Below are 576716 nucleotides of genomic sequence, written 5' to 3'. Positions count from 1 at the left end.
GGGGGGCCCTGACCACCAATATTTTTCTATTTAAAGGTAAAAATGTATCCTAATCATGACATCAGTGTTATTAACTGGTACAGGTAAAATGTGCCATGAACAGCATTCCATAGTGTATAGAAACAGTATTTACTCCATTACGTAGCATTTGCAAACAATACACAAAACCATTTAAAGATATTCTCCATTCATTCCCTGTGTTATATTCTGCAATTAACCTGTGATAAAGAAGTCTGTTGCCCCCAAAGGGAATCAATAGGACACCACTGAATGGGCAAGTCCATATCCCCTGTGCATATAGTTGGTTTGTGCTGACTGATTCTATGGTCTGCGTGGTTTCACCCATATAAAACAAGCTACACGGACGGATATTTAATAAGACAAACAACAAAAATCAGCATTTGGTGAAATATGACCCAGTATATAACATTTCTGTACACAGTAGATTTTTACCTGAAAGAGGTAATTGGCATGATTAGAAATTCTAATCCTGAAAATTAATTTAGAATGTTGCTTTCCCTTTAAACAGAGGTAACACCCTTGAGAATGGTTCAGGATGTTTTGTAAACACTTGTGCCATATATTTACAGAGCGCAGTAACATTTGGTGCATGTAAAAAGCAAAGACAATTTAACATGAGCTTTTAGGGTTGTAAAAAGTTGAAGCGGTTACACAATGTTAGTAGGTCAGCAGTCATAAACTCTATATCATGGGCAGTTAGTGATGAACGCAATTCTTCGCAGAGTTGCGCCGCAAAAATGACGCCTATAGACTCCAATGGGTGAAAAAATTTGTTGCACCGCCGTGCGCATAAAAAAAAATGTCGCCCATAGACTTTAATGCATTTTTGGCAAGTTTTTAGCAAAGTGAAATGGGTCAGATTCGCCCATCCCTACTAACCATTTAATTACCCAAATTACTAATATATAAAAGCCTGTATTGGAGAATTCTAGATTTTCTTCTTATCCTTGACACATTCCTGTAGGACTCCACTTGCCTGCAGCTTCACATTGATTGCATCTATAGGTTAGACAACAGCGCCCTCCCATGGAATAATAGTCACATAAATGCATGGCCAGTACCATACTACTGCAGATTAGATTCATATTCTAGAGACATATTCTTTTAATAAATAAAGTAACCCTCATGAGTCTGTAAATACTGAGAGACCAGTACCATATACAGGTATGGGATCAGTTATCCGGAAACCCATTCCAAATTACGGAAATGCCTTCTCCAATAAACTATATTTTATAGTATTTTATAAAAAATTATTTCCTTTTTCTCTGTAATAATAAAACGATACCTTGTACTTGATCCCAACTAAGATATAATTAATCCTTATTGGAAGCAAAATCAGCCTATTGGGTTTATTTAATGTTTACATGATTTTCTAGTAGACTTAAGGTATGAAGATCCAAATTATGGAAAGATCCATTATCCGGAAAACCCCAGGTCCCAAGCATTCTGGATATCAGTTCCCATACTATATGCTGTAGCATAATGCTGCCCTTTAGAGGGGTGTAAATAACTCTTAGCATGAAACTGCAGTTTGCATTAAACATGCTCATAATGGGGGGGGGGGGGTAATAGTAAGAATTTGAAGGAACCTTGGACTTTTCTAAAGCAACAAAAACAGTAGGGGGCAAATTTACTTATGGTCGAATATCAAGGGTTAATTAACCCTCAATATTCGACTGTCGAAGTTAAATCCTTCGAATAATGGATCCCAATACCTGTACTAGTAAACCATTATTTCACAAATTTGTTGTCAGTCTCAGATAAGGGATTATTTTATTCACTGCCTTCTCTTTCTTCACCAGATGTCTCAATATAATGTGTCACCTGCCAATCTGTTATTGACACAGTCATGGACTCTTGTTCCATTCATTTAATGGTTATTTTTATTACCTTTTGGGAAAATTACAAAAGCCCAGACTTGCTTAAGAGCAGATAGCCAAAATGTCCAAGGACAAAGCTAAGGAATCACTCTTTCTTTGGATGACTAAACTGCTGCTGGGATGCCTGCCTGTGTTATTGTACTTCGTTATTAGTAGTTAAAAGGTGAAATAAGCCATCAAATTAACTTTTGGTCATCACTTTTTTTTTGAGCATTAAGTAGTAACAGGTTTTTACATAAAGGGGTGTCTGACAGTCAGTAAAAGTAGATTTTCTTACCTGAAAAATCTCTCTCGTAGGCCGTACTGTCAGTGCAGGACGACTGGGGTTAACTTGCTCCTTTCCGGAGGCAGGACAAACTTATAATTCTTCTGAGGCTCCTCCCCTTGCTATCTCCACCTCCTCCTCAGTTTCGTTATCAAGCCTGCTGGTGGAGATGTTAGCCTACCTACCCTAACTGTATGAGGATGAGCAACAAAAAAAAAAAAATGTACCCGGCACCTACCATTGGGCGGGATGCTGCACTAACAGTACGGGCCTACGAGAAAGAGATTTTTCAGGTAAGAAAATCTACTTTTCTCAGTATGGCCCTACCTGCAGGATGACTGGAGAAGTCCCAGAGCCGTCCTAAAAAAATTGGGTTGAGCTATAGAAAAAGAATCAACTGAACTGTAACCTAACTTGAACATCTGAAGTGTCTTGCGTGATTAACTTTGAGCGGGATGTTCCATGCTTGTATGAAGCAGTAACTCCGTAACTTTGGAGTGCGTCTATGGAGCACGTATGAACACGTTACTCTGGCGACTTTGATTACAACCGTTGTAGACTCCTTTACTTCTACTGCCCTGAGAGGTAGGCACAACCTACTAAAAAGTGGGAGCACTTACTGGCCTGCTAATGTGCTGTAGTCCAGGGAGCACATACGTGGGGCTCTAACCTGTAATATCCATCCGTGAAAATTACCTTGTGCCTGTATTTACTAGTCTCAATCTGGTACCATTGTTGGGACCGGAGAGCTTGCATGTAAATAGGATAATACCTGTAAATAAAAAAAACTGTTATTGAATCTTTTATAGGAGAGGAGAAAAAAAGCTGCCTCCTAGGCAGGACAGACTAATAAACTGAGGAGGAGGTGGAGATGGCAAGGAGAGGAGCTTCAGAAGAATCATACGTTTGCCCTGCCTCCAGAAAGGAGCATAACCCCAGTCGTCTTGCACTGACAGGTAGGGCCGTACTGAGAAAGACATATTTTCACTTTGTGCTTTCTTTTAGCATTTGAGAATAGAAGCATATAGTTATTAAAGCTGGTCACTAGTGGGTAAAGCTGGGCGCTAGTGGGTAAAGCTGGGCGCTAGTGGGTAACGCTGGGCGCTAGTGGGTAACGCTGGGCGCTAGTGGGTAACGCTGGGCGCTAGTGGGTAACGCTGGGCGCTAGTGGGTAACGCTGGGCGCTAGTGGGTAACGCTGGGCGCTAGTGGGTAACGCTGGGCGCTAGTGGGTAACGCTGGGCGCTAGTGGGTAACGCTGGGCGCTAGTGGGCCGCAAATGGGTAACGCTGGCCGCTAGTGGGCCGCAAATAAGTAACGCTGGCCGCTAGTGGGCCGCAAATGGGCAACGCTGGCCGCTAGTGGGCCGCAAATGGGCCACGCTGGCCGCTAGTGGGCCGCAAATGGGCCACGCTGGCCGCTAGTGGGCCGCAAATGGGCCACGCTGGCCGCTAGTGGGCCGCAAATGGGCCACGCTGGCCGCTAGTGGGCCGCAAATGGGCCACGCTGGCCGCTAGTGGGCCGCAAATGGGCCACGCTGGCCGCTAGCGGGCCACGCTGGCCGCTAGCGGGCCACGCTGGCCGCTAGCGGGCCACGCTGGCCGCTAGCGGGCCACGCTGGCCGCTAGCGGGCCACGCTGGCCGCTAGCGGGCCACGCTGGCCGCTAGTGGGCCGCAAATGGGTAACACTGGCCGCTAGTGGGCCGCAAATAGGTAACGCTGGCCGCTAGTGGGCCGCTAATGGGCAACGCCGGCCGCTAGTGGGCAACGCCGGCCGCTAGTGGGCAACGCTGGCCGCTTGTGGGTAAAACTGGTCACTTAGTGGGTAAATTAAGAATTTAAGAAAGGTTGCTAGACTCTTGCCCTTGAGAATACGTTCCAAAAGTGTTGAACATTGACTGCCCAGATCTGTTGGGATGAAAGAGTTGGTCAGAATGAATTACAGAACTGATCTGTGTGTATCAATCTTAAGACCAAATGCGAGGTTAGGAAATGTCAAGTGACAACAGTAAGAGGGAAGAAAACATAACCCACAAAATATGTAGTATAATGTGAATTTAATGGCAATATATACATAGCTTTAAAAGAAAAAAATCTTAAACATTCTAAAAAAATAAACAGAATAAATACATTATGATACAAAATTCACAATATGCTTATAGAAGGAGCAGGTGATAATTACAGAATGTGAACATCAGTTGAAGTACCCAAGACAAGTAACTGCATTGCACTTTATCTTTACATAATGCCCTTTCATGGCTTGATGGCCATCACCATGCTAGAACGCCAGGACCACAATCCATACATCAGTGCAAGAATGTAAAAGTGCAAATGGACTAAAACATCTCAGTCAGAAGTCCATCTTATACCCTTTATCTGAACAGACAATACGGAACACATTTCTAAGTTGTACGTCTTCAAAATTACATTACAGTGGTAGAGTGGTTCCAATGTGAGCAACATGTTCAAATGCAAATCACCTTGTGATAATCTACTCCATGAATTCCTAGGCACCAAACACAACCAACATGTAGCAGTGCCAAGCCCAATGATGCAAGTTAGCCTTTGCCATTACATACAGTCTACCAGACTGGTCTATATATTGGTTTGAAGCAGCCCTGAAGAAGCCTATTTTAACACTAAGAGACATATTAAATCAAAGTGAGGGATAACAAAATTCTCTACAGGAATGCCCACATCTGTAATGGGAGTATTGTGAAGAACTGGTTTTCACAGTATCATAAATATGCCCCTAACTGGGTTAATGGGGAAACACTATGCATATCGGTAGGTCTCGGTAGCATGCAAACGAACATGCAGTATAAATTAGATTAAAACAAAAAAAAAAAGTGAAAAGCAGAAAGGTACATTAATAACAAATGCAGCAGATTTAAAGGAGGAATTGATCAGCGCTACAGAATCTACACAAGGGATTTGTTGTCAGTTATGCCATTGAATTTCACCATACAGAACCAAAGCTTCAGTTCAGGCATGGAAATTTAGACTGGCTAAGATACTGGATCACCAGAGACTGGCTCGGAGAAACCTGTGGGCTATGAGAGCTGAACATCTCATAGTTTCACTACAAGCCAAATTTCATAAAGTCAGATCTGCGTAGACACAAGAACGTAATATAAACCACATTATAATTGCAATTCTAAAGCTTTTTATAAATATTGCTTCGTCTGATTGGGTTCAAATAAGCCTAGTTATCCTTAAAGAAAAATGGTGTAGCACCATACCATTCAGTTACAGGTTAGGGCTCACACAAGCACACTTAGGGTACACACACCACCATACATATACACACAATATATACTTATTTGGTGGACAAAACAGAGGAAATCTCTAATTAAGCTAAGTTGTGGGATCATCACTGGTAAAGACATATTCATGATCACATTACTAAACTGGAAGTGCTCTGCATAAAATCAAACACTCCAAATTAAAGTAAAAAAATGAAAACCCCATCATCTTATTGGTCTTTTGATGGAGAAAACATGGTTGATCAAGCAATGAAATCCATAGGCTGCTTCATGCAAAAGGCATTAGAGAATGAGAAGATGAATACAATGCATTGTAAGAATTGTAACTCCATGTATTTGTCTATGTATTTATGTTAGTAACCAGTGGAACTGCTAGGCCTTTGTCTCAGCTGCATAAGAACAGTTATAGGACAAAACCTACAAGAGTTTGATCGCAGGGGCCTTTGCACAGACTTTGTGGTCTTCTCTCAAATCCAGATAAAAGCTTGACTCTTACTTATTGTAAACAAAAACTCTGGTTCTATTCAGGATTACTGATCACAATGGTGAAATCTACTCCATCTAGGAAAGGGTAAAGGCACCAAGCATGACTTGCGGTTAGGCAAGGAGTAAAGTAAAGCACAATGGCAACAGTAAAACAAATAGAGATTTCAGTATCTAGCATAGTTCCATGCAGCTGGAAGCCAATAAGACAGATGTGTCAACGGCTCAATCGACTTCTTTGTAGAACAGCATTTTCATAAAATCCACCCCCTAAATATTTGTCTACCATGTGGAAAATGTTGGACAACACTGATTGAGCAAAAAAGCTCTCCTTACCTACCTTGACTGAAGCAATCTATAATCAAACTTAAACAGAGACCAAACACAACTACTCTCCCAACTTCTCGCATCTCTGGTGCATCTGTTATACCATTTCATGGCTTCACGTGAACTTGAAGAAAAGGATCTTGGAGACCCAACCAACATGTAACCAACGATATTAAACGTGAGTTGGGTTCTAAGTATGAGTATAATGTTATTAGTAGGTTATTACATTTGTTATCAGGTTCAGAAGATTACAGCTAGAATTTAAAGGCATATTCAATGCTTTTTAATTCATGTTGGCTTCCCTGGAACCATTCTTGAGCCCAATCTGCTTTCATGTCAGGCCAAGTTCTGGCACTCATTACACAGGGTAGGTCTGAGTGAATATCTGGGTAATGAAGCAGGTCGTCTACACACATGTTAAAAGTAAGGAGATGTGCCACAGTGCAAATTGTTGGACAAATGTCCTGCACAGGGATGTCCTAGTGCCTTGTAAGGCACCACCAGGTAAATATCTGATCCCTGTGTGTTTGAGCAATGTAGGCCTTTTTTTTTTTTCGTTACCTATGAATAATTAACACTTTCAGCAGGCAGATTCAGTAAAGGGAGAAGACCACTAGCGCAGGTGCCTAAAGCATATGTATCCTGATGAAAAATTGTACTTCTTGGAAATCTCCAATAAAACATGTAAATAAAATATAACCAAAAACACAGTATTCTGGTGTGTGTATATATATATATATATATATATATATATATATATATATATATATATATATATATATATATATATATATATATATATATATATATATATATATATATCCTTTTTGAGATGACTTGTGGGGTCTTGCTCTACACACAGATCAGTAGAGACCAAATCAACAAAACACTTTCTCACAGTTTTCAAAGGTGCACAGATCATGTCTTGCATTTCCAAACAATAAAAGCCCTTGATATCTTTCAAGTATTTTAAATAACGCAAACACATATACATACATTTGGCCCCTAAACATTCTAAACAATGGCATTATGAACAATGTATAGAATGCAACAAGCATTATGGTATTCTCACAGGCAGGAACATTCAGGCTAAAGATCAGAAAATCAGATATATTCTATACAATGTAAAACTTTATATTGTTTCCAAACAATCCTGGACAACATCTGGATAAAGAGCGTCTCTCTGTAAACTACGTTCCTATGGTTAAAGGGATACTGTCATGGGAAAACATGTTTTTTTCAAAACACATCAGTAATAGTGCTACTCCAACAGACTTCTGCACTGAAACCCAATTCACAAAAGAGCAAACAGATTTTTTTTATATTCAATTTTGAAATCTGACATGGGGCTAGACATATTGTCAGCTTCCCAGCTGCCCCCAGTCATGTGACTATTGCCTGCACTTTAGGATGTAACTACTTTCTGGCAGGCTGTTATTTCTCCTACTTAATGTAACTGAATCAGTCTCATTGGGACTTGGGTTTTACTATTAAGTGTTGTTGTTAGATCTACCAGGCAGCTATTATCTTGTGTTAAGGAGCTGCTATATGGTTACCTTCCCATTGTTCTTTTGTTAGGCTGCTGGGGGGGTGATATCACTCCAACTTGCAGTACAGCAATAAAGAGTGACTGAAGTTTATCAGAGCACAAGTCACATGACTGGGAGCAGCTGGGAAACTGACAATATGTCTAGCCCCATGTCAGATTTCATAATTGAATATAAAAAAAATCTGTTTGCTTTTTTGAAAAATGGATTTCAGTGCAGAATTCTGCTGGAGCAGCACTATTAACTGATGCGTTTTGAAAAAAACAAACATGTTTTCCTATGACAGTATCACTTTAATGTTGCACAGTGGTTTTGCAGGGAACCTACCATCCCCTGTATGACTCCAGTGACAAGAATGAAATCTGTCTGTCACTGCACACATGGGAGGGATTTCTGCTGGAAAATGTAGATCCACCCCATGAAGACACCCGCTGGCAGGGAAACATTTTAGAATCAGCAAATTCAGCAATGGCCCAAACACTACTGGGTTTATATCCAGATCTTTAGATTTAAACTTTAAAGATTAACTTTTTTTTTCCTAATGGAGAATTTGAGGCCCTTGCATAGATTTCCTTACATATTTTGTGGTTAGTCAGAGTTATGTAGAGAATATTAATCACTGAAGTGTTTAGGTTAATACTTATATTTTAAAAATGGGGCACATCAACAGGAGAAACATGCAGTAGAAAATAATCAGCTAGCGGAGTTAAAGCCTGAAGTTTTAAGCAGCAGATGCTGCTTTCGATGTAAACGACAATCCTAGGTGACCCTCTGAAGCCCAAAAACACCATTGATAAACCGACATGGCTACTTACAGCGACAGAATGACAATGACAAAAGCTTGTTAACTAGTGTCGAGACACTGTGTGGTGTTTTAACTTAGTCAGCCGCTATACTGTATAATTGTCTCAACACTTCCGTCACTGTCCTGACCTTTTTCTTCATGTAACAGACAGATATAAGTAGCTAACATTTTACATTTTCAAGCCAGGTTCTTGATTTTTATTTTGGTTTTCGATAATATTTAGTTCTACAAAAATATAATTTAACCTACTTGGTATAAAGCAATGAATGGTACCTTCAACATAACAAAAAATATATATATTAGAAGAAACAAAAACAAATCGAGTCATTAGTACAATAAGTACAAACATAACACAACATATTTATGTACAGTTCAACCCATGGACCATTTAAACTACTGCAACTCCATAGCAAATGTTTCCATAAAGCAGAGATATTATAATCATGCTTTTACAGCTCCCATTATTGCAGGAACTAGATGAAAAATAAAATCAATATATGGGATTAGGCCCCCGGAATCCATGAGATGTACAGATTAGTATTAGAAACACTAAACAACAGGGCCTTTAACCATTTTCTACATGAAACACAAGGTCTTAGTTCAACATTATAGTGAAGCCAAAACCTTTTCCTTTTCTGCAGGGAAAGCTCGAAATTCTTATCCAGAGTGGGGGATGAGGAATTTGGTTTCCGGAAAACATGGGCCAAGTTCTGCTGCACCCACCCAGTATTTTTCTGGTATGAGAACAGGTATCTGTGTAGTGAAGGACGAATTAAAACCAGCTTATTGTTTAACCTCTGTCAAAAAAATTAAAAAAAAGTCAGAAAAGCAACATCTCTCTAGTTTAATCGGGGTCAGAGAAATGTTGCAGTTCTGCTGTATGTACCCTGATATTTAAATTAAAATCACAGACACCAGCTTTAGAAAAAGCACAGAATGAATCAAAACAAAAATGTGTCTTCCATAAGAGACATATACAGAATATTCAAGTAATACAGATTTTAACTGCCTTTCAACCACAGGCTGGGCATACATCTCCCAAGCTTCAATTTGGCAATGAAGCTTGAAAATGAGCTACAAGTCCGTTGACGTTCTCTTTTTCAAACTGCGACGCTGTGCTAGGTTGGAGGCTGCAACAGGTTCTAGAATGGGTTGTAATGTCTTTTGATTCAGAGCAGAATACGTTGCAGCCATTGCTCCCTGGAGAAGAAAATGTGAAATGAATTAAGTCATGAAATAAAGTGCGCGTGTGCGTGCATATATACATACACACACACACATATATTGAAATAAATAATTACAAAGCCTTTACACCATAATCCCACAAGAAACCAGCACGGCTGTTTCATGAATCAGTAAAATAACACTTCCTTCTGAATTCCTTAAGCAATTGTGATTTTACATTTTACTACATCCAACAGTCTGCCACAGCTTAGAGATCCAACATGGCTCCCTCCCAGGACCATATTTACCATATAGGCACTCAAGGGCCTGTGCTTAGGATGGCAGCTCTAAAGGAGCGGTCCTTGGGTGCCTATATGGTAAATAAATGTTGCAAAAATTTAAAAAAAATACCCCTTTCGCTGCCGCTGGATATATTCCCATGAAATCAGGCAGCAGAGTTGGAGTTGTAGGGGGTAACGGGTGGCAGAAGAACTGACATCACGAGCATGGGCAATAAGCCCTGGTAAGCTAGTTTATTTATGCACTCTTTTGACGAAGACCACCCCTGCATTATTTTTCTAAGCATTTTAAAGGAGAATTCAACCCCTTCGGTGCTAAAATCCCTCCCCTGTGTTTCCTGCCCTCCATCCTCCCCCTGACCTACCTCCCCCCCCGGGCAAATTCCCCTAATTTGTTACTGAACCCTCCGTGTAGTTCCTCTCCTGTTGAGTTCACGGCAGCCATGTTCGCCTGTGCGCTCTTTTTCCTGTATTCGCCGGCATTTGGTGGCGCATGCGCAGTAGAGGGATTTACCGGTAAGGATCTCCTACGCATGCGGCCGAAAAGTCACTACGTTTCGGATTACTTTTTTCTGAAACTTTGTGACTTTCTGCACATGCGCAGTAGATCCTTACCAACAAGGATCTACTGTGGGGAGGGATTTTAGTGCCGAAGGTGTTGAATTCTCCTTTAATGATTTGTCTGAAGATTTTCATTCATGATATTTATTATCTAGTACAGTTAAGCCTATAGCAACTGGAGTTTTCTTGAAAACATTAACCACTCATCTGAGTGGCTTCTTCAGTTCAACTGAAGACCCTGGTTGGCTAGTTTAAAGACAAAATGTCAATTTTTTCTTCCGCTAAACTTTTATCCTTCTTATGTGTAGATCAAGATAAAGAGGTGCTCAAATGTTAGCTCTGCTGCACTTAAAGAGCTTTCATCACATATCCACAAAAATAGTAACAAATGGCACACTCACTTCAATGCTTCAATTCAAATCGTGTTCTTTTTATTTCGGTGAGATCAATAAGCAAACGTTTCGGGGTCAAACCCCTTCATCAAGTGCTCCTCAAAAGCACTTGATGAAGGGGTTTGACCCCGAAACGTTTGCTTATTGATCTCACCGAAATAAAAAGAACACGATTTGAATTGAAGCAGAAGCATTGAAGTGAGTGTGCCATTTGTTACTATTTTTGTAGTTTAAAGACAGTTGATATATTGTGTGTCTTGTGTGTTGCGTTATAAAACCATCTCCATACAGTATGTCAGAGCTGTATCAAGCGGTTTCAGTGCTTATTGTAAACACTTGCAGACATATGTTGTACACATTTCAAATAAACCCTTGAGGCATGATACTACTGTTGTGTTGTACTTTCTAAATAGTTCAATAACAGCCCTCTGTTTGCAAGCAAATACAATCAGAATAAAAAAAGTTTGGCATGGAAACAGACTATCATTAAAGTGGACCCGTCACCCAGACATAAAAATCTCTATAATAAAAGTCCTTCTTAAATTAAATATGAAATCCAATTTCTTTTTTTTATTAAAGCATTCATAGCTGTTGTAAACTTTAAAAATTTAAAAATATCAGCTGTCAATCAAGTATTGCCTACCCCGCCTCAATGCGGCATAGAGGCGGGGCAAGCTATTACTTTCTCCCTACATTCCCCCAGCTCTCTTTAACGATTTAATTGTGTAACCAGGGCATGGGGATGGACATTGGGTCCCTGTCCCCTGGTGCACAAACAAGATTCTGAGATGATACAAGGCTTGCCTTAATAACAGTGTCCACAAAATGGCTCCTTCCTGGTTGCTATAATTATGAGTTCCCAGACTGATAGAAACAATATTCAAATAATTTATACAGTGTAATTAAAGTTCATTTTGAATGACTAACATGATAAAATAGGATTTGGATAATTTTGTTTGGGTGACGGGTCCCCGTTAATACAATCTATTAGAAATTAGTCTAAAGCAACTGTTTTTCTTGAAAACTTTCCTCCCGTCATCAAAGCGGCATCTTCGTTTCAACTGAGTGGAGAGGAAGTACCCAGCATTTAAACCCTTAAGCGTAGTATGTTCAGCAGCATCCAACAATTCACCCTTCCAATTACATACATTGAAAAATTAACACCTGCCTAATGGAGAATCATGGAACCATAGTGATTGGATCTTAATTTAAGAAAATATACTAATGGATTCTCAGGCTGCAGACGCTTTACCTTTACGAGATGTGGTGCATCTTGTCTGTTTAGTTGGTAATGCGGAAGCTGATCTCTACATGCGATCCAGGAATGTTTTAATACTTTCTCAGCTGTATATCGCTGATGAGGATCAACATGAAGCATATGGGATAACAAGTCCTGGAAAGGATTACATGGACAAGGTCAGTACAGTTAGTTTATAACAAAGAGTCTGGTTTCTCATGTAAAAAGAGATACTGCTAATGAATTCATTTGTAGTAGTAAATTGTGGCTTAACAGTATGCCATGTATTGCATATTGGAAAACTATAATGTAAACACAAAACAGTTAAAACTTAAAATACTATCAAATCTGTGTTTCTAAGTTTCTATTCTAAACTCTACTAAAATCCTGGGGGAGCACATGCCTTAACCTTCAGTTTATTCTTCACATTTTGTGTTTTGCTACTAACTGGGCTACTTAAATACTAAATAAAGTAACCTCTCTGATTTACAGCATTTGTTATCAATCTATTACTCAGGCCAGGTTTTATTTTCTCCAAGAGCTGTAATAACTATCACTTTGATTAGTCGTGACAATAAAATCAAGGGGCACATATAAACATATTACTTGTCTCTTGGCGGTGTCTCTGAGAAGTCTGTACAGCCTCTTGCTAGGTTCTCTAAGCAGCCTAAATGGTGCAAATGGGCAAAGTCTAGAGTTTTATAGCCTTGAAATAATTGCAGTAGTCACAGCACACTCTGCCAACTAATTCCTAACAAATGCCTTTACAAATCAACTTGCTGACACAGATGCACAGCAAATTTTGGATTAGTCTTTTGTAATACTCAAACTAGTTTAAAATGAATCAGGCATCATCAATGTGTCCATTGCAAGATTTATTTGTGGAATAATAAGGGAGTCATTTAAATAGGTGAATGGCAGTGAAATATTTGGCGGGAGTTGCTCTGAGTAAAATGCCATGAGAAAATACCTGGTGGTGTCCCAAAGCAATAATTACAAAAGGAAAGCCATAGAAATGTGGATTTTAAAAACAACAGTACATACAGAAGTTGTGTCCTAAGTCAACATCTACCATGTTTCCTATGTCTCTGTGAAAAATGATATGGACAATGCTGATGACATGCTAGAATACAAAAGTAATAGCCTTTATTGGCTACTAGATTATAAAATGTGAGCTTTATTTTCCATCAATGGGCAGTTGTCCCAAACCCTTGCATTTTATAATCTACTATGCTAGTCAATAAAAGGTTTGACTCTCTACTTTCTAGCGACAGCAGATAACTTGATAATAGGTGCTGTGATTAAACAAGCAACAAGACAACCCAGTTCTTGTAGCAGACCTAACATTTGTACCCAACATTTCAAGCAAGTGCAGATAGTCTGTAAATCTGTAGCATGCAGTCCGGTAATATGAGTTACATTGTTAAAGGAACAGTTCAGTGTGAAAATAAAACCTGTGTAAATAGATAGGCTGTGCAAAATAAAAATGTTTCTAATATAGTTAGTTAGACAAAAATGTAATGTATAAAGGCTGGAGTGACTGGATGTCTAACATAACAGAACACAACTTCCTGCTTTTCAGCTATCTAACTCTGTTAGTCAGTGACTTGACCCCGACACATGGGACATAACTGTTCAGTGAGTTTGCAATTGATCCTTAGCATGCAGGTCAGATTCAAAAGTAACAGTTATGACCCACATCCCCCCCTCAAGTCTCTGATTGGTTACTGCCTGGTAACCAATCAGTGGAAACCAAGAGAGCTGCAAAGCAGGAAGTAGTGTTCTGGCTATTATATTAGACATCCAGTCACTCCAGCATTGCATTTTTGACTAACTAACTATATTAGAAACATTTTTTATTTTGCACAGCCCATCTATTTAGCCAGTTTTTGTTTTTATACTGAACAATTCCTTTAAAGGTGATTGTGGCTTATTGTTGTGTTTGTATATCTGGTACGCATTCATGCAAAAAGCATGATTTTAAGATTAATAAGGAGAAAGCATTGCATATATTTGTCTATATATACTTATTTGTGGGGTCTATATGATGCTTATGTGAAAAACCCCTTTATTGAACAAGATTAAAGAATAGGATTCTTAAAACATAGGTACTTTAATGTATTACCTTTGCAGCATCTGAAACAGGGTCCCAGTTCCCTCCACTAAGTGAGAAGTTACCACTGCCTATCCGCAATAAGATTTCCTCAGGGGTATCATTGGGTCCATTGGCAAAAGGTGTATAGCTGTAAATGTCAGGAGAACTACATGTTAACTGCTAGTTTCAACAAATTACCCCAGTTCTCAACTTCACGTGTGAATTCATATTTCAAGTTTAAACCTCAAACTATTTTAAAACCTTGTGAGAAACAAGTATATCTATCTATCTATCTATATATATATAAAAGTAAATATATTAAAGAGTAATTACAGAATTCGTTGGTTCTCAAAATACTGCCACACTGCATTTCTTTTACCTGGAAAGGAGAGGCAAAGTAAACAATCACTGGGGGAGGAGGTACCAAAAGTCAGGCACCCCCCAGTGATAGTATTCACCAGACTGAAAAGTCAAACTTAAAGGACACGTAAAACCCACCCACAAAAATATAATCAGTGAACAGGCTCTTTGAAATCTTTAGATAACTGCCACTCTGGTTGTTAAAAAGGTTAAAGGAGAAGGAAAGCTACGGAGTCATTTTATTGCCAATAGATTAGCTGCAAAAGTGCAAGCTAGAATGCTATATTTATTCTGTAGAATGTTTTACCATACCTGAGTAAATAGCTCTAGAAACTCTCTGTTTGTTAAGGATAGGAGCTGCAGTATTAATGTGGGGTGACATCACTTCCTGCCTGAGTCTCTCCCTGCTCTGGGCTCAGATTACAGTAGAGAAGGGAGGGGGAGGGGGAAGAGGAGCAAACTGAGCATGCTCACGCCCAGGGCAATGAGGTTTAAGCTGAAGGCAGGAAGTCTGATACAGAAGCCCATGTGTACACAATAGAAGGAAAGAAATGCAGTGTTTCTTTTGACAGGGGACTCAGAGCAGCACCACTTTGGGGGTTTACTGGTATATTTCGATGGACCTTTCTGATAAGGCTTACTTAGTTTTAACCTTTCCTTCTCCTTTAACAGTAAGGCTGCAGCATCCCCTTAATCTCTTAGAATTCCTTCTACTCCTCTAACCCACTCTGCCCCCTCCCTCCGGAATTTACTTTGGCTGTTGGCTAATGAGCATGCTCGGTTCTTCTCAGCTCAAATTACTAAACACGTCCCCCAGTCTAACAGCCAATTAAGATATAGCATTGTTGGTTCCCTTAGAAACTGTAGCTGTCTGATCCTATTGTTTTCTCCTAACCACTTCTCCTGAGCTCTGCTTAACCATTACAGTGCTCAACCCCAACAGAACTTTTTATCAAAGTATAATGTGCCTGTGTAACTCTGCATTCTGCATTGCATGAACTTTTCAGCATACGTGTCCTGTTTGCAGATGTCAATGTTACGGATGACATGTCAGAGGGAAAATGGCCGCTGTGTTAAAGCTGCTATTTGTTTTAGGAAAATGTGATGGTGCTGGCATATGGAGGGGGTATATGCAGTCCAAATGAAGTGGCTTGGTGGGAAAGATATGCCCAGCGTATATACACGGCAGGAAAATGTAGGCTTTACATGTCCTTTAACAAAAAAAAAAAAAGCTGGCCTTTTTACTTTACTGCGCATCCATCAGCCCCAGAGATTGCTCTGTGGTGCTCATTGAGAACCCCAGACCAGTGCAGTTTTCTGTTAACAGGAGCACTGGCCCAGGGTATCTGGTAAGTGAATACTTTCAACTGGGGGGAGGGGTACCCAACTTTTGGCACTGCTGAGTGATTGGGATTTTACTTCTCCCTGAAGGGCAGCATGAACAGGAATTTGTGTTTCTGAACAGCATGCGACATTATAGTGACTTTATTACAATTATTGTGAGCAACATCTAAAATGTAATTGCTATTGTGATAAAACCAGGTAGCACAAAATAATACACAATTGTGCACATAGTAACTTAATGAAGAGAATATGCCATTAGAGATGTTGTGGTTTATCTATATTTTCAGACTTATAAAGTAAAAATAATAATACATAATCTAATTTTACTGGTCTCCATTATCAATGCCCTCAGTCTCCCCAAGTGGGGGTAACAACCACAGATTGGCATCCACTGAAAATATTATGGTGCAGTATGTGAATTTAATTAAATCCTGTCTTCTTCCCTATGCAAGTCCATCACTCACATTTCTACACACTCTACAGGACTTTGCAGACTTCTTTAACTCTTTTGATCTAGTTACTGAATATGAAGTTTCTCAGCTTCTATTATCCTGTCCACTAACAACTTGCTCACTTGATACATTGCCTTCATCATTACTAAAACTGCAAGCTCCTGTGATTATTCCCGATCTTAACATATATTAACTTTCTTGCTATCCTATGGTACTTTCCCCGGTTTATTAAAAGAGGCATGTGTCAATACCATTCTTAAAAAGACTACAGGGGACCCATCCTGCCTAACTACCACCCTGTCTCTCTAAACTACTGAAATGTCTTGTCTTTTCTCGTATTACTAATTTTCTCGGCACCCATAATCTGCTGGGCCCCTATACAATCTGCTATTCGACCTGCCTTATGTAAAGTTGCAAATGATCTTCAGGTTGCCAAGTCTAAAGGACACTAGTCTAGTCTCTAATCAAGCTGCATCCTGGTTCTATTTCGTAGCTTTTTAGCTGCTCCTCTTTCCCGTGCACAAGGGCTCTGTACTATGAACTAGTCTCTTTCTTTCATTTGGCCTCAAATGGGTGGATTACAATTAAGGTAACTTTTAGTATGTTATATAATGTTCAATTCCTAGCAACTTTGCAATGGGTCTTCAGTATTTTTATAGTTTGTGAGTTATTTGCCATTCTCTTCTGTCTCTTTCCACCTTTGAAATCGGGGGTCATTAACTTTTATTGCTTATCTACTTATTCAAGACCTCTCCTAATAACATTCCAGTCTCTCATTGAAACCTCTGCCTGGTTGCTGCTAAATTACCAAAATGTAGAAGCTGCTAAGCAAAAGCTAAATAACTAAAGAACCATAAGAAATAAATGAAAACCAAATGCAAATTGTCCTTCACTAATCACAGACATTCAAACTCAGATCTCTACGTGCCACCTAGCTATCTTCTCCTGGATAAAAAAACATTACCTCAAAATGGTTATGGCTGAAACAGAGCTCATTGTTTTTCCACCCAAATCTGGCCTGCTGCTGGCCTGTATCCTAGTAGCACCTTATAAATAAATGACATACATACATATTATCAGGCTTTATTTGCTCACCCTGCTAACATTGTATACAGCAGGACACCTAGGCTCCAGATATCACATGCAGCATCATATCCTTGCCTCATTAGAACCTGGAAAAAATGTTTGTTTTTTTTAATAATTATATAGGAATTCTCATTCAAAAGCAATTATATTATAGCTAGAATATTGACTTGAAAAAGACAAAAGGCAGTATATTATTATATAGTGAATTAAGTACCCCCTTTTGTAAAATATTAAGGATATTATAAGTCACCGAGGAGTTTCATGACCATATAAAAACACAAGGCCGAAGGCCGAGTGTTTTTAAACGGGTCATGGAACTCCGAGGTAACTTCTAATATCCTCATATTTTACAACTGGGGGTACTTTATTTATTATAATACACAAATTTCAGTCATGTGACAGAAATGACATCAGAACTCACCGTTTATAACTGATGACATCAGAAGTCACCGTTTATAAGGATATAATTTACAAGATATTCATAGCTTTGTGTATTATATACAGAATTATATATTTTTCTTTATTATGCCCTTTCATTCCCATGTTGTTGAACTAGTTGCTGATTATGCTAAATATGTAGTTTACCTTTTAGAAAAATGTATATACATATGAATAGTAATATTTTGATTAGAAATATTTTCATATTTTAAAAAATAAATGACATTAAAGTGAATCGAGTAACCTTATGTATGTTACCCCCACCTCTGTAGTCAGCAGCCTGACAAACAGTTAAAAAGTGTTCCAGTATGACATGCCTGCGCTGCCAGAGTAAGGGTAATCCAATGACCATACATGGAGTTGGTTCATTTTTTACCGATTTGCCCTTTTAAGATAAAAAAAAACAAACAGATTTAAACAGAAAAAAATATCTTTAGCACAAGTGCACTCATTTTAAACAAGGAGGAGTAATGCCCCTTTCAAATGTTGCAAATGTCAGCATTGCAGCTGGTGTTCAATTTTCTTATTTTTTTTTTTTTTCAATGAATGAACAAAAAAAAGAAAAGTTTTCATTCTATTCAGAAATCCCACTAGGCAATAGAGCTGGCAGGGATGTATCAGGAGAAGCTTCTGTTACAGTAAATTAAATGTTTGCCTTTCTGTTTAGGGCAAAGAGGAGCTCCAGTTAAAAATCCATGATAAAAAAAATTCATGAAAAAATGTAAAGGTGCCAAGAAACTTGAACTAGAATGTTTTGCAGCTTGGTAATAGCATAAAGGTAATTATCTCCAAACAAATGATTGTAACATACCTCTGGCGCCACAAAATTGGCAGTGTAACATGGTGTCAAAAGCAGGCCATTGTCTCCCCGCAGTTGCTTGGCAAATCCAAAATCACATATTCGTATAGAGTCTGCATTGCTAGAGTCATCCATGTAGAGAATGTTGCTGGGTTTAAGGTCACGGTGAACAACCTGACATAGAAACATGCATAAAGAAAAATATCTACAATTAATATGTTTAAAAGCAAAATACTTTTGTAAAGACTGTATTCAGTCTTTAAAGCATACAAATCCAAAAACAAAAAGGGGGGGGAGGTACACTTTCCTTAAGTAATACAGAATGCCCTTAACCTTTAATACAAAAAGTAAGATTTTAAATAAAATATGTAATCAATGAGGGGTGCTGGTACACTGCTGTGGAAAACCTCATTGAAAAGGGTGTGGCTTAAAGGAGTGTTTAACTTTTAGTATGTTATAGAATGTGCTATTTTTCAAGCTGGAATTCAAGCTGCGGTTGCCTTTCTCCTATGGGGCACAAATTCAAGCTGAAGATGTGAAAAAACTCAGGGGAAGCCTTACTGCTATTTTGGGGAAAATACGTTTTTTAGAAATTGGTGTTACTGGTCTCTTGAAGGAACAGTAACATCACAAAATGTAAGTGTTTTAAAGTAATAAAAATATAATGCAGTGTTGCCCTGCACTGGTAAAATGGATGTGTTTACTTCAGATACATAACTATTGTTTATATATATAAGCCGGGCCCGTGTAGCAATGGAGGCAGCCATTCAAAGGAGAAAAGGCTCAGGTTATTTTGTATATATTTTTAATGATGCATATCCCTCACAGTACAGGACAAAATACACTTTCAGATATTGTGACCAGCACATTCTGGCAAAATAAAAGTATAATTACACATGATGTGCACCACCTACTCCTTGACAGTGCAAGTAGTCTACAGTTTTGGTGATGGTGTACAGCACAGCACTGGCTTCACGTTCTGAAAAATATTTCTGCCTGAGTATCCGATCGAGCAACTCTCCTCCTTTCATCAGCTCAGTAACCAGATAAACATATCTGCCATTGTCGTCGTACACCTGGGAATGAGAAAAGGTCAAATCAAAAAATAGCACCAATAGTCTGTGTGTTCAATTAATCAGAAAGGTCAGAGAAGTTCACAGCCGTCCAAATCAATACATTTACACCATGTTTGTAGGTACTTACATCTTTTAATGTTATAATGTTTGGATGCTGTCCATAACGCATGAGAATTTCAATCTCTTCAGACGGGTCTCGCTTACTTTTATCTATGATCTACAATGAAACGGAATATTTAAATTATAAAATATACAGAAACCTATTTAAAAGAATTGGAAAAAAAGCATTCTAGCTCTCCCACTGTGCCTAATCAAAGCAATCCTAACTTTAGTAGCCCCCTGTATTAGGACAATAACATCAACCACTACAGAAGCACAATTAAAAAAAATATATATATTCTTAACTGATCTACTTTTTCTACAATAAGAATATTTGTACTTGATGTTAAATAAGTTGACATGCATATATAATTGTTGTTAAAGGCTACTTTGTTTTTGAACACTTGAATGTTTTTTTTTAAGCAGCAAGGCTCTCCATACTATGGCAAGAACCTTTACATGGAACAAGCCCCCTACAATTTTTCAATTGGCGTTTGGAAAAGTTTTCTTTTTATTTTGCGGTTTCAAGCAATAACATGAATTGTTCAAATAGGATAAGGAATGGTCACAAAACACTTTCAAACCTGTGATGTGTCACTTTTTCTAGCAAGTACTGTATTTCTCACACACATAAATGAAGATGTGTAATATTCACACACTGAATCAAGCTATTTTCTAATGTGGGAATAACAGTACAGAAATGCTAAACAGGATAGCCTTTAGTTCTCTAGCTAATATCTTGAATTCTCCCAACATCCCTCAAAAGCCAATATAAAAAAAAAATACTGATAGCTGCTTACAGGAGTTATGCAAGCAGGTCATGAATAGGTAAGAGTTATCTACATTAGTGGGGCAGACTGTCGAAGCTTGCCTCCACCACAGAAAAGTAATTTCTGCAATTAGCTAGACAGAAGCTAAACTTGGCCATAAACATGGGTCAAACATACAGATACCATATGAGGAGCCATACATGTGTATGTCCACTCTTCTATTCCATCTGAATGACTGAAACTACAGGAAATGAAAAAGAGCTGCAAATGCTCTTCAAATCCCTTCAGCCAACTGGTGGATATTTTCCACCAAGACATAGGTAATTATCAATCTAACAGGTTTACAGGACTGTGTGTCTAAGTGGGCTCCCTAGATAGTCATGCAGTATGGTCAAAGTTATCTGACCAAATATTGGCGTTTATGGTTAAGCTTCAGAGCAATAGGCTGTACAATAGAGCCCTGGCCATAGGTTAGTAAAGGTACAATTATGCAAATTAAGAGTCTTGGCATTATGAAAAGATGTACCTTAACAGCAAACTCCATATTTGTTGCCCTGTGGACACAGCGTTTGCATACAGAATAGGACCCAACACCAATATCTTCTTTGAGATCGTAAACATCTGTAAATTGAGCTCTGCTTCCATGAAATTGCTGTAAACAAGTACAAGTTTCACACAAATTATACCACTTAATATATATGTATATATTTATTTCTTTACAAATCTGGGCATAGTTTTAACTTTATTGTATAAACCAGTGGGCCCCAGACTGGGGTGTCTGTGGCCCTCCAGGCTATGGCCTCAAGTGGCCCCCTTACCTGCTGCTTCCTTCCGAACAACAAACCAAGATTTTCTTGGGATCTGTACCATCAAGCCCAGCTTTGAAAAAATAAAGTTACCATTCATTGTATGCAGTATAGTTGTCTGCTTACCTGTACAATTGGCAAGACATTTGCAATAGAAGAAATCTTATGTTCTTCAACAGAAGATGTAGCAACAAAGCTAAAGCCTTTAAAAAGCTGATGGGCATTAGCACTGGGTGGGACTCCTGGAGAATCTATAGAAGATAAAAAGTTAAATACATGGTTCAGATTAACCAGGCAAAATGTAATCATTAATACTCAATTTTAGATGTCAATATAGTCATAGTAGTAAGCAACAATGTATCCAGATAATTCAGTATATTTAAAGAGCAAATCTGAACTTTATTTTACTGTTAATTTTCTTTTGAACAGGTGTGTGTGTGTGTGTGTGTGTGTGTTTACAAACATGTTGCCCTCCTCTTAACTGTAAACAAAAAACAGGCATTAGGAATGACACAGTGAGGATATTATGAAAGAAGAAACTTTACAACGGTTATGGATATAATTTGCGATTTAGAAAATTCTGCATACTATGGCTAAGTTTAGACAGTTGCCCAATATGGCCTGGCCTGATTTTAGTAGTTAACCACCATGACTTCCTAATATATGAGCTAAAGCATTTACTGGGCAAGGACAACTAAATCAAATTAATTTGGAGGTGCTAATATATAAAGAAAGTGTTGTGGAGCAATAAAACAAAATAATCAACGAATCTAAAACGAAGGTTCCAGTGCCTAATAGGAAGTGAGGTTTCAATGAACATGAAGGCATATAACAAATAAACCGAGTGCACAATGCCATCCACTGGCCAGCAATTAATACTACATCAAACTAGATTAAATAAACACATATTAAAAAGCCATCATACTTTATACAGACAAACCATTTATACTAACTTATCTGGAACATTTTCAGAGAGAGGTAAAGTTTTCATTAAGATGTGAAAATAGCTTTCTTACTGAGGAAAAACAGGAGGCAACATGGCAAGTGAAGCAATATTTAGTTTCACTATATTAACTCTGATTTAAAGCTATGGAGCTGAAAACAATAATGGACAATTGGCTGTGAGAATGTATACAGTGTCTAAAAAAACATGATCATTAGAACTCTCTCTTTTAAATATGGTTAAATATACTATCACAACAAATAAATGGATGACTAAAATACCCCCACTGCACTATTAGAGATCAGGGTTTTTGACTGGGCCATTTTAACTTCATATTCTTAACCAACTCCAGTGTTAATTTGGTCTTATATTTCGGTTTGAAATAATGCATTTCACATTCATTGAAATGTCTGCATAATTATGTATAACAATTGCAAAACTTCTTGCACATTTTAGCAATGTGTAATTTAGTTTTCCTAAATTTACAGTTTGCACATTTGATAGAACATCAGCTCTGTACAAAAGATTGCTTCTAACACCGAAATTCTGTGTATAGAATAATTTAACATACATCAATGTTATCCTGGCTGTGCTACTTTTTAGCAGGCTGGGTAGATCATTTTAGTGCAGGTAGGAGCTATCATTTCCATTATGTGGGAAGTTTATAAAGTATAATTAGTAATAAATGATGTATTGCTAGCAATACAAAGAGCCTGAGGTGGATTCTGTACTAAAACCCACACTAGAGGGCTAAATCTGGCCCAAAGGCCACTAAGATGGTACGTCGGTCCACAATAAGGAAAGGTGATACTTCAATTATTTCTCAAACGTTATCAATGTTTCGAAAAACAATACCTTTAGGTGTTTTTGCTGTAAACTCTGGATCAAAGCAAAAAGTATCCTCTGGCTTTCCAGATGCAGGTTTAAATGGGGGCTGTATTTCCCGTCTATACAACTTCTAAAAAACATGGAGCACAATTTACTTTAAGAAATATAAATCTGGCAGGCAGTTCATTTAAAACAAAAATAAGCAAAAACGTTACATTAAATCTGCAGAAGCCTTATTTTACAAGATTATTTAACAAGAAGTTTAGTAAACTCACATTCCAATCAATAGTTGCAAAAAATGGATGTCGCTTGATTTCTTCCACACCATCCAAGCCGGCACCTTTAAAAATATAATGTTCATATATCAGTAGCTCTTTGAACTCAGCCAGTATCTACATATACCTACAGATACACTCAAATATCTTCTGGTGTAAATAACAGATGTATTTAGTGTATATATGCACAAGTAAACCCAATGTCCAAAAATACCTTCATATGTAACAGGAAGTGTCAGGGTTGGTGAGATTTAGAATAAAAAGAACTAAACTGAATGTACACACAGGGAAGAGACAGGTAATTATTAGCAGCAGAAAATTTTAATTAAAAAACAACTGCAAGATGTTTTCAACGAAAGAAGTAGAAGTTAAAAATTGTTGTACTGTAGAACTTCTAATATAGAGAGGATAGCAGAATCACAAGACAATTTACAAATGGTCTTTATTTTTTATTAGTCGCACAGTTTTTATTAATTGTAGGGATGCACCAAATCCAGGATTTGGCCAAGATTCTACCTCCCTTTTAGCAGGATTTGGCCAAAAGGATTTTGACAAAAGTGCTCTCCGAGTGAGACTAAAGGGTACTTTTGTACCGGGTCCAAATAAATTACTTCTAAGGCATTTTCAAAAGGGGATGCAACATGGAGGCAAACTTTTAACATTATAGTTATCATCCTTCTAACCTAAATAGTGGTTACACATTGTCTCTGTAGCTAATGCTTGTTATCTTCCATGGAAAGTACCATCCATAACTACAAAGCAATAGGCAAAGATTTGATGTTGAGGCAGAATCCAGAATTTCATGGAAACAACTGCCTTATGCCTAGTGTCAGGAGTAGACATTACAGCCATTTTGATAGATTTGTTTACTTTAAAAAAATGATAAATTCAAGCCAAATCCATCTGAGAGAATATATCATTTGTGCAAATACATGACCTTGTCTAGATTATTTTTTTGGGAAAGACACAAGTAAACAACTGAAGAAAGATGAGCAGTTCTGGTAGAATAAATAGAAAGCAAAATTAAAGCAGTGGTGAATTATTTAGCTGTAGGTTTTACATTGTTTACATACAGTAACAGGCATCTAAAGTCCTTGTGTAGCCATTAAATTTGCTTACTCAGTAAGGGTGATTTAAATAATGTGGTGGCGCAAGTGATCATCTAAAAAATTCCTACTGCACCCTAACTTGCGCTTCCAAATGACTCAAACATTAAAGGGTGGGTAGGGCAGCAGGCACAGGCAGCACTAGAATTAAGGGGCATGTCACAGAACTCTGCACTTTACTTGTACTTTAATGAGATGTTATTCCACACTTGATACTCACCTAATCTATTTGAAGGATTTCTTTTAAACAACATCCGCAAGAGGCTTTGGGCTTCAGGACTTAAAAATTGTGGCATCCCAAGCTTTGATCTATAAACATATAGAGATGATACAGAAATGTATAAATAGAAGATATGACATTATATACATACATTCTCAAATTCCGGCCATGCAATGCAACCCATTGTACAATCAGAAAGCATTGTGTCTTCACAGAATAGATAAAAAAAATAGTCATGAAGCAGCCATTCAAGCTGAATATGGCAAAATGAAAGTATTTACATGGCAGATAAGATGTGTAGTATACAATTACTTATTTTATTTGTTCTGGGTGAACAGATGTAAACTTTAAGGGGCAGATTTATTAAGGGTCGAATTGAAAATTCGAATTCGAATTTTCTTTTTGTTCAAAACTCCAAACTTGATTTGAGTTTTTAATTCGAATTGTGAGATTTATCATACTCTGGCCCTTTAAGAACTCAAATTCTACTATTCGCCACCTGGGGAGTTCATGTATAAGTCAATGGGAGAGGTCCAGGCATCAATTTGGACATGTTACTAGCCTTCCTGACATTCAAGTTTTCTGAGAAAAAACTCAAATCGAGTTTAGTCAAATTCGATTTGAGTTTTCGAGTCGGTAAATTTTTTTTCAATATTAAAATAACCCCCCAGTCGAATTTCGAGTATACTGGAATTTAATAAGAGTTTTAAACTCACGTGAATTAGAAATTCGACCTTTAATAAATGTGCCTCCCAATGTACAAACAAAAATATTTTGAATTTATAGTATTATTGCAGCAGTATCCTTCCCTGTAACAGACAATTGAGGCTTGTCAAGTTAAAATAAAGCAGAATTCAACACAAGTGCTCCACAAGGCCATATCATCCACCACTATGTATTCAGAACTGCAATGGACATGCACTTACTTCAGGATCATATTCATTGTTTCATTCCGATCTTTGCCTTGGAAAGGCAATGTACCAGTGAGCATCTCAAACTAGAAAAAAAACAGAAAAGTAGTTAACTCATTTACTTTTTATTTATTCTTACAAAGCATTGAATATCATTCAAATAAAATGCATTCTCTCTCTGTGTGTTTCTGTTTGACTCTCCTCTGAAGAGTGACAGCATGGGATCCTCAAAGCAATAGGAGGCTATAGGAGGCGTCTAGAGGCATTTGCAAAAAGGCTCAACTAAGTATTGATGTAATAACTCTGTTGGGGTGTCCAAATTTATGCACCTGTCTAATTTTGTTATGATGCATGTTAATCCAATAAACTTTATGTCACTGCTGAAATACTACTGTTTCCATAAGGCATGTTATATATGAAAAGGAAGTTGCTACTTTGAAAGCTCAGCCAAGGATAAACAACTCCAAATAATTTAGAGGGGTTCCCAAACTTTCCATATGACTGTACAGGAAACTGGCCAAATATTACATTCTGCTAATGCCAACAAAACTACCTCCAATGCATTAGCTTTAAAGGTGTGGTTCACATTTAAGGTAACATTTATTATGTTATAAAACGGCCAATTCTAAGCAACTTTTCAATTGGTTTTCATTATTATTTTTTTTTTTTATATATAGTTTTATAGTTATTTGTCTTTTTCTTCTAAACTCTTTGCAGCTTTTAAATGTGCATTGCTGTCCACTTCTAAAAAACAAATGCCCTGTAAGGCTACAAATGTATTGTCATTGTTACTTTTTATTACGGATCCTTATATTCAGACTCTCTCCTATTCATACTCCAGTCTCTTATTCAAATCAATGCATGATTGCTAGTGTAATTTGGACCCTAACAAACGGATTGCTGAAACTGCAAACTGGAGAGCTGCTGAATAAAAAGCTAAATAACTCAAAAACCTTCAATAATAAAGAATGAAAACTTGCAAATTATCTCAGAAAATCATTCTGTACACATCATACTAAAAGTAATCTCAAAAGTGAACCGAACCCTTTAAGATTAACAAAAATATATATATTTTTAAGTAACCAAATCTGATTTTCTTTTAACCAAATATAAGACATTTTAAGTCATTTAAACATACCATTAGAACACCAAATGACCACCAGTCAGCACTTTGCGTGTGACCTCGCCGGTTTACAACTTCTGGGGCCATATATTCTACTGTACCACAGAACGAATAGGCTTTTTTTTCATGATCCACGGATTCTTTACTGAGGCCAAAGTCTGGAAAATACAAGCATTGCAAAAAGTGCACCCTAAACTTTTACACATTAAAAGTCCATTTACAAGTTTCCTATGCACCAGCTTACTAGAATCCTATAAGCACAGAAAAACAAAGCAAAAATTCTGGCACTATAATTATGGTGAAACTGCTTTGGGTCTTCCTGGATGCATTATTACAAAATAACTGTGATGATCTTTGCAGAAGCTTTCTCTGCATAATAGGAAGCAGCATGCAAGAATGTTTTGCTGTTTTACTGGGTATTGCTTATTTTTTTCAACAACAAAACAAACAAGCCATTATTTGCCAATTGTATTTCTAGGAATTTTTTTTCTTGAGGGACATTTCATCAATATCTATCAGGACAGCCGAGGTAATCCATAAAGTAGCTATCATTCCAAAGTATAAATAAGAACAAATATTGTGTGCAGAATAAACTATTTTCTGATTTTACTGTTTAGGAAGCATAAATGGATAGAACCAACGCTTATAAACAGAATGTATGTTTTCTTTAAATAATGCATAAAGTTCTGTGCTTGATGGAAGTGTTTGCAGAGTTAGCAAGAACAAGTGTGTTCATTTACTTTGCTTTCTTGATTTTACTCTGCATAAAAATATTGTCAAAAAGCATGACTTGCTTCCAGAATAAGCTGTATGTTGCTTGTAGTTCAGCTGGTATGTCATAATTGTACAGGTCATGTGTACAATAAACATTGCTGCTGATATTTAAGTCCATACATTGCACAAACTAGAGCAATAAGGCTCTGCTGACAAAAGTCCTAATTAAAAGCCTGGATGGGTAAAGGATTTGTCCAGGTTTTGTGATATGGTTTGTACATAGAGAAAATGTAATGAAACACCTATCTACCTTTAGTTTTGCAGGAAAAGAAATTCATAAAAGTTTCTATCATGTATCCTGATGGTCTGGCAGTAATGAGGGTAAAGGCAAAATAAAATAAATACAGATAGAATTCTAGGAAGATCATTATGGAGTTTGACAATGGCTTATGCTAAAGTTGAATGAAAAATATGTAACTGATGAATATACTGCAGCATAGAAAGGACCTACCTGTTAACTTGATATGTCCTGCTTCATCAAGCAAAATGCTGAAAATTAAAATTCACATTCACCAATACACATAACAAAATGTTGGTAGCATTGATCAAAAGTCTCAACAGTGACAGTGGAAATGGAATATATTTACACAGCTTTCTACATCTTCAGCGGACTATATAAAGCATATTTGCAAACTGCAATTTTAAGCAAATTAATGTTTATCCATACAAAAGTCACAGGACACGTTAAAACGGTCATCTGGTAGAAAGCCATTATGCAGATAAAATGGTAAAACAAATGAGTTTTACTTTACTTTTCAGGTTTCAGATCTCTGTACACGATTCCCAAGCTGTGAAGGTGGTTCAAAGCGAGAGCCAGTTCTGCCAGGTAAAACTTCACATCTTCCTCTGTAAACATAACCTAATAAGAACTGTATAGATTTAACTTCTGATATATTACTTCATGTCCTTACAAAACATTCACAAGATCTAAAAACAAGCAGGACAGAAAAAAAAGTAGAGTATTCAACAGATATACATTATAAATATCCCTTTGCATAAAAAGCAAGCTGGTCTGAGAAATACAAATTCATTCCATAAATATTCTAATATAACAACCTTTATTAGTTCTAAAATAAAGAAAAACACAACAAACTAAACTATGAAATATTTATATTTAAGCCAACGTTTGTGAATTAAGGAAGAGTACCGGTAGATACCATCGGACAAACTATGGCCAATTACCAGGCAAATAAATTGTAGTCTGGTTTACCCTATAAAGCTATGGTATGGGGAGAGGAAATTTCAGAAAAGTGCTCATAATTTCACCAGAGAGATTATTTTATAGTCTAATCATAGAACAAAAAAACATGAGTCACAATTTAGCAACACAGTAATTAGCATTTTCAAATAATCTGAACTCGCAGATGATTACGTAAATTGCCATTTTCAAGAACAGTTTCTTAACCCAACCAAAGATTTCAATCAAAGCAACAGGATTTCAGCAGCAAGTAAGGGAGGAAAATGCTGGTTGAGCTTGTACAATTGCAAACTAAAACAGACGGGAGGCTCAAAGGTTTTTATAGATAAATTAGGGATTTATTTTTATATAAATTGCTGTGGCACTTCTCACAAGCTTTAGCCAACTGTTTCCATATGGCTGAAAAAAACAGTGCCAGAAATTGACATAAACAGCAAACAGGGCATTGATCTTTGCAAGACAATAACTATCTCCCAGCACTATTAGACCCCTCTCTTTATCAGCTAGATGTGCTAAACCTGGATGCACAGCTAGAAAGAATGGACTACAAAGCTAGGAAATGATGCAAACCACTAATCAGTTAGAGGCAATTCATTTGCAGCAGAAAATCCTCATAATTGAAAGGGTTAGTTCACCTTTCAGACACTTTTGTCGGCCCCAATATTTTCAAATTGTACACCAGAAATAATGACTTTTTCCATCTGCTTTTTATTTGTGACCATTTTTCTAAGATTTCATTTTCTTGTTTTTTCCAGGAGCAGGTCAACAAAGGGTGGGTGGGGTTGCTACTATTAAAAATTGACATATTATTTAATAGATTTCTTAAAAGAGAAGCATAACCCTAACGATTATAATCACTTACTGGATACCGGGGACCAGTGCTTTTGCTGGTGCTATTTACTGAAAACTGCACCAGCCTCAGGTACATCTATAGGAGAACCATGGCGCAATCTTCTGCTTCTTCATTCTTCACACTCGATACACATGCACAGTAAAGTGAGGAGCTGAACTTAAAGGAACAGTAACGTCAAAAAATAAAAGTGTTTTAAAGTAATGAAAATATAATGCCGTGTTGCCCTGCACTGGTAAAATTGCTGTGTTTGCTTAAGAAACTCTACTATTGTTTATATAAATAAGCTGCTGTGTAGCAATGGCGGCAGCCATTCAAAGGCTCAGATTACACAGCAGGTAGCAGATAAACTCTGTCTGTCTAATGGTGTTATCTGGTATCCATTAGTTAACCTGTGCCATATAGCCGTTTTTCAATTTCCGCCATTGCTACACTGCAGCTTGTTTATATGAACTATAGTAGTGTTTCTGAAGCAAACAGATCAGTTTTACTGCAGGGCAACAGTACATGATATTTTCATTACTTTAACACACTTTCATTTTTTGGTGTTACTGTTCCAGCCTTTTGACTCTAGTGTGCATGTGCTGGCCCAGGGCCGTTGATGAATGAAAAAGCGGAAGAAGATAATTGCTCTGTGGTGCTCCTACCCAATTCCGCCAGGGATAGCAGAGTTTTAAGCAAAAAGTAGCACCGAGGTTATCAGGTTAGTGATTAGACTGACTGCAGGGGAGCCTAACATTTGGCACCCCCAGGGATTATAACTTTACTTCAAATCAACAGATGTTCCTAAGAAACGTAGCGGCTAAGAAACGTAGCAACTAATGTAGCCAATTTAGATATTTAACAACCTGGCTACTGCAAAAGAGCAGAAAAATGAAAAATGTAAACTTAAGTTTTGGTAAAGCAGTCCAAAAATAACGAAAAGAGAACAATTTTTAAAGAGAATGAAAGCTCCAATCGATAGAGGATGCCAAATGTTAGTAAGTCATTAAACCAGTAACATCAATTTTTAAAAAAATACAAATTTATTAATATAGAACAAAAAAAAAACAAAAACCCACAGACAAATTAAACTTTTAAATCGCCAAGTCTTTATTAAGAAATAATTTACCAAAACTCCGCTTGTACTCCTTTTCAGAAAAGGCAATCCATCGCGCTCCGCTCGATTTCTCCTCCCTGCCTTCCTTATAGGAGATAGCCAGGGAAGAGAAATTGAGCGCCACATGATGGATCGTCGTGTCACCTTTTCTGAAGAGGTTGAGCTTTTAAGTATTGACTTACCCAATACCCCAGGCAGGTGCTCCTGTAAGAAGAAAACTGCAACAGCCAGGGGTACTTCTGAGCGAGCAATCCTCTTCCTCTAATCAGAATCCAGCGGCTGATGCATGCATAGTAGAGCGAAAAAAAAAGTCTTTTTTTTGTTAAATATCGGTTTTTAACTCTACTGTGCTCGCGAAGAGAGAAGGAAGAGGATTGCTCTCTCTCTAGTGCAGCTGGCCGGTGCAGTTCTCGGCTAACAGAAGCACCAGCCCAGGGTATCAGATAAGCCATTACAATCCTTGAGTGATGGAAAGTATAGTCCTGTATGACTATAGGTGACCCTGGAGAACATTGTACCTAAATGTAAATATTACTAAAGCATATAGTTACCTCTTTGGATAACCGCGTGAATACATCTCCTCCCCTGAGAAAATCCAGAATCAGATATAACTTCCCTTCGGTTTGAAAGGCTGGTTTAAACATAGAAAAAATAGAGGAAAAAAAATCACTCAAATGTTTTGTTTCAAATACAGTATTTCTATGTAAAAGTTTATTTTGTAGAAACATATCTACTAAATAACATATATTAGGTACATTCATTATTCCCGGTTTCCCTGTTTGTAAATATTAAGAGAATATTACAATTATACTATTTTTATAAAGTTTTACTTGTGCTTCAAACTCAGTTTGTAGATTCTGTCTTGCTTACAGATAGCCATGACATAATAGCCATAGTAGAAAAAAAGTCACCATGATGACATTTAGATGAAATGTTTTTATATTCAGCTTCTAGAGCAGGGATCCCCAACCTTTAGAACCCGTGAGCAACATTCAGAAGTAAAAGGAGTTGTGGAGCAACAATAGCATGAAAAATGTTCCTCGGGTGCCAAATAAGGGCTGTGATTGGCCATTTGGTAGCCCCTTTGTGGATTGTCAACCTACATTGAGGTTCTGTTTGGCAATTCACCTGGTTTTTATACAACTAAAACTTGCCTCCAAGCCTGGAATTCAAAAATAAGCTCCTGCTTTGAGGCCACTGGGAGCAACATCCAAGGGGTCGGAGAGCAACATGTTGCTCACGAGCTACTGGTTGGGGATCACTGTTCTAGAGCAACCAGAAGAAAGCTTCTAATGCAGTCTCTAGTTTGCCTCAAGGGAAGGGGGGATATTCCTGACTCCAAAACAGCAACTGTAGTATGTATGGGCACCTTGTTACTTTCCTCTGCTTATACGGTACATATATCAGCTAGAAAAGCTGTTTCTTGGAAAGACTTTTTACAGCACCTTGGATCTTTCTAGTCATTGCTCTGTGAAAACCCCTTCACACCTTAAGATGGAACATACCTTATTGTACTCTGAAGGTATGATCATATTCTTTAGGCAGAGCTGCTTAGGACCACAGATTTTATTAAATGGTTGGCTAATATATGTATACATTGTGATAAGTGCAAGCAATCATAAATTGGTCAATCTTTATTCATATGGGACATTCTGCATTCACTAATTTAATAATTTCTATTGTGTGCTCTATAAATGAGATCCATGCTACATATTCTTACAAATACATTATAAAGTGTCAGAATTAACCATTCCTCCAATCAATCTGTCCAGTTTGGGATTCCAGCAGTTATCTAGTTGCTAGGGGTACAATTTACCCTATCCACCACATAGTAAGTGGTAAAATGAAATTCAGGGACATGCTGCATCACCCATTGTACCAAAAATATCATGGTCTGCAAAGCTGTTATCTATCCATGTAGAAATCACATTCTCGGGATTCTCAGTAACCCAAGCAGGATACAACTTGGTTCAGAAGGACTGTCTTGAACCAGATATTGAACATGACAAGACGGAGCAAAGGCACTGCTTGGAACTATGTCTAGCATATGCACTGATCAAATATACAGAAAAAAAAGTGTCTTTATCTGGGTCTAGTAAATATTGCTTGCATGCATTTTACATTTTTACCAATGTTTACATCTGAATCAACTTATTCTAATAAACGACTATTTAGCAACTGTTATTATATTACAGATATTTATCACATTCAGGTACCTCCATGACAAGTTTACAAAAAAGGAATGCTTTTGCACAACAAAAGCAATTAGAGGCTCTTGAACAGTTCCAAAGCTAGGCTGGCTCAAATTTCAAGTGCAAATTAGGGTTTGGATATAGTTTGATATTTTGCCTAATCTTTTGTGGGGAATTCAGTATACATTTGAATACAAAAATAATGGCTTGGGTATATCCCTACTACATCTAATATCACACTTCTATACGAAGGTCTAAATGAACAGATTTAATGTGAAAACTGTTTTGCTGATATCTACAACATTACTTTTTGAGGATAAGGGTCTAAGATTAAAACTTACCATAGTGCAACTTAACAATGAACGGATGGTTTACTTCCACAAGGATATCTCTTTCCATCTTTGTCCTTACTCGGTCTCTTACTGAAAAAAAAGGAAGCATATAAAGTAGCAAGCAGTTTATATAGGTTCTTCTTAAAAGGATCCTGCCATCAGAAAACATGTTTTTTTCAAAACACATCAGTTAATAGTGCTACTCCAGCAGAATTCTGCACTGAAATCCATTTCTCAAAAGAGCAAACAGATTTTTTTATATTCAATTTTGAAATCTGACATGGGGCTAGACATTTTGTCAATTTCCCAGCTGCCCCTCACTCTTTACTGCTGTTGAATATTAAAAAATCTGTTTGCTCTTTTGAGAAATGGATTTCAGTGCAGAACTTTCATTTTGGAAAAAAAAAAAAATTCCATGATAGTATCCCTTTAAACATGTTGTTCACCTTCCAACAGTTTTTTCAGTTCAGTTGGTTTCAGATAGTTCACCAGAATTAAAGACTTTTTCCAATTACTTTCACAGTTTTCTGTGACTGGTTTTCTAATATTTAAGTGCAAAGTTTCATTTTTCAACTTCTAAAGCAGCTCTGGTAAGGGGGTTTGCAACCCTGTAAACTGTTCTTAATTGATATATTTAGTTGATAAGATGATGTCTTATCTTTGTCCCTGCTAAGCAGAATTCCTGGGTTCATTAAAGGCATCTGTCAGAATGGATACAATAGTTTCAGATGCTGCTGAAGAATGGATCAACAAAGTGTTGCAAAATTGTTACAGTTTAGAATTTCTGAGCTGCCTGACTCGAACACCAGACACAGGGACACTAAACTTTAAATTTATATTTTGGAAAAACGGTAAAAAATAAGAAATGGAAAGTAATTGAAAAAAGGCTATTTCTGGTGAACTTTCTAAAAACAATTGAACTTAAAAAAATGGTTTGGAAGGTGAAAAACCCCTTTAATAGCATTAATAAGACATAAGAATAAGTCTTACTGAAGACTGGGAGCAGCATTTGCTTCATAAGGATACCACTAATAATGGGAAAAAAATATTCAAGGTATATAGGTCCAACAAAGACCAAAATGAAGAGAGGATTGATGAACAAACCGCTTTCTTTTCAGTATAGGAGAATAAAGCCAATACTGAATGCACAACATCCATATCCAAAGTCTCAGAGTTGTCACCATTTACTATTTGTGTGTAAGACAATAGCTTTTTTTCTTACCTTTTAACGAGGCCTTTTTTAACACCTTCATTGCATAAAGTTGTCCAGCATCAGGGCCAATGATTTTTCTTACAAGGAAAACCTTAAACAACAAACCATAAAGCAAAGTACTTTATTCTGGTTGTTGTAAACTCCAAGAGAACAATGTAAATTAGGCAATAATATGGTTATGTTTGACACATTTTTATTTTCTATCTTCTGTTTATCAAGTTATTTGGGGCAGTTTGGAAAGCATTTTTAAGTAGTTAAAATACCCCACCCGCAGACATTTGTTCAGTAATACAGGGAAATACCGAGCATTACATTGACACTCCTTGGCCTAGTGGGAAATAAAGAAATATCTAGTTTTGAGCAAAAGTGATAAAATATTCATAAAAAGCAATAAGAACAGCCAGCAAACAAAACAACAGATTGGACTGAGAGGAGTGAAAATGTGGGCATGCACAGAACAAAGAAGCTTACTTTTCCAAAAGATCCCTGCCCAAGAACCTTCAGTAACTCAAACTGTGCTGGATCCGCTTTCTCACAACCTTCCTTTACATGGTGAGTAATTTGAATTTCTTTGACATTTCCTTCGTCCTGTTAAGAATGAAACATGCACACATATCAGATGAAGACATTACCAGAACAGATAGATAAAAGATGATATGATAGAGAACACGTAAAGCAATATGCTTTACAGATAGCACCGCAAGTATGAGGATTATAAGAAAACCTTTCTATGCCATATACACATCAGTAATGCAATAACAGGACAGCATTACAGCTCATGGATCACATCTTTTGCCCTATAAAACAAGAATAACAGCCTATAAATTTGAATTAGGCTTTGCTCATAAAAACATTAGTCCCTGTGACACCCAGAAGAGATTTGTAGTAACAAAGCTCCTAGAAATGCTCACCGGTTAAAGGGGTGGTTCACCTTCACGGTAACTTCTAGTATGTTATAGAATGGATAATTCTAAGCGACTTTTCAATTGGCCTTCATTTTTTCTGAATTATAGTTTTGAATTATTTGCCTTCTGCTTTTGACTCTTTCCAGCTTTCAAATGGGGGTCAAAGACCCCATCAAAAAAACAAATATTCTGTCAGGCTGCACATTTATTCAGGCCCTCTCCTATTCCAGTCTCTTATTCAAACCAATACCGTAGCAACCAGATTGCTGAAACTGCAAACTGGAAAGCTGCAGAATAAAAAGCTGAATAACTTAAAAACTATAAATAATAAAAAAGGAAAACCAATTGCAAATTGTCTCAGAATATCACTCTCTACATCAAAGGTGAACAGTCCCTTTAAGGCCCAATACCATCTGTATTTTGGTGGCTATTGCAGAATTCAAATTTCTATGTATTCACCTAGTGATTTTTCAGTGATTGAAGTTTACAAACTGCGTGGCAACTATGAACAATGGTAAACAAAGCATATTGATTACTATGAAGAGTCACACTCACTGATATTAACGGGAAGCGATGTATAGCAGGCATTTCATCAATTCATTACTTGAATGGTGATCTGCCAAATTACCAAGTTACTTACGTAAGGTAATAAAGGCTCCCCTTCATCCATTGGCTCATCCATCATCTTCATTCCATTCAACTATAAAAACAATGGTTGATAGATCGGATTAAAAAATTAAGTACTGTGGTTTCAATTTTTCTGTCAGACCATGTATCCGATCCGGTATTTAGATTACTGATCAATATTAGAAGGTATGTCAAAGGTAAAATCTACATCGGTTCAGCACAATATTTTATCTCTTAAGGTACCAGTCATAAGGTTAAACAAGGAACTGGAAACACAACATCTGCTGGAACCCTGGTACTTGAGTCTCAGCTATGTGGGTTCTACGATTTATGGCACTCAAACAGTTAAGGTTGCTGTGGTTGAAGGGTGATCTCAAAACCTACCAAATCTACATTATTAGTACAGGTATAGGATCCGTTATCTGGTAACCCATTACTCAGTGTTGAAAATTACAGAATGGCCATCTCCCATAGACGCCATTATATCCAAATAATCCAATTTTTTTTAATGATTTCCTTTTTCTCTGTAATAATAAAACAGTACCTTGTCCTAGATACAGACTAAGATAATTAATCCTTTTTGGAAGTAAAAGCAGTCTTTTAGTTTTATTTATTATTTAAATGATTTTTTAGTAAACATATGGTATGAAAGTACAAATTAAATCAAGTTTTCGGTTATCTGAAAATATTCGAGTTATAAAAAAAACTCACAAAGTTCTAAAACTGGACCTTTGATAAATCTGCCCCCTAATGATGTCATATATTATGTTTTTCATTTATAACCTGAATTTGAAGTCAAGGAAATTTCCCACCTTTGAGGAAAACTGAAGATGCTTTAGAGAGGGGTTTCTGGATCAGTAGAAGGTTACAGGTGATGGGCATGAGAAGTCTCAGAGCGCTGTGTTACTGTATAGGTCTACAACTACTAAAGCAGTCAAACCCAAGTCACATAAATCTTCCAGCTAGGGGTATATATTTTAGGTATATATTTTTAGTAGTAAATAAGAAAATATATTTGCATCATTTTAAACGGTTTTTATAAATTAGAAATATTGGTGCTTTTTTATTAATTGTAGCTAGGATATAAATCATAAAAGTACTTTGACATGGTTAATCCTGTTTACACCCCTCACACATATAAATACTTATAAAAATGTTAATTTTTTTAAGGAGAAAGGGTGAGGCCAATACTGCACTTGGGAACTTGTTACGGGATGCAGCCTATTAAAAAAAAAAGTAGTAATTATCCAGTGATCTCCACCCATTAACACAGGAATAGAGCGAGACACACAATTAGCCCCGTGTTTATACAAATACCGTGGATCTATTTTAGATTTAGATTTCAAATCTTGGTATTAACACTGCATTTAGACCTTCAAAAAATAACTATATAAATATCAACACTGCCGAGCTAACAATTTCATTTTCGCAGATCACATTTTCTTCACCACAATTTCCTTTCTTCTAAATCAGTACAGGGATTCAGAAAAATTTCACAACACGAGATTACTCGCTGCATGTAAACTATTCTCAAGAAACCGTATCAGATAGGGGGAAAAAAAACTTTCCAAGAGCACACTCCAAAACTGGCCCAGAGGAAAAAAAGGTTTATTTAATATACATAGAAAAAACTTTTCTATTAGCTCTATCCACTTATTACCAGGCTACCTGATGTGAAACAGTAGGCTGATCTCTGTAAGAGTCCAAGTAAGGCATGAAGTGGATTTAAAAGAGAGTAACTATTTAAAAATCTCAAAGAATTGAAATCGAAATGTAAAAATGTTGCTTTTCCTGCAGAACAAAGACTTGCAGTTCTTCAGCTGTGGTCAACATACATCCCCCTCAATAACCACACTGCTAGAATTTTACTATTATTGTTCTTTATTTATGTAGTGCCGGTTTATCTTGCAAAGCTTTAGAGATTATACATCATTCACATCCCTTGCTGCCACAGTTTAGATTAAAGTGCATATTCATTAGCAGATACTATGGTCTTATGAAGAGTCAGGTTATCCTGACTGTATGTTTTAGGAGCGTGGGAGGAACCCGGAGTGCAGGGGAAACCAGCGTAAGCAAAGGCAGAACAACCGAAACACAAACATTGAGTTTGAACGTGCAGTGCTAACCAGTGTGCCCCTGTAATGCCTATAAAGTTGGAAATGCCTGAACAAGAAAAATGCAAATGTTGCATGTGCACTGAAATAGGATGAAAAGGAAGAAACAATAAGAAAGCTGAAATAATTTTACATGTATCAAGGTTCCCAGCGGCAAGCCTTTACTTGGAATGAGGTGTTGTAGAACAGAAGAGTTCATTTGAAAACTCGATTCAGAAAATGGATATAGATGTATATATATATTTGTAAGACACGTGAACATGGTCAAAATAGGATTCAGGAACAGACCAGGCTGCTACTTCTCCTAGATATATATATATATATAGTCACTTTGGTGAGCGCACTCTTACCGGATTTCTTAAGCAGTGGGTGCGTTGATCAAATTTTCAGATACATAATAGTAAATGGACCCGCACTCCAAAATTTTCGTGAAGAAAAGTGATAAGCTTTATTTCCCAGTTGCATATCCGACGTTTCGGTCCACACTGGGACCTTTTTCATCCTTGAAAGAGGTCCCAGTGTGGACCAAAACGTTGGATATGCAACTGGGAAATAAAGCTTATCACTTTTCTATGTATAATTATCCATCAATTGAGCATTTACTCCAAAATGATGTCGGTATAACTTCATAAAGCTCCTGCCACTAATTCAGCAACTTAAAACCATCACCTAGACTGCCTGAAGTACTTTTGTTACTTACTTGTGTCTTGCTCCGATACCTCATTAGCCATGTCTAAAGGATCAGTGGCATTGGGCAGGGCACCGTTTACATATTCCTGCCCATTCTACTTTAGCAACATAAGCACAGTCCCATAATTTAACTGGCTAAACCACATTCACACAAGCAAAAAAAAGGAAGGATTTAATGTATATGAGAACACGATGCCTAGCATCATTATGGCTTCATAATAAGGCAAAGGATAGTGACAAGGGGAAATGTATTTTTCCCATTCCCAAGTTATGGAGTACAAAGTGCTTTACAGTAATTAATATTTAAATGGCTTAAAAGAATAAACGCAATTTATAAAGCATAGCATTTTCCAGTCTAAGCATTTGAATGGATCCTCTTGAGAATACCTTAATGTCCTACCATGTTTCTTCGAATGCTCAGTGGGGGTTAAGTTAAAAAATAACTATGCAATGGACTTTCTATAACTGCATCCTCTCTAATAGGTGCAGTTGTAAACAATGAATAGTTACCAAAAATGACCCTTACCTGAACCTGTTATGAGCACAATTAGGGGCAGATTTATTAAAGCGGTTGTTCAACTTCCAAACCCTTTTTTCAGTTCAGTTGATTTCAGATTGTTCCCGAGAAATAAAGGCTTTTTTCAATCACATTCCATTATTTATTTGTTACTGTTTTTCCAAAATCTAAGGTTTAAAGTTGAATGTTCGTGTCTCTGGTGTTTGTCTGGCAGTTCAGAATTCAGGCGCAGACTCTGAACTGTTACAATTTTGTAAAATTTAGTTGATACATTTTTGTAGCATCATCTCTGGAGTATTAGCAACTATTGTATCAATTCTAACAGTTACACTTTACACTTCAGTATTCGAAAAACTGTCACAAATAGAAACTAGAAAGTAATTGGAAAAAGTTATTTCTGGTGATCTATCTAAAATCAACTAGTTGTTTGAAGGTGAACCACCCCTTTAAGGATTGAGTTATGTTTTTCACGAAAACTCAAGTTTTCAAGGTAATTTTTTTGGTCAAAAATCAATTTTCCGGGTTAAAAAAAAAACAAAAAAAACTAAATTTCTTCGAGATTTATTATACCCTGACCCAGAAAATAGCATGAAACCAAAAATACACCATCTAAAACCTGTCTGCCATGTAAGAGTCCATGGCAGAGGTCTCTTGAACCATTTGAAATTAAATGTTAAAAGCCTTCATGATGTTCAAGTCTTTCTCAGAGGGTTTTGGCCAAAAACTCGATCAATTCTAGTTTTTTTCCACAGAAAACTCTTATTAGGTTGAGTTTTTGGGTTGTTAACAGTGATCGAGCTGAATCGCGTTTTTTTCTATTGAAGTTTATTGTTAAATAATGAGTTGTGAGTTCATTCAAGGTATAAAAAAAAAAAACAACTCCAAAATGCTATATATCAAAATTTACGGGATTTTTGCATCACTGCTACAGCCACGATACCATAGGAATAGAAGGCATAGTAGTAGGGATGCACCAAATCAAGGATTCGGTTCGGGATTCGGCTTTTTTCAGCAGGATTCGGATTCGGCCGAATCCTTGTGCCCAACCGAACCGAATCCTAATTTGCATATGCAAATTAGGGGTGGTGAGGGAAATCACGTGACTGTCAGAAAACCAGGAAGTAAAAAATGTTTTCCCCTTTCCATCCCTAATTTGCATATGCAAATTAGGGTTTGGAATTCGGCGGAATCTTTCACGAAGGATTTGGGGGTTCGTCCGAACCCAAAATAATGGATTCGGTGCATCCCTACATAGTAGTGGGTACATTTGCACCTGGGCAGTAATCCATAGCAACCAATCAGATGATTTCTTTCAACATTTAACCTGCAACTGGCTGAAAAAAGTTAATCACTGATTGGTTACTATGGGTTACTGCCCAAGCGCAAATTTGCCCAGTGTTTATAAATGACCCCAAGTGAGATTAGCTGATTAGCAACAGAATCAGCCACACACTTCAACAGCTCAGTGAACCATGTCTTGGCATGGTTACAGCAAATATTTAGTGTAAACCACCTGCTACAGCAATGTCATGTTCCTTGCTCTTCAGATATACTGGTGCTTTTTGCAATTGAAATGCACGTTCAATATGCAATGCAATCGAGATATTTTGAAGGGAATATTTACTAAGTGGGAAGGATGTTCCAGTTTGTCACAGGTGCAATCATTTTAAGAACTTCAACCTTCAATGAAATTAATAAATAAGAGAACCCAGTGGGTTAAGTTTTCTACACTATTATTGTAATTTAAATAGTTCACAAGTTGAGCAATGGCTGATTGAGACTAGATGTGGATATCTATGTATTTTGTATTTCATGAGCTAAACAGAGGGGGGGGGAAGGAGATTGAAGCTACTCCATCTGGATAATAAGATTAAAAAATTCTCCAAAAACCCCACTAATGTGTTCAAGTTCTGTCTGGCTGCTTTGTCACTTTGCAAGAGAGCCTTTGTCTCTCAGCGCTTTGCACTGCATGATGCCAGGCAATCAATAACAAGTGGAGCTGATATGGACCATTTTAAATGGGCTTGTGCAAAAGCTGAGAGGATCACATGATTTGCTTTCAACATTTTATGGTGCTTCTGTGACACACTCAAGACTCATTTGTAACAGACAAATCATCAGAGAGGATCTAGGAGCACTGTAGCGGGTTTTGGCCAGGTCTAAATGTTCCCAATTGCTGCCCATCCCAGTCCCTCTGACCTCTTCGATGCAAGTTTAAAAAAACCATATGCCGGGGTGGCACAGTCCTGCTATAGGCCAATAACAAATGAAAATACTACTGGAGCCTATGGAAATATCATGCCACCGTCATGACTGAAAGTCCAGCACTCTTAGCTATGTCACCTAAGCTAAATAATGCTGGGTCGGGAGGAGTGTATTTATCAAACAAAAAAAAGGTTGGTGCCTAAACTGCCCCAATAACTTTGACAACTTCCTATGGATGCACCAAGGTTTCTGACATCATGGTCCAACTAGTAAGGTACTATCACATTTCTAAAAGTGCAGCTACATGCAAACTCCACATTGTATAGCGTTAAACACATTTCACAAATGCATATTCCTTTTCCAAAGCCATTTGATGGTACAAAGTGGGACTTAATGATGCATGCAGTCTTAAATGATAAAACAGGCTAATGATTGTATATGATTTAATTACCCATTTGTAATTTCTTACAACCCCCACAATTCAAAAGCAATTATTACCCGGAAACAAGTACTTTGTTCCACTGCCCTTTTAGCTATCCAGACAGCTAGAAGATGGAAGGATAGTTACATAAGTAGAAAGAAACACATTTATGTCTGCCACTAGAAAGTCAGCAACAATCAAATTAATCAAACTTGTTTTTTTCAACACTAATGGGCTATTATTAAACATTACCCATTAAGGGGCCTATTTATCACGATGTGTAAAATAAAAACATTAAACTACATCACACAACACCAGGCATCACTGCGTAAAATAAATGTTTGATTCCCTGCAAACGTAAAAATCTGGTGTGATGGATTACGCAAGGTCTGAAGTTGTGAAAAATTACAGTGCCAAATTCAGCGTTCTGCTGGCGTAAAATAAAACACACACACCTTGATAAATACTCCATTTTTTTAACATTTTTTTTGCAGTATTTTTGTGGCGTTGTTTTACACAGTATGATAAATAGGCCCCTAACTCAGATGCAACTAAAAAATTAACAGCCATATATAAGAAAATTGGCTTCTTTCTGGGACAAGGTAACATGAACCAATAAAACTAAAATAGTTAATAACAACAAGAGGAAATGGACTATTAACAACAATTAAAGGAGGACTAAAGCTTAACAAATGAAGTAGGCTAGAAATGTTGTACAATATGTTTTGGGTTTCCGTACCAGCCCAAGGCAGCCACAACCCTTTAGCAGGGAAGATCTAAGTCTCTAAAGATGCCCATCTTCTTTTCTGCTGATTCACTGCACATGCTCTGTGCTTCTGTCAAGTTATTGAGCATAGGGGCCGACTCAAAATAAACAGTACACATAGAATATAAATGTCACAATATAAGGCTGATAAGTAATACAGATAATTACAACATGACGGCACAGAAACCAGTGCAATTAGCATCAGAATTTAATGATCAGTCTTGTAGCATCAGCTTATATTAAAAAGCCTATGAGTAAGTAAGGCAAGAAACGAGTCAGGCTTGAATATGTCTTAATAAAAAGTTTTTTTATTTTTTATATCATCTGGGCTGCTTTTTCAACAGTATGTCTATCCCGCTTTTGTTTTTTTGCTTAATTACACGGCCCTTGGACTTGGGGTGTGCTTGGGATTAGACCACTATGAATGATTTTGATTTAATGGAATAAGAATTTTTGGAATCTACATTGATTTTTGGACTATGCTCTATTAGTAGAGGTACACACCACAGCTACATAGTTCATTTATATTACAGGAGAACCTCATTTTCTGCTTGATAATTTGTGACAACCCCTAAGTTTAGCTTCTCGACAGCTGCTCAGAGCCTGAGGTATATTTCTGCAACAATACCATACAAAACATAACAGTATCTTTTTTGGAAACGCCTTAACGGTCCCCAAGCTTGAATATTACTGAAAATCTGTTGATAAAATTCAAATATTTCTATTTTTTGTAGAGCATGCAGAGATATCTACAGAAAGCAAGGAAGAGGGTGAAAAATGCCAGAGGTAAAAAAAAAAAAACACAGCACTCTAAAGGATAAGACTGATGAGGTCACCAAAGTTTTACACATCCAGTTATCCCTTTATTACTTTATTCAATCTACTAAAATCAGAAGATAATTGACAACACATTATAATTCTGAATCAGGAACACAAAACAGAGCAAGTTCTGCTTATCCAAATTTAAACCAGGGGCAATGTGAATGTAGGCAGTGCCCCCACAACACACAAAGTGCCTTCAAATGCACTTCACCTTCTGCAGGTCAAATTATAAATGTGTACACTAAATAAAAAACATCCATTAAAAGAAAACATATAGCTAGTAATGCACTTGAAAGCATTCATTACATCATGGTATGGATGGAAAAATACACACTTACTATAGTTTTCATTGAAATTTTAAAGGTTACTTTAATAAGGTAAACAAACAGAGCCAGGAGAAGTACAGGGGGTAAAACTGCAGGGAGCCCTGCTATTGCCGAGGCCCGAAAACAAATATTTAGTAATGTTCAGCATGGCAAAAATTAAGTTACCCCATGTTTAACTCAAAAATGAAGCCAGCATTCTTATTCCTGCAAAAATACAGTGAAGAATATACTTTTAAGGGAATAGGCCCAAAGGGTGGTCCATTCCATGGGCAATGAAGCACCGTAAAATACCTTGCCACTAGGAACCGTGGGCAAAATACATGAATTGCATAACCATGTGAAACTGAATTTTAGCATGATTACTACAAACATATGTTTTATCTTTGTTAATTCCCACAGCTGATAATGACAAAGTATTTTCCCCCTTAGGTCTATGACAGACGGGGCAGGGAATATTGCCTCTCCTGTAGGTAACAAAACATTCTCCATCCATTCAGTCCGTGGGCCAGAGAGTGGTCAGAGAGTTTTTCTCTCCAATAGAAAGCACTACTGGATCTAACATGAAGTTCTGAGATCAAAATGGAAAATCTCTCACAACCCACCCATCTGAATACATTTTTTCACTTATATGCGAGACATAGCCTTTAAAGAGCATTTGTTTTAGTCATTAAGTAACATATCCATGTTTTGACTAAGACTGCATAGAAATAATTTTTTCATTAAATGAAACAATCATAACATGCAATAGACCTTTGCTGATTACCATCTATCTTTGTTACTCCAAGAAATGGTTAAAATGACACTTTAAAAAAGGATACAAGTTTCACAAATATTTAGCAAATACAGGTATGGGAGCTGTTTTCCAGGATGCTTGGGACCTGGGGTTTTCCGGATAATTAATCTTTCTGTAATTTGGATCCTCGTACCTTCATTTTACTATTAAATGATTTAAGCATTAAATAAACCCAACAGGCGGGCTTTGCCTCCAATAATGATTAATTATATCTTAGGTGGGATCAAGTACAAGGTACGGTTTTATTATTACAGAGAAAAAAAGAAACCATTTTTTGTGGTTTATTTGGATAAAATGGAGCCTATAGGAGACAGCCTTTCTATAATTCGGAGCTTTCTGGATAACGGATCCATAACTGTACTGGGTGCAGAGATTTCTGTAACTGGGACCAACTCGACCTGTTTTCAGTAGTGCTTTAATTTGCAACTGCTCCCTACAATCTCTCATCCATGTCATCATCAAGCTACAAAAATGTAGTGTGCTTACAAAACAATTAACATTTGCGAGAACAACATAAACTTGATGTTGCAGATTCATAGGAACTTAAAAATAGGTTGCTACTGTAGATTCAGAATCGGTCAAATACAAAAAGCATAAAATCACAAAAGAAATATTAAAAGGGAACGCAAGCAAACATGTGAACGCTTTAATGATGTATGATACATGGACATGAAATACTAACAGTGAGCAGAGATAGAATATTAACAGTGTAATGCAACGAGATTAACATTGCTGCATTGCATGTTCTCAGATGCTTAGCTATGCACACGCAATCCCACACTCTGTAGCAAACGTGACACACCCACACATATATGGATGTTCAGCAGCATGGTGGCAGATCCCCACACAGTGCAGCATGACACTCGCTGGCAGCAGATTCTTACAATTTGAGCACAGCGAATAACAAATAAACGCTGCAGAAGCAGAGCAGGGCAGAGATACTCTAACAAAGAGGTGCTTTCATTATACCAGCCATCTTATTCAGGACTCCAAGCATCTCAGTCTGACAGTAATAACATCAATCACCTAAAGATGAAAATGCATTTTCCTCCATACGACACCCGCTCAGTGCTGGTCTTCTTCAACATTTAGTGCACAAGAGCAAACACTCTTGTTTACATGACCTGTGAGCAAAATGCCTCGTCAAATAGAAGTGAAATCCTGACATGACCCCCACGCTGTGATATGTCACAAGAGCCAGAAAGGCATTGTATGACACGCATTTCAAACGGGACACGTCTCACCTAAAGCCACAAAACACTATGGAATGGGATGGAATATAGTCTGTATTATAATCTGTCACAACAAACCAGGAATACCAACCAGTGAGTCTTCAGCTGTTCTATGTCCACATGCAGCTTTTGGCAGGTCAGAGTTGTTGTTTAGCATCAGCCGTCAAAGGTTTTACCTTTCAATGTGGGCTAAATCCCTATAACATAATGCTAACTACTAGTACATGTCTCACTGGCATCTCACATGGTCGCATGGAAACGTACACATTCTGCAGCACGCAACCAATCAGTAAACTGCCAGGCAACATGAAAAAAACAACCAGGCGGTGTGATAAATAACTCTGTGATAAAACGTCCAGCATTAAAGGGCTATGAGAGGGCAGAAAGCTGTGACAAAGGAATGTGCAGCAAGAAAGTCAATAAGTGGCAGCTGTATAGTCTGTATGTAGAGAAACACTGTGCCATGGAGAATGAGTCCGGCATACACAGGCTAAGTGAGACATTACACAAAAGAACTGATAAAAAGCATGACAAAAGAGAGGGGACCTAAAGGTAGCACAGAACAAGTGCTTCAGCAGCTTTGCTGAACTATAGCTCCCCATGCTCGCTTGTATGAATGCGCTAGGACTTGTAGCTGAGCAGCTGCAGCCCAGGAGCAGTCACACATAGGCTGTAGTATCAGGCCATCACATCATAAAGAAGCCGAACACTGGAACACAAAGGCATCAGGGACGCACTTGTACCCAAAAGCGCCTTCAGAACTACAAGTACCAGAGTGCCCTCCGATCAGCTCCTGTGGATGATGCCTGCTGGGAGCTGTAGTTCTGAAGCTGCTAGACTGCGTCTCCAGCACACTATATGGGCTAGCCCGGATATAAACAGTGGGAACAGTGGAACACACCTCGCTGCTGCTGGTCATATACACCTCCATTTTCTGCCACGGATTCTCCAGCTGTCTGAGCCGCTGCGGCATCCCCACAACACCCCTTTTTTCACGGGTGGTTTGGTCCAGGCATGACCCGCCTGCTCCTCGCAGGACAGAAAAAGTCACCCAGAAGGGGGTGGATGAGTAAAGGAACCACGAGTCCCAATTCCCCCCACACCCCCCCTTTACGGAACCGCGGCTTGTCCCCGCAGCCACAGGGCTCCGCCAATATGGCGGCCGCCGTCACCTGTGCAGCATGGAAAACGAAGGGGAGCCGCGTCAGAATGATATCATCGAGGAGATCCCCAATTCTTCCGTCCTCGCGCTGCGCAGGTCTGAAATCTCGCGCATGCGCATCGGCTGGAAGGGTTGTTTCAGGAAAAAAAGATGCAGAGGACGGTGAATTTGAGTGGAAGTGTTTGTGGCCGCATTTGGGACCCATAAACAGACATACTCGCCTGCATAAACATCCAGCGAGTTCAATTCTTGCTTTACGTTGATCTACAAATATGTCTGAATTAAAAGTTGCTGTTCGAACACTTTTTTGTTCAGTTCACTTGGTTTCAGATATTCAGTTCACCAGAAATAAAGACCTTTTCCAATTACTTTATCTTAAGTGTGTGTGTGAATTTTGAAGAGTAAAGATTCATTTACCACCTTCTGTTTTTCTAAATCAGGCCTGGGAGGGGGGTCGCCGACTCTGTAAACTGTTCTAAATTGATACATTAGTTGATACATTTGTTATCTTTGTCCCTGCTGAGCAGAATCCCTTAAAATTCATTAAGGGTAAGGCCACACGAGGAGATTCGGGGAGATTTTGTCGCCTGGCAACTAACCGCCTCGTCTTTTGAGCGACTATCTACCCGAACTGCCTCTGTGTTTTTCTCCATAGGTTACAATGCAAAGTCGCCTGTAACCGATGGGGAAAAACGCAGAGGCAGTTCGGGGAGATAGACGCTCAAAAGACGAGGCGATTAGTCACCAGACGACAAAATCTCCCCATATCTCCTCGTGTGGACTAGCCCTAAAGGCAGCTGCAAGGCCAGACGTGACGTTTTTACGTCGCGTTTTTAAAAAAGCTCCCTCGGGCGTAAGTACGCAGAAACTGCACTTCCACTGAAACTAATGGAAAACGCACTATGGCAATTCTCACAGGGCGCTTGCAAGCTGAAATCTGCCACGGGACGCCAGTATTGGTGTTTTTTAAGCAGAATCGCCAATACGCCAAGAAACTACCAAATCAATAGACTCTATGGGATCTGCAAGTTTGAAAACACACGTTACGTAAATACGCAGCGTATTTTAAATATGGCGTCCAAATTCAAGCAAGATAAATGACGCATATACGTTTTTAGGGCCGGTGATGTAATTACGTTGCGTCCTGACGATCATTCCTTCTCCATTTTGCATGTAAATAAATGAACTGAAAAAAGTGAGTGGAAGGTGAACAACCTCTTTACAAATACAAATATGCAGAATGTTAGAGTAACACCAGGCAGCATATTTGTCATGAGGGGCTCCAGGGCGGACTAGAAAGTATTTGTGTTGGGGGCAGCATATTTGTTATGGGGGACTGTGGGAAGGACAACATATTTTCACAACGGGACAGCAGAGTTGTTTTGCTGATGGTCAGATTTGTACTGGGGACTGAAGGGGGCAGCATATATAGGGCCAAATTTACTAAGCGGTGAAAATTCGACAGCGACGGCTTCGCAGGCAGCACAACACTTCGCCAGGCAAAAATTCGCTCAGACAACGCTAATTCACTAACACGCAAAGTTGCGTCCAGGGCACGAACGCTGGCGAAGTTGCGCTGGCATTAATTTGGCAAGCAAAGCAACGTTGTACTAGCGTTGGCTAATTTGCATACGGCGGGAAGTTAAAATTCAATGGACATTTATGTTGCAGCAAATACATTACACTACACAAGCTCAGGGAAGCTTAATAAAATAAAATAAAGTTGTTATAATGCCCTACACATGAGCCCAGTGAATCGTTTATGTGCCATATGTTAGAAAAAGTAGGGGGGAAGCCGGTTTCCCCAAAAATATTTTACACTCTTTTGCAGCCTATCACCCTGAAAAAAGGAAAAGACGCCAGCGTTTTTTGGGACTTAGCAAAATGTTCAACTAAATTTTGAGGAAGTCCTATCTACTCTATTGCACTTCGCCTGGTCTGAGGTGGCGAAGGAAAGTCTGGTGCAACGTTCAGTAAAATCCGCATCTTAGTGAATTTGCGCAGTTACGTCTCTTCGCCAGATCGCAACTTTGCCTGGCGGTTGAGTGTGAATGAGCACCAGCGTCAGTCTCTTTTACTAGCAAAGTTACGCATGTGCCCGTTAGTAAATCGGTGAAGTACCGAAATGATGTCACACTGGCAAATTTTCGCCAGCATTAGTCACTTTGCTTTTTAGTAAATTTGCCCCATAGACTACAGGACTACACAAGGGACAGCATATCTGTACTGGGGACTGCAGGGGGGCAGCATATATGGATTACAGGACAGCAGGGAGCAGCATATTTACACAACAGGATAGCAGGGGACATCATATGTTTGGCTGCAGGGAGGGCAGCAGATTTGTACTAAGGAATTGCAGGGGCCACAAATTTGTAGTCCAGACAAATTTTAGGGGACTGCAGGGGACAACATTTTTTATACTAGGAAATTAGGGGGGCAGTTACCTGCAATTTGTGGGCATTTTCATAATACTGTGCAAATATAGGTTTTGAGGAGACCTCAACTGCTACTCAACTGTCTAGATGAGAATATATAGTGTGTGTAAAGTGAGACTTTATTTTTCACGCAATCAATTGTTTGGGCAATCATGGATTCAGTTTGTTTGTCAGTAATATATACATAAATGTCCCATGCACATTCTTGATTGGACATGGAACAGACTTAGAATGGGCGTTGTGTTTGATAGTGAAAGTTCATTGAATACTATAGAGAAAAAAACACCCATAAATATATCTGTGCCTAGTGAGGGTGGGACCCTAATCAGTCCATGACACAATGTGGCACCTGCATTTCATGACAGTCAATGTGTGATGGTCTCCTGCGGTTTCCCATCACCCACTATTACATCTGGATCTGTGATGTAGGTGATACCACACCTGCCAATGTTGAAGGATATTACATGTTTTTTCTATGACTGGTAACTAAATCGATGTACCTGAAACTTTAAAAAGATATTGAATGCTAGTAAATTCAATAAAATGCCTCTAAGGCTCGCTTTTGTTCAATGTGTGCAATACCACTCACCACATTAAGCTTTATCAAACACTGTATGGCATGCAGGCTACAGTACCGTATGTATTTGTCTTTTTCTGATAACACATTCCCTAACTAGAAACTTTTGACTTTCAAATGACTGTAGACAGCAATAACAAATCAATGAGTCAAGGTTATGTTGTGGTTAGGTAGTGAACACAAGTCTAACACAAAACTAATGATTTGAAAGGCTTTATTTTTTTCCGGTACAAGTCCAACAATGAATACCTTAGAGGAAAGCCTTCATGCATCTCATACATTACAATGATGATCTGTCTCTCCATCATTTCTCTACCTTTAACCTGTGGCAAAATCCACTCTTCCAGATCATGGGCGATATGTATTTTTCACACTAATGATCCACATGAAATGAAATATAGTTGCATTGAATGTCCTACATTTGACATAGTTGACACAATAAATACATTTCCCTTGCACAAATGTTTCTCGTTTCTATAAGTTATGAGTTTTACTGATACCCTTAAAAACGACAAAAATATATTTGCTAACCTTAGTTTGTATGTAATACGCTGTAGCTGTCAGGCTATTTAGCATCTTCGGTATGTTAAGTATACATAAGCTCTAGTGAGTTTTTTCCCCCTATCTATTCTTCCTTAAAGGGGAACTATCGCAAAAATGATAATTTGATATAAGCTTCATCAAACTGAAATAAGAAGTTGAACCGTTAGGGCTCTTACTGACGAGCGGTTGAAGCTGCGCTCCACTGCGTTCTGTTTTTCTGCGTTCAGCCGCAGGGGAGTGCAGGAATAGACGCATTAAGTTTTTTTTCAATGGTGCTGTACTCACACAGGCGCGTGTAGGCACTGAACGCAGGAAAAATGCAGCATGTTGCATCTCAACCTGTGTTTGGCGCCTACACGCGCCTGTGTGAGTACAGCACCATTGAAAAAAACTTAATGCGTCTATTCCTGCGCTCCCCTGCGGCTGAACGCAGAAAAACGGAACGCAGTGGAGCGCAGCTTCAACCGCTCGTCAGTAAGAGCCCTAACTCTTTACTATCCTCCTCTCAGCATTTGCCTCTCTTCATGCAGGAGTTGGGAGTCTGATTTTGAATGACAGTTGAATCCAATATATCTTTTAGTGGGGCTTCTTTTGCCTAGAAGATGAATTAGTGCTCACTTTATTAAAATCACCAGAAATCCCGTCTCTCTACATGCAGAGTTTGTGCCAAAGGCAGTTTTCTTTTATCAGATTTTGTTTGTACTGGAATCACTATTTTGAATGAGCTCTAATACATCTGCTAGTAAAGAGAAACCCCCTATAAGATATATTGGATCTAACGGTCAATGAAAATCTGATGCCCAACTCTTGCATGAAGACAGAAAGAAGAGAAACAGGCGCTGAGAGGGGGATAGTGAATTGTGATTATTTCAGAAATGATACAGATTTTTAAATTGATTGTAATAAGAAAGTTTCTTATTTTAGTATGTTGAAGCTTATATTAAATTTTCATTTTTGTGATAGTTCCCCTTTAAAGAGCAACTAAACCTTCAAATATTTCTCAATAATTGGGATTAGTACTAGAGAATACCTAATACCTCAACCTAATAATTTCTCTCTGCTAGGGTAATGATTCCCTGTGAATCTGGCAATTCTATTCTCCTAGTGATATAAATCCTCATTCCAAGCCGCGCACCTTCTGGCTTCTTGTAATTGAATTATCGGATTCTTAATCAAATGGATAATTGCTTTTTTTAAGTTTCCCGCCTCCCATCCCCTCCTGGAGTTGAGAGCTTGTTTCAATAGAGGTGGCTCTCTATCAACTAACTCCTCCCTTCCCCCCCGGCTGCACTATTTGTAAGACTTTCACATAAGAAGCAGTTTATTATACAGATGTCTTATCTGTGCACTAAAATAACCATAAAAATCTAGTGGTATCAGGGATACTGTTGTTGGCTTGCACATGTCATCATTGAAAAGTAACGCTGAAATGATATAGTGAATAAAGTACCCCCTCTTGTAAATTATAAGGATATTATAAGTTACTGAGGAGTTTCATGACCATATAAAAACACGAGCCCGAAGGCCGAGGTAACTTCTAATATCCTAATATCCTGTCACCATACCCACTTATGGTTATGACAAGTGTCCTGTACTAGCAGCTGGCAGCTCAATTCATGTTGCTTGTGCACAAACATAAGGCAGAACACTAGCTGAATTGAGGGTACGGAATATCAAAATAGTTAATTTACAAACGTTATTGCTCTGCACTTAATCCCCAATGATAATCACCTAAAATCTGCATTTGGTAATTCTGTATTGAAAATCAATTCATCTTAAACCTGGCTATAAATGACTACAGATCTGCTGATGAAAGCAAATCCTACACTGGTTCTAAGCAGCCTTACATTGGGCCAAGATAATGGCAGCGTGAAGAATTGGCAGTTGCAGCTGCTGTGGCTGCAAGGGGTGGTTCCCCTTTAAATTAACTTTAGTATGTTATAGAATGATGGCTTATTCTAAGCAACTTTTCAATTGGTCTTCATTTTTTCTTTTTTATCTTTTTTAAATGTTCTGCCTTCTTCTTCTGTCTCTTTCCAGATTTCAAATCGGGGTCACTGACCCTATCTAAAAAACAAATTCTTTGTAAGAGTACAAATGTATTGTTATTCTTATTACCCATCTTTCTATTCAGATCCTCGCCTATTGATATTCCAGTCTCATTCAAATCAATGCATGGTCACTAGGAGAATTTGGACCCTAATGAGATTACAAACTGGAGAGCTGCTGAATAAACCGCTAAAAAACACAGATAATAAAAAATGAAAACTACTGTAAACTGTCTCATAATATCACTCTCTACATCATAATAAAAGTTAATTTAAAGGGGAATCACCCTTTTAAAGAGAGAGAGTTCATTTAGTACAATCTGACTCAATGCTTCCCACTCTACTTGCTTTGCCCTACTGTTCCGTTTCATATCAGTTTTTAATTTAGAAACAAAACCTGACTTTTGTTCTGACTCTATGATGATGATAATATATTCCCTAGAGGGTAACCAGTCTGGTAGTTATTCTTTTCTGACTCGTGTACATGACATATTTGGGACGAAAGGTTACTTGTCAAAATCAACCTGCCACCACTAGAGAGGGAAAAGATAATGGTCTAGTCATTTGAGAAAGGCTGCTTTGTCATTGATTGTGAATCCAACAAACAAATGAGTTTGTTTCTACTGCCATTATCTTTCTACCAGCAAGGGCAAAGGGAACGATGGATGTTGAGCTTCTACTGCAGATTATATGAAATCTACATGTTTGGTTATAAATCAGGTGTTGCTGTAGCCACTGTTAATTGTGAATTAAAGAAACATGTTTTTGGCTGTACAAGTGCCCTAAGTAATCCACCTTGCAGTGCAGTATCATACCTCCTACAATTTTGGAAATAGAAAGAGGGACAAAAAGTTTTGCTCCGCCGATTTTGTGGCCACATCTTATAATTACCATGTTCACTCTGCAAAATTATGTTATGAAAGTTTGAACATTTTGCTAATGAAGGTGAATTGCCCTTTAAGCTGCAAGTCAGTTTCCCCAAGAGACCTGCTTATCTTAAATTGTTACAATTGATTCTTTGCTTATCTAAAACTGTTATAAAAGTATCAAAGTGCACTTGGGGAGCATTCTGGGCTCTCTGCTAAAAACCAATTAAGTTAGAAATGTTGTATCTTTTTCTGGCTGTTCAGTGCAGGAGATCAAAGAGAAAGTCGGGACATTTCAGTATCAAACCCGGAACTGCGGGTTGAGATGTCAAAATCAGGACTGTCCTGCAAAAAAATGGGACATTAGGCGATATGCAGTATGCATGTGTAGCTTCCCTTCATAGAGTATCACCCAGCATTCATGCCTTCTTCCGGCTCTTCGGCAATTTCGGTCTATTTTGGTGCATGTGCAGTTGTCGCGAACCGGGAAATTGCTCCAAATGCGAATGCGCTAATTCGCCAGTCTCAGATTACTGAAGACCGAGAATATGGCTGCCATGAACTGCGATCCCTGAATCTGCACGGAGGGGTAGAATCAATTGAAAATTCTGTACCATTTCTGAAATAATCAAGTTCATCTTCACTATTCCAGCATCTGTTTCTCTTCATTTTGTCTTCATGTAGCAGTTGGGTGTCAGATAATCATTGATAGTTAGATCCAATATATCTTATAGGAGGGCAACTTTTGCCTAGAAGATGTATTAGAGCTCACTGTATTTATCACCAGACATTGTGGGGCAAATTTACTAAAGGGCAAAGTGGCTACTGCTAGCGAAAATTCGCCAGCGTGACGTAATTTTGGCACTTTGCCAATTTACTAACAGTGTCCCTGGCGAAAATTCGCTAGTGAAGTAGATAGACTAGCGCAACTTCGCACCCTAACGCCTGGCGAAGTTGCACTCTGGCAAAGGGGTGAAACTACGCAAATTTAATACGTTTTTTTTTCTGAACGTTACCTCTTTCGCCAGAGTTTACTACGCAGGTCAGACCAGGCTAAGTGCAATAGAGTAGATAGGAGTTTGAAAAAAAAAGTTGAAAAGTTTTCTTAGTCCCCAAAAAACGCTGGGGTGATAAAGGGTGACAGGCTGAAAAAGATCTGAGTTTTTTCCCCCCTACATTTGATAACATATGGCACCTAAACTATGGGCACGTGTAGAACATCTCTTTATGAATTTATTAAGTTTCCCTGGGCTTCTGTAGTGTTCTGTATTTGCTGCAGCATATACGTCCATTTAAACTTAAATTTCGAGCCGTATGCAAACGATCGGTAACTTGTGCGCAACTTCGGATCTTCGTGAATTTGTGCAGCCCTGTCGAAGTGCCGTGAAGACAACACTGGCACTACTTCGAAGGTAAATAAATTTTCCCCCGTGTCTCTCTACAAGCAGAATGTGTGTGAAAGGCAATTATTTTGTTACATTTTTTTGTACTGGAACCAGTTATTTGAGTTCTAATTCATCTTCTAGGCAAAAGGAGCCCCCTATAAGATATATTGGATCTAACTGTCACTGGATATCTGACACCCAACTGCTGCATGACGTTAGAATGAAGAGAAAAAGATGCTGAGAGAGGACTAGTGAAGATAAATTTGATTAGTTCAGTAACAGTACAGAAATTTTAATTGATTGTATTTAGACAGTTTCCTATTTCAGTATGATGAATCTAATATTAAATTTTCATTTTGGCGATAGTTCCCCTTTAAGTAAATCTTGCCCTTTTACATCTCTTACTTTCAACCACCATTTCGTGATGGTCTCTGTGCTGTCTCAGAGATCACCTGACCAGAAATTCTACAACTCTAACTGTAACAGGAAGAAGTGTGGAAGCAAAAGAAAGAACATGTTAGGTGACCTAACATGTATGGTTTGTGTGCACCATGAATCATAGGATCCCAGGGGACGGCCCTTATTTTTTAAAATGGCAATTATTAAAAAATGGTATTGTTTTATTTTATATTACCAGCTCAATTCAGCTCATGCAAGAGCAGAGAAAATGTGACTTCTCATAGCAGAACTAAAAATTAATGCAAAAAAAATATCAAGAATTATTTAATGTACTGTATCTAAATAAGAATGATTGATACCAGATGCAGCTGGTTTTACTGGGTGATGTAAAAATGTGCTGAAGTTATTATAGGACCTCAGCTATAGATACATTTGCCATAGTAGTCAATTTAGTAGTCCATTGGGGAGTTATATGCAGAACTCAGTTTATTGTATTCCACCTCTTCATACCTGTTGAAAAGCCTAGCTGGGATTATATATTAAGTGCTGTCAAGGTGATTGTAATTCATTCTGTGGTCTTTAGGCATCTCAGTGCCATGTTCATGATTGTGGGGATTGCATCTGTCTTGTTGCTGGTTGCCATCTTCTTTTCAGAGCATTATTTTGTTTTTTCAAAGATATTGCAACTGCTTATACTATGTCATAAAATGACTTGGACAAGAATCTGTTTTTCCTTAAGGGATCTTTTTTTGTAATTTAGTTCTCCATTCTTTAAATCTACAAAAATAATGTAAACAGTAAATACATGGAATAGCATTGTTTTGCCTCCAACATGGATTTATGTAGCTCAGTTACCGTCATGTATAAGGTACCGTTTTATTATTACAGAGAAATAGGAAATCATTTCAAGAGAGGTACAATTATTGGCTTAAAAAGTGGACTCCACATAATTCTGAGCTTTCCTGGTTTGTGGATAAGGGATCCCATATCTGTTCCCCACTTTTGGCTCTGGAGCTCTCATGTAGAGCTTAATGTGCAAGAGGCTGTAGATAAAACCTGATGTAGATGGCATCTCCAATAGACTCCTCTTTGCACAATTTAAAAGCACAGCTTTAAAAATCTAAAACAATCACAGAGAAAACTGTGCAAAGCGGTGTGTATTCGAAACACTTTCTACATAGTCAATTAACCCTATGACTGCCAGTACAGCAGCTGCTTCCTACCTGTTATCACAAAAGCTCTAAAATAGACATGGAGAGAACTGTGCAAAGAAGCAAAGAGTAACAAATATATACCCAGTAACAGTAAAGAGACCCAGGAGAAAGAAGCTTCTGTCAAATGATCTTTTTAGGATAGGGTTACTCGATCAAATATTTCACTGGTGAAAGTTATAATAAATATTACCTGCAGGGATGCTTTGTAATGTGTTTGTTTCGAAAGGAAATATCCCCAGTGGAAGTGATTAGGGCAGCATTAATTTTTCATAGGTGTCATGTTTTAATGGTGACATATGGCTAGCCAAGAGCATTTGTATTTTATGTAATAGTTTTTTGATGACATTTTAATCCTAGGTGACATCAATGTACACTGTTTGCTTCTGGGCCTTTCTAAAGGAGAAGTCTAGTCAGTGAATGCGACTGCTTGCTTTACATCAAGGGGGTTATTTATCAAAGTCCGAATTTATCTCAATATTTTCTGCTACAAACTCCGATCAAATCCACTTGGGTTTTTTGCGCTTATTTATTATTACATTTTCCAGAAAATTTGCTTTGTGGGAAAAAAAATCAGATTTTCAGGGGGTTTTTTTTGATTTTTTATCCGATTTTTTCGGATTTTTCCATCACATTTTTGCCAAAAAACAGGGTAATGCGCGAAACCCAGCACACATCAAAAAATCATTGGGACTTTTCCCATTGAATTATATGCAACCTCGACAGGTCTGAGATGCCGTTTTTTTGATTCACACTTTTCCATCCTCAGGGTTTAATAAATTCCGAAAAATTCAGGATTTTTTAAAAGTCCGATTTTATAAATAAAAATCACAAATTTTTAGTGATTTTTGCATTTGGAGTTTGGTAAATAACCCCCCAAGTGTTTGGGGGAATGCAAACGTGAGGGCGGATAGGCTGCTCATTGAATTGCCCCAGGCAGTGGTCAGTGATTTGGGGGGGGTGGAAGAGGCAGTTTTTTACATTTAAAAGAGGAAGTAAGGGATGAAAGGGTAGAGTTGCTGGTCCACAGCTAGATAACCCCAACACCCCATATGCGAAATATGTACGACCCTGTGAAATATGTTGGCGCTATATAAATACTAGGTATGCACTGAATCCAGCCTTTATACATTACATTTTTGGCTAACTAACTATATCAGAAACATTTTTTATTTTGCACAGCCTATAGAATAGCTGTTTTATGTGATATATTTTTTTTTATAGAGACTTATGTTCTTCATGGGTAGTTTTCCTTTAATATGGCCAGGTTCCTATGGTGGTTGGTGGGAACAGTAGTGGGGTTAAAACTATATGGGCTTAACTTTTCTCACACTGTAAGGCAGATTTCTCACTTTTCTGTTATAATGCTCACTAGTTCAGCGTAAAACTGTAATTATTTAGTTCTGTTATTTGTGTCACCATAAAATTATGTTGGTTCTTGCTGAACTTAATTTGAAAACCTAGTACATTCAGACTGTATGTTGAATTGTAACAGTGCCGAATATCTGTGATACTGATCAAGGACAAGTGAAAAGAGTATTTGACGTCAAACTTTACTGTTGTATGGAAGAATTGAATCAATCCTGTAGATGCAATGGATGGATGTTGCCATGTCTCACACATTCCTTCCTTCTACCATTACATTAAACTGAAAAATAAAACAACAGAGATGACCATATGCTCTGAAATGTGTTGCTGTCATGCAATATTTATATTTAACTCAGACATTTCACATAATATTTCAATGTGTTTAGAAAAAAATACCAGATAACAATTTTTCAGTAAAATATATCTTAGCTGAATCAGTTGCCATTATCTGTGATATTAATGATTAAAACATAAAATGGCCCACTTCCTTAAACCTATTCATGTCGTTACATGACAGATATGGTCCAATACTGAATTAAGGTGCAGTAATCCCTTTACATTAAAGATATTAAGGGCAATTTCTGAAAATCTGCTCTGATAGATTGTGCAAAAGTGTGCCTATTGACATTGGGGAACCCTGCAGCTGTTGCCCCAATCAATGTGGCGGTAATTTGAGGGTAGAGTCCTGCGTGGGTCCATTTTTTGGAATCCATACCCGACCCATACATGCAACCTGCAATCCGCACCTCAGACCTGCATTCTTATCCAATTGGACCCGCTACCAGACCTGACCCGCAAGTACCTTATCCTCAACCCGGACCCACTGACCATCAAGAATCAGGAAGTGCTGTCATTGTAAACCGGAAGTGACATCAGCGGAAGCAGACGTGGTCAGAAAAAAGGAGTAAAAAGTGTATTACTTTATGTTGTTAATAAACAAAAAATGAATCCAAATCCTGGTCCAGGGGGATAACATATTCCTAAAAACTGCGGTATCAGATATTTCTGTTCTGAGGAAAAGGGAAGGCAAAGTAATTCATTTCTGATAAGCCAAGTTGTGTATTTGTGAAATGTAGATTGCAGCACAATGACATTTTCTGATGAATTATTTATGTCTATTCCCTGAAATTGTTTTGCCTTTCACTACAAAAAGATCTTAGACTTGGCCCCAAGTCTTGGCTGGAGCTTTCTTTCCTTTACACAGTTAATGAAAAGGTTTTAACCTGCTACATCCCAAGCACTATATAGTAATGTATTCTTTCCTACACTATACATTAGGGATGCACCGAATCCAGGATTTGGCCTTTTTCAGCAGGATTCGGATTCAGGCTAAAAAATTTACAGAAGAAAAAAAAAAAAATCACATTAAAGGGCATATTTATCGATTTTTCCTTTTTCGATTGAATAGGTCTGTATTCGGCTGAATTCAAATCGTACGAATCGAAGGAATAGAGCAATTGATTGAATGCAATTCAAAGTTTTTTCCCAACAAAAATTTAGTCCACCAATTGACTCCAAATAGGTTCTAGGAGGTTCCCCATAGGCTAAATCAGCAATTCGGCAGGTTTTAGATGGTGAATAGTCAAAGTTGAATTTTTAAAGAGACAGTACATAATAAATTTTGAAATTCGAATTTTTAATTTTTTGCAAATTCGAATCGAATTTGGACTATTCCCTAGTTGAAGTACACAAAAAATAGCTCGAAATTCGAATTTTTCGTCAATTCGAAAATTCACCTCGACCTCTGATAAATCTGCCTCTAAGTATCATCCTATGGGTAAATTTTGCTAATGCCTCCATGTTGCCACTTAATGGCATTTCCTGCTTATTTTAAAAAAATTAAACCAAAAAACACAATATTACAAATCTAGTAAAGTGTAACTTAAAACTTTGCCTCCCTTTAAAGGAAAAATGTCATCCTCCTCATATGAATGCAATTTGCACTTATAATATTACATAACTTATATATTAAAAAAACTAGTTATACTAATTCATTTCATTCATAATTCACCCAGGGACTGGTCTGAAGAAACAAATGGTACCTCCCCCCATTCTAAAGGAAATAGGACACAACTATGGATATTTATTTTTCCAACTTCCTTTGGATTTACACAAGTTAGGTAGGATTTACATTTTCTAAAGGGTGGACACTGATACAGTATGGATGTAGCTATGATATTTATGATATTGAAGCACCCCTCGCATGTCACATGTCAGGAATCCACAGTAGAAGTACAGTAGGTGCATACTTCAACACAGGTTAGGAATAGCAGTCTAAAACTACATCAATGTTATCTAAATGCTTTATGTCCTGCCTACGGTTTTAATAAACAAAATCTGTTGCTTTAACTCCTACCATCCTTACTTAGGTGAACAATGTGAGGAGCAAGGCTATTTCCTTTAATATACTAGAACCCTCCAGCACATTGAGTTCAGCCTCTACACCCAGGCATAATAAATAATTTTCTTGGATTATTTAAATCACACCAAAACTTAAAGGGGTTGTTCACCCAACAATGTTAGGTAATCTTTTCAACATTGACACCTAAACAAGAAAAAGCACCTACCAGCCTGTAATCCATTCATAGGCAGACATCACTAGAAAATGAAGAGCGGAAGGAACATTTTTTTTTGCATTGACAGTGCTAGTCACATGGGTACGTATGATGTTTCCAAATCATAGGAAAGAGATATAAACTGGCTGAGAAGACATGGGCATGTACATTGACATTTGATTACTTCACTGGGCATTCTGTGTTACATGCATTCTCTGATCCAAAAAACAGTTGTCTTCGGCACACCACTTACTTGATAATTATAGGGTTGTCCCCGAAAGCTTGTGCCACATTTCTGCTGCAATAAATGCTTTAAAGGCAACAGCCGAAGTATGGTGTGCTTCTTTTTTCCCTTTTTCCAAGACATGCGTTCTCTGCACACCCCTGCAGCCTGTGTAACAATGTATTGCTGACCCTCTAGCTCAGGCACCTACATAGTAAGTTAGGTTAAAAAAAACTGCATCTTTTAAGTTCAACCTTTTATGTCGCTATAAAACCCTTCTGAAGCCTCTCCAAAAATTCCTTCCTGACTTCAAGATAGCAATTGGACCAGTCCCTGGATGAGCTTGGTATTTTCAGTAACCCTATATTTTCTCACTTGCTAAAAAGTATCCAACCCCTTCTTAAAGCTATCTAATGTATCAACCAGTACGACTGATTCAAGGAGAGAATTTCACTGCTTCAAAGCTCTCACTGTAAGGCCCCCTTATATATTTATACATACTTGTCATATCACCCCTTAAAGGACCAGTAACCCCAATATTGGGCAATTTGTTGAGAACCTTTTATTAAAATGCAGAGTATTGTGTGGTGGTGACAACCAACTCTGGCTTTGACTTTCTCTCCCAGGTGGTGGTGATGGACCACCAGGAGAATAAATAGTTGAAGTCAGGAAAGAGATGCTGGGTAAATAATTATTACTGCATGAATCAGGTTCTTCAATGTGAAACCAGGGTACATATGACCACACTTGAAGTAACAGAAGGGGGGAACCAACCATGAAATTTCCATTGCCTTCTGCATTAGTAGAATATAAACTCAAAAGGTTTATCAAGAATCTGCTGTACATCTGATATCAAAATATGTTTAGCTTTGTATTCTTTCAGGATTAATGAAATGGATATTTCTTGTTTATGTTTCTTAAGATTTTCCTCAAAACATGTCATCTGGGAAGCATGTGTTTTTAGTAAAAGGAAGATATTTGAAATGCATTCCATACATGACATTGTGACTTCAGAGTGTTCTTTTGAGTTTTCTTCTAAAAGCATACAGACATATATCCACAATTATAATTTAAACCACATGAGTATTAACCATACGGTCAACAGGAAAGGTTTCTCTTCAAACAAATATTGTGCATCTATATACATAACGCACTAATGGCTGCAAATCTCACAGTCTTCTGAGACAGAACACCCAGAGATTTACTGCAACATGTTTAAATCAGATGTGAAACTAAACTAAGATTTAGATTTATTTTAAGAATATCTCCCTGAATGGATCTGCTTGAATGTTTATCTCAAGCAATGTTAGCTAGTTTTTCATTTGCAAAAATCCAGTCAATTTTAGCATTTCATTGATGAGATTTATTGATCATTTATGGATTTTATTGATTTATAGATAAGGATTTGGTGCTTTCAGGAACTGCACCTATGAAAAGATACTGCACATACCGGTCTGTATCCAAAACCTACAGGCAAGGCCACCATACATGGGTGAGAGTGCCAAGGTAGGCGCATCCTCTAAAACAGCTACTGTTACCTTGAAAGGTAAAATCTGACCATTCTGACGGAGGTTAAATACCAATGGAGAGAACCTTATATCCTGCTTGTGATAATATTAAAAGAGCTAATTCTCTGGTTTTCCTTGAGTTTTATCAATGTTTTTTTTATCAAGCAATATTCCCAGTCCAGACACCCAGGCTTTTATATAAGGTGATCTAAAATTAAAAAGCTCAAATTTGAATTTCATTTCTAAAAATTGAACCATGGTGGCAACAATAACAATTTAAGGGTAGTGATGGGCAAATCTGTCCCGTTTCACTTTGCCGAGAATTCGCAAAACTCCGGAAAAATGATGGGAACGCAACTGGTGTCAAAACTATTTTTATGCGAGTGACATTTTGTTACACGTGAGACTTTTTTGTCCAAATGCATTAAAGTCAATAGGCTTCCGAAAAATTTTGACGTGCGACAATTTTGACAAGCATTAATTTTTTTGTCGCAGTGAATTTTTCCACAGCGAATTTTTGCGGCAGTTTTGATAAAACATTCGCGGTCGGCAGAATCTGGAAATTCACTGCAATTCTATGCCTGGTGAATCACCGCTATTTACGGGTTATTCTAAAGTTGCTTTTTTGATGATAAAATATCATCTAATATTACTAATATAATATAGCTGGTAACGGCAACGGCCCGATTATTACATTAAGAACTTCCAGAACTTGTCCCACACCCACCCAAAGTAGAGTTTTGTGCCCTGCCACTGCAACACATACCAAAAGCCCACTGTCTTCACCAGCATCTAACAGTTACAGTGATCTGGAGGTTTGCAGATACTTAGCATAAGCTGAGCCCTTAAATACAGACAGGACTGCAGTCAGAACACAAAAAGCAAAGTGTTATGGTGTATATTTGGGGGTTGACTCATAGGGTTCTGTACCTGCCTGCACCTGATGCAGACCCATTACAGAGTAACACTGAAAAAAGCTTTAACAAAGATTTTAGTTTTTACTTTAAAAGGAATGACAAATTACCTTGGGATAAAGTTGAGGAAATTAAAGTAAATAACGTTGTGGAAAAAAAATGGTGGCAGTGGAAATTCATGTTTATTGCACCCTACACTCTTACTGCCCCCCATACACTATTCTTGGAAAGGCAAAAATATTGCATTGAAAAATAATGTACAGAGCTTACAGGGATAGTTCACCTTTAAATTTACTTCTAGTAAACAGGGATATTGCAAATCTTCAGTTTTGATTGTTGGCAGTAATCTGGCTTCTAGGGTTCAATTTACCCAAGCAACCACATAGTGTTTTGAATGAGAGGCTGGATCATGAACAAGAAAGGGCCTAACAGAATAATAAAAAAAAAAAATGTAGTCACAATAATAATTTTTGATTTGTGGCTGCTGTTACAGTGACCCCCATTTGGAAGCAGGAAAGAGACGAATAAGGCAAACACATAAAAACAACTACTATAAGACCAGTTGCAACGATGGTAAAAATAGAAGTTTCTATAACATACTGAAACTAAGATAACTCAAAGATGAACTACCTCAAAATGAACAAGCAAACAAAAAGGTCCCCACTCGCCTATTATACATTGGCAAGGTTACAAATACATGAAAACATCAGTCATCCTGTGATAGTTTTTCAAATACTGTATCTAGGCACCAAAATAAATACAGCATGTGCTTCCATAAGTACCAATATACAGTGCAGGGCCAAGTCTGTCAGTTGCTCCAGGCAACCAAGATGGCCATTGACAACTTCAGTCCCCGCCGTAGCTACGCGCCAGGGCGCGCAACCGAGGACTCGCGTGCGTAACCGAGGACGCGCGTGCGTAATCGTGCGCAACCGAGGACGCGCGTGCGTAACCATGCGTAACCGAGGGCGCGTATGCGTAACCGTGCGCAACCGAGGGCGCGCGTGCGTAACAGCGACCACCCACTTTTCAGTGTGGTAACACTTGTCCTGCCAATATACACAAATCAGCATTCAACTTAAATCTGACCATCAGTCTGTTCTCTCTTCTGTTGCTTTGTACCACACTAGTGGAGTTTTTGGAACACTGATGTTTCTGTTATCTCAGCCAGTGATTTCTTTTGGGAAAAAGTGAATCATTTTGGGTTAATCAACAGAGATGTATAGAGTGAAACCAGCTACTATGCTATCTAATCCTATTCCTATATCACAAGTCAAACTGTAATGACCTTGTTTTGCATTTCTGCCCTCTGATGACAAGTGGAAATACTTACAAGTCACATTAGAAAAGTAAAAGACTAAATAGTATTTGCTTTTAATCTCCACCTCTTAGGACACACTGACATATTTGGATATCTACACTGTGATGCTTTTTGCAGGCTGTCACTAACTAAACATGTGCTCCTCTTTTCACCAATAAACAGACCAAAAACGAATCAATTAAATGCATTTTTCTTCATCAGCATTTTTCTTCATCAAGCCAATACTATGTTAGCAATCACATATGTGTTCATGCAGATTTCTTATAGTCATATCAAGCTGGCACACTGCAAGGCATCTTTTAGACCAGCAGTTTGAATGCCGGTTGGACTGACTGCCACAACAGTCATTGGATCAAATTTCAATTTGAGATTGAAGGAGAATTCTGAGTGCAATCACATGCAATATGATTTGCACTGCCCAGGTTAAAACTGCATTTTCAGAAATTAAACATAATTTCAATAAAAGTCTATGGCCCGTGAGCTGTATTGTACGGATTGTCTTGCAGTTTCACTATGACCTGCACAGCTTGTGCTGCCAGAGAGCTGTTTGCTTTCCTAGCAGTTTAATTAATTTTAAGATTTAACATCATTTTCCCAAAAGCCATGAAAGTGTTAATGAATTGACACATTTATCAAAGATGATAGCTGCACCAATAGTCCAAATGTGTTTGATTGGTTTCAGCATTTCCTATAGGTGTCTGTACACGGTGCTGATCAGCAGCAGAGCTGGGTATTAACACCGATTTGAATCATTAATCCCTGATGCAAATTGTATGTGGGGATTAACATTCACAGCAGAAAACAAACTTTAAAATATTAAAATATGGTTCACTATTTTACAAGTGTTTTGCATCAGTTCATTTGTATTAAAGTAACAGTGTTTTATAAATCTGTAGCCCTTATTGTCACACCCTTGTTTATTTAGTCTTATATACTATAGTAGTGTTTTGTAACATTTATCTAGGAGAATCAGCTTTGCACCCCAGGTATTGGTTTAGATCCTGGAATGCACCTTTATTTAATCACAATTTCCTGTTGTAGGAGGCAATGTCACTGTATTCTGGGGCATCACGGGGACCGATTTTTGGGTCATAACCCATAGGTCAAGAATCTTTTCAGTACAGAATTTCAAGAGTTTTGCAAAATCGTTGCCCTCATGCAGAATTAAATCTAGAATCCTAGCCACAAAGCAATTTGGCATTGTTGTTTTATATTTCTTTAGACAGAAGGAATAAAATATTGTAAATCTAGCAGTAAAGCTTGCAGGTATAAAATGAGGAAAGGATTACGAATGAAAGAAAAATACACAGCCTTAGACTGCTTTCAGCCACTAATAAAGCCTCAATTATCTTGATAGGTGGCACAGCCACTAAATAGTGTATGATATCATTTTTACACACCATTTTCTTTGGGAAGAGTAAAAGGCTTAAAAGAAAAATCCCTGGAATGAAATCAGAAGAGTGACATTTTGGATGCAGGGCACCTATAAAACACCCAAAAAGATCTATGTCAATACCAGTTATACAGAAAGTCTTTATTGACCGTTGTGAGATTAATTTTCTCTGCGAAGCAGAAATATATCCAGGATGCAAAATATATTCTGTTAGTTGATTAAAATAAGTTAACCTTTTCATTTTCAGTCAGTTCATTCCGTCTTACAAGGAATGAAAGTAAGAGTGGGAAAGAACACTGGAACCTTGTCACGGGAACTGGAGGAGCAGGGATGGGTTTACACTCGGTCTGGAGTGTTGTTTTCAGAGGACATGCTGTATGAGGTATCTTCAGGCTCAGGGGAGGGATGACTGTAATCCATGTCTTCTAATTCCAGAGGTGACTCAGCTAGGAGGATCTGCAGGAAACAAGAGCGTTGCTGACTCTGACCAAATCAAATCATGTAGAACAGGTAGGACAACATACTGGCCCTGCAGTCTTTTTGCAATACACCACTCCCCATATCCCACAAAGCCAATCATAAACCTGACATCCTTGATCCCATAAGTACAACAGGTTAAACATGCTGATCTAGCAGTGACTCTTGGGGCATAATGTGCACATACAGCCAGCTAATTGCTTGTTTACAAATCACTGTAGTTTTCCTATGACAGAACAGAAGCTGGAGTTTTGAGCACTGTGTGGCAGAATATCTATGAAAGGATAAAATGACGTTGTAAATACAATGGTCTTTAAACTGAAATATCTGTGAGACAAATTTTAAAATAACACTAAACCACTAAAACGGTAGGTAACAGTTCACCTGAATTTTCTGCAGTTAGAGGTAGATTAGATTTTTGTCTACATCTGATGAATATCGATGTTAAAAAATACAAGATGAGTATTCATTTCTTTGCATGTCACCTTTCTGCTGCACACACTTCTGTAATCCCAAGCCTATACCTTCTGGCTGACACTAAAAGCCATACAGCAATAACATGCCTGGGTAGATTTTTTCTGCTTTTTTGTCAAGGCTAGGTTTGTTTGGCTAGGCTGAGAGTCTATTTCAGTGAAGATATGCTCCATTTACTTTAAATAACAGCACTACCTTCACAAATACAAAAAGCAGCACGGCAGCTTTCTAAGAAGAAGAAACCCCCCCCAAAAAAAAAAACAAACTGTCATTAGAATGTATGACAGTAAACAGCAGTGAGCAGCCTCAATAATTGTATATGTATATAATCAATTATACACACAACAAAAGATACAAGTATATGGTTTATTATAAACTACAGGTATAGGGTCTGTTGCCCATAATGCTTTGGAGCTCGGGTTTTCCAGAAAAAAAGCTCTGCATTATAGGTAAAAAAACTGCCACTTTGCAAATTTGGCTGTGTTCGGAAATGACCCCTAATGTGCTGCATTTCAGGTGCCCAACTCAGTGAAACTGTAAAAATAAGTGGTTGCTCAGTACATTGTATATACACACACACAAGCCTTTCAATGACTAGTTTTGCTTTGCTGTCGCTGTTAAAATGCTAGAATAGAAAGAGCACAATGGAGCTAAAAATAGGCCTTATTGGCAAAATAAAGATACGCTTTATGTATCTTTAGATAAGCCTATATCCTGGTATCTGAGCTCTTGATCGGAAACTGTCTCCCATTGAAGCAAATCCCAAGAAAGCACAGATCAAGGAGCAGGACAAAGCTATGATGTCATTTCTGCTTGAGTGTCCCACGCCTGATAATGCTGCAGCCTCTAGTGGGGTTTGTAGTTCTCTGGGTGCTTAGAATAGGAGGATGAATAAATCCTTTCTCCTTTACATTTGTTACAAACGATAATTGCATCACTGAAAATAACATTTTCTGACAAGTTCACCTTCACAGAGGGTCACTTACCTGTTGTAGGTCTTTATCATTTGATTTTACAGCCTGTATAAGATTCTTGGTGAATGCTTGAAGCTCAGCATACTTCTGCTTATAATTCTCCAGCTCGTTCTCTATGTACCTCATTTCTTCATTCTTTGAGAAGGAAATGTATATGTAATAAAATGTAAGTAGCAGAAAGATAGTTAACATATTACAGTAATATACATATTGGCTTGGATGATTTCTCGAACAAGCAAAACATTCAAGGCTATTCGGATCTTAAGATCTACAGTTAGAAACCTTCCCTGATTTTAAGTTTATCCACATTTTAAACAGTTTTTTTGTTGTCACGCCAATATAACCTTTATAAAGCTTTTACATTTTTTACATTGATTTTACATTTTCCTAGATTTTACACAATTTTTTTGTAGTCCTCTAAAAAACAATAGAATCTTTGTAATTTTTTTAACCCAAATTAACTATGTGACCTTGCACCTGAATATATTATTTATATTTTGATAAAAAAATTGTAAAAAGTTAGAGAGTTATGGCATGAATATGTCACTTGGTGTTGCAGCAAAATCTCCTTAAACAACATGACATAAAAGTGAAGCAAATTCTGTTTTAATTGCACCAGGTGAGAAGATTATCCTTCTAATATATATATATATATATATATATATATATATATATATATATATATATATATATATATATATATATATATATATATATATATATATATATATATATATGCCTCGTACTTGTAATATACTGTAGTCCAACAGAACTCAAGAATGAACAGCCAGGATAAGGAAACATATGCTAACTTATAGGAAAGCAAGCAAATTTTTTTAACCACATGGAAAATATTAAAATATTATGTGTACAGATTGAACGTAGCAGTTGCCGCGAAGGTCCCTACTGAGCTAAACACATATACGTCACCCATAAGGCCCCATGTGAATCTGCAAGCTCATTCTAGTTTTAGCTGCACCAATTGGAATTCAACCAAGCGATTGCATAGCATGACTCATATCCACTTACACGCATTGCAGTCAGATGTGAGGTCTGATTAATTCTGCAACAGTAACATCACCCCTAATTGTCATATACAGAGTGTGCTTTTGCTATTTCCGTCTTTGGGTAATTTGCAGATTGACCTCAGCCATCAAAATGGCTTTCAGCTCCCACTTATGAATAAGAAGGAAGATGAAAATGTTTATCGGGGATCTTTTTATTAACATTTTATAGATGAACCAAGTTAGAGCAACAACTTTTCAATTTCTTTATTATTTCTTCTGTATGGTTATCGAATTATATGCCTGCGATTCAGCCTATATCAAACCTGCAGCTGAAAATGCTGGCTGGCTAATGGTTTCACTAATCTTGCAAGAAAAAGGTTAATTGTTCAGTTTAATTTTAATTATATTCTTTTCAGGCTTTCTTATTGGTTTTGTATTGTGATTTCCAAACTGCTTTCTGGTTATTGGGGGAATTTAGCCCTAGCAATCAAATAGCAGTTGAAATTTCAAGTCTAACCCTCATATGTATTAAAGGGTGCAAATTTGGTTAGGTGCAGTAGCCCACAGCAACCGACAAGATGTTTTCTTTTAAACAGGTGACTAATAAAATCTACCTGCTGATTGGCTGCTTTAGATGACTAGATCTATAGCAAACTATGCACCTTGTACAGTATTATATAATTGCAGTTGGAGAACAAAAAAGGCAAATATATAAGAAAAACAGACACTCGTAGTACATTTTGAAAACTGAATTTAATTTTAAAGGAGAAGGAAAGTCTAAACATTATCCTAAATGTGTATATAAATATACCAGTAAAACCTCAAAGTAATGCTGCTCTGAGTCCTCTATAAAACGAAACATTCTATTTCTTTCCTTCTATTGTGTACACATGGACTTGTGTATCAGAGTACCTGTTTTCAGCATAAACCTCCAGGGCTAGGGCTTGAGCATGCTCAGTTTGCTCCTCTCTCCCTATCCCCCTCCTTTCTCCCTCCTCCCCTCCCTGCTGTAATAGCCCAGAGCTGTGAGCAGCAGGGACAGACTCAGGAGGAAGTGACATCACACCAAGATAATATGGCAGCTGCTATCCTAAACAAACAGAGAGAGCTTCTACAGCTATTTACTCAGATATGGTAAAGCATTCTACAGAATAAATATAGTGTTATAGCTTGTACTATTGTGGCTAAACTATTGGCAAATAAACAGCTTTGGTTGTTTTCCTCTCCTTTAACACACAAAAAACTACAGGTTCATAGGGTATAATAAAATATCTGTTAATAAGGTATAGTTAGCCTTTTTTCATGGCTTCTCTATTGTTGCAGAGCAGGGCTGTTATTTTGAGACTGTGCATTGGACTGGCTACAGCACCTGCTGATTGTGAGGGAAAGACTATACCCACCCAATCTGTTATTCTAATTTACCATTATGACCCCAGACATACGATTATTCGAATTATTTCTCTGACGTTGTAGAAACCTGCCCAGCACAGTGGGCCATTCAGACAAAAGCCCAAACACTTGGCAGGTAGATTTCAATTTGGAGTTAATCCCTGGTGTGCCACGATGGTCTATGTTACAAGAGGTTAGCAGCAGAGAGCAGCATTAAGCTGCCTGCAAGCATCCCACAGACAGAAGCGGGGGAGTAACCATTTCATTTAGAGTCAAAATAAAAAGGGAATTGCTGGTTTTTAATGACAAGGCACAAGTCCAAACACTGATAAATGAGCAGTGTGTGACTCACAGTGAGAATACGCTAGCATTTCACGAAATGCCCTGAGCAGGCACACAGTGGCACTACAGAGGAGACACTTTCTACCAGTGCCTGACTTGGCAGCAGAAAGAATTCCCTTGATCATTTGTTTCCATGGCATCCACTGAAATTTGTTTCAAAAGAGATTGAAATGGATTCTCCTCAAATTCCCATTATATTTACATTTCAACAGCTCATTCTCAAGAAGCATGTATGTGCATTAACTTCTGCCTTTTGTGTATATTGTATCGTAAACAAAGAGAGAAATAAGTCGCAACAGTACGGCTGACACGTTTTCCTGGGGAAACTGCATTGTTAACCGTTATCTCTTCAAAGATATTTTTCTATTCTAAATTCTGTAATGTGGTGGTTGGGGGGGGGGAGTGGGAATAGGGATAACAGCCATTACCAGAAAGGAACATTAAAGGGATACTGTCATGGGAAAAAATGTTTTTTCAAAACACATCAGTTAATAGTGCTGCTCCAGCGGAATTCTGCACTGAAATCCATTTCTCAAAAGAACAAACAGATTTTGTAATATTTAATTTTGAAATCTGACATGGGGCTAGACATATTGTCAGTTTCCCAGCTGCCCCAAGTCATGTGACTTGTGCTCTGATAAACTTCAGTTACTCTTTACTGCTGTACTGCAAGTTGGAGTGATATTACCCCTCTCCCTTTCCCCCCAACAGAACAAGCACTCAATAGTAAAATCTAGGTCCCCCGACACATTCAGTTAAATTGAGTAGGGGAAACAACAGCCTGACAGAAAGCAGTTTCATCCTAAAGTGCACATGACCAGGCAAAATGATCTGAGATGGCTGCCTACACACCAATATTACAACTAAAAAAATACACTTGCTGGTTCAAGAATGACATTTTATATTGTAGAGTGAATTATTTGCAGTGTTAATAATAAATAAGAAATAAAAACTACACTATAAAATCATGACAGAATCCCTTTAAATAAAATACAATTTGACAGCATATGAAAATATTGACAGGGTTGATACTAATTTATGCCCATAGTATCTAAGCAGTCAATACCATTCGCACTAGTGCATTGATCAAAAGCAACCAATCAGCATTGTGCAGTAAGATTACTGAAAGTAAGCTAGTTGGTTGTGTAACTGCACTGCAGCAAATCAGTGTCTGGGGGCCCCCTGCAGCCGCAGGATATGCTTCCTTTGTAGTTACGTCCCTCTCAGACATATCTACCCTTATTTTATTAAAAGTATATTTTTTAAAATCCCTAATCAGTAAAGGCCCTTTTAAGGGCTATTCCACACGGGGAGATAGCCTTGCGTTTGCGGTCGCGGCGACAAAGCGCCGCGCCAGTCGCCGCGACCGGCGCAGGCGACAGTTTTGTATGGGCGCCTATGTAAAAACGCCTGTGCTAACCACACGAGGCGATGCGCTTTTCAACAGTCGCCTGAAAATGCCTCGCCAGGCTTTTTCAGGCGACTGTTGAAAAGCGCATCGCCTCGTGTGGTTAGCACAGGCGTTTTTACATAGGCGCCCATACAAAACTGTCGCCTGCGCCGGTCGCGGCGACTGGCGCGGCGCTTTGTCGCCGCGACCGCAAACGCAGGGCTATCTCCCCGTGTGGACTAGCCCTAAATGCTTACAGAGGCTTGTGTGTTGTATTTCAGGACCTGGGACAGCAGCACTATATATTGAGTGTAGCAGACAGTGGAGGCCACATTGAATCACAGCAACTGCAGAGTTTGGAACTGGGGCAAGTCAGATGTGTATAGAGCAAAAAAGGTCAGCTATTTGCCTTAGGCTATAAATGCTTTTTACTCAAACTTATATTGAACTCATACTCTCTGAATTTTCAAATTGCAAGTCAAAGAAACATCAGCTGTTAATAGCCACCCAAATATAATATTGATGTACACTATAAGTAAGGTCTAACATAAAACTCTTCTTAAGTAATATTGTTATAGTCCCTTACCACAATGATTGCCAAATTCAGCTTTTTCTTTCCATTTTAGTTATTTTTTCTGATTTTTAAAAAGGATCCTTCTTCATGTCCTGATCAAACAGGGTAAGTGTCCCCATCGGGCATTAAGGCAGAAATGTGTTTCATGAGATTACAGGGAACATTATTGAGTGGATTAATACCAGTGTGTTCCCTTCAGGCCCTAACATTCTTGTTCAGCTCTACAAAGGGTCCCTAGAACTGTACAAAACAATGAAAAAAGCAGAAACAGAGGGAACATACCCATCATTAAACATTTCTTTTTGTGAATCCCACTTGCCTTATGTATCTGGGTTGCTAGGAGAGGTATTCTACACATGCATGTACCAGAACCAACTAAGGATTCACAGAGAATCAGGGCAAAAATATAGAGGTTTTTATGTTATTGTAAGATGTATCTTAAATAAATATGTTTAGATCTTCTTATAGAAGCAACTGGCCAGGGACTGAGTGGTCAACCTAAACCCTAATATGACAGCCACTGCCGAGACAGAAAGCTTACAATCCAATGCAGACTTTAAAATACAGTGAAAATGACAATAGAGAGATGAGACAAACTCAGTGCACTTCAGATCAATATTATTAGTATTGCAAAGCATAGAGCCAATGTTGTAATAAGGAGCTGCTTCTCAGTAGCACAGATTAGGGGAAGATACTACTAGGGGAATGTAATATATTTTGATAGCTCATAAAACATTTGTAAAGACCATTGTGAATGTTGGCGACCATGTTTGCGTCCCTATTGACCGATTATAGATCTCAACAACTTCCTTGCAAAGTGTGCGACCAAATGGCTTTTGCGAACATTTGCAGTGTATAAAATAAAATTTTCGCAATCGCAAAGCGTATTTTGTGACAAAATATTTAATGAAACTCCAGAGCAGGTGTAACCCTTTGCTTAGTGATGTTATATTTGCACCAAATGATTTTACATGGCAAGCAATGCTAAACATTTGCAAAAAACCCGATTTTAAACATCACTTGTGATCTTTCATTACATTGCCCCTTAACTGTGAATATTACCACATGTCTAACAAACTTTATGATTAACTGCTGTAAATGCTCATTTTAAAGGAAGACTTTTAATGATGTTGGGGCTAAATTATCAACACTGGGCAGCAATGCCTGGCAACAAATCACATTTGCTTGCATTGTTCGATCTGCAGCTGCTTGAAAAAAAGAGCTAATTTCTGACTGGTTGCTCCGGGTTATTGCCCAGGAGCTAATTTGCCCAGTGTTCAAAAAAGGCCCCCTATTATGTAACAGCTGTTCTGTATTCCATGCAAACAGTGAGATTATTATGGGAATAACAAGTAACCATGGCACTAAGCACCTGAAATGTAAATATTAATAACAGTCACACACTGATCTGTGTTCCGTATTGCCTGAGGAGCTCTGAATGCCAAATATTCGTCTTGAAATAGCTTCCAGCCATAAATACATCTCCCTGCTGTCAGTGGGACTGTAATTTGTTTTTTACACCTGAAAACAAATCTCATCATTGCATGAACCCTTGCTGCTCGCCTAAAGCATAAACAGAATATATACGGCAGTAAAGTTCTAAAAGCTCGATTGTGTCTTCATGCTGTGAGATGACCCTTAGGCCTAGGGCACACACACTGTGGATTTTCTTTGCTAGCTGTCAGTACACACACACTCTCATGCTGAAAGCTGGCCCATGTGTTTGCTGACAGGTTGATGCAATGCCTCTCAGTGTATATACAGACAGGGGGCAGTACGTGGGGACATTTTCTGGTATTTTGTCATACTCCCATAGGGCAGGCAAATTCTCATGCGACAATACACTAGCTTTGCCTAGTGTGGTATTACACATATAGAGCCACACAATGGTAAGTATGTATATTTTTATTCATATAGCTCTACTTGTGAATGCAGCACTGTACAGCAGAACAAAAATTAATAGAATAACGGGTCATTACAATAATAAATACAAAAAAATACAAAGTATATTTGCATTTAAGATTTAGAGGCAGATATTAAACATACAGGAGTTAGGAGGTCTCGGCCATGTACAACTTACAGTCTTAAGTGGTATTTAATGCATAGATATGGGATGGAAAACACTTATGGACCAATGGCTAATGGATACACATAATGTAAATAGGAATGGAAAAAAAAAGCATAGGGCTTAAGAGCATCAGTAGTAAATGGTGCACATAACCTTATGGTCAGCTGGACAATCTTTGTAGGAAATCCAGCAGCAAGACTAAGCTAACCCTAAGCTTGTGTATTTCACATTTCATACACATTGAAAAAAAAAAACGCCAGTGGAGAAATACCTACTCCATTGATGACAAAAGTGTAAGTGTATCCCACTCAATAATGCTCTGGTGAAAACCCACACATTTTGGGTGGAAAAGTGCTCACAACCCGCTTCTCCACAATTACCACTGTAATCAATGGAGGTGGGCACAGGCAGTTTTACATTGATGGGTAAAAAAAACAGGAGGAGAACATGCTACATGCAACATTGGCCAAATGCTCTACTCACAGATGGAATTTTACAAAAAGAAAGACATAAAGGAAATTACCATACCTTATAGTCCAAGAGAGAATGCATTTGCTCCACATCAAACTTGCTCATAGCATCAGTGATTTCCTCTTCAACCACTTCCACTTTCTGAAACATAGTAACAGGCATTGCCATGATCATGGTGTTCTACATTTAATTAGTGTGTGATAAATTGCTCTCAGTGTTACCAGGAATTAAGTTTCCTTTAATCACATCTGCAGTTGCCAGAAGCCACTATATAAGGTCTCATTTACCTCGGGAAAGATATAGAGTGTAAAAATCAATTCATTATGCTCCATTTTGTGATATATGTTTTTGGCAGCGGCACATACTTTAGGTGTCCCTTGGTACATGCCTAGCTTGCACAACATTAATAACTTGCAAGCTAGGAGAACCAGAGGACACAAAGTGATAGGAAGCCCAATACTTACTACCTGGAATTGACTGGTATTAAGTGTAGGGCTTCCTTGTGTTGTGCTCAGAGTGCAGATCCCTCTCCTGAATGGGTTGGCACAAGTACTTTGTGCATGAGAATATAATGAATATGATTTTACAGCCCTTTGCACTCTTGCATTTGAGCTCTTAATGTTCTCCTGTTACTTTTATTATGAAAAATATATAATCATGTGCTCTTCTAAATGATCGCAGACTGCCTAAGCATGGGAATGCCCTGTTGTTGCCATAGCACCCTATCGAAGCCAAGCAACAGAAAAGGTAACAATCTGCAGTCAGAAAGACCAAAAAAGAACTGGTACACACTGCCATAGATGGACATGAAAAGGGATCAGTACCTTGAAATGCCTGTGTTCTAACTCTTCCATTTAAAGGAAAACTAAAGCCTAACTAAAGAAGTAGCTAGAAATTATTTACATTATGTTTTGGGCTTCTATACCAGCCCAATACAACCACAGCCCTTTAACATGGAAGATCTGTGTCTCCAAATATGCCCCAGTAGCTCCCCATCTTCTTTCCTGCTGATTCACTGCACATGCTCTGTGCTGCTGTCACTTACTGAGCTTAGGGACCCACTCACAATATACAGTACACATAGAATAGAAATGTTACAATATAAGGCTGATTAATAATTAATACAAATAATTACAACACGACAGCACAGAACGCAATGCAATTAGCATGGTAATTTAATAATCAGCCCTGTAGCATCAGTTTATATTACAGACACACTTCATTTTCTGATTGATAATTTGCAACAGCCCCTAAGCTTAGCTTCTTAACAGCTGCTCAGAGCCCACTGAGCATGTGAGCATTAACTGAGGGGTGCTGTTGCATTTGTCCAGCATTTACAACTACAGTCGTATGAAAAAGTTTGGGAACCCCTCGCAGCCTGCATAATAATTTACTCCACTTTCAACAAAAGTGGTATGTCTTTCATTTCCCAGGAACATCTGAGTACAGGGGTGTTTTCTAAACAAAGATATTTAGTGAAGCAGTATTCAGTTGTATGAAATTCAATCAAATGTGAAAAACTGGCTGTGCAAAAATGTGGATACCCTTGTAATTTTGCTAATTTGAATGCATGTAACTGCTGATTACTGTCAACACCAAATTGGTTGGATTAGCTTGTTAAGCCTTGAACTTCATTGGCAAGTGTGTCCAATCATAAGAAAAAGTATTTAAGGTGGCCAATTGCAAGCTGTGCTTCTGTTTGACTCTCCTCTTAAGAGTGACAGCATGGGATCCTCAAAGCAACTCTCAAAAGATCTGAAAACAAAGATTGTTCAGTATCATGGTTTAGGGGAAGGCTACAAAAAGCTATCTCAGAGGTTTAAACTGTCAGTTTCAACTGTAAGGAATGTAACAGGAAATGGAAGGCCACAGGCACAGTTGCTGTAAAATCCAGGTCTGGCAAGCCAAGAAAAATACAGGAGCGGCATATGCGGAGGATTGTGAGAATGGTTACAAACAACCCAAAGATCACCTCCAAAGACCTGCAAGAACATTTTGCTGCAGATGGTGTATCTGTACATCGTTCTACAATTCAGCGCAATTTGCACAAAGAATATCTGTATGGCAGGGTGATGAGAAAGAAGCCCTTTCTGCACTCACGCCACAAACAGAGTCACTTGTTGTATGCAAAAGCTCATTTAGACAAGCCACAGTCATTTTAGAACAAAGTGCTTTGGACTGATGAGACAAAAATTGAGTTGTTTGATCATAACAAAAAGCGATTTGCATGGTGGAAGAAGAACAAGAATAAAACTTGCTACCAACTGTCAAATTTGCTGGAGGTTCCATCATGCTGTGGGGCTCAATGGCTAGTTCAGGGACTGGGGCCCTTGTTAAAGTCGAGGGTCAGATGAATTCCACCCAATATCAACAAATTCTTCAGGATAATGTTCAAGCATCAGTCACAAAGTTGAAGTTACACAGGGGTTGGATATTCCAACAAGACAATGACCCTAAACACACTTTGAAATCTACAAAGGCATTTATGCAGAGGGAGAAGTACAATATTCTGGAATGGCTGTCACAGTCCCCCGACTTGAATATCATCGAAAATCTATGGGATGATTTGAAGCAGGCTGTCCATGCTTGGCAGCCATTAAATTTAACTGAACTGGAGAGATTTTATATGGACGAATGGTCAAAAATACCGCCATCCAGAATCCAGACACTCATCAAAAGCTATAGGAGGTGTCTAGAGGCTGTTACATTTGCAAAGGGAAACTCAACTAGTATTGAATTAATAGCTCAGTTGGGGTGCCCAAATTTATGCACCTGTCTAATTTTGTTATGATGCATATTTCTGTAATCCAATAAACTTAATGTACCTGCTGAAATACGACTGTTTACATAAGGCATGTTATATATTAAAAGGAAGTTGCTACTTTGAAAGCTCAGCCAATGATAAACAAAACTCCAAAGAATTAAGAGGGGATCCCAAACTTTTTCATATGACTATATAGGGAAAAAATATATGGGTCTAAAAGAAATGATTGCCTTATGGGGGGGTTGCCTGTAAAAATCAACCACATGCCATGCACATTATTATCTTTAGACTAGATCATAGCAGCATTTTTTATTTAACAAAAGAATGATAGCACTCACATTTTGCTATGGTCAGATTTCCATAGGATCTTCCAATTACAGGCACTGCATTAGAAGACCACTGTTACCATGGAAATATGAATACACAGTAGCTGCCAACTAGGCAGACTTTAAGAAGGGATAAGGGATGAAAAGAATCATATATATGTTGTAGTGAGTAAAATGAAAATTTTTACCCATGTTACTGATATTGAACATATTGTATTTTGGTGGAAATAACTTGTGTGTGTAGAGCATTTGTCTCAGAAAACTAAAAAGTCTTTGTAAATAAATAATGAGGGATGATACTGAATCATCCTTTCCGAGTCCTACCTGAAGGCATGGGCTCCGTTGCCCAAGTGCTCGGCTCGGCTTGCGGGCCGATTGAGCTGGTGTGTCCACCTTCGCTGAAGCTAGGGTGGGCCGACCATCCCCGCCCCCCTGAAGGGGTTTAGGGAGTTTGGACTCCCCTTCACCGAAGCTAGGGGGAGTCCCGTCTGACCTGTGTTCTGCCAAAGATTCCCCCAGGGCGTGTCATAGCCTGGGGTCCAGCCAAAGGGACTAGGACACCCATCCTGGCTGCTCAAACCAGGCACAAAAAAAGGTGCTGAAGTGTGCAGTGCAATGCCATTGATTGCCTTGTTAAGGCTCTGGCTGGCGGCCGGAAAAAGAAAGAAGAGGAAAGGAGAAGAGAGAGACGATTTCACCCCTAGCCAAGCAGCTGGGGGAGATGGGAAGTGAAGCAAGATTAAGTAAGGGCATGTGAAATATGCAAGTCCCAATAAAGCGAGTCAAGCACCCCTCGCATTCGTGGATCATAGCTAAATGTTTTAGTCAAGCTTCCACTTCTGGGCCTATACCAGAGGATCAAGTGTATCTGACTACATATGATCTCAGTGGACCGAAGACCAACTGTTTCCACTTCCTCACATAGGATCATAAGAAGGTACTACTACACTTGATCGTAGCCAAAAGGCCGAGAAGCGGGATACAGTAACTGTAATAGACAACATGTATTTTGTACCATAGGGAAAAAATGCAGAGATCCAGAAGGATGTGATTTGGAAAGGAAATTAAAAGAATAAGGGATCACTACTAACTGCCATGGTGCATTATGGGAATAAGTGCATATGGATTAACTACTGAGAACTGTGCATTATAATACATAAGGGCTATCCTACTGAACTTCTCAAACCCAGATGCAACCCCTCCAGGAATTTTATATTACAGAGCCTAAACGAGAGCTCTAAGAACTACATAAAACATCTATAACAAAGATTTTGGGACAGATTTATTAAAATCTATTTTTCAATACATGTACTACAACCAAATGCATTAGAAAGCACTGGGGCTGCTTTCATAAACATGACAAATTCAGTAAATCTTATTCTGCCTTTCTATGAATTCACCCCCTCTGGATTTTTTGGATGAATAGATCAAAAGTCAAGTGGTTATTTTAACTATTTCAACTATTTATCAGATATTTTGGAAAATGGGCTACATTTTTTCACCTTTATAGGAAGAAGAAAAGTGTGGTGTCTGATATGCAAAGTATTTTGCCAGAAAAAAACTCATACTTAAGACTAGACACAATTATTAATTCCAATTAATAATTAAAAATACTAAGGGTAAAATGTCCTTACTAACCCTTGTAACCATTATGCTTCTATATTGGATACCCATGATTATTTAATTGCATTTCATATATATAAAGGCTGATGAAAAAAGGGTGCAAGAAAACAAGTATGAATGATCCCCACCCAGTGAGCATTATGTATAGTGGAATTATACTGCAGGGATTTGGATTCTGTGAAGCATCAATTAGTTTTATAAAGGTGGCTGCAGTTTTGCACGCCCTCTGCTGGTGACACAAAAAAAAATCTGTACTGTAATCAAGTTTATCTTCACTACTCCTCTCTCAGCATCAGTTTCTCTTCATTATGTCTTAATGCAGCAGCTGGGTGTCAGATAGTCATGGAAAGTTAGATCCCATATACAGTATCTTATAGGGGGCTTCTTTTGTCTAGAAGATGTATTAGAGCTCACTCTATTAAAATCACTAGACATCATGTCTCTCTACATGCAGAATTTGTGCAAAAGGCAGATATCTTGTTAGATTTTGTTTGCACTGGAATCAATTATTTGAATGAGCTCTAATACATCTGCTAGAAAACGAAGCCCCCTATAAGATATATTGGACCTGTCAATGAATATCTGACACCCAATTGCTGCATGACGACAGAATGAAGAGAAATAGATGCTGAGAGAGGGATAGTGAACATAAACGTGATTATTTCAGAAACATATTTGAAGAATATTTAAATTGTATTTAGAAAGTTTCTTATTTCAGTATGATGAAGCTTATATTCATTTTTAATTTTCGTGATAGTTCCCCTTTAAGTGGTTTCCAGAGATACAGTTTTATACTGCAAGGTAGGTTTGGCTTAACAGCTCTCTTTCAAGGCCCACCGTGTCAGAGTCTCTGTCAATGATCTGTTTATACATCTCCTGCATTCAGTTAACTATTGGGTTGTAAGGTTATTTTTTTTTAAATAAATTATCAAGGTTTTCATCTTTGGAGGCACAGATCTTTCCTGCTAATGGGCTGTGGTTGCCTTGGGCTGGTAAAGAAGCCCAAAATATAATGTACAACATTTCTATCTACTTCTTTGGTTAAGCTTTAATTCTTCTTTAAAGGACAAGGAAAGGCAAAAAAATAAAATCCCAATTTTACTTTCTTTAATGAAAAAGAAACCTATCTCCAATATAATTTAATAAAAAAAAAAATGTGTACCGTTTTTATAAGAAACCTGACTGTATGCAGTGAAATTCTCCCTTCATTTACTGCTGTGGATAGGAATTGTCAGATGGTCCCTAACTGCTGAGCAGGGAAACAATCATACTTATGAACAGCAGGGGGAACCCCCACCTTACTTACCAGCCATGCAGAATTCAAGCAGCTTTGTTTATGACGATCCCTAAGCAGCCCAGACCACACTGAGCATGTGCAGGGTCAGGCAAAGATGTTTAACAAAGTTACAAGATGATAGCCTCCTGTGGCCAACTTTGAAAGCATAAATCATTTGTTTAAATTAGGCTTTGTGGTGCAGTAAGTTCATGCTTATGTTTGGTATACAAAATACAGCATTTCTAGCCTTATTCTATTTTAGACTTTCCTTGTACTTTAAGCTGGATGACCCCTAAATTTCACAGCCTCCCTTGAATGATCCCCCTTCTAGAAGAAAGCTGCCATCAAGTGCCTATATAGAAAATTAGAGTCTGCTCATTTCTGACCTAACTACAGTCTACAAGGCCTAGAGCGAAGATTTACTTCCTGGCATTAATGATTATCAACTGTTTGCTTTAAATAAAACTGTGCTTGTGTAGCAAAATGCTCTGCAATAAAGCTAGGCAGGACTGAAACTTTTTTGAGATGTTGAGAAAGGAATGAAATGCTACAGAAAGTAACAGAAAATATACTACCGTATGCAAGTACAAAAATGACAACAATGGTTTCAGAATTTAGGTTAATCACTTTACTGCACATTACACATTTCAGGCACAAATAGGATGCAGATATTTGATGACAGTGTCACTTTATAAAGATATAAATGCTTTTTTTAAACTTATTTTTTTTTTCAGTTTGTCAAATCTGTTTGTGTATGACATTTCTTTGATTCAGCACTATGTCCGTTAGCCCACAGAGAACAATCTATTCTAAGCTGAAACAATATTCCCGGGAAGAAAAGAACATACTCACCACATTATGCAATGGAACAGAATCGTGACAGTCTTTGATGGCAAAATCTTCATTCTGTACAACCTCAGGCATTTCATCTGCTGTAAGACAAGAAAGCAAATTTAACAGAGAAACATACATTTAAAAAAAAATATAAAATAAAAGGTGTTAGAGGATACACAATTATCTGAGGATCAACTCCAAGGCCCGGTTCTGTCAAACTGGCGTAATTCTATATATTGTATTGACTAAGGGATTCAAGGAAGGTCTCGTACATTGAAAATGTCCGGAAATACGACATTTATTTTTGCACAGGAAGACAATCAGTTCTATTTATTAACACAGTGTAGTTTTGGGAAAGAAAAATACTTCCATTCTGAAGAAGTGACAGGAACTTATTATACTCTCACTAAGGAATGTATTTCATGTAGCTACTTCCTCTTCTACAGCAACAGCTCTTGTCAGGCTTTATGGTGAGATTCTAGTTATCTTTATAACAGAGTCCCAAGTGACAAGAGTGTTATGTCTTGACTACAAAGTGACTACAAGAATTTCACTGAAAAATCAGGACACATGGATATAAAGTTATATTGGCAACAAGCCTTTCTAAGACACTGCTATGCATATTTCTTAGGACTGTAGTCATTAATAACAGTATGTTTTGCTGTTTTAAATGTGGGGTAACCTGCTCTTAAAGGAGAACTAAAGCTTAACTAGAAGTAGGCTAGAAATGCTGTACATTATGTTTTGGGCTTCTGTACCAGCCCAAGGCAACCACAGCCATTTACCAGTGAAGATCTGTGTCTCCAAAGATGCTCCAGTAGCTCCCCATCTTCTTTTCTGCTGATTCACTGCACATGCTCTGTGCTGCTGTCACTTACTGAACTTAGGGACCCACTCACAATATACAGTACACATAGAATATAAATGTCGCAATATAAGGCTGATTAGTAATTAATACAGATAATTACTACATGGCAGCACAGAAACCAGTGCAACTAGCATCAGAATTTAATCTGCCCAGTGGCATCAGCTAATATTATAGACAGAACTAATTTTCTGATGAATAATTTGCGACGACCCCTAAGCTTAGCTTCTCAACAGCTGCTCAGAGCCCACTGAGCATGTGAGTGTCACAGACACTTTCCAAGATGGTGACCCCTGTGACAAGTTTGAAGTCCTGGATCATTGCTGATTATTTAGAAGCTGAAACTTATGGCTGGTGCAATAAGTTCAGTATATAAAATATGGCCTTTTTAGCCATATTTATTTTTAGGGTTTAGTTCTCCTTTAAAGGTAACTATAGTTTGTTACTTAACTTAGAAAAGAGAATTATGTGTCGGCAGAATGATTTACAAAACAGAGTAAACAGCTCCAGAAGATCTCTTTGTTTGTAGGATAGCAACTGCCATTTTAGCTTGGTGTGACATCACTTCCTGCTCGACTCACTCCCTGCTCATAACTCTGAGCTCAGATTACACCAGGAAGGGGAGGGGGAGAGAAGCAAACTGAGCATGCTCATGCCGAGCCCTGGAGGTTTAAGCTAGAAGAGGAAGCCCATGTATACACAATAGAAGGAAAGAAATGCTGTGTTACGTTTGACAGAGGACTCAGAGCAGCATTACTTTGAGGGTTTACTGGTGTATTTATATAGACCTTTCTGATACAGTTTACTTCGTTTTAACCTTTCCATCATCTTTAATGGAAGTAAGAAAGTTAAGACTAAATCTAGCATGGTATCTGCATCAAACAATAATACATTATCATTATTTACAAATTGGCATTGAAAAGGTTCTCCAGAACATGCAGAATGAAAAAGGGAGCCCAACTGCTGATCATAGAAGAAACAATCAAGATGTAATCTGGCAACTATTCCTCGTCTGGGGATGGGCCGGATGGCTAATTGCTACATTGGTCTGCTTTTTCACTTTTAAAATAAGCAGTTATTTAAGTGCTTGCGGTAAATAAATCCTCTGTCCCGGGATTTTCTTTCCTGTGTTAATGCATAAATGGTTTGTGTCCCCTGAGCTTGCAAGGCAATTACAATCCTCGTAGGGCAATATTTCTGCTGGCAATTATTCCTCTCTGTGAGTTGCAGCCTGCAGCTCTCTCTGGTGGAAAGAAAATACATTAAGGTACTAGTATAAAGTCTTGATGTTGGCACAAAGCAAACCAGCAGGGGGGACCTGTAGGGAAGGATTGTAGTTAAACATGCCATCCAGTAGAGAGCTACTCTTACCAGGTAGCTGCAGAATGCTGCTTTGATCCTTCCCTTACCAGGGAGCTGCCATAATCTGGCACTCATCAGTGCCATAATAGGCCAATATACATTACACCATGACATCTGCACTGAATGTGGGGAAGTCTAGTTCAGCAGGAACACCGCATTACAGATCTCTACATTACAGCAGCACACTGTGCCCACGTAGCTAAGGAATTCAGTTTTTATAAATCACTGCTGTTCAAATCACAGAACATAACAGCATGAAATGCGTTAACAGGCCAAATTACTGAATAAAATAATTAAATGTTCCATGTTCAGGAATCCTTCAATGTACAAGACAGCATCGAATAATCCACATTTTTAAAAATGATTTTTATTTTCCTCTGTAATAATAAAACAGTACCATCTATTTGACCCCAACTAAGATATAATTAATCCTTATTGGAAGCAAAACAATCCTATTAACAATTGGATAAATGGATAGGCTGTGCAAAATAAAAAATGTTTCTAATATAGTTAGTTAGCCTAAATGTGATGTATAAAGGCTGGAGTGACTGGATGTCTAACATAATAGCTAGAACACTACTTCCTGCTTTTCAGCTCTCTTGGTGTCCAGTCTTTAACCAATCAGTGACTTGTGGGGAGGCCACATGGGTCATAACTGTTGCTTTTGAATCTGAGCTGCATGCTAAAGATCAATTGCAAACTCACTGAATAGATATGTCCCATGTGGTCCCCCGTACAGTCACTGACTAACTCAGAGTTAGAGAGCTGAAAAGCAGGAAGTAGTGTTCTGTTACACATCCAGTCACTCCAGCCTTTATACATTACATTTTTCGCTAACAAACTATATTAGAAACATTTTTTTTATTTTGCCTACCCGTTTTTACACTGAACTGTTTCTTTAAGCTATCTTATTTCCATCAATTGCAAAAATCTATTTTATTATTAAAGAGATAAAAGTAATATAAAACAAGTATTATTTGCATAAAATTGAGTCTTTTGGAGATGGCCCTTCTTTTGGAGGTTTTCGCTTCACAGGTTTCCAGTCAATAGATCCCATACCTTTAGCAGCATTTTTGAGAGAGGAAAGAGGTCGCTGGTAATGTGTATATAACACAAGCATTCATTAGCAACGGTTGATGCCCAGGTAAGCAGGCAGAGTGGAAGGCTGGATAGTAGTGAGAAGCAGTAGTCTGGTATAGACAGAGCCGGATTAAGACTAAACAGGGCCCTAGGCAAGGTAGTGCTTCTGGGGCCCCCCCATCTCGAACCACCTAAAGTTACAGTTACAAAAGAAGCACTGCTATACTAGCGCACCTTTATTATGACAGTTCTTTTAAAAGTTCAGTAGTAACACTGTTGGCAATCTGACAGAAGGTATTCCTTCTGTTCATTGTCTTAAGAATACACTCTGCATTAACCTATTTCTTCAGAAAAGACATCAATTGATTGTTGTTTATCCATTCCTATTCTTTAATAGAGTGCTACTCAAATAAAATAATAAGGTTGTAATAGACAAACCTACACAGCATTTACTTCTTCATACTCAAAGTCAGACCAAGGGTTAATTTATAAATTTAATTAGCTAACAAAAAGCAGCATGTCCAGTACTGAACACAAAAAGTATGCCCATAAAATAAATATGAAATACTGCCATTATTATTGCAGAAATAGCAGCAATATGATGAAAATATAGCCACAGTTACAAAAACACTTGAGCCACAGATAATAAGAAACATTGTAAAACAGGGTAAGCTTCCCAAATATAATAACCAATAATAAATTATTAGTTAGCTTTTAATGACTTTGTGAACTTAGATTAATGAATTCTAACAAGAATTATGTCAGGAATTGGGAATCAGTTGCATTAAAGACTTGTTCCACATTTGCATAAAAATTAATCTGCAGCCAGATGAGACAACTAGACTATTAGAAATGTTGCAGCTAATTGGGAAGACTAGAGTATTAGTATTAGAAGTGTTTTGCAGCCAGATGAAGAGATGAGAATATTAGAATTGTTTTGCAGCCAGATGAGAAGACTAGGGTAAAATAATTCTTTTGTAGCTAGATGAGAAGATTAGGATATTAGAATTGTTTTGCAGTCAGATGAGACTAGGATATTAGAATTATTCTGCAGTCGGATGAGAAGAGTAGAATATTAGAATTGTTTTGCAGCTAGATGAGACACTAGGGTATTAGAATTTTTCTGCAGCCAGATAAGAAGACTAGAGTATTAGACTTCTTTTGCAGTCAGATGAGAAGACTTGAGTATAAGAATTATTTTGCAGCCAGATGAGATGATTAGAGTTTTAGAATCATTTTCATTAGCTCTATGAACTCCTCTACTATGGAAGATGACGTAGTTGCTTACCCCTCAGTCTTACTCACCATACGTCTTTTATATGCTGCTCAAGAAATGGATCATTTTTAGCATGAAGCTCTGGTACTCACTGAAATCTCCCATTCTGTGGTGATCCAAATAGCTTATCAGTTCCCCTGAATGGTAGCCTAAGGAACTTTACAACACTGACAATCCAAGCAGATTTCTTTTCATGAGCTAGTTGTTCAAAGAAGAGCATGGTTTTGCAGTCAGGTGAGAAGACTAGGGTAAAATATTTCTTTTGTAGCGAGATGAAAAGATTAGGGTATTAGAATTAGACTTTGTGCACTTAGATTAATGAACTCTAAGAATTATGTCAGGAATTGGGAATCAGTTGCATTAAAGACTTGTTCCACATTTGCATAAAAATTAATCTGCAGCCAGATGAGACAACTAGACTATTAGAAATGTTGCAGCTAATTGGGAAGACTAGAGTATTAGTATTAGAAGTGTTTTGCAGCCAGATGAAGAGATGAGAATATTAGAATTGTTTTGCAGCCAGATGAGAAGACTAGGGTAAAATAATTCTTTTGTAGCTAGATGAGAAGATTAGGATATTAGAATTGTTTTGCAGTCAGATGAGACTAGGATATTAGAATTATTCTGCAGTCGGATGAGAAGAGTAGAATATTAGAATTGTTTTGCAGCTAGATGAGACACTAGGGTATTAGAATTTTTCTGCAGCCAGATAAGAAGACTAGAGTATTAGACTTCTTTTGCAGTCAGATGAGAAGACTTGAGTATAAGAATTATTTTGCAGCCAGATGAGATGATTAGAGTTTTAGAATCATTTTCATTAGCTCTATGAACTCCTCTACTATGGAAGATGACGTAGTTGCTTACCCCTCAGTCTTACTCACCATACGTCTTTTATATGCTGCTCAAGAAATGGATCATTTTTAGCATGAAGCTCTGGTACTCACTGAAATCTCCCATTCTGTGGTGATCCAAATAGCTTATCAGTTCCCCTGAATGGTAGCCTAAGGAACTTTACAACACTGACAATCCAAGCAGATTTCTTTTCATGAGCTAGTTGTTCAAAGAAGAGCATGGTTTTGCAGTCAGGTGAGAAGACTAGGGTAAAATATTTCTTTTGTAGCGAGATGAAAAGATTAGGGTATTAGAATTAGACTTTGTGCACTTAGATTAATGAACTCTAAGAATTATGTCAGGAATTGGGAATCAGTTGCATTAAAGACTTGTTCCAAATTTGCATAAAAATTAATCTGCAGCCAGATGAGACAACTAGACTATTAGAAATGTTGCAGCTAATTGGGAAGACTAGAGTATTAGTATTAGAAGTCTTTTGCAGCCAGATGAAAAGATGAGAATATTAGAATTGTTTTGCAGTCAGATGAGAAGACGAGAATATTAGAATTGTTTTGCAGTCAGATGAGAAGACGAGAATATTAGAATTGTTTTGCAGACAGATTTCTTTTCATGAACTGGTTGTTCAAAAAAGAGCATGGTCTATTCATCATTATTTATTTTCCTTAGTTCTTTAGTCATATAACTTGTAATATCAGTATATGATTGTTTTACATACAAATACATATTTTGAACTAGATTTGTAAAACAATATTCACACACATTTTAAAACAGGGTAAGTCTCCCCAATATAATAACAAATTATGATGTAGCTTTTAATGATTTAAAATAATTCTTACAGCCAGATGAGTAGACTAGGGTACATTTTTTTGCAGCCATATCAGGTGAGTAGGGTTTTAGAAATATTTTGCAGCCATATGAGACAATGAATTAGAATTTCAACATTTAGAAATAAAGAAGCTGGTGAAGGGATTTCATGACTTGTGTACCAAGCCTTGTACTGTTTGCTGAGCAGCTAACAATTACAAATTAACTTTACGTACTTTTTGCTTAGCAAAAGAATCCACAATGTCATCAAAGTCAAGTTGTCTGACTAAAGCGGATTCCACAGCTAGCAAAGAAAGGGCTGATAACCTTTCTTGGCCCATGGTAGTTCTTCTTTCATTTTTTATCCTTTTCAAACAGGAAAATGATCTTTCTCCACTGGCATTGGTTACAGACATGCATAAAAACATACGTAGCAAGGTTTCAGTATTTGGAAATGTTTTTTGCAAGTCCCTGGCAATTATATATTGCCTCATTGCCATTGGGCACACCATGGATTCCTGGGGTATCAATGCAGAAAATTGTAAAAATTCTTCTGTAAAACAGTCTTCGAGATCCTCTGGGTAGTTTTTTTGCAATTTGTCTGCAGAGCTGCGTAAATCTGATATTGGCAAGTTTGTATTAAAAATATCAAAACGGTTATTCAAGCATTCATAGCACTGATTCCTTCTTTTAAGCTCTGCAATAAGAGAATCTGTTAATACATAGAATGTTTCAGTGATAAATTTGTTTCTTGCTGACATATGTTGGTTAACATCATCAAATGGTGATTCATCAGCAAATGTTTTGCGTTTTTTAAGCCGTTTTCCTTCTCCTGCATATGTATGGTCTCTAGTTAGCTTTTTAGCTTCTAGTTCATATGTGTCAAATGAATCCCTAATTATTTGCACATATGCAATCAATGAGTTATAAAGTATGACTACTTCTGAAAGACAGATTTTGGTGTTTTGTAAAGTTTTACTAGTCGCATTTAGCCTTTCTAAGATGTTTCCCCACACCACAAGAAGAATGGCGGTTTCAAAGTGGTTGAGTTTTCCCAATAAGGACTTTGCCTCATGTTGGACTCTTACTTGGTGATCAGACGACTCTAATTCTCTGAGAGCATTTTTCACATACTGAAAACCGATTCTCAGTGCTTTAGTAGCATCAGAACGAGCAGCCCATCTTGTGCCAGACAGACCTTTTACAGAAAGATTTCCAGGAGCTTTGCAAAGCTCATTTTTAAGAATGTTCCATCGATGAGTGGATGAAGAAAAAAAAACATAGATGCACTCCAATAGATTAAAAAATGTAGCTGCTTTAAGACAGGATTCTGCAGCACATGTTCCAACCAAATTCAGTGAATGTGCAGAACAAGGCACATAATATGCCAACTGATTGATTGCACGAATTCTAGCTTGCAATCCATTGTATCTGCCAGACATATTGCTAGCGTTATCGTAGCTTTGGCCTCTGCAATCCTGAATATTAATTTTCAATACAGCCAGGAATGACAACACAGTATTTTCAAGATGTTCTCCTGTATGAGAATAGATTGGAACAAACCCCAGTAACCGTTCCACAGGCCCATCTTTGTTAACATAACGTAGTACAATTGCTAGCTGATCAACATGACTGAGATCTGGTGTGGAATCTACAATTAAAGAAAAATATTTGGCAGTGTATAGCTCTTGCACTATTACTTGAGCAACTTTATTTCCCATTAACTCGATGAACTCCTCTACTATGGTAGATGACATGTAGTTGCTTACCCCTCTGCCTGACCCACCATACTTCTTTATATGCTGCTCAAGAAATGGGTCATATTTAGCAATAAGCTCTAGTATTCCCAGAAATGCCCCATTCTGTGGGGATCCAAATAGCTCATCAGTTCCCCTGAATGGTAAGCCACGTTCACCAAGGAACTTTACAACATCGACAACCCTTCTTAAAACTTCCCGCCAGTACTTCTGTTCATGAACTTCTTGTTCAATAAGAGCGCGGTCTATTCGGCATTCAGGGTTTGCCCTGTCTGTGAATATGAAAACACACTTGCGATGATCAGGTGAATTCTCATGCTCCCTTAATCTTGCAGCAGCATTTTTCCAGTCATTAAAGCCCGATGTTGCAAGGGCATGAGACAAACTACTATAAAGTTTACACGGCACACAGAATATAGTTCCTGTTGAGGGTGAGTAGATCATCCAATCACGAGTAATACATTCAGCATTATTTCTTTTCCGTATGAATAGTTCTTTAGTCAGATACCTTGTAATATCAGTATATGTTCTTTTAGATGCAGAGTAGTCCACATACTTATTTTGAATTTGATTCTTAGAAAAATATTCACGCAAATCTTCAGAAATGTTACTTCCCCACTCAGCAGGATCATTAGAGTAACTCTTAATGATATTTTTGATAGCATTTGAAGTTGTTGTAATTTCTGGTATAGCAGATATGGACTGCTGGGATTGGGAAACTGGGGCATAATCTCCAGTTTCTTCATAGTCCATGGTCAATGGGCTTTGCACCATAGTAGCTACTTCTGTATCTCTAGTGCTTTTGGTGATTATAGTACAAACAGCATGACTGGATGACTGGATGACGACTTCATCATCATCATTAGGATGTAATGCACGGCTTACTATAGTTTGATCAGTGTCAGCAACTTGACTTATGGAGCAACTTGTTCCTTGTTCATCAGGCTGAGGTGTATTAGAATCTACACGGCTTTTGCTGGATTTATGATGAGCAGAAGGAATTACTCCTTGCTCCAAATTGGAGATAGAGACAGCATATGTATTTGTAGCATTAGGATGCGCTGGCAGTACTATCTATACTTGTGGTGAAACTTGTTCCTTGTTCATCACCATCAGGCTGAACAAGCTGATGCTTTGGTACTAAAAAAGATTGCATATACGTCTTTTGTTTTACTGTCTCTTTTTGCTCTTTATTTTTCTTTCTCCTTTTAGCAGCCCCTGAGGCATGCCTATACAGATTCTTCGACATACCTTCTATTGTCTTTTTACAACCCTGTTTATAACTGGAAACCCTAGACAACCCTTAGAATTCTTCTGCAGCCAGATGAGATGAGTATTAGAACTATTTTGCAGCCACCAACCAGATTAGACTAGAATATTAGAACTGTTTTGCAACCAGACGAGAAGACTAGAACTGTTTTTCAGCCAGACGAGGCTAGAATATTAAAACTGTTTTGCAACCAGACGAGAAGACTAGGTTATTAGAACTGTTTTGCAGCAACCAGCCAGATTAGGCTAGAATATTAGAACTGTTTTGCAGCCAGATGAGACTAGAATATTAGAACTGTTTTGCAACCAGACAAGAAAACTAGGGTATTAGAACTGTTTTGCAGCCACCAGCCAGATTAGGCTAGAACTAGAATATTAGAACTGTTTTGTAGCCAGATGAGACTAGAATATTAGAACTGTTTTGCAACCAGACAAGGAAACTAGGGTATTAGAACTGTTTTGCAGCCACCAGCCAGATTAGGCTAGAATATTAGAACTGTTTTGCAACCAGACTATGGTATTAGAACTGTTTTGCAGCCAGATGAGACTAGAATATTAGAACTGTTTTGCAACCAGACAAGAAAACTAGGGTATTAGAACTGTTTTGCAGCCACCAGCCAGATTAGGCTAGAACTAGAATATTAGAACTGTTTTGTAGCCAGATGAGACTAGAATATTAGAACTGTTTTGCAACCAGACAAGGAAACTAGGGTATTAGAACTGTTTTGCAGCCACCAGCCAGATTAGGCTAGAACTAGAATATTAGAACTGTTTTGTAGCCAGATGAGACTAGAATATTAGAACTGTTTTGCAACCAGACAAGGAAACTAGGGTATTAGAACTGTTTTGCAGCCACCAGCCAGATTAGGCTAGAATATTAGAACTGTTTTGCAACCAGACTATGGTATTAGAACTGTTTTGCAGCCAGATGAGACTAGAATATTCTACCCGTTTTGCAACCAAATGAGAAGACTAGAATATTATAACTGTCTTGGAGCTAGATGAGGAGACTAGATGATTTTATACCAGAATAGAATTATTAATTTGCACTCAGCTCAGTTGTAGCTTTGGTTGGTCTTGCAACCTGCATGGCTGCCGGGTCCCCTCCCTCACTCCTTTCAGAGCCAGTCAGACAGTCCCACTTTCAGAGACCCTTCTCAAATTATTTTACACACCGATATTTTGTATTTTTGTTTTTTAAAAAAAAAATTCGTTTTTTTCTGTAGTTTTTAGTTTTTTTCTAGGTTTTTTTTCTCAGTTCTGATTGCCCCCTCACTCACTGCAGAATCAGTTGAACAGTTCCACCACTGCCCCACAGACCCTTTTGAATTATTTTTACCCCCAGATCACACTGTTACTTCCAAATGGCTGCAGCACAGCCTGCCCCTCCTCCACCCCACAAGCCAGTCACAGCCCCACTCCCACAGACTCTTTACAAATTATTTTGCCCCCCAATTTTTTTTTGTATTTTTGTTTTGTAGTTTTTTTGGTGTTTTTTTGTAGTTTTTATTTTTTTTTAGTTTTTTTCTAGTTTTTTTTTCTCAGTTCTGTCTGCCCCCTCACTCACTGCAGAATCAGTTGAACAGTTCCACTGCCCCACAGACACTTTTGAAATATTTTGACCCCCAGATCCACTTTCAATTTCCCCCCTAGCGCCAGAAGCCAGATGCCCAGCCCAAGATCACGTTCAAATGGCTAGAAATTAGAAAACAGCCTGCCAGCCTGGCCTAGTAACTGCCCCCTTCCTCTTCCCTCCCTCCCTCACAAGCCAAGCCAGCAGACAGTCGGACAGTCCCAGACCAGTAGTCTTCAAAAATATATTAGGCAAGCCGCAATTTAAAAAAAACAATTCGGGCTGCAGGCAGCCAGCAGGCACTGTTTGCTGCACAGGCAGACGGACCAGCAGATAAACAATTAGTTAGGCCGCAACCTGCAAGGATTTGTGGCAAATCAGTCACACAGTGTGTAAGAGAGCTCCTCCAGTCTAAACTTTTAGGCGCCAACTGAACGCTCACTGCGCACAACCGAGCTTTTATAATGTGCGCCATGATGTCAGCGCGCAGGCGCGCCGTGACGTCAGCGCGCAGGCGCGCCGTGACTTCAGCGCGCAGGCGCGCCGTGACGTCTGGGCGCAGGCGCGCCGTGACGGCAGCGCGCACGCCGAGATCAGCGGCGACAGACTGACAGGTGACTGACAACAGCACAACTGTGGGGGGCCCGGACCCGGAAGTTTTTAGAGGTATTTTTTTCCCGGCCCGGGCCCCCTAGAGCTAGGCGGGCCCTAGGCAGCCGCCTAGGGCGCCTAGTGGGTAATCCGGCCCTAGACAAGATCCTTTTACAAGTTAAGAACCACTTAATCTTTTATATAGAATTTGCCTTGAATGCATCGTGTGGGCTAATTACATTTAACTGATATGTAAACAATTATTTTAATTTCATCAGCGTAAAACCAGAAAAAAAATGCCACTAAGGTGCTCAGAATGCTGCACATAATTATGGGCCAGCTCTGCTTCTTACTGCCACAATCAATCACTGGAGAGAGGTAGGGAGCCGCTGTGCAGAAAGTAAACAGCAGAGAAGCTGAGGTCTGGTAATGAGGAGTGTCAGCGGCATTAGATGCCAAGACTAAAGAGAAAATTGCCATTCTCAGGGAACACAAGCAAAGTTTGTTTATAAATAACATAGCTGTCTGGGCAATAAACATTCCAGGAAACATTTGACATGGAGAAGATCTAGTCTGAAAACAAGGATAACTGAATTTTTGCCTCTGTAGATACAGTTTAACTACATGTCCCAGAACCCTCAGCAGCTGATGCTGGGAGTCATTATTCAGCTACAGCTCAGAGAGGTCAATAAAAGTCTCAATCCAGCAATATCCACTACATTCTGTAGCATTTATTGTCAGCTCCATATCATTATAAATATTTCCACGTATATATTGTAGTACAGAATGCTCTCAGTGCTATCGGGGTATGAACTGTGCAAAAGGGGGTGTTTTGTAGCCAACAATGACCCGAATGTCCGAAAATACCATTCTACCACAGGTGTGGGATCCGTTATCCGGAAACCCGTTACCCAGAAAGCTCCGAATTATGCCAAGGCCAGCTCCCATAGACTGCATTTTATCCAAATAATCCAGATTTCTAAAAATGGTTTCCTTTTTCTCTGTAATAATAAAACACTACCTTGTAGTTGAACCAGACTAAGATATAATGAATCCTTATTGGAAGCAAAACCAGCCTATTGGGTTTATTTAACATTTACATGATTTTATAGTGATCTTAAGGTAGGAAGAACGAAATTATGGAAAGATCTGTTATCCAGAATACCCCAGGTCCCAAGCATTCTAGATAACAGGTCCCATACCTGTATAAGTATTTATTATGTGACAAACACATTTTTTCTTATTTCTTAAAGGTGTTGTTCACCTTTAAATTATCTTTTAGTATGATATAGCGAGTGATATTCTGAGACAATTTGCAATTGATTTTCATTTTTTATTATTTGTGGTTTTTGAGTTATTTAGCTTTTTATTCAGCAGCTCTCTGGTTTGCAGCTTCAGCAATCTGGTTGCTCGGGTTCATATTAACCTAGCAACCATGCATTGATATGAATAAGAGACTGGAATATGAATAGGAGAGACGGAAAATAGAAAGATGAGCAATTAAAAAGTAGAACTGCCCCTGAGGAAGTATATTCATACGAAACACGTTGGGCTAATCAGTATATTTATAAAATAAAGGAACTTTTATTTAAAGCTTTTTGTGTAATTTTAACGCTGCCTAAAGAAACTGTCAGTCTAATATAAGCTGCAACCTGTAGCGCCGTGCATGAGGAGATTACTGCAGCCGCTTACAACTGAGCCCTCCCCCCCCGGATCCGACTTTAGAGACTGGGGCACCGCTGAACGCCTCGCCGAAGGGAGATCACATCGCTGAATACCATCTATCAGGTTACCAGACGTTTGCCAAGTAGAGTTTCCGGTAATTAGACGACATCCAGCAGCGCACCTTCTACCTAATTAAAAAGTAGACATAGCAATATATTTGTAGCCTTACAGAGCATTTTTTTTTAGATGGAGTATGTGACCCCCCCATTTGAAAGCTGGAAAAAGTCAGAAGAAGGCAAATAAAATATAAAAAATTAATGTCAACCATTCTAAAAGTTAACTAAAAGGTGAACCACCCCTTTAAGAGAGGTGGGGACAATGACAGGAACTGTAGGTTGCCCATGACTGGTCTATAATCTTTCTACTATTGTCCAATCATATGCTGAATAAGGACAGCATGAGTTTCAATGAAAGGTGGATAGCAAACACCCTGCTTGTGCTTATCAGTAACAGAGACAAAACATATCATTGCAAAAACCCATGACCTGCAAGGGTCTAATCTGGCAATCCTGATCTGTGACCCCAATCTCGACCCACAAGCTGCTACCCAACGCATTGGAATAATGTCAGTAAAAGTCTATAATCTTTCTACTATTGTCCAATCATATGCTGAATAAGGACAGCATGAGTTTCAATGAAAGGTGGATAGCAAACACCCTGCTTGTGCTTATCAGTAACAGAGACAAAACATATCATTGCAAAAACCCATGACCTGCAAGGGTCTAATCTGGCAATCCTGATCTGTGACCCCAATCTCGACCCACAAGCTGCTACCCAACGCATTGGAATAATGTCAGTAAAAGCAGGTTTATTGTGCAGTGCAGTGATGAACACATATTTCACTGGCATATATGTGTGTCAATTCCAATGCTTTACTGCAGGACAGCATTTCAAGGCATTATATCGCCCGAGGACAACAAAACATCTCATGTCCTATTGCCTCAAAGGACAAAGAGTGACAGATAAAGGATAAGTTATCAATTGTAAAGCTAGCTACTCATAGAAGCAGTTCCTATAGTAACATCTGGAGGACAAATTATGTATATTGGGCAATTAACACTCAATATTCATTACAGAGGCACATATAAAACAAGGGCACTTTTTCTTTTATGATTTTGGAGTTGTGCAAAAAAAAAAAGAGCAAAACCATTGACTGATAAGCCTGGCTTTTAATGCAAAAACGACCCCAGCCTTCAGAATAGACAGTGCTGCAATCCCTCTAGCAGAAAGGCCACCTTTACTTGTAAGCAAATTTTACATTGGCCTGCAAATAGTGTTGATAGCAGATGTTAGAAAACCATATAATACTGGCCCCTCCTCATGTCTATTCAATGAATGGAATAATATTCAAAGCAGCCCCATAAAGGAACTGATACACCCAGATTCCAACACCAAGAAAACCAAGAATCATGAGGGGGAAGAAAAAACGACTCTCTTGTCTGCAGTGGTAAAACCTTGCGATGGACACCAACAGTGAACTTGTTTATTAGCAGGGTTTATTCTGGGCAAGACACCAAATAGTACTATATTTCACAACAAGCAAAAGGTAAAATGAACAAATTTCTCAAACAAAAGTCCAGTGTTGATTGTAGTATAATAGCAAGGTTAACTTACCAATGAAAATGGGGGGTCCAGGTGCACAAACCCCCTTTAGCTTTTGGGAGGCAATAAATGTGATTAGATATTCAAAGTAGGACTGGCACAAAATGGACATCACTCCAATGCTTGATACAATTAAAAGTATATTTTATTTAGCAAAGAAACATCTCAAATGATGTAGCCTTACGCGTTTAGTGCCATGTGGGCACTTAATCATAGCCTGTAAATAAGTGCCCACATATGATTAAGTGGCCACATGGCACGAAACGCGCAAGGCTGTTTCTTTGTTGAATAAAATATACTTTTAATCGCATCAAGCATTGGAGTGAAGTCCGGTTTGTGCCAGTCCTACGATGAATATCTAAAATCAAAAGGTAACACTTCAGAACTGACATAGTGTCTCATAAGTGCTCTGTACCTCTGCTGAGCCAAAATGTCACACCTTGAAAGCTAGTTGCTCCCTGGTCCTAAATCATTGAGCCTTTGTGAATAAAAATAGAGATGCCTCAAGCAGAGGTTATAGATTACGCTGAAAGGCATTGCTAACATGAAATTGATTATAACAAGGGCACTCTAAACACAGCACGGGTTTCCAATGTGCCCTTCTCTGCACTCCAGGAAAACATTTTGCCTTTAATCACTGCACAAGCAATCCATGTTTAAATGGAGTCTCTCTCTCCATAATGCTGCCAGCCAGCTCACAATCAGAAAATCAGCACATACTTGAGACACAAGTTGTGGCACATTTTGTATCATGTAAAATGTACAGAAGAAGATAAATCCAGTGTAATATGTTGACATAGAGAAGGAGTATATACTTACAAACGTAAACCTGACAAAATAGCACACATTTTTTAAAATATCTGGTACATTTCCAATTCAAGTAAATGATCAAGTAACCCTAAAAACTATTAATAAGGCAAGTCATTCTCTGTCACTAGACAGACAAATGTTTATTGGGGTTTATTGGCTATTCCAAAACAAACTCACTGCTCCAACAAATGATCTAACTTATTAGCCATGAACAGCCAGACTGCACTGATGCTCTTGTGGGACAATTTATTGGATTTGGGAAAACTATGTGTGAACCAATGTAACAGTGGAGTATACAGTAAATGGCATCTACCAACACAGTCAGTACTTTAAACACACAATGCCTAATACATCCTAGCAGTATTGATTAAAGGGGACCTGTCACCCTAAGAAATAATTCCAAATTCTTATCTATTGTGATTGTTAAACAAAATAAACTTTACTTACACTATATAAATTATTTAAATCTTGGTTGCAGTCAGCCTTGGAATTCACCACCACAGCAAGCAGGCAGAAGCCATTTTGGGGATATTTTTATTAAGACAAGCATTGTAACACCTCAAAATCTTGTTTATGCACCAGAATGGGGGACCTGATGCCAATGCCTTTGCATTGGCTACACAATTATAGACTGTGAACAGGGAGGGTCATTGTGGGGAGTGCAGTGACATGTAGAAAATGCAGAATAGGCTTGCCTTAATAACAGTGTCCACAAAATGGCTCCTGCCTGTTTTCTATAATTAGGACATCCCAGACTTAAGGAAACAAAATTCAAATAATTTATACAGTGTAATTAAATTTAATTTTGCTTGACTAATGTGATAAAATAGGATTTGGAATATTTTTTTTGGGTGACGGGTCCCCTTTAATCAAAATTAATATTTCTTGATAAATGCATGATAAATCTCATGATAAATGCAGACTGGATTATCTTAATATTGAGGAGGTCCTTTGATGCTTGGGCAGTGTACTTTATTACACTTTGGGGTAATAAACTATTCTGGATGTACCTTGGTGTGTGTAACTTTACTGCATGCATTTCCCTTGCAAACTGAAGAACTTCATGTGAAATGCTGTGAATGTTCTTCTTACCGTGGGAACTTTCCTCAGACAAGCAGATTGACACTTCATCATTCCGGTCAATATCTTCAGCTACTTCTGCAACAGGATCTTCTACTGAAGGCAACGAAGAGGATCTGGACTCTGAGAAGGTGGCAGGACCTCCTCTAGGAGGTGGGACCTCTATTCCCATTAAACGGTATTTTCGCCTTCGATTTCCTATCCACGTCTGAAAAGAAATATAAAATCTTTTATTTATAAAATAATAGTTTAAGTAGAAGTGTTAATGTATCTTTCTTAGAGACAGATGTCAGTGTTCTCATCCAGTCAAACTTTACATTGTTGTACTAAGGATGTAACATATCTGGAATACTTTTACTGTATGAGATGTCTTCCTGATGTCACACTGCAACACTGCATTCTATCATTATTTCTTTAAAACAATTAAATTTTTTGATGTTACTGTTCCTTTAAGTACACCTTCATAGACGCCAAAGAATACAAACCATAAGCAAAACAACCATTTATGTGCATTAAAACATGTCTAGGTCCCTTTTCTTTTCTTTTAAAAGGTCAGTATAACCTTACATTTTCTTGTATTGACAAATGAAAAAGGGACGGTTGCCCATGCATTCCCCCTGCATGTTGATGCTTCCCCTAATTACGCACATATAGGATTGTCCAGTGAGATTTTTTATACTGTCTTGTTGTTACACAGTATGTTGTTGTGTTTTTTTTTAAAATCTTTGCTTTGAAGATGTACAGCCTTTAATGCAGTCATGATTCTGCAGTCCCCAGTGTCTGTGAAATGTGCTGTCTTTAGACAGGTCCAGTGAAAGGTTAAAAGCTTATGTATCAGGAAGAGCTTTATTGGGAAAGAATGAAATAATCAGGAAGGAGGCAGAGTACAAAAGTAAGCCATTTCTTGTAACCCTATACAGCCTTTTTAACAGTTCACACAATGGCAGAGGAAAGACATACTCATGAAGTGCTTCTATTAATGGAATGAATTAGCACATGGAAATAAGGTAAACAAATGCAAGTGCACCAGTTTTGATGGATAACCTTCATTGTTGTTTGCACTGGCACTTAGAAACTGCTGGTAGTCACCTTGCTTTTTTAGTTGTTGCTGTGTAATCTTAATGGATTGGTTCTAAAACTATTTTTTTCCAAGCCTAAAGCAATATTATCTAGAAACCATATCATGTATGCCATTTATTAATATAAAATCATTACATGTCACATTCTGTTGTCTATTGTATACTGTTCTCTATGATAGGAATCTATGCTGTTCACTTATACAGAAAAAGGTAGAATAAATGCAATAGGTCATTAATAACATGCATGTGCTATCAGTCAGCCAGACAAAATGCTCCTGTCCATTAAAATCCAATATTTTGATTTCATATCTGCAGATCGCCACCATATAATTAATACAGTGTTTGGGCTAGGGAAAAAAAGAAAAGCCTGAATGTAAATGGCGGCCTTGCTTAGTTTTACTAACAGGTTTCCATTCCCCATGGGTCACTGATCCCTTAATCTCTCCATAAAATTGTGTAACTTGCATAACCAACGCATATGGATTGGTCATTTGATCCGCTCAGACTAGAGACTCACATGTGAGACAGTGATTAGTCCTCACTGTTTAAACATGGAGATCCCTTTTCCAGTGGTAAAAGATCTGGGCCTTTTACAAGAGCGTTGCAAGTACTGTATAATTCTGTATGCTACAGTGAACAATAAAGGTTCACTGCATCCTTAGTGTTGAAACATGGCCTTCATATTTGATTAGACTCAATATCCTACTGAATTTGAACCCTCTTGTGCATATTACCAATCATTAGCAGGCTTAATCCCTAGTTACACAGTATCACACAAGTCCCGTGGGGGAAAAAAAAAACATGTTGCTAAAAGCAAATGTTATACTGACCTAAAATGTATTTAAATTGTGTATAATTGGGCTTCCAAAAATGTTTACTATGTCATCAATGAATACAGCTGAAACGAGTGCACTGCTGCACATATGATAAATCCCTAAATATTAAATTAGATTGAGATGTAACATGGTCACCTGGAACTGGCAAAATATCAAATGATCCTTACAAGGACAATCTGTTACCCCTGCTAGCACCAGTACTCATCAACACCCTTTTGGGGCCCTGTGAACTTTCTGCAGCAGTACTGACATGGAAACTGTACTGTGGACTATAAAAATCAGAACAGAGTAATGGATTAGATTAGGATGAGGCAGAACTGTAGTTGGGGACAGGCCAGATGTCAAGACAGAAGGCTAGGATCAAAGTCAAGAGACAAGAATTCGAAAAACAGAATAAAACAAGCTTGGGCAGGAAGTGATCAACCAGAAGCCAGCTTGGGCAAAGATGTAGCAAAGAACTGGCCTGTCAAAATTCAAAGGGGACATTAGAATATTACATTCTGGGATCAAATCACATGCCAATTTCAGGATGTGAGGGTCCAAAGAGTAAGAGAGCAGCAGCTTGGGTTCCCCTAGTACAGGGATCCCCAACCTTTTGAACCCGTGAGCAACATTCAGAAGTAAAAGGAGTTGGGGAGCAACACTAGCATGAAAAATGTTCTTGGGGTGCCAAATAAGGGCTGTGATTGGCCATTTAGTAGCCCCTATGTGGATTGTCACCCTACATTGAGGTTCTGTTTGGCAGAACATCTGGTTTTTATACAACCAAAACTTGCCTCCAAGCTAGGAACTCAAAAATTAGTACCTGCTTTGAGGCCACTGGGAGCAACATCCAAAGGGCTGGAGAGCAACATGTTGCTCACGAGCTACTGGTTGGGGACCACTGCCCTAGTAGATTCTTTATGACTAACTGGCTCAGGGTAAATCAGACTCTAATGTCATTATTGATGCTGCATGCATTGCTGCAATAGACGTGCATGCAATCCATAAACAGAGGTGCTGGATGCTACTTAGCAAGAATGCAAGACTGTGTTGGAATTCTGGCAAAAAAAAAATGCATTGTGGGTAATTTGCCCCCAAATTTTGCCCTTGGCACTCCACTCTATATTATCAATTGACAATAAAAGTCTAAATCCCCCCATGCAAATCAAACGCTTACTACGATATCCTTGTGAGAGTGGTCCTGTGCAGTTCAAGCAGAAACGTATTTGGTCCATATCATTAAAGATGCAGCAGAGAAAAAAAAACATAACAAAGTGCCTAGCCAGCGATTATTCCCCATCTCCCAGTAATACTACTTTTTATATCATTCTGCTGGATCAAAAAGATGCAATTCTGATGTCGCCGCTTCTCAGATGATCAATAAAAAGCCTCTCACCTGAGGGGCTGTGTCTATATATAGCAGCAGAGACAGAATGAGTAAGTACTTTCTTACACGGCTATTCATTATACCGAAGCTAAAATCTATTTCAGGCTCCTCATCAAGTCGCGCACAAGGCTTGTGTCTCATGCAATTTTAAAGGGCTGCTTTGGAGATGGAATTTGTGCCCTGCCGTAGAAAAGAGAACATTGCAAATCTATTTTATAACCAGCACTTTTGCAGAAGCAACATTTTACTCAGAGTTTTTTCAAGTAGTTCCTTGCCTCTAATGGATTTCTTTATTGAATTTTAAACCTTGCTGAGAAATGTTTCCTTTTTATAAAGAAGATAACTGCATCAACGCAATGAACATTTCGAATGAAAAAAAAAAACCCCAAAAGATATGTAAAACACGCACAGAGACATCTGTGGAAACATCTTTGCTGCACACACTTAATTAAATAGCTGTCATTTGGATTGGACAAAAGAGATATTAGTTGAGGAAGAGAAAAGAACCAGGAATCCCATCATGCCACATCTGCTGTCTAACAGGAAAGTCCATCAGGGCCCAGTTTCTGATCTGCCAGGAAATCTACTTATGGGCCTCTCTTTCTACCTAGAAATCCAAAAGTGTAACAGATTTTTCCAGGAATAAAATCCATTCACTTCATACATTAAATAATACATTTGTTGCACAATATTTTAGGCATGCTGTAGAATGAACTACTATGTAAAACTTTTCAATACTTTAATCTCCACAGTATACATGAATGATCAAAGAAATGTGTCAAAAGGTGAATGTTGCCTTTAATTTCTCCCCAATAGGAGATGAAAGCTACATTTGTTGCACAATATTTTAGGCATGCTGTAGAATGAACTACTATGTAAAACTTTTCAATACTTTAATCTCCACAGTATACATGAATGATCAAAGAAATGTGTCAAAAGGTGAATGTTGCCTTTAATTTCTCCCCAATAGGAGATTAAAGCTACAAAGCAGATGTTACTAAAGAGGGAATGGTTTCTGTGTTTAAAGGATATTGCTGTCTGGCCCTGGAAGCAAGACAATCCATTCCAGTGGTCCATTTCGCATATTGGAGCTCATTTTCCACAGGAAAGTTGTCCTGTAGAAAGGTATTTAACTGTAGTGAGGGTGTTACGAAGGTCTCTCTGAGCAGGACACAGAGCAGAAAGGTTACCTGTCTGTGTCTCCCAGAGGGGCTGGGGGGCTGCCTGACACTGCAAGGAGCAGAGGGAGACGTGACCAGGTAATTGAGAGTTAAAAGTGATTGAGGAAAGCTGTAAGGTGAGACAGGACAGAAGGCTGGTGAGCTGATATCCCATGAGGGAAAAGTCAGCAGGGCTTAGTAAGAAGCCAGAATATTCCAGAGTGTGGAAGAAACCCTGTATGGTGAGAACCCCAGAATGGGGAAAAGTGTTGAATGTGTGCTTTTAAAGCACTAATCAACTGTGTTCCAGTGACTTTATGTTGGGAAGAGTTTGCCTGAATAAACCGATGTTTGCCTGAAGACGTGGTGTCCCTGTCTTTATGCTACTGATCCTATGCTTACCTGCCCACCATAGCTACTTTCCCCCAAAAATTATGTGTACAGGCAGCCAGCTTGTCACACCCCCATTATATATTGCTCAAGGTCATTTATCCGGCCAATAGCCTAACAATACATGGAGTGGTTGAGTTCATAGCCAACATCTACCCATGTATGGTCAGCTGTAATGAGATGATTCCACCACATGAGTCATCCTCTCTAACATCTGTAGTAAATATAAAATGAAGCAAGCAAAGATGGATATTGGTTTGATATGTGTTAACGTAAGCCCTTTCAAGAAATGAATGTACAAAGTTTACATTGTTATCTGTGGTAAACAAGGGGAAAAGACTTCTCAGATATGCAGATAGAATGCTGCTTGTTTTCTCAAAAACATTAAGGAACCTCAAAAAAAAAGAGTCTACAATATGTCCTTAGATGTAGGTAGAAACAGAGGTGCAAATGGGAAATGATATGTCCCAGTGTTTATGCACAGAGTGAGGTTGAGGAAGGAATCATATCAATTTCTATGTGGCTACCACATCTGTAATTTAAAGGAGAACTAAACCCACGAAAACCATCCCCTCCCCTTCATTGGCCCCCTCCCTGCTTTCTCCCTCATTAGTACCTTACTTAAAAAGAATTATCCCTGGCATTAATGACGGCATTTTCATGAGTAGTGGAGCTCATGAGCGCCATCTTCAGATCCTCCTGTTTTCCTTCAGCAATCTTTGGAGCTTCCAGTGCATGCGCAGTAGGCACAAATACCAAACTGGCCCCAACTGCGTATGCGAGAAAAAACTTAGTGTCTGCACTCACTTTTGTGAGTAATCCAAAGATACTGAAGATGGTGCCCATGAGCTCCGCAACTCTGCATGAATATGCCAATGTTAATGCTCTTCTCAATTATGGTACTATGGAGGGAGAATGCAGGGAAAGGGGCCAATGGAGAAAAGGGGACGGGGGTTTTTGCTTAACGGGGGTTTAGTTCTCCTTTAAGGGGAATGGCAGTTCTGACCCCTAACTTTTATTTCTTTCACCCAACTGCACAGGGCAGAGGCAGGCAGTTTTAGGGAGACCATTGTGAATTTCTCTCCCTTTTCTCAGTACACTGGATAAACTTTCTCCCTGACTTCTAAGCATGGGCAATTACAACAGGCCTAGGTTGAAATGCAAATATGCTTGATGGTTTTAAGTGTATAAGGAATTTTGATAGCAATCTAAACTAAGAATGCATTTCCTCTTTCAATATCAACTGCATTTTTTACCTTGCTGACAGGCCTCACAAGAAATAAAAAAACACTACAAAGAAATAAAAACGAGGAAACACTAGATTCTTAGCAATGTAAATAACATAGTAAAGAACAGAAAGGCTAAAAAAAATTATTAAAAACAAAATTGTATTATGAAAAGCCCTGTTAAAAAGCTACAATTACTTGGAATGTCAGTCAGGTGTTGCAAAGCTATCAGTTTATGACAATTTATACAGATACATAAGGACTCATAAGAAAAGAATCAATTTTGAAGAAATGCTTGTCAAATCATCAAAAAGACACAAGCAAGGATAAGATAGGACTGCAAATAAACATAAGATCGATACAAGAAATCATCTCACAAAGTTTCCATCAACAGAAATATGCAGAGGGCACACAATATACCCCTTGAGATTGCAGAAAAGTAGATTTCAGCTTAAGCAATGGAAATAGATCTTTCAGTAAAAGCAATAAGGATTACAAATTCATTATGGCAAATACATCCAGGAAGAGGACGGATAATTTTTTAGCAAAAAAAAAGTATACACAAGGTTAGATTAATTTAGATTAATCATACCGCACTGTAACTTGCAATTTTCATCTTGGAAACAGGAAGGATTTTTTTTTCTATTTTAGTCTTAAATTCAGGAATACACTGTGAACAAAAATATCATTGGCTGCTCTTACTTTTTAAAACAATTTATTGTTCACTTCCAACCATATTTCTTTCCTGTCTATAAAAACATAATTAGGAAATTAGCCCAGAGAATGGAGGGAATGTAGCTCGTCAAATGTTGCTTTCACTACTAAATTATGCTTGCTTCCAAAAGCCTACACTCGTTATCATTGCATCAGCTGCAATCATTATGTAACACATTTATTTTAATGGCATCCCCTCTTGCCAAATCTTTCCAGTTACTCTACAAAAAAAAAACACAAACGAAATAAATAAAAAATCAAGACTTGTTTTAATACGTTACAATTCTTTTTCCCCATATGTAATTGGCATTGGGGAGTAAGGATACAGAGAGGTGACTGCCACTAAGTACTACCATAGGGTAGAATGCCCTTTGGCTTCTTAAAATAAACATATTTTGATATATTGACACTTTTAAAAATGTATAAATCCATTAAAACTGTCCTGTCAGGAAAGTTTAAATAAATCATATAACAATTTTGCCCCTCTATTTGTTCCACCCATTCATCTATATTATAAGCTGTTTTGCACTGATGTTTCATGTATTGATTTTTTTCAGGCTGAGAAAAGCAGAAAGCTCCGTACCCCATCTCTGGATATGAATAAGATCCATTTGTGTGCAGTCAACCTCGGTGGAGCAGAGGTCGGACCAAATACTCGAAAGAAGGCATTTTCAGGCCAATCTCCGCTGTGCTGCATGTGCCTGTGTTCAAGTGGAAGCGGTTCAGTTGTATGGAGCTGGGGCATGGAGCAGATCTACTTCTCTCAGCCTAAAAAAATATGCAGGCTGAAAGCAGAGCAGCACAGCCAACTGTCTGCTCTTGACCTAAAGCTAGTGCCACACAGAAGGATTAAAATGGCCTGCTGAAATACGAAATCCAAAAATCAGCTCCTACATGGACATTGGCCCCTTCTCCTGCCTGCACCAGGAACCGTTGTGTTGGCTCGGGTGTAGGCACACACAGCTGATTTTGGCTATGAAATGAGAGAGTTTGCATTATTGCTCTGAAATCAGCTGACAGCCCCATTTGGCACTAGCCTAACATATGGTATGGGCAGACCAAAACCTCGGAAGAAGGCATGCTTGTATGCTATTTACCTAAAAGCCCTATCCGTACACTAATTTATTAGGAACACATTTTTGTATCTAGATTCAAGTATCTTCCTGATAATGTGTTTTCTTTATTAAAGGAAAACTATACCCCCAAAATGAATACTTGAGCAACAGATAGTTTACGTGGCATAATAAAGAATTTTATCAAACTGGAATATATATTTAAGAAAATATTGCCCTTTTACATCTCTTACCTTGAACCACCATTTCGTGATGGTCTCTGTGCTGCCTCAGAGATCACCTGATCAGAAATACAACAACTCTAACTGTAACAGGAAGAAGTGTGGAAGTAAGACAGAACTCTGTCACTCAGAACTAACAAGTATCGTTTGTTTGGTATGTTTGTGTGCACCGTGAATCCTACGATCACAGGGGGCTGCCCTTATTTTTTAAAATGGCAATTTTATATTTATGATTACCCAATGGCACATACAGTCATATGAAAAGGATTGGGAACCCCTCTTAATTCTTTGGAGTTTTGTTTATCATTGGCTGAGCTTTCAAAGTAGCAGCTTCCTTTTAATATATAACATGTCTTATGGTAGTATTTCAGCAATGACATACATTTTATTGTATTAACAGAAAATATGCAATATGCATCATAACAAAATTAGACAGGTGCATAAATTTGGGCACCCCAACAGAGATATTACATCAATATTTAGTTGAGTTTCCTTTTGCAAATGTAACAGCCTCAAGATGCCTCCTATAGCCTTTGATGAGTGTCTGGATTCTGGATAATGGTATTTTTGACCATTCCTCCATACAAAAGCTCTCCAGTTCAGTTAAATTTGATGGCTGCCGAGCATGGACAGCCTGCTTCAAATCATCCCATAGATTTTCGAGGATATTCAAGTCGGGGGACTGTGACAGCCATTCCAGAATATTGTACTTCTCCCTCTGCATAAATGCCTTTGTAGATTTCGAAATGTGTTTAGGGTCATTGTCTTGTTGGAATATCGAACCCCTACGTAACTTCAACTTTGCGACTGATGTTTGAACATTATCCTGAAGAATTTGTTGATATTGGGTTGAATTCATCCGACCCTGGACTTTAACAAGGGCCCCAGTCCCTGAACTAGCCCCACAGCATGATGGAACCTCCACCAAATTTGACAGCAGGTAGCAGGTGTTTTTCTTGGAATGCGGTGTTCTTCTATCGCCATGCAAAATAACTAAATTTTTGTCTCATCAGTCCAAAGCACTTTGTTCCAAAATGATGGTGGCTCATCTAAATGAGCTTTTGTATACAACAAGCAACTCTGTTTTTGGCGTGAGTGACGAAAGTCATACAGATGTTCTTTGTGCAAGTTGTGCTGAATTGTAGAACGATGTACAGATACACCATCTGCAGCAAGATGTTATTGCAGGTCTTTGGAGGTGATCTCTGGATTGTCTGTAACCATTCTCCCAATCCTCCGCATATGCCGCTCCTGTATTTTTCTTGGCCTGCCAGATATGGGTTTTACAGCAACTGTGCCTGTGGTCTTCCATTTCCTGGTTACTTTCCTTGCAGTTGAAACTGACAGTTTAAACCTCTGAGATAGCTTTTTGTAGCCTTCCCCTAAACCATGATATGGAACAATCTTTGTTTTCAGATCTTTTGAGAGTTGCTTTGAGGATACCATGCTGTCACTTTTCAGAGGAGAGTCAAACAGAAGCACAACTTGCAATTGGCCACCTTAAATACCTTTTCTCATGATTGGACACACCTGCCTATGAAGTTCAAGGCTTAAAAAGCTAATCCATCCAATTTGGTGTTGCCAGTAATCAGTATTGAGCAGTTACATGCATTAAAATTAGCAAAATTACAAAAAATCTTTGTTCAGAAAACACCCCAGTACTCAGATGTTCCTGGGAAATGAAAGGCATACCACTGTTATCTTTTTTGTTGAAAGTCGAGTAAATTATTATGCAGAGAGGGGTTCCCAAACTTTTTCAAGTGACAGTACTACTAAAAAAACAATATTATTATGAAAATGGTTTATTTACTTGAAGAAGGGTTTTACATATGAGCTGTTTTATTCAATATATTGTTATAGAGACCTACATTGTTTGAGGGGTATAGTTTTCCTTTAAATGTTTTTGCCAATATGACAATATTTTTTATTGAAATCTTTCACTTGTATGCCAGTGGCTCGGTGGACTCTCAGGGAAGGTACCTAGGTGTTCCGAGCTGTAAATGCACTGCAATGAACTCTAATGGATGGATTTCATGTTGCTAAACAGGACATCACTGCATTGTGTAACTGATTAACTGAGTTACTGGAGTAACTTTCTTATGCCATATGGTTCTTTCCCCAGTGGGACAAAGATGAAAGCTAAGAACAGAAATAAACTGGTCTTTGATGTACTGTATCTCCCCAGCTGTACTATGTGCCTGCTGTGTGAGTAGTGATGTCTGCTGCTTCACTTTATGAATGTATAGCTTTTTTACTTACTAAAGGTTTGTTTAGCAGTCAGATTATTAGGCATATCATATATAATCCACCCCTTCTAACTAGTGATGAGAGATGTTTTTTCCACTTCACCATCTGCGAATTTTTTAGCAAACTGTTGTGGGTAAAAAAAGATTGCTGCCTGTTAACTTCAATGCATTTTGCCATTTTTTTGCAGTTTTGCAAAGTTTTCGCTCATCACTACTTGTAACCAGTGTCAGATTAACCACATTATTCACAACTCCAAGATTCTCAACACTTATGTTACTTTCTTACCCGCACTATTTCACAGTCTACGTTTAATTCTGAAGCCACTGCTTCTATCTTCTCTCTGCAAACTGAGCCCAAACTGGTCATGCCGTTATCCCAGTATTTCTTCAGAGTTGACAGATCATGGTCACTGAACTGAGTACGGTCCTGGAGCTGCAGGGACAGAGCAAAATTGGTAACAAGTGATGTTAGCAACTGAATGTATCCTTCCTTGTAAGCAAGAGTAATGTGCTCATTCGCAGTCTTCCCATATAAATAACAGTAGTAACAGAAATACTTTTAAATCAAATGTAGCCTTAAAGGAGAAGGAAACCTCCTCGGCGCTAACCCCCCACCCCCCCTCCCGTGTATTGCCCCCCCTCCCTCCTCCCCCCTGGCCTACCCCTCCCGCTGGGCAAATGCCCCTAACTTGTTACTTACCCTTCTGCGCAGGTCCAGTCCAGGGAGTTCACAGGCGACATCTTCTTCCTCCTTTGACCGGCGTTTTGGCGCATGCGCAGTAGGATCATTTCGCCGGTACGGATCTACTGCGCATGCGCCAAAAGTCACGCGCATGCGCAGTAGATTGTACCGGCGAAATGATCCTACTGCGCATGCGCCGGTCAAAGGAGGAAGAAGAACGCGTGGAAGAAGATGTCGCCTGTGAACTCCCTGGACTGGACCTGCGCAGAAGGGTAAGTAACAAGTTAGGGGAATTTGCCCAGCGGGAGGGGTAGGCCAGGGGGGAGGAGGAAGGGGGGGCAATACACGGGAGGGGGGAGGGGGGTTAGCGCCGACGAGGTTTCCTTCCCCTTTAAAGTGCAGGTCCTTTACTTGATCATGCCTTTGTAACGTATTTGCAGTTCAGCATCTCTAGAGATCCTTATTCGTCCACAAATATGTTCTGACTGCATGCTGATGTGTACCTTAAAGCAGACCTGTCACCCAGACATAAAAAGCTGTATAATAAAAGACCTTTTTAAATATACATGAAATCCAAATTATTTTTTTTATTAATGCTTTCATAGCAGTTGCCTTAAGCATAGGGGTGGGGCAGCAACTACTTTCACTTTCCATTCAGCACTTGGTAGATGTCACAGCACTGCCCACATTCCTCCTCTCTCTTTACCATTTAATTGTGTAACCGTGTATTGGGGATGGACATCAGGTCCCCCGTTCTGGTGCACAAACAAGATTTTGCAATGATGCAAGATTTGCCTTAAAAACAGTGTCCCCAAAATGGTTCCTGCCTGCTTGCTATAATTATGAATTCCCAGACCGAAGGAAACAAGATTCAAATAATTTATTTAATGTAATTAAAGTTTATTTTGCTTGACTTATGTGATAAAATAGGATTTGGAATATTTTTTTCAGATGATAGTTCCCCTTTAAGGACACCTCATAATTCCAACAAATGCATCCTTGATCTGAACACAGCATAATGGAAAAACACCACATTTCAGTTGATGTGATAAATTGCTTATAGCATCCACCAAGAACTGTTTTAGGAATATCTACAGGATAGCAGCCTTATAGCTGAGGATGTAAGTTCCCTGCCATATATATTGTATGTATTGTCTATGCCTAAGCATAAGCAACTGACAGCAGTCTAGAGCAAGATATGTGAATCAGCAGTAATTGGGATGAACATCTACTGGAGGCATGGTTAGAGGCACAGACCTTTACTGCTAAAGGCTTATGGGTGGACTTAAGCTACTACAGAAGTCCAAATTATAGTGTATATAGCATTTCTAGCCTACTTATTTGCTAAGTATAGCCCTCTTTTATGTCAATAAAAAAACTGGTACAAGTCTCAAATTCCACTGGATAAAAAAATTAAAATTTTTTGACATTTATTGTGCCCTGAAGCTGCAAAGAGCCTGAATCGGAAAATACTCCAGCTAAAACATGTCAAGGTCATGTAGAAGTCAATAGCAGAGGTCCCTGGAAGCATTTGAAGATGGTTTTTGCCTAAATGATTTTTTTCCCGGTGGTTTGCTTTCGAAAACTCAATCAAGGTATCAATCGAGGTATTTGAGGTTTTTTAGCCTTTAACTCCATAAAGTTGAGTATTTGAGTTTTTTTCTCCTGATTGCATTCAATTGAGTTTTCTACATTCAAGTTTTTTCTTAAATAAGCAAACATTTGAGTTGTGAGTTTATTCGAGGTAGAAAAAAAACCTCACAAACTCAACCTTTAGAAATAACCCCCTTAGTGTAAGCCTATCATTTTCCTTTTACTAACTATATGGCATCATTGTTCTTGCATAGCAGACAAGGAGGGTCAAATGGGTTACATCTGCTATTAATAATTTATGTCCCATAGTCACTGACAAAAAAGCCTGGTGCATCCTAAAAGAGTGATGGAATTCTGAAAGAGAATACATCTACTTTTTGGACTGGCAGCTAAATGCATCATAAAATGACGGCAGTCTAGAAAAAAACCAAAAAAAACCCCATAAAGTATGTACTTTAGTTAAACTAGATCGATGACAATAATGACAGCAATCATTAGAGTTGCTAATGAACAGTACATGAACATCACCAGCACTTTGTATTCTAACAATACAATTTGAATTTGTCTTAAGAAAACTTGCCTATTTAAAAACCCACTCGTTGCTGTAAAATGTTTTAAGACAATTTTCCCTCACTGTACAAAGAAAGCGCTTGGCAGTTTGCAGTGCATAAGCAATAGTGTGCCTGTTTAAAGCACAAAGAAAATTACGTTTTTGAATTTACTGTTGATATTATATTATAGCAACTTGCTTTGGAACTGTACTTACTCTGCATAACAATTGTTAGGTTATTCCTAACCCTGGCTGTGAAAGCTGCCATTGAAGTGTTCAAGTGCTGAACTGCCTGCTTGCAAAATGTCAGTCATCAATCAGATGACAAAACAGAGGTGCACCTGCCTGGGTAGTATTAGTAATGACTCATGTAATACCGCACAACAAAATGCCTGCTAGAAATATCAGCAACCATCCATAAATGCGCTATGTGTATACAACACGTGCCAGCAATCTAGGAGTAAACATTTGTTTCAATAGATTATCATTTTGCTCTGGCAAATAAGCCCCTACACTATGAAACCACAGTCCTTTACAAAATAAATAAATAATTGTAGACAATACAAATATTATTTACAATATTTTGTTCCTTTTTATTTTCTGTGTTTTTATGGCTTTAAATCCCCATTGTATAGGTCAGCCTGCCTGTGGAAATTAAAGGGGTGGTTCACCTTTAAGTAGGTAATAGAATGACCAATTCTAAGCAACATTTTCATTGGTGCTCTTATTTATTTTTTATAGTTTTATAATTATTTGCCTTTCTCTTCTGACTCTTTCCAGCTTTCAGATGGATGTTGCTGACACCATCTAAAAAGCAAGTGCTCTGCAAGGCTACAAATGTATTGTTATTGCTAATTTGTATTTCTTATCTTTCTAGTAAGGTCCTCTTCCTATTCATATTCAAATCAATGCATGGTTGCTAGGGAAATTTGGACCCCAGCTACCACATTTTTTTATAATGGAAACTGAAGAGCTGCTAAATAAAAAGCTAAATAATGCAAAAACCACAAATAATAAATAATTAAAACCAATTGCAAAAAAACATCACTTTCTACAAATTCGAATTCAAAAAGACCATCCAAAATTAAGTCGAAGTTTTTTTTTTTTTTGGTCAAATAGATCTGTTTTCGATCGAATAGGTCCTCATTTGGCCGAATTCGAATCGTACGAATCAAAGTAATAGCGCATTCAATTGAATTAGATTTTTCCCCCAAAAAATTAGATTTTTCAAAGTCCACCAATTGACTTCACATAGGTTCTAGGAGGTCCCCCATAGGCTAAAACAGCAATTTGGCGAATGGTCGAAGTCGAATTTTTAAAGAGACATTACATGACAAATTTCGATATTCAAATTTTCGAATTTGGACTATACCCTAGTTGAAGTACACAAAAAATAGCTTGAAATTGTAATTTTTTTCATTCGAAAATTCACCCAAACTTTTGATAACTATGCCCCTAAAAGTTAACTCAAAGGTGATCAACCCCTTTAACCTATTTACTAGGCCAAAGCAAAGTTTTCTCTATAATTCTCTTCTCAGTCATATAAGTGCAGGGTTAAACTGTGCTCTGTATTAGACCAAGGCCAGGAAACGAAGGGAACACAAAGCATATTCAGTCAGAGAGGAAACAAGACCACTGCTCATGGTCCTAAATAAGGCACCTAAACATCAGGAGCCAATCCTGTTCAGTACAGAGATGAGTTGCTACTTAATAAATGGTAGATATTACCCTCCAATGTGAAAAAAATCAATGTAATCAATGTTTTGCCTGCTGTCTATTTTCATTCTTTATTTCATACATAGTTACATAGTTAAATTGGGTTGAAAAAAGACAAAGTCCATCAAGTTCTACCCCTCCAAATGAAAACCCAGCATCCATACACACACCCCTCTCTACTTTTAATTAAATTCTATATACCCATACCTATACTAACTATAGAGCTTAGTATCACAATAGCCTTTGATATTATGTCTGTCCAAAAAATCATCCAAGCCATTCTTAAAGGCATTAACTGAATCAGCCATCACAACATCACCCGGCAGTGCATTCCACAACCTCACTGTCCTGACTGTGAAGAACCCCCTACGTTGCTTCAAATGAAAGTTCTTTTCTTCTAGTCTGAAGGGGTGGCCTCTGGTACGGTGATCCACTTTATGGGTAAAAAGGTCCCCTGCTATTTGTCTATAATGTCCTCTAATGTACTTGTAAAGTGTCCCCTCGCAAGCGCCTTTTTTCCAGAGAAAACAACCCCAACCTTGACAATCTACCTCATAATTTAAGGCTTCCGTCCCTCTAATCAATTTAGTTGCACGTCTCTGCGCTCTCTCCAGTTCATTTATATCCCTCTTAAGGACTGGAGTCCAAAACTGCACTGCATACTCCAGATGAGGCCTTACCAGGGACCTATAAAGAAGCATACTTATGTGTTCATCCCTTGAGTTAATGCCCTTTTTTATGCAAGACAAAACTTTATTTGCTTTAGTAGCCACAGAATGACACTGCCCAGAATTAGACAACTTGTTATCTACAAAAAACCCTAGATCCTTCTCATTTAAGGACACTCCCAACACACTGCCATTTAGTGTATAACTTGCATTTATATTATTTTTGCAAAAGTGCATAACCTTGCATTTATCAACATTGAACCTCATTTTCCAGTTTGCTGCCCAGTTTCCCAACTAAGACAAATCACTCTGCAAAGTGGCAGCATCCTGCATGGAACCTATAGTTCTGCACAATTTAGTATCATCTGCAAATATAGAAACAGTACTTTCAATGCCCACCTCCAGGTCAGTTTTTTTCAATACTTATTTTTATGAAAAAAAAGACATTAACTCCCTCCTCTTCTTGATAATAGAATCACAATGCACTCATGTACAGTGTTTCATTTAGTTTTGATCTGCTTTCTATGGATGGTTATAAAACTGATCTATAGAGGAAATAATTACATTTTATATAAGCACAAATTGCAGGCTTGTGTGTATGTTTAAAACACGGTGAGCTAATTCTAATGATGAACAGCCTTACATGGCCTTTCTAAAGACACCAAGAATCCAACATTTCAATAAAACCCTGCATTCATATGCACAAGGCTGCCATCAGGAATCATAGAGCCCCATACTTCTAAGATAGTAGAATGGGGCCACAATAAAAAAAGGCCACTACACACACCAAACCCCTGATCTGCCCAGTTCACACCTGCCTAAACCTCACCTTCATCATAACATACCATATAGACAGTTTAATGCACCTATAAATATAGTCCTGCGCGGGTCCATTTTTTGGAACCCATACCCGACCTGTACCCGCAACCTGCAATCCGCAGCCCGGACCCGCAACCCGCATTCTTACCCTCTTGGACCCACTACCCAAACCTCAAATATATTATCCACAACCTGGACCAGCGACCTGCTGACCATCAAGAATCAGGAAGTAGGCGTGATAAGAAAATAAGGAGTAAAACAGGAAGTGCTGTCATTTTAAATCGGAAGTGACATCATCGGAAGTAGCCGTGATCAGAAAAAAAGAGTAAAAATCTCTATTGAGAAGACCCGCGGCCCGACACGCAACCCGCAGAACCACCGACCCGCGTCTATACCCACAGCCGAAAATTCTACCCACAACCCAGCAGGGTACCACAGGTTTTTGCGGGTAACCCATGGGGTGAGGCCCATCAAATCATAGCCCAACCTGGCAGAAAGTAAAACAAAAAAAGAAGACAGAGGTTGCAGGCACCAAAAAGGGCATATACCATTAGAGCACTTCCACCTACAAGAAGGAAGGAACAGAGAAGGACCAAACATTATGTCAAAGATCAGCTTAACTTTTTTTGAAGGATTAAATATTTGGCTGCATCCATATCTTTAGATAAGTTTAGTTTCAGTTAGTTTGGTGTATCTTTAGATTTTTGGCTAATGGAAAATCCCTTGCTGTTCCAGGCAAATATTTCACCTTCATTTCATTTCAGCTGAGTAAATTTTAGTGCTTCGTACACAGCCTATTCCCTTCAAAACCATCTAAGTTTGTAAAATGGAGTTCAATTCTATTTCAACAGATAATAAGAAAGGCCTACAGAAAAGAAAGTACCTAGGTGTCCTTTGCCCTTTATGAAGCTATACGGTCAGATGCCAAATGTCTTCAGAGTGTTCACAGAAATTCATACCAAATTACTAAAAAAATATTGTTTCATTTGTGACAGACTAGCACTCATAACAAATAATGCATATACTCTTTAAATCCTATCAATTGTGCCAAGACACAAGGCCTGTAACTTCTTGGTAGCTTACAATTTACAGGAAAGGACACACTATCTGATTCATGAATACATCCCTAAAATATCTACATTTCTGCTCACACAATTCTAATTAATTTTACTTGGAAGCAAAAAGCCAACTAGCAAAGTACAATACAATGATTCATACATATTTTCTGATATTCATTGGCCACATCTGGAGAGATGCGTTTTCCATCTCAGCAAAGATGTGTCATATTTAAACACAATGAAAATGCCATTCTCACAAAATGCTAAAATGCTACTTAATTAAGTCCCTTACTGTTCTTTTCCTGGAGCATTCAGTAATCCAAGGCACTGTGAGGTTTCCTGAAATCTGTAGATAGAAAGCCACTATCAGCAATATTTTCACACAATTACATTTTCTTCAGGATAAAGATGTATTCAAAAAGAGATCATAATCATATCTCCAATAAGTATTTTAGCATCTGTCAAATACAAAGTTAACGAAGGAACTCTAATGAGACACCACCAAATAAAGGCCTAGTGTTAACTTTCCAAAAAAATAAATAAAATATATATATATATATATATATATATATATATATATATATATATATATATATATATATATAAATATATATATATATATATACACACATATATATTTCCCCAAAATCACAGCACTCATGATAAACCGACTCACGCTGCTTGGGTTCACTGCCTCAAGCAACTGCATACAATCCTCTACTGAAGAAGCCGCACTCACAGGACTTATCACAAAGATATAAATGTTTTATTTAGAAACTAACGTTTCAGCTGCAACACCAGCTTTGACAAAGGCTGGTGTTGCAGCCGAAACGCTAGTTTCTAAATAAAACATGTATGTCTTTGTGATAAGTCCTGTGAGTGCGGCTTCTTCAGTAGAGGATTATATATATATATATATATATATATATATATATATATATATATATATATATATATATGTATATATTGTACATCAGCATAAATTAAGACAGTCTAAAAGTCTGCTGAGTACATACATAAAAACACAGGGCAATTTTCGAGTTTTTTTATGGTCCAAAGTGTCAAATTCAACTAGGGAGTTATTTCGAATTTGAGTTTTTATAAAAATTTGTGATTTATCATACTCTGGCCCTTTAAGAACTCAAATTCAACTATTTGCCACCAAAAACCTGCAAGAATTGCTGTTTAAGTCAATGGGAGACGTCCAGGGATCAATTTGGAGTTGTTTGCACAGTTTTGGAGTTAGTTGCATAGTTTTTAAATAAGCATAGTTTAAAAAATTTAATTCATATAATTTCGATTGAAAAAATTACGAGTTCATGGAAGTTTATGGGAGTTTTAAAAAAACATACATGAATTAGAAATTCGTGTCATAAATGGGCCTCTAAGTCAATCAATCATGGGAACTTCCAGGTTTGTTTCTGTACCTCAAAGGGGTGGTTCACCTTTACATTAACTTTTAGTATGTTACAGAATGGTCAATTCTAAGCAACTTTTCAATTGGTCTTCATTATTTATAGTATTTCAATTATTTCTTCTTCTGACTCTTTCAAGCTTTCAAATGGGGTCACTGAACCATTTAAAAACAAATGCTCTGTAATGCCACACAATAATTTTTATTTGCTACTTTTAATTACTCATCTTTCTCTTCAGGTCCTCTCCTATTCCTATTCCGGTCTCTTATTTAAATCAATATATGGTTTTAAGGTATTTGGGACCATAGCAACCAGTTTTAAAATTTAAACTGGAAAGCTGCTGAATAAAAAGCTAAATAACTCAAAAGCCACAAATTATAAAAAAAAATGTAAACCAATTGCAAATTGTCTCAGAATATCACTCTCTACATCATACTTAAAGTTAACTCAAAGGTGAACAACCTCTTTAATGAAAGATAAGTTGTACGATAAATCCATTCTAACTCACATGTATTTACCGATAAACCCAAACAATGTACCTGGTAGTTATTTTGGTTCTGTGAAAGTCTTAGTGGAGGAGATGCTGTGTAGGGCGGATGCATGCTGTTCCTTGATGCATTACCGCCACCAGGATATTGTGGGCTGGTTGTGTTGTGTGTTGAGGTATTATGTGATAAGTAGTAGTCTTTGTTCTGAAACATCAAACCTTCTGATAAGTCTCTTGTATTAGGTGTCATTGTCTTACAAGTTCCTGTTCTTACTGGCATAGGAGATAACGCACAGCGATTCTCCAAATTTGGGGAACAGTTATTCTCCCTATATCGGTTTTGATATTGGTTTTGTGCAGCCATAGATGCCAGTTCTTCCTCCCGAGCATACTCATCATCGACATCTCCTGTTTCCATAGCAATAGAAAAACAACTGCTCTCGACAAAACGAGGCCTGTCCTCTACAGCACCTCCCAAAGTCCTTGAAGAATGTTCCGTAGCAGCCAATGAAAATACTTCACGGATCTCAAGATTTTTTATGCCACAAGAAGACTCTCTGTTTCGTTGCCCCGCAGAGGCGTTGCCAATTGGACTTACACTGGGTCGCTCTGATCTGTATAACCTTTGGCCTCCAGGAGGAGCTGGCGCACTTTTTATAGACCAAGTCGTTGTTTTCTGAGGAGCTATTCTTTCTAGCATTTGACCAGTGGATACACTAAAATTTTTCTTGGCATACAAAGAGTTTGGAGGATTTGCTACACTTGGCTGTCGTGATAACTTAACAGTCTTCTCATCCAGCTGCTGTAAGGAGCTCTTTGATAGAGGTGCCTGCCGTTGTACAGGAACCTGCATTTTCAGATACTCTCCTTCTTTTCTTCCAGCTGGTCTGGGCAGGTTGGGTTTCAGTGTCTCGGTCTTAGGAGTTGTGGTTGGAGGAGTAGACCCCTGTCTAACCAAAGAAGTATTTGGACTGTAGACACAGTTCATAATTAGATCACTGTTAGAAGAAGTCTGCGGAGGCTGAGTTCTGGTATTATTTGGCACATTTCTAACACATACTTCTGGAGGACGCGAAGGAGAGTTTGACACTGACCCCAGTAAAGCAGTTCCAGAATCTTTATAACTTTTACTGCTGCTCATTTTTCTTCTTTTGTTTCCAACCCAAGTCTAAGGAGAGAATACAGTTATCTGATGGCCATTCTGCTATTGCCTAGCACAGAGAAGATACTGTACCCTGTCATATTTTAAAGGCACAGTTCAGTGTAAAAATACAGACTGTATAAATAGTTAGACTGTGCAAAATAAAAATATTTTCTAATATAGTTAGCCAAAAATGTAATCTATAAAGGCTGGAGTGAACAGATGTCTAACTTAATAGCCGGAACCCAACTTTTTGCTTTACAACTCTCTTAATCAGCGACCATGTGGGACATAACTGCTTAGCTAGTTTGCTCTTTAGCATGCAAGTCACTTAGAAAGGCAAGGGAGATTTCTAGATAGTTTAAAGAATAAGGAAGCAGAGTGGGGTTCACACAACACTTACCCTGACTACACTGAAATCCAACTTGGTTTCTTGAGCACATTGCAAAATGAGCTGAAAGCAACTTTTACTCTGATTTGTCATTCCATTGTCATAATATCTCTGTAATATTCTCTGTTGCTCTGTAGTAAAAACAGACCTAAGGTTCATCTGACAAAAGAAAAGAAAAGCAATTTACTTCTTTACATAAAACATCATGAAAAGAAAATGAAAACGGATAAAACCATCTTATAGTTTATATGTAAAGTGAGAGATAGAAGCGACAGTATATATGATTTTGTGTGTTATTTTTACAAAATAAGCATTTACCAGTTAAACATTAGTTGTAAAAGCCACGGCATCATTATGCAATAATGTGTATAGGACATTAGTAATGTAAAGGAGGGTAATTTTTTGCCTCAAATAAAATGTCTTCATTGTAGATGCCAAATTCAGGCAAATCCCATTACATCAGTAATGAATTTTTAAAAATCTATAAAAAAAATCTGCCTGTTTTAGCATATATGATGATGATTGATTGAAAGAAGTAATGTTTGTTTGTCCATGTTATCTTTTTAGTAATACAGATTATTTCCATCGTGTTTCAGGAATGCAAGGGATTCTTTATTAATGAACAGTACTAGCACAAAAGCAATTTAGTTTGGAGACCCATAATTGGTTTGGAAAGAATAATTTGCCTCATTTAATTATTGAATATATTAAAGTGAATGTCATCCCAAAAAATAATGTTTTGCCTAATAAAAGAAAACAACTTTCTAAGCAAATTTGCCATATAGATTCATTACAAATGTTCTGTAGTTTTTAAGTTATTTGTATATGTAATGCTATTGAAAGCAGTGTTTGTCTGTCCCTTTTCGATTCTCTGCCCTGGTGGCTCAGACTGTTGATACAGTGTAAGACAAGCCAGCAGGCCTGACTTTCCTGGGAAACGAAGACTTTTGCAACATTGTTTAAAAATGAATGCAAATGCTGCTTTCAAGAGCAATTGTTTTTACCAATAACTTTAAAAGCACTGAAGATTTTTAATTTTCTTTTATTAGGCAATTTTTTATTTTGGGGTTGACTTGCCCTTTGTAAGTCCACTTTCACTACCCCTGTGTCATGAGTTGGCTCCTATACATTATGTATACCTACACCAGGGGGGTTATTTATCAAAGGTCGAGTTAGTGAAGTTTGTGTGATTTTTTTCTACTGCAAATAGACTCACAAGTCATATGTTTGCTTATTTATGAAAAAAAGCTGAATGTAAAAAACCCCATTGAATGCAATTGGGAAAAAACTTGAATACCTCAAATTTATCGAGTTTATAGGCTAAAAACCGCAAATAGCGAGTTTTTCTAATTTTCGATCGAGTTTTTCAAGCACAAACCACTGTAAAACCCCCCCCCCCCCGAAAATAATGAAGGCAAAAAACATCTTCAGATGGTTAAAGGGACCTCTATCATTGACTTCTACATGACCTCGACAGATTTTAGCTGGAGTATTTTCGGATTTGGGCTTTTAGCAGCTTCGGGGCACAATACATCTCAAAAAAAGTTTTTTTACTGAAACTACTCTAGATAAACTACAATTTTTATAGAAAACACAACTCAACCTTTAATAAATAACCCCCATGTGTTGACTACAGCATTTTGGGGTATGTGGGTAATATTGCAATCCACATATAAATTAATGCACTGCTAGATATGAAAACATCCATTACACTAGGTCATTTTTCACAGTTTTTAACACTTTCCATGTGGTAGATTCAATATTGTACATACCACATACTCAAGCAGCACACACAATGTTAATAAAATAATGTCATACAGGAAAGTCTATGGAGCCTAGGGAGGAAAAACATCCACTGGAGGGCTACATCCAACTGGATAGTCCTGCAGTATTTTAAAGAGATTGTTCACCTTTAAACAATTAGTTGTTTTCAGACAGATCATCAGAGATAACAACTTTTTCCCGTTGCTTTCTATTTTCTATGTTTTTATAACATTTTATAATATAAAGTGGCATTTTTCACCTTCTAAAGCAACTCTGCGAGGGGGATCCCCGACCCTGTAAACTGTTCTAAATTGTTGCATTTAGTTGATACATTTCTTGCGTTTGTTCCTATGGAGCAGAATCCCTGAGTTTCATTAAAGGCAGCTGTTGATACAATAGTTGCTAATTCTCCAGAGAAGCTCCTGAGAAATGTATCAACTAAATGTTGCAAAACTGTAACCGTCCAGAGTCTGCATCTAAAATTACTGAGCTGCCTGACTCAAACACCAGAGACAGGAACATTCAACTTAGAATTTAAACTTAGATTTTGGAAAAACTGTAAAAAAATAAATAATGGAAAGTAATTGAAAAAAATCTTTATTTCTGGGGAATAATCTGAAAACAACTGAACTGAAAAAAGTGTTTGGAAGGTGAACAACCCCTTTAATACCAGAGGACAGCCTAGGCAAAATCAACCACTACTTTTTTCCCCCACTGATTTCAAAGGGATACACCCAAAAGCCCCAGAACTAATGCCTTTTCACAGCAGGTCTTTAAAGAAACAGTTCAGTGTAAAAATAAAAACTGGGTAAATAGATAGACTGTGCAAAATAAAAAATGTTTCTGATATAGTTAATTAGCCAAAAATGTAATGTATAAAGGCTGGAGTGACTGGATGTCTAACATAATAGCCACAACACTACTTCCTGCTTTTCAGCTCTGAGTTAGTCAACGGCTTTAAGGGGGGCCACATGGGACATAACTGTTCAGTGAGTTTGCAAATGATCCTCAGCAATCAGCTCAGATTCAAAAGCAACTGTTATGACCCAAGTCGCCCCCCTCGAGTTACTGCCTGGTAACCAATCAATGGAAACCAAGAGAGCTGAAAAGCAGGAAGTAGTGTTCTGTTTTGTTATGTTAGACATCCAGTCACTCCAGCCTTTATACATTACATTTTTGGCTAACTAATTATATTAGAATTTTTTTTATCTTGCACAGCCTATTTTAACCAGTTTTTATTTTTACACAGAACTGTTCCTTTAAAACTGTATAAATATATTAAATAAACAATCAACAATTCCTGCTCTCCTTTAGTTCTTACCGAATAGAATGACAAAACGGAAGATAAAAGCACCATCATTTTGTAATTTTGTAAGATCTGTTACACATACCTATCACTCACATATGGGCCCTGCAGAACAAAGGGCCTCTAGGAGCAGGTTGCAAGAGGAACATACCTCTGGTTGGTATCCCTGAGACCCTGTGGAGGTCACTTCTTCAACATTTGGAACCACAGATCCCTCCATGGCACAAATCTGACAACTATTGGCAGTGATATCAGTTCTAGGGAAAAAATACAGAACATATAAATTCTCAGTTGTACAAGACAAGCAACCAAAAGTATTGTTTAAAGTTGGTAAAACAATCACAGTGTTTTAATACAAGTCTATAAATTTCCAAAGAGACTGTACACATATTTGTGCATATATAGAATTCAAATTATGTGATTTATAATATATCACCTGCTTCTTCCCCTACTGGCTTAGTTCGGGATACACGTGACATTGACCTTCCAGCCTTAGCTCAGTCTTTCAAGTCCAGTCTCACTTCCTTTAAAGAGCTATATGCAAAGTGATGCCTTCTGGATTCAGAAGGTGTTTACTTGTCTCATGCCATACACACAGCACTGCCTAGATACCAAAAATGAGAGTTTTAATCCTCCGATAAGGCATCATCGGTGGAGACGTGTAAATCACCCCTTTGTGTCCCTTTGGCCAACTATGCATCCAGAACCGCTGGTTTTATAGCACAGATATAGCCTAACGCTTCAGAGCCATATATCCAAACTTGCAGACAGCCTGTTTCGATCTTGTTAGATCTCATCAGTGCAAGATATTGGAACATGGCTTCTGAGAGGTACGACTTGAAGAGTAGCAAAATGGGGAGCCAAATCACCCTAACCAGATTTGGCTCCCCATTTTCCTTTAAGGAGATGTCTGATCCTGATACCCTGGCACAACACTTCGCCAGGCGTAAATTCGACTGGACAACGCTAATTCATGAAGATCTGAAGTTGCGCACAGAGTACTGAATGCTTGCAAAGTCGCGCTAGCGATAATGCGATCAGTAGTTTGAAGTTACGCTAGCTCATTAAAGTACAATTGACGTATATGTTGCAGAAAATACATTACATTACACAAGGCCAGGGAACCTTAATAAAATAAAATAGAGGTGTTATATTGCCCTACACGTGTGCCCACTGTATAGTTTATGTGCCATATGTAAGGAAATGTAGGGGGGAAGCCAGGTACCCTAAAAAGAAGTACGCACTTTTGCAGGCTATCACCCTGAAAAAAGGAAAAGACGCCAGCGTTTTTTGGGACTTGGAAAATTTTCAACAAAATTTCAAGTAAGTCCTATCTACTCCATTGCACTTCGCCTGGTCTGAGGTGGCGAAGGCAAGTCTTGTGATAGAGGTAACAGTCAGTAAAATCAAAAACGTTGTGAATTTGCGTAGCAACGCTCTTTCACAAGAGCGAAAATTCGTCTGGCGTTAGAGTGTGTAGTTGCACCAGAGTCTATCTCCTTTGCTAGAGAAATTATGCCAGCGACGGTTAGTAAATTGGCAAAGTGCCAAAATAACATCACACTGGCGAATTTTCGCCAGCATTAGCCACTTTGCCCTTTACTAAATTTCCCCCTATGCCTTCCTCTCTGCTCAAACACTGTGTTGCAGAGCTTACACCACTCACATTTTCAATTCTTCTCTAACTTCTGGAACCTTTCCTTCTCCTTTCAAACATGCCTGTGTAAAGCCTATTCTTAAAAAGGCCACGCTTGACCCATCCTGTCTGTCAAATTACCATCCTGTCTCACTTCTAACATTTTCCTCTAAACTCCTAGAACGTATGTCGTTCTCCCGTATTACTAACTTTCTACACACCTATGAAATGTTGGACCCTCTGGTTTCCGGCCTGGTCACTCTGCCAAGACTGTTTTGTGCAGAGTTACAAACGATTGTTAGGTTGCCAAAGCCAAAGGTCACTTCTCCATCCTTTAAAGCCCTTCCTTCCTCTGCACCTAACTACATCTCATCTCTTGTTTCTCTATATGTTCCTGGCCTAAACCTCCGCTCCTCTCAGAGCAAATGCTTGGTTGCACCCCCCACTACTACTGCTGTTTCCCATATCAAACCCTTCTCTCTTGCAGCTCCATATATTTGGAAAGCCACTCCTGAAACTTTCCGGAGAGAACCCTCCTTCAGTGTTTTTAAACGAAACTCAAAGACTACCTCTGGGAGCACCTGGATAACATCTGAACTGGTAACTGGCACTTATATGACAGTGTAACAAACTGTAACCTACGGCACTTTAATAACCCTCCAAATTGTGTCTGTATGTTACCCTCATATTTAGACTGTAAGCCCTATGGGGTAGGGTCCACCAGCCTTTTGTCTCCTTGACACTGAGCACTTACTCTGTATTGTAATTTTAGTTATGTGAATTGTATTTCTAATAATGCGCTTTACTTTACTTTTTATTTCAATGACTAATTGTTACTACTAATTAATTGTTTTGCTGTACAGTGCTTTGCCCTCAAGGAGCACTATACAAATAAAAATATACATACATACATATTTGTTAAATTAAAACTCATTTACTAGTACACATCTGAACCAGCTCATTGCTTGGAATTTGCTCTACACACTTGCTCCTCATTAATTACGTTTACACAAATCCAAGGCAACCATTGCTTGAAAGAGAATACTTTCTTTACTTTTCTTTTAATGGTTTCCATTAGAATTAACTCTATAATGTAGCCAGTGATATTCAGAAACAAATGGCATTAATTTATACAATTTGCAGCTTTTTAAATGTATACCTTCCTGCAGGATACTTTTTTTTCTATGATTCTTGTTATTTTCAAATATAAGTAGCAGAAATAATACACCTTGTAACAATAAAAGTAGAATGATTACCCTTTGACATCACCATAAGGCTTTATAAACGGCAAAAAGTGGCAGCTCTACATTATACAAAACAAGAGACAAAAATCGAAGACTGTCTACATCACTCTCTGCATCATATTAAAATTTGCCTTTGATGTTAGCTGACATTAATATAACGTAAACAGAACATATAGGGCTATCCGGCATTCAAAAGAAGCCACAGGGTGGTACACTGTGTCTTTAAGAATCTCTTGATTTTTTCTGTTTTTTGATTGGCTGTAATTTTCTTTATATTCTCATTTTGTGAGCATGATTTGAGCCCATGACTAAGTGCCTTTAGGGCATGAAATACTTAGGGCCCATGGAGATGTGTAAGTTTTAAATTCTACAAATAAATATTGTTTTTTACTTTATTTTGGCCCTGTAGATTCCATTGAGTGCCTGGAGAGCCCCATTTGTTTTGCTTGCTTTGTTTTGGATTGCCATTCACTGAAATTGAAGGTCTAGGGCTGGTGCACCTGGACATTCGGTGAGACTCCTTTGTTTCATGTGTAAATTAATATTAATGTAAACACCTTGTAAACAACTTGTTAGCTGCTCAAATCAATGTTCTAACCTGCAGTTTTCAGAGTCAGATCAACAAAATGCAAAGATTTGTCTCCGAGCTATATTAGTGGTCCTTCTTGTTTTCTGAGCATGTTTCCATTCACCATAGTGTCAGAGGTGATGTATTTTCCATGAAGACTTTTCTGGCAGATTTTTGGAAAATACTCAATCACACTTAGGGGTAGCCTGTTAATTATGCTGTGTAAAACAAATACCACCGAAAAAATGGTGTAAAAAGCTGTGTAAAATAAATAGTGCCTTGTGAATTGTGTTATCTGAAACAGTGAATGTGTTTCAAATGTGTGTGAATGTGTGTGTGTGCTTGTGGCTTTGTCGTAAATATCAATCAGGGATATCAGTCAGCACACTAAGCAGGGCAGAGTTTACTTACTGGTATTGCAGCAGCATTTATGTGTGTGTGTGTGTTATTCGGCACCCGTACACAATGAATAGATTAAAGAGAAATGCCCGCCTTCTCCTGCTTCAGTCACTGCAAAGTTGTGAATAGGGATGGGGGGAGAAGGAAGGAACGACAGGTCTCTGATTAATAAACACTGCTCTGTTCTTGTCCTGGGTGTGATTGTGTTGGTGCTTTTCTGTGTGATTGTGTTGGTGCTATTCTGTGTAATTGTGTGGTGCTTTTCTGTGTGCTTGTGTTGGTGCTATTCTGTGTGATTGTGTGGTGCTTTTCTGTGTGATTTTGTGGTGCTTTTCTGTGTGATTTTGTGGTGCTATTCTGTGTGATTGTGTGATGCTTTTCTGTGTGATTGTGTTGGTGCTTTTCTGTGTGATTGTGTTGGTGCTATTCTGTGTGATTGTGTTGGTGCTTTTCTGTGTGATTGTGTTGGTGCTATTCTGTGTGATTGTGTAGTGTTTTTCTGTGTGATTGTGTGGTGCTATTCTGTGTGATTGTGTGATGCTTTTCTGTATGATTGTGTGATGCTTTTCTGTGTGATTGTGTGGTTCTTTTCTGTGTGATTGTGTTGGTGCTATTCTGTGTGATTCTGTTGGTGCTATTCTGTGTGATTGTGTGGTGCTATTCTGGGTGATTGTGTGGTGCTTTTCTGTGTGATTGTGTTGGAGCTATTCTGTGTGATTGTGTGGTGCTTTTCTGAGTGATTGTGTGGTTCTTTTCTGTGTGATTGTGTTGGTGCTATTCTGTGTGATTGTGTTGGTGCTATTCTGTGTGATTGTGTGGTGCTATTCTGTGTGATTGTGTTGGTGCTTTTCTGTGTAATTGTGGTGCCATTCTGTGTGGTGCTATTCTGTGCTTCTGCATTATCTGCCTCTGTGAGGAACTGGGAACAGATAAAAGACATTAATGGGAAAGTTTACAGTCTGTGAAAGCAAATACAGTGGCCTCCTTATTAATAGTGGGTCCTAAACAAATACCCCTTTTGCCTAATTGAAGCAGCCCTGTTTCTCCCCGAAAAGCAAGCCTCTGAAGCGCCCCACCCCTCCCAACATGCACAGCTCTCTCAGGGACAGGAAACCCTGGAGCTGTTGTACTGCAATTCCCAGCATGCTTTAGCGCTTGCGCTAAACTTGTAGGACGCTGGCAGCTGTATTCCACTATCATGTTGGGAAGGTAGGGAAAGCCCAGTGTGAAGGATCTCATTGCGCATGTCATAAAGGGGGAGGGGAGTAATGCAAACAACCCTCCCCCCTTTATCCAGCCCTTGTCAGAGAGCTAGGGAGGGTTTGGGGCCGGATGATTTCCTATTAACCCTGTGCTGCTGCCGCTGGACAGCCAGAAAACAGGTTCAGCAGCAGAACAGCAGAGGGGAAAGGTACGCGATGCAAGGCTGCTAAGTCCAGACTGGAATGGGCCAATAGGGTGCCCAGACCCCTTCCCACACTTTATACGCTCTGTGCCTCCAGACTATGCGGGTCTCTTGCGGGTCTCCCACTCACCAATGCTGCCGAAGCCTCCCGGGATTTGTACCTACCCCCCGCCGTAGGAATCAAGGGGGCCGCTCTGGGTCCTCTGCGCTCCGGGAACAGACAAAGAAATCAGCGCGTCCGATCATCAATTCTAATCATGATCGTGACGTAACGTCAGACAGCAGCCAATAGAAGGGAGAGATCACAGGCCTGACATTCCCAGGAGCAGGAAGAGGGTGGGGGGCTGTATTGAGACTCTATACAGCTGGGAATTGCCGACTGGCTGCCTTACAACTCCCAACAGCAGGGCTGCTCTAATAATCGGGCATTTGTCGAGTCCATTAAACCAGGGGGCTCACAGTGTCTCGCTTCACAAACTGTACACTTTGCCTTTTAATGTCTTTTAATCTGTCCCAGTTCCTCAAAGCTCACAAAGTTTGCAGTAAAGTACAGGAGCACAGAATAGCACCGACATAATCACCCACAGGACAAGCACAGAACAGTGTTTATTAAACAGAGACCTGTCCTTCCTTTCCCCATTCCTGTTCCAACTTTGCAGTGACTGTAGCAGGAGGATTAGGTCATTTCTCTTTAATCTAGTCATTGTGTAGGGGCGCCTCACGCCTCTATATAACAATACATTTGTAGCCTTAGGGCAAGACACACTGGCAGATTCGGGGAGATTTAGTCGCAAATCGCCTCTTCTTCTGGACGACAATCTCCCCGAATTGCCTTTGCGTGTCTTCCAGTCCGCTATAATGAGAAGTCACCCTGTGCTAAAGCACATGTGGCACTTTGTTTTCTGAAGTCGCCCGAAGTTTCCCCATGATGCTTTTGTACAGGCGACTTTTCATTATAGCGGACGGGAAGACACGTGAAGGCAGTTCGGGGAGATTGTCGCCCAGAAGAAGAGGCGATTAGACACCAAATCTCCCCGAATCTGCCCGTGTGTCACAAACCTTAGGGCCAGGACACACGTTGCTATTTCGGGAGATTAGTCGCCCAGTGACAAATCGTTTCTTTTTTGGGCTACTCATCTCCCCAAACTGCCTTCACGCTGGCTAGAATGTAAATCGCCAGCACGAGGGCCGCCAGATTGTTTCAGCTTTCAGAAGTCACCCAAAGTTTCCTAGTGGGGCGACTTCGGAAAACGTAGCGCACCGAGTGCCATCCCGATTCAGATTCTAGCCGACGGGAAGGCAGTTCGGGAGATTAGTCGCCTGAAGAAGAAGTGATTTGTCGCTGGGTGACTAATCTCCCGAAATATCAGCGTGTGCCCTTACCCTTACAGAGCATTTGTTGGTGTGGTCAGTGACCCTGATTTGAAAGCTGGAAAGAAGGTAACTAATTAAAAAACTAAGAAGGAAAAATGAAGGCTAATTGAAAAGTTGTTTAGATTTAGCCATTCTATAACACAGGAAAAGGTAACTTAAAGGTCTCACCTGTCATACACTTTTTTAAGATCAGTTGTTTTAAGATTGTTCACCCGAAATGTAGCAGCAATGATCCAGGAGTTTAAACATGTTACAGGGGGTCACCATCTTGAAAAGTGTCTGTGACACTCACATGCTCAGTGGGCTCTGAGCAGCTGTTGAGAAGCTAAGCTTAGGGGTCATTGCAAATTATCCAGCAGAAAATGAGGTTTGTCTGTAATAAAAGCAGATGCTTCATTATTAAATTCTGATGTTAATTGCACTGGTTTCTAATCAGCCTTATATTGTGACATTTATATTCTATGTGTACTGTATATTGTGAGTGGGTCCCTAAGCTCAGTAAGTGACAGCAGCACAGAGCATGTGCAGTGAATCAGCAGAAAAGAAGATGGAGAGATACTGGGGCATCTTAGGAGACACAGATCTTTACTGCTAAAAGGCTGTGGTTGCCTTGGGCTGGTACAGAAGCCCAAAACATAATGCACAACATTTCTAGCTACTTCTTTACTTAAAGGCGAAATCAACCTGTGGGGAAAAAAACCCCATACCCCCCACCCAGGTAACTGTGTTAGTTTATATAACATTCAGTTTGTCAGATTCTTATTGACGCATGATAACTCATTTGCTAACTTTCTAGTATTGCTACTAGATTAAATAATTGGCACAGAATTGTGCCGACACCTTACATCAGTGATCCCCAACCAGTAGCTCGTGAGCAACATGTTGCTCTCCAACCCCTAGGATGTTGCTCCCAGTGGCCTCAAAGCAGGAGCTTATTTTTGAATTCCAGGCTTGGAAGCAAGTTTTGGTTGCATAAAAACCAGGTGCACTGCCAAACAGAGCCTCAATGTAGGTTGACAATCCGCATAGGGGCTACTAAATGGCCAATCACAGCTCTTATTTAGCACTCCAAGAAATTTTTTCATGTTTGTGTTGCTCCTCAACTCCTTTTACTTTTGAATGTTGCTCCCGGGTTCAAAAGTTTGGGGATCCCTGCCTTACATAATGAGCTGTAGATAGGGAAGAAGCACACGAACTTACACTGGCTTATGCCTTTATCATATTTATTACAGATGAGATGTAGCACAAGCTTTCGGGGACCAACCCCTACCTCAGGTGCAAATACACAATAGTGAACACAAATTAAGTTTAAATATCTTAAATATAACCCATGTGATATAAACAGGTGAGCCATTTAACCCCATTTTAGCCCTATATTTATCACAGTCCAAAACGGCTTCATGTTAATCAGTTGTATAGCAGTCCAAAGCATAATGTTCCTTGTGTATCATTATCTGTAAAAATGTAACCAGACATAAAAGTTTCATTGTTAAAACCAATCTGTACAAAGTATCCATCAATAAATGCAACATTTATAAAAAAAAAAAAAAACACTTTAAACTGAAACTTCCGTTCAGTCCTTGAGGGGAAAGAGAATCCATTCTTTTATTATAATATTTTCCAATGTTTTAGAAAGATTCTTTTTACCTGTGGTGTTAAAGTGCCAAAAGTTGAGTCGAATACCATTTTCTCCCATTTATACTTAACAGCTTTCTCTTTTCTCGTTAACAGCTCATTGCGTTTCACCTTTTTTAGATCACACTTTATTTGATTTTATTCTCCCTTATTATATCCCCGCTGTACCGATTGTTTTACCATCTCCTCACCCTCAATTTCATACAAGTCATCATTCATTATAATCTGCCTTACTCTCTTAAATTGACTTTGTGGGAGACCTTTGAACACACTGGGTGGATGGCTGCTGCTGGGCAGCGAAATAGTATTGCAATCCGTTGGCTTACAATTCATAGTAGTGGTTATGATGTTATTTTCAATCATGACTTTTACATCTAAAAAAACAACTCACAATCGGAATGTTCAAAAGGGAACTCAATGGTTTTATGAGCTTTGTTCAGCGCCTGTAATATCAGTTCAAACTGTTCACCCGTACCATTCCAAAGAAGGAAAATGTCATCTACATAGAGCCAATAACGCAGAATACAAAAAAAAGCATTGTTATGTAAAATAAACTTATTTTCAAATTCATACATGAACATATTCGCATATATATATAGGCAACATGTTAGCACCCATTGCGCAGCCCATTAACTGTTCAAAATACAGTTCACAAAACACAAAATAACTTTTGGTTAGTACTAATTCAAGGGCTTCACAGGCAAAATTGACCTTGTGTGCGTTAAGCCCCAATTTTGTAAGATGGGTTCATATGCATTCCTTCCTATGCAACACCTTACATAAAGCACTGACATGAACTATTGTACTGTAGTTTCCAAAACTATGTGTTCTATGCAGGATGCTGCCACTTTGCATAATGGTTTATCTAAATTGGAGAACTGGACAGCAAACTGACAAATAAGGTTCAATGTTGATGAACGCAAGGTTATTCATTCTAGTAGCAAAAAATGCAAATTATACTTGGGTAAATACTGTATTAATGTGTTGGGGCCTCTTTCACTTGCTACTAAAGCAAACAAGTTCTATCTTGTACAATAAGGATATCAACAAAATGTTGTCTCTTTATAGATCCATGGTAAAGCCTCAGCTTGAATATGCGGGGCAGTTTTGTAGCTCAGTCCTTAGGCTAGGGGGAACAAGGGGCAGGAGATCCACCTTTCTCAGCTCCCATTGACTCCTTCATATAGCGCCACAAAAACACGAAAATCTACATTTTTATGCAAAAGTCTTCTCAGTGTTCTCTATGTTAATGCCATACCAGTGGAGCTACATGAACAAGCCCCACATTTTGTATCAATGGCCATGGGGTACAACATACCACCATCAGGAGGAAGGGCCATAGATGACATATAAATTTAACTCAAAACAACATCAGGAAAAATCAGTTTAGGGTGATCCCACATTGGGGTCTAAGTCAATCCATAGTTCTCAGCCTTTATTACATTTTTCAGGACAGCCTCTACTCATATATGTGAGTTTATAGAGAAGGATTGTTTTCTCAATTAGTTGTTCCCAGAAGTTTATGGTGGGTCATACCCTGAATTTCCAGTGTATTGCAATTGTCTTTTTGGCATACATACAAAGTATGGAGAGTAGAGTTCACTGCACCCAAAGCTCAACTAGACTGGGAGGTTTTTTGAATGTCTAATATTCGATCAAATACAGTAAGTAGTTCTGACACGAAAATTAGAAACATATTGGATACATATGAATCAAGTTTTTCTCCGAAAAAACCCCCCTTGAATTTCAGGAAGGCTAATAACATCTCTAAATGGCTCAACGGACCTCTGCCACATGAACATAGCAGGTTTTAGGTGGCGAATATTCGAATTAGGACTGTTTCCATGGTCAATGTATTCTAAATCTCACATTCGAATTTACATTCAAATAGGGGGATTACGATTTGAATTTTGACACCATAAAAAATTTGAAAATTCGAATTTACTATTCAACCCTTAATAAATCTGCCTCTTATATTACACTAAATAGCAACAAATATAATGGTGGGGACACACAGCCAGGTAAATTGATATAACTGTAATCTGAGCATACAAACAAATGGCCAAAATGCACTGATCAAATGAATAAATAAATAAATAGGTGAGTTCTGGTCTGTGCAGATAATGGCTGAAAATTTTTACACTTTGAATCCTACCCCATAGTTGAGCAGTCAAACTGCAGTGCAAGGACCTGTGCTTCATTGATTATGTACAGGTGCTTGCTCCCTATATTGGGTGCTCACGTATGGGACATGCTGAGTGAGACATAACCCATGGCAGGCAGAAAGTACAGGAATGCCTTGCACCACTTGCATGGACCCAAGTGTTTGGAGAATAAGCACCAAGTGTTGCTATTTTGCTTCCCTTAGTGCTGTACCACAGATATAATTCTGGGCACATACGGCCAAGTTAATGGATATTACTGTAATTTGAAATAATGCATTCACATACACAGATCAATTAAATAAACTATTGTGATCATTAAAGTATACAGTGTTATTTTCTACAGTTGACGCCGTTCTTTCAAGAACCTTGCCTTTTGTATAAAAAATAATATCTTAATTGGAGTAAAATCCCTAATGACTGGTTTTCTAACACAAATGAAAGGTAGTAATTTGGCCTTTGTAAATATTGAGCAAAGACAAGCTGAGCTTTTTCAAAAAAGTAAGTTTTGCCCTACTGTGCGAAGTATATTATTAAGGTTTAGTAATAACCCTCTTTTGTACCTGAAAGTGGGAGATAAATGCTCTCTAATTCTCCCACCACCTGCTCTGTATTTCTGCTCTGTTGACTGACGCTTAGAAAGGTTCTTGTGTTAATGATACCTGAATACCTTGTAATTGTGTCACAGTGTGAGATCAGGCGAATATTGAAAGTCAAAAGATAGTTATTAGTTTGCAGAATGACATTCTTTGAAGCAACTGAGCTGATTTAATCACAGGTCTGAGAAAATGCTCTTAATAGCATTCAGATCTTTTATGAATTACCAATCTTCAAGCTCGGTCATAAACGCCTACTCTAATTTCATCAGCCAGGTGACCACCGTGGGACCTCATGTTATGTATTAAGCCTGCAACTTACATCAACCTTGTCACACGAAAATTATCTGGTTTAACCTTTCCTTTTAGATACAATGCCAGGCGAAGGAAATGTGTAATCATTTTAGATACACTCGTAAAATACAGGATGTATTTCTTTACTGTACTGAGTGCGAAAACAGTATTATCTTGCTATGTATTACAATATATATCACAGTTACATATTAGTTGAGGATGAAAAATACATTTCCGGTCATTTACAAAGTGCAATCATTACGTTTTCACAATGCATGACTATGGTGCTTGTAGGAATGTGAAACAATTGGGGATCCTTTTGTACAAATGCTATAAATTACTGTTTTCTTTTGAACACGGGGGTTCAGTAATTAACTTGGTTGTTTATCAGTGGCTTGGGGAGTGTATTATTTTTAAAATAGACAAAGCAATGTTCTGTTATTGGATACTATTCAGTTGGTAAGATGCCATTTTGCAATTTTCCTGGAGCACATTTCCGACATTTAATGTACTGCAAGATGCATCTTTCCATTTTTTTGCTCAGAACTAGAATGGAAACTGCAATGTCTGATGCTTTGTTCCTTCACCACGTCAAATTGAACCAAAATCAAATATCTGTACCTCATTGTACCCCATAGCCATCACTTTCTGAAGGCTTGGCTTCATGTACCATTAAATTAATATTATTCTGTAAAAAAAAAATCAAGAAATTAAAAACATATTAACAAATAATTTAAACATAAGTGGAAATTGTTATCATGTACAATCTATTCTTTAATTTTTTAAACTCGTACATAAATCAACATTATGTTTTTACCTCTGTACAATATTCTCGTACAGAATTCTATCGTAATTGTGTTGGCTGCAATCATATGCAAAACTTTGTGCTAGATGAAACTATTCACTAGTCAGTGAGCATGGAAATGGGTGTACATTGCCCCTGCAAGGGAGGATGCAGCAGTCAGTAAGGCATGGGCATATGTTTACACCTTCAACTGCATGTCTGTTCAACTGGTGCAATATGCATGGTTAAGACAAGGTACTGAGCTCCCTTGTGCCAAATTAGTCATTGGGTTTTTGAAAAAATTCTGTCATTTTTACCCAGAATGTTGCCTGAAACCACCTCCACACAATTTTAACCACTCCTATCCAGCAGTGAATTGCTGCCACTGCATCTCAGTGCAACAGCAGGCACATGTCTACAATATGACGTTCTTCCAATTCCTTAAGAGTGTGCTAAGTGTAATGCAGGTGTGTTCAACATTTACATCCCTACTAGACTTGGCATTGTGCCTCCAAGGAATTGTCCACAGTGCAGGTTGGCTGACATGACATAACTGCTGTGCTTAATGGCAGGGATGGAACTTAAGTGGTTGCATTAAAATCTTAAAGAAATATCTTGCCAATTGGATAGGCCTGGGAGATTCATAAAACTGCAGAACATACAGTATTCAGGTAATCTGCCCATTACACTTTGCTCACCTGTATGTGTGCTAGATTTTGTAGGAGTAAAAATTTGCAACTGTGGTGCCAGGAATGGGGTTGCACACAAGCAGCTTAAGGGCATCCACATATATGTCCCTTACCATCACACCATTCCATGGGCAGTTGAAGAAACACTTAAGGCACATCATACTAAGTGCTAACTACAGGATTTCATTGTGAACAAATTGTGCAGATGTGCTATCAAAAGCCATTGGAAACAATGTTTATGTGGCTGGTGTGCTAATGGGGTCATACTGCAGCTATAGTAAATTACTCCTATTTTCAAGGCACATTTAGACTACTGTGCTCCCATAGGAAACCTATATCTAGACAGCTGTAAGTAGCTGGGTGACATTAACCTTAGGAGTATGGGGAAATAAACATAATCGGCAAAAGACACAGGTCTACAGAACTGGTCTAGAGGCAGATCATCCCAAACATACATGTTTACAGACTACACCCACAAGAGAAAAAGCAGATCAATAAGTAGATGAGTAATTATGAGAGATCCACATGTCAAGAGTCGGGGGGAAGGGACTTCTTAAATACAGTCACATAAAATAATTGCCATAAATATTTTCATTTTAGAAGTTCCCTGCAAAGACAAATGGTCTCAAAACTCTAAGGTACCATTTGTGCAATACGTCTTTTTTTGCAGTACCATCTCTGTCCTCTGCAAACTACTCCTTCTTTATAGTACACATCATGTGCCTATCTATGAGCACAGCCTTCCTACATTTGTCTCTGTCACACAAATTGTTGATCCCCATCTGAACGGGAAAACCCATGATGTTAGCTATAGCAGAGAATTAACTCCTTCACTTGCCTTGGCAAATTCACGCCATCTAATTCTTGCCTTCCTCTGAAATAAGAATTATAGTACAACCCTACATTATATTTTCTGTGTATGGTGCAAGCGGGAAAATTACTCATTTTGCAACTTTTCATCTCTTCAGTATAAAAACATGGTTTTCTTGCTGTCATTTATTTGAATCCTTTTGCAAATGGAAGAAAATAAAGGTCTGATAATTACTAGCATGGATCTCTCTTCATTTTTACTATATCCTCAGCCTCAGTATGCAGAGACATGATAAGTAGTTGAGCTGACTGCTAGGAATTTATATGTTAGCAACTGAAATGGAGATTCCTGAAAGGATGCTAAATTTAGGCTGCTGCATTTTATAAACCTTGCTTGGGGTCTGATGCAGCCGTATAGTACTGTAATGAGATTAGCAGAAGCAGAGGTTACAAGAAGCATGTGTGTATGGATATATATACTGTACTGCACCATTTCCTGAATCTGTGTTCTCCAGTGTGTGTTGCAGGCTGTGTGCAGTGGGGGAGGTGCTTGAACTGATCAAGCAGTGTAATTTTATACATTACTGAATCAGTGCAGGCGAATCCTGGAGGGACAAAGCAACATCTTGGCTTTAGACTGCAATATAAGATCCTGACTGATCTCCCATTACAGCCATGCTCTGAAAATATTCTATCATATTTTTCCTTCATTTGGGTGACTGATAAAGTAATCTGGTGATGGCTCTTGTAATGGAACCTATTAGCAAGTGGAGCCCCAAGCAAGTAGTAGACTGGATGAAAGGTACTGTATCGTTCTGTATTTCTACTATGCAGTGGGTTTTAAGGGGTCCTATGCATGCCATGCTTTGGCAGTGATTTCTAATAGAATGTGCAATAAATGAGAACAGGGAATGTGTGATCTAATGCAGGGTCATATCATGCAGAGCTTTACTAAATGCACACAGATTCAGTGCTGTTTGCCTTGTGGATGAGTGTGTATTGAACGCTGCCTTGCTTCGGCTGTTTGTAGAGATCAGGAACAGAATGGAAGGCTTATGGAAGGAATGTTAGCAGATTCTTTTGCAAATTAAAATCGAATGATGTACTGATAGTTTCACGTTGCGGAAGGGGGTTTAAATCTGGCGTGTGCCTGTTAGTGATCTCCTACACATGATTGTTGCTCGGGGTTTCAGTCTATACATACAGTAGGCAGTAGCTCTCATTGCTAAGCACCATGGACAGCTCATTTGCTATAAGAGGTGGATATTCCAGTGTGATGAATTGTGTTGGGAAATACCTGAAACTCTCACCACACGGATTTGTGCATGGGTTTTTTGTTTTGGTGAAAATAATAAAATAGCAGGTGATAATTTGCACCTCACGTCATTGGTTCCAACGAGTACCATATAGTAATTCCTATATTTCATTGGTTGACTTTGTGTGTGTGTGTGTGTGGGAACATACTGCACTGCCTCAAAATAAAACATCATCTGCTGCATAAAAAGATGCATTTGAAACAGAAAATGTGCAAAAATGTGTCCGATCCAAAGAACCAGCAGTATGGAACAGGCTATTAGGAGTAAATCAGGATAGTATACGGCTATGTATAACTGTTCATCCAAGAAAAATTCCTATCCTGGCTGTTAAGGTATTAGCAGCATATAACCAGTTATATCACTTATGAGCAGTTTAACCTGCTGCATCCCAGAGAGATTCTCGGTACACTCCGCTGGTAGTTTGGGCACCCACGGATTTCTTTGGCGAGTATATAATATTTATACCATACATTATATATATATACTAGTGATATGAAATCGTCTGTCTGTCGTCTTCTTATTTGTAGAATATGTTAACTTCTTTCATGCTAATCTATGTGACTGAAAAATGCATCAAAGAAACAAATACATGACTCCAGGCTGGACGGCATGTGTGGGAATGCCTTACAGCTCATGATGCTGTCAGCTCTGGAGGGAGGAGATGCTAATTATCTTAAACAGGTCAGCTAGGACTGAGTATGAAATTGCTATATATGTGACAGGAATACAGTCTCGCTGGACAGATGCTGAAATAAGACTGGACACAAATTTAAAATGAATAATAGACAGAAGGTTGGAGGATCGATGAAAACAAACAGCATGAAATCTGTATTGTTAAATATTATAAGTCGGGAACATGTTCCATTCGCAGATACATCCCAAATATGCACCAGTAATATGGGAGCTGTAAATTTGCTTTAAGGTGTGTGTATTATATTTACAGTTATTATGAGATACTTTAAAACATCACATATTACACCTTCCTTAATAATGCCTCTATTTCTGCTTTTTATTCATTTTTTTGAGTAAGTGCAAAACTGAACAGATCCAAGATAATAAATAATGCATAATCAATATCATAATTATGATTATTGTGAAGCCTTTGTTCATTCTTAATGACCACATGCAAAGTATGGTTGCACTTTCAAACAGGATCAGATGAATGCAAATGTGCTTATGTTCAAATGAAATTCTCTTTAATGAGATTTGGATTTATGTTGTAAATGTACTAAAAAGCTACTGAATACTATTACTGGCTATGTAAATCTAAGCATTATACAGCAAATGGTATTTGTTATTATTGAAAGATATATATGTTCTGTGTTCATTGCATTTTACAAGTTTAATTAACACAAATACATTCTATGTGTTTAAACCTTTGTGCACTAGAATAATCTGAATGGTCTTTGGAAAGCAATGAGTTGTTTAGAGTTCAGTCTGAATTTATTTAAGAAGTGAGGGGAAATCATATGTGGCTAGTTAGATAATGGGCATAATACATTTCTATTAATTACACAAAATGTGTCTTTAAAATGTCTGCTTTGTAACCCAGGGCACATATTTTCCATCTTAAAAGGTATTGCCTTAAAGGGGTAGTTCCCGCTAAAATAAACTTTGAGTATTATGTCGACAAAGATAAACATTAAAAACAATAATAACCATAAAATACTTTTTGTTGCTCTGGTCAGTGACACCGACAACCAGCTAGGTTTTTCATTTGCAGGCTGAAAAGAGACAGTATAATCAATACTAAGGCAAAAAGTGCTTAGAACAGGTAACCCCATAACATATGAAAAGTTAGTATAAAGATTAACATCTCCGTCAAGCAGTTTCATATTTTTTAATATTTTTAAAATCTTTAGTTTATACGTAAAGAAAGGTTTCACATTTACAAAATACAAGTGAAACGAGCCTTCTCTTTGGCATTGTAATATGCCATGTACGTAAATGATGATCTACTGGATCAATAAGTGACTGATTGCATTATATAGCTGACACATTACCTTGTTACAATGTGACTTTGCACTGGTAGTATAAGCTTAAGAGACAGGGTCCTGTTCTCTCAATACCTCAACAGTATTTATTTATTGCAATTTAGTACAGTACATGCAAAACATGTGTTTACAACAGCAAAAGGTTTCCATATTGGGAGACAATGATGTTTTATTAGATAAAGATTTACAGTAAATTCATGAATTGCATGCACTCTGATTTGTTCATCTACAATGCCAAAACCATAACGGACGAGATAGTGATAGCCATAGATCCAACCTTGAGAATAGTATGTTTTTGTTCAATAAACTATGCTCTTTAGTCTCTTATTATGAGACAAAATCTGTAAAAAAAAAATGAGACACTGAGCAATGTTAAAAAGTTGTGGAATCTAATGCATTAGCCTAAAATAGCCTCAGTCATTCGCTGCTATTCATAATGCTGGTCCCTATCATTCCTTGCACAATACATACAGCATGGCTATCTGATATTCAAGCAGCATTACTGTCAAGCAGCGTTTCTGCATTGTAATATCTGTCAGATAAAGGATGTCAAATAGTCATAGATGAAATGATAATGCAGAAAGTTGTTCAACTATTGAAAGGATTCCATGATTCAGTGTTCAACTTTTTATAGAGTGGGCTGATTATTTGTTATAATGTGTTCAGTGCTGGATTGTATTATAATTATGTAATTGCATCATAATGTATGATAACATGATGTCATACATGCAGTCCCTGAGCATACTGTATTCGTATTTTCATGGTAAAAAGGCCAGATTATTAAACAATGAGATCTATAGAGATTTGGGGCATTTAGATGGCCATAAACATTTCTTGGAGGGCCACATCTATCTAGCTGGACAACCTGATCTAAACTTGTTTGCAGAAACCAATCTTTAACACTTGTCCCTGGTATAGAAGTGACATTAACTGCATAAATATGACGTTACAAGAGTGAGCCTAGAGAGGGATTTGATGAGGTCAGGGCTGTTTCATTATACTTCAAGTGACTCTTCCACATCTTAATCAATCTACTGATTTTTCCAAGGGATGCAACATAATACACATGAACTCTGTCATAGTTTATTCCTGTTAAGATTAATAACTTGTTTCATGCTTAGATTTCCTTCATACTACATTATTAGCCATAGGTATTCTTAGATACTGCATGTTGCTATAGTGTCTTGTTGTTATAAGTTGAGTGGTGATCTAGCTACATGAACATAAAAAAGCTTTATTGTAGTTGGTAAAGCTTTCCTTTAGTTCCCTTCCCAGCCATATATAAGGGCAATATACAACATTGTTCAACATAAATTCAACAAATAGGGCTTGTGCTGAACATAGTTTTTGATTTAATCTAAAATCGATGTTTTTGGTATTAAACAGGGCACATACACAGATAATTCCTCTTTATAATGGACACCCTCTAACAAAACAGTCACAACAAAGAGTGCAGGGAGAGATTGTATACTGGTAATCTAATTTAAAGAAGAACAAGGAGTTACACTGTCCATTTAAGTGCCAGCCACATAAGTTATCTTATGTTAACATTCTTCCCTCTTTCCCCTTTTCATGTAATGGGACAACTACTAGATCAAATAACATACTAATGGTTGGCTGGATAATAAGAAACATGGCAAACTGGGACCATAAAAGTACTTTGGAGTACTTTGGAGGCCTACATCTGGCTCACTGCAGATCAGCTCCAATTACTTATTGTCCATATGCTCTTCTATTTTTTCCCTTTACTTTCCTTCTTGTAATAGCTCTATATAGGAATTAAGATCTTACATAAATCTATCTGTGAAATAACACTAGAATAAGGATGCATAGGAAATTAACTTTCAGAGCAAGGAAAAAAATTATATGATATTTTACAGTACTGTACTGTATATCCAAGTGAGTAATGGCGAATTATATATGGCTCTTTATGCTATGTTAAAGAGTAGCAGATCAACAAATTTCTTCTTAGAAGAAGTGGCAAAAGTCAAAATGGGCAGAATATTGAAACAGGTATTGTCAGATATTAGACTATGCCAGACATTTAGAAACAACACTAAGAATGTCCTGAAGCTTAAATCTAGTTAGTGAGAGCAAAGCACAGGAATAAAATAAATCATCATCATTTATTTATAAAGCACCAGCAAGTTATTCAGCGCTTTAACATAAATAAATCCCTTTAGCATAAGACAGCTATGCAAGCATTATAGAGTGATTGCCCTATTTGTGTGTATTTGTTTCTAGCATTTGTAGTCTCTTTATAGAGTGTAGTCCATTTATTTGCGTTAAGGTGCATTTTTATTCTGCTGAAACACAGTTTATTACATTCCTGTTCTACATACACATCAAGTACTTTATCTCTATAAAAATACTTCTTTTCCAAGTTGTGGCATTGTGTTGCAGCTAAAACGATATCATGTTTATAGTAGGATGGAAAGTTCCTGTGCGAGAGCAGTGCTGTAAACGTTAGAAACAAATAAACAGAGGCAATGCAATGTTTACTGAATTTATTAAGTAACTTTTGGTCCAATTTTAGTTGGTCATACATTCACAGATAATAATGTCATTGCTGAGCTCAACAACAGAAATGGTGGCCAAGAGCACCCGTTAAACTACCAAGTTTAAAAGTTCTTCTGCCTTGGGACTCATATTCTTCATACTATCTACCCTAAACAATCATATTCAAGGGTGAAAATGTCCTCGTCATTCCCATATACAAAATAATTGGTGGCCTCATTGACTTTTAAATATAACATACATCTAGCACTGACTTCTAAATGTTGTTTAAAAGATTTTATACAGTGATTATTGTATCATTAAAGTTTGTTTGTATTGAATGGATTAGTATAGATAGTATTAGATTGTGGACAGGAGACAGCGTCTGGCAGAAGTTTTGAGCCGAGGACAAATTTGTTAACATCTCAGCACTTGAAGGGTTAAATGAATGCGTAGAGTGGTAGATAAAATATGTACTAGATACTCCCAAACCCTATACCTAGGAAGGCCCCTTGTTCGTTACCTGTTTTACATACCCTTCATCCCTATGTATGTATAATATGAGTTCATCTGATTATTTACAAACAACAAATTCTTTTCAGATTATTCTGAATATTCTAGCTGATCTCACTGGCCTTACTCTACTGTTGACAAATGTAAACTAACCACTAAATATAATATATGAATAATGAATACATAATAACAGGGCAGTGTTTGAAAATCTCACATTGCTAAATGTTGTCATCTGCAATACAGATTCAATACAGAATCTTTTGAACTACAGTACAGTTGAATGACAGTCTTTTCAGCCCAGGGGACCCCACTACGGTTATCTCAAAAAGTATTTAAATGGCTTTATAATAGGAAAGCAAAACAGATCATTAATCTGCTCTCAAGATGGTCACTTTGATGTTTCCCCTGGTAGTTTTAAATACTTATGTACAGAGGAAGCTTTCCCTGTACTGGACTTTGTTGGGCTACGTCAGTATAGTGGCTAGAGACAGACATTAGGGGGTTATTTATTAAAATCTGAATGTTAAAATATCAAAAAAAATTAGTTTTTTCACTAGAAATCTCGAATTTTTAGAGGAAAAAAAACATAGTGCTATGTAACTATTATTATAATTGCACACTTTAATTAATTGCACTTTCACGATTCTCAGTTTCTGAAAATTGGAGACTGTAGAATGACAGTAATAATAACACAAGGGTGTTTGCTGTTTAATACCCAGAACTCTTTTTTGTGGCAATTAAAGGACACAGGTGTAAGATTAACAAATCATTCTATCATATTATCATAAAGGGGCTAAACACCCCTTTATCCCCTGCTTGTACAGGCAGCAAATAGTACTGCCTTTGCAAAACCTTGGGCCAGGGAAGTTGTAGTCCAACGATTGCCAAAAGGCTGTTAATCCTTTAGCAGAAAGATTTAATAAAAAATCCCCAAATTCCAGTGTGCTATTGCCTAACAATGTATTCAGTTATGTCTCTAAGTGGAACTGAAATCATGACCCTTTGAAATATGCAAAGTCTGAATTTAGCAAGTGTGCTCAGTTACTATCAGAGTATTGCCTTTGTACAGCTTATTTTTTAATAACTCACTTCTCCGTTTCTTTGCTCAGTCTCTCCTTCTGTGATTTTCTATGAATGGAGGTAGGCTACTAACAATAAAGTCTCTTTTGATGAAATGGAGTGCACTTTCTAGCTGACAAAGTACATTCGTTATTGAGGACATGGATGTGAAAGAGAGCGTGCAGATTCAGAAATCACTAAGATATTCATGTACAAACAGCACAATCCAGAACACCAGACCAGAGTGGGGAAACTGCAGAGGCGGAATAGCTAATTGCTCATGATTTTAGTTGCATTTTTGCAACTAAAATCATGTGGAAATTACATTTTATGGCTGCTGTTGGTAGTCTAAAAGTACTGTTTGAAAATAGAGTGAAATCAAACAAAACAATTTTCTGCCTAAATATTCATCTGTGCCTTTACTTGTATAAACATTGGGAGAAGAGTTTTTGCTCAGTTCACAATACCTGAGAGTATTTCTGTGTAATATTGTGAGAAGACACCATTATCCATGTAATCAGCCAAAGATGCACCATAACAGCTGTAACTGACTTTATTCATAGAGTTCCCTGCCAATAAGGGAAATTTGTAATGGTATTGCTAGAAAGTAGAAAAAGGCACTAATATAGAAAAGGGAGCAAACATTTTCAAAATAAATATACATAACGTTACAATGTGCTAGGTTATAAGGAACACGAGGGAAGAAAGTCCCTGCCCTATACAACTTAAAGTGATAATGGGTGGATTGGAGGGTAATAAGTGCTGAAGAGCAGCAAGGGAAAGGTTTTAACATACAAGATGGCAGTGGATGTGGATAGATTTAAATGAAAGTGGAACTGCAAGGGATGGAGGAGACAACCGTCAATATATAAAGATGTATGTGAAGATGTAGTGAGGTCAGAAGTGAAGGACTTTGAAAGTAAGCAGAAAGATTTTGTAAGTTATCCCTTGCTTAACAGGAAGCCATAATATGGATTTTAACAGCAGATGAGTGGCTTCTGTTTTATGTGAGAGTTGGAGAATACTAGAAGAAAAGTTTAAAGGAAAGCTAATTCTTAAAAAAGAAGTAGGCTATAAAAGCTAAACATAAGATTCTGGTTTTCTGAACCATAGCCTTTTAGCAGATTTAAAGATATGTGCCTCTGAAGATGCCACAGTAGCTCCCCCTGTACATCCGATTCTAATGATTTCCTATGGTTCCTAAGCTTAGCTTTTCAACTGTAGTCCATAACATGCTGAGCATGTGCAGTGTCACTGACTCAGTAGGTCCAGGATGGGGAGCTAATGTGGACAATTTAAAAGGCCTTGATCATTTCTGTTATAGGGACGCTGAACCTTTGGGCTGGTACAATAATTTCAGTATATAAAATACAGAATTTCTAGTCATATACATTTTTAAGCTTTAGTTCTGTTGGGCCTAGGAATCACCCACACAGTCCTTTGAAAACAGAGAGAAGGAAGATTTTTTTTGTGATGATAACAAGCTTCAAACACAATTGTATTCAGCAGCCAGGAGAGCTTTCTCCTTCTGATTGTTACATGATTTTTTACAACATAAAATCACATTATTATTGTATTAAGAGCAGCATTTCATTGGCTTATAAAAACATCCTTTGTTATCTAATTAACCACCCCATACATATCAATCAACCTTATTTCATCATTCTGTGAGTCCACCTGTAGCAAACTTTCCCTACCATGGCAACTTCCTATTTTATCTAGCAATAATGCTGATTCCTTACGACTGATTCTGTTTATAATTTATGCTTAGCTTGAGATAAATCATGAAACCATTGCTACTTCAGAATCATCATTAGAAAGAAATCTAGAAGCAAAAGACTATTCCTAGCCTTTAATAACGGAAGAGGTATGCGGTAGGAGTCTGGGAAGCCTGCAGTAGGTTTCATAGTCTATACAAGAGAGGATAAAGTACGGGAGGGTTTTTAGAAGTTGCTTAAAGGACAAAGGCAAGACTATTTACAGTATCATGAACAAAAAAGCATTAAGCTTTGACAATGTATTAATATAATTATAGAAGGAATGGGAGATGGTAAAGAGTAGCATGCTGTATCAATAGGGTAAACAAGCATGCCTCTAGGTCAGGGTTAATGAGCTTGACAGCTTTCAGATGGATAGATAGATGAAGCTAGATGAAGGAGAAGGGTAGCATGCAAAAAAGAAAATGGAAATTACAACACACAGATGGGCTCATACTCCTATTTTCCTTTCTTAGACCTTTCAGCCATGAAGGAATTGGATTAAATAAGATTTTTCATAACTTCTCAAGATTTAGCAAGTGATTTGGATCTTAGTAAGACCACTGAAATGAGATACAGATAATCCATTCTTTGCTCTGAGATACAGAAAATAATCACTATATTTTTGCCAAATCTTTTAGACCAACTGAGCAAATCCTATTGCCGAACCATCATACAGAAACGGTGCTATTATCCAGAATCATCCCTGCAAGGCACATAAACTAAACACTATTTTCCACAGTAAAATTAAAGGGGTTCTGTCATGATTTTTATCATGTAGTTTTCATTTCTAAATGACACTGTTTAGACTGTAAATAATTCACCCTACCATATAAAATTTAATTCCTGAACCAAGTGTATTTTTTTAGTTGTCATATTGGTGTGTAGAAAGCCATCTCAGGTCATTTTGCCTGGTCATGTGCTTTCAGAAAGAGCCAGCACTTTAGGATAGAACTGCTTTCTGGCAGGCTGATGTTTCTCCTACTCAATGTAACTGAATGTGTTGCAGTGGGACCTGGTTTTTACTAATGAGTGCTGTTCTTAGATCTACCAGGGAGCTGTTATCTTGTGTTAGGGAGCTGCTATCTGGTTACCTTTACAGCAGTAAAGAGTGACTGAAGTTTTTTAGAGCACAAGTCACATGACTGGGGACAGCTGGGAAACTGACAATATGTCTAGCCCCATGTCAGATTTCAAAATTAAATATAAAAAAATATGTTTGCTCTTTTGAGAAACAAATCTCAGTGCAGAATTCTGCTGGAGCAGCCCTATTAACTGATGCTTTTTGGAGAAAAAAACCCATTTAATCCCTTTAAAGTATTCATATAACTATTTCCTAAACTCTTCAGTTGCTTTCTGTAGGTTTTACAGTTTTCTCTCTCCTTTAGGTTTTGGAATAAGGAGTGCAATGTTTTGTTTAACAAAAGCTCTTAAACACCACATTTGAATGTATTCATGCCATAAATAATTACCTCCTTCTCCTTTAGTAAAGGAGTCTTTTTAGTCCTTAACAAGGACATCTCCTCCAAAAAGTTATGCAGCAGATTGCTGATGCTGTCATTCTGCAGAATGTGTGGTTGTTTTTGCAAGGTCCTGGCAAAATCAATAAAACTTTAAACACAGACACATACTAGTGCTTGTACACACACACACATTTATATAAAATAATATAATAGTCTTAACTGCAGTGCTATTACCTCCAGCTTTTTGGCTTCCTCAATCAATAAGATGTGAATTCATTAGCTGACCTCTTAAATGGTACAACAGCCTGGGGATATATAGTTAAAAAAGAGCAGAAGTAGTAGAAATAAAATAGGGAGTAAAATGTTCAGTAAGGGGGCTTCATTAGGAAATCAGAGACGGAAAACAGAATGAAGAAGAGGAGGCTGTGGTGAATTCTTCAGAATATGAACATGACTATGGTCAAAGAAAATAAAAGGGAGACAACCCTTGAGTGTAGCAAATATGTAGATCAGATATTAAACTGGATGAGAAAATAATGGGAGCCTAGAGAGTCAAAATTAAGGGGAAGGTCAGTGGAGAGAATGTGACCAACAATGAGACTAGATAGCAAAAAAGAAAAAGGTTAAAAGGGGTTTTCACCTTTACATTAACCTTTAGAAGTAGAGAGTGATATTCTGAGACAATTTGCAATTGGTTTTCATTTTTTATTATTTGTGGTTTTTGAGTTATGTAGCTTATTATTGAATAAGAGACTTGATTTGAGCATTGATTTGAATAAGAGGCTTATGAATAGGAGAGGGCTTGAAAGATGTATTAACTATGTAATTGTTACTGAAAGTGAGCTGTATGTGTCAGTGCTGCTTTAAGCTGATCACTGCTTTTTTATTCCAATGATAGAAAATGTAATAACTATACATACTGTATGGAGCAGCCACTATTTCTTCTTCACAGCGACTCCATTTTGCCACTGAAAAGAATGATGTGTCATGTGCACAAATTATGTCTGCTCCATCTGTTTACTACAGTGCTAAATTTGACTTCATGAAATCAGTGACCTCACTTGAAAACAAAATCAGATGGAATGTCTCTCTTACAGAAAAGCAGCCCTCTTTGGCTTAGATTCTAGCAGACAGATCATTCTGCAATGTCTCACAGCTTCACACGCTCACACAGTAATTCTTATAATGATGCAAATGCTGTCATTATACATTTTCTATTTATAACTACAAACCTATTGTGATATGACAAGGAGAGGGAAAATGCAAAAAGAAAAGAAAAAAACTGCAACGCAAAATATAAACATTCTAATAGTGACATGAAACCAGTAAATTGCCCTCTGGAGCTTACAGTCTGAAAGTATGTGTCATACATTATAAAATAAAGCAAAAAAAAGTGTCTTAATGCCAATAGTTAAGTAATTTATTGTAAACCTTGATATTATGTTTTGTAATTATGTCATTGTTGATGTTATTGATTACTGATGGAGCACAGGACACATGGCTCACCATTTATAAGGTTGAGTCCGATCTTAAAGGGTACCGGTCACCCTGTCACCAGAGGTGAGAGCTAATAGAGCCCACACTCTGGTTGGGGGTAACTGTAGTATCTTTTTTTTTTCTCTAAAAAAATTGCCCCTGTCAGTGCTAGGCTGACTGCACCAGGAGAGAGCTCCCAGTGTGGGTGGCCATGTTGAGGCACATGCATGTGCATATTAAGCGATTGCCGCAACTCGCTGTTTATGTGCATGTGTGTGACGTCAGCTTGTGAGACTCACTCACTCATAACTCAATAACATGGCAGCATGCACCAGGAGCTTCCGCCCCGTGTGGGTGGCTCTGGAAGTGGGCTATTTTTAAAAACAAAAAACTATTGTATTCTCCACCAAGTGCAGCCTCTATTAGACGGCACCTCTGGTAGGGTAAAATAAATCAGGGTGATCGGTGCCCTTTAACCACAATACTTTGTATGTTTATAACTATCACCTAAGAGAAAACCTACTTGTTTTATATAACTTGGTTCAATATCAATTATACGCAAGTTCTGCCATATCTCAATTTTGCTCAACACACCATTTAAGCAGAACCAGACAATGTATTTTATCATTCATCTGCTCCATAAATGTCTTCTTTAGATTGCATGTTATGTGTACACTGAAAATAATAAGTTGTGAGTGAATGCATTTCATTTCTAGCTGCAGGAGAATATTAATGGCATCAAATTATATCCAACTAGCAACCAACTAGGTAGTATTCTGGGTTAAATAATTTAACTGTTGCTTAGGTCTACCTAATAAACTTGTAATCTTAAATGTTTTCTGCCCCTACAGGTATACTCTTTTAATACAGTTATGGGACCTGTTATCCAGAATGCTCTGGACCTGGGGTTTTCCTGGATAAGGAATCTATCCGTAATTTGGATCACCATTCTTTAAATCTACTAAAAAAAATCTGAAAATTAAATAAACCCAATAGGATTGTTTTGCATCCAATACAGGTATATATATCCAATAAAGGTATTATATCTTAGTTGGGGTCAAGTACAAGGTACTGTTTTATTTTTACAGAGAAAATGGGAAACAGTTTGAAAAATGTGAATTATTTGATGAAAAATGTAGTCTATTGGAGGTGGCCTTCCCGTAATTCAGAGTTTTCTGGATAACAGTTTCTGGATAATGGATCCTATACCTGCAGAAACAAGTGCCATTTTGGAACCACACTAAAAGATACAGTGGGAGCAGTTGTTTACTTCCTCAAGAATAAATGTGGCAAAATTCAAGATCCAATGTAAATCTGGCAATAGATATACCAAATTTCATAACGACTATTGTCATGTGTTTTCTTCCAGTAAAGGTCATAATGTTGATAGGGTGGGAATTGTTGTTGATTGATTCTCAGCCACATTTTCAGACAGCAGTCACATAAATGTGCTGTACTCATGGTGATTCCTATTAAATGTAATGGGAACATTAATGTGTGACATTAGTTTTACACAGGAGGCTTATACATAAATAGGCAAGAAAGGCAGATATGGTGATTCCTATTAAATGTAATGGGAACATTAATGTGTGACATTAGTTTTACACAGGAGGCTTATACATAAATAGGCAAGAAAGGCAGATATCAGTGTTACTGTATGTGGGTCCTGTACAACTAATGATATCTTTCCTTACCTTTCTGTATGAAGGATTTTTTTTTATAACTATCGCAAAGAAAAGCAATAGAATAAAACACCTACTTTAATGTGAATGTGCCACAGAGCCCAAGTATTTAATTTAAACTGTCAGTTGCAAAGAGGTTAAACCTATTCCTAACACAGCCCAGCTCATTAGCTCCTAAACCAAATGTGAGTCTGATTTACTTTTATGTAGAGGACTTTCCTTCCATTTATAATGCATCAGACTTCTCCTTGTCACTTGAGCAGTAATGGCTTTTTTTTTTTTTGCTTTTGCTTAAAAATAATGGCCGTTAAGAAAAGTGTTTTAGTGATGTTTTAGTGATATTTGAAATCAAAATGAAATAGGCTGAGATCCATGGGCTCCGTTTTAAATGAAATGTAGCCTAATGGAATCTTCTGCTTCACTAAATATGAGTTCTGCTCCAAATTAAAGATTTGAAGCTTTGAAGGAAAAAAACATTTAGGGGATTATTTATCAAAGGTCGAAAGTTTGAGTTTTTATATAATAAACTCTTGATTGGTATCTTATTTAAGAAAAAAACTCAATTGGGAAAAACTCGATTCTGGGAGTTTGAGTTGCAAAACCCGAAAACTCATATTGATCGAGTTTTTGGTGAAAAAAACAGCTTGTTGAATCATTCAAGATTTCAGCCAAAAACCTCAGAAAAATACTCGAACACCATGATGGCTATTAACATCTTCAAATGGTTCAAGGGACCTCTGTCACTGACTCCTACATGACCTTGACAGGTTTTAGATGATGTATTTTCAAACTGAAGCTATATTGTCAGGGTATTACAAATCTCAAAAGTTCTTTTTAAAAAGCCAAGAAATATTCAAGTTTTTTTAAAAAAAATTTGCCTGAATATGTGAGTTTTGACCAAAAAAAAATCACCTCTAAAACTCAGATTTTCATGGAAAACACAACTTGAACCTTAATGAATAACCCCCCTAGTCATTAATCTCACAACATCTACAATAAGTGCTTTTGATTAAAGAGATATACACTGAAACTAAGGGGCAAATTTATGAAAACATGAGATTAGAGTTCACCACAGAAAAATTCACAAATTTTCTATTCCTTCCTCAGCATTTGATAAATACAACTCTAAAAGGAATGGATAGAAAGTAAGTGATTTTTTGTTTGGTGATCTCTAATCTCACATTTTAATAAATTAGTGCCTAAATGTGACCCTAGTATTGGGGGCGATTGAGATCTTAATCTGTTTTAGTTTATACCCTAAAAGATTGACAGGAAGGACAACCAATATAAACCCCAATGATCACACAACTCAAAACAGTTAAAAACAACCTACAGTAATTTCTGCACCAAAAAAATAAGCCAAAGCATAAATAGAAATGGAAAAGGGTAAGGTTATTGCAGCATTGAGTATATTGAACCCAAAAAAATTAGTTAGGGTTAATTGTTCAGCGAGAACAGGGAAAAAGCAGAGATTCTGAACTGTTATTTTTCATCTGTCAAGTGGGGAACCAGTTTAATAGTCCCAACTCTTGTAATACAAATAATGATGCATGGTTCACATAAGTGGAAATTCAGAAGAGACTATATCATGTAAAGATAAGCAAAGGTCTGGGACCACATATATTCATCATGTAAACAAGCTTAGCTCTGTGATTGCCAGAACTCTTTTCTAGACTTTTCAGGATTCATGGTGTCGAGAAACTGGAGAATTGCTAAGGTGGTGCTGCTAAAAGGGATTCTGTTCACATCCTCAAAACTATAGGCTGGTTAGCCTGACATCAGTTGTAGGAAAGCTTTTCAAAGGTTATTAAAGGGATACTGTCATGGGAAAAAAAAAAATGATTCCAAAATTAATCAGTTAATAGTGCTGCTCCAGCAGAATTCTGCACTGAAATCCATTTCTCAAAAGAGCAAACAGATATTTTTATATTAAATTTTGAAATCTGACATGGGGCTAGACATATTGTCAATTTCCCATCTGCCCCAAGTCATGTGACTTGTGCTCTGATAAACTTCATTCACTCTTTACTGCTGTACTGCAAGTTGGAGTGATATCACCCCCTCCCTTTTCCCCTCCTGCAGCCAAACAAAAGAACAATGGGAAGGTAACCAGATAACAGCTCCCTAACACAAGATAACAGCTGCCTGGTAGATCTAAGAACAACAACCAATAGTAAAAACCCATGTCCCACTGAGACTCCTTCAGTTACATTGAGAAGGAAAAACAGCAGCCTGCCAGAAAGCATATCTCTCCTAAAGTGCAGGCACTAGTCATATGACCGGGGCAGCTGGGAAATTGACAAAATGTCTAGCCCCATGTCAGATTTCAAAATTGAATATAAAAAAATCTATTTGCTCTTCTGAGAAATGGATTTCAGTGCAGAATTCTGCTGGAGAAGCACTATTAACTGATGCGTTTGGAAAAAAACAAGTTTTCCAGTGACAGGATCCATTTAAGGAATAAGATTCATTGCAAATCATAAAACTATGTTTGTGCCAGCATGGTTTTATGTGAAACAGATCTTGCCAGACTAATTTAATTGCCTTTTATGAGGAGGTGAGCAGGAACCTCAACTCTGGGATGGCAGTGGATGTAATCTACTTAGACGTTGCTGAAGCATTAGATATAGTATCACAGAAAGTTAATGGTTAAATGAAGGTTACATTAAGGAATTGAATTTGTAGTTGGATAGAGAACTTTCTAAAAGATTACAAAGAGTGGTGGTACAGGTATACTGAACATTTTGTTGTGTTGTTAGAGGAATATTGCAGGGGTCTGTCCTTGCTCTTTTTGCTTTAAAAGCATTGTTTCTATTTTTGCTGATGTTACAAAATTGTGCAAAATTTTAATTCCATGCAGAATGTTGCCACTTTGCAGAGTGATTTTATTAAATTGTTAAACTGGGCAGCAAACTGGGAAATGAGGTTCATTGTTTATAAATGCAAGGTTATACACTTTGGTAGAAATAAAATAATTTGATTTGACAGTGTATGTGAGGTTACCTGTCAGGCAGTGGATTCCTCTCTGCTGCAAGTCTTCTCCTCTTCATCTTTTGTGTGACTTGTGACGTTGTTGAGCATGGTGCGAATTTCAAATATTTAAAGTCACCACGTCCCTATTCACTTTGCCCAACGTTCTATTCTTTGACCTTTGACTTTTGTTAGTTCGCTGTCTGTACTGACCTTTGCCTGTTACTGGCCATTCTCTTGGATCCTGACTTTGTACTGTGTTACTGATTGGTTTTGACCCCGTCATGTGTCCTCAATTACATCCCTGCCTCTTGATTCTGTACTGCATTGTCTGGTATTGACCTCAACTGTCCCTCGACTACGCTTCCTCTTTCCCCATCCTTCTTGTCATACTTTACGGTTCCCTTGTCTGCCCAGAACTCTCACCTTGGTTCTCTCATCAGAGGGCATTATAGACAGATAGTGGGGGATCTTTTTTCCCATAAAAAGGATCAATATACCAGAAGCCACCCCTTTAGACTAGAGGAACAGAACTTTCATGAAGCAGCGTTGGTGGTTCTTCATGGTGAGGACAGTGAGGTTGTGGAATGCCCTGCTGGATGATGTTGTGATATATATTCTATAAATGCCTTTAAGAGTGGCTTGGATGATTTCTTAGACAAGCATAATATTATAGGTCCTGCTGAATGAGACATCATGTTAATGACGTTGTGAGTTATGAGGTGTAATGCAGACTTCTGACAAATGACTAGTCTTCTAAATATGTGGATAGTGGCAGATAAGAGAACTTTATGCAGTTATAATGACTAATTGCACCATTTTGTGATAGCTGTATAGGGGTTGTGTTCAAACTGGTGCACAATCCCAACAATTATGGGCACATTTACTACTGGTCAAATATCGAGGTTTAATTAACCCTCGATATTCGACCGTCGAAGTAAAATCCTTCGACTTCGAATATCGAAGTCGAAAGATTTACCGCAATTCGTTTGAACGATCGTAGGAAAAATAATCGATCGAACAATTTTCCTTTGATAAAAAAATACTTAGAAAGCCTATGGGGACCTTCCCGATAGGCTAACATTGTACCTCGGTAGGTTTTAGGTGGCGAAGTAGGTGGTCGAAGTTTTTTTTTAAAGAGACAGTACTTCGACTATCAAATTGTCGTATAGTCGAACAATTTTTAGTTCGAAACGTTCGATTCGAAGTTGTAGTCGAAGGTCGAAGTTGGCAATTTGATGGTCAAAGTAGCCAAAAGAGAAGTTGCAGTGGCAAGGTCAGGTTAGCTGGCCTCAGATCCATTTTTAGGTAGCATAATGACATCAACATTATTTGGTCATCTCTCATCTTTACCTTCCATGCAGAAAAGAAATTGGGCAGTTTGTACATGTAAAGCATAAACAAACATGTGAAGCATAAACACATATATCAACATTGTTACCAAATTAAGGCATTATAAATGGCATTGAGCTTATTCCATTGATGTTTTTACTGGAAATTCCTTGCTAAATTTACTCATTTTCTGATCTCTGCTGTAATAACAGGTTGCCTCACCTCCATCTCCTTGCCATATCAACTGCCCCTTTATTAGCTTCTTTGTCACATTCCAGCTGCAACTCATTTCCTGTTCAGTATTAAAGTCATTCTCTGACACACTAGCTGACATGCTGATTCTTAAGATTTGTTCCTTTATTTTTTGCATTGGAAAAGAACCACTTGAGACTCAACCAGCCATAATATTGTTACATATTGTAGGTTGAGTTCCATGCAGGGGCGATTCTGGCTATAATGCCGCCTGAGGCGGCCTTCTTTCGCCGCCACCCACCCCTCCCCATGGCACTAACCTTTATAGCGCGGGAGAGGGCAGGGGCGGTCCGCGACGCTTAGTGCAGAGAGCGCAATAGCGCTCTCTGCACTAGAAGAGACGAATTTCCGGTTTGAGAACCGGAAATTCGGCTCTTAGTTACCAGGAGCGGCATTTTTGCCGCCCCTGGCAACCAGGGGGGCGCTGCCGCCTGAGGCGAGTGTCTCAACTTGCCTCATTGGTGGAGCGCCCCTGGTTCCATGTCCTTCAAATGGAATCGCTGTTACTCGGATGCACACTCACAAAAAGGATTGTTCCAACCTTTAGTATAGGTGTGAAATAGGTTGAGTGGCTAGTCCAAATTCAATAAAAATGAATATTTATGCATGTTTCTGTTAAAAGCATACATTTCCCAATGATAACTGGGAAGAATGCTTGAAATATGTGATGCCACTGGAAGCTGTATTCTTTTAAAAAACATGTAAACCCCCCACACAAAAATGTAATCAGTGAACAGCCTCTTTGAAATCTTTAGATACCTGTCATGCTGGTTGTTAAAAGGTTAACAGTAAGGCTGCAGCATCCCCTTAATCACTTAAAGGAACAGTTCAGTGTGAAAATAAAAACTGGGTAAATAGATAGGCTGTGCAAAAAAAAAAAAATGTTTCTAATATAGTTGGTTAGCCAAAAATTTAATATATAAAGGCTGGAGTGAACAGATATCTAATAAAACAGCCAGAATCCAACTTCCTGCTTTTCAGCTCTATAACTCTGAGCTAGTCAGCGACTTGAAGGGGGGCCACATGGTACATTTCTGTTCAATGAGTTTGTAGTTGATCCTCAGCATTCAGCTCAGATTCAAAAGCAACAGATATGACCCATGTGGCCCCCCCTCAAGTCTCTGATTGGTTACTGCCTGGTAACCAGGGCAACCAGTCAGTGTAAACCAAGAAAGCTGAAAAGTAGTGTTCTGACTGACAAGTTATACATCAAATCACTCCAGCCTTTATACATTACATTTTGGTTAACTTACTATATTAGAAACATTTTTTATTTTGCACAGCCTATCTATTTACCCAGTTTTTATTTTTACACTGAACAATTCCTTTAAGATGGAGGGGTATATGCAGTACAAATTACATGCCCAACTTATATACATGGTAGGACAATGTAGGCTTTACATGTCCTTTTACAGAAATGTGTATTTAAGGTCATGAGAGGGGAGATCCCCGGACACAAGTTTAGCTAATGCATTAAACTTTGAACATTAAACTGCACTTGAATGCATTTCACCTTTATTACCCTCACCATCAAAATGACATGTGCAAGATTCTTTAGGCTCAAGTACACTGTTGACACAGGAGCTGGGGAAACCCTGGAGCTACTGCTTCCTTGGATGGTGACTCCAGGGTTCCTCATGTCAATATATGCACTTCTGCATATATTTATTTATGCTTATTTGTAAACGGAGACGGGACAAAGGCAGCGGTACCAAACAAAACTATATGTAAGTGCTGCGTAAAATGTTTTACATCAGAGCGTGGTGTAAAATAAAAGTGGTGTAAAATAAAAGTGCTTACATCCCAACAGCCAAAGCCATTCTGTATAATCCAATACATTTGATTTGTATCAATAGACAATTGAAATTGTGCACAGTGGGTCATTTCTGAGAACCATTGCTAGATTAATTGGTTATGTTCTGCACTAAGTTAAAGGCTATTTATTAGGAATCATGAGGCTTACACTATACCTATATATATATATATATATATATATATATATATATATATATATATATATATATATATATATATATATATATATATATATATATATATATATATACAGCAGATATCTGCACTCACCCAGTATTCAGCCAAATCCCGGGTGCATCTCCCACAAAATATCACAGCAATTGTAGAAAATGGAGGCACTTTTGTTAATGGATTTATTGTATTTTTACATATTCCCCCACATCAACGCGTTTCGGGTCCTTTAGGACCGTCGTCAGGATGATGGTTCTAATGGAGCCAAAACACGTTGATGTGGGGGAATATATATATATTGCAGACAATGGTTGTGGATGTGTAAAAGCAGCGGAGCTCACCCCTGTGTGGTGCAGCGTATCTCCGTTGGTCGCAGCTCTCGAGGCAACCCCTGCCACTTCCGTCCGGTATGTGTATGCAGAAGATTGAACCCGCATTCAGCCGCTGACCCAAACGTCAAAAGGATTCGCTACAAATTAGTTTGAAGATATGTTTTTTATTTCAACACACAGTGCGATGTACATGGCAGCGAAAAGGTGCAAAACTAACGCGTTTCGTGCCTTTACGGCACTTCCTCACAGTCTACTTTTTTACAAGGGTTGTGTTGGGCCATCAGCACTCTGCATTACTTTGTTTTAACACACTGTCTAGTGCTGGTAGGTAGAGATGTTATTGTACCAGGTGATGCTAAAGGCTATTATCTATAGTTCAGTTCTGCAAACGACCTTGCCATTTAATGTGCGTCACTAGAACGTCACTCATCACCCATTTCTGGAGAATGATTTTTTTTTTTGTATGCCTAAACGATATGGGTTTTAACTGTGTGCTACATTACCAGTAATGAAACCTGCTATGAGCATGTTATTGTCCTATACGTATATATTGCGCAGTGGAAAAAACAAATCAACCAAACAGGTTAACGTGTTAATATTGTACATTAAAAAAACACACAAAATTAATTCAGTTGGTAAACTGATTAGCTGCATTGCATTGATCCTGTTCAAAGTAATTATATGTTTAGCTAGAGGATTTTTCTTAGCAAGTAATTCCCTGGTTTAAAGCTGGTTCATAAGAGAGAAGGCAGGAGGGGGGTTTGTGGGAAAGCAGGCATATCGGGTGACGTCATTTGGGCGCTTAGAATTCAGATCACGTTTGGCTCAGGCAAGCCCCTTTCAATATTCTGCCTTTTTAATACACCACTTCCTGCTTTGTGCAAATATGTCACAAACAGTTAATCTTTTGTATCTATTTAAAAGAGATGGGCTCTGAGCATGTAAGGTTCAGGCGAATCCCTTCTTCAGACAACAATTTATTCAATCCCTTACTAATAAGCACCCAATGTCATGTTTGAATTGGGATTTAACATTAAAATGCATTTTCATCAAAACAATCATAGAGCAAGCTGTGTGTGTGTTTTTTTTGTCATATCTACAGAAAGAAAGAGCTCTTCCCATATATTGTAGTTGGTGTGGTTATAGCATAGCTAATATGATTACATAGGCGGAATTGGAAAGAAAAAATATCTACCAAGCATTCTTGGAAATTGTCACCACCCTTGAACTTCCATTATCTTTTCTTTCTCTATCATATAACTCATAAGCCACTGGGCAAACAAGGTGAGGAGTTATAAAGTAGCACATTTAATACTTATTATTATTAATGTGATTCTTTGTGATATATTGCTATCCTTTCAGTAAATATTACTTAAAACTAGGGATGCATCGAATCCAGGATTCAGTTTGAGATTCAGCCAAGATTTGTTAATTGCCATCTCTTTGAAAGTCTCAGGAACTTTAATTATATTTCTGTGCATAGCTGTGTAAAAAAAAAAAAAGCTTCTATATAAATTAACTTTTCCAATTAGTTATTGGACCCATTCGTTTACTACTGTGGAAGGTGCATACTTCTGTTACTCTAAGCTGGTCAGTGGCAGAATTTTCTCAAAGGCCGGAGCACAAAAAGCTATTGGTACATCTCTTTAACCTCAAGTTCTGACCACTTTTTAAGGTCACCGCAGCATTTCTCCTAAAGTCCAGTTGTTCACCGTTTTCATTTTTGTGCTAGTTCCAAAAAATCTTGGGCATGCACCTTCTAATCATGAGAAACCATGTTTTGTAGATTAAATTAATCCCAGTAGTACTATATTTCTAATAGAGTCTGCTCCTGTGTTTTTTCAGCCAACTTTGCATGTCTGGTGGGAACTCTATGGGGCAAATTTACTAAAGGGCGAAGTGACTAACTTTGGCGAAAATTCGTCAGCGTGACATCATTTTGGGACTTTGCCAATTTACTATCGGGCGCTGGCATAAATTCGCTAGCGAAGGAGATAGAAGGAGATAGACTCTAGCGCTACTTCTCACTCTAACACCAGGCGAATTTTCGCTCTGGTGAATGGACGTAACGCAAATTCACTAAGATGCGGATTTTAATGAACGTTACCTCCAGACCAGACGAAGTGCAATTGAGTAGATAGGAGTTCCTCAAAAAAAATGTGAAAAATTTTCTTAGTCCCAAAAAACGCTGGCGACTTTTCAGTTTTTCAGGGTGATAGGCTGCAAAAGATTGCAAATTTTTTTTAGGGAACCCGGCTTCCCCCCTACATTTCCTAACATATGGCACATAAACTATACACTGGGCTCATGTATAGGGCAATATAACAACTATATTTTATTATATTAAAGGAATAGATCAGTGTGAAAATAAAAACTGGGTAAATAGATAGGCTGTGCAAAATAAAAAATGTTTCTAATAAAGTTAGTTAGCCAAAAATGTAATATATTAAGGCTGGAGTGAACAGATGTTTAATAAAACAGCCAGAATCCAACTTCCTACTTTTCAGCTCTATAACTCTGAGCTAGTCAGCGACTTGAAGGGGGGCCACATGGTACATTTCTGTTCAGTGAGTTTGCAATTGACCCTCAGCATTCAGCTCAGATTCAAAAGCAACAGAAATGACCCATGTGCCCCCCCTCAAGTCTCTGATTGGTTACTGCCTGGTTACCAGGGCAACCAGTCAGTGTAAACCAAGAGAGCTGAAAAGTAGTGTTCTGACTGACAAGTTATACATCAAATCACTCCAGCCTTTATACATTACATTTGTGGCTAACTAACTATATTAGAAACATTTTTTATTTTGCACAGTCTATCTATTTACCCAGTTTTTATTTTTACACTGAACAATTCCTTTCAGGTTCCCTGGGCTTGTGTAGTGTAATGTATTTGCTACAACATATATGTCCATTGAAATTTAACTTACTGCCGTATGCAAATTAGCCAACGCTAATGCAACTTCACTTTGCTTGCCGAATTAACGGTATCGAACAGGGATGGGCGAATTTTTTCGCCTTGTTTCGCCTAAAATAATGACGCCCATAAACTTGTATGGCGTAGTGTGTCAAAAAGTAAAAGACGCGTGTCAAAAAAAAATTCGCTGTGCGACAAAATTTTTTGGACGCCCATAGACATTAATGAGCGTTGGCGACATTTCGCCGGCGGCAAATTTATAGCGAAACAAAACTGGTCAAATTCTCGCATCTCTAGTAGCAAACTTCATCATCGTTCGGTGCTCTGGACGCAACTTTGCATTTTAGTGAATTAGAGTTGTCCTGACGAATTTTTGCTTGCCAAAGTGTGGCGATGTGAGCGAAGCCTTCGCTGGCGAATTTCCGCAGGTTAGTGAATTTGCCCCTATATGAGGTGTATCACAGTCCAACTTTGCAAAGACCTCTCACTGGATGTAATTTCATTCTTGGCTTTACATAAGGATTAAAATAAACATACATTTGCATTTTGCCCATTCTTAAGGGGCATTATACTAATACTTTGCCTTTATTAAGATGAACGTTTTCATTAGGAAAAATACACATATACATATCTATGAGAGGTAGATTTGTATTTATTTTATTATTTATTAACATGTATTTTTAGAGTGCCAACTTATTTTGCAGCACTGTGTAAAATTTAGACCAACTGGACTTGCTGAGTAGTCAGTTGAACTTTTAGGGGGTTATTTATCAAGTCCAAATTTATCTCATTAATTCTATGAAAAAAGTCCAACCAACTCTGAATTGCAGATTGGACCTTATTTATCATAGAAAAAGCTAGTTAAAAACGGTTCCAACAAAAAATCAGGAAAAATCAGATTTTCCCGCCAAAAGTCTGATTTCCCACCTAAAAGTCAGATTTTTCCGCTAAAATCTGAAAAAAAAATCAGATTTTTGACCCAAACTCAGCGCGGACCATGATATTAAAATGGGACATTTACAATTGACTTCTACAGGACCCCAACAGCTTGGAGTTGGCGGATTTTTGGATTCTGACTTTTTCCAGCCTCGGGGTATAATAAATTCCGAAATAATCAGAATATATTTTTGGTCAAAAAATCTGAATTTTAAGTGATTGTTATATTTGGGGTTTGATAAATTACCCCCTTACAGTATATAATATTGCAAAAGACAATAAAACCAGGTCATATGGAAAAATTAACTGATGCAATACATATTTTGTGATCAATGAGCTTAAAAGTATGACTAGACCTTGAATCCACAAATATTCATATCACTAATACTTGTATCGCTAATAGCTGCTTCTTTTATATCGCACCCTTCAAAGGCAAGTCTATACAATATTGTTTGTAATCAACAATCTCTTCTCACAAGATATTAGAATGTGTCCTGTCAGCTGTGATTCCAGCAGTTTTTCAGTTCCCAAAGCACAGACCACGTGGATAGCCATTATGTCTTTGCAATATGCTTTAGGGACTAGACACAAAAGAATGAAGAAGCAGAGCTGAGCAAATCTAGGTTAGTTGTTGCAGAATACAAGTTGTTTCATGTGCCAAAGTTCAGCAGCATAATAGAAATGTTTGCCTCAACTGACACACAAAAATATACATCTTGCCTCTGATTGAAAGAAGGAAACGTTACTTTGTTTTTGTTTATTCACATAGCCTCCATTTTTGAGCTTGCTTAAGATAATATTTGCATGGTACACATGGCCCTTTCTACTCCATTTAAAGGAGAACTAAAGTTAAACTAAAAAAGTAACTAGAAATGTTGTACATTATGTTTTGGGCTTCTGTACCAACCCAAGGCAACCACAATCCTTTAGCAGGGGAGATCTGTGTCCCCAAATATGCCACCAGAAGCTCCCCATCTTCTTTTCTGCTGATTCACTGCACATGCTCTGTGCTGCTGTCACTTATGGAGCTTAGGGACACAGAATAGAAATGTCACAATATAAGGCTGATTAGTAATAAATACAGATAATTACTACATGGCAGCACAGAAACCAGTGCAATTAGAAACATCTTATATTACAGATCAACCTCATTTTCTGCTGGAGAATTTGCAACAACCCGAAGCTTAGCTCCCCAACAGCTGCTCAGAGCCCAATGAGTGTCGCAGACACTTTCCAAGATGGTGATCCCCTGTAACAAGTTTGAAGTTCTAGAACATTGCTGCAATTGAGAAGCTGAAACTTTAGGCTGGTGCAACAAGTGCAGAATACAGGGTTTAGTTCTCATTTGTCATAGAATTCCAGCTTCATCTAGTGCTGGAAACACAAAGGCTGAGTTATAAGACATTGAAATGAACCAAGTTGCATTCATTTGTATATTTGTGAATTTCCTTATATACTGTATGTGTATGAAGGAATTGCAATGAACCAAACAACAGTAGTGGATCCCTACATGAAAGTGCAGGCACCTCCATTTTTAGGTAAAATTACTTACCCAAACATAGTCATTTTGGTCCAGTCTTCTGTTTTTGTCCTGTGAACATTGGAGCAATTGAATCAGAGTATATAATCAGGGCTATTTCCCCTCCCCCATGCTAGTATAGAAAATATAAATTTCTTGTGGCATGGATGATATGTCTGATTAACTTCCAATGCAGCAGTTTCAAGGAAGGCAGTTGATTTATTTAATCCAATGTTGTCAGCATGGATAGGCAAAGATATTAATCAGGCCTTCTTGTATGTTGGCTAATGGCAGTGTGTGGTTTGCTCCAAACTGAACCACATCTTTGTGTATCACTTTCACAGCAAACCCAACGTAAGTTTAAACTAATGAAGAGGAACTGAAATTGTCTATCCTGCGCCCGTTGTTTAGTCATCAGTGTTATATTCCCACTGTAAATGCTTCTGTTATCAACAGTTGTTACAACCAGTATTTTTCAGATACACAATAGATAATAATACAACGGTTAAAATAAAAATGAAGAGTACGTACCAAGAACCTCTTATCAGAACCCCTCAAAAGACTGCACATTGAATGACTTCTCAAGAAACTCATCCTTGTATATGTATTTATGTGTCTCTGGAAGAAACACTTCCACTGTTGAATGAATCAATCTCTATGCTGTGTATAACTAAAGGATATACAGTACTAGTCAAAATGCATCAAAAGATACAAGTAGTGTATAAGAAGGCAGCTAGTGTTCAATTAATAACCTTAAATGATTTACACATAAAAATAGCGACGTTGAATACTTTCTCTGTAACTGGTAGAAGAGGGATGATTAAATAAAAACCCTTCTTTACCCCGAATGCTAACCAGTAGAGCACTGCCACATTGCAGCTGTCTCCCTCATTGGATGAGGTGGGGAAAGGGGTGATGTAGTTAAACAACAATGGTACTTATTCATGAATGTGGTGTAATGAACACAGATGAGATACTTCCTTGGTACAAGAATATATGAGACAATACATTCAGCAATATACTACTAAACAAATACATTTTTAAATAGCCCGAGCATACCAGATATCAAGTATTGCCACTAGCCTAAGCCCTACCATACTGGATTCCTCAGTCATATATCGCCTGGGGAATACAAACCCCACTCCTTTGTAGAGCAACAACTGTTCTTATTCACAAGCCCTGTCTATTTTACACCTCTTGGATGTACTTTAACAGAAGCTAGGTTATCACTAACTTTCCTAATTCACATGGCCCCTGCAGCCCCAACTAGGGTTGCCACCTTTTCTGGAAAAAATACCGGCCTTCCTATATATTTATCTTTTTCCCTATTAATAACATTGGGATCATCCATGATTTTTACCGGCCAGGCCAGTAAAATAACAGCTAGGTGGCAACTGTAGCCCCAACTAAAGAATGGTTGCCTTTGGGCACAACTTGATGCTGAAGCCTTGCTTCCCACCACATATTCCCCAGACACAAGTGGATTCCATATTGGAAGATCCATGTGCTCCATTTCATTAAATAAACTATAGGCAGACACTAAGCCTGGCCAATAAGAAACAGTTACCTCGACAAGTACAGGTAATAGAACCAGGATCTCTTTCATATGCCCCTACAAAGGACTTTTAATGGTAACTAGATATTACAAGATTGTTGGAATCAATGTTAATGATGCACCACTAAACCAAATTTGTGATTTACTTGCCAAACTGGATTTAGAAGGGTTTTCTACTGATATTTACAGCTTCCTTTGTTTTTTTCTCTTTTAATAAACTAGCCATTAAATAGGAATTCTGTGAGTCAGGGGTCGATGCAAGTAAATATTCTTGCAGTATATTTTTAGTATTTACACTTGACACAGATATTAGAAGCCAACCAAGGCCAAACACAAGGTTTGCTGGGACAAAGAGCTTGCTTATGGATTTATCATGTACACATGAGCTCATTGGACTGAATCACACAAACTTTTAAACCTTTTATCTGTATCAGTAGTATGTTGTACCATATAAAGCACGGACTTTAGACTTTAGTAGCTTATTGGCAATCGGAGGATAGTTGTAGTTGTGGTACAGCACTTTCCTGGGATGACTCTTGTATAAGTAGAATGTTCCTGTGGGGGATTTGCATTGCTTTCAGACAGTTGACATACATCCAAGTAATTTTATTACATTCCAAATTGAGAAGATAGTAATAAAATCAGTGTTTAGCTTGGCTAGATGCTTTGTATCCGTTACACAAAAAGAGACACATTCTTATCTGACTAAGAGTATATTATAATTATTACAGTCTCGTTCACAGCACTCAAGATTAACAGCCGGCAAATTAAATTGCTTGTGATGGAAGGATGCCCTTTTTTAAAAAATGACTTCAGCAAGTTTAATTTGTATTTAGATTTTTTTTTAGAGAACACCTAGCAGATAAAGTGCCACCGCTGTGAATTAGGCAGCTTTGCAAACAGGTAAACAGATTCAGAGCTAATCAAAAGGGTAGTGGTGACAGTTAGAGTCCATCTGGGCTGCATTATTTTCAATGATATTGCTTCTTGCTCAAATGGAAATATGACTTTCCCTTTATATTATTATTATTTTTGTCTGGCAAACAGAAAACCATTTTAGGTTACAACTTAAAACTTTACTTGTAACCTGTAATCTACCCCTTCGGCCATCTCTGGGTATACAATTCTTCTGTAAGGTAAATGCCAAAGGCGTGTAGGAATGCAATGATTTTGTATGACAGTAGCTGTCTGGTAAAGACTTGTTTGTCCCGTGGGAGGTCTCTAGCAAATCCAAACTGTAAAATTTTATTATGGGAGAGTTTTTACTAGCCCTGACTGCTCTGCAAGTGTTCACTACTAAGGCAATGCTAATAACATGCTATTACATTTAAGACTGCACATGAACAGTTCAATCACATCAGTGTCGGATTGGCCCGGCGGGAAACCGGGAAAAAACCCGGTGGGCCCCGACCCTCATGGGCCCCCGCTGGGCCGGACCCCTCTTCTGATATAGGAATTCTAAAAAAAAAAAAGTTTTCTTTCAGCGCCGCACAGTGCCGTCTGCGCATTCGCCCTCTGTTCGTGAATGCACGCTGTGTGCGCATTCATGCGCGTGCCCGATCGGTACCTCACAGTAGGGGGGCCAGAGGGGGCCCTGGACAGAGGTCCCCCCAGTCCGACCCTGAATCACATTATAGTACAGCTAATGGCCACTTTCCCAATATTAGCTTTCGTGTCTCTTCAAAATTAAAATAGTTGTGACTAAATAACAAGAAAAGAAGACTTGGTTTCTGATGTGTCAGTAGATAGTAAAGCTTTCATTTGCTCCATTAAACATGGTGAATTTAAGGCACCTGTGTTGAATGTCCAACCTTCCACATATTAGATAGTTATATAGAACTATTTCCAAAAAATGGAACTCAATCTCCCCCTTATGGCAGCAATCTGGGTTTGGAAAATGATGCATTGTAAAGGCTCTTACACACGGGCGTTTTTACCTGCGCTCCCCTGCGTATCACTTTTTTCCATTCAGCTGCAGGAGGAGTGCAGGAGTAGGTGCAGTCAATTATTTTGAAGGGGGCTGTACTCACACAGACGCATGTATGCGCCGAACGCAGGTGAAATGCAACATGCTGCGTCCCATCCTGCGTTTGGCGCAAACAGGCGTCTGTGTGAGTACAGCCCTCTTCAAAATAATTGACTGCGTCTACGTCAGCGCTCCCCTGCGGCTTAATGGAAGAAAGTGGAACGCAGGGGAGCGCAGGTAAAAATGCCCGTGTGTAAGAGCCTTAACCCACTTCAAAATTTGAATCCAAGTATACAAAACTCATCTTGGCATGCATTTCTGAATGATCACTATACAAGAAATAAAGCAATAAAAAGATAGTTATTCAACTTGAAACCCTTAAGTGGTTACTAAACTCCAGTGAGCAAGATTCCACATGCTGGAGGTTAAAGACGGGAGCTTAGATCGTCTTTATATACACCAAGTTGCACAAAGGAATAAACCTTTTATTCATTGCCCACAAGTAGATTTAAAAGGTTTAAATGATACAGATATGGGCTCTGTTGTCTGGAATTATTGGAAGACAATCTTCTATATACTCTTTTTTAGCAAATAATTAAATTTTTTTATTTCTCTGTAATACTAAAACAGTGTCTTGTATTTTATCCTAATTAAGTTGCAATGAACCCTTATTGGAGACAAAACAATCCTGGGAGATGTGCTCGGAGGGTGCTGCATTTTGGCGCATGCTCAGATTGTTCTGCGTGGCTTACTTAGTGACATCAGGGTAAGGACAGGACCGGATTTGTTGAAAGGCCACCAAGGCCCGGGAATAGGGCGGCAGGATTTTAGGGGGCGGTATGCCACCCAACCACACCCACATTGGTCCAGAAGTTTTGGGGCTGCTACAGAAGATACAATAGTTTTTTACATTTCCGTGCACCAATCAACAGTGCTCCTGACATTGATAATGAAAATTTGTGCATGAGCATGAATGAAGGGGAGGGGAAAGGGGTGACGAATGGCAGCAAACCTAGGGGGCAGATTTACTAAAGGGCGAAGTGGCTTTACTCCAGCGTGGCCACCCGCAAGGACATCAATGATTTACTAACGTCCACAGGTGCCAATTCGCTAGAGAAAGAGACTGGCGCTAGTGGTCCTTCGCACTCTATCACCAGCCATATGTAAATTAACCTGAGCATAAGACCTCTAGCGAATTAGAGCTAAGCAGAAATGAACGCTATTGCATCTTCGCTTTGAATTGCTCGCACATTACTCTACTAGAGTGAAATTCTGCCACTTTCCATTAATTTCTATGGGATTTTGAAAGGTGTATTTATCAAAGTATGAACTTTCACTTTCAACCATTAATAAATACTCTTTTAAAACTCCCATAAAAATGAATGGAGAGTGGCAGAATTTCACTCTAGAGGACTGTGGCAATCTCTAACTTCACTCTTTAATAAATATACCCCTAGGTATGGAGATCCAAATTACAGAAAGTCCCCTTATGTGGAAAAACTCAGGTCCCAAGCATTCTGGATAGTAAGTCCCAAGCCTGTATATAGTATTTTGTTAATTTGTGTATGATGTGGGAAAGGGGTGACGAATGGCAGCAAACCTAGGGGGCAGATTTACTAAAGGGCGAAGTGGCTTTTCACCAGCGTGGCCACCCGCAAGGACATCGATGATTTACTAACGTCCACAGGTGCCAATTCACTAGAGAAAGAGACTGGCGCTAGTGGTCCTTCACACTCTATCACCAGCCATATGTAAATTAACCTGAGCATAAGACCTCTAGCGAATTAGATCTAAGCAGAAATGAACGCTATTGCATCTTCGCTTTGAATTGCTCGCACAGTAAGTCCCAAGCCTGTATATAGTATTTTGTTAATTTGACAAAAGCCGCGGGTAGCGGCGAAACAGCTGTCGAGGCACAGCGCTGCAAAGGGAATTCTGGAATCCCGCTTCCCCTTTTTCTCTTAAGGACGATGCGCAACAGTGGAACAAGCGGTTGTGAGATTCGGATGTGAGCACGGAGCGTTGAGTATTCGGTGTGGGAGGTGATCCATTACGGTCAGTACTTTTTCTGTTTTGAACAGCGGCCTGCTGCAGCGTGGTTGGACGAACATGATTGCATAGCGATCGCTACACCACCAAGGCACTGTGATCCTGATGTCCATTGGATGTACATAAGTGATACCCCTTTTCAGCGCCTTATGTTCATATTACACAGCTTGAACTATTCTGGGCACTAAATATTTAACCCCACACCGGCTCTGCCCTCACATACCGCTATATATCACACTACTCATTAACTTTACCTGATTAACCATCTCTTCCGCCACGGAATTGAGCACCCTATTGGCGACTTACACTACAGCTGCGATGATATATCGCTCTCCTCTTCTCATGAACATTTAATCACGGATCTATCCAGATTGATGTTCCGTGCACTTGATCAAAAGTTTGTTACAACTGAAATAATTGGTGGCTTCCATCAACAGCGTGCACGTAGTCTCCCTTACTGCATTGTATCTAATAGTGAGAAATAATAGGGATAATGGGATCCCCACCCCCCAAGCAGCGCTGCTTATTTTAAATGGTTTTAGTAAATTTGGCATGGTGATAATAAATATTGCTTTTTAATACTATTTTGTATGGCCTTGGTTATCTATCTAGCATTGGAGGCTAAGTCCCATATTGGTGTGGGTAAATATGGTAATGTAAAGTAAATGTGGACACCTCTTTTAATGCAGGCTACAAATTAGCCATTACTAATTGCATGTACCTTGCTTGGGTTAAATGGGTACATTTTGTTAATTTGTGTATTAAGTATTTACTGTCAGATATAGTCAGTTTTCATTTTCATGGATGTTTTTATTTAACTCTGGGCAATAAACTTCTCACTGATGATGTATGCTAATGTACAGTTTTTGGAGTGATTATGTCACACTATGTATTATTGTATTTAGCCGTGATTGCATCATTGCAATTCATCCAAGTCCATTGATTTTTTGCCTCGGAGTTCAAAACGTGCACATGTAAAGAACACAATTTTTAGTCATTTCTCCAGTATATCTCTTCATTGTAGCAGTTGAGCGTGACAAAAGTATACAATTTTATAAACAGCTGACTATGGCATTAGGTGATCTAAATCCAGTAAGAAATAGTAAAATTATTTTAGTGTGTGTGTGTGATAACCTTACAGAAAAAAAGAAAATGACAATGTTTCCAGTAGTTATACTCTTTTATCAGACTGTTATTGTGAGGACACATCATGATTCTATGGGGGGGGGGGGGTTATGTAATAAAAGATGCCAAGTTTGCTACATTTCTAATCGCCTATAGCAACTAATAAGCAGACAGCATTACCAGGTCATCTATCACCGAAGAAAACAACTGATTGGTTGCTATGGGTTACTGCACCTGGTCAAATATTGTACCTTCTATTACATACATAAATCAGTCTTTTCCACACTTCCCATATTGCATTTCTCAATTCTTCCGATGTTTCATCTTTCATTCCATTCATTTTTATTCTCATTTTAAATGTATTTTTAAGATTTTGCTCCCTCTTTGCTATTGTATCTCTTATCTCTCTTTCCATCCTTTACTATTCTACTTTCCTTTGTATTCTTCTCTTGCTTTCCCCTTCTTGAATCCAACTTTCATTATTCCATTTCCTTTGATATTCATAGCATACGTATTTGTCTCATATTTGCAGTTCCCAGGAAACTTTTGTTCCATAGTTGGCCAGTAAGCAATTTTGAAATCCCATTGCTAATTAATTAGTTACTAGTGTATTAGTGTGCACATTTCCCCTGAGGATTGGACACACACACACCAGTAAATTCAAGTTTTAATGTTCTAGTGGTAGTACAGCAGTCCAGTCAGGTTAGGTATACATCAAAACCTACACTTGACCTTACCCAATGACATTTAGGGAGAATCAGATTCAATTAAAAGCTTAGCATTTGAGGGATACAGGCGTTTGGAGCGAGGAGCGCATCAACGAACTAATATTGTCTATATATGATATATTTGGCCAGATATCTATCAGGGGTAGCCCATCGGCGGACCCCATTTTAAAATCAGGATTTTTGCCCAGATATCGATTGAGGGTAGCCTGTCGGAGGGCCCCATACACTGCCCAATAAGCTGCTGACTTAGTCTGTCAGCAGTTTATATCCCCCCATGTACAGCCACCTTAAATTAGGGGGGTGGAGCATTGCAACCTTTTTTGCACTTTGTATACTGCCTTCTATTATGTAAATGACCCTTGTTTTAATAAATATACTGTCCACAACAGGGCTAGTTATTGTTAATAATGTTCTTGTAAGTGCTGAAATTATATTAAGGTAGACTGAGGTCTCCCATGGTCCAGTCCTTGTTTTCAATATATAAACAAACATTTGGCTACAAGTTTAAAATATAAGCATAAATATTACTTCATATTTCAGCAAATAATGCATATTTTACGCAGCTTATTGTTTCTTATTTGAAGGGCAGAGGTTTATAGTAATCAACATATTATGCAGTCAGCTACCAAAGCATGCCTTCTCCTTTAAACAAGGAGTATATATATATATATACTGACTGTTCTTGAGCAGTTTATTATTAGTAACTCCTAGCATCCTTCAAGATGACTAAGGTGATCAAACTACTGATAGTAGCCAATTGTTAAAAAATGAAAAAACACATCCAGTGTTGGAAAATGAACCCTACTGGGTGCATATATGGAAACATATGAAGGACTTCTATGCTGTGCATTTGCAACAGAACTATATATATACAGTCTGCCATATAAAAAAATGTTGCATTCATGGTCATCAAAATGAATAAAAGCAGATTGTACCAAAACAGATTGTGTACCGACTTGAACTGGATTCCTTGTAGCACTGAGCAGTCTGCTGAATATGCACCAGCTGCCAGCCACAAACATGACTTATAAATCACATACTAAAAATACAAAGATTAGAAATGACCCAATTTTCTTCAAAGGCCTAAAGATGATCACGTTTCATAGCGTCTCCTTATGTTGCTAAACAACAAGACATGTTCGCTCTGATCTCTTTGTGCTTAAGAGAGCCCTTCCGTTAAAGAGAATACATTAAAAATGTACGTGGCATTATTTTAACAAACAGAGCTATATAAACGGTGTGTAAAGAAGAAAAAATAAAATTAACCTTAAAGAGAGCACAGTGCCAAAAAATAAATTTTTGTTGCTAATATTTATAAAATTGCAAAATGAAGTAACTGGACAAAATCAGACTCCAGGGGAAAATATTAGTTACATTTCTACAACTGAAATATGCCTCAGCATCATTGCTCACTCAGAACTTATATTTTAGTGTATGTTATTCGGTTAAAGAATAAAATGGCTCATTCCGCTTTTTCAATTAATATACATGTACATTATATAGTCTGTCTTATAACATGAGACCTATGAGTGCGCTGGTTGTATACCATACTCAGCCCAAACTGTACACAGAAAGGAGAACATTGTAGCAACCTGTCTCCCTTGCAAGGAAATACTCAGGTGTAGTATTGTGTCCATCTATAATATATATAATTTCAATTAAGGGTGGATACCAAAACTGACTGTACATTGTGGGTGGGTGTTGCTGCCACCCTCCACCTACCCCGTCATGAATACAGAGCTGCAAAACACAGGCTTTATTCTTTGAGTTCTTTCTGCTCCATATTGGAGTGCTGAGACCTGCAGCCATTGAGCAAAGGGCAGGGCACAATTGTGCAAAAAATGGCAGCTTTTTACCAGTTTTGTGCACCTTGCATCCTGTCCTGTACTTTGTTTATAGAGAGGGGGATGAGTAAAATGAGTGGGTAGTGACGATGGGGGAGAATACATTTGGCAGAAGATATAAAAGGAGAGGGTGAAATATAAAACAATGAGGAATGTCAAGGAAATAATAGGCAATATGTTGTGGGAAAGACTGAAAAAAGGTGGACAGATGTGTGTAATGAGAAATTATTGGAGGGAGATTTGTTGGAGGTCTCTATACTGTGCCATTATTGGGTAGAGGGGAATAAGGGCACCTTTGTATATAATGTGATTATAGGGTAGAGTAGTAAATTTATATACTATGGGATTATAAAGAGTATTAACACTGGCTCTGTATTCCTTAGCATTACAGGGATCGGTAGGTAGCACATTATGTAACAGTGGCTGCCTATTCAATGGAAAAAATAGTGGCTGTGAATAAGCAAATCCGCATTCACCACAAACTATTATAACTGTTATAAAATCACCATCCTGCTGCAGCTCATGCTCATGCATACCGAGAAAGGGAGAGATCCGTAATACCTAAATTACTAGCCCTAGTTATAATGCAGTTGAAAATAACATTATGTAAAAGTATTAAAAACAAAGTAAGAAAGTCACTGCATGAATATAACACATGGTTCACTTTTACCCATGAAAATCAATTCATACCTTCCTGCCACTATAATATTTCTTACATATTCAAAATCAAATCAAATTTGGAATGTATAATGATGGATTGGCAGTGTATGCTGCATCCCCATCACAATACAATGACGACAGGCTGGTCCTTTGAATTATCACACCACCAAGAGTTTAATTAGCATTTGTAAATTGGATGTGTTGCAGACGGTATCCTGAGATATTTGGCTCCACACTTACTTCATTTTTACACGGCTTACATAATCTTTGTATAGTTGTGCTAAGTGCAAATCTTTGCTTGCATTATCATTTGAATGATTGAACAGTATATCATCTCTGAAGCACTTTATTTTTTTTTCTTGCTGTGCTTAGAGCTATTAGTATTGAGAATAAAAGCCTTTCAAAATTCTTCTGCCATAACGCTACATTACTATTCGGCCCATGTCCAAAAGGATGGAACTTTTAGGGCAGGGGTGTAGGGAGATTACAGTAGATAGCAATACACTTACATTTCAAATATTGATGTTGGCTTAAATATATCCTGTAGGATTTTCCCTATCTCTATTTTCCTACTGCTTTTGTTACCTTGTATTTACAGGTATAGGATCTGTTATCCAAAATACTCGGGACCTGGGGTATTCCAGATAAAGGGTCTTTCTGTAATTTGGATCTCCATACCTTAAGTCTACAAAGTCTACTGTTTTATTATAAAAAAGAAAAATCATTTTTGAAAACAAATTAATTATTTGATTAAAATGTAGTCTATTGGAAATGGCCTTCTCCTAATTCCAAACTTTCTGGATAATGGGTTTCCAGATAACGGATCCCATACCTGGACTGTATTTCATTTTTATATATTTCATTTGTTCCTTATCAATATATTTCTATTTCCTTGTGTTTGTATTTTCTATATTTAGTATCTACCATTGGCTTTCAAAGGTATTATAATATTCTTAAAACATGTGAATAGGTACCATCACTTGGTTGTTTCTAAATGTTTCACTGGTGTTACAGGTTTGAGATCAGTTATCTGGAAACCTGTTATCTAGAAAACTCCTTTCTTTTTTCTCTGTTAATAATGAAACTGTACCTTGTATTGGATCCCAACTAAGATATAATTAATCCTTATTGCAGGCAAAACAATCCTATTGAGTTTAATTAATGTTTAAATGATTTTTAGGAGGCTGAGATCCAAATTAGGAACGATCATTTGAATAACACTTTGTGGTTGTGTAGTTCCAAAGGCAAAGATTACCCTAATAATATAATAGCATAGCAGCCAAGCAGAGGGGCTGTTTAGTGTACTAATGCCATTATTAGAAATAATTGATTTTTTTGGGGAATTGGAACTTTGTTGAAACCTCTGTGCTTAAATGTCAGCCCTCTTGTTCTGCAAAACAGCACAGATGACTTTGGCAAAAAAAAAAAAAAACCCACCTAAAAATGCATACATGGAATTAGTGTAACAGATTTGATCAAATAAATCATCAAAGGATTGCAAAAAGCAAATGTCAGGAAAGGAGGTCCTTAAATCAGAACCTATAATCAAATTTTAACTTGTAAATGTAATTTTTATACTTGTTCTATTTTGTTACAGCTGGAGCACAAAGACTTGTTATATTATCCATACATTTCAATAGCATAAAATATAGCAAGCAATATCTGCTGAGTTACAGTCAAAGCTGTGATGATTTTTAGTTTTTGATCATAGTGCAGTGCCTTGTATACAGTTTATTGCTTTATTGCTTGTCTCCATGAAGCAATACAATCCTTTTTTGTGGCTATGGAAAGGTGGGCCTTACGTCTTAGTGGTATCCTCAGCCTACAAAGTATAATTAAACCATATAGAACACAGTAGACATCTGTAGCAAGGGTGTCACAATAGAGGGCAGACCATGTAGGGCCGGATGTCAAGATGCTGTGTCCCTAGGCCCCCACCACCACTCGCAACTGACCCCCCCCCACACACTTGCTAACCCCCAGCGCTCAAAATCCTCATACCAACCTGCTTCCCACACTGGCTGTGCTTCTTCGGTTCCATTGCAATGTCTTGCACTGGGGACTGGGTAGGTAGAAGATTCAAACTGCTGTCAATTTCTCTTCTGTGCGATCCCCGGGGGTGATGCAGCCAGTGGGTGCCCTGCCACCCCCAATTTTTCTGCCCTAGACCTGGGCCTTTGTGATCAGTTTCCAAATCTGGGCCTGAGTCCATGCAAATACTGGGAATCCACAAATGTAGTGTGTCCACTGGGACCCTGACTTGTGCAGTTTCATAACTTTACGTAATCTAATTGTTGTAGTTTCATTTATAACAGAAGGTAATTATTAAAGGCTATTATTTGCTGTCTTATATGTTCTCTGAATCAATTATGGGGGCATGCTTTATCCTTACATATAATGTTCAAGATCATGAGATTTGCAATGCAGATCCCTGATAAAGAAGTAATCATTGCCCTTAATAGGAAGTGCTCTGCTTCTGTACATTTTGCATTTCTTCTATTTCCAAAAGAACTTCCCAAGCGCACTCATGACAAGACCAATAAGTCAAACTGGTTTATTATATAGCGGCACTATCTCTTTTCTGCAGATGACCAGACCTGTCACTGATTGTGATGTACAGTAGTGCACACAGTGCAAACTGGTTATGTTTGTAGATAACGACAACTGAGCAAAGATCATTTTCTTTAATGTATAAGCACAGCAGCTAGTACAACTCATGCAGGGGATAAACAAAAATGGAAACGTCCAAAGAAAATGATTAATTTGAAGTATTTATCACATTTATCGCTGTAAATATTAACAATATGTGACTGATTTACAGGGATGCTTGATGTCACTACTCAACACTCAGGTGATATTTTAGGATAGAATAGAGGGTATTTACCCTGGACCCTCAGCATCAGAAGAACCCTGTGGTGGGACATAGATAAGAGTACAAATGTTAAACAATATTACATAAGAAATGTTAACGTTTTTTGCAGGACTATAGTTGTTATTGTACTGAAACTCCTAAAGGGTCATTACAATGCAGGATACAGTATGCAAAATGCAAAAAAAAGGCAGCAATCAGCCATTTTTCTGCATTGTGTAAGTAGTCGGCCTCTGTTCCCCTTTTCAGAGTGCAGAGACCTGCCAGAATCAACCGAATCAGCCTTGATCCAAGAGAAACAGGCAGAGGCACATCATCCCCACTCGTCACCCTACCCCCCCCCCAACTTGTGTGTCATTAAGGCAGCTGGTAAAGGCAGGACTGCCTCATCTCCTGATGCTGGGAATGGGATTCCCTGGGGTGTTAGTGCTCGATAAATGAGCATTAAGGGGTGCAGCCTGTTATTCTTTAGCACTTGCACCCTGGAGAATAGTAATAGCCTCACAGGAGGCATCACAGAGTTATTATATTCTATAGTGCAATAAAGGCTGCTGAATAAATCCTTGTAGGTGTTCAAATGTAGTCTAAAGAATAACTTTACTCTTTCCCGTGCACCCACACACCCACACACTCACTAGAATATAATTATCAACAAACCTTTAAGGGTAAATTTGAGAGCAAATTTCATACATCTTATCTCTCAGAGAAATTTCATGGAACCATAACCAATAGTATTGGTAAAAGCACTTTGTTGGTGTAGCAGGAATGCAGCAGATCATAAGACTCAAATATCAAATGTAAACTGTGTATTGGCAGATAATAATTTTGCCAATTTTTGAGCCAAACTGGCCAATATCAGCCAATGTGTTTGGGTCTAAATGCAGGATCTTTTATTAAATGTTGGTAATTCTATCTGATCATAATGCTACGTATAAAAAATTATAAGCAAAATGGTTAAATAACTTCAACTGCCTGTTCAGATCCCACAGGTTATCACCAGCTCTCTGATCAGGGCCTCTTCTTCTCATGGTTTATCATATGAAAACTCCATTGAAGTCTATGGGAAAATTCACACATTCATTTGGTTATACATTTTTTTTTTACCTTATGTACATTGAGATGAATTCTGCAAACCTTTACACTCTCTTGCGGCCTTTAAATTTTAGAGATTTGCATTCTGTGCTTTAAGCTTTTTGTGCTTTTCTAGATAGAAACATTTTGCAAGCTGTGAAAATCCATAACTCCCACAGCACACGGCAGGCTGTGCAGCATGCTCTTACTCTGGCAGCCATTGACACATAATATACTGGGAAAACTGTGATACTTTTGAAAAGAAAGACATTTTAATATCTATGTTTTGCATCTTCAATAAAACAGTTCAGGACTTTGCAAACAAAGCAGCCATACTGATTCAGAAAGCTTTTTTAAGCGCTGTGGCACATGTGGTATTTTAATCACCGGTGCTTGTTATTATTACTTGACATCAGAAGGAAGAGCTGCATGGGCATTTATCACCCAAAAACATGGCAGAGCAAAAATTCAAATCATGGTAAAAAAATTAAATTTGACCATTGACAAATCAGCCCTTAAGGGCCCCATTAATGATTGTAACAAAAGGCCATTAGTGTTGTGTTCCTATACAAGTACAGGTATAGGATCCATTATCCGGAACCCATTATCCAGAAAGCTCTGAATTACGGAAAGCCTATCTCCCAAAGACTTCATTTTAATGAAATAATTCACATTTAAAAAAATATTTCCTTTTCCTCTATAATAATATAACAGTACATTGTACTTGATTCTAACTAAGATGTAACTAATCCTTATTAGAGGCAAAAACAATCCTATCAGGTTTATTTAATGTTTAATCATTTTTTAGTAGACTTAGGGGTTATGTAATAAAAGGCACTAAGTTTGCCCAGGAGAATTAACCCATAGCAACCAATCAGCAGGTAGCATTTACTGGTCGCCTGTTTCAAAGCCAACATCTTATTGGTTGTCATGAGTTACTGTTCCTAGGCAAACGTAATGCCTTTTAGTATATATGAGGGTTACAGTATGGATATCCAAAATACGGAAAGATCCTTTATCCAGAAAACTCCAGGTCCGAAGCATTCCTATATGTCTTGTCTACTATGTAACAAGCTAAGTGAAGAGGAGGGTTTGGCTAATGCCAGATGGGGTAACATACTGAATCCAGGGGTCCTATATTTTCTGAAATTGGGTTTGTCTTCCATTTTATATACTGGTATACGGGTGAAGTTTTTCATTCACAAAAATCCAATTTATTTTCTGTTTAAGTTGAGGTATGTATATTATGGGGGATTTCAAGGATTTTGCAATGGTAAGTTTAGCTGCTATACATATTTGAGTGATATGAAATCTAATCTGTTTGTTTGCATTCAGAACTATGTATCCCAGCAATGCTTGTTCTGGTGTTTTGTGAATATCAAGGCCAAGCATATTAGGTTGTATATTCTCGACCAGAATCTTCTAACTCTAGTACATTGCCACCACATGTGATAAACCGTGTTCTCCTCTCCACAACCCCTTGGAAACAGGTACCACCTCAGAAGGGACTTATAGTCCAATTTCAACAAAGAAGTGATTGATTGAGTTATGGGCTTTGGAGTCCAAAAAAAATATTTTATTTAATTTCACATTAAAATTCAGATACATACTGACCACACATGGCTCACCTTACGCGTTTCGCACCTTCCGGTGCTTAGTCATAGGTGAGAGAAACCTATGACTAAGTGCTGGAAGGTGCGAAACGCGTAAGGTGGGCCATGTGGGGTCAGTATGTATCTGAATTTTAATGTGAATTTAAATGAAATATTTTTTTACTGAAGAGAAAAGCCTTGGGACAGATATCTTTTGATTTTGAAATTTTTCGTATATGATTGCCTGTGAGTCTATTTTGGCTTAATTAAAGCAATAATTAGATGTGGACTTCCGATCGATGAATACTCTTAAATACAGTAGGCCTCATTTACGAAGCACATGGTACAGTGCCAAAAACAGGTGCAAATTGTGTTGGGTGCTCTCTGTCCTATAGTTTGCACCTGAAGGCTCTTTGTAATCTCAGAATGGAGCACAAACTTTTTATGAATACAATACTGCATGCATTCCACTGCATTCATAATGGTGGTCATACCATAGAATGTCTCCAAGTTTGTGCATTATTGTGATGTAGAAATGAGTGAATGGCACAAGACACAAGGTGCAGCAAACACAAAAAACAGGTATGGGACCTATTATCCAGAATGCTTGGGACCTGGGGTTTTCTGGATAATGGATAACTAGATCTCCATACCTTAGGGCTTCTGAAAAATTATGTAAACATTGATTAAACCCAATAGGCTGGTTTTGCCACCAATAAGTATTAATAATATCTTAGTTGGGATCAAGTACATAGTACTGTTTTATTACTGGTATTACAGATAAAATTTTAAAATGGAGTCTATGAGAGATGGCCTTCCCATAATTCAGAGCTTTCTAGATAATGGGTTCCGGACTATGGGCATGTGCTCTGTGGATGGATTTTATAAACATGTACACATATAGAGATAACTGTTTTTCTACAGTATGTATTTACCTGTTTGTACTGTATGTCTGTTTTTTTTTAAAAATATCTGTCTGCCTGGCATTTGCTGTGATCATTTTCTCTCCCCCGCCCCCCCTCCCCCTTTCTTCCCTCTCTTTTTCACAGTTTGGAAATGCCTTTACAACACTAAAATGATAACTGCAGCTTTGGTAAAAAAGCAAACAATAGGTTCAATCTGTGAAAAATGAACACAAATAAACACGCCAAACAGAAAGCCATTATCCTTTGGTTTCCGCTAAGCTGGTTGGAGGATTGTTCGCCTGGGTATGAAGATTGCAGCAGGCTGCCGGGGTCATGTGATTGCTGGGATGAGTCACCAGGGAGCTCCGGGCAATCCACTCTCCTTTACTTGCTGCCTTTATTAGACTTTTAATGGTCAGGCAGCTTTATGGGAATTTCCACCTTTTTTATGCGTGCTTTTTTTTTTTTTTTTTTTTACTTCTTTATAGCTTGCCTGCATCTGACATATTGGTTCTAAGCTAGGAGAAATATTGAAAATTAACTGCACTAGATACCATGCCTTCATGTAACTAGCAAAAGGGATTTTTTTCTCTATAATAAAACTGCATACGGTAACATGCAGCAGCTCACCCACAATCCTCTGCACGGCATGATGCAGCCCGTGAGCTTTATCATTATATAACAAATCATGTAACAACTGCAATCTCTGAGGGGGAGAACTGTGTTTGAACCACAGGGGCACATATTGTGCTTTATTCTGCACTTGGTGGAAGTGCCTTGGCTAAGAAGGAATATTCTGTACATGCAAAATATCCTAGGGCATGTTTCCTTTTATTGTATTGTTAAAATAAATACTAAGTGAAGACAAACATATGTATTTAATAATGTTTATGTTTCAACTTACATACAAATTTAACTCAAGAACAAACCTACAGACCCTATCTCATACATAACCCGGGACTGCCTGTATCTATACAATCTACTGTATCTAAGAATCACATATTCTTTCAATTTTCTTCCATATAAAAAACAGACATTAATAATTTATAAAGCATTGCATTGACAGTGAAAGGCTTACTCCTTATAAGGCATAACCAGGGAGCAAAATATCTTTAGCAAAGCTGTAAGGAGAAGACTGTTGATCGGTCATATCAAAGTCTAAAGGAGTAGAGTTATATGTTCAATAATCTCCTTCCCTAACCCCCACCATTCCCAGTAATAAAAAAAATACATATCAACTCAATTCCCCATGTAACGGGTGAAAGGGTTATTTGTACATAAATACATGTATGGGATATGTTATACAGAATGCTTGGAACCTCAGGCATTCTGGATAAGAAATCTTTACATAGTTTGGATCCCCATACCTTAAGTCTGCTAAAAATCAGTGAAAAATTAAATAAACCAAATAGGATTGTTTTGCCTCCAGTAAGGATTAATTATATCTGAGTTGGGGTCCAGTTCAAGGTATTGTTTTATTATTACAGAGAAATAATATGATCCCATACATCTCATAACACAGTAATAATACATTAATAAATACATAATACGATTATTATAAAAGAAATTATAAAACACATTACTAAACAATTCTGAATTATCTACCATAAGTAGTAAACTTGTCAAAAATTAAAGACAGAGTTGCTTTTGGGTTATCAACTGGTCATGTATGATCTGACTTTTACAATAAGAATGCTATACAGTATACTGTATGCCTTCAACGAAGAATCTCAAATGTATATGCTGAAAATCACATTTTATGAAGTAGCTCAGTCCAAAGTTACACAGTGCAGTGGTTTAGCCACCAATGTCTATGTGCAATGTATACATTACAGAGGGAGATCTATTATTTTTGTCTTCACGTACTGAAGTGATTGAAGAGAGCTGAAAGTGAAAGGCTGAAAAAACATCCAAATAAATGAAATATACTTTTTTAGAAGCCCGGCGGCTATTTTGAGCAGGTTAGACCTTGAGTTAAATTGCCCTGGCATCTGTGGAACACTAGAAGTTTTCCCCCAGGTGCCCTGCATGAAAGAATACATTCTATATGTCATTTCTCTTCACATGGCATTATACTTACAGCAAGAAAATAAATACTGTATTGTTTATTGACTTGAAAAGCAGACTCTGACTTTTATTATAAGGCAGGTTTAACGAAAAGAAAACCATGTATCACATTTTTCGACCAGCCTAATTTTCCTCTGTATGGAAAAGGATAGTACGTGGGATATTGTGCAGTATATTTGGTCTTATAAAGTCTAAGATATAGGATACATGTAAGATATGTAGACAATAAAATAGTTGATTGTACAGTGCCAGTAGCTTACTGATTGCAAGGTTTATTCACATATTGGTATATCAGGTTGAGTCTTTATAAATGAAATGTAGAATAAATATAGTCATGTGTGCTGCATCCTCATGTTTTATGCGGAAGTCAGGAAGCTTTGCCTTTACGTTGCATTGTTCTTTCTTGCTTATGGAGCAATATGCTGCAGATTTGACCACTGAAGTAGAAGACATTAATATCCGATCATCTGTTATATGTGATTAGTCTAATAGGATTAGAATGATGAAGGGCAATCTCTAATTGATAGGTCTGGGTTGCCACACCAGATTTTATTATATAAACCCATACATTTATGGGTCTTCTGTAGAGTTTCCCTTTCTGTGGGTTTGTCCTTTTTGTTAGCTCAAATCAGTGGACAGACGCTCATCATTCATTTTAATTTAGGTTAGATGTGTATTGAATATTTGCTGTTTTAATACTACTGGAACTATTGTGAAATGACAGCAACATGCTATTAGCTGGGGGGTGGCAACCAAATGTTGCAGCATAAGCAGCTTCAACCTAAAAAGCATTATAGAACATTTTGATGGTATGATGGCATATAGGATTACTTGAGGTAATGTGGCATTAAAAACTTTTTCACTGGTCTAAAAAACACCTTAGATCCCCAAGGTCCTATTGAGGTTAATGCAAAAATAAAAGAACTAATTAAAGGTGTATTTTAAGACCAAGTGATTTAGAAAGTATACAGTTTGTTTAGCATTCAAAATCTTCAATTTAAAATCTGGCCGGCCAGAAACACAATAAATAATCAGTAGAAATACATAAAAATAACTGTCAAATTACTTCAGGTGGGTGGCCCTCTGTAGATTTATTCAGTGGAAAGCAAAACCCCCCCTGCAAATGTTAAGATCTTCACATTACAGCCACGTGACAGTGAAGAGAATTGCTACTTATGTCTTGGCATCCGTGTGGAGCCATTGCAAAACCTTATACCAGGATGCAATCATATTTTCAGTGCTCTAGAAACATGCTAAACGGTGCTCATGTTGCTGAGATAATTTTCTGCTGCTCTTGTTTGCTAACAGAACACAGCTAGCTATTTCTGCAGTGTGGCTAATCACCTCAAACTGGAAGATGCTTTGGAAATGTTTTTCTCTAACAGCACATAGCTGCTTCTCCAAGTTTTGCTCATTTGGAATGGAATGTGATCATTAGGCGGCCTCCCACTGAAACCGAATGCAATGTCCCTTCCAAACCTTTCAGTGAAGCTTGGGTACCTCTCTGACTTCCAGAATCACACAATGCCTGTACTCCAGAGCTGCAAGACCTCAAATTCACATCTACGGAAAACCATATTCTTTTAATTTATAGAAGCGTACTACCTCTTTCATAAGTAGCTAAAGCAATCTATAATTATATATAATTTTCTTTTTTTTTATTTCAATCCATATAAATCGGTAGTAAAGCCAGGAAAAAGCCATGCTTCATCAACATTTTATTTACACCTAGGACATGATTATATCTTGTAGATTACAAGGCTCATTTACAATCCCAAAGGTTTATCCAAAAATATGTACCAGTCAATGCACCATTTAATAATGGATATGCACCTACTTGTGCTGTGCCCAAATATACTGGCTGTTGTACCTGCTTTGCAGAATAGGGCACAATGCACAGTGTAGCATCATGATTACTTACCCTTTACTCAGGAACTCTTGTGAGGCATGCAGGGTACTTTTAAAGGGAGTTGTTCACCTTTAAATTAACTTTTAATATGATGTAAATAGTGATATTCTGAGGCTATTTGAAATTGGTTTTATATTTTTTTATTATTTGTGGTTTTTGAGATATTTAGCTTTTTATCCAGCAGCTCTCCAGTTTGCAGTTTCAGCAATCCATTTGCTAGTGTCCAAATTACCCTAGCAATCATGCACTGATTTAAACAAGACCGGAATAGAAATAGTAGAGCCTGAATAGAGAGGTGAGTAATAAAAAGTAGCAAAAACAATAAATGTGATAGAGGCATATCTAAACTGTCTTGATGGTCATCTTGGTAAGATCTAAAATTGTTAACTACTGACTCTGTCCTTCTAAAACGTGATTTGTACTTGACATTTCTGTTGATAATTTATTTTACTTTATTTGTTACATTTTATTTTACTTGTAAATGCATCAGAAAATAAAAAAACATTTTGAAAAAAACAATAAATGTGTAGCCTTGCAGAGCATTTGTTTTTTAGATGGGGTCAGTGACCTCGATTTGAAAGCTGGAAAGAGTCAGAAGAAGAAGGCAAATATTTAAAGCACTGTAAAATATAAATAAGGAAGACCAATTGAAAGCTTTCTTATAATTGGCCATACTATAACATACGAAAAGTTAACTTAAAGGTAAACCACTCTGGGCTTTTACACAGAGGCATTTCCCACACATTGGCTTTTTTAAATATGTTCCACTGCACAGGAACAGGAGGAGGGGAAAAAAGCTGAATTTTGGGTTAAAGACATGACTAGTTGCCATGTTGTTTTGCACACAACTCTATTTTAGTAAATGAGCCCTTACATTAGTGAAGCATTAACTATTTAGCCCATGAGGATAGTTCTCTGTCCTCCACAGAGGTACTTCACCAATGAGGTGAGTTGAGAAACTCGCCTCAGGCAGTAGCTCCCCACTGGTTTCCAGGGGCAGCAAAAATGCCACTTCTGGTAACTTTAAGAGACAAATTTCTGGTTTTCAGAAAATTAGTTCTACTAGTCCAGAGAGTGCAATTGTGCTAGCACCACTGACCCTCTGGACCCCCCAGCGCCAAAAAAGGTGAGAGCGGGGTAGGGGGCAGCAGGGGCCAGGATCACCCCTGTTCCTCTAACTATGCAGCTCTCTTGCTATACCCCTGCCCCTGTGCAAAGTAGTTACAGTATAGAAATCCAAAGTAAGCAGTTAGATGTTTGCTTTCAAACAGCAGCCCAGGGAATGCTACCCGCTGACTGGGTGCCATATAAAGTAGATACTTAATAGACCTGTAACCAATGGTCCCCTGCTATTCCTCCCCTTTTAATAAATTCTCTTTGCGAGTGAATACTATTTTCAGATGGCCACACACTGAGTACTTTTATTTTGACTCGGCTCACAGAGGATATGTGGTTCTAGTGAAATAGTAATATATCGGGATCATTATTGACTTCTTCTGTGCAGAGCCAAACTTTATGACCTTGGGAAAAGATGCTGTTGTAGGTGTGTTTTTATCAGTGCTGTGCTTTCTTACTACTGAAATGCCAACTAGAATGAGTGAAGTAAATTGGATGCCCATCCCTCATTTGTTCCTTCACAGCAAGTCTTTATGTTTGAAATAAACTATAAAGAATGTTGCTTTTAAAAGGATGTGTTCCACAATTGCTCATCCTATGGCGAATCTGCCTTGTTACACACAAAGAGCAGGAGTGGTATTTGCTTTCACCTTCAACAAAAGCACTTTTTATACCTATAAGCACTGCCTTTTTTATATGAGAGCAAGTTCCTTTTTTTTTTTCGTTACTGCATTTTGTAACCTGTGGACAAAAAAAATGATATATACAATTCTTTATCTGAAGAAAGGCTACTATCAATTGGATGTACGAAAAAGCAGCTTCTTATAGATCAGGGGGTTTTGTGTGCTGTGTAAATGAATGACAATTTGCCAGCTGGGAACAGTTGAGGAATTACGTTGTACTTAATGAAAGAGGAGCGCTCATGTTAAGAATAGGTTCCTTTTCTTTAACTGTAGCAAACAATCAAGCATATGACCTACTTTTAAAGTTTTCTTTTCAAGTTAACCTACCATTAGGAGTCTACATAATCATATACCGGCCTTCCTTTTCTACGCAACTTTACGCACATACTGTATTATGTCAAATGCATATTGTACTTTTCTTTGGAAATAATTGGGATCTATCTATATCTTCTAATGGGCAAAAAGCTAAAAGGGGGGGTAGCTGGATGGCACATGAAAAGTACTGAAGAAAAAGTGGTATAATATGATAATGGTGGTAGAAACCTCACTATAACAATGCAATCTCAGAAGTCACTTAAAGGAAAATAGTGCATTGTAAAATGATTATCAGAACTGGGCTGGGGAAGGTAAGGGAGGCAATTTGAAACCACCACTATACCACCAAATTGCACCAATCGATTACCACCGTTCTGAAAGGGTTCACCGTGGACACAGACTAGCCGGCACAGGAACGCAGGGGAGAGACAAATGGCCATATTTCACGACTTGATAAATTTGACCATAAAAAGTAAGTCAATAGAGAGTAGCAAAATTTCTTTGCAAGCTCAGGTTTCATCTTTGATAAATCACCAAGGAATTTGTCTAATGATGAGATGCCCAAACAGTGTGTTTTTTTGCATATTGCGACAAAACATTTTTTTGCCTGGAATTGCTCCTTCCCTTTCCCCGAAATAGTTGTGCTTCCATGGCAACCAATCAGATGATTGCTTTCAGTGTTCAACCTGCAGCTGGCTGAAAAAGGCTAATCACTGATTGGTTGCTATGGGTTACTGCCCAGGGCAAATTTGCCCAGCGTTTATAATTGAGCCTCACTGTGTCAATAACAAGACTTTTACATTGCATTATTCACCACTTAAAACAGGAGATTTAAAAGTTGTCTTCTGTGCTATGAAAATGAAAATGACCCCTAAAATCCTACTAGTACCACTCATCTGTTCAAATTCCTTCTGATCTCTTTTTCACACGGTGAAGAAGAGCCTGTGCCAGTTATGCAGTCATGAAAAGGCACTGTAGTTCACTGTTCCCTCTATTAAGACAGAGCTGTAATTAGCAACCCATCTCCTACTGTGCTTCAAGGCAAGGACATCTAGGACATGGCCACCACTCACACACAACAAACCAGAGAGGAATTTTGGGGTGATTTTTCATAACTGACTACATTACAACTGCTGTTAAGGGTGGCACCTCAGCAGGAATAGTGCCTTCAGTTGATCACAGCTATTGACTCTAGGAGAAGATTGTGACACCCAGTGTAACTTCAAACTGGTCTAAGTCTTTGTTTTATTCACAGTAAGTTTTTCACAAAATAGGGCACTTTCCATATAGCATAACCAAACAACTTTAAAGGGGACATAAGGCAAAAAAATAAAATCCCATTTTTTCTTTCTTTAGTAAAAAAGAAATCTATCTCAATACACTTAAACTAAAAAATGTGTACCGTTTTTAGAATAAACCTGACTGTATGCAGTGAAATTCCCCCTTTGTTTTACTTGCTCTGACAGCTGCAGATGGTCCCTAACTGCTCTGCAGGAAAATGATCATACTTTCAAACAGCAGGAGGAGCCCTCCCACCTTACTTCACAAAACTCAAACAGCTTTGTTTGTTTCCCTGTAAAGCAGCCTGCGACTGTATCCGCAGACCCAGTGCAATCAGTCTTGCTGTATCGGCTTCTGGCAGATATTATTTGACTTGTGCTGTTTTGATAATTTATGAGCATCCCTAAGCTTAACCTCCCAACAGAAGCCCAGACCCCACTGAGCATGTGTTTAGTCTTGGTCTTGCAAAGATGTTTAACAAACTTACAAGATAAACATAAATCATTTGTTTAATTAGTCTTCTGGTGCAGTGAGTTCATGTTTATGTTTAGTACAAAATACATCATTTCTAGCATTATTATATTTTAGACTTTAGTTCCCCTTTAATGACACACTGAATATTTAGGAAACATGCTTTTCAAAGTGCTTTAGCCACTTTTAGTGCAAATCAAACGAATAAAGTAAATATTTTACTTACAGTCATTATGGTGTTTTGTCCTGAGATCTTTTGCAGGACTTCCTCTCCTACTTCCTGGACTGAGTTCACTTCTAGCTCCTAACCCATTCTTGGGGCACTATAAAACTTTAAGCAACACATTAGACAATATGTGCCTAACAACAATAATCTAATAATGATAATATGTTTTCTGTTCTTCGTTATAGCATGTGTTCCAAAAAAACATTGTCAGTTTCAGCTACTGCAGGTTGCCAAAAATGTGCACCAGTACTTTTGCCAATTGGCTAGGTTGATGCAAAGCATTGATTTTCTGATTTCAGTCCAGTATGTCTACATCTACATCCAGTATGTTTCACATCACTATTCACACAATTGCTCATTATATTTTAGGGTGGGTGCAAATAACTATGTGTGAATTAGAGGCCTCCCTACTTAATAGGGAAGCAAGAGCTTGTCATCTGGTTAAGCTCACGGGACGGAGCTTAAATATTGATAGAAAGGGTACTTGTAAAGAGTTTCTAATAATACTTTGCTAATCAATTGTGTTTATGTAATACTGTGTTCTTAAACCCAGTTTAAATATTCCTATTATCTTAGTCAAAGTTTCATAAGATATTCTTTTGATAAACTTATTACCATTTCAACTGAGAATTCATAAATCAATATTAGTGGTTAGATGTATATTACAGTATTACATTTACATTACAAAGCCTAAAATTAATTTCACTTATTGCCTCTTCTAAGGACAGAGGAACCCTCAGGCATACATGGTATCAGCAGAACCTATGCATAAATACTCTTTGTATTTTGGCTTTCATTAATTGGATGGATACACTGCTGAAAAGCATACATTTTATATAACCTATAAATGACTTATACTCTGCATGCTTCCTTGTATTCTACTATTTAACAGTACCTGTGAGTACAGTGTTTGTTAGTGTACTAGGAGTCCTGTTTGTTTAACTCTCTTTGAGTTGTACAGTGAGGAAACCCTTAAGATGACCATACAAAACCTGGCTTCCGGATCAGCCAAACACTATTTTGCAGCTTATGGTCACATTTTTAGATACAAGTATGGGATCCATTATGCAGAAACCCATTATCCAGGAAGCTAAAAAGAAAGGCTGTCTTCCAAAGACTCAATTTTATCCAAATAATCCAATTTTTTTAAAATTTATTTCCTTTTTCTCTGTAATAATAAAAAATACCTTGCATTTGGTTCTAACTAAAATATAATTAATCTTTATTGGAAGCAAATCCCGCCTATTGGCTTTATTTAATGTTTACATGATTTTCTAGTATACTTAAGGCATGGAGATCCAAATTATGGAATGATCCGTTATCTGGAAAACCCCAGTTTCAGAGCATACCTGCACAAAATGACAGCCTACCATACCAATACAGATGTGGGACCTGTTATTCAGAATCCTCAGGACCTGGGTTTTCTGTAATTTTCCTTAATTCCTGTAATATCTCCATACCTTAAGTCTACTAAAAAATCATTTAAACATTAAATAAAACCAATAAGGATTAATTATATCTTAGTTAGGATCATGTACAAGGTACTGTTTTATTATTATATTGAAATAGGAAATCACTTTTTAAAACATGAATTATTTGATTAAAATTTAGTCTATTTCATAATATGGAGCTTCCTGGAATATGGGTTTCCAGTTAACGGGTCCTATACCTATATCTGATTAGAGCTCTGATAAATATCAGTTGGGAAGGTGGGAGAATTTCTGGCAGGCAAGGATGGGTCCTTATGTGCCAAACATTGACATGGAGGCCAAGTGAATGGATAAGCCCAATTTGACCCAGAACTTGGGTAGACAAATCATGCAAAGCTAAATGGAAACATTAAAAATTTGATATTTTCAATGTAATAATTTTGAATATAAAGTTTTCATACTAATTGTTATGAAACAACTTAGGATATGCTTACCTGCTGCTTGGAGTCATTGGTCTGCTTGCAGTTGGGAGAATCCTAGAACCTTATGCTTCATACAGTCATTGCAGTAGAATCCAAGCAGCGTGTGATCTACTCAATAGGGTTGCTGAGCTCTGAAAAACATGCAGATGTAGATATCTAAAACAGTGATGCTTCATTTCAGTCTTCAACCCCACCAACACATCATCAGTTCTCATCATCAGTCAGTACCCTCCTTTTCCTAAGCTCCAAACTCCAAAAGTAAAGCATAGCTGTAAGCACTGCTGTTTTCTTGCGTTTTATGCAAGACGATGATGCTGTCATTTAAATGACATGTCACTTTCAGATAACAGTATTCTTACAATAAGTTTTCTCCACTGCAGCCTAAAATTGTTGGTCTGCTGTCTCCTATCACTCTATGGACAATGTGGCTTGTTTGTGATCAATTAAGAAAAGTAAAGTGCAGTGGGCAGTGTAACCAGAATGCAGCCGTTTTTTTCTTAAAATCCAGTGTAATCATAGGAGCCCACAAACAACATGCACGGAAACTTGCCCTTGATTTGCCAATGCAGACTATTACCATGACTAGTGGAAGAGAGTATGCAAGTTGCAGCCATTTTTTCCAGGTCAGTATCATGCAAATGTTTGATTTTCAGCAGACTGCACGCCATAAACATTATTAGCATACTATTCATTAAAGTGGCCATACAGTGGGCAATAAAAGCTTATTGTCCATGTATAGTGCCAGCTGACGGGCCTGAATGATCGAGATCTGGCTGAAAATCAGACAGATATCAGGCAGGTTTGATTTTAGTGTCAGATCAAGGACTGTGCATTGATACAGTCCTTGATGAAAGACCAGCATACTAGCAATTATGATCCAATCATTAGCCATAGGTCTTAATGATCAGATCCGCCAGATATTGTCCACTTCAAAAAATATGAGAGAATTAGTGATGGGCGAATTTGCGCGATACGCCGCCAGCGAATAAATTCGTGAAACGCCAGTGAAAATTTGCGGCAAAGATTCGTCGGCGTCAAAAAATGGACGCCGGCGGCAAAAACGGCCGCCGGCGTCAAAAAACGGCCGCCGGCGTCAAAAACGAAATGCCGGCACCGGTTCACGATTTTTTTTCCGTTCGCGAATTTCACGTGAAATTTGCGAATTTTTCGCCAAAGTGAAACGGCGTAAATTCGCCCATCACTAGAGAGAATCTTATAATGTATGGCCAAGTTTAGGTGCAAATCATTTATGTGTGTTTACAACATGCAAATGGTCCAATACAATTTTGCAGGGAATCTTGCACTTATACTTGCAGTTATAAATAAGAAACAGAAGTAAAGGAAAATATGTAAATATAAAAAAAAAACAATGTACAGGATGTGGAAGCTTAGAAGTTACAACAAACAATGTTGTGTTGATAAGAACTAGTGTATAGAGACACTGCGTTTTTTTTAAGTGTATATTTGCTTTCCCCATTCCCTGTTTAATGAACAGCTTCTTCCATTTTAATGAGTATTCTTATGTCAAAAGAGGAGTTTATTATACTTCTGGAAAGTTTGAATGTGTTCATTTTCAACAAAACCCAGAGCATGTTTATTTCATATTACTGCCTAACTACTGTGTCTGAGTCGCTGTGTAGCTGATCTGACCTTCGCTGTCTGTGTGGGTGGTTAAATGTGGATCAGTGAAGTACTTTTTATAAGTTAGGGATGTTTTTATTTAATCTATTTTCCTTATTAGAACCGTTCTTGTATTTTCCTTGAGATTATTAGAGGGTGGCATATTGCATATACATGGTCTCTCCAGAAAGAGGTTGAGTGTCCACATAGCCCACCACATAGCAAGTTACTAATGAAGGTGCTTCTATGTCAGCTGCTGCAATAAATATCTAGAAAGCTTAAGGATCCCTTAACTGGAAACCGGTTAGCCAGAAAGCTCAAAATTATGGGAAGTCCATAGAACCAATTTTATGCAAATAAATCGAATTTTTAAAATATGATTTCCTTTTTTTTCTGTAATAAATAAAAAAGTAATGCAAATAAAACAGTACCTTGTACTCAATAGTAACTGAGCTGCATTCATCCACATTTGTGGCAAAAGGATGTGGCATCCTTGCAACATGATCTTGACAAACTGGCAATCTGGGCAGCTAAGTGGCAAATGAGATTCAATGTTCATAAATGTAAAGTCATGCACCTGGGATGTAAAAATATCCAAACCACTTATACCCTTAATCGGACTGCACTAGGCAAATCCATTATGGAAAAGGACCTTGGAGTCCTTGTAGATGATAAACTTGGCTGTAGCAAGCAATGCCAGTCGGCAGCATCAAGGGCAAATAAGGTCTTGAGCTGTAATAAAGGGGGAATAGAGTCAAGGGAGGAGGGGGTCATTCTTCCACTGTATAGAGCACTTGTAAGGCCCCATCTAGAATATGCCGTACAGTTTTGGTCTCCATCACTCAAACAGGACATTATTGTATTAGAGAGGGTACAGAGAAGGCCAACTAAGCTGGTAAAAGGTATTGAAAATCTTAGCTATGAGGAAAGACTGGCCAAATTGGGGATGTTCACGCTGGAGAAGAGGCGCTTAAGGGGTGATATGATGACTATGTATAAGGGGATCATATAATAATCTCTCTAATGCTTTATTTACCAGTAGGTCTTTCCATCTGACACGAGGTCACCCATTCCGATTAGAAGAAAAGAGGTTCCGCCTAAATATTCGGAAGGGGTTTTTTACAGTGAGAGCGGTGAAGATGTGGAATTCTCTCCCTGAATCAGTTGTACAGGCTGATACATTAGATAGCTTTAAGAAGGGATTGCATAGCTTTTTAGCAAGTGAGGGAATACAGGCTAATGGGAAATAGCTCATAGTCCAAGTTGATCCAGGGACTGGTCCGATTGCCATTTTGGAGTCAGGAAAATTGCAAATTGGAGAGGCTTCAGATGGGTTTTTTGCCTTCCTCTGGATCAACTGGCAGATAGGTAGTTAATAAAAAAAAAAAAAGGTTGAACTCGATGGACATGTGTCTTTTTTCGACCTTACTTACTATGTTACTATGTTACTATGTTACTATGTTACTATTGGGTTTATGTGATTTTTAGCAAACTTAAGGTATGGTGATCTAAATTACGGAAAGATCCCTTTATCTGGAAAACCCCAGGTCCCAAGAATTCTATATAATAGATCCCATACCTGTTCAAGGAACCAGAGGACCTCCGTGTGCATAACAAATACCCTACTGCCAAAATTATTGCATTGCAAGCTTTTAATGAAGGTCGAACGCTATAAATTATAGCATATAGAAGTTTCCTTCTGTGCATTTTTTGTATGGGTATTCTAAACAAAAGCAAACAAAACAGCTTTTTGGCTATCATGGTCAATGTTGGATGTGTCAATGAATATTATCTCAAGCAAGACAAACAGTATGGTTGTTCACCCATTTATTGATACAAATATGCCAAAAAAAAGTATGTTTTGTGCACCCAGCAGGTTTATTTTTTGTAGGGTAACATTTTCCTTTAATTAAAAGGAACTGAGAACAAATGTGATTTTTAATTAGAAGCTACTCCACCTACTGCCATTTTCAAAACATGGAAGGGTCTGCTATATATCATGAACAATATTTGTGGTGTGAATTTTTGAGGGTTGTTTTATTTGCACATGAAACCATTCTTATTTTCATATTAGCCCAGAGGTGATTATGCGTTAATCGATCACAGGCATTTAATGATTTTTTTGGCCTTTTATCCAACCATGTGAATTCTTAACCTCCATTCGTATCTTGCTGTCCCACCTTCTCAAGAATTGCCATTGCTATGAACCTATATTTGTACCAGCCTACTCCCCCTGCCTGATATATGTGACACCCCCCAATTACTGACTGCATGGAGCTTAGTCCTGAATGTTACCTTCCTGCACTCAATCATCTCTATTCACTATCTGTTTTGTAACTGTAAATAATAAGCGCTTTTCACAAAATTCTAAACAAAATAATAGAGAGACAATTTCCAACTTCTTGTCAGAGGCCAGAGAAATAGTGATTGCCCGGAGCTTGACATGTCATTGGTTTTTTCGTCACTTTAAAAATTAAAAATGTGGCACAGAAAAGTTGAATGGTGTGAAAGGAGGAAAAGGGCTGCTGTCATACCATAGAAGGGGTTAACTAGGACAATTTTGTGTATTTTCCAAAAGCCTCTGATTATAAGAAATTTAAACAAACTTGTTTTCCTTCAGAGTACACACTATTGCACCCAAGTACTTTAATTTTCTGGGTTTCCCTTATTTATACCTGCACTTTATAAACATAGTGGCAACTGTTGAGTTTTATTTGCATTGTGCGGTGCAAAAGCTCTGTAGACGCTGCCAAAAATATATTCATGGAACTGGAAGAGTTTTTCAGAATGGAGCACCATTAATATTAAAGGTATGCCTACATACTTAGTTCTGTGTTACTCTTAGATACAGGTACAGGTATGGGACCTATTATCCAGAATGCTCAGGACCTGGGGCTTTCCAGATCTTTCTGTAATTTGGATCTCCATACCTTAAGTCTACTAGAAAATCATATAAACATTAAATAAACCCAATAGGCCTGTTTTGCTTCCAATAAGGATTAATTATATTTTAGTTGGGATCAAGTACAAGCTACTGTTTTATTCTTAAAGAGAATAAGGAAACCATTTGTAAAAACTTGGATTATTTGATTATAATTGAGACTATGGGAGACAGCCTTTCTGTAATTCAGAACTTTCTGGATAATGGGGTTCATAGTGGATCCCATACCTGTATAGGATCCGTTTTCTGGAAACCCAGTATCCAGAAAGCTTTGAACTATGGAAAGACCATCTCCCATAAACTCTATTTTTATCAAATAATTAATTTTTTACAAATAATTTCCTTTTCTCTGTAATAATAAAACAGTACCTTGTACTTCCTCCCAAATATGGTATAATTCATTCTAATTGGAGGCAAAACAACCCTACTGGGTTTATTTAATGTTGAAATTATTATTTTAGCAGACGTAAGGTATGAAGATCCAATTTATGGAAAGAAACCTTATCTGGAAAACCTCAGTTCTCGAGTGTTCTGGATAACAGGTCCCATCCTGTCCATAACTATCCAAAGTGAAGTAATATTGTACTTGAGCTGTATCAGAAATATGGGCCTTATGTTTGACATCGGCTTTTTTTGTGATTAAAACCCAGTAGCTTGGTAAATATGTTGTTAACATTACACATCTGTCTGACTGCTGCATAGGAAGACGGCTAGTAGGTGTGGTGTGTTGCTGCACTGCTGATAATTATGAACATTATCAGTGGACTGATAGTCTGCATTGGCAATACATAGCATGGTGTAAGAATACTTAGGAAGGAGAGAGTCTTTTATTCTAGCAGGATTGACCGAGAACATTATCTTCCACATCGTACATCATTTTTGGTTTCTGCCGAGGCTGGGGATTTGCACTTATGACAAATACTGCATCATGTTCTTGCATGTTGAGTGACTGGATGAAATGAGTGCCAACGTATTTCTGGCAGCCAATCAGCATTCTGATGTTTGATATGATATTGATTCTATTTTTGGCAAAGACAAGTGCTCAAACTCCAGTCAGCTCTAAAAATACCAATTGTGTTATCAGCAGAATCCTACCCAGTATGATATTGCTTCTTTGCTATAATATATTGCCTTAGAAATACAGAATCATCTAATTTTGCTCAACTAGACAACATAATTCCTCTGTTGGCAGGGCTCTTGGGACCTGATTCAATCATCTTTGCAGATTCGGCTTGTCTGTTTCCCTTCCTTTATGTCTTTTTTGTTCAAAGGAGAAAAAATGCTGTTTGTCAGTCACAGCAATTGTGCTTAGTTGGTCTAATGCTGTAGAGGAAGTATTATTTACCATTATCCAGGTTATTATTCAAAAGGGGTATAAACTAGGCCCATTTTTTAACTCTTGGAGCACAGTTTTAAGTCGTTTATATTGTTTTATGGATTACCTAGTCTAAGGCATTCATACATGTATATGTGCTATTATATTCCATTTTTATGGATATATCTTATATCTCTATTATATGAATTAGGGTTTTAGGTCATACTGCATGTTTAAATGGTATTTTAAATATTCCAATATGAGTCTCACTTGACATTGTAGGCACAACTACTAGGTGCAAAACTCTGCTCAGGTTTGCTATGCAAACAGTAGTTGTACCTCAGCTGTCTTGCACCTAGCATCAATGTGTCACACCAAAGGAAACAATACCTTTTAACATTGCAGGTTTCTATAAAAATATATCACATAAAACAGCATAGTTTCATACAGGTAGGGAATCTCTTATCTAGAAACCCGATATCCAGAAAGCTCTTACTTACAGGAAGACCGTCTCCCATAAAAATTTTAAAAAAAAATTAATTGTGTTATTTTTAGTAATACAGGTTCGAAGGAAACAAGATTCAAATAATTTATATAGTGTAATTAAAGTTCATTTTGCTTGACTAATTTTGAATATTTTTTTTGGGCGACGGGTCCCCTTTAATTAATGTTTAATTGTTATCAGACTTAAGGTATAGAGATCTACAGAAAGATCCCTTCTCCTGAAAACCCCTGGTTCTGAGCATTTTGGATAACAGGTCTCATACGTATAATAAAACAGTATCTTGTACTTGATTCTAACCAGGCTTTATAACAATCCTATTGGGTTTATATTTTAATATTTAGAAGTTTTTGGTGTTTTTAGCAGACTTAAGCTATAGTGTTTCAAATTACTGTATAAAAAAAGTCCCAAGCACTCCATATAATAGATCCTATACTGGTACAAATGAAGCATTTTCTAATAGTATGTGCCATTATATGAGCCAATGAATGAGTGGAGCTGTGTCTTTTTTCTCCCACCTTACATACTATTGCAGTTAGAACCTAGAATCAGATTTCCAGGGAGTGGTGGCTCAAGGTGGGGAATATTTACTGATATTGTATTCTAACAACTTTTCAATTGGTTTTAATTTTTTATAGTTTTGAAATTACTGTTTGTGCTTTCTTCTTCTGCCTCTTTCCAGTTGTCAAATAGGAGTCACTGACCCTGGCAACCAAAAAACAATTGCTCTGCAAGGCTACAATCCTATTGTTATTGTTAATTTGTATTACTTATATTTCAATTCAGTCCCTCTCCTATTCATTTCCCAGTGTCTTATGCCCACCACTGTCCAGTTGCTAGGGTAAATTGGACCCTACCAACCAACCAAACTTGAGAGCTGAACAAAAAGCTATATAATTCAATAAAAAATTAACACTCATTGCACCTTGTCTCAGCATATCTATATCTACTAGTGATGGGCGAATAAAAAAAATTGCTGCATCAAAAAAAATTTTGAATAGTTGCGAGCATAAAAGTTGTTGTGCGTCAAAATTATTCAAATGCCCATTGACTTTAATATATTTGGACAAAAAAAGGCACGTGTATAAAAATTTTCATGGGCATCAAAATAATTTTGACGCTCATTGACTTACCAATCACTAATGTCTACATTATAGTAAAAGTTCATTTCAAGGTAACCTATCCCTTTAAAAATACTTCTATTTATATTTTTGATAAAATTCTTAAATAAGTCCCTTATTAGGCTATAAAATATTAACTGCCTATGCTTTCTTTATGTATATAAAATAGAGGAAACACAAGCACACAAGTGGTTTAATCAGTGGTCAGTTGTCCTCTCTTCACTGTGGAAAAGCTGGTTGATCACAATTCATGAATTGAACCAGTATCAGCAGCTATTGGTAAGTGTGCGTCATTCCAGTATATTATATATGGCATGTGACGTGGCCGTGCATCTAAAATCAGTACAACCTAAGAATCAATAGTCCATAAAAGTGTGTAGTGTGCTGCCAACTTATCATTTAAATTGTAACAAATTCCTTGGTTCCCAAGACCAATTGTGGTGAGGAGGTGAGGGCAAATAATCAATATAACAGTCACAGTTAAGTTAACCCCTTTTTGTAGGGATCTGCTAGTTATCAGTAAGCTTAAGACTCGGGCAGCTGTAGAAGTGGAAAGGAAGAGCTCTTTTATACAGAGGGAGCCTATTATCTATTATAGATACTATTACTATTATAAACTATCTTCATCATGTGAGGCATGGAAGGAGTGGTTACTTTGAAAAAAAGATCCATTAATGAAGTAATTTAAAAACAAGGACAATTGAATTTAAGTACAAGTTGTTTATCTAAGACAGGGAGAAGAATTGACATCCCTGCTGCTTGATTGTAAAGAACTGAGCATTAAATTCTATTGGTAAAGTATTGCTGTAAGGTGGGTGATATATCCTTGTAATGGCTTATCATTTAGCCTGTTACCATTCAAAATGATGCACAGAATGAACTTCTCACCCTGAGATGATTTAAGCTCATTTAATAGTTATTTAGTCTGCTTCCACACTGTATTTAAATGAAATTGCTCTTAAATAGATAGGTTTTCCGATTATAAACCTTTTACCTCTCTATTCCGGTGAAAACGGTGTAAAATTTATGCCCTGCTATAAGAATGCAAATATATTAAACGGGCAGCATTGTATTCTAGGGCAATTGAAGGCCCATCAGTAAAACAAGTGTCCCACTGTAGCCTTTCTGCTGATTGATCATAGTGTAGTTTGTGGGCAGATCCAGGAGCATTTACTAAAGACAGAGCAAACAGAAAAGCCGATAAATAGGTTTTACTTTGGGAAAGTTTTAGACTGCTACAAATGACTTGGTGATTCAAGATTCTTTTTTAAAAAGTAGTCGAAGACCAATTGCTAATGGGGTCAGTAGTTTATAAAGTCATTTGCATACACTCTATCAATTAACATAACTGGATAGTATAGATCAGCATCGGCAGTTGTAAAGATTTCCTTTCTCACTGGGAGTTAGAGCAAAAACAAACAAGGTTCCAAATATAAGCACCAGCAAGGATATTTTGCCTGTATTAGAATAACGGTGTTTAACTTTACTCTAAAGAGAAGACCAATTTTTTAGGGAACTTGGTGTTTCTAGGTTGTCTGACTTACCATTGCTCTATGTGAGTAGACAGCTAAGGCCCTGGTTCACTCCAATTGCTATACTAGTGATTACAAATAGGCAGGGCTTTATTCAGCTTTTATTTATCTGGTCCTATCTGGTTTCATGTGATCAGTGTAATGGTGGCCATACACGGGCAGATAAAGCTGCCAATATCGGTCGTTTGGACCGATTTGACAGCTTATCTGCCCGTGTATGGGGGCTTCCGACGGGTCTTCCTGATCGATATCTGGCCACGATATCAATCGGGATGGTTGGATTTTTACCCGACCGACCCGTCGGAGCCCCTTGGCGCATCGTAATTCAATCGTTCGGCCATACGGCCGAACGCTCGAATTACCCCCGATATAGCCACGCAGTTTAGTGGCATATCGGGGAAAGATCCGCTCGTTTGGCGATGTCGCCAAATGAGCGGATCTTTGAGTCTATGGCCACCTTAAGTCATTAGGCTGTCTATAAAGACCCTTGCCCTGCACTGAATCATTGACCAATATAGGTTCTGTTTGCTAGTTCCTGGGTGTGATTATTATTATTGATATCTGTGTTTGACCCTCTGCCTGACTGACTCTGAAGTTTCGCTGCCTGTCCTGCCCTGGCCTGTGACCTTGATTACGCTTCTGTTCCTGATCTGATACCATATATTCTGATCCTTGTTATTGACCTGGTCCATCCCTTGACTATGCTTCTTGTTCTGTGTTCCAGTATTATGTACAGTTCCCTTGCCTGCCCAGAACTCTCCCCCTAGTCCTCTCACACTAAGACCTGGCGACACCTGAGTAGCGCAGGTCTCCTCCCGAAGCCAATGGTGGCTGTTAAAGGTAGAAGACTGGGCCGCAACCGGGAGAGGCTGTTTCTCCTGCCACCAAAAAAGCAGGTCAGAAACAGGTCTCCAGTCTCTAAAATAAGCTGCACTGAAAGGATTTAGAGATGCTTTCAAAATATTTATCATCTTAAAGATCAATTAACATTTTATACATCAATCTCTGTGAGTGCAAACTATTTTGGAGATTAGATACCCATTTATTTGTATTCAGTGCTCCAATGTATTTCATGTATAACAAAATATGTAGCTACTGGTGATGGTAAGGTAATAGGTATATTAAGGTACCTAATCTTCCACTGTTATAGGCAAAAGTGCATTGTGCATGGGACAGATGTGAAGGAGATTTACAAATCCTGTAGGGGGCGAGGACCATATTGGCTCATTAATTTGCCCCTTGCTCTGATGGCCTGTGTCCCCATCATTGTCACCTGCCACCTCAAGGCGGACATATCGGGGAAAGAGCTGCTCAATTGACGTTTTAGTACGATTTTCTTTCTACTTATTTTGCTTGTGTTTAACTCTCCATGGAATCTAGCCTTGATCTGTGAGCTTTATTATAATTACAATGTAAACTTCTACAAACAGCTGCTCCTGTCTTATTTGTTGTATTTAATTGTCTGTTCAGCGAAACATAAACACTTTGGGTACTGCTTTATTTGGCAAACTAGTACATTTTGCACATTTAGCAAATTCATATATACCGTGCTTAGGTAGTATTAAGCTGTTGGAAATTAAACATGTTACAGAATTCCACATTTACGTTTATGATGAATATTTTTCATTCATAGCCAATGGGTCTGGCTAATTGTTTCCAAATTTTACAGTGTTTTAGCTGACTGCTAGCAATATGATGCATGTATTTAATATTTAATCAAGATAGGAAAGCTAATGCAAATGGAAATTGAATGCACTTGTATATTTTTAAAACAATAAATAACATTTGCAAACGTCCTTACAATTAGACTAGGTCTGTCTAAATTCCGGTGTGAGGCTAAGGTGGACAAGCCTACTGAGTACATAAAGAACTGCTGACAGTAATGTGATTCCAATAGATATTGTGCTATTTAGATGTAAATATGGTCCTTAATATAATTCAGGGAAAATGTTATAATTAAGCTGAAGAATCAAGAGGTTCAAAAGTATGGCCGATCAGTCTCAGAATTCAAAGTTCCTATTGTGTGCATTTGGCTTTATTTGGAATCTCCTGTGCAATGGTCAAATCGAGTTACTGTTGGATCCTACCATTTGGATTATGAATCACTTTCTTTGCAGTTTGTTCAGTGGCTCCCAAACCGATCCAGTGGGATTCTTTTTTTTAATATCCTGAAGTTTTGTCAAGGAATTGGTGTGCAATTCTGAATGGATTCAAATGAGTTATGGGAAATGACCTATGGTTTTTAGCAGAGATATAAATTGCTTCTTATGAAAGCAAGCCATACAGTACGTCGTATATCTTAAATGCCCAGTGCCCAGTAACAGTATAACCTGTTGTTTGTGTTTTGCCCATGTTAACATTTAACCCTATAATACAAATATTTATAGGCAACCACACAAGTATGTTTACCAGATAAAAATACAAATGTACTGCTTTGCTATGAAAAAGTGGCATTGTGTGTATAACAATGGCTATTCATCTGCTTTCAGTAAATAATAACAAATAATTCCCTTTATTTTTTGTTGCTTTTTTGACAAATCAATAATACAATAATTATAAGGATCAGAATATGCACGGTGCTACTTCCTCACACAATACCATTTTCTTGGAGGTAATGTTCTCAGAATAATTCATTTTCTATTGAATTGCTGAAAGGAGCATTTAAAATCCCATCAATTTAGGCAATAACTCGTGAGTGATTTCTTACTGAAACAAATTGAATTTAACTGACCCCTTACTGCTGTTAAAACTTAAAAAACCTAAACCAAAGATAGACAACACTGGTCTCTACACTTCCTCAACTAATTTCTAGTCAAGATCAGGGCCCCAGGCTGCTGTCAAATCGCTGCTTTAGGCTAGGACCATTAAGGGTAACTTTAAAGCACTTCTGTCCAGTTCCAGGTATCCAGCTCTTAAGGAACTTCAAATTCCAGTATTTAGCTGTAGGAGAGTTTCAGGGTGTAGATGTTCAAGAGTTGGAGAGCTTCACATTGGGCAGCCCTGCAGCCTTTTTTCTGTTATAGGCAAAAAATGATGCAATGAAGCTCATGTAAATTGTACTTAATATAAGGTAAAGAAATAGAACTATTTGGTTGAGTTTGAAAAAGAAACATCAACCTTGAACTTTTTAGTGCAAGTATATGTGGTAAAGTGAGAGCAAAGAGAATAACTGGGATTGGCCTTCAGTACATTATGGCATTACAACCTTGCTTTTGTCATGCAGTAAACTCAGCAGTGCAGTCCATACTGAAGAGACCACAAGTGAACACAAATACTGACTAGGGATGTCGCGGACTGTTCGCCCGCGAACTAGTTCGCGCGAACATCGGGTGTTCGCGTCCGACGAATGTTCGCGAACGTCGCGCGACGTTCGCCAATTTGGGTTCGCCATAGCTGGCGCTTATTTTTGACCTCTCACCCCAGACCAGCAGATACATGGCAGCCAATCAGGAAGCTCTCCCTCCTGGACCACCCCCACACCCCCTGGACCACTCCCCTTCCATATATAAACTGAAGCCCTGCAGCGTTTTTTCATTCTGCCTGTGTGTGCTTGGAAGAGCTAGTGTAGGGAGAGAGCTGTTAGTGATTTGAGGGACAGTTGATAGTAACTTTGCTGGCTAGTAATCGACTTGATACTGCTCTGTATTGTAGGGACAGAACTCTGCAGGGATTTGAGGGACATTTTAGGTTAGGTAGCTTTGCTGGCTAGTAATCTACCTTCTACTGCAGTGCTCTGTGTGTAGCTGCTGTGGGCACTGCTGCTGATCTCTCATCTGCTGACTGCTGCCTGTAACCCAATAGTCCTTGTAAGGACTGCTTTTATTTTCTTTTTTGTTTTTTTACTTTGCTAGTTGCTACTATAAGAGCCCAGTGCTATTAGTCTAGCTGTGTTGGGGTGGGGAGTGGGACTGGTGTGCTGCTCCTAGTAGTTCAGCACCAACCAGAGTAATTTTTTTTTTTTAATATATATATATTTTTTTTTATTTTACTTATCTCACTGTTCTTTAACGTGTCCAGTGCTGTTTGCTGTTCTTCATAGTAGTGCACCAATAGTAGTGCACTTGCAGGCATTATTTGCCCAGTGTGTTCTTCAAACAACGACCACCTAGCTGTGTGAGCTTGTTCACATTCTGTCTAAATATCAATAATAATACCGTCTCCAGAAACACCACCTGAGTGACGTTTTTCAAGCAGCAATAATATATTCCGTATCCACTGCTGTAGTGTATACGTTGACCTTGCAGGCATTGTTTCAATTTGTTTGCCCAGTGTGTTCTTCATTTTCAAACAACGGCCAGCTAGCTGTGTGAGCTTGTTCACATTCTGTCTAAATATCAATAATAATACCGTCTCCAGAAACACCACCTGAGTGACGTTTTTCAAGCAGCAATAATATATTCCGTATCCACTGCTGTAGTGTATACGTTGACCTTGCAGGCATTGTTTCAATTTGTTTGCCCAGTGTGTTCTTCATTTTCAAACAACGGCCAGCTAGCTGTGTGAGCTTGTTCACATTCTGTCTTAATATCAATAATAATACCGTCTCCAGAAACACCACCTGAGTGACGTTTTTCAAGCAGCAATAATATATTCCGTATCCACTGCTGTAGTGTATACGTTGACCTTGCAGGCATTGTTTCAATTTGTTTGCCCAGTGTGTTCTTCATTTTCAAACAACGGCCAGCTAGCTGTGTGAGCTTGTTCACATTCTGTCTTAATATCAATAATAATACCGTCTCCAGAAACACCACCTGAGTGACGTTTTTCAAGCAGCAATAATATATTCCGTATCCACTGCTGTAGTGTATACGTTGACCTTGCAGGCATTGTTTCAATTTGTTTGCCCAGTGTGTTCTTCATTTTCAAACAACGGCCAGCTAGCTGTGTGAGCTTGTTCACATTCTGTCTTAATATCAATAATAATACCGTCTCCAGAAACACCACCTGAGTGACGTTTTTCAAGCAGCAATAATATATTCCGTATCCACTGCTGTAGTGTATACGTTGACCTTGCAGGCATTGTTTCAATTTGTTTGCCCAGTGTGTTCTTCATTTTCAAACAACGGCCAGCTAGCTGTGTGAGCTTGTTCACATTCTGTCTAAATATCAATAATAATACCGTCTCCAGAAACACCACCTGAGTGACGTTTTTCAAGCAGCAATAATATATTCCGTATCCACTGCTGTAGTGTATACGTTGACCTTGCAGGCATTGTTTCAATTTGTTTGCCCAGTGTGTTCTTCATTTTCAAACAACGGCCAGCTAGCTGTGTGAGCTTGTTCACATTCTGTCTTAATATCAATAATAATACCGTCTCCAGAAACACCACCTGAGTGACGTTTTTCAAGCAGCAATAATATATTCCGTATCCACTGCTGTAGTGTATACGTTGACCTTGCAGGCATTGTTTCAATTTGTTTGCCCAGTGTGTTCTTCATTTTCAAACAACGGCCAGCTAGCTGTGTGAGCTTGTTCACATTCTGTCTTGATATCAATAATAATACCGTCTCCAGAAACACCACCTGAGTGACGTTTTTCAAGCAGCAATAATATATTCCGTATCCACTGCTGTAGTGTATACGTTGACCTTGCAGGCATTGTTTCAATTTGTTTGCCCAGTGTGTTCTTCATTTTCAAACAACGGCCACCTAGCTGTGTGAGCTTGTTCACATTCTGTCTTAATATCAATAATAATACCGTCTCCAGAAACACCACCTGAGTGACGTTTTTCAAGCAGCAATAATATATTCCGTATCCACTGCTGTAGTGTATACGTTGACCTTGTAGGCATTGTTTCAATTTGTTTGCCCAGTGTGTTCTTCATTTTCAAACAACGGCCAGCTAGCTGTGTGAGCTTGTTCACATTCTGTCTAAATATCAATAATAATACCGTCTCCAGAAACACCACCTGAGTGACGTTTTTCAAGCAGCAATAATATATTCCGTATCCACTGCTGTAGTGTATACGTTGACCTTGCAGGCATTTTTTCAATTTGTTTGCCCAGTGTGTTCTTCATTTTCAAACAACGGCCACCTAGCTGTGTGAGCTTGTTCACATTCTGTCTTAATATCAATAATAATACCGTCTCCAGAAACACCACCTGAGTGACGTTTTTCAAGCAGCAATAATATATTCCGTATCCACTGCTGTAGTGTATACGTTGACCTTGTAGGCATTGTTTCAATTTGTTTGCCCAGTGTGTTCTTCATTTTCAAACAACGGCCAGCTAGCTGTGTGAGCTTGTTCACATTCTGTCTAAATATCAATAATAATACCGTCTCCAGAAACACCACCTGAGTGACGTTTTTCAAGCAGCAATAATATATTCCGTATCCACTGCTGTAGTGTATACGTTGACCTTGCAGGCATTGTTTCAATTTGTTTGCCCAGTGTGTTCTTCATTTTTCAAACAACGGCCACCTAGCTGTGTGAGCTTGTTCACATTCTGTCTTAATATCAATAATAATACCGTCTCCAGAAACACCACCTGAGTGACGTTTTTCAAGCAGCAATAATATATTCCGTATCCACTGCTGTAGTGTATACGTTGACCTTGTAGGCATTGTTTCAATTTGTTTGCCCAGTGTGTTCTTCATTTTCAAACAACGGCCAGCTAGCTGTGTGAGCTTGTTCACATTCTGTCTAAATATCAATAATAATACCGTCTCCAGAAACACCACCTGAGTGACGTTTTTCAAGCAGCAATAATATATTCCGTATCCACTGCTGTAGTGTATACGTTGACCTTGCAGGCATTGTTTCAATTTGTTTGCCCAGTGTGTTCTTCATTTTTCAAACAACGGCCACCTAGCTGTGTGAGCTTGTTTACATTCTGTCTTAATATCAATAATAATACCGTCTCCAGAAACACCACCTGAGTGACGTTTTTCAAGCAGCAATAATATATTCCATATCCACTGCTGTAGTGTATACGTTGACGTTGCAGGCATTGTTTGCCCAGTGTGTTCTTCATTTTTCAAACAACGGCCACCTAGCTGTGTGAGCTTGTTCACATTCTGTCTTAATATCAATAATAATACCGTCTCCAGAAACACCACCTGAGTGACGTTTTTCAAGCAGCAATAATATATTCCGTATCCACTGCTGTAGTGTATACGTTGACCTTGCAGGCATTGTTTGCCCAGTGTGTTCTTCATTTTTCAAACAACGGCCACCTAGCTGTGTGAGCTTGTTCACATTCTGTCTTAATATCAATAATAATACCGTCTCCAGAAACACCACCTGAGTGACGTTTTTCAAGCAGCAATAATATATTCCGTATCCACTGCTGTAGTGTATACGTTGACCTTGCAGGCATTGTTTGCCCAGTGTGTTCTTCATTTTCAAACAACTGCCACCTAGCTGTGTGAGCTTGTTCACATTCTGTCTAAATATCAATAATAATACCGTCTCCAGAAACACCACCTGAGTTGTTGTTGTTGTTGTTGTTTTAAAAAAATGCCAGGCAAAGGCAGGCCGCCACGCAGAGGCACTAGGGGCCGTGCTGCTATGCTATCCTGTGGCCCTAGGAAATTGCCCAGTTTTACAAAGGCAATTACCCTGAACTCCCAAAATGCTGAAGAGGTAGTTGACTGGCTTACACAGCACACCCCATCCTCTACCGTTTCTAACTTTGCCACAACATCCTCATCCTCCTCTGCTATGGGCACCCACGTAACACTTCCTCCACCACCGGCGCCCCTTCTTCACTGGAGTAAGAGGAGTTATTTACACATGAGTTTTTTGAACTGAGTGATGCGCAACCATTATTGGCAGAAGAAGATGAAGGAGATGAGGACGTTACACCAGATATAATTCTGGCAGACAACACAACAGAGATGGACATAATGAGTGATGAGGAGGTCCCCGCTGCTGCTTCCTTCTGTGAGCTGTTAGAAGAAATTGATGCATCTGAGGAGAATGATGATGAGGAGATTGATGTTTTGTGGGTGCCCAGTAGAAGAGAGCAAGAGGAGGATAGTTCAGATGGAGAGACGGAGAGTCAGAGAGGCAGGAGGAGAATAAGACTTAGAAGAAGCAGGGAGGACAGCTCGCAGGGAACAGTAGGGCAACAACATGTATCGCCACCTGTGGTCAGCCGGCCAATGCACCCGCCATTGCCGCTAACTTCTACTGTTACCGCCAGATTGCCAGCTTCAAATAGGTCAGCAGTGTGGGATTTTTTTAATGTGTGTGCCTCTGACAAAAGCGTTGTAATTTGCAATGAGTGCAGTCAGAAACTGAGTCTTGGGAAGCCCAACACCCACATAGGTACAACTTCTATGCGAAGGCACATGAACGGCAAGCACAAAGCACTATGGGAGCAACACCTCAAAGGCAGCAGACAAACTAAAAGCCATCCTCCTTCTGGTCCAGCATCTTACTGCTCTACCTCTGCTGTCCTTGACCCGTCTGAACCACCCTCCACTCCGCCTTCCACCTTGACCACCAGTTCCCAGTCATCTGCCCCCAGCCAAGTTTCTGTGAGGGCCATGTTTGAGCGTAAGAAGCTAATGTCTGCGAGTCACCCCCTTGCCCGGCGTCTGACAGCTGGCTTGTCTGCACTCTTAGCCCGCCAGCTTTTACCATACCAGCTGGTGGACTCTGAGGCCTTCCGCAAATTTGTAGCAATTGGGACACCGCAGTGGAAGGTACCCAGCCGCAATTTTTTCTCCAAGAAGGGAATACCACACCTGTACCACCATGTGCAGAGCCAAGTCACCGCATCTCTGTCACTTAGTGTTGGGGCAAAGGTCCATATGACTACTGATGCATGGTCCTCCAAGCATGGTCAGGGCAGGTATGTCACCTACACTGCCCACTGGGTGAACTTGCTTATGGCTGGGAAGCAGGGAATGCGTGGCTCAACAACAACAGTGGAGTTGGTGTCACCGCCACGGATTGCACGCAGTTCTGCCACCACCTCTACTCCTCCTTCGCTCTCTACCTCGTCTTCTTCCTCTGCTTCCTCCTCCTCTGCTGCTGGGTCCTCCTCCTCCACACCTGTGCACCCCCAGCTCCCCCTAGGCTATTCGACGTGCCAGGTACGCCGTTGTCATGCTGTCTTGGGGATGACGTGCCTGGAAAGCAGAAACCATACCGGATCTGTACTCCTGTCATCTCTGCAGTCACAGGCCGATCGGTGGCTGACCCCACACCAACTGAAGATCGGAAAAGTGGTGTGTGTGACAACGGAAGCAATCTGTTGGCAGCACTGAGACTGGGCAATTTAACACATGTGCCCTGCATGGCACATGTTCTGAATTTAATAGTCCAACGTTTTATCTCGAAGTACCCAGGATTCCAGGACATTCTCAGGCAGTCCAGGAAGGTGTCGGCCCATTTCAGACGTTCCTACACAGCCATGGCACGCCTTGCTCACATTCAGCAGTGGTACAACATGCCAGTCAGGCGTTTAATTTGCGACAGCGAGACTCGCTGGAATTCAACGCTCCTCATGTTTGAACGTCTGCTGCAACAACAAAGAGCCGTCAATGAATACCTGTTTGAACTGGGTGGTAGGACTGGATCTGCAGAGCTGGGGATTTTTTTCCCCCGTTACTGGGTGCTTATGCGCGATGCCTGCAGGCTCATGCGCCCTTTTGAAGAGGTTACAAACATGGTCAGTCGCACCGAAGGCACCATCAGCGACCTAATACCCTTTGCTTTCTTCCTGGAGCGTGCCGTGCGACGAGTGACAGATGAGGCTGTAGACCAGCGTGACGAGGAGCAGGAAGCGCACGATTTCTGGTCGGAATCACCAGAACGAACCCAGGCACCTGCTGCAACGCAGGGAGAGGTGTCAGAAGTGGAGTCAGAGGAGGAAGGTGGCTTTGTGGAGGAGAAGGACCAACAGGAGCAGGCTTCCCAGGGGGCTGGTGGTGACCTTTTGGGGACCCCTGGTCTTGTACGTGGCTGGGGGAGGAGACCGTGGATGATGCAGTCCTTGATAACGAGGAAGCGGAGATGGATACCTCTGCATCCAACCTTGTGAGAATGGGGTCTTTCATGCTGTCATGCCTGTTGAAGGACCCCCGTATCAAGAGGCTTAAGGAGAAGGACCTGTACTGGGTCGCAACGCTACTAGACCCTCGGTACAAGCATAAAGTGGCAGAAATGTTACCAACGTACCACAAGTCCGAAAGGATGCTGCATTTACAAACCAGCCTGCAAAACATGTTGTACAATGCTTTTAAGGGTGATGTCACTTCAGGAACTCATCAACATTCCAGGGGCAGAGGTGCCAGTAATCCTGCCACGAGCGCACCTGCAAGGACAAAGCACTTTGGCCACTCTGTAACGTCAGACATGCAAATGTTTTTCAGTCCAAGGCAGCGCCAGAACCCTTCTGGATCCACCCTCAAAGAACGCCTCGACCGGCAGGTAGCGGACTACCTGGCATTAACTGCAGATATCGACACTCTGAGGAGCGATGAACCCCTGGACTACTGGGTGCGCAGGCTTGATCTGTGGCCAGAGCTGTCACAATTTGCCATGAAACTCTTGTCTTGCCCCGCCTCAAGTGTCCTCTCAGAAAGGACCTTCAGTGCAGCAGGAGGGATTGTAACTGAGAAGAGAACTCGCCTAGGTCACAAAAGTGTGGATTACCTGACCTTTATTAAAATGAATGAGGGTTGGATCTCGGAGGGTTACTGCACGCCGGAAGACTTGTTCTGAGTTTCTGACTCCCCATGCAGCTGTCCTTCTCTGCACGCCTCATGACTCCACACACAGCTGTCCTTTAGCGTCCTCCTCCCTCCGCCACCGTTACAAACTAGGGTGCAAACCCTACTGGTTTCATTTGAATCCAGGTAAATCCTGAGTTTTTCTGGCCTCTGTGCTTCAGTGGCTGCAACCAAAAAAATGAATATTTTCAGCATTTATATGGCATATTTTTTCTGGCCTCTGTGCTTCAGTGGCTGTGACAAAAAAAAAATGAATATTTTCAGCATTTATATGGCATATTGTTTCTGGCCTCTGTGCTTCAGTGGCTGCGACCAAAAAAAATTAATATTTTCAGCATTTATATGGCATATTTTTCTGGCCTCTGTGCTTCAGTGGCTGCGACAAAAAAAAAAATGAATATTTTCAGCATTTATATGGCATATTGTTTCTGGCCTCTGTGCTTCCGTGGCTGCGACAAAAAAAAAATGAATATTTTCAGCATTTATATGGCATATTGTTTCTGGCCTCTGTGCTTCCGTGGCTGTGACAAAAAAAAATGAATATTTTCAGCATTTATATGGCATATTGTTTCTGGCCTCTGTGCTTCAGTGGCTGCGACAAAAAAAAATGAATATTTTCAGCATTTATATGGCATATTGTTTCTGGCCTCTGTGCTTCAGTGGCTGCGACAAAAAAAATGAATATTTTCAGCATTTATATGGCATATTTTTTCTGGCCTCTGTGCTTCAGTGGCTGTGACAAAAAAAAATGAATATTTTCAGCATTTATATGGCATATTTTTTCTGGCCTCTGTGCTTCAGTGGCTGCGACAAAAAAAAAGAATATTTTCAGCATTTATATGGCATATTTTTTCTGGCCTCTGTGCTTCAGTGGCTGTGACAAAAAAAATGAATATTTTCAGCATTTATATGGCATATTTTTTCTGGCCTCTGTGCTTCAGTGGCTGCGACAAAATTTTTTTATATTTTCAGCATTTATATGGCATATTTTTTCTGGCCTCTGTGCTTCAGTGGCTGCGACAAAAAAAACATAATTTTTCAGGAAAGTACACATGCCTAATTTTTCAGGGTTCTGCAACGGTGGCAAAATCGCATATTTTATGGTCACCGCAGGTGATCAATAAAGTAGACCAAAACTGGGCCCACACTGCAGAATCAGTGTTTTTTGGTTCACTTCACTGTACATTGAATTACCTCTGCCTGACCGTGCACGTGCGCACAAGCACGGTGACTGCTAAACACACCACTACAGAAATATTGCCACCAACAGGACGAACATCCTGGAGGTGACAAGCTCAACTAGTAATTAACAACTATTATTTGCTCACTTGACGGTATCATTCATTAAAGCTCTTTGCGGTTTTTTGCGTTGCAGTAAGCGCCGCGTTTCGTCTTTGCGTGTGAACAGGCTGTAACCTTTACATGTAGACGCTGGACGTTTTAAAGCAGTTTATTACACAGGTTTAGAAATGTAGTGTGATTTCTGCCCTTTACAGCACAAAACGCAGCGCTGTGTCAACAATGTATTTTTCAGATACATTTTTTGCCCTTGATCCCCCTCTGGCATGCCACTGTCCAGGTCGTTGCACCCTTTAAACAACTTTAAAATCATTTTTCTGGCCAGAAATGTCTTTTTTAGCTTTTAAAATTCGCCTTCCCATTGAAGTCTATGGGGTTCGCGACGTTCGCGAACCGTTCGCATTTTTGACGCAAGTTCGCGAATATGTTTGCGAACTTTTTTCCGACGTTCGCTACATCCCTAATACTGACAGCCAATGTGCCATATTGCTCCTAAAGTTTGTCAAACACGTACTGAGTAGCAATGCCAATAGCAGGTGGTTCGGATCAGCATATTGGCTAATGAGATGATGTTAAATAACTCATTTTGGTTCCTTCTGCTAGAAACATGCTGATGGCATCTGGGATTACCAACAATCTGCTAGTGATAGACACTAAACTTCTGTTATCTGATCAGTTGGATTTTCATGCTTTCTGTTATTTTGTTGCACTTCTGAAACCTTTCTAGAGATACTAGGATGCAGTCAAATCTCCAAAACCATCCCCACACCATGACATACTGTAGGTAGGGATTTGTATTGGTTTTCTTTTCTATTTCAGTTCCATATCAATTTCCTCCTACTTAACTGGTGAGTTATACAAGGACCCTATGTTCAGCTGGTGTTGTAGCGTGCAGTGCCATAGCCAAAACAAGTGATTACATTATGCACAAATGTGAATAACTACATATGCAAATTAGTTCATACGTATCAGGAATAGTTGTTCTTCCTTCCTGTTTTAGGATGCAGTCAAATTATTATGTGGTTACTACATAAGTCCATTGCATTAATACATAATTTATTTTGAGAAGTATGTTGTATTAAGTAATTTGGGCTTCACTCCCAAATAGTGTCATCCTACTATGCTGTCTACATATTATTTTCTGTATTAAATTGTATAATTATGGGAGTTAGCTTGTAAGGAGGTGAAATATAAATATACAGGTATGGGACATGTTATCCAGAATCTTTGCTTAATTTGGATCTCCATACCATAAGTCAACTTGTCTATAATGGGAGTGTCCTTTCTGCAATTTGGAAAGTTATGGATAATGGGTTTCTGTATAAAGGATTTCATTTGAAACATTTTGGCCATATTTCATAGCTCCAGCAGGTGGCACCCACCCTTAAGGTTGGCTTTTAGGGGAATTCCCTCACAAGTGACTATATAAGGTGGAACAGGAGCCAGGATCTTCCTCTTTGGCCTGATAACATCAAGAAGCAGGACAGACTTCAGAAGCCAGAACAAACATCTACATCTAGTGATGAGAGCTCATCAACTATGGTGGTCCTCATTAGGTCAAGATTGACCATATTACATATTTATTTATAATAAGTTACATTGAAAGTTATGTTCAACACTTTTTAGTTAGTAAATGACATACGATCAAAAGTATGACTGTATCGAAGTGTAAGACACAGTTTATTATTACAGGTATGGGACCCATTATCCAGAATGCTCGGGACCTGGGGTTTTCCAGATAACTGATCTTTCTGTAATTTGGATCTTCATACCTTAATTCTACTAGAAAGTCATGTAAGCATTAAATAAACCCAATAGGCTGGTTTTGCTTCCAATAAGGATCAATTATATCATGGTTTGGATCAAGTACAAGGTACTGTTTTATTATTGCAGAAAAAAATGGAAACCAATTCTTAAAATTTGGATTACTTGGATAAAATTGAGTCTATGGGAGATGGCCTTCCCCTAATTCGGGGCTTTCTGGATAATGGTTTCCGGATAACAGATCCTATACCTGTACTATAATTGATGTAACTATTTCTACAACACCAGCTTGTATGTTAGCTTTATTTATATTTCACTAGTATGCACATAATTGACATTAAAGGATTCACAGAACAGACACACCGTATGTAGGTGAAAGAATAAAACACACAGAGACTTTCTAAAAGTGACATTGCAGGACAGTCTTTACAGGAAACATCTTTACTCAGCTCACTGCAAGATATTTTATTTTGGAATTTCTCAGCTGGTTGCAGACATTGATCCCATTGAGAGTTATATGTCCCAGCTTGATACCAGACTGCCAGCTCACTGATTTAACATTGTATTTTGTCTCTTTTGTTTAAAAACAAAAGATTATTTCGGGCAAAAATTCCCTTTCATTGCATGTGGTTAGTATCCCAGTATGCAAAATCAATTTTACTTCTGAAAAAACTAAACGGCACTGCATTATTTTTTCACAATGATTGTAAAAGCTATTTTGTAAAAAAAAGCAGCTGTCCACTTGTTCATTTGTCAAAAGCAACTAGTAAAATATGTATGTATTTTATAAAGTACCTTGGATTAGTATTCTGTACAGACATGAAATATGCCTGCAGGACCTGCCACCCTTAGCTGAATACACAATGTTGCGGATCACACAATGACAGCAACAGTAGAACCATTGCTTTTTTTTGCTGCAAACATTCCAGTGAACCTCTTGCTCATTGGCTAAAATGATCGATAAATGTTCAGTTTACTTGTAGGTGACCCACACCATTGGCACAAGCAAGGGTTGGGAATGGAAATTCTACAACAGACTTGCTTAGAGTATTTTGTTCCCTCAAGACATTTTAGTCCAGAATAGATTTGGTATGCTCAGTTCCTATAAGACTTACACACTTACAAGTATCAGTCTTGGAAACAGGATTTAATAGGCACTTGCAGTATTAGCAATGCTTTTTTGACTTGTCCTATTCAATCAACTATCTGTAGGTTTAGCCCAGGCTATGCCTTGTTGTCATTAAATGACCATTCCTAAGATCCAGTGCCAGACAAATACTGGTTTAATCATGTAAGAGAACCTTGCCTGCAACTTTGGTATCATGTGAGACAACTAAAACCCAGAAGGTACAAACTAAACTCAGGCTTGCTGTGCTCTTCTGCCTATAGCTTCCCATTCTGAGCAGGCACTAGTTGAATTAACTTATACTAGAAAAGCACAAAATAACAAAAGAAGCTGCTTACATTACCTCTACCCTTAAATGATAAGCACAAGTTGAGCCAGACAGCATGTCAGAGCACTAAGGAGGGCAAATTCAGAACCCTTAGTGCTTACTTACACTTGCGTTTGGGGCTGCACTCTGCACCTTGTGCCATCAGACAAAGTGGTCGTGACAGAGCCCTGTACTTGATGCCTTTATTAAACATTAAGAACCCAGGCTTCTGGAGAGCAAAGATGTTCCGCTATGTGTGTTAAACAGTGGATGTTAAATTCCGCCAGGGCGAAATGTGCAAAATACACGGCATTTGGACCATTTATTTTAATTTGCAGCCAGCCCTGCTGATTATAAATGTAGGCCCAATGCCTATTACAACTGTTTGGCAATGCAGGCTTGGCCAATGACTAATTCATATGATAAAGTGCTGTTTTGAAGTCATTCAGACAGGCTTTTGACCTGCCTAGCCACAACGTTAATGTATTGTCTAGTACATTCAAACCTCAGTCTCATTTAAATCCATCCCATCCTTTTAAACCAATCTACAAATCTACTACTTGAATATATTACATTCTCGATTGTCTTCCTTCCAAAGTATTCTGCCTCCGTTACTGTTAGCTCTTACGTTACTGTTTTAAAACAGGTATTCATTTAAACTGGATGATAATACATTGTTTGACTCTTGACTACAGGATTGTGAAACTGCTAAGCACCTAATTACTCATATTGGAAACTGCAACAAACAACTCATTTAGGCTCTCTACATCTGACATAATAATATGTAGCACTTATGGCTTCAAAGCCAAACAGAGATGAATATCTCTTATTTGGAATAACTAGATGATTTGGTAGATTACGATAGATACGACAGTTTTATTATCCAACAGACAAAACATAAGCAGCAGTGAAATGAGCCCATATTTCCATGCTCCATTCAGCATTATAACATTAGGTAATTGGTGCTTGAAAATGCTTTTGCCTTTGTGATGATTCACTGCAGAAGATGTTTTGTAAGCGAGTTGAATATATTAACAGTGCTTAAAATATAATGAGCAGATTGCAAGCTCTATGTGTCATCCATTAATTCTAAATTACAGTGTTTATTTTTGAAAGACAATGAGTAGGGAGAAAAAAGGGGATGTTAGAGCACCATCAGAAAATGAAGGGGAGAAATAACTGTGTTATATTTACAGTGAATATATCTGCCCCTCTTGTTACCAATGTATTCCTCATTTAACAGTGTTTTGCTTAAGCCTTTTAAGAATGCATTCTTTCTTTCTTGATGCATATTTTCAAAAAGAGTTTACCCACTTTACAACTTTTTGTTTGAATGTCTCCACTGGATTAGTCAGTGAAAGAGGCCCACATTTGAAAGTTCACCAATTGATAAATACGCCTTTAAAAATGCCACAGAAATGAATGGAGAGAGGCGGTAATTCACTCTGAGGACTGTGGAGATCTCTAACTTCACTCTTTGATAAATCAACCAATAAAGGGGCAGATTCACTAACCAGCGAAAAGTCGCCATCGACCACTTCGAAACCATCGCTGCACTTCGCCAGGCGAAAATTCAATCAGACAACGGTAATTCACTAAAATGCGGAAATTCATCGTGGGTGAACGCTGGCAACTTTTCGCTAACGTTACTTCAGCAATGCGAGCATTTCAAAACGAAGATGCACTAGCGTTCATTTCTGCCTATCGCAAATTGACTAGAGGTCTTGCACTCAGGTTAATTTGCATTTGGCGGAAAATTTAAAGTTTATGTTATATGTTGCAGCAAATACATTACATTTCCCTGTCTAGGAAACCTTAATAAAGAAAACAGAGTTGTTATAATGTCCTACACATGAGCCCACTGTATAGTTAATGTTCCATATGATAGAAAATGTATGGGGGAAACCGGTTACCCAAAAAAAAAATTTTAGGACTTTTGCAGGCTATCACTCTGAAAAAAGGAAAATACGCCAAAAAAATAAGTTTTTTGAATTTTATGCACTCCAGTGAACTTTGCCTGGTCTGAGCTGGTGAACGCAAAAGAGGTAACGTTCAGTAAAATCCAAATTTTAGTGAATTTGCAGAGTAACGTCCTGGCGATAGAAGGCAAATGCCTGCTAGCACCTATCTCTTTAGCTACCGAATTGGCGCCTGCGCCCATTAGTAAATTGCAGATGTCCCTGTGGGCAGTAACGCTGGCGAATTGTTACCAGCGCTTGCCACTTTGCCCTTTAGTAAATCTACCCCAAAGTATGACAGGAAATACAGTATGGGAAGGTGCTTCCATATTGAAAAGTATTAGTTTCAGCAGACAAAATGGCATCAGTGTAATTATGGGCTATAGTAAGTTTACTATCCAAATCACAGAATAATCTAACCGTTAAAGGAACTGTAACACCAAAAAATAAAAAGTGTTTTAAAGGAATGACAATATAATGTACTGTTGTCCTCCACTAGTAAAACTGATGTGTTTGCTACAGAAACACTATTATAGTTTATGTAAACAAGCTGCTGTGTAGCCATTGGTGCAGCCATTCAAGCACAGGACACACAGTAGATAACAGATATGTTCTGAAGAATCCCATTATATACTATAGAGCTTATCTGTTATCTACTGTGTATCCTGTGCCTTATCTCTTTTGTCAGCTTTGAATGGCTGCCCCCATTGCTACACAGCAGCTTGTTTATATTAACTAAGGTACTCTTTCTAAAGCAAACATATCAGTGTTACCAGTGCAGGGCAACAGTACATTATATTTTCATTACTTTAAAACACTTTCATTTTTTGGTGGTACTGTTTCTTTAATATCCTGTAACACAGGGCACTGAATCACCCACATAAAATAAGGTCATAATGAGAATACAAGATAAGTAGGAATAGCATACACACACCTATGACATCCCCTTATTAGGATCCATAAGGCACAGGTGCATGAGAAAAAGGGTTCACTTAGCTTTTTGTTAGGCCAAATGAGTATATCAGTCTGCCAAAGACAAATAACTTGTTACATGGTGCTGCATATTCTAATGGCAAGGCCAGACGTGGCGTTTTTAAAAAAAGTTCCGCCAAGCGTAAATACGCATAAACTGCACTACCACTGAAACTAAAGGAAAACGCCCAGGGCAATTCACACAGGGCCAAAATCTGCCACAGGACGTCAGTATTGTTGTTTTTCAGCAGAAACGCCAATAAGTCAAGAAACTATCAAATCAATAGACTCTATGGGATCTGCACGTTTGAAACCACACTTTGCATAATACGCAGCGTATTTTAAATATGGCTTCCAAATTCTCAATGAGAACAATGAGAAGTGCATGTTGAGAAAAGAAACCTATGTGCTGAAAGACTCATGAAAAATGCATGTTTACGTTGAATGTGGTTTCAGTGCAATATAAAAACGCCACGTCTGGCCTTGCCCTAAATGTAACAAATTTAAAATGACTCCACCTCTGCCGTGTATTGACAACTGCAGCTAAGAGATGTAATCAGAACAAATTGATATTATGGTATTATATTTCTAATGGAAATGGAAAAAGCAAATATTACCATACTGAATCATCCAGTTGGTAACTTTCCAGAGAAATAATATGGAATGACAAAAGCAGCATACTTATTTGATTAGTCAGGGAAGTGGAAAGGCATTACGACAATGGTTTCTTTTTAAACCTCTTAAAGAATAATGGACTGTCCTAAAATATGGCATGTGCGTAATTGTGCGTAACCATGCGCAACCAAGGACGCGTGTGTGCAATGGCACGCAGCTGAAGGCGCGCGTACGTGGTCAGGCGCAAAGAACTTCGACTTCATGTGACCCCAATTTTCAACATGGTAAACCGGGCTGCATAAAAACTTTAAAAGTATCTTTGTGTGAAATTATAATTTTAGTAGAACCTAGTTGAAAGCATATGGCAAATCAGATAAACAGCCTAAAACTGCCCTTGAGATTTTCCTATAAGGTACCGGTATATATTTATTCTTTTAGCCATTTTTATTCCAGGGTTTTTTTTCTGATAGGAACAAAAATCCATTTTGTCACCTTTTGATATTAATATTTTGCTTTATTTTGCTTTCATGCCTAAGGCATAACAATTAGTCATAACAATTAGGTAGTAGAAAACACATATATGGTATAAACCACCTGAGCAAGGAAGACCTAAACATTCTATGACCAAATTCTAAAAATAATGTAATTCCAGTATTATTCATTCCTAAAATAATAAAAGGGTTGATCAATATTTCAAATTGTTTTCCCGCAAATGTATTCTATGTATCAAATTTTGTTGCCGAGATCACATCATCATATATATCTTTCTACCACTCCAGATATTCAACCACACTCCATATGCAAAAATATTCAGTGTCAAAGAAAAGAGACTTGTTTCCTTTGGAGATAGTCGATGGTTGTGATATACAGATTTCCTAGCCATTAACTGCAGTTGCAATCTTCTACCTTCGCCTCAAGAGACTTGAGTGTATGTGTGGTGTGTGCATGTGTTTGAGAAAACCTTCCATATTTCTGCCTCTGTACCCATCATTGGGAATCGAAATATCCAGCTCTTACTTGCCTTTTTCTTTTTTGCATTCAATTCATGTTCATGCGTGCTTATAAAATACAAGGTCAGAGATTAAATTAATTTCTGTCATCATGCTCACTATTTATTTTAAGGCACAGCTGGATATAAATTTTGTAAGGACTATAAAGATTTAAAGAAAGAACTAAAAGGATATTCCTATCATTAAAAATACCACTAGACCTTCAAAAGGCTTTGTCTGCAGATACCTGCATGACTCAGGAACTCCATTTCTATTTAATGAGTTGTGTTTTAGCCAGACAGAAATTGTACATTAAAATGCAATTGCTTTGCATACGTTGGTATACATGTCAACATTCTGTATCCATACTCAGTAAGAATTAAAGTAACACAAGCTTCAAACTAATGTTTCGAGTGAAATATAGCTTTTCTTTTTAAAACATGTTCATAAGCCAGAGTAGGGTTAAAGACCTGATATAACAGAATAAATCTCAATACTGGAAAAATTGCTATTTTGAAAATGGTAAATGATCATATTACTTGGATCTTCTGACTTCAGTAATGAATCTGAGCAAGCTGATGGCTTTGAAACTCAGTATTCAGTTCTGAAGAATAAATCAATAAATCTTTGGTGATGGTGTGTAAGATCGAGTGACACTGATTGTCAGGATTTATAACCTTATTATGAAACCTGTACTATAAATAATAAAAAATGATGACAGTGGAAAGAAAGATAGGCTTAATACTGAAAACACAGTTTTGTTTCTTCTTAAATCTGGCTTTTAAAGTTGAGTTAAGGGGCTCTAAAGAAAGCTTTTACTAAAGTAAAACTGTGAAGTACAATTTGCTGTTATTGAAAAAAGCTTTGTTACCCAAATATATAAAGTATAAAATTGTTGAGAGTCATGTATTGGCTAACTTTGAATCTTACTTTAAACGGTGTTCTTTTGCGTTAAAATTACTTCAAGCTCTCACACAGGAGAGCTGTGTTTTGCTGTGGTTTTAAAAGACAAGTATTTTACCTGCTCGTGTGCACACCTGCCCAATATGGTGGGCTCTCACATTTACTCCAAGACCATGACTGGGGAGCAGTGACTTCAGTGCAGCAGACCCCACGCTACCCCAGACTTCTGCTGTCTCTAGTAGTATGTGCTTGCAATTCTTTATTTCATCCATGGGAACATTGCTTTCTTCTAAAACCATCACTTACAATTTCTAAATCATGAAATACATACTTTGAAACAATAAGAAAAACTTTTTTTTAATATAAGTAGCAATATTTGGCTCATAGTACTGCTGCCATATTGTGTTGTTTTTAATAATGATCAAAACAGATTGTATGTTCTCACTGTGTCTGTATGGGTTTGCTCTGGGTACTCCATTTGCCTCCACTATGCCAAACGCATACAGGGAAGGTATTCATTCTAAGTATGTGAATTGAATAGGGAGCTAGGGGAGCACCACTTGGGATAAGCACTGGCTTTAAGAAGGGGTTGGATGGCTTTTTAGCAAATTAGGGAATACAGGGTTATAGGAAAACAAGTTGATCCAATGACTGGACCGATTGCCATCTTGGAGTAAGGGAGGAATTTTTTCCCCCTCTGAGGCAAATTGTAGAGGCTTCAAATTTTTTTTTTTGCCTTCCTCTGGATCATCTAGCAGTTAGGCAGGTTATTTATAGAGTTAAAAAGGTTCAACTTGTACAAAATATGTTAAAATTAGGATAAAAAGCATGTTATAGTAGCTGTACTGCAAAATTCTGTCTCTGGGGTTCAGGTTCAGATGTTACATTGCCCAAAAATGTTCAAAGTGGGGCTGAGAAAAAGAGACCTGATATTGTTTACAAGTGTAGTCAGAGTGGCCAGCTACAAAGGATGTTAAAGGCAAAGAACAGTTGGAATGTAATATACCATGCAACACCAACAATAACAGACAGGATGGTAGAACTGTTTGCCTATTTTTCTTTTGCTTGCAGATGACTAGTTTGTTTGGGGGTCAGGGGTGCAGCGCCTGAAAGGATTCCAGGGGCGGCATAAAGCTGTTCCTGCAACCTTAAGAGCCGAATTTCCAGTTTTTAAACCGGAAATTTGGCTGTACTATTGCCAGAGAGCGCGATTGCGCTCTCCGCAATAGTGTTTCTGCCTCCCCTCCCGACACGTAAGCTAGTGAGGGGGCGGCATTGCAGGAGCCACCTCAGGCGGCTCCTTAGTCAGAATCGGCGCTGTTGGGGGTTTTTTTGTATTGACAATCAAACAATTTAACAATAGGTTCTTTGCAATAGGTTCCATACATGAGCCAATAAGCAGGTAACTTGGTTTCGAGGGGCCAGGTTGGCAGTTTCCAGCTGCCTGTCTAAAAATATATATGGGAATCCTTTGAGAAGATTTACTAAATCAGTGTGCAACGTTGCTTCACTGCTGTAACCAATGGCAAGCAAACGTTTACTTTAATTTCTATAATTTAATTTACATAAATAAAACATAATTCTTTATTGGTTGCTATGATTCGCTGCATTGGTGTAAACTTGCCCTTGTTTTAGACAAAAGGTTTCAAAATTTCAAACTGTAAGAACATCATGGGTGATGATGATGGTATAACCAAGCTATGTGAGTGTTCATGATAAGTTCCAAACATTTAGAAGTCCTTTAAACCTTGGGCAGAATGCAAAATGCAAAGAAATGGGGATGATGCGCCTGGTTTTTGAACTTTATACACTGCCTTCTGTCATTGCTGAATTGCCATAGGCCTTCGTACTTTTGGAGTACAGAGGCTTGCAGCTACCCACTTACACGTCCGTGTGCCAGTTCCTCAACTGCCCTTTGGCAGGTGGTAAGGACAAGGCTGACCTGCACCTCATGCTGGTGTTTTATTGTCTCTTGCAGGGGGATTGTAAATTATACCTTCTGTGTTTTGTTTTTAGTACTTAAAGTGAATGCAAAATGGCAGAAGCCTACAATATTCCTACCTATTCATTGTACAAGTTTATAAAAGGACAACAGGAAAAAAAAACAAATTCAGTTAGTAAAATAATAGTTTAAAATATATTTAGGGGTAGCCGCTGATATGAACATAAGTGGCTCCATTAGATTTCTATCATTTCAATTTGCTCTGTAAACTGCCCTGATCAAAATGAATTTACTTCCCATCAGCAATGTGATTTAAATAAGCACACAGTTTAAATGAGTCCAAGAAAGTCATCAGAGATGTAAGACTGTAATTACAAAATGAATTTTAGAGTATACATTCAATTTTATGTCAATGAAAAAGACTTATTATTCGATTTTGCTGGAAGCAATGTGGAACCCACCAATAACTCAGTTTTTTGTACAGTAAAGTTTAGGGCTGCTAACAAGTTTAATTTATTTGCTGATGATGGGAAAAGCAGTGCATTATATTCTAAAATTGTCTAGAATGAACCAATAGCACAATTGCTCTTCCATCAGAAGAATGGGAATAGGATTTTCCACTTGGAAAAGAGCAAAGGCAATGTTTGGGATAGTATATAAAAACAGCTAATGTTTTGCACAGACAAACTATGTTTCTCAGGAACATCCCATCTGTGACTTCCAAGTTGGAGCAGTCCACCATATCATAAATACCTTGGTGTTTAACTTTTACCATCTGTAGACAATAGCTTTATATATATATATATATATATAGTTTTAAAGATGTAATCTTTAGTTGTCTGGGGCTTGGAAATCAGTTTGATTGTCTTTTAGGTAAAATGATAATAGAGTTAAGCTTGAGCTTTGGTTATTCTGTTTTCTGAAGGACAATCATTTCAGTGACTTTACCCCTTGGCTCATCAACTCTCCTTCTATTTAGTTTAAGCATCTGCTACTTCCACAATTTTACTGCCCAAGGCAAGGACTTATCTAGTTATGCAATGACATATAAACCCTATAAGCAGCTTCAAGGACCTTGGAAGAAAGACTTATTATTGATGGTACTTGGGGATTTAAATACATATGTAGAGGATTCACACGTCTGTGCAGTAACACTGTACATCACTGCACATTATAATTTTTTTCCTCCACTTTATATGTGAAGCATTGCAGCTTGACACAGAACACTTCGGATTCTTGGGGGGAAAAAAATGACATAGCACTAAATTATATCGATTTTTATATTTGTCATTATTCATGATGTCAAAGGCCAGCTCTCCAAAAATATTGCAGTGCCATGGATTGATTAAAACAGTTACTCTTCATGAATTTTTATTGATCCAGTGTGTTAGAGAGAGAACAAATCCACTGTATTTGTACGTGATTCTGTATTCTGAAAAGTTAACAGAATAAGTAACCAAAAATGATATCTTCTGACACCATGTATAAAAATGTACAACTATAATGTTACATTGATTCAGAAATAACACTATTTGCTAAAAATTTATTTAGTCAAACCTGATGTCACTGGGGTGTCCTGTCCTGTTCTGTCTACAATGCTTTATTTTGGGAATTACTGGTTACATTTGGTTTAGGATACACCTATTTCTTAATATTATCTTTTGTACATATACAAACTCTGTTCTCAAGTTATAGTCTGACTCTTTAAAGGGGAACTAAACCCTAAAAATGAATATGACTAAAAATACCATAATTTATATCCTGCACTTATTGTACCAGCCTAAAGTTTCAGCTTCTCAATAGCAGCATTGATCCAGGACTACAAAGTTGTCACAGGGGGTCACCATCTTGGAAAGTGTCTGCAACACTCACATGCTCAGTGGGCTCCGAGCAGCTGTTGAGAAGATAAGTTTAGGGGTTGTCGCAAATTATCACGGAGAAAATGAAGCTGGCATGTTATATAAGCTGATGCTACAGGGCTGATTATTAAATTCTAGTTGCACTGGTTTTTGTACTGCCATGTAGTAATTATCTGTATTAATTACTAATCAGCCTTATACTGTGACATTTATATTCTATGTGTACTGTATATTTTCAGTCTGTCTCTAAGCTCAGTAAGTGACTACAGCACAAAGCATGTGCAGTGATTTAGCAGAAAAAAAGATGGGGAGCTACTGGGGCATCTTTGTAGACACAAATCTTTACTGCTAGGGCTGTGGTTGCCTTGGGCTGGTATAGAAGCCCAACAGTACAACATTTCTAGCCTCCTTCTTGGTTAAACTTTAGTTCTCCTTTAAAAATTACTTTTCCTATATTGCTTCAGTTTGTTGCGATACGTAAACTGACATTGACCTTATCTAAACTGGAAACAGAACATAAATGTCAAAATAACATATTTTACAGTAATCCGGCTCTTTTCTACCATTTCCTGTATCGTTTACTGGAAAGAAAGCAAACAAAAAACATAAAAAATTGTACTACAAGTTGATAAATGGATTTAAAACCTTGGGCAATAAAAATATTTTAAATGTATTATCTTAATGTACCGTATATGGCCAGAAGAGATTGGTGAAGTTTGTGTTCCTGGGAATCAGGAAATAATGTCACCCCTGTTCTAAAATGTGTAGATGCCACCGCTATATAAAAGTTTTATGATGGTCACAGACCTTCAATGTGACTTTTAAAACCTTTGCATTTTAAATTAGGAGGCACTTTATTTCTTATAATATATAGGTTTTGGTAAGGATTGTTTCTAAGGATATGTTTTACATGTTGAAATAAAAGAGTAGCTAAATAATAAAATGTTTCTGCTGAGCACAGGGAAATACCCATAATTAAATAAATTCATGGCATTTCTCGGTAATGGATATGAGATGCAGATATGCCTGTATAATTTCATTACCAACCTTTTTATACTGGGAATGTCCCGATGGCCACTAAACTATGCCAGTTAAACCTCTTCTTAACACCTGTTTTTGAATAAGTGGATTGCCAATCACTTTTACTAAGACAAAAAGCCAGAAAGATACAGAACTTTAGATATGACTGACATACTGAACCCTGAAGCACAAAATATTAATCTGGGGGGTTATTTATTAAGCTCCGAATACCCGAAATCCAAAAAATTCGGATTTTTCGGACATTAAAAAAAAAGTAGAATTTTTCGGGATTTATTAAAGTTCGATGGTATGAAAACCCGCATCTCAAAACTCTCAGGGTCCTGTATTAGTCAATGGGGAAGGTCCCAGTGTCTGTGCTGCTGTCAGTAACGATATCTGATGATTTCAGTGATTTTGCGGAGAAAAGTCCAAAAACTCCAAAGTCCAAAGTTTTTGGGTTTTTGCCAAACCTATTTTTTTGAATGATAAATAAGGTCCATTCAGGAATACGTAGTTGCTTGGATTTTTATCTTAGAAATACTGAAATAAATTCGGAGCTTGAGGTCAACATCATCTGCTTATCCAGACAGTTACTATGTCTTCACTTACCTCGTTGTTTTAAGGCTACAAAAACATTTTATTAGCCACTCTTTTTTATGGCAGAAAACATAAAGCTTGACCCTGTAACTAAGTGAATCTTTTGATAGATCTAATTATGTTCAATGAAAAACACTTCATAGCAATTAGAAAGGATTTCCCTTAATTCATTTTGCCCTTGTATGTAAGAAAAAGAACATTTAAGCCTATGAAACAGTATAAATGAACTGAAGAATGTATGCTATAGTGCCCTTCAAAAATGCAATGGGGTCCACAGATGGTAGTTTCAAGGTCATGTGCATAAGCATTTGGTCCATAATTTATACAACCTTTGGTGTTTACCTGAATGTTGTGCCCAGTCTGCATCACAAATTGTTTACTTGTATACTATTAGTTTTAGAGGGACATTGTGAAGCTCTTCTGCAGGCACAAAAATGGTCTATCTTTCAGCGGTTGACACCCTGTTTGGTGTACAGTTACTCTATCATTATCTGGGCAATCTATTTAATGTCACATCAGGCAGCTTTTGACCCATATGGCTTCAACCTGTTACACATCTGTTTCTTCTTTTTCTCAGTTGGTCTCAAAGGTCAACATTTGTACAAGCTAAAAAAATTTCAACAAAGTTTGACATTTCATACATCAGTAATCCCTGACATTTCCTAAAGCTTCTAGCTTGCACTAACACAGCTTGAAAGCCAAGCAGGAGACAACCCTTGGGCCTTCCTTGTCTTGGTTTCATGGCTATCTTTGTTCCATTGATTCCTTCTTTGGCCCTTGTTCCTGAGACAGCATTCCTTATAGCTTTACTTCAGGTTTACAACAGCCAGCTTTAACTGCCTGTAATCTGACTGTCAGCCATTTACAGTACCTGCCTATGCTCCAGTAGCAAACCTTAATCCTGGCAATACTTTTCAACATGACCTATCTACTTGCTGGCAGCCATTCTTTTTGTGGCTGTTCCTGGTCTTGCCTCCCTTGTTTTAATGTGCCTGCTGAGATCTTTGCAAAATTTATTTTTTTTCTTGTCACTAGTAGATTTAAAACATAAAACTTTGAAAAATGCAGTTGTGTGATCTAGGTATGCCATCACCGATGGCACCAAAATGTCAAATGTTCATTTTTGTTGTATATTTTTTCCAAATATCCATTTGGAATAGTTTCCTCCGAAGGCAACTTAGGGCGATTTAGAGATAAATTGAGCATACCGCCAGCGATTTCAATTAATGGAGAGGCACTTTTGGGAGATTTGTCATCTGCAGCTGCACATAAAAAACAGATCTTCCCATTTGCCACTGCCCTAAATGCTTTTCAGTTATGTGTTTCTAAATGTTTGCGCTATTCCTAATATCCATTTATTGTTTTATATTGAGGATCTGAGTACATTTTGCGCCTGTTTATATTTATTGCACTTCTGTTCAACTGGAATGTATCAATTTGTTAAAGAAAAAAAATATTATCAGACATATTAAAGCTTCAAGAAGTTTATTTATTAAAGAGCACAAATATATATCAAACACAGAAGAGAACAGTGCAAGAATATAGTTTTATATTTGTCATGAAAACATTGTCAGAAGCCAGAAGGATCATTTGCCAAAACTTAAATACTGTCTAGCAACTCCAATCTATTTACAAAAGAAGGATGCCAAATTGTTATGAATGGCTTTGGAGTGCTACAGTAATTAGCAGACAGCATTTATTTAAATATGAGATTGAAATATGTGGATGAAGTTATGTTCAGAGAGTGTAGAGGCAAATTATACATTTCCATCCTCATATTTCCATCTGTTGACACAGAAAGTCCTAACACGTTTTCCAATCACACTTTCGGTTTGAGCGGAGGCAATGAATGGCACAGATTACAGTGTGAGAAAAGTGTATGAGAAGATTTGTTAAATCCAATGGCAGGTCCACAGAACATACAGATCATTTGATCCTAAGTGATACAGGGTATAATCAGAGAAGTCTAATATATTTTACAGATTGGTTTCTCACTGCTTTGCTAGCCTTACAATGTGAACATATTTCTGCATAGTTGGTGTCACCTTGAAACCTGTGAAGATCCACAGTAGCAGAAGTGTAGGAAAGAAATATTCCCTTATTTTGAATTTTAGGGTTTAACTTGGTAACTCAGCTTATTTACTAACAACTGGATCTGGATTTTTTCCATGAATCTCTAAAAATGTGTGGTTTCATCATTTTGAAAAGCTCTAAAAATGTATAAGTATAAAACCACAAAAACAACTAGGAAAACTTCACCAGGTAAGTAAATGCATTTAGTAATATTACTTAGCAAATTCATATGAATGATATCCTGATCCCTGCCAGTGCAATCCCCCAAATATCACTTTATCAGTGCATGGCAGACGCTCAGTATGAATGAATATGATGCAGCTTGTCATATTACGGACTCACCCTCAGCTTTATGAGATGCCAAACCAAAGCACTGAGGCATGATAGCGAAGCATCAGATCTTTTATTTTATAAGGATTATTGCCTTAGCACATGCATTTTAATTAGTGTTCTACTGAACTCTCTTACCTGGGCTAATGGCTTGGAGTTTATTTTGATGTATGATCTTACCCACCTAATTTGTGTAAAGAGCCTGTGCCTGGCAAATTAAGTAAGCCACATATACATGTTACTTTTCAGTGATACATGGACAAAGTTATTAGAATGTGAGGCTGAAACCCTAAGGGCAGCCCAGAGCATTTACTTGGAGATTTAGCCTATAGACCAGGTAGGTTGAGATTTTGGGAGAATGCCTTTTTCCTTCTTAAAGATACTCCTGGAAGTCCAGCATGAAGTTTGTTACTCATATATATCAGTGTCCTTGTTTTGAGCTAAGGGGGTCCTAAGCAAATGGACCTCAAAAGGGAAGTCTTAAAAAAGAAGTGTACAAAAACCTCTGACCATACATGACATAACTCTGATATTGCTGGAATGCCCACCAACCACTGTTTTTTATGGTTGCATCACTGTCACTGTAAGACTTCAAAGCCAGTGGACAGGACTTATTTAACTGTGGCAGCTTGCTTACAGCCTGTTTGTCTGTAAAGTTGGTACCCATGACTGGGACGCTCCAAGCACAGGCACCATATAGGCCTTAAGGCTTAGCAGGCATAGTAGTTACATAGTTATATAGTTAAATTGGGTTGAAAAAAGACAAAGTCCATCAAGTTCAACCCCTCCAAATGAAAACCCAGCATCCATACACACACCCCTCCCTACTTTCACATAAATTCTGTATACCCATACCTATACTAACTATAGAGTTTAGTATCACAATAGCCTTTGATATTATATCTGTCCAAAAAATCATCCAAGCCATTCTTAAAGGCATTAACTGAATCAGCCATCACAACATCACCCGGCAGTGCATTCCACAACCTCACTGTCCTGACTGTGAAGAACCCTCTACGTTGCTTCAAATGAAAGTTCTTTTCTTCTAGTCTAAAGGGGTGGCCTCTGGTACGGTGATCCACTTGGCATTAATTATACTGATGAACCTTGGCAGACTTTATTATCAGCTTCTGACAGTTTAGCAGAGGTAGACTGTAGCCAATTGACCAGCAATTTACACTTTTCAGAGGAGTCTCTCCTGTCCAATCTCTCTCACACACACAGGGTGTCTCCCAGAAAGCCTCTAAGAACCCTATCACATGGAACTGCATTGGTTATTAAGGAGCCTCCTCTGCAAATAAACTGTCCCCCTACCTCTCTGCAGTGTCCAGCATACAGTGCCCAAGCTTACAGCTCTACTAGGCTGCCACTAACCTAATCCTAGTCAATCCCTAATTGGTGCACAATTGCCCTGGGGCTCTACCAGACATTATCACTTCTCATTGGTACTCAGACTATCTTTGCTGGCTACCATATCTACCTCTCATTTCTAGTGTGAACTAGTAACAATCCACTACCTCTATCTAATGCGAACAAGTAGCAGGTACCAACCTGGTCTGACTTGGTATTGTCTGTCTCTCCTGCTAATGATCTTAGGGTTGTGCACTTCCTTATATAGGCTCCTAAAGGGGCATCACTCCTCCAGGCCAATCATAATGGTTGGTGGCTGAACCACCTATAGATCTAATTATTTACACTTTGAAATTAGATTAATTTGCCTCCTGTACATACTTTTACAGGGCTTTAACTAAGGCAGCCTGGCGAGTATTTGTGGGCCAAATCTAAATCTGTCAAATCTGTCTAATAGCAATACGAGAATAGAAAACAATGGGGTCTAGTCTAATACTGGTTATTTTATGATAAAACTGAGCTTACTATTTTATTATTCACAGTGCTATGTTTAAATATAATGCATTATTCTCCAGTTACAAATGCTTTACAACATTCCATGAAAATAAATTTTAGCTGTGGCCATTTTCTAATCTTTGGTTCCAGTGAATTATAGATCCTGACACAGTGTGTGAATTCCTGACATTGACAAACTAAGTAATAAAGAGGTGAAATAAAACTGAACTGCCAATGATGACAGGAAGAGTTAAGCCTAATGTCATGCATGGAGATTTGTTGCTGTGTATTTTACAGAGACAATTAACAACAAAGCGATTGGAACCTATCAGGACAAAGTTCCTGGGAAGCATATATTAACAGTGACAAGCTCCCAAAATCACAAGTATTTGTATATTTGGGAGCTGATTGGTGATACCAGTGGTGACGTATTTACTAAAGTGCAAAAGTTAACATTTTGAGCTTTTTTGCCAAACATTTAGGGCCCCATTTAAGAACTCTAAAGCCTTTGGGCATTTTGTTAGTAAAAACATAAAAGAGTTCCTAAACTGTTGTGTGATTTCCTTATTTGAATATCTCAGCTTCCCACCGATCTACATCAAATTTTCTCATCATTTTTTTATTCCACATACATCAATTCTTTATAGCATTCATGCTCTAGCCACTACAATTGAATGGGGAAAATAAAGTGGGGAATTTTCGCACAGAAGAAGAGAATTTTCAGCACATTATACAATGGCGTGTTTATGATTTAAGGTAAATATACGTTGTTGTGTAAATATTCCTGAAGTATTGTGGCAAACTTTGGAGGAGTTTGTTGGCACAAAATCCACACTTTATTGGCAGACTATAATGACAATACCCAGGAGCTTAGCACCAATTGTTATAGATATTCATATATAATAATATGTTTGCCAGTGGAATGTCTTGGTAGCACCCCAAACATAAATTTTCTTTCATCTTAATATGCCAGCTATACTAATAAACTCATACAAGATGAAGCAATAACTCTTTGGCTTATACTTTGTATAAGAGAAACAGTATATCTCCTTCTTATTGAGTTAAATGGAACAGCCCATTTTAAAGCTACGGAGCCTTGAACTGATGCAAACTGATGGGGGTAGCTTATCACTGACCATGGTAATACAAATGTTTCACCGAGAAAGGTTTTTAATAAGAAACAGCAAAACAGCCTCTTCCATTTTCTTGTTATCTTTATGGTCTGTGCACGAAGACAATAAAACTGCTTCCTCACAGTCGGGTCAAAGTATGGAACAAACTGATGTATGTTATATAGAAGCACATTAGACAGAAGAGTGGTTTAAAATATAGTGAAGTAAAATAACAGATTATTGCAATATCATTTTAGTGGACATGCTGTCAATTGTAGTGAGTCTGACCTGTTAAGTAAAGATAAGTCACCCGTGCAGTTTATAGACTAGTAGTTTGTAGCAATATTTACTCACTGCTCTTTGATTTTCACAGATGTATTCATTAATTAATTCTGAATTAATCTTATAAAATGATCCTATTCCATATGTGACCATTTTGTGACCTTCAGTTTGCCATCTTGCTTCCATTTGTCACTGTATCCTAACCCAGCAATGATATTATACAGCTTTGATCCATTTTTGAAAATATTGTTTAAATGCATGCTGATAAGAGTTACAGTACAGTAGCAAGTATGTCATCAGGAAATCAGCCCTAGCAGACAATTTTAAATCTGGGCACATTATAAGGCCGGAGTGAAAATGCTTCGGCATCTAGCATTAATGCTTTCTTTGTGCCTATTATTTGTGCTTTAAGTGCAGGCTGGACAGCAGTTAGCTCTCCATAGTGCAAGGGAACCATGTACCTTAAGACTGCCATGATCATTAATGGTTACTTATGTCATGCTGCACCCATGTGCACATTATCTTTGCACCAACTAAACTGCATATCACATAGACAGAAGTGGGCGTGGGCTTCTATTCAAGAATAGTCATGGTCAAAAACAGGGAATAAAGTCGTTCATTCTCACAGCATAACAAACTTAATGAAACACATTTTAGAAAAGATTTTTTTTTCATATTTAGCTCTTGAAAAGGTCTGTTTTACATAAAGTATTAGACAAGCGATCTTTAATACCCGCTAGGAAAAAAGAAAGAAAAGGTTTGCAGGTAAAATGGCCCCCTGGGATTTTAAGAAGCATAGAGTAATATCATATACAGAGTAATTACAGCTTTGCTTTCTGGGTCTAGTTAATGGAAAATAATGTATTTTTAATACCTCGGTAGCTCAGCATCTGATATGAATAGTTTTTTTTCCAGTTGAACACATCAAAAGAAATGGTAGATTTGCATTTATATAATGAGGCTCCTATGTTCTGGTGTCATTTTAAAGTTCTTACATGGGGAGTTTGCTTTTTAATTTACCTGCTGGTCAGGGGATGTCACTTTTATTTTAATAACTTTGCATATCAGACCCTCGTAAAGATTAACTTATTTTCCAATATGGACTTTGTTTAAAGAGCACTGTAAAAGCAATTCTAAGCAACTTTCCAATATGCATGATTTTTTTTTAAAAAATTCTATCTACCTTTATTTTCACATAATATGACCACTTTTGTAAAATACCCCCATTTGGTACTTCCTTTCAGAGGATAAAGACCTAGTAGAGAAACTGATTTGATTTACTAACTGTCAGACTCTGCTGGGATTCAAGCCAGGGACCTTTGGTGCATTAACCATTGTACCAGGTGAGCAGCCTGCAGGCCTTTGCAGCCCTAGCTCAACAGCAGCCTGATTGGTGGTTTGGAGTCAGCCAATCAGGGTGGAGCCCTATTTAAGGCCAGCCCCCCTCACCCCCCTTGCCTGAGCATTGGCTACCTATACTGGCATTGTGGCATAGCCCCTAGCTAAAGGTTCCTGCTCTAGCCTCCTTTCCTTGTCTTGCCTTGTCCTGCCTTGTCTTGCCTTACCTTGACCTTTGCCTAGTTACTTTGCCTTGATCTTATCCTGTCTTAACCTTATTCTTTCCTTCTCCTGTCTGAATCTCATCTGCCTAGCCTGATCCTTATATTTCCCTTTCTTGCTATCCAGTCCTCCTGCTATCCAGTCCTCCAGCTATCCAGTCCCCATCCTGATCCTTTTAGTCTGCTCCAGATCCTCACCCGCCCTTTCCTATCCTTTCAGTCTGCTCCCGATCTATGCCTGCTCCATCCTGCTCCTACCCAGTCTGCTCCTGCCCTGACTCCTCACCCTCGTCTTCCTATCCAGTCTGACTTATCGCCTCTTCACCCGTTCCAGTCTGATTCATCACCCTCTTCACCCTGTTCCTGCATTTCCCTTTACTTGTTCCATGGGCACAGCCAGTCCCTACCTAAAGGACTCATCTTCCTTCTCTGCCTGCACAGCAACACCTACCTAACCCTTGACACTAACACAGGGCAAGTTTGCACCTGGGAAGTAACCCATAGCAATCAATCAGTATTTCAGTTCAAGCAATTGCTTAAAGAATAATAAATGCAAAATAATGGACTGTTTGCCTTGGGTTACTGCACTGAGGATTTTTTTTCTACTGTTAGTAAATGTGCCACCTTATTCATGCAGCTTGTGTAGACATTTTGTATATATTTCTTTAAATATAATAGGAAACCTATTGCTACAGATCTCCAATTGTTCCTAACAGGGGATGCTGGTAGATTACATTCTGGATGTTACCTGTCCATTACCTGTTTAGACATTAGAAGCCAGTGAGCTGTCTTAAAAATAGCAACTTTTTGAAAAAACAGGATAGTGATAGGATAAAGATTTCATTTTACACTTGTTACCTCAAGAGACCTCACCTCAGAGCTTATACCGCAACAAAATAACAGATCTCAGAGATGTAGCTAGAAATCTAATGGCCCAGTACAGATGTTCTTCAAGAACAGCTGGAAATGACCCTTACCTTCTTGTTAAATGGAATGTGCTTCTGTTTGTCTCTCTAGACTTTAAAGCATTAAATGGTATGCCCTTTGGAAGTGATAACCTTTATTGTATTAATAATTTTGGGAATTTCCACAGAGGCATGTGTTGAAATGTATGGTACAATATTGCTTAACACCTTCTTAGGTGGAATTCAGCAAGAAAAATGAAAATATTCTTTGAGATTTACCTAAGTAAAAAATAAATATCCACACCATATTCTGGGGCCTTAACATCCTCTTTTAATATGGGTATAAAACATCAAGAAGAATTTGTTCCCATTGTATGATACATCTCTAAAATAGAACGAAAGTGCCTTAAAATGTTACATTTTGCTCTACATTAATTAAAATTTCCCAAAAATCTTACTAGCATCATTCAGCCATTCAGCTTCTGCTTTTTACTTGCCAGGCTGTTCATGAGAGCTGGCATCACTTATCACTGTGAAATGCTAGCCAATTCTAACCAGTTGGCAGGCAACATGCATATGGTGGAGCTATAGTATAGAGTGAAGCTTGCTAGCCACATCCAACTCTGTTTTTGGGAAATGGGTAGGACACACTCATCACTTATTTGTAACATTTAGATAGAGATAAGGTTGGACTGTTCCACTGAGATACCAGGATAAATAGTAGGATAAATACTATCTTGCTTATGGGCCTGCTGTGCCCCCACCACTTGGCTGGTCCCACTGCCCACCTTACCACTACCTGCCACAAGGACTGGAATAAAAACATACAGTAGCTTAAAACAAAACATTATGATTCTGCAGTGATTCCTTTCTAGCAGCCTAAATCTGAACTAGTAACTACAAAACAATAAGGCAAACAATCCCAAGAACCCAAAATAGTAAAGAGACTATACATCTTTTTTGTTTAGAGGTGTATATAACAAATTAGGTCTCTGTTCTTCTTAATAACCCTAAAGAGTGTCCTCCATCAATATGTGTGCCCTAAATTACCCTAAAATAAGGTTGCCCAATTTCCTTATTTGCCATAATAATGGGTCAACCCATGCATGTTTGTGTAGGGCCCTGCAGTGATGCTAACTATGGAATATTCCAGTGGGATCGGTGTCCTGTATTCCAGATGGCTTACTGGTTAACCTTCCTACCACCACATTCCTACTAGTGTGATAATTCTGAGGAGGAAACCTTATACTCCAACTATTGGCTAAAATTCACATGGAATAGTTTACTGATTCCAAATTTTGTTGTGGTGCGGGACACTTCTATTATCAAACAACAATTCAATTTCAAAAATCGGCAAATTCTGGTACTGGTCCTCTATACTAACCTTTCTTGTGGTATTAGCTATTTTGTGTGCTAGAAGAATTAATGTTAGCTATTTATTTTGTTGCCAAGTGCATCTAAGAATTACAAAAAGCAATTCACTCTACATCTTTGTACTGGCCTCTCTAAAAATCACTTAGATTCCCCTAAAACTACTCTAATCTTGGAGTCATTTTGATATGAAAAAACGACTGCTTCTGAAAGTCTTCAAACATCACTAAAGCTGGCCATAGCTGTTAGGATTTTTAAAAGATCTTTTCGTTATCGTAAGACCAAACTTATCTTGTTTAAATGTACGATTTGTCCATCAATACTAAAATGACCATTTCAAGCAATGTTGTCTAGTTGAAGATAGGACAACTGAGGGTAGCTGCCTGCTTGGCCCTGCAAACAATTGGACAATATATAGATTTTACTGTGACCGATAAAAATTTTCAAACCTGGCTGATCAATTTTCTGACCGATGTTGGACGAAAAATCGTTAGATGCACAATTAGTGGATTTCTACTAACCTCACAATAATTTGACGGATTTGTCAGATTGCACAAGAATTGGTCGTTCAGGAGAGAAAAATCTTAGCGTCTATTGCTACCTTTAGTTTATGCAGAATAAAGGAAAAATACCTCACCATTCATAATTTCCATTTTGACTATATACTGAACAGATTTTAATACAACTTTCCCTTTCTGTGTTTATGTTCAAACCCTGTTACTGAATCACTTATCACTTGCAACTTACAACTGTCCCCATATGGAGTTCCCTAATGTGACTCCCTACAGAGTAAATACCACCCCACCGCTTCTCCCTTCTTTCCTCAGTACTTGACTGGTGCTCTCTTGTCAACTATAATGTTCTAGCTAGGAAATTGTTAGCATTATGTAGCTTGACAGATTTTATTATATACTCCTAAGACAATTCCAGTTTGTCCAATTAATCTGGTAGTGCTCTGGTGTGGTGCTGCATGTTGCTAGCAATATTTATACAACATTTATTCTTTAAAATAAGGTAAATTACCTAATAAAATGAACTTGCTTTTTTTTGAGAACTAAATGCTAGGATAAATGTTACATTTCCCTGAAACTGAAATACTATATATTGAATAAATATATATATTCATCAGTGCTAATGCATGCTAGCCTTAATCTCTGCTTGTCTCATATGCAGAATATGGGTATACATTACAACTCTGCACACACACTTAAAAATATGTTTCTGATCTATTTATTGAGTTAATGGCCTGCCTGGTTTAAATGTCTCACTTCAGCTCAAAAGTCCATGTATTCTTCCAGAGAGGAACTGTTGCTAAGGAACAGAAACAAGAGTCTCTCAAGCCTTTTAGCAAAAGCTCAGATAAAAGAGATGTGAGCCCAAAGAAACTCCCTACACCACGCTTTAAACAGAATCTAACGATTGAAGCATGCAAGTTTCTCAGAATGTCAGGGAATGGATGTTAATTGGCATGTCCTGTGTATCTAGGGTGTTTTACTTTATCCTCAGTTTAGAAATGTATATATGTGGGAGAGGACAAGGACACATGTCCTGAAGGGTTGATTGTACCTCATGAAAAATACAAAAATTATATATTGTGACAAAGAGGCTTGTCCCAGTAGGAATTGTGTATAAAACGGCAGGTATATAGCACCAGGTTGAGGTATTGGCTCCTTTAAATCACCAGGGTAAGACAGGATAGGACCCTGAAGCATGGTTGGAAAATACTCTGGTCATTTAGTTCACAGGTGGGACTGCTTAAAGGAGAATTCAACCCTTTACCGAAAAAACTCTACCCCCCACCCCACGTAGATCCACCTCCCTCCTCCCCCCAGCCTAACTGCCCCCCCAGAAGATGACTGCGGTGAACTCTGATGCCTGAATCTGCACCGAGGGGTAAGTAAAAAGTTAGGGCCATTTCCCAGGGGAAGGGGGGGGGGGCAGCTAGGCTGGGGGGGAAGAGGGAGGGGGGTCTACGTGGGGTGGGGGTAGTATTTTTTATTTTTTTTGGTAAAGGGTTGAATTCTTCTTTAAGGAGAGCCTAGGTGTTCTAAAGGGAGTGGGGTAAGCTTGGAGAAGCAGTGAGATAAGAGTGTGGGGGTTATTTATAAAGTTTGGGCATCACATATTTATTCGCAAGTGGTTGTATTGCCCATGCGTTTTCCTGAATGGTAAAATATTGCACTGCTCTGCCTGTCTTTACAGTCTTTGCAAATTCGCATTACGCATACATTTTCGCAAGTGGCTTGCAAATGAGACTGGTGTTTGCGTGAGTGCCCCACCAGCGACGGAAGTAACTTACATTCGCAGTTTGCGAATCTTTTTTGCGAATATTTACTCCGACACCAAAGTTATGGTGTAATTCAAATGCAGGGCATGCACATACATATTCGCAATTCTGTTTGCACACTCTTAACGAGCTTTATAAATATAACCATGCACAGGGCATATATATTCACTCTGAGAACCAATCTGCCCTGCGCAAAGTTTATGAATAAGTCCCAGTATGTTTGAAAGCAGAGAAGACTTTTGTTTTGTGTTTTTTGAAAACTCCAGTCTAGTGAGACTTTTTGATTTATTGTTATATCACCTTTATGCACAGAACTTGTTCTTTATTTTTCTGCTGTGAAAATAAACTACAGGCAGGAGCCTGCTAAGTTTTTTTGCCAAGCCTCCTGTCTCATCTGTGGAACTGTTTTACCTGACCCCTACCCGCTGCTACAGGCAATTCACCCAATATATATATATATATACACTGTATATATTCTTTCATATACACACACATCTGCTGAGATTTAAGAAAATCTTCTACCTCTCCATAAAATCTCACTTCAACTGCTTCTGGCTGATCAGTAAGACATCGCTCTGCACAGGGATTAAGGTGAAGAAATCCCTGTATCCCAGTGATATGCAGGCAGCATTAAATATATGCTCATGTATTTGCATGACTTATACATGTTTGCTACTGTTCTGTCAATCAGCTCAGGTATTAACCCTTTTTTACAGGTGTTTGAAGTGCTGCTAGAGAGTATGCATAGAATATTCAAAGAGATCATAACTAGAAATTGAAACTGCTTTTATGTGATGGCATAAAGTGTTATACGGTAAAATGAATGCACTACTTTTTTTTGTAGAAGCCTGGGGTCAAGATTTATAATTCCTATTACAGTTTAAGAAAGCAGAACACCATTTCTAGTATAGTGAAAAACATCAGTCCTAATCAAAGCTATAACAAGAGGTTACTGGGCTCCACAGCAAAACCCTATTACGTTGACTCTACTAAAACTGCATTTATATTTTATATTTCTCGGCACCAACAAAACCTACTGGTTCTGCTGTCTACATTGTAAACCCCCCACCACCAACAGTGCCATTCGCATGGCTTCCATGTAAAGGCAATAGCATATGATATACTGTACTTTGATTGTAGATACTTTGTTTGGGAGTGCTCTACACATGAGCACAATGTATTAACTCTATGAAAAAAAAGTAGACTTGGGAAATAGGTGTCAGAAGGGAAACAATATCTATGTAATGTAAATAAAAATTGTTTTGTTTTTTTTACTTCCTCAGTATAGAAAAATGTATAATCACAGGCATGCCAATGACAAAAATTATATTGTGTTATGCAATTTTGTTTTAGTTTTTAATGCTACATACCATAACAAAAAGCGTTTATGAATCAAATATTTCCAATATAATACCTTTAAAGAAAGTAGACTCAGTGGAATCAACTGAATTGTAGAATTAAATCCATAAAGAAAATGGAGAATAAAAGTGCCCTGATACCACATTAAAGACCACAAGGTCTTTTCATGTAAGATACATGGTGGGTGTTGATGTGGTAGATAAAAAACACTCACCGTCTGTGGCTGAAGTGAAATTGTAGTATTAGGAGATATTTGGTGCCCAAGATATACTTTCAGCCAATGGTCTGGTATTGGTTTCATTATTGTTGATATAAATATTATATACTTTAATTAAGTATATGGCAAAAAAAGTATAATATTGAGAATTCTACTTTGTCACTGGCATTGAGGTTTCTTCTGCTGCCTTTTTCTGGAAGATGGTGAAAATCAGAAGAAACTGTGACAATGAATCCTCTGAGCTTTCATCCTCAGAGAAGGCTGCAATATATCTGTAGGTATCTAATGAAAATCGGCCCAATTACGTCCAGATTACCAGGGGACAATGGCAATTGTAAGAGCTATGAGTGTTGTGGCAGGTTCAGATGAGAATCATTTCCCATCTCTTGTATCTCCAATCTTGATAATATCCCGAAGCCATGGAAACCAGTCATACAGGACCTAAGGTAATATCAGAGTAATAATGACTTTAATGTTAACTGCAAAATAGGTTGGGGCACCTTAATATTTTATCATAACAGCAATCAACAGTTTTCCATGAGCTTCAATTAGAGCTTGAAAGAAAGAAGCAGCTCTTCCAAGGTCAGGTAACATAGATTTGCTTAATTCATAGTGATGGTTTGGGGTTGGGTTTGTAAAAGAACTTTATTCGTTGACGATCGGATCTTTGCGTCTATGGCCAGCTTTAGAGAACAGATAACATTTGTTAGGAAATTATTTTAAGGGGCTAACTTATTAACACAGGAATTACAACAGAACCTTTGCAGGTACCCAGAGCCTCCAGAATTGTGCTTTCATTTTCCAATTTATAGTAGACTGATATAATAATTGGGCCTTTTAAAGAAGAAGCTTTAAAAACTGGTGCAAATTAACTTATGTTATTTTGCTGCACTAACATGACAGCTTAAATACTAAGGTACGGATGAAGGTGTAGAATTTAACACTGGCAGTGGACAAGTTGTTTCTCATTTTATGAAAGGGATACTGGTAGGATTTTGAACAATTTAGTGCCATCCTTAGGACTCAATATCCTGGGTAGGGAAGAAAGGCATTGGAGTGAGAGTTTGTTTAGAAGCCCTGACAACTGTCATTTTTATTGGATATTGCATACTTGGAATTCCACTGCAGAATTTTCACTATCCTGCCATTATCCCTAAAGGTAGTCACCTGAAATGTAGACGTATATGGTTTACATGCACTGTGTGCTCCATCATTAAACTTTGCTCCATCTGTAGATCCAAACTACAAAGATATCACATATGATTTGCCATGTGGTTCCCCATCTGTTCCTGATTTTGCTTAACTGTTGTCTTGGCAGTTTGGGTTCTTCAGCATACTGAGCGTGGCTATTGTTACTGATAGTAAACACAAATAATTGGCTTAGTATCTGACCTGAAAGAGTGTTTGCTCATGCTTAAAATGAACAAATAATTGTTGGCTAAGTGAAATTCACATTCTACTGGTTTTATTTAAATATTTTGGTCTGTAGAAGGTTTAGCGCAGCAGATGATAATGCTCGCTAATTAGAGCCATCCGTAAAAATACTGAATAAGGTTTATAAATCCAAAGACAATGTTCTGGACTGGTGGTTTGGTTGGCATCCCCTGACAAAATGTTTTGTGCATTTACTCAAGAACAGCACTCCTAGGATTTCAAGAATATATATATATATTTACCAAGATAAGCTAGCATGATTACTAGTCTTTAAATTCTGATGACTAATTAGTTGACCATCAAATTCTGATTGCTGAAGTCACAGGAATTCATTAAATCTTAGATTTCATGCTTTTCTTCCAGATTTATAGCTGTGTGAGAAATGGAGCAAGCACAACATTTCTATAAATGAAATCATTGCTGTCTTTTGCTTTTTACCTCTATAATAATGTAATTCCAACAGACAGATACTGCAGATGTAATTCTGTGTGAGACACCAGTCTCTTTATTAGCTGCCGTCATAATGAACTGCTTGGGTTTTATAACCGTCTCACAAAATGAGCCGATGCTAGCCAGAGGTAATAGCTAAAGAGATTGCTCTCCAGCTATAACTTGATCAAATTAACCTCTTGATTGTCTTATAAAATTGTTGCTATATCTTGAGGCCAATTACCCTGAATAACATCAAGTGTTAAGGCATGTTTAATGGAGATCATTCAACTTTTCTAAATTAGATTGTCTTTTGTTTTTGCATGCTTGTGTAGCAGGTAGTAGCACTGAATTTAATGAATGATAAAGAGGATGAATCTATTGTATGCATCATGGTTAAGGGCACTTTACAACATAGTAATATGTAGGGTCATTTACTTACCACACTTCAAAGTTCCCAGGAGTCCGTTGCATGAAAAATCACATGTGTGGTGACCACAATTATGCTGGAATCATGGGTAAAAAAATGTGCATTGTGGGTAAAATACCATACCGCTAAAAACTGCATTCAGCCCACTTTGGTGCAGTAAGTAAATCACCCATATAGGGTTCTCACTATTGTTTTATATGAAACTATACAGGCTAAAAAAGCAGGCATTTAAGATTTAACAATTTTCTTTTCTGCTCTGAAACTATTTCTTCCGGTAGGGGAAAGAGTGGTCCAAATGATTTTTCCCCTCAAGTGATTTGCTTCAGGGATTAAGCATTCAGATGATTCTCTTGTTGTTGATCAGCACCATCCTGCTGTACACAATGGTTCCTGAATGCTCAAAGCAATCAAACACAGTCTGGTTAATTTACAGAGGTAGCTTAATTTGTGAATTCCTTGAAAACATCCTGGACTTCACAAACGTTGTGAGAAATGGGGAATATGTCAAACAGCTGGGAATCTGTATTCGATAAATATGTCCCATAGACTTTTCGGAACTATTTTAAGTGCCACTCTCTGGATTTAGGAAAACAAAGGTAAATATGGGAATGGAAAAAAACAGGCAACAATCTTTTAGAAGAAATTGCTTTTCCTGTTTAATTGACCATTGCGATGTTTTGAAAAGGGTTTGAGATTTTTCTTTTATTAAAGACTATTTTAGTTTACAATAGTTCAAAGAAAATATCTGATTCTGAGATACTGTATAGTACTTCATGCTCTCTACGCTCTGCTTCTGAACTTTGCCCCTTTCTTCTTCTATCATAACTTTATCCCATTCCTCACTGCGATATTTCTCTTGAGCTTTGGCCTATCTCTAGAATTCCCTACACAGTCAAACATTCCCCTTCCATTCAAATCTTTTCTAAAGACACATATATTTAAAGAAGCCCATTTGATGCATCGTGGATCATCAGTAGCCAACATATCAAAGAATAATCTCCATTTCTGTGTATCCTAACTACACAGGATACCTGAAAACTGGATGTGTATTCAGCTTGTGCTTTTAATGGTACTCAATGTTAAGAAATATTATTTGTATTAATATTATGTTTCTTCCCTGCCTCATTCGGCTTCTTTGTCGGGATCTTACCTTGTCTAAGAGAAAAATTATCCCTTGCTTAGTCCTGTAATTCTCCTTTATCCTACCAAAGCCCTTCTGACAGTTATAGTTTTGTGTGATAATCCACTTACAAAAGTTTATGGTGACATGGCCTAACATCATTGGTGGGGTAGGTAATAAAAGTACCACCATAAAAATGACAGAAACAACTACCTAACTTTAGCTTATATTGCAAATGATATAATATTAATATAATATTAAATAGAAACAGTACTAGGACAAGTGAAATAAAGAAAAACTGATAAAGATGGTGTTATGGTGATTTTAGTTTAGCGTGTTTATAGTTTAGTGTGTTTAGTTTATCTTGAAATTTAGTCAATTCCATTTACGTTTGTCTGTAATCCTTATCTGCTACTTGTAAGTCTGTGGATGTAACATATATATTGTGCTAGAGATATTTCCTTGTAAAAAACAGTGGGGAATTGTAAGGGTCCTCGAGGGCAATTTCTCAAAATGAAATGAAGTGTTTTGAGTCGAATTTATAAAGTATAAGATTTTAAATATACAAACACTGGCAACTAAACTCATCTTTTTATTTCTCAAAAAAGAAATTGTTGTTGCTGGTTTTAGATGATCAGTATTTATAGCTCTGGCCCATACAACATGCTAGAGATGTGTCAGTAAATATATATTGATTTGGAAAGCAGTGAAGCAGAAATCACATTGCTTATCCCCATAAAGTTGCTTTGCCTTACCTGCAATCTAATGACATGAATACATGTTAGTAACACAATAGTAACCTTCGGCATTTTCCATTTAGGGATGTGCAATCTAGGGAATTGCAGGGGCAGTTTAAGCACAGATGCCAATCACAGTTGCACAGTTGCATTTGTGCTAGATAGATACCTGGTATATTATATACAAACGGGGTAATGTAATAAAAGGCACTAAGTTTGCCCAGGAGCCTTTTATTACATATGAGGGATATAAAAGTGTTTTTATGCCAGGTGCTGCCTCCTATGGTAAAATTGCCCTAATGTGAACACTGTAAGCCTTGTTTACTCTTTTACCTCACCTTGAAAAATAGTTGCATATCTGTGATCATTTTATTTGTTTTGCCATACCAAAAGGACAGAGTTACCACAGAGCTCCATGGTTCCCAAAGCTCTTCACTCCTTACTAAGGTTTTTTTTTTCCGAGATTTATTACGTATATCCCGATACTGCAAAAAGCCTGATTCCAAAAATCTGCCATCTCAGATCTGTCATGGTCCTGTATAAGTCAATGGGAGAGGCACCTATCTCAATTTGAAGTTTTCATGGTCTGCACTGGGTTTAGCCTGAGTTTTCGGGTGAAAACTCAAAAAACCTCTCACAATTCAGGAAAAAAGCCAGAAAATTCGAGCAATTAGGGAAAAAGCCAGAAAAATTTTAGAAATTTCAAGTTTTCACTTGATTTTATTGAGTTTTTCCGCGATCTGATTAAGTCTAGTAGTTTTTTATTAATAAATAAGCTAAAATCGAGCATGGGAGTTTGGTTGTGGTTTTTTTAAATAAAATACGAGAAATTCGCATTTTAGTAATTACCATCTAAGTGTATACTCTTCTCTATTTTGATTGACTTTTATTTCTTTTAATAACCTGTGTAATTCTAAAGTTATTCTTAACCGTATATTGTAGCTTTGTGATTAATTTCCATCAGATTATACTGCTCAGGACAGAGGGTTATTGTCACATTTGGTAGAACAGGCCAGGTACATGACTAATCAGCAGGCCCGAATTTGTGGCAAGGCCACAAAGGCCCGGGCCTAAGCGCCGGCATGTGTGCGGCGGCAGGCGATAGGACCGATCCGAATCCGGCCCTGCCAATCAGTCAGTGCACAGTACAGAATCAGGATCCGGAAGAGTAGTCTATAACAGGCAAAGGTCAGTTCAGGCGGTCAAGGATGGGCAAAGATAAAGAAACAGACTAGAAGTGCACCCAGAACTATGTACAATTGACCTATGTTGTAATGGGAATTAGGCACCGTGGCACCTTTAAATATTTGAATTTCGCGCCTAGGTGATGATAGCACGCACTCACTGAATGAAAAGACGATCGTCCAAACAAACGTGTCCCTGGAAGAAGGACTGTGATCCTACTCGGAAGATGACTGTGGGTGGGCATCCCACAGTTACACTTAGTTTTTGTAAGAAGTAGCATATAAAGACAATTAACTTTTATATCAAACCTTGGACTTTTGATATGGTAAATTGAATTGTCTATCAATTCAGGGCAGTAGTTTTAAATCACCTAAAATCACCCCCTCCCAGAGCTGCTTTAGAAGGGAAAAATGAAATTTTGCAATTCAATATCAGAAAAATGGTCACAAATAGATCCTCTGTGCAGGATCCACTGTCCAGCTCTGCAATGTACAAGACATGCTAAAGGGTATCATTTTGTGTTTATTAGTGTCATTAATAATTACATCCAGTAATAGTATATGAGCCCTGTGAGGTCTTAAGTACAAAATGTTGGTATTTTTATGATGTTTTATGATAGTTGATGTTAAATCATCTTCTGCTTTAATTACTCATTTTCTCCGGCTAGTGAAGAACCCAGGGATTCCTAATTTAACTGCATACGAATTTCTCTGTCATATTGTAAAAATTATGCATACATATCAAGCTGTCAGTTGTCTGCCTCATAGATTTGGTCCCTAAGCTCTGCTACCAGTGAAAGCTTTGAGGATTTTCTTCCTCCAGACAGTACAGGCGGATTGATGAGCAGCACAGTTGGTCTTGACAGATCCACCACTGCTAATGATTTAACCAACTGTGCCAGCATGGAGCTGTCCTAAAATCTGCAATGCTAGACATGAACTTTGCAGAATATGCAGTATAGAATCATGTAAATCAGCATAATATTAACTTCATACATCCTGTACTATTTAGCATTAGTATATTTTTGAGGATTCAATTACTATTATAAGTATTTGATAATACATTTATACAAACCTGCAAAACTGTTTGGTGTTTAAAGTTGTTTTTCTATCGCAAATTATAATAAAGCTCAACATTTTTAAAACAGTATTACAAGCATTCCTTCGTCACAAGAACTTTGCATCTGAATGGATACAAATGTATCTGTCTCTATACGTTTAAGGGACATAGAGACAATTTTAAAGATGCTCAACAACTGATTGGGTCTGTCAGGGGGGCTATTGGAGTTGTAACAAGGTGGGCCACACGTTGACATTCCTAACTCTTAAGGTGGCCGTAGACGTAACAATTACAATCTTTCTTGGAAAAGATCTTTCCAAGAAAGATCGTTCATTTCAATACACACGTGTAGAGCTGAATCGTCTGATGTACAGGTAGAAATAATAGAATTCTACCTGTATCTGACGATTCAGCACTAACAGTGGCCGATGCCTTCAAAGGCACCCGATTAAAATTTTCTGTCCAGCCCGATCGATGAGCTGACAGAATCCAAGTCTTTTGCCAACATCGGTCGGCTCCTTTCCCACCATACACACACCGAATATCGTCCAAAAATTTGTTTTATATGATATTATCTGTGTATATGGCCACCTAGGCTCTCCATCATGAGGGAACCCACATTTTTTGTTTTGTTCGTGGAAAAACATTGTACTCATGTTTCCCTTTTCAAATCAGTTTGCACTAGCTGCTAGCAGGTTTATCATAGTGAAATATTGCCTATGAATGGCAAAATGGTTATTAAATACTCCATTTCCAATTTTCCTATCATGCATAAAGCTATCAAAAGTTTTTAGTTGGTGCCATAACATGTTTTGTGCTCTGTTTGAGAATTCTTTAATATTTACTTTTCAGACTAAATTACCATAAATTTGTTCTGAAAATAAAATTAATGCTACAAAATAAAATGAAATAGATATATTTTTATAAACCTTAAAAGGCTATGTTAAATTTTAACTGGATAGAAGCTAATAGAAAGTTTTTTTTTTTGTTCCGTGACAGAACAGTCAGACCACTGATCCTATCAGTAATTTACTATTTATGTTAAATATTTAACTTTAGAGAAGGAAGATGAGGCAGAGTACGCTCCTAAAGGTTATAAAACGAGAACACCTGGTGTTGTTTCTTAACACTTGAAATGATTAAATCTACTTTGCACAGTTTGATCATCACAGCTTGCCTATGGATGTTACACATGGACATTTTTCGTATATTTTTGTTGATTTTAATATTATATTTTATAGCACCATATATGTAAATGCAAGCTGAAAGGCGTGATTTTCAATTTTATATGCTAAATTATTGTAATGAGTCAATTGTCTGCACAATGATCATTGTAGTATGCTTGATAAATGGGTTCGCCCCGAAACGTTGCACGTCTGCACTTAATAAACTAGCAAGGGGTAACCCTGCATGAAGTTCCTTGTGTGCCAGTGTTTTACTACTTGAGGAAATATTTAACTTTAACATTATTCATTACCAGAGAGATTGAGATAAGAGTGCTTAGCAAGGAAACAATTCTTTGCCTGAATTAAAATATATCGTTCGATGCCAACTTGATTTATTCACAAACACAACAGAATCCAGCACTAAGTAAAAATCCTTAAAAATGAAATAGGAAAATGTAAGCACAATTTACCACTATGGTGCATGGGATGCAAGACCCAGGACATTCTGGTGCGAGGTTACCCTGTACCAAGTAGTAAGTAAATAAACCCCTTTACATACTGTGCCTGTTTATTTGCACACACAATTAAAAGGTGTGTACAAGCACACCCATGACCCAGAGCGGCACATTTTCACAGATAACATCTATGCTATTTGCGTATAATTTACTGACTTTACCAAATATCTGTGCCTCTTGTATCTGGGGCAAAATTTTAGACCTGATTTTGGTAGGCTCAAATACACTGGAACCACACTGTATAATTTTGCACTTGCTTAGTAAATGATCTCTATAGTTTCTGGGTTAGCAATCTATTAAAATGTTTATATAAATATCACAGCATGCTTTATTCTTTATTTTGTTTCTTTAATACAGAAGAGCCTTTTATTTCTTTACCAGGTGTTTATTGATCTTAGTATAACATTTCTTTCCTGGATTCTCCTTATCAGGGCTGGATGATTGTCTACAGCAGTACATCAAAAACTTTGAGAGGGAAAAGATCAATGGAGAGCAGTTGTTACACATCACGCATCAGGAGCTGGAGGAACTGGGTGTCACACGAATTGGTCACCAGGAACTGATCTTGGAAGCCGTTGATCTGCTGTGTGCTTTAGTAAGAACCATCTTTTATCTCTTATCTATGTTCCTGCAAAATAAAAAAAATGTACAGTGTACTTTTGTCCATTTTGTGTTGTGAGAACAAAATGCAAACATATTCTCTGTGGGCTTATTTTGTGTAAATTGTTCATTTCAAACAAGCTTTAGTTAAAAAAAATAGCTTGTTAAAGCTACTCCATAAAGAATCTATTTTTTTTTCTTAATGCACATGTGCCAGATGGCTGCAAAAATGAGGCTTTAAAATGACGATAAAGGAAGCAAATGGGTGATTATTCTTGTTACTGTGCGTAAATATCTCAGCTCTCACAAAACCTGTATTCTTGGAACTCATGATTGTCTATTATGCCATTCAGTGTAGTAGATAGTGCCATTCAGGTGAGGTCATCTTGGCAAAGGAAAGCTGTTTTGATGCACACATTTCATGGCTTGTATACGTTTTTGAATATTATTATACATTTGCAACACAAATTGGGAGACCAAAACATGTCATTTGATGATGTCATTTCTATCACATGACTCACTGAAATTTGTTTATTATAATAAATAGTACTTAAAAGTACTCCCAGTTGTAAAATATGAGGATATTAGAAGTTACCTCAGAGTTCCATGACCTGTAGAAAAACAGTACTTAAAAGTACTCCCAGTTGTAAAATATGAGGATATTAGAAGTTACCTCAGAGTTCCATGACCTGTAGAAAAACACTCGGCCTTCGGCCTCGTGTTTTTATATGGTCATGAAACTCCTCGGTAACTTATGATATCCTTATATTTTACAAGACGGGGTACTTTATTCACTATGTAATACACAAAAGCCATGAATATCTTGTAAATGATATCCTTATAAACAGTGAGTTCTGATGTCATCAGTTATAAATGGTGAGTAGTGATGTAATTTTTGTCATATGACTCACTAAAACTTGTGTATTATAATAAATAAAGTACCCCCTATTGCAAAATATAAGGATATTAGAAGTTACCTCGGAGTTCCATGACCTGTATAAAAACACTCAGCCTTCAGCCTCGTGTTTTTATATGGTCATGAAACTCCTCAGTAACTTATAATATCCTTATAATTTACAAGAGGGGGTACTTTATTTATGTAAAACGTATGTTCTGATGTCAAAACATGCTGTATATAACTTACAGCAACAGAGATTAAAAAAAAGAAGACAATTTTAACTATGTTCCTTTCCAAACGCACATTATTCCACATGAAAATAATCACTTCTAAATCATTCAAATTCACTGTTTCTGTCATGACAACACAAAAAATTATTAAACTGCCCAGAACAGAACAGGATGAATAATGACAGTTGTGCATTGCTGTCCACTAAAGTAGGAGCAAATTAATTTGGTTGGCCAAGAACCACATCCTAGATTTATAGAAATGATTGTTATTCCAGTCACTTTTTCTAACCAGAGGTGCTATGACACTGAACCAGTGGATTAGCCATGGATTTGAGGCGAAATTCTGCATTTTTTCCCCGCAAAATTTGCCGAGAAAAATGCGCAAAAGAAAAAACGTCCATTGACTTAAATGCATTTGGACAAAAAAGTTGCCAAAAAAAATGCCCATTGACTTTTATACATTATGACAAAAGTCCTCCGTAAGAAAAAATGCCCATTGACTTTAATGTATTAGGACAAACAAGTCGCCATAAGAAAAAACACCCATTGACTTTAATGCATTATGACAAACACCCTCCATAAGAAAAAACACCCATTGACTTTAATGTATTAGGACCAAAAAGTCGCCATAAGAAAAAACAGCCATTGTCACACGGGTAAAAAATTGTCATGCATTACAAATTTTGACGCACATTGACTTTAATGCGTTCCGTATATTTTTCTCAGTTTCACAATTTTTTTGCTGAAGTGGAACGGGACATATTCTCTGATCTCTACACTGAACATCTTTTCTCCCGCCTGTATGGTCTAAAATTTACATGCATCTAGGAACCCATAGCAACCAATGAGATATACGTATGTTTACAAACTAGTGACCAATAAATGTTATCTGCTGAATATCTTATTTTTCTAGTTTTGGTTGCCTTTCTCCCTGGTGTTGGCAGCATTTCTTGCCTGATCCTTCGTTAAGCTCAGGAAATAATTTCATCAGTTTGTTGGCAAAATGAATGAAGAGAGAACAATTTAAGAGTAGAGTTTACATTATTACAGAATTAAAAGCATACAAATAATAAAACAGAATATTTAGTTCCATGGATCTCCTTGCACCGTCTCTCCATATAATGATAATGTACCTTTCATAGTACAAGAAATATGACTGCCCACAAGATGACATTTATGCAAAGGTCTCGTTCTCACAGTACGATTGTCACATTAATGTAGCACAGAATCAAAGCTAGAAGGGAAGAAGTCAAGGTCTTAAAGGACAAGTCATAGATCTGTGGTTGTTCTTTTTATAGAGAGCTGTGTATGGAGGTCTATTTATAGCACTGTATTAGTGACATGTAATTTAGCTGCAGTAAGCTAAATATGAGCTGCAGACCTCATGGTAAATAATATAAGCTTCCTGAAACAGCAACCCTACTAGGATTCAATTTATTCTTGTAAAAAAAGAGGAAGTTGTAACAGATAAGAGAAAATACTCGATCAGCTATTTCTGCTGGCAGAATTGTTAAACTGCTGTGTGCAAAGTCAGTGCACCAGCAGGAAGTAGTGCCAACCATAGACAAACAGTGCTTCTAGGCTCTCGGCCAGTTTAAGAAAATTATACAAATGATTCTATCATTTTGAAAGTTGTATTTATTGTGGTAAATAAACTATGTATGTATGTGTACAGAATTATAAACTGTTTTAACGCAAAATTTAAAAAGAAAATACAGTATATATGCTCCTGACTTGAAAGCTCAGGACTCACCAGGATTTTAAGGTTTAGGGTTGAGAAGGGTTATATAAGTGTACAGATATTTTGGCTCTAATACAGTTGTATGTAATATGCAAGTGTCTTTTGTTTTGCAATTTTAACTCAGTTGTATGTATGCATTTATAACTTCATTTATAAAGCGCTACTCGTATACACAGCTCAGTACTATTTTACAATATGAAAAAGTACACACAGTGCAGACATTATAAAAAGTTTTACAATAATAATCAAATAACATACAGGCACAAATAGGAGGGCAATGTGCACACAGGTTTGGGCATTGGCTCTTACGTTCCAGGACTGGATAGATAGTATTCTTGTGCTCCAAAGGGTTTAATCTGAGTTTGTTTATGAAGGGAAAGAATGGTGGCTTTTCAACTTTATGATCATAACTTTGTAACTAAAAACCCCTGTTTTGTAAACACATGCACTTGCATTTATATTGAATTACTTATGAGACAGGGGCCCAGGGAAGTGCATTGTAAGTAGCACTTCCATTATACTTAAATATATTTTGTATTAGCCTTAAGAGTGCTTCCACCACCCCTCCTAGATTTTTGTTTATGAAGGGAAAGAATTCCAAAGGTAAGGAGCAGCAATATAGAAAGGTGAGAAATAGCAGTGGGTGTGGATGGTGTAAAATGACAGTGGCTTTGAGACGATCGGAGGAGACAGCCAGGAATGGACAGAGAGACAAGCTGTAAAATGTAGTTAGGAGGAGAAGAGTAAAGGGCTTTGAATGTTTGCAGAATATTTTGTATACTTGTTTACTTAACGGCAGCCATAATAGCAATTTTGCTGGTACAGCAAGTCTTACCAGTTGGCAGAGAGCTTCTGCTGCCTTCCAAGTGCAAATTCCCTATGCACTTAAATATCCAATCCCCTATGATTATATTCTCTGCCCACCTCTTCTCTCAGAATGAATTAGACTGCAGGCTATTGCTGTGCACCAGGGCATGTGCAATGGGTAGGCATAAGATCCAGCTGCCCCTGTAAGATATTTGACTGATGTGAAATGGGTTAATGCTCTTTTGAACATATAAACATCTGTGTCTGGTAAGGTGTACAGTAGCCCAATGCCATGTAGCATCCATACTTAGGCCAATACGCACTGACTTCGTAAAACATGTTTTTACTGTTTCCATGGATCCTGGGCCACCCTTAAAGAGAGAGAGGGATATTTTAGTTCTTTTTAGTAATGTGAGATAAGGTTTTGGTGTATGGAGTGTTGGCTCAGGTAGGTTTTATAAGGCAGCTTTATCACTCCCAAAATAGTAAGTTGTTTGAAAAAAGAAGGACCATCCTAAGACCATATACCATCACTCCTCCTTTCCAAAAAACACAAACCAATTTGTTCCATTCTCTTTCCATGGAATCACTGTTTCCTACTGTGGTAATACAAAGGATCATTTTGTTACAATATCATTTTGTTTTTGATCTGTGCCCAGTAGGGTTGCAGGTTTACAAAATTGCAAGCTTCCATATCACTTTTTTTACGAACCTGCTTGGCCTTGTAAATAGTATTGTTTAAAAATGTAAGACTTTATTATATGCAAGTAAAAGCATACAGTACAGGGAAAATGGGAACATATCTTAATGCTGACAACCATAACAACAGTTGATGCACACAGTTAAGTTTAGACCCTAGAAATACAATACCTTTGCAAACGGTGGAGCTTCCACACTATATTAAAAAGAAAGTCAAATGAAACCCCACTTCAAGGAATAACACTGATCATATAATCCTAATGGTTGAGGTTAGTGTTGGAAGTTAGTCACTAGTCACTCTTATCCAGTATCTGTGCACCTTAAGGCAATGGAAAGTGGTAGGATGAGTAACTAGAAAGCTTTAAACATTCTGATTTTATTTCTAGCAAAATAGGGCCAATTTTAATGGAAACTCGTTTTCCTGCAGGACGATTCAATTCGGAATAGCCAGGCCTGCTGCTGAAAAGGTTAATTTACAAAAACAAAAGCCCTACTTTCAGGGATTTCTGTGCACTCATTTTTCATTTGCAGCCATCTGTTTCTGCTCTGGCGTTGTTATTTTGGACTAAAGAAATTCATGACCATTGCACAAAATAAATCATTTACAACCAAGAACTGAAACCCTGAGAGACTGGAAGCTAGAGGCTCTTTTCATAGTCATCACATTGTCAATTCTCACTAATAAATTACACATTGAGTTTGAGCCTTGGTAAAGCATTCTGTAGTGTTATACAAACATTAGATATTGGCTTATCATGAATATGAGGAGTACAAATGCTGTTAGGCAGATTGCTCTTGTGTCTAATAAATTAACACTTAAAAGGAAGATGTTTGCTTTGTGTATTAAAAAGACCCTATCAATTACTTTGTAAACAGGCTTAATGGGATATTGTAGATAAAAACTTTGAATACATTCTTTTCCTTTTTGCTATTTTTATTTTAAAAATTCTTGTATAATGGATAATTAGTACGCATATCTATAGAGTGTGTCTGAAAGCAAATACACTTGCTCAAAGCCACCAAGCTCCTCCTTTTTAAAGAGCAATACAGAAACAAAAATAATTTCTGTATATTGCAAATTGGTTTAGGTAAAATTAAGAGCAACTTAAATAGACCTTTAGGGTGGTGACACATGGGGAGTTTTATTCACTTGCAATAAATCTTCACCACTGCAGGCAAATAATCTCCCCGAAATGCCTTCCCACCAGCGAGAATGTGAATCGCCTATGGGATGGCATAAGCGTTGCTTCAGTTTTCCGAAGTTGCCTCACAAGGAAACTTTGGGCGACTTCGGAAAAGTGACACCATCCCGCCGACAATTCACTTTCTTGCTGATGGGAAAGCATTTCGGGGGGAGATTAGTCGCCTGCAGTAGCACCACCCTTATATTCACCTAAAGGATCATCATACCAAACATAAAATATATATAATATAGAGTAAGCAAGTAAAAAAAACACATTTTGAACCCCTGTCACTTTAAACTTTTTTCTTTAATTCTTTTAAAATGGACAAATGAAATAAAAATAAATGGTTGGAATGCATTAAGCCTCTCTTTCATACTTATTATATGTTAGAATGTGCTTATACTTTTATTTCATCAGTTCCTATTATGATAAAGGACATTCCCTCTTGAATGCATTCCTGGCAATCCACATGATATCAGGAAAGAGAACCCAACAATATGTCATGTCTCCAATCTTTTAACTTGATTTCTGGCCATGAAGGGATCTATAATCGACAAAGTCATTTGGGAAAAACAAGCACAAACCCATATTATTTATTAATGTAATTTATTTATAAATAGTTGATATCTTAAAAGCAGATTCTGACAAGCAATTGGGGGACAAGGCTTGTGTAAAACCATGACCCATTTTGACACTGCCATGACTGGTATAGGGATCATAACTACTCCTGCATTCATCTTAACACAAAGGTCTAAATAATTGAAACATCTGATTTCTTAGAACCTCTTTACAATAAATACTGCATGCCCTTGCACTCGTCATTATACACACCCTGCTGCATATTAGTACATATTAGGAAAGAATATGTGATAACTACTATTAGGCCCCAAACTTTAAGGGGATAGATGACCTCTTGTGATTTTTTTTCCAAAGTAGTAACACAGTAGAGCTCTGCAATGACAACAATTTTTGATTAGAATATTCTACTGAACCTAATTTTTCACAAGCTTCTCTGTAGCAACCTTAAAGTCACTGCTCTCAAAAACTGCAGTGCTCCATACTAGCTCTTTATAAGGCCTCTTGGTTATCGGATTTCATTAAAAATGGTATAACGAACCCTTTTGTACAAGGCTAATGAAGAGAATATACAACCTTGGATGAATCACCTGTATAGCATTTAAAATTTATACTCTACATATGATTGGTTGTTTAACTTTCACTGGTCTCTCGTGGGTGGTGCTCTTTCAGCCATTATGTTTATGGATATATAGACATTACATAAATTTGTATGAAATACCGTGCTTTTAAAAATTAATTTTAAGGATACAGGCCAAGATGGCACTTTGTATACAAGTATGGGATACATTATTGGGAAACCTGTTATACAGAAAGCTCTGAATTACGGGAAGATCATCTCCCATATTTTATCCACATAATTAAAATTTTTAAAATGTATACCCATTTTCTCTGTAATGATAAAACATAACCTTTTACTTTATCCAAACTATGATGTAATTAATTCTTATTGGAGGCAAAACAATTCTACTCTATTTATTTTATTCATACTTAGGGTATGAAGGTCAAAATTATGGAAAAAATTACTAGAAAATCCCAGGTCCCGAGCATTATGGATAACAGGTCCTTCTTTAAGGAGGCAACAAGGACAGGGCACCCTGCACTGCATATCTAATCTAACATCAGACTAAAACAATTTAGCCCCACATAAAAGTGCTTAGTCTGCGACATCTGGAAATGAGGCCTTCTCTTTGTCACATGCTGTCCTTCTTAAGGTTTGTGGATCCTTAAGAATCACGCTATGTTGCAACCCTCAAGCTCATTGAGAGGGACATTCTCACACTTGCACAGAAACAGTGGATCTTGTATCCTTATATCTTGTATCCTTAGGGTAAGGCCACACGAGGAGATTCGGGGAGATTTTGTCGCCTGGCGATTAATTGCCTCGTCTTTTGAGCGACTATCTCCCCGAACTGCCTCAGCATTTTTCCCCATAGGCTACAAAGAAAAGTCGCCTGCGCTAATGCACACGCGGCAATGCGTTTTCTATAGTCGCCCAAAGTTGCAATCGCAAAATAAAATAATTAATTTTATACCACCTGGTCCCTCGGGGTTTGTGACACAAATGTATCCAGTGGGCCCCTCTAAAATCGCAATCGCTCCGGTGAGTAATTGGCAGCAGTAGGTATGCCACTGGCCACATCCATCACTCTGCTTCCGCCCATAGCTGCCTGCCTGTCCTCTGATTGGAGCCGATTTGCAGAGGACCCTGTCATCACATGATCAATGGTTTCAGGCAGCGAGGCAGCCAACGTAACCTGTCCTGAGTCCGCGCATGCACATTCTATCTGGTGCGGCTCTCAGCTGTGATCGATCATGTTGAGGTACTGTCTGTGGCCGTGTGATTTTCACAGTTCGGCAGCACATCAGAACAGTTCAGTAGCAGAGCTTGGCAGTGGCATAACTCCCTCTCAGGTCTCCCAGGTGGCACATCTTACCTAACTTGATGACTTTACTGGCAGCTCGGAAGCCTCCAATTGTGAACCCCCGATGCAGCATTATAACAGAAGGCCGCACAGGTACTGACTTTGGTCCAACTAAACAAAAGATTTTAAAAAAAAAACCATATTAAAAAAATTGTATAAATGTTCTATGTGAGGTTTATCAGAGCACAAGTCACATGACTCGGGGCACCTGTGACAATATGTCTAGCCCCATGCCAGATTTCAAAATTAAATATAGAAAAATATTGTGGACATTATTTTGTACTGGGGTGAGATGAGGTTTCCTGGTGGGCCCCAAGCACCCCAGTCCGACACTGCTTATTATTGTGCAAATGTGTCAGAAACATTGGAAATAAACCATTTCTGGCATGAAAGAAATACTGTAGAACCATATAGCTAAAAGCGGTAATTTCTGTTACAGTGAGGATCAACACAGGGATGTCTAGATGAGCTGTCATCTTCCCACTGATATGATAAATGCATCCAAGTATTCTTTGCTGTGACCTACCAAGATGCCTATCTCTTTCGCTTGCAGTGAATCAGAAATGAGACATATTTTGACTTGAGCCTGATCAGTTCAAATCCCAGAAATATGAGTGGAAAAAATTGCTCTGCTGTTGACAAAAGAAAAGCAATGGAATTTAAAAAGCCTTTTAAAGGGCAGATTCCATATAGAGAGAACTGGTTCACTGTGGCTCAGCTGTTTTAGGGAGCCCTCTGATGGCAAACGTCATGCATTTTCTACAGTTTTTAGGAGACTATAATCTAAACAGCATTCCTAAATTGGACACTTCAACTTACTTTTATTTTATTTTTTTTCCTTTTATTTATTATGATGCACATTGCAGCAAAAATTATTGATCTTTAAGTTTCAGAATTTCTGTATAAAAATTGTAGCTACTTGGTATAGTAAACTACTACACAAATTGTGAAAATTTTTGTTCTAGGTCTACTTCTTACCTGCCAAGTCACCCATATCCTTAGTGATCCCCTATAGTTTCTTTGCACTGGAGCCAGATGGGATATTTCCTCATAGCAAATGTAATACATCCAGATAAGCATGTGTCAACTGAGACACACTGAGGGGCACATTTACTAAGGTTTGAAGTGAATTCGAAGTGAATATTCAAATTGAAAAACGTTGAATTTCGAAGTAATTTTTGGGTACCTCAACCATCGAATAGGCCAAATTCGACTTTGATTCGAAATGAAAATGCTTCGACTATTCTAAGTATGGTCTCTTTAAAAAAACTTTGACTTTGACACTTTGTATGGGGACCTCCTAGAACATATAGGCAACATTTGGCTAAGTTTTTAGAAGTCAAAGTGAAATCGTACAATTAAATCGTTCGAATCGTTCGATTTGAAGTACGAGCGTACAATCGTAGTACGATCTTCCGATCTTAAAAATCCAACGAATTCGACTTCAAATGTCGAACTAGCCTATTCAATGGTCGAATTTCGAAGTTTTTTGCACTTCGAAATTCGACCCTTGATGAATCTGCCCCTTAGTAACTACTTTTCAAGCTGTGCTGAGGTGTCAAATCTCATATTGGTCAAAATTCAGTCCAAAACATAAAATGCCAATATGGGTAGATTGAACTGCTATATACAGTATACTTGGAGCTAATTGCAGCCTATAAGGCATGTCATCTATAATATCCTCTCCAAATCTTAGCTGATGACATGACTATGGCTCAAACGCCCCCCTCCCAACAACACTGTTCTCTCTTTGCAGTCTATAGCCTTTTGCTAAGTGAATGAGATAGAGACAAGTACAATATAAGAACTAAAAGATGAATTTACTTTGACTGTGCACCAAACTATTCATTTATTTTAGGGATGCACCGAATCCACTATTTTGGATTTGGCCGAACCCCGGAATCCTTCGTGAAAGATTCGGCCGAATACCGAACCAAATCCTAATTTGCATATGCAAATAAGAGGTGGAACATTTTTTACTTGTTTTGTGACAAAAAGCCACACAATTTCCTCCACAATTTGGTTCGCCTGGGCAGAAGGATTCGGCCAAATCCAAATCCTGCTGAAAAAGTCTGAATCCTGGCCAAATCCCGAACCGAATCCTGGATTTGGTGCATCCCTAATTTATTTACACCACTTACATTAGGGCAGTGGAATAGATTCATATAACTGTAGTTACACTGAATTGTAAGGGTGTTCTGGCTCTAAAATGCTATTGTGATATCCTCCCAAAGCCTATCCATCAATCTGATAATCTTTTTTTAAAGAAACCAGCATGTGCAAATACTTCAACATTATTGGGCAGAAGTGGTCACACATGTTTCACAATGGCTTAGTTGTTAGCACTGCTGCTGTATTAGAATCCTGAATTCAGTTCCATTCCATTCAATCACATCTGCAAAGAGTTTGTGTATGTTCTCTTTGTGTGTGCTTGGGTTTCCTACGGGTAGTCTTGCTTTCTTCCACAAACAAGTGGGCATCTTAATGAGATTGTGATGAAATTGATCCCAGCGCGTGTAAATGTGTTCTTGCTTCCAGGAAAGTGGATTCAGGCAGTATCGATATTGATCCAATCCACTGGAAAACAAGACATTCCATCATTTACCACAGCTTTCTATGGGATATGACATCTCAGACCAGTGATTTTTTTTTTGGCTGCTCTGGGATAAACAATCTTGAAGGCCCAGACATTGATAAATATTGATTTTGCTGCATTTCCAGGTGGACTGATTCCATCAGTCAGAATGCCAGAATTCCTAGATCAAACCATCCATCCCATAGTGATAAACTGTGTGTATTTGTTGCAGTGCTTGACACAAGGGATTACTCCTAATATATATTCTTCTTTAATATTTTTCTCCTTTAAGACCTGTTACAGGGCAACACTTTTGAATAAAACATAACAAAGTGGTATAAAGGTGATACCTTTATTGGCTAACTAAGATAATCATAGCAAGCTTTCAGAAAGTTTTAGTTCCTTTTTCATGCTGATTACCTGTAACGTTTCTACAGGCTAACACGGTACAACAACTTTACCTTCGTTAAGACGTCTAAGTGTTTTCTTACTGTCACCCTATATGTATGTGCATATATTTTGTATTATGATGTACCACACATTCACTTTTATAAATTAATTCTCACATCCCAGGTTAAGAAAGAATATAAAACAATACTTTTTAATATAGTTTCCTCCTTTAGAGGATAAAAAATTGCAAATGATTGAGAGACATGGGCAAAGATTCAACTAAGGAAAAAAAATTATCTCATGATCTGTTGATCAAAAACCTAAAAATAAACTACGTATTTAGTGTATATACCATATAGAAGTCTTTTTGAAGCAAACAATGTTAATGTAAGGTAATAGTATCTTATATTTAAAATTTAAAACATTTACAAAATTTACATTTTTTAGTGTTATTGTTCCTTTAACTCCTCACTGCAACTTAGTGAAGAGTTAAAAAGCAAATATATACAGGTATAGGATCCATTATCCGGAAACCAGTTATCCAGAAAGCTCCAAATCTCCAATAATACTTTTTCTCTATATTAATAAAACAGTAACTTGAACTTGATTACAACTAAGATATAATTAATCCTTATTGGAGGCAACAATCCTATCGGGTTTGTTTGATGTTTACATCATTTTTTAGTAGGCTAAAAGTATGGATATCCAAATTACAAAAAGATCCTTTATCCGGAAAACCCCAGGTCCCGAGCATTCTGGATAACAGGTTCTATACCTGTATATATATTTAATAAGATTGTGTTTTCTATCCACAAACACATTAATTAACAGTTTAGACGACAGACTTCTTGGGAAAACACATACATAAACAGGACTGCTTAATTAGATTCAAGTTATTGTCTGATATTGGTTTTCTATCAAACCACCCCAGGCGTATGCTGTGGAAATACTCAGGGAATTTAGTGGAAAAACATATCAAATAAATTAAGTTAAATTAAACTATAATAAAAAAAATATTTCTGTTATCTTTGTTTTCATTATTTTACGCAGTTAAGGTAATCTGCTGCCCATACAGTGGTCCAATAATTAAAAAAAAAAACCTAAATCAAGACTATAGAATGGTCTTTTTAGTTTAGGGTTCACAAACCTCAGACGTATCAGTGTTTCATACAGTGTGATGGGTTCAGACCAAACTGTATCGTGTGAGCCTTCCCCATATTTGTCTTACCAACCTCTTGAGTACATCTCATACTCAAGAAATGAACACAGCAATAGTCTAATAATCAATAATAATCTATAATCTAATAATAATGATCAAGTTTATTGACCAGGTCTACATGTATGATTAGCTTTAGACTAGATGCAATGCTAATTACATTAGTTTAATTGTTATTTCACTGTGATATAATCAAACAGATTGGATCTCTCTTCCCCCCAACTCATGTATTGGAGAAGCACTTGAAAGGCTAGATTCAACTAAGTTAAAGCAAAAATATTGAACATATTGAGACTTGGCAGTGAATCCTTTATGGAATATTGCAGAGCCCTCTAATCATCATGTTTTATGTTGTAACCCTTATATGTAAACTAATTTCCATTTTACAACAGTAATGCATACATTACTTAGATTCCTAGCATTTACTTGTAAATGTAACTTCTTCTTCTTGAATGCACTTTAAAAAATGGGCTGTATCAAATAGTTTGAGGGTCAGGTTATATTAAAGTGATATCATTTTTAAAACTTCCGTAAAGCCCTTGAGCAGACTGGGGGTAATAAAAGTCCTTTGGCAAGCCACATTTGGCCTATGGGCCTCAACTTGGTCAGTCCTGTTCTAAATAATCAATGATGCTTTACTGTGGGTCATTCCTAGACCTCTTTAGATTTCATTTGATGGAGAGAAAAAAACCCTTGTTGGCTTGGGTAGGTGCCTTGGAATGTGCAATTTGTTAATGTTGTTAGTTCGGAGTACCAGATGTTAATCGTTTAAGCAGAAAACAGCGATGACTCAATTAACTTCTGCAAATCACGCTTGCATTCTTATAAATGACAAAACTAGCCTTCAAGTCACACAACAGATGCCCTGACCTTTACAGATACAGCAAGTTTGGAATATTTAAAATGTGCCCTTTTCAATTTCACAGGTAGCTTACCCTTAAGTATATAATTAATGTGTGTATTATTTAAGACTTGACATCTATGCTCCTGAGTATTAACATAGCACTTCTGCAAGGAAATATTACAAAGTTCCATGGTGTGGGAGATTGTACTATTGTAAAAAATAAAAAATGGTTCTATTGAAAGTCTAGAATTTATAAAAATTGAGCCACTCACTCGGGCACTGGGGGCAACACAACTCACCTCTCTGAAATTCTCTTGTCTTCTGGTGAATCATCCTTATTCATGATATAGCAGGAATTTTAATCTTTAAGATTTGAAACACATAGTGCAAATTTTGAATAACAAATTCAAAGGCTGAATGAGTTGAAGCCAGAACACCATCTGAAACAGGGAAGCATTAGAGAGCAAACATGACAGCAACATGCATATTTATCAGCTTTTGGTTAGACTAGGCTTTGAGAAAAAAAAATGCTATAAACTCCAGACATACTCAGTATAGAAAATATATTGGTCTCTCATAAATCTAATATTTGTAACTATTGTATTTTGCCAAGCTGTACCAAGGTAATATGGCAAATGTTTAAGAATTTTGTAACATTTATCCTAGCTCTAGTTCACTTTGCTTTCGAAATTGTGGTATGGAAGGGTCTATGTTACATATTTGGTGGCACTGTAGGCAAGTGTTCAGGATAGGATATTTACGTTAATTGACTCAATTATGGGGATTAAACTTCGAAAAGACCCTATGACAGCAGTACTTAATACAGCTATTCCAGTTCCAAACAAATATCATCGCAAACTGATACAATTTATTTTCACGGCGGCAAAACAGACTATTGCTATATCTTGGAAAAAATGTTCGATTCCTATAATTATGTTCCGTCTTAAAATGAACTGGATAATTATAAATGAGAGAATGCTGAGTATAAGTGCAGACAAATATACCGCTTACACCAAAATCTGGGTGCCTTGGATAGCATATGCTATCTTATAATAAAAATGCCAAACAGGAATTAATGCTATATATTTGTATAATCATGAATAAGGTTTAAATGGTAAAGTTGGATAGAGTTGAAATCTGCAGGATACAATCTAAAGTAATTATAAGCACTGAATTAGGAATTAAACTGTAACACTATAATAAACACGGAAACGGTTGTTTAAGTTTATTAGTTTAGCTTTTATTGATGAACAATTTCCAATGTCAAAATGTTTTGATCCATGCTGTATAACTACGAGAAATGACGAAGACGACAGTTATTTCTTGATCCTTAGGGTACTTGAATATGATGGTAATGTCCGCCTCTGCGTAGGAGAGAATTCATTCCCTGAAAGAAAAATGTATAAAAATCAGCTATGACGAAAGTAAATGCTGTATTGTTATCTAATAAAAAAGTTTTGAAAAGAATTTTGTACCATTTAGGGGCTGATTCACTAAAGGTCGATAAAGTGAGTGCTATTTATAGCATGGCGTAAAAATGTTATCACTTCTTATATTTTTAGAATTAACGATCGATTCACTAAAAGTTTACTTGTCTAATTTAAGAAGTGATATTTTTACGTTAATTTTAGCTGAATTGTGTGCGTTATTTTATGGCATGTGTTATTTTGTGCGTTATTTTGCGATATTTTAGGGCATTTGATATAGTCACAAGTTATTAGTGCAATCTATAGCACCTAAGCCATTCGGGATACCACTGGCAGAGTAGAAGTCTCTTTTTATAGTATTCTAGTCATTCCTTTCCCTGGGAAAAATATAATTCCATGACACAGAACGCAGTGCATTCTGGACCTGCCCAAAATATCATGAAAATGTGTTAGTGGCAGTATGGTAAGTCTCCAGTTCCTCATAAAGGTCTTTAATTGCTGCCCTACAGCTCCTCACTACATCTTCCTCTATTAATCCATCTGATGTTGTCTATTAACGCCTACTCCTAGGAGGTGTTAAATTTCACAGTAATTATTGCATTATTTTATGCTTTTATTGCTTAACAGATGTTAGTCAATAATGAGTTAGGGTTAATTCTGTTCTATAAGTATTGCAATGCGATTAGAATACCGCTGTGCAGAAATGTAGAATTAACACTTGTGATATGTCTATTAGCGCATGCAAAAATACTGATACTGATGAATCATTCCTTAAATAATGCGACTTAAATAACGCACAACACAGAATATATTATACTACACCCCTTTTATAAGTCACACCCATTGGATCCTATCACAATTCCCAGCACAATTAGCTAATAATGGTCTTAATCACCCTGCTATAAGAATTGAGGGTAGCCAATAAGAACTCACCTTAAATCTACACTTAACAAACCTCATGATGGGCCCCTTTAGTTCATTAGGAGGTTACTGATATATATAGGAAAATTTGTTTAGTATCCACCCAGCTATAGTTCTGTTCCCAGGGTAGAAAATAAGCACTCGCTTCAAATTCTAACCTAACTGGCCACCCAGGCTGGATGCCTGTTTCTCATACCAATGTCACCAATAAGTTCAGGTGAATATGACAAATTAAATTTAAAATGAACAATCCACTATAGGATAAAAACACTATGGAAAACTAGAGGGATCGGATTACCGTCAGAGATAAGTTCAATATTTTTCACTCATCATTTCTTAAAGATGTTGATAAGATCTGTTAAATGGAGAAAACTATGTGAGCTTTCAGAATTATTTGTATCTGAATTTTCAAGATTTTTTTTCAAGATGAATCTTGAAAATTAAATTTTGGAAAACTGGAACGCAAAAAAATAAAATTTTTGCCCTGATTTTTCCAAATAACGGAAAACTGCAATATCGAATTTTAATAAATAGGCCCAAAAGATACAGGCATATGACCATATAAATCATATTGCCTAACTGCAATGGTTCTATAACCCGTGTGTGAGAGTGCAGTAAAAGTGAATGTTGTTGCATTATGGTATCCTGGAAAACAGCACAGTGGTATAACAGTGTGGATGAATAAAATGATTTAAAGCTAAGACAATAATTTTATAGCATATACAGTGAATAATGGGGGTTCAGAGGAAAAATATGAAGAAAAGAAGGCTAAGGAGCAGATATTTCATATTTTAAAAATGTTTTCCTTTCTTTCCTTCGTTCCTTTGTCTTTTCATTTTAATTTGGGATAATTATTTTGATGACGTTGCAATGGTAGCATTGAATTAGTGACTTTGTAAGATATAAAAAGAACAATTGTAAGGAAAACATAATAAGTCATTGACCGACAGCAAACACAATCCTATCTGTAAGCTTAAACTAATTGGCTTGTATTGTTTATAGATTTTGCATGGTATTATTTGGAGTAAAAAGGTAAAGGTTTAGCAGAGGTAAGTGAGATGATGTGAGGTGCATTAAGATAAATTAAATAAATAAGATTAAATAAGATTAAAAAAGACATTCATGCTCATAAATACACACCCAACAGATGTATTCATTTATTTAAACATTCAATTGTGAGAATAAAATATATAAACTCAATCAAGTTTTGAGTAGCATATTTACAAAAAACCTTATATCGGAAAAACGGGATTGCATTGATTAGCAGAAAAAAGTAGTTCATAACAAAAATCACATTGTTCCATTCATTTTAAAAACTGTTCAAAAATACTTGGTTAATAAAATAGGTTAAGCACTGAAAATGCACATGACATTGACATCTTTAGATGCTTGACAGTTTTAGCTGCTGAATTATTTTTCTTTTGTCTGATCTCAAAAATGTATGTTCATGCAACTCAGAAATAGAAATCATGTTTTTGTCAATGTGATTTTCTTGCATTGGAAAAAACTTTTATAACAAAATGCCCTATAATGACAGCTGCTTACCCAGTCAAAATATTAGGCTTACGCTACACAGAGAGATTAGTATCTGCTACTTTTAGGAGTTGCTTTTACTGTGTATATTTAATATAAGGTGTTTATGTAACAAAATCCAATTAATGGTGAAAAATGCATTTAGTCTGATTGACCAGGCATGGGTAGCACTTTATTTTCTAAGGTCCGAATACCCGAAATTCGAAAAAATTCATGATTTTTTTTGTTATAATAGGCTTTTAAAAAAATCACAAATTCTTCGGATTTATTAAACCCCGAGGGCTAAAAAGCCAGAATATAAAAACACGGCATTTCAAACTTGTCGAGGTTGCATAGAAGTCAATGGGAACAGTCCCATTGATTTTTGGTTGTGTCAGGGGTTTCGGGCAATTTCACAATGTTTTCATAACGTTCGGGTGAAAATTCACGAAAAAATCGTGAAAATCGGAGTTTTTCCAGCAAACCGAATTTTCAGGAAAAAGTAATAATAAATAAACGTTAAAAACCAGAGTGGTTTAGATCTGAGTTTGTAGCAGCCGATATTGAGATAAATTCAGACCTTGATAAATAACCCCCTTATTGTTCTTGCAGTAGATTTTATGGGCACTTTGTCAGCAATGGCCTGTGTAACTAGATTGTCTTTTTAGGTGTATTGAGATTTATCACTGTTTATTAGAACTCATCCACTGCACCTTATTGGGTATTGATTATCGTATTCTTAGAATCCATCATTGTGTGTTTATACTACTTAATCTATGATATATGGTTCTAAAATTCTTCTATACCATGTTTTTCAGTTATTAAGCTTACGGTATATGTTCAGTAAAATAACAAAAGGGGTGTTTTTTTTCTAACGTCTTGTATATTGGACTCAATACAATAGCATATGGTTGCATAAATTGTGTTACATCCCTATATGACTATAAATCACTTTTGAAACAAGCCAAACCACCTTAACAACAATTCCATTAGAACTAAGCCCTAAAACAGTTACCCTAAATGCCAACCCTAAAACCCTTTAAGAAAGCCACCATCTCTAGAAACAGAAGAAAAACGGTGGCACCGTGTTAGCCAGTAGCAAAAATAATAAATAAACAAACAAACAAATACAAAAAGTATTGCAGAAGTGATACCGATATTGGCTAACAATAAAAATACATTGTAAGCTTTCAGAGCACCAAGGCCACTTTGTCAGGCATAATACAAATACAAAGCATAGAAACAGAAGCAAACAGTATCTGAGCAAAAAAATGTCCTTCATTTGTCATTCTTGTCTGTCTGTTTGTTTTTGGATTATTTTTCCTTGTATTCACGAGTGCCCACTAAAATACTCCACCCATTATACCCACAGTTTGGGCCTTTTGGATGAGAGTGTTTTAACCAAAGGGAGACAATTGAATACATTTATTACATTTGACAATTACATTGGAATATGGTGGCCTTTCTAATATCTAGCCTGTTCTCTTCTGTTTTAGGTTGTGAGGTTTAAAACAGAACACCATGATCTTTATACTTGAGTTAGGTGGGTCTGTAGCTGTTTTGGTCTTTTCATTTATTAAACCTTAATAGGAAAATATTCCCGGTAATTGGCTTTCCATGGTAGCCAGATGTTAGTCATGCCCCCAGTTAGGTTGAAGAAATGAAGTCTGAAGATATGTTATGCCCTATGCCTTCCATACCAAAGGTTAGCTGACACTATCTGTTTCTCTGGAGCAACCACTATACCTTTTTCAAATTCTTCAAAAATTAAAGCACACCTTATTTTTTTCCCCCTATATTTATGATACAATACATTTATATACAATACACACACACACAGACATGTATATATATATATATATATATATATATATATATATATATATATTTACAGTGACTCTACTATCACCAGAATAAGATCAGATTAACAAAACTTTATTGATGTTCAAAGCAGTCATCCACAATAGCCGTCTGCAAATCAATGCCGATTGTCTACATTTCAGGCACTGGAAAATGCTATTTTTATGAGACACACACACACACGGCCAGATGGCATGCCAGGAAAAGTAATGCTTAATATGTTTAACTGATGTGAAGTGTCACAGTTGTCAGGATAGTGTTTGGAGATCTGGCTGTAATATTCCAGTTTACATCTTTGGGCTATGTGACATGTCTTCATGTCTGTAATCTGGTGGAGATGATACTCTGTGAGCCACAAGCTTCGCTTTCAGCAAAGCAAACATCCGTTCCAGCAGTAACAATATTGAAGCAGTTATATTACATACATTGGGCTTACAGCTACATAATGGTAAACATAAATTCCTAGTATGACTTTAGATTGTCACTAGAAATCTACCGACATGTCATATTTATTTCTATACCCTATCAAAAAATGCATACTTTTAAATATGTAGGCATGACTTTGCTTCAGTAAGTGGTAGCAGTACTGTAGATTGTAAATGTGGCAGTCATTTTCAATCCCAAATGTTATCTCCCTAATTTATCACGAGCAGAATTAATACATATGCATTTTTTTTGCTATACGATCTTCATATGTGGGACAAGACTTTTTTTTTTTGAATGAGAGACAGCTTCTTTTAAAAGTAAGACAGCTCTTTTCAAATGAGAAATGCCTGCAACCCCTTCATAACACAGTCAAAGAGTCCCCATGCAGAGCTGTTTCTATGGTGATATCAAACAGCCAATTAACTCATCGCGCATAGTGATGACATTGAGATGACTGACAGAACTTACAAAAAGCTTTGACATGTGAAGATCAAATTCTAGCTGGAGGCAATTGTGGTTGAGCTGAGTAGGAGTTATAAGGAACGTACATTATGCATTTGAAAGCATTTGCACCGTATATCAGCATACACTGTACTTAATACGTATTTTTAAATGATACCAATATAATTTTGGGTTTTTTTCTTTCCTTTTTTGTCAGATGCATCATTTTTTTTACTATACAATGCACAAGAATACCCAAGATGTTTTAGGGAAACTGCATGCAGACTAAGGCCTTACTGGATAGGCAGCAGACACAAGGTCTTGAGTGGGAGAAAACAGAGGTTTGGGATTCAGGGAACAGAATCTTGAAATTATGAAATAATTAGAGGAAGGGAAGAAAGCAAATAATAGAGTATGTGGAAAGAGAACAGACATCAAGGATGCGGTGGGTGGGAGGGTGGAAGGAATGATAGTTTAGGGGTGCTGAGCACCTGGAACAAAAGAGCAGGCGTAAAAAAAAAAAAAAAAGCTGGTAAAACAGGTGAAAACATAAAGTTGCTGGATGCAGGGGAAGATAATACAGGAATTGGGTAATGAGTTGGGTGGAGAAGAAAAGAGCAACGGGTGATCACATGGACTATTATCAAAACACGTCAGGAAACGTGTCTGTAGAATAAAGCTGTTTTTAATTTCACCACTGCCTGGGAGTCTGTAGCGTGCCTGCCATATTTGTGTGGATCGATTGGAGTCTCCACTGTCTGCAGGTTCAGGGTGGTGCTCCCCGGACCACCGATTTGGAGCAGTGAGTGACCTGCATTTATAGGACATACTGAATGATTGTTTCAAGCGAGATGTTCGGGGCATGAGCACCTGAAACTGCATACTAATTGGGTGAGCGCTGTGATCACATGGACATCATGAAAGTAGTGGTGGCAGGGGCAGAGAACATGAAGGTTCAGGGAGCAGAAGAAGAGGGCACATACAATTGAAAAAGACTGAGAAAAGGGGAACTTATCAAAAGGATTGTGTTTACTGAGTGTAATGTTATTAGTGCCTAATATGACCTGCATAGAAGCCATCTCTGGGCTTACAGCATACCAGAACATATCGTACATTTGTGGACCAAAATTGCCAGTAGCAATAACCCCCTATCAACCAACAAGACGTTAGCTTTTAAACAAGTGACCAGTCACTTCTACCTGCTGATTGGTGGTTGCTGTGGGTTACTGCATCTGGGCAAACTTGTGCCTTTTAATACTTAACCCCGCAAGTGATTAAAACACAAATGGGGGAATGTAATAAGTCACAAGTAGAAAAAACTATATCCACCAATAAGAATAAAAACTCACACAACGCAATGTAATATTCTTCCTTAAACATAGTGCATTTTAATTGCACACTTTTAAGAAGTGCTTGAAGGTGTTGAAGTCTTTTGGAGCAAACATAACTTTTTCAGTAAGAAGTTTTATTACATTCACTGCACATTGGTGCAAACTATAAAATTTGCAACCTTTCTTCCAATGTCAGAAGTGATCGATCGCTAAACAGTTTCCATGTTCACAAAAGCTACATTAAATTTGCGCAAAGGAAAATTTGTTTGCTCAAAGGCATAACAAAGACATTGCAAATAGGTTTTCCATTACCGACTTTTATTCGATTTCTCCAATAGTATACTGGAAATAATTGCAAATGGGATCATTTCCTGGCAGGAAAGGGAAGAATTTGTTGCACTGGAGGAGCAGTCATGCTGCAAATGCATGAGGAATTCTCAATGTAATAAAGCCTAAGCAATTTAAAGTGGATACTGATGAGTGGAAAAAAATTAGTCTTTCACAGATGAAAGGGGGAAGCAGAAATCTTACTCTGTTGAATCATTTTATTTCACAGGTTTTGATGTCATGCAATTTAAACATATTAAATAAACAAATCAAGGTGATGCCTTAAGTTATCAAGTGAAAAGAATGAAACCTGTCTAATGACAGAGGAGTAAATATAAGGAAGAATCATGTAGTGCAAATAACATTCTTTTAGTGTAATGTTGACAGCAAAGGATCAAAACTTTGAATATATTACTGTGGTTGGCTCAGTAGGAGTGACTGATTCTTGGGAGCACAGGAAGCTGCCTCGTGCAGAGTTCATTTTATCGAACTGAAAGAAGAGACAGAATTCCAATTTTCTGCACACTATACCATTAGAATGATGGGAAAACGTTGAGCAAATGGAAAGCAAGCCGTTTTGACCTGAGAATTACAGAGTAGGAGCATCAAGGTAATTCAGCTGTCAGGTTTTACAAATTGATGTGCAGCTGTGTGCAGACATATCATTTATAAGATATAATTATTTTGATCTTAAACCATCTTTTCAAGCATGCCACAAATGAGTCATTCTATGAAAAGCAATGCAAATGTATTTATTTGCTTTGTTTTTAGATTATATTTTTATTTTGGCAGGAGCTTTTTTTCATGTCAATGGTTGCACTGGTATTCTAGCACAAGGGTGATTGACATTTCTTTACTGTAAGAACTGGACAGAGGTTTTCTGCGGCTGCTCTCTCAAATTATAGCCACAAAACTGAAAGGTGAATTGCTTATTAGAGGTGAATATAATATCTGTAAATATTCCTGATATTAGGTTTGGCTCAGTGCTCTCACATATTAGAATAGTTAGCAACAAAAACAAACAAAACAAAAATGAAAAAGCTGTTGTCATGGCCTTAGAATCCCTAAAGCTTGCAGAGTTGTTCTTTAAAGTACAAAAACAGAGACAGAATTAGAATTATACATGGCAGTATAGTAGTATAATGGTCACAGAATATAACATCAGTGTCTCTGAATATTCCTAGAACAATGGGCAATACAAAGGGATAGTTGAACATTACACGTTAAACACTATTGAAGTTGCATGATGCGGCAGTGGACCAAATTATAGTCCATCTTTCCCTGAACATTCCAAGGCCAAGTGAACAAACGAAATTGTTGTTCATGATGTGGGATCAATGGTCACTCAAACCCTTTGTAGCAAAGCTCTAGAAGAGTTTAGCTTAAAATATGCAAATTAATGCTAAAGTGATACGTTGATACCTATCTCGGTAAATAAATTGTTTCAGCATGCAACATATAATTTTCACCTTCCCATAAAAACTATCACCCCTAGACTGTTCTCAAAACTGGGTTGTTCCTACTCTTCAAAAAACATTAAGGCATGTTAATTGGCTCCTGATAATACTGACCATAGTGTGTGTGTTATAGGCACTTAGATTAGATGGCACTTAGATGGCTTGTCATTATATAGGCAGAATCGATTCATTGTGCTGTTTGTTTATTGCCGATTGAATGTATTACTCTTTCTTGCAGTATATGCAGAACCAGATATGATTATTGCGTTTAATGCAATTGCATTTAATATGTAAGCGTTAAATCACTTGTTAATTGTTTTATTGTCATTTTATTTTCATGTTTAAACTTCAATAAAACGCAAGTTGAAAAGAGAAAAATCACCAGGGTTGCTTTCAGCAAATGAATTCAATAATTGCAGAACTGCTAGAGAACATTTCAGTTAATGGATTCAGTTATTATCTATCCCGTAGCCTGGTAATCTGTGGCTCTCCAGTGTTTGTACTAGGATTCTGGTAGTTGTAGTTCAGAACCAAAGGGAAAACTGTAGAGTTAAGATGTCTGATTTTATATGTAAAATATTTAGCGCACCCTGCTGTAATGGCAGACTCCATTAATGCCTTGAAGAGGACTTTTTTATGACTGGGGGTCTTGGGCTGGAGCACCTGGACCACCCTTTTCACTTGGTGAGTGTCCTACAGTTGGTCCTTTATGTGACTATCAATTTGACGTTTCTCTAAGCCCAACTTTCAGGAAGCAGGAAAAAAGGACAAGTATATGAGCTACTGGGAAGATTCTGCAAGCTGTGATTCAGCAACTGTTGAAGTGCTACTAAAGCAGATGCAGAGGTCTATTAAACTTCATTAGTCTCTAACTGTACAAACTCCCCTCAGCAGCCTATGTTCTCTTGATAATGTCATATGGAAATTGAAATATACTCCAAAATGGCAGCTATAAGGAGATGCAAAGCTGATTAAGGGCTTGGGGAATTTGGATGGTTTCTTCGTGATTAATTGCAAAGCAGGTGTTTTAAAAGCATGATTAGTGGTAACCTTTGCAAACTCTTTCTGCATCAATACTCCTGTAACAAATCAGCCAAGTCTTATTTTAGTAAATGAGCGAGATAATAAAAACAACCATGATTATAAGTTTTCACTTTTTTTTCTTGAATTGTTCTTTATTTTGATTTTGAAAATGATTACAAAATGTATATTACATGTAATCTGAAAACCTAATAAAAACATCAAAAAAATAGGTTTTTACTTTTTTTACTGACAAATTCTTCAGACAGCTACAGCCACAGCTTACAACTGGAAAATATGTATTTTTTGCTCTTTTAATGTAGATTTGCTGTATGGTGTGTAGGCTGTATTTTTCTTCTTAAGGAGCTTGCATATTATGAGCCAACCTTGACTGGGTGGGGGTGACTGTATGGCACATGTTTGCATTCTATATGTATTTATTACATTTAGGTGTATAAACTACAAAATACCTTTTAATTTTTCAGCCTGGAGGCCCAGTTTGGTGTTAGCCCCCTAGGAGTCCATCTGTGGTCATATGGTATAAATAGTAAATCTTGCACCATATTATTGGCAACAAAATCAAACTTTTATCAAAGACAACACTAATAAATACTTCATATATGTTATCAATAAAATCTACAAGTTATTAGTCATTTATCAATGTATAAGCAGTGGTCAATGAATATGTTTTGTATGTAATTTTATTATTGATTAATTTACTAATAACACATTTATATGTGTCATGTTTTCCCAGTTATCATTAATGAACAGTGGTCATGACTTCATATGTCAACCACTAGACAACTTTGCAGTGTTATTCCATAGAATAGCCACTCTCTAGCTGGCAAGATACATTGGCATAAATTTGAACTTGATTTGCAAGATGATCATCTTGGTACTAGACTTTTGGAAATCTTGGATATGGTAGTAGGATAAAAAATATTTTTTGCGCCAAAGCATCCAAATTAGAGATGTGATGACACTTTAATAGTTCACTCTCATTATTGTGGTTTATAGTGCTTTATTAAATGGACACCTGAGTGCAAAGTATCAACAAACACCTGAGGATGGATAATCTTGCCCCGTAGAGCATTTATAGTCCACCAGCCTGTACAAGCCCAGCTTAGATATTCTGGTAACAAAGCTTTACACCATGTTCTTGACTTCATTCAAGCAAGACATCCAGAGTGGTTGGAGTTCAATGTGCAGTTCATATACTGTATTAAAAAACTTTTGAATGGAAACATGAACACATTTCCTTAATGGTATTTGAGTAACCTTTTCTCTTTGTCCGCACACTGCTGCTATACACAAACACAGAGAAGAAATGAGGGAAGACGAATGGGTAAGCACGGGTAGGCATCAGCAAATGGAATATTGATTCATTCATATTTAGCTATAGTACTTAGCGGAGATGAATCATTAAGTAAATTTAACCAGGAGGATTGAAAAGTGAACTAGTTAATCAGCAGGAGATTGATTTTTGAAATAATAAAGGAAAATAAATGTTGAACAAAAATTGCAATAAGATCTAATTTCGTTTTGAATCAGGATACTGTAAACTTCTCATTTATATAATTAGTGGCTTTCATTTCAGTCTAGATCTGAAACTGAAGCTGATATTTCTGTCTGCACTGGTAGTGTTCATGAATGTAATGCATTTGTAACAGGCCTCGATGTCTTTTATGTGCCTTATGGGAACAGAAACACTAATTAATCTTTAAAAAAAAAGCTAAGTTATAGAAAATGTAAAACATTATCAGCCATTTAGCTAAAGTTCCAAGAAGTCCTAGGGTAGAAGACAAGCCTTCATCCCAAATCTTACCCCAATTAACCTTTAAGATATGTATCTAGACAGCAAATAGATTATCCCCAAATCTCACCCTAACTGACCTTCAAGCTAAGCTTCTCAGTTTATACACTACAGGGCAGAATTATCAAAATCCAAGAAACTTTCTACTTTTTTCTCATTCCCCTTTTAAAAAGAAATCAAGAAATTGTTTCTCAAGTTTTTTCACTAGATTGTTCATTTCTAAAATGTATTAGTAATGACTTAATTGTTCTTTTCTTCACTTGCTATCCTAGCTCTAGAATTAAGTCCTGTGACAGTATTCTTTGCTTACATGGAAAGAATAGATCACTGTACCTCTAAGCTTAGACAAGGAAATGTCTTATAGTCCTACAAAATGAGACTATTCAGTAAGCTGTGCTGAATTGCAGCAATAAATGTTGTTGGCAAACATAAATCTATGGGTTTTTTTTAATAGTAATGAATAGGGATGTAGCGAACGTCGGAAAAAAAGTTCGCGAACATATTCGCGAACTTGCGCAAAAATGCGAGCGGTTCGCGAACGGTTCGCGAACCCCATAGACTTCAATGGGAAGGCGAACTTTAACATCTAGAAAAGACATTTCTGGCCAGAAAAATGATTTTAAAGTTGTTTAAAGGGTGCAACGACCTGGACAGTGGCATGCCAGAGGGGGATCAAGGGCAAAAATGTATCTGAAAAATCTGCCTGTGTGTGCTTGGAAGAGATAGTGTAGGGGGAGAGCTGTTAGTGATTTCAGGGACAGATGATAGTAAGCTTGCTGGCTAGTAATCTGCTTGATACTGCTCTGTATTGGAGGGACAGAAGTCTGCAGGGATTTGAGGGACATTTTAGCTTAGGTAGCTTTGCTGGCTAGTAATCTACTGTTCTCTTTAAACAACTGCCATACGTTGACCTTGTAGGCATTGTTTGCCCAGTTTTTTTGGACGCAGCCACTGAAGCACAGTTGCCAGAAAAAATATGCCATATAAATGCTGAAAATAGTCATTTTTCGCCATACGTTGACCTTGTAGACATTGTTTGCCCAGTTTTTTTGGACGCAGCCACTGAAGCACAGTTGCCAGAAAAATTATGCCATATAAATGCTGAAAATATAAATTTTTTTGGTTGCAGCCACTGAAGCACAGAGGCCAGAAAAATTATGCCATATAAATGCAGAAAATATGCATTTTTTTGGTCGCAGCCACTGAAGCACAGTTGACAGAAAAATTATGCCATATAAATGCTGAAAATATAAATTTTTTTGGTTGCAGCCACTGAAGCACAGAGGCCAGAAAAATTATGCCATATAAATGCAGAAAATATGCATTTTTTTGGTCGCAGCCACTGAAGCACAGTTGCCAGAAAAAATATGCCATATAAATGCTGAAAATAGTCATTTTTTGCCATATACGTTGAGTCAACGTATGGCAAAAAATGACTATTTTCAGCATTTATATGGCATATTTTTTCTGGCCTCTGTGCTTCAGTGGCTGCGGCCAAAAAAACTGGGCAAACAATGCCTACAAGGTCAACGTCGTTGACCTTGTAGGCATTGTTTGCCCAGTTTTTTTGGCCGCAGCCACTGAAGCACAGAGGCCAGAAAAAATATGCCATATAAATGCTGAAAATAGTCATTTTTTTGGTCGCAGCCACTGAAGCACAGTTGCCAGAAAAATTATGCCATATAAATGCTGAAAATATAAATTTTTTTGGTTGCAGCCACTGAAGCACAGAGGCCAGAAAAATTATGCCATATAAATGCTGAAAATATAAATTTTTTTGGTTGCAGCCACTGAAGCACAGTTGACAGAAAAATTATGCCATATAAATGCTGAAAATATAATTTTTTTTGGTTGCAGCCACTGAAGCACAGAGGCCAGAAAAATTATGCCATATAAATGCAGAAAATATGCATTTTTTTGGTTGCAGCCACTGAAGCACAGAGGCCAGAAAAATTATGCCATATAAATGCAGAAAATATGCATTTTTTTGGACGCAGCCACTGAAGCACAGAGGCCAGAAAAATTATGCCATATAAATGCAGAAAATATGCATTTTTTTGGTTGCAGCCACTGAAGCACAGTTGCCAGAAAAAATATGCCATATAAATGCTGAAAATAGTCATTTTTTGCCATACGTTGACCTTGTAGACATTGTTTGCCCAGTTTTTTTGGTTGCAGCCACTGAAGCACAGAGGCCAGAAAAAATTAAACCAGTAGGGTTTGCACCCTAGTTTGTAACGGTGGCGGAGGGAGGAGGAGGACGCTAAAGGACAGCTGTGTGTGGAGTCATGAGGCTTGAAGAGAAGGACAGCTGCATAGAAGTCAGAACAAGTCTTCCGGCGTGCAGTAACCCTCCGAGATCCACCCCTCATTCATTTTAATAAAGGTCAGGTAATCGACACTTTTGTGACCTAGGCGAGTTCTCTTCTCAGTTACAATCCCTCCTGCTGCACTGAAGGTCCTTTCTGAGAGCACACTTGAGGCTGGGCAAGACAAGAGGTTCATGGCAAATTGTGACAGCTCTGGCCACAGATCAAGCCTGCGCACCCAGTAGTCCAGGGGTTCATCGCTCCTCAGAGTGTCGATATCTGCAGTTAATGCCAGGTAGTCCGCTACCTGCCGGTCGAGGCGTTCTTTGAGGGTGGATCCAGAAGGGTTGTGGCGCTGCCTTGGACAGAAAAACATTTGTATGTCTGACGTTACAGACTGGCCAAAGGGCTTTGTCCTTGCAGGTGTGCTCGTGGCAGGATTACTGGCACCTCTGCCCCTGGAATGTTGATGAGTTCCTGAAGTGACATCACCCTTAAAAGCATTGTACAACATGTTTTGCAGGCTGGTTTGTAAATGCCGCATCTTTTCGGACTTGTGGTATGTTGGTAACATTTCTGACACTTTATGCTTGTACCGAGGGTCTAGTAGCGTTGCGACCCAGTACAGGTCCTTCTCCTTAAGCCTCTTGATACGGGGGTCCTTCAACAGGCATGACAGCATGAAAGACCCCATTCTCACAAGGTTGGATGCAGAGCTATCCATCTCCGCTTCCTCATTATCAAGGACTGCATCATCCACGGTCTCCTCCCCCCAGCCACGTACAAGACCAGGGGTCCCCAAAAGGTCACCACTAGCCCCCTGGGAAGCCTGCTCCTGTTGGTCCTCCTCCTCCTCCTCCACAAAGCCACCTTCCTCCTCTGACTCCACTTCTGGCACCTCTCCCTGCGTTGCAGCAGGTGCCTGGGTTCGTTCTGGTGATTCCGACCAGAAATCGTGCGCTTCCAGCTCCTCGTCACGCTGGTCTACAGCCTCATCTGTCACTCGTCGCACGGCACGCTCCAGGAATAAAGCGAAGGGTATTAGGTCGCTGATGGTGCCTTCGGTGCGACTGACCATATTTGTCACCTCTTCAAAAGGTCGCATGAGCCTGCAGGCATCGCGCATAAGCACCCAGTAACGGGGGAAAAAAATCCCCAGCTGTGCAGATCCAGTCCTACCACCCAGTTCAAAAAGGTACTCGTTGACGGCCCTTTGTTGTTGCAGCAGACGTTCCAACATAAGGAGCGTTGAATTCCAGCGAGTCTGGCTGTCAGAAATCAAATGCCTGACTGGCATGTTGTAGCGCTGCTGAATGTCAGCAAGGCGTGCCATGGCTGTGTAGGAACGCCTGAAATGGGCCGACACCTTTCTGGACTGGGTGAGAACGTCCTGGAATCCTGGGTACTTGGAGACAAAACGTTGGACTATTAAATTTAACACATGTGCCATGCAGGGCACATGTGTTAAATTGCCTAGTCTCAACGCTGCCAACAGATTGCTTCCATTGTCACACACCACTTTTCCGATCTGCAGTTGGTGTGGGGTCAGCCACCGATCGGCCTGTGACTGCAGAGATGACAGGAGTACAGATCCGGTATGGTTTTTGCTTTCCAGGCACGTCATCCCCAAGACAGCGTGACAACGGCGTACCTGGCACGTCGAATAGCCTAGGGGGAGCTGGGGGTGCACAGGTGTGGAGGAGGAGAAGGAGGACCCAGCAGCAGAGTAAGAAGAAGAAGAAGACGAGGTAGAGAGCGATGGAGGAGTAGAGGTGGTGGCAGAACCGCGTGCAATCCGTGGCGGTGACACCAACTCCACTGTTGTTGTTGAGCTACCCATTCCCTGCTTCCCAGCCATTACCAAGTTCACCCAGTGGGCAGTGTAGGTGACATACCTGCCCTGACCATGCTTGGAGGACCATGCGTCAGTAGTCATATGGACCTTTGGCCCAACACTAAGTGACAGAGATGCGGTAACTTGGCTCTGCACATGTTGGTACAGGTGTGGTATTCCCTTTTTAGAAAAAAAATTGCGGCTGGGTACCTTCCACTGCGGTGTCCCAATTGCTACAAATTTGCGGAAGGCCTCAGAGTCCACCAGCTGGTATGGTAAAAGCTGGCGGGCTAAGAGTGCAGACAAGCCAGCTGTCAGACGCCGGGCAAGGGGGTGACAGTCAGACATTGGCTTCTTACGCTCAAACATGGCCTTCACAGAAACTTGGCTGGTGGCAGATGACTGGGAATGGGAACAGGTGGTCAAGGTGGAAGGCGGAGTGGAGGGTGGTTCAGACGGGTCAAGGAGAGCAGAGGTAGAGCAGTAAGATGCTGGACCAGAAGGAGTGTGGCTTTTAGTTTGCCTGTTGCCTTTGAGGTGTTGCTCCCAAAGTGCTTTGTGCTTGCCGCTCATGTGCCTTCGCATAGAAGTTGTACCTATGTGGCTGTTGGGCTTACCAAGGCTCAGTTTCTGACTGCACTCATTGCAAATTACAATGCTTTTGTCAGAGGCACACACATTAAAAAAATCCCACACTGCTGACTTTTTGGAAGTGTGCGATCTGGCGGTAACAGTAGAAGTTGGCGGAGTTGGCGGTATTGGCGGCAATGGCGGGTGCGTTGGCCGGCTGAACACAGGTGCCGATACATGTTGTTGCCCTACTGATCCCTGCGGGCTGTCCTCCCTGCTTCTTCTAAGTCTTATTCTCCTACTGCCTCTCTGACTCTCCGTCTCTCCATCTGAACTACCCTCCTCTTGCTCTCTTCTACTAGGCACCCACAAAACATCAATCTCCTCATCATCATTCTCCTCAGATGCATCAATTTCTTCTGACACATCACAGAAGGAAGCAGCAGCGGGGACCTCCTCCTCATCACTCATTATGTCCATCTCTATCGTGTTCTCTGCCAGAATTAAATCTGGTGTAAGGTCCTCATCTCCTTCATCTTCTTCTGGCAATAATGGTTGCGCATTACTCAGTTCAAGAAACTCATTGGAAAATAACTCCTCTGACCCCAGTGAAGAAGGGGCACCGGTGGTGGAGGAAGTGTTACGTGGGGTGGCCATAGCAGTGGAGGATGAGGAGGATGTTGTGGTAAAGTTAGAAACGGTAGAGGATGGGGTGTGCTGTGTAAGCCAGTCAACTACCTCTTCAGCATTTTGGGAGTTCAGGGTCATTGGCTTTTTAAAACTGGGCAATTTGCTAGGGCCACAGGATTGCATAGCAGCACGGCCCCTAGCACGGCCTCTGCGTGGCGGCCTGCCTTTGCCTGGCATTATTTTTAAAAAAACAACAACAACAACAAAAACTCAGTTGGTTTTTCTGGAAACGATAATACACACAGCTAGATGGCGGGTTGAAGAAAACACTGTGCAAATAATGCCTACAAGGTCAACGTATACACTACTACAGCGGTGGATACGGATTACGTAAAATATATGAATGCTGCTTGAAAAAAAGTAACTCAAGTGGTTTTTCTAGAGACGATAATATTATCAATATTTAGACAAAATGTGAACAAGCTCACACAGCTCGATGGCGGGTTGAAGAAAACAGTGTGCAAATAATGCCTACAAGGTCAACGTATACACTACTACAGCGGTGGATACGGATTACGTAAAATATATAAATGCTGCTTGAAAAAAAGTAACTCAAGTGGTTTTTCTAGAGACGATAATATTATCAATATTTAGACAAAATGTGAACAAGCTCACACAGCTCGATGGCGGGTTGAAGAAAACAGTGTGCAAATAATGCCTACAAGGTCAACGTATACACTACTACAGCGGTGGATACGGATTACGTAAAATATATGAATGCTGCTTGAAAAAAAGTAACTCAAGTGGTTTTTCTAGAGACGATAATATTATCAATATTTAGACAAAATGTGAACAAGCTCACACAGCTCGATGGCGGGTTGAAGAAAACAGTGTGCAAATAATGCCTACAAGGCCAACGTATACACTACTACAGCGGTGGATACGGATTACGTAAAATATATGAATGCTGCTTGAAAAAAAGTAACTCAAGTGGTTTTTCTAGAGACGATAATATTATCAATATTTAGACAAAATGTGAACAAGCTCACACAGCTCGATGGCGGGTTGAAGAAAACAGTGTGCAAATAATGCCTACAAGGTCAACGTATACACTACTACAGCGGTGGATACGGATTACGTAAAATATATGAATGCTGCTTGAAAAAAGTGACTCCGGTGTTTTTTCTGGAGACGGTAATATTATGGATATTTAGACAGAATGTGAACAAGGTCACACAGCTCGATGGCGGGTTGAAGAAAACAGTGTGCAAATAATGCCTACAAGGCCAACGTATACACTACTACAGCGGTGGATACGGATTACGTAAAATATATGAATGCTGCTTGAAAAAAGTGACTCCGGTGTTTTTTCTGGAGACGGTAATATTATGGATATTTAGACAGAATGTGAACAAGGTCACACAGCTCGATGGCGGGTTGAAGAAAACAGTGTGCAAATAATGCCTACAAGGCCAACGTATACACTACTACAGCGGTGGATACGGATTACGTAAAATATATGAATGCTGCTTGAAAAAAGTGACTCCGGTGTTTTTTCTGGAGACGGTAATATTATGGATATTTAGACAGAATGTGAACAAGGTCACACAGCTCGATGGCGGGTTGAAGAAAACAGTGTGCAAATAATGCCTACAAGGCCAACGTATACACTACTACAGCGGTGGATACGGATTACGTAAAATATATGAATGCTGCTTGAAAAAAGTGACTCCGGTGTTTTTTCTGGAGACGGTAATATTATGGATATTTAGACAGAATGTGAACAAGGTCACACAGCTCGATGGCGGGTTGAAGAAAACAGTGTGCAAATAATGCCTACAAGGCCAACGTATACACTACTACAGCGGTGGATACGGATTACGTAAAATATATGAATGCTGCTTGAAAAAAGTGACTCCGGTGTTTTTTCTGGAGACGGTAATATTATGGATATTTAGACAGAATGTGAACAAGGTCACACAGCTCGATGGCGGGTTGAAGAAAACAGTGTGCAAATAATGCCTACAAGGCCAACGTATACACTACTACAGCGGTGGATACGGATTACGTAAAATATATGAATGCTGCTTGAAAAAAGTGACTCCGGTGTTTTTTCTGGAGACGGTAATATTATGGATATTTAGACAGAATGTGAACAAGGTCACACAGCTCGATGGCGGGTTGAAGAAAACAGTGTGCAAATAATGCCTACAAGGCCAACGTATACACTACTACAGCGGTGGATACGGATTACGTAAAATATATTATGGCTGCTTGAAAAAAGTGACTCCGGTGTTTTTTCTGGAGACGGTAATATTATGGATATTTAGACAGAATGTGAACAAGGTCACACAGCTCGATGGCGGGTTGAAGAAAACAGTGTGCAAATAATGCCTACAGGGCAAATAATGCCTAAAAGGTCAACTTATACACTACTACAGCGGTAGTAAAATAAAAAAAAGTAAAATAAAAAAAAAATGAATATTAAAAAAAAAAAATTAAAGTTGGTGCTGCTGAACTACTAGGAGCAGCAGATTAGCACACCAGTCCCACTCCCCAACACTGCTAGACTAATAGCACTGGGCTCTTATAGTAGTAGTAGTAGTAGTAGTAGTAAAACAACAAAAAAATAAATAAAAGCAGTCCTTACAAGGACTACTGTTATTGCAGCAGTCAGCAGATGAGATCAGAAGCAGGACAGCTGCCCACTGCAGCTACATACAGAGCACTGCAGTAGAAGGTAGATTACTAGCCAGCAAAGCTACCTAAGCTTAAATGTCCCTCAAACCCCTGCAGACTTCTGTCCCTCCAATAACAGAGCAGTATCAAAACGATTACTAGCCAGCAAACTTTCAACTGTCCCTGAAATCACTAACAGGCAGCAGCTCTCTCCCTACACTATCTCTTCAGCACACACAGGCAGAGTGAAAAAACGCTGCAGGGCTTCGGTTTTTATAGGGAAGGGGAGTGGTCCAGGGGAGAGCTTCCTGATTGGCTGCCATGTACCTGCTGGTCTGGGGTGAGAGGGCAAAAAAAAGCGCCAACAATGGCGAACCCAAAATGGCGAACGTCGCGCGACGTTCGCGAACTTCCGGCGAGCGCGAACACCCGATGTTCGCGCGAACAAGTTCGCCGGCGAACAGTTCGCGACATCTCTAGTAATGAAGGACTAAATAAGAAACAGATAACTACCACCAGAAAACATGTACAGAAGTATGTTGCAGTTTTATTTACTAGGAAAGAAACTTCACATTTCATGTAGTTTAGGATTTCGTCTTCAAGTCAGCACATAGATTGAAGGGTTAATAGTTAATGGAGCAGGCAGAAATTAAAGCGGATTCTCTCTGATGTTAAGTACCTTGGCTCCAACTGTACTACTTAACTTGAAGGAAAGTGCATGTGAAGTACATAAAAGGGAGAATGGCAGCTGATTCAAAAGTAAATAGAAAGACAGGAGATGTTGTTCCTTAATATTTAGTTGGGTGGTGCCCCAATGTATTACTGCTAATAGTTTGAACTTTGGGGCAATAGCTGCCCAGCTCAAATAATTGATGAAGCTTCCAATATAACATGCAGGCCCAAAAGATTCACTAATAGCTCTGTATACCTGGGAAGTCCTGTATGTACAGGGACCTCCACCAGGATCGAGTTGAAGAACTTGCTTCAGGCGCAGCACAGAACAAGTTACCAGGGGCAGCAAAGAAGCCACTCCTGGTAACTTTAAGAGCCACATTTCCAGTTTTTAAAGCAGAAATTTATCTCTTCTAGTGCGAGAGAGCAATTGTGCAATTGCTGCCCCCCAGATAATTTAAGCTTCTAATTGTATTGTTTTTTTGGGAGAGAACAGAGTATTCATGGCAGTGGCAAGATTTCCTACAGCTCACTAGCAATGGGCACTTATGCATGCTCTAGTCATTTAATGCAGTTTCTTCATCCCTAGGCACAGCAAAACATTCTGCACATTTAAAGGTTTATGTAATACAATACACTGTTTGCCCAGGAGCAGTAACCCATAATAATCAGAAGGTAGCATTTATTGGTCACCTGTTTAAAAGCAAAGATCCTATTGGTTGCTATTTGTTACTGCTCCAGGGCAAACTTAGTGTATTTTATTGCATATGGGGGTAAGTGATTAAACACATTACTAACATTTCAGTAATGTCAACCACAACAAAATGATGACACTGTGCTAGGAGGCATTAAATATTTCAGGTGACATCTGTCTTTATCTAACAGGTAAATAAATGTTGGTAATAGTGGCAACTTTTTGTTTGCAGTGTACTGAGCTGAAGACCATTCAATGTTGGATAAATATGTTTCCATTGAGATATGATAGTTTAATGCAATGACATAAGCATTGCTTACATCCTCGGACAGAACAGCTTGTGGCTGTGGCAGGGATACCTGTGTTTATTGTCAATAAGACTCAGAAACTTCTGCAAAACTTTTTTAATAAAGCTTCAAAAAATAAGGCTGGATTTTATGAAATAAATTCTCAATAAGTCACTGTGTGGTTGTCTTCTGCACTCTTAATAGTGAGTAACAGGTGGTTTGTTAAACAAGCTACTGCTGGAAAAAAAAAGTGAGCCATTCATTTTTCTTTCTGTTACAGGTAAGTAAAGTCTTTACAGATTTCTGTTTTTTCTTTGCTGTGCATTTTTGCCTACCTATCTTAAATACTTAAATCCTTTAACTTAAAAGCTTGCTTCTGCTCTCCCTATAATATTCTACTATCAGTCTAGACCACTACATGAATTACTTACTTCAGGCAGTCTTCATTTAAACAGTAACCATACAATTCCCCTTTACTTTTAATATTCTCTAATATTAGACTCAAGCAATGAAAGGTGTAAGAAGTCGCAACTGTATGTTTCTGTTTAAACCAATTTATCAGAAAATGAGCAATAAAATACTGAAAATTGCATTAGGGCACACTACACAAGGAACCACACGCCGTAGACTGCTGCTCCAAATCAGGAGGGGAAAAGTGGAAAGTAAAATTGATTACCCCAACTCTTACATTAACAGGAAAACTTTTACCTTTATTTTGAAAATGCCACAACATGATCTTTCATCTGACAGTGACTGCAATTGGAACATTTCCGTTCGTTCAAAAAGCCCATGCTGTTTTTATTAAACAGCGGCCATAAAATACATGTGTTTCTTTAATGGATTTACCTGAAATAAAGATAGGCTTGCTGTTGTTATGTTTGAATAGGTTTGATCTGCTCTGTTGGGGTTTGCTGGTTTCATCTTACCACATCAATCAGTTAGAAATCAGTGCTCTTTTGCCTTCACAATATTGATCAGCTTCTTTTAAAGCCACTCTCTGAATTTTGAATTCTGTTGAGCTGCGACTCAGGCATACAGTTCAGGGAAACAGTAAATGTTTAAATGATATAGTGCAATATATGGAAATCAAATGCTGTATTGCAGAATCTCTACTGCCTTACACATGCTAACCTTAAAAGTCAATGTAGTCGGGTAAGGTTTTTATAAGACACAGAGATTGAGTTGGCCAGCTGGGTCCTTTTTCTCAGAGGGCAGGGGGAGTAGTCCCTTGATGTTATAAAAATGGATGCCCACATGTGCTCTGCCTCTTTCCAGTGCACCCACTAGCTGGAGTAGGTGGTGTGTTGCTGTTGAGGCATGAGGTTGAGGCAGACCTCAGTTTAAGAGATATACGTGTCAGAAAAGAAATTGTTATAGGATCAGGAAAGTTAGTGAGCAGCTAAGGCTCCAACAAGGAGTTTAGTGAGGGGTTAGTACCCTGCGTCACCTCTGCTGTTTTATACCTATTATTTATAAAGGATCTTGTTCTCAGCCTGATAACTGTAGCCCTGTTGTTTTGACATCTTTGGTAGAAAAGGTTTCAGATGTGACATTTACAGCTAAGATTATGGAATATATTTCAAATCACATTTCTATGAGATTGTGCCAGCATAGATTTATACATATACAAATAGTAGTTCTTGCCAGACAAATATAATTGCCTTCTATTAGGAGGGAAACTAGACATTGGGGTTGCAATGGATCTGATCTATTTTTGCTTCATTATTTGATACAGTATTGGCCTGAAACTTACATACTTATATTGGCCTCAAACATACTTATTTTACTTGTATAGAGGATTCGTTGAAGGATAGATTACAAAGAGTGTGGATAAATGGAACAGTATCTTGCTGGATCAATGTTATCAGTGGAGCACCTTAATGTTCTGTATGTTTTTTTTTTATATTTGTGCAGGTATGACCTTGAGGGTTGGTATTATAAATACTATATTTGTATTTGCCTGGGGGGCCTCATGTGCACCCTCAGGCAGTCCCTTCTCAGCCACCATCACCACCCCTGCGGCTGCTTGTCTGCTTCCTTGTTTGTGACGGGCAATGAAATTTAGGCTGCAGAAGATGAGGAGACCCACCATACAGCAGACCATGTGACCCAGGCACCCCTGTCCCTGAAGTGCTGTATATAAATTACATGGCATACTCCACCTTTATGCGCTCGACAATTTTTATACGTTCGACTTTTTTGTCCAAATGCATTACAGTCAATGGGCGTCAAAGTAATTTTGACGCGTGACAATTTTTATGCGCTTCACAATTTTTACACTAGCAACTTTTTGTCACAGCAAAATTTTTCGCAGCAGTTTCGTGAAACAATTTGCAGGTGGTGAAATATGGAAATTCACTGCGAATCCATGCCTAAATTCACCCATCACTACTTATTATGGTTGATTACATATTTTAAGTCACTTCAAGATAAAAACAGCAGTGGTTATGATGTGGTTATTCATTTCACACTAATCTCATCTGTACATTTATATTCATTTTATATTATTTTGGGAAATATCAAAAATGAATAGATGCTATGCTTCACTTTTGTACTTGTACTTGCAAGCTTAAATGAGCTCTCAAGTTACAGGTTATGTTGCTGCAAGCAACATACAGTAGGGCTGTTCAGTTGTTAACTCAAACTGGCTGGGAATGTGCTGAATAACAGCTGGATAGTTCCACATAACATACTCCTGAAGATAGGTAAAAATGCTCTGGTGTTGCTATGATTGCCCTTTATTGACATTCATGATAAGATAATTCGGGCTAATATGGCTTACTGAATTAAATACAGATTTTAGGTAGGAGAATATAATAAGTGAACATAAGTGGAGGAGATCTGTGAAAAACATTGCAATATTCAGTAATTCAGTTACAGATCTCCTGTGACAGGACATCAAATGATCTTCATAGGTTGTATTTTAATATCATGTGTGAATTTTACCTTGCAAGCAGCCTTCTTCTGTATTAAGTGCGTACATGAGACAGACATACTGTATGTTTATTACCACCTTACCCAAGTCTTGCATTATTTCTATAATGTTTTTTAACCTGTAATGAGAGTGACTTCATCTTGTTGAATGAACTATTTGCTATTCTGTCTCCAACCAGAAATGTAAATTGTGCATGCTATAGCCAGGGACCCCAGCAGCTAGAAGGCAGATTAATTGTGATACTGAATTGTAAGTTTTAATTCTAATTATTTTCTTTGGTATCTGGTACTATTGCTAATCATACTGTCTCAAAATCACATGTAATTCCAAGGTCCCTGATTTGACCAACCAATTCATTTACTGAATTTAATGCTGATCACATTAGGGGCTAGGCAGTGAGGGGGGATCAAAAGTCATTTATGGTTTTCTATACATGTTTAAGATTAAAAATGTTATGTTTTGGGTAGCTGAGGATGAGTAGAGTATAACAGTGCTTTATTAGCAGGCTCATGCAGGCATTACACAACAGTAACTATCACTTTTAAAATGTCAGGAAGTATGCACAGTATAAGTCTGGGCACAGTGACATCTACGGGCCATTTGTATAAACACCACATATTCCCCATATAGTAGGAAAGCATTTGGGCAAATGTAATAAACAAAATGCATCTTAAAGCAATAATATACATTATTCATATCACATAGTCCTGGGTCCATGCAGGTAGTTTTCTTATAATCTCAGTATGCCTTATAGGGTCACTTTCTTCAGGCCTTTTGCAGTTGGCATCAGTAGTAGGAAAATGTCCTTCATCAAATGGAGGAGTAAGACGACTTGCATTCCATATGCGTCCATCAGACATTTCATATGTGTATGGTCCTCGCTGGTGTCTCACTTCAAGTGGTGTAGTAAATTTAGATTGTCCTTGTTTCAGTTTTCCTGGTTTCTTAATACTGACTAAAGATCCAGGCTGAAAGTGAACTTCTCGTGCACCACATTTTCTGTCAGTATAAGCCTTGCATTTTGTAGGCACAGTATTTTGTGGAAGTTTAATGTCTGCAACATGTAACTTAGTGCGCCTCTGTCTGCCATGTAATAATTCAGCTGGAGATGATTGGGTTGTTGCATGGCGCGTGGCTCTGTAGTTATGTAGGAACTCTTTTGTAAATACTTTCCAAGATTTCATAGTAAGATTTGCTGTCTGTAGTGCTTCTTTCAGACTTCTGTTGAATCGCTCGATTTCTCCATTTGCTTGTGGGTAATACACTGAAGATTTCCTATGCACAATATTCCTCTCTCTCAGAAAGAATTAAGACTCATACGAGACAAACTGCGGTCCGTTGTCTGATATTAACTTCTTTGGATTACCTTCTCTGTTGAAGACTGTAGACAGAAATGTTATTACTGTAGCTGATGTTATGTGAGAAACAAATGCAATTTCAGGCCATTTACTGTAATAGTCTATCAAGGTTATAGCAAATCTACAGTCTATAGGAGCATCTGCAAAAGGACTGACAATATCAATAGCAAATTTTTCCCATGCTGGATCAGGGCATGGTACTGGTTTTACATCTGGTCTCAACTTAACTTTGTGTACAAGGTTCTTTGCACAACCCAGTGAAGTGTTGCTTTGTGGTGAAATTTTAGACACTGGCTGTGTGGCAGGCACTGGTGCTGTAGTAATGAGACCATCAACTAAATGTAGGTTTAATGCAGCAAAGAGATCCCTTCCAAGTATAGCTGTACCCTTATTCACAATGTAAAAGTCCCATTTTGCAGTATTTGATTCAAATTGTACAGTCACTTGCAAGAGATTGGAACCTTTAAGTAACTGACAGTTTCAGGGCAGGTGCAACAAGCGGATCTTTTGCAACGTATTTAAAGAAAATATCATTTGGTAGTATAGAAACAGCTGAACTTGTATCAAGCATCAGGTTAGTGGAGTGTTCCTTGTCAGCAGAAGCAGTACTGACATTGACAGTGCATATAAACTTGTCTGGAATAAATATACCAGCTTTATCCACACTTAATACTATAACTTTTTAGTAGTGACTTCATAAACATCTTTAGCAGAACTACGGCAGATCTTAGCAAAATGACCTACTTTTGTGCATTTGTGGCACTGTAAAGCTTTTGCGGGACATGTAAAATAATTTGCAGTGTGTTGTGTTGAACCACAGCGAAAGCAATATTTTTTATTTGTATGTGCTGCACAGTTTTGCAGTGAATCCCTTTCCTTAGCACTGTATTTTGCTTGTGACTGTGCATTATTAGGCCACATTGTTAAATTCACAATCTGTACATTCCCAGCAGTTCCCTGACTGAGAGTTCCCTGACTGCTGTTTCAATTTGGCTAGCTGTAATAGCCTTTGTAAGGGTTAAATCCTGCTCTAGGAGCAGTCTCTCTCTCTAATGCGAGGTGAATTTGTTTTTTCCACTATTTGGTCTTTTAGCATTTCATCTGTTAGATTCCCAAACTCACAGGTAACAACCAGCTCTCTCAAAGCTGCTACAAATTATTCTGTGGATTCGCCATTACGTTGTCCACGTTGGCAGAAATTATTTCTTTCAGCAACCACATTTACTCTTGGCACAAAAAACTTCTTTATAGCAGTAAGAGCAGTTTCATAGGTCTCATCAGGTAATGGTAATGTACAGAATATACACTGTCCCACTGCTCCCAGGCAGTGAATAAGTAAAGCTCACTTTCTCGTAGCAGAAATCTCCCCTTGGTCAGCAGCAATAATAATAATTTTCAGACATACGGATCCAAGCAATAAAAGGTATGGTAGGCTCACCAGGGTTTGGAAGAAAAGGTGCAGGCTGCTGCAGAGGTAGAAGAGCCATCTCGTTGCCAATTGTTATGTTTTGGGTAGCCGAGGATGAGTAGAGTATAACAGTGCTTTATTAGCAGGCTCATGCAGGCATTACACAACTGTAACTTTCACTTTTAAACTGTCAGCGCATATGCACAGTATAAGTCTGGGCACAGTGACATCTACAGGTCATTTGTATAAACACCACAAAAAACAGTAGGGAAAATATACAATCACACACCAATGGATGCTTTCACAGCGACATATTCTCCACATCTAAAAAAATGTAGTGCTTCCAGTCTTATTTTCATTTGCAATCTGGTGCATTCTCTAACGAGTGAGCTTCAACCTAACTGGTTTCTAGTATTTTAATGGACACCATTCTTTGGTGCTGATCAAAATGTGTGGTGATTCCAGAGATGTCTGCTAATCCCATGTCATCAGGGAGATATTGATCTAATCTTGCTTTTGGAGACTGAATTCAATTCTACAATGGATTGCAAACTGGAATATGTCATTAAAGGAATAGTTCCGTGTAAAAATAAAAACTTGGTAAATAGATAGGCTGTGCAAATCAAATAATGTTTCTAATATAGCTAGTTTTAGTTATAGCCAACAATGTAATATATAAAGGCTGGAGTAAGTTAGTATACTCACTATTCAGTGAGTTTACAATTGAGCCTCAGCATGCAGCTCAGATTCAAAAGCAACAGTTATGACCCATGTGGCCCCACCCCTCATTACTGATTGGTTACTGCCTGTTAACCAATCAGTGGAATAGTATGGCCCGCTCGTACTCCCTGACCTTCAGAATTTAAGCGCCTAGTGCACGGTGTTAGGGGGATCGGCACCCTCCACATCAACTAGGTTCAGAGTAAACACTGGCACTAACGGCTGGTTCAAGCAGGTATATACCTTTGCATATTTATTTGCAAACGTGCAAAATTTTGGGGTTGTACCCCTTTGTCAAGCGAGTATTATCGAAAGCACTTGCTAGTGGCCCACATGAAGAATTAGGAGTCATAAACAGGTTAATGTAAGCGTGTTACAAAAGATGTATTGTTTTCCTTAGATAACTATAAACTATTGGGCGAACAAAATACAAATTGTAATGTCTGGCTTTTGTAGTTTAGCCTCTAACCTCAATCTCTTTATTTGATCAATTTCAGAACTATGGTCTGGAGACGGAAAACCTGAGGACTCTCTCACATAAGCTTAATGCCTCTGCCAAAAACCTACAGAATTTTATAACGGGTAGAAGGAGGAGTGGACATTATGATGGAAGAGCCTCCAGACGATTGCCAAATGACTTTCTTACCTCTGTTGTTGATCTGATTGGTGCTGCCAAGAATTTGTTAGCGTGGTTAGATAGGTAATTTCATTTTTTTTATAAACAAATGTGCGTGTTTTATTTTTGTGTGTCTAACCTTTGTTGACATCTCTTGGCAGGTCAGGGGAATTCATTGGTAAGTAAAGTAACTGGCTCCAATAAAGTTGTGAACCAGTTATATGGCCAAATCTAGTTATGGTGCAGTTCACACAGCTTGTATGTACACAAATGATAGTATACTCACAGACAGCACCAGCCACAGGATTCTTTGGTTTAAAATGCCTTTATTGGAACATGGGCTCTGACCCAGATATTTTGGGACACAGCCCATGTTCCAGTAAAGACGTTTTAAACCAAAGAATCCTGTGGCTGGTGTTGTCTGTGAGTATACTGGTTCAAGAGAACAGTGTGAAGTGGACACTGTATGACTTGCACCAAATTGATGCTACAGCTGAATGCATGGAGCGTGCTGACTAAACTACTTGCTGTACACAAATGCTTGCTGTAAGAGTACAGGTATGGGATCCGTTATCTGGAAACCCGTTATCCAAAAAGCTCCAAATTACAGAAAGGCCATCTCCCATAGACTCCTTTTTAATCCAAATAATCCAAATTTTTTAAAATAATTTCCTTTGTCTCTGTAATAAGAAAACAGTACCTTGTACTTGATCCAAACTAAGATATACTGTAATTGATCCTTATTGGAAGCAAAACCAGCCTATTGGACTTGTTTATGCTTTACATGTTTTTCTAATAGACTTAAGGTATGAAGATTCAAATTATCGAAAGATCCGTTATCTGGAAAACTCCAGGTCCTGAGCCTTCTGGAAAACAAGTCCCATACCTGTATTTTAAAATCTCTGATCTTATGATTCAGTACAACCTTGAATATTTGAAAAGTGTTTTGTGCCTTTGCTTCCCCCACCAAATTCTATGAAAACTGTATTGCCTCAGCTTACAGTTTTAGACATGCCTATTGAACGTGCCATCGTCTTCCACTATTGCAACACAGTATCAGAAACATCTGATACCCTGTTGCAATAACCTTTGCAATAACAATGGGAATAACTTTTTTACTTTTACCACAAGCTGTTATTGGTTGTATTAGTATTATATTTGAAACTATGTGGTCCAAAGTATCTGCACAAAATCATCCAGACACCCCTTCTAACTGTAACTAGAAAACAGGTTCTAAATTAGTACAAGGATTATTTGTACAGAATGTGAGTTTTTATGGCCAAGAATATGCACAAGTTTAACTTCACTACTTGCAATGTTAAGTGTCAGCTGGGGTGGTGTAAAGGTTGCTGCCACTAGGGACCCTAGTACTGGGGAAAGATAGCGTTCTATTGGTCCACATGTTTGATTTAGCATTTAATAGTGTTACCATCATACATCACGTAGTACTCTTATAAAGTCACATATCCTTTCTATATACAACAGTAGTGGGTACATTATTTTAGCAAATAGTATAAACTTAATTTTTAACTGCTGACTTTCCAGTGATTTGATACATGAATTAAAATTGAAAAGAAACATTAAGCATTAGAGCATTAACACAATTTATTTGTATATATTCATTTCATTGTTTAGATGCCGGTGTGGCTAAACTGCAGGGGGTTACTCTGACCTGGTTCAATCCAATCTAATTAAACTCATGTTCAAAGCACACAAATTCCCTTCCAGGGACTCTGTAGATTAGAAAAAGAGAGTATAATTATTGCCATGTACAGTTCGGTTTCTGGTGAATAAGAAAGAAGGAAAAACAACCAAAAATGTATTGCGTCAAATGCAAACCCATTTGGTATGCAATGCTAACACTAGAATTTTCTATTTTATTTGGCCTCTTAACTATACAGTATATAAAATACTTGGGCCACTAAGATAAAGGCTGATGTACTGCTTGTTAACTGCCTGCAGCTATGAAACAACAAATAGTTTACAGATGTACAAAAAGCATTGAAGTTGACATGGAGTTAGCCAATAGCATTACTATTAATAGTACAAAGATCACAAATATCAGCTTTTACATACTGTATTGGTGCGGTTCAGCTCTAAAAGGAATTTCCTTTATGATTTACATTTGTTGTGGTACAGTATCTATGATATCAGAGAAAATGTACAATGTGTAAATTCACTCATGTTTAGTTCAGTTGCACAATACCTGTTTTCACTACAACTTTTATTGCCAAGTTATTAAAGATGCTCAATGCAAATCTGATTTTTTCTTTTTTCTTTACATTTGTATTATGCAAAAAAGTAATATGTGCAACATGTGTAGGTAAGGGCAGAGTTGCCTTCAAGGTTCAGGTCTGATCATATTTATAAAAGGATGTGTTATAAAAAATTAGAAAATCAACCAGTGATGTATTTAAATATTAAACCTTAATCTATAGCTGGGTAGCCTTTGAGCAGCTACTGTGAAGATAATGCTGAAATGGGTTCTGTATATTCATTATATTATTATTATATATATATACTGTATATCCAAACCTTACCCCCATTTTATCACAGAATAGTATTCAGCACCACTTGGATTCAGAATATCAGCATATTCAGAATAGAGTGTTCTATACAAAAAGTAATAGTAGTCTTTGCTTATTACTGGTCTTTTATTATTGGCTGTAGGAAGAAACAAATCATATCCCACTGACAATAAATGCAACTTAGCCTGAAAGTAGTGGGTGTACCCATAACCATAAAGCAATTATAGGTTTTAGTGTTATATATTGAAAAATCTACTTAGAATTTAATCAGCATGTATGTCCCAGGCACCAGCTTTATTTTCTTGTACAAGGTTATGTAATAAAACTGCCCCTAGCAGCCAATCAGCAGGTAGAACTTACTGATTGAGCAAACGTTGCGCCTTTTATTACATATGGGGGCAATTGATATTCTGATGTGTATGCCTATGAAACACCTGGAAGGTGAGATGAGGGAACTATAGTATAACTAGTGCAAACTATAGTATTTACAGTCAAACCAAGCAAAGATCGTTTAGGAGATTTATATATTGCTTAAAGTAAAGGACTGCTTCATCCAGTGAAACTGTAGCAATTACAAGTCAGAAGAAGCAACCACCAAGAGTACTTCCACTTCCAGTTTCATTCTAGGTGCAACTATCCATTAGGGCTAATGTTTCTTTTCACTCTCACATAATGAAGCTGACCATGAACCTCTTGTTAATTTTATTATCTATTTTCAAAAAGTATGCTTACAAAATGTAAATACAAAAAAGGGGGGGGGGGTTGTGGGTGCACACCTAAGGCAAATTTCAAAATATCTAAAGCCCTGTCTAAGTAATTCAAGTAAATATGCAAGTGCATGTAATTTTAAAAACAGGGTTTTTTTTGTTATTATGATCATAAAATTGATAAGCCACCATACCCCGGCAAGGTAAACCCACACGGTGGTCCCTAACTTGTTCACCTCTTATAGTATAAAAGGTATTTTACCTCTCTGCTTAATAGCATTACTTTGTATGAACATCTACTGTGCCTTGGTTTCAAACTGTGAGCTAAATCCTCCCCCGCCGACTGCTGATGCGGCTTTTAAGAGAGAGAGACCCAAGCCAATGCCCATTTTTAAAAAAATGTGGTACTGAGGTGTAATTAAAAACAAAGTAGAATGATATGTGCAGTTACACGTTGGTGTGTATGCGTGTATTTGTGGAGTGTGGGAGTGTGTATAGTGGTGAAGGGGAATGTGAGGAGAAATGTAGTGTGGAGTGTAATATGTGTAATGTATGCATGTTAGTGTAGGAGTGTATTAAGTGAAATTTGCAGCAAATGTAATGTGTGTCTCGTGAGCTAAGTTAGACATTGCTGTGTATAGTGGCACAATAGTGTGTGTGTGTTGTGGAATGAATATAGGTGTATGGATGGTGTGAATGTAAGTGAAAAGGAAAACTACTCAAGGAATGTGATTGGTGTAATGTGTGTGTCTGTGCAGGAGTGTCTCAAGGGATGTTGTTTTTTTCACGGCTAGATCCTCCCACGCCGCTAGCATTTGCGGCTTTTAAGAGAGAGTGATTGCACAAACCAAGGCACATTTTGAAAAAGACAATAGGACCACCAAAAGTCTAAAGGGGTGGGTATGAGGGTGCAACAAACCACATGAAGCTTAACCATAGCTTCCGGCAAATTCAAATACAAAAAGGGGGGGGGGTTGTAGATGCACACCAGGGGGAAATTTCAAAATATTTAAAGCCCTGTCTAAGTAATTCAAGTAAATATGCAAGTGCATGTAATTTTAAAAACAGGGTTTTTTTGCTCACAGTTTGAAACCAAGGCACAGGAGATGTTCATACAAAGTAATGCTATTAAGCAGAGAGGTAAAATACCTTTTATATTATTGAATTACTTAGACAGGGCTTTAAATATTTTGAAATATGCCTTAGGTGTGCACCCACAACCCCCACCCCCTTTTTTGTACAAAATGTAAAAACATTATAACAAGCTGTTAACAAAATAATCTCAGTAGCTGCATATGAGAATGACATCAGCCTCTAATATGAAAACAATTAACAATGTTTTAGCTGTTGTATTTTCTGTACTTTACTAGTCTGTCATTAAATATCTCTTTGTTATTTATTTATAATGTACTGTATGTTCTTGGCCCAAAAACCATTGTTATTATGACATCAGTCATATATGCTGAGAAATGCATAATGTAGTACAGCTATAAGATCCATTATCTGGATACCCGTTATCCTAAATGCTCCAATTACAGGAAGGCTATCTCCCATTCTATTTTACCAAATAATTACAATTTTTAAGAATTATTTATTTTTTGCAATAATAAAACAGTACCTTGTACTTGATCCAAACTGATATATAATTTATCATTATTTCAGGCAAAACAAAGCTTTTGGGTTTATGTAATGTCTGAATGTTTTGTTATGTCTGAATGTTTTTTAGTAGAATAAAGGTATGCAGATCCACATTATGGAAAGATCTGTTATCTTGAAAACCTCAGGGTCTGTGCATTCTGGATAACAGATTCCATACCTGAATATATGGTGAAAATTCAGAGAGTTCCTCCAGCAGCTCACTCAAGACAAGGCTTTTATCATTTGTTTAAACCATCTGTAGAGCTGAAAGAATAGTAAAATGTAAGAAGTGGTATCAGAGTTCTTTAAGAACATGCAATTCTGCAACAAAAGCCTATTCTGTATTCTAGTCTTATGAAAATAGGAATACGTATTATTTTGTCTCCCAATGATGATTGATGAATACACCCTGAGGTTATTGTCTCTTCTGCTCTTTATTCGCAGGTCTCCGTTTGTAAGTGTGACTGAATATTCACTGCTAAAAAACAACATTGTTCAACTGTGCCTGGAATTGACCACCATTGTGCAGCAGGTAAATATGAAGGCATGTTTGAGGACTTTGAAATGACATAGCTAGGAATATCTTTTTTTGCTGAAATGTATTTTCTTTTGAAATAGTTGTACCTTTTTGGTATCTGGGCATTTGCTGGTATGATTTGTTGGGTTTAATAAACTATATATATATATATATATATATATATATATATATATATATATATATATATATATATATATACATATATGTACATATTTAGTTTATTTCAGATACTGTATATACAGAAAACAAAGCAGAACAAGAGTTATTTTATGATTGGAGAAGAAGCAGTTAATTAGTGCACCATGGATAATTAAGTTTGCAATGCTGTGTATGCAGCGTCTGACTGGGGGGATTTGGGCCCATCGGACTGTCACATCAGGGCCTCAGCCCCCCCTCATGTGCCCCCCCTCCCCCTCTTCCACCAGGGTATACCTGACTGCGAAATGCAAGCTTGTGGGGATGTTTCAATTGACGATAGATGAAACACATTAAAGAATCAACTACTCATGAAAAATGCCATGCTGAAATAAATACCGCAGCTTCCTAATGTTTGTGGTTTCTTTAACCGGACGGTCTTTTACATTGAGTATAATGTAGAACAGTTCCATTTTCATGCTACAAATGAAAATTGCATTTTGTTGAAACATATAACATACAGTATAGCCAGAGGTTTTACATATACCCATAACTGGAAAACTGTTCACCAGGCAGTAGCTACATACAAATGATCATATATTAATACTGCTATATTCCCTCTCAGTATTGCCAGGTCAGGTCTAACAACTGATTAAGGCCGACCTGTGTCTACCCAGCTGATGGATATTGGTCAGCCCATGAAGCTAATCAATAGCAGCAAGTCATTTCAACAGATTAATACTGACCAGAGCAGATCACTGATCAATACTAAGCAGTCAACACACTTGCTTAATAGTGATGTGTTCACGCAAAAGATTCAAACTAACAAGTTTACACATTTGATTAATACTTATCACTCTTTAATACTAATTCACACTGATCATTCCACACACATTTGTTAAAGCATGCATTTAGTGTAAATTAATACTGGCTGAACAATACCACCAGCTTACTGTATTATGCTTATTCCCTAGAACTTTTCTCTATGGTAATAATATATTTTTCTCTATGGTAATGACCCTTTGTCTCCATGGCACCATGTTGGGGGAGTGCATTAACCTCTGTATAAGGTGCATGTTGAATACAAAAAGATGTGTTTGATGTCAGGGGCTTCATTTACTAATTGGAGGGAGAGTACACAGTTAGAATGCTAGCATCATTGGAACTGCTGGGAACTAGCACATAAATTCCGACTATGAATGAATAATGAATAAATCACGTGCAACTGCTACAGACTAGATGGGCACCAGGCAGGTGAAACATGGATGTAAATTTGGACGGTATATTTTTATACACTTTTTTTTTTACAAGATTTTAGTGAATGTGATGCAATTAGCCAAGAAGCCCTGTGTTGCAATAGCAAGAGAAACACACAGGACTCCCCTTCATCTATGTGCACTGGGCTTTGAACCTTTTAATATTAATAGGCACATAAGCTTATGATAACTTAATTACAATGTTTAGGTATGGAATCCATTATCTGGGAACCCATTTTCCAGAATGCTCCTAATTAAAGGGGAACTCCACAAAATAATAACTTAAGCTTTTTGAAAATAATTTTAAGCAACTTTGCAATATGCATCAATTGAAAAAATATGCAGACTTTTCATGATTTTTAATGTTTTCTGACAGTTCCCTAAGCCTAACCCCCTGCTTTTCTGCTGATCTTTCTGACTACTTTGCTGAGCTGACTGACTACTGTTACTTTGTATCAACAGCTAGCTGTCCTCAGCCAGCATCCTCCAAACCCCACAATTACCTGCACACATGATTTCAATAAGAAAAGGAACATCATAGTACAATGCATTGTGGGTTATGTAGTTCCTGCATGCTGTCTGTAAGCTGTGGAGAAGCTGTTACAATTTGTAACATCAGTGTTTAGTCCCTCCTTCCCTGCCAGAATTTCAGATGATGCAGAAAGAGAAGAACTGTTAAACAGCTGGATTTCAGCATAGAAAATGGCATCTATTCATACTTTTTGAAGAAACAGGCAACTGTGATGGGTATATTAGGGCTTTTTGTGTTATGTGGGGCTCTTTATCAAATTTTGGTTTGGAACCCGGAGTTCCCCTTTAAGGAAAGGCTGTCTCCTGTAGACTCCATTTCATAGAAATAATCCACATTTTTAAAAATGATTCCCTTTTCTCCTTAAGTACCTTGTACTTGATCCCAACAAATCAGCCTATTACGGTTATTTAATGTTTACATAATTTTCTAGTAGACTTTAGGTATGAAGATCCAAATTACGGAAACATCCATTATCTGGAAAACCCCAGGTCCCAAGCATTCTGGATAACAGGTCCCATTACTGTATTGCATGTAGGCACTTTCTGTGCCTGAAAAACCCTGTTTAAAAAAAACTAGCTTTTCTTGGACTGACAATTTATTGGTCCTTTGTTTTTTATATGGCAACCTTAATTAGTTCAACCCTTCTGTGGTTGTCAGAAATAGAAAGAATTTAAACAGCATGGTTCCTATAAACAGATCTGTTCCTTAAAGGCAGGCAGTCCTGGAGGGATCCCTTGTCCGTATACCTGTTAAAACTCAAACACCCATAGCTGAGTCATAGCAAAGGTTTACTACGGCCATCTTAGATTTCTAAGATGCATAATACATCATTACTGAAAATGTTTTTTATTAATCCTCACAAAATCAAGTAGAAACAGATCATTGGACACATGAATCAGACCTAGGATTTCTACACTTCTTTAACAAATTTTACCTTTGATACAGATGGCTATGTTGGAATACAATATGGAACTTAAAGAGTTAAACTACATGTACTGAGAAATCCACATCTGTTCTAAGACTTAGTGCTTATGGATTAATTTCTCAGCTGGAGGGATTCAGTGAAAACAATGTTCACAGTGGTAGAGAACCAGCCAGAGGAATGAAGTAGGGAAAAATCCTCACTGATGCAGGTATCAGGGGAGCATGGAAGCTTAGTATTTGCACTTCATGGACAACAATCTGTTAGATGTTTCCACAACATTCATTTTCTCTTTTCTACAATATTCAATTAGTGAGAGAGGTCGATTTTGCCTGGGGCTCATTTTTGAATATATTCCACCAACTTTAAAGTGAATGTGTTTACTAGCAGATAGCATCCCGTGTTAAATCCTTATTAGCATTTTCTTTAAGCATCTTAGAAAATACCAGATCAAGACTGACACGCGTAACATGTTTCATTGCAATCAACTGAAATTAACCAAAAGAATGCAACAAATATTATTTCACTTGACTCTCACAGTTGTACGCATGCTCAAGCTGGGAACCTCTTGTCCAATAATAATTAGTATGAACTATTCAACATAAAAATAATTGGGACAGTTAATGAATTACGATGTGGGTCATTTCAGCTCAGGTCAAAAACTCTATTTAAAATGTCCAATTACCAGTATACACCACTCCCCTTCAGTTGTGACTGCTTTGTCCACATAATTTTATTATGCATACATAATGCTGGTAATCTAGGCACAAGCCCTAATTGTTGAACATATGTTGAACAAGGGAGTATAATGCCCATTTAAATGTTTAAAGTTTAAAATTACAGTATAGCATTATACTAAGAACCTGGGTTGGTAATTACTTTACATGTAAGAAAAGGCAGAAAAAATCAGATGAAAGATCAAAAGCACAGGACAGAGACTCTTGTTAAAGTGTTTGTTCTTCTTAATATTAGCTTTATTTCCTACCACAGATTGAGCGGTTTCTTGCCCACATCATGCGGAAGTTTGAATGGAAATCTTGCTAGCAATCCACTTTCTGGAATCCTTAAGCGTTCTCAAGGATTCTCAAATTAATTTATCACAACAGTCTACTTTTCTTACAATGGGAGAAATATCTAAGCCATAGATAATAAATAGCCAAGAACCGTAAACAAAAGAAACAAGAGTTTTTGAAAAATAATTCTCACATTTTAATAAAATGGCCTCATCATACTGTGTAGACAGCAGTATTTTAAAACAATTTGCAACTGATTTTCAATTTTTACAATTAACATTTTGAATTACCATTTTTTACAGCATGCCAATCTAAAATTTTGAAACCTTTGTTTTGTGGTCCTCCCACAAATACAGGCCTCGCTTTCCAGATTTGCAAATACTACGTTAAGGGGCCTATTTATTAAGCCTGAAATTTTTCTGTTTGAGTTTTAAAGGGAAAAAATATGATTTTTTAAAGAAAAAAAATACATTTTTATCTATTTATCTAATTTCTTATGCTCCAAAGCTGCTAAAAATCCAAATCTGAAAATTTGTGGCTTTCGAGCAGCAATTTAAAAAAGTCATACAATTCGAATTATCCCACAATTTTATCCAGCTTTTTCCTGCATGTACAATTTTCATTCAGATTGTTTAGTAAATTTAGCCAAATAGTGGTTTGGAATTAGGTAACATTTTGATTTTTAAAATAATGAGATAAATTCAAGTTTTAATAAATACCCCCTAAATGTGCACTGAGATAAAATTGTTCATACAAAGGAATACTTTTTCAAATTGCTCATTTTTTCACATTAACAAATCATTAAATCCCCCCATAAACTATGTTAGCAACAAAGAAGCAGGCTTGTTAAAATAATATGAGCAATAAAAAAAAAATAAGAATAACAACATTGAAACCTTACAGTCAATTTGTGTTTAGAGGTCTGGTGCCCCTCCTAAATAACACAAAAACACATGTTCTCTCTGCCGTATCATTTTCATGAGTTGTTTACTCAATGATGTCTCAGCATGCTCATATGGAGAATAAGAACTCTGTCCTGATCACTGTTTTTTGACTTGATTCTTTTCCTAATAAAGTGTTCAATGATTATAGAGTAGAGGTCAGTCAGAAATGGGTTATTTTATTCATTTGAAACTGGATATTCAAGAATATCAGACCTGAAAACAGTGTATTATGTTATAAATAGTGAATCCAGCTGCAAAGTTTGCATCAAGGTCAACTCTTCAATGTATCATTTCTGCCAGTGATCTAAAGAAAGGCAAAAAGCTGGCTGTCGCTCTCACTTGGGTTCTAAATTGGGAAAATATTTATCATTGAATCAGTGGGAGGCAGATTTATCAAAGCTCAAATTTTTATATTCATCTGAGTCTTTTAAACTCCTTTAAATTCAAATATACTCAAAATTCGATTGGGGGGTTATTGAATAAAAAAAAATTGAATTTCTAAAATTTGCACAAATTCCAAAAAAAATCTGTCAGGAAGGCTACCAACATGTCCAAATTGTCCCTGGGCCTCTTCCATTGACTTATACATGAACTCGGCAGGCTTCAGGTGGCGAACAGTCTTACTTTGAGTTCTTAAAGAGCCACAATATGATAAATCTCGAAATTCGAATTCAAACTCAAATCAAGTTTGGCTAATTCCAATTTGAGAGTTTTGACCATAAAATTTGAATTAGAATTTCCAATTCGACCCTTAATAAATCCCCTTATTGTACCATTTATTCATATTCATGTAACTATTCAAGCTTCTTTGAAGAGATGCAGAGGTGAATCTGAAATGATGATCATTTGCCTTTGCTGACCCCCTTGTGAATATCAACCCAGTTTTGACAGCATCTCCTCATATTTTAGTCATTCCAATTATTAATTAATCTGCATGCCCCTGCACTTTTGCAGCTCAGGTATATTTTATATAAATATGTTACTACATAGCTCTGCTTAATCAAGGTGCGGTTTTACCAAGTGCACATAAAGAGGAAGCATTCTCCTTTTATGCCTTAAGCCAATTCTCCCACACAGTTAATACATTTCATGCATGATTTTCCACATGCATAACCTTACTATATAAATATTGAGACTCATGATGAGCCATATATATTATCTCAGTCCTCCTGTATTAATGACATCAATGGCAACTTCAAAGTCATTTGCTGTATTTTTTGTGATTCTTAAATGTGATGAAACAACTTTTCCAATCTGGAAGGGAAAATGTTAAATATTATGTCATTGCTTAATGGTATCCCAGTACCCCCTCCTGAACTCAAATGGTAATGTAAATGATAACCTTTGCTCTGTGTGTTTAATGTTGTGTAGCCAGCTTCAATTACTATTCTCCAAAGTTAACAGACCCCTACTGTGAGGGAAAACAAACTAGAACTCGCTGTAACACAATCCACATAGTTGAACCCAAGTCCCACTTTTAAGAGCTGTGCACTGTCTGGATCCTACATTCAGACTAAACTGGGCATGCTCACCAAATGGCACCAACTGGGATGTCATGTGATTTGACCCTCTGGAAATGCCTTTGTGGTTTGAAGAAAGACCTGTTCTGCATATACGACACGGCTGTTCCCTTTCTGGCCTACATAAATGGGCTGCCATTTTGTTATTTTTATACATATAGAAGATCACAGAGGCTGTCCAGCTGTAAATAAGTACAGCTGTACCACATGTTTCAGTGACTAGCAGTAGCAGTCAGTACCACAAAGTGCAGGATGGCACCTGTAATGTTGAAGTTGCCATGCTGCAATAAAGAGCAACATTCCCTAAAGAAGCTCTGTGTGCAGAGTCCGACTGAGGGGCCCAGGGCCCACTGGGGTGTTGTTTTAGCCCCCCCCCGTGCCATGCATGTGCACACTGTGTTTTTGGCATGACTGTAATAAGCCACACAGGATGTAGATCTGCGCCGGTGGGACCCACAAGAGACAAGGGCCCACCAGATTTTTTCCCGGTGTCCCGCCGGCCCAGTCTGACCCTGTCTGTTTGTGAGTCCTACCCTATGCCCACTGTCTCACCATACACTGACTGTTTGGTAGCATTTTGCCAACCTCCATGTGAGAGAATTGAACAGAATCCACACACAGGACAAGGAATTGTACTACAATATAAAGTGACTCTAGCAGTGCATAATGTAGGTATTTGGCTGCATTTAAATGATCCTGTATATCCCTATCATTCAGCCTTTATATTATCAGACTGAATTATTGCAATTTGGCCATCCAGGTGTGCAAGCCATAATATTATTATTCATTAATTGTACAGCATCAGCATATTCTACAGTGCTTTATAGCGATTATTTCTCAAGCCCATCAGTCTCTGCCCCAGTGGGGCTTACAACCTAAGGCCCTATCATATTCATGCATATATTATGGTTGATTTTATCAGGAGTCAGTTAACCTGCTTGTATGTCTTTGGAGTTTTAGCTATGGCTAAAACTGAAATTGTTTCATATTTATTAAACATAGTTAAAGTTGAAGAGAAGAGACCAAAGGACAGGAATCTAATGTATGCCACACTAGTAACAACTTGAGAATGTCACATTTATAGCCACTCACTAAGCTTAAACAGTACTACTAAACCCAACTTAATCACTTCTACTGCAACTACAAGGTTTTAGCTTATCATATCTTCTCATAGAGGATATCATCAACCAAATGGGACAGTTTTAAAATATATTACTGTAATGTTGCATATATGTATAGGTATAATATCTATTATCAAGAATGCTTGGGACCTGGGTTTTTCCAGATAAGGGATATTTCTGTAATTTAGATTAATATACCTTATGTCTGATCAAAATCAATTACACATTAATTAAACCCAATAGGATTGTTTTCCTCCAATAAGGATGAATTATATCTTAGTTGGCATCAAGTACAAGATACTGTTTTATTATTACAAAGAAAAAGGTAATCATTGTTAAAAATTAGAATTACTTGCTTGAAATGGACCCTATGCTGTCTTTCCATTATTCTGGATAATGGGTTTCTGGATAAGGGATACTATAACTGTGCCTTCTAAGAATTAATGTTTGAAAAAAAAAAAGAATCCCATATGGTTAATTACAACATAAATGATAAAGGGAAAACCAAACGTTATACAATGTTACAATAAGAAGGGAGTTAGGTTGGGCTATCCTCATGATTTTATATGAACTGGTAAATGTTAACCTGTTTTTTGGTGTGGCAGTTAAGGTTATACATTTAGATTTTGCAAAATGATTCTCAGGACATAGTGCTGCATAAAATAAAATATTAGCACAAAGCTGAAGGTGGGTTATATATAATACATATCCTGAATGGATTATGGTGTAGTCCTTTATTCTTTTTAACTTTTTTTAGTAATAGCTGATGGCATAGCAAATAAGATATTTGCAGATGTTAGCTATACAGGGTTATAAATGCCGAAGAGCATAATAATTCAGTGTAGAGGGGTTTTAGACAGATAGAAAGTAAAGTGGAAGATAAGGTTTTATATAGATAAATGTGAGGTTATGTACTTAGGCCATATAAATATCACTTCTGTTCTTCTATTTAATTATAAAGAAAGAAAGTAGTTGTTGCAAATGTGAGGGGAGGGGGCAGCATAGAAATCTATCCCTGTTCTCAATTAAAATAATAAAACTGTATTTCTACAGAACTATAAGGAACACAACTCCACAAATTCCACATCTAAAAAAGCTGAGGAACAGTTTGTAACATGTGTCACATGCAGCAAATTTCAGTGAGAATTGAGAAGTTTGTCATCTTCCCTTTCATTATACAAAAACAAATATTGCAGCATGGATTTGCTGCAATAGATTGGCCATTATTTATAATATTTGTTCATTCATGTTTTTGTGTCAGCACAGCAAGACATGGCATATCCCATTGTAATCGCTTCAGCCTTTCCTCTTATTCCACTGCAGGACTTAGCTGTTAATTAGGTCAAGATAGATCAGGCAAAATTATAGAAGGAAAGTGAAAAAAATCAGGCAAATGCAGGCTTGTTTAGGAAGAATTAAAAAACAGGAATTTGAATTTTAACGTGTGGCTTTACTTAATACTAAATAAATATATTCTACCTTTTAAATTCTGTCCTGCTAGTCCTTGTTTTCTTAGCCTTTAAAAATCTATCATATATTGCCTGAGATCAAATGACTAATAACATAAATTAAATTATTAAACTGACTTTATTGTATATATTTGTGCTTTATAAATGTGTATTACCATTACTGTTACCAGTTTAAAAGCATCTTTTAAGCCCAGGATATATCATAAGGGTCTTTTTTAAATTTGTGCTTAAAATGATATTCCCCAGAAAAACAAAAAGGTGTGGTAGTCAGTCACAGCTCTACCCTTATACAGGGAACAATATACAGCAGTTCTCTCTAAGGTCTGTCCAACCGTTAGCTGTCTACCCACAAGATTATTGGCTGGCATCCTACAATACAAAATGCCACTTTTTTTGGAAAAATTGCTACTAAAGGTTACCATTCATAGAGGTGTATACTGCTAGCGTAAACATCCAGTTGAAGGAACTACATCTCCCATTTCAAGCTCTGTTTGAGCTTTACACGCAGTCCTTTCCTTAAAGGGAAACTCCACAAAAACATAACTTAGGCTTTATGAAAAGTAAACACAATTTCAAGCAACTTTGCAATATACATCAATTAAAAAATATACAGACTTTTCATGATTGTTAATGGTTAGTAACAGTTCCCTAAGCCTAGCCCCTGCTCTCCTGCTGATCTTTCTGACTACTTTGCTGAGCTGGCTGACTACTGTTACTTTGTATCAACAGCCAGCTGTCCTTAGACTGCATCCTCCATACTACACAATTCCCTGCACACATGATTTCAATAAGAAAAGGAACATTACAGTGCAATGCATTGTGGGTTATGTAGTTCCTGCATGCTGTCTATAAGCTGGTGAGAGCAATTTCTTACATCAGTGTTCAGTCCCTCCTTCCCTGCCAGGATTTCAGATGATGCAGAAAGAGAAAAACTGTTAAACTGCTGGATTGCAGCATAGAAAATGCCATTTATTCATACTTTTTGAAGAAACAGGTAGCTGTGTTGGGTATATTATGTGTTTCTGTTTTTTGTGGGCCTCTTTATCAAATTTTGGTTTGGAAGAAGGAGTTCACCCTTAAAGGCAAGGGTCTGATGGACAAGAGTTGGGATACGCATGTAATAGTATACTTGATGTATTGCTACATATATGCAGCCACAAGTTTACTTACAGTAGGTTTAGTGACCGCTAGCAACAAAGCAGCAAACAATGCAAACAAATACTTTTTTTCATGTTACATTCTAATCCTCATAAAACATGTTTATAAATGACACTGTATCTTGAGCGACTTGCCAGTGAGGAGCAGCACATGGTAAGCAGCCTCACTGACTGTAAATGAAGAATCATATTCCGTAAAAGTTTATTCTTAAGAGTAACTGATGTATAATGGCCACTTACCATTTCCCATAGAGCCAGGTTTTGCTGTCCTGTGTATAAAACAAACTTTCTGTTTGTATTCTTTATTTCCATGTGTTAAGGGGGGTTAGGATTTGTATCTTACAACAGCTGAGCAACACCAATTGGAGAAATCTAATCTAAATGCTATCTGATTCCAAACCACCAAAAGATCAGCACTTTATTAAAATACAAATATGGAGCAGGTGTCGTGCACACGCAGACTGAGCAAGTGTTATTGCATGGAAAACAGCGTCCTTTCCAATTTAAATAGCTTTTGAGAATGAGTCAGTTTGGCAGATTGCAAGGATGAGGCAAGAAAGACTTGTGATCTGTTCAAGATAGTGTTTGAAGGAGCTTTGATATCCCTGGGCAACGTTATTTTATTCATATCATTCTGTATTTACCATGGGCATTTCACAAATTCAAAGCTGTGTATATGAACCTCATACACATTGGCTCACACACATTGCAATTATGATATATCTTTACATGACAGATGTACCACTGCAAACAGACCTCTGATCCCTGCTAGAATCTTAAAGGTTTAATATTAGTCACCAAATTAGCTCTTGCAACGCCTGCGGGGATACATTTTTAGCTACACAGATCAACAACATTTTCATAAGCCAGGAAAGACTTGCTTTTGCCCGAGTGTAAGCAAACCCAATATCTGCAGAAGGGAATACCCTGCCACAAATCATTTGCATCCAGAAAAGATAATTAGTAATGAGCACTGAGAATCTTCTCTGTGGGGTATCCCAATAGCCAACTCTGTGGCCAGATTTATGATGTCTTTTTTAATAAATAACCCCCTAAGTATTAGGGGAGGCTGGTTTGCAGAGACGTTATACTATATAATATCCATTGGATCAAGCTTAAAATTCACTGATTTTTTTGGTGTTAGATACTGACATCAGAAATTAAACCATTACTATCATAATATTGTTTTTGCATACTAACTATAATTTTGCCATAAAAATATTTGCAGATTCTTTTCAATTACCCATCTAAACCCCATGTTCCTCTATGAGAGTGCTGCTATTTTTGAGCTTCAGGAGTCTGTTATCATTAGAAACTCTAACTGACATGTTGAGAAGGGACACTCAAGTTGACAAAACAGGCTTAAAAATATACTGACACCAGAAATTAAACTCTTTTTTACATCTATCATAATATTGCCTTTGAAAACTACTTATAGATTTGCCCTAAAGTATTTGCCCAATGCTTTTACATTACCTGTCTGATGCCCCATGTTCCTGTATGAGGGGGCTGCCATATCTGTGCAGCAGGAGTCCGTTAGCATTAGAAACTTTAATTGACAGGCTTCAACAACTTAGATAAATAAACCTCTCAGCAAAACACAATCAACATGACCTATAGGTAACTTTGAGGGGCAGATTTATGAAAGGTCGAAGTGAAAATTAGAATTACAAAACTAGAATTTCGAGCAAGTTTTTGTGTACTTCGACTAGGGAATATCGAAATGTATCATGTACTGTGTCTTTAAAAATTCGACTTTAACCATTCGCCATCTAAAACCTGCCGAATTGCTGTTTTAGCCTAAAACCTATTTGGAGTCAATTGGTGGACTTTGAAAAATCTACGGTTTTTTGGAAAAACTTTGAATCAAATTCGATCGATTGCGCTGTTACTTCAATTCCTACGATTCGAATTCGAGTGAAAATTGCCCATTCACCTGAAAAAAGACATAGCTTTTTTTAATAAATGTCGGTTGGTTGGTTGGAAAACTCAATCAATTTGTACAATTCCAGGTTTTTTTCACCAAAAACTCGATCAATTTGCGTATTTGTTTTTCACCCCAACTACACTGATTCAAGTTTTTTTATTAAATTAGAAACCATTGGTTGTGAGCTCATTCGAGGTGTAGAAAAGGTCACAAAGCTCTAAAATTGGACCTTTCATAAATATGCCCTTTAATGTGATAATACTGTCAAATATTCACATTATTACATAATTGTTTATTAAAAAAAGGCACATTAACCCAGTAACACATTTTAAAAGTATTTGTGACCATATCCTAAATTTGCTTGCATAAAGCATATCAATTTGACATTTGCAATTTACAGCAAAAAAATAAAACAATATCATATGAGATGACAACAAGCAAGAAATGTATGTATTATCCCTGTGTCTTTGTGTTTCATTAAACTGAAAACACTTGAAGCCGATATGCAGTATTTATGTTAGAACTTTAAGATTTATTAGCTTTGAAGATCAAACCCCATTTTTTCTTGTGACAATATTATGCTCATCTCGGTTTATGGTTCAGTGCTGCTAATTAATTTCTTCAGCATTTTCTATTCACACTCTCTTCCCCAGACACTTGTTGTCGAAAATGAAGGCAGCCATGCTAGGCATACTACACAGACAGACAGACATAGATAGGGCACGCGGACAGTGACCTCTTTTTCTGCATAAGTATACAGATAGATTGACATATAGGTCACATTGTACGCCTACAACTAAAATCAATTTATTTACTAAACATTTAGCTCCCTTTCCATTGCATTTAAGGCAGTACTCGACAAACTTGTTCCATAACTGCATTGACTGATGTACATATAGTTGAAATGCTTAAGGGGTAGTTCAATACAGCAAATAGCATGTGACTCTGTGTGACCAAATAACAATGATCGATTCACATACAAATAGAACTGTTTTAACAGACTTTCCATGCTAGTGATTGATAAGAATGTGATTGAAATGACTGAGAGGCAGTGCAGCATAACATGAGTAAATCAATCTGAAATAATGTGAACAAGCAAATACACTTACACTTACACTTACAAGACCAGAGGAGCAATGTACGATGATCCTGGACACAAGTGCTAGAGTCCTAATGGGTACAAAATGTTGCTCCTCTCCGTGTCAAAATGCTGTCTGGGGGTTATTCTTTAGGCACAAGTGAGCTGTACATATGGATGCAAGCCACATTGGGAACCCTTAATAAAGGCGGTGGTAGTTTAGTTCCTCGGCATCACTAGGCACACAATTCATAACCGGAAGGTGGTGGTGGTTGATGCACAGATGCTGAGTAAGACTATAAGGAAGTGCAAGGAGTGTCTTTGGATATAAATACTGTTAATGAATGGTGGAAGTTCATGCAGTGCAGGTCAGACAGGGCCGAAGGGACACCGAGAAAAAACTGGTGGGTTGTGTTGACCCACTACCCTGTCAGAGGTGCTGCACCTTGTCCTTGTGAAATTCCATTACACAATTACTAATAAAGGAACTTGATAATGTTGTTCAACTCATCTTGTTAAGAAGAAAACAAAAATATGAAGGTGTGTTTGTCCAAGAAGACATTTTATGGGGCAAGAAGACTAAACATACAGAAATAAAGAAAGCTTCAGCTAGCTATATTTAACAAGTAGAAACACTGAGGGTTGTGGTCAGAAAATTTAGAAAATGATATTCTCGACAAATATTGAAAATGTATCTGACTGATGATTTTAAGATACATGAAATAACCTTCCAGTAGATGTGGCGTGAACAAAAAGAACTCATTGAAGGACTTTAAACTCACATGGGACAAATATAAAGCAATTTTAAGGTCCCAGGAAAAAATCCTAATGATATATTTAATGGACAGACTCTAATGTAGGTCACATGATAGCATACAGGATAGGACATATTAAACAAACTAGCCAATTTTTATATGCATTGCTGCTAAGTATTGTGCTTGGCTGTAAATGGAGACCATTTTGGAAAGGCACTTTTCATGTACATTTAACAAGGAGAGCAAACAGTGAAAAAAAGTAAAATATTGAGCAACATAATCATACAGTTATTAACATCACATTCTGATAACAGTTCATCCCAAATACAGTTTATCATTATTCAGTTTATCCCAAGCAACCTATGTCCTCTATTAGTTTTCAATGGGTAGCGAGAACAATGTGCAATATGTTTTAAAACGTAAGGTTAAGAGGGTAAAAGCTTGCATTCAATGAGTGCAATGTCTTCTAGCATAAAAACCTGGATCTCAAAGCATTTATCACAGTCTCCCCTACTGTGACATGTACCAGTCGTCTGAAGCACAACCAGGTGCTATTTAGGAAGGTCACTGAATCTATATTGGAAAGAGAAGGCCTAGCTCTGGAATTAATGGTGATGTTTGTTCAATACAAAATATAGATTCTGCTGTTGAGAGGAACAGTTTTTATTTTCTAAAGATGTAAGAATATATCCAGCAGATTATTATACAACCACATTTAAGTACATTCTCGTTTTACTGATGAATATTTCGAAAGGCTTGCAATGGGCAGTTGACTTGTAGAGGTCACAGATTACCCGTGCACTGACAATATTATTTCAGTATTTTATGTGCCATGGACACTTATGGGCTGGTTTCTCAAAAAATCGATTGCTGTTTTTTCTTGATTCGAGAAAAATGCAGAGAAAAAAACATGTATACCATGTCTGTTGGCTGCATTACATTAAAGGAAAAGGAAATTCCTCAAGTTTGCATTACAAATATAGAATCTTCCCATGACCACTTAGTCCTCATTTAATGCATAACTACACATGTGCCTCTCATGCAACCCCAATGCCATTGCCAGCATCTGCTAATTGGGCTTGAGCAAGCTCATATCATGGGACAGTTTGGGATGCTTCATGCTGAGGGTGTACGTAGGTTCTGATGGGGGTTGTCATCCATCTGTTAAGCAACTTAACTTAAGAAATAAGTTGGAGATGTAAGGAAGTATCCGACTAGTGGAAATCCAGTTTTGTCACCAGTATGGATCCATGCAGCTTACTGTTTTAATATTATTATAATCTTTAAAATGTAGAATTCTTTGCTTAAAATAAACTCTATGGGAGGTGACCTTCCCCTAATCCAGAGCCTACTGGATAAAGGGTTTCCAGAAAAGGGAGCAAGTTGACTGCAATAATCTTTATTGGGAAGCAGAGGTGTAACTCTGCTTCCCAATAAAGATTATTGCAGTCAACTTGCTGCCTTGGATTTGTTCCACAACTAACTGCATTATTGACACATTGATTTGGGATATCGAACACAGGATAACCCGTGGAATTTAAACCAACAAAAGACTTTTCGTGAGCCGCACTTATTCCTTTATTTGCAATTTCCAGAAAAGGGATCCCATACCTGTACAAGAAAATAAAGTCACAATAGAGAAGTTAAAGTAATTAGAGACTACATTTTCCTTAGTTCCTTTATAACATACAGAAGCTTGTCTGTATTTATCACCTTCTTTTTTTCTACATGACTTTATTTTTTTGCATTGACTTCTAATTAATCTTGGGAAGGTGATTATATATATTTCCCCCACAAAAACAGTTGTACATTTGTAAAATATTAAAGGAAAACTATACCCCCCAGATTAATACTTAAGCAACAGATCAAATAAAGTGGCATATTAATGAATTTTACTTAAAGTATATAAGCACATGAGTTAGTTTTACTTTGAGATACAATATTTACTGTGTTAATAACAAAGGTTAAACATTGCAGTGTTGATGTTACACTATTGGGAGGCATGTGCAATACATTTCTGTAACATACACAACGTAAAGCAATAAGTGATTGGTGCAGGACTGTTTAAGGGGCAGACTAATTGGAATTGACAGTTTACAGGCAGAACCATGGCAATATATACATCTGGTTAGTATTTTAAACCTCTTTAATTCACAAATAATAACATTCATAGAGGGGAAAAAGCAGTTTTTGGTACATTGGGAAAAAAATTTGATGTAAAATCCAGGAAAACATTACTTAAAATCACGGAAATGCACCCATTAAAATACATTATAAATTGGTGGGACCACAAATAAAAAATTTAAAATGTGGGAAACTTATAATCAGGGTACTTAAAATAGAAGTTTCACTGTATTATAAACCTTTAATGAACTGTTAGTTTATAACTTGTTTTTATTTTGTTTTCTCAACAGGATTGCACTGTGTATGAAACAGAAAACAAAATTCTTCATGTAGTAAGTAACTCATGTTCTTGTAATTTCATACAGTCCTATACTAAGAGACTGTTATAAATAAAATCTACATGTTTATGATTTTTCTTTTTTCTATAATTTAATATTTATCAAAGAACTCTAATTTTTAGAGTTTGCTATTTTGAAATAGTCAAAGATTAAAAGAGGAGAAAACCCTATTCACAACCCCAGGCTCCCCCTACTGTCCCTGCTCCCTCCCCGCACAACCCGTTACTGTCAAAATTGTCAATATCGTTGTGCTTGCCATATAAATGCAGAGCTGTACAGCAGGGTTAACAGGTGCCAGGGAAGGGGGTTGGGGAAGGGTTTAATTCTCGTTTTAAGACATAATTAGAAGAACATTGGATAATTCCATTTTAATTTCACACATGTTTAGTTTTCATAAATGTGCAAAGATGACATACATCATTTATTAACCAGTTAAGTAGTTTTCAGGCATTTGCATCAGACGTTTTGAAGCCAATAATCCATTTTATATTTTTGCAACCTACTACCCTTGTTAAACAAGCAAAAGGTTCATCGTTCAGTAACTAAACCTGCATTTTTTATTCTTTATCTTAAATTATTTTGAATCTGGTTTAAAGGGACTCATACATCAATGTAGCAAGATTAGGGGGCCGATTCATGAAGCTCGAGTGAAGGATTCGAATTAAAAAAACTTCGAATTTCGAAGTGTTTTTTGGGCTACTTCGACCATCGAATTGGCTACTTCGACCTTCGACTACGACTTCGAATCGAACGATTCGAACTAAAAATCGTTCGACTATTCGACCATTCGATAGTCGAAGTACTGTCTCTTTAAAAAAAACTTCGACCCCCTACTTCGGCAGCTAAAAGCTACCGAAGTCAATGTTAGCCTATGGGGAAGGTCCCCATAGGCTTGCCTATGTTTTTTTGATCGAAGGATATTCCTTCGATCTTTGGATTAAAATCCTTCGAATCGTTCGATTCGAAGGATTTAATCGCTCGATCGAAGGAATAATCCTTCGATCCGATCGTTCGATCGTAGGATTTGCGCTAAATTTTAGTTCCTAGTCGAATATCGAGGGTTAATTAACCCTCGATATTCGACCCTTCATACATCTGCCCCTAGATGTTCCCAGGGCACCCTTGTATTCATGTTCTTTGTACTTTGCACAAAGAATTATGTCTTGTGCCAAATATTATGCACAATTTTGTGCTCAGCTCTTGCAACTGTGTTAATATATGCCGCTCCTAGGAGACCGCTCAGCCTCCCCTCCTGTAACAGCTCCTGTCCATCTTCAGGGGTGCTCGGTCCGCAGCGTCCCCACCGCTTGATACAAACTATGCCAAAGGAAATGGACGGCACTCCACTTGAAGAGGAAAAGGTACTTTATTACAAGCTAAAAATAGGGATCAAAGGCCCTACGCGTTTCGGGATACAATCCCTTAATCATAGGCATATGCCTATGATTAAGGGATTGTATCCCGAAACGCGTAGGGCCTTTGATCCCTATTTTTAGCTTGTAATAAAGTACCTTTTCCTCTTCAAGTGGAGTGCCGTCCATTTCCTTTGGCATAGTTTGTGTTAATATATGAACCCTTAAATCCATATTTATAAGATTTATAGATATTTTAAACTAACGTTAAGGTGAAATGTGGAATTTTGTAGTTGCAGCTTTTTTGTATACTTTCTTTTTACCTGGCTCACCAATACAGACATTGCAACTAAAGGTGGGTATAGATGTAACAATTACGATCTTTCTTGGAAAACTCTTTCAAAGATAGATTGTTCGTTTCACCACACACATTTAAAGCTGACTATACAGGTAGAAACAATAGCATTCTACCTGCATCTGACAATTCAGCTCTAACAATGGCCGATGTTTGGGTACCTTCAAAGGCACCCGATCAAAATTTTCCATCCAGCCCGATCGATGAGCCGACCGATAGCCAAGTCTTCTGCCGATATTGTTTGGCTCTTTTCCCATCATAACGCCCCGAATATCGTACGAAAATTCATTTTGTACGATATTATCTGTGCGGTGCGTCTATGGCCACCGTTACTGCCGAATGTATTTTCTTTGCATCATCTTAACTTATGACATTTGTCTGTTTCAGACTGTGTATTAACTGTAAATTGGAGCCCGTTTTTTACGATTTATATTTCCTGAAACAGACATCTACATGCAATTTACATTGTAAACAGAAAGCCATTTTTTATATATATATATATATATATATATAGATATTTATATATATACACATTTAAAAATAATATATTGGACTTAAAAAGAAAAAGCTATTTGATGGTGCTGTGTCTGTAAAAAGGATGAACTTTCTGTGCACAACACTTGCTATGGCCTTTGTCTATTTCAGGAAATTTAAAATATAGTTATCTCTCTTAATATTTTATATATTTTCTCTCGCCCAAGGGATAAAAAGCAATGTCAGTTTTTAAATTATTACTGGCACTTCTGCCAGGAACTAAGCTAATGGCTCTCCTTAATAACTCTACTTCCAGTCAGATGGAATGCAGTGGATCTGCATATCTGACTACCTGTTCATTCACACACCATGATTCTACTGTTATATTACCAGCCACTTCCTGAATATTATGCTTAATTACATTCTAAAAAAAAAAACCTCCATAAAGGCTATTGCATCTCTAAATGACCTTGCCCAAGCTATGTCTTTAGGATACAAAACCATAGCTTGCTACAATACTGCACTTCAGTGATTAAAACTACAAATCCCCATTTTTCTGAATGGTGAAAACCATGTTTGAAATAATTTTCAAGCATTTTGGGAGGAAAGCAGTCTCTGCTGTGTATTCACTATTCTTGGTGAGGTTTATTGAAAAGCTACTGGCTATTGTGAACGTTTGGATAACATCAAAGATATTTGGATTAAAAACAAGGTTTTACTTGTATTTATTATATTGTATTCATTGTTTGATAACAAATGTCCTTCAAGCTGAATATGTTGTTTTTTTAATGACAATACTGAATGCCACCCACAAGAAAAAAAGTATGACCCCTGGAGGAAAAAGCCAAAATGTTAGTTTGCCAAACTGCAGGAGTGGGGGGAAAATTCACCATCGGCATTTTTAAGGCCACACGAAAATAATTTCCTTTAATGTCCTATATGTAGAGACCAGTGCCCCATTCCAATTGTCATAAGGAAAATTCATTTGAGTATCACCATACCCTTGTTTTCTCATTGCAGAAACATTAATTAACATTGTTTTATTTTGTTAAAGTTCCTTTACGTGTTTCTTATTTACAGCACTGTTCTAAATCATTGGTTTGCAACTGCTGCTCTCAAGTCTCACTAGCAGTGCACATTTTTAAGCATTCTTTCAGCGGCACTGCTGGGTCTGACATTAATCATCTGTTTACATGGCCCACCTGGGCTACGGAAACTTTGCTTTTATAAATGTATGTTGTTATAAATTCCATTATTTATATTCTACTGAACCAGCATTAATTGATTAGATTGTGTAGCCTCTGATGTGTATGGATATTTTTGTTATAAAGAGTGATAATGGAGTTTAATATGGATATTAGGACACTTGTATTTATACAAGTGTACAGCTTAGCATCAGTTTTATATCCTTAAATTACATTTATTTTCATATTTTTGGGATTCGGTACATTGCTGCTTAAGGGAACAGTAACATCAAAAAATTTAATTGTTTTAAAGTAATACAAATATAATGCAATGTTGCCCTGCACTAGTAAAACTGCTGTTTGCTTCAGAAACACTACTATTGTTTATATAAATAAGCTGCTGTGTAGCCATGGGGGCAGCCATTCAAATCAGAAAAGGCTCAGGTTACACAGCAGATAGCAGATAAGCTCTGTAGAACATAATGTTATCTGTTATCCACTATTTAACCTGTGCCATATAGCCTTTTTTCAATTTCTGCCATTGCTACTCAGCAGCTTGTTTATATGAAGCAAACAGATCTGTTTTACCAGTGCAGGTCAACAGTACATACAGTATTTCCATTACTTTACAACACTTTCATTTTTTGGTGTTACCGTTCCTTTAAAGTTTTGGAGAAAAGATCCCCCTATGGGTTTTGCAATATAAAATCCACATGTCATTAGGAAGTTCAGGAATGTCAATATTGCAGTTCTCCAACTGTGTAAACTACAATTCCCACCATACTACAACAGCTTCAGGCTGGGGAGGGAGGGAATTACATTTTACAATCACTCAGTTTAATTCAGTTTAGTTCAGTTTAGTTCAGATGAGTTTAATTCCAGCTATACATCAGCAACACATACTGTACCATATACACGATTAAGAGTTATAATGCTGGTTTATACAGGGACATATAGTTCATCAAGTGCTCAAAAAAGCCACAATGTTCTTTAGATGCTTAGCATTCTTGCATTATTAGCTAAAAAACCAAGTCCCTGGTTTTTAATAACATTTGAACATATTCTTCTTATGCTATACTATACATTTCAGTCACTCAAGTCCCTCTTTATTATCCAAGCAACTTTGTTAATAATGCATCCCGAGTAAAATGTACATTAACATTTAATTCATTCAGAAGCCATTTGCACATTCCCCTCCTGAGAAGCTTTAAACTTACATTTCAGGCTTTTTAAATATCACATTTCTAGCTATGGTTTGATATTTTTTAGACAAACCACTGCTGGAATTACAGTTTTGCATCTTATTCTTATCTTTTCAGTTCAGATGTTATAATAATTAATATATCATAGGAAATCATAATATATATCATATATAAAAAGGTGATATTTATTCCCTCAATTCTAAGGTCATTTTTAAATCACATACTGTAAGTACAGAATATACTGTAATAGTGTTAGTAAAATTATATCTGCAGAGGGCTTCTTTTCAGTGTTATGTATATGGACACTAAGGGGCAGATTTATCAAGGGTCAAATTTCAAAGTGATAAATACTTCGACATTCGACCATCGAATGGCTTTACTTTCGTCTTCGAAAATCTAAGTCTTTTTCATCGAATTTGACTATTTTGCGTTCAAAGTAAAATCGTTCGATCGAACGATGAAATCCTTTGAATCGAACGACTTGAAGGATTTCTTCCATCGATCGAACGATTTTTCTTCGACTTCAAAAAAACTGCTCTAGAAGGTCCCCTTAGGCTAACATAGCACTTCGGCAGGTTTCATTTGGCGAAGTATTTAAATCGAAGTTTTTTTAAAGAGACAGTACTTCGATTATCGAATGGTCGAATATTCAAACTATTTTACTTCTAATCGAATTCTAAGTCGTAGTATCCTATTCGATGGTCGAAGTATACAAAAAATTACTTCAAATTTTTTTACTTCGAAAATTCCCTCGAATTCACTTCAACCCTTGATAAATCTGCCCCTTAAAATAGTGGGACACATGTTTACCAACAAGAAACAGATAAGATAGGTCTCTGAACCTCTTTGGGATAGGGATAGTGCCTTGGACCTGGGATACGAGTATGGACATTGACACACTGCAGATTCTATTGTATGATATGCAAATATATGGTATGATGCATGTTATTTAATTCAAATGAAAAGTTATATATAATTTTAGGCCCTAAAATTGAAAGTCTACAGCACCCCTCTGAGATGCTACAACTTTGGAAATTATAGGTATTACCCCTGATAGATATTACTGAAGAAATCAGTCAACCTTCAAATGGAAACTAGGCCTTCATTATTTTATATTTATTTATTTATATTTATAGTCGCCCTAACACTTTTTCTGTATACACTTGGGGGCATACTTATTATGTGGTGTATATAATATGCCCCTTTATCATATTCCATTTATTGCCCACTAGGGGCCAAATCAAACTGTTATAGTGACATCATAGGTAACTGTATGAAGAACAATTTCCTCTTCCCTACTCTCTCATCTGGAAACTGACAGTCCACAATACAAAGATGTTTTCTTTCATAGCTTACTAAAGACAGTAATCATTTAATATTTAATTATTCTGTTATTGCATTATCTTGGTTCTTAGATTGTAGTTAAAATGTCGCTTTTTTTTCTTCAATGTACCGGGACTTCCTTTTAACACTGTAAATACAATGCAGTCTTTAAATAAAACCCTTAAGTTGTTGTCATGCTTTTTCTTATGTCACTATTACTCCAGGAGTATGGCTTCATTATAACTTGATTAGCTATGCCTCATTTACACATTGCGGAAACTAATTATTGACTGCAGTAATCTGAAAGTAAATTGCAGCCTCTCTCTGCTGATGCTCACAAATGTTTCCGAAAAATGCATTTGCATATTATGCCAATTCAGCTGAGCTTTATGTATCTAAATACTGGGGTGAGCTAGCTGTGATTGCTTGTTCAAACTAGGCAAAGCAGGACAGTTTAGAGAAAATCATAATAGGACTATGGCTGTTTTCCTCTTAGGGTGCTCCCACCAAAGCTTGGAATTGTTTTCTTGTGTAGATTCCAATAGCTTTAGAGAGAATGCAAGTAAAAACTGCTTTACATTAAAGAGCTACTTGCATCATTCACACACATTTATATCTGTGTAGCATAAGCTTTGCAATTTCTGTGGGTTATAAAGGGAAATGATTTGTAAATATTCTATACATTAAAGGGGTGGTTCATCACGTTTTAGTATGTTGTAAGCAACTTTTCAAATGATCTTCATTATTTTTTCATTTAATATGTTTTCAATTATTTGCCACCTTCTTCTGAATCTCTAACTCAAAAACCACACATATTAAAAATGGAAACCAATTGCAAATTGCATCAGAATAGCACTCATCATACTAAAAGTTAATTTAATGATGAATAACCCCTTTAAAAGAGCATTACTATACTAAAATGAACATAGCACTTTTTTAGAGATTTTAAACAAAATTTGCAGTTGGGTCCTATGCTTTTAGTAAAGGGCATGAGAAAAAAAAACAGGGGACACTGTGACTTATTTTGTTATTTTCCCTAAGGCTTGCCTAACTGAAATATTAAAAAGTTTACAGTTTTAGGCTCTTACACACTAGCCGTCTGTGGATAATTTCAAAGAGCTAGGACCACCCCTATCTCATAACATACAGAATAATGAGAGGTCCCATAATATATGCCAATTGACCATTTGCATTTCACACAATTTTAGGATATACTGGCCCTTAAAAAAACAGTAATTAATACTTAAATGTCCATGCCATAGATGTATAAGAAGGCTTCTTATTTTGATGTTAAAAAAACATAGACCAATAGTCTACAATAAACCAATATGTTTTGTGCTTCTGTACCAGCCCAAGGCAACCACAGCCCTTTAGCAGTAAAGATCTGTGTCTCCAAAGATGCCCCAGTAGCTCCACATCTTCTTTTCTGCTGATTCACTGCACATGCTCTGTGCTGCTGTCACTTACTGAGCTTAGGGACTGACTCAGAAAATATACAGAACACAAAGAAAATAAATGTCTCAATATAAGGCTGATTAGTAATTAAAGGGATACTGTCATGGGAAAAAAAAATTTTTTCCAAATGAATCAGTTAATAGTGCTGCTCCAGCACAATTCTGCACTGAAATCCATTTCTCAAAAGAGCAAACAGATTTTTTTATATTCAATTTTGAAATCTGACATGGGGCTAGACATATTGCCAATTTCCCAGCTGCCCCAAGTCATGTGACCTGTGCTCTAATAAACTTCAATCACTCTTTACTGCTGTACTGCAAGTTGGAGTGATATCACCCCCCTCCCTTTTCGGCCCCAGCAGCCAAACAAAAGAACAATGGGAAGGTAACCAGATAACAGCTCCCTAACAAAGATAACAGCTGCCTGGTAGATCTAAGAACAGCACTCAATAGTAAAAACCCATGTACCACTGAGACACATTCAGTTACATTCAGTTGAGATGGAAAAACAGCAGCCTGCCAGAAAGCATTTCTCTCCTAAAGTGCACAAGTCACATGACCAGGGGCAGCTGGGAAATTGACAAAATGTCTAGCCCCATGTCAGATTTCAAAATTAAATATAAAAAAATCTGCTCTTTCGAGAAATGGATTTCAGTGCAGAATTCTGCTGGAACAGTATTAAATGGTTCATTTTGAAAATTTTCCCATGACAGTATCCCTTTAATACAGATAAATTACTACATGACAGCACAAAAACCAGTGCAACTAGCATCATCATTTAATATTCTGTCCCATAGCATCAGCTTTTATTACAGACAAACCTAATTTTCTGCTTGATATTTTGCATGTGACTGTCGCAGACACTTTCCAAGATGGTGACCCCCTGTGACAAGTTTGAAGTCCTGGATCATTGCTGCTATTAAGACGCTGAAACTTTAGGCTGGTGCAATAAGTTCAGTACAGTATATAAAACATGACATTTTTAGCCCAATTAATTTTTAGGGTTTAGTTCTCCTTTAAAAGCCAACATGAAGGTAAAATGGCATTGCAGTTAAGGCTTTTTAAAGATCTGCAGTAGCATATACATCTTCTTACATTGTTAGAGAAGTTCCTTTCTACTACTGTTACAACTATTCTACATAGAAAACATTGGCCCATCTACATATTCTTTCTCCCAGTTGTTCAGGCCAGAATTTTTCAAAACAGGTTGTCCAAAACCTTTTCATTTTCCATCAGTTATGCACTGTAGTGAATACAGCTGATTCTTGGAGTGCATCCAAGTAGTAAATGTGGAAGACAAGGGGCAGAAATGACATCAGCTGGGAAGGTTTTTTTTCCCCCATTGAAACTGTACCGGGTGAAATTGTTAATCTCTACTTATGTGCATAGTTCCATGAGTATAATTGGGACACTATTTGAATGGTGACGGTTGAAATGACGGTTATCATAATGACGGTTAAAAAGAAATTATAAAAACGTTTGTATAGGCTTTTTGTTTTAATTGTCAGATTGAATGAATTCAGTTGCATATAGTTCTTGCCATAATTGCATTTTTATTGCCTTCCAGATTTAGTGTTCATTCAAGGAATTATTGGAACCGTACACAGCACATGAAATGTCATTTAATCAAAATAGTATTGATGCTTCTAACAGGCAATAGCAGACTATAATTTTGAATTACTTTTCTAGATTTCCGGCAATTTCACAGTATAATCTGCTGTTGCTTTCTCTGATTACCACCTGAAGTAGAAATAATAAGCTAGGTGGTCAAAAGAAAATGTTTATTTCATTTTGCAGAGAGAGAGAGAATATCCTCCAGTGATCCTTGCAGACAATTTCTGCTCTGAACTGAAAAGTCTATTCTTAGACATTTAAACAATAATGCATGAATTATTTACAACGCTATGAATATTTTATACAGAACTGCTATGCTGGGTTTAGTTACTTGTTCATTATGAGCGCATCATTTTTGTGTGTTTTCTCCTAGTGTAAAACTTTATCTGGGATCTGTGATCACATCATTTCTCTCTCGTCGGATTCTTTGGTGTCACAATCTGCTCATTTGGAAGTTGTTCATCTCACCAACATTATGCCCAGCGAAGGATTGGTAAGATCTGTAACTGATTTTACTAATATACTGCACTAATAATCCACACATTTAAAGACAACTGCTGACCATTCCTTAACTGATTTGCAGGTCAGTGACTGATGAATCTGGAAGTAGGCAGATTTTGTACAAGACATTTTTTTTGTTTAATCTACAGCAATATATAGGTTTAAGGCTATTATTAAAGATACGATATACATATATAAAATTTATCAAAAATTACAACTGCAATTTTTTTCTCAGGTTTGCCCTATCTCACTCACCTCCAATCTACTGTGATCCTTATTCAAGAGGTAATACAGCCACCAGCGGTCCTGCTGGCTCATAGAAGGAGACCAGGGAAGAAGCAGTAGGCCTGTCTCATCTTATTAGACCCTTCAGCGTGCGCTGGGCTGTCATTCTGTCACAGTTATTGCCAGCCAAATCAAATTTGTCATAGTGCAATATAGTGATTTTAATATCAGTTCCATCAAACAAGATAAGGCAGGCCTACTGCTCCTGCACTGGCCTGCCCACAAGCATAGCAACAGAGGCTACACTATTGATTAGGTACTGCAAGAGACCAGAAGGGAGGAAGACAGGAAAAACAAGTAGGTACATAATTCAAAAACTAGACTTTAAATCGCCTTTTAGGTTTCAAACATATGTATTCCAGTATTTTAAACATGAATCTTAGTTTTAGCTTTATTTCCACTAAATACATAGGCATAAAAAGAGAATCTAGCCCTCTAGATAGAAAGTACGAAAATTATGCAGAATCAAAGAACATGCTGGACCCCGTTTCAGTCCCTTCAGGGTCAAGTGTTTTTGACCTTGTGTTCTGCATTCTGTGTTCTCTATTTAGTTTATCATTATGCAGAGATGGAAAGATCTAAGATTATTGTGAAGTATCCTTTAAGGATCCACCTGTGTCCGGCTGAGCAAATAACAGTGTTCAGATCTACTGCCAGAAAAATGTAGAACACTCTATGTATTCATGCTGTCTATTTGAAACACAAACTAAGCCACTCTTTGCTTTCTATTAGCATTCCGGGCACAGAATATTAAACGTGATATAGATTTTGTTCACTTTTTCTCTAGACTTCTTTTATTTTTATTTATAGATTTTACTAAACACGAAAGCTCTATATTCATGTTTTATTTGTATCTAGGGTTTATAAATGAAGGCTTTATTTTGTGACTTAATTAATTGTCTACATGCAGATGTTTTGTTGGGAAGCATTGCTGAATCCCAAAGAATCCCACATACCTCTCTGCTACTACCAGAAAGTTCATTTCTCAGAAAGAACTGGTTGCCTAAACAAATTATTTTGTACAGCTCCTGCACAGTGATACTGTAAATATACCATCAGAATTAGGAATCAACCCCTGTCAAGAGGCAGGAGTAGACTGCATAATATGTAGCTGAAGTGGTATACATATTGTATGTTGGTGGTACAAACTCTGGGTCATTTTCTGGAGGTACCAATTGATCTGCACCTTAATCCCCAGGCCACTTTATAATTGCAGCACCAATATCTAACATGCTGTTTACCTAGAATAAGCATATGCTCAATGATATATGACTCTATTTTTTCATGCTGGAAATAAATTTGCAGGGCTGCACTTCCATAACCAACGCATACTATTATGTTTTATATACAGAATTCATAAGGCTTTATCATACTATACAGCAAATGAGTGTTCAGACATTATCTTTAGTCCCCGATCCAGAGAAACATACAGTAAATATCCCCTATCACAGTTGCACACACAGAAGAGTCGTTTTTTTCAGAAGCTGAATTACCTACCAATATGTTTTGGCTTTTTGGAGGTAACCCAAGCTCAACTCTATACAAAAAGTGCCCAGGTGGGAGCTGGACTCAGGACCTTAGCCCTGCAAGGCAATCTTAATACAATAAGTGATCAGAAGGAGAAGGAAACCCTAAAAATGAATAAGACTAAAAATGCCATGTTTTATATACTGAACTTGCTGCACACGCCAAACGTTTCAGCTTGTCAATAGCAGCAATGATCCAGGACTTCAAACTTGTCACAGGGGGTCACCATCTAGGAAAATGTCTGTGACACCCACATGCAAGGTAGAGCGAATTATTTGCAGTGTAAACAGTGTAATTTAGAAATAAAAACTACATCATAAAAATCATGAAAGAATCCCTTTAAGAATCGTATTCTGGAAGTAAGCGCTGTGCATTTGTTTTCATTGATCAGCTATTTAGTGTGTTAGTATACCTAACAAGAAACTGATGCATTGCATTATATTTCCAGAAAATGATTTTGTAGATTTCATTACAAGCCAAGCAATCCCATACTGAGGGGCAGATTTATCAAAGGTGGAGGTGAATTTTGGAATGAAAAAAATTCGAATTTCGAGCTAATAGGGAATAGTCCAAATTCGATTTGAATGTACTGTCTCTTTAAAAATTTCGACTTCAACCATTCACCATCTAAAACCTGCCGAATTGCTGTTTTAGACTATGGGGGTCCTCCTAGAACCTATTTGGAGTCAAGTTTTTTTGGGGAAAAACTTTGAATCGAAATCGATCGAATGCGCTAAAATTTGATTCGTATAATTCAAATTCATACGGACCTATTCAATCGAAAACTGACCTATTCGACCAAAAAAAACTTTGACTTAATTTCGGTTGGTCTTTTTGAATTAGAATTTTGAAGTTTTTTCAATTTGAAATTTGACCCTCGATAAATATGCCCCTGAATGTCACAGCACTTCTTGTACAGATGGTGGCAGTTGCCTCCATTTCCCGTGACTGTAGGTTTCAAAACATCAGTGAACACAGCTGTTCTTATAGCATGGCAGTTATCTCATGTCTGCACCTGGTTCAAAGCAGAAGACCAGATTTGTTTTTTTCATGCATTTTTAAAGTGACTTCTTCAAAATAGATTAACTAGCATTCTTACTCACCTAACATCACACATTTCTATTTTTATCTTTGAAAAAAGTATAGATAATGATAAACCTATATTGCAATTAAAGGGCAATAAAAGGCATTATTACTATAATGATTTGAAATATGAATGCAAATTATGATTAATTTACTGTTAATAGAAATGTGATTAATTTAACCCATACAATAATAATGGAAGGGAATTTGCAATATTATGCAATTTGTTACAGGAAAACTCATTCTCATATTACAGCTGAATGTGTGTTAACTGACTGCATTTCTTTAAGAGAAATGCTATTTGGAGGGCACAAGGCTTAGGTTTTGGGCCACATTAAACTCTTATGAAGATTACAAAATATAGCAAAGTTCCATAACAGGGAGCAATTTTGTATTTTGAATATACATCTTATAGCAATGCCCTGAATGGCACAATGAACACCTTTTTCAATTCAGAAAATATTGAACTACAGCTGTAATTACAGTTACTCGCTAAAACAAATGAGTTTATTGGTTCCCCCTGATTAGTGATTGGCAAATCTGTCCCGTTTCGCCTAAAAAGTTGCAGAACGGCAAAAAATGTGCGAAATGCATTGATGACAATGGACGTCAATTTTTTTTTACAAGCAACAATTTTTCTTGCTCCAAATGCATTCAAGTCAGTGGGCGTATTTTCTTTTAGTGACTTTTTTGTCTAAATGCATTAAATTCAATGGACGTCAATTTTTTTTATGCACAACAATATTTTACACACGCAACAATTTTTCTTGCTCCAAATTTATTAAAGTCAATGGGCCGATTTTGTGTCTGTGACTGTTCTGTCCAAATGCTTTAAAGTCGATGGACGTTTTTTTATGGCGACTTTTTTGGTCAAATGCATTAAAGTCAATGGGCATTTTTGTTATGGCTACTTTTTTGTCCAAATGCATTAAAGTCAATGGATGTTTTTTTCTTATGGCGACATTTTTGTCAAATTTTTGCAGCAGTTTAATGAAAACATTTGCAGATAGAAAAATGCCACGACTGGCTGAAAAAAATTGCTCATCACTACCCCTGATGCTTTATTTACTTTGTGCCCATCAATGAATGGCAAGGGAAGCTTGAGACCACTGGACCACCACCCTTCCTTGAATTAGCATACCTTTACCACAAAAACACATTATACAATATCCATACTACACAAACTGGTAACTATGCCAGCATTGTGTGACCATTGCCAAACCATTTTAGTCCATTAAATATCCCTGAGTAAGTATTTTTTCTTTAATTCTCAAAGGTAGGTTGTCTTTATATCTTTACATAATGACTCACTCACTTTCCACTGGTATTGTTTCCCCTTATCTCTTGGTATAGGACCTCCATAACTTAAAAGTAGTAGCAACCATGAACCATGACCTAAAGTAACATTTAATATGAGCTCATATTATGAAAATAAAAAATATTTTTATATATAATAGATTAAAAACCCCCATTTTAATAAATCAATAAGAAATTACCATTTCTGAAATAAGCATGTTACTCCTTAATATCCCCTCTCAGAAATCTACTCTTCACGCAGCTTTGTATCTGAAACAGTTGAAAACAGCTGTAATAAAATCTAGACAAAGGATTCCACACCAATGTATTTGACCTGTGAAAAGTCAATCAAAATCTCACTGCTGAGAGAGGGATATGGAATATGTCCCAGGTCTTTCTACTGATTCCCAAGAGATGAAGCTCACATTATATTTCAATTTACATGTTCCTTTTAATAGCTCAACTCATTTGCAAAAAGTCTAGTTATACATCACTAGCTTGACTTACACAAAAACATGCAGGTAAGAAATTAAAAATATGAAAGATACTTCTAGGACAAAGATAAGTGAATTCTTAATAGAGAATGAATTAGGAATACTTGTCAATAATACATTTATCTATAGAAAGTGATACTCGTCAACTGAAGAAAGGCTGACAATTTGTGTGGGCTATGCATAAACATATAAGGAGGTGAATAATAACCCTTTGATACATTATTCACCAGTAGCTCTTTACAGTGGACGTGCGGATATACTTCGAAATAAGAGGAGGTTTCATTTCAAGGTGCACATATAGTTTCTTATTGTGAGAGCTGTAACGGTTTCCCCTAAAGCAATCATACTGACATATTAGAGAGTTTAAAAAAAAATAGGATTTGTTTCTAGCAAGAGACAAAATAAAAGGTTGCTATAATGAAATCTTTATAAAAAGTTAGTCAGACTGCTGAAAGGAAAGGAATTCTGCCTCCACAAATTGACAAATTAGAGATGGCTACATATGGGTTTTTTGCCTGCCTCTGGATCAACTAGAAACTATACGTTTCTGTGTAACTATGTTTCTAAGTTCTTCAGAGGAAGAATGCCTCTCTAGGTGGAAACAGAACTCGTCACTTCCTAAGTCCTTTATATTACTTAATTTAATTCAATTCTTTATATAGCCTAGGAAAATTATAAGGAAATGGATAATGATTATTTCATTGGGTGGATGTGGAAGACTTTGATTTATTTTCATCTTCATTCAAGACATCATTCAAGACATCTTCATTAGAATAGTGAAATAAGATTCAGTTCCTCTTTTGTACAAAACACTGGAGTCTGTTCTCTGAATGCGGTTGCCCATCAGAAAACACAATCTGTGTCCGTGCATTTGTGATAAGTTATTAAAAATATTTTAGGTTATAATGCTCATATTAAAGAAGAAAGATGTGGGCATTCAATTGACTCACCTAAGAGATCATTAGAAAAATAAACATGAATAGCCTTTACAATCATACTGGCCCTGTCAGGTCATCAGAAGGCAGTAAATCATATTCTCTTTTTGACCTGCAGAGTTGCCATTCTGCTGCAGATAGTGAAGAACTTCACAAATCCCTTATACATATGTAGTTTCAAATCCGAAGATTTAATATTTGCCAACACTACTATAGGGAAAGCCTTTTTAAAAGAGAACGTATTTACTTAAGAGATTTGAATCCTCACTTTAGGTACAGGTATGGGACCTATTATCGAGAATGCTTGGGACCTGGGGTTTTCCAGGTTAGGGATCTGTCACGTTCGGCACCCTATATCCAGAACCCAAGCTAAACTCCCTGGTCTCGGCTGTCACTTCTGCCTTATATACCATTTACAAACTGATTGCATTCAACACGACACGACTGTCGGCTGAAGATGCAACGTGGAGTGTTCACATCCAACAGTCGTGCCGGATGCAATCAGTTTGTAGATGTGACATTTGTATTCCTTAGGCTGGAACTACACTTTCTCGATTTGTACCCAAAATCCAGAACCAATGCTAGGCTCCCTGTTCTCGGCTCTTGCTTCCGCCTTTAACAGCCTTTTCATGCTAATTGGATGCCGCCAGGTCTTAACAGAGAGAGGAGCAAAGCTAACGGTTCTGGACGAGCAAAGGGGCACGATCGTCTCACCAGGATACTGGAAGGAAGAACAGCACCACGAACAGGCAGGCCGGGCCAGCACAAGCAGATAGAATGGTCAGACAGGCCGGAATCAGGATAGAGATCGTAGAATAGTCGATGGACAGGCAAAGGTCAGATTGGAGAGGTCAGAATAGTCACGGACAGGCAGGATCAGGATTGGAGAGATCAGAGTAGTAAATCAGACAGGCAAGGGTCAAAACACAATAGATCAGTCAGGATTCACAAGGAATTAACACCCAGGAACTTCTAAATAGAACCTAACAATGGGCAGTGTGCTGAAATCCAAATTTGAATTTGGCACCATTGCGCGCTGACGTCACGCGCCAGCGTTTTGTGCCTTTAAAAGACGTGCGTGCGGTGCGCGCCTTAGAGGAAGCCGGCACAGGAGAGAAGTGAGCAGCGGGGGTCCACGCTAAGGACACGGCGGTGGCCCCCGCTGCCCACTAGACCACCAGGGTAAGGCTTCCTTACAGGATCTTACTGTAATTTGGATCTCCATTCTTTGCTAAAAAATGTTAAACATTAATTAAACCCAGTATAATTGTTTTACCACCAATAATGATTAACAATATCAATGTACAATGTACAGTTGTATTATGACAGAGAAAAAGGATATATTTTTAAAAAAAATTAATTATTTAATTAACATGAAGTCAAGGGAAGATGCCTTCCTGTAATTCATAGCTTTTTGGCCTGAAAACTCTGAATTTTGCCCACAAACTCCGAAAACTTTGGGGTATTGCCAAAAACCCAGAGTACATCAAAAAAGTATTCGGACTTCTCCCATTGACTATGCAACCTCAAAAGGTCTGAGATGCCGGATTTTCAGATTCGGACACCCATGTGTTATTTCTGATTTTATTTAAAAAAAATCATGAATTTTTCATGATTTTTGCATTCAGAGTTTAGTAAATAACCCCCGTAAAAGTCCTAAAGTCATATTTTGAGGACTGTTCCTTCAATTTTATTAGGTCACTATAGTGCAAGGATTTTGGGTGAAAACTAACAAATTACTTCTTTAGGGCTCTTTATTTTAAGACTGTATCTGTTATATATAATTTTATATATATATATATATATATATATATATATATATATATATATATATATATATATATATATATATATATATTACAATTATTAGGCAAGCTAACACACTCTCTTACAATACTCTCTACAGAATAAGATTATAATCTGTTTTCCCAACCAAGCATGGAAATGTTTTTAGAAAATAATATTTAGAATTCCTTAGCTAGTAATTTAAAAATTAGGTCAGTTGCAAAACAGAATCAGCAAACAGCACAGTAGCTATTTTTCTTTTCTTAATCCAGTACAACCCTGATGATCATGCACAATAGTCTGAACAGCAAAAAGTTGTAATTACAAGGTTTCGACATTGCTTCCATTAGCGAAAGAAGTTCAAAGCTAAAAATGTATGCCACTTTTTCACAGAAATCACTGAAGCAAAACTGAAAATGCAAATTATTGCACTTAGGATACTAAAGGATTATTTAAAGTAATTAGTATCCATTGGTGGGGATTAAGCAACTTTGAAGGTATCCAAAAAGGGTTTGGCAATTTATATGGGCCCTGATAGGTAGAGGTAATTTATTCTTCTTCTTTCAGTTCAGATACGTGAAGTGGAACTCCCTGGTATGTTAAACCCTTATGGGTAATGCATTGGTTCAATTAAATGTATCAAGGTTTTAACTGCAATGAGGTGTGAGAATGATATACAGAAATGACAAGTTAAGGATCCCACAATTCTTCTCCCTTAGGCTGGAACTACAGGGTGCGCCTTTCCAATCCACGCGATGAGAGGAAGCGTAGGCATCACGTCGGATGCACCGAATCTAATGTAAGAAATACAAATGTCGCATCTACAAACTGATTGCATCCAACACGACACGACTGTCGGCTCAAGATGCAACGTGCAGTGTTCACATCCAACAGTCGTGCCGGATGCAATCAGTTTGTAGATGCACCATTTGTATTACTTAGGCTGGAACTACACTTTCTCGATTGGTACCCAAAATCCAGAACCAATGCTAGGCTCCCTGGTCTCGGCTCTTGGTTCCGCCTTTAACAGCTGCCTTTCACCTCGGGAGGAGCCCTCGGCTAATTGGATGCTGCCAGGTCTTATAAAGAGAGGAGCCAAGCTAAGGGTTCTGGACGAGCAGAGCGACACAATCGTTAGCAACGTCCTTTTGGGCAGAAGGTCACAGTTCAAGGAACAGACAAAAGCGTAGTCAAATCAGGCCGGGTCGGTGCGGGTAGAATACAAGCGAAGTTGGACAGGCAAGGGTCAAAACCAGAAGATCAGATCAGAAGAGTCAAGCCAGGCACGGGTCGGATAACGGATTTCAGAATAGTCGGATAACAGGCAGAGGTCGGGATCACTGAAGTCAGCAAAGTCAGGCAGGCAGGGTCAAAACAGGAATCAGAATACAAATAGAACGCACCCAGGCGTCCCCCCCGCCCAACTAGACCACCAGGATGAGTTTTCCTCACATACACGGTGCGCGTCCTTCTGATCCGACGTGATGAGAGGAAGTGCAGGTGTTGCGTCGGATGCACCAAATCTAATGTAAGTAATACAAATGTTGCATCTACAAACTGATTTCATCCAACACAACTTTCGGATGAAGATGCAATGTGCAGCTTTTCCATCCGACAGTCGTGTCGTATGAAATAAGTTTGTAGATGCGACATTTGTTTACTTACATTAGATTCAGCGCATCTGACATGACGGCCTGTGCTGGCTCTCATCATGTCAGATTGGAAGGATGTGCACCATGTAGTCTCAGCAATACATTCTATTTGGCGCAACTGACATGATACCTGCGCTTCCACTCATTGGACGGAACAGAAGGACGTGCACCGTTTAGTTCCAGCCTTACTCTTTTCTTATATGTATGAACTTATTGTGAATAAGCAGAATATCAATACATGCTAAATGTTGCAACTACAACAACCTTACCTTAGTTATAGACTACTGTATATATAGCTAATCATATGATTTTGGTTAAACATGAGTGCACATCAGTTCTCTCTGCAGTCTGTATAGTCAGATATGTAATTTTTTAAACAAAATTATGATTGGCACATTTTTGACTGTCCTTTTACACCATTTTTCTTCCTTGTGCTTGTCATAATCCTCGCATAATTCCCTGAAAAGAGACAAGCAGTCTGTTACTACAGAATTATACATAAAGAAAGGATTGTTATGAATCTTAATTAGTGAATGTTGACAATATTTAAAACAAACATGTCTTACTAAGAGGATGTTAGCATAATCTGAAAGAACCAGAGTTTCATGCATGCTTGCATTGTACAGTAATTCTGAAGGCACATGTTCATAAAAAGTGTTCTTTGATAAATCTGTTTTCACATTACTACAGCATTTACTGCATCATTGCCTTCACTTTCTCTTTCCACATCCTTGTTTTAGTCACCTACATCCTAAGACCACATTAAGAAAGCCCAACCTTTCTTATAGAGGTTTAAAAAATTTATTTTCTGATCCCACAAGTGGGGACTAAGGCAAAAATAGATTTCAAAGAAGTGCAAAATTAGTATATTCCATGGGTTTACAGTTTTGTTCTTGTAAATTTTCCATTCTACCTTAACATGCACACATTTTCATAAATGTTCTCTAACAGTAAGGGACAGATTTAAAGGGATACTGTCATGGGAATTATTATTTTTTCCAAAATGAATCAGTTAATAGTGATGCTCCAGCAGAATTCTGCACTGAAATCCATTTCTCAAAAGAGCAAACTGATTTTTTTTATTCAATTTTGAAATCTGACATGGGCTAGTCATATGACTTGTGCTCTGATAAACTTCAATCACTCTTTACTGCTGTACTGCACCCCCTCCCTTTTTTTCCCCCAGCAGCCAAACAAAAGAGCAATGGGAAGGTAACCAGATAGCAGCTCCCTAACACAAGATAACAGCTGCCTGGTAGATCTAAGAACAAAACTCAATAGTAAAAACCCATGTCCCACTGAGACACATTCAGTTACATTGAGAAGGAAAAACAGCAGCCTGCCAGAAAGCATTTCTCTCCTAAAGTGCAGGCACAAGTCACATGACTGGGGGCAGCTGGGAAATTGACAAAATGTCTAGCCCCATGTTAGATTTCAAAATTGAATATAAAAAAAATGTTTGCTCTTTTGAGAAATGCATATTTTAGCTTTGATTTTTTTTAAAAAAATGTGCTGGGGTTTGTCCAATTCCCATATTGAGATTAAGTAGTACATTTTCAAATTTAAGGCCAGATTTAGTTTGACCAGCAAAGACTTTCTCCTAATTCAGTTCAATTTTTCCAGAGAGCCAAATGAAATTCAGTGAGAATTGTTTATCACATCAAAAGTGTATGGTAAAACACTGGAATGAATTGGGAATTAGAATCTTGTTCCCACTTAAATTGAATCTCGCCCATAAACTTTTACATTATAAACCATAAAATAAAATTTTCTCATGGTATTGAATCTGGCCCTTTGTTTTATAATATAATTTGCATTTAAAGTATATGTAAACCCTACATTTTTCTACCATGTAGATAAAGTTAGGCACCTATCCCCCACCCAAACTGCATAATTTGTACTGTATAGGTCCTCTTCACCTTCATATGTCCAGCACCAGCAGATTTTCCTAAAACGAACAGCTTTCACCTAGCGGTCATTTTCCCACATCATCGGCAACATTTATATCTGCAAAAAGCACATGTGCACTGTAAAGTTTGTTGTTGGTTACAGAAATTTGTAAATACGTTAAAAAAAAACATTGCATTAAAAGCCACATACCCACCAGCAATGTTTAGTAATCCCCTTTGCAGAGTGTTATATAATATTTATTTGGTTTGTTCCTATTTCACAGGGAATACATGAACAAGGAGTTTCTCCTTTCTTTTACTGAATGAATTATTAATAAAAATGTATCTTTTATAGAAGCTATTGCAATATAAACAGAAAGGAGGGAGGGAGGAGTTCAAAGCATCCAATACACATAGGATTGTTTTTTTTTTAAATTTTCTCAGACAAAAGGTAGTCTGATGTCCAAAGTGATAGCTTAATAAAACCAAGAAAGAATTCTCACTTTCCAATGTTTTTTATGTAGGACTTATTGACATCTTCAGTTATGTGCCTTTCAGGGAATGTACATCAAGTCTACATATGATGGACTGCATGTGATTACTGGAACTACAGAAAACGTAAGTTCAATTCATTATTATTTATTTTTTTAGCATTATTTACCACTTGAAAAAAATGCTTTCTATTGACGCTAATATACAGTATTCACTGCATTTCCCATTTCTTTAATGAAACCTTGGAGAAGAGTTGCATGTGCAAGTGTTTAATTTTAAAAAAATGTTGCCTAGGGCTCCCTGAAATCCTCTTACCTTTTTTATGCTTTGCTTAAACATCAGTATTTGACTGGATATGTTGAAGGCTAGTATAATACAATCTTGTATTTATATCTATATATGAATATTTTATTTGTGGTTTTTATATACGAAAGGCCATAGATGGCTTACTGTTGATAGCATGGGCAAATCTGAATTGTTATCAGGAGAGCCAACAAAGGAGGCTCAATAGTAGTGATGGACCAGTCAATGTACATGGCAGAGTCAATCAGACAACTGATGGACTCTGACACTTACATGGCACTGAATTCCAATCCAGTTGAAAATTATCAAACCATACTTTTCGAATTGGTAGATAAATATCATGACTTGGGCATCATAAAAACACATACTAGAGACTTTTTAAAAGTTGAGAACCCAATTGTAGCTATCTTTCATCACCTTCCAAAGGTTCACAAGCCAGATAGACCCCCAAAAGGTAGACCAATAGTGGCTGGGATAGGATCTCTAGGGGAGCCCCTTTCTGAACTCATTGACCATTATTTACAACCTCTTGTATTTCATTTGTCAGGCTACATTAAAGACAGTGGACAAGTTCTTTCCACTATGAATAAATTTACTTGGTGTCAGGGTTTCAACAGTTGATGTATGTTCTCTATATTCCTGCATCCCACACACTCTAGGACTAAGAGCCATATCCTTTCATTTATAGGTATAGCAACTATGAAAGCTCTTTAAAAAATGTTATACTTGAGGCAATAGAAATTCTGCTAACACACAATTTTTTTTTCTTTTTGATTATCAATATTATCTTCAGAAACAAGGCACTGCAACGGGAGCATAATTTGCCCCATCCTATGCAAATTTGAATATGGGAGGGTGGGAATGTATACAGGGACTATAACCCATTTAAACTATACATTGACGATTTGCTCCTCATTTGGAAGGGTGATCTAACAACCTTTAATGAATTCATAGAATACATTAACTGAAATGATTTAAATCTAAGTTTCACTCATGAATTCATGAATTCATGAAATTTCATGAATACCAGGACACCAAGATTCATTTTCTAGACATCAGCCTGTCAAATGAAGGCAACAATGTGATTACCTCTCTATACCGCAAAGAATGTGCAGCCACTTACGAGCCACTTCTTCACATCCTAAACATTTAATAAGAAATATACCAGTAGGCCAATTCCTTCGTCTTAGAAGACTATGCTCTGATTTCTGTACCTTTGTGACAGAAGCATGTCATTTAAGAGACAGGTAACTACACAGGGGATACAATATGAGTTTATTGAAAGAAGCCTTTAAAAAAGCGCTCATGACCCCAAGACACTCTCTTCTCCAAAAACAAACATCTATATCTGGAGGCCCTCTAAAGCTAGCATCAACCGTATACAAACCCTTATGTATATTTACATACAGCCCACAATTTCCCCTGATCAAACGTATAATTGAAAAAAATGTTTCCATCTTATAGACAGATGATAAACTTAACAAAATCTTCAATTCTGGTTGTAAGTTCGTTACCAGAAAAGGTCTCACCCTAAATAACATGCTTTGCCCAGGTATGGTGAATACCAAAAAAGAATCACATACTACCTGGCTAGTGACAAAAGGAAATTTTATATGCGGAGAAAAGAGATGTGTAGTATGTCATGAAAAAAAGCGATACCTTTGCAGACAATGTAAACAGTAAAACCCATAAAATCAAACAATATATTAATTGTAAAACAAAAAATGTGATGTATCTAATTACATGTCTAAAATGCCAGAGTAAATATGTGTCATGAAAATTGAAAGAAAGAATTCGAGAACATATTTCTGACATAAAAAACAAAAAAGAAACCAATGTTTCTAAACATTTTCATTTGTGCAATTCTGGAGATTTGAACTTTTTCAGTATCCAAGGTATAGAAAAACTTTATCAATAACCGGGGAGGTGATCTATCAAAAATTCTGTCTCGAAGAGAAGTATATTGGATCTTTAATCTGAAAACTAGAATACCCTGCGGTATGAATTCCGAATTCGGCGTAACATGTTATGTGTTTACATTCTCTTTATATTCAATACAGTCTAATAATATATATTAACTCTGATAAAATGGAGATGTGTTTCTACATATGTATATACACGTGTATATATATATATATATATATATATATATATATATATATATATATATATATATATATATATATATATGCATATATATATATGTAGTGCTGGGTCTGTGTTTAAGTGCATTCTTCCTTGACATTATATGTATACATACATTTGTATGCTTGTTTCTTTGAATATTAGACCTTTTTCTACCACATTCCCTCTCTGCATATCTCCACACATTAAGATCAATGTTTTTTAAAAAAAATTCTACAATATTTAATTCTTTAAATATTGAGAGGTACTGTCTCTTTAAGGACTTTTCGTTTTCTATAATTTTTTTGATTGGCTGTATAAATGCTCATATCCTGGGAAGATCATCAGAGCCCACGACTAAGCGCCCTGAATGGGTGCGAAATGCGTAGGGTGGATGTGGATGCAGATTTATATACTTTTAATGTTGTATAAATAAAACATTCTTTTAATTCAATTCCTCTGGTCCTGTGGATCCGTTGACTGCCGGTTGGCCCCTGTTTCTATTCTTTTATATACAAAAGGTCATTGATGGCTTACTGTTGATAGCATGGGCAAATCTGAATTGCCACTCAAGATTTCTAAGATTATTTATCAAAAGTCGAGTTTGTGAGGTTTTTGAGGGTTTTTTAACCTCGAATAAACTCACAACTGTAATGTTTCCTTATTTATGAAAAAGCCACAAAAAAACCTCAGTTGATTGCAATCAGGGGGAAAACCTTCTAAATGATCGAGTTATCAGGGGAAAAAAAAACCTTGGATCCCTCAAATTGATTAAATTTTCGAGAAAAAAAGCACTGTAAAAAAAAAATCATGAAGGATGTTTCAAGGGACCAGTGCCATTGACTTCTATATGACCCCAATGTGTAAAAGAAACGGATCCGCACACACACCGATTAATGCAGTCGGGGAATATCCCCTTTTATTCAGCCACCAAACATCAACGTTTCGGGGGGGAAACACCCACCCTTCATCCTGATGAAGGGTGGGTGTTTTTCCCCCCGAAACGTTGATGTTTGGTGGCTGAATAAAAGGGGATATTCCCCGACTGCATTAATCGGTGTGTGTGTGGATCCGTTTCTTTTACAAATTGGTTGCTAAGGGACCCTGCCGGGTCAACGGAAGGAACGCACCACCAGCTTGCAGGATTGGTGAACTACAGGTGTGCGGTAGGAGAATTACATTCTATATGACCCCAACACGTTTTAGCTGGTGTATTTTTGGATTCAGGCTTTTAAAAGCTTCGGGAGTCGGGACATAATAAATCTCGAAAAATGAAGTATTTTTTTATCAACAAAAAAAACACCCTTGAAAAACACAACTTGACCTTTAATAAATGATGCCCTAATTGTTAAAGAGGTTCTAATCCTACCTCATTTAAGCTTTCGTGTAAAACAGGTGGGAGTTTACTTTTCACCAAAATGTTTCCCTTTGACTTAAATAGGTTATTCAATAAATATAACTATAAAATAACCACACATAACATGGTAATTGGGATGCATAAAAAATGCACAGCTTAATTAATTTGCCATTAGTTTTACACAGTTTTTCCAACTTTAATAATTTTACACAGCATGATAAATAGGCCCCTTAGTTATAGGACTTCAACGGCTTAGAACATTCCTGCACCTAGCTGGTGAAAAGAAACTCTTGGCAAAGCAAACAACTAAACAGGGATAACATGAGGATCAGGGATTTTCAAGTGAGGATGGGAAACAGACTACATGTTCTAAAAATAAACATTTTAATCAGAGATTTGTCTTTTCTATATGTACTGGTTGGTAGCCATTCAATTTTGCACCCAAGTAAATGAATATAAAACCTTTAGAGATTTCTCCAAATGTTGGTAATCTGGAGAAGAGTTAAAGATTCTCCCCAAACCTTCATATGTATCAAAACATACCATACTGTTCAGATTTTCATGGGACAGTCCCAATTTTGACAGCTCAGCTCAGAGCCCTGGATTGTTACTGAAATGTCCTGAGTTTCACTTTGATCTACACTGAACAGCCAGAAAAAGATAGAAAGTTTCTGAAATGTAATTAAATACGCGACTTTTGGCAGAGAAACCAGAATACTCAACTATTGCACTTAGATACATTTGTAACTATTTAAAATAAGCAGATCTCTTGGGCTGTGACTTGCAGCTTAATGGGCAATTTACCTTCATTAGCAAAACTATAATTACATAAAACCTGACCCTAAATCCCCCAGAAATGTGTTCTGCCAAATTTGGTAAAATGGTTGAGGTATTTAGGGGATGTGGCCAAGAAATGGGTGTGATCAAACAAATGTCACCATGCTACACGCAGCAGATCTTTTTGTCCATCTTTCTCATTTTCTAAAGTTGGGAGGTATTCCAGCATATGGAGAGATGTGTTGTGTGTTGTGTTGGCCTTTAACGTTAGATTGTAAGTTCTAAAATGCACAAGCCAGCTTTGCCACTTTAAAGTGAACACGAAATTGCAATATAACCCCTTGTGAGTTCCCTAAAACTAATGTAGAGAACATACTGCCATATAATGAATATATTTTTACCTTCGTTATGCAAATAGCTTAAGGATTCCCTGCTTCCCTTGATTCATCGTGGGATAAAGAGGCAGGGGGCGTAACATTTTCTTCAAAAGCAAACTGTGCTGCCCCCATCTACTATAGTAATCTTGGTATGCGCAAGTACAAGAGCTTTCCTTATTTCATAAATTACCTAATTTACTGTACAATTGGCCTATGAATTTGACTTCAGAATCCTTCAGCAATTTATGTTTCATACAGATCAGCTTATAATAAGGGAGATAGCCTTAAAACAGAAGTTCATTATGTAGACATCATTATGTTAATTGCCATTCAATCCATTTCACTTTTTGTGCATTTGTGCTTGAACTTGTGACTTGTCATTCAGAAGATCCATAATCAATTGGTTTCTCTTGCGCTTTGACCCCTAGTCATTTCTCTCATTTACTATTTTATAAAATCTCTCACTTTGAGAGCATTTCCCTCGTATTTCCCTGAAATTAGCATTGATAGATGCCAAACAAAGTCTTCCACTTTCAGAGCAGCTTTTCCATTTTTGGTCTCTTTCCTTTTCAGTCCCTAACTAAGTAATGCAATGCAACCTCCATGCAATGTTGTAATTTTTGTGATGTATTTGGTATTTGTCAAATACTAAAATGGTAAAGAACTGAAGATTCCTCTTAAATAAACAGTATAGCAATTCATTTTGGTTTCAATCATTCATTCAAGCAGTTCTTCTCTTCTAAACCATGTCACATTTTACATTCTGCTGTGAATCAGGACATTTTTCTGTGGCTGTTTTCTTTGCAGTGCAAGCAGTAGCTCGCAGATTTTTTTGCTTATCCAATGTAAATACACCAATTAATATTATTTCTCTAGAATCAAAGCCTTGGTTTAAAAAAATGTATCATTCACTCAGGTAATTTAATTAACCAACAGAATTGTGTTTAGGTTTGAATCTTCATGCCTTCTTTTCACCACTTTTCACTACTTCCACAATTTCTGTTAGTTCTTTTCTTCATCCCCCTTCCTCAACAATCTCCATGCCCTCTCCCAACTACATTACTTCTATTCATTTTATTCATTATCCACCACCCTTGACAACATCCACACTCTATATTACTCTCATTACTACCACAAGTTCAGTACACTCTCTTCTTAAAGGAAAACTATACCCCCAAAATGAATACTTAAGCAACAGATAGTTTATGTCAAATGGAATGACATATTAAAGAATCTTACCAAACTGGAATATATATTTACATAAATATTGCCCTTTTACATCTCTTGCCTTGAACCACCATTTCCTAACTCTATCTGTGCTGCCTCAGAGATTACCTGACCAGAAATACTACAACACTAACTGTAACAGGAAGAAGTGAGGAAGCAAAAGGCAGAACTCTGTCTGTTAATTGGCTCATGTGACCTTACATGTGGTTTGTATGTGTGCACAGTGAATCTTATGATTTCAGGGGGCGGCCCTTATTTTTTAAAATGGCAATTTTCTATTTATGATTACCCAATGGCACATACTACTAAAAAAGTATATTATTATGATAATGGTTCATTTACATGAAGCAGGGTTTTACACATGAGCTGTTTTACTCAGTATCTTTTAATAGAGACCTACATTGTTTGGGGGGTATAGTTTTCCTTTAACCCCACTCTCTTCACAATCAGTACCACTTCCTACTACTTTTGCAATTTTTGTACAATTGTCTCCATTATTCCCCTCTCAAAAATCTCCATGACCACTTCCCACTACTTCTACAATCATTGTATAATTTATTTTTTATTGCACCTCCTTCAACAATCTCCATGTCCTCTTTTTATTCCTTTCCCTGATCCCCTACTCCCAGGCCTGGACTAGCAATCTGTGGATTCTGGCAAATGCCAGAGGCGCTGCAGTAAGTTTCCATAGGCAGTCACTATTGTTGGGTCTGTGGGGTCTGTTGGGCCTATGTGTACTTAAAAAGCCAGGGCCTATTTTTAATCCCTGCATTTAAAGCCTGCATTCTCCCATTGCCTCCTATTTCCACTTCCCTTTTCAACTTCAAATGGGGTCGCACAATTAATTTTAAATGAAATCTAGAGGCATGAGAATTTTAAAGAAACTGAAATTTAAAATGTTGCACATCATTTCATATGAATGAGGCAGGAGCACCAGGATGTGCAAGGCTCTAGGGATCTCTCTACTTATTGCCTATGTATAATGTTATATGTGTAAATGTTGTTGCAAATGTACACTTAAGGGGATTCCCAGTTAAAGGAACAGTGTTATCTGGATATATCTCAGAATATCATTTTAGAATTGTCAGCAAAACAATCCTGGATATTAAGGGGGTTATTTATTAAGGTTCAAGTTGTGTTTTCCATGAGGTTTCAGTCAAAAGTCAAATTTTTGGGTTCAAAAAACTCAAATGTTTTAAAAAAAATTTAAAAAAAAAACTCAAATATTTTCGAGATTTGTTAAACCCAATCCTGGAAATAGCGCAAATCCAAAAATACACATCTAAAACCTGTTGAGGTCATGTAGGAGTCAATGGCAGAGGTCCCTTGAACCATTTGAAGATGTCAATTCAAAGCCATTCAAGTTTTTTCAGAGGGTTTTGCCTGAAAACTCAAAAATTTGAGGGATTCAAGTTTTTTCCCGCAAAAAACTTGATTAATTAAGAGAGAGAGGGAGAGCTGCAGGAAGAAAGGACAAAGCAGATGAGTTTTCACCAATTATAGTATATAGTTCAATGAACTTTGAAAATATGCAGTAACATTTATATGCTCTGCAACATTTAAAGCATCTTTCCAGCTGCAAAAAAAAAACTATGAAACTTGCAAAGTAAGCACTGGGCTAATACCAAGAGGAATGACAAATATTGATATTTATTACTGTGCCCATAGCAGTTAAGCCAAAGAAATATGATCCAAGACTACACCAATGTGGATTTTATTGCATTTTCCCATATTTTGTGTCAGCTTGGTTTAATATTAACGGCACCATGCGATGTGATTGTCATAAAGTGTATATTTTTAAAAAGCATTATGAGCTATGGGAATATAAGAAGTCAAAATAAAATATAATTCTTGCAGTATGCAGTTATTCTTGGCAGCTTATTTGGAGGAAACATAAAATTATAATTATTTATACATTATTCATTCATGCAAAAGAGCCTGCATGGTAACAGAAAGTTTATCATCTAATAATAGTCTAACTACCATCAAACGTATTCACAACAGTGATTTCATATTTTTAATCTGTACGTCAGCCATGTTTGTCAATCCTTTTTTGATTCCCTTTGATATTCCTAATTTAAGGAAAATCAAAACAAACCCTGGGATAAAAATCTAAATTTATATGCAAATTCTATGTTTATAAGCATACCTATACATACTAGTTCTGTTAACTTACATGCAACACATGCGCAATATTTGCGCTTTGTTATTGCTTATTCTTCTGTTGCTATTATTCACAGTTTGTTCCATTTCTATTTTTCTTTCCACTCAGTCTCCAGCAGACCAGTGCAAGAAGATTCATGCAGGTGATGAAGTCATTCAGGTCAACCATCAAACTGTTGTGAGTACTGACAGCTGTTCATATACATTTTAAAGACCTCTAAGTATAAAAAGATATTAGAGAACATTAGAGGAAGCTGGATGATTTCACATTTATTTTAAATATTATATCTTAGTTCACAGGGTTGATTCACACTGGTGGCTACTCTAGAGCTGCAAAAATATCTACTAAAAATTGACTGCAATTCCTAGTAACTGTGGTTTAACTGATAAATGGAATATTGGCTGCAACTATTCTTTATGCACTTATGCTTCTTCCTTGTTTTCACTTTAGTAGAAGCAGCTAGTATGAGCAGCCCCAAAAAGAATTATGATACCTAATGTTATGTAACTTTTAGTTACATCTGAGTTGCACACAATTCGCTGTTGTGATGTGGCATTACATTAATTTGATGTAGCAGGTTTGAAGAACATTTTGAAGATAATCAATAATTGTATATTTAACGGCAAAGCATCTACAGTATAATCTGTGTTGAATTCCTGTCAATAATAATAATCAGTAATAATGAAAGAAGACATGGCTAACTGAGAAATATTGGCTGTGGAACAAATGACATAATGGAATTGCAGGCACTTAACCTCTCACACAATACTCACTACACAGGATAGAATCCAGACATAAAGAATAGAATCCAGGCCTAGGTGGGTACAATAACCTATACCTTGCAGTCAAGAAGGTAATTATGTGTGTATACAGACACAAATGCATAGTACAGTATTACAGTGACAATGGTTAGTCCTTGGCAGGATAAAGGGAGACCTTATACTTGTCTGCTACTTTGCTACTGAACTGCTTTTTAATATGAACCGTTAAACACTTTTTGTGTATATATTGTGAGAATTCACTCAAATGGCAGACTAACCTCTACTCTATTTGAGCAAACAGCTAAGGTCCTGGTTCACTGCTATTGCTATTCCTATTTGCAAGCAGGCTTGGCTTGTTTCACCTGTTGCTAATCTGGACACAGGTGATCAATGTAAGCCATTAGTCTGGCTATATAGCCCCCCTGCTCTGCACTGACGCATTGCCTGTTATAGGTCACGCGTGCTTGGTCCTAGGTGTTCCCTGCGAGTTTTTGTCCTTTGACTCCTGCTACCTGCTCCCTCCCTCTGTGTGACTTCCTGGTTCTTACCCCAGCTTGTTCCTGACCTTGAGTTTGCCTAACAATTTTGCTCCTGTTATCTGATTCTGACCCAGCCTGTCTGACTACCTCCAGCTCCTTCCTTACCGGCTCCTTGTTCGGTGCCCTTGCCTGCCCCCCTGTGAGAGTACTGGATTCTCCTGCTGTAAGTTCTGGCGGCACCCGAGTAGTTGAGGCCAGGCCCAAAGCCAAAGATGGCTGTTATAGGCAGAAAAGCATGCCTAGACAAGAATCCAGTCACTCCCCTGAGGTTTGGGCTTGCCATACATGACACTAACACCTACAAACCTAAGACACCAGTCTGTCACTTTTATCAGTCAACATTACTGTATGCATTCCTAATGCACCATGCACCTCTTAATAACAGCGTACTGTACTGTACCGGGTAAATATGTAATAATAGTGCAGTGCTAATATGGCAGCAAATTGACTGGGGAGTGCATTGTTTTTATCAGGACTTAAGCAAAAAAGTTAAACTTTAAGTAAAAATGCGGCAAAGTAAGTTCAAATAGGAAACCACATCCTATGGCACATTGTAATCTCTGTTGTTATGGCCTTTTATGAATTTTACCATCTTGCTAGTAGGGTTGCCACCTTTTCTGGAAAGAAATACCGGTGTAGTGAATACTACTTACCCTGGTGGTCCAGTAGTGCGGCGGGGATGCTCGCCACGCCGCTCCGTGTCTGGCGCCATCTTGAATTCCTAAGGATGCGTGCTTGCCTCCACATCATTTAAAGACGCCAGCGCGCAATGGCGCCAAATTTGAACAGTATTTAAAGCTCATTAGGGCTCTGAGAGCTTGCCCGTGATAGGATTTGTTCCTGGTGCTTCTGAGCTTTATGCTAAATCTGTCTGAACCTGTTTTTGATTCCTGTTGTGACCCCTGCCTGGCTTTTTGACTATTCTGACCTCTGGATCTTGACCCTTGCCTGAATACTGACTACCTCTTCTGCTAAATCCTTTCTGATTGACTACCTGGTTTTACCCCTGCCTGCCTGACTACGCTTATTCTCTGCCTGCCTCGACCCAGCCTGATCTGACTACTCTATTGCCTAACGCCTTGTATTTACGACCTTCTGCCAAAGACTTTGCTTTACAGTCGTGCCCCTCTGCCTATCCAGAACCTATAGCCTTGCACCTCTTGTTTAAGTCCTGGTGGCATCCAAGTAGCTGAGGGCTCCTCCCGAGGCCAAAGGCGGTCACACTACAGGTGAAGCAAGAGCCGAGACCAGGGTGCTTGGCATTTGTTCTGGTGTTGGGTGCCGACCGTTACAACCGGCCTTCCTATATATTTATCTTTTTTTCCTATTAATAACATTGGGATCAGCATTCACTTTTACCGGCCAGGCTGGTAAAATTCCAGCCAGGCGGCAACCCTACTTGCTAGTCTATTAAATTAGCATAATGTATGCACAAAATAGTAAATTATAACTGTAACAATAAAACTAGATTCACATTTATATAGCCGAAATGACAGAATCAATGTTTATAGTGTCTGGAGTTTAAGATAGCAACATTTTTCTTTTTTTTTTAAAATCCATGTTCATAGAGGAGCTCTCCGATGAGAAATAATAGTTCTTTCATGTCATGCAATCTCTCATTGTCTTTGCATTTTTGCAGTGGTTTAATTAAAGAACGGAAAGATCAGAAATGCAAAGTAGGAAAGGTACCAAGATTAACTTAGGGACCCAAGGGAAGAATAAAGAGAGTAAGAAAAGAAGAGTAGAATGCTAGCCCATCTATTCCAGTCTTTGATCCCCAGGGACCTATACACATTAAAAGTGAAAAGGATTTTACTTTTACTACAACCTTTATTGCCAATTATTTAAATGGATATGCAATATATTATCATAATGATTTGGACCTGAGTTTTTTTCAGATAACAGATCTTTCTATAATTTGGATTGCCATGTCTGAAGGCATTTAAAGGAGAAGGAAAGGTATAATAACAGGGGTGACAAATGTTAGGCACCCCCTTTGGTTATAAACTTAACTGAGACCCCAGACGGGTGCTGTTGTTCACTACAAAATGTACCGGCCCAGGGTATTTATGTTAAAGCACCACATTGTGATCTTCTTTCTCTCCTTCAATCTATTCTGTGGCTTCGGACATTATAATTTTACTGCGTATGTGCGCCCAGACTGGATCTAGAAGACCCAGAATGACAATTGCAACAGAATCCCACTAATGGTAGGCTGGTGCAATTTTTTATTTAGCAATTATGAGCACCACCCTTGGGTCTCAGGTAAGCAATTATATTAACTGGGGAGCACCTAAAATATTGGCACCCTTCCCCAGTGATCTTTCTTTTTCCTCTAAACATTACAAAACTCATTTTATTTTGCAATCAACATAGTAAATCAAACAACTCAATCATAAATAAAGAATTTTGTTTGTTTCACTATGGTGAATGCTTTTTTTTTCTGGATTATAGGCCTCCAGATAGCAGATTATATACTAGTATAATGCTATAGCAAAAATGCACATATGACTTTAATTTTGAAATATGCAAAGGCTCTTAATCTGTTTGTTAAATTAATCAGGATGTCCGTGCACTTAAGACATAATATAATATATTAATACACCTGAAATAAACAAATTGGGGTTTCTCCAGCTTTAGTATATCATAGATTGTAACATTTTGAGACTACCCCCAAAAAATACAGCAGTTGAGCCACAGCTTAACTGTATTTGACCTATATGTCCAGCCTTGATTTCATTTTCATTCATTTGGTTTAGGGAGGCCATCACCATGGGTGTTGGCTACAAGGACAAATTAACAAAATACGATTTGTAACTACGCTTTTTATTTTTAGAAATTAGAATTTTTAGAAATACTTCCTGCAACATGGCGGCAGAAGTCCTAACCACAATCATTAGTATAAACAGTTTGTGCCACACCCACTCAGTCACTGCACTCTGCAACGGATCCCTACAGTCAAGCTGATTAGAATTAGTGCTGTACCTATGGCTTCAGTTTTACAAAGCCAGCAAATTCACATAAGTAATTGAGCCCCTAAATTTCAATTCTGTTTAATTTCCAAGAATATATGGTTTTGGGGGCTCAGCGTATCTTTTTGTGTTTATATCCCGCAAAAATGCAGCAAATGTGTTGATTATTCAGTAGCTGAAGTGACTTCTGGGACAATTTGTATGCACTAACTTCATTTTGTGGTCTCTAAACACCAGATACATTGGTAAGCCTATGGACAATGGGCATAAAACTGTTCAGTGAATCCCTGGTATTCATAATTAGGATGTTTTCTCTTGGTACCAAATGCTATGTGAGAGATAAGATGTTAGGAATGGAAGCTGAGGCAATTTTCAGATATTTACTCAAAACCGACAATTTTGGGAAAGCATAGCCACTCAGTAGTTTGGAGTAGAAAGACATGGTTACCCATTTTAGATTTGGCTAAATGTGTACTTTTCTAAAATATATGATTTTGGGGGTCAATATATCTCTTTCTGTTTTTATCCTACAAAAATTAAGTAAATGGGTTGATTATTCAGTAGCTGAAATGACTTTCAGGACAATTTTTATGCACTAACTTCATTTTGAGGTCTCTAAACACCAGATATTTTAGTTATCCTATGCACAATAGGCATCAAACTGTTCAGTGGACTCTTGGATGTTTTTTATTGGTACATAATGCTATGTGGGAGATAAGAACTTTTTTTTAGAATTTTCATAATAAAAGTTCAGAAAAGCTTTGATGTTTTGTACTTTGGAGTAGAAAGACATAGTTACCCATTTTACAATGTGTACTTTTCAAAAATATATGTAAACCTACTGTTCCAGGATTTTTTGGCTATGAAATGTAGTATGCTATATTCTGGGTAGTGCTTTGAAAATTCAGTAATTTACTGCTGGGAGTTTTTGATCTATAGAAGTCAGAAATCTCCAAACATATTTGGTATTGGCACACTCTTTCCAAATTAGTTGAATTTTTGTGCATACATTAAAACATTTTTCTGGTATAAATCCTTATTAATGAAAAAAAAACTTTTTTAAAAATATTTTTTTATATTTAGAGCTCTAAATCATGTTCCAGAAGTGAAAATACACAAAAATCCCCCAGGAAATGCCCCTAAAGTGAGAGAGCACAAAATGTTCAAAAAACAGCTGGCACTAAGTGCAAATGAAATGGGATATTCTGCTGGCACTTAAAGGGTTAAAAGGGTTTCATTTTGGTGTCAGAATCTCTTTAATTGAATATTCCAAGACAGCGGGGTGCAAATATTCTTCATTTTTTGGCTTTCGACTGACTACAATTTCCTAGAACGACATGCAGTAACGTGGACTTCCACATCAAAAGCTAGCAGCTAGCACAGCTGCACATCAAAGAATACAATTTATTATTTAGCTCAACAAATGTGATCATAAATTACAGAACTGAAGCTATTACCCAGATAGCTGCCATAAACCATTGGAGGACACCATGAAGGAAATGAGACACTCAGTGGGGGTCAATGTATATGTTAATTAGAAAAAAAATCTTATTTTATTGAACATGGATTTGTGGTCATGTATCCCTTGGCCAATTAGGATTTTCCACCAGGTCCAGTAAATATCTGAAATGAGGTCAAATAAATACTGATTAGGATATGCAGTCAAGTAAGGAGAAATAATCAATGTATATATGGGTAATAAGGATTAATTTGTTCATATTTATTACTTTTTTTTATATTTGTTTCACACAGTTACAAATTTTGTAAATTATTTAAATACTACCAAAATCATAGTTTAACAAAGATTTGCCAATTCCTCATTTTGTATGACAAATTTTTATTTTAGGTTAATTACTTAATTAGTTAGTTACCATAAACTATACATTGTTTCTTTTTTATTCATTTAAAGAATGACCAATTTAAAATCAAAATTGATGTCAGGCTGTCCCTGAAGGATTTCAGATATCATCAGAAGAAATACGTTTAACGTAGGTTTTTATACCTCACTTAAAACATACTTTTACAACCTCTGCGCTATCTCATAGAGATTAAATAGATTTTTAGCATAATATAGACAGAACATTTCTGAGACAATTTGCCGATTTTATTTGGAATTATTTGGCTTTTCTATCTTGCCTTTCTCTGACCTTTTCAAATGTAAAATGCTTTCTGGCTGCTGGGTAATTTTAACAATCATCTTTCTATTCAGGCCCTATTCTATTCATCTTACCATCTGTGTTCATATAACTGCCTGGTAAGTGGGACCCAAGCAAACAGGATAGTTTTAATTCCAAAGAGAGCTGTAGGACATAAAAAAATGTTTAATTCAAATATAATGTAGAATAAAAATGTACATTTAGCAGTTCCAAATGCTTTTACAAACACTTAAGTCAGCACTATCATAACAATGAATTTCAAAGTGAAGTGGTCCTTGATTAAATAATCTCATAACATTTTAATTTAGCACATTCAGATGTAAAAATGACACTTGCACCTTTTTATTTAGGTGCATGTTGTTGCAATTTTCACACAGTGCACATTGGGACACAGCTACTGCCCCCCCCCCCCGCAGTAATGCCAGTGATATGAATAATATATGACACTACTTTTCTGTGGGCTTATTGGAACATCATTTATCTTAATTACAGGATACAGTTTGTGTTATAAGGCTTCTGAATGTTTTCCTGTACAATATTGCATATTTAGCTTCCATGACATCTCTTGGCTCAGATCAATAAGGTCTCTAGATTTCTTTTCAAATGCATTAAAGGGAAGAAATTCCATTAGATGGCTAAGGTTTGTTGCATCATAGGACAATCATATTTCTTGACATGCTGAGACTATTACAAAGATATACAATCACATTTTTATGTATTAATTTACTCATGTGTCTGCTAGGTTTGGGGATGAGTTCTATTATTGTTGGACTGGGATGATTTCAAAAGAAACTGGCGCCCAGGTCAATGACTGTTGGATCATATCTTGAAATATTTCAGCTTGCCTTGCTCAGTGACTTAATATGATCTTCTGGCCAAAAAGCCAGGCTCCATAAAAATATGACACTCTTCCAAAAGCAACACAAGTAATTAACTCTGATCATTAATGCTAAGACTACTATGCCAAATAAAAAAAAGCCCTTTCTAACTCTTAGGGGCAGATATATCAAAGGTCGAAGTGAAGGTTCGAAGTTAAAAACTTCTAATTTCAAAGTAATTTTTGGGTACTTTGACCATCGAATAGTCCAACTTCGATTCGAAAATGTTGAAATTCGAAGGTCGAATTTTTTTGAAGTACTGTCTCTTTAAAACTACGACCATTCGCCACCTAAAAGCTGCCAAAGTGCTGTTCTAGCCTATGGGGGACCTCCTAGAACCTGTATGGAGGCAATTGGCGGAGTTTGGGAGATTGAAGGTTGAAGTTAAAAAAACTTTGAATGGAAGTAGCCCTACTTTGAATCGTTCGATTCGAAGTAGGCCCACTTCGACCCCAAAAAACTTCGACCACCATTCGGTTAGTCTTTTTGAATTCGATGTTCGAAGTTTTTTTAACTTTGAACTTCGACCTTTGCTAAATCTGCCCCTCAATATAAGTAACCAGTAATACTGTTGAGAGTTGGTTTTCTGAATATCTTTGTTATCAAAAAATGGGCTACACTTTAATACAGTGTCGGACTGGATGCCTGGGGCCCACCAGAAAACCTTTGGCCACAGGCCCACTCCTTTTTTTGTCATGCACTTTCTTTATTCTTTTAATCACTTTTCCTCAAATATTATCATCAGTCTCTACCTTCATTTCTTCTCTTTATTCTTATATAGAAATGGGGCAACTGCTGTGTTATAGGCATACAAGGCAAATAGTTGGGTGAGTAGAAGGGCCCACTGACACCTGGGCCCACCGGGAGTTTTCCTGATATCCCGGTGGGCCAGTCCGACATTGCTTTAATACCACTTTTTACTTATCTTTTTCTACCCTGGTTATAATGAAACATACAGTATTTCATATGTAATATATAATATAGGGAGAGAACTGCTAACCTGAGTTAATGTACTTTTTAAGTGGATTTTTTTAAATTGTATTGTGGCACTCCCAAACCTACTCGTATTCCTGATTATATCCTTATCATTTTCCATTATACCATACAATTTACTTCCTGGCATCTAGGGAAAATGACCTAAAGAATCTTAGAGTAGCTTTAATGGCAAGTTGAAAAATTAAATAGTTAAGTCATTATAAACTAACAAAAATACTTTACAGTGTTACAGAATACCCTATAACTAGGGATGATCTAAATATGTTACAGTGCAGAAAAATAACACCCATGGCTTCAATGAGTTTGGTGACTTTTTTGCTTTTTTGGGAATTTCTGGCGAACAACTCCTTTAACTTCCCCTCTAAAATATACATTTGCTTAACTTTTTGAAGAAAAATACAATCAGTGCCATTTAAAAAATATGTATATTTAGTTTTTTTTTTAAACTACATTTTTTCAAGATTAAGCCTGATTCCAGCATCTCAGACCTGCTGAGGTTGTGTATAAGTCAATGAAAGAGGTCCCTATCCTATTTTGAAGTGTCTGTTGTCTGCGCTGGAATTAGCCAGATAATCCGACCTTTTCGGGGGGTGTTTGGGTAAAAATCAAAAGAAATCTAGTGATTCGGTAAAAAACTCAGAAAGAATCGCACATTTCGGGGTTTCGCTTGATTTTATCGGGTTTTTACTCATACCGATTAAATTGAGCTTTTTAAATAATAAATAAGGTCAAATCGTGGATTCTAGTTTGGTATGACTAGATAAATAATAAATTCAAATTTTGGTAAATAACCCTCTTAATTTTATACAGTATATGACAGTTTAATTAGCTAAGAATGCTTTATGTGTACAACATTTAAACAAATGTTTGTGTATTTGTGTTAAGGCAGAGCTTTACAAATCAAAGTAAAAATGTTAATCTATACATTTTTGAAGTTAGAAACAAAGGGCCACATGGTAACATATAACATAAGAACATATAGAAGTAAAAGGGAGTTACGGGTGGGAGACCACCTTTAACGGCAAGTTGAAAAATTGCAGAAAAATACAATAGTTAAGTCATTATAAACCAACAAAATTACTTTACAGTGTTGCAGAAGTAAAAGGGAGTTACCGGTGGGAGAGCATAGAGATATCTCTTCACATCACAGAAAAACAAAGAACTGCTCCTAGAGTCAAAAAAAGTGGTTCTGCTTCAAGGAAAGGGTACTAGTGATCAAGGCTATGCTCATTGAATGGCTGCTCCCCTGGCTACACAGCAGGTTATTTATATCAACTGTAGCAGTTTTTTTTTTTTTTTTTTAAAGCAAACACATCAGTTTTAGCAGGGCATTGTAACAGAGCTTTATATTGAAAAGCATATATTAAAAAAAACGTTCATTATTATTAGTGTTACTGGTGCTTGAATTAACTATGCTCATAAACATGCTTATGCTTATGATTGTAAGCTACTGTAATATAAATAACACATGTCTCTAGAAATACTGTATGGTGGGGCATAATCACAATTGTTATGCTATTTATTTCCCTGTGACCCACTGTTTAACTAGAGATATGCTAAGTTCTCATCCTTCCTTCTCATAAGGGGGCTTCCGTTTGTGAAGTGAGGTAGGACTTAGGCCCCAGGTTCAAAAACTTTGCTTTCATTTATAGCTTAATAATGGATTAGATCTTACATAGTAATGCAGTTGTTCAGGTTTTACTACTGGTAAGTATGAGTTCAGTTCTTACCTTATACTGTTTTGTATCATAGCATAGCTCAGCATGATACAGCTTACAAATGTTTGATTCCACCAGACTCTAGGTTCCTAATTTTCATTTCCCATAAATTGGGAGAAATATTGGATCTATTAGCCTCAAATTATTTTTTTTATTTTTTAAACTATTTATCCTTTTTTTTTTTTTTTTTTTTTACAAATCAGCATTAGCCGTGGGACATAAAATATGCACAATTTACTTGATTTCTTTGCAACCTAAGACTGCATGACATTTCAGGAGATCAAAACATCTGAGCTAGATTTGAAATGCAGCAATGTTCTGGAAAGGATAATGACATGCAGAATAAGTATTCAGGCAACCTTATTCTTTTTGCATTTTTGTTTATTATTATTGCTTATATTTTCATCTTCACTATCATTTTATTTTAAATCAGATTTTCTTTGTAAATCACAAATTTAAAAGTGCATTAGTGGGAAATACTAATCAAACAACATCATTTATAAAATGTTATTAATAATGCAAACCACATAAAATACTCAATATATATTCATAGCTCTGACTGTGATTTAAAAGTGCAAAAATCAGAAAATAAAATCAGAAAATAAAAAGGAAATAAAAATGCCTTAAATGCATTTATACATACCGGTAATATTGACTTAGCCTGCAGTTCAGGTATGCATCATTTCTAGTAAGCATATTAGGCAAATAGGATAGAAATAACTGATGGGTCAATTCCATTTTCTTTGCTTGGTTCACTGGCTCTTAAAATCAGCCAGAATAAGTATAAAACATTATTAATTCATTTAAACAGAAATGTTTAAATGAAACAAAAAAATTTAAAGGAGATTATAACTTTTTTTTTTAAAAAAAGTATTATTAGTTAAAATAAAATGCATCTACACATGTTCTGTTTAAAAGAAAGCTGTTACTGTTACTTCCTTATCTGTTACTTAAAGGAAGATGGGCACATAGCGGCAGTTACCTATCTGTCAGCAGGCCACTTGTTTAAGGGCCACCAAGGCCCGGGCAGCAGGATTTTAGGGGGGGGCATGCTGCCCAAACACACCCACATTGGTTCAGAAATGCTGGGGATGTGCAGGAGATACAATAGCAATCCCCATTGCTCAGGTGCTCAAATAAAAGGGAGGGGACTGGGGCAAGGAACAGCAGCAGGCCTAGGGGTCTGTATGTAAATCCAGCCCTGTCAATCATGCAGTTAGATCTCCATGTCAGATTCAGACCTAAGAAATCTATGGAGGCAATTGGCTCTAAAGTATTGCAGGTTATCTAGAGACCAGTGGCAAGAATGTTAAAAATTCTGCTTTCATTGATGTATAGAACCTCTGCAGCAGTGGCATTATGCATGGATTGCATGCTCCTCCTAGTGGTGGAATACAAAAATATATTCTTCAATTTCATACTTATGTCTTTAGCTCCCCATAGACGTGCCGATTCTTCTCGCTGAACGACCAATTTTAGTGAAGTCCGACCAATCCTTTGAAATTATCGTGCGGTTAGTGGGATTCGAACGATCGACCATATTACGTTTTTTCGGCCGACATCTGTCAGGAAATTGATCGGCCAGGTTAAAAAATCTTTGTCGGTCCCAGTGCAATCTATTTATGTTTGCAGGGCCAAGCAGGCAGCTCCCCTTTGTTTTCCTGGCAAATTAGTCTTTTTAGTTGATGGTCAATTCGTACGATTGTTCCGAGAAAATCGTGGTGTCAAGATGAGGATCGGATCTTTTAAAAATCTCAACATCTATAGGCAGCTTTAGGTTAAACAATGTTCTCAAGTTGACATTAATGTTCCATTGATATTGGTCAACTTTGGTGGTAGATTGGGACGGACCCCATTAATTTTCCAGGGTCTAATAATCCGATTTGGGGTTTGTAGAATAAAGAGACTCCATCTTTATAGAAGAAGTTATAGATATTATGTGCAGGGCCCACCCCCTACTGTCTCTTGCAAACACTATGCAATTGCAACAATGCCAGTCTACTTTTATGTGATATTATGATATTATCAATATACATCATTTAACTTGAGGAGTGAACATGATAATACAATATATTTTCATTCTATTACATTTATTTTTACAATGAATATGCTCAGAAACAAGCAATACCATAGAAATTCACGGTCCAGCATAACAATGTAAACATTGTCCTTTTAACTTTGAAAAATTGTCCAAATAACAAATTGACAACATGAAAGTAACAAATGAGCCACGAACAAGAAAACTGCATTTAGATTTGAGCCTCCTTAATTTGCAGGAGAACCTCTAAAGAAGTAATTCTCTGCCTTCTTGTTTTTTGAAGAAGAAGAAGACAAGTCTAATTCATTACTTACAATTCGCCACACAAGAAATCAATTTTCAGAGGCATGTTGCTTTCAAAAGCAGTAGTGAGAAAGGATAGGCTGAGGCATAATGTAGAAAGTATTTTAAGCATATTTTAAGCATTTTTTTAAAAAATATATATACAGTATATTATAAAAAAATATTATAAAATAGCAGACCTTGCAATAAATGAATGTCTGTAATAAATTTAAAAAACTGTATTACGCCTATAATATTTGAATACAATTATCGTTCATGCTTTATCTATGTATTTCATATAGCCTAAATTATTTAATATATTAATTTTGCAAACGCAAATTCCTAACCTCATTGGGAAGCCAATACTCTAAATATGCAAGGCTGTTAAGTACTTAAGTACATCCATAACAAAATATTAAAACTTCATGTTTCCATTATGGTCTTCAAAAGTAAGATTTTAACGTGAGATATATTATTATATGTGCATATATAGTTGTGGGAAAACAGCCTTTTAGTTGTATTTACAGGGTACCGTATATACTTGAGTATAAACCGACCCGAGTATAAGCCAAGGTAACTAATTTTACCTACAAAAACTGGGAAACCTTTATTGACTCGAGTATAAGCCTAGGGTGCTTGTAAGTTTTCCTAAATTTGGCCACAAAAAAAATCTAATCAAGCAGCAAAGCTTATGTAATGATCAGATATTTTCAGTGTGTACACCACTACATGTTAAACATTCAGGAAGGACATCTTGTATTTATACTTTACAGCATTAAAGAAGAGAGAGAGAAAAAGCTTAGTGATATCATTACAGCTCAGTAAAATTTTCCATGATAATAAGTATCAACCACCAAGTGTTAATGCCCATTCTCTCAGCCAGTAGTAGTACTAATCTTCTTGGATACACTGTACAACGAACCTCAGAAGTTTGTGGGCAGCAATTCCTACACAATGTGCTGGACGTCACGGCAGGGGCCCGGAGGCTGCTGATCATTTTCTCGCCAGGCCAGCGGGGGGGCAGGTGATCTTTTCCTCCATGATGGCCCGGCCGTTCAGGCCCCTTCAGCTAGGCAGGCCCTGTACCGGGCCCCTAAAACCAGCCGGTTTTCCGGGTAATCTGGCCCTGGCTGCGGCCCAATTAAAAATCAACGGCCCGCGGGCTGTAGTTTGGACACCCCTGGAATAAACTGAATGGAGAGGTCAAGTAGGAGGGGCTATCGGCGCATGCCCATTTACGGCAGGAAGAATGTAATGCAGGGAAAATGGCTGCCGGCTGAACTAATGAATACAGCCAGGAACGAGGCAGCTGTGCAGGGCACAGGAGGAGATTTCATGAGCACAATAGATGCGGTTTGGGTGATTCTGCACATTGGCTTTATCGCTCTATGTACTGACTTGAATATAAGCCGAGGTAGACTTTTTCAGCACATTTTGAGTATACTCGAGTATATACAGATTTTTTTTTACTTATGTACAGTATACATAACAATCATGCTTAAAAAGTTAAAGGTAACAGACCCATCTATCAAAGTCTATAAGCTTACAACCAATCTCCAAAAATGTTTTAATGATATGAAAATTAAAAAACTTGCAGATTGAGAGGGTGGTTCCATTACAAAATGGAAACAATTTGGTTATAAAAGACCCTGAACAAGTAAATGTGCTTAATTCGTTCATTTCTCAAGTGTTTGAAAACATTCATGTCATGAAATATCAAAATATCATGTTATTTTCTTTATGCTCTTCAAAAGTAAAATTTTAAAACAAGATATATTATATGTATATAGTTTGTGTTAAAACTAAATAGCCTTTTACATAATATTTGTGACCATAACACATTTTAGTATTAAGCTATAATACAATCACAATATCCAGTCAATTGGTTCTCAGTTAAGTCATCAGTTAAATTGAGAATAATATCATGCTGAATGTGGCTATCCACTTGCGTGACTAAAGTACGTTTTTTCTCATTATTTAGAAATGAGTTTTGCACAAAATAATGTTTAAAAAAATGTTGTTGTTGCAAAGTAAGTGAAAATTATTTGAATCAACTCCAATTCCAATGACGCACGCTTCTAGACCCAGAGAAAAGTTTTGGTTGTGGTTGTTTTCATGCTTAGAAAACAAAATGGCAATTAAAACACAAGGCATATATTCTCATTTTCAGGCAAGGCATTTTCACATGATTAGTCCAAGAGAAGAACTAGCCAAACCTTTTCCCAGAAAAAAAATCAAGACTTTCATGTGAAATGCTGAGTGTATTTTATTATTTTGCTTGTCACAGATTAGAAGTATTCCTAGAGCATCTTGTATATCAAGAGAATATTCTTTGAAGTGTGCTTTAATTATTTTCTGCTTTTCTTTACAGTAGCTTCACTGGGTTACCCTGATTACATATTATTCTGCTTTGCTTTATATTTTCTTTATATTTGTGACATTACACCTTCCACAGGGCAGTTCCAGTTTTTTTTCCTCACAATCCAATTATCATGGATACATGCCCTACAGTATACTATTAAAATGTGTTGTATAATGAAATGAAAAATTTTTTTTTAAACAACACCACACAAATTAAGTTTTTTTTTAAATATAAGGCAATATTCCTGTTTGCTAATGCATTTATTTTCTCCACTAAATAGTGATTTATATTTTATGTTACAGTTAAAAGGAGAATTTGTATTGGCCAGCAGCTCTTATATAATGTGCCACCATGACCTTCATAAAATATCAGGTGATGGCTGAGCTCATACATCACACCACCAACATTTTGAAAATCACTTTTAGGTGTCAATTAAAATAGTGTATAACCAGGACGGGACTCTGCACAATACTCAATGCTGCCTATCATAGATAGGGTAAGCCTCCTGGGGGCCTTAAATGGAAATTCATTGACACAAATACTCCCTGCCTCCGTATATGCAGCAGTTTAACGCTGCCCCCCCCCCGCAGAGCTACCTATAATACAAAGGGTTTAGTCAAGTACCTATTTAGCCAATGTGGCATTAACTTATGTATGTTTGTTTTTATGTTCTGGTGTCTGTAGATATGTGTAATCAGCAGGATAAACAGAATAATAAAGAGAGAGGACCTGAAGTTGGAGTAACTGGCACTGGATGAGAAATGCGTTGAAATTGGCATTTGCTAAACATGGCTGAATGAGTAACATGACTGGGCAGTAAAAAGGCTATTCCTTGTTTTACAGGGAGCGAGAGATAAAAAAGGAGCAGAGTTATGCCTGTATGTTAAAGGAGAACCAAACCTTTTCTCTTAAAAACCCCAACCCAATCCCTACATAGACCCAGCCCCTGCTCCCCCCCCAGCCTAGGAGTAAACTTGGGTAATTAACCCTAACTTTTTATTTACCTCTGCAGATTCAATGCAGCAGACCTCACAGCCACCATCTTCATCTCTTCGGTCTCTCACCGTATCGGCACATGTGCAGTTGGAGCAGTCTTCCAGTTTTTCACAACTGCACATACGCCAAAAGTCATGGAAATTGCTGAATCAATGAAAGAAGACCCGAAAATTACCGAAGAGCTGGAAGATGGCGCCCGTGAGCTCTGCTGGGTTGAAACTGCAAAGAGTGGTACTGTAAGTAAAGAGTTAGGGTTAATTACCGAAGTTTTCACCTAGGCTGGGGGGGAGCATCTGGAGTCTATGTAGGGTATGGAGGTAGGGGTTTTTAAGAAAGAAGGTTTGATTCTCCTTTAAGCAGAATTTAAAACTCAGTTCAAGGAAGTAAATTATGGTGAGGACTAAATCCTTATGGATTACATTTATTATAAGGTTGCAGGCAAATTAATTGAGTAGCAGTGTCAATTGCAAATATTGAGACTGATAGTCTGGGGCAAGTCTTAATTATGGGGGATATTAATTACCCTGATATTTGACTGGAGTAATAGTATTGACAGACCCAGTTTTGAAACTTGCTACATGACAATTACTGTAAATGTAATTGATTGTTGAAGACCTAACCAGAAATTATACTGTACTTGACCTAGTGATTCCTAAAATTGCAGAAAGTATTGCAAATGTGCACATACTATAATACATGGGTTACATTGACTATATTTCCCTCACTTAGGGGGTTCTTTATCAAAGGTCGAATTTTAGAGTTTTTTTAGACCTCAAATGAACTCGAATTAACTCACAACTCGAATGGTTTCTAATTTAAGAAAAAACTGGAATGGAAAAAACTTGAATCAGCAAGTTTGGGGTTAACAACCCTGAAAACTGTAATTGATTTGTGCTTTTGTCTGAAAAAAACTTGATTCACTCAAAATAATCTAGTTTTCAGGCAAAAACCTTTTGAAAAAAACTTGAACATTATGAAGGCTATTAACATCCTCAAATGGTTCAAGAGACCTCTGCCTCTAGAAGTCTTGTTAAGCTTGATAAAAGGTTGCATGGCCTGAAATGTTGCGGTGATGCCCAAAAGCATTAATAAAGGATTTTTAATAAGAAGAATATTGTGTGGTGCTGTTCCAAATGTTCCCTTCTACTTCTTCTTGACAGGTTTTAGATGGTGTATATTTGGCTTCCAGCTATTTTCAGGGTTGGAGTATAATAAATATCGAAAAAAATCAAGTTTTAAAAAAAAAAACTTGACTTTTTCAAGTTTTTTTTACCCGAAAAAACTTTTTGTTGACTTAAAATTAAACTTGAAAACTTGAATTCAACATGAAAAACACAACTGGAACCTTAATAAATCTGCCTCTTAACGTTTGTTGTAAAAAGCAAAACATCTACACTGGGATAACAAACACCCCTTAATGTCAGTAAAGAGAATTTTAGTGTCTTCAGATCAGTATTTTAGTGCATGGACTGGGACATTAGGTTTTGAGCTAAACATGCAGAACATCAATGGGTGTGGCATAAATGATATAAAATCATTACACTTCTAAATGTATGCCTTAAGAAGGAAATGAAAATGTATTAAGGACATGTACCCTGTGTGGTTTAACAGAAGTAATGTGGAAAGCACTTAAAAAACTACAAATCAGAGGGGACAGCCCCTTGTATCAAAGTCTATTAGTCTACAATAGTATATGTGTTATAAAGCCAAAAAGGCAAAAATTGAAAATCAGGAACTGATTGCTTCACAAATGTTTTAACTATATGAAAAGTAAAAAAAAAGAAGCAAGCGGACTTAATTGATCAGTTTTTACTTAAATGTATACAATAGAGGAGTCAATGGGGCAAATTCACTAAGGCGCGAAGCGCCGAACGCTAGCGTTAATTCGCTAGCGTTTGGCATTTTCGCTGCTGCGCAAATTCACTAACGAACGCTGGCGTAGTTTCGCTAGTGTTACTTCGCAACCTTACGCCAGGTGAATCTTCGCTAGCGACGAAACTACGCAAATTCACTAACTTGCGCAGTGTAGTGAACGCTACCTTTTACGCTAGACTTCCTTCGCCACCTCAGACCTGGCGAAGCACAATAGAGTAGATAGGGATTGTTTAAAAAAAAGTCAATTTTTTTTCTAAGTCCCAAAAAACGCTGGCGTGTTTTCTACATGATGGCTGATAGGCTGAAAAAGATCGAAAAATTTTTGGGGCTCCCCTTCCTCCCCCCTACATTTCCTGACTCATGGCAACTTACCTAGACAGTGGGCACATGTGTAGGGCAAAATAAAATTTTTATTTGCAGATTTGAAGGTTTTCTAGGCATTTGTAGTGCAGATACGTGTTCCTCCATTGAAATTTGAATTTCGCGCTGTATGCAAATTAGCCTTCGCTAGCGCAACTTCGCTTTATATAGCGAAACAACGCTAGTGCAACTCCGCAACCTTACGCTACCCCTGTGCGCAACTTCGGATTTTAGTGAATTTGCGAAGCGCTGGCGAAACTACGCCTGGCGAAGTGCGGCGAAGTTGCGCCTGGCGCAACTTCGCATCTTAGTGAATTTGCCCCAATGTTTCAGGACTCTCTTTAGTGGCACAGATGATTAAGCTCAATCTACTCAATGGCTGAATCAGGGTACAGTACTTGCATGTTTATGGAAGTTCATTTGAATTTTAGATAGCTTTGTTTAGTTTTAGACAATAGCATTTTATTATTTTCTTGGACTCACTTTTAACAGGTACCGTACCTATGGATTGCAGAAAACTGATGTAATTCCAATATTCCAAGGAATTTCCGTTTGTTTGCAAAACCAGACAGTTGAGTTCCATACATAGCTCTGTAAATGACTACAACCAAAATCTCATCACACATTGCAAACTATTGATATGTCTAGTGATTTGCCATCCCAGAAACTTACAAAACATAACTAGTCTTTGCAAAACTAGCATAAATAGCATAGACTAAATCAAAGAATATTTCTATTGTGCACAACTTTTTCATTTATTCTTGAAAAAAACTTGGAAATATAAGACTTTCTACAAAATAAAAAGTTAAGAGATATCTGTCACTAGTGTAGAAACATCAAGCACATGACAAAGAAAAATAGGTCAGTACTATTGAAGATAAATCTGTCTCATTCCCAACTCACTATACCAGCCAGACATTTTTACTTTTGATGCTTTTTTTTAGTTATTTTGACAGTTTGCTTTCAGGTCTGGATGTGGAATAAATGGAACATTCATGCTTGGTAGTGTCTTGTACCTTATTTTTAAATCACTAAAGTGATCTTGCAAAACAAAACAACAAAGCAGACTAAGAAGCTGTATCAAGTGATGCATTTGTTTTTATTTCAAAAGGAATTTGTGGTGTTTCATTTAACTCACTATGGTCAACAAAACTGGTATGCAGTCCTTATGTACTAAAGAGTATTTTTATTTACTGGTGTAATGGATCCTTTAAAAGGTTAGTAATAATACACAAGAAATGTCCAGCAATATGGACTTTTCTTTATGGTGTATTTTTTGTATTGATGAGTTATCTACTAGAAGTAAATAATGTATACTATGAGTTTATACTGCTGTGATGGATGTTTTTTGTCAGAAATATCTGAAACACCCATCATATTTTGCCCTTATGCGGTTTTCAGTCATAGTAAAACAAAAAAATATGAACATACAAGCAATTATGTTAATTTATTATGTTCGTTTCTGTAATATAAATGCACAGAGAAAAATAGTTTCATATCTTTAATTACAAATATCTGCAATAAAACTGTTTTTATTACCACAACCCTGCAATATTGCTGAAAAATGCATTTACATTTACAGATAAAGTATAGGTATGCATTTTATTTTCCTTCCCGGGACTCTAAATTGTTTTGGTGCTGCATGTGCACAAGAAACTGGTGCTGAGAACATTATTAAAAGTGATAATTCAGTTTGTAAGGAAAAGAGAATTTCCCAGATCAAGTGCGCCGTCAGTGTAGTACTCCACCTTACTATTATATACGATAACAGATACTGTGTCTTTTTATTTTCAATTTGAAAAACTTAGAAATTTGAATTCAAAAAGACCAACCGAAATTAAATCAAAGTTTTTTTTTTGCCGAATAGGTCAGTTTTAGTAAGAATAGGTCCATTTTTGATCGAATTCGAATTGTATTTATTGAGGTAATAGCGCTTCAAAGTTTTTTTTAAAAAAAACAACTTTGATTTTTCAAAGTCCCCCAATTGACTCCAAATAGGTTTTAGGAGGTCCTCCATAGGCCAAAACAGCAATTTGGCACGTTTTAGATGGAGAATGGTCGAAGTCGAATTTTTAGAGAAAAAAAAATTGAAATTCGAATTTTCAAATTTTTTTCAAATTTAAAATCAAATTTGGACTACACAAGTTGAAGTACACAAAAATTAGCTCAAAATTCTAATTATTTAAATTTGAATTTTCACTTCGACCTTTGATAACCTGCCCTAACACTTCAAAGCAAAATAACTTATAAAGCAAATGTATCTATTATATACTTTATAATTAAGAAATACTGTCATTAAAAAACTACTCATTTTTATAATGCAAATTAAGCTTTAGTTATGTGGCTGTGCATATGACAACTTTGTTTCTTTAGTTACACCAAACTTGTATGAAAAAAACTCCCATAAACTCGAATTTCAAGGAAAAAAATGGCCAATCAAAATTTATTAAAAATGTGAATTTTTTAAATTCGGTTGAATTGGATCGACCCTCAAACTCGAATCGAATTTGACTCGAGTTTTTTTTTTTAAATTTGATTTTCAAAAGTATTGATTGTAGGCCCCATAGGCCAGGTTTTAGATGGCGAATAGTGAATTTTTAAAGAGAAAGTAAATGATAAATTGAAAAAAAATGTAAGCTTGAATCAAATTTGAACAATTACCTATTCGAATTACACTAAAATAAACTCGAAATTTGAATTTAAAAATTCCCATTTTCAACTCGACCCTTGATAAATGTGCCCCTTAATGTACACACTGTCCAAATTTGGGGGCCATGAAAATTAATTTGCTAACTATAGAAAGTATGTAATTGTTGGTGTACAGCTTGTTTACGGTTTAGTAACACCTCCCTGAACAACAGGTAGCTTATAATGTGCTATGATATTTGCAATTTTATATGTACTGTACAAATTCAAAAGCTGATATTTATTAATATCCTCTACCTAACCGATTAAAAGCATATATAGTAGATTGATATTCAGTTTCTACAGGTCAAGCATGACCTTCAATCCAATGTAGAAGGGTGTGACTATATGTGCCAAATATATTCCATAAGTGTTTGTCACCAGTGCACAATCTTTCTATGATGATCCCTGTGATAATTATTATGGTTGTACCACTAGGTTTTTTATAGAGAATTTTCTTAACCCATAAAAGGATTTGTGAAGCCCAAGGACCAATTTTTATAAACATGTAATGTGTTGATGGTTTGAAATTGCGTTTGCTAGCTAGTGTTTTATTTGTGAGTACATTTCTAAATCACCTTGCCAAACTATGGGAATGTTTAAATAACCTCTTAATTGTGTAAAATCACAATGTGTGTGTATTTGCATCTGCTTTATTATAAGACATAAGTATGATCATTAATATTTCCTTTTGTTAGGTGGGCTGGCAGCTAAAAAACTTAGTAAATGCTTTGAGAGAGGATCCTAATGGAGTCATCTTAACCCTAAAGAAGAGACCACAGAATACTCTGGCATCTGCCCCTGCACTGTTAAAAAATGTTAGGTGGAAACCACTAGCCCTTCAGGTAATCATTGACCTTCTATATTTTGCGTATAACTGTGTTGTATTTAACCAAGCTTTTATAAACTTTTAAAATGCAAGTCTAAATAAAATACTGTATTGCAGAAGTGATAACTAGAATATATTCATTACTAAATGTAACCGTTATAGTTCTTTGATTTGATTTACTTTGTGTGCAAAAAAATGTAATCAAAAACGCATACAGGAGTATCCACTCCCTTGAAAGTTTTTAGGGTTTATAGGTTATTGTTATAGAACATCAACATACTGCATATAGACTCACATGTTAAAGTGAAAACAGGTCTCTGCAAAGTGATTTAAAATTGATAACACAAAACTGAAATAAATAACCAATTCTATACATCTCCTTATATGACACACATAAATCATCATTGGTGCAGTCAATTATTTTCCAATGTCAAATAAGGGTTTGCAAATGTAGTATAAATACATGTGTATTTGGAAGGGCCATCTTCTGGCGAGTCTGTGAGTGGCATAATCCACACCATGAGGGAATGGATACAAGAAAAAGCATTGAGTAACCCTGGGTTGTACAATTACATCATAAAATGGAAAGAGAATGGCAGAGTTGTAAATCTGTCAAGAACAGGCTGTCCACCAAAAGTGAGACTTGTGAGCATAGCTATGATTGTCTATGTTACGTGTGGTGAAACCTCTAGGCATGAAGGTTCTTGAGTTCTGTCTAAGACTTTATAGAAGAGCTCATAGTGACTGGAAGCCAAAGCTCAGGGGCAAGTAGCAAGACAGGAAAGTAAAATCCAAGCCAAGGGCAGAGCAGTCAGAGCAGGTTGAGATCAAGTTAACAGGTCAAAATTTGGTACATACAGTAGGTAGAAAAACAGAAACAGGGTTCAGAAACAAAAGAGCAAGGACTACAAAGAGTATTTATTACTTATTTGGATCATTACAAAAATGAACCTTAGGAGCAATTACAGTATATTTAAAGTCATCTTTTCAACAGTTCACCACTTTTCTTCTTTCTTCATAGCGGCTCTGTATTATAATTAAAGGGTTCACTGTTCAAAATCCCGTCTGGAAGCTCACACTCCTGAAGCTCTAATTTCTTCAGGGGCTCTCGTGGCCTCTAGAGTGTTAGGCGCACTCATTATTCCAAACTTTAGCCAGGAGGCCAGGATCAACATTTACTTAATCCCATGCCTCTTCTTGAAACCAGAGAGCCACCTCCTACAAGAACTTTTTTTTACTAAGGGTATTCCTTATTTCAAACTGCAGTGTATGGACTTGATAAACATGGTATTGAACTAACAAACTCCATCCTACTCCCTTTTGGAGATCCAGGAGAAATAACTGTGTGTTAAATGACAAAAATGTCAAAATACTTAAAAATACTAATATTGCTCCAGGATATTCTTTATTTTTGTCCTGCCCTTTTGTATTCTTTAAGCCCTGATCATTTCCCAATGTTATCACTCTTTTCATGATTACACACATTTGCTTATTTTTTTTTCTCAGCAAATTCTCCATTCTCTGCCACCTTTCTGCAGTGCTGTTACATACAGTAAATGCTCATAATTTTCCTATGTTACATGGAAGGCAAAATTCAAAAACCTATGTAATAATTGACAGATGACCTATCATTTACATTTGTGCTTCAATCAATGGTCTGGCCTTGAAACTAGATGTCCAAATTCTAAAGAAGCTCACTGTATTGTGTAAGGATTAGTGCAAGCTGACCTGACATTTCAAATCATCAGGAATTTTGAGTATAAACAGATAGCATGATAAATTTGCCTTTTTAGTTTTTTATATGTATTTTTTCTAGTGGGTTGCTCACAGCACGGCTCTGAAGATTAATCTTTAATTCCTGCAGAATCCAGGACACTGTTCACAGTTTGGCAACCTACACAGATCAAGTAACTATTTTTAGCTTGAGGTTAAGAAACCTCTTTGAATTGCTGTAGACGATATCTGAGCAGAATAGACATTCATTTGGTAAAGTGATACATGTTTTGGGAATAAAAAATAATCTTTATTTTCTTAAAATAAGTCAGTTGAATTGCAAGGTATTTAGAATGCATTCTTCAAATAGAATGTAGAGTGTCTTACAATGAGGTACCCTTGAATGCTTTCTCATTCTTGTTATGTGCAAATTTATTATCTGAAGAAATTTGAGATAATGTAATAAAAACACAAATGATATTATACTACATAAGCCCCAAAAACTGTAATTATTAAAGAAACTGCACATTTGGACTTTTCTTACAGCAACCTGTGTAAATAACTTGAGTCATACTATAAGCACACTCTAAGTATGGGATGGGAATGTAGTGAATAGGCTTAACAATCAGAACATCTGTCAGAAAAAAACTTTTGGTTGAATGGTAAGTTGATGTTCTAAATACAAAAAATGTTGGATGCTGTCTTGGAAATGAAAAATGTTGGATGGAAAAGCAATATGTCCAAAAAGCTCTATTTTGTACAACTCACCAACAGAATAAGTTGGCTATCTAAAATTGCAAAACAATTTACTTTTCACCTGGTGAAATAAGATGCTTTTTGCATATCCCTACTACAGTATATATTTCTTTATATTCCTACAGCCTTTAATTCCAACAAGTCCTACAAGTGGCAACACTACTCCTACTGGAACAATAGGAATGCAGTCCAAAGTAGATAGCTCAAATCTACATGATGTATTCATCCTTTCTCCTGTTTCAGGACTGTATGGTCCAAGGTAACATTTTTCATTTATTACCAGTGACTGCCACATGGGTAGGATGCTCAATCTTCTAATAAGGTGTGATGTTTTGATAGCCGTACAAGAGTACCTGAGCAATTATAAGTTATAACAATCATGGAATCTTGGTGTATAGAGCTGCTATAGTTCTATTAAATCTTAAAACATTAAAATATTTTAGAACCATCACATGCACATGGAATATGAATTCACAGCATTTATACAATGGTTTAAGGTCTCATGGTTTAACATCTGCCCTGTCCAGGCAATTTGAAATTACATATCTCAAGCATTGTTATTTATAGTCATAAAAAGTGCAATATGCTCATATCTACATTGAAACAAGAATATGATACAAATATATGAACATAAAGTTATTTCATGCGGCCATATATATTAGCAGAAGTTGAAAAAAAAAACATTACATTTGTGACATTTAGGGGCAGATTTATCAAGGATCGAATTAAAAATTTAAATTTTTAATTTCTAATTTTGAGTTTATTGTAGTGTAATTTGACTAGGGAATAAATTCGAAATTCCAAATTTGGAATTTATCATGTATCTGTCCCTTTATTAATTCAAATTCGACTATACGCCATCTAAAACCTGTTGAATTGGTGTTTTAGCCTATGGGGGACCTCCTACAATCAATCTGGAGTCGTTTGGTGGACTTTTGGTGAAAAGATTCTAATCAAATTCAATCAAATTTGATTCGAATTTGCAGCTCGATCCTATTCACCTGTTTTTAAAACTAATAGATTTTATTTTTTTAAAATATCGATTGGTCGTATTTTTTTTAAAATTTTGAGTTTATGGGAGTTTTTACAAACTCCCATAAACTCGAAATATGACCCTTGATAAATCTGCACCTTAATCAATGCAAATAACATACTAACAGTAATTACAAAAGTACAAAACAGCAGTGTTACTTTGGCAGGAGGTAGAAGACAAAAACAGGAGCTGCACATTTGAAAACACCTATCTATATATGTTCAGTTCATACATGTGTAGGCCTATTTCATATAAATGAAATAAAATATCAATCTAATGAGATTTTTTCCTGGAAGAAAGTAAGGAAATATATCATAAGCATTTGCTGAGGAAATTAATATAAAGTGTGTTCCAATACATTCAACCTTGTATGTTAACAGGTCTCAGCCATTCCTGTGGGTCCTGTACCAAAGTAGATGGAGATCGATGATAACAGGAAAAAAAAACACATAAAGGCACATATTTTTCTGCTTTCAGTATTGGTCTCCATCGGTGGGTACAGACCGACAGAAATGACTGAGGCTAATTAGTGCATGTAGTTATGTGGATTGTATTGGAGCACACAGCACAGCAACCATTGTGAGCCAAAGCTTGTAGGTATGTGCCTCCATTTTCCCATCTGCATCAATAGGTTTTCACCAGTATATGCTTCGAAATGTTATTTTTACAGATGATGCAAGATTATTCTATTTTTATACATGTGCTGCCAGAGGAAATATATATATTTATTTATATATTTGATTTATAAAAAATGTATCTTTGATGCAGTGTCTTTCTTATTGGTGCTATGGCTACAGAAATAGCCTAGTACAAAAATGACATGCCCTGATAAATATTTTGGCCATTTTCTGAAAGTTTTGCACCTACAAGGTGATCAGGGAAGCTTATAAAATTATATTTTTGACTTTGATATTCTTAATCTATCTGACAAGAAGCAATGTAACACGTGATCCTATTATTTCAGCGGAGTAGCAGTAGTCTAAAGTCTACTTACTTACTTTACTTCTCTTAAATCGAAATCCTAATTTGTGGATAGCCATATATTTTGCAAACAATTCTTTCTTAATACTTTCTTAACGTTGCCTTTTTCACTTACACATTTCCGTTTCATTTTTGTAGGGATGAAATTGGAATTGTGTCGTGCGATGACATCAATAAGTATGGAGTAGGAAAGTCAGGAATGAAAGGCTCTGAATCACCAAGCTATTTCATAGAACATGAAAGTGGCAAATATTACACTTTAATTGAAGGTGAGGGACATCAAGTTGGCTCAGAGTATGAAAGAGGTAGATCAACAGGGGTGCGGAGAAGAGAAAAGACACCAACACACGGTATGACAAATTATTTTGGCCTTGATTATAAACATGCACTGATATCTTTATACAAAGGGAGAATTTATTTGCCCAATTAAACTTGAAAATAAATAGATCTGATGGGTTGTCATTTTGTGTCTGATATGTAAGCATGCAATTCAGAATTACAGTACCTGCTTGCCCCAAACAACTTGCTTAGTGCAGACATTAAAAAAGCTCCTCATTGTTTCTCATTGGGTTCTCATTGAACTAGGCCATTATGGTATGTAGTAGGCTAGAAATTATGAGTGCAAAGACTTATTAAACACCATGCAGAGGAAAATATGAATCTGACTAGTTTACCTCCCAGCAACTATCATATCCTGAGGAGTAGTGCCATATAAAATGAAAGACATATGAACTCGGTTTAAGATGAAAGTGTAATAAACTTGACAAATGAGAGAGGAAGGAGAGAGGCAATATAAAATAACATAAAGGCAAATTGAAAATTGCTGGGAGATATGTAGGAATAAGAACTAGAAAAACAAGGAAGACGTGCAATCGAGGGGTGAATATTTTATCATGTGCAAAGTGCTCAAGTGCATGGGATGGGAATAATAAAGTGAGGGGAATTTATACTTGTGAGAGATGAGTGAGAGGCAAGGTGTAATAGGGACTGGATAGGATATAAAGCTACTCGGTTAAAGGAATATTAACAAAGTGTGTAAAGAGGGTATGAAACCCACAAGAAATGTGCAAAGGAACTAGACATATGAATTTAAAGAGATATGAGTTGGCGATGGGAAAGTAAGGTAGGTGATGATCTTACGCCAGGTGAGGTGGATATAAACTGGGAAAAGTGAGAGTAATATAATGTTACTGTCACTGTATTGCATTTTAGTTTACCTTAGATCATTGGAACAGGCTCTCTCCTATGAGAGTGCACACAGTGTAGTGTTAAGGTAGCCACACATGGGGATGACAAGAATAGGGCTTGATCTGGGGACAAATATGGATGACCAAATTGGACCAATATAACAGGCAAATTGGTTGAATCAGCAAAAGTGTGGTGGTCTGGCTTTGCTGCCTACTACACACATGCTTTCATGGGGATTATCAGCCATACCAATTAATGTATTGTTAAATTACCCGCGCTACAATTGCAAAACAAGTTAATGGGTTAAACCATGTGTTTAGTTAGGACTGACGTGTAGCCAGCTCCAGACAAAGCCAAGACTTATATACTATATATACTATAAGGAAAATGGCATGGGTGTGTAAAACAGTTTGCAAGTGAGTATGTATAGTAATAGAATTGATGGTCAGTGCTTCAGTGCTTTCAGAATGGGTAATTGTATTTTACCTAAATGCAATGATAATATACACAGGTATGGGACCTGTTATCCAGAATTCTGGGGAGCTGGGGTTTTGCTGATAATGGATCTTTCCGTAAGTTGGATCTTTATACCTTAAGTCTACTAGAAAATCATTTAAACATTAAATAAACCAGATGGTGGTTTTCCCTATAAAAAGGATTCATTTTATTTTTGGGATCAAGTAGAAGGTACAGTTTTATTATTACAAAGAAAAAGGAAATCATGAGAATGCCTTCTCCTAAATCGTAGCTTTCTGGGTAACAGGTTTCCGGATAACAGATGCCATACCTGTATATATATTTATATATACAGCATGGATGCTTTGGCAAAATAAAAAAGAAAAGTTTACAGAGCTGTTATAATGTCGCATGTGCAAAGCTTTTCTGCATGCAAGCAATATGTGAGCAAGCAATATGTGTAAGTTCAAAATTACTATTGAACCACATTGGGTTTCCCTTGGAATTTTGCATTTAGAGCTATGCTATGCATGCCATAAAGGGCCATTTGACACAATAATGACAATTTGAAGCTATGGAGCCATTTCCCCATCATTCACTGTTAATCCTGAGGCTAAATTGAAATCGTATATGCCTCACAGTGAACTCTATTTAAAGCTTTATAAAGACAGTTTCTTTAATGGGGCAAATACATTATACCCACATCTAAATTTTTATTTCTACTTTTCATTGGATATCATATGAAGACCAGTTGTGTGTGCTTCCTAGCAGAAAGACAAGAAAAACATAATATGGTCATTTCATTTTGGGTTACAGGAATTATATCAATTACTGAATTATTTCATCACAACATATTTCTCCACAATTTTATTACATTATTATAAGAAGGGATTATTTCCAGGTTTAGGCAACCTAAATAAAGAAAACTATTCTGATGAACAGATATGTCATTTTTATTTGACTTAACACTTTTTGTCAGTTTTCTCTTCTCCCTTTTCCTCAACAAGAGATAACGTAGACTTTCTGAATACTGTTCTGTGACATAACATGGGCCCTTATTTTGTAAAACTGCATGATTTCTTTCTAATTGAAATGGTAATGATTGAGTTTTATTCTAATCTCTACCATAAAGATTCTTCCTAGTTTCTTCATCCTGAAGCACTGAAATAAATATATTATTCCTGTTGGTAAACATGGAGCTGTTTCGATCAAACCAACATGATGAAAAATGCGTCTAGATCTGGAATGCCATATCTAGAAATGTTTCATATACATAATAGACACATCTCTATTTGCCTTTCTTAGGAGTGCACTTCAGAAACTGAGATACATTAAATTATTGCATTTGTACACACTAATAAGGTTTATTCAGAAGTATTCTCATGCTCCTAATCAAGATATCTCACTTAAATGGCAATGCTCTAATTTATGTAAGGGTGTACTTCAATTTACTCTGATGGGGTAGTTTGCCCAGGTGCAGTAACCCATAGCAACCAATAATATATTTTCTTTTTAACAGGTGATAAGGAAATGTTGCCTGATGATTGGTTGTTATAGGTGATTGGTGTCTTTTATTGCATAGCAACAGTAGAGACTCCTAAGGCTTCTGTGATGAGTAGTGCTGGGCGAATAAATTCGGCGTATTTCCACGTTTCGCCGCAAGCGAATTAATTTGCGAAATTGTGGTGACAACTCGCCTGTGAAAAATCCGGCAGGTCAAAAAAAATTGATGGGTGTCAAAATTATAATAATATAAATTATTATATTGACTTTAATGCGTTAGGACCAAATAGTCACGCATAAAAAAAATTCGCCCATGTGCGTTTCGCACATTTTTCACTGTTTCACGAATGGCACAGATTCGCCCATCACTAGTGATGAGCTTTATAGCTTCTCTGCCCCTTGAATAGTTACTGCTGAACTAAACAGAAAAGGGCAATAGCTTTCTTTTAGAGGTTAAGCCCTTGACCATGGACACCTAAATAACACCATTATTACATTTTTGTAACACTGTTTAGTAGCTGTACCACTTACTGGCACAGAGGATACTGTCTTTCCTTCCCCAAAAAGGTCTGGTAAGTTATCTCTGTATCTCTCAGAAGAGCTTGTGGTACACAGGACTCTTTCTCAGGTGTGCACTCACTATAGGTATAAAGGTATTTTAACAGCCAGTGGTAGTACTGACTAGCAAGTGTCTAGTCCCCAGAGTACAATGTGCCAGAAACGTATGGTGTCTCCCCCTAGACCAGAGACACCTGACACTCCTGAGCACTTAAGAATTATAACAAAAATACGTTTATCTAAAATGAAAAACAGCACCCCCCAACCCTGAACAGACCCAGAGGTCAGGCAGGGATCAGGTCTGGGTCGGCAGCTCCCACCTGTTTTTTACCAGTGTCCCGCAGACCCAGTCCGACCTTGAGCAAATCTTTTAACCTTCTACATGTATAACACAGGTAATAATTATTGCTTTACACATTAAACAAATATTTATCCTGGCACATAATGTAACCTGATCTACTGCAAGTGTATTACAAACAACCACAAAGCTGTACCAATGTCCTTAACGTCACTCTGACACAAGTCAGTCCTTCCTCCTGGAGCGTTACACTACTTGTGATATTAGCATAGATTTGTATTTTGCTTAATCAAGTAAGACACTCTTGTAGTACATTTACAAATAAGTGACCCTTGCATGAATAATCACTTTTTATTTCCTTGCACTGCATTTTGCTGGACAAACGGCTGAAGAGGAACCGTGATGTTTTTTTGTGTGACAGGAATGTTCTGACTGTGCAGTAGATTCTGGTACCACCCAACTATAATCTTGTGACTTTCTCAGTATGATTTCACGTCAGCATTTAATTTAGTTGGTTTCAGAGACAAATCATTTTGAAAATGTTTCAGTAATCATGCAGAGCTGAAGATTACAATCCAATATAGGTCCACAAGATACTGTATATGGTCTAATGAGTGATGTGTACATAAAACACAGTTTGATATCATCAAATATATGTGCATAAATCGGACTTATAGTTGTACCACTTCAGAGTACATGACTGGAATAACTATAGGTACAGTGTTGGCAATGTAAGTGTTCACAATATGTCCAACTGCAAGCAGCTGCTTAACATACTGTATTTCATATGCATTCATGCTCCATTTCTATTAATAGCACTCACACGCCAGCTAAATGCAGGTCATAGATTAGCTACAACTGTCACATTGTGGCATTCACTCTAGAGCTCATAGTATATGACAGGAGATCCTGTTTCAGTCTGTGTTGCACTGGTGCATGGTCAAAGCCTCACTTATCAGCAAATAGTGAAAGAAAGACAGAGTATTTACATTTACTTATTACATTATGGAAAAAAGCCAGAATTACATTGGATTTTGCTGTTCAGTTTCCCCACCAACTGGGCCAGGTTTGAGGCAGTGAGGTTATTTGCCAAGAACCACAGTCTCAGAGTATGTATTAATTATTCTGTAGCATTTTTTTTAAATGTACAATGGGTATATCCAGCTGTTGTACAACTAAATCTAGAATCCTCCAAAAGCTGAAGTTTAGGACCTACCATGTCTTGCAGTTAAACTTGAGAAAGGTAAGCTGGATTTTCCTGAAATGAGTATATATTTTTTTTCTTTGGGAGCCCCAGCTACCCAAAGTTTTCCGTATGTGACCAGCCCTTGGTGTGTGTATATTACAATATACAGTACTTTTACTCAAACTGGAGAAGAGAGAAATGATGTCGGTGAATAAGTGTTTTTCAACAAAATGAACAGCAGCCATCAGGCATCATGTCAATTATTCAATGCTGCTATGTACTGTATTTAGGGTTTGCCAGTGTCAAGTGAAACTAGAAGGGTACATGCAAATCTTCATGGAAGTACAAATATATTTACTGTGTTAATGCACTAAAATTCTTTTTATAAGTCTACCTATGGCTGCTCTTTCATATTGCACCTTGTAATTGTACATACACAAGATGATTTATCAAATATCATTTTAAAAGGGATGATAAATATTGCAGTCCTGGATAAGGTGCTAAAAACAATACTGGGAGGAAGGGCTTCTCAGGGTTTCTTAGGATAACCTCCGATGAGCAAAGCCAGATCAATATGTGGATAAAGTGTTGTGACCATTTGATGAAAATCTTAACACGTACAGTTGAGGGACCCTGAAGAATGCACAAATAATATCAAAAAGATATATGTCCCAAGAAGAGCCGGGCCTACCCGGCCAGGCGCCCTAGGCAACCTGGCCGACCACGGCGCTGGCTGAGTGCGTGCTGGAGTGCGCATGCGCGAAACTAAGCTCAGGTGCGCATGCGCGAAACTAAGCTCAAGCGAGCATGTGTGAATCTACATATGCGCAGAAGCACAATTACCAAGAGAATATCAATGCCAGTCGGGGAGAGACAGGACCAGACGATGGGGTAGGCGACAGAGCAGGTACGTGCCTGGTGCCCCCCCAGCTTTGTGCCCTAGGCACGTGCCTACTCTGCCTACCCCTAGTTCCGGCCCTGGTCCCAAGGCTTTTTTTTTTGTAGTAAAAATAAATTATTTATTAATAATCACATTAAAAAGTTTTCGGTACATACTGACCCCACGGCCCACCATGCGCCTTTCGTACCCTCCGGCACTTAGTATAGGTGTCATAGGTCTAGAGACACCTATGACTAATTACCGGAGGGTACGAAACGCGTAAGGTGGGCCATGTGGGGTCAGTATGTACCGAAAACTTTTTTAATGCGATTATTAATAAATAATTTATTTTTACTAAAAAAAAGCCTTGGGACATATATCTTTTTGATATAATTTGTGCATTGTGACTGCCTTTGGAACTGGGGCATGTCCCTCTGGCTTGGATAGTGATTTACAGAAATCAGCCATGTGGACTTCCGAATAATTTATGGACCCTGAAGAATGACACTCGCAACCTTTACATTATTGATTAAGTTCAGTAGGGAAATACTTTTGTGTTAAAGGAAGAAACCGGAAACCATGATGTCAGACATGGGAATCACATGAGGACTTGATTTATAGAAAACATGATTAATATGAGAATCCCAAAAGAGGAAGAACTATAGTTAGGGCTTAGTAAAGTAAAGTGTCACATTAGTGATAACTGGATCTTCTAAAGGGCAAATAGAGAAGAGCAGAGTAACCAGACGACATAGTCATTTTCTCCAATTCAGACAAGCTTCTACTACAATGTCAATCCAGCCTAGTATAGCAATACTTACAGAATTCATTATTTATATTTTAGTTTAGTTGAAGCTGGTGTTGCATACATAAATAATTCACAACCAGTGTTTGCCATATTTCTGGCACATCAACCTCCTTTCCCAACTCTTACCTTACAGGCCCTGGGCACTGCTATCTCCACTTTGCAAATTGGCTGGAACCTATTAGGAACCCTTTATACTGAGAATGAGTGTGTGGCTAGTTGGGAATTTATGGACTTAATATCAAAAATGTATTTTTGTTGGGTTTTTTTCTACTTCAAATAAACTCTCGATTTCAAAATTGATTAAAAATTCTAATATAAAAAATCTTGCTTGAATGTATTTGTGAAAAAGAAATTGAATATCTCGAATTACAGGCTGAAAAAACCTTGAAAATAATGAATTTAAAAATGGCTTGAATTTTGCCTAGGACAACTCCCATTAATTTCTATATGAACTTACAAGTTTTTAGATGGTGAAGTTTTACATTTGAGTTGTATGTGCTTAATAAATAGGAAATATTCGAGTTTTTGGAAAAAAAATCACTACCTTAATCTTTAATACTCGTGTATCTATTCTCTCTATATATTTCCTACTGAATGTGTCTAGGTTACAAAGATTGTTTCCCTAACCCTGGGAAGGAGTTAACACACACTTACTAAGCTGGCATTCTGGGTTTTGCAGCATTACCCCAAAGGTGATTGGTATATTAAAATAAGACATCCAAATTATACCTATCCTCCATAACTTTGCATTTAACATGAAATATCTTTGCAGAACACCTGTAGGGTAATAGGACACCAAACGAAGGGAACAAAATGGTAGATATTGCCCCCACTGAAAGTGAATTGAGTCCTGTCACTATACAAGACCTAGTGCATATCACCAATTTCCAGTAACTTTGATCATCTGTCTTCTAATAATCTTTACCTATGCACACTGGGGAGGGTTATTAAAATTCAAACTTTCAAAGTAAAAATCTCAAAGGCGTGCTTGTTTAAGAAAAAATTCAAGACTTACAAAACTTGATCTTTTAAAAACATAAAAAATATAGTAAGAAGATGTTCTACTCTTTATTTTCAAACCTTGAATTGTGAAAGACAATGCCCATTGACTTCAAGATAAACTCTAAGATAAACTTTAAGGTGCTGTTTTTTTTTTGTTCAAATTTCAATTAAAATTTTTGCTATAAATTCACAAATCGTAAAAACTAAGTGAAATGGCTTCCCCTCTGGGTTACAAGGTCAGGCAGCCCAGGGAGCAATCAGAGTCTAGATGTTTCAGGCATATTAACAAGACTCCCTGCAGCTCTACTACAGCACCAAATAAGGCTTGATAGTAATTAACTTGCCCCCAGTATGTTATTGTAGCACTCTGCACAGATAAAAAGCTTATTACACTGTTGTTCAATAACAAAATATAGAATTATAGTACATTTTATTGGGGGTTGTGCTTTTTCTGTACAGGTATATCGTGTTATATAGTATAGTAGTATATAGTATAATTGTTCCTTATCAGCCTGCAAAAGAACTCATTACTCATGGGTAATATAACAGGTGCACAGTTTGTTCTGGGTCTAAAAATGCATAGCCACCATAGCAGGCAGCATTTTGAGCATTTATCTGGTTGGTTGCTATAGATTACTTGAATGAAACCTTCTCTCGTGTTGCATAACTAACTGCCAGCTTCCTAGGGAAGGATTCTGGTAGCTGGAGTGACAAAGGCTGATCTATGGCATAGACTTGCTCTTTTCAAAATCTGTACAACTCACAATTTCCTATTGAGGATTAAAGTTATTTGTTTAAAATAAAATACAGACATATGTAGAGAGAACTATGTTTCTAAGAAAGGGTTGTTGCTGGGTAGATATTGCTGTTAGCCAAGGGATTGATTTTAAGCTGCATTCTTTCTTTCTTTCCACTAAAAGCTTCTCTTTGTATAGCTAGCTCTTCATATGAAGAAACTGATATAATGGGATCCTGGCTTCTTTTTTCAGGTGATCTCAGGCCTGTTTCTATGCCGACAGAATACAGCTGGTTAGGGGAATCCAAGGAGCCAAATATGTACAAAAGGGGTAGTAGAGGTGAGTCTCATATGCAGTATTGCTAATGCAGCTTAAAAAAATTCTTTTTTTCAAAGGGGGTGCCTAAGTTTTATCAATTTTAAAGGTGGGGGTTTGTTAATAGCAGAATGAATCTCTTTAATAACTTAAATGTATTTCGCTGTAGATATACTGCATGTATATTTTATATTGTATTTGGCCTATTATAGCAAATAATCTTTATTTTAGCTACAGAAACATGCATTCCTTACTATATCCCCTGCATGCAGATATATCTCATTAATTATTGATATGTATTTTCCAGCAAACACATAAGTCAGTAGGAATAGGCCAAGTGCTGTCTCTTGGTGTTGGGGCAATATTTGCAGCTTGTTAAATATTGTCTAATTTGTCTACATTTTTGTTGCTAGTTTTTCTTTTAGTACATATCACTAGCGCATATCTGAAGTCTGAATTTTCCTGTATAACATTTGCCAGTTCTGTACACTGTTGCTCCTTTTTATAGGTTGTCACAAACAGCAGTTGCAAAGCAGGTGCCAAAACATTCTGTCATTTCAGCATCAAAATTCCCCTAGAGGGTTCCGCAAATATATACAGAAGAGCAACACAGAGCATGGAAACCATTTGCTTTATACAAGGGAATTTTAAAAACCCTAATATGCTATTCAAATAAACGTCAGTGTAAATATTATACAAGGTACATTATTCGCCCAGATAAGACTTAGCAAAAATGTAAATAGCAAGTTCAACCGTACAGTAGCATTTAGTTTTTATTTGTATAGTTTCTGAATTATTTACATTCCTATTCTGGGTTTTTTTTCCATCTTGCAGCTAAAATGTTATCTTGGTGTTAGGGTCTAAGATTGAGATTCGATTGAACGTTAAACTCTTGCGCCAGACTTGCCTTCGCCAGCTCAGACCAGGCGAAGTGCAATAGAGTAGATAGGACTTGGTTAAAAAATAGCTGAAAAACGCTGGTGTCTTTTACTTTTTACAGGCTGTAAAAGATTGTAAAATTTGTTTGGGGTACCTTGCTTCCCCCCTACATTTCCTAACATATGGCACATAAACTATACAGTGGGCACATGTGTAGGGCAATATAACATTCCCTGGGCTTGTGTAGTGTAATGTATTTGCTGCAACATATACGTCCATTTAACTTTAACTTCCTGCCGTATGCAAACTAGCCAACACTAGCGTAACTTCGCTTTGCTTGCCGCAGTAATTCTATTGCAAATTCGAAGCGTTCGGCGCCCTGTATGCAACTTCGGATTTTCGTGAATAAGCGCTGTCATGGCTAATCCACCCCTGGTGAAGCCGTCACTGGCGCAATTTCGGAGGTACATAAACTTGCCCCCAAGCATTAGAGCCTCCAATCTGCAGAATGAAAATACCAAATAAAATACAGCTGACCAATTACAAATAGGATTACAATTCTGCTGTCTATACCATTCAATGGTGTATAAATCAGCCCACCCTTACTGGAAGACAGTCCCAATTTTTTTAAGATTTCAGAAATTCAGCAGTGGCTGTGTAAAATGAAATTGTAGACTTGCAGAGATTTAAAGAAATCCTTTTGAAGAGCTGAGGAACATCTCAGAGCACGGAAAAACGTATTTTCTTGGAAAGGTTAAATGCATTTTAGATGTAAAACTCAATGTACTGTTCTCGGCGTTATGAGAATAAGTGGCACAGAGTGCATATAAAATACTTCTGTTTGAAAGTAGCATCAGCCTCAATGAGAAAAAAAAAACATTGCGTGGCGTGATTATTAAACACAAATTTATTCAAATATTCAAAGTGTTTCATTGCTTAAATTATTTATTCATATGTTTAGCACATTACAAGAGAAGAATAAGAGGAGAACTGTGGAGGAGATTTCTCACATTAAGATTACCAGATTATCATGTATCACCTCTATGAAATTTAGCAACAAGGGTGCACTGACTGCTTCTCATTTAAAGGGGAACTATACTCATCCAAACAAATTAATGTGAAATTACTCAGAATCTTCTTCTGAGCACTTTAACAGTCATACACTACTAATAATATAAATTTGTAACAGGAGTGTCCCTTGATGTTCTCAGCCAGCTGACCAAAACACCAGAATCTTACATTATTGATGTAGGAGGCATTTTATGACACTTCTTTTTCTCAGATTATAAAGGTGCTGAGCAGGTTCTCCTTAAAATCTGGCTGCGCGTGCATAGAAAGCATTCAGGATGTCTTTTTGGAGAAAGTGTGCTGTAGAGCTCTGCAGCTCCAGGGGATAGATGGGCGCATGCATGACATCACTTCCAGGAGTGGGTCTGCCCCGTGCGGCCACTGCCCGGTCTCCAGAAAATGTTCAAATCCCTCAGTAGTTGTCAGCCAAAACTGACAGCTCTGCGCAGTCCGCAGGTCTCTGCACTCCAAATTTCACCCTTTTTTAGCTCTTTGCATACTCTGTGGGTCATTGTAAATGAGCCCTGCCGTCTATAATTTTTTGTTTTTTATTGTTTTCCTACATGTAATCTAAGGGAGGCTGGTCTCTCTGTTTTATGTGAACTGTGTTTTAAAAAGGAATTCAGTTCATTTTAGAAGTATTTAATCTGTAAACTAAAATACTGGCATGGTATTACTATGAAGAAAAATCCCTTTGCAGCATCAATTTGTGTTAAAGTGCATTTTGTGCTGCAAATACTCAGAGTATTATCCTTAATGCTGCTGAATATGTACTGTTTAAATATAACCAGCTCCGCTAGCAGCGTGGGAAGCTTTCTGCGCTATCATCAAGATGCCCACTCATGCTATTAGCAGCTCACTTGTGTTAAGCAATATTTAAGAGAATGTGAAAGTTTGAGAGGTTGCACGAGGATTCCATTAAAACAAAAAATCTTGCCATGCATTGTATAGTCTTCTTTAACATGAATATGCTGTGTTTTATGGTATATCCGTAAATTCGCCAGCTTCACTCACATCACAACACTTCGGCAGGCGTAGATTCGCCAGGACAATGCTAATTCACTAAAATCTGAAGTTGCATCCAGGGCACCAAACTCTGGCGAAGTTGCTCTAGCGTTGGTTAATTTGCATTCGGCGGGAAGTTAAATTTCAATGGACGTATATGTTGCAGCAAATACATTACATTGCACAAGCCCAGGGAACTTTAATAAAAGAAAATAGAGTTGTTATATTGCCCTACACATGAGTCCAGTGTATAGTTTATGTGCCATATGTTAGGAAATGTAGGGGGGAGGCCGGGCACCCAAAAATTTTTTTACAGACTTTTGCAGCTTTTCACCCTGAAAAAAAGTAAAAGACGTTCAGTAAAATGCACATCTTAGTGAATTTGTGAAGTAACGCTCTTTCGCCTGGCATAAGAGTGGGAAGAAGCGCTAGAGTCTATCTCCTTCGCTAGCGAAGTTACACTTGTGCCCGTAAGTAAATCGGTGAAGTAACGAAATGACCTCACGCTGGTGAATTTTCACTTTGCCCTTTAGTAAATTTGCCCCAATGAGAGATGGTCTTGCTGTAATTTGGAGCTTTCTGGATAACTGGGTTCTGGATAATGGATTCCATATCTGTCCCATGTTTTTTACAACCTTTCTCTCCCAGATTCTAGCTCTGCCACTGGTCTGGCATATGTTCTAACCAAGGAGCATCAGTCGGGCTATATGTGTTGTGATGGATCTGGATATTAGATTGCATGGTTGCCTTCTCTATTCCATGCAAATCTAGAATTACTTACCAAGCCTATATCGCAATACAATAAACCGCGAAAACCTTTATCCAGAAAGCTCCAAATAATGGAAAGGCCATCTCCCATAGACTCCATTTTATCCAGATAATCCAAATCTTTCAAATTGATTGCTTTTTCTCTGTACTAATAAAACAGTACCTTGTACTTGATCCCAACTAAGAGATAATCCTTAGTGGAAGCAAAATCAGCCTATTGGGTTTATATAATGTTTGCATGGTAGTCAAGTAGACTTAAGGTATGAAGATCCAAATTACAAAAAGATCCATTATCTGGAAAATCCAAGGTCCCAAGCACACTGGATAACAGGTAACAGGTCCCACACATGTGTGTGTGTGTGCGTATATATATATATATATATATATATATATATATATATATATATATATATATATATATATATATATATATATACAGTATATATAGTATTTTTTTTGAATATGATATTTCAGCTCTACAGAATGGTTGGGATATATGGCCATTTCCAGTAAAGTACATACAGAGTTGATTTGTGGTTGCCATTTATTTATTTGCAGTGTTTGTATATGCCCAATAGACCTGTCTTGATATTAGGCTTCTTGCAGCAGCTTTTATTGCTAATGCAACTTAGGTTTACTGAGTGCTATTGGTGTTGGGGACCTTATAGACTTTAGATCCAATAAGATCCAATGTTTCAGAGATTTTAGCATACAGAAGAGGGTCACATATCAAGGTTACATGCCAGTCCAGGGCAGAAGCATAACGATTAAATAAAAAATCTCTGCTATTTAGTAGTGAAGCAGCTGTAAATGTACCAGTGTATCACTACTAAGAAACAGCTTGGAGTTTTCTCTGGGCTCCTGTGCAAATGTGCATGTTGAATTAGTAAATACAATGTCCTTGTTGAATACATTGTTACATCCTCTGTGAAAGGCATGCATAGCTTTGGCATTTCCTCAAACAACCCCCCCCCCCCCCAAATATGTTACTGCCCCAGCTATCCACCAAGTATTTCACTTTCAGGCTCTGACATTTTAGACATTCTCAGTCTAACTTGTACAACCTCAAAATGCACTCAACCTAAAAAACCGTTTGAGAGTCGAGTTCCTATTTCACATTTCCTGTATTCTTTTATTTTTAGTAATATCTATAGCCACATTGTTGCTACTAATTTTTGTTGTTTGTATCACTATTAAGGGCAGTTAAAGGCTGCTAATTTGACCTTAATTACTCTAATTTTGCACCTGAAAGACATAATGACTACTTACATCTGTAGATAAATCACTATTTCCAAATAGCCTTTACTTATTTATTTTTTTCATTCTTTTTTTTCTCCAAACAATTGACTCTGAGAATTCCCTCCTGCGTTACCTGAGTGATGATAAAATCCTAGTGATCCAAGAAGAGCCAGTTACACAGAAAGACAACAAACGGGACACAGGGCGCAGGTCAAGAAAAAAAGGGAAGAACACAGGTAGCCCGAGCTACCCTATCAGTCCATCAATATTAACCTCCACTGGACGCCTAGACCCTGCTCAGCAAGATGTCTTGGCGTTTTCCCTGGCTGAGAGCAACACTGTTCCATTATACCATGTAAGTAAATGTATATATTGTAGTGCAACACTAGCAAACCCATGTCTCATACTGGTCCCAGTCTTCTCAGTGTTAGAATTTCAGAAATTCTGTTTAAACTGTTTGTAAGCCCTATGTCCTGTCTGACTATTGACATATTGAGGCTTGGCCAAGAACTGAGATGAAACAAAACATTTAATACAACTGAAAAGACAAGGACACCAATGTAAAAGAATAAGGAGAAGGCAGAAAACAAAGTCTGACCACATGTAGCAGTCAGAACAGGTGGCAGGCAAAGAAGTCCAAGTTTAGTCCCAAGGTCTGGGAAGGCAGCAGGCATACGAAGTCCATTACACAGGCTGAAGGTCAGGGAAGGAAGCAGACAAGCAGAAATTCCAATAATAGGCCAGCAGTGTCAGAATATGAAGGAACAAGGGAAGGGAAGTGTATGATATATACGGATCTCAGGATACTTAGACAGTATCTAAGTATCTTGTACATTACATTGCACAAGCCCAAAAGAGCTAAATAAACCAATAGAATGGAATAGAATAGAATGAGGCATAAACAGTGCCTTAATTGGGCAAATGCCCGCAGCTGGATCACAGTTGTCAATCAAGAGGAGAAGGAGCCCGTACACGAGGTCCATGGTTCTAGTCCAGGTATTTTCCAACGGCAATGGGCTTCTAGGGGTTTCATATTAATTACTGGCTAAGACAGGAACAAATTTGTGATCACAGTGCTAATGTCTGTTCATATTTTCGACACAAATATTGCATTGTGTTATGCTTTACTGTGCTAATCCAACTGCTCATTGGCATTACAACCATCTTTGCAGGAGAAGATATAGCAAACGTAATATCTAATATTAAATGTTCCCAATACCGAGCCTCTTCCCCATTATATTAATAAGTAAATAAGTACAATTACAAAAAAGTACAAAAACCTTCACATCTGCTCATAATTCACCATATATTTTAACTCAAAACAATGTAGCAATATTTTTTCAGTTCAACATTAGGATCTAATCCACTGTCCATATAAAGGAGGCCTGCTGTTTACTCTCATATACTTGGTTGCCTTATTATGGATAAGGGTCTGCTTCAGGAGAATTGGTTATGTTGCCACAAGGACATGCTATAGGAAATGTATAGGAAAATTGCTATACATGTATTTAATTATATAATGATATTTAAAATATCATTAGAGAATGATTAGCCTAAACTGAGAGAAGTGATCATATGGTTTAGTTACAGGCATCAGAGTAAATGACTGTGGTATATGAAGCATTGCACAACCCTCTTTTGTCATTTCTTGTGTCACAGTGAAGCTAGAAATGTGTTGCTTAAAATTGCAAAATCTGCTGTTTTGAGTTTGGTTCTCATTTTGCAAATTTAGCAGTCTTTTTTGCTTCCTCCTAAACTTTACTAAGGCACAGAATGTAAAATTCCAATTAGCATCACTTGGTGGAAAAGAAAATACAAATGAATCTTGCTTATTAAAGATTATTATTACCCTCTTTTGAATGTGTATTAAAAGCATAATACTAACGCATCACATTGAAAAGTGTGATAAAGTACAATATTCCATGCCATTGATTTCATACATACTAAATGCCATGTGGCTTAGTCTGGATTTCCATAGTCTAAAGGTGCATAATAAAGCAAACATATGTGTTCTTGTTTCATTAGCGCATAGACTCAATTAAGGTTAGGGTTGATCGCATACAGTAAAGTAGGATCATGACCAAATGATCACCACAAAGGGTTGTTTTCTGACTGTATAACTGCAGAGGCCCTTCATTTTTTTCTGTATAAAGCCCTGTGTTAGTTTAGTTTGGTGTTGATAGTTGCCTTTTAGGCTCAACAGATCTGCACGGTCCTTCCTCTATAGCTGGCCATAGCCAAATGGGCTGATCCAATTGTGGGCCCTAGAGCCCAATGATCGGATAATAATGCAGCCAATACGGGCAGTCGGATCAACAAACAGATGCCGCCGTGATCCGACGGGATTTTTAACCCTGCCCGATTGACATCTGGCCTACTTTCGGCCGATTATCAATCGGGGAAGCCCGTCGGACGACCACACACGGGCCAAAAAGCTGCTAACTCGGTCTGTCAGCAGCTTTTATTGGCCCATGTATGGCCAGCTTTACTCTTTTGGCAGCTTATATCTGCTTGTGTATAGGGGCCTTAAGGGTGGCTATACACGGGCATATTTAAGTTGTCGCTTCAGACCAATTCAGCAGCTTATCTGCCCATGTATGGGGCCCTCCAATGGGCCCACCCAACCAATATCGGGTCAAAAATCAAAAATATGTTGATTGGGCAGGTTTCATTTTCATGTCGGACCAATGACGGTTAGTATTACCGGCCTTGTAATCCGATCTCATTAGTCTGAGTTTCCAATCACCAGGCTCCACTGGCAAATGAAAATTTCTGAATTAAATAGATGGGAGCTTAGGTTTCTATATGTTATCCGTCTTTCTTTTTTTCACATCTGCCTTATTGCCTTGTGTAAATTTTAACTTTTGCTGATTACATTCTTAAAAACTTTGTCGCTGTCTGGCATAGGCTAGCTATCAATTTATGCTTTGTCACTTATTATTATCCAGCTACTACATGTAAAATTTCAGTTCTGGGAAATATTTTGTACTTTAATAATTTATATACGGCACAAAATAAATTATAGATGCAAGTGCAGTGTACTCTTCCATACAGGGGGAAAACCCCAATAAATAATAGCGTTTTGCACCCACAAATCAAAACAGATTTCATAAACACTGAGGCTTGTTTCCTGGTGATACATAATCATTAAGTCATAGTCTAGCATAGTGTGTATTTGGGTGCATGGCATTATCTCTTTAGACACTTGACCTCCATAAATTACCAATTAAAAGTCTCTAGAACAAAACCCAACTTGTGACAACTAAAAATATGGGTTTGACACAGCTGCATACCATCACCATCAATCTAAAGGACTGTACAAAATAATAACATTTAAAAAATAAATAAAAAGGAGTATTAGTAATCTCAGCAACACTGCGTTGCTCTGTACATTTTAGCACACAATGACAGTAGTTATGCTTTAATGTTACAATTACACAGTTGTGAAAATACATACAGTATGTGTTGGTAATGTATAGTAAATAATGGAATAAAACATTAATTGTATATTAAATTAATTAAAGTGTTATTCATGATTAACAAATGCCATCCGTTACATTGCCTAAGCATTATCAGTATTTTCATTATACACTGAAGGACATATTACAGCATTAAAACAAAACTCAAGCAACTCTGGCCAAAATGTATATTTCAGTATGAATGAAGCAGAATTTCTAAATGAAATGGATTCTCGTGACAATTAGGGAGCAGTCGGGTTTCCTCAAATAAGCAAACCCATTATAAGATAATCTGAGGAAACCTGGTGCTGGTAGGAAAACAAATAACCATTTGAGTCAGTACATATAAAGTCTGCATCAATAAAGATGGATGAATGTCCCAGTTGCCCAGTGATCTGTTAAATGGAAATTGGATCCTCTCCCAGATACAATTGTTGCTTAAAATTGAAACACTGGTTTATGATCTCATAAGCAGATACCTCTCTACCATTCGTTCAAATCAGAGTACATAAAGCAGTGATAGGCAAACTGTTGGGCTGCCACCCCAAAGGGGCCAGAAGAAGTATATGGGGAGTATGGTGGAAGGGTAATTTGGAAAGAATACATATATATGCTTTCCCTTAAACCTATTTTTTGATCATATTGGCTATACTAAACATTCTCAAAATGATAGTATAATGAGTTATAATGGGCCTTTTACAGATCCCTGGAGCACAAGTGTTAAGGGGGGCAAGTGCATGCCACTCAGAGCTCACTTAACAAGCTCCTTGTACCAGATTGAATGACAGAGACCCACTCAATTACATGCAATAGGGGACTACAGAGGAGCCTCCCTCCACTCATTACTCTTGGAGAGAGAGCTGCCTAATACTCACTGCATAATATTTTGCAAATGGCCCCTATATATCATACATTTATTAGACCCATTGTCTTATGTCCCGTTATCTGAAAACTGGCACCAGAGCTACCCTTTATCACTCAGAACTGAACAGAAAGAGAGCAGAGGAAGCAGAAGTTGTTATTCTAAACCCGTCAGATCAGTCAGCACTGCATTAAACTAGATTTGAGAGTAGAATTCTGGGAGGGAAAGTTATCTATCAAGTATAAGGACCAGACAATTCCAGATAAGGAGCTCCATTCCATGTTTTTAACCTTCATAATGGTTAAGAGGGCCCTGACCAAATGAGGAGGGCTTGAACCCCAAAAATTCCAAAAACTATATATAACTATAAAAGGAGAAAAGGAGCAGAATGTGCAAAATATAGTTAAAAGTGTAAAATAGTTAATTTTTGTGAAGTTTCACAAAATTAAAATAATTTTTAGAGGGCCATCTTACCCTCTTTTTTCTTTCATTTGTATTTGTGTAACAGATATATAAAATATTGTTGTTGCAGAACCAATCATAGCTGCTATCAAAGTGTTTCTGACGCCTCCATTAGATTCGACTGCCTTGCATCTTGTTCTAGCAATTACTGTTTTCTCCCTTCAAAGCCTAATGCAACTCTTGCAAGAAGCAGAATACATATGTGGTTAAAATGCTAGGAGCATGGTCTGTGTGACAAGTAACCAGACATAAGCAAACAAACATAGACAAGGCCAGGCAATGCAGAATAAGGAATAACCTGCTAGGATGAAAATGCAGTGACAAATAATTAAAAATATATTATTATATGTATTTCCCTGTAAAAAGCATAAGACCTAAAGAGTTTAGGTAATTGGATTTCCAGCATTAAGTATATTTCTACCTGTGACCCTTTACCTTATTCACATTCTGAACATTTTCTCTGAAACTGAAAAATGAAAGACATTCTGTGTATTGAGTGTCAGAAGAGGCAGCTAAAAGTCCACCTGTACTCCAAGTCCAATTAATTCTAACAGCCAATACATGCGGTAACATATAGCATTAGGGGGGAAACTTATCTTCACACTCTACTTGAAATGTCAAGTGTCCTTTGATGTTCCTGCGAGTCAAAGTATTTCCATTACCTGCAATGCTCTAAAATGAAAACTGCAAAGCTAAGAGTGTATAAGATAAAGTAAGCAGGAAAAAGAAAACAGGGTAAAAATGGAACAAAATGAAACAGAAAAATAATTCAATCTTTTATTCTACTGCTTCCGTGTGTTCTAGATAAGAGAGAGCCTAAAAATGATGTTGGCTTCTATATCTTAAGATAGCAGCTTGGCTGATGGAAACAAGGAGGATGGAGTGTAGTGTGAGTTTTTCGATGCAAAACTAACACCAACAGCAATGTATTGAATAGATTACCCCAGATTATGCTGTATTCTTTAACTCCAGTTTCAGACTTGCTACCATATTCTCTCCTGTATCCCCTTATCTTTGCAAGGGAAATACATGTCTTTTGAGATTTGTGTAGCTATTATAAAAATCTGTAATGTTACTACTATCAAAAAATTAAGGTACTGATAAACCTTGTTGGTTGTACCATCTGTCCCACACAGTAACTTTAATGGTCTGTCTATCCCCAAAGTGCCACACAGATACAGTATTTTTGTTTTTTTTATGCAAAAACAAAACAACATTGTTCCTTTGCTATACAGAAGAACTAAACTAAGAAAAGTCCTTCCCCAGTGCAATACCTGTAGTAAGGCTTCTTGTAACGCTAAATATTAACTTGCTACAAACATAGCATTCCCTCAAAGCCCCAAATGAGCAATTTGTATGTATGTATGGAGATAAATACAAATTACATCTTTGGGGCCCATTCACTAAGTTCGAGTGAAGGAATAGAGGAAAAAAAACTTCGAATTTTGAAGTGTTTTTTTGGCTACTTCGACCATCGAATGGGCTACTTCGACTACGAATTCGAATCGAACGATTCGAACTAAAAATCGTTCGACTATTCGACCATTCGATAGTTGAAGTACTGTCTCTTTAAGAAAAAACTTCGACCCCCTAGTTCGTCACCTAAAAGCTACCGAAGTCAATGTTAGCCTATGGGGAAGGTCCACATAGGCTTTCCAAGTTTTTTCTGATCGAAGGATAATCCTTCGATCGATGGATTAAAATCCTTCGAATCGTTCTATTCGAAGGATTTAATCGTTTGATCGAACGATTATTCCTTCGATCATTCGATCGAACGAATTGCGCAAAATCCTTCGACTTCGATATTCGAAGTCGAAGGATTTTAATTCGCCAGTCGAATATCGAGGGTTAATTAACCCTCGATATTCGACCCTTAATACATCTGCCCCTTTGTGTCCTCATGGCCAGCTATGCATCCAGAACCCCTTTTTTACTAGTGTAACAGGTGGATGGGTTAGGGTCTGCCTTAATCTTCCTTGGGTTACTATATACTGGTTCCAGAACCCAGGCAAGGGGTGTAACGCCCAGATACTCCCAATAGGCACAATACAACAATAGAACAATTTATTTAATAGTTGGTACACTCTTCAAATATGCAGGGTGTGTGCTCAGATAGTACAACAATAAACAGCAAGTGGGAGCAGGTAAGATACACAGATAAAGTACTCACAGATCCTTTGTTATCCCTTTGTCAGCTTTCTCATTGGGTAGCATTGCCTGCCTTATGGCCACCAACTCTCCATCCCTAGGATCTACCTAATCCTGAGCCTAACCAATCGGGTCTCTATAATGGCAGCAGAGGTGCCGCTGGATACTAACCCCTCATTAAACTCCTGGTAGGAGCCTTCGCTCACTAACTTTCCTAATCTTAGTTGTCACTCCTAAAGTGACCTATTACAATTTCTGACCTGACACTTGGTTTCTCCTATACTGAGGTCTACCTCCACCTCAAGCCCTAACAGCAACACAGCACCTCCTCCAGCAAGTGGGTGTAACAGAAAGAGGCAGAATACACGTGAGCATTCCTCTTTTATAACCTCTAGGAATTACCCCCCCTCCTCTCTGGGAAAAAAGGTCCCAGCCTAGATGGCCAACTCAATCCCTGGGGCATAGAAAAACCTTCACCCTCCTACACTAGATAGGTTAGGTTGAGAGGGATAACACTGTATGTTCCATTGTTGTTGTTGTATGTTAATATTTTCCTTTTAAATACATTTATTGATTTAATTATTTTATTTATTGAACAGGTATGGGACCTGTTATCCAGAATGTTCAGATCCTGGAGTTTTCCAGATAATGGATCTTTCCATAATCTTCATACATTAAGGGGGTTATCAAAGCTTGAGTTTGTGAGTTTTTTTAATACCGTGAACAAAATCACAACTTAAATGTTTTCTAATTTATGAAAAAAATTTGAATGTAAAAAACTTGAATCAGTGAATTCAGGGGGAAAAAACAGAACACTCTAATTTATCAAGTTTGCGTCAAAAAAAGCACGAATTGCTAGCATTTATCGAGTTTTCAAACGAAAACCCACTGAAATAAACCCCGAACATCTTCAAATGGTTCCCGGGACCTCTGCCATTGACTTCTACACGACCTTGAAAGATTTTAGCATGAGTGTTTTCGGATTCAAGCTATTTCCAACTTCGGGGCATAATAAATCTCGAAAAATTCAGTTTATTTTTTTAACCTGAAAAATTACTTTTTACTGAAAACTACCCTCGAAAACTCAAATTTTTCGGGGGAAACAAACCTCAACCTTTAATAAATAACCTTCCAAGTCTTACAAAATCATGTAAACATAAGATAAACCCAATAGGCTGGTTTTGCTTCCAATAAGAATTAATTTTATCTTAGTTGGGATCAAGTACCTTGTACTGTTTTATTAATACAGAGAAAAAGGAAATATTTTTTAGAAATTTGGATTATTTGGATAAAATGGAGTCTATGGAAGAGGTCTTTCCGTAATTTGGAGCTTTCTGGATAACAGGTTTCCAGATTCCATATCCATAACAATTTTTTTTTCTTTTCTTTCCTTTTTTATTCTTTACCCCCCTCCCCACTATAAACATATGTTCTCAACAAGTACAATAAAAATGCAAGGTGCAAAGACACCACACTTACCCACAGTACACCACTTTGTCACTGAAACCCCATCAGATGCAAATCTTTGTGCCCAATCACAGAGGTAAAAGAATTTGTATGCAAGTGGCCCCTATGTTTGCGCTGGGAATACTTTTCCCTGTTTAAGGCAAAAATTTATGCAGTTTTATGCCTAAACACGATTCATTAACGTACCAGTTCCAAAGATGCTCCTTTCTGTGTAAAATATGTGATAAATGACATCTAAAATTGCACTTACACTCTACACTTGTGTTTGCAAATGAGCTGTAAATGTGCTCCCTTTTGTCCTGTCGGAGTGTTAGTTGGCTACCTGAATGACGGATTACCTGATTCATTCACCACTGCATTTAGCAGAGCTAACCACCGATACAGGCATTTTTCCCGGACCCCAAGGGACAATGTCTACTTCTAAAAAAATTGTTAAAGGAAAACTTTCCCTCCAAAATGAATACTTAAGCAACAGATAGTTTATATCAAATTGAATGTTAGTCCAGCACCCACTGTTTCATGAATAAAACGGCCTTTATTGGACCAAGGGCATTACAGCAACGTTTCAGACCAACTGGTCTTTTATCAAGCTAACCAACATGTGATTCAATTGTGCTATTTATACACTCACACACCATCTAGTGGTCATTAGTGACAATTAGTATATAGAAAAAACAATTCTTAGATGTATGTAAGACTATTTTTCCAAATGAACAGTAAATACAGCTAATTCCAGGCCCATTATACAGCTAATACAGCTAATTCCAGGATTATGGGTAGAGTGAACAGTGGATGAAAAAGAAGGGCTCGGCATTATTGTCCAGCATGAAAAAGTAAAGGTTTTACGAAGACCCCATTTATTGCGCTGTCCCTGAAGGTTTGTACTTCATAATTACCTTGCAGCTCATCATCTGGCTAAAGTCAGGCTGTAGCGCTTCACAATGGTATGAGCTGAAGTTGCAAACATCATATCTGTAAGATCCCTCTCTAATAAATACATATGTGAAGAAGAAGAAATGATAAAAAAAATTGAAATAACTACAAATGGGAAGTTATAGAAGCACAATGTTCTGTACCATTATAATTTTATGTCTACTTAACTGGAAAATGGTTTTGATATTCTGAACTTCCTTACTGTAGTGACTGTATATGTACAGGTATGGGATCTGTTATCTGGAAATCCGTTATCCCTAAAGCTCCAAATTATGGAAAGGCCCTCTTCCATAGACTCCATTTTATCTAAATAATCAAATTTTTAAAAAATGAATTCCTTTTTCTCGGTAATAATAAAACAGAAGATAATGCCCCATTTAACATCAGTAACATTCACGTTAAGAATTTTAATGTTTGAAGATGGTTCTTATGGAGTGGGGTTTAGGGATAGAGTTTAGGGTTATACTAAACTGGTGCTATTGGAGGGATTTTATTCTGAGAAAATTAAGGTGGCACATTCCCAGATGATGCCATCAGTGTAAATTTGTTTTAGTATTTGAGGCAGATTCAGTATCAGATCAGTTTTTCATTTTGCAAACATATATTGTGTTATGCTGCTTCATTTGGAATATAGTACTTCTACACCAGCTATTGTACAGTATATACTGAAGTGTTTCTATACAGAGTCAAGACTCCTGCAACACACATACTTACTGCTAGTTTACCTACCTATGCTCAGAGCATCTACCCGACTGAACATCTGAAATGCTTGCATTTCCATATAAGACTCTGTTCCATTTAATATTGTAGCTACGTTTCTTTGCCTGCAGCTACTTCCAAGTCATATGAATGGCAAACATGCTGCCTGTGGCAGTCTCTAGAGCTGTAAGCTGTGTTATTTATAAAAAGTTATTTTAAAAACCATGTTGCTGTCATTGTCACTTTGACTACAACTGGTAAGAAATGCATTAATATATGTACTGTATGTAAATATAGTTGTAAATAGTTGTAGACTGGATATACATACTTAAATATAACAACATAAAACATAAATAAATACAAATATATACAGTTTTTTATATATATATATATATATATATATATATATATATATATATATATATATATATATATATATACAGTATATATATTCTATATACAGTATATATATATTCTATACTTTCAAAAAACTGTCATTCATTGGAGATGTTTGCATTTGAGTGACAACCTGGTGAACCATTTTCACTAGAATGTACTTACCCTGCTGGTTTGGTCTTTGCAGTTTCTGTAACCTCACAGTTGGGACTGTAGAAAATGATTGTTTTCAGGGCAGCCCACAGAGAATTGCAGGTAGTCAGGTCAGGGTTTTGCAAATACATGTAACAGGGAGTAAGGACTGCATATACTATTGCAGGAAAAACCCTTGTTTATCAGTGGGTCTTTACGGCTGCCATTGTTAAAAATTACTATTTGAATAGCATTGTTTCAGAACAAACAATAGGTGCTACTTCATATGTTTTTTCAGTTGTACTTGGCACCAGCAAATGTTTTATAACGTGCATTGCTGTTATTACACCACGGGGTAGATTCACTAACGGGTGAATTTTCAACAGCGTCAGCTTCGCACACATCGCACCACTTCGCCAGGCGCAAATGCGATACAACTACGCCAACTCACTAATATGCAAGGTTTCGTCCTGGGCGCCGAACGATGACGAATTTTCGATAGCGTTACTTCGGCAGTTCGAGCATTTCATAGCAAAGATGCGCTAGCGGTCATTTGTGCCTAGTGAAATTCGCTAGTGATCTTGCGCTTAGGTCAATTTGTATAATGGAGGTCTTTATTATAAATGTTGGTGCAAATGCTTGAAGTTACCACTTTTTATTAAAAATATCCATGGAACCTTAATAAAGACAAGAGAGTTAATATAATGCCCAACACATGAGCCCACTGTAAAATGAATGTTCCACATGTTATGAAATGTCTGGAGAAAACCGGTTACCCAAAAAAAGTTTAAATTAGGACTTTTGAAGGCAATTCCTCTTAAAAAAAGGAAAAGTCGCCAGCGTTTTTTGAACTTAATGCATTTTCGGCAACAGGATATGATGTAAGTGACAGAAGATTGAGGAAGATCTAACTTCTTTTTAGCATTTCGCCTGGTCTGAACAGGGGCGATCCTGGCCCCTCCGCCGCCTGAGGCAGCAGCAGTTGCTGCTGCCCCCCCTCCCCGAGAAATTCGCTCTTAAAGTACCAGGAGCAGCATTTTGCTGCCCCTGGTACCTAGTGGGGCGCAGCCTCCTGAGGCAACAGCCTCAACTCGCCTCATTGGCGGAGCACCCCTGGGTCTGAAGAGGCAAAGTCAACTCTGGCGAAAGAGATATCGTTCAGTAAAATCCGCACTTTACTGAATTTGCAGATTATCGACCTTTCGCCAGAGTGATAAGTTGCCTGGTGATAGAGTGCGAACGAATGCTAGCGACAGTCTCTTTCGCTCGCGAATTGGCACATGTGCCTGTTAGTGAATTGCCGATGTCCCTGCAGGGGGGTTAACGCTGGCGAATTGTCGCTAGCGTTAGCCACTTTGTCCTTTAGTGAATCTACCCCAAAGAGAGAGTCATCTGTCTATAATGTGATTGATTGATAAAGGGGCCAAAGCAATGCTCCACTGGTGAGTACTAGAGAAGACTCTAGAGCCTGGGTTGCATCCTGAATGTATGGAAGTGACCGTCCAGCAACCACAAATAAGATATACCTAGTAAAGCTATTTGGCAGGTTTACATTAGGTTGAGTTGTAACAATGACATGGTGGGCATATATTCAAAACAGCTCAAGGTGTTATTGATAGTCGGGAGGTTTACTGAAGCACTGAAAGATGGTTGTTTGGAACAGTGAGTATTGCATGCACGCATAGTATTGACAAACAGTGACACTCATGAATTGTTTGATTCAAACCCAAATTTCAATCCAGCACTAGGTACAAAGTGTAGCAATCTCTGGGGCTTCCCTTAGTGCTCAAGCACCGGCACCCCAGAGATAAAAAAAATGACCCCTAGTGTCTTTTATCTATACATAACTCCAATAGTTACATAAAGTTCCAAAATTCTATCTCTTTTCATCATTATGCATGTAGACATGTGCATCTATGCGTACATAGTACTGTATGAGTACAGTAATACTACAAACACTGAAATATATACATGTGGGTAATTAGAAAAATAAACATACTATCTATTTACACAGTATCTGCACAAAGAAACCTTTGTAGGCATAGTTTCTGTGAAAAACACAGTTGTTAGGCTTTCACATGGTAGGTACAGTTTAGGGCAGAGATCTGCATGATATTATGGTAAAGGAAGGAGCTGCTTGAGTCATAATGGTTCATAGGCATAGTATGAAACACAGAAGCTGAGCTGGTTGGAAATGTAAAGACTAGAAAAAAATTGTTAGGGTTACTCTGTCTGCTCTATCACTAGATAGGGGCCTGTTAAATATTCCTTGTGCTTCTGGGCATACTATATAAAATATAGTAGATAGTAGTATAGTATATTCTGGTTTTTCATTTTGTCTAAGGCCTGTGCTGCTGGTGAAATAGTAATTTTGAAGGCATTTGTCAGCCCTGTCTAGTTTATGTTTTATTGGCTTTGAGAAATAGAGAGAAATGACTGCTTTTGATTTTGTTCTTATCGCTTCTTCTGTGAAAATGTAAGTAGGTGATGGTACAACCTCTCTTGCTCTCTTTTTTAAAAGACAAATAATGCAAAGTGCTAAGACAACCCATGGGGATCATGCACAGACCAAAGCCAGGGGATCCCCATAATGAGTTATTTAGTTCTCTCAAGTTTGCTTAGTTTTGTCAGATTCTAGTCAAACGTCCCTTGGAGTATTTTTAGCAATCTTAAGCTCTTAGGTCTCTTTTTATTGTTTTCTTTTATTACTAGACTGCTTGTTCTTTTGTTCCTTTAGGGATTTGTTTTTCATCAGTTATTCTTTCTTTATTCAGGGTTACACAATTCCATATTGCTTCTTAAAATGAAACCCACTTAGCTTTTTTCGTATGTGCATTTTATTTGCTTGGGTTCAAAGCTAGTATGCAAATCTGTACTACCTCACTAGTATGGCTTTTTGGTTAAAGGAGAAATAAAGGCAAAAAATAAAACCTCTTCATAGTGTTCTCTAGTTGCAAAGAAAGATTTTTCTAATATAGTGTCGTTAAAAAAATGGTACAGTTTTTATAAAAAAGCTGAATGTATGCAGTCCTATTCCCCTTCACTATACTCCGTCTGACTTCTGCAGTTCTCTAGACGGTCGCCAGCTACTGAGCAGGGAAAGGAGCAGTGCTGCCTGAGTTTCTGTGCAACTAGGGAACACTATAAAGAGGTTTTATTTGTTGCCTTTATATCCCCTTTAGGAATGTCCAGATTTTCCCACATGTAGTCTGGAGGTATTGTATCTGCTGATGCAAAATAAACAGATTTATAAACATTGCATCAACCTTGTTGTATTCATTGCTCCCTACAGAGCCACCGTTTTTTTTAAAAAAGCCACAAACAGTGGTTAAATTGGGCAAGATAAATGATTATTTCAAAACGTCTTCTGTAATTCTCTCTCGTCTCTGTAAACTTCAGTGCTTGCACTATGTCTTCCTGTCACCTCCCCCTCAAAACCCTATTATACACGAGAGGGAAGCAGAACCTCAAAGGGAACTGAAATATCTGACTTTGTACTACACATTAACAGAGATTTCACATTTTGAGCTGGATTAAACTGAGAACTACTGCAAACTTCTTTATATTCTACATTTAGTGATATATGTAAATCCCCCCAAAGGGAACCTGAGAAAAGCAGCCAGTGGATTACAGATAACTGTGAGGGTATATGTGTACTTACAGTTGTGTTGGCAACGAAGATTGCAAGGTACAGTAAATATTTTGAAAAATGTTGACTGTTACAATCAAGCTAGATTGTTATTGTGTTAGCAAATGTTACCTTCTATTTACAAGTATTTATGCAAATATACCAATATAATTATCGCAAATGATGGGCCATTCATTCCTGTAATTCATTATATATTTATTTTATATGTTTGAAAATTTTTCTCCTGCTCGTGTACTTTTCCCCTCCCACAATTAACATGTTTAAGGCACCATGATAGATTATTATTATTGGAAAGTGCTAATAATGCTATGCCTGAGGCATAGAGATATTAAATGGCATGTCAAATGTAAGAAGAAACTGGCACATAAATTGCACAGGAATTATATCTAGGCACCTCTGATTATCTAGATCTATGGCGATTTAGATGACCAAACTAGTCAATAAAAGTGCTGATCTGGTTTTAATCCATAAATCCAGATCACTGAGGATCATGATCACAGGAAAATTATATTACTACCCAACAGACTTTTTAGAATCCTTGACAGTTGGTTCAATTGACTCTAAACTGCCAGGCTGGCAGTATGTGTGCTACCAGCTCAATGGAACATGACTTTATTTGAATAAACACACTGATCCCTGATGGGGGTGGGAACCAAATGAGATCCCAATCCATAGAAGGAATCTGGTTTCTTCCTTCTCTATATGTTAATTCTTCTAATAGGCAGAATGTCAGTTTCACAGGCAAATATCAGACATTTTAGTGAGCCAAAACACATTTGCAACATTGCTTCTTAAGCATTTGTAACTAACCCCTTCCCTAATGATTTGGGCATTAGCATTTAATTCAAACTGGTTCATCATAGGAATGTATTACACATGCATAAAACTTCATATCATGAAACCACATATCGTTACCAAAAAAGCAGAATATTTGGTTTTTCCTAACGAAAGTAGATGCATAATATAAATTTAGATATATTGTATAGTTACCGTTCTCTCGCTGTTATAAAAAAAATTCTAATATCCTTTCTGCAAAAAAAGGAAGGACTTGTTTTTTTCCATATATTTGTTTTTTTTTCCATCAGTGCTATCCAGCTGACCTGCAGAGATGGGATTCACAGAGAGTTTAATCTGTCATAATAAATGTAGTTCCCATTCACTTAAATGGCTCTGTGCTTAGGAGTATTGTCTTGTGAAATAGATTTGTCTTGACATGGTTTATGCGTCAGTAAAACAGCCATTAATGAAACTGTAATCATTTTATCTCTACCAGTAAAATCTCTATTTCTCATCTCTACTCTTAAAACAAATCACCACCTGCGAACCAAGGCATATGTAATGGCACATGTCCTTGTGGTTTGAAAGGTCAACAATGACATATATTGAGTTATATAATACTTCTCTATTTCAGAATATAATAAGAATACAGTATACTTTGCTTAGTTGATCATATAGGAACTGGTATGACATTTATATCCTTCCTGTAATCCGTGTTTGCCCTTGCCAATATTCTTTCAGTAAAAGCTGTAGTGGATTTGCCCTTACAGAAACAGTTCTCTGGTTCTATAAGCTAATGAAACTATAGGAGTTTGCTAGATTAGATGTTCAGTAAGCATATGGATGGAGAAATGTCAGCACCATAAAAAACATAAGTTCATATGCAAATGTGGAAATACAGGAACACAGAAATCAGGAAGTTAGGACAAACAACTCAACACGTCTGGCTTTGCAACATGGCCAGATCACAGTCCACCATAGAAAAGTGAGACATTATAACAATTAAAGGCCCTCTTTTGGAATATTACCAAAGCTGAGCCTTTAGATCCTCCTAGGGTTTAGCTGTAAAAATATTTGCAACTTGTAGTGAGTTCCTAACAGAAGGGAGCTAGAATCCAATGAACATCTGTCTGCCTGTATCTTTCCAATTGTGAAAGATGACTAACTTTGGACCAATTAAGATGTATAGCTCACTTTAAATTAACTTTTACCCCAACATGTAATAAAATAAAATGAATAGACTTTGCCCAGATGCAGTTACCCATAGCAATTAATAAGATGTTTGCTGAGTAACCCATAGAAACCAATAAGATGTTTGCCGTTAAACAGGCTACCAGTAGATTCCATCTGCTGATTGAATGCTGTAGGCTACTTCACCAGGCCAAACTTAGAATCTTTTATTACATAACCACTTTAGTGACATACAAGCAGTGGTATTTCAGACAATTTGCAACTGTTTTCATTTAAATTGTTTGTTGCCCAGTTATGTGTCTTGAATCTTCTATCTGACTGGTAGTGCTTAAACACCCTAGCAGTTATTCAGTTGTTTGTAAGTCATAATTAAATATAAATAGAGAGGATGTATCAAGCTGAAAATAAAAACTTTAAATATATATATATATAATATATAATAATAAAAGCTTTAATATAAATATAAGCAACTGAATAATGTTTTAATAATAAAAACAGTATCTTGTACTCAATCATAACTAAGCTACATAGTAACATAGTAACATAGTAACATAGTAAGTAAGGTTGAAAAAAGACACATGTCCATCGAGTTCAACCTTTTTTTAATTGTTGAGCTAAGTGACCCTAACAACCAGGTGGGATTTTTAGTTAAAGGCCAGTAAGTGACTAAACAGAAATCCAAAAACAAATAAATAAGAAAATGTTAACAGTATGAAAAGTTGCTTGCAGAAGGTCCATCTATAGCATGATACAATTTAATAATGACCTATCAGCACCTTTACATATCAAATACATCCATCAAGTACTGTATCTTTCCAGTTTCTGTAGAACATGCCAGCACCAGGTATTTATTTTTTAAAAACAGATAAGTTCACAGGTGCCCGGAGTTTTCATTTGGAGGACATAATTTCAATTCATCCAATAGATTCTTCATTCTGCAGTATCTCATTGCTACCCTATTTCTGCCCCATGGCATTTGTGAATCCAGAATACCTAACCTGGATCCAAATGCATCCAAGCTACTGATAGGTCTCCTCTTTTTTAGTTTGTTATCATCCTAACAAACTATATCTATAATTATAAATCCTCTTCATTCTGGATTTTTCATTTCCACTCTTCTGATAATGGTAATGTAAGAGTTTTCCCATTGACACTCGCACCTTTCTTTTACTACCATTTCAAATAAAGGCTATTGATATCATTCATCTGTTTTCTTTCTACCCCCGCTCCCTCTGCATTCTATTACTTGAATTGGCTTACATTATTAGATTACATTGATGTCAGTAAATGTTTTCACTTAGCTCTTACACTGTTTAAGGCATTTCAACCCAAACAGAAGAGAAACTGAACTGGTCATACAGTCTGTAAATCATTCCCAATTGTACCTTGTACCTTGTAAGCAAGGCCAGTCCAGAATACCCAATTAGTCCCACAACCAGTTCTTCTAAAGCCATTCAAAGCCCTTGCACTCTTTTTGCTGAGGGTTGTCTCCATAAATCTAATGTCGGCACTGACCTCTGGGACCCTTTTCCTTTTTGCAGTCTCAACGTTAATAAAAATAATCTCTGCACTTCTGTAATACAAAATGGCACTTACATAGAGGTACACATAATAGTTCCTGACATACAGCTCTTTGATGATATGAGTTTAGGCTGATACTTGCTATTTCTTGATCCATATTCAGGCTATAAGATGTTTCATTAAGGCAGTTGTCATAGTTGCCTTGTTTTCTATGTGAATGCTACAGCTCAGCAATTGATTTGGCAAAGGTGAATGTCAGGGATTTATAAAAGTAGTTAGCACCATTGTCCAGTGGTTAGTTATAGTGTTTTTTCATGCGAACCCCACGACCTTTCAACATACTAATATGATTAATGTTTTACTGGTGAGATATAGGGGCACATTTACTTAGGGTCGAATATCGAGGGTTAATTAACCCTCGATATTCGACTGTCGAAGTTAAATCCTTTGACTTCGAATATCCTTCAAATTGAACGATTTTCCTTTGACCAAAAATTTGTTAGAAAGCCTATGGGGACCTTCCCCATAGGCTAACATTGAGGTTCGGTAGGTTTTACTTGGCGAAGTAGGCGGTCAAAGTTTTTTTTAAAGAGACAGTACTTTCGACAATCGAATGGTCTAACGATTTTTAGTTTGAATCGTTTGATTCGAAGTCGTAGTCAAAGGTCGAAGTAGCCAATTCGATGGTTGAAGTAGCCAAAAAAATCATTTGAAATTCGAAGTTTTTTTTTTATTCTATTCCTTCACTCGAACTAAGTAAATGTGCCCCTCAGTGTCACACTGCACTTTTATGTGATATAACACATAGATGGAGATTCATGATGTATTATACAGCTTAAAATAGCTGAATTTTAGCCCATACTTTTTAAGTTTTTTTTTCTAATTTTTGCAAAACGTAAAAGGAAACCCATACTCCCAGTTCCCATTATTTAAAGAGCAGCTGGTTCTTTCACAGAAGCTCTATAAAACTTCTAGCCATGTTCCCATGTTTTATTTAACCAGAGAAAACCTTTAACATGACAGTAATACAGGAGACTTGAAGGTAGATTCATCACACGACTATACCATTGATGTTGAAAGTATCTACATCAAGTATTCAAATATCATAAAAGAAATACTTATAACTTATGAGAAGAAAATGATCTAAAATGAACATAAATATAGGATTTTATAAAGGTCTCCCTGGACTTTGTGTATGTTATAATTTGAAATCTCAACCTCAGCCTCCGCTTATAGTCAGAACACTGCAAAAACTAGAAACGCAAGATAAACATGACATAGCAACAATCTGTATGAAAGGGAAAATTAAAATATATCATAACTAGAACCTTAAACAAACTGTAAAACATAAGGACAGAGTTATTTATTTTTGTAAAAACCACTTCCTCTCTTTTTACTTATTTCCCAGGGAATCCATTGTAAGAACAACCATAGTGGCTATCATTTGCTAGTGCTATACACATCACTATTGTAAAAATGTAGGAAACAATATTCTTTTCCCATAATAAGTTATATTTAGAGCTGGCTTTAGGGTAAAGTGCTCCCTGACCAAAGTAACATAGTGGGCACCTCTTGACAACTGGCTCCCCTGAAACACAGGTCAGGTTACAGGTCAACACAGTACTCTAAGGGTGGTGGCAGACAGGGAGATTAGTCGCCCAGTGACAAATCTTTGCTTCTGCGGTCGACTAATCTCCCCCCGAAATGCCTTCCTGCCGGGAAGAAAACGAATCCCCGGCGGGATGGCATACAAATCGCAAATCGCAAGTACCCCAAAGTTGCCTCACGAGGAATGCCAGCAGGAAGGCATTTCGGGAAGATTTGTCGCTGGGCGACTTATCTCCCTGTCTGCCACCACCCTAAGGCAGTGCTGCTCAACCGCTGGACAGTGGCCCTCCATTGAAGTCCGGTTGCTTTGATTGTTTAACTTTGTAAAATTCAAAAGGTATCAGAACTGAGATTAACTCGCCCCTGCAATGTTTTCACTTCAGATTCAGGCCCTGCATTGTTCACACTCCGGTGTATTGTTCACACCTTTAAAATCCTGTATTGTTCTCACCTGTAAGGACCTCTGTTGGTCACACCTGTAATACCCTGCATTGATCACACTCTCAGACTGTCAGTGCCCACATTGTTCACCTGTGTCACTGTACATTGCACAGTACGTACTGTTCATTTTAGAGTCGTAGTGATAGGTTTCCTTGTCTCTTACCCTGATCTACCTGTGACTGCTCTACCCTACATGTGTGTGCCATACTCTGCCTGCCCAACTCTGCATGTGTATGCCATAGTCTGCCTGCCCTACTCTGCCTGTGCGTGCCATACTCTGCCTACCCTACTCTGTCTTTGTATGCCATACTCTGCCTGTGTGTGCCCTACTCTGCCTGTGTGTGCCCTACTCTGCCTGTGTTTGCCCTACTCTGCCTGTGTGTGCCCTACTCTGCCTGTGTGTGCCCTACTCTGCCTGTGTGTGCCATACAGGTGACTAGACACGCCATGGTTTAGTTGTACAGTCCCAGGAGAATGCCTGTCTGTGTTTTTAAAGATGCTTGGAAATAAAGACTTTTTTCTTTTATTCTAATATCCCGTGGTTATTGGCTCCAGTCTATCTATTACTTTCCATACTGTGCCTGCCCTACTCTGTGTGTGCCATGCTTTGCCTGTAGTAAGTACTGTAGGTAAGCCTTGTGGGGGTTTGTTATAATTTGCAAATACTTGTTAGGGGGTCACCAGTGTGTTTAATCGTGCACTGGGGGCTGCTGTGCTGTCCACAGGGGAGGAGGAAGAGGCATATGGATTTAAGGGTATGTCTTAATATGACTTAATAAACTTTGAGTTGAGTGACATCCCTGTAGTGAGCACCAACCATTTAGTTCTTTGTCTGCTACCATCATTATGTGAATATGGTCTTAATATTTTTTGTGTTAACATGAGTGTGGTTTAAAGTGAATGTGATTTAAAAAGGGAGCGGCCAAAACTGGCTTCCATTATTGGCCCTCCACCATGCAGACTCGAAAATTCCTACCCACAGTACCACATAAATAAAACAGCACTGCTCTAAGGCTAATATTTAAAAAAAAAAAATTATATATATATATATATATATATATATATATATATATATATATATATATATATATAAATGTTTCTGTGTTTTTATAGAAGTAAATGGCAAGTAAACCCCCTCTTCCTAATGACCTATAGTGTGGCAAGACAGGCTTACCACCACAAAGGCTGCCTTAGTTATACAGTTGGTTTAATGCAGATTGCAGATCAAAAAAAGCCTCTGCTTTATCAACAAAAAGCAGCATATAACAACAAATAAGGGTTCCCTCTAAAGTTGTCAGTATATTTGACTTAGTTAGTTTAGTGAGTATATTTGGCTTAGCGAGAAGATCACTTGTTATAATGCTGTGTTTTATGGTAGTTTCACAGTAGAGCTGCTTCCTCTTCTGCACAAAAGAAAAAAAGAAAAGGAACTTAAATAAAGAGTTCTGATAATTTCCAAACAGATTTATAGTTAAATTGCATGTTTGTGCATGTAGTCTGTTCTTGAGCTGGTCAACCAAAGTCAAATTTTACTGAAAATTCTTTATTGCATTTCAGTATTATAGGTTACAGTTCTTTCTAGTATGTCTTATTATATGTAAAAGTACAGTCTTATTTTTCTTTGCATAACAGTGCAGAATGTTAATTAGCTTTATAAATAAAAAGGGGTGTAATAAAAGCAAATATTTACAATGCAGGAAATTATTTAATATACCATTTGTGAACATCGGAGACCTCAATGTCAAAGTAAACACAGTGTGCAAAGTGCATAAAAATGGCAACAATCATTCTTTTTTTTCACTTTGCACACTGAGTTAGGCAGTCTGCAAATGGCCTCAAACCTCTGTGCCATGTTTCAGACCTGTCGCACAGTCATTGGATCCAGCACTGACTGCATTAGTCAGCAGAGCCAGATGGGAGGAGGCACATAAGTGTCCCGTTACCCACCCCATAGGCACAAGATAGAGAGCAGCAGCAGCAGACAGGGCAGTAAATATTTTCAGCTGTTTAAAAAGATTTCTTTAACACCACTATAGCAAACATTTGAGCAGCATGAGAGTATGGTTATAGCCAGGAATTCTTTGAAAAAAGGGTTATTGCAATAATTATTTAATGCTACTCTTTCTCTTAAAAAGAGCTTTAGTATAGTAAGTAGACAAAATTACTGAAGTCAACTAATTGTTTACTATAGATGAAGAAGGTTCTACCTATTTGCTTTTGTTAATTAAATGATAACGCTCTACTGTTTGTACAACAAACAGGCTGGTAATGTCAACCAAGCTTCTCAGGATTCAAGAGAATATACATGATATATGATTATCTGTCACGTCGACTGTCAAAAGCAAGAGTGAGCCATGACTATATAAATGCTATGTGTATCAAAATTAATGAAATAGAATATGTCATATACAGTAGCCATGATTTCAGCAGAACTGAAAGTAAATCAATGACCTTAGCTGACGCTACTCTAACCTATAATACATTACAGTGCAGTTATGGAGAAGGCATGAAGATACCCTGCAGGCAGCCTGTGGAGATATCCTTGTAGTATTCTAATACAGGTATGAAATCTGTCATCCAGAATACAGAGGACCTGGAGTTTTCCATATAACAAATCTTTCTATGATTTAGATCTTCATACCTTTAGTTTACTAGAAAATCATGTAGACATTAAGGGGCACATTTACTTAGGGTCGAGGGTTTTTATTTATTTTAATCCATCGATCGAACGATTTTCCTTCGACCAAAAATTTGTTAGAAAGCCTATGGGGACCTTACATTGAGGTTCGGTAGGTTTTACTTGGCGAAGTAGGGGATCTAAGTTTTTTTTAAAGAGACAGTACTTCGACTATCGAATGATGGAATATTTTTAGTTCGAATCGTTCGATTCAAAGTCGAAGTTCGAAGTAGCGAATTCGATGGTCGAAGTAGCCAAAAAAACATTCGAAATTCGAAGTTTTTTTTTATTCTATTCCTTCACTCGAGCTAAGTAAATGTGCCCCTAAATAAACCGAACAGGCTGGTTTTGCTTCAAATAAGGATTCATTCTTAGTTTGGCTCAAGTACAAGGTACTGTTTTATTTTATTAATACAGAGAAAAATGAAATAATTTTTCAAAATTTGGATTGTTTCAATAAAAAAGGAGTCTATGCGAGACAGTAATTTGGAGCTTACTGGATAATGTGTTTCTGGATAACATATCCCATACCCTAATGCCATAGCAAATATCCTCTTTGTCTCAGCCACAAAGTCACATAAGCTTTTCAGCTGACCTTTGTTTTCTATTCATTCCACATGTGAGTGAGAGTATCTGTAGTCATGTAAGTATATATGATTAAATGCAATAAAGTTTCTTAATATGCATTATTTTTTCAGAAACACCATTATGTACATTAGGTTAAGATGATTTTAAAGCTTTGCATCTCATGATGACAAGGCAGGCATATAGGAGGTAATTTATCAAAGGTCGTGTTTGTGAGATTTTTTCTACCTCGAATAAACTTACAACACAAATGTTTGGTTATTTTTGAAAAAACCTGAATTTAAAAAACTTAATGGAATGCAAGCAGGTAAAAAAACTCAAATACCTTGAATTTTTAAAGTTTATAGGCAAAAAAAACTCAAATTTATCAAGTTTCCAAGCACAAACCACCGTAAAATTAAAAATCATGAAGGCAAAAAAATCTTCAAATGGTTAAAGGGACCTCTGCCATTGACTTCTACATGACCTCAGGTTTTAGCTGTTTTAGCTTCAGATTGGGGCTTTTAGCAGCTTCGGGGCATAATAAATCTCAAAAAATGTGAGATTTTTTTTTTTTAATGAAGCTACCCCTCTAAAAAACTTTAATAAATAAGTCCCATAAAGTATTTACAAAACAAATAATCCATCACATACCATTACCTTAAATAAACTGACTGACCGACTACTCATAAATACTTAATGCTTGCTTTCATTTTTAATAAACACCCTCAAATGACATTTGCGCCCACTAAAGCATTCAGTTGCATGTTTAAACAACCAGATCCACAAAACTATTATGATAAAAGTACCCCCTATGACAAAAGACTTTTTAGTTGCCTATCTTTAAAATGCACAGAGTAGAGTTACCAAGTCTAATAGCCCTGCAGCAAAACATTATCCCCTTTAAGCTGCAGTTCTTGAAGGCCAAGTGCCGAAAGAAAGAATTGAAAAGCCTGTATACTCTAATACATATAACTAGCACTGGATACATTAATATTTAATATTGTTTTGCAATTTTACCAGAATAAAAAAAGGAAAAAGTACAGCTTTAAAATACAGGGTACATTTATTAACACTGAAGATGAAGTATGAATTTATATTTGGATGTAATTTCTTTTGCCCTAAGTAAAGTCCTGTGAGTGAGGTCTTTTGGAGATTAATTCCTTCTCTATCAATGAAGCAGATAAAAGCCCTGAAGTTGATTTGGTACTTGTATGTGGAAAGTCAAAGGAGCTCTCCATGCAGGTGAAACAAGCCATTCTTAAGCTGCAAAAACAGAAAAAACCCATCCGAGAAATTGCTACAATATTAGGAGGGGCAAAATCTACAGTTTGGTACATCATGAGAAAGAAAGAAAACACTGGTGAACTCAGCAACGCAAAAAAACCAGGACATCCACGGAAGACAACAGTGGTGGATGATCACAGAATCATTTACATGGTGAAGAGAAACCGCTTCACAACAGCCAAACAAAACACACTCCAGGAGGTAGGTGTATCGATATCCAAGTCTACCATAAAGAGAAGACTGCATGAAAGTAAATACAGAGCGTGCACTGCAAGGTCATAAGCATCTTGAATAGAAAGGCTAGAGTGGACTTTGCTAAAAAACATCTAAAAAAGCACAGTTATAGAAAAACATTCTTTGGACAGATAAAACCAAGATCAACCAGAATGATGGCAAGAAAAAAGACTGGAGAAGGCGTGGCACAGCTCATGATCCAAAGCATACCACATCTCTAAAAACATGGCGGAGGCAGTGTGATGGCTTGGGCGTGTATGGCTGCCAGTGGCACTGGGACACTAGTGTTTATCCATAATGTCACACAGGACAGAAGCAGCCAAATTAATTCTGAGCTGTTCAGAGACATACTGTCTGCTCAAATCCAGCTAAAATGTATTAAAAAGGAGGAAACCCAGAATCTGGTGGTGTCCACGAGTTCAAGAAATCAGGCTGTCATTGGCTGCAAAGGGTTTTCAAAAAGGTATTAGAAATTAACATTTTATTTTCAGTTTTTTAATTTGTCCAATTGCTTTCGAGCCCCTGAAATGAAGTGATTGTGTTAAAAAAAGGCTTTAGCTCCTCGCATTTTTATGCAAGCTGAAAGTCTGCAGTTCAACTGCATCTCAGTTGTTTCATTTAAAATTCATTTAAAATTCATTGTGGTAATGTACAGAACCAAAATTAGGAAAAAGTTGTCTCTGTCTAAAGATTTATGGACCCAACTGTATATATATATTGTAAGCAGGATCAGAGGAATAGACAGTTCTAAGCAGGTTAAAGTCCATTTATTATTCCCATTTCTGGGCCAACACCAAAAGATGTGAATAAACAAATAAATAACCCTTGCCCCATATACACCGGGTATTTTCCCTCTCTACGGGATGAGTTCCTCCTGCGTTCAGCGCCTGGATGCATCTGTGTGAGTACCGCACTACAAGAAAAATACAGATTGCTTTTTGGTCTTTGCTCCCCTGCATTTTAATGCAGAAGAACTGACCACAGGGTAACACTGGAGTAAATGCCCATCAATATGAGCCCTAACACTGAAAATTAGTACAAAAGCAAATGTGCCACCAGATGAACAGCCAGAAGAGTGACTATAATAGGGACCAAATTAAGATTTTCTTTTCAACCTGCATTGAGACACATGACTTCACATATGTAACCCCTAACCACAGTCTTCATGACCTTAGAATGCATTGTTGTATCTGCAAGGAGCTTATCTTCTACAGGGTTGTAAATATTGATTATTATCCATGATATCTTTGCGCTGTGTGGGCTCCAGCTGATTTACCCATTATGTCTTTGTGCTACTTTCATTCATTCAGCCGTTCATTCATGAAATAATTGTGCTTCGTGTGCTTGAATGGATTACTGAGTCATCATTCTACTACATAGGTGCGCTAGCTAGGAGTCTAAAGATACATATAAAAGACCTAGGCTTGTGATTTGCCCTACACTTCACTCAAGACACATTACACCAGAGAAAAGAAGAATATCTGACAATCTTGTGGATTCTTCTATAGAATTACAACATACCCACTCCAATAGCATTATTATTGTAAATGAGCAAAACTTTTAATTGTAAAACCATAGCATTTCATTCACATGCATAGCTTTGTGCTATTACTTCAAATAAATTATGATATTACCGTATTGCCTCTACTTATACCATCCTTCCTTACACCGTAGACATTATTATATGTGTTTCTGTATTTTGGGTTACAGCTGAAATCAGGGAACTCACTTCCTGACCCCTTGCAACCAGTGTTTAACTGTCACTTCTTATTTACTGTTTTTTTGTTCCCTTTTCTTCCCTTAGCTGCATAATGAAACCTGTTTTCTTTTTCACAGAGAACGGGTGACACACTTGGTGGAGACTCAGAGAGGTACGTTTTGGTTCATTTAATATTTCATGAGCACTAAGATACCTTTGCTTGAATAAAAGTAACTTTAATTTTGTCAAGGCTTTTAGAGAGGTTTCAATAGATAAACTATATAGGTCTTACAGGTCTATTTTTTTTCCTTTTCAGTAATTCATAAATGGCAATTCATGATTAGTTAATTGGATTAAAATATCTCAGAATGTCCAAAAAAATGTGAATGCTCATAAATAGCATAGAATAGCTGGAACCCATTTTTGTGTAACAGTCCCATTACAAGACCTTTAGACATGATTAAGAAACAGTTTATCTCTTTATATGTGACCGATTGATCTCTGGAAGAGCTTGCCCTAAATGTCAGCTCATTACACTTCAGCTTTAAAGGAAATGAGAACTCAAAGTGTGAAGGCATAGGAGACTGTCTATATGCTTACATCAGAACTTTGTTTTGTTAGATACCAGGGGTAATGTACCAAGACTGCAGGGCAGAATAACTGTATTGTCTCTATTTGCCAAAGAAGCGACCAGTATTTTTAAATGGAATTACTATAATACCAGAAGGCTTTGGGATGAAATAGGGAAGGTCAGAGTGTGAAAAACAATATATCAACATGAAAAGCAAAAGTTGATACAATCTATACTGTGACCCCAAACCTACCCAAGTCTTACCTAGTAACACTCACGTATGCTCCTTGCACTTACATATAGGGCCCTGTTTGCATTTTGCCACCCCTTCTGCTGGAGGTTCAGGGCATGGGAACTCTTGAGCTACTGCCACCTCCGAAGGTGGAAGTAGCTCCAAGGTTTTCACAGTGTCCTGCATCAATCACCATAGTGCATTGATTCTGAAAAAAAAACAGTAGCACGTGTAATTTTGATGGCAAATGCTGGAAATCAAAGTGATCAAGCTTAGAAACCTTTTCAGCTACATTCTGTCCAATTCATGTCAAAACACAATCACAATTGTGCAAATTTTGATGCATTAGGAATAATTGTTTCAGATGCATCACCCCTTTGGGTAAAAAAAAATGATGATTGAGCATGAAAATGCACTTTGCATATTGCACTTGTCTGTTGTTCTGTAAATGACTCCTGAAGTGCCAAAAATTATGAATGAAATTCATTTACATTATGGGGCAGATTTATCAAGAGTCTAAGTGAATTTCTAGGGAATTTTCGAAGTAAAAAAATTCGAAATTCAAAGTAATTTTTTTGGATACTTCGACTATCGAATAGGATACTATGACTTCGAATTTACTTCAAATTCGATTCAAAGTAAAAATAGTTTTAATATTCGACCATTCGATAATCAAAGTACTGTCTCTTACTTTGCCAAATCAAACCTGCCAAATTGCTATGTTAGACGTTACACATTGAATTAAAATCCTTCGATCGATCGCTGAAATCCTACCAATTGTTCGATGCAAAGGATTTAATTGTTCGATCGAACAATTTTAATTCGAACGAAAGATTGCCAAATTCGCTGAAAAAACTTTGAATTCGATGGTCGAATTTCGAAGTATTTTCAACTTCGAAATTTGACCCTTGATAAATCTTCCCCTATGTTTGCAACAGTATGTTCGAAGGTGGGGACATTATTTCACAATTTCCACTTGTTTCTAATGTTTTTCATTTTGCATCTATTTCCTGTCTGTAGTGTGGAAAACCCAAATTATATTTTTATGTGAAATAAACCTTTGCAGAACTAATATAAGCTCAGTGTTTGGGGGAAGGTGATTGTTAAGCCTAATTTATAATGTACTAGTGATAAAATGTAGATGAAAATGGTGGGTCATTGCACAAAGGATTTATGTAACTGGATATATATTTTTAAAAAATGAACTGAAATACAGATATAACCAAAGCAGATCTGTATAAAAAACAATGTTATTCTTAGAACACTGTAAAGACATTTACTTTTGATATTCAATACTCATGTGCATGATGATCTCATGAGAAACAAATATAAAGTGCATCAATTAGTTTAAATACTATTGAGGATATGTTTGTTATCTATTATATATTAGTGCACTGTAACATAGAATTTGTGGCTTCTCTGACAAAGATAGAAAGGTGAAAATGGTCATATTTCTTACAAACAAATGAAATGCTGCTTATGTGCATGGAAACAGATGAATCACAGATTCCTCCTCCTCCTTTTCCTCCTCCTCAATGTGTAACAAAATGAGAGTTTCCGTATCAACTGAAATAAAAAAATGTACCTGGCATTTAAGAACATACACCCACCACTGTTTACAGTAATGCTGTATTAAGGAGTTTGTTGGCCCAAGGAATAAAACCCATTGGTGGGCACTTGTAATGCACATGATTAGCAAGTTTTATGGCAATGCTAAGCTCTTTAATGCCTCACGAGGAAACTTCAGGCGACTTCGGAAAACGAATCGCCAGGTGTGATTAGCGCCGGCGTTTTTTTCATTTTAGCCAGGGAAGGCGTTTGGGGAGATTGGTCGCCGCAAAGATGAGGCGATTAGTCGCCAGGCGACCAAATCTCCCCAAAACGCCCAGTGTGGCCTAACTCTTAAAGTTATTGCAATTGAAATGATGGCCCACCCATGTCTTGGTCCCCAGTGGGAGTTTAGTGTTGGTTTTAAGTCTGTACAAATTGTTAACAAATAGTTTCAGAGAAGTTATATTGTGCTACAGAACTTGCATCTGAAAATGTGGCACAGAACAACACTTATGGGAATTCAGCGTTAAAGTTGTTTTCTCTCTCAAAAGCACTAGTAATACAGGTATGTGATCTATAAGGCCAGTACAACTACTACAATCAAATATTAAATAAATCCAATACTATCTATCTAGCTATCATCTATCGATACATAATTTTCATCAAGAAACATGTTGTAAACATGTTTACATAGTGTAATCTAATCTAATCTTGTTGGTGTTCCAATATTGCCCTTTAAATGAGTAGCTGGTTACTCCTCCCTTTCCAAAGGATGAACACAAATATTCCTATTTAGATAGGAAACGTTAAACATAAGGGTAGACGAGAAAAAAAGAATTAGCCAACATCAGATACAAATGTCTTTGAAATGTATTCCTTTTGTGGTCATGGGAAACACCAGTGTTATGCAAACATTTCTCTACAGCAGAAACCCACAACAACCAAGATTATTGCTTTTATCATTCCAACTATAACAGACCTGACCACGCCAACTGCAGATTGCTTGCTATGGGTTATAAAGATGTGAATACAGGAAGAATTCACTGGCACACAAGGGTTCTTTCAAGCAGGTACAAGCCCTTGCTATATTTTATTTGCAGAGGTGCAACGTTTCGGGGTAAACCCCTTTATCAAGCATATCAATGCTTGATAAAGGGGTTTACCTCGAAACGTTGCACCTCTGCAAATAAAATATAGCAAGGGCTTGTACCTGCTTGAAAGAACCCTTGTGTGCCAGTGAATTCTTCCTGTATTCGTATTGTTGAGGTTGCCGAGGCCTCCATCACAGTGCACCGGGTCATCTTATCGTGGAGAGCCAGGGTGTGCAAGCGTGGTAATCTTGTACTGATTATAAAGATGTGATGCATTTTGGCCATGTTTGTGGATAGCCCCATTTCAAAGTTCAAACTTGTCATTTGCTAAACATGGTTTATATACAGCCATACTAAAGCAGTGGTTGTTCACATTTAAATTAACTTTTTAGTATGATGTAGACGTTGGTATTCTGAGACAATTTGCAATTGGTATTGATTTTTTGTGGTTTTTCCAGTTATTTAGCTTTTTGTTCTGCAGCTCTCCGGTTTGCAATTTCTGCAGATATCTGGCTGCTAGGGTCTTGTTTACCTTAGCAACTAGGCAGTGGTTTAAAAGAGAGAGTGACTGGAATATGAATAGGAAAGGGACTGAATTACAAGACATTTAAAGCTTCAGTGCTTATCCTGGGAGTTGGGGCCCTTGGCAATTTGATGTATTATAAATGCATTGTAGCAGCTCCCTCTAATGTAACTACTGGCCATTCTCTCTAAGTATTTTAAACACTTTAAAAGGTTACAGACAGTTGTCCTCTCCTTCAGCCACCTCTACTATCTGCCATTGCTAGCATCATTGTGAATGAAATCTCACTTCATCTTTGGAAATTATTTGCCTAATTTATCCCACTATGAAAGACTACAGCTTATTTGATGATTGAATCACAGAGGCAGTTACATGAGGTGACAGGAGTAGAATGGAAGCAGAGAAGTTTAACACCAGCAGTTTTCTCGAAAGAGGCTAAATAACTGATTCTCTTGATAATTATTTAAATAATGTAATGTATTTAATTTATATTATATATATATATATATATTTGATATAACTTTTTGTTGGCATTTATAATTCAATACTCTCGGAAGCCTCTTTAACTTAATGCTGCCTTAAATATATTTACATAGGGAATTGCTTACAAACAAGATGAAACTATAAAACTTTTTTTTCCTTTACACATATTCTGATTTTCTGGGAATCATATGAAAGCACCAAAACTCTTTTATGTTTGTAGCCCGTATACATGCATCAGTAAGCAAGCTTGCCCTTGTTAGAAAGAGGTCTTTCTCCTATTCAGTTTTGATAAGGCACACTCACAGCATCACCACCTGCATGTTTGTTGCTCTTGACTCGCATGAGGTTTATTTGGACAGTTATAAAAAAACACACAAAAAGGGAATAAAGAATAGATATTTGCATAAAGGGCCTAGTAAATACAATAGGGCATAACTAAGGAAAAGAGAAATATTATTTTCACAGCTTTCTACAAATGCCTACTAGCAAAGTGTTTTAGAAATATTAGGCGGAACTTGTAAATAAAAGTACAGGACATTTTCCTTTCTTGATGTTACTGGACCTTTAATGTGGGATACATCCAGTGGCTCAAGAAACAAGCATTAAACAATCTCTTCTTCTGAAACCGAAAACCTCGACAATCTGATTTACTTTGGCAAAGCAATTACAATAAAAAGGAATCCAAATCATAACTGTATTTTATGATTAAAAATTAAGTTAAATGGCAGCTTCATCAGTGGGGAAAGATTGAGAATTTTTTGATTTTGTTAAACATGATAATGCAGGTCTTGGCAGGAATAGGGAGGCCTTTTTCACAGCATGACATGTTTAAAATTCTAGGCTGGTGCTTCATTTGAAGATAATAAAGTCTGTCAGGAATGTGATTAGGTGCCGCTGATTGTGTAACTCACGGATGCGAGAAAAAAAAAACAATTTAATTTCAGTTGAGCTTTGTGAGTTCTGAAAATAGAAAATAACTATTGTAGCCAGACATATGAAGCTTACGAATGCTAATATTACAACTGAAGGGGAATAATTACCAGTGTTTGTTTTCTGTCTTGCAAGACTGCGATGCTTTTAATAAAAATATGAGCATGTTAAGACGTCCTTAGGATTAACAACTGCTCCATTTAAAATCCTTCCACCTGTTGCTGAAATATGAGCTGGCACTTATCGACTTTTCAAATGCACTGCAATAAAAACTGTGAGAGTCGTCGAGAGAACATTTATGGAAAATAATCTAGGAAAATAAAACTTTATAGAGACTGCTGAAGTGTTACATCTAGATAATAAAATATGATTTGGGTAGAATTCATATTGAATCATACTCAATCAATGCACAAGATTTTTTTAGAGTAACTTCCATGTTATGCCATATCTCTCCTCAGATTCTATCAAATGGTATTGGTCTGGCATATCACATGGACGTACCCTTGTTCTCTAATAGTTTATTTTTGTATCTTTTGGACAAACTCATCACTGTAATTTAGAAATAAACTTTCACACACTGTTATGCTAAAGAATTCTGTATTCTGATGGGGAGGAAGTGTAGTGGCAAAAGAATGAGCCCCTCCAATCCCCTTCACCCTTAGGACCCCTAAAAATAAGTATTTCCCACCAGTGAGGTGGGACTTCTAGAAACTGTAGGTCTTTTGCTACTTCTGAAACTTTCCACTGAGGCCAATGAGAATGTAACGTACGGTATCCCTAACCCAAAACTAACTCCAATGTTCAGGTCTAAGACTGCTCTTCTGCCTGTAGCAGCCGCCTTTGGCTTCGGGTGGAGCCCTCTGCTACTCAAGATGCCTCCAGGTCTTAATGCGGGAGAACCAATGACAGAGTTCTGGGCGAGCACAGGAACCAAACGTGTGCTGATAGGATGAAGGAGCAGTATGCTGATTCGAAGAACAGGCAGGGTCAAACCAAAACGGGCAATGCACAACAATATGGGTAACAAGGTCAGGGTCACAGGCCAAGCAGAGAGGAATAAGCACAGTATCAAAAAGGAGTCAGAAGAGTAGTCAGGCCAGGCATAGGGTCAGTTCAGGCAACAGGAATGAATAGTCAGGGACAGGCATGGGAAAACGATCAAAAAACTGGACTAGAAAGCAACCAGGAACTTTGGAAGTAACCTTTACTTTGGGCAATACAATTTAGCCCAATATTTGAATTTTGTGCCTTGTGCAATGACGTCACGTGGTGCTTCGGGTATTTCCCGATTCCCCGAAGTGTCAGGCAACCCGGGAAAAACAGCCTGCCAGGTAATTTTATTACAGAGAAGTAATATATTTTGACTCCTAGCATTTTAACAAGAAATAGATTCAGAAATAACATGTTCTCTATGCTATAGCCCTCACAGAGAATTTGTTCATTGGGGAATGGCTGATTCAGTCATTTAGTAATACGACTGTAAAGAAATCATGGTGCAGGAGTGAAAAATGAAATGAAACCAAGCAAATCTTACTGATATCATATAAGCTTGGACAAAGGTAGTTGGCAAGTTATCAGTGATGCATGTATATCAGATATGTGTGACCTTTCACCAATAAACAGGGTTTGTGGCGCTTCAGCAAGCCTTGAATATATGAAATTTTGCAGCTGAGTATTTAGAGTAGGGTTGTCCGACCTGCAGCTTGGAGATATTATGACATACAACTCTCAACTTTAAAGAAAATGGTTGTGAAATATTTTGTGTGTTTTTACATTATAGAAAATGGAAACTAAATAGTTTGCCTTAAATGATTTTAGATGAATATAGTTGAGTTACTTGTTACTACTTCCCCAACAGAAGCAATATGTTCTTATTTTTCTAATAAATTACACTACCATTTTGACACCCATCAGTTATTATAGACTGGGTGATACATCAGTCCTGTCCTTTGTCATTTCATAATGAATTAAATGCTTTTCTTTATTGTACAGGTATGGGACCTGTTATCCAGAATGCTCAGGCCTGGGGTTCTCCGGATAAGGGGCCTTTCTGTAATTTGGATCTCTGTACCTTAAGTATGCTAAAAAAAATCATTTAAACATGAATTGAACCCAACAGGACTGTTCTGCCTCCAGTGATGGTTATTTATATCTTAGTTGGGATCAAGTACATGGTACTGTTTTATTATTAGAGAGAAAAAGGGAATCATTTTTAAAAATTTGAATAGATTAAAATGGAGTCAATGGGAGGTGGCCTTCCCGTAATTCGGAGCTTTCTGGATAACGGATTTCCTAATAATCGATCCCATACCTGTATATGCAGATTTTGTGGCTTCTTACTACCAGTTGCTAATAATGGAAAACCTGATCACTTTCTACTGTTCATTATATATTCTGTTATTTGTTACAGGTACACAACTTCAGCTGCCGAGCGCCAAGGAATCACATCGATGAGGAAGGTACATATTTTAAAGTTACGTTTAGAATTAGCATTGTGATCAAAAAAATTATCAAATAGTCTGCTGAAGATAAGTTTATTGACACATGATTACTGGAATGGAGACGTGCTTGGTCTCATTCCCATTCCCAGTTCATTATCAAACTCTTTAATTAAAAGAATCAAAGAAGTAGCTAGAAATGTTGTACATTATGATTTGTGCTTCTGTACCAGCCCAAGGCAACCACAGCCCTTTAGCAGTAAAGATCTGTGCCTCCCAAGATGCCCCAGTAGCTCCACATCTTCTTTTCTGCTGATTCACTGCACATGCTCTGTGCTGCTGTCACTTACTGAGTTTAGGGACCTACTCACAATATACAGTACCCATAAAATATAAATGTCACAATATAAGGCTGCACAGAAACCAGTGCAACTAGCATCAGAATTTAATAACCAGCCCTGTAGCATCAGCTTATATTACAGACAAACCTCATTTTCTGCTAGATAATTAGTGACAACCCCTAAGCTTAGCTTCTCAACAGCTGCTCAGAGCCCACTGAGCATGTGAGTGTTGCAATCACTTTCCAAGATGGTGACCCCTGTGACAAGTTTGAAGTCCTGGATCATTGCTGCTATTGACAAGCTGAAACTTTAGGCTGGTGAAATAAGTGCAGTATATGAAATATGACATTTTTAGCCATATTCATTTTTAGAGTTTAGTTGTCCTTGAAGGAGTTGGTTACCTTTAAATTAACTTGTAGTATGATGCATAGAATGATATAGAATGAGAGAAAATGCAATCTAAAAGTGAACTCCTTGTTTATTATGCCTGAGACAGACAAGATAGTGGGATGGTATAACTCACTATACCAAGCTTATTATCAATCTCTGCCGTAGGACTCCACTTTTCCCTTTCTTCACATTTTAGTAAACATAAAACACACTCAGATCATAAATATGTAACTTATAATGTTACAGTGTTTATAGAGATGTTCCTCTTAGGATCCAGGCAATGCTATAGACAGTAGTGTATTATTGTCATCCACTGTATTATTTAAAATAGAATTTGTATTTTTATAGATTTCTATTTTTGCTGTTTGAAAACATTGATGTATGCCATTGAGTCCCATGTGCATTTTGTTGCTACATATGCCAAACCTGTCCTCAAAAGAATTACATTATTGTTCATAGTTGGTCTCTGAATACAGTAAATAATGCCCCAGGCAGGACCGTGTTAAGGGAATCGGTTAAATTTTTTCATTGAAAACCACCAACCAGAGGTAATGTGTTAAGTGCTATTCTGCTCAAATACGTGGCTTATATGAAAAAGGTTCACTCTAGCTAAAAGGTCAGCCAGAGGGAAGTTAATTAAGAGACTAACATAGATGTTGCATAACTCCGTTTTGTTCATATAGAGGTAAACTTTATAAAGCATAAAATGTGTATTTGGATTTGCTCTAGTGTCATTCACTAAAAATCAATCTGGAGTATTGCGAGGGATTCAATATATTTCAAATCATTTTTTACAACTAGCTGTATTTGTCTTCTCCGTCCAAAATATGCATTTCATTTTCCTTACAAGAGAGCCCCCAATATATAAATCAATGCACTTGTCACTACACTGGACAGTGCATATCCCATATTGTTCTTGTGCTAGGTCATAGGTCTTTGGGTCTTAATAGTTTCTGTTTCAGTGTGTTGCTTGGTTTGTAAAACCCAGGAATGTGTGATGAATACTGTGTATTGGCCATTTTCCCTGTTTAAACTCGTTTTTCTTTTGACAAATGTCCAGTCTGGATATCCACAAAGCATCAACGTTTCTCTGAGATGCTTTGATTCCTTATACTTACACTCTGGGGCAGATTTATCAAGGGTCAAAGTGAAAATTCCAATTGTTAAATTCGAATTTTGATGTAATTTTAGTGTACTTCAAATAGGTAATAGTTTGAATCGAATTTGAAAAATTCAAATATCAAAATTTATCATGTACTGTCTCTTTAAAAACTAGATTTCGACTATTCGCCATCTAAAACCTTTGCTGTTTTAGCCGATGGGGGACCTCCTAGAACCTATTTGGAGTCAAAGGTTTTTTTGAAAATACTTTGATTCAAATTAGATCGAATAGGATCTGAATTCAAATCGAACGTTTGAATACAGCCACCCGAAGTTAAAAAATTAGTTTTGTTTTTTTTAAAATAAATTTCGGTTGGTCTTTTTTTATTCGAATTTCGAGGTGATGGGAGTTTAAAAAAACCTCGAAATTCGACCCTTGATAAATCTGCCCCTCTGTGTTGATTTTCACAGCTTAGGCCAGGTGGTTCTGATAACCACCAGTTTAAGTTTCAGTAGGTAGTAGAAGTCATTCCAAAAAAGGGCAGTTAGTTGTCTTTTACATTTTCCTCCAATAAAGGCTGGAAATGTTTGTGTTTTGATCTTGACCCAGGTGACAGAATGATGTCAAAGGTTAAACTGAGAGAGATTGTCGACAGTTTAAATTCTGTGGCATAGGGGTAAAATTATGCCTGAACAGTTTTATTCTGATTATGCTTTAAGATACTTTGTGTGTATGGTAAATTGCTTATGTATATTTTAATAAAGAAATATATTCTAAATACTCTTGTATTATGTGTTTTTGCAGTCTTTCCATTCCGCATCTTTGAGGGTTAAAACGAAAAAGAGGTCAAAAGGTAAAATAGAATTGATATGATAGAAAATGTGCTTGTAATCAAAAATAACACTGGTGGGGTGGTCATTACTAATACATAATTATAGAATGATGGCTTTTATGTTTTTGAAAGGCATAATCTGCAGCTGTATGTTTCAATTATTATTTGTCTCTTTTCTGCCTCCTCTAATATTGTCTTTTATTCTGGTATCTGGTTGGCATTAACAACCCCAGCAGAGTGAATTGAAGGGTTGTTTTCCTGTACTATTTCTAGTCTGTGTAGCATTCAAGTCAAACTTATGATTTGTTTCATAAAAAATTAAAACTAAACTATTCCAAAGTCAAAAACATGTAAATAAAAATGTAAATAAATACTGTACTTTAAAATAAGTTAATATATAATATATAGTACAGGTAGGGGATCCGTTATCCAGAAACCAGTTATCCAGAAAAATCCAAATTAAGGAAAGGCTATATCCTATTGGGGCAAATTTGGTAAAGGGCGAATTGACTAACGCTGGCATAAATTCGTTAGAGGAGATAGACTGTAGCGTACTTCGCACTCTAACGCCAGGCGAATGGGCGTAACTACGCAAATTCACTAAGATGCGGATTTTACTGAACATTACCTCTTGTGACAGATTTGCCTTCGCCACCTCAGACCAGGCGAAGTGCAATAGAGTAGATAGGACTTCTTCAAAAAATTGTTGAAAATTTTTCTAAGTCCCAAAAAACGCTGGCGACTTTTCAGTTTTTCCGGTTTTTTTTTTAGGGTACCCCCCCTACATTTCCTAACATATGGCACATAAACTATACAGCAGGCTCATGTGTACAACATAACAACTCTATTTTCTTTTATTAAGGTTCCCTGGGCTTGTGTAGTGTAATGTATTTGCTGCAACATATACATCCATTGAACTTTAACTTCCAGCCGTATGCTAATTAGCCAACACTAGCGCAACTTCGCTGGACGCAACTTTGCTTTTTAGTGAATTAGCGTGGTCTGTGCCTATAATTTTAATGTAAAAATGTTGATTAGGTCACTACGTAGTTTTGGGACATTACTAAAAATGTTGTCTTAGTTTGTATAATATGCTGGCAATGAGTGAAAGTTATAAGGCTAGTGGCCTTCTTTTGGACATCACAGCTTCTGTTTCTTTCTCAGGAAGCTCCCTAACTGGTGGAAGCAGAAGGCGGATTTCTTGCAAAGATTTGGGTCATGGTGACTGTGAAGGCTGGCTGTGGAAAAAGAAAGATGCCAAAGGTTACTTCACACAAAAGTGGAAAAAATACTGGTTCATTCTTAAAGATTCTTCACTGTACTGGTACACAAACCAAAATGTAAGTAACAGCAAAACTTTTTTTCAGCAGCCATGCATCACTGTGAATTTTCATCATTGGCTGGTAAACCCCCACCCAATTCCTCTTAAATGGTTGGCTGAGACCCTGACTTTCTTATGTGAAAATAATGTAAATCATACTGCACCCTGTTCAGCCAAACACACCGATAAAGCTTGCTACTTTTGAAATATTATTGTTGCTGCAGTAATGGCTCCATAACAAGGCTTTTTTGATCACCACACCACCAATATCCCCAGGCCAACCCTACACTTGTAAGAGGGTTGCCGGGTGTTGTATGGAAAGTGTGACATGTGTGAAATGTGTGAAAAGTGTAAAGTTTGCTAAATGTTGAATTGTTGAAATTGTCTGTAAAACAGTGTAATTTGTGAGAGTCACCACATGGGGGTAGCTGAGTTTAAATATGTTTAGTTGCAGTTCCTGCCCGACCACTAGTGGGAGATAGAGAGGAAAAAAGGTATTTAAAGGGATACTGTCATGGGAAAAAACATATTTTTCAAAATGAATCAGTTAATAGTGCTGTTCCAGCAGAATTCTGTGCTGAAATCCATTTCTCAAAAGAGCAAACAGATTTTTTTATATTTAATTTTAAAATCTGACATGGGGCTAGACATTTTGTCAATTTCCCAGCTGCCCCAAGTCATGTGACGTGTGCCTGCACTTCAGGAGAGAAATGCTTTCTGGCAGGCTGCTGTTTTTCCTTCTCAATGTAATTGAATGTGTCTCAGTGGGACATGGGTTTTTACTATTGAGTGCTGTTCTTAGATCTACCAGGCAGCTGTTATCTTGTGTTAGGGAACTGCTATCTGGTTACCTTCCCATTGTTCTTTTGTTGGGCTGCTGGGGGGAAAAAGGGAGGGGGGTGATATCACTCCAACTTGCAGTAGAGCAGTAAAGAGTGATTGAAGTTTATCAGAGCACAAGTCACATGACTTGGGGCAGCTGGGAAATTGACAATATGTCTAGCCCCATGTCAGATTTCAAAATTGAATATAAAAAAATCTGTTTGCTCTTTTGAGAAATGGATTTCAGTGCAGAATTCTGCTGGAGCAGCACTATTAACTGATGCATTTTGGAAAAACATTTTATTTCCCATGACAGTATCCCTTTAAGGAGATGACACCTGGGTGGGGTTCTTTTCCAATCTGGAAGTAGGTAGAGACAGGGCTCTGAGTACGAAGTACTACAAAATCCGGGCTATGCTCAATTATAACTTGTTTTAGCGTCAGGTGCAAGCTGCTGGTCCCCTTGCCAGGGACCCACGTATAACTGCAAGAAACACATGCTGCAGCACTCTGAATCCTGTGAAAGTGGTTTATTGTGCCAACAAACAATGCAACATTTCGGCTTGAGAAAGGGAGTTGACCCGAAACCAAGTTTGTTTGTTGGCACAATAAACCCCTTTCACAGGATTTGGAGTGCTGCAACGTGTGTTTCTTACAAAGTACTAGGTACTTCAGATAGTTTAGGGTACAGCTAGCATGGGTAGTTTGGACCCCAACAAGGAGGTTGAGGCCTAAGAGTCATGGCTAAATCAGTGAGGGCAGAAGTTAGGCATAGGGGCATCCTGAAGGAGGGGCCGAGGAAAATTGCTACCGGGAGAAGGGGCGGGGGGGTGTAGCGTGTACACCAGGCTGTCAGGACCGGGAGGTGGTGAGTGACTCCGGATAGGGATGTACCTGAAATGCCCTGGAGGGAGGGTATGCGAATACTGAAGAGTGTATGTTCTACAAGTGTGGGAGAAACCCAGTTTGAGCCGACGAGTGAGTGAATGAATGAATGAATGCATGATTGTACTTATTTGGAAGAATGGAAAAGTATCCCTGACAGAGTGTATATATGGTCTGCTGCAATAAATGTTTTTTTTGTGTGGACTATTGGTGTTGGACTCCCTGACTTATCCTGAAGCCAACCAAATATTCCCCTTACACACTCTGTGCTGGTTTCTGGTGAGGTCATTATTCCACTGCTTACAATCATGAAAATGAAATTTGCCTAATACATGTTAGCTGCACATTGATCTAACCAGCAGTTTCTCTTTTACTTCTGCAGGATGAAAAGGCAGAAGGCTTTATTAGTTTACCTGAATTCAGGATAGATCGGGCCATTGAATGCAGAAGGAAACAGTAAGTAATTATATGTTGTATCCTAATTGGGTGCAGTATTTAACAAAACACACAGACACACCATAACACCCAACCTGTACTAAAGCAGAATGAAAACAATCTGTTGTCACTGGCTGATGGTGCCACCAAATAAACAGTGCCTTCTATTCTTTTTCCTATTGCAGGTTTTGGCTACTGTACACCAGCCAAAATCTATTCAGATACAAAAGCAGTATGTTTGCATTATACATCAGTATAAAACAGATTGTGAAGAAGGTATATTACACCGAGAAATTTCTCTTAATCCAATTTCATTGGATTATTATCAGAAATAATAGGAAATATTGTGTATAGGTTGCTACAGAATGGCAGTACGCTACAACAGAGTATAAAAATGATACATTCCATGTATTATAGACACACACAGCCTTGCTAAGCACAAATATGTGTTCACTTAAACAATATTGTTGCCAGTATTTTCTAGTATTCTCATAGCTGCTAGTAGTAGATGCTGGGCATCTCTATTTTCACTAGAAGAAGATAACTATATGGTAAGATGCTAACAGTTTCGCTTGGAGCAAGCAGGAACTTAGACTTTCTATTCAAGCAATGTAAATTTCAATTTTATTTCTATTATACCATGTTCTATATTGAGTATTGTATAAAGGATATCGATTTCTCGCTAGCTTGCAACTAACACAGCCATGGCACTGCACAAAATAGCAGCTAAATGTATATTGTTAACCACACATATTTGCAAAGATCAGCACCCTTTCATTGTGCCCGTGGCATCACCCCAACCTTCTGCTTAGTGTTTCCATCAAATCTTGATGGTTAACCCGTTCTTCATTCATTCTATCAGACAAAAGTTAGCGTGTTTATTGCTGGGATATTGCAGCTGCCCCTAGACATAGTCATTTAGGGTAATAAAGAGCTTATTCCAATGTCCTCAGTCAGTAACTGTAAGTGTAAAGCATGAATAGGATTACATTGGCTGAATAAAATGCATAGTAACTTTTATTGTAAGTATCCCTCATATAACTGCTTCTAACCCCTAGCTTCTTCTGTCATTCAACAAAAGGTGTTATATACAGTATTATTTGGCCTATTCCTAACAATATACAGTATGCATACATATATATATATATATATTTTTTTTTTTTTTTTGCAGTGCCTTCAAAGCATGTCATCCGAAAATCAAGAGCTTTTTCTTTGCTACTGATTGTCTTGAAGAAATGAATAGGTAAGTTTAATTAAAATGGGTACTCAAATGTATACGCCAAAGAGGTGCACCTCTCCCTCTATGCTGTGCTCCCTCTGTACAGGGGTACAGGCCAACTCAATTGCTCATCCATGCTGTGTACTGAGCCTTGTTACAGAATTCCAATCCTTATGTGGCAGACAATGTAGAATATATACTCAGGGAATAGCTTTTATGCTTATGGGTTTCATTTTAATCCATGCCAAACTGCATATTCCTTGGCAACAAGTGGCATGGAAATATCAAATCAGCCTGGCAAGCAAATGTTAAAATACTTGTTTACTGATGCAAATGTACTAATGTGTCTGTGCATGATCATTTCTTGCCATCCAATATTTTGAGAGGCATGGCTTAGCCAAAATATATTATAGTGTAATAAATAAAATATATTAGTGTAATCATCTTGTTATATGCAGAAATCTTGCATATTCACAATCTGTATTTCAAAAATCCCTATCAGTATAAGGTACAGTTCAATAGTAATTAATTAAGCTTAACATTTATTCAATTTTGTTAGAATTAAAAAACAATTAAGGAAGATGGCATGTTTTTTTTTGTGTGTCCAAATGTATGGAGCAGATTTATCAAGGGTCCGATATGAAAATTCTAATTTTGAGCTAATTTTAGTGTACTTCGACTAGGAAATAGTCCAAATTCAGTTAAAATTTGAAAAAAATTCGGATATTGAAATTTATCATGTATTGTCTCTTTTTGACTTCGACTATTCGCCATCTAAAACCTGCCAAATTGCTTTTTTAGCCTATGGGGGACCTCCTAGAACTTATTTGGGCCATTTGGTGGACTCTGAAAAATTTTAGTTTTTTTTGGAAAATCCTTAGATTTGCAAATGCAAATTAGGAGTGGGGAGGGAAATCGCGTGACTTTTTGTCGTAAAACAAGTAAATTTGCATATGCAAATTAGGGTTCGGATTTGGTTCGGTATTCGGCCAAATCTTTCGCAAAGGATTCGGGGGTTCGGCCGAATCCAAAATAGTGGATTTGGTGCATCCCTATCATTTACATGGAGTATGATGACACTTTGGAGAATAATAACATGTTTGGGTGGTTACCCAGACACCTGGTGATGGTAGCTGGAATTCTATGAATCCTTCATTCAAATCTGAGTCAGAGCACGCATGACTACACACTCTTAAATAGTTTCTGACTTTGACTAACATCAACAGATGCAATATCAAGGTACAACTGTGATCTGTCATGTGTGATTTTTCTCCAGCTGCACTCACATGGAAAAGATAGATGTGTATAACACTTCAAGGGCCATTTTATCCCTAACGTTTTTCAGGTGAAATTTGTATATATGCTTGGCAAATATCTATAACTCTTCCTTTGAGTTTATTCTTATTTCTACATATTTTAGATGTTGGGATCAATGTAGAAAAATGCAAATGAAACACTATAATGTCACATATCATATTTTGCATAAATCAAGACTAGGGGGTATATTTATCAAAGAGTGAAGTTAGAGATCACCACAGTTCGCTATAATGAAATACCGCCTCTCTCCATTTATTTCTATGGTATTTTTAAAGGCGTATTTATCAGAGAGTGATAAATACGCCTTTAAAAATGGAGAGGCAGTATTTCACGCTAGCGGACTGTGGTGATCTCTAACTTCACTCTTTGATAAATATACCCCATGGCCTCTTACAGCCCATCACAGAACCTGACACAGAGGAGCCACTCTTACAACAATTCGATGGAGATAGTGGTAAATGAAATAGGTGTCATATAGACCTGTGGTGAGAATAAGAAAGTTTGGGGCTCGCTAGGAGATCCTCTGATACTACAGCACCTAATCCTACCCTGGTTTTACTGAGCAGATCAAGAACTTGTAAATCACATTCTCTCTTTGTCAGATAAAAGAAGACGAGTCAGCAAAACAAATACACGCTTTCTCCCAGTGAACTTCTTACTATGTACAGTATGCACAGTGATTTTTTTGGCTACACAGGAAAGGTGATTTGTGGTATACCGCACTGGTTCCTCTAAGAACCTCTGAAGGCAATAAGTGTTCTGACTAATGCTTTTTCCAGTAGTAATTCCCCTTTCTATAAATACTGAATATAAAAACATTCAGAACTAAGAGGATTCAGCAATAAGTCATCTGTGCAGAACATTTCAGCTAGTGCTTTTGGAGAATAAGGGATTTCTTGATGAATATATTAACTTTAAAAGACAAATACTGTACCAGCTCAGTTACTACAAGAAACGACATTGGAAAAATATGGGGCCCTGGACAATAAATGCCTACCCATGCCAAGCTCAGAGCATATGTAAGATTTATTAAAACATTTTAGTATACAAGCAGGAAAAACTGACCCTGGGCTTCTGCTTTTAGGATTAAAGTGGTGTGTTAACAATCAACATGTGTATTGCTCACACAGTTGGGATGTTGATTTTTCCTGCTGTGGCACCTTACGGGAGGTTTGGGACAGAGTTTGCTTATCAAAATGAATGCGCTTATGTCAGTTTGTCGAGTTTAAACAAAACCAAGCATGTTCACACTGATAAATAAATAATTCTATGAGCATGAACTTTTTTCTTGTCTTTTTTTTTTCTATTAGAATCAAATTGGGAGCAGAATCAGTAAATACTATTAGTGAGCATGTCGGAGACCTCTAGTGACCAAACAGAGGTAAAACCACAATCTCAATAATTTCTCCAAAACATGCTATTAAGTAAAAAAATATATTTTATTCACATCAGTAGTTAAAAAACATGTATAGTATTCCCTCTAACGCCTAACGCGTTTCATGCTTACCCAGCACTTAGTCATAGGCAGAATATTCTGCCTATGACTAAGTGCTGGGTAAGCATGAAACGCGTTAGGCGTTAGAGGGAATACTATACATGTTTTTTAACTACTGATGTGAATAAAATATATTTTTTTACTTAATAGCATGTTTTGGAGAAATTATTGAGATTGTGTTTTTTTTTTCTAGTCATCTAGACTTTGTTAAAATGCTGAAATGCAATTAGAACAATTAGCATCATGTTTTATTTTTGGCAGACTTAAAGATCCTCCATGGATTTTCTTTTATTAAAATAGAATTGCCACTGGGCACTTGTTTTATCAGCATAGTCTCGAAAAATGGATTTTGATGCCAATGTTTTTAATAAGCCAGTATTTTTTTTCCGAAAAGGCAGAAATCCTAACTACACATACAATATGCTGTTTTTGCAGATAAGGAATTCACAGCCATCCAGAAAACAGCTTCCGCTACATAGCGTATTTTCATTTTCTAACTGCTATACTGACCTGTACTGCATAATCAAGAAAATATATGAGCTCTTTCAGTCTATGTGTACAGATAAAATACAAAATATAACTATGCAGTTAATGTTTATTCTGTATATGTGATATGTAAATATGTTATGGCAAAATAACCCATTACTTTGTTTTTAATTACAGCAAATGTCACGGCTTTAATATTTCAAAAGAAAATGTATGGTTATATTATACTTGTGATACTCATTATTTCCCTTGAATTTTTTATGACTTATGGTATGCTTCATTTTTTTTTAAATTGTATTATTTATCCATCCATAGTCCTTTTGTAAGACTATGTAATATTATTAATAAAAATAATATTATATTCCTTACTCCTCTTACAACGGTTATGGTTCTTTTGAGCAAGCAAGAATCCTTATCAACAAGTGTATAGTAAAATGATTATACATTGAATAGTAAATCAATGGATTGTTAAGACAATTAAACAATTACAATTAAACTAGAACAATTACACCAAAACAATATTTACAATATTTACATTTACAAATGTTTGATATAGTCTACATTGTTGTTACCAGTACTGTTGCCTCATCTGTCCCAGGCTGTTTTGTCTTCATCTCCTGGGATATACCCCTGCACTTTAATTTACAGAAAGGTGCAATGTTTCGGGGATAACCCCTTTGTCAAGCATGATAACCCCTTTGTCAAATTAAAGTGCAAGGGATATCCCTGCGTGTATCTGCCTTTAAGTGCAAGTGGAATTCTTTCTTTACGTTTGAATTTCAGGGTGCCGATCCCTCCTTCACTGTGCACCAGGCGCCCAGGATTGAAGGCCAGGGTGTGGAACGGTTCTTCCCTTCTTGTCTTCATCTCCCCCATAGCTCCCAAAACACATACATCTAACATAAGTAAATGGCAAACCCAAAATGGCTATTTCTTACACTTTATGACTTTAAACCATTAAATAGATCTGGAGTTTGATGTTCAGGTCATTTAGGAATTGTAGGGTATATATTAGAGCTGAATAGTTCTACTCTTTTCCAAAGCTAAGGAAGTTTAATTAAAGTGTCTAGAAATGCCTCTGAGAAAATGCCACATTCTATATTTTATTATGTTCCTCTATCGTTGTGACAAATGCTGTGCAAGGCAGACAGGCATGCTCTCTTACCTTTTGGCGAGCCATTTTCCATAGCTGATGTATGCCTCCCATGCGAGGCTTGTTGTATTGTCAGACATACATGTTCTAGCAACAGGATGTTTTTTTTGTGGTGTCCACTTTGCTGTTTAAAATTACCCTTGCTCCCTAATACACTACAGAAGCCTGCTTCTAATACCCAGCTTCTGCACAAGCAGAAGTGTCTCACATGGCCTGTTTCTGGTCATTAATATTGCCGCCCATCTGGCCTTTTGTCTGTCCTTGACTATATTTTGCCCTGATCCTTGTCTTTGCCTTGTTTACTCTGGTAGTCACTCTAAAGTATTCAGGCTCCCTGTCAGTTTCACAACCAAAAAAGACTGGTGTTAGCAGGGGTTCTCCCTGTTTCACAAAAAAGCAAGACCACCTCAGCCCAGGATTCCAAATAAACAAGACTGTTATGTGCTTGTTGTTTCAAGTTCTGAGGATGATTTTAGTACTAACAGACCATAGTAGAATGCAGAGCAGTATTATTTTGATCTCAGTTGTTTAGTTTAATTGCCTTGGGCCACATTATATCGAAATCATCCATGATTCTAGTCATTAACTGATTATACAAGCTTACTGCCACCTAGGATATTGGTCAATAGAAATAGTCTGGCCAAAGGGATGGAATCAACACCAGGTACAAGCTGGCCCCAACCAATTTCAGGGGCCTATTAAGTTTCACTTATGCAGTTAAGTGATTGTAATTCTGTGACAATGAGAGCCCAAGACAATTTCTACCCCGAAGACTAGATATCCATTTCTGCCCTGCAGTGTCGGACTGGCCCACCAGGTGTCAGTGGGCCCTCATGCTGATAAACATTTGGCCTATTTCATGGCCAAATGTATACAAAGAGGCTAAATAGATGGAATAATATATTATAGTATGTAAAGAAAAGAGACTAGGAGAATAGAGGTTGAGTGAGGAGAGGAAGAATAATAGTACTGAGAGTGGGCCCCTGGTCTGAGGTTTTTGGGTGGCCCCTGTTGTCCCAGTCCGACACTGCTGCCCTGTAATATCTAGAAAAAGCTATGAGATATGGGGTTCACTGATATTTGCCATACCTAGAGCGCCATCTTTGCAACTGTAGTAGCTACAGTCTCCCATCAAATTCTTTCATAAATTCATGAAGCCATACAAAGAATACATGCACCATTCATGATCTTGAGTTGTCATTTTAAAAAGATGTCAAGCCAAAAATGAACATCTTAAAATTCAAAGCATTTTCAGACTACAGAAACATTGAATAGGAAAGCAAAGCTCCTGCGGCCATGACTCAAGCCATCTTTCAATGCCTTGCACACTTTTGTTGTTCTTGTATGCAGGTCTGTTAATCACGCAACATGAAATGCATTGTGAGCATTGGAATCTTGGCTGGAGGACGGCTGACTACTTATTAGGACTAAGTCACTCTCCCCAAATTTGAGTCCTTGTTCAGATACTATGTTTCAATACTCAAAGACTATGAATTACGGTATGACTGGTTCACTGAGCAGAATATAAGTGATAATTCAGACAGCAGTTGTGAGACAATAAACAGATTGTTTGCACTGTATTGGTAACACTAACACTGTGTCCATTTAATTTAACAGGAATGATGCATTGTTTTTAAAGTGGATATATGATAGAAATCCAGATGACAGATATAGAAGAGTTAGAGGTCAAGCTCACCGGCTGGAAGTTGAAGTGTTTATATGCAGCAGGTGCATTCACTTATCCCCTTGGCTAGACTTCTGACTATACTGGACTCAATATCAGTGACCATGGTCTGATCATAAATTCCAGACACATTCTCTATTCACCTGCAAACACAAAATGCTGCATGATGTTTCATCTTAAGCTGATTTAATTATTTTGTTACAGTGAGTGGGAAAAATGTGTTCATAGATAATAAACCGTTATGCCGTCTAATTAAAATTTCCAGTAAGTGTAAGAAATAATCTAGACAAATAGCCCAAATTGCTACGGTTCATTTCTCAACTGTTATGCTTTCTAAGGCTCATTCATCTGTAGCTAGCTTAACACATTTAAGAATTATTACATCAAACAAAATCAACAGAATTATGGCATATTATCAAATCAGGAGGAAATCTCATTTAATCCGAGTGTGTTTATGCTTTACAGATACTGAGGTTAAAGCTTTAATAGGGGGAAAAAAAAGAATGTAGTTCACCATCATACTGCTAATAGGGCTTTGGGCTACATTGGCTAAGCTCTCTTCTCCCATAAGAATGGTCTCTTAGAGCAAAAACAACCTCCACAAAGATAAATCAGTTTTCTTTATTGCAAAATTAAGGAAACAATTATGTTGACCTTATTTAATGTTGTTCATGTAAGAATTCTTAGGGGTAATTCATGTTAGAATTAACTTTATGGATGACAGTGATATTCTAACAATCAAATTTTCTTTTTTCACAAATTATATTTTTTCTCTGAAAAATTGTGTTTTTTAAAAATCTCTCAAACTCTAAAAAGTTGAGATTTATAAAGTGTAAAAACCACGAAAAACTCTAATACAAAACTTCTCCAAGTAAAAGCAGTCGAGGTCCCATAGAAGTCAATGAGAGTTGTGCTGATCCTATTGGACCTTTTTTTTTTTGACCATTCATTTGTAACCATTTTTTAACCATTTGTAGAGGTTAGAGATATTCATTATGTTTTAACACATGGTACAGCTGGTTTTTTTCTGTTCACATGTTTTATATTTGGATTTTTTCATAACTTCCATGATATTCATAGTTTTAGAGAAATAGAGTTTAATTGTTGTTTCAAAAAGCTCTAATACCGCTAAAATCTGACCTTTAATAAATGGGACTCCCTGACAGTGCTGGCCAACTTGTAAAATGATTTCACCTAGAACCTAAATGAAGACATTCTTGAGGGTCAAATATTATAATGGGGATGTCCAGGGGGTCGGACTGGCAAAGTCGGGGCCCACCGGGTTCTGAACCTCGGGGGCCCTCTGCGCATGCGCAAAAGCTTGTGCGCCTGTGTGAATGGTAGATGCACTGCGCGCATGACAGGTCCACCCCGCACATGGGCGAACGTCCAGCCCACCATGCTCATGCGCGAACGGGGAGTTTACTTTTTTTCCATTCGGGGGGCCAATCTAGGACCGGGTCTGGGCCCAAGAGTGCCGGGGCCCACCGGGTTTTTTCCCGGTTTCCCGCCGGCCCAGTACGACACTGGGCATGTCATAAAAAGAAACTTATGGATCATGTGCAAATATGCCTTGGAGGCCCACATACGAGTTATGGCCTCCAGTTGTACAGCACTATTCTTAGACAGTTTGTAATAGGGTTTTCTTTTTTTGTGTTTTTTTTTAATAATTATACCTTTTTATTCAGTAGCTCTCCAGTTGTTACTGACTTATAGACTACAAGCAGATTAAACATTTGAAAGAGTTTGAGCAGTAGAGAAATGTCCTCAAAGTGTCTACATGACCTATATGGTATGGGCTATGCATTTATCAGAATGTTAGAATTAGGTGATTTATTAGGATATGGACAACTTTTAAAGTTGAATATTAGGATTAGATTTCATTGTTATTCTTTTTGTTATTGCATATCTTTCTTTTCAGGCCTTCTGCTGTTCATGCTCCATTCTGACTGGTTGCTGAGCTGCTGTCTGATTGGTAGGGTATATGATCCATAGCAACCAGATAGTGGTTCAAATTCAAGCAGAAAATGCTTTTAAATACTTTTTAATACTAAACACTAATTGCAGATCGCCCTGGAAAACTACTCTCTACATCAAACTAAAAGTTACAATAAAATTGGATTGCCCCTTTAAAGAAAACAGCTCCCAGTTTAACTTGGTCATAAATATAAATAATACTTTATAAAACAGCATATTCTGACTTTTGAAGCATTTTTATTTTTACCCACTTGGTAAAAAAAAAAACGCTGCCCGAAGCATTCTTCTTCACAAAAGAGAAATTTTAAGCATTACCGCTAATGCTAAATCTCCAAACACAAATTATTGATTAAGTTATCAATTTGATGTGGCTGTATCTTTGAATTCGTCTATATGTTTCTTTCATAAATAATTATCTCGGCGAAATAGAGGCATATTGCCTTTGCTGTATACAGTTCTTGTGCTCAAAACAACGAGGAAGTCAATAGCATTAGAGGAACTGGCTTCAAATAGAATCCTGTTTATTAGTATGTGAGAGGCAAAGTTGTGCTTTCAGACACATCTGTGCTGTACAGAACTCTAATGCCAAACATCTACATGGCAAAGAACTTTTTCCATATATAAAAAGTCAGATAACAGTTTGGTTCACATATAAAGGGAACATTCCAGTGGGAAAAGGTTCTTGTCTGATGATGTCTTCACCAAACTGTATATGCTTATTAACAGAGCATGCATTCTGCCACTAAGTGGATAATGCAGTGAACACTATCAGCAGGGAAATGTATTGAATAGTACTGAAAGCAGTCCTTTCAGCTTTCAGATAAACTACAATACCTTTTACATGATATCTCCTTAGGTGCAAGGGTCAAGGGCATATTAATGAATAGGCTACCCTTTAATTATTAGTTTTCTTTAAAAATGTGTTTTTATCTGCATTGCTGGGCATGGGTCCATTCAGGATGGTTGCTTGGTACCTGCTGGAAGAAGATTAGGCAGCCAGACAAGGCAAGGCACGTACGTACATGGCATGCACCTGATCTCTCTAATATGCATTGGGTCTGGTGCGCCAGTGACATCACTGACAAGTGGCAAACCTGAAACATCTTAGAAGAGATTGGGGTATGCCACGCACGCAATTTGCTATTTGTTTTTAACACCTTTCGTCCTGCTTTGCTTGGGCCTAAACTTCTACAAATGAAGGTTGATGCTCACTTAGAGGCCTGGATCATTAATTATCTAAACAGTAGGCCCCAATATGTAAGAAAGTCAGGTATTATGTCTGACTCTGTACATTGTAGTACGGGTATACCACAGGGGACAGTTTTATCTCCTTTTCTGTTTACACTATTTACTTCTGATTTTAGGTATTCTTCGCAATTATGTCACCTACTAAAGTTTTCAGACGACTCTGTAATTGTGGCCATTATCACAGGGGGACAGGATGCTGAATATAGAAGTGTAATTGAAAGTTTTGGTGTGCTGCAAACTGACTACATTTAAATGTGGCCAAAACTAAGGAGTTAGTAGTGGACTTTAGAAAATTGAGAACTGATCTTCAACCAGTCTGTATAAATGGGGTTGTTGTAGATGTGGTAGAGGAATATAAATACCTGGGTATTTTTATTGATAATAGGTTGGACTGTGCCAAAAACACAGAGGTACTCTATAGGAAGGGCATGAGTAGACTTTTCTGAAGATCATTCAATGTTTGCAAGGAGATGATGCTAATGTTCTATCATTCTGTGGTAGCTAACACAACATGGTTGCTGAGAAACCAAGTGTGTAGCAAATGTCCATTTCTTACAAAATGATGAGTTGCCAAATCATACCTTTAATTAATGATGCTTACCTACAGATGGGCTGCATAAAACCCATACTTAGTAAAAAAATCCAACTCTACCACCAAGACAATCGTCAGGTCTAGGTCTAGGACTAAATGAAAAGCCTCCATTGGAAAAGGAAGTAGTAGTGGCCATGTAATAGCAAGAGGGTTAAAGAATCTGGAGCTCATGAGACTATGAACTTCAGTGATGGTAATGGTGCAAAAGGCCATAGAATAGGAAAAAGAGTGCCTGATTATGAGGTAAAATAGTAACAGTGGGACCAGGGTTTGGGAAACATATCCAGTGCCAAGTAACAGTAATAAGTAAATTGAGAAGGTGTGACCTAAATGTTAAACTGAAATGTGAATTGAACCAGTCTCCATAACAAGGATTCCTGAGTCCCCAGCCTCTCCAATCAATTAGCTTGGTGTCCGCAAAAGAGGTCGGCAACTCTCCAACATACATAGAAGCAAAAAATTCACCAGACACTCAACAGCAAATGAAGCGGGTGGACCCCTGCGTGTTTATTCAAGTCTTGTGACGTTTCGGGGGCGGACCCCTTCGTCAGACATGATGCCCCGCTTCATTTGCTGTTGAGTGTCTGGTGAATTTTTCGCTTCTATGTAAATTGAAAAAAAAACAGTCTCCACCATGCACAATTATTTACAAGTTCATATATATCTAGAGTTAATCTACTGCTGCTGTTTAGTGTTTCCCATAGACCACTTAGGGCTGAAAATAACAGGCTCAGCAGCCAGTGCCATGGTTAATCTTTCAAATAATTACTGTTGCCATAATATCCATTTAAAAATGTCTACTGATAGGACAACGTTGTAATGCAGTTCAGTAACGAGTTCCTTTTAACACAACATGGTTGCTGAGAAACCAAGTGTGTAGCATATGTCCAGTTCTTACAAAATGATGAGTTGCCAAATCATACCTTTAATTAATGATGCTTACCTACTGACGGGTTGCATAGGTCACAACATGGCACTGCTTTATTCTTGACATTGCAGTAATTAAAGAGATGGGCTGGCAGCTTATAAGTTTGATAGGTCACACTGACATTGCTTTCTCAACAAGAAAGAGCAGGCAGTTTGTTAAATCCACCAGTGGTGCCAACAACTTAGCATTTATAGTGCTGACTGTTCTTTTGAAATAAGTTGATTACTCAACTGATTAGTAAAGGTAGAGTCAGGGGTATGTCCCCAAACAATGTGCTGGTTTTGGAACAACATCTTTATTCCACTAAGATTATAAGATCTATGAGCAGGACCTCCTTCCTCTCATGTCTATTAAGGAATATTGTGCATATTTATATTTATTAGAATGTTAGCTCCTCGACTGTGCTATTAATGTACTGTAAACATGTGTAGTGATGCATATACAAATTGCACTATATAAATAAATATAAGCATACATAAAAGAAACCTAAAAACCAAAGTGCTATTTGTCAACGCACTTTAGAGAAATGATGCCACTGATACCACGTGCCTAGGAAGCCATAAGATTTTTCGATGTTAACGATGCCCTGACCCTATAGCAGAGATGCCAAACGTGAGCCCGTCCAGCAGTTCTTGTTATACAATTTCCAGCATCTGCCATTCTGGGGATCCTGAGGGCCACTCTTCAACAACAGTTGATGGAAATTCATGTTATCCTTAGAAAATGAAGAATATTAAGTCATGATCAGTAAGGAAGCATTTAAGCAGCTTTGACAAAGGAAATATATATATATATATATATATATTCTCCCTTTTATTTTACCAGCAACATAATGTTCTTGCTGAGCATTCACAACACAAAAAGGAAAAATTGTGAGAGCACTCCATGGCTAAATAAAAATGTACTAAAATACATTGGAAGTGCTACTGATCTGGCCAAATTAACTACAGACATAGAAAAAAAGAAGAAAAATTGATCAATGCACATTCCCTGGGCCCCTGTCATATCAGTAATCTATGCAGATGCATGTATTTACAAAGACAGGGGGTTTTTTAGTTACAAAATTATGATCATAAGATTGATAAGCCACCATACCACGTCAAGGTAAAACCCATATGGCGGTCCCTAACTATTTACCTCTGGTCATAATTTCAAATGCTAAAGCCTCCCGGCATAAGAGCATTACCTGAAAAATAAGGTCTCCCGACCTGGGCATTGGTTTTCATCATAGGGCTTAGTCCTCCCCCGCCATTAGCTTTCAAAGGGGAGAGATAACCTAGACCCCAGCATTGGTTCCATGAGATTAATCCTCCCCCGCTTGCGGCTTTTAAGAGAGAGAAACTGCCCAGACCAACACCCATTTCCAAAGGCATTGTTACACCATTTAAAGAGACAGGTATGGGGGTGCTACAACCACATGGAAGCCTGGCCTGCAGCATAGCTGCTGAACTTCCAAACAGAATAAATCTGCTACAATACAAAATACAAAAAGGAAAAATTGTGAGAGCACTCCATGGCTAAATAAAAATGTACTAAAATACATTGGAAGTGCTACTGATCTGGCCAAATTAACTACAGACATAGAAAAAAAGAAGAAAAATTGATCAATGCACATTCCCTGGGCCCCTGTCATATCAGTAATCTATGCAGATGAGCATTCACAACCAATCCTGTTGCAAAAATTAAATGGTATTGATATGAGCAACCCAAAGCATGTAATTCGGTTGGCATAACTGGGAGCCCCGAACCTGCTTAAAGCAGCCATACCTGGGACATAAGGGCAAAGCCTAATTATAGTGGAGTACATATAGATGCAAATATGGTAATAAACTGCATTTTGATTGAGCACTCTTCTACTTCCATCTAGTGATCAGTTGATCAGAAATAAGCTCCGTGGTCTCATCTATCACCAGTGGCTTCATGGCATTGGAAAAACTATAGATAAAAAAATTCAAGGAAGACTTTAGTCAATGACTATAGAAGAGAGACCCTAGAACAGTTGCCTCTGTTTTGCCTTATAAAGTAAACATTAAGGGAAGAGCATTATTATACTGCGCAACTGATTTTGGAGCAATGGTTCACTGCTGGAGACCCAAAACCCTTACATTTCTAATTTCTTGTTAACAATATGAAGGGCGTGTAATAGGTAATTTTCCATTTTATGTGACACTGACATCTTGTGGAAGAAGATGGTAATACTGAACTTGCAACACTTTTAGAAGAGCGTGTAATTAAATTGCAGAGGCTTGGCAGATGTGGGCCCTGAAACATCATTTATAACTCTAAACACAGCTGGGTTTTGTCGCCCCTTAGCTTCGCTAGCCTTTTGTGATGTATTTTTAATTATGATGTTGTACCATTCTTCTGTAATAAACTAAAAGGTGCTTGAAGGGTGTTCTGTGGGTATTCTTGACTGCACCACTGGGGACGCTTTGTTGGGAACTGCGTATACATATTTAGGGAACTGCGTATACATATTTAATAATCTTGTGCACAGTGTTTAACAATACTACATAGTGGCTAAGAACACATCTACTTCTAAATGAGGTTCCATGTGTGACCACCCATGACTAGGGTCCTTTTGGGTAAAAATTCCTTGTATGGCACAGTGCTGCTCAACTTGTAAAGTCGAAATGAAATGTTGGATTGTAACACAAGCAAAACTGCTGCTTTTGATCTTGCACCATCCTTCTTAAATAAACTAGAAGGCTTAGCTCACTAATTTGTAAGCAGGTACATTAGGGGGCAGATTTATCAAAGGTCGAAGTGAATTTTCGAATTAAAAAACTTCGAATTTCTAAGTAATTTTTGGGTACTTCAACCGTCGAATAGGCCAAATTCGACTTTGATTTAAATTGAAAACCCTTCGAAAACTGGACCACTCGAAAATCAAAGTACTGTCTCTTTAAAAATACTTCAACTTCAACACTTCGCCACCTTAAACCTGATGAATTGCTGTTTAGCCTATGGGGGACCTCCTAGAACCTAGAGGCTTTTGGGCAAGTTTTGAGAAGACAACATTTTTTTTTGAAAAATCATTCGAATTGTTTCAATTCGAAGGGTTCAATCTTTCAATCATAGGATTTTACTTAGATCATACTTTGATCGAATACGGCCGTTTTCGCTGGAAAAATTACTTCGACTATCGAAGTACTCAAATTCGATGGTCAAATTTCCAAGTTTTTTTACTTCCAAATTTGATCCTTGATAAATATGCCCTTCGATGTGAGCTATATTCATAGATGCATTTTCCACTTTTTCCAAATTGATGCTGGGAGTGTCCAATAATCACAAGCCATGGTGATGTGAATTTTAATTTGTGCTTGTGGCTCTAATAAATACGCATGTGATTTCCAGGAAGTGGCTACTGATTCATGTTACATTTCTAGTTTCACTGTGTAATTGTCTGTATCATTTTTTTTTTCTTTTAGGTGGATGAACCGTTTAGGCCTTGCAGCAATTGGTTACACTCCAGATGAAAAGGATACCAGGCCAAATGAAGGTAAAAGCAATTTGTGTCAGGCCACAAACACATCCTCATAAAAGCATGTATGGCAAAAAGAATCAAGTGGGCTACACATTGAAAACTTTGTAAAGATCATAAAAAAATTATTTCCTGCCACAAAAAAATTGTGATCTAATGCTAATATACATTATGGGAGAACTCCCTCTTGCAAAGCACTGCATCTTACTTCTGACATGGCCAGACATCAGTAATGCTTAAAATGAGAGGATTGATACGGTGCTGATGTGTTCCTATATCCAAGTATAGCATTTAAGGCATTGATCACTGTGTGGCTTTGAGACTAAATGGTCCATTTACAAAGGGCTCCATGCTTTAAGTTCTTTTTGCATTAAAAATCCAGTGAGTTGAAGACAGCACTATCAGGCTCAAGGAAGGCTTGTACTTAAAGTGATACTGGCACTAAAAAACTACTTTTTAAAATATGAATGTACATTAAAAGTTACTTAGGTCATGTTGCTGAGAGGTTTGCTTTTGTAAGTAATTGTTAGTTGAAGTTTCAAAACCTGACTGTTTTGCCAACCTGACTGTCCCATCTCAGCCTGTCAGAGATTCTAATGCTAACGGACTCCTGCTGCACAAATATGGCAGCCCCTTATACAGGAACATGGGGCATCAGACAGGTCATGTAAAAGCATTGGGCAAATACTTTATGGCAAAGTTATAAATTGCTTTCAAAGGCAATATTATGATCAATGTTAAAAAGAGTTTAATTTCTTGTGTCAGTATCGCTTTAATGTCTACCATAAAAAGCACTCCACCCTAGCACAAGGGCCTCGTGTTGGAACAAGCAGAAAAAGCTTGTGCCTTTGTCAGTAAACCATTAATAAGGGACTTCTCTTACTACTCCGTAGTCTTTACTACTACCATTGGGTTACTGTTTAGCTCATCTTCAGACTTATTTACCATTGGTACAATATGCTCCCCACTCCATGGCCTGAATGAAAATATCTGGTGTACTTTGTGGCATCAGGTACAGGGCTCCCTAGTAACTTTAATCCACCAGCGATTAGTTCTGGAGTATCTGGGCTCTCAAAGTTGCCTATTCATGTCTGGGCAAAACCTTTTCACACATTTGTATTAGTAAAAGCCATTGCTCAACATATAACAATATTTAGACAGAGTTTATCATATTCAGTTTTTGTCTATTAGTACACAAACTTCCTCTGAATTATGCAATTGAGGTTTACATAACTAATAATTATTTAATAATTATTTCTTATTAGCAGATTATTGGAGTGAAAGCGACCAGGATGACATTGATGGCTCAATGACCTTAAGGCAGGAAGCTCCATCAACAGTGAGTAACACATAATAAAAAAATACCATTGGTAGGGTAGAAGAGCAATTGTGTCCCAGGAAGTATAGTCTTAGATAAATTCAGAGCTGGAGGTGATACAGCAATTAAGTAAACATGGTTCCTTTTGGATAATCCATAATCTTTGTAGATTTGTAGCAAGATAACTCAAATAACCAGCTCCAGCACAAACAAAATCTTACAAAGGAGTACGGCAAAAATCCTTTATGTATAGAAACAGTATTTGTGTTAGAAATAGTATGCTCTAATACGACTTCTAGGCAAAGGTTGGGCCTCCAAAATAATTAATTAGATCGGTCAGTCAAAAACTGACTCCTGCATAAAGAGAGAATGAAGAGAGACAGATGCTGAGAGTTGGAATAGTGAAAATAACTTTAACAACAGTGAAGCATTTAGAAACCGTAAAAGAAACAGTAAATACTTTTTACTTGATTATATTTAGAAAGTATATTATTTCAGTGAGATGAAGCTTAAACAGTATAACATTTTCAATTTTGCAATAGTTTTCCTTTAACCCAAAAGGTTTTCTCTTTTTCGATTCACAACGTTTGTAAAATGTTCATTCAGATTAATTCGTCCAGTCCATTTCCTGAGCCAAAGCATGGGCGCCATTTTTCAAGTGAGTCAACATATTCCCACTCTTCTGCTGAAGATTCAAGACAGGATGCCACTGGAAGTACACATTCTTCTGGGTGCAGGCCCAGTTACAGGGAAAGACGCTCTTGGCAAGATCTAATTGAAACACCTTTAACCAGTTCAGGACTTCACTTTCTGCAGACTGTACCTTCTGATGGAGAATATATAGCAGGGCAAACGGGAATGTCCCCAGAAAGAAGGAGACAAGCCACACTTCCAGTTCAAAGGCGCCACAATAACGAAAGAGATGGACCTTTCCCTCTAACAGAATGTCCTAGGGGGCATACATCTCACGCTAGGACACAAAAGCAACGCAGCCAAAGCCTGCCAAGGAACAGGGACGTTAAAATTAAGAGTCGTGGAAAGAACACAGACCAGCTTGAAGAGAAATCTGAAGATGAACTTTCAAAAAGGACTCATAGCAATTCTGATAAAGAAGGTAATGTGTTTCTAAATGCAACATTCAAAATATTTGTTCAACTTTATCAATTATTGAGTACTCCAATAATTGCTGTAATGTCAATAATTAATATTGGAGTCCCTGCTCTCTAAGGTGTACACCATCAAATACCTTGTTTATCAAAAACAGAATTGGCAGCACAATCATACATTTTAAGATAATGATTTTATTTTTAATGACATGATCACAACAAAGTCTTGGATTGGATTTGGTCCTTTTTTTCAGGTTAAAGTGCTGTTGCAAAGTTGGCTAAACTGGGAGAAATTGATTAGCATGGGCAATGTCAGGGACAGCTGACCTGGGGTAAGAAAGAAATGACTAAACCGGCAGAAATTAGATATCTAAACTCATCTAATAATATTATTAAAATATTATAAAATAATAATTATTAAATTAAATTTAAATATAAGGAACATATGGGTTATTGAAATTTAGGGATGATGTAGCTGAAAAATTTTTTTTTTAATTTTACAAGGCCTAAACTTGGGTAATAGAATCAGGGGGGACATTTATAGTATAGTATTTATAGCATAGTAAGTGATCTGTTCACATACTGTAGGAAGCTCACACAATTGATCACTAACAATGTTTCATAAAAAAAACAATATCTAAAAAATGGCAACCTGTCTATAGCAGAGTTTCTTAATTATTAAAAATTTGTGGATCTCATTTATAAAATGGCAGTTACTTATAAGAACCAATCGGTGAATGGCTTTTTTTCAGTGAGCTACCAGTTGAACAATATCAAGTGTTTGATTGGTTGCTATGGGTAATTGGCAAGATGAAAATTTGCCCAGTGTTTTTAAATTAGCCCCAATGCAGTTCAAGCACTATATTCTTCGTATTTTGTGAGATATGCATTTAAAGATGCTTCATAAGCTCCTAAGCTTCTCTTTTTAGAGTGGTATAGAATTAATAGCGTTGGTTAAAAAAATAGTGCCAAATGGCTCATGCTTGTCCTAAAGGACATCTATGCTAGAGACAAATAGATTTACTAGGAAGCCCTTGACACTCCATCAGTCTTACAATAATAATGCTTCAAGAGAAGTAGCATTGTAAGATAAATGCCACTGAAGTACACTTGGCTGTCTTTGCAGATCTCTGGAGCCAAGAAAAACAAAATACTGATTTGATTAAAAGGAAATGCCTGGCTGGACTCAGTTCAGTTATTATGAGGTAGAATTATCTAAGACTAGGGGGCAGATTTATCAGATGTCGAGGTGAAGTTTTTGTGTACTTCGACTAGGGAATAGTCAAACTTTGATTAGAATTTGAAAAAACTTCAAAATTCGAAGGTCGAATTTTTATGAAGTACTGTCTCTTTAAAACTTCGACTTCAGCCCTTAATAAACCTGCCCCTTAATGTCAGGTATTTAGCATGCAGTATGGAATGTAGAATGCTTTGAAAAACATTTTACAGTTAAGATTATTGTATTCACATAGCAAATGTGAACCCTACTGCCCAATTTAAACTTGAATGACAGCCATATGTTTACATAGCTTTAAAAAAAACTTAAGTATAACTCCTGAAGCTTAACACTTTAGACCTTAAGCTGGTGATCAGTAGATCTCAAACTCAAGTCAACAAACAGCTTGTCTAAATCACCCTCCTGTTTTATGCTTTTCATTCAGATATTTATTTTGATAAGGTTACATAAGAAATGGGTGTTTGTTAAATATAACCTTGTTCATTTTCTCATAAATCAGTATTTAAGTAATATTTTCCATGGAACAGAATGCTAACTATGCTATTATGGATATAGATCATAATGGGACAACAACACTAAAGCAGACCTCACATTAGTAAAGTATGGACACTCCTGTTCTACAATATAGAAAGCAACTTTGAAGTATGAAAAGCACAAGCTATTTCTTTTTCAGAAAGCAAGAAAGAAAACAGGTCTAGCACTGATGGGCTTCAAGAGCTCTACAAAACTTTGGAACAAGCCAGCCTTTCCGCGTTTGGGGAACAACGGCTTTCGACCAAACAGGAGTTCAGGCGGTCTTTTGTAAAACGGTGTAATGATCCAGTCATGAATGAAAAGTGCCATCGAATTAGAGTCTTGAAAAGCACTTTAAAGGTATAAAAAGACTTTATAATTGTACACTTTTGAAAAACTGCTGACGGTTAGTAATTTCAGAAAGAATGTTACAATCTATACAATTAAATGGTAGTTGAGTTTAAAGCAAGACAACCGTAACCACAGGCTAACTTAAATCAGCAACTTAAAGCAAAATAAATCCTACATAACTTCACAAAAATGATATACCAGTCTTTGCATTAATATTATACTGCATTTTTTCTATTCTTGAATTTTAAATTAATATTCCCTGGGTTGATATTCCACAGCATATGTTTTAAAAATATCATGGGGTAGTTTTACAAAATTTCAAAATGGATAATAATTAGAATAGTCTTTGGGGCAGATTTACTAAGGGTCGAATTTCGAAGTTAAAAAAACTTCAAAATTCGACCCTCGATTTTTACCGTATTCAAACGATCGAATGATCAAATAGAAATTGTACAATCGAATGATTAAATAGTTAGAATCGAACGATTCAAACGATTTTTAGCGATCGATCAAAGGATTGCACTTCGGTAGCGTTAATTTGGCGAAGTATGAAGTCGAAGTTTTTTTTAAAGAGACAGTACTTCGATTATCGAATGGTCGAATATTCGAACGATTTTTACTTCGAATCGAAGTCAAAGTAAATTCGAAGTCGTAGTATCCTATTCGATGGTCGAAGTATTCAAAAAATTACTTCGAAATTCGAACTTTGTAAACTTCGAAAATTCACTCAAGCTTAGTAAATCTGTCCCTTTGTGTGTGTTTAAGAATCATAGTAATCATTCTTAGTTTTAATTCTGCAAAAAAAAGACAATATTTTTTTTCCTGCTAGTCAGATTTTGACCATACCAGCTTCTTCTTAAACTGTCATTTTCTAATTATATGTTCTTTCCTTGGCGTCTTAGGCAAAAGAAGGGGAACTTACAGTCATTAGCTCTCTGCTAGAAGACCCACACTTGTCAGCTAAGAGATTTAAAGATTGGAAGCAAAAAAACTTAGAGTTTTTCTTGGACATCTGTGAGTACAGCGGAACCCTGAAACCTCAGAACGGTGCCTCTGAACTTGCAACTTCAGCGCCCCTAGTGGCACATACACATTCATTTATTGAAACGCACGTCTGACCAGTAGCAGCACCATGAACAATAAATTTGCTAGGTGCCACCAGAAAAACACTGTAATCTTTGTATATAATGTAATCAAGTATATTGTACATAGACTGGATAAGAGAATAGTGCCACAGGATGCCTATGACATTGCATGAAAAATCAGTATTATTATTATTTCCTAAGTTATTTTTCCTGTATGTACAAAGATCTGCATATATGTCGAATTACTGTACCAGGGAGGGCCAATGCTACTGTTCAAGTACCTCCCTAAAATATTTTATATATCTAGATACAGTGCTATTATCAGGGAGTGCCGGAGTACACCACTGACTATGGGCAAGGAAAATCCAATTGTATTTCTGCTCAGTTAGTCGTGGTGGGGCCTGGTCACTCCTTTCTTGCACCAGGCATGAGGGTTTCTGCAAGGGACCCTGTTTAGATATGCAATCACTCTCTGGCTTTTTTTCCTGTATCTATGTATATGAAATGCAAAATGGCATACAGTAGTATTAATTAATTTTGCAATACTATAACTGATAACATTTTTACAGTATTGCCCATGCCCTTTGGGTGCCAGAGGTGTTTTGGATTACAGAACCTTTCTGGTTTAGAATTCAGACAGCTTTTTTCGTCACTATAATCATTACACTTTTTTGTAGACTTCTAAAATATCTCTAGGAGTTGAAAGAGGTCCCAGACAAAGAGGAATGGCTCAGCCCCTTAGTGCCTTAAGATGTGTCTTGTGCATCCTGCAAACAGCAGCTTTCTTGATCTATGTGATGTGTGTTGGGCTTAGATCCAACTTCCAGGGAAGGCTTTCAACTCTTATTGAACTGTTTAAGGGATGCTCCAACTTAAGGTGGCTTTCAGTCAGCTCGGAAAGTCTGTTTTGAAGTGCTAGATGTCTTTGCAGGATTATCAATCTCTCCACTGTGAATTTAATGCCACTATCCTGTGACTTAAGAAACTAACTGATGTTGTCTTGAAGTTTGGATGGGAATTCAACCAGGCAGGGGTGTTCTCCATAAAGGAAGAGCAACGTGAACTGTATTCCTAATGAAAACGAGCTTATAGTGCAAACACAGAGCTAGGAAAAAAGGAAACAAGGTGAACTATCCAATACGTATAATGGCAGTAGGTGCTGTTCACTTGGTTCTTCCAGCTAATAGATAGCATAAAATCAAATGTTTGTGGGTCAGAACTGTCTCCAGTTAATTGTTAATTTCTTCTCTCCAAGCATGTATCATTGTGATAAGCCCTATATTTGAAGGTGAGCAGTCACAGACTGTAGTAGGTGTTTAATAAATCATGTGTCACAAATAGATTTAATGGATTTATACTTATAGTTTATGAGAGATCATATTTGCTAGCGTGCTTTCTCAAGCTAGCATTTTCCCTGCTGCACACAACTGAATCATATTCAATAACAATTTGTTCATATGGTACAACCTAGTGCTCCTGATATAAGGCTGAGCACCAGAGCATGAGTGACTTGTTCAAAGAAAAGTTAGGTTCCATTTTATTCATAAAACATTAACTATATTAAAAAATCTATAAGATACAAATAATAAAGCCTATTTTTAAAACAGGTTTGTTTCATATCCTCTACAGCATGGAATTTTCTTTTGTCACAATGACAGTTTGCCTTCAACAGAATATAAGCCTGTAATGATCTCAACTGTCTGTAGCATTATGCCATTTCTACTAATCATATGCTGTAATCCAAGATTTTCACTTTTGTTTATGGAATCCAGTTAAAGATGTGATGACACTGCAGATGACAATATGAAATTGTTTTACAAAACGCAAATCTTGTTTTTATCTAATCAAAACAGACTGTGCTCAAACAAGATTTTTTTTCCCAAAAGAAATAGTTTGCTCAACCAATTCAATCAATTGAAAGGTATCATTTCTAAACAAGGAAGATGATGTTACTTGTTTAGTTCGGTATGGTAACGTTTATTAAAAAGGGAGGTGATGCATGCAAAAGTAGAAAATTTCTGAAAAAAAAACCAGTAATATAAAATGTGTTGAGGCAACATGTTTCTAAACAATGTCAAAAGCTCCAAGACAAAACATTTCCTGTTATTCCCTTTATGAATTATTAAAGTGTTAACTAGGCAAATTCCTAAAAAATATATAATGATCATTGCCAAACATGAAACTACACAAACCCCACATGCTGAATACCCAAAAGAGAACACATTACTTTCTTAGGCATCATCTTTTGGATGCATCCAGGTATTAGAGACTCTATTTACTGCACCACTGATCCATGAGATTTCTATCATGATGTTTTTCTGGTAGCTGAAACAGTGTTCATAGATGCTCTTTATAAATGTGCATAGTACAAGGACCTTCTGTTTTTGTACAGCACCCCCCCCCCACTCTTTTCATGGGTTTTAAAGGAGATTGCTAAATTGTACACATTTCAATGCATTAAAGGCGTTTAAGTTAACCTTTAGTATATTATAGAATGACCTATTTATAGCAACTTTTCAATTGATTTTAATTTTTTTTTTATATAGTTTTCCTTTTCCATCTTATTCCAACTTTTGCTCTGTGAGTCTACAGTTTCATTGTTTTTGACACTTTTTATTACTTACTCTTTATTACTTACTCTTACTATTCAAGCCCCTACTATTTATATTCCTGTCTCTTATTCAAGATACTTCCTGGCTGCAGAGAAATTTGACCGTATCAACCAGACACCTGGTGAAATTGCAGACTGGAAAGAAGCTGAACAAAATAGTAGATAATTGAAAAAAACACAAATTGCTAATTGTCTCAGAATATTACTGTCTGCATAAAGTTAAGATGAACTACCCCTTTAAGCGGGTGTAAGGCACACTAAAGGCCAAGCCAAGTCAGACCAAAAAGTTAAAAGGAAAAAAAATTTACTTAATTGAACAATCATCTCAAGCCTTACGTATTTTGTGTCTATGCAACACTTAATTATAGAGCCTATGATTCAAGTGTCGCATAAAACATGCTTAGAACAGTAGCTACCAAATAAGAGCACTCAATAGGAAAACAAATCAGAAGCAAATATAGAAGTCACTAGTCCTTGCTTCTAGATCCTGAGAAAAACAGCTTATTAATCATAAACGTATACAAAATGTTTGTATAAGGGTATTCAGAAACCATGGGGCCCATATAGAAATCTCTTAAAATGTGTGGTTTTCTGATTTTTTTAATATGACTCTTTATTTTGAATTGTTTTTCTAACATTCATGTTCAGCATTTAATTTGTTACCTTCTCTATGGAGCAGTTCTTTTTAAGGGGTGGTTGCAGACATCATAAACTGTGCTGAACTGATATGTTCGTTGATACATTTCTTAACTTCAGCAGTACCGAGCACAGCACCAATCATCTAAAAAAATCATCATTTCTTTCGGTGTACTGTGTAAAAACAACTGCAACTGTCCCTTTAAATGGTTTTTATATTGCCTTTTAGAAAGTACAATAAGGGGCCTATTTATCATTCTATAAATAAACGGCAGCCAAATACAGCACCCATCACTATCAATGCCAGGCTCGTTTTCTGCATAGTGTTTTTCTTACTGCCTGTATTTACCTAAATATTTCCCAATAACTTTAATGAGTTACACCATAAATATAGTGTAATATATATACTGTATAAAATACCTCAGTTGGCCAGTATAAAAGAAAATACACTGTTATATAAATTCACAATTTATTTTACACTGCTTTTTTTTTTTTGAAAGGTAAGTTTTATTTCCTTTTGAACACAAATAATCATACATACTTTACAAACAGTTGAGCAGACTGACGCAAGTAAGGTACACAAAGTGGGTGTAAAACATAAGTTGACTCTGTGCATATTAGGGTAAGCATTGCTACTAGAAAGAGATGGAGTACTGTTATATCACAATGGCTAGGGTATTTATCAGACAGGTCAGGGCGAGTTAAACCTCCATCGTTTCTGCCAAGAAGGGTTGTTTCTGCCAAGAAGGGTTGTTACACTGCTTTTTACACCCTTTTTTACTGCATAAATAATTTTACACAAAATAATAAATAGGCCTCTAAAAGTTCCATGATCTTTCTGTTGAGTAAAAAAGGTGTTTCAGAAATATTATTGCCTACTAAAGCCAAGCAACACTGACCATTTTTCCATGATGATTTGGAAGCTCACTGTATAGCTGGAGTCTACAGAAGATAATTTAATACATCCCTGCAGAGGAAGTAACATGATATAACATTCTATATGCTTTGCAACATGCATGTAGAAATGTAACTATATCTTCCCCTCAAACCCCAATAACCAGGAATCTATCTTTGTTAAAAGACATTTAAATGAACAAGATAATTGATCCTCTCTGCGTTAAAAACTCATAACACTGTACTGTACAGGCCTTGGCAGAATGTCGTAGAAATACATAATTTTCAGCACTCACATGTGCTCTATGAATAATCATGATGTTTACGAATTTTGTGGCTCACATAAGCACTGTATGAATAGAGATTCACATCGGCAACACTACAAATGCAAAAATACCAACAGATTAGAGCTGCCAAGAAAAGAAATATAAAGATAATAATCCACTCCCTTGCTTACTGAATATATATTTCATGAGAAGAATGTGAAAATCCGTGAAAGAGTCATATGTTTAGTATTTTAATTAAAATATTTGTTCTATAAACAATCTTAGGGTTATATTTAAACTAAACATAGTTGCTGAAAAAAAAATAAAGCGATGCCATACTCTCAAGCAGCTGCACTTTGGTTATTTTAACCACACAAAGGCAAATTAACTTATAAAAACTATATGGTTGTTGCATCAAAACAGGAATTAAAATGTAAGTGGAAATGTGCCACCCATTGTATTGAAGTGTAAGATATTAGGAAGAGGGAACAACAGGATCAAAGGAGTGAATGGAGGTTCTATGGCACAGCAGAACCCACTTCAATGGAGTAGACTGGCCTCTCCCTGCCTACATATATATGTTTTTAAGGGGCAGAAGTATCAAAATCTGAGTTTAGTATAGGAATAAATAGAACGTGGGTGAGCTTTATTTATTAAGCTCTGAATAAAATCTGCCCCTAAAAATATGGGTGCAGATGTTAATACAATACAGTAAATAACATGAAATATCACAATTTCACATTCCAAAAACACCAGAAAGAACAAAGTGGACAAAATAGGAATGTTTGGCATGTCAACAAAACTATAGCAACAGCTTGTGGTTTGTGTTTATATATGAGTATAAAGAGATGATAGCTAATATATAATTAATCCGTATTGAAAGCAACAGCAGCCTATAGGGTTTATTTAATGTTTACATGATTTTGTAACAGACTTAAGATATGAAGATCCAAATTACAGAAAGATCTATTGTCCAGAAAACCCCAGGTCCTGTGCATTCTGGATAACAGGTCCCATACATGTACTTATGTTTATGACTGTTCCAAACAGCAAATTACATACATAGATTCAGTGCAGAATTGAATAACGACAACTGATTAGGAACTTGCCAGTGGCCAGCAGAATTCAGCAACCAGGACACTTAAGAGTTGACTTCTTAACACCTGAGCTTTTGCAGCATAAAATTGTGATTATGGCATAAAAACATGCTTGAGAGAAACATGCAATCACGTTTTTTTTACTGTGAACCACATCAATACACAAGCTCAAACATTAATAAATAATCTCCTAAGTAGCTCATCATTTCATTGTATGCACCCAGACCATAAATAGCTATCAAGAAACAAAAAATGTATGTTAGTTTCTGCATACACTGATATTTAAAGTGGACCTGTCATCCAGACATAAAACACTGAATAATAAAAGTCATTTTCAAATTAAACATGAAATCCAAATTCTTTTTTTTATTAAAGCATGCATAGTTGTTGTAAACTAATTTAAAAATCTCAGCTGTCACTCAAATATTGCCTGCCCCTCCTCTATGCCTTAGGCATAGAGGCGGAGCAAGCAATTACTTTCACTTTCCATTCAGCACTTACTAGATGTCATTGCTCTCCCCACATTCCCCCTCTCTCTTTATCATTAAATTGTGTAACCAGGGCATGAGGATGGACATCAGGTCCCCCATTCTAGTGCACAAACAAGATTTTTAGATGATACAAGGCTTGAATTAAAAACAGTGTCCACAAAATGGCTCCTGTCTGCTTGCTATAGTATCAAAATGTGAGAAAGAAACAAGATTCAAATAATTTATATAGTGTAGTAAAAGTTCATTTTGCTTGACTAACGTGATAAAATAGGATTTGGAATATTTTTTTTCAGGTGATGGGTCTCCTTTAAGGAATAAATGTAAAATAGTATTCAATAGTAGTACTAGTAGACAATTACAAGGGGTGTTCATTTGAAGGTAAGATATACAGTATTTTTGTCTATTTTAATGCAATTATAATATAGGGGTAGGGTTATATTTTTGTGGATAAACAAGCAAGAGGATCATCAAACTGCTCTATGAAAAACTATAGAAAAACTAATTATAAGAATACAAATACAGCAAATAGAAAAGAAAAAGAACATATGGATATTTAATATGGAATGGGAAACATTGTATACTGCTTTGTAAAAATAATACCAATGCAATGCTTGTTCATTTTTGATTTATGGTGAACTAGCGCTGTGTGTAGTTGCTGAGCAGAACGGTGTTTGAATAGTGAAATCTGTTCTGACAAACTGAAACCTCATTCTTCTTTGTTAGATATGTTTATTTGTTTAAACACTTTCATGACCAGAGCACCAAATGTCAGCATTGTATCAAATACCAGATTAATGGGAGAAAAGAGTCAACAGCTGAAGGTTTAACCTCAAAAGTGTGTATAAACATTTTCCTGTAGTAAAGGCAAGTCTCTTTCTGGCCTCATTTGTAAAGAACCACTTCTGTGAAACAAGGAATAAATACCAATGGGTTAGGTTAAGCGATAATAATGAAATACATTTCCTAATATAAATACCAATAAACTCAAGTTGCTTCTCCAGCCAGTTGGTTTTCCACGCCAACAAATATCAAATACTGTGGGTTTCAAAAAAAAAGTCAACCCCATCCTTTATAAATTATATTACCCCAACACATTAAGGGCTACTGTACCATTTCCAGTAGACATGAGCACTGTGCATATTTAAATAGATTTAAAGTTATAGCCCACTGCCAAGCTCCTCTTGATAAACAGTAATCACAGTAACAGCTTCCTTATTTTTGACATGCCCAATAAGGCATGATTAGAATCTATCATCAGTCGTGGATTTCAGAAGAGTTTGTTCATCCTCCAACCCAGTATCATGTTTATTGCAGAGCTTTTCCTTTCTTTTGACGTCATTCTGACCCATTCACAGAATAGTCTAGAATAATGGCTTTGGTGCTGCTAATGTATCCAAACCTCTAAGTGAAAAATATCTGTACACTGGCCAAAGATGTTGTTCTGGAGAGTGTTGAATCTGTACATCACTACTAAGTACTGTTTGATTCAGGCAATGCACCAATGTAGCTTTACTTTCATAAAAGCAGGTGAGGGGAACCTGAAAATGCACTACAATTTGTGACTTGTGACACAGACGCTGTATTGCAAATAAAACATTTGTCCAAGCTATTTCTGGGCCATTAATGAGCTGTGTGTAATTGATCACCATAGAGATATGTACAAATCAGAAAGACTTTTTTTTTTTAAAATATAATGCTTAACTGTATAAAAAAACATTTATATCTCATATACTATGGCTTGCACTTTACCTGCATATAAACTGTGAAGTAGGCTGTAGTAACATTGTTTTGTTTTGTATCGCAGGTTGATATACCAAAGCACTATTATATTGCCGGTGTTCAACCATTAAATCTTACTAGCCTTCAGTTTTCAGAATATAAAAGTTTATTTTGGTACCAGACTATGGTCACATGACCACCACTAGTAACTTTTTTGGTTGCTAGGCCTTGTCTGTTTTCCAATAACATGTAAATATGTTCAGTATTACTGCAGCAATAGCAAGTTACTAACCAAACATTCTTTAGGACTGTTTCAAAGAAAAGGAAAAAATGCCTGTTTCCTCTATGTTCCACCACTAGATGAAGCACCTTCTGTTTACTTTGTCTTATGTACTTATAGGCAGCACTGTTATTTCCAATCATTTGGAGGGTTTCCTTTCTTTTTTTTTTATTGGGTTATCTCTTCAACAACTGGAGGAACACATGCTATTGCTTGAGTAAAAGGGAAGTGTGGAGACCATATAATATGACACGGGCAAAAAGTTGCAATGTTAGTCATATAGAACAGCAGTACTAGCGAAAACAATGTATAATTACAATGAAATGTGCTTTCTTTTCACATTTTCCACATTATAAGTAAGCACATCAACAGTGTATTTAATAAATAACATGAGTAATACAGATGTGACTGAGTTATTGCCTGCATAATCATTAGTATTGTTTTGCTCAACCCTTTGTCCATTAGATATCTTAAACTTTAGCATGAGGTGGGCAAAGTCCCCCTGACTGGAAACCTTTAATATGTACACTAGCCAAATATCCAAAGCATAGCAGTTCCACCACTTCAGTTTCTATCTGAGGGAACAGCAGTGATGAAAACAGCAAAATCCACTGACAGGCAGTTCTCATTGTACACTGTAACATCACAAGGGATGTTGATTTCCTTTATCAACTGACATTCGATATACAGTACCATAGGAAGCATTATTCACGTTCATTAGAGGTAAATTCCAGTACTTATTGGCATTTTTTGAATTATGTTTCTCTCTGAAGGGTTGTTTGTACGATTTGATGAGTTTTTGAGACAAGAAAACCTACAACAAACCAGACCCTATCGGTTTACAAATGTGCAAACATGCAATTTACTGAAAATTAAATATATTAAGGAACAAAATTCTTCATCAAATGTATTTTATACAAAAAGTAATGGGCCTCATCATGTAATGCTGCTTTTGTAGCTTTGTCATTTAGTTTTAAAATGTGTTGGGAAAACAGTATTTCAGATACTTATCATAATATAACATAACCCCTGTCCGCCAAGTATTGAGAGCTCACTTAAGCAAGTTCATTGGTTACAGTACTTGTGGCTTCTGAGAGACATAGGAGAGTCAGGCTTAAATAGCTTGTTCATAGAGTCCAATTGGCACATTTACATACTTGCAAATTTTCGATTTGGAAGTATCCGCCATACTTCGCGCAACCACATCAGACGTTATTTCGAGACAAATACATGTAGTCATGAAAAATATAAATAAATATGTTTCCCAGATAATGGTTGGATCTAAAACATATACATGTACCTCAAACCATGAGGTTTTCTCTAAAACTTTCACTGGGATCAAATACTCGAAATTATAGTCTTACACGCATACAACCACTGTTTGAAAACAAGGTGGCTTTATGATTAATGTTTAGTACTCTGCAGACCACAAACATTCTGCTCTGCTTTACCATAAAAAAGTGATTTTTTTTAGTGGTTCCAATCACAACCACATTTCTGCTGCAAGCTTTGTAAATAAATGCCAAGACTTACCAAAGCTTACTTACTTTTATATACACTACAAAAATGAAACGAACCTCCTCCTCGGAGCACCCATATAATTCCACTTACAGATTAGACTTGATACAACCCGAACAGGTAACGTGTGATGGCACACTGCACTCATAAACAATAAACACTGATAAATGGAAATAAATGCTTGGGACCTGGGGTTTTACGGATAAGATCTCATTCCTTAATTTGGATTATCTGCTACAAGTCTGCTGAAAATCATTTACACACTTTGGGGCCCATTTACTTTGCTCGAGTGAAGGAATAGAATAAAAAACATTGAATTTGGAATCTTTTTTTTTGGCTACTTCGACCATCGAATTGACTACTTCGACCTTTGACTACAACTTTGAATCGAACAATTCGAACTAAAAATCGTTTGAATATTCGACCATTCGATAGTACTGTCTCTTTATAAAAAACTTTGACCCCCTACTTCGCCACCTAAAACCTACCGAAGTGCAATGTTAGCCTATGGGGAAGGTCCCCATAGGCTTTCCAACAATTTTTTGGTCGAAGAAAAATCGTTTGATTGATGGATTAAAATCCTTCTAATCGAACGATTCGAAGGATTTAATAGTTCGATCTAACGATTTTTCATTCCATCGTTCGAGTAAATCCTTCGACTTCGACATTCGAAGTTGAAGGATTTATATTCGGCAGTCGAATATCGAGGGTTGATTAACCCTCGATATTCGACCATATGTAAATCTGCCCCTAAATAAACCCATTAGGATTATTTTGCCACCAATATGGATTCATGGAGATTGGCTACTGTCAAATACAATGTACTGTTTTATTATTACAGAGAAAAGGCAGGTTTCCAGAAAAGGCATCCCATACATATTAGCTGTCAGACCTTTTAAAATCCTACTTGTCAGATATAATGTGTCTAGGAGTTTATTTAGAGCTATGTGACTCTGTCCATCAAGTTGATGTTGTGCTGACGGTTAGTGAATAGAATCTCTCTTGGGAATGAGTGGGACAACCTTGTCATAGACTTTATGTCAAGAAAACAACACTCTCAGCCACACCAGACACCCCAAAACATACGAACACCCACAAGATTAATTCCCTGCCACCATCTATAGAAACTGAAAGTGACACCAATGCATCAAACACTCTCTCCTACAATGGGTAGTCAGGGTTAGATCATACTAGTTCAACAAGCACTCCAGCAGCCAAAGGGTTAAATTACATTCAAACACACTCTCCTGCTAACCAAACTCGTTATTTAGCATATAAATACTGTATGTAACTTTCCCTTTAAACACATTCAAAGGGTTAATACATCTAGGCAAAAGCCTTCATATGGGTGTAGAGTTCTTTAGAGCATGAGGACATAACATATTCAATTTTATATTTAATATTACAGAAGTAAACAGTGCAGTTATAAAAAAAAAGTTGTTACCAAGAAGATATACATAAAATACAGAAATACAAACAGTAAGTAAATAAAAGGGGATAAAAGACTGAGAAACCCTATACGTAGCAAACTAGAATTTCTTTGTGTCCTCCTGAGGGAAAAGTTGGAAACCTGGTCACATCCATATGTGGGCAATCAAAATGATACCAAACATGAAGGATGTCTCATGTTCCAATCCCCCGGGAACCATCCCTCCTAACTGGTGGGTATAGGCTGTTTGGTATCATTAGGAAGCAGGTAATCTCCTCATAACCAATAAATGAGTTATGAGAATGTGAAACATATGACAGTGGAGCTATGGATCCTTTCCTATAATCCATCTATTTTGTAATAATCCCCTCCCCCCCCCTGCAGTTTAGGCTCACAGCTACTTTATTTTGATCAATTGATCAAAAGAACTGACTGGCACAGTTTCCTTGCCCAAATGTTGTGACTCCGAATTGTCTCAGAAGGCAGATATAACAAAATTTTGCTTGTTAGGTCACATGCAGGTTAAGGTTTCGCAGATTAAGGTCAGGCACGGGTTGAGTTATTCCTGACCTCACATCAATAGTAGGCATCCCCAAGCACAATCCCTACCTTGTCCTTTATTTCAGACATGCAAGGCAGGAGTAGCAAAGGATGCTGGGACCAGAGAAGCCTTGTTTGCCTGATTTGCACCTTTCCAAGCAAGGTTTATCAGATTACTTGAAAACTGAGGGATACAATCAGTGCAGCCCTCCTGTAACGAACACTCACCCTGGTGGTCTAGTGGGCTGGCGGGGAAGCTCGCCATGTGGTCCTTCTTCCGCAGTTGCCCGTAATTACTAGTGTGGAGGAAAAGTTATGCAGGCCATGCTTGGACCGCAGATCCCCCCCTTAGTGGAGTGGATGGTCTCAAAGTGCCCATGGGGCCCTTTTAGAAACTGTTTCAAGGCTTCCCTAAGATTGTGTAACATCTGCTGAGTCGGTTCTTATCAGTATCCTGTATTGTTTTTATATTCTGTGCCTAGGTGAATCGTCCTTGAAGTTACTCCTTAGTTTCTCTCATACAAGTTAATTGGACACTGAAATGTACTCCCTTACCTCCTTTCCGATGAACATTGGTTACCAGAGGGTATATAATGTCTGGTCAATCTTTTGTTCTGTCTCTATTGAGTACAGTATCCATGTAGCTCGTGTATGTTTATTATATAAATAATAAACTTGGTTAACCCTTTCTACCTCACGTGATCTCTGGTCTTTGGATTTTCCCCCAACATTAGGGTGCACACAACACGCACTTCCAGGTTTTACGTGCCGTACATGTGACGTCATCACTCTGAAATTCTATTATTTAAAGGGGCTTTGAGCTCAAACTCATTGCCTGTTGTTAGGTCTAACTTGTTAGTATCCTGGGTGCGATTTTTTTCCTGTCTGATTCCAGTTTTGATCCTTGCCTGCCTGATGATTCTGAAATCTACCGATATTGACCCTTGCCTATACCGACCACTGCCTGTCTGACCCTGCTTGAACTCTGCCTGTACCGACAGCCTACAAGACTACGCTTTTCGTCTATTCCCTGAACTGTTGCCTTCCCTCCAAAACCTTGGTAACGACCGTGCCCCTTTGCCTGTCCAGAACTCTTGCTGGCTCCTCTCTTATTAAGACCTGGTGGCATCTGAGTAGCTGAGGGCTCCTCCCGAAGCCAAAGGCGGCTGCTACAGACGGAAGCGGAGACGTGGCCAGGGAGCCTAGCACTTGTTCTGTATTTAGGGAGCCGATCGCGACACCTCCTGGCTATTAGTGATGTGTGCAGACCAGGAAAAACAACCTGCACCCAAACCTAACCTGCAAAACCTTAACTCTTACTCCACCCTAACCCTCAAAATATTGCCATTGTAGGACCCACTCCCAATCCGCGTCTTCCCACTCTGTATGCTTTTTCTGTCTACACTTCTGGTTCCAAGACAGGGAATCTTGGGGAGCAGTGGAGTGTACATCCCCAGTCTGACCTGCACCTGACCCAAATGCCCATCATTACTAGACATATCCTTAAGTGATCTGGCAAAGGCAGTAACAATTCAAGTTGAACTCCATGCCTCATGCAGAAATTCGAATCGGTGCTTGGTGTAAAACACACACTCCTCCAACTACAGGGCCACAAATGCTTTATGTTTGGTGACTACAGAGAGGCAACGTCAAATTAGCCCACAGAGATTCAGTGACTAGAGGGTTTTAGGCTAAAGAGATAGTTCCCTGGGTTGGAGGAGCCTGTATGCTTTGGTCACCCGGCTGTGTTGCTATATGCTACTTCAGGACACAGAGGGACACTGCAGCAGACGTACTATTGAGTTCAGCACGTGGGTCACCGACTGATAAATGCGCATCTTTATAATACCTGGTTATGAAAAAAAGTCCTATCACCTTGGTTAAGGGAAATCTTAATTTCGTCTACACATACAAATAATCTAAGCAAGGCAACTGGACCTTGTTTAAGGGGTACTCTTAATACACAGGTGAATATATTCGCTGACACCCTTACTGAAACCGCTGCCGCCAGCAACGCGTGAACGCGCCTACTACGTTTATACGCAGGTTTATAGCCCTACGAACTCGCAGTTGTGCTGGCGTCAAGCGGCGGACTGATACGCATGGGTCACGTGGTGTATCCAAGCTTGGCAGTTCGAGAAAGGAGGAAGTTTGAACCCATTACAACACCGTACTTGCCCGCTAGGAGGGGGCGGACATGGTGGCCAAGGTGAGTGATCCTCCTCCTCATTCGCAATGTTGTGTCTTTCTGAGTACAAGTGTTTAATGTGCGTTGAAGCTGTGTGACTAAGCCTCCTGTCACTTCCCTGAGCAACATCTGTCACATTTTATTTTGTACATTGAACCACTCCTGTGCCCTGTCTCTCCTCCTAAATGTTCTTGTCCCTGTCCTGTCTCTGTTTCCCCCCCAAAACCTCTACATGTCCAATACCTACAGTCCAATGACAGCTCCCATGTATCTATTCAGCAGCCTGGCAGTTTTATCTCACCCAAAAAGTTTCCATTGGGCAACCTTTCAGCAGTTTCATAGCAAAGGGCCTCTGTGGACTTTCTAGCTTTAATCATGAAACATGTGCGGGGCTGGAGGCTAGTGTGCCGGGCAGCAGCTGATCCCTTTATGTGTGTATAGCAGGGGTGTCCAAACTTTTTGCAATGAGGGCCAGATTTGGTGAGGTGAAAATGTGTGGGGGCCGACCATTCAGTCTGACATCCATTCTGATGTAGCTAGCTTGTGATCAGGATCATTCACTCATTGGAGATGGACACGTACACAGCGTTTAAGAAGTGGAGTCTGTTTGGACTTATTCTCCGCACCTCATTTATACAAGAAATCGAGTAGCCATAGCAGTAATATTGGGCTCATTAGTGAAATGATCTTCCACTCAGGGCCGGAACTAGGGGTAAGCAGAGTAGGCACGTGCCTAGGGCGCAAAGCTGAGGGGGCGCCAGGCACGTACCTGCTCTTTCGCCTACCCCATGTCTGGTCCTGTGTCTCCCTGGCTGCCGCTGGTAATTTGCGTTTAAATGCGCTTGGCGCGTACTTTCGCGCATGCACGTACTTGCGCGCTGGCGCATACTTTTGCGCATGCGTGTTTGAGCCATTGGCCCGGCTCTGCTGCCACTTGGTTTATACTGCTGCCTGTGTGCTGAAGGTGTTGGCAATAGACACGTACTGGCACGTAGTGAGGCACCGATCTCGCATACATCTTTATTTTACTGTACTGGCACATCAGAACGTCTATTGCACCTTCAGCCCTAAGCCAGTATGAGTAGACCAAGTGGCACATCAATTTACTAATCATGTGCCCTTCCTGATTGCACTGTGCTGGCGGACCACAATATTATTAATTTCATGATGGAGGCTGAGGGCCGGTGTAAATCTGAAAACTGGCCACAATTGGCCCCCGGATCTGACTTTGGACATTCCGGGTGTATAGCATTCTTCCATGTCCAGATCTCACCCTCTGGAAACCCAAGCCCCTATAACATCTATTTACATAAAGATGTACATGCAGTTTGAAGTCTGAATTTAGCGTCCATTCACATTTCAGAATAAACATGATGTTGAGGTTCAATAAGTTCTTATAAGTAGTGACACTTTTCCTGATAAAGTAGACTAGCCACAAACCCCGCTCTGTCTGCTATTAGAAATGCTCTCACTAGAGAAAATGTGCTGAAAAAATGTATAGCAGTTGTCACATACCATGCAACTATCTGTGTGAGAAGTTTTTTGGCTTTTTTTTTTTTATTAAATGTCTTTTTTGCTCTATTCCCTGCAGATATTCAAGTTGGCCGCAGTGCCTGCAAGTTTGGTTTTTACCTCATATGGCCTTTATGCTGTTTCAGATCGGGAGCCTAAAGGAAATCTCTTGAGCCCTGTTCAGGTATTGTCCTCTGTTTAACTGTTTGAAATAATTGGATTCAAACATGGCCGCTATATGGTTATCTTTGCTGGGGTCCGGCTTCCCAACACTGGGGCCCGGCTTCCTAGACAAAGTTTGTGTACATGCAAGAAGGTTAATTACCTCCAGATGAAACTGAACCTAATGTGGGGCAGTAGGGCAGGCATTGATGTGAGCAATATAGGTGGTGCTAATCAATTATGTGACACATCTTCATAGATGGTGCTTAATGTAGCACAGCAACAGCCAGTGATACCATAGGCATTGTCAGTGTTAATGGTAAAATATAACCCCCTTTTTGACATGAGATCATTTATTTGGAGCTTCCAAAAATAAATATAAATGTATTGTGCTTCTTACACACTTACCTGATTTCACAGAATAAGACTTAATAAATGTGTTTACTGATCAATGTTATAATAAAGTGTGTGTGTGTGTATATATATACACATACACACTATTATTTAGACCTTGAAAAAGTATAAGCAAACAAAATATTTCTCATTTATAGCTATCCATTTATTCCGTTCCTGCTCAAAAATCCAAATATATTGAAGAACACCCAGGTCGTCTCCAGTCTGGGTTCTCTTCAGTGCGGGAAACCATTTGGCCTTTTGTGATATGGGGCAAGGTAAGTTCTCCTGTCTTTGCTTTATTCCATTCTTTAATATGGTGAACTTTTACATATTTTAATTACTTACTATTAGCAACACTTCACTTAAATGTAAGAACCAATCCCAGCAGTATATAAAAGCCTAAAGTATGATTTGGGTTTATAGATGGATTAACATAAATATTAAACTATTTAAAACCTCAAACGAAGAAATACGATGTGATTAATGGCGGAGCTCTGCCCTTGCACGCCAGCTCCTGCTGAACTGCTGCTCTCGCGACGAATCGGCTCCTTCCAGCCGGCTTCTACTCACACACTCTCTGTCATCGCTGTATAGCGCTGTTCAAAGCATTATCGGAGTCTGGCTTGTTAGTATCAAATAAATGGCTTTATTGAGCGCTTTAACATAGCTGAGGAGGGGGATTCCCCTGACAGAGTGTGTGTATTTAAAATCTCAAAACGGATTCAAGGGGTTTTACAACTTAGCAACAACCAACTTAACAATTAATTATTAGTATGATGTAGAAAGTGATCTTCTGAGATCATTTGCAAATGGTTGGGGGGCATACAGTGGAACCCCATTTTTACGGGAAGGAAATAGCCTTTTCCCTGAAATGACGGATACCAGGAATTTTACACCGATTTTTTTTGGTCCCCGGGAACATGTAAAAGAGTGGTTTCAGTGTATTTCAATAGTTACGTATTAAAATCTGTGTAATCTAAACAGAATATCTGTTTCTCTGCAATACAATGTGGGCTTTACATTCTTAATGGTATTTGTATGGCAGCCCTCATACACTGCATAGTTGCATGTTTAAATACATTATATTAGGCCTATGGACAATGTTGTGCTGCCAGCAAGGAACACCTGTCCCTGCATTTTCATGCTGAAAGCCTATGGCAGCCTGTTCAGTGACAGACGTTTTTTCCACTGTCAGAAATATCCTGGCGAGCAAATGCTTGGTGTGACAAGGCCTTAGAGCTTCTGAAACAAATCACATTTTACCAGTTCATGGTAACTGCACTATATTTAAAGGCATACAAACTGCTTTCATGGTAAATGTGTAGCATAAGTGCCTTAAGAAGAAACATGGTGCTTTCTGCACTACCTCTAATCTGTATATATGATTTCCTTTTTTTATGCCAACCACTTTTAGTTATTTTGCTTTTCCAATTTCTTTATTTTTAACTACATTTTTAACATAAAATTACACGGATCAGCACAGGGATTCCTTACTGAGCCCCCTTAAGCAGTGGGGTCTATCCCCATAACTGTTAAACCACTGTATACAATAGGTTGTATTTAAGAGGCCAAAATACGTGTAGCATTTTGCTTATCTGCTATTATTTGCTAGGAACACACACAAGGTTTAACTACTTCAACTGTTTTTCCATAGCATTTTTGTTCATCTGTCAGAAATGGAGTGGAAGATACAGTACAATTTGGGAAAGGTGAGTACAAGGGGTAAACCAAAAATAATTATCCTTGCTAGATTGCACTGAATACTTAAAGGAGAACTATCGCAAAATTAGCACGCTTCCTCATACTGAAGTAAGAAACTTTCTAAATACAATCAATTAAATATTCTGCATTGTTTCTGAAATAATCAAGTTTATCTTCACTATCCCTCTCTCAGCATCTGTTTCTCTTCATTCTGTCTTCATGCAGCAGTTGGGTGTCGATGAATGATCCAATATATAGCCTTTCCTTGCAGATGAATTAGAGCTCACTCAAATAACTGATTCCAGTACAAACAAAATCTAACAAAATAACTGCCGTTTGCACAAATTCTTCATGTAGAGAGACAGGATTTCTGTTCATTTTAATAGAGTGAGCTCTAATCTTCTAGGCAAAAGGAGACCCCCTATAAGATATATTGGATCATTCATCTGACACCCAACTCCTGAATGAAGAGAGAATGAGGAGAAACAGATGCTGCGAGAGGAATAGTGATTACTTAAGAAATGGTACAGAATATTTAATTGATTGTAATTATAAAGTATCTTATTTCATGAACGTCGCACCATCCGATTTAGTACATCAAGAACATCATTCGTGAACTTGGAACTCTAACCCCAAGTGGCCTGAATGAAAGTTCAACTTTCCCTTGTCTGAATGAAAGTTTACCACTGCATACTTTTATTGGCAAACAACTATTGACCAATTGATTGATTTTACTCTTAGGTACATGGTCATTATTATTTCCATGTAAATATTTATTTTCCATTTTTTCTTTTGCCCCAAATAAACAATTATGTTCTAATTCACAATGATCGATATCCCTTTTTCTTCTCATTCCCTCTTGCTCCTGTTCCACTGTATAATAGCTTGCTCTAATTATAATGAAGCTAATAAGGCTCACTTTAATCTCTGTAATAGTGATGTATGGCAGGCTAATGATACACAGATCCGTGTCCGTGACGTCGCATTGACGTAAGTACACGTGACCACTCACATCCAATAGAGACGAATGCGACTACGTAAAGATCACGAGTGCCTCGTCATCTTGCCTTTGAGAAAGCCCTCGTGGCGAAACGCGCGTCAGGCGTACAGCTTTGGCTGATTTTTTTGAAACTTGCGTATGCAAGTGGGGAAAGGAATTGGTCACATGGATGGTGGTCAAATTACTCTTGAAAAACTTGGTGGAAGCTCCACATGTTTTTGATATTTGGCATACGAACCTTGTTTGGTGTTGCTTTCTACGCACTAGGTATGGGGATTAGGCCTCACTGATATAGAGGTGCCTCTGAGAGGACACAGTGGTAGGAAAATTTAACGGCACACTAGACTCTGCTTGTTTTGGCTCATTTTATACCTTATATGCCAAATTTTTAGACAGACTAAACGACTGCATTGAACGTATGTCTGATCATATTTATTACTGAACTGTATTTTTTTGCCACCAAGATTTTGCTTGATACCACCACTCTGCAATCCTCCGACCACTTTCCTTTGTACACATATAAAAAAAAATTTAAGAGGGCTGATAGGTGGATGTAAGATCACAGTGGGGTCAGTGTACTAACAGTGTTGCACACTGAGCATCCCAGATATCATACACCTGGTCGTTATACATCGAGTGTTTTTAACTTAATGAAATCCCTCCTTTTTTTTAACAAAGTAATTAAATGTTAAGTTTTAAGTAAAAGTCCACTCAGCAATTGGATATCAGTGGATTATGAACTGTCTATCACATATGTGACACTCTTTGGCACCGGAGCACTTTATATACCAATCAACTTTCTCTTAACTTATATATTTAATGAATTTCTCACAAATATGAATTTCAAACACACAAGTGATTGAACAAACCACAAACAAAGGTGTTTTCACAACAATGGACAGCAATGTTTAGTGGTATTCTCCTCACGAATGATGTTCTTGATGTACTAAATTGGATGGTGTTACGTTCATGACTCTCTTTGGTGGTTCCTTTCTTTTGGGAACTCTTTTCTCTGTTTTCATGTGTATATATAAAGAGTTGTCAGCACAACCATATTTAATTGGACGCAATTAGAACAATGGGGCTGTGTTAGGAGGTGCGGATATCCTATATATAACATCTTATTTCAGTATGCTGAAGCTATTATTAAATTTTCATTTTTGCAATAGTGCCCCTTTAATTTTAAAGTTTGGTCATAAGATCCAAGCAAATTCTTTCTTTTGGACTGAGACTCTGAGGGCTAATTAATACTATATATACAATTTTTTTTCCAGTGCCTCTACACCCAGTAAGATCTTTGCTCTTATTTTCTCTTTTGTAGTAGACTGATTCAAATCCAGCAGATTGGTTGCTAATAGAAAGTGTGTTGGTGCAAGTTGCACGTAAAAACTTCTGATTTGTCAGCCTAATAACCTTTATTATAAGAAACCAGAAGGTGAAATTACCAATCTCTATAGGGAGTAAAGCCAAATACAGTGAACCCCGTCTTTACATTTTCCCGGGGACCGAAAAAATCAGTGTAAAATCCAGGTATCCGTTATATTAGGGAAAACGATATTTCCGAGCCGTAAAAATGGGGTTCCACTGTACACAACCCCAAACCATTGTAAAGACCATACCTGTAGCATATCAGCTGCCACTGGTCTAAATTTGTGAGAATAAAATATTTACTAGTCCTGTAAATACCAACAGAGACTTAGTGCCCTTGTTTAACAGGACTATGGTTGATTGTAAACATGGAGAGCTTTTGTGAGATGTGCATTGGATTCTGGTGTTGGTATATTACTGTCTGTGTTGTTCTATTTCTCTCTTGGTGCAGCTTCAATGAAAATGTGAGTGTCCCATTTCTCAGAATAAGTGGATGGAAGGTTATACTTATCCTAAATACAGAATATATGGATGAACCCTGTTGCTGTACTTGAATCAGGAAGGATATTTTTCGCATGTTGTTTTCCATTTTGTTGTACATTAGTTCATACTTGTCAAGTATTCAAAATAGTGGTTATTATCACAATGATGGAGGGCAGCTCTCTGCAGCAGGCCCATTTTATGCAATGGGTTTTTTAGTTTCTTATTATACTGATTTATGTTTCAGATAGTTACGTCTACCTGAAGAATCCTCCTCCAGAATTCCTTGCAAGACTGGGTATAATCACTGTGAGCGGTTTAGCTGGTTTGGTTTTGGCAAGAAAAGGTAAGCTTCCACTCATACTTTATTAGATTAGGTTAGAGTTAGTTTGCATATGCCAGATATGAAGACCTGAATAGGACATTGATTGATTTCAATTACATTTTTTGTTAAATGTCCATCTTTTACATTGGCTGACAAATCGAGCTTAATGTTTTACTAAACAACATGCAACAGCAACATACAAAAGAACTGAAAATATCAAGAATAGATCCTTTCCCTTTCGAGGGTGGCAGAGCTGTCCAACTTTTTACGGTGCCTAAATTCCTTTGAAGTAACTCCTGTATCTTTTGGCTGGATATTCATTGAGAGAATACAGTGCTGATGGGCACTCAGGAAGACAGGGCTTCTCTTGTTTTATGCCTCACTGACCACACAATTTCATCTCTTTAATCAAAGCTCTTGTTTGTAAATTAATTTTCTACCCACTGAACTGAAAATCATTGATAATATAATATATTAATGTGTTTTGGGGAACTGAATAATCTAAGTAGATAAAACATACTTATGCATTTTTAGACCAGACTGTTGTCTCAAAATGCAAATTGTATTTTTGTTTCTGTTTTCCTTGCTTTGATTGCTGTATTCGGCTTTAACAGGATCCAGACTAAAGAAAATTGCGTACCCCCTGGGGCTTACAGCATTAGGTATTTCCGTTTGTTATCCAACCCAAGCAGTCATTTTTGCGAAGGTGAGCAACCGATAATGTATTATTAATATAGAATCTTAGCCATTTCGGTATCACTGAGATTTTGAAATGTCACTAAACATTTGCAAGCGCAAGCACATATTTCGCTTAGATTAGAATTCTTGCAAATTCTGAATCACTGAATAATTTATTGCTTATATATTTAAACCTGAGACCAGAAAGCTATTTGCATTACCTGTGTGCTTTTACAATTAGGACTGTTTTCTGACCAGTTGATGCTGGCACAAACCAGTAATATTTGGAATATATAGATATTTCTTGCTTCACAATCATGTTCTAAATGTGTTTTGGGTTGTTTTTTTTGCCAGTTAACAGGGCGAAAAGTCTATGCAGTAAGTCATCGGACATATGATACATTGAGTTCCTTCTGGAAAGCAAACATTAACAAAGCTCAAACACAAACTGAAGATCTTAAGGTATGATTGCTTTGTATTAGTAAAGCTACACAGGTTTAAAAATTGTGCTTTTAGTTTTGTGGTTCATATAATGAAATGTTTTAGTATAACAGCACTGGCACTTTTCAGCCTTAAAAAAATCTCACTAGAACATCTTGCGACTGAAAAGGGCCAAAACCAACACTTTTATTCATTAAACATTGAAGTGAAAAGGAAGCAGCAATGGTAGTTTTGGGCACTTTTCTTTCAGCTGTAATATTCCAACACAGAATACACACAATATGTAATCGGCCTAAATTAAGAATTCTTTCTCCAACAACCCAAATGAGACTTTAGTTGGAAAGGCACCAATGAGCAGAACTTTGAACCATTAATGTGAAGAGATCTTGTACTCAAGTGACTGCAAGATTGGTAAATGTGATGGAGTTAAAATATAAAGATGATTGTAAAAATAAACACTGCAATTATACTGTAGATGTGGCTTGTTTTAGTTTATTAGATATAAGATTAATCCTATTACTATAAGCAGGCCCGTGTTTACAGTTGTAGCATATACTACAGAGCCTGATGCACTGATGGATTTTGTATAACAGAAGTTGAATTTACAGCAAAAACATTGGCTTATTGAACTGTCTATATTCACCATTTTGGAAAAATAAAAATAAATGCACTATACATTTCACTATGCTAAGCTGTGTAATAATGGCAGTCAATGGATAAAAAGGCATTTAGGTAGAAATATGTTTTCCCAACTACATAATATTCTAATTTACCTTGAACATACTGTTATCCTCCATTGTTATTTTAAACATAGCTTGCTGAAATTTGTGGGGGGGTCCACCTGTTATGGCAGCACGTCAGTAAGAATTCAATGAATAAGTCTTGTACTGCACATAGTTTCTACCTTTTTGTTTTAATTAAGAAACATAGAATATTTTGGTGCAGTGGTCAGTGCAGAACATTGAAATGGAAAATACTTCAACTTCCTGCCTTGGAATTTTTGGATACTTTCTTTTCATAATTGTAGATACTTACCCCAATCATATCTGTAGCTATAAGTAGAGCTTCAGTTGCAGCTAAAATGCAATCCAGCATGCCTCCATGTAAACTGAAAAAATTCAAGTTTCGTAGATATTTCAGCTGAATTCAGATGAAGGGCATGATTACTAACGTGACACCTCCCCGACAGCCAATATAGTTGTAATTACCAACCCCCTAGACTAATACTGGCACAGCATTGACTCCCGTCTCCCAACAGCCCATGCAAACTCACAAACACACTCCCTTTTTGCAGTTAGGTCCATAAATATTTGGACAGACAACTTTTTTTTCTAGCATAAAGGAAATCTGGAGAGTCTTTGAAAGTATGAAAAAATTTAGTTTTTATTACCGCACTACATGTTTCAGACCCAACTGTTCCCAGAGGAAGGACCAGTTGGGTCTGAAACATGTAGTGCGGTAATAAAAACTACATTTTTTCATACTTTCAAAGACTCTCCAGATTTCCTTTATGCTACATGATACCATTGTGGAGATGGCTACTCCATGTGTCTGTTGAAGAGTCTGACTAACCAAGTCAATTAGAGGATTACTGAGGAATAATTTCCAGTTTTCATAGAACTTTCAAGAACCAAAGTTATAAAAAAAAAAGTTGTCTGTCCAAATATTTATGGACCTAACTGCATAAATGTCCATATAAAATGATATGTGTGCAGGACTTTGAGCTTCACTCGAGTGGCTGGTATTTGAATTTGCATAGAATTGCACTAGGTGATTATGGCAATGAGTATATTATTATCTAATAAGTATATTATCTATAGAACAGAGGGGCACCATGGAGTTTATTGTTCTGACTGGCAGGAAGTCTCCATAAATCCAGGAACAACTGTGCAAATTGTAATAATTTAGTTAACCCCATTTGCTATGAAAAGCAATTAGAAGACATTTCTTCCGTCTGTTACTGATATGCAGGGCCAATTGCCTTGTACTTTGCACTTAGTTTCAGCAATTGCTGTAACAGATTTTTTTTTTTTTTACTCCAGCTGCTAATAACATTTCTCTAGGAGGGAAGATGCAGCTACTCCATAAAAACACCCAAGGTTTATTTTCCAAAAATATGTCAGGATTATTCCCTGCAGTGTATTGCATACTGGATAGCATGCACTGCTTTATTAAGCTGATCAGGGCTGATACAAAGATGAGGAAAGCCTAGGATAGTGCAGTGTAGTAATGGTAAGGTATCTTCATGTGACATGTGGGCTTACTCCCATACTCCTTCTGTATTAAAGAAAATCTCACAGTCTAAAATTGTACACATGTGGGGCTATATGGGTTAAAAAAACAAAAAAAAAGCTTTTTTAAAGTTGTCCTTGTCCTTTAACTGTCCCCGGCATTACAGATTTTATGTGGATATTAGGTCACTTATTTGTTTAACTGTACTGTTGTTGAATTGTTTATAAACTTGGCAGGTACCAGTTTCAGTGACAGAAGGGGACCATCATCAAGAGGAAGTTTTGGAAAAGCTGATACAGGACCAGACTAACATCACCAAGGATGAGGACCCAGAACCCCTAATTGTTGTGGAGACCGAACTTCCTGCTCTGATAAATGAAGAAATACTTGATGTAATGCATTCAAATGAAGGGGTTCTAGATAATCAGGAGAAACCGGCAACTGTCCCTTCAGGTATGTTTTTATTGAACTGAAAATGGAAATCTTTATCATTGAAAAGAAAAGGTGATCTGTGTGGAGTTTACAAATATATCTTAAACAGGCAGGAGCTTAAAATCATAAATATAAAATACTGACTGTGCATTGTGATAATTAGGCTTGGGGGTAATTATAAGCCCACGCAATGCCCGAAATACTCCTTATTGCTCAATAAAACAAATGTGAACTCCTCCTGTCTGTCTGTTTTGAAACTTTAGATTCAGAAAATGATCAGAAGTTTAAACCTGACCCGAGCCTTCTGGATCATGGACAAGCAAACCCTGAAGATGTAGACATGTACAGCACCAGAAGCTGAATTAAATTAATCGAACCCTTAAGTGCTTTATTCAGGAATCCTAACAGAATGTCTGCATTGTACTGTCTGTTTGCTTTTGTCATCCTTTCAATTTCTACCCTATATTTTGTCATCATACACGGACACTGTTAACAAAACTGTTTATAAAAGAAATTAAAATTATTTATCACATGGCAGCATTCTTAATTGTATTAAAATAGCTTTTTTTTATCTACTCACAGAAGTGACTGAATACATGAAAAAGATTTTTTTTTTTTTTTTTTTTTTTTATTTGCTGAAATGGTTCTTATGTTTCAGATGCAATGCGGGCTAAGTTGTCACTGTTAATATGAAAGACATGCCAGCCTTCTTTCTCTGAAAGATCCAAAGCCCCTCTTCTTTTGTAGTATTCAACTGCAGATGAATTCCAGGACAGGACTAAGAAATTCATACATTTGCAGTGTTGATCGATTGCTTCCTGTTGGCAAGTAGTTCATATATTTTATGAACAAAATCACCATCTTTCACTCATACTGGACAAAATAGTTATTATTTTAATCAGGCTAGGCCAATTAAACTATCCGAATACATCCTCTGTGACCCTGATTATGCACCAGTGGTGATCACAAGTCGAGCAAAATGTCTCTTTAAGGCAATCCGCTCTACTATGACTAAAACAAAATTAGTTTATTCAAAATAATCTTATGACCGTTTTGAGCTCGGAAGCACAGTAAACAAATACAAGTATTGGATTTGTTAGCCGGAACCCGTTATCCAAAAAGCTCTGAATTACGGAAAGGCTGTCTTCCATAGACTCCGGTGTTATCCAAATTTCTAAAAATGATTTCCATTTTCTCTGTAGTAAAAAAACAGTACCTTATACTTGAAACTAAGATATAATAAATCCTTATTGGAAGCAAAACCAGCCTGTTGGGCTTATTTAATATTTACATGATTATGAAGATCCAAATTATGGAAAGATCCATTATCAGGAAAGCCCGATGCATAACAAGTCCCATACCTGTACCATACAGATACAACTAGTACAAATGGAAAAGTAAGAACTGCCCACAACTCTGGAAAGTGTTGAACATAGCAACCATCTTGCAACTTTACTTTTTGGACTTCTCTTTATTGTTAAATTATGGGGGTTACCGTAACTAGTTTTCATACAGTATTGTAGAGCTGTGTATGCATCTTTCCCGATCACTTGAGCAATGATCTCTGCTATCTATGTCAATGACTATTTCTAGTCCTTAATTACTACTCTGCTTGCAATAACCCATCTTTCACAACAAGCATGTACTAAATACACAGAGCACAACAAGAATGGAAATATAAGACTATAAGCTAGGTCTGGATAAAGTGATACATATGAAAATGAGCTGGATTCATGACCTGCCTTTTAAAGATGCATTCTCATTGGTATAGTAAATAAAGAGGCTGAAGTAGCAGATCTAGCTGTATCTATGGTATTTATGGTCACGCTACATATTTCAAGTTTGGAATCAGTTATTTGAATGAGCTCTAATACATCTGCTAGGAAAGGAAGACCCCTATAAGATATATTGGATCTAACTGTCAATGAATATCTGACACCCAACTGCTGCATGAAGACAGAATGAAGAGAAACAGATGCTGAGAGAGGAATAGTAATGACAAACTTAATTATTTCAGAAACGGTACAGAATTTTTAATTGATTATTTAAAAATGGCTTATTTCAGTGTGATGAAGCATATTCAATTTTACATTTTATAAAATCCCCTTTAAAGACTAGTTAGAGGGTTTGGTGATGACACCCACAATCTGTTATGCTTGTGCTGTGCTACTATCAGGCATAATAGGTGGGTGTAGCAATAGCTGAAACTCACTTGAGTTATATTTTCACATTATCATTAAATAATATATTCAAAGCACTTATTCATAATCCTAATATAAGGTTTTGTGAAAATAGTGATTAAAATCATTGGGACTTACCTGGCTGAGTCTTTTGAGAATTTCTGATCCTATTCCTAAACCTGTTGCATTAAAGAAAACATGGCATCAGGTGGTTATATGCATGAGTTATTTTAACTGTTTAGGCGCAGCTGAATGTGTGTTTGCATGGAAACGTGTGGCACAAAAAGGGTTCAAGGATTTTTAGGGATTTGTCATTTGAACCTGTAAGCCATTCCATGGAAGTTCTTTCGAGGAAGATGATTGGCAAGCACAGGGGCTTATTTATACATACATCCATACATACATGGATACTTTCATTAGGTACACAAAATAAGTCAACATTTGTTGGCAAATTTGGGGCTAGTTGCGTAGCCATATTCAAGTCACTTTGAGAACAGATCCAGTATTCCCCAGTAATGTCAGAAGTGATGAGCATCTTTGTGTGCGTACCGTTACCAAATATACCAATTATATATTAAACCTCAAATTTTCTGGTCAGACTTTTTGGGGCAAAACTTTGAATTTTTCAACATTTCTTATAGCCAGATGCTGAAAAAATCCCAAATCCGAAAACCTGCCATCTCAGACCTGTCAAGGTCCTGTATAAGTCAATGGGAGAGGCACCTTTCCAAAATTGAAGTTATAGTGGTCTTCAGAGGGTTTAGCCTGAAAATCCAACTTTTTTGGGTTGGGTTGAAAACTCAAAAAAATTTGAGCGATTCAGGTTTTCGCTCGATATTATCAAGTTTTTCCAATCCAATTAATCTGGGTTATTTTATTAATAAATAAGGTAAAATCGAGCATGGGAGTTTAATAATATAAAATAAATTCAGATTTTAGTAAATAACCCCTAAAGTGTTACCTCGATACTGCTCCATCACAAAGAATTCCTCAAAATGCAACTCTCTTCCTGCCCATGGATCATATGTGAAATAATACATTGCAAAACCGACAACTGTTCTGCCTGAGAATGAGTACAGGTTATTTTTCCAAAAATAATATTGCCAAGTGACATGCTGTATATGCTTCATTTTATTTGTCTTTTTTTAATGTCTCCTAAAAGTATATCAAAATGTTTTTAAAAAAAGACTCCTTCCCAGCTTGTTAAACAAGCTCTTCATTAAATAAATCCCATGCAGCTGCAGAAAGAGTAGGCAGATATTCATTAGACATGGGAAACCAGGAAGCTTATTATACCCATGGTTGATTGAACCTCTGCAGTAAGCCCAGCTCAAACAGCTGCATTTCCCTAAGGGAAACAAACATTGAGAAACCTATGATACTACACACACCTGCAACACAGTGACATTGGTTGTGCCCAAGTGATAAATGTTTTTTTAATTCCCCTATACTACCTGAACCCATGGAAAATAAAGAAAATGAAAAACGTCCATGCTGTCCTTACCCGTGAATTAACAGCATTGCAACTGTGACATATTCCATTACAAAGAGCTGATCCTGCTTTTCATGTGTATTTTTAACACTACACTTTAGCCAAAAATGGCAATATTATTTTACACCACTGCAGAGCTGGTGTAACCCATTAAAGTAAATATTATTCAGTACCTAGGTTCTGGTGAACTGGGGGAGAATTGGGGGTGTGAAAAGCTGTGTAAAATGGTAATATTCAGTTTCCATGAAACACCAGAATTTGAAATCTGCGGCACATATGCCAAAATTAATTACACAGCTGATTATGCATAGTGGTGTTTGGTGTATCCTAAAGACACTGTATTTCAATTTAGTTACTGTAACATTAATATTGTGACATCATAAGTGGTGATGCTTTATGGTTAGTGTATAAGAAAGGGGATTGTTGCCAGCAGTGGTGAAAAGCAGTGCTGCAATTGAACTAGCACTGGCAGGTTCCTCAGCGAATTAACTAGTCAACCTAAAATTATTCTATGAAAAGTAATGCAACCCATTTAAAGGAATGGTTCGGTATACAAATTAAAACTGAGTAAATAGAAAATTAAAAACATTTTTTATTTTGCACTGCCTATATATTAACCCAGTTTTTGTTTTTATACTGAACAATTCCTTTAAGGACTAAACAGGAAGCATTGCTGGATAATTTGACTTTGAGATTACTAAAACTGTATCTGGGCACTTTTGCTGGATGAAGAATATAGGAATGTTTATGCTTTTAATGTACAGCCTGTAATCACTTACTTGAAGTGTCAGAAACATTTTCCTTTGGGAATTCTGCTACTAGACAGTAGTAGCAAGGCTGCCCTCCAAAGCCATCTTCAAGTAGATCTGGATCAAGAGAAACAAATATTTAAAAGTATAACAAACCATTATTATAGTTAATGGTGATCTATAAGGGTGGAAATAAAGGACAGATAAATAAAAATTGTCACTTTGGGACTGGGCCTGCATTCAGTTGTGTCAAGATTCTTGAAACAACTCTTGAGGACAGATGGGGAGAATTGGCAGTAGAGAGAGGTTAGAAAATGTGAAATAAAATAGATGGGAAGAATTGGCAGTAGAGAGAGTTTAAAATATGTGAAATAAAATAGATGGGAAAAATTGGGGCAAATATACAGGATAGATAGTTGGGAAGATGTGCGATGTTAGTAACAATGTAACTGACAGGACAGTGAGCATGTGGAATAGGGATAGAATCCACAGGGTATAGTAGAATTTACTTTAAAACATCACATCTATCCATGTATACATCTACAGATCAGCATGAACAACAGCATGACTGCATTAAACATACCACTTGTTGCCGCTGCATCCAACATGGGAGCCTTTATTGGTGTAAGCACAGTATTATCTAGAATAACTAGAGAGCCATTTCTGCTACATTGTTTCTAAATCATTTTTCACCATTTACATGTGCATTGAGCTGATGGAGACATTGTGAGGTCTTCAAGGACTACCATGGACCATGTTGATGGCCACAGAACCCTCAAGCTGACTTTTCCTTTCATGCCATGTGCCCATCCTTTCTTTGGGTCAGCACTGAGATTGTCATTTACATTGTAACCAACTTAATTTCCTCAATTTGAAATAGTCTATAGTCTTCTCTATCCAGTAGCAAAAAGAATAATTATATATATACTATCTATAGGTGGAATATGCAGTATTTTCTCTGTAAGAAGCTTTTTACTAACATTCCTGAATAGCGCTTAGTATAAGGGAATAATGATGTTATTACAGGCAAGGAGCAAAACTTATGACTTTGTCCCAATTGCAGCACATCTGTACTTTTTCATTGCTGGGCATTTATTCCAGGCTAGTCCCATGTTGGCCACATTGCTATAGAAAGGTTAGAGTAAGACTAGAGCACCTGAGAAAAAAGGCTTAAACTGCAAGGGAGAAATAAGGTAGAAAATAATATAATTGGTGGTTTAATACGATCTGAGTATAATGTAAATGTCTTACCCTGTTCAGTTATTTTCACAGCATTTGACATATTTTCGTAAGCAGCGAGTTCCTGGAAAATAAAGGAACCACCATTATAATCTGGTTATCTCAGTGTCAGCCTTATTATGTGTTTCAATTAATATTTTATCAACACAGAAATTATTATGTTCAGTCAAAACTATAAAGCATTAGAGATTGTCATCTTGATCTTTATGGCATTATTTAATCTTGACATGTTATTATTTTTTTTTTCTTACGGTGATGTAAAAGTCAAGAACTCACTTTGATAAGTCGGAGAATATCACAACAGTCTTCCTTCGTAGCCTTCCTTATTGTGAATCCAGGACTATTACAGCTGCTTGTGTTAGTAAATCCTCCTTCAGCCCCTTCCCATTTCTTAGTGGGGTTGGATTTGCTCTCTTCAGAACTTTGTGTTGGAATGCATTGCGGTATATTTATCAAAGAGTGAAGTTAGAGATCGCCACAGTCCTCTAGAGCGAAATTCTGCCACTCTCCATTCATTTCTATGGGAGTTTGAAAGGTGTATTTTGATACTTTCACCTCTTTTAAAAATCCCATAGAAATGAATGAATCGAGGCGGAATTTCACTCTAGCGGACTGTGGCGATCTCTAACTTCACTCTTTGATAAATATACCCCATTGTTCTCCCCACCTTCTGCCTGGCTGATTGCTACTCTCATTCACATGTTTGCTGTTTTTGTTGCCCTTTAACAGATGCTACCTACTGAGACACCAAATCCAAATGGATTGGAGCTGATTTTTATGGAGGGATAAAAAAGGCCATTATTCACCCTTATTTTGCTCTACCCAAACTCCCAGCACACTCCAATACAGTGTTCAAGCATGCTGGAAGCCATAATCTAACAATCTCTTATATTAAAGGCTTTTACAGTTACATGTATTTAAATATTTATATTAATATAATAGTTACTGCACTGGTGGACATACATGTGCCCTTTTTTTCTGATATAAAACAGGATTGGTGCTACCAAGAATTATACAGATGCGGACTGACAGATATAGCATTTAAATGTAATTTAATTATTTTTACTTTCTGGTGTTACTGGCCCTTTAAAGTCAAATGCATAATTTAGGTTTTAGGCTTTCCTATGTGTGAAATATATTTAAAAAAGTATCAATACCCATTCCTGTGAGCACCGTTGGCTATATGAACTCATATGGTGGAGCCTTCACACACTTTTTTGCTGTGCCTAATAGAGATAGCTGTTGAAATTTGAATGATAAATATTCCAACGATCTGATTGGCTAGAGACTGATTGGCTTGACACCGGTTCTTACTCTGTCCAGTTTAAAGCATAGGGATGCATAAATGAAAATTAATTTCAAAAGGTGCTTAAGCCCTAGGGAGAAAGGCCTGAAAAATATAACATTTCTTGAAACTAAAATAAAGTAAAATAATGAAAAGACAATACTATGGCTAGAAAATATGGTGAATGAGTTATAGTAGGACACCTTCAAGAAAAATATTTTTTCATGTTTCAGTCCTAAGAGTATGTCTGGGCCTATAAATATTTTCAAATGCTTTTTAAGCAACACAAGACAGTACAGGGAAATATGTATTATAATGTATTAAGATACATAGTGACAGCAAGCTACACATTACTTTAGGATAATTTATAGGGTTCTAGGGTTACAAAATAAAAATAAAATTGCAAGGACCTGTGCACAACAGCTCACAATCTAAAGGGTGATTGTGTATAGTATGACTTTATAATATTTGTCAGCATTGAGTTTTCCTTCTAAATTAAAACCTGAACATACCAATGCCCTTCCTGAATGATAATACAATAGTCTTTTTGTTTTTTTAGTCTTTTTAGTTTGTGTATGTTAAGCTGTATGTTCAGTGTCTACACAAATTCACAGCACAGCACTGGGAAATATGTTGGTGCTTTATAAATATGTATATAGTAATAATGCTAGTACAGACAAGCTTAAAACTGTTGCTCATTTGGTAATTCCCTCAGAAACATATACATTTAGCATTGAACAAATATAAAGGGAAAATAAATGTAATGAATAGTAGGGTTCAATGACACAGGCAAAATTGTACCCTTTAGGAGCCATCCACAGAGCACTTGCACATGACAAATATAACTTTCCGCCATGCACCAAGTATGGCACAAGGAATCCAACTATTTTATTCCTGTTGAAGATAAGCAGTAAATCTCACTGCTGCTCCCTATCTTGAATGTCCCACCCAAAGGGACACCCAAATACTATCCCAGCCTGTCACACATAATAGAGTGCTGCAAACATCATGTATTCATAGGAAAACTGCAGGTCTTTTCACTTTAACGAAAAACCAGAAGAAATCTCCCCAAAAAGAAGGGAGAGAAACCCCCATTTAGGAATCAATTCACAACTCATTAACCCATAACAACACAACTTTATTAATCAGAAAAGATAAAACACGCCCAAGTGAAAAATTCAAATAGGGAAAGAGGAAATCAAGTTTTCATATTGCGAACAAGCAGACCACAGAGAATTAAATGTACATGTTGACAAGTGTTATAGGTTATAGTATCCCCTAAACCACTTGACCCATTGTGGGCTAATTCGTTTCTCTTAATCCTTTAATTATTGTTTCAGCTGAGAACATTGACTCCTGTGCATGTTGGGTTATATGTAGGTATTTTCCCTCCATTGTTGCACAGTGCACAGAACTGCTCCTAACATTTTGTGTAATTGACCCTAGGGGACACAAGCATTTAGTGAAACATAGAGGGAAATACATATCTCAGTCTTGCTACATCAGGGCCGCCCGGAACTAGTCCGGCAAGTGTTTCCACATTGAAGACTGGATGCGCTCTGTCAAGTCGAAATGCTTTGCGCACGACCACGCACGCGCGCCCTCGGTTGCGCACGGTTACGCACAATCACGCACGCGCGTCCTCGGTTACGCACGATCACGCACGCGCGTCCTCGATTACGCATGATTACGCACGCGCGTCCTCGATTACGCACGCGCGTCACCGGCCACCTGGGTTGCCTGGGGCAACTGACGGACCTGGCCAGGCACAGTGCCACATAACCTCTTTAACCAGGCAGTGTTCCAAATTGCACATATCACAAAGTGCCACCACAAACTTGCAACCTTATTAGTTCACAAGCCACAGATACAACTATTTGTACTTGCACTTCATTAACAGCAATACTGCCTAATGTAATGTGTTTTTGCCAACAAATGGCTTCCTCAGAGGCATACAGGTATAAGCCTCCTCTTTCTTTAAAAAGGGAAAAACAGGGCAGAGAAATAAATAGGGGAAACCCATTTTAAATGAAATAGAAGTAACATGCAAATCCTTCCATCTTGCAAAAGACTATAACATAAAATATTTTAAGTCTGTTTCAAGCTGTAAATATTTTATACTTTAGAGTCTTGTGCAATGTGGAAAGATTTGCACTTTTCTACGACATACGATGTGAGACTAGTCAAAACAGCCCGACTCGTAAATCACACTAGGGGGCACAGTTACTAAGCTCGAGTGATCAGTGACGTAACTAGAGCCCCCCTCCGTACACCCGGAAACGGCCGGGAATGGCGGTGCATTAGCTGCCGGGAGGGCCCTGAGGGGGTGCGGGCCCTGGCCCAATCGCACCCACTGCTCCCCCGGTAGTTACGCCACTGCGAGTGATGGATTCGAATGAAAAAAACTTTGAATTTCGAAGGTTTTTTTGGGTACTTCAACCATCGAATAGGCTACTACGACCTTCGACTTCGACTTTGATTCGAACGATTAATAGTAAAAATCGTTTGACTTTTCGACCATTTGATAGTCGAAGTACTGTCTCTTTAAAAAACTTCGACTACATACTTCGGCACTTTAAACCTACCGAGCACCAATGTTAGCCTATGGAGACCTTCCCCATCACTTTTCTAAGCTTTTTTTGATCAAAGAAAAATCCTTAGATCGATCGATTAAAATCCTTCGAATCGATCTTTGGATCGAACGATTTTTACTTCGATTTGCGCAAAATCCTTCGAATTCAATATTCGAATTCGAAAGATTTTATTTCGAGGGTTGAATTTGAGGGTTTATTAACCCTCAATATTCAACCCTTAGTAAATGTGCCCCTAGCTGTCTGTAATAACTCACTAACATATAGGGTGTTATTTATTAAAATTTGAGTGTCAAAATCTGGAAAAAATGTCTATTTTTTTTTTTACTAGAAAACTCAAATTTTTAGAAGAAAAATAAAACTCAAAATTTTCATGATTTATTCTACCCCAATGCTACAAAAGGCCCAAATCTGAGAATTTGCCACCTCGGACCTTTTGAGTTCCTGGTTAAGTCAGTTTGGCCGTATTTTTTTTAATAAAATATGAGATAAAATTGTATTTTAGTAAATATCCCCTATAGTTTTACCATTTTTTCCCACCCAAAATTTGCCAAAGAGACTGCTAAATATATTGTCTCTGGACTGTAGACCTACAGATGATGGTAAGGAAACCTTTAAACAACATAAACTCAATAAATAGCTCTTGTGGACAAGGATGCAGAGAATTCCATGAGAAATCAACACTAAATTCAAATGGGAAACAGAACACTCAACACAGAACTGAGAGGCCAAGAAGGTGGTCTGTGCTATGGGTCACATTGCACAGCTATATAATAGATAACACAAACAGGGAAACAATAAAGTCTGCTAGATCTGTATATGTGAACCAGGAATACTATGAATGTGGCTGTAATACCTTTATGATATTAATCTAAATAGGTTTCATATTTCAATGCACAGTTTTGTCAGGGAAAGTAAAACTAAAATTTTCAGAAACGTTCGAAAAAATTTACAAAATTTTGCAAATGAGCTACCGTAATAATGATTCATATAGACTGAAGTTTTCCAGGAAATCCTTATAACATGTAAAGCAACACTGTGTAAAAATAACCTATTGGACTTCCAGCTCGCACTTTCCTCCTTAAGTGGCTCTATGATTCACCTGGTGATTTACAGCTGCTAGATATATACACTTTATACATATGGGATAATAAGGAATAAATGGAACTGGGGGATTTCCCAATAAAAAACATTTCCATAATTTGATGCAACCTGCCTTAAGACCACTAACACGATGACTTATGCTAAATAGATACCATCAAATACATGGTGCTGTCTAATTATTACAATAAAAAGAAAATCATTGAAAAATTAAGCATTATAGGGCTTGTTTACTTATGCCGGAGCAGGGTGTGTGAAAAACACAGGCACAAGTCACCATATTTACTGCACGTAGCTCTGGTCTTTGTGCAAAGATCTGCAATCCCCTTATAAATACAGTGCTGCCTGTGTTTATCAGCACTGTATTCATGATAGTCGATTTTAAGAGGTTTTCAGTTCCAGCCGCCCTCGAAGACCATCCTTTGGCCAGAACATAGGACAAGGTACAAATACAAGAAAAGCTGTGTATCAGGCATTTAGTCATAGTTCCATGAATCTTTAGGACAGCAAGTAAGTATTCACCCCACATCTCAACCTAACTGACCTTCAAGCTGGGCCTTCAGGTGAGAACACAGGCATTCTAACCATATCTCTCATTAACTGGTACACTGGTGTACCACCACAGCTCAAAGCCCCCCCAGAGGAGCCAGTCCTTCAGTTTGGGAACCACTACTCTAGATGCTCTGTAAACACCAGAAATCAAGAATATTTAAGAGTTTAAAGATTGGTATTGTGCAATTAAAGCAATTATAATAAAAGTGCAGGGAGAAACCCTGATGTTATCAACTGAGGTTAATAAGTAATTCAGGAAATGCAACAGTAAAAAGGATATAACTCTACTCAGTTACAACACATAAGACACTGAAGAGTAACCCTTCTTGTTTAACCTGCAACATCAAAATGCACTCCGGGACCTTTTTCGTGCTTTCTTCATCTTTATACCTGCTGGTGGTGGTGACAGCCTCAGAACGTGAGCAATGTTCTTCACTATCCTAATATACATCCATCAATTGATAGTTAGGCACAAGTCGAATTACTCTTGCTCATCTAAATAAGCTGCTCTACAGAACTAACTGTATATATTTGCTGTGATATGCTGCTGTTAGATTTATTCTTCAAAATTCACTCTCACTTTACTCATACAGACTATATATTCTAAAATAACTGATTCTTCTTTTGCCTTCCACAGATACTTGTAAGTCATTTGTTGGTTATACTTACCATGAGTAGGACAGTATTTACTCCATTAAGATTTATAGCACTACACTTGTATTAGAAATGTTTCTGCGTGTCTATGGGAGACTTTTGGGAGAGCGAGACATTTTTATAGAAAATCAACCTGTATTTTTGTTCTAATTATTGTGCAAAAAATATCTGGATTTATTTCATATTGATGTCTCTATTTTTCTAATGATGCTAAATTGTGCAGAACTATAAGTTCTATAAATGCGAGTTATACACTAAGGGGCTCATTTATTAAGCCTTGAATTTTTCTGGTCAAGTTTTTAAAGGGGAAAACTTGAATTTTTCAAAGGAAAAAAAACTCAAATGTTTAGAGATGTATTATACCCCAAAGCTGTTAAAAATCCAAAAATACTCCATCTTAAACCTGTCAAGGTCATGTAGAAATCCGTGGCAGATGTTCCTGAAGTTATTTCTTGACATTGTCATTGTTTTTCGCCCAATAATCTGACAAAGTCGAGCTTTTGCAGCAACGATTCCATAAAGTTGAGTTTTCACAACTTTTTTTTGCTCAAACTTTTTCATAAAGAATTATTGATAAATGAGTTAATTTCTTAGATGGGAGTTTGGTCAACTTTGTTTAAAAAAATAGATTAATTTGAGTTTTAGTAAATAACTGCCTAAATGACAGTGTACTAGGGTATCCTTAATTGACGAGGATCTAGGGAATTTTGTGGATAACAAGCTGTGTAATTCTGTGCAGTGTCATTCAGTGGCTACTAGCGGAAATAAAAGTAGTGTCTTGCAAAAAAAGGCCATTAACTCAAGGGATGAAAACATATTTTTATCTCTTTATAGGCCCCTGGTAAGGCCTCACTTTGAGTATGCAGTACAGTTTTAGCCATCAACATTTGATAAATATGTATGAGCTGGAGAGAGTGCAAAGATGTTCAACTAAACTAGTAAAAGTAATGGAAGTATTGAACTATGAGGAAAGTGGGGTTTGTTTACATTGGAGAAAAGGCACTTGTGAGGGGACATGATTATTCTTTACAAGTACATTAGAGGACATTATAAACAGATAGTGGAGGATCTTTTTTTCCCCCCATAGAAAAGCTCAACGCACCAGAGGCCACCCTTTTAGACCAGAGTAAAGGATCTTTCATTTGAAGAAGCGTAGATGGGGACAGTGTGAGGACAGTGAGTTTCTGGAGTTCCCTGCTGGGTGATGTTGTCATGGCAGATTCTATTAATGCCTTGAAGTGTGGCTTGGATGTTTTCTTGGATAAGCATAATAAGGCGATTGGGATCTTAAGATCTAGAGTTCCTTCAGATTGCCTTCTTGATTTGATATTTATTTTATATCTCCCTGTGAAAGTCCCATGTCAAAGTATAGTTTTATGGGCTTTTTATTGAATGTAGTGACCTCTTGTGACTCATATTCTCTAGCTGATAGGCCTGGCTATACTGTTTCACAATCCTATGTACTTCTGAACAGATTATTAGAGTAGTGCAAAAGGTAAGACAGAAGAAGTATAAAGAAACACAATGCTGATTATGTGCCCCACCCCACATATATATATATATAATACCAAGGTATTTTAGGCAGAAACAGTAACCTTGAAAAGTCCCATATTTCAATGCCATATTTCACAAGTGCCAGCAAACAAAAGCTGGGGCTTCAGTTCCAATCTACAGATGGCATTTTCACAACAGTTAGCACAGCAGAAAAACAGCTACCAAAAAAGCGTCTAGGGTCAGTGGCATCAGATGTTACATAGTTAATATGAAAGTCTATAAAATTGGATATTCTGCTTGTCGTCCAAGGCATTAATTTGCCATCACACGGAAGGGCATTCCACAATTTCACTGCCCAGTATACAGTATCTTATCCCTTTCGGTATATTTTCTAGTGATGGACAATCTGTCCCATTTTGCTGAATTTCTTTTTACAAAAAGTGAAAATTTGCAAAATCAAGTCAATGAGTGTGTTTTTCACAGAGTAAACTAGCAAAAAATGTCACCCATCACTACTTATTACCTCATCCAATAGCTTTCCTACCATGGATAACAAACTATACAGGCCTGCACTTTGTATTAGCTTTGGTTGCAAGCATTTTTACAATTTCCATTTTATTTTTCTTTTGCTCTAAAATTGTTTCATGGGTTCTATATCAATAACAACAGTTTAAGATACAGTGGTACTGTGTACTACAGGTATGGGATCCGTAATCCGGAAACCCAGCTTCCAGAAAGCTCCGAATTACGGAAAGGCTGTCTCCCATAAACTCCATTATGATCAAATAATCCAAATTTTTAAAAATGATTTCCTTTTTCTCTGTAATAATAAAACAATACCTTGTACTTGATCCAAACTAATATATAATGAAGCCTTATTGGAAGAAGAACCAACCTATTGTTTAATGTTTTCATGATTTTCTTTAGACTTAAGGTATCAAGATCCAAATTACAGAAAAATCAGTTATCTGGAAACGCCAGGTCCCAAGCATTCTGGAGAACAGGTCCTATACCTGTACTAACAAAACCATATAAATATACACAAGTAACAAATATAGAAATAGATGTGATCATTGCCAGGGTCTCTTTTGCTAAACGTAACTATATATTGTACATAAACCAGTTTAAACATGAAAGGTTTGTGTTTAAAGGGTGTTTAGTCTGTTGCTGTTATAATAAAAATAAATTTACAGAGTATATAGTATGGGTAATCTTAAAAACTTTATTTATACATAAAATTTTAGCACATAATATGCCATCTTATTGTTGAGTTTGTTCAAACAAGGATTTTTAAAGTTATCTTCCAACTCACAAGTCCCACCCTTTCCATTGTGACTATGGGGCACATTTACTAAGAGTCGAATTTCGAAGTGAAAAAACCATCGAATTGCAGTAGTACGATATTCGAAGTCGAAGTTTTTTTTGATCGAATATGGCCATATGCATTCAAATGTTGGCTATAGTCTCTAGGAGGTCACCATAGGCTAACATAGCAATTCGGCAGGTTTAAGGTGGCCAAGTGTCAAAGTTTTTTAAAGAGACAGTACTTCGATTTTCAAATGATCGAATAGTCAAAGTTTTTCCAATTCGAATCGAAGTCGAATTTGGCCTATTCGATGGTCGAAGTACTCAAAAATTACTTCGAAATTCTAAGTTTTTGAATTTGAAAATTCACTTCGAATTCACTTCGACCCTTCGTAAATGTGCCCCTTTGATTAGCCTGCTTTAAATGACACAGTAAATATTAAATGTAAGTATTTCTATATCTGCAGCTACCTGTGAGCAAACCACAGACTTCGAACCCTGCCGTGGAGACATAGGAAATTTCTGCCCAAGTGATATAGAATGCGTTTGTGTAAACTTAAAACCACAATGCAGGTATGTCAAAATCTTGCATTACTGAAATGGAGCATGTTTCTGCTAAAATGTTACCCCTATTGTTTTGTGTTTCTATCCCAACCCAAGGCCAACACAACTCTTTAGCAGTGAAATCTGTGCCTCTGACTTTGCCTCCAGTAGCTCCTCATCTTCTTTCTACTTTCAGACATAAGCACTGAGCTGCTGTCACTTACATTACCTATTCCCTGTATACAGCATATACAGATTACAATTCACTATACAAAACTGACTAGTATTTAAAATTCACATTACTCAGAAGCATAGAAATCAGTATATTCTGCATTTAAATTAAGTATAGAGCAGGTCAGTAGTATTAGCTCCTTTGAGAGATTTAACCTTACCGTCTGCCAATGATTTGATGACTTCCAACAACCCCTAAGTTTAGCAGCCCATACTGAGCATGTGTAGTGTTACTTTGAAGGACTGGATCATTACTGTTACAGGGCTGCTGGACCTCTGGGCTTGTACAGTAAATTCAGTATATAAAATACAGCATTAGTCTTGGTTGTAGGCTTAAGTTTTCTTGGCCTGAGAAAGCCCTCATTCTCTATAATTCTATATGTCAGGTTTAGACTTCAAAATCATTTCTTGTACTTTAAATCATGGTATCACAGCAGTCAAAACAATTCATGTCCCATATGTCTAAATTAAAACATGTTGATGACTTGGGTCTTTCATGTCTGTAATTTCATTTAAAGCAGGGGTCCCCAACCTCCGGGCCGCGGATACTCCCGCACTGGGCCACTGAGCCCATTGCGCAAAAATCAAGTGCACCGAGGCGCGTCCAAATTTGCTGCCGATCCTGCTAACCCCACCGACCCCGGTCCCCGGTCCAAAAAAGGTTGACGACCCCTGATTTAAAGGCTATTTATATACAAATAATAAAGATGTTAAAAAATAGCTCTGGCTACTTGATCTCTTACTTGCCAGAGCAAATGTTGCCTTTCAATCAGTTAATGCTAATATGTTTTCCAGTTGTCCTTACTATAAAGGTCCTAAAGGTGATTACTGGTACATGGGTGCAAAATGTGACCAGCTCTGGACTACACGGGACCTGATCTTCGTAACAGTACTGCCAGGTGTGGCCTTGGCTGCTGTAATCGCAGTCATAGCACAGCTCATTTATCACTGCAAAACTAGCGCAAGCAGGAAAACTTCAAAGAGTTCACAGTAAGTTTATCGTGGGGGGGGGGGAATACAGACAGGTATCAAACGTACTGCCTGAAATCCACAACCTTTTCAAGCAAAAGATTTAAAGGATTAGAAAAATTGGCAACACTTTTTTTCCTTTTTAGGCAACAAAAAGAACGTTTGACTTCAGATCACCAACAGACTGGGAATCAACGGTAAGTGTCATCCTATGCCTCCAGTCAAGTCAGTCACACAAAGAATAGCTTCAGCCACATGTCATGCTAAACCACTGCACTCAATAAAGTCCTCTAGTCACTGTCTCCCAGTGTACAGTATGTTGTTTATTTCACCTCTGCTAAAAACAGGTTGGTATCAATACATCCAAGTCTGGTATATATTCTGGGTTATATCCCAGAAATTCCCCTGAAGAACCTTTTAAAGGTGTATTCAAAGATGCACGGGGTCATATGTTTTGGGTTGAATTAGTCTTTTCTTGTTCTAATTGGTTAAATAGCATCTAGGCCTCACAGCTAAGTGTCCAGTGTTGCTTCTTGGTGTAGAACCATCCACCTACACTTGCTGTATTATGTTTAGCCACCATGAAAATATCTCCATAAAACTTTATGGGGCACATTTACTTAGCTCGAGTGAAGGATTAGAATGAAATAAACTTCGATTTCGAAGGTTTTTTTTTTGGCTACTTCGACCATTGAATTGGCTACTTTGACTTCAAATCGAACGATTCGAACTAAAAATCGTTCGACTATTCGACCATTCGATAGTCGAAGTACTGTCTCTTTAAAAAAAACTTCCACTACCTACTTTGCCACCTAAAACCCCCGAGCACCAATGTTAGCCTATGGGGACCTTCCCCATAAGCTTTCCTAGAAATTTCTGCTTTCCTAGCAATTCGAAGGATATAATCGTTCGATCGAATGATTTTTGCTTCGATCGTTCGATCTAACTAAATGCGGTAAATCCTTCGACTTCGATATTCGGGTTAATTAACCCTCGCTATAATTGACCCTTAGTAAATGTGCCCCTAAGTGTTTTCTTATTTTCAGGATTTAATGCAGTAACAGACCAGCTATGTTCTCAGTTTTATTACAGGTCATGTTAGGCCTACATATTTTTGCTCACGTGAACATTTATGGGTTTATATCACTGAGTCAGTGTTGCTGGTGAAATATTGTTTATTTGGAATTTATGGCCTTTATATTGGTGGGTAATATAATATTCTTTATTTAATTTATTCATACAAGCAACTATTCAATTTTTGGGATACCTTAAATCCTATTTTTTTAATTGTAAACCATGTTTTTGTATTCTGTCTAGGCAACAGATAGAAAGGCAATCAACAAATTACTTCCAGAACCAAGGCTATGTCTCGAATGAAAACCCGATATATACAGATCAGGTAAAAGGGCAGGACCCAACTAATAATACTTTAATGGCAACATTAAGTGATTAGATCAGTGTGCTTTTTCAGGGGTTTGTGTTGTCAGTGGATCTGCTAAATGCAATCATCTGCCACTTTGCAGTGTATGGTAATGGAATTTTGTAATTAGCACATATTATAATGGTTTTAGGTTTTTAAAATATTAAAAGTCTCATTTATGACCATGTGCCACTTATGGGGCTTCATTGTAACTATGGTCACCTTGATTCTACAGCATTTTGCAGTGCTGTTGGTGGAAATTGGGCAGCTGGCTGAAGTAGGTCTGGAACCTAGGGGCAAATTCACTAAACGACGAAGCGCCTAACGCTAGCGTGAATGCGCCAGCGGAGCGCATTTTCGTTATTTCGCTGATTCACTAACGGACGCTGGTGTAAATTCGCTAGTGTTACTTCGCACCCTTACGCCTGGCGAATTTGCGCAACGGACGTAACTACGCAAATTCACTGACGTGCAAATTATTCTGAACGCTACCTTTTACGCCAGACTTCCTTCGCCACCTCAGACCAGGCAAAGTGCAATAGAGTAGATAGGGATTGCTTCAAAAAAAGTTAAAACATTTTATACAGTGCCCTTTTTTACATGAGCACATTCAGTTGGACTTATATAACTTTTGACATCCAGAATAAATGCATCTGTATTTTTCACAGATATACCTGATAACACAAACTGAAAGAAAACCACGAGAATCTGCCTGTGCTGCAGGGACCATCTCCCCCCTAATTCAATTAGGCTGATTTATCTATGATCTATTTTACATTGTTAGCTTAAGGAGTGTTGGGGAAAAAAAAGTTTCTGTGGAATCAGGAATCTCTGTGTAAAAAATCCATGGAATGGAAGAGTTTATTCAACTCTTCTACATAAGTCCAGTTGCATGAGCTCTTATCTATGTTATAGAATCCTATGTCCTATGTTGATATACCCTTCAACGGGTCCTAATTTTTTTTTTTTTTTAATTACTTGTCTTCCTCTTCTGCTTCTTTCCAACTTGGAGGAAACTATAGCTTTTTGAGGCTACAAATGTTTTTACACTTCTATTACTGTTAGTATTTAGGCCCTCTCCTTCAAGTCTTTCATTCAAATCACTGCCTGATTAGGAGATTACTCTCCTAATGTTGTGGACCACACTGCCCCAGCCAAAAACCTTTTAGGCCTCTGCCCTAACCAAACCCCCCCCCCCCCCCGCTGTATACCTATTACTAATCTTGCAGGTGCAAGAAATAATAAAGATGTTAAAAAATACTTTAGCTCTTGATTTGCCAGTTTTCAGCAAACAAGAGGAAATGACAGGTATGTTGCCTTTCAATCAGTCAATCAGCACCACACAAAAAAATCTTGAGACAGGGAGCAGATCTGCTCCTAGTCCAACCCTATTCCGAATTGTAATATCTATATCAAATTAAAAGTTAACATAACTACTTACTATGCAACTTTAACACTTTATTTGTTTTTGCTGGAAAGGTGGATTGTGGCAGGACAGCTGCTCCACATTTACGCCCAACTTGCTTAAGAGAATTAGAATTGCATTCTGTTATGCACACTAAGCCTCCAATCCATATTGCCCCAGCACCCACTTCTGCAACATGCATTGTATTAGTAATCAAAATGCCATAAGTAACATGGACTTTGATATTTCCTTAGAAAAAGAGATAAGGAAAATAAAGATACAGGAAACACTGACAGTCTAGTTCTGAAGATAGATAGAAAGCTAGGAGTGGGAATTGTCTTAAAGGTCAAGAGAACAGTGAAACTGGAGGAGGGAATAATCAGTGGTATCAAAATCTGTAGATAGCTATAGTAGCATTAGTAAGTATTTTTGACTTGGCAGGGAGGTCTTTGTGACTTGAAATGATTGAAGCTTGAAAATCACAAAAAAAGTGATCTGGATCAAGAATCACAAAGTAACCGGTTTTCTCTTATTTTAAAAAAGATGCGAAATAGTGCACCAATGCCACCACAACGCATGAGACCAGCAATGAGTACAGAAGAGCCACTACACAATGGAGGTAGAGGGTTTCAGTAAGTACATGACATACATGAATTTGTAATCTGATTCTGAAGTATGAAGATGATGACTGGAAAGTTGCTTAGAAGACAGCGATGGAGTAGGAGTAGTATGCTGTGGAATACAATAACTTCACTACGTACAGTGCACATTGTGCAATTCTGAATCAGGCTATGGAGAAGGGAAGGGCACTAAAATAGTAATTTTGTATAGTTTACAATAACTTTAAAATGTTCTTATAATGTTCAATACAATGACATTAATAAGGCTCCTAGTGAAGAACAAGGGGCTGATTTATCAACGTTCAAATTAAAATTTGTACCACTAAACCTCACAAATTGGAATTTGAGTTTCAAAAATGCTAATTTTAGAGAATTATGAAGCCCAAAAACTTGAAAAGCATGAATTTAAAAATTCAGCATCTAAAAGCTACCAAGTTCATGTAGAAGTCAATGGGAATAGTCCTAGGCAAATGTTTTCTTTTGTTTTTTTCAATTTGATTTGTTCAATTTTTTTTCAGTTGCACAGCATTCAAGTTTTTGTTGATTTTTTATTTGATAACATTTTTTATATTCAAGTTTTTTTTCATAAATAAGCACACATCTGAATTTGGTAAGTTTTCAAAGAAAATTTGAATTTTAAAAAACTCCGAATTGAGTTTTGATATATAGGCGTCCAAGTCTCCAGGCTTTTATTTACATTTGTTGAATTAGCTGTGATTGCTCAAATGAGGAAACCTGATTCACACACTGTAAAGTTTTACAGTACCCAAATTACCCAGTACCCAAAACTGTTTAATTTCTGTGAGCAACTACATATATTACGTACTAATATGTTTATTCTTTTTTCTTAGATATGTTCCAAGCACTAGCCAAACAATGTCTGAAGGCCCAGTAAATACAATGCCACACACAGGGCATTTCCAACCAAAAGCCCAGCTGGGGTACCCTGACATGCCACTACCTGATGAAGATTATATTACAAATCAGAGACCCAACTACCAACAAAATCATAGGGCATCGCTTTTTCCTGTATGTTAATGTATTTCTATGCATTCTATTGCTTCATAGTGTTATAAATAACAAGTGTGGTGTTACCAGTGTTGTTGGTAGGATCAACTAGATTTACAAAACGTTGGTCAGTGAGTGCCTTTATTAGGGGTACCTAGAACTTCAGCTCACAGCATAGTGCCATACAGGTACACTCTATGAGGGGGTGCGGATCCTGGCCCTGCACCCCCGGTAGTTACGCCACTGATACTATCTATTTACCCAGTTTTTATTTTTACACTGAACTGCTCCTTTAACTGCGAGTACAATCAATACTTATATTTAACGCCTTACCCATTGATAAACCATCTATAAGCCAGTACTCAGTCTAAACAACATTTGTGACTGCCCAGTTGCTAGAAATTATATGAATATTGCAGTTTGCACAGGAAAAAAGGGGAAATAATTGCCAATGCATAATTTCATCTGTATAAATATATTAACATTATTACAAAAAATGAGGGATTGGTATAAACTATCGTTCATGGCTTCATGCCTTTATAATCATTTACTGCCCAACCCAGGAACATTATACACTATCACAGTGTTTCTTTACTTTGCGCTCAGGGGACCCAAATTAAGTAAGATAAATATTTTTAAGGACCAATGCCTTGTTTTAAACTACCGTGTTCCAATGACTTCAATGAATAGAGCATGTGCTAAACAAACTTTTAGCTTATTTTTAGAGATAACCATTTTGTATAGTGCTTTATAGTAGAAAAAAAAGAATATGCAGAATATATTTTCAGTAAAAGTCCTGTTTATTGCTTCCATGTTGAGAACAGTAAAAAGGACTTTTTATTTTGCCCTTTGTCCATTGCTTGGAGTATTGTGCAATAGCTGCAGGCCTCTGCGCTCTGTGCCTTGAATTGAGTGCTGCAGCAGATTCTGAACTGTTACAATTTCCTACATTAGTTCATACCTTTCTCTGCAGCATCTATGAAATATTAGCAACTATTGTTTCCATTGTAACAGTTGCCTTTAATGAAACTCTGCCTTTAGGTTCTGCTCAGCAGGACCAAAGATAAGAAATGTATCAACTAATGTATCTTTTAGAACAGTTTACAGAGTCAGTGATCCCCTCCTCCCCTCGCAGAGGTACTTTAGAAAGACATAAGAAGGTGAAGAATTACATTTTACGCTTCAATATTATAAAAATGGTCATAAATAGAAAATAGAAAGTAACTGAAACAATCTTTATTTCTGGTGAACTGAAATCAACTGAAAAAAGATATTGGAAAGTGAACAACCCCTTTAATGACTACTTTCTATTTTAGTAGGACATTTTACTGTATTCAGGGGGAACATGGTGGCCAACCCTTAACAGCATGGGGACATAGTTTTGGATCCTGAACAATAGCTTTGGGATCCCTACACTAATGTGTGACTGAGTAGTGAGACCATGTTGTGCTTGCCCTCTGCCCAGGATCTCTACTGAGACAAGCAGAGACACTTTTAATCTCCAACACATTGAGGTACACTTGTGAGAGAATCCTTATTGCAAGCGTTGAATGGCAGCTAGAATCAGCATTGGGCTACAATATGTTTGTTTTGTCATATTACTATATTTTACAATCTGAATTTCACAGGTTGCACAAAACTGTGTCCATCTAGTTCACATTTGGTAGAATAATCTGCATTCTTTTGTTATCTTTGTGAGTTAATTATATCTTACTGTCACATTGCAGAGCTGACTCAGTCTCTTCATTAATTTTGCAGAAAGTGTCAACATCTGTACCACAAGCTGACTACAGACAAGCTTCTGCTTCTCAATGGACCGATACACCATACATGTTTGCACGTCCTCAGATTAGAAATGATTACAGATATTGATAATTATTAACTGGTAAATAAAATACTGTTTCCATGGAAAAGTATGTATGTAGGCATATCTTTCTCGAATTAAAACAAAAGATTATACATAATGAATATATATACTATGCAGCTTTGATTACTGTGATATCTATCACGGACTAAACACATTAATATAACAATTACAGTGTCTAACTTTAAAAATATAACCTTTTTGCCCATCAGTCTCATTGCTGATCTTTATGCTATATCTATATTCATAATATGGATAACTGAAGAATTGTGCCAAATAAATGTTGTTATTTTTGCTTTATGATTAATAAAAAAAAAACAATTTTAAATGATGATGACATGGTAGTATTTGAGATTGACTTATGTCTTCTGTAGTAAAGTTTGTCTATGTAGATTTGGTTAAGAATTCTGATACAGTGCCACATAAATATTTGCTTTTTAAACTAAGGTATTTTGGTTTTTGAGTTATTGTTTGTACATGGATAGTTTTCTGAGTTCAGAGTGGTGTGTTGCATGGTTATCTGTTGAGTTTACTTTTATGTAATCTCTTCATTTATGACTTTGGAGGAGGGCATTGACTGCAATGTATGTGCATTTCAGAGCAATTATGCGGAACATCCGTAACACTGCGTCAAATATTGCAAGTCGCTAATATTTCAACAGTGAAATTGCACCAAACTAAGTAAACTGACTCACGTGGGGGTCAACTTCAGAGCACTAGTGGTAGAATGCACATGTTTTGCTGTTGTTATGGGTACCAGAAATTGGCACATGAAGAGGTTCAATATTTGCAATTTGGCGCAGTGTTACAGTAATTTTTTACAGTGAAATTGCACGAAACTAAGGGGCAGATTTATCAAAGGTCAAGGTGAATTTTCGATGAAAAAAATTCCAATTTCAAACTATTTTTTGTGTACTTCGACTTGGGAATAGTCTGCGTTACAGCATACAAATGTGAACCGCCATACAGCATCTTTTCCTCATGTTCGTTGTTGGGACGCTCTCCTGTGACCCTGTGGTCACAGGAGGGAGCCCCACTGAGTAACACAAGACGATGTAGAGCGGTTCACATTTGAAAATCAAGCGTGTGGTCGGGGTACATGACAAAAGGGGAGCTTGAATGAAATGTCCACAAAAATATGTTTTCAATTATGGATACCATGTGAGTGTATTTTAAAAATCGTTTTGCACTTTTGCTGCTGCGTATCACTACACAGCCAGTACCAGAGGGGAAGCTGTGTTCCGGGACAATTTTTTATTTGCAAGCTGTAAAAGAGAGAGTACCTACCTGCAAAAAAACAGGATTATATTAAGGAAAACCAATCCCATTTTTCCTTTCTCTGATGGTGCGTTGTAAGTGGAAGGGGTCTAACACACATGTGGTGTATTTAGTAAGCTCCATAAAGCACCATACTGGGGGGGGTGGTTATTTACCAAACAATGTTACCCTATTTTTTCTTGTTTGTCCATGTGCCTTTGGCGCTGGCTTTGTTTTTAGATACTGCCATTTGGACTTGAAGGGATACAAGTGTAAGCCGGACAAGGAGTGTGAATTTATTCCGAACCTTCAGACTTTTTTGGATTTTACCAAACTAAGTGGACTGACTTATGAGGAAGTCAAATTGATGGCACTAGCGGTAGAAATGGAATGCATGGAAAAAGGAGAGTCTGATAGTTTGACTGTGTGCATTAAATAAATGGTCTGATAGCTTGGGGGTCATTATCAACACTGGGCAAATTTGTCCATGGGCAGTAACCCACGGCAACCAATCAGATTGCTGCATTCATTATTCTAGTTGCAGCTGGCTGTAAAAAGCTAATCACTGCTTGGTTGCTATAGGTAACTGCCCATAGGCAAATGTGCCCAGTGTTGATAAATAAGCCCTAACAGTCTGATAACTACTAATACTCCAGTCTTTAGGTGCCCTCGTTTGTGAAAAAAAAAAACTCAAATTTAGAGAAGTTGTTTTAAGGCGTGAAAATATGTCTTGTACTTCTGGCTTAACATCAAAAGGGTTTTAAAGTTGTGAGTATTGCTGTGTACCCCCAGGAACATGCACACATTGTGTTTGTGAAGTGAAACTCTAGTGGGAGCAACATGGCTGCCAATGGCAAACCATCCACCACATAAAAATCAGTCTTTATTTCTCCAACAAGGGTAAACGCAGAGCAAGCAGAAACAAAATTGTTGCTGTACACAACAAACTATTCCTTGTTACAAGCACTTTATCCTCTCATGACACAGCACACCCTCGGCAGCGTCAACGCAGGGCATCACTGCGATTATATACGTGTGGCGCGACGTCACACTCTCGCGAGATGAGAAATGTGACATCAGGAATAGCTGTCCGGCAGCAGTCTAGAAGCTTGACGTTAACGGAGCTGCGGGACATTTAAACAGCGATCCGGGACTGTGGGATGTGTTAAGAAAACCCGGACTGTCCCTGAAAAAAGCGGGACTGCTGGGCGGTATGTGTCAGGTGTCATATTACATGTATAGCTTTAGAACTGTATGAGCTGGAGGGTGGAGCTCGGCACTGGGGTTATATGCTGGAGGAAAGCATCCCTATAATAATGGGATACACATGTAGCATGATTGACAGCGCACTAGCTCCTGGATTTCTGCTGCATGTGAATGAGCTGCTCGTGCTAAATCTGTAGCTTTATGTGTCATACAGTCTCATTATTACCGTTGCTTTCTCAGTGGTCATTTTACAGTCGCTACAACTTGTCTGGTGTGTGTTGCCGGTTCCTTTCCCTGCTCTGCTGTCTCTATAGCCACAAGGATCAGTAATTAGCTGTTTGCTATGTACATTCATGTGTTATTGTAAAGGGACAAGGAGTCATCTCTGTGTTTGGGTTGGTATAAGGTGCTGCAAGTTTGGTAGTTCTCTTTAGTTAACTATATATTCTTAAAATCAGTGGCATGCATGATTTTAGGGGCACATTTATCATGCCACGTAAAACAGTGGAGGAAAAAAACATCACCAGTGATGTTGCCCATAGCAACCAATCAGATCTTTGCTTTTATTTTCTTATAGACGGCTTGGTTGGTAGCTATGGGCAACATCGCTAATGATGTTTTTATCCACTATTTTAAATAGGTTCCTTAATGTGCCTCGGTATTGCATAGGTCTCTACATTTTTTATTTTTTTTATTTTAACTGTTCAGTATTTTGTATGCATACCCCCCCCCCCAACATTTTGGAAATAAACTTTGCTGCGTGTAACAAGTTGCCACGTGTAACACGGCGAAAAATTGTTTGACCATGCCCATTTTTGTGGCCACACCCCCTAATTACCATGTTAATTTTACCAAATTTGGCAGGTTATGAAAGTTTGAACCTATTTCTGTGTTTTTTTTCCCCAGTTATTACAGTTTTGCTAATGAAGGCGAATTGCTGTGAGCCTAACTTTTCCCAAGGGACCTGGTATCTTATATTTTTACAATTACTTATTTGCTTATCTAGAAATTGTTACAAGTGTATCTTATCTTCTGCTGTGGCTGTTCTGGGCTCTCTGCCAAAAGGCAATTATGTTAGAAACTTTGTTTCTTTTTCTGGCTGTTCAGTGGAGAGAAAACTGGACTTTCCAGTACAAATGAGGGACTGCAGGTTGAGCTGTCAAAAGAGGGACTGTCCCTCTAAAAATGGGACAGTTGGGAGGTATGTTATGTCAGTATGTTTTCTGATGGCTTAACGAATTTTACAAATTCTTGTAATCCTTATTATTATATTATTCCCATTCGAGTTAGATCCATGTCATTTTGGCAATGAGAATTGTGTATTAATACTGATCAAGTATCATTAAAGGAGGCATATAAGATAAGTGATAAACCCCTAATACTGTAGGTAATAATGAGTGCAATCCCACTCATTCATATGCATAATCACACTCGCTCATACGCATAATCCCACTCATACATGTATTCCCACTCACTTGTACATCTATTCCCACTCACTCATATGCATAATCCCACTCATATGCATAATCCCACTCATACATGTTTTCCCACTCACTCATACATGTAAACCCACTCATACATGTAATCCCACTCACGCATATGTGTAATCCCACTCTCGCATATGCGTAATCCCACTCTCGCATATGCGTAATCCCACTCACGCATATGCGTAATCCCACTCACGCATATGCGTAATCCCACTCACGCATATGCGTAATCCCACTCACGCATATGCGTAATCCCACTCACTCATATATGTAATCCCACTCACTCAAATGCATAATCCCACTCACTCAAATGCATAATCCCACTCACTCAGATGATAATCCCACTCACTCAAATGCATAATCCCACTCACTCAAATGCATAATCCCACTCATACATGTATTCCTACTCACTCATATATGTAATCTCACTCACTCATATGCATAATCCCACTCATACATATGCATAATATCACTCATACATGTAATACCACTAATACATTTAATCCCACTCACTCATACATGCTTGTAACTCCATGCAGAGTCAGCAGAAGCCACCAATGCAGAGAGAAGTGCAAATCTGCTCAATAATGTTCCTAGTACGTACTTGGCAGATAGAGCCCTTGCCTGCCAGCATATAGGGGTAATCAAAATAGCAAGTGGATCAGATGTGCATGCTTATTGGGTGTTTTCAGTCTGATTTACTTACAAGACACTTTTCTCCTTGCTCGCTGGCTATACATAGCAGGTTGGAGGTTATAGTAGAATAACTTGAAAATCTTTAGATAATTAAATCTTTGAGATGTATCTGATAAGTCATACTTTTGGTTTGGTATATATTATAGTGTAGCCTAAACACACAGAGATTGCCTGTGGTAAATCTATCCTGCCACTGGTGACAAGTCTACCAAAAATGCTTCCACTTGCCTAAAATACATTATGCAGCAATCCAAATAAATCCCAGTAACATTGCCTGATATTAAGATGGATCACCACTATGATGTTTTGGCAAGGAGAAAGCATTTTCATGAGATTTCTTGCCCATAGTAAACATGAACTACAGGTATGGGATACATAATTCAGAAACCCATTATCCAGAAAGATCTGAATCACAGAAAGACTGTCTCTTACAGACTCCATTCTATCCAAATTTTTAAAAATTATTTCATTTTTCTCTGTAGTAATAAAATAGTATCTTGTACTTGGCTTTATTTAATGTTTACTTCATTTTCTAGTCAACTTAAGGTATAAGGATCTAAATTCTGGAAAGATCCGCTATCTGGAAAACCGCAGGTCCTGAGTACTCTGAATAAAATGTCCCATACCTGTACCAAAACAAATCTCCATGTGTGCCAGTACTCTGGGAATTCTGCTTTTGGTCGATATGTAATATGTAAGAGTACCCTACTTTTCAAAACCATAAAAAATCCCTGTAGCTGGTATTGTGTGTCGTTTGTGTATAAATGAGATTGAATAGCAATTTTATTAAAAGGAAAATAAAATATCACAGGCTGATTTTTTACAGAAAACGGGTCAGTTTAAGTACTAGCAGCATTGTGTGCATATAAGTGGTATTCTCTGGTACAAGCAAATGTAGTTCCCCTTGGAGAAACATTGATGCACACAGGACATTATCGGTCTATTAAATATGACAAACACATCATCATCATCATTTATTTATATAGCACCGACAAGATACGCAGTACAAAATTCACGATTGTCCAACAGGCAGTTCTTCAGCTATTGCCTTTTAATATTATTACTTTATATCCTCATATTTGCACAATTATCAGAAATCCCTTACTGTATGTGAAAAGTGAAAAATACCACTGCAAAGTCCTTTCCAATTCTTTAATCAAACAAATAAATATATATATATATATATATATATATATATTCCTTCATTGACACAGGTACACAGGAGTTGAAGGTTAATAATAAATCCCAGGGCTGCCTGGTTTTTACATCATGATTATATAGTAATTAATAAAATAAATCCTCTTACCTCTGCAAATACTGCTAAAATGTAATGTATGTGACACAGGCAGAGTTGTGTTTGGAAAGTTAAAGTACAGACAAAATAAGAACACTCTGCTAAGGTGATGTGCTTGTATTGCTCATTTATTTGTACAGCTTGTTGTGCAGAACATGTTCCATTTTAAGTATTATGTGAAAGACATAGTCCATAACCAAGATGAACTCACCCTCTCAAGACTTATTCCCCTCTAGAAAATGGAGCCTGACCTCTTACAACTTACCCCAAAAAAAAATGTCAGCTGAGCCCTGCCTGAAAGTGACTGAGCTCTCCCTCCACATGAGATTATTCACCAGCACTCCCCAAGTACAAACATTACTATTTTCTCCTCACAAACCCCATTATAACACAGCCACCCAACCCTCTACACACAAAAAAGAGTTTTCCCTCTTCACAAGCCCCCAGAAGTGACAGACCTTCCACCCAGCCCTGACTTTACCTTCCCTCACACACAGACACTCCATTTACCCCTCCTCCCTCTGTGTGGATCAGTCACAGATCACTTGTCCCTTCACACAGCAGCTCCCTCCTTCAACCCCACACAAGCCTGTGCCCCCTGCACACTCCTCTTCCCCCCTGTGAATGGCCCATGATGAAAGAGCCCCATCTGCAAAGGGATCCATCTGAGGTGAATATCTCTATATCAACTGCAAATTTTTTGTTAAACATTTATATGGCAAAGCTTGTTATTTTTTCATGAACTGTTAAATTTTTGAATGTTATATGAAGGTGAACAACCCCTTTAAGAGTGACAGGAGACTGGGTACAGAGCTAAAAATCTGGCAACTTCCAACTTCTACACAAGTCAGTCCCATTGCATGCTGGGTATTGTAGTCTTACATTAAACTTGGCAGTGGGCAAATTGTTCAACTAAAACTACATTAACCAATATGCATTGGGAGACACTGGTTGGGCACATATGGGCAAGAAAAAACTTTGTCTGGTTTCCAAAGTACAAACCAACCAAAGGCCCAAAAAGTAGCCTGAATACGTAACTTGGCTAGTTTGTACTTTCAAAACCCACCTGGGATTTAAATCAGTACCCCAATTTGGCTGGAAAACCATCAACCTGGCAACCCTGCCCTCTACAGCCAGAGATTTTGCCTAGCAGGAAGTGGAGCAGATGGGTGGGACTAGTAGGGTTTTTGTTAAAAAATTTCAATAAATCAACCTGAAACACTACTTTTCAAAGCATTAACGTCTGGCACATTCTTAGTTTTTAAACACTATGTCTCCTTTAAGCTAGAACTTGAAACACCTCTGATTGTGAGCCCTTGCAGTAGATTCTTTCTTCAATTAAGTCCATGTACAGTATCTGGTATTTATCATGTTTGTAAAACAGATTATACTGTGATGATGCATTCATTCAAAATAGTCTGCAGATCTCCTGGGACGTTGAGATGCCATTAAATCAATTGCAGGACTACATCTGTTCCCTGGGCCCATTGCATATTGTTTAGTTGCAGTGCATGTGTAGTTATGCACTATGCTTATGTGATTTTTAAGGCACTGATATCAGGGATTCATTGATGATGCTGCTTGCAGCTTTGAGCAAAGAAGAACCCTGACACTTAAGTCCTAATGTGTTGGCAGTCAGCATCCTGGCAGGTATGGGTTAATCATGGCCTCTTTAATTTGAGTAGTAGCAAAATATCTGTAATGGAAGTTAATGTAAAGATTCAGCTAAAACCTTTTTTTTTAATTCATTTGTTTTTTTTTCTCTCTTTTTTTGTTTCTTTGCAGCCAGGACATATTAATTGGCTTCTGATTGCTAGGTCCTATGTATTTAGCAGCGAGAATAGATTTCATCTTATTGTATTTTTTGTTGATTACATTTTTGTTCTATAGATCTTACGGTTTGTAATGTCTGCATGCTGTGGTCAGTGCCCCGGACCTGTCATTATGATTTTTGTAATATATATATATATATATATATATATATATATATATATATATATATATATATATATAATATGTTTCTGCGATCTTATTACATAAGCCCAAGCAAATACATTTATTAGAGATTAGCAAAAGTAGTCCAAATTTATGAGTGAGATGGACAATGTTTTTTCTAAAAACACTGAATTATTATTAACTGGGGGTCAGGCTTGTGTAAACATGTATTATTTTCACCGTTTTTTTTGCCATAAATCTTCCTTACTGCAATTTTACTTTTGTGATTTCCCCATTGGTTTTATATTGTCCTAGATCTCGAAACCTTTACGTCTGTGTTCCACAACATCCATCCTAAGGAAATGTCCGCTATTTCTATTCCGCTATTGTTTATATTTCTTTACTAGTCACATAAAGCACCAGATCATCAAATCATCTTCTAATTCATACACATTTATTGTTCATTAGACTACCTACCTATGTATGTTTTAAATTCATTGTATAATTAGTTTTCCTTTCTCATGTCCTTGTATACAAAGAGATGGGTTTAAATAAAGTGTTAATTTGATTTGCTTCCAATGCAATTGTGTTTGTGTTATTAACATGAAGGAGGTTTATAGTGCTGACCATGTATTGAGAGAATAATGGAAGTCATGGAAGGCACCTGTGCCCAGATTGTTACCAAGGTGAAAGCTGGTTTAGTAAAGTTATACCATCTAGTTGAGCTGCAATGTCAGACTGGTGCAATTGTAGCACATATTGTTAAAATTTAAATAAGTATCTATGAAGTCCTGATTTTGATAAATCTTTATAATATGTAATTTAATAGAAATGTGGTCAGGCACCTCATGAAATACGTTTTGGTGAGCAAGGAAACAAGGGGAAAAAAAAGAAGGAAACAAGCAAACGTTCAGCCATTTCTTCACTGTTATTTAGACCAGAGTTTATTACGTTTTTTTTTTCTTAGGGGACCCTAATTAAATGAGGGTGCCGGCTTTAAAAAAATCCAAACGTTGGCTTAGAACTATGCAAGCACTTTGTTTTTAGAAACAAATGACTCGTATGAATTAGTGTACAGGTATGGGATCAGTTATCTGGAAACCCATTATCCAGAAAGCTCTGAATTATGGAGGACCATCTCCCATAGACTCCATTATAATCAAATTATAAATAATCAAAATCAAATTTTGAAAAATTATTTGCTTTTTCTCTGTAATAATAAAACAGCACCTTGTACTTGATCTCAACTAACACATTTCATCCTTATTGGAGGCAACACAATCCTATTGGGTTTATTTAATGTTTAAATCCAAACTACAGAAAGATCCCTTAACCGAAAAACCTCATGTCCCGAGTATTCTGGATAAAAAGTCCCATACCTATAGTAAATGTATCTACCAAATCATATTGAAATGTCTGTGGGGCTCATTTATAAACTCTGGAAAAATTTGCACTTTGGCAGTAACCCATAGTAACAATCAGTGATTAGCTTTTTTCAGCCAGCTGCAGGTTGAACACTGAAAGCAATCATATGATTGGTCGCTGTGGGTTATTGCCTAGGTGCAAATTTGCCCAGTGTTTATAAATAACCCCCTGTAAATTCACATTACTCCTTCAGTACTTCTTGCAAAGGAGACATACAGCCAACTGGAGATTTAGAACTGAGCATTTTAGCAAATAAGGAACTGGACATTGTCATGCCTTTCTAAAAACAGCGGTTCTACATCAGTATCTAAAGCAGAGGAAGCAACTAGCATAACGCTATAAAAATGAGAGAGGGCTCCAAAGTATTTATTAGTGCAAGACACTACATGCTTCAGGCTGACCTGCTTTTTCTCAAGTGTATATGCTACAAATACATGATGCACTTCAGGGTTGCATATGGCGCAGCATAGCTAAGTGCACTACGTCGGAACACAACAGCCTTTACTGCTCTATGCCTTCTTGAGTAATGGGATATGAAGCCTTTTATTTAAAATGCTTGAAAGGCTTGGTGTGCTTCATATCCCGTTACTCAAGAAATTAATTTGGTTGGCTTGGAAACCGCTTGAGAGTGGATGCACCCTAAAAGAAGTAAGTGGTGTGCTGAAGAAAAAGTGTATTGGACTGTACTGCTCTATGCCTTTTCAGCCAATCTGATTAGTGCTCGCTATATAGAACGGTTGAACCAGGTACACTGTGTGACCCAATTTCAGCTGTTAAGGATAAAGCACAGGCCTTTAGATGAAGCACTATATGCATACAGAAGCAGAGAAATCCTCAGGATCTGAAAATACTAGCCCAACTATTTGCAGCCTAAAAGTTTGGGAGGCTACAGCCCTGAAAATGTAGTGGTTTTAAAAAGAGTACCATTACCAAGATGTAAATATTTGAAACAGAAGAAAAATTAAAATTTTGTGAGTGCAAATGAGAAAACACCTGCGCCAATGCACTCGCGGCACTTCGATTTCCGAAGTCGCCCGAAGTTTCCTCGTGAGGAGACTTCGGAAATTGAAGAGCCGCGAGTGCCATTGCGCTGGTGTTTTCTCATTATAGCATGCGGAAGTCAGGGGGAAGGCAGTACGGGGGTTTTGAGGCGATTAGTCGCCAGGCCACTAAATCTCCCCGAATGTGCCCCTGCCCTGAGAAGCACAGGCCACAGACTTTATAGCTATTACTCCATCCACCTTCCAAGGTCATGGCAAGCTCCATGAGATATCTTTCACAGGACACAAATTTCTGAGAATAGACTTTTTATTGGTATTTAAAACATCTATTTTCACAGCTACAACTGCCTTAAATTTGTCAAAGAAGTTCAGTGCTTAATGAAGCTGGGTTGCTGGTCTCTTTTATAAAGCAATGCGGCCAGCAACCTGACTTCTTAAGCTCTAGAATGAATCTGGCCTAAAAGTGTTGACCTCTATAGCCCCAAAAAGAAACTGCGTGATCCCAAATATTATACCTTAAATCTGATTTAAACTTCTATTTGAAAGAGGGTGGACATGTCTAGAAAGAAGCCTAGCTGTCTGTAAACAAAGCAGAATAGTTCCCCTTACCTGTTTTAATCTTATTTATGTAGAGGAATCTGCATAGTCTCATGATATGATTGCTTTTTTTTTATATGATTAATGTTAAAAAATAAAGTGTTCTAATTGCATGACCATCTCTGTTAAAAATTAAAAACCTTGTTTAGTGAATGGCTGCTATCCTCACAGCTGTTGAGAACTAAGCTAAGGGGTCGTCGCAGATTATCAAGCAGAAAATGAGGTTGACCTGTAATATAAGCTGATACTAAAGGGCTGATTATTAAATTCTGATGCTAGTTGCACTGGTTTTATCTGTATTAATTACTAATCAGCCTTATAATGTGACATTTCTATTCTATGTGTACTGTATATTGTGAGTGGGTCCCTAAGCTCAGTAAGTGACAGCAGCACAGAGCATGTGCAGTGAATAAGCAGAAAAGAAGATGGGGAGCTACTGGGGCATCTTTGGAGGGACAAATCTTTACTGCTAAAGGGCTGAGGTGGTTGCTTGGGCTGGTACAGAAGCCCAAAACATAATGTACAACATTTCTAGCTACTTGTTTAGTTCAGCTTTAGTTCTCCTTTAACCCACTGAGTAAAATAAGGCTTCTGTGATGTGTCAACTAATGTGTCAAGATTGTAACAAGTTAGCAAATCAGTGATGTAGTTTTATGAGCTGGGCCTTTAGGAAAAGGGTAATGAATAGAAAGCAACTCTCTCTTTAGAGAAACATTAATGCCAAAAAATAAAAGTGAGGGGGTGTTGTGGCCCCTGGTGTAGTAGCCCCGGTTGGCATTGCATAGCCAGGTCCAACACTGAGTAGGAGGAGCAAAAAAAAAAAAAGAGATTTACTTCTGCTTCTACCAGTAGTATCTGGTCTATGGGTTACCCGCAGAAAAGTGGTTGCAGATATGGGTCAGTGGTTAGCTGGTTGGGTCGCGGGCCTCAATATCTGTAAGTTTTACTCATATAAACCTTTTTCCTGTTTTTTACCACACCCACTTCAGATGACATCACTTGCTGTTTGCAGCTATAGCACTTCTGATGCTGGTCAGTGAGGAAGATAGTTGCAAAGTGGGTAGTGGTCCAAGCACGGAAAAATTAGAGTTGTGGGTCTAGGTCAGTTTTAAAATGTTGGACCCACAGCGTCCAAAGGTAAGGCGTCCCCTTGTTCATTGCCTGTAAGCATTGTTCATTTATGGCAAGTAAGAATTCTTGCTGTACTCAGTTAGTAATTCTGTCTTCATCACAGCAGAGCTGCAAATGTGCAAGAAAGATAGCCTTGTCACAATAGGTTGCCTACAACCTCCTGCTTCCATTAGATTAAATATGTTAGCATAGCGTTAATAGATTTTTTCAATATACATGTTTGTAAACGATTGTCACCTTTAATTTTACTTAGATGTAAAATGGTTTATCCCTTGTGCCAAATTCCCACCCCAGCCACATGTGACTCTGGTTTGTCAGTATGGTTATGGGATCCGTTATCCGGAAACCAGTTATCCAGAAAGATCTGAATTACAGAAAGGCCATCTCCCATAGACTCCATTATAATCAAATAATCCAGATTTTTAAAATCATTTATTTTTTTCTCTGTAATAATAAAACAGTAGCTTACACTTGATCCCAACTAAGATATAATTAATCCTCATTAGAAGCAAAATTAGCTTATTGGGTTTTTTAATGTTTGCATGACTTAAGGTATGAAATTCCAATTATGGAAAGATCCGTTATCCAGAAAACCCCAGGTCCCGAGCATTCTGGATAACAGGTCCCATACCTGTATTATTATTTTATGTTGGCTTATGATTGCCTGATGATGTGACACTGCTTATGTTACTGTTGCAGGTTGATCTGTTAAAATGGCTGGTGAATGACCTTACTTTGCTTATGGAAGGATACACAACTTACACGCACATGACTTTGGTAGGATAAGGTGAGTCAATGAAGTAGCAGAATACAACTGCTTGGCCACATTTGGACTTTTACAGAGTTTGAATGAACATGAATGGGCACATATTTACATTTATAGATCAGAGCAGTCTGATGTGGCTGGCTTTCCTCTCTACATATGGTATAGTCGATGACATTTTATTGAGTGATGTTATAACACATTTCAGCTTTTATATGATGTTGCTGCAGTGGGTTCTTTGAGTCAAGAAGTTAGGTCATGTTTTATTATAAAGTTAGCTAACTGTTTGATTGATATTCTTTGAAGAATGTGGTTAAATCTTAAAGGGATACTGTCATGGGAAAAAACATTTTTTTCAAAATGAATCAGTTAATAGTGCTGCTCCAGCAGAATTCTGCACTGAAATCCATTTCTCAAAAGAGCAAACAGATTTTTTTTATATTCAATTTTGAAATCTGACATGGGGCTAGACATATTGTCAATTTCCCAGCTGCCCCAAGTCATGTGACGTGTGCTCTGATAAACTTCAATCACTCTTTACTGCTGTACTGCAAGTTGGAGTGATATCACCCCCTCCCTTCCCCCCCCCCAGCAGCCAAACAAAAGAACAATGGGAAGGTAACCAGATAGAAGCTCCCTAACACAAGATAACAGCTGCCTGGTAGATCTAAGAACAACACTCAATAGTAAAAACCCATGTCCCACTGAGACACATTCAGTTACATTGAGAAGGAAAAACAGTAGCCTGCCAGAAAGCATTTCTCTCCTAAAGTGCAGGCACAAGTCACATGACCAGGGGCAGCTGGGAAATTGACAAAATGTCTAGCCCCATGTCAGATTTCAAAATTGAATATAAAAAAATCTGTTTGCTCTTTTGAGAAATGGATTTCAGTGCAGAACTCTGCTGCAGTAGCACTATTAACTGATGTGTTTTGAAAAAAAACATGTTTTCCAATGACAGGATCCCTTTAAAATGATGTGTTTGCTACATGTCTAAAATACATTGTTCTTGCTTAGGGAGAATATGCTGTTATCTCTGATGTGTGATGTCACTAACCTGCAGTATGTTTCTTGAAGGATTTTCGAATGATTGGTGTTAATTATGGATCCTGGTGGTGGTGGCCTAGGCCTGCATGTAGAAGAAACCAAAATACCCCATGCCATGATCATGCAGGACTTTGGTAAATATTTACACTATTGTGTTGTAGCAGCATTCAACGTGCTGCATGTAATATTTTTGGCAATTATTTCATGGTCATGCTGGGAGAGTAGCTTCCACCTCAACTTGCACCCAGTGCATTGATATGGGCACAAATGGAGTTCTCATGGTTCTTCATGGGAAGCAGTGACGGGTGTTTTTTCCATTGCTGTTTTACCTATGATTATGGTAAAAACAGCCCAAATACCATAGTCCTTAAAGCCTAAAAATGCACTTTATCAGAGTTGATAGCTTGAAATGTAGTGCAAAGAGCAAAGTAACTAATAGCAACCCAGACACTTCTACATGCAGTCTTAACTGAGGATTTAGGTCTTTTAATGAGCTTTAATTGTCTGGCCTGCAGCATTGTTTCAGAAGTCAGAACCAGGAGTGTATAGACTGTAAATAAACATATATTGCTTTCAATATCAATTACAATTTAAAATAACTCTAAAACTATTGATAGTGAGTTTTTTGGTGGAGATCTCCTTTATCTTTCATTTTATTTGAGGTTTTTTTCTTCCACCATATGATATGCTCCTATTTATTTAGCATTTTCTTGCCCTAACTTGAAAAATAAGAGTAACTAAAAGCCTACTATTTGTCTTTACTCAGTGACTGGGATGGCTGGCACTGCTCACATTGAAGGAGACCACATTGTTGTTTCTGTTCCTGAAGCTGTCTTAGTTTCGGATGTTATCACGGATGATGACATTGCCCTGGAACATGATCTGTCTGATGAAGTTGTCCAAGGCCCTGATATCATCACAGAGGCAGATGTTGTTGCTGAAAGTGTCATTATTCCTGAATCAGTGCTGGAAACGGATGTTGCCATTGAGGAGGCTTTGGATGACAGTCACCATGTGTTGGAATCAGACATCATTGCAGAAACCATCACAGTTCCTGAGCAAGTATTCGTGGCTGATCTAGTCACAGACAGAGATGTCCAGCTGGAGCATGTAGTCCAGGACTCTATCCATGGATCCCACTCGCCCACAATGGTTTCCCAAGAGGTTCTTGTAGCCAGTTGTGATGCTGTTATCCAAGCACCCGCCATTCAAGCCCCAGGTTCATCTGTTACTATAAAGACTGAAGATGATGAAATAAAAAACACCTCTGAAGATTATCTAATGATATCATGTAAGTTAAGGGGACGTCCGATGATTAAAGACCATTCATTTTTTTTCTTTTGTGTGCGAGTGTCTTAATCATATTTCCATATACAAAACTACTCCCTTATTTTCAGGTTCTAAAATTACTGACATAAATACAGTAGCTTCTAGTAGGCTTGGTAGGAATGTGGCAGCCTTCCTCCAACAACAGGATCTGAGGCAATACGTCTTTACTGAAATATATGCAAATGTGATATTATCACTAACATTTAGTTTCCTTTCAATCTGCATCTATGTTTATCTTTCACTCCAGTTACATTATTCCATTATCCTTCATTATCATGTGGTAATTAGTTGTGTAGCCAGACGAGGCCTGAGGTTGCCTCTAAAGTCACTGTACAATGTCTTTATGAATGCCCTGCTCACCATTTTATGGCCGGCACTTGTTGGTTATTGTTTTTTCCATTTTAAAAGCTCAAGACAAATAAAACCTCCACTGCCCCATTGTCTTTCTGTCTAACAAAAAGAAGTTCCATTAGTGGAAAAGTAAAAATGCGTGAAATATTTTTTAAAGGGGTAAGAGACATTTCCAAATTTGAAAAGCTTCGCCTTACAAAGGGACGTTTTGTTACATGGAAATTTTTACTGAGCTGTAATGATAATTCAATCTAGAGTGATAATGGTCTGAATCCATTTCCCCACATTCAATTTGCAACTTGGATGTAGAAATGGCCAATGAAAGCAGTTGAAGGCATTCTAACTAAGTGATACGTGTATCATGTTTGAGAAATGTACCAGTTCATTAAAAACTATCCTGACTGTCCCAAACATTTTTCTGAAATACGAGTTTCGAAAAATCACAGATTGGATCAAACTGCTTGGAGTCTGGATTCACCAGTTCAAGCTTACCATAAAGCATAACTTTATGGCTCATATTAAATGAAATTCCACACAAATATGAAGAGCTTCTACCTGTAGAAGGAACCCTTTTTTTATGGGTAGGGTGCTTAACAGTGGAAGGACCATCCACCTGTGATCCAGGAAACATGTAGAAAACCAGGTACACTGTAGCACACCACAGACTTGAAGATTAATGCATCAAAGTTGCTTTATTGGTAACAAAAAGTAGATATATACAAGGCAACATTTCGGACCCTTTCTTGGGAGAGGGCCCACTGGGGTCTGAAACGTTGCCTTGTATATAGCATATTAAATGAAAGGCATAACCTACTGTTGATGGGGAAGTATGTTAAGTTGTAGTTGCAGTAAGCAGCCATTATGGTGTTAATGTTTATGGTTTTTATCATGGATTATAAATGCTCTGCCCAATTGTAAGGCAGATCTAAAGACTCCCAGCAGATTTTATAGGTGAGCCTTGCTATTTTAGTGTACAATATGTACAAAGCCAACGAATGTGTAAGCATTTCTGTATCTCAGTTAGGACTGATAATGCAGGGAAATGCAAGTTACTTTGTATTTGTTGATGCATGCTGGCACAGTAAAGCCCAACTTTAATTACATAATCAATTAAATATAAAGCATGCACAGTAAAATCAAAAATTTAGTGAAAGGTTATATGGAATCAGCCACAATACAATGCAGTGTATAATATTGTGAAGAGCAGCGTGAGTATGAAGAATTAAAGCATTAAACATAAATTCAGTGAGCTGATTAAACACACCATACTATTAAATCCATGCAGGTATAAGACAGAGTATAACCATAACCAAACCCTGAACAAAGTAATGCACTACCAATGTACCATATTTGTTCTGCACAACAAAGGAAATTGTAAGCCCAAACAACTTTCCAATACACATTCATTAAATATTTTTCAGTGGTGTTTTCAAGTAATTTGCAAACAAATGTGTAAATGTATTTGGGAATGAAAGCAGTGTTTGTTTATCTGTTACTGGGTCTGATGCTTAAAACAGTTTATTCATTTATTATTGGTATTATTCATATGCTTAAAACAATGTTACATGAGTCCGGGCGTCTTTAGTACCTTATTTATGACCACGGTGCAGTGTGCAAAGTGCAATTTTTGCAGCCAGAGTTCCAGTGTAATCGGTGCTGCTTGCCAAGTTGTGTCTGCTGCAATTCTGCATGATGTCGAACATTATTGGGCAAATTTACTAAAGAGCGAAGTGGTTAATGCTGGCGAATATTGCCAGCGTGATGTCATTTTGGCACTTCTCCAATTTACTAAAGGGTGCTGGCGTAATTACGCTAGCGAAGGAGATCAACTCTAACAACAGGCGTATTTTCACTCTGGCGAAAGAGCGTTACTACGCAAAGTTTTTGTTTTTACTGAACGTTACCTCTATCGCCAGACTTGCCTTCACCACCTCAGACTAGACTAAGTGCAATAGAGTAGAAAGGAGTTGGTCCAAAAAAAGTTCAAATTTTTTCTTAGTCCCAAAAAACACTGGCGTCTTTTCCTTTTTACAGGGTGATAGACTGCAAAAGATCGAGATTTTTTTTTGGGGTACCCTCCTTCCCCCCCTACAGTTGATAACATATGGCACATAAACTAAACTGTGGGCACATGTATAGGGCATTATAACAACTCTATATAATTTTATTAAGGTTCCCTGGCCTTGTGTAATGTATTTGCTGGAGCATATACGTCCATTGTACTTTAACTGCACGCCGTAAACAAATTAGCAAACACTAGGGAACTGCTGATCATATTTTCGCTAGCGCAACTTCGCAAGCACTCGGTAACCTGTGCGCAACTTCGGATCTTCGTGAATTAGCGTTGTCCTGGCGAATTTACGCCTGGCGAAGTGTTGCGATGTGCGCAAAGCCAGTAGTAAATTTGCCCCTATGTGTCTTTGTGAATTGCTTGTTGTGTGCAGATATTTTCCGAGTGGGGACTTCCACCGTGCCAATATGTACAGTACCAAAAATGCATAAAAATGCAATTCATTCAGAGAAAGTCTGTAGCGGCTATTGGTGCAACACACTGTGGGAATCCTGGATATGTCAATAGGCACATTGCACACTATTCATCAGAGCAGACTGGACCAGGCATAATGGTGCTCAGCTCAACTATCCAATAGTGCGAGGAGCGCAAGTAATGCATAGCATCAACCCAGACACTAATTTGCTTTGATTTTAGCCTGTCACACTTGCACTTGTGGTTGTAAGTGATGATTAAAGTCTTTCAATGAGTTCTAGTCAGCTGGCCTGCAACATTGTTTCAGGAGTCAGAACCAGGAGTTCAGAGACTGTAAAGCATCAGACATATATTACTTTTAATATCAATTACATGTTCAAATAACCCTAAAACCAGTGATAATGAGTTTTTAGGTGGAGATCCCCTTTAACTTTATGTTCACTTTACTTGAGCTTTAATCTTACCACTATATGATGTGTTCATATTTATTTAGTATTTCTTACTCCCAATTTGTGGGAGTAGCCATTTTCTTTTGAACGTTTTGTATGTTTGATATACTCAAGAAGCTCCTTACCCACATAGTGATCATTTTGTCTATTTCAACTTGTTCCTTTCCTGTGTAGTATCTGGGTGTTCTTTGCATCTAGCATGGTATTCTTCTTTGACTTTTTTTCCTCCATTACATGGTATATTGCCTAATCACATTTATGCCACTATGGAAAAAGTCCCCAATATCAGTTTGGGTAAATATTTTGGTGGTATATATTGGATTTTTTTTATGCAAAGGAACTTCATTTTGTTTTTAGTGAAACACTACTGCATGAGATCTCCAACCCTTTTTACCAGTGAACTACAATCAATTGTAAAAAGAGTTAACAACACCAGCAGGAAAATAGTTCCTGGGGAGGAGGTGCCAAATAAGTGCTGTTATTGGCTATTTGGTAGCCCCTATATGGACTGGCAGCCTACAACAGGCTCTGTTCTGCCTGAAACTGGGTTTTAAGCAACCAAAACTTGCCTCCAAGCCAAATAAAAACAAGTACCTGCTTTGAGGCCACTGGGAGCACCATCCATGGTGTTGGTGAGCAACATGATGTTCATGAGCCACTGGTTGGGGATCACTGGTCTATGGCATAAGATGCCTTTGGGGTAAAAGTTTGTGGGAGCATGTATCAATTGGTTTAGTTCTGCATAGTATCATTTACATGAGCTGACCAGCACTTAAGCTGAAGCTGAAATCAGGAATATTTAGGTTCTAACAAAGTGTTTGTATATCCGCTGCATATGCCATACCGTAGAATCTGCTCCTTGTGTCTTGCTAGCTTATTTTGGGGCACAATAGCACACTTCCTTTATTCAAAATAACTCAACTTCTTTTAAGGCAGCTATAAGCAATAATTACTAATCTTAAAAAGTGACAAAAGCCTAAGACTCAAATGTATTTTAAGGATTACAGTTCACTTAAAGGAGAATTCAACCTGTTGGGAAAAGAAACCCTACCCCCCACCCCAGGTAGACCCCCCTCCCCCCCAGGCTAACTAACTCCCTGGGGAAATGCCCCATACTCCATACTTACCCCTCGCTGCAGATTCTTCCAGCGAAGTTCCACGCATCCATCTTCCGGCTCCTCTGTAAGCTGACTGAGAGATCTGCAATTTCTGTGATATTCCACGCATGTGCAGTTGTTGCAAACTGCTCCAACTGCGTATACTCAGAAATACCGATCTCCCAGTCAGCTTACAGAGGAGCCGGAAGATGGATGCGCGGAACTTCGCTGGAAGAATCTGTGCCGAGGGATAAGTACAAAGTATGGGGCATTTCCCCGGGGGGTAGTTAGTCTGGGGGGAAGATTGATGCGTGGAACTTCGCTGGAAGAATCTGCAGCGAGGAGTAAGTATGGAGTATGGGGAATTTCCCCAGGGGGGTAGTTAGCCTGGGTGGAGGAGGGAGGGTCTACCTGGGGTGGTGGGTACGGGTTTTTTTCCCCCACAGGTTGAATTCTCCTTTAAGGTGGTATTGCCTACTGAAATCGTTTGGTAAGCCTGAATGTCCTTGTTTGTGCAAGAAAACTGATTAATCCCAGAGGGGATTCCTGTCTTTAAAGGGGTTGTTCACCTTCCAACACTTTTTTCAGTTCAGCTGGTTTCAGATTGATCACCAGAAATAAAGACTTTTCCCAATGACTTTCTATTTTCTATGTGTGACTGTTTTTCTAATATTGAAATGTAAAGTTAAATTTTTCACCTTTTGAAGCAGCTCGGGGGGAGGGGTCGCCGACCCTGTTAACTGTTCTTAATTGATACATTTCTTATCTTTGGCCCTGCTGAGCAGAATATCTGGGTTTCATTACAGGCAGCTGTTAGACTTGATACAATTGTTGCTAATATTCCAGAGATACTGCTGAGAAATGTATCAACTCAATGTTGCAAAATTGTAACAGTTTAGAGTCTGCTCCTGAATTACTGAGCTGCCAGACTCAAACACCAGAGACACGAACATTCAACTTTAAACTTAGATTTTGGAAAAACAGTAAAAACTGCAATTTGTTATATGGTATACCAGTGGTACTCATCATATTGCACAACCTGTGCTTGTTTGCATTATTGACCAGATTACATTTACATTGGGGCAAATTTCCTAAAGGGCTACCTGTACATTTATTAACACTTTCCTGGCTGCCAAGAAAATGTCATAACAGGAAAACATTTAACAAATTGGCATGTCTGTCAAAAGCAGACTCCGTTCATCAGTGTCTTTCCAACTGCATCATTACCGCTTGGTAAAACAATGTTTTCCGTAATTTAGTTGTGGAGGCGCCTCCTCTGATGCATGTGACATTTTGTCTGTTTTTAAGAGGGGCTGTATGCTCTAGGGATGCACCCAACTCACTATTTGGGATTTGGCCAAATCCCATAATCCTTCACAAAAGACAGGCCGAATACAGAAACTAATCCAGATCCTCCATCCCTAATATGCTCAGTCCCTCACTCTCCTTACACACAACTAGACTATTGTACTCCCCGACTAGCCCTGACATCCCCAAACCACTGCTACATCTACCCTTAACATGCAGAACCCCTAAGATTATTATTTCCATGCTCTCTACAGCAAATAATGAGTTACTCTACACAAATGTACTAAAACACTCTGTTCTGTCTCACAGCAAAGGGTTAGTTTCCACCAGCTCACTCAAGCACTATAGCAGAAAAGGGGTTAAATCACTTGTATACACTTTATGCCAGCAGCTAAATGGTTAATTAGCATGTATTTCCTTCCAGCACACACAAAGTTAAACTACACATTCTTTCAAGCCATGGGTTCTTTTACTGCAACCAGGACAAAGCTTTTTCCATTTATTATTTAATATTACTAAAAGTAGAACAGTCCAAATGGGTCAGTGGGGAGCACTGCTGACTTGCAGCCCTGGGGTCAGTAGTTTGCTTTGAGCTAGAGCGCTATCTGCAAAGGGTTTGCATGCTATTCCCATATCTGTGCAGGTTTCCTCTGTGTTCTCTGAAAACATACAGACAGGTTTAACTGGTTCCTCATCAAACTGACCCTGTTGTGTGCGAATTTAATAGAGATATTAGATTGTAAGCTCATCTGGGGCAGGGACTCATGTGAATCATGTAAAATCATGTAAAATCTCTGTGTAAATGTCGGCACTATATAAATACCATGAAATACATACATAATACAAAAGGTTATGACTAAAAGGCCAGCCATAAATCATACAGTTGCAAAAAACCTCATTAGTTGGAATTTGTCCCTGGGACAAGGTGAAAACAAAGCACACACCCCTAAATAGAATTGGACTTCAAGCATGAACCCAGAGGGCTAGATCTCCCCTATATTCCTTGCTGGGACATTCCACATCATTACTTATTCATGAGGTAGGAGTGCACAGGAATGTACCATTTACATCCAGGCTAATTTCTGCAATATCATATTGGTACAGGCCTGTTCTAAATATTATCAGCCATACCGTGTTTGATTGGTGGGTGATCGGAATGATTGCAAACATGAGGGGTGCCACCAGAAACCCTCCCTCCTAACTGGTGGGTATACAGTGGTCCTGTTTGGTATCCTTAGGAAGCATGTGCTCTTCTCATAACCAATATGTTATTTGTGAGGTTAATGGATCCCTTGGCCCCCTTTGATGTTCACAAACTTATCAGCTTCTTTCCCAAATAAAGTGGCTCCAAGTCTAGTCTTCTAGCCAGATAAGTGTATCATCTTAAGGACAAGGGCACACATTGCGTACCAAACTTCTCTCTGCGGTTTTTAATGAAGTGGAGAGAAGCAGATCCGATGTAATTAACAGCTTCCTAAAGCAGCATTGACTAATGTAAGATGGTAATATAAGTGACAAAAAAGGGTTTCTTTTGAATTTGCCAGAGAGTATGTCTGATGGAAATTGTTGTAGATGCAGGACTCCGACTGATACTTTTAGGTTAAAGGAACAGTAACACCAAAAAAAACCAGAAAGTGCTCATTGTTCATAACCAGTGGATCATTTTCCCTTTATTCAGTAGATGATGTCGGAGAGAAGTTAGAGCACATTGGCAGCGCTCCACTTAAAATCAGCACAGAGGTCTCTCAAGGTGACATGTCTAAAGAAGATGGATATGGTTCTGAAGTGATTAAAGTTTACATATTTAAAGCGGAGGCTGACGATGATGTGGAAATAGGTGAGAAGAGAATGTGCTGCTCTTTATAAGACCGTGATGAATTAATGGACTGTATGAAATGATCACAACACGACTTCTGGTTAGACTTTAGGGGGCTATTTATTAAAGGTCATGAAGGGTTTAAAGGGGTTGTATGTAGTAAAGGCGTAGTTCGTAGTAAAAGGGGTAGTATGTAGTAAAGGGGGAATATTTAGGAAAGGGGTCATGTGTAGTAAAGGGGTAGTATTTAGTAAAGGGCTAGTATGTAGTTGTTCAACTTGAGTTCAATGAATAGGGCTTGTGAAGAACATACTTTTTGTCGTTTTAATAATGAAAAATCAGTTTTTTGTTATTTCTTAAGCTAAATAAGGAGACTGGCAAATAAATGCAACCTGCTGATTGCATACTTAAGCCTTGCCAGTGATATCCACTTCTTACATCACTTATCTTCCCGGTAAACCCCTTCTACCCACTGACACGATATCGTATATTTTAAATGTATAACACGGTTTAACGGAATCAATAAAAGCCAAATACTTGTAGGTATGAAGGGCACCTGATCCAGGCTACTGCATTGTTTTGTTTTCCTTCTGCTTTAATGTTAATATCTTCTGTGGCTTTGTCATTTGTGAAGGTGGTACAGAAATTGTCACAGAAAGTGACTTTCACAATGGGCATCCCATAGCCGGTGTGATTGAACAAAGTGGCCTTGGCCGTATGCAGCGGGAAAAGATGGTTTACATGGCAGTTAAAGATTCTTCCCAGGAAGACGAAGACATTGGTAAAAAAAAAAAACATGTTTATTCATAAGTCATTTGTGCTTTTTTTATAGAGGCTGTTTGTCATAGGCTTTATGGCTCATGGAATTGAATTCCCCCCTTTTGATGTAGGTTGCGCTGAAATAGCAGATGAAGTGTATATGGAAGTCATTGTAGGAGAAGAAGAAGCCGCTTCCCTTCCCGATGCCCAAAATGAAGACTCCGGCATTAATAAAACATTTGTTCCTGTGGCCTGGGCAGCTGCTTACGGCAAGTTAAATAAAAACAGTTGACTGATTGTGATACAATGCACCAATGTCACCATCTTTTACTGTATGTGCTACAATATGGCAGCCCAAGATACAGATAGAGAATGAAGTCTTGTGTCTCATTGTTTCCATAATGGTGGGGTAGAGGTGTTACAGAAAGAATATCGTTTTAGTTACTCTTTTGTCTGCTTTTTATAATGATTTATAAATATATTTATATAGTGATTAAAATACCCCATCTTGTAAATTATAAGGATATTATTATAAGTTACAGAGGAGTTACATAACCATGTTTTTATACAGGTCATGGAACTCTGAATTAACTTCTAATCTCCTCATATTTTGCAACAGGGAGTACTTTATTTATTATAACACATGTTTCAGTGAGTCATGTAACAGAAATGACATCAGAACTCACCGTTTATAACTGATGACATCAGAACTCACCGTTTATAAGGATATCATTTACAAGATATTCATGGCTCAATATCTTGTAAATTATATCCTTATAAACGGTGAGTTCTGATGTAATTTCTGTTACATGACTCACTGAAACTTGTGTATTATAATAAATAAAGTACTCGCCGTTGCCTTTAGCCTTGTGTTTTTATATGGTCATGAAACTCTTCAGTAACTTATATTCTTATATTTTTCAAGAGGGGGGTACTTTATTTGCAATATACATATATATATATATATATATATATATATATATGGGACCTGTTATCCAGTATGCTTGGGACCTGGGGTTTCTAGAAAACCAATCTTTCCATAATTTGGATCTCCATACCTTAGGGCAGAGACACACGCTGCTATTTTGGAAGATCAGTCGGCCAGCGACAAATCGGGTGGGACGGCACTCGGACGATTCGGCTCGAAAGTGGCTCGAACTTTCCACGTGAGGCAACTTCAGAAAACGAAGCGTTCCAAGTGCCATCCCGCCAGCGATTTACATTCTAGCCAGCTGGGAAGGCAGTTCGGTGAGATTAGTCACCCGAAGAAGCGATTTGTCACTGGGTGACTAATCTCCCGAAATAGCAGCATGTGTCTCTGCCCTTAAGTCTACTAGGAAATAATTTAAACATTAAATAAACCCAATGGGCAGGTTTTACTTCCAATAAGGATTAATTATATCTTAGTTGGGATCAAGTACAATGTATTGCTTTATTATTACAGAGAAAAACTAAATCATTTTTATAAATTTGGATACAATGAAGTCTATGGGAGTTGACTTTCCTGTAATTTGGAGCTTTTGGGATAATGGTCTGGATAAGGGATCCCTGTATAAGATAAAAGAACCTAACAAGCAATACAGGAACCATTTCAGTTTGCTCAAGACCTCATTATATATATATATTCACTACTTGGACTTTCATCAGTAGCCCCAGCAAGTTACGTAGCACTTTACAATAAACAGGTCTAACAATAATTACTAGGGTTACAAAATAAAAATATAATTGTTCTAAAACCATATATTAATGTATATATGACTTTTTTTTATCCTTTACATAGGCGAGGACCGAGATCTTCCAAGAAAGTATGGGGACTGGCAGGAATCTGGTATGTCTGGGTTTTGACTGACTGTGCTTTATGGTTAGCGTGTGTTGAAATATTACAGCTTGTTATGAATAGAAACTGTATTGGACTTTGGGACCTGTATATAAAGCTTTGAATTAGGAAATATGCCATTTAAAAATAGCATTCATGTTTTCTAGCTTTACCCCAGTATAAATCGTTTACGGAAATGTTTCCAGCTTCAACTTTACTTTGCTCCTTCTTTTAATAGAGACAGACAAATCGCCAACCATAAATATGACTGAAATACATTCTTTAGCTCCGACTTGCTGAAATTGTATTATTTTCTATAGCTGGTTAAATATATATTATACTACAAATTTGAAATCCCTTAATTTAGTTGGAAACATAAGCAAACATTATAGATAGGGCCCATGATCACCCAGAGGCACGAAAAATGTATACGATTGAGATATTTTTTCCTCCCACAGCAAATAACATTGAATCTCGGTTAGAGAACAAAAACAGTTCAGCCACCCAGTACCTGCAGATCTGTGACAGCATTGCTGCAAATCGAGCACTTAAACAGAAAGCCAAAAAAAGGAAGCGAGGGGATGCACGGCAGTGGCAAACGGGTATGTTTTAATCCACTCCTATTTACCCTTTGACATACTGAAAGAGCTCTATACTGGTATTTCTGAACAGTTGCTAAAATCTTGTCCCTCCCACAGGAGTTGCAGGTGAACAGAGCCAGGCATTTTTTAAAGCAGAACGAAAGGCACCCCCAAGGCAAAAGTTGGGCACCCCCAAGTGATTATATTTGGGGGTGATTACCTGATACCCAGGGCCTATCAGCAGAAATCTGCACCAGTCCAGGGTTCTCTCACTGAGCACCACAGAGCAATCCTCTTCCTTCTTTGGTTTTCAAATTTTCCGGGGCTTTCCCCTCTACTTCACATGCACAGCCACGAGAAGACAGGGGAAGCAGCAGGAGGAGGATCGCTCCGTGGTTCTTGCTGGAATAACCCCCAGGCCGGTGCTGTATTCTGCTGATAGGAGCACCGGCCCGGGGTGTCAGGTAAGTAACTTTTGGCACCCCCAAGTGTAATTTGCCTTTCGTTAAGGGGGCCCAAAAAAAGTCAAGGAATCTTGATGTAGAAACATTTATGTACATAGGTATACACACTGAGCTGGCAAGCCTAATCACTGATAAGGGTCTGGCCACACAAGCAGATTCGGGGGGAGATTAGTCGCCCGAGCGACAAATCTCCTCTTCCTCAGGGCGCTAATCTCCCCGAACTGCCTCCGCCGGATAAAATGAAAATCGCCTGCGGCAATGCACATGTGGCGCTTCGTTTCCCTCGTGGTTCCTCACTGGGGCGACTTATCTCCCCGAATCTGCTTGCGTGGCCATACCTTTATGGTGGCCATACACGGGCAGATAAAGCTGCTGATTTCGGTCGTTTGGACCGATTTGACAGGTTATCTGCCCATGGCTTCCGACGGGTCTTCCCGATCGATATCTGGCCACGATATCTATCGGGAAGGTTGGATTTTTACCCGACCGACCTGTCGGAGCCGCTTGGCGCATCGTAATTCGATCGTTCGGCCGTACGGCCGACCGCTCGAATTACCCCCGATATAGCCACGCAGTTTAGTGGCATATCGGGGAAAGATCCTTTAGAGAGAACAAAAATACTGATTGGCATAGATTCCCATCCACAGAATCCTAAAAATCTGCCTAGTTGGCCCCTCCACACAAAGTATGTATTTAGCCATCCCAGGAGCTTGCCCAACTGCTTGGTGAAAATTGTCTAGATATCAAGTTAGAAAATTCCATTGGGTGATGAGCACATCAGTGCAATAATGCAGTCCTCTCCTAACAGGCTTCATAACATATTCAACATATTCAGTATGATCCAATGTTTGACCTGGGGACCAACAATAAGGTCAGCCAAACTTGGCCCCGTGGATAGGTGCGACTAGGATCAGGAAGAGATCATTTGGAGACCTTGCCTTGAGCAGACCTTTAGGTGTATGTGTAATTTTATAAAGCAACTGTACAGTAAGTATGCAGGGGCAGGTTAGTAGTTTCAACAACTGAAATCATTCAAAAAAAAATCTGAATTATATAGAGCACAATACAGTATGCAAATAAAATGATGCTCTTTTCTTCTGTCAGTGTAATCTTCCCCACTTAAGTTTCATGGAAACTACTAGATATTCCTTGAAAATCACTGTGACATTCAGCTGTAGCATAGTTTGTGAGCCTTCCTTTTTTAAGGCTGTGGGCTGCACTCAGTCTGCAAATATACGCAGAGGTTCCACTCTGTGTCCCTGCTCAATTGATCTGCATCAGCAAATACACAGCGGAGGTCAGTCCAGAGATGCCTCCTTTCGCGTATTCGGGCTTACATCCAGGTTCCACTCCACTGTGTGTGTGCACATGCAGGACAGATCAAGCTGATTGTTGGCCTGATATAGATTGGGGAGACCAGTAGAGAAGCCTCCACACAAGGGCAGATAAGCTGCAGAATTGGTCTAAAGGACTGATATCGACAGCTGTGATCTGCTCTTGTATGACCACCTTATAAGAACAGTTCTGTGTGAAAATAAAATCTGGGTAAATAGATTGTATGTGCAAAATAAAAAATGTTTCTAATATAATTAGTTAGGAAAAAATGTAATGAATAAAGGCTGGAGTGGCTGGATGTCTAACATAACAGAATCCAACTTCCTGCTTTTCAGCTCTCTAACTCTTGAATTAGTCAGCGACTTGAAGGGGGGCCACATGGTACATTTCTGTTCAGTGAGTTTGTAATTGATCCTCGGCATTCAGCTCAGATTCAAAAGCAACAGTTATGACCCATGTGGCCCTCCCTCAAGTCTCTGATTGGTTACTGCCTGGTAAACAATCAGTGGAAACCAAGAGAGCTGAAAAGCAGGAAGTAGTGTTCTGGCTATTATGTTAGACATCCAGTCACTCCAGCCTTTATACATTACATTTTTGGCTAACTAACTATATTAGAAACATTTTATATTTTGCACAGTTTTTATTTTTACACTGAACAATTCCTGTGAGGTATGGCTACAAGTCCTACATCAATTGGATTACATTATCCAGTAGAGTGTTGTTGAATGGAGAACAGGGAGGCAGATAGTCCTGCGGTATAAAGGAAACTCTTAGTCTGATCAGGAATAGAAAGATTTGCTTTTCTTACCAGGTCACCAGATAGTTGTTTGGCCTCCCAAGTAGTAAGCAAATTAGGCCTATAAATCAGGGCCTGTAAATAGTCATCCTCTACATCTACTGTGCTGCTTGAATGAAGAGATTTTCTACCTGTTGCATTTGACAGCTGAGCAAGATAAATATTAATCAATGAAATGTCGCATTGGGACCATGCACGGGCTAATAATGTTGTTGGTCACCTTTATAGTAAAAGCATTAAAAATATCACTTCTTTTAGGAATTAATAAAAAGTCAAATTGCTAAAATAGTAAAAAATATTCTAGAGTAACACATATGGAATAAGTGATATGATATGGGTTTCAGTTCCAGTGTAATGTGATGAAAGAGCTTTTTTTATCCAACAGTTAGAGCAAAAGAAATCTTATTGAGCATTGCTTGCCTCTTCTCTTGTCATTTGTACAGTGTTTCATGTTTCTCCCAAGTACACTCTATAAATGTACAGATTTCTACAAAAAAAAAGAGTAGGAATCTAACTCTATGCTTGTGTTTATCATTCAGCTGTCATAATAGGGCCAGACGGTCAGCCGTTAACCGTATATCCTTGTCACATATGTGGGAAAAAGTTTAAATCCAGAGGGTTTTTGAAGAGGCACATGAAGAATCACCCGGATCACATGATTAAAAAGAAGTACCAGTGCACAGACTGCGATTTCACCACCAACAAAAAAGTCAGTTTCCACAATCACCTCGAGAGCCACAAGCTCAGCAACAAGGTGGACAAATCGCAAGAGTTTACAGAATACACCAGGAGATACCGAGAGGCGAGTCCTTTGAGCTCTAACAAGCTGATACTGAGAGACAAAGATCCGAAACTGCACAAGTGCAAGTACTGTGACTATGAGACGGCTGAGCAGGGACTCCTCAATAGACATCTCCTAGCTGTCCATAGCAAGAACTTTCCTCATGTGTGTGTTGAATGTGGCAAGGGATTTCGGCATCCCTCGGAGCTAAAGAAGCACATGAGGACCCACACAGGGGAAAAACCGTATTTGTGCCATTTCTGCGAGTTCCGATGCGCCGATCAGTCAAATTTAAAAACTCACATTAAGAGCAGACATGGCACAGATTTGCCCTTCAAGTGCGAGCAGTGCCCACAGGCATTCACCGACGAGAAGGAACTCCTGCGGCACACGGAGCTTGTTCAGGGCCACAAAACTCATCAGTGTCCCCACTGCGACCACAAAAGCACCAACTCAAGTGACCTTAAACGGCATGTTATCTCTGTGCACACAAAGGATTTCCCTCACAAATGTGACGTTTGCGAGAAAGGATTCCATCGCCCTTCCGAACTCAAAAAACACAGCGACACCCACAAAGGCAAAAAGATCCATCAGTGCAGACACTGTGACTTGAAAACGTCTGACCCTTTTATATTGAGCGGGCATATACTCTCCGTGCACACCAAGGATTTGCCCTTCAAATGCAAAAAATGCAAGAGAGGATTCAGGATTCAGCCTGAGCTTAAAAAGCACATGAAAACCCACAGCGGCAAAAAGGTTTACCAGTGTCAGTATTGTGAGTACAGCACTACCGACGCCTCCGGATTCAAGAGGCACGTCATCTCCATACACACGAAAGACTATCCCCATAGATGTGAGTTTTGTAAAAAGGGATTCCGAAGGCCGTCGGAAAAAAATCAGCATATAATGAGACACCATAAAGAGGCATTAATGTAATGTGCACTATTGGGGTATCGAAGGGAAGGGACATCAGATAAGCTATTCACCTTGTTCCAGTGTCTGCCATTCAGTGTAAAATAACATATTGGGGCATGGCAGGATCAGGACAATACACTACAAAGCAGGATCAGATATCATGATTCTTTCATGAACAGGTTAAGAGCACTGAAAGGGCTTCACGCTCTACCCTAGAGCAGGGATAGCCAGCCTACATCATTCCCACCGTTGCTCAACTACCAGAAATCTTTCAAGCCAATAAAATCAGGCCTGTTGAGAGTTTTAGTTCAGAATCAGCTAGAGAGCCACAACAGGAGGGAATGAAAAGGATGTGGATAATTACTGCTTAGTCATTGTTTTACATTGTGCCTATAAAGCGATACTGTTACAGTTGGTCAACAGTAAAGACCAGGGGTGTAAAGCTCACAGCCTACCAGCTGCTGTAAGACTATCCATACGTCTATATCCCCAGCATGTGAGGCTTGTGGGAGTCCTAGTTCAGAACAGCTGGAGGGCCGCCAGTGCAACGTTCCCGGTTTAGGCAGCTTCTTCCATTTCACTGGGAAACTCAAGGTGCAGTGATTTAGATATGACGTGATACGGCAGCGTTAGAACTCTAAGGTCGCAAACTGCAAGTTGTTAAGGTGCTAGAATAAATGACTTTTGTACATATTTTCCATTTTTATCTGGTGTTGCTGCTGAATGTTGTTTGGTGGACACTTGTTTTATTGTATGTATGGGTCTAAAGCTTTTTTTAACAGTATATACGTAACAGACAGATTTAGCACTATTTCTTCTTCTTCTGACTGCGTCATCTGAGATAGTTGATCGGGATGAATAGGTTTAAGCCTTGGCCTCCTGAATGCTCCCCTATGCATTTCTCTGCAAATGGAATGTGCACTGGGATTGTTTGTTGAGCTGAAAGGCCCATGAAGCTTAACACTCATCTGATCCCCCAGATATTGCTGCTAATGGGGAGATTTAGCACAGCCATGTGTAGCGTTGCAATTCATAAAGCCTAGGTTACCATCTATTCTGTTGAGATGATATATATATATATCTATATATAGTATTTAATCAGAACCCATTGCTCACTCTGCAGAACGGCACCAGTTCTTCCGTTTACAGTGTATAAAATATGCATCCCTTGGAAACAATTCTGTGTGTTAGCATGCTGCACCGCCCAATGTGCTTACATCCGTCTTCTTGTAAGAGAACTGTCCATTCATCTTTGACTTTTTTTTTTAAAGTGTTTTTTTTTTTAATTAATTCATGTTGCACAGTCTTCTAGAGAAGACTCTAAATCCATGTCGGCGTGTCTGTGTTTCTGATCAAATTTATTTTCCTGTTTTGCACATGTGAGAATCTCTTCCTTTGGTTTTTATACGATGGAAATGAACTTCAGAACGCTGTTGTTTCTGGAGAGCGAAACCTTCCGGAACGAAAATAAAAACCTTTGTCGTTTATGTGGCTGTAAATGATGTAAACGCTGTAAGATAAGACTGTACCTGGTACCGTGGAATTATTTCTTCATGTGTTTACTCGTAATGAGCATACAATAAATATGCGCATCTCTTGCACATTTACCGGACGAGGAAATGTTCAGCATTTTATTACCAAGAGAATGGCTCGTATATCAGCATTGCATTGGGCTTACGGAGCTGGAGACACACACATGTCAAACCCACTAACCACCTGCAGTTCCAAGCAACATGGGTAGGACCTTGCTGAAGTCAGTGTGGCCCTCTATGATGTGTAAACCTCTTGTTAGGAATCAGGATGGTAATGGAACTTGGACAGGGGCCGTACTAGTAGGCAAGTCTTCCTGCAGCTAAGATGCTTCTATAGAGCATATACTGTACATATTTTCTGGAGCATGTTATTTCTTAAGTGGTTCTAAAAGCACAAGCAGCCCAACACTCAAACACACTGAGAAACATAGGGGCTCATCTATCAACACTGGGCAAGTTTGCCCATGGGCAGTTTATCCGTTTGCCCATGGGCAGTTTATCAATAGTATAATCAGGCAGGCACTCAAAAGACCAATCCTCCACACAGACGTGTAAAAGAATTATATAGTTTATTCAATGCTTATGGCATAGCCTTACGCGTTTCACAGATACATAATTATAGGCGCAGTTTTGCCTGATTACTTTACTGTTTGGATCTGCTTTTGGGGCAGTGCACCTCAACCTCCTCCTACACTGGGTGAGTCTATTTAATCATCATTGCTCTTTTTTGATACAGTTATCCATAGTAATCAATCAGTCATTAGCTTTTTAAAGCCAGCTGCAAGTAGAACAATGAATGTAACAATCTGATTGGTTGCCATGGGTTACTGCCCATGGGCAAATTTGCCCAGTGTTGATGAATGACCCTCACTGTCTATCATGTTATCGGCTGAGAATGAGCTGCCCTTTAATGGCTTTCACTTGCATCCTATTGCCTCACTGCTCCATTCACTGAATAGATTCAAGTTGTTAAAGGCATACGTTCATGGGAAAACATGTTTTTTCCAAATGCATCAGTCAATAGAGCTGCCCCAGCAGAATTCTTCACTGCAATCTATTTTTCAAAAGAGCAAACAGATTTAGTTATATTCAGTTGTGAAATCTGACATGGGGCTAGACATTTTGTCAGTTTCCCAGCTGCCCCCAGTCATGTGACTAAAATTCAGTCACTCTTTACTGCTGTACTGCAAGTTGGAGTGATATCACCCCCCTCCTTTTCCCCCACAGCAGCCTAACAACAGAACAATGGGAAGGTAATGAGATAGCAGCTCCCTAACACAAGATAACAGCTCACTGGAAGATCTAAGAACAGCACTCAATAGTAAAAGCCAAGTCCCACCGAGACTGATTCAGTTACATATAGTAGGAGAAATAGCAGCCTGCCAGAAAGAAGTTCCATCCTTAAGTGCAGTCACCTGAATGGGGCAGCTGGGAAATTGACAATATGTCTAGCCCCATGTCAGATTTCAAAATTGAATATAAAAAAATCTGTTTGCTCTTTTGAGAAATGGATTTCAGTGCAGAATTCTGCTGGAGCAGCACTATTAACTGATGTGTTTTGGAAAAAACATGTTTTCCCATGACAGTATCCCTTTAATGTCGCTGGCTTTGGTGCAACTATGTGCTGAGGGATGGGGCTCATTCACAGGACATTTAGATCTTGGGGATGCAGTACCTACAGTTAGGTATTTTACATAGTCCTTCCGTATGCTGCAGGCTTTACTTCCCCTTTATACAGTAGTTGCACAGGTGCTTGCATATCTATGGTTTTGTGCAGTCCTACATTGTGGGGTGATACAAGCAATGATTTAGGGACCTACAAACAAAACAGTGGAGAATAACATCACCGGTGATGTTGCTCACAGCAACCAATCAGATCTTTGCTTTTGTTTTCTAACTTGTAGGTGACTGTCGAAATCTAATTGCCAATTGGTTGCTATGGGCAACATCACCGATGATGTTTTATTCTGTTTTACACAGCATGATACATAGGCCCCTAAGTGTACCTCCAATTTGCTTTGAGTCCAGTAGCGACAAGAATAAAAAGGACCCTTACGCTTTCTGTCTTTCCAGATCTGGCAACGTAACACACATGGTTGGTTTTGCATCTTTATTTTTAAGCGGCATAAATCCATGTTCCATATTGTCAGAGCTAAGAAATACGACATACAAAAATGACAGTTTTATAGAAAATATTACATTATATTACAAACAAAAAAGCCATCTGCACCAATCATGCACATATACCTTTCCCAAAATGTACCCCATATATTTATTACTAAGCTTTTGGTTTATTCTAGAAAAAACTATTCCTTAAGGCACAAGTTGTTTATGTTACCTACATGTGCATCTGAAAAACAGAGAGATGGCTTGTACCATTAGAAACACTTCATAGAGAGAAACCCCAGTCTAAAAGAGTAGAACGTTGGTGTTTACAACAATAGCTTTAAAGAGTCGCTAAAGCACAGTTACTACACCTTCCGCTGTATTTTATATACGGAGCTTACTACACCAGTCCATGAAGTTCAGCAGCCCAATAATGAGCCAAGTCTTCAAAGTGGTACACAGCAGCTGCCATGTTGGATTTTGTTAGGGCATCTTCTTGAGTGTCAGTGACACTGCACATGCTCAGTGTGCTCTGGGCTGCTGCAGAGAGATAAGCTTAGGGGTTGTTGGAGATCAACAACAAAAAATCAGGGTATATCTGTCACTGAAGCTCATCACAGATCAATATTGTAATAATGTAATAACATTGCTGTATCCCTGTAGTGATATGTCAGGGCCCTGTGCAGGTTGTGGAGGAGCACCAGCTAAAGAAATATCACCGCGCAGGTCAGTAGTACATCCATTTCTACCCATCTTCAGTCACATGTAAGTATTTATTAATATAAACCTAGACATGAACTTTTATAAAGCCTAACAATTATAAACATGAATTCCACAAGTTTTAGCATTATGCAAGAGATGCCACCAAAGTCTATGAAACATAGCCAATACAGAAAACGTTTTATATTACAAAGCTTCTCATCTATTTTTCAGTACGACAAGATCCAGTCCATATATTTTAGCCACAAAGAGTGCAATCATTTTTATTTTGTGTTTTTTTTTTTTTTTTTTTTAAGAGTAGAGGATTAAAACAGACCTAGACGTGTAAATGAGATTCTGTTGGTAAAGCAAATGCAAATAATATTGTATATGTTGTATGTGGCAGTTGATCAGACAGTACAGCTGACCTTTTTAGGGCAAAGAACAAACACTCCTTGGACCAGCAGCATAAATTGCCTTAACAAAAATGGAATCATCTGCTCTCAGTTTAAAAACCACCAACCAACCTTTTTTATTGACTGACCAGACTCCAAATTACTGGAACAGAAATGCTAAACTCTAATTTATGGATAATATTTCTGGCTCATAGCAGCCACTGAATAAAACTGCAAGGACAACATCTAGGCAGCTTTTATAAAAAATCATGTTCTCCTCTTGCTCGGGTAAATGACCGCTATGAGCTGGCTCCATTTCTAGTCTTTATAACACATACATGTTATGTAGCATTATACAGAGAATGTTTAGTTATACTTGTAAATAATTGCCCCAATGGAGTTTGCAACCTCATATTCCTGCCACTGCCATACAAATGCACTCATACTGGCGCCCATTTCATTAACCAGCCTGTCTAAGACTAAGATAAAGCTGGAGCTCACTCCAGTGAAAATCTAGCAGGTACTGTGGCTTTACTCAAGCTGGGACAGGCAACTGGAATGGAACTGCCAACTGAAAGCTTCATTTGATTAGATTGCTCACAAATGTATGCAAAGAAAACCAATCACTTGCTGTGATTATGTGACCTGAATGTTGCTGGGAAGAGGCAGGTTCATGAGCAAATATAGAAACAGAAAGGTACCCATCACAATGTTTAATTGCCAAAAGTGACAGCAACAATCACTGACTTTGCCAGAACTTTATAAACATCTGCACCTCAAAATATGATTTATTCCTAAAATGCAAGAACATCTACAGGGCACAATTGGTAAATTTGAGAACTGAAGCAGGAGGAAAGGCCAATAAACATCTCCATAATGACTTCAGTGTTGCATTCCAATATATATATATATATATATATATATATATATATGCAAGTTGTCTGGACTTTTTTGATTGATATATAATTTGTCCTTTGGACTAGGTCACAGACCAGGGTTAATCTCCACTCCATTTTGTTGGATTATATATATATATATATATATATATATATATATATATATATATATATATATATATATATATATATATATATATATATATATTATAGTGGCTGTTAGTAATGGACTGATCCTCTGAGACTGAAAAATAGTACATCTTATTTAGAGCAGTCCCCAGACTACAACTGGACGAGCGATTCTGGAAACAGCCCTGTTCTGCGCGGTCTCCTTCATTCCTGTAAGAAGCAAGCAGTTCTTTAAGGTGTGTCAAAGTATTCCTGTTACAAAATAAATAGAGCTTGCATTACCCTTTTATAAACAATACATACGCAACACTGTTATACGGGCACCTTTGTACCAACCAAATCTCTCTAAAACTCATAATGTCAACATAATGTCAACAGAACTGAATAAATGCATTGACAGGGCGTATTAATAGGCAGCTGCATATATATATATATATATATATATATATAAAATCTAGAATGACAGAGAATTTGATACAACTTTAAAGTGATACTGACACTAAAAAAATGTATTTTCAAAATATTAATCTACATTAAAAGTTACCTATAGGTCATGTTTATCGTTTTTCCCTGATAGTTCTGATTTTGGAAGTAATTGTTACTTGAAGTTCCTAAACCTGACTGTCCCTTCTTAACCTGTCAGAGTTTCTGATGCGAACAGACTCCTGCTGCACAAATATGGCAGCCCCTCATACAGGAACAGGGTAGTCAGAAAGGTAATGTAAAAGCATCAGGCAAATACTTTGATGCCAACATTATAAATAGCATTCAAAGACAATGTTATGATAGATAATAAAAAAGGTTATTTTCAGATGTCAGTATCTCTTTAAGCCTTACAGTCTACCAGAATGATATGGTCATTGTTAATCTGGCTTTATGTTCTTCATGATCTTTTGTAGAGTCTTGTAAAGTTACTTTGTTACTAGAGATTTCAGATGAAAGAAGCTTTCACTCTCAGATTGTCTGTCCTGCGCCTTCCCTGTAATTTGGATCAGTTGTCAGGGCTCAGGAGTTCTACCTTTGTGGTCAGTCCTACTCAATGTTTCCTCCATGCTCCTTGCTTTATATTATATCAGCCCACCTGCATGAACCACCATAATTTTTACCTTAACTCTAAATAACCTTATATATATTGTGATTCTAAGGTGAGGGAGAACATTCAGGTGAGGGGGGGAGGTGAAGAATGTATGCTGGAGGGATGTCATTGGATAGAGGTGGGCTGAACAATGAGACTTCTGAGCCCTGACAACTGAACCCAAATTACAGGGTGGGAGCAGAACAGTTCATACACATATGTACTGATAACGTGACACAGGTATGTGTAACTTATACTAGATATACCATGATCTGGATGAATGAAAATCTTCATAGTCATTTCTTACTGCTCTTACTAGTAGTGACTGAGTGATACTAACCAAACTGTGCTATCAAATTGTAAGGAATGCTGAGTATTCTTTGCCACATACCCACAGTAGCATTTATTTAGCTAAGGTTTGCTTACGTGTTTCCACATCTCCCCTGTTCTCTCAAAGACAATTGTCTGGGATTGTTTCACTGGTCCTGTAGCATTATAATCTGACAAGAGCCCGAGGATGGGATACTGATTTCTGTACCTGTTAAACAACATAAAAAAAATATAATCAGCTAAAAGAAAAGACTATGGAGAAACAATAGTATTTTTAAGTGGTCCTCCACCCAAAAACATACATTTCTATAATAATTGATAAGTAAGCAAGTAACTTTGCAGTATTCTCTAAAATCCTTTTTTTTATTGTTTTGAATTCCTTTTCGCTTGCAACATTTTAACAAGCTGTTTGGCACTTTCTCCTGTTCAGCCCTCAATAGCTCTGCCTCTTTACAACAGCCAGAGTTGGGATTGGAAGGAACAGCCACTGAAGGTCGACTTCCAGGCAGATAAACCAGCCACACCCACGCACTGATTAGTTAGTAAATCTAACATTGCTTTCACCAAAGCTGCCGCATATTGACACGCGCTCCTCCCTCTGATGATGGACTGGCAGGGGATCTGTGTCGTCTCTATGTTAGACTTAACTAGAGTTACACTGAAATCTAAATGTAACACAGGGAGTCAGAGGGCTGCATTCTGATTGGAGCAGTTTCTTGGCACTGCCTTCAAGAATGCCGTCATTGTAGATCAAGAGTGTAGATGAGTTTCATAGAAATGGAAGAAATTATACACCTAAAAACATTTTATTCTATGGAAGTAGTGATCTCGTGTAGGTAGTATGTTTTTTTAGAAATCCCTCCAGTTTTCTTCACTCAAGCAACTTGTAGTATCTGTTCTTTCCTGGCGCGCACACATGCAAACATAATTACATACATACACACATGCCTCTCAAATGAAGTGTTTGCTGTGGGACAACTCCCAGGCTGCACTTGCTAAGACTCGGATGTCTTTCATTTCACGGATAAGGAAGTTTACAGGACTGAAAACTCTTAGATAATACTGCCATGAACCTTAATATACAGTATAGTAGTAACAACCTCAGGCATAAAACATGACATAATCATTCTTTGGGAAGAGAAGGAAAGAAGAATTAACCATTTGAGTAGAATAGTCTATGCAGAAAATAATTGTATTATACAAGTTGTACATTTAAAGGGGTTGTCCACCTTCCAACACTTTGATCAGTTCAGTTGATTGTTCACCAAAAAAACCCCAAAAAACTATGTTCAATAGAAAGCGTTTCACCTTCTTTTGTGTCTCTAAAGGGCAGAGACAGACGCTCAGATTCAGGGACATTAGTCGCCCTGCTACAAATCTCCACTTCTTCGGGGCGACTAATCTCTCCGAATTGCCTCTCTGATGGCAATCATACACTTCGTTTTCCGAAGTCACCCAAAAATGCCTCTGCGTTCCGTTTTTTGGCGTTCAGCCGCAGGGGAGCGCAGGAATAGACGCAAGTCATTATTTGAAATGGGGCTGTACTCACTCAGGCGTGTGTAGGCGCCGAACGCAGGTTCAGACGCAACATGCTGCATTTTTCCTGCGTTCGGCGCCTACACGCGCCTGAGTGAGTACAGCCCCATTTCAAATAATGACTTGCGTCTATTCCTGCGCTCCCCTGTGGCTGAACGTCAAAAAACGGAACGCAGGGGAGCGCAGGTCAGAACGCTCATGTGTAAGAGCCCTAAAACTTCTATTTTGAAAAAAAAGAGTAAAAAAACTGAAAGCAGTTGAGAAAAAAAAGTCTTTATTTCTGGTGAACATTCTGAAAACAACTGAACTAAAAAAAAGTGTTTGGAAGGTGAACAACCACTTTAAATATTTTTCCCCAAAAGAACTCTTTTCAACATTTCAGGCAGAAATACAAATGTAATGTGTTATTATAATGTTCTTTAACCTTTCCCATGCTGGTGTCACCTCTTTGGGCTACACTGTGTGTTGCCATGAAAATAACCAAGTGGTGTAGATCAAAGAACCTGGAAACATAGAATCAATGGTGCCAGCACAATAGTCTTTATTTTTTATTTTTTTTTGTGGGCACCATAGAGTGGAGATGTATGGTACTAGAACATTAAGAAAGTACGTATAATAAAATCAATTTGCAAAACATGACACTAACTTTATAGCGCACAATGACTAATCTGAATAAAAGTTTTAGCTAATGAAGTGGTTACTGTAATTCTGCATGTAATGTAAAAACAAAGCCTTACTTTTTTGTGATGACAGCTTTGGTTACACCTTTTGACTCTCTTTCTTGACGCAGTCTGAAAAGTTCCTGTAAGTAAGAGAGAGAATAACACAGTGTTTAAAATGTATGAAGTGGGGTACGCTGTGGCAATCGGGATTAAATGCTGGAGGCAGGCTTTAATAGTGATGGACATGTGTATTATAACAATGACACCTTTGTTCCCCTCACCTCTTGTTGTCTCTTAATTAAAGATTCCTTTTCCTCCAATGAAGATGTCAGCTCCAGCAACCTCATCTGCAAATCACCGCTGCTGCCTTCTCGGGTCACCACTTCCTGCTGGAATTTAGTGATCTGGCTCTGAAATTTAAATCAAATCAATTTAGTATTTTAAGCACCACACCAGCCCTACAGAAGCTATATTGGTAATAGTAAAGCAGGAAAAACGGTTTTAAAACGAGATGATTTCTGTAGGCAGTATAGCAAGATATTGGAACCTGGCCACTAGGTGGTGCAATTGCTCCAGGATAAAGTTTCTGCGGACTCATAGAAATCAATGGAGTACAGAAAAACTTCCTTTGACATTTTTAGATATGCCCAAACTGCACCAACCGGAAAAATATGCAGAACAATAGCCCTGTCTACGTAATAGGCAGATTCTATACACTTACCTGGGAGTTGGAGGTTACTAAGGATCTTAATTTAACTGGGGCCATGATTTCCCCCAGGTGAAGTTTCTTTATTCAGAATGTATTTCTTATTAGGTCCAGCAAGTATTCTTCTATTTTTAAAATAATTTAGCTGGGTGCTACGGTCCTTAAAAGAGGCTTGCTTGCTAAAGGAACTCATTTGAATAAATACAAAAGTATGGCTCCCTGGGATTAGTTAACTGCGGTTATGTATTTATAGTAAAGTAAGATTACAGACCACAAGTACAAACATGGTATATTTTCTGTATTACTAAACTGATGTTAAATTGATAGTGTAAAGTTGAGTAAAAGTTATGTAACTAGAAGGAAATAAACCTGTGTGCAAGCAGAAAAAAAATAGAACATGGCTTTTAAATTGTACCCCTTTTTCACACACTATATTTTTTTTTTATTTATTTTTTTAGAACAGTCTTCCGTTTAAGGTTTCCTCTGCCACCCATGTCTTATTCTGGATCATCGGCATTAATTCACAATATCAACTTACTCTCAAGATACGAAGCTCCTTGTCCTTTTCTTCTCTCAGGTTACCGATCATTTCCAAGTACTGTTTGGAGATCTCGTCGGCCTTGGTTTGCAGCATTGGGCTTGAACAAGTATCAGAAATCTGCACATGAAATAAGACAAATCAAACCTGCAACAATGAATATCTGTATCCATATTTATCTCTAATGATTCCGTAGCAAAGAGATGAAAACAAAGTCCTCTTATGATAGTTTGGGCGCAAACTAGGCAGACTGAATGATCACCCAAACTGATTAGTAAGGGATTAAATCAGGATTATCAGACAAATGATTTGCCCCCTGCATTCACTTCTGCATTGGACTTTCTGGGTACAGCTTCCCTTTTTATGTTTTCATTAATGTTCAATTAAGTAAGGGGAAACCAGACATAATACAAAGAAATAGAAAACTAAATAGGGGTGGGTACACAAGGGAACACAAAAGGAGGGGAAATGTAATTTTTCATAAATTAGCAGGCCCTCTGTTCTGTTTCCCCCTTTTACCTTAACATCTGATAGGTTTGTTTCTCTCTTTAAAATGAGGCCTCACTCACAAATGGAGATTTTTTAACACACATTGTAAACCAAGACTCTCTTTCTCAGAAAGTCAGAGAGTTATGACAATATTTTCTGTGAGACCGATGGGGGGTAATAATCTATTATCCTGAACGCTTGCAAACGGTTTTCACTCATAATTGGTTTATCATACCTAAAGTTGACTTTAAAAAATCATTTAAACAATATATAAGGCTAATAAGATTGTTTTTCCACTAATATGGACTCATGCAGCTCAGTTGCCATCAAGTACAAGATATGGTTTTATTATTACAGAGAAAAAGACCACCAATTATTTGCTTAAAATGTCATCTACGGGAGATATACTTCCTGTAGTTCAGAGCCTTTGTAGGTAGCGGGTTTCTGGGCAAGAGATTGGGTACTTGTACACCAGAGCAAAGGTAGTCTCACCTGCAGCCTCAGATTCTGATTTTCCTGGTACAAGGCATTCTTTGCATATTCCAGCTCTTTTAGACAATATTCTTTGTCATTTTCAGAGTTGCACAGACTGAGGATTTTTTCTTCTAATCTGCTGATTGTCAGAGAGCGATCTTTCAGTTCTTGCTGAGGGGCGAGAGGCAGGACAATGCATATTAATTATGTTTGTACCCTATTCCAGTGTGCTGTAGCATATCCCAACTGTTACCCAGCCATTTTAATTTATTGTTCCAATGGTTACCCTCCTATGCTACGCTGTACTCTGCTCTCCTCTGGTATCATGTTTCTGGTCCCATTTGTAACACTGTATTCTGGTCCATTAACTTTTATCCATTATGTTCCACTTTGTATTCTGTACTCCTCTAGTATAATGTATTAGGGTGCATTGGTTACACTGTATCCCACTCTTCTCTACTGTCATGTAGTACATTCCTCCTCATTTCAAAGTTTTCAAACCTAGTTTGTTGCACTACAATGCATTTTACATGTAGGCACCAAGGTCACATGATTAGTGTTATTTAACAGTATGTTGATGAATCACACCATAGTCGGAAATCTTAATTGTGTAATATTGTGAACAGAATTATACCTGCTGCTGTCGATTCTTTTCTCTCAGAGATGCCAGCATGGCTTCATACTCCTTTATTTGAGAGCCCTTAAAGGTCAAATCTCTTTCCAGACTTTTCTTGTCCGTGTCCAGTTTCTGTGAATGTACATATAGAGTATTGCTTTAGAACAGATTGTTTAGAACATTTTGCCATATTTGCAAATGGCCTAATCAGCTGTGTTGTGTGGAATTACAGGGTAAATGGATTTAAACTGCACTAGTATAACTGAACTGACAAATGGCAAGGCTAAAGATCCTAATGTAATACTAACACCGCACTGGAGTAATCACTACGTGGGCTGCTACTGCATGTCAGCTGCATTAATACATTTGGTAGCACTATTCTCACACTGATATACTTCTGAGAACTCGAACACAGATAAGCATCAAATAATTGTGTATTAGGCACAGTGTAGCGCAGAGAGATACAGAATATGTATGTATGACTGGACACTTACATTCAGATCATCTTGCAGGTGAATCAGCTCCTCACGCAGGCTGTTGAAGGTGTTTAGCACCAGTCTCGTTGATTTGTCTGAGGTTTGTCTCATCTGACAGTGACAGAAAACAAGAGTTATATTCTTTTATACTATTCAACCCCCAACGGAGTTATGATCTGAAACAATGGGTTGTCACCTTGCAGCTTTTCCTGCTGTTTTTTTTTCTATTACAGGTTATCCAGAATGTTTGGGACCTGGGGATTTCTGGATAATGGATCTTTCCGTAATTTGGATCTTCATACCTTAAGCATGCTACAAAATCATTAGAACCTCAAATAAACCCAATCGGCTGGCTTTGCTTCCAATAAGGATTCAGTATATATGAGTTGGGATCAAGTATAAGGTACGGTTTTATTATTACAGAGAGAAAAAATAAATCATTTTTAAAGATGTGGATTATTTGGATAAAATGGAGTCTATGGAAGATGGCCATAGTTGAGAGCTTTTTGGATAACTAGTTTCTTGATTATGGATCCCATACCTGTACAATAACCGTTTTCTTAAAGGGGACCTGCCACCCAGACATAAAAAAGCTGTATAATAAAAGCCTTTTTCAAATTAAACATGAAAACTACACTTATTTTCCTTACCTGTAGGAGGTAACGAATTTGCTGCTTTGTGAGTTCAGACACCCCTTTTGGGATTAATGATTCAATGTCCTGCAAGAAACAAAGCAAGTTTAAAGGAGAACTATTGTGAAAATGATCTAATGAATATAAGCTTTGTCATCATACTGAAATAAGACACTTTCTAAATACAATCAATTATAAATTTGGTACTGTTTCTGAAATATTCAAGTTTATCTTCACTATCCCTCTCAGCATCTGTTTCTCTTCATTCTCTCTTCAAGCAGGAGTTGGGTGTCAGATATTCATTGACAGTTAGACCCAATATATCTTAAAGGGGGGATCCCTTTCCTAGCAGATGTATTAGAGCTCACTCAAATAACCGATTCCAGAACAAACAAAATCTAACAAAATAACTGCCTTTTGCACAAATCCTGCATGTAAAGAGACATGATGTCTGGTGATTTTAACAGAATAAGTTCTAATGCATCTTCTAGGTAAAAAGAGCCCCCCTATAAGATATATTGAATTTAACGGTCAATAAATAGCTGATACCCAACTCCTGAATAAAGACATAATGAAGAGGAAACAGATGCTGAGAGAGGAATAGTGAAGATAAACTTGCCTGTTTCAGAAACGGTACTGAATTTACAATTTATCTAGTTTTAAATGTATTTAGAAAGTTTCTTATTTCAGTATGCTGAAGCTAATATTACATTTTCGGTTTCAAAATAATTCCCCCTTAAGATTTATATTTTTACTGTTGCCGTTTTAATGTAGAGATAAACATGCTTTTGTAATTGTATGTACAGCAATCCCTTACAGCTAACACTTCCTTTCACAAGAGACAATGATGTCCAGCAGATTCTCTTTCCTCAGATTTTACATGCAAAGTGAAGCATTTACTTGTCTCATGCCATACATAGCACTTCCTAAATACCAAAAATTTTAGTTTTTTATTCTCCCATAAGGCATCATGGGGGGAGACATGCAAATCACTCCTTTATGTCCCGTTGTCCAACTATGCATTCAGAACCGCTGGTTTTATAGCACAGACACAGCCTAGTGGTTCAGAGCCATATATCCAAACTTGCAGAAAGCCTGTTTCAATCTGGTTAAACCTCATCAATGCAAGATATTAGAATATGGCTTCTGGGCTTCACTTGAAGGGCTTTTTGGCTCCTTTTTGCCCATCTCGCCCAAACCAGGTTTGGTTTTCTATGTTGCTAATTTTCTAGTCCTACCCTCTCAGAAGCCATGGTCCAATATTTTGCACTAATGAGATCTAACCTGATTGAAACAGGCTGTCTGCAAGTTTGGACATATGGCTCTGAACCACTAGGCTATGTCTATGCTAAAAAAACAGCAGTTCTGTGCTATAAAACCAGCAGTTCTGGATGCAAAGGGACATAAGGAGTGATTTGCATGTCTCTGCCCATGATGCCTTATGGGAGAATTAAAAAACGAATTTTTGGTATTTAGGCAGTGCTATGTGTAAATAGCAAGGCAAGTAAATACCTTCTGATTTCAGAAGGCTTCACTTTGCATGTAAATGCGTGTAAAGGGCTTTTTGGTTCCTTTTAGCCCATCTCACCCTAACCAGGTTAGATACTAATTGTCCTCTGTTGGAATTCCAATTAAAGTCCTCTGGACTAGGCTGGCAAGCGGATGCTTGATGCAAGCTGGGTTGCTGTGCGCCCATGAGGGAGGCACCTGATTTTCTTTTGAGTCAGGGGCAATGCACATGCACCTATGCGATTAGGTGGGGGTGGGAAGTTTTTTCTTTTTCCGGCTGCCAGCTGGAGCCTTACTAAAGGCAATCAATTGCCTTGCACCGCACACACCAGCACCTTTTTTGTGTTTGGTTTGAGCACCCTGAATGGGGTCATAGTCCTTTGGCTGGACCCCAGGCCATGACACGCCCTGGGGGAAGCTTCGGCAGAACCCAGGGTAGACGGGACTCCCATTACCTTCGGTGAAGGGGAGTCCAAGCGACCTCAAACCCCTTTGGCGAAGGGGGACCCATCCGTTCAAGCTGTCCCCGGGCGGTAGCCTGGGACACTTGGACAACGGAGCCCATGGCTTCAGGTAGGACTCGGAAGGATGATTCAATATCATCAATCCTTTTTGCATTTGTGAAATAAGTGTACATTCCCATTATTATTTCACAGAAAAAGATATAAGTAGGAATATTTTGGTTCTATACCTGCTCATCAGATTCAGACAGCTTCCTAAAAATAAATTTAAAAAAAATTAGAATCAGGTTCCTTCAGTGGTATGAATACTTTAGAAAACAGAACAGTTTTGAATAATATATTGAGAAATTGTCCTTTGAGGATTCATTATTATATAATGGGCATCAGTGCATGCAATGTATCTCTTTGAAGGTGCTAAGACTAAGGCCAGCTACTTTTAACATAGTTCCTAGGTGTTCTCTAAAATTACTTCATATTCTGATACTGTCAGTTCCACCAGCCATGAGGCATTTTGTTGCTGTTAAAAACAGGACACAATGGGCTGTGAAGCTCTGCTTAGTTTATACAATAAGGAACATTCTTGGGAGTTCACAAACCCTTAGGCAATTACCTTGCTCCGATCTTCTCCACATGCTGCGTCAAGATACTGTATAAGTCATTGTTCTTTCGGCTCAGCTCCGCCAACAGTTCTCCAAAATACCTTGCGTCCAGCTGCTCGGGGCCCACATTAACATTCACCTAAGGAAAAGACTTTTACTAGCAAGAATGTGCAGGGAAAGAGGCCAACTTTGTAAGTACATATTTTCAAGCCTCACCTACCCCCAGAGAGCAAACAGAATGTGGATCAGCGTTTTGTTAAATAGAATTCAGGAAGTTTACCTTATTAAAACTAAATACATGAGCATGATGGTACTTTCATAGCTACTTTATTGTGCTGATAAGCTCATTTACATTGTAAAAATACAAAGCACAACAATGTCCCTTCCAGTGGCATAACTAGATGTTACTGGGCCCCACAGCAAATTAATTTTAAAGCCACCAACATATTGAGAGATTGCCCTGCCTTACCAATAAATGTTGAAATTGCTCATTATTTGGGCCTCATGGGGCCCCTGCATCCGCAGGGTCTGCTTCCTCTATAGTTACGCCCCTGGTCCCTTACTGTAACTGAACTACAACTCCCTTCACCCTCAACCAATTACTGGCAGAATGTTATAATTCATAGTTGAAATATGTACTAGACTACACGTCACTTGTTTGTAGGTGCTCACTAGGCTGTAGATAAGTAATGATCGGTTTTGGGAACAATTGGCAGCCATTCTGTCTCACCTGATCATGCCATATGGCTCCTACTCTTGTGCTCAGAATGGGACAGATGGTACATTTATCCGCTTTGCACTAATACAGCCATATTCTGCCTTTAAAGTAACCAGGCAAGTTTCTCCATGCCTCTGAGTACAAGGTCCCCTTTGGGGTTTAACCTTTATTCAGGTCACTAAGTTTATAATATGATTACACATAAAGGAAACTTATTTGCAGCAGTCACTATGTTATAAATGGCTGGAGGGGAGCAGCCTTACAGTCTGGGAACAACAGCCAGAATATATCAAATACACTGAGCAAATGTAGAAAACATACATTTTATTTAAGGTCATAAAAAGCCTTTTTTCTGCAAAAAAGTACAAAGGCTGATTTTTCTGACATTGCAATACAATATATATTCCGCTGTCTCCGTAGATATTAAAATAGCACGACACTCCATTAATGTATTCCACAACTATAAAAATATCCTCGTATGGACATTTAATTCAGTTGTTTTTCATGATCTGTGTAACTAAAAAAATGAATGAGCACTCTGTATTCATAAATGAGTATACGTGCCATGATATTGGCACATAGAGAAGCCTGGGGTTTACAAAAAGTGTTGAATGCACAAACATAATTCAGCACATGGACAAAGCCACCCACTGCACGTCCCTCTTAAAAATGTGCAAAATAAAAGATAACTTTTTAGTTTACAATTAATCTAAGGGGATATTGCATTCATAATCTGATGTGCATCTGAGCCATTTTGAAGGACAAGGAAAGTCTTAAATAGAATAAGGCTAGAAATGCTGTATTTTGTATACTAAACATAAGCATGAACTTACTGCACCACAAAGCCTAATCAAACAAATGATTTATGCTTTCAAAGTTGGCCACAGGGGGCTGTCATCTTGTAACTTTGTTAAACATCTTTGCCTGACCCTGACTCTGCATATGCTCAGTGTGGTCTGGGCTGCTTAGGGATCGTCATAAACAAAGCTGCTTGAATTCTGCATGGCTAGGAAGTAAGGCGGGGCTCCCCCTGCTGTTCATAAGTATGATTGTTTCCCTGCTCAGCAGTTAGGGACCGTCTGACAATTCCTATCCACAGCAGTAAATGAAGGGAGAATTTCACTGCATACAGTCAGGTTTCTTATAAAAACGGTACACATTTTTTTGGAGATAGGTTTCTTTTTCATTAAAGAAAGTAAAATTGGGATTTTATTTTTTTGCCTTTCCTTGTCCTTTAATGCATGAAATAAATGAGTGGGTGTGTGCAGGAGTGTTAGGGTTTCAGAATTAGTTATTGTAGCTACAGTTCAGCCTAAGGTAGTTTCTCCATTTCAAATGCAAGCTTCCCTAGAATCTCTGATGGTTCTAATGGCTTTATTTCTGGCTGAGGCGTGTGAAATTTATTTGCAAACTATTTCTTGAAGCTTTTTCCTGATTTTTTGGGAGCCACACCCCAGGCTCCTGTATTAACATGCTCGTTCAAGGCTTAAAATGTACAGAAGGGATTGATGGCAAAATTAATTAGCTTATTAAAAATACCAAGTTTTGTAGCAAATAAACACATATCTTCAACACCCTCAGGGCTTGGAAACGCTGCATTGGAAAATTATTTTTTTTAAAAAAAAAAAAAAATCCTTTCAAGGCATATGTAGAATTCCATTATGGGAAAGTGATATATAGCAGGATCAAGTGCTAATTAAGTACATAGTGTCACCAAACAACTCATTCTCACGGAAATGGGTCTAACAGAATATCTTTCAATTTACTTAGCGACTAGTGATGGGTGAATCTGCAAAAATTTGCGAAAACCCCAGCCCCAGAAAAATTTGTGAAAAATTATTTTGAGACGAGCAACAATTTTTACACTCGCAACTTTTTTGCCAGCCAGTGAACTCTGGAAATGTGCAGCGAATCCATGCCTGACGAATAAATTCGCCCATCACTATTCGCGACTAGGGATGGGCGAATTTTTGTCGCCTTGTTTTGCAGCGGAAATGACGCTCATAGACTTGTATGGCGGCGCACGTCAAAAAAAAAAAATGACACATGTAAAAAAAATTCGCAGTGCTAAAAAATTATTTTGACGCCCATAGACTTTAATGATGTCATTCCGCCGCCGGCAAATTTTTGCCGAAACGGGTCATATTCGCCCAAGCCTATAATTGATTTGATTTTAAATCATTTTAGACTAAGGCTTTTGATTCCTAAGAAAATCATTCCTTAAAAGGAATTTCCTAATTTTTGGGAAATTATAGAAACACAGTATACTTTGGAAGCAGGTCTGTACTGGGAATCAAAATAAGCCCTGGCATTTCAGGTACACAGACGCCCAAACAGTCCCCACCAGCCCAATAAATAGTGTCTGTCTATGGCAACTTACAGTAGCCCCTCTGGCATTTGCCAGAACCCACAGACAGTCCGGGCCTGTTTGGAAGTATTTATGGATGCCGAAAAAAGCTTGTGCAGGTCTTCACTACATATAAAAGCGACATCTTCAGACGGCATGTCAAACTAGTAATTTACACAGTACACAACACCTGTATCTGAAACCCCAGCACATATTGAATAAAGGCCTCGAGGAGCTGCTAGGCAAGCGTTAGAGACTGGCCAGACTGCATTCCAGAGCACAACAATCTCACAACGTTTGTAGTTACAGGTGCTACATTGGTAATTACTCTACATGACATGCTATTCACGCTTTTGGCTTATATGACCATCAGGCTAAAGTAATAAAAGTAATAAAAAGTCTTACATTTGCTAGTAACGCATAGCAATCAATCCAATGTTTGTTTTCAAACAGCTGACCAATAAATGCTACCTGCTGATTGGTTGCTATGGGTCACTAGACAAGTAGCAAACATAAGACCAAGTTCTTCATAAATTATGTGTCTATTAGAAAAAGAACAACAATAATAATGGCTTTGTGCGAGCATAAAGGGCAACCTACCTGCTCAGTCAGGTTCACTGATACTTTCTGCTGAATTTCCTGGGTAGGAGCAATCTCCTAGGATAAAAAGCAAATAATCAAAACAATCATTTTACAAATTGCTGTTTTACAAGGTTCTGGGTACATTTACTATGCTCCGTGTATCCTTTATATTCTTTAAATGATGTAAAATTGACGAGGGTGCTATTCTAAGCACTTTTGCAATGTACATTCATTATTTATTTATTTTTACTTCCAAGATATTAAAGTATTCATGGACTGTTACAATGCATTAATTTTGTTACCACCTGCTGGTCATTTTCAGACCAGTCTGATCTCCAAGTAGTCAAAGAAGTTTTCAGGAGAAAGAAAGCGGCTGCTCTGATGTTCTTCTGCTTAGGAAAGATTTGAGAAAGATTTCTTATTTTTTCCTAAGCAGAAGAACAGATCTTTCTTTCACCTGAAAACTTCCTTGACTACTTGGTGGTCAGACTGGTCGGAAACTGACCAGCAGGTGGCGCTGTTGTAACAAAATTCATTCATGTTAAAAGTAAATGTATTCTTTAAAATCTTGGAATTGAAAATAAATTAATGTACATTGCAAAAGTGCTTAGAATAGCACTCATTCATTTAACATTCACTTATTTTTAAGGTTTACTTATCCTTTGGGCAGCAACAGGGAAACTTGTATTTTAGAAGCACGCTAAATAAGGATCATACTAAAGTGCATGTATACATAAATGAAAAATGATATGACAATGTATTGTTTGAGCATATACAGAAGAGTTCCCATATTACCATCAGAGTCATACTATTCCCTCCTGTTAATTGGTTTTATAATTACAGTAATTCAGCTTAGACTCATTTGCAGAACATAATTCTATTTCACCACCAGGTTTTTTATAAACTGTCCTACTGAGATGTATTGAAAGCTTTTATATAATTACCTGCTCAAATGTCTGCACTGAACTCCTGGTTTGAATATTTTGGTCGAAAACTTGATCAGTTCCAGAGGATACACTCATTGTTCTTGTGTTCTGGGAAAGTTTATCCTGTTCCAATGATAAGCAACAAGAAGGTATTATAGAGCGCCACAAAAAATGGTTTTGCAGAAGAAAAAAAAAGAATCCCTACAATTACACCTGGAGAAATGCTTGGTAGAGAATATGGCAAAGATTTCTATACTGAAGGGCAGGTCAGAGGAAAGGGATATTAGTTAGACTTTATTTTAAAGGGGGTAGTTCACCTTTAAAGGGATACTGTCATGGGAAAACATGTTTTTTTTCAAAATGCATTAGTTAATAGTGCTGCTCCAGCAAAATTCTGCACTGAAATCCATTTCTCAAAAGAGCAAACAGATTTTTTTATATTCAATTTTGAAATCTGACATGGGGCTAGACATATTGTCAGTTTCCCAGCTGCCCCCAGTCATGTGACTTGTGCCTGCACTTTCTGGCAGGCTATTATTTCTCCCACTTAATGTAACTGAATTAATCTCAGTGGGACTTAGCTTTTACTATTGAGTGCTGTTCTTATATCTACCAGGCAGCTGTTATCTTGTGTTAGGGAGCTGCTATCTGGTTACATTCCCATTGTTCTGGTGTTAGGCTTCTGGGGGGGGGGGGGGGAGGGGGGGGTGATATCACTCCAACTTGCAGTACAGCAGTAAAGAGTGACTGAAGTTTATCAGAGCACAAGTCACATGACTGGGGCAGCTGGGAAACTGACAAAATGTCTAGCCCCATATTAGATTTCAAAATTGAATATAAAAAAATCTGTTTGCTCTTTTGAAAGATGGATTTCAGTGCAAAATTCTGCTGGAGCAGCACTTTTAACTGATGCGTTTTGAAAACAACATGTTTTCCCATGACAGTATCCATTTAAGCTAACTTTTAGTATATTATAGGATGTCCTTTTCTATTGTTCTTCATTTTATATTTCCTATACTTTATTTCATTGTCTTCTTCTTCTTCTACAGCTTTCCAAATCTAAAATGGGGGTCACTGACCCTGCCAAAGTCAGATGAGAATGTCATAACTAAACACATGGATGAGATGGAAATTACATTTCTACAGAGAGGGTATCCTGAATCCCTTCTGAGACAGCAACGGCTGGGTACTGAGAACTCTGGCAATGGTTCCCGGTACCAACCAAGAAGCAGTGGGAATAATTCCTTTTGTTTCTGAATATAATACGATCAGACAGGATGTGGCTAAAATCATGCGCAAACATTGGGGATTGCTAAGGGATGGGTTACCAAAGTAGAGTCCCCTAATGTAAAAGAATTAGGACTATTGTGTCCCTAGTAGTAAAATCAGATCTGGGGAGCGGCACAGGATAGGAGCGGGTATTACGAGCAAAAAAGAATGGCACCTTCCCATGCCTGCCTTGTAACTACTGCTCCAATGTAATAAAGGGGGATGTTGTTTACCATCCATGCAAGGGCACTGTGATTAGATCAAAGATTACTATTCATGCAATTCTACATAGGTTGTAAGTTAAGTGCCCTTGCAGACTACTATATGTGGGACAAATCACTGGGACGATTAAGGAGAGGGTGCGGGAACACAAGTCTGCTGTGAAATTGAAAAAAATAAATCAAAATAAAAAAATAGATCAAGCAGTTTTCCTTTTCTGAAAAAGGCCATGGGGTTCAATAGTTGAAATTCCAGGATACGCCACCTGGAAACTTTGGAACTCCATGGTCTTAATCGAGAGTACGATTTACACCGCATATTCAGATAAATTTGGTTTTAACAAACGTTTTTAGATAATGTGAGAATATTATTACTATTGCTCTGTGAGGCGACAATTTTATTGTTTCTTTATTTTATTCATACGGGCTGTCTCCTATTAGTTTTCCAGTCTCTCATTAAAACCATTGCCTGATTGCTAGGGTAAATTGAACCCTAGCAACCAAATGGCTGAATAAACTGTAAAATAGAGGGCTGCTGAATGAAAATATAAATAATTTGAAAAATTACAAAAAATAAAAACCAATTGCAAATTATCTCAGAATATCACTATCTACATCATACTAAAGGTTAATTTGGTCTATCCCCTTTAAAGTGGATTATTTGTTGTTGTCGTGGATTCTCCTGGAACTATAGCAGGGTGGCTGATTTCATCTAGAATGCAACTGTCAACTGCCATAATTTAGGATAAGCATTTTGGGGTGATAGCTGCTTATCAATGCAACACATATAAGCATGTCTAGTATTAATCAATTTGCTTTCATTATTATAAATCCTGTACATGTTCAGATCAACAAATTGATTTGTCACACGGCAAGTCATCAGCTGTTCTGCTTTTCTGTTTTGGTTGATTTCTGGCACAATCTCACAAAGGCCGACGGGACACAACTGTTTTAGGGTTCCACATATGCAGAACATATGAAAAGAAACCAATTTAACTGTATGAAAATAATGGTGCTCGGGTAACTCGGCTAATGCAAAGTTCATTTTGTGCATAATCCTGAGAAAATGTTCCTCCACAACAGCCACAGGTAGCTGAAAAGTCCTGAGAAAATATACACAAAGCTGTAAACAAATATCCCATTGTTTGTTCCAGCCAATAGCTGGTTAATTGTCAAGCATTTACATAATTATGTTGGCAACTTGTTCACACTGCCTACAAATACTGCATTGTGCCTTTGGTTCATGAGTCATGAAAGACACCCGACTCTTCACAGGTAGTACAAGCTGGACATGCTTTCTTGTTGGGCAGATTCATCCCTCATTAGTATGACCTAGTTTTTTCCAATGGCAATCTTAAGAATTAAGTAGTCCAATCTGCATATTCAATATGCAAAAACAGTACATACAGGCATCTTAAAGGGGTTGTTCACCTTTCAACACCTTTTGCAGTTTCAGTTGGTTTCAAATAGTTTGCCAGAAATAAAGACTTTATCCAATTACTTTCTATTTTCTATGTATGACTGTTTTTCTAATATTGAAGTGTAAAGTTTCATTTTTCACCTTTCTAAAGCAGCTCTGGGAGTGGGGGGTCGCCGACCCTGTAAACTGTTCTAAATCGCTACATTAAGTTGATACATTTCTTATCTTTGTCCCTGCTGAGCAGAATCTCTGGGTTTCATTACCAGGCAGCTTTTCAAATTACCAGGCAGCTGTTAAAATTGATACAATAGTTGCTAATATTCCACAGATGCTGCAGAGAAATTTATCAGCTCGATGTTGCAAAATTGTTTAGAAAAAAACTGTTTAGAGTCTGCACCTAAATTACCGAGTTGCCAGACTGATACACAAGATACAGGAACATTAAAGTTTAAACTTGGATTTTGAAAAAAAAAAAAACAACTGTAAAAAATAAGAAATGGAAAAAAGTAACTGCAAAAAATCTATTTCTGGGGAACAGTGTGAAAACAATTGAACTGAAAAAGTGTTTGGAAGGTAAACAACCCCTTTAAGGTACCTACTAAAGCAGACATAATTAGAAGTTTTTCTGGCATAAAGGTTCATAAATATAGCAAGCCCTTAATTAGTTAGTTCAGAGTTCCTAGAATGATCAACCAGGAACCTAAGTCTATTCAGCAGAAATTAACAAGTAAAAGCGTAGATGTGAACTGACATTTGCTGCTTTCCTAAGCATAAAGCTTTTCCAAAGCATAAAATACATTATCAGGTTAGTGGTACAGGTATGGGATCCGTTAACCAGAAAGCTCAGAATTACAGCATGGCCATCTCCCATAAACTCTATTATAATCAAATAACTCAAATTTGAGTTATAGATTTCCCTTTTCTCTGTAATAATAAAACAGTAGCGTGTACTTGATCCATACTAAGATATAATTAATCCTTATTAGAAACAAAAACAAAAATTCCTATAGGATTTAGTTGAAAATCATAATTACAAATCAAATCAAATTACAGAAAGATCCCTGGAATACCCCGGGTCCCGAGCATTCTGGATAATAGGTCCGATAACCTGTATCAGTTAATCTTGAAAATATTGCCATGGTAAATGCAATGTGGAAAAACTTTTTTACCCTTAATGAAAGCGTTGGATAAGCTGATTTAACTGTACATTTTAAGGTAAACTCTCTTCCATGTTTCCCTTAACATTGTCCCCAGAGTAACGCGAGCTTTATATACTATTTATCCGACTTCTTAGTTGTAAAAGTATCTAGCAAAAGAACAAGTATCACAAGTAACAGTCAGTACTAATAACATATTATTTTCGCACCTATCACAAATAACTTACCACTTCAGAATTTGCCTTTTCGACTCTTCTGATCGTCTTTTCGTAGATAACATTATTGGATGGAATATAATTCACCCCCTTCAAATACGATTGCTGAAAAAGTTCACATGGATGGAGTAGTGTAAGTTAGTTAGTGTTAAAAAAACACTAAGAATGTTATTTATTAAAAGATCGAGTTGTGAATCTTTTTTTCACTTGAAAACTCAAATTTTTAGAGAAAAAAAAATGATATTTTTTTTTGAGATTTATTATACTCTGATGCTGCAAAAAGCCCGAATCCGAGAATTCGCCATCCCAGGCCCGTCAAGGTCCTGTATAAGTCAATGGGAGAGGCACCTATCTAAATTGAACATTTTTGTGGTCTGCACTGGGTTAAGCCCAAAAATATACCTTTTTCGGGAAAATTTTTTAGCAATTCGGGTTTTCAATAGATTTTATCGAGTTTTTCCGTGATCCAATTAAATCAAGTTTTTTTTATTAATAAATAAGCTAAAATCGGTCATGGGCATGGTTATGTGTGTTTTTTTAAATAAAATATGAGATAAATTAGGATTTTAGTAAATAACCCCAACATTTAATGTTGTTTTACAGCTTTCTTTGTAGTACCTACTATGAACCACATTCCGGTTGAATGTAGACATGGTGCTGTCATGTTACACTACCTGTTCTGGATTCTGCACTATGTATCGCCGAATAGTTTCATGTTGAGCCGGTGCTGGGATTTCCTGTGATACAATAAATATTGAATCAAATGCTTGGCCAACCCAAAACCCTGGAGAGCAGAGAGAAGTCAAACTACAGACAAAGGGTCTCATGGTACTTAAACAAATGTGTGCCTGTGCTGTTTTTGGTTTCTTTTTTTTTTTTAGGAAAACTAAAATGCACTTATTAAAGATATCTATTCTGATAATACTTTAAAGGGATTATCATCTTACATACATGCTATTAAGTCCCTTAGACTATACATATTTTTCAAAAATATACATTTCTGTAAAATCCCACCTGTTCTGGATTCCGAACTATGTATTGGCGTACAGTTTCACGTTGATATGGTCCTTGTACTTCCTGGAAAACAATATTTATTTGGTTTCATTGCCCAGGTGTTTCAGCAACAGATACAGTTGAGGTGACCTTTTGTGATTAGTGAAAGTGTATACAAAAATAACCTATACAACTGTAATAAGGCAACATGCAAGGCAAGGCATCTTTTTTCTAATCCAGAACTATTTTTAATTTAATACAGTCTCTTTTCTGTGAAAGCATGAAACAGGATATCTATTGATTTGTATTCCCATTAGAGGATAATATCACATTTTAGTCTTTTTCAACATTTTCATTGAGGTGGTTTATCCATTTGCACCTCTGCTATTTTGCTCCTGGTATTTTGGGGCTATGCTGACAGCTGGAGACAGGGAACACCTATAGGGTATAGTGCTAACCTAGTATAGGCAGATTTATTTTCTTACAGTTGTTACGGTTTTCTCAAACTGTGTGATTGTCTGTACAAATGTAACCCCTTAAAACCAATTAATTAACCAATCAACCATTGGGGAACCCAATTACTGGGCAGATCAATGAATCAATTTATTTTCTGTATTTCCTTTATGGTCTGTATATTTCCAATGATTGGTCACAAAGGCCACAGTTAGACACAATTCTGTCACACAAGGTGAGGGAGGCCCTGTGCAGAAAGAGTTTACAATCTAATGGAAGGGAATAATACCCAAGGTGTGGGAGTGGGCAAAATCAGAATTAAGCGGTTGAGAGATGCGGTACTGTATGCGGTATTGCATTTGGTAGTTAAGAGTGAGGGTAGGCTTCTCTAAATAAGTGTGTTTTAAGAGATTTCTTGAAAGCAGAAAGTTTGGGAGATAGTCGGACAGACCGTGGAAGAGAATTCCAGAGGACGGGTGCAGCCCTTGCAAAGTCTTGAATGCAAACATATGAGGAGGTAATAAGAGAAGAGTTGAGTAGCAGGTCAGTAGAGGAGCACAGGAAGCGGTTTGGTGAGTATATAGAGATGAGTTCAGAGATGTAGGGTGGGGCAGTTATGAAGTGCTTTGAATGTCAGTGTCATTAATTTGATTGGTCATTAAATTTATTGGTCACATTGGTCACATGAACCTGGCACTCTCAGTCAGTCACCAATCAGAACAGTGTAAGTGTATAACATTTAGTGATTTTATACAAGCTTTCAGTATTTTTGTGCTTGAGAAAATAAAATCCTACCTGCTCAGGATTTTGAACAATGTATCTTCTTATAGTTCCCTGTTGTGAGTAGGGCATTTGCATTTCCTGCAAAAACAAGTTAACTTTAGTTATTACACATTAAAAGAGTTTTAGGACATGTAGGCAAGGGTGTTCAAGTGTTCCCGTACCATGTATCTAATTTGGTTTAATACATTTAAAGGGATGATTTACAAACACAGGTCATAAATTGCAGAAATGCAGTTGCCCATAACATCCAATCGGGTCTTTGCTATCATTTTCAAACCTAGTTTTGAACAGTTCACTATAAGGTGCTAGCTTATCAAACACTGAACTCAGGAATCCTTAAGGATTCCCAACAGATTGATGCTTTCACCATTTATCAAAACTTTACTGATAATCAGGAAAGCTTTTAATGAATTGACAAATTAATCAAAGAAGACAGATGTGCCAGTTTGGGAGAATGTATTTGACTGGCAAGACGAAGCTCAGTTTCTAGGGATAATGGCAGTATATATGATATAGTCATGCCTGTGTCATTGCCAGGACCCAATATCCAGAAGATAACAAAATTAAAGATTTGTTGCTGCACATTTGGCCAAAATATCAGGCCCATCTACTTTAAGACACTTGGAAATCCGGTTTATGCTCACTTGTATTTGGGAATGGGGACTTTCTAGTAATCAGGCCTGGAATTAATGATTGGCTGTGCTGCCAAGCATTCTCTTGAAAGTAAAGCAAAGTCTTTCACAGACATGAATGTCCACATCGAGGAGCAACAGCAACCCACAAAACACCCAAATTTATGCTTGGGGTAAGGTGTTTTACATCATGGCAGAAAATTAGCAGGAGCTGTTTTTTTTTCTATTTAAAAGGCCATACAAGCTAAAAATCACTGAGTGGGCCACCTGGGCCAGTGCTTCTCTTATTTAAAAAAAATTCACTAGCCTGGTATTGTCTGCACAGTGTGTCGCTGCCATTTTAGATGTCTTGTCAATGATCCTCTATGTCATCTCTGTCTGAGCGCATTGTTGCAGGATCTCATTGGGAAGAAGAGGTAAAATGGCCACAGTGCACTCTGCAGAATGAGCCCCAGGACATAGTTTTTTTCCCAGTAAGAGGAGAGTCAGCCCGGGGTCCCAGATTAGCCATCAGAACCACTGGGGTGTGTCTCAATATTTGGCACCCCAGTAATCCTAATTTGTATTTTCCTTTAAGTACAAACTCATTCTAACACTCTTGGAGGAGAAAAGGGTATTGTACCTGTTCAGGGTTTTGAACAATGTATCTTCTAACAGTTTCCTGTTGTGTGTAAGGAGATTGTACTTCCTAAAACATAAAAGTATATTTAGTAAGCATACACCAATGATACACACAATAGTTACAATTATCACTGATGCACCCCCTCTGGTGTCTTAGAGATGGGTGGGACAGACAGTTTAGAAATCATTGAGGTGCAGCAGGCCTGGTCGGTTAAGTGCATGTTAGGACCAGCACAGGTCAAAGATTTTCCTACCCTCCCATCAGCCATAAGTATATTGTATGTGATAGAAAAGTTTGATTCAAAAAGCTAAGGAGCAGAGCACCATGACAGGTTAAATGTCATATAAGGTAGTGCAATCAAACATTTGAAAAATGCTTAAAATGGCTTAAACAGATTATATATATACGGTGAACAAAGTGATGAAAGAAACAATGTAATCCTATTGACATACCAGCTCAGGGTTTTGAACAACGTATCTTCTTATGGTTGAAGTTGGGTTTGGGGACTGCACCTCCTGGTAGCAAAAGATGCCCATATCAGTTTTGTGATAAACATGTTAGACTCTCACAATGCAGGTGTCATATACACAGCTACTAGACCAGAACTATTTCAACTTTCTGTATTTCTAAGGTATGAAGATCAAAATTATGGAAAACCCCAGGTCCCAAGCATTCTGGATAACAGGTCCCAAACCTATATCGTCATATATTCATATATGTGTGTGATTCTAAATTAGCTAGAAAGTGGCTGAATGTTTGGGGAGTGACATGAATAGAAGGCAAAACATATTTGGTCCATGAAACCCTAGTTAGGTTGCTGAATATAATAGTGCATTAATGTATATACAGGTATGGGATCCGTTACCCGAAAACTGAATTACAGAATGTCTCCCATAGACTCCATTGTATCCAAATAATCCAATTCCTTAAAAATGATTTCCTTTTTCTCTGTAATAATAAAACAGTACCTTGTACAAGATCCATACTAAGTTATAATTAATATTTTTTGGAAGCAGAACCAGCCTATTTAAATGTTTACATGACTTTTTAGTAAACTTAAAGTATGAGCATCCAAATTACAGAAAGATCCGTTATCCAGAAAGCCCCACGGTCGAGCATTCTGGATAACAGGTTCCATACAGGTCAAAGATTTTCCTACCCTCCCATCAGCCATAAGTATATTGTATAAGATAGAAACATTTGATTCAAAAAGCTAAGGAGCAGAGCACCATGACAGGTTAAATGTCATATAAGGTAGCGCAATCAAACATTTGAAAAATGCTTAAAATGGCTTAAACAGATTATACATATACGGTGAACAAAGTGATGAAAGAAACAATGTAATCCTATTGACATACCAGCTCAGGGTTTTGAACAACGTATCTTCTTATGGTTGAAGTTGGGTTTGGGGACTGCACCTCCTGGTAGGAAAAGATGCCCATGTCAGTTTTGTGATAAACATGTTAGACTCTCACAATGCAGGTGTCATATACACAGCTACTAGACCAGAACTATTTCAACTTTCTGTATTTGCCCATGTTGTATCCTGTCAGCACTTCTCCTGGATGAAACCAAGATAAATATGCCACTCCGTACTTTTTATACAGTCTAAAAAAAATGTATCAAAAGGTACACAGAATAAAACAATAACAGTAATAATCTCTTTTGAAAGTAATGCAAGGCAGGGCTGTGTAACCTGCTGCAACATAACATTGGCCTCAGGCTTTCGCTTTCCTGCCACCAAATGTTGGCAAACTCATGCAGTTTTTGGTTCTGCTGTGTGTATGGTAAATATTTAAGGTCAGCGTTCATAAAAAAAAAACATACATACATACATACATACATACATACATATATATATATATATATATATATATATATATATATATATATATATATATATATATATATATATATATATATATATATATATATATATATACATATACATATACATATACACACATACATACATACATACACACACACAAACACACTGCAGACAGTGCAAAGCATTCATAGATTAAATATGGTTCCCACCATATCCAGTCACACTGCCCCCATCCAGACTGGAATGTAAGTGAAACTTCACATGCAGTGTTTTTGCAGAGATCAAAATACTTGCTATAAAATTATAGTGTGATCAATGACATCCATTTGCAATCAATTTCAAATTTTTGCCCCAAACCATTAAGCATTTATATTTGGGGGAACGTTTCCCATGCACAAACTCACAACACTTTCCATTGATGTTCTGCAAAAGTCCCCCATGGTGATATACGGGTATATGACCCGTTACCCAAAAAGCTCAGAATTACAGAGAGGCTGTCTCGCATAGACCCCATTTAAGCCAAATAATGTCAAATTTTTTCTAAAAGATTTGCCTTTTCTCTGTAGTAATAAAACAGTACCTTGTACTTGATACCAAGATATAATTAATATCTATTGCAAGTAAAACCAGCCTATTGGGTTTATGTAATGGTTCCATGATTTTCTAGTAGCCTTAAGGTATGAAGATCAAAATTATGGAAAACCCCAGGTCCCAAGCATTCTGGATAACAGGTCCCAAACCTATATTGTCATAAATTCATATATGTGTGTGATTCTAAATTAGCTAGAAAGTGGCTGAATGTTTGGGGAGTGACATGAATAGAAGGCAAAACATATTTGGTTGATTAAACCCTAGTTAGGTTGCTGAATATAATAGTGCATTAATGTATATACAGGTATGGGATCCGTTACCCGAAAACCCGAATTAGAGAATGTCTCCCATAGACTCCATTTTATCCAAATAATCCAATTCCTTAAAAATGATTTCCTTTTTCTCTGTAATAATAAAACAGTACCTTGTACAAGATCCATACTAAGTTATAATTAATATTTTTTGGAAGCAGAACCAGCCTATTTAAATGTTTACATGACTTTTTAGTAAACTTAAAGTATGAGCATCCAAATTACAGAACGATCCGTTATCCAGAAAGCCCCACGGTCCCGAGCATTCTGGATAACAGGTTCCATACATGTAGTTAAAAATTCTCTAGCACAGCGACTTCAGGATTATATTATAGATTTGCAAAGCACAAATTTGTTTGCACATCATTTTAATACCTATTTCCTACTGTAGAAGTCATAGCATTGTATTAATAGGGATCAAGGGGACCCACTCACAGCAGCATGGAGGCCCATTTTGTGTCTCTAACTATAGATTTGTAAACTCTCTATTATATGTATAATTCTATATGCCATATTAATAATTAAATGGAATCCTGTGGTAATGAGAAAGGTCAAATAAAGAAGAGAAGCCAACTCTGCAGAACATAAAAATGTAATTTTTTTCTAAATGGAGTTTAATGTATTACAGAACTACCCAGTACTAAAAAGGGATGTATAAAAGGAATAACTCTATAAAGTCTATATCATGACATTGTAGCTAGGGATGCATCAAATCTGCTATTTTGTTATAGTACGATTTGGGGGAATTACCAACCTAATCCGAACCCTAACAGGAAAGAGAGGAAAAGATAAATATACATTACAATAAGGTAATTAAGTGCCTATATGTTATACTGCCCATTTATCGAAATACATAGAAAGGCTTTTTCCCTGAGAAATAAAATATATACGTGCTATAAATTATAATATGAATATAGAAAAGTAAAAACTTACCTGCTCAGTATTTTGAACGATGTATGTTCTTACAGTTTCTTGCTGTGAATTAGGAACATCCTGCAAGATAAGGTACCTATAGTTACTCACTGCATTTTCTATGTCTATGGGAAAAAACGATTGTGTTGGTGATCATCTCTAGTTGTTTTGTTTTTGGGTTTCCTGCACATTTTTCAATTGTATTTTTCATTTGAGAACGGGAAAACCCTAAATGCTGTGCATTCATTGTCTGCTATAACAATAAAAGTAGGTATTTGCCACTTTCCCTTTCGTTGTTTTTATTACAGTGAAGCCATACACTGCTGACAGTGTTTCTGGAAAGAACCCGTCTGTGCCGAGGCAGTGTGTGTTATTCTTAGTATCTCTTCATGATGTAAATTGCCTAGAACCATATCCCCGGGTCATTTTCCTATGTTCTCAAATTACTTCTTTGCATCTTTCAATCTTCATTCTCATAAAACTATGGGAAGACTTGTTGTAGGTATACGATTACCCACGGGTGTTTCACATTTACATGCTCTTCTTCCCTGCTAAAATGGGATTCCATATTATTATTACTCTTTATATAGTTTCCTAATAATATTAGGGTAAAGAGGACACTGCAATGAGTGCTTGCTATTCGTTTGTCAATGAAAGGGTATTTTTGGGCACTTTGTCAGCCAAGTGTGCCATCCACCACAAGTGGACCCGTCACCCAGACATAAAAATCTGTATAATAAAACTCCTTTACAAATTAAAAATGAAATCCAAATTCTTTTTTTTAATTTAAGCATTCATAGCTCATCTCATCTGAACTGTCAATCAAATATTGCCTGCCCCTCCTCTATGCCTTAGGCATAGAGGAGGGGCAGGCAGTTACTTTCACTTTCCATTCAGTACTTCCTAGATGTTCTCCCCACATTCCCCCGTTCTCTTCACCATAAGTTGTGTAACCAGTGCATTGGGATGGACATTCTCAAACAAGATTTTGAGATAATGCAAGGCTAGCCTTAAGAACAGTGTCCACAAAATGGCTCCTGCCTGCTTGCTATAATAATGAATTCCCAGATGGAAGGAAACAAGATTCTAACAATTTTTACAGTGTAATTAAAGTTAATTTTGCCTGACTAATATAATAAAATAGGATTTGGAATTTTTTTGGGGTGGCGGGTCCCCTTTAAAGGTAGTTATTTGCCTAAATTGCTCTCTCATATAACCTGCAGCCCAATGACCTGTTTACACAAGAAAAATAGAAGAGATAATAAAAAAAAACCCTCAAGCCATAGGATTACTTTATATTTTATAGGGCCCAGGAAATATCAGGCACTTTTTTATCCATAACAAAACATAAGGGGTGTCACACGGGCGATTTTAAGGGCTTTGCTAGCAGCATTTTATAGAAACTGGAGAAACAGGGCCAAACCCCATTTGTCCTTTATTTGAATGTTATTGTTTGTCTACTTTTCACATATATGCTGTAAGAAAAACCTGATAATCTACCTGTTAACACAACAGTTGTGCTTAAAACACACAGCCCAATGGTTGGTGGGATGGGGGTGATTGCAAAAGTGCCCAGTGTTGCCGCATTAACACCCCATTATGCCCAGTCTACACCCTGCTTCAACCAAGCCCTTGATATAAATACAAGAGATTAAAAAAATATATAGATTATATAAAGGTCCTTTAAACACAACATACCTGCTGGGATGTAATAAAAAGAGAGAGACTTTTGGAAAGGTTAGTTTCTTGACCTATAATGTTTGTCTAGTGGTACCTATGTCAAAGAGCAGACAATCAAATTTCTTCTGAAATAATATTGTAATAGCGTGGAGGATTAAGCCTGTGGAACCAATGCTGTGGTTTTGGCAATCTCGCTATTCTTAAATCTAATATTGGGAGAGAACTAAGCCCTCTGACTGAAACCAATGCCCAAGCGAGGAGACAGTTAACCAAAAAATGCTACCATGCAAAGAGGTGCCAGCCTTTGAGTACAATCGTTGGATGTAAATAGTTAGGGACCACCATATGGGGTTTACCTTGATACGGTATGGTGGCTTACCAATTTTATTATTATAACTTTGTAACTACAAAATCCCTGTTTTTGTAAATATATGCATTTGCATAGATACTAGATTACTTATGATACAGGGGACCAGGGAATGCGCATTGATCAATTCCCCCTTCTTTCTGTTTGTTTAAATTTGGAACTGCTCAGGTTGTACAGTTTATTAACAGTCTACTGTTAAACTAAAATATCTGCCAAATCCCTCATGTCTTCATTATGTGAAATACTTCTGCGGTTACAAAATAAAATATTTGAGTGAGGTGGTGGGATCTGCTCACTCATCTAGCCCAAGATTCCAATAAGATACTCGCTGAAACAACCACCATTTTTCCAAATTGAAATCCCAGGTAATATGTTTTTAACAATAAATTTTGACCAAGTAACTTGTTCTCAACTTATAATTCTTTCATTTAATGATTCAATAAATTAGAAAGAAGCTTTTCAATTGTGTTTTACTCTAATAAATTCAAAGGAAATCAAAACGCAAATGTTATCTTCTTGAAGAGAAACCTTGAACGTCTACAATTAAAAGGAATGTTCCTAACCTGAATCAAATTCGAATTAAACTCAATTTGAGTTTTTCCTCAGAAAAAAAAAAATGTGAATGTCAGGTTTTAGGTGGTGAATATTCGAATTAGAATGGTTTCCACTGTCGACAAGTGATAAAGCTCACTTTCAAATTTACATTCAAGTTGGTGCTATTAAATTAGAATTAGAGTTGACGCGAAAATAAATCGAAAATTCGGATTTACCATTCAAACCTTAATAAATCTGGCCCATGTGACAAATAGGAATTTGAGATAATCATAACCCTGAAAGCCCAGAAGTGATAAATATCAACAAGTATCGTATAAACAGAATATTATGCATAGATGCATCCTTAATCGTAAGGCCTTCATGTATGGGTCACATTTAGCATTGCAGGTTCTTTGTCTATGTCTGATAAAGTGACATTGAGCTACAGTAGGCATGAAGAGAAAGGCGCGTCTCTAAAAATACTAAGCTGACAAATCAGTTCTTTAGGAACTCCACCTGTTTCATTGGGCTTTGAGCCAAAGGTGTTGCTGTATTAAAGGTGGTACCTGGAATATGGTCACAACCTAATAATTATCTTCTCTAAATATTTTTTAATAAAAGACTGAGCAGCCCCATCCCAATCCTTGGGCTACAGACCAATGTAGGCAATCTAGTCTAGTAACGTAAGTCAATGTATTGGTCAATCATGTTTCTTCCACTGTTGTGTCTTTCAGCAAGTTCAGAGGGATAAGCATGCTCAATATGCTGCTTCAGACAGTTTACAGGTGAGCATACAGTAGTAATGCACTGTGCATGATGTAACGGAGGGCATGAACCAGGAAAGTTAACATGTTAATGGTATGGCATCTCTAGTTATGACATTATCAACAGCAGACACACTGCTCTTTAGTGTCAATTTCCCTAAACTCAATCAAACAAAGAGCGTTCACCAAACAAAAGGCTTACTGTTACTATACAGAATATCAGGTCTTCTTTAGCACATCCGAGTTAATAGCTTAATTACATTTCAACATCACTAATAACATTACCATTAAACTGTTTATAAAAAGTGTGCAACGTGTGGGAAGCACACCATCAATTTAAGTAATAAACTGCCGGTGTTTCGATTAGCTCCCATAATAATTTATGAACCTGCCATGTGTAGCACATGGGTATGATTACTGCCCAAAAACTGTGATAACCAGTTCCCATGTTCAATCTTCATCGTGCGTCCCATAAGCTGTAATAGGTAGTGATACTATGGCATACATTTTACAGTCGTAACCAATGATGCAGCCATGCTCGTGATTATGGTGCCCTGGTAAGGATTAAAAAATAAATTAAAAAAAAGCCTTCACATGAAATGAAAAAGGCTACTACAGGTCCAGACCACACCCCGCCACCCCAGAGCAGTTATTTAAAGTGTCACTATCCTTGCAAAATGATTTGCATGAAATCAATATATATGGGCTTATCCTGCTTGGAAGATAGAGGCAGTGTAAATTCATAAAGCATGGTGTCCATGCTCTAGATTAAGATCTACTAATCTAAAAGATTAGATATACTACTTCCAACCAAACAGAAGAAATTTAGGTAGTTGTGCAAGTCTATTATTAATAGATAATATATTAGAAGCATAACACACTGTACATGGTTACAACAACCGTACAGTAATGAGTCTAGTCAAATAATATTTGCCTTCCACCTGGCTAACTTCAATGGCATACAACATCCATAAATCCCTTCTGTTACGCAAATATCAATAGGGCCTCAAAGAGAAAAAAAATACACAATAGAGTAGCAAACTTAACAGATCCCATAGGTTTGTAAGTGTTGGAAACTGAACCCTGTATTCACTTTGGCTCCCCTACAGCCGCAGGGTCTGCTTCCTCTGTAGTTATCCCCATTCTCCTAATAGCGTATTGGAGTACTGCACTGGACACAAAGGATTGCACTTCAATCAAAGTTTGTCCTGTTGGAGAAACTATACCCAGGAAACAACCAATAGCATGCATGGAGATCTGCAGGACAAGGGAATGAAGATCTATATGATACAGACAAGTGAATCTTGCGCAAGTAAAACCTGAACTGGGGGGTCCTTAGCTTGACAGTGCACACTATTAGATTTCTTTTCGGGATGTCTTCTGAGAAATTGATCACGTAATAAGAGATTGGATGTGGCGAGAGTGTGGAGCAACAAAGGTTGTGGGGTTTAATCTAAGTGCTGTGCGATTTTATACCTGCTTAAATGGTTAGTAGGATTCCAACACTTTGGGGTCCATTTATTAAACCTCAATTTTTTTCTGGTCAAGGTTTTTAGGGGAAAAACTCAAATTTTCCATGGAAAAAAAACCTCAAATTTTTAGAGATTTATCATACCCACCCCAAAGCTGGGGGAAAATCAGAATCTGAAATTATGCCATCTCAAACCTGTCAAGTTCATGTAAAAATAAATGGCACATGTCCCTGAAGTTGTTTCTTGACATTGTGATCTTCGCTGGATAATTCGGAAAATTCGGGGGTTATTGAAGGATAATCCGTAAAAGAGCGTCAACTAAACGATACAAAATAACACTCGATTTTGTCTGGACATTTTGTCCAATTGCTACAATTTTTTCGAGAACATTATTGATAAATTATTTAAAATCGTCGAAGGGAGTTTGGTCGGATTTGCTTTCATAAAAAAAATTTGATTAATTTGAGTTTTTAAAATTTTAAAAATAAATTTTATTTTCTTCCCATTCACAATGTAAGCAATCTCCCCCTAATTTTTACACTTGGAAAGGAGTATTTTCACTATACACTTGTCGTACAACCCCGCATAAATTCAGATTTTCTGCATTATCTATAGTAATCTACATTTGAAAGCATGTATAAAAATTATTTACAGTCCAGAATAAAGTAGTAGGTTAACGGAGTATAGAAGAATTGATACAGTGCAAATGCACAGGACGGCTACGGCTTAAAAGAAAGAAAGGAATAGACAGTTTGCCAGAGAGACACAGTGTTAAAACACTGACTGAATGACTTGTAACAAATATGGTTGCATGTATGTATCACTTTATTTATAAAGGGCTACAAGGATACGAAAACCTGTACCATTGTATTTGAATGCAAAAGTATGGGCACCCCTGGCCAAATATCATAATTAGCTTTGTAATATTTAAACACAGCATAAAAAACAGCAATTGTGGTATGTACAAAAGTTAGGACATGCACACAATCACTTATCCAGCTATAAACACAGTTTTTGCAAGGTCTCTTACCCTAGCTGCCTTTAACATCCATTGGGAGTTGCAGAGTTTAATGGAATATCTGACTTTGGCCGTCACTCCTCAACCATGGCTTTCTCTAAGCGCCTGATCGAGGATATGAAAGTGAAGCTAATTGATGCTTACAAAGCAAGGGAAGGCTATAAAGAGATTGCAAAATGCTTCCAGCTCACAATTTACACTGTCCGTAATGTCATCAAGAAATGCTAGCAGAACAAGGAACTGAACCCAAACCCACCCCAAACTGCCTTTTGAAACCAAGTGCTATGGACGGATGAAGTAAAAATGAACTCTTTGGGGGTCGTTTATTAGCAAATTTGCCCATGGGCAGTAACCCATAGCAACCAATCAAATAGCTGCATTCATTTTTCTACTTGCAGGTGGCTTTAAAAAGCTAATCACTGATTGGTTGCCATAGGTAACTGCCCATGGGCAAATTTGCCCAGTGTTAATAAATGAGCCCCTTTGACTCTTAAAGATTTGTTTCCAAAAAAAGGGGCAGAACTTGATAAATAAAACAACATGTCAACTGTTAAACATGGAAGCGGATCTATTATGCTTTGGGGTTGCATAGACCAATGGATTCCACTAAAAATCAGCAAATTTTGGATACCAATATGAAACAATCAGACAAAAAGTTGCAGCTGAGAAGGGGATCCAGGTCCTACAATATAGGTGGCCATACACTTAAGAGACCTTGAGGTGGGCGATATCGGGCAGATGCGGTCCATGATCCGACAGGATTTTTAGTCCTGCTCGATCGACATCTGGCCTATGGAAGCACGTCAGAGGTCCCCACACACTGGTCAATAAGCTACCAACTGGTCTGTCGGCAGCTTTTATTGGCCCGTGTATGGCCACCTTAAAGGAAAACTATACCCCCATAATGAACACTTAAGCAGCAGTTAGTTTACATCATATTAAGTGGCATATTAAAGAATCTTACCAAACTGGTCTATATATTTAAGTAAATATTGCCCTTATACATCTCTTGCCTTGAACCCCCATTTTGTGATGGTCTGTGTGCTGCCTCAGAGATCACCTGACCAGAAATACTACAACTTTAACTCTAACAGGAAGAAGTGTTGAAGCAAAAGACAGAATTCGGTCTGTTAATTGGCTCATGTGACCTAACAAGTATAGTTCGTTTGTGTGCACAATGAATCGTACAATCCTAGGGGACAGCCTTTATTTTTTTAAATGGCAATTTTCTATTTATGATTACCCAATGGCACATACTACTAGAAAAGTATATTATTATGAAAATGGTTTATTTACCTCAAGCAGGGTTTTACATATGAGCGGTTTTATGCAATATCTTTTTATAGAGACCTACATTGTTTGGGGGGTATAGTTTTCCTTTAAGACAATGATCCTAAACATACCTCAAAAGCCACAAACTACTCAAGGAAAAGCAACATGGAGGTTTCGGGAAGACCCTTATGTCCCCTGACTTGAAAATCATTTCAAATCTGTGAGTAGATCTTGAACATACATTTTGACCCAAGAATTACAATCTTCCACAAGTATTGAAAAAGACTAGGGAGTCCAACCTTTTGCACATGCCACAATTAAAAGTTTCTTTGTTCCTGTGTTTTAAAAGAATTGTTCAGTAAAAAAAAAACAAAAAAAAAACTGGGTAAATAGATAGGTTGTGTAAAATGAAACATTTTTTCAAATATAGTTAGACAAAAATGTAATCTATAAAGGCTGGAGTGACTGTATGCATAACATAATAGAACAGAAGACTTCCTGCTCCATTGATTGCTTACCTACCAGGCAGTAACCAATCAGTGATTTTAGGGTGGCCACATAACTGTTACTTTTGAATCTGACCTGCATGTGAAGGATCCATTGCAAACTCACTGAACAATTATGTCCCATGTGACCCCCCCCTTATAGTCGCTGACTGACTGAGTTAGAGAACTGCAAAGCAGGAAGTAGTGTTCTGGCTATTATGTTAGACACCCAGTCACTCCAGCCTTTATGGATTACATTTTTGGCTAACTAAATATATTAGAAACATTTTTTTATTTTGCACAGACAATCTATTTACCCAGTTTTTATTTTTACACTGTACATGCAAATATTAATGCACGGTTATATTAACACACTGTAGTGGTTTACAACTTTTTACCAAATTAACTAAATGTGTAATTTTGCGAGTGCTGACATAACTTTTGCTTTTATGAGTCCTCTCCATACTGTTGTGCCACCTGTACTGTTGTAATCATTGTAATGATTTATTGGGTGGAAGTGCTGAATTCATCAAAAACACGCTTCAAATAATTAGTGCATTCTGACTCTGTAGCGTTTCTCCTCCCTCCAAGAATTGTCCTCCAGCTAATGTCCTACAAGTATGTGCTTGTGCATTGTAGCTTCACTGCCCACCTTCTCTACAGAGCGTTTACTGGGTGACTTATTGAATTATGTTTGAGCAACAGTGTAATGAGCTGCTAGAAGCACAGCAGGGATCCGTTTCCTAAACAGCTTGATTTGTTTCAAACAGTGAACATGGTAAGACATGATCATTGCCCCAGATTTACTGTACAACTCTTGAATTTCCAGCATTACCCAGTTTTCAATGCTGATGTTGCTTTTGGCGCAGATATACACAGAAAAACTTAAAATTAATGACTGACGGGCAGTGGTATAATTTGTTTTTAAACATTAAAAAACCCAGTAGGAACTGTAGGATTGTTTTACCACCAATGTGGATATAAGCATCAAGGTATAACTTCATTACAAAAAAAAATAAAGGCTTGTTTAAACCGGACTTGGGAATGGCAAATGGACTCCCCGTACTTTGGAATTTTCTGGATAATGGGTTTTAAGAGCATAAACTCCATACTTGTACTGTTTTTCGTTGTACAGGTTTTCCGGATAATGGATCTTTCAGTAATTTGGGTTTTCATGCCTTAAATCTACTATAAATTCATTTAAACATTAAATAAACCCAATAGGCTGGTTTTGCTTCCAATAAGGATTAATTATATTTTAGTTGGGATCAAGTACAAGCTTCTGTTTTATTATTACAGAGAAAAAGGAAATCATTTTTAAAAATTTGGATAAAATGGAGTCTATGGGAGACAGCCATTCTGTAATTCTGAGCTTTCTGGATATCGGGTTTCCGGATAAGGGATCCTATACCTGTATAACTAAATCAGTAAAGGAAGGCTCATTGGGAGGATTATATAATCTCTAAATCTACTTAAGAATAGATATATTAGGAATGAACCATTTTAACAGATCATTTGTGCCTTTGGTAAACCACAATTAACCGATATATACTTCCAAATAATTATGTCCTAAATTCCAATCATTCCTCTTATTTCAGTTAGTTTTACTGGTGTATGTAGAAAAAAATCTTGAATGTATACATAGATCCATGCATAGTTTATAAATATAAATCATAGCATAGTCCTTTTCAAATTTAACATGAAATCCAGTTTAAATTTTTTATTAAAGCATCCAATGATGTTGTAAGCTCATTTAAAAAGCTCAGCTGTCAATCAAATATTGCCAACATTCTACTGTTGTATGTAAATTTAGGAAAAAGATTTTGCATCATTTAAAAATAAGATTTTTTTTGCATTCTTAAATGGTGCAGAAAACTTTACATTGTGTTTGGTGCTATTTCTTTTTATGTCTGCTGATCTTAAATACAATAAAATCCAGCAAACTGCAAACACAAGTATTGTTCCTTTTTCACTCTTCTATTGTTAAACCCAATCATTATTCGAATTGTAGTAGATTTACAGATCCAAGGCATTCCAAATAAACAATTACAGTTGTATGAAAAGGTTCAGGCAGGGCTGGGTTGAGTAGTTTTTGGTGCTCAAGGCACTACTACCTGTCCCAGCACCCTGATTGGTCCCCACCTGTTCCCTCACCTTCCCCCCCATTCACTCTAAACACCTCAGCTCCAAGTGCCCCCACTCCAATATACTGTATCTCTGCTGCCTACCCAATGGGCTTGCCCAGGTTGCAGATATTTAAATTACTCAAGCATAGCTCAAATAAACCAGCCTTCATTTTTTGCTTATCTATTATTTAAAAATGTTCTGCCACTCACAGGCTTGGGGAGTTATGGATTTGAGAACAATAATTGGTTATGACCTCAAAATACTTCCAACTTTGTTTGTATTTGGAACCTTTGTCCTACTTATCAATGGAAATATACCAAATAACCTCAAAGGAATGTTCTTTAAATCAGATAAACAATTCTCCAAAACAGAGGAGCAACATCTGTGCATACTACTCCCAAACAAAAGAACAACGTTACCGTTAACAACACTAAAGAAAATAATACATAGTTATCTATAAGTATAGTAACAGTCTCTTTATTAAATGTGGTGACCACTTTTTCCATAAAAGGCTTGTGCCGCTTTTTATTCAGCAGCTCTCTGGTTTGTAATTTCAGCCATCTGGTTGCTAGGGTCCAAATTACCCTAGCAACCATGCACTGATTTGAATAAGAGATTGGAATATGAATAGGAGGGGGCCTGAATACAAAGAGAAGGTAATAATAGTAGCAATAACAATATATTTGCAGCCTTTACAGTGCATGTTTTATAGATGGGGTCAGTGACCACCTAATGAAAATATCGAAAAAAATCGGGGTGAGTTACGAAAAAAAAACAGGTGAGTTGACAAAATTATCCATATCTTTAAGGGAAAATGTACTGTGGTTGGCACATTGCTGATGATAACATATACCCAATTCAATATGTCAAGTCAATATGTTAAGTCAATTAAACACATATTCCAATGACTCCTGTTACAGTCTGGAAACCCTGGGTTAATATTTTACAGACTGTGACTGTAAGCAGAATGTCATTTGAACTATGTACTAACTGTACACGGAAGTCTGATGCCATGGCACTGATAATCAGTAGTCCCGCACTTATGAATTCAAAAGTCCCTGTTTCCACAACCCCTAATCTTCTTAGATTTATTGTTGGGGCCATTTTGGATATGTGGCAAAGTGATAGTTTTAGAGGGGATCCGAAGAGCAACTCTCAGTAAATGTTTTATTAGTTAACCAGGAAAGGCACACACCTAACAGCCTCACTGGTGTTTTTATGCACAACTAGGGGAGACTTTGGATTGGAGAGCCAATTATATACACAGATATTATCACATCTATATACATAAACCATATATTACTTTGCTAAGTATCCCCAAAACATCAATAAACCTACACATATAGTCTGAAGCAATTCCACACACTGGTTAAATGAACAGTTTCAATTAGGGTTCAATTACTAGTACACAGGAAAAAAAAAAAAAAGATCTGGGGAGCATTCAATGAACATTTGCACAAAAAAAATACTGTGGTTTCATTGTTCTCATTCTTCCAGGTCATGATACTGTATCTATAGTAATGAGTCAAATCAACTGGACTTGCTGTATTTTCTTCTCTTGAAGACTTTTCGCCAATCAACCGACTGGTTATCTTCAATTCTGCAACTCCCAGTAGAGCCTGCGCTACACAGGAATTTCTCGCTGTATTGGTGGAGGAAGGGTTAACCGAGCTGACAACACTTAGGACAATCTCTCAATAACTTGTTCTTCAAACCCATAATTAAGTGTCCCTTTACAGTATTTCAATTTTTCGCCAAGTTTCGCTGCAAAAATGATGCCCATAGACTGCAATGGGTGAAAAAAAAACAGTGTTCAACACATTTTGCGGAATTTTTACTGTTTCACAAATTTTTGTGATGTTTGCCCATCATTAGTTACAACCCTGAGGTAGTACATATTAATCGTCTCAGCACTAGAAGGATGCTCACTGTAGTGCTTTACTTCAGGAACCTCTGTATAACCACAAATCCTTTACCCTCTGACGCATGTTGAATAATATAATAAATATTTTAATGACTTCTGAAACAAGTGCGAAGCTGAATTTCCTACTGTTTTTCAAAGGCTCTATATGTCAAGTGTACTTGGATGCCTGGAGAAAAAAGCCAAATGCATCTCATAGACAGGGCTTTAGGGTCACCTCAACTGTTTCCTCATCTTTTTTGTTTTTTCCTTATTTTTATTAGAAAAAAAATCTTGACAACAAATCCTATAACTTAATTGTAACAGTCACCTTAAATGGGAAGGATATAGTAGAAATAAAATGGGGGCAGTTCTTTTGATGGTAAAACGTGTTTCCCGCAGTTAACCTAATTGTTCGCCTAAATTGAAAGGAAATAATAACGCCATTGATTTGCCAAGATCCCAAAATGCATTGCTTTTAACAAAGCCCCGTGAAGACAGATTTACAACATAATTCTTTTTTTCTAAGCAGTATATGAACTATAATTGATGGTAGTTGGTGCTGCAAGAGCTGCTCTAACAATGGTTATTGCTTTCTAATCTTCCATAGCCGAGGAACAGGACAATGGCTGTTGCTAGAGAGAGAATACAATAAAAGCAGACAAAAACAACTTTTAACCAGCCCCAGCCAAGATAATAGAAGTTAAAAGCAACTGTACTGCTTTTGGTGGCTCGAGCAAAAGGCCTTGAGCCACCAAATAAGCACTCAAATTATTGTAAATGCCCGGGGCAAATAGTAAGCTAATGAACCAGTGTAAAAATTTCAATGTACTTCAAAAACTTTGCTGTATGTATTATGATTTGTACTGTTGAGCCAATAATGTATCCTCCTCCATCCCTATGGTTTTTTTTATTGGGCCTATATCCAGCATAATAAAACATTTACTTGTTTACGGTATGTGTAGTATTTTACTACTATTTTAACTGCTATTTGTAGTTAGTTTTACAACAGGCATTACTGTGAATATAACAGAAGTAATGTTTTAGAGAAAGTAACACCAAGCAATACACAGAGTTACAATAGAATATATTGTGGGCAAGAAATGAATGAATGTAGCTCTGCGCTAGGCTCCATGTTCTGAATGACTACAACAGATCTTTAAGTCAAACATGCTATTGTCTAGGCAACATATAAGTTGTGAACAAAGCTGATGGGATGTGTAATTTATATGTGTGCGTCGCCTGGGCAATAACAGCATTGCTGACAGCAGTAGGCACTGTCTAGTGACATATGATGTACACAATCCAGGCTGGTGTGAATGGAGAGACTTTATGGAGATAAGACAAAATTCCATTCAGCTTTACACAGCGGTTACATTTTATACAAAAGTGCAGATTGTTTTTTTTTTCTTCAGATCAAAATATCTGAAATCATCACACATTACTTCCTTGGACAATCGGGTGAAAATTTCAGAACAGCTAAACACGCTAAATTTGATTTGCAGGCAAACGTTACATGTGTATAGATTTACTTAGGCTGCAATGCTAAACAAAGTATGGAGTGCAGTTCCCACATTTTTAGGAAGATCAAAATGCAGTGGGGAAAAAAGCTCATTAGCCCAAACTTAAACTCTCTCCCACTCACAACTCTTATGAGCCATTGTGGGAACTAAGGGATGGAAAATATTTAGTTTCACTTTTCTGCTGATTTGAAATCAGCTTGGAAGATAGGAAACATTTGTAAAATGATCATCAATGGCTTCTGTAACTGTTGCAGGGCAAGAAAGAAGTTTACAAAATCAAAAGCACACCTACAGACTTATTTTTATTAATGCAATGCTCATCTTTTTCAGTGAGCTTTCAGTTTGTTGGGGGATTATAGGTCAGCAGTAGCACTGAACTATAACACCCTAAACCATAAAAAAAGAAAAATATTTTACTACTTAAAGCAGTCAAAGTTTGTCATCAATTGACACAATTAAAGAAAGAAAGAAAACTGAGCAAATGTGCCAGAGTGATCAAAACACTTTCCTGACTGCCGTAAATATGTTCCTGGCATGTCATGGAAGTGTTAATAAATGTGATCAAATTTAAACTTTCGTACAGCCACATGTAAAAAACATTTTGTAAAATATATTGTCTATACTGTATATAGCAATATAGTTAATCTAGTTTAAAGAATGCACAAAATTGTTCTGCAAATGCCCAGTGACAAAAAAAAAAATAAAAATAAAATGAATATAAATGAAAATTTCAGAATGGTGACCGAGCTTTTAAGATGCCCAACCCAGAACAGCAACATTTACCAAAAATGTGAATATGAAACCATACTGCTTAGCACTACATCTGAAGAAGTCTATCAGTAACTCAGCAGTAGGAGACCATCTGTAAGGGATGGGAAAAGTGCTGCCTCCTGCAGAGTCCAGCAAGCAGAAAATATTTCCAATAGTAATTACAGTATAGCATATTTGAACATATGCATGACATGTATAAAGTGAAATATCAGGGCCAACCAACTTCAGAAACAAAAAAGTGGTCTGTGGTGTTTTCCCTTCAGGCCATCAAAAGGCAACCCATGGTAGCAATAACTGACTATATGCAGAGTACATGCACCCCATTCAAGCAAAAGGAAAGCTATGTACAGTAACAAGTACTTCATGGATACAAGCAGCAGAAATTAAAATGTCCTAATTGTAATTTATTATGCCCCAGATACAAGCACAAGACGAGCACTTCTTTGCTCAATGAAGCACTTGCTTCCACATCTACACTCTGCACCTACCGCCGGATTACAAAACGCAGTGCTGGTGGGCACACAGTAACCCTTCGCTACAGGCAGCACTGTTTTAATCAAGGAAAGGGCAGATCCTTCCTTTGCATTTTGGAGCACCCACCGACAGGGAGCAAAACACAAGCCAAAAAATGTTTTTTGCACTTTGCACCCTGCCCCATCTGTGGTAAATGATCCTTCCTGTAAATATAATCTCAAGTGTTAAGCACATCATTGAATCACTTTCTTAAATAAGAAGCAGAACTGTTATCATTCTCCTCCCATATACCAACTTCCACACACATTATCTATGATCCCTACAGACCAATTGCTTCTGTTTCCTTGCTTTGTTGTAAAACCCCTGGCACCGCAAGGATATATCACATTGCTTTACTCCAGAATCATATATCAACCTTCCATTATGATCAGTTCCAGTCAGGATGAGAAAAATATAAGCCAAGATAAATGAACAGGGCAGATTTCAAAACCACTTAATTCTCTTCCTCAAGCATAAAACTGAAACCAAAAACTTGCATTTTTACAGCAAGAAACAGTACAACAGAACAGTTACATTCAATTAAAAACAATTACTGTACAATTCATTCATTGGCAGCCATGATTATCTTAACTCTGGAAATGGGAAAATCAGACCTTCACTCCCTTTCAGTATATCTACAGACCCAACAAAACTTTAACTTGCTTGTAAATTATGCTTCTCAATAATAATAAAAAATAACAAAAATAGTGCAGTCGTCCCTCTTGACTAAACTGATCATCTACAGCTGGCCAATGGGTAGGATTTAGGCCACCAATGGATTTGAATGCCCCCCTGCCTTTTCATTGGCTCACTTCTTTTTTTTCCAACTTAGACCCATGCATACAAAGTTTATTTATTGACAAAGTGCTCTGGGGAAGAGTTGCAATTACAAACAGTTGTAGCTAGGAAAAATAACAAGAAAAATACATTTTTGACATGTACTTGCCACAAAGGCAGTATTTTTTGGGAATACAATTTACCAATCAATCCTGGTTGGACATTTGTGTCCCACAGGCACAGTGGTCCTCATGCAAGTAAATGTGTAGCGGGGGCTGGTGGGAAAGGACATTTAAGGGCTGCAGTTCTGTATTGTATCAAAGTGTCAAGAGACTCCAGTGCATAAGCTGCACCTCTGAAAAGACAGTTATTATAGTTACACATCGACTGGATCTTAGATGCGGAATTTCTCATTCATTTTTAAATACACCCTCAAATAGTGAGTCACTCTCATTGAAGCAAAACGGTCTATTGATATTACAGTTCTTTTATTTGTGTTAAAGTTTGCACTAGCAAGAAGGAAACATATCACAGCTACAACTGTATCAGTCCATTGAAATTAATTAATTTGTTAAATAAGTAATAATAATAATAATAATAACTTGAGGACCACAAGAGCAGCACAGTTCTAGTTACACATGCTAAGAGATAAAACACCAAGAAAACAAGAAGTTTCACAAGGTTTCTGAGAAAAGACCATGAAAATTCCTTTGCTTATGGGTGCCTACCGCCTGTGCAATTATTCCGCAGCAATAGAATTCCCATGGCTGGTGGGTGTGGTGTTCAACAGAAAAAAAAAACAGGGCTTAAAAATGGAGATTTGGACATGTAGATTATGAAGAAATTGAGCAATTCCACTGGCAACAGAGTTTCTTTTTTTCTTGCTCTAGGCAAACAATATAACTTTATGTGTTATTTATTTTCTTAACTTTTTCATATTAAAAGTGTTACAAAGATGGCTTTTGAGCTGTTGCAAACTAGGACTCCCAGCATGAAGTACTGACAGGCTAAGAATGCCAAAACTAAAAATACACAACTGAAGTGCCTTCACTTTGATAGTGGTTGTAATTTTTTGACTTTTAGCATGAAAATAGGTGTGGCAGTTTAGCTGGAAATGGCTGGAAATGGCTGAGAGATCAAAGCTGCTATGATGAAGAGGTGTGTAACAAGACAGGATTTGAAATTTCCCAGGCTTTTTTTAAACAAGTCTTTAGCAAGAGAAATTTAAAACTTAGGGAAAAAAAAAAAAGTTTACCTGCACAGATTCAGGCAAGTAAAATATATAATTTGAAATCATTGACAAGTGAATATAACTTGCTGCACTGAGGTTGCAGACAAGTCCTGAGGGAAGTAGGTTGATGGGAACTTACTGCTTGCGCAGGAAAGGATTTAATTCCAGACTGGTAAAACCAGCAGAAGGCGTTAAAAGTTTATAAACAATTTATCAAAGTGGGGTGGGGGAGCAACCTGGGGTCAGTTTTAATAACATTCTACTCTTTTCTCCACATTTGGAGTAACAGAAGCTAGACACAAGGATAAACTGCATTATTTCACATAAAATGTACACACTGATCATTTTCAGTCCCGTATTTGGTCATGACCCCATTAACTAATTACACGGTTACAAGTGCAGCAAAACATTGATGTGCCAACAATTCAGCTATTGAAACACCGGCATTTGCTTACAACATTGAATGCTGGGCACTGTAGTACATATAAATTGTAGAACACTGCACATTGAATGTTGAGTTGCTCTACAACAGAAACAAATACTAGACAGATAGTTGCAATAATAACAGTACATGCACACAAAGTAATAAATGCAACAGTAACAACAGGCACACATTCCATTACAGTGCAGAAAGTAGAAGACTATCTCACCTGAATATGTTGAACTCTTTGAAATTGCTGCTCAGCAGTCTGGTACACAGGGCTAGGATTGGCTCTAGGACTCAAAGGAGCAGAATTATCCATAACCTGAATCATTTTGGTGACTGGATTGTATGATCTCGTTCTTTCATAAAATACATTGTCCCTATCTGAAGTACTTCCATTCTCAGACACCCAGTAGCCAGAAGAGGTAGACATCTTTTCACCAGGAGTAGTGCAGATCCTTTGACAGCTGGCTAAGCTTTGTGCAACCTGTAATGCAAAGAAATATTGTTCATTTTTAAGATTTTATTTCTGCAACATAAAATTTCATTTTTACACAAAATCAATGCGAGAAGCAAGAAAATCCCAGAGGTGTGTGTGGGATCCAGTTCTAAGGAGGTAAAATATCCCTGCTTCCTGTTCTTCAGCCTGATGTGTAAACAAGTGAGATAATAAAAGAGCTACTCGATGTAGCGGCACTCGCATGTCACATATAGTGTCTGTGTATCTAGAGTAGGTAGGGATTTACATTTACTGTATTATCGGGTAGGAAATGATGCTCACTGTTCTCTGTATGACAAGTACAAAATTGAGACTAGGGATACACCGAATCCAGGATTCGGTTCGGGATTCAGCCTTTTTTAGCAGGATTCGGATTCGCCCGAATCCTTCTGTCCGGCCGAACCGTATCTGCATATGCAAATTAGGGGCGGAGAGGGAAATTGCGTGACTTTTTGTCACAAAACAAGGAAGTAAAAAATGTTTTCCCCTTCCCACCCCTAATTTGCATATGCAAATTAGGATTCAGGATTCGTCAGAATCCTTCGTGATGGATTTGGGGGTTCAGCCGCATCCAAAATGGATTCGTTGCATCCCTAATTGAGACACATATAATATATATATATATATATATATATATATATATATATATATATATATATATATATATATATATATATATATATATATATGCAGCCAGCAAGACCAGGCACACTCATTCCAAATATTTATTATAATTCTTGAAAATATTTAGTGATGGTTTTTGTGTCCTTGGATCAGATGATGCTAGTGTATAGAAGTCCCTTGCATTGCCATGAAACTCCACACTGTAAATACTTGCATACAGCTGCCTTTTTTTTAAATATATGTCTAAGCCTTTCCCACATTCATTGCTGCACAATGGCCACCCACTATATAAACCTGCAGCAGAACAAAACACTTGTTGTTGCCTCTATTTGCCCACCTGTGTTTAGGAAACATGCCATACTGATTCCACTATATCTCCTAGTCCTGAACAATGATAACTGCTCGGCTTTGCACAGCAACAACAGGGTGCACGTCCCACCACTATAATTTCTATGGAGACTAAACAGACGCTGCAAACGCCAGAGACTCGGCCCTTGCTTAGCAACAGCAGCAGTCGCTTTCCTGAAGTTACTCTGTCGACTACGCGCAACTTTGCGCAACATTTTGCTGAATATAACGCCGCTGCGTGCACTTTTTGAGAAAGAGGCGGAAGGAGAAGTATCAGAGGACACTGTACCTGAGGGTTTCCCCGCGCTGTTGCTGGAGCTCTCCTCACACAGAGCCACTTCCTAGCTGAGAGAATGAATTCTGCAGCGAACTGGAGGGGCGGGATGATTGAAATCAGACTGCGGTGCAATAGGCTGGACAATGTTTCAAGCCTGAGCTCTGCTTTATGATTGGCCGTAGCAGAATGCCCTGAAAGCATAATGCGCAGGTGTGTTTACCTGAGTTGTGACAGACGCAGTAAATGGGGGCCCGCCTTCCCGCCGTGCAAAGCACAAGGGTGTGACCAGAAAGCTGAGAACTGACACTTACATGTCAGGGAGACTGAGCAGCATTCCTCACCTCTTACTGTTGCTCTCAGGACTGGAGTACTGACATGAGCTCACAACTAAATCCTACTACAGTAGAACCTCCATTTTACGTTTTTCAGGGTGCTAGAAAAAAATGGTGTAATGGTGATGTAAAATTAGGGAAATGTATTATGCATAATATATAGGTGGGACCACAAAACAACTGTAAAATGAGTGAAAACTTAAAATCAAGGGATGTAAAATTGAGGTTCCACTGTATTAGGAACATCGAAAAAGAAGAGTAAACTAGAATATGCTATGAATTCAGTCATATAGTCCATACTTTACAGCACAGGCTTCTCCACACGTTTCCACGGGTCTCAATTAATAAGCCCATGTCATGAAAGGGGATCATTTTATTCAGCTACGATATTTTATTCCATGGCACCATTTCATGAAGGGACGCACAACTTTTTTTACCCATGAGACACATTTAAATATTAAAAAAAAGAGCTGGGGAGCAACACAAGCATTAAAAAAAGTTCCTGCCAAATTTATATTTGCATCTCCAGGCCCACCACAGCTTGTCACCCCTGCCCTCTCCCCTTAACATTTACATATGTGCAAATTTCCTTTGTTGCTCCAAGGAAATTTTAAAAACGATCAAATCTCTTTTGTATCCTTGGTGCTTCTGAACCAATGCGGGTGTGGCTGGGCAGAATGCCACCACTAAAATCCTGCCACCCTAAGCCCGGGCTTATGTGGCTTTTCCACAAATCTGGCCTGGTTGTGATTGGCTATTTGGTTGCTCCGATTTGGACTGTCTGTGTAAAGGAGGCTCTATATGGCAGAACACCTGGTTTTTACGCAACTAAATCATGCCTCCAAGCCAAGAATTCAAAAACAAGCACCTGCTTTAAAGGAGAATTCAGATTCAGGGATCACAGTTCACGGCAGCCATCTTCCGGGTCTTCATGTCTTCTTCTGGGTCTTCAATTTCGTCTATTTCGGCTCATGGGCAGTTGTCGCGAATTGGGAGACCACCCCAACTGCGCATGCGCCGATTTGTCAATCTCAGATTACCGAAGACGGAAGATGGCTGTCGTAAACTGTGATCCCTGAATCTGCACCGAGGGCTAAGTAAAAAGTTAGGGGCATTTCCTGAGGGGTGTGCAGCTAGGCCGGGGTGGGGAGGAGGAGGGTCTACATAGGGTAGGGGCAGGGCCGGAACTAGGGGTAGGCAGAGTAGGCACGTGCCTAGGGCGCAAAGCTGGGAGGGCGCCAGGCACGTACCTTCTCTGTCACCTACCCCAAGTCCAGTTCCCTTCTCTTCCCGACTCTGCATTATTTCTCGCTTCTTTACGCTTCTGCGCATGAGCTTGAATTCGGGCATGCGTACGCAAGCTTGAATTCGGCCATGCGCATGCGAGCTTGAACTTGCGCATGCGCACGCAACCGCAAATTCGGGCAGGCGCCACGACTGGTGGGCCTGCCTAGGGTTTTTTTTAGTTAATTAATGGTTGAATTATTCTTTAAGGTCACTGGGAGCAACATTAAATGGGTTGGTGAGCAGCATGTTGCTTGTGAGCCACTGGTTAGGGATCACTGATTAAAGGCTGCTCTGATCTGACATGATGAGAGGAAGCAGATGCAACAAGACGGATGCGTTGAATATAATGTAAGTAAAAGGAATGTCAGACCTACAAGCTGTGTGCATCTGTCACGACACAACTGTCGCATGAAGACGCAATGTGCGGCGTTTGCATCCGACAATCGTGTTGTGTCGGATGCACCCAGCTTGTAGGTCTGGCATTCCTATTACTTACATTATATTTGGCGCATCTGTCTTGTCGCATCCGCTTCCTCTGATTGCGTCAGACTGGGACAAGCAGCACCATGGAGTTCAGCCCTTAGTAAAGAGGGGCAGTGTTGGCTGGGACACCAGGGGCCCACCCAAAAATCTTAGACCAGGGGCCCACCAAAATACCTTAGATCAGGGGCCCACTCTCAGTACTATTATAATTCCTCTCCTCACGCAACCTCTATTCTGCTAGTCTCTTTTCTTTACATGCTATAATCTATTATTCAATCTATTTAGTCTCATAGAAATAGCTAATGGCCATGAAATATGCCAAATGTTTTGAAGCAGGAGGACCCACTGACACCTAGGCCCACCGGGAGTTTTCCAGGTATCCCTGTGGGCCAGTCCGACACTGAAGAGGGGGGTAAAATCCAGGACTGAATCATTTTAATCCTCATGGACTTGACTAATTAACATTGCTGTATTTGTTTTAAGGGAATATCAAACGAAAATAAATATTTTTGCCTAATAAAAGGAAACATAATTCTAAGCAACTTTGTAATATACATTCATATACATTCATTACATTTTGCTTATGGTTTTTAAGTTATTTCTATATGTTTTGCTATGAAAGCAATGTTTGTCCCTTTCTATTTACTGCCCTGGTGGCTCAGACTATTGATACAATGTAAAACAAGCCAACTAATGCATAGACATGTCTTTGCTGGGGAACCAAGACTTTTGCAACATTGTTTAAAAAGTAACAACCAGGAGTCAGTATAACAATTGTTTTTATTAATAACTTTAAAAGCACTGCCTTTTTTGATAAATGTATATTGGAAAATTGCTTAGAATTATGATTTTTCTATTTTTATTTCAGGGTTGACTTGCCATTTAACTACAAAATATACCACAACCCCCATAATAAACATGAAACCAAAATGGGCTTAAGCAGCCGAATCACTAGAGGTGGGTGTACACTGTATGAACTCACAGTTTTACAAAAGAATGACCTCCAGTTAAAGGGTAGGATGGCATGTAATTTGCATGTCCAATAAAACATTTGCCCAAAGTGTTCCACTTGTTTCATTTCATTTAAAAGTCTCTTTATAGTTTGTCACTGAGCGACTGTTACAACTTCATCCATTCGTTCTTGGTTAAATTGGAGGAAAGCAAATAAAACGAATGTATTTTTAAATCCTAAATTGAATAAAAACAGAAAGCAGTTGAAGAAATAATTATTTGTCAGATAATGCTGCAAAATAGGTTTGTGAAAGTTAACTCTCCTTTAAACTTTGCACTTTTCAGTCATAATCTGCCTGTTTTTATCTAGGAGAATCAGGGATTAGATTTAAACTACCTACACATCCACAGATATTTAATTCAATTTTACACAAAGTAACATAATCCAGTGTAAAATGTTACTGGTAAAAACCTATACAGCTTGTCTCCAGCTCATCAATTGCAAGCACATAAAGGCAACTGACAGTCAGTGGTATAATTAGACATAACAGCAAAGTTACTGGCTTCCAAGGAAAAAGATTCTTCAATCCTCCATCCTCAACAGCATTGAATTTATTTAGCAAGTACTGACCTGAATATCAGCCATGCCCCCACTAGCCATTCCATGTCAACCCCAGCAGACACTGGACTGGACCTTCTGTCTCTATTGTTACACCCTCGAGGGGAAATCTGACACTGTATGATGAATTTCTACATTATTTTGGTACTGTACCTTTGTAAATCATTTCATTGGAAGTTTTGTGAAACTTTTGCAGCCACATATTTCTGAGGTTGTTTAGAAAAACACTGGAAACTCGTGAAGAGATCATCTTGTCTGCTGTTATTTGGTTAATTTACACTGAGAAGAGGGAGACATTATATGGCCAAAGAACTAGAAAACTGTTTGTGGGGTATTGAAGGTTTTAAGTGAAAAAGTCAGAACTAAATAGTTCTTAAAATTGCAAGTTTGGCCTTAAAAATAACTTAGTCTTTCTGGTATAAGGGTAAGGGCACACCTGGCGACTAAATCTCTCCGAATTGCCAGGTGTGCCCTTATCCTAAACCAAAACACCTTTAAATGAATACAATCAGGTGAAAGAGAAAAAAAAACTGGGCGAAATGCAGAATGCAAGAGAACTAGCAGGGAAAAGAAACAGAAGAGAAACAGTAGAATACTGAAGAATCAGAGAGGTTAGTTAGCAGAGAGGTTAGTGTGCAGAGAGGTTAGTGGGCAGAGATTTTAGAGGGCAAAGAGGTTAGAGGGCAGAGAGTTTAGTGAGCAGATAGGCTAATGTTCAAAGAGGTTACTGGGCAGAGAGGTTGGGGTGCAGAGAGGTTAGTGGGCAGAGAGGTTAGTGTGCAGAGAGGTTAGTGTGCAGAGAGGTTAGTGTGCAGAGAGGTTAGTGGGCAGAGAAGTTAGTGTGCAGAGAGGTTAGTGGGTGGGCAGAGAGGTTAGTGTGCAGAGAGGTTAGTGAGCAGTGGCCAAAAAGCCTTTCCTCTGTGCAGAGAGGTTAGTGGGCAGAGAGGTTAGTGGACAGAGACTGAGGCTCGTGTGCAAAGAGGTAAGTGGACAGAGACTGAGGTTAGTATGCAGAGAGATTGGTGTGCAGAGAGCTTAGTGGGCAGAGAGGTTAGTGGACAGAGACTGAGGCTCGTGTGCAAAGAGGTAAGTGGACAGAGACTGAGGTTAGTATACAGAGAGATTGGTGTGCAGAGAGGTTAGTGGGCAGTGGCAAAAAAGCTCTTCCTCTGTGAAATAAATTCAGTGATAGCTCTCTTTAAAAAGAAGATATTCACATGCCTTTAGTTTAAAAAATTGATGTTATTTAGATTTCAGTAATAGAAAGATTAACTTGTTTGGAGCAATAGGGGAGAACAGAACATTTGGAAAAATCTGATGAAGAAATCAAATGAACAGATGTGAATATATGGGTGCAGCCATCCCCACCCACAGTGCTTGGTAAGAATTAGGGATAAAATATGAGTATAACTAGACCACTTTGTCTAGTCACTCATTCACTCCGACCCCTGTCTCTAATTTCTATGAAGGCCCTCTGCTTCAGGTGCCACTCATCATCAGGAATCCTAGCCCAGACTCTGAACTTTTTACTCCCTGCTCACTAAGATAATGCAACAGGGGAGGGGGGTTCATATGATACAATCCTCACTCATAGCTGTCTCACTTCCTCACTTCTAACGGAACTCTATCATGGTATTTCCTCAACTGCTTTCTATGGGAAACTTTAGGTTCTATCACTTACCCCCTTAAGGATTTGTACAGTTTTCGGACCATGTGTGGAGAGTCCCAACATTTTTGTCCAGGGGAGATCGGTCGTTTGGATCGGACAGGTTAGAAAATTTCTGTCAGCTGCCGATAATATCTCTGCATGTATTGCTGATCTTACGATTTTCAGTGGGAGACTGTCACTAGCTTTTGTCGGACATAACTTTTGTACGATTGTGCCGGCATGATGTCACGCGCATTGGCGCAAAATTCAAACAGTTTAAAAGGGGAATTTAGTTTTCAGCAAGTTTCAATTCGCTTGTTCCTTTGTGTTTATTCCTAGTGATTCCTGTTTGATCTACTGTGCTTGACCCTTGCCTGCCTGCTTACTACTCTGACCTCTCCAATCCTGACCTTGCCTGTCTGAAACTACGTTGATCTCTCCAATCCTGAAACCTTTGCCTGTCCTCCGACTATTCTACGCTCTCTATCCTGATTCTGGCCTGTCTGACTATTCTAACTGCTTGTGCTGGCCCGGCCTGCCTGTTTCTGGTGGTGTTCTTCCTTCAGTATCCTGGTGAGACGATCCTGCCCCATTGCTCGTTCAGAACCGTTAGCTTTGCTCCTCTCTCTGTTAAGACCTGGCGGCATCCGATCAACCGAGGTGAAAGGCAGCGGTTAAAGGCAGAAGTGAGAGCCGAGACCAGGGAGCTTAGCTTGGGTTCTGGATATACAGTAGGGTGCCAAACATGACAACAGCATGGGGATAAGGGATAATTAGCACTAGACAAATCCTGTAATAGCTAGGATAAAGAGTCAAGAGTAGGGTAGCTAGCAAGTATGGTCATCAGAGACTGTTACTCCGAGATTGTGCTAGTGAAATAATTGGGACTAGGAACTGGTATCTTTGTCATCAGTAAAGTAATACAGAGAGATAGTTAGCAGACTTACGGCTAAAGTTAAATCTGCTATGGGAGGGCAGTAAAGAGAAGGCTAGGTGTCTGTTGAGAGGCCAAGAGGTGGTGTTGCCCATGTAGAAACAAGAAAGGTAAGTGAACGTCTGAAGTGAAGCTGTGAAATGAGCATGCTGTTAATAAAGCAGTTCATTTATTCAGCAATGATTCCATTGGTACTCCAGTTAGTACATTTATTTAAAGAAAAGCAAGAACTGTTCACAGCATACTTTTAAATAAGGTGGAGCTAATACTGTAATTCCCTTACCATATGCTAACTGTGACTGACAAGGAAAATGTACTAGAGGAAACCCATGGAGAACATAAAGGAAAACAACCTGAATTGGTATGTTTAAATTAAACTGATAAAATATTTTCAAGGCTCTGAAACAGGCTAAAACTAAATTTCCAACAAATATTGTATAGGAAAATGTAAGAAATATTTTTTGGTTCTCTCTAAATTCTGTTACAGGAAAACTTTACCCACAGAATAAATACCTAACAAAGAGATAGTTTATATCATAACAAGTGGCCTATTAAAGACTCTTACCAAACTGGAATAAAGATATCAGTAATTATTTCCCTTTTAAATCTTTTACCTTGATGGTCTGTGTGCTGCCTCAGAGATCACCTGACCAGAAATAATGCAGCTCTAACTGTAACAGGAAGAAATGCGAAAGCAAATGAACTTTGTCCATTAATTGGCTTATGTGACCTAACGTATCTTAAAGACCCAGGGGACAGCCCATATTTCTTAAAATGCAAATTCTCTATTAAGGATTACTCAATGGAACATAATACTTTGTGTTTCTGTTTTTAGTAAAATGGTTTATTTTGATGAATCTAGGTTTTACATATGAGATGTTTTATGCAATATATTTTTATAGAGACCTACATTGTTCGGGGGTTTAGTTTTCCTTTAATAGATGAAAGGATAGTGTTAATCACTGCTTTGCTGCTTAAACTCATTAAAACAAATTTATAAGAAGAGGAACAACAATACAAGGACCATTTACCTGTATGCACTTGCCTATAAGTAAGGGCTACTTAACCTAGGCATCTTACTATGGTTACACTTTAAAGAATAGAAACCTCTGTACTTAGAATTTTACTATAATTTCATAAAATAAGTTCTCTTTCATCTTTTTGACAAGACAAATCCTTATGAAGCCTAGGTGTTTGAACCTGTAGCTGTGTCCAGTGGGTGGGTCATTTTCTTAGTCATATGTTTGGCAACTTAGAGTTATATAATTCCTGTCTATATAAGTCTGTATACACCCATACACCCACAATGGTTGTGTAATCTCAGTACAGCTTGCAGTGTGGGTGGTAGAAATAATGATTTTATGCTTATACTATACAGTATGACACTGCGTGGTATGTGTCTCTCAGTGTGACTGATATGCCATTATTCTTCATGGCCCATTTATGAACAAGTGGTGCATAATAGACTCACATGTCTTTTTCCCCCCCAGGCCTCAAATTCTGTTAGACCAGACATGTGTTTGAATTGGTTCAAAAGTCACTGCTGGAATGCTAAACAGGATGTTTTTTTAACATGTTAGTTTGTTCAACTTTTGTTTTAAGAGGATCCTTCCCCAAGCTATCCTGCAGACAAATGATTTTACAGTATACTGCTATTGTTTTAAAATAACAGAAGCCAGTTCAGCTGTAAAACGCCATTCATTTACCACCACCAGTAGATTAGTAAACACTGCAGGCAGTATATTTCCTTTTTGGCCCATTTAAGACATGAGGTTCATATACAGGTATAAGACCTGTTAACAAGAATGCAAGGGAGCTGGGGTTTTCAGGATAAGTGGTCTTCCCATAATTTGCTGACAGGATGTTTTGGCTTCTGCTTCTATCTGTTGCAACAGCAGCAGTTTCAGCTCAGAGGTGTATTATTGGCAGCGGGCATCACAGTCCAAGGATTCGTCAGCCTCTATGCTTTTTTGGTTTCATTGTGATTGGCTACATTAAACTGTGCATTTCTATGAAGCAAAGAGATTGACTGGTATGATTTCTTGTTCGTATGATTCTATTGGCAGAAGGGTTTATATGATGCATACATGATTGGTGTTACTCTGGTAATGTTGTTGGATGGTATAATCATCAGTCAATAAAGTTTATGAATTTTGAAGATGCATTTCTGACCATAAATGTCACAGTAAAAATTGCCATAATAACCTCCATAAAACAAGACTATTTTATAGCATAAATATTTACAAAAACTTAATTTGTCGCCAGAAAATTCGCAACTTGCTAAAATTACCGCTAGCATAAGCTGATCGCAATGACTTCTGAGCTCATCGCTGTTTAGTAAAGTAGTTGCTGCGAATATTCTGGCGGAAAAATATTCACAGCGATAACATGCGGAAACTTCAAGTCAAATTGTAAGGAATAAATTTTACCCTGGTGGTCCAGTGGCTCTCCCTGGTGGTCTAGTGGCCGGCGGGGATGCCTGCCGCATGCGTCCTTTCCTCTTCTCCTATGGCACACGCGGTCGCGCGCTACTGGGTTTATGTGCCAGCGTGATGATGTCATCGCGCAACGGTGCAAAATTCAAACTATTTAAAGAGGCGTTGTAAAATAACACATTGCTTGTTGTTAGGTTCAATTAGTTTGTTCCTGGTGCTATACTTAATTTTTCCTATTGATCCTCTGGTGTTTGACCCTTGCTTTGCCTGACTATTCTGTACTCTGTATTCTGACCCTTGCCTGCCTGGTTATTCTGACCTCTTCAAGCTAATCCTTGCCTGTCTGACTATTCTACGCTTTCCAATCCTGATTCCGGCCTGTCTGACTATTCTACTCTGCTTGTGCTGGCCTGGCCTGC

The 576716-nt window shown here is 37.7% G+C and overlaps 8 protein-coding genes across 16 annotated transcripts; 4 read left to right on the top strand and 4 right to left on the bottom strand.

Moving 5' to 3' along the window:
- Positions 1-8415: 8415 nt before the first annotated feature.
- Positions 8416-47302, bottom strand: LOC108698451 (ribosomal protein S6 kinase alpha-6). Of its 2 annotated transcripts, none has more exons than XM_018229948.2 (22): positions 46955-47302; positions 36181-36240; positions 35107-35223; positions 34645-34726; positions 33432-33512; positions 31450-31529; positions 28504-28610; positions 28203-28240; positions 26993-27135; positions 25870-25940; positions 24944-25032; positions 23618-23682; positions 23370-23469; positions 21698-21822; positions 21292-21417; positions 20024-20113; positions 19735-19896; positions 18833-18994; positions 17593-17669; positions 14372-14489; positions 12262-12402; positions 8416-9793 (listed from the first exon to the last, which is right to left on the bottom strand). In XM_018229948.2, exons 1-22 carry the CDS (start codon positions 47024-47026, stop codon positions 9668-9670), a joined length of 2232 nt encoding a protein of 743 aa, XP_018085437.1. In that variant the 5' UTR covers positions 47027-47302; the 3' UTR covers positions 8416-9667. The 2 variants fall into 2 exon arrangements, with proteins under 2 accessions (XP_018085437.1, XP_018085436.1); XM_018229947.2 differs by having other exon boundaries at positions 23370-23472; positions 46955-47300.
- An 18803-nt stretch (positions 47303-66105) lies between these two features.
- Positions 66106-128378, bottom strand: hdx.L (highly divergent homeobox L homeolog). 2 transcript variants are annotated; one of them, XM_018229944.2, is made up of 11 exons: positions 127883-128378; positions 122652-122757; positions 119443-119589; positions 117951-119066; positions 116289-116342; positions 109197-109343; positions 98609-98804; positions 81969-82045; positions 75185-75268; positions 67899-68021; positions 66106-66417 (listed from the first exon to the last, which is right to left on the bottom strand). In XM_018229944.2, exons 2-11 carry the CDS (start codon positions 122718-122720, stop codon positions 66298-66300), a joined length of 2133 nt encoding a protein of 710 aa, XP_018085433.1. In that variant the 5' UTR covers positions 122721-122757; positions 127883-128378; the 3' UTR covers positions 66106-66297. The 2 variants fall into 2 exon arrangements, with proteins under 2 accessions (XP_018085433.1, XP_018085431.1); XM_018229942.2 differs by having other exon boundaries at positions 81969-82048; positions 127883-128377.
- Positions 128379-136659: 8281 nt separating this feature from the next.
- On the top strand, positions 136660-443449 carry LOC108698914 (connector enhancer of kinase suppressor of ras 2-like). 3 transcript variants are annotated; one of them, XM_041572777.1, is made up of 24 exons: positions 136660-136898; positions 245350-245513; positions 287732-287934; positions 293168-293255; positions 309505-309546; positions 318884-319003; positions 330516-330575; positions 338887-338955; positions 360095-360241; positions 362820-362953; positions 364847-364977; positions 373577-373663; positions 378706-378953; positions 404941-404975; positions 412595-412643; positions 415260-415308; positions 416452-416627; positions 418698-418771; positions 419922-419993; positions 434281-434351; positions 435599-435672; positions 436258-436765; positions 438668-438867; positions 439761-443449. In XM_041572777.1, the coding sequence occupies exons 1-24, from the start codon at positions 136835-136837 to the stop codon at positions 439974-439976; spliced, it is 3081 nt and encodes a 1026-aa protein (XP_041428711.1). In that variant the 5' UTR covers positions 136660-136834; the 3' UTR covers positions 439977-443449. The 3 variants fall into 3 exon arrangements, with proteins under 3 accessions (XP_041428711.1, XP_041428710.1, XP_041428709.1); XM_041572776.1 differs by having other exon boundaries at positions 364847-365058; positions 435602-435672; XM_041572775.1 differs by having other exon boundaries at positions 364847-365058.
- A 10153-nt stretch (positions 443450-453602) lies between these two features.
- Positions 453603-464871, top strand: apool.L (apolipoprotein O-like L homeolog). Its single transcript, NM_001094534.1, is given in 9 exon segments — positions 453603-453633; positions 455204-455308; positions 455838-455957; positions 457337-457391; positions 460479-460577; positions 461171-461262; positions 461589-461696; positions 464144-464360; positions 464603-464871. Coding segments are annotated over 9 exon segments (906 nt in total). The 5' UTR covers positions 453603-453621; the 3' UTR covers positions 464701-464871.
- An 84-nt stretch (positions 464872-464955) lies between these two features.
- On the bottom strand, positions 464956-471203 carry satl1.L (spermidine/spermine N1-acetyl transferase like 1 L homeolog). The gene is given in 7 exon segments (NM_001095305.1): positions 464956-465157; positions 466658-466698; positions 467481-467582; positions 468791-468877; positions 470012-470063; positions 470276-470448; positions 471157-471203. Coding segments are annotated over 7 exon segments (630 nt in total). The 5' UTR covers positions 471161-471203; the 3' UTR covers positions 464956-464986.
- A 4607-nt stretch (positions 471204-475810) lies between these two features.
- On the top strand, positions 475811-487373 carry XB5889122.L (uncharacterized XB5889122 L homeolog; the record flags this gene model as incomplete). The annotated part of the gene is made up of 8 exons (XM_018230780.2): positions 475811-475946; positions 479449-479554; positions 480551-480745; positions 480871-480921; positions 482042-482123; positions 484093-484181; positions 485021-485198; positions 486936-487373. Coding segments are annotated over 8 exons (951 nt in total), but the record flags the coding sequence as incomplete, so codon positions are not given.
- A 1969-nt stretch (positions 487374-489342) lies between these two features.
- On the top strand, positions 489343-518774 carry znf711.L (zinc finger protein 711 L homeolog). Of its 3 annotated transcripts, none has more exons than XM_041572773.1 (10): positions 489343-489509; positions 499770-499857; positions 500911-501014; positions 501647-502171; positions 509581-509736; positions 510350-510496; positions 510606-510743; positions 512255-512302; positions 512749-512892; positions 516006-518774. In XM_041572773.1, the coding sequence occupies exons 3-10, from the start codon at positions 500936-500938 to the stop codon at positions 517181-517183; spliced, it is 2415 nt and encodes an 804-aa protein (XP_041428707.1). In that variant the 5' UTR covers positions 489343-489509; positions 499770-499857; positions 500911-500935; the 3' UTR covers positions 517184-518774. The 3 variants fall into 3 exon arrangements, with proteins under 3 accessions (XP_041428707.1, XP_018085429.1, XP_041428708.1); XM_018229940.2 differs by having other exon boundaries at positions 509578-509736; XM_041572774.1 differs by lacking the exon at positions 500911-501014 and having other exon boundaries at positions 509578-509736.
- A 2016-nt stretch (positions 518775-520790) lies between these two features.
- pof1b.L (POF1B, actin binding protein L homeolog) lies at positions 520791-567824 on the bottom strand. Of its 3 annotated transcripts, none has more exons than XM_041572770.1 (23): positions 567621-567824; positions 566087-566347; positions 549024-549083; positions 546716-546778; positions 545810-545872; positions 545358-545423; positions 544116-544181; positions 542889-542951; positions 542549-542611; positions 541887-541979; positions 537614-537718; positions 536688-536744; positions 533034-533161; positions 532654-532678; positions 530472-530540; positions 529840-529932; positions 529364-529477; positions 528748-528900; positions 527767-527886; positions 526804-526932; positions 526598-526662; positions 524421-524532; positions 520791-523171 (listed from the first exon to the last, which is right to left on the bottom strand). In XM_041572770.1, exons 1-23 carry the CDS (start codon positions 567807-567809, stop codon positions 523151-523153), a joined length of 2178 nt encoding a protein of 725 aa, XP_041428704.1. In that variant the 5' UTR covers positions 567810-567824; the 3' UTR covers positions 520791-523150. The 3 variants fall into 3 exon arrangements, with proteins under 3 accessions (XP_041428704.1, XP_041428705.1, XP_041428706.1); XM_041572771.1 differs by having other exon boundaries at positions 520791-523129; XM_041572772.1 differs by lacking the exon at positions 545810-545872.
- Between the last annotated feature and the right edge of the window lie 8892 nt (positions 567825-576716).

This window comes from Xenopus laevis, chromosome 8L (genome assembly GCF_017654675.1).
Source record: "Xenopus laevis strain J_2021 chromosome 8L, Xenopus_laevis_v10.1, whole genome shotgun sequence".
Classification (NCBI taxonomy): Eukaryota; Metazoa; Chordata; class Amphibia; order Anura; family Pipidae; genus Xenopus; species Xenopus laevis.
This window is presented reverse-complemented; position numbering and strand designations above follow the sequence as displayed.

What these genes read in the sequence shown, in the direction of transcription:
- LOC108698451 (XM_018229947.2), bottom strand. Translation starts at nt 47,026, where the DNA reads ATGCCGCAGCGGCTCAGACAGCTGGAGAATCCGTGGCAGAAAATGGAG. An exon ending in AGGACATATCAAGTTAACAG is followed by an intron (nt 27,136 to 28,202) that starts GTAGGTCCTTTC and finishes TGTATTTTCCAG; the next exon opens with ACTTTGGCCTCAGTAAAGAA. An exon ending in ATGTCTTGCCAATTGTACAG is followed by an intron (nt 21,418 to 21,697) that starts GTAAGCAGACAA and finishes ACTTGTTTACAG; the next exon opens with CAATTTCATGGAAGCAGAGC.
- hdx.L (XM_018229942.2), bottom strand. Translation starts at nt 122,720, where the DNA reads ATGGAGGGATCTGTGGTTCCAAATGTTGAAGAAGTGACCTCCACAGGG. An exon ending in AGAACCAAAATAACTACCAG is followed by an intron (nt 116,343 to 117,950) that starts GTACATTGTTTG and finishes TTCTATCTACAG; the next exon opens with ATTTCAGGAAACCTCACAGT. An exon ending in TAGACTGTGAAATAGTGCGG is followed by an intron (nt 98,805 to 109,196) that starts GTAAGAAAGTAA and finishes ATTTCTTTTCAG; the next exon opens with ACGTGGATAGGAAATCGAAG.
- LOC108698914 (XM_041572775.1), top strand. Translation starts at nt 136,835, where the DNA reads ATGGCTCTTGTAATGGAACCTATTAGCAAGTGGAGCCCCAAGCAAGTA. An exon ending in ACACTGTTCCATTATACCAT is followed by an intron (nt 378,954 to 404,940) that starts GTAAGTAAATGT and finishes TCTTTTTCACAG; the next exon opens with AGAACGGGTGACACACTTGG. An exon ending in ACTGGTACACAAACCAAAAT is followed by an intron (nt 416,628 to 418,697) that starts GTAAGTAACAGC and finishes TTACTTCTGCAG; the next exon opens with GATGAAAAGGCAGAAGGCTT.
- znf711.L (XM_018229940.2), top strand. Translation starts at nt 500,936, where the DNA reads ATGGATCCTGGTGGTGGTGGCCTAGGCCTGCATGTAGAAGAAACCAAA. An exon ending in CATGATCATGCAGGACTTTG is followed by an intron (nt 501,015 to 501,646) that starts GTAAATATTTAC and finishes GTCTTTACTCAG; the next exon opens with TGACTGGGATGGCTGGCACT. An exon ending in TGGGGACTGGCAGGAATCTG is followed by an intron (nt 512,303 to 512,748) that starts GTATGTCTGGGT and finishes TTCCTCCCACAG; the next exon opens with CAAATAACATTGAATCTCGG.
- pof1b.L (XM_041572770.1), bottom strand. Translation starts at nt 567,809, where the DNA reads ATGCTTTCAGGGCATTCTGCTACGGCCAATCATAAAGCAGAGCTCAGG. An exon ending in ATCAGAATCTGAGGCTGCAG is followed by an intron (nt 527,887 to 528,747) that starts GTGAGACTACCT and finishes TTTCATGTGCAG; the next exon opens with ATTTCTGATACTTGTTCAAG. An exon ending in AGGAGCTTCGTATCTTGAGA is followed by an intron (nt 526,933 to 527,766) that starts GTAAGTTGATAT and finishes TTTAAATTTCAG; the next exon opens with AGCCAGATCACTAAATTCCA.